Raw genomic sequence first — 561,041 nt, forward strand, 5'->3', positions numbered from 1 at the left:
ATAATTAATTAATGCTGCATTTGGAGCATATCATTATTGGTCATTATAGCCCCTGTAAGTGCCTGGAAATTTCCGAAACACTCATGATTCGGCTGAACTTCTTCGGTTTCTGCTTAATGGTCTCAAATTGAAGGTAAATAGAAAGTTTGTCCATATATTGGCCGCAACGTTTCTCGGTGATAAATACATTAGTTATCATAAAGATTGAAATGCCTAAATTTAATGCATTAAATGCAATTAAAATTTATATACGTATTTAGTTATAGTAGTAGTACAATTGACCAGATTTTACATGTGACACAGTGTCCTACGTACAGGAAACCATTAGAACCATTAGCTATACCATACATTCGATGTATTGAAAACGTCCTTTTCCATTAAGACTATGCATAGCTCGTATAACTATGGCTCGTCTACGATGTTTATGTGCTTCCACGGCCTCCACACTTTCCTGAACTTTCCCCTATAGAACGCATATGGGACATGACAGGAAAATGAGTTACTATACTAGAGAACCCACGATGTACTTCAGCAGAGTTATGAAATGAAATTCAAGTTGCCTGGAATACACTACTTCAAGAGGAAATCGATCATTTGGTTAGAAGCATGCCTAGTTTCTGAAGGTGTAAATTCATGATATGACTATAAACATTATTCGAATTTTAAAGACCTTCTGTAATTCGGATTACTCTCAAGTAACGTCATTTATTTTGTATAGTGTCAATGTACATATTTTCAAAGTTTCATTAAAATTCGTGCATTATTTCTAGGTGCTGCAATTTTCACGATATGTAGTAATCGTAAAAATGTCCATTCGGCATCGCAAAACTATTACTCCAGCTAAATAACAGAGGCCAAGCCCTAGCAACCATTTCTTTTTATCCTCAGGCTTAAAAGATTCTCAAAGCTCCAAGGAAATTTACCAACACCTCGTTACCCACATCAGAGTGTTCGCCCCGCTCGCAGAGCGTTGCCAGAAACGCAGAAACCTGGAGCGTTTTCCCAATTTTCCTCGCTTTTCTGGCGTATGGAAAGCGGATAAGATTAAATATAGCCATATTTTCAGAGATGTTTTGTCGTACATACAACTCAACCACAGCTTCTGGCGCTAAAAGTTAATAGTGTTTCAGTTCCGCGGGAAGTGATTACTTACTTAAATGGTAATTTCCAATTGAGTTTGCCTAGAAACTGTAAGTATTTTTGTTAATTAGATAAATATTTTACTTGCGGCAATTGCAACTCGTAAGATAGGTGGGTGATGATTTTTCGACTTGGAAAGAGGACGTGAAAATGCCAATATTGACTTAAGAAAGTTGCAGGAGTTGATCCAGAGAGAAATGCTATTTGACCAATTAATGCAAAATATAATTTAATTCATTTCGGAAACATCCTCTTCACATTTTCAACTTGCCAAAAAATATTCCTCGGGGTTATGCTCAATTAACTCACCCCTTTTATTGAGGCATAGGGCGTCACAGGATTAATCAATAAAAAATTGATGATGAATTCCTTAGTTTTTTTCCAATTATTATGAAATAATAAGGTACTTTATTAACATGATATAAATGATTTAAATAAAACTGAAAAATGAATTGTTTCTTTAGAAATAGATTTTGTGTCGTGTTAAAATTCTCCAGTGTGTTTTATGCTTCACCCAAAATTGCAATAAACGATGGTTACTGGATTATGTTCAATTTGTGTACAGCACTTTGAGGTGTATCAAAAATTGTGATCATGTACTTCAGCTTATTTATTTTTTACACATGGATCGAAGCTTTCAATTTATTTTTTTTCAAAATATTTTTTGACGGGCTTCTTCAAAAAATCTCTTTGATCACGATCCCACTGCGTTATAAAGATACAGCTGAATAATATTTGTTGGTGCTGAAGTCTGATCCAGAAAAAAATTTACGGACACTCTTTGTACTTGAATTTATTATGTTTTCAACTAACTAAGTAGCAAGTAGATAAGCTGATTTAGTCTAATCAAATTCATTATAGAAAAATACATTATGGTAAATTGTATGAAATTTGCAATAACTTAAAACTATTTTTAGGAAGTCTTGATTTACATGACTTCTTATCTCCGGTTATTCATGGATGTAAACCGTCTTTAAGAAATTAACGAGAAGTTTCGGCAAATATAAAATTATACAGTCATTAAGGCGTACGTAGTTGCCAAAGTCCGCTTTGAACATGTTGTACCTAAAGAGAAATGATATACAGCGTGACTCGAAATTATCTCCCCACTTTGTTAATTTTTTAACATTTTTTACGTCACCGGTAGAGAAAAAAACATTTTTTTATTGAAGGAGTCATATGACACCTTAAATTAATGGTGTAATGCGATTTAAAATCGATTGATTCGTTTTTGAGAAAAAGAGCTATAAATAGATCAAATAAATGCAAAAATGCAATAAAAAAATTAAATAATTATTATTATAATTTATAATAACTACAGCAATAATAATAATAATAATAATAATAATAATAAAACGATAAATCTTTCATTGGACAACCTTTCGGCAGCTTGGTAATCTCGATGAGCTCCCGCAAACCCAAACCCAGCCTAAACTTTTCTTTCTAACGCACGCAAAACTAACAAATTATTATCACTTTTGAACACAGCCTAATAATGTATGAATAAAAATAACCAAAACCCTTTGTTACCAGAAAATTGAAAACAAGTCAATTTCCTAACAACACACAAGTTTTTTTATTGTTTATGTAGTATTGAACTGAATTTGTATTGCATTTTTACATTTAATTTTTTTCCTACTTATAGTTTGTTTTCTCAAAAACTAATTGATTGATTTAAAATTTTTAAATGTCCAAACTATTAAATTCAGTTTTAAATCACCTTTCATTTGGGATATCACTTGATCCATGCTTTAATTTTAAAAATCGATCCTTTTGCATCACCGATAACATAAGCAACATTTAGGGAAACAAAAAAAAGTCAAAAGCTAGTATTTTTGTCCTATTTATTTGTTAAGAAATTAACAGAGGATAGGAATGTTAATTTAGAGAGGCACTATATTTCCAGCTCAACCTAAAAGTTGAAATAATAAAACTCCGATCTGTTAGTACATGTTAGATAACCGTTCCAATATTGATTAAATCCGATAAAATGGCCTTTATTTCCAAGCCATTGTTCAAAGGGTCTTGACCAACGAGCGGTCTCTTGGTTAACTCTTATATGAAGAAATGAACTTGTAGATAACAAAGAATATGACTCGGAGTTCATGCATAAATGAGCTATCACTGATATAGTAGGTCGATAGGACCACTGTCCGTCACTTTCAATGTAATAGAAGGTCAATTAGGTAATTCGTGGTAGATATGAGTTTAATGTAAATGTGTGTTAAAACCAATTCGACTCATAGATGTCGGTAATAAAGTATACCAAGTCTCGCAGAACTAGAAAAATCACAATCAAGAGAAACAAATTTTTGACACATCCATGTTTAATTATTAGCAAACAGATAAGGTAAATGAGTAGGCTGCTTCTCTAACTTCATCATCCATAAAAAGTAAAATAAATATGAGCTTATCAGTTTTTTAGATAATACGCAATATTGTATACATGTTAAGGACTAAGTAATAATATAATGTGTGTCTCAAAAAAGACAGTTTCCGGGCACTAATCCATTCTCGCGCTGATTGGCTTACTGCCAGTCCGAGTTTATAACGGATTGTATATTTTTCCACCCATAAATATAAACTGCTATGTTAAACCTTAAAACATACATTAGTGAGAGGTTTAATTCATCTTGAAAAGAACCTTTACAGTCGCTCTAATATCACATCTATAAGCGAAAGTATGTGTATTGTTCATGTCCAAATATTTAACTTGGACTTATTATTCTTTATTCAAACTTAAGATAAATAATTTTAATAGGAAGAAATTGAGATTAACAATGAACGGACTCAAAATATCGACGGAGAGTACCAAAATATGGCGTGGGTTGTGATTTTTTTTGGTGGGCGCTATAGATGGACCACTGAAGTTCCACCAGTTTTGTAGCTAAAACAGTTTACGTTAAATGCATTTTGCTACTTGCAAATTCCACTGCTTAGATTAGTTAAGTGGTTTGCTTGAAATATCGAACACAACCTACAATTCGTCAACAACTAACAAATTTTATTACGCGCGGACAGGACGCGTATACACAATTTGCCCCAGTAATACCATATGATCGACAAAGTTGTGAATGAATCAGAATGTCGAGAAAAAGGAAACGAACAAATAATCAAATTACTTTTAATTGACTTTTTACCTACATACAGGGTCGCTCCGTATATTTAGACTGCGCCTGCTACTTTTATCATAAAAAAAAATTGAAATAGAAAAAGTTAGGGTTTATTTTGAATGATCAGGAAGTGTTACGCAGCACCACGGATGATTATTTCAAAGTTAAAAAAGAACACTAAACTGGAAAATTTATAATGGAATACCCTATTTACTTTATAAAAATTGAACAGACCTTTATTTTCTAGTTTCAAAAATATATAACATGTTTACATTTGACATAGCCGTTTTCGCATAATTTCCATTTCAAAATCGGGATTAATGTTATTTTCGAAATCGCAGTTGCCACTAATAAACAAATGAAATTTTTCGATTGTCACATTTTCTTCTTTTCATCCGTCAACAGATGAAGAAAAGCGTTTGCGCGTTTTTACGTGCTTTTGTGCATAGTCCACTTTTTATTATACGGAAAGGAGGAAAATTACCGCAAGAAGCCTAAAAGAGTGGGTAATGAAGAAAATGTGAAAACCGCAAAAATTGAGTTTTCGTATTTATAGCAATTGCGATTTGGAGAGTGATATAATCCCGATTTCCAAATGCAAATATCGCGAAAATGGCTAAAGCAAATATCAACATAATATATATATTTTTGAAATCAGAAAATAAACGCTTTTTCAATTTTTATAAAATATATAGGGTGTTCCATTATAAATTCAACGGCTTTGTGTGCTTCTTTAACTCTGCAATATTCATCTATCGTGTTACGTAACCTCTTCGGACGATTTGGGATAAACTCTACTACATATTCAGGAAGTCAAAACATACTCAAAAAATGCTGTTGATTGTATTAAAAGGAACGACAATGACGTTTTTAACACTAATTGGTACAAAGTCTTTTATCTAGATTCCTAGAATAATCATCAAGAACTGGTGATCCGGGGTCAACTCGTTCTATCGCTGCCTTTTTCCTCTCCTGTTTACTAAGGCACTAGTCACTCCCAGGCTATTCTTTCTAATCTCCTCCCTGATCCCGTTTCACCCAACCCAATCGTATTTCACGCATCGAGTCTGTTCTTTATCAAAACTTACACATAGCATACAAATCAATCAGCCGCCCATAAACTCGTATTCTTAAAAACTTATCACCGACCCTTAACTAATCAACGAATCCCTTTTTCTTAACTATTTTTATAAACACATTAAGGCGTCGTCATGTATATAATTTTTTTTATATATATAAAGAAGTAGGAGCTTTCTAAATATACGGACTAAGTCTGTACATGAAAACGTACGTTCGCTTTAAGCTTGCTGATAGTACGCCAAAATTATTTCAAATATTAATAAATACGCATATCTACTCAATTTCAATTTCCTGTTTAGATCAATGAAGTTGTTTCTGTGTCGCCCAGCTGTTACATCCTAATAACCCCCATTGTTTACTGGTCAGATGGCTAGCATGGATAAATAGTTAAGTAAAATATAGGTTGCCTATTTGCGATAGTTTATTGGTTCAACAGTAATGGCTTAATAAACAAGCAAAATGACGTCAACCAATCTTAACACGTAAACAACCCAATGAACCATGGTATTGATCTAAAATGTATCAATTTTCCATGCAGAATTTGCATCGGTGTAATTAATTGAATAATTCACGTGCTGCAAAGGCAACAGTCAAACGTTCGCGTTTTACATTTCTTGTTCTTAACTGCTTCATTTAGAAAAAAACATTAAAATCAATTTCGTTCTTTTCAAAAATTCTCACTCCACACATTTTTACTGCTGACTATTAAATTTTTAACCAAATCGCTGTTGTATGTGGTTTCGAAAGAGAATCATTCTACAGTAAGCTAAACGAAGTTCCACGTAAAATCTCCCCTCATCAGTTTGGTAATAGTCTAAAATGGTAATTGGCCAAAATACGCTTCCTGCATACTACTTTTTACAGAGAGAAAACAATCATTAAAGTTACTAAGAATGTAAGATCCATCTGCAATTCAATAACAGACAACAAGCCAATAAGCATAAAACCATTGCCTTGATAAAATACGCATAAGAGATAAAACTATTATGGATTCTCCAATTGAGGTGGCTCGCAACTCCAATAAAGACATGAATGACTTCGATGGGAGCGATCCAAATTCATTTTTTGATTGGGCTGAATTAATTCCGACCTTGATTGTCTATGGATTCAGCTTCATTCTGGGTTTAACCGGAAACTGTTTGATTATATTCACGACGTTTCGATACAGGAGGATGCACAGCGTCACTAATGTATTTTTGTCAAGTTTGGCGTCTGCGGATTTGCTGTTGATCATATTTTGCATTCCTGTGAAGGTAAGTTACCATAACATTTGCTTAATAGCCCGAAAGCCAATATTTTCACACTGATTTAAATAAACTAACTTTATTTACATGAACTTTTAACTAGCCAAAAAAAAAAAAAAATCGGCTGCATAAGTGTGTTGATAATTTGCTTTGGCACCCATTTAAAACACATGTAAGATCAAAAGATGGAGTTCAAACCCTAAATGTTTCGTATTAACCGGTTAAATCTGTTTAATGTTTACAGCAACCAAGTATTTTAATATCGCTAATTTGTGGCCATTTATTAAATTCGAGGATTATTCCCACAAAACTAAAAAAATCCTGGAAATAAGCTTCAACTTTCAACTGCCTTATATTACTTCAAATTAAATTTAACTTTAATTAATATTTTCAGGTGGCAAAGCTATTTTCATATACATGGACAATGGGCCTCTTTCTATGTAAAGGTGTTCACTACATGCAAAATTTGTCCACGATTTGTTCAGTGCTCACTTTAACTGCTATCAGCATTGAAAGGTATGAAAAAAAAGGAAAAACTGAAAAGGTATGAAATCCATGCCTCAATCTAGAAATTATTAAGTGCAAAATTTAATCTATGAACAGGGCAACCCAAATTCAACTCTAATGTTGCCTCCATTTAGCGGACCTTGTGTTTCAAATAAATTTTATGATCTCCGTGTTAAGAGTCGAATTTGCGTTATGCTGTATATGAACTTTAACGTCACTTTCAGGTACTATGCTATTGTGCATCCTGTAAAATCTAAATACATGTGTACTCTTAGCCAAGCAAAGACCATTATTTTGGTTATATGGATCATTTCTATAGTACTTGCAATTCCAACCTTAATATTGTGGGTAAGTTATAAAATTTTGCAAAAACAATGTAATAAAATCAATAAAAACCTACACTTAGATACACATTTAAAACAGCAACTGCTCCGTATCATTCCTCAAAAAGAGATTCAATCTGTCTCTCACCTTTTTTATCAAATCTTTCTTTTTTAGATAAGATATTTAGATTTTTTATCCCCTCTGCAAATACACCAATACATAGTAGGACTTGTTTCTTTTTTCAAACACAATATTTCCCTCCAAACGTGTATTCAATCGACGACTTTAGCGCCCACTTAACATTGAACGGTCATCCATTGAACTATTATTACAGCTGCTATAGTCATTAAACTTCACATACCTGATCTCAGGGTGCGTGAATTTTATCTTCGGCAATTCAAACAATCTCAGCTCCATCTATCAAACATCTGTGCCACGTTCATTGTTAGTAATATTCATCTCTTGTCCTGGCTGAAAATTTGTACTATTTTAGTACATTTATATTTTACAATGAATATAGGAAACCTGTTTAAAGTACATTATTATTATTCATAGGAATGTAGTTATTATCGATACCTATGGAACAATTACACCAATAAACCAAAAATGAATTAAATAGACTTTACATGCAAACAACGCGCATATTCATGTTGTTCATTCTCATCATATGAATCTATGTGGCTATAACGAAAACCATCAAAAGTTTCACCCACTGACTTCCTGTTTTTGTGAAAATACCAAGTATCTCTGAAATGTCTGTACAATACTTGACTGAAAGATCATTACTCAAAAATAAGGCGTTTAGGCAAAATTACCTATACCTGATTTTGTATCGTTTTGCCCCTACAGGGCGCCAAAATTTCCAAATTAATAAAATTTTTCCAAAATAATTGCTAAACGATTTTATCAATTTTCATTAATTTTGGAACTAAGAGTTTATTTAAATTAAAAATAGTACGAGATCCTTAAATAAACATTTTTATTTTAGTTACCCCCTATATGAACGACTTTAATTTTTTTCTCTTTCACTAGCTAACTTCATTTTGAATTTTTTTTGTCTCTTGTAAAATTATCGCCACACAGTTTTTCTACAAAAAAAATGATTTGCGATACCTTTCGGTTCATCATTATTGTTTAGTCTGAACGAAAATATAATAAAGATTTAATTCTAGATAACTACCAACTTAGTTTAATGCTTATAATAAATGTTCAAAATGTTGACCGTTTTTCTAAACACAGAAATTCCTTTCAAAAAATTAATATGTATTTTAAGTATCGCGTCAGGCTTTTTTTAACATTGTTTTCACACTGATGAATTGGACGGTATCCTAAATAATTTTTTGTAAAGGAAGTGTTTACCTGGTGGAAATTTCACGAAAGTCAAAAAACATTCCAAAATAAAGTCAGGTAGTGATAAAAAAAAATTAAGTCATTCATACAAAATATAACAAAAATGCAAACTTTTATTTACGAGCCACGCACCATTCTCATTTCTATGCATTAAAAAAAGTTTCTGCTTACGTCAAAAGACGCTAATATATGTAATAACTTTTAGATTCAAAATTAGTAAAAATCGATAAAATCGTTTAGCAATTATGTCGAAAAAAATATTGATTTGATAACTTTGGCGTCCTGTAACGGCAAAACAAAGCAAAATTGGATAAATGTAGATAAGTTTGCCTTAAACGCCTTATTTTTGATTAAGGAACTTTTGGTCAAGCATTGTACACTCATTTCAGAGACATCCTGTATAGTCACTTCATCTGAGAAATAGGTGAAACTTTACTAGTGGGTAGTAAAACTTTAATGAGAACGAAAATAAAGAGCGCACAAACCGTTTAGAATCAGAGAACCCTTAAGGAAACTAGTCAAGGAAAAATCCCGATTCCTTACATATAATAACGTATCTTACCAAGTACCAGTCAAGATTTTCTCTCCCTAGAAAGGCATGGTTTGTCTTAAATTAAATTCACACGAACCAGTGTAAACTCAATTTAACCAATTATTGAAACTGTAAAGTAATTGATCGCTCCACTCATCCACCAACTTAGTAAAATTATTCAAGAATGACTCAGCAGAGAATTGAGCGCTCATAAGCGATTCTCAGCCTTCCCAGCATATTTGTCCTCACACTTTTGGTGTCGGATCTAGGATAGCCCGTTCCCGCTAACAGGGGGGTGAGGTTATCGAGGCTCAACACTTGGAAGTGCGCATGGAATTAAATAGAAGATGTTGGAGGCGCGTCCTACTTTTTAGAACCCTGTTATCCGTGTAGCTTTGCGCAAGCTGGTCCGACGTGACAGGTCTGTTTAAATAAATAAGAAGCTCAGGCTGGGTCTCTTAGCTTAAAGCTTCAAACCGGCTAAATCTAACTATAAAATTGTGATATATATATATTAATTCGTTTCAGCTGAAGATTATCATTAATTCGTAGTTGAATCCGACTAATGTCCTGTATGTCCTGTCAGGCCGAACGTAAAAATAAATTAAAATAAAAAAATTCAATTTACTGATAAAAAATAAATCAGATTTTTGAAGAAGTATTAAAATTACTCTTTTTTCAGAATCTGTTTAGGGTAGGTATGGTTCAAGAACACTTCTGGTGCGTCAGAAACTCATCAAAGGAGTCCCTGTGGATATTCCATGAATTATACATGCTGATCGTTATTTTAGTAATACCATTCAGCATCATGACGTATTCTTACAGTTTTATATGCCGTGAAGTGTGGAAAGTCATGGAGCAGCGTCGGGTAATGTGCAATCACCAATCGTAATATAAATTTAAATTTCGATAAAAAATATATTACTTAATTATAACTGATTTCTAGTTTAATGCAAAAACCATCGAATGAAGACTTTCAGCCTAGGGAAAATAAAAAAATCAGATCTGAAGTGAAAAATTACAGAGATGACAACACAATGGTCAAACAAGTAATCTGTATGTTAGTAACAGTTGTCATTTTGTTTGCTATCTGCTGGACGCCCATTTTAATTGACAACATTCTGACGGCTTATAAAATTCTCGAAGAACAAAGAGTCGGATTCACCAAGTACATGTTAAGTACTTTTCATCTATTTTCTTATTTTAACAGGTAAGCAAATGAGCAATATTTCCCTAGTAAATAAACTTGTATTTCACACATGTATTTGTTAGCTGCATTAATCCAATCATCTACGGGTTCATGTCAAAAACGTTCCGCGAAAGCTTCAAAGTGGCACTTTGCTGCTCATCTGAAACAGCCTTTATTCATCGGACCGGTAGCAACTATAGTATGAGATATGTATCCCGGAATGGTTCCCAAACGAAAACAACAGCCGATGTGAGAAGACAGGACTCCTCGTTATTAGTTGCCTGATGTAATTTCACAGTACCTCGAAGGATATTTGACTGATGGCTGTAATTGTATACCTGAATTTTATGCATTTACCTTTACGCGGAAAAAGTATTAATTATCTCTGTGGTATATAATTTTATCAAGTAGTCATTAGTTCCTTGTCGTTCTTGAAATTGATGATAAAAAGAGATGCCAATTGACAATATATGTTAAAGGTTTCTGTGGTATGTTTTTTTTTGTAAATGATGTAGGAACTCAATTGTAAATAGTACCTAGTACAGAAATTTCAGATGAAATTTTTTTTGATTAGATATCATCAGTGTATAGATATAACTGTTGATAGATTATGACGTTGCCAGTGTGTAAATGATTGTAAAAATTTGAAACTTAATTGCACATAGAGAATCGCATTTACTATTGTTAATGATATAGATAGGTAAAAAAAGTTCTGTTCGCCATTATGTCAATAATTCAGTAAGATAATTAAGTTTACTGAAATATATAAGGATGCGTCGGAATGATACAAAAATCTTTAGGTTTGTGGAATATACAACTGCATTTTACGAATTAACGTAAGTTTGGTTTCTTCTCGAGATCTGCTTTTTAGTTTGATTCTTTATATTAAAAATTTTGGAGAACAGCAAAAAGAAAAGTTAATCAAAATTGAATTCTCTAATTATATATATAAAATCTAAAATTATTGGACGACTTTAATTTTATTCACTTTGCGGGACTTCCCCGATTCTAAACTGGACAAATCATTTAAAAATAGCAAAAGTTGCAAAAAATATTATAATTTACGAAAATTAACATTACGTTTATGAGTAATTGACACAGAAATATATTTATAGATATACCACTAATCCATTGAAGTGCATTAAAATAACTTATACTAAGCCAAATATACTTTAATTATAAGCTATATCATCTTTGCATAAAGAATTACTTAGCTTTAGTAACGTATTCTTTATATTTCCAAAAAACTAACAAAAATAATTTTCTGGGTAGATTTCAATTACTATAAACAATATTTTCTATTGCAGTTTTTCAAAATATTGATATGGATTTGCTACGTACTTGGAAAAAACAAAGTTTCCAGTTATAACAGTATTAATTTCTAAATATTATTTTGATAAACTCGATGAAAATCCCCCGTATCTGTAGGTGTATTGTGTGTTGCCATCTATACAAGCGTGTCGCTGTGGAAATTGCTGCACAAGGACGAATAAACGCAAAATTACACGCGCTGAAATTTGATCGACACTGGGGTATGAATTGTAACAAAAAGTTACCGGTGGTGTTTAATAACTTTAAATTTTACTTTCGCTAAGCTTGAAATAAACAATTACAAATTGGACCAAAATTATTGAGACTTATAAGATCAGCACTTGAAAGTACATTTCCAGAAATATTAATATACTTACCCGTAGAAACCAGTGGTTTTGTATTTGAACATTTATTATAGATTTATTATTGGTTATAGTGTTTTTTAAAGCTCTGCAGACTTTTATTTATTCATAATATAAACAATTAACTATTGGTTTTATTTGATTTGTATACGAGTTCTAATTTTTGAAGTAGAACATGATATAGGAAAAAATTAAAATTCACATGCATATGATGCGAACTCTTCGTGGACACTATACTACACACTATAGGGTATAGGATCGCAAAGTATATTTGCAAGCGTTTCGTCAAATCTCAGATAAGTTAAGTTTTAACTTGCAACTCCTGATCGTCGTAAACAAAACTAAGTATAAACTAAATTCAGTCATGCAAATGAAGACAAAACTATAATCACTCTTTGTCCTCTGGAATCCTTATACCTCGTACAACCTCGTTCCTATACCTACTACGTGTCCTTGGCCAAACAAAATTGAATAGGTAATAAACACTGAACGTTATATAAATTAAAATAATGTAGGTACCCTAGTCATCGCCGTGAGTAACTATGTATGTTTAATAACAAAAATTGGTACGTTAATACAAACAACTAAAATAATATTTCCGTCAAAAACTAATTAACATTATAATTTATTTCAAATTTGCGTGCAACAATTAAGGAAAGTTGATACTTAATAATGCCTACGAATACAATAAATTAAAAAAAGAAATAAGGAATTCCGCTTGAGAAAAACAAACATAATGTGTAATTTCATCGTACAACGATAACCAATGTTTAGGATACTATTGATGATTAATTTGTTAATCATCAGTAGTATCCTAAGCGAAAAAAAAAATTAATTAAAACTAATGAAGATTAATTTCGTCACATAAACAGATTATAAGTATGAACCTACATATAACACTGTTCAGAAATCTCTAAAACTTCACAGTTGAAAACCTTGTGACGTTTTTCGAAGTTTTTAAGATTATAGTTACACGCAAATGCGAGTTTTAATTATTTCTATCTATGTATCAGTCATGTAACCTTCATTCAATGGCGACAAATTTACGCGTTTTGAACAATCGTTAATTACGAATTGTACAACAATAACGCAATTGATAGGTATGAATAATAAACTTCCAAGTAACATTCAAAAGTTTTATTATTTGACGACCATTTTCTGCCCAATATGTACAATAAATCTAACTTATTCCACTAGAGAAATAATTACCTATTATTGCGTACAAATCGGTATTGCCCGGAGTCCATAAAATGAAAGTCGAGAATCGATTATATAAAACCGGGAACTACGTTATAATAATATAAACAAACAGGGAAACAGATCAAATCACCTTTTACTTTTAAAAATAATTCAAGTAACCCACATATAACCATAGCCCCTTAATTTATTAATAGATCAAGTTCTCTAACATATTTCAGTCACAAAACGAATATAATGGTAATATTGAAGGTGAAACATTTAACCTATAGGTATGCTAGCGGAAATTTTTCAAAAGGAATTCTAAAATTATAACACACTAAGGTGTCACTTCGAGGATCTTTATGTCCAATAAACTGTGGAGCTTCGTTTAAAAAAACACATCGTATAATTTGAGTGAAATGCTTTCGTGCATAACAGAAAAATTCAATATTAGCCCATAGGTAACTAAAGCAGGTTCTAAATATACACTGAAAGGGGATATCTCTTATTCACACTTATAGATTTTTTTTTACTAGTAAACTGTTGCAAATGCCCTAAGTAATAACTACAAACTAGATTTGAGTTTCCTACCTATTTACAAGAATGTACAAAACTAAGAAGCATTCACTGCTCGCGTAACATCTGATCATTATTTTCGAGAAGCAATTATTAATGAAGCAAATACGAACAATAATGTGCCAAAATGCATTAGAGAATAGACACAGAAATTTGAGCTCCAACAGTGCGTGTCGTAACTGACACTTTTAAAACTGTTATATATACAAATGTTTGGTACAGTAATCGAACGGACGAGCTGAAAGCATGTGCTTTGAATAAAGACAGTCACGTTTTGGTATTCGAAGATGTTCCGTTATACATAGCTTATGGCAAAATTGAATCTATAGCGATCTCCCCTTTCACTTAACGCGTTAGTAAAATAACAATTTTTAGCAATTGCCATGTATCAACATACACGCTTCTTATCTACGATCCGTACTGCCCATATGTCGATCAATTTGCACATCTGATCTGACAATACGCATGGCATCTTCTACGTTATTACCGCAAATTGAATTAATAAGACCCTCGAGTCTTATCTCCATGTATAACCTTGGCATGTGTAGTATAAATTTTGGCATTGAAAAATTCATTTAAATTTAAATTTCGTACATGGCCGGAAATCGAACAATAAGTTTATCATATACGAAAAATAGTCATTTTAACGTAATAATTTGATATTTGGATATGTGCTCTGAATAGCGCGTCGGCAAGGAGAATGTACGTCACTGAAGAGATACGAAGATAAGCTAGGTTAAGTCGAGACCGAGTTGAGCCACTTTTTGCTGATTACACGCAAGAAATGATTTATTAAACTTTTTTACTTAAATTTTTACGTTAAAATTTAAGTTTAGAAAGTCTAGACAAATTCAAAGGTTAACATTGATCTGGAATATTCAAGGATACGGTTGTACAACCTGAGCAATATTTGTATTTTATCAAGCAGAGAGTAGGTTTGGCAACAATCACCAGAGTCTTCAATTTTGTTGGGCGATTTATTTCCATAGAGTATTGTAATTTATTTTTTGTTTGACAAAAACTAACGACCGTTCAAATAACAAAATTTCGTTACTTCAGTTTTTCTTCAAAATAAGTGAATCATTAATCCTCATGCTGGCACATAAAATACAGGCACTTAGTGCATGATAGACTTCCATTCCCTGAAATGATTGGAAAGAGGCAACAGAGCAAATATTATTGTCACTAGAGTTTTGAGAATTTATTTTATAATAACATACTTCTATGAAAATTACGAAAACCGCCATTAAAACGTGAACAAAACCATTGAATTTACCCGTCTGTACATAGGAAATTAAAAAATAATAGGAGTTAAGGACTGCAAACGACAAATAAATTTAATTTTTTGGAATATTCATGGCATTTGAAGACTAAACATCGTCTATTTAGGGACGGATTTTACTTGTAAATATATGTGAAACTTCTATTAAAAACGGCTATATTAATATGAAAATTCGCTCATGAATCTTTTAGGTTTGGAACATCTTCCATGCGGTGTCAACAAAGATAAAAATGAACAGCAAATTTACATGTTTTCATGTTCTACAAAATGATGTTATACAATTTTGGGGTAAAGAAAGTGAAATTTATTGTAAACATTTTTTTCTAAGTTTTGTCGTGACTTATTTAAGCATTATTTTAATTAACTTTGTAAAAGGTGCCTGGATCCATGGATGTATTGTACCATGATGATTATATTGTTGCCAGCTATAAGATCACGTGAATAAAAGGCTTGCGAAACGAAGACAGACATATCCGAATTACGTATGATAAAGTCAGAACACCACTGAGTTTACAGTATGCTAAAATGCTATCAGAGATGTTTTATAACTTTAAAACCTGGTGTGCAAAGACCTTTATAGCCTGATTAGCATTGAAATTTGACTATAGCGGAATATTAATGGAACGTTCATTCCGAAAGTAGTTCGATTAGACTATACCGATCAGGGTCTTGTGGTAGTATGATGCCAAAAGCAGCCAAGTCAAAATCATGTCAAAAACCATTTTTTACCACTAGACTTCCATCGCAATCCTCGAGTCATCAGTTTTAGTATTTGCTTACCTGTATTTTTGAGGTTATATTTTATAATTTGAAGACCTGATTGTGTCTTCATCGATCAGGAAATGGAGCCTATTCACTGGGAAACGGAACAGTAACTGTATTAATCAGATTAAAGTAATTCCCATGGAGGCCCTGATTTGGAGCTCTGCGCAAATATGCAGACTTGTTTGGTTGTATGCAGCAGGCAGATGAGCTGCCCATATATCCTCCAGTGCAAAATGCCCTGAAGTGGATTTTTAACCAGATCTCCACAAATGAACTTTCGACGAACATCGACATGACGAGGCCTTTTATTAAACATTGCGAAGAAGATGAGAAACCGTCCAAATGGAGAATTTTTAAAAATAACTATTAACTTTAAGACCATAAAGTTATGCTAAGTTGTAAAATAAAGCAGATGTATTAAAACGTTGACGATTTCAACTTTGCAAAATCCATGATGCATTTTAATACTAGTGCATAATATTTTATTTGAAATTAATTCAGTCTTAAAGCTAATATAATTTATAACTATAAATTTGTAAGATTGCGTAAGGATGTTGCCATCAACCACACAAAAAGTGAAAACTTGTAGACAATCTGGATATGAAAATATGAAATTTTCCGCGAATGAGATTGCAGAGAATCTGGAATAAAATACAGAATACAGAATTTCTTGCCGAAACTGAAATTAAAGCTAAAAGGAAAAAGTAGTGAGCAATTCAAGTGCAACGCGTTCTGGAGGCACTTTCCAGAATAAATAGCGAAATTCGTCTGCTTTGAGCTCTGCCAAAAGTAGAGTTTCCCGAAAACAGAGTTCAGGAACAGTACCTCACAGACCTTGACCGATAGTTGAGTATATCCAAATCCGTGACATCTGGACACGTATCGATGGAATGTCCAATTTTTGTGTGTCCTCAAATACAATACTTGAAACACCCAATCATAAACTTCTGCCAAAAAGTGAACTCGTTGGCTCAGTTTTTGTGCTTGTTGCCTTCTTCGATCGATTAATCAAACACCATGAGGAAAAAATGGCTTCAATCAATTTAGTTCTTTTGAAAGATGAAATATTTTGTCCAAATTTTATATAATATTTTGTTCATGATCTCGTATTTTTCATAGTTTACCGAATTTCCATGCTTTCCAATCTTCAATTTTTAATTTGTTTAAAAAAAGACATGTAAGCACATGACTAAAATGAGTCGGAGCGTTCCACTTTTCATCTCTTTATGCAAAGTGATTCACAGACCTTTACAGATAATGAGACACAAAATATTTTTTTCTGTTTTCCGTAAACGTCTATCCAGCCATCGCCGGTGAATCTATCCGCATTTGTAAACAAAAATTCTAACTTTAGTAGAAATTATCCCACCCAAGACCGAAGACATTCGTGACCAAAAGTTTAAAATTAATATTCTACTATAATTAATATTCTGTTATAAATAAAACTACAGACTAATCTTACCTTCATAGACAATATCGATCCCTGAAATATTTAGGCAAATCATGAATTCCTCTAGCTAACTACATAGTAGCCGCAAATACCTATCAGATCTTGAAGACCTCGTGACTTCTGAAACATTTTTATTTTTGGTCTTTTTTACGCTTTCAATGATATATCGGAATCTGTTTGAATCTTTTAACTGTATATTTTAATGGATTGTCCAGTTTTTAAACTGCATATTACGAGGCCTTTATACTGACAAGTAGTTGAGCAATGTTGTAATCACAGATAAAAAATAATACTTACAACTAATAGTAACCTTAGAAAAAAATACATTCACGTACATTTTTTTTTAAATATTAGTAAGCGTAGAAGAGCTGGTCGTACATATGTAAGTCTTCGCCGAATAAAGTAAATAAACGAAGAACCCGTATATTGAATCGAAGGTTTCTTTAACATCTTAAAATAATAATTATTCTCAAAACCATTTTAATTTAAAATTACCTCTACTACTTTTAAAAACAATAATGGCACACCTGATAACTGATGATAAATACAAATAAACTCCCGTCTAGATTATATATATTTGATCTAAACCCGACTGGTGGTGTTTTCCTATAATTTCAGGCGCCAAGATAGTGCAGCTGATAGATAGGTATGAAAACAAATCAAATAACAAAATAAACACTTTAATAAACAAAACTTGAATTCGCAGTACTTTCGTCTGAATTTCAACAGCATAAAGGTGTGGTTGTTATGTTCGCAAATCGCTTTAAAATCAATATTGCTCAATTGTTCTACAAAGTCAGAGAGAATTTCTAAATAATAATAGGCACAAGTTGACTAGAAACTGTTAATGAAAAGATCGGTAAGTTTCCAACATGTAAAAATTAATTAGTTAAAAGGAATCTTTTGGAAAATATCCACTTTCGATTCAATGACGGGACACCATTAAGAAAGAAGGTAACCTACATTTAAAAGGTTCTATATAAACAAAATTTATATTAAAACAAACAAGACTTTCTCAACTCAACAGTATGTTGTAATTCGTGGTTTGCTGTATCATAATTCTTTGAGGTCTATGAAAAAATGGGTTGCCGGTTGGTTACCTTGGCTGATGTAAGAGTTTTCTCTATCCCCAAAGCGTCCATTTCCTGAAACGGTTGAGTCACTTATTAGAATATAATAATGGAAATGAAAAAGCATTGTGGGATCAAGGACGGAACACTGATTGACAAACTAGTAGTATAGCAACTACATCCTCCTGCGCTTTCCGGTATTTAAATTTCAAAAATTAATCCATACTCATATACAGGGTTTCTGAGCGGAAGTTCCACATCACGCTTTCTTACAACTATGTTGTTGAAAGAAGCAACATGTAAATTAAGCAGCAAACATTTATTGTAACAATAATAATGTTTTATTTTCAATTCATAAAGTTGCCATTTCGAAACTACATACATAACGACTTCAAATAGTTATTTCGTTCGTAAATCGTTTGTTCTATTGTGCATGAACTGCTTTGTCGTACCATCGATTGAATGTTTACATTGCGTAACTCCAGTTAACCCAAGTATGGCTGCTTTCTATATTTCTATGTTATGCTTTCTGGGACCACGTGTTTCGGCTACATGGGTCAATTCATGTTTCTCCCACGGCCTTTAGCGTGTTAATTATTTTCTACTTGAATTTTCACCGCTACAATCTTATTCTGTGTCATTTAAACTTTTTCTTATCAAGACATTTGGGAACCGAACTAAACTAACCCAGCTATCCAGTACACGAATGTATAAATTGGCATTCAAACAAAAAATTTCCATATTTATGTACAAATGAGCTATACACTTTGCTCGTGCATAAATTGACTATTTACCCGGTTATTTATTTTGATTTCATCCGACGCAGTTGAACTACAATAATGTGTTTTGCTCCATTGCTGTAGGTCAATATTTTCCGATGGAAGAAAACAAAATAACCAAGGTTACCCCAATGCGATAACACTGATGTATTATGCACCTTAAGCATCCATATACCTGCCAATTTGTAAGAATGGTAGTGAAACAAATACAGGCTTAACTAGAACTTAATTAATGCTTTCTTTACGACAGAGAACCTTGCTCTCGAATGCTCCATTATCTAAACCTGGGCAAAATTAACATTTTATCAAACAAAGAGTAGGTTTGACAACCGCTGCAAGAAATAAAATATGCAATTCTGTTAGGCGAATTATTTACATGTAGTATTGTTTACTTAATTGCAGGTAGGCAATAAATAAACGACCTTTCTGACCTACATGATGCAAGAACGGCAATTTTAACTATTTAATCACTCCTATAACCACGATCGTATTTAAAACCATAGGGAGTAAAAATGTTACTTTAAACTAACCATAACAGAAATATCTATTCGATAATGGAAAGTTCCTATTATAATGAGATCCTAACGTTGGGAGCAACAACCTATTTCATTAGTCAAACATTCGGTTAAATATTCTGATGGGTATATATGTAGGTATGTGGGTTCATCAACGAACGACGTTACTGGCTGTTGACTAAGGAAATGTTTCAACTCCGAAGAATGACGTAATGTGTATCAAGCTACGGAAGCGGAAGAACTCCTTGTATGAGTTTGAATGATTGTGGTTAATTAATGTGTTTAATATGTTTGCCTACCCAAAGAACAGTCCTTTGTCCTTATTGCTCAGGAAATGTCTTTCTATGGGCTTGTATAAGAAACACAAGATAGACACTTTCGTACGAAGTCCTTTAGAAAACTACGAAATTATACTAGAAACAAAAGGAGAAATGGTTCAATATGGTGAAAAATCGTTTCCTAAAACATTAATCACATATTGAAATTGATACTTTGAAACAAGAGCAATTTTAGAAAAAGTTGGAGCATTTGGTTTTCGCCCGGCTCTGTTTATTACTCACTGAATGAATCTTTTGTAGTAGAGCTCAAAACGAACGTAAAAATAGAATGCCTTGTCTATTGAATATTTTAACTGAACGATAGAAAATCGAGTTCATCGTAAGGACACAGGAATGACCTCATTAATGAAATGTTCGCGACAAGAACCTTTAGGTCTTAAACCGCAACGTAGTCCTAATTCGATAGATTATAATTTTCAAATTTTGACGCCCAGTATTTCAGCAACAAATTATGATCTTGAATACTACCCCAATGAAAATGCTTATATGACCTTTTCATTGGAAATAAGTTGTACATCATAGAACATCCTATAATATGAACAGTCAGGATTCAAAATCAAAATTGGTCATTCATATGAATCCACTCCGTAACATCTTCCCTCGGAATTATGGTGGAACTTAAATAATTCAAAAACAAACACAGCAGTTTTTATTAACCTTCATCGCATATTCAAAGCAATTGATAAACAAATATTGTGTAAGAAACTCATGCTGTATAGTGTAAAGTGGTCTGGTGCTGGAATGGTTAAAAAGTTTCCTAACTGATAAATTTCATGTAACCAGGGTATGAGTAGTACTTAATGCATGGAGTAGCAGAAGTAGTGCATGGCAGATCCTGAGGCCAAACTTATTTATAATTTATATTAATGATCTGTCCCTGTGTTTAAAGAGGCCGTTTCTGGATTTCCGTGCCAATGATACATTAATCTCAGTATCTGGAACGAATGATAGGCAAAAAGACATTTTAGATGAAGAATGAGTTATTTTACACAGGCGGGTTTTTCAGAATAAGTTAAGGTTGAATTGCTCAAAATCGATGCATTACTAGTACGTAAACCAACTATGCCAAATTTCTCGACTTAATGTGTGAAAACTTGAATAAGAAAATTTAAAATATCTTCTTTCTACAAAATCTTAAAACATATAACCATCTGAACAAAAACTATAATCTATCATAGAAATTGTGTGCGCTTGGACGCGCGTTTTATCCTCAAGGTTAAGTGGAACAAGGTCTCTGTACAAGCTCTCATGTTATATTATGGTTTAACATAGGAAGATGCGATAGGATGTAAGTGCCAGGACTTTGTAAGGCAGGCAACTCAGTGAAAAAAGATGTCGTTGGGCAGTACCATTCAAGATGAGGCTATGGCAGCATAAAATTGGGGTAAGATGAATTTGTCTTTGTATGTTGTTTGTGGGGTTTACGAGTAAGTTTGTGGATAAATGCAATAATAAACTTTATCATAGAATATTTTTCTTCTGATGAAATCTAAATTGCTATTATCCCTTAGAAAATTAATCATCATCTAAATTCTGTTGTTGATCAAGAAGCATTTAAGTCCCCTTTTATAACGGAAAAGAATGACATAAGGCCTATTCAATCAACAAAAAGTGATACGATATATTGATAGAATATCAATTAAAATATTAAAACTAAGTTTGCGGTATTGCCTTAAGCCTGTAGTATATGTAATTAATTATTCATTGCATAGTGGGTGTGTACTTGTGCTATGAAAAATCGCACGTGTGACTACTACTGAAGGTTAACAATCCACTTGGTATCAGTAATATTCACCAATATATATAGCGTTTCCGTTTTGATTTACGTTCTCTTAAAGGATGAAAATAAAAACGTAAAATAAGATGGCACTGTAAATAAACATCATTTGAAAAATATATATCTATTAACAAATATACAGGGCGTTAAAATCCCAGGTTTTTTCGTTTTTCTCTGCAATTCTTGCAATTTTTTAAATATTTTGGTCAATTTTACACATTTATTATAACAATCTACATCAATTGATCCCTAAAGCCAATTATGTAATCTACAGAGTATTAGTTTGTATGGTGGTCAGGCCCATTCAACCACCCCACATTTTCTTGTGGCAAACCATTGATATCCCTTAATCAAAAATTTAAATTTTCCATTCAGTTTAGAAGCTAATCTGTTTCTTACTTTTTTCATATCTATTATCTATTTTCCAGCAATTTGCTAAAATATTCAAAGTACTCCAGTTTTACCATGAATCATCACAACTTTTTTTTCATTGCAAGAGAAAGACCACAATGGACTCAAATATCAATATTATTCAAGTGTGTATAATTTTTGTCATATTGTAAAAACTAATATTACCGATGAAATAAATTATTTCACTTGTATTTTATGCTAGATACTTAAAAAGGATCTATTTCCTTTTCTCATAGGAAGGAGTGTAAAGGAGAAAAAGAGACATATTTTCAGGCAAAAAGTAAATACTGTACGTTGTTTTCATAGGTATAAAAAAACTGAAATGGATACCTAATAACTTCATATAAATTCACTCAACGCCAAAGAAAACTAATGTAAATCTAATAAATACCAATACTAATTGAGACTCCATAAGGAAATTCCTCTACCTATTAGTTGAAGGTCTGTGTAAAATGTTGCAGATCGAGTTAATTACATTTAACCAAAGACAAGCCAAGATCAAAGACCTGAGAAACCGCCCAACCAAAAGCTTGCTCTACCATAACCGAAATAACTTATAAACAGAGAGCCTGGCAAAAAGCTGTTATTGCTAAAGACTTAGTACACTCTGCTTAATTTTTCAGATATACATATAGGTGTAAGTGAAGAAGTTTAAAATATTTTAATTTATTTTAACGAATATTTCCCCTATATCATTGTATTCAGGTTATAGACAGAGAACCATATACAACGTCTATACAAAAGGCAAAGAAAATTAATTATATACTACAAATCATTAATTGAAATTCATCACAATGTCAGGACAATCAAAATGAACCCAAGTAAGCAGGAACATTCTGTTATTGTTACAATGTTGTTTTGATTAATCATCAGCAAAATGTAAACAAGGCAAGGGATTGCAAAACAACAACAGTACAGTAAGAAAGCTGTAAATTGTGATCAACCAAATATTAAATGAGCATAAAACTATTAAACTAACTGTAATACTCACCTGCCTTTCAAATATTGAATTCAGGTTTCCTCTCTCACAGAAGACACAAAACATAGATGTCTATAGGTAGGTACATTGACCAGCAGTCTTTGTATTTACAAAACATAATCACACAGAAACATTATAAAGGAACTTGAGTAAATTACTAAGTAAGTCGAGTCCTTACAACCTGGTTAGTTTTCCTTATAGAGTCTGAGGACTGGGCTTCTCAAGGACTCTTCATCGGATTCATAATAAAACTTCTTGGAGGTGAACCCCATTTGTACTCTTCGAACAGCCTCATTAATTAATTTCTCTGATCTCAGTAATGCTTGCAACAACTCATATGGGTCTTGTTGGCTGAGATCCTGGTGTTTATTTCTGTGCGGAACACAGGTTGCTCCACATGAATCACCGGGTATACGGTACGGCGAGGCGCGGGACAACTTCCGTGAAAGGTGACTGCAGGGTATTGCCTTCATAGAAGGTGGGCCAGACAACCTCAAATTTTCCTTAATTTCTAGTACTAGTCCTTCAACATCAGATGAGGACATAGCTATGTTAAAATTCGGTTCTTTAGTCGGAATAGGGGCGGTCATCTTAGGAATAGAGCACACTTCTGCAGACGGCATTTCTACGACGCTCGGTATTAACGACTTAACAACAGCAACACTGAACTATCTGTAATGTTTACAAACAATCAAGAATCAGTCCCCCCTTGAAAAAAACCTCTTAACCGGAGAGCCAATACCGACGAACTAATAATAATAAAAGCTCAACGTCACGAGCTTGATATTTCGTGTCGCCAGTGCGCGAACTCGTAGTACCAGCTTAGTTGTAGGCATATAACAACCTCAATTATTACCTTGTGAGCGCATGTCAGGAAGCGCAATGTTTAAATGTCAAAATTGTTGATTCACTCAAACGTCATTACAAAACACTAGATTAACTAAACTGGCAAACAGGAGACAAATTTGATACATAGATTATTTCAACACAATTTTGATAGATTATTTCCACTATTTTTCTTTCATGGATAGAAATTTCATTGTTTTATCCAAAAAATAAATAAACAACTTTATTAAACTGTGTAAAACTAACATATCATAATTAAATGTCGTACTTATAGATGTCTACCTAATCTTAAATGTGAATCAGAACAAAATATATAATATAAATCTGCTTGAATACATGTATGCAATGAATCTTATTTGGTATACAGTACAGACCTCCGAAAATAGCAGTGTTATGAAAATTGGCTTTGAAGAAACTTCACTCTGTAAAACTAAAATCCTGATTCATACTACCAGTGCCAATACTGTAATTTAAAAAGGTTTGTTCAAAGATCTCTACTGAAATTTGTGCAAGCAGTAAAAATATACAATGCAATTATTCACTATATAAGCAAAATGCATATTTATATTGCTTAAACATTAAATGAAATGTGAAATAATACAAAGGACAGTTACTAAACTGAACTTAATTCAACAAGACTCCATAGCTTTAAAGGTAGGAAGTTTTGAGTTGTTTCATTGTAACTCCAAGAGGTCTGCTTCAAGACATGTTCATACAGCAAAAATTTACATTAAATTAGAAGCTACCTATAAACGGAAAGTGTAGATAGATTTAAATTATTTATGCATTAATCCCAGTTATCTACTTACCAGTTCTCAAATTAAATATGAATATCACGATAGATTCTCGAATTCCTACCAATAAAATTAATTTAATGATAAATTTTCAGAAAAACATTATTATAAAACATAAAGAATGTCGAATTAAACAATTTTATTAAAAAGTGATTGCAATACAATGCTTCAACTGAAACTTTTTTGTATACTTGTTGATACATCTATACAAGAGGTTTGCTTTTTATTGCTGAATTACTTATAATGTCTTACAGTTGCTATGTTGGATCGTTTTTTATCTGAAATTTGACAGAAATTAATTATGTATTTTCTAGACCAGAATGGTCAAAATATAGTAAAATAGTCATGTACTAAAGGCCTAAAATTAGTATCTGATACTGTAAAGGAAGGCGCAGATCGGAATGCATAATTTTCTACGACAATTAACACTTAAACATTTACGCATACTACTTAAACATTTCACGTTCTTAATCCCAATTTGTTTTCACACACACAAACTTACTTTCTTTAAGTGCAAAAATGTGATCATTCGTACTGTGCGAGAGCCGCCATTAGACCCAAATGCGAATTCAATGTTTGGCATACACCTATGCATAAGATACGAAATTGTGTTCCCGATCGATTAAACGTAAATTATAAATCTGATGGGGTACTTATTTCATTTACTCCAGAATTAAAATGTTTACCATTGCATTACTGTTACCACCTCAACTTACTGTTTTTAATAAAACCTTTCATAAAGTATTGGCCATTCGTGATATGTTTATTCACTGAACAAGTACAAGGTTGAACTGAACTACTAGTAGAGTCAAAGAGTCAAGTTCCAAATTGCCTAAACGCGATCTGGTTAACCTCCTTTATTGTTTGTTTGGTTTGCTTTCACAGAAACATGCGCAAACGGAAAGTAGACCCAGGTAAACAACAATTTAAAAATATCATCTATGCTGAGATTTATCCCTTTAATATTTAGGGCAGTGGTCCAATTTAAGGGAAGTAACTTTGACTATTCAATAACAATTTACCCTCAGAAAGAAAAAAAATATTTAAGCAAACATTAGTTGTTATTTCTCAAACTAGATTTTCATAGGTTACTGATTCTTTTTAGTTCAAAGTAACGTACTTTAAAATTGCTTGGTACAAAGGGCTATTGTTTTGTGGCCAATAAATCAAAATACTGGTAACTTCTCTGGGAGGTAATTTTCATTGACACCAAGATAGCGACGAAATACTCTGCCCCAGTTTATCAATTTTTATTACCTTATCTAAACTAAATCTCCATTCTTGTTATCAGTTTTAGTAGATAATAAATTTGCATGTACAGTATAGGTGGGCAATAAAAATAATTTTTTAAATTAAGTCTCCACTTCTCAATTGTAAAATAAAATTATGCATTTGGCAATTTGGGATCTCAATGATCAATCACCATTAAAGTAATCTAGCATCAATAAGGTGTAATGAAAGAGGTTTGTATTTAAGAGTATGAAATGCTGTTGTGCAGTAGTCGAGGTCACTCTAAATATCACAATGTTGTAATAATGACTGTTAGGACACTTGAAAATAATGAACAGAGAAAAGACAATCACTTCAAGGTGTTCAAGTAAGATGTCTAAAATTCAAATATATCTGAATAAGTTTCAAATGCAAATTTTAATCCAACTGATTACTGATTAAAAATATAACATCAGCCTTCTTTCATAAACTGGTAATCAGTACTTCACGCCAACAAATCATATCTAAAACTTAAAATTTTTTTCAAAGTATGTTCTAGTCTAGCTCAATTTTTGAAGAAAAATTTGGATATATAATGAACATTATCTCATAGAAGTAGCAGTTAGCAGTTTATTGGAAAACATTATTTGCTGATTATTTACATGTCGCAGTGTCTTTTATACAATTCTAGAGTATCGTTTTTAACTATTTTTACGAAATTCTCTTGATGACAACAAGATTTTAAAAACAAAACTTTTATTAAGAACTTTTCAAATGTTTTAAAACTTTTTTATAATAAAATTACAGCACATATTTAATATCCTAAAATAAATTAATAGAAATTACTATTCCTTACCTGATCTTTCCATTCTTTTAAGGCAAAAAATACAAAAATATTGTAAAAGAAACATTATTTCTATTTCCCAACAATTTCCTTTTTTAATTTTTCGCTTTACCGCCATATGTCGAAATGTTGACAAGACAAGTCACATTGACAAATAACATTTGTAATGAGGGGTAAAGATAACGAACAGCGAGTACTTGGAACAAGAAACCTCTTCCACACTCACTCTGCACCGTATCGATAGGATAATTGGAATTCAAACTGAAAAACAGCTTGCCGTTTGCTTCACGATATCTTGCAAACCAAGTACTGAAATATTTGCAATAAACTCTTAATTTTTTTATTTTATTTCCATATTTATTCCTGTGTTAGTTGAAGTTAGTATAAACTGCTACTTGTAATTCAAACTCGAACAGATAGTGATGGTGAACGCATCCTGAATAGTACAACTGGTTAACTACTTCAAACTTTAACCCTGAGCATGCGTACTCAAAAAGTGAATCCACTATAAGTGGGCAATCCACGTTTCAGCTATTCCGCTTTTCGCGTTCCATTTTGTTATACGTAGTGGTGAGTGAAAGTGGTTGTGTCCGTGTTTCAACGACACACAACCACACTGCCACGGTGAAATAACTCATTCAAAAAATACCAAAAAAATTTAAAAATCGCTCAAAAAATCCTCCAAAAAAAATAAAAAACATAAAAATTACAAAAATCCAATAAAAATCGAAAAACAGTGGAAAACTAAAGCAAACACTCATTCATTTCGATTTGTATGTTACCGAAACGTTTTTAATTTTGTGTAAATTGTGTCGTGATATTCGCCGTGTTTAAAACCACCAACGATTCGAAAAATGAATCAAGGGGCCCCAAATTACCCCATGGCGTCCTTGTACGTCGGGGACTTGCATTCCGATATTACTGAGGCCATGCTATTTGATAAATTTTCCACTGCTGGTCCCGTTTTATCCATTCGCGTTTGTCGTGATTTGATAACACGTAGGTCCCTGGGGTATGCGTACGTGAATTTTCAACAACCTGCCGATGGTAAGTTTCCATATGGTAAAACCTGTAGTTAACCTCTTTGTTCTATGTAAATTACCCTGAGATCCACATGGTCTACAATCACTTTTCAACTCGTCCAATGGGTATAATCGACTCTTATCACGTTTATTTATGCCACATTCCATTTATGAGCAATGGTTTCTCTTGAATTATTGCTTTCTGTAGTGTTTTTCAGACCAGTCACATGTTCCCCAAGCATTCAATTCCAAAAGTTCATTGTTTCAGGTTAGGAAAATACCATGCTAACATTCATGAATCATTTTATGATAATACCTTCTGATTTGTGTGTACAGAAAAATTATTATAAGTTTCATGCCCCTGAGCAAATAACCTTAAAAATACATTTAGAAATAAATTCTGAGACAAGCGGGGCTTGGCCTTGCACACGTTTGACCTTGACTTGGTAGGAGAAAATGAGGCCCAAGCATGTCTATTTAAAGGGAGGGGCTCTCAGTATAAGTTCACATATAATTTATTTCATTCACAGACAAAGTGAAATACTTGAGATTACATTTTAAATGGTTTTAATTACACAATCATACCCTCAGCTGAACACACATGTGCCCTAATTTTTTGTAGAATCAAGTTATCCTGTGAGTAAACTTGATTTTGATTAGAAGAGCATGGTTCAACTTTTTCAAAACGTGATAAACTGGGTTCTATAAAACACTAGTCAGATATCTAAGATTTTGAGATGAGAATCATGCACCTGTCTTTTTACATATAATGGCAAATAGTTTTATGTCCTAAGTCAAAAATTCAAAATGTAAAAAAGTAAATAAGTAATCTAAATATTTATCATACATGCTTATATTGATGTGTTTTTCCATCAATGCAAATAAAAATTTTACATTCCTAATTCTTTAACATGCTTAATGCTGCTATAAGAAAGTTGATACCAAAATTATGAAATTAAATATCAATATGTTTATTTACTACATAATGAGTTATTCAATTGATATTATGGATTAGTCAATGAAGGAAAGAATAGCAAGCTGTTCTTTTATATTCTGTAATAAAAACTATCAGTTACTACGGGAATCTCTTCAATACTGCCAAAAAATATATATTTATATATTTTAAATATCATTAAACATAAAAATGGCAAGTGAGATCCTTTCACATACAGTTTTGATCAGTTTCCCAGTGCTTACTGAGATCTACTAGTAGTGCTCAAGCTGCTCATGGCACAGAAATAAACTTTATTTGTGACGATGAATTTTTGCTGTCCTTTCTTCCTCTATTATAAGACTGCTTGCAAATTACACCTTCTTTTAACCATTTAATTATGTAATAGATAATAAATATTCTATTGCAATTAATATAAATAAATTACTTCATTTCAGCTGAAAGAGCTCTGGATACAATGAATTTTGATTTAATCAAGGGAAGACCCATTCGTATCATGTGGTCACAACGCGATCCTTCTTTGAGAAAATCAGGAGTTGGCAATGTTTTCATTAAAAATTTGGACCGTTCCATTGATAACAAAGCTATGTATGACACTTTTTCTGCTTTTGGAAACATTTTAAGTTGCAAGGTAGCCCAGGATGAGAATGGCAGCAGCAAGGGCTACGGTTTTGTTCATTTTGAAACAGAAGAAGCTGCAAACAAATCTATTGAAAAAGTGAATGGAATGTTGTTGAACGGCAAAAAAGTCTATGTTGGCCGCTTTATCCCAAGGAAGGAAAGGGAAAAGGAACTTGGAGAGAAGGCAAAACTGTTCACTAATGTTTATGTAAAGAACTTTGGTGAAGATTTGACGGAAGAACAGTTGCGAAATATGTTTGAGAAGTATGGGAAGATTACCAGCTACAAGATAATGAGCAAGGATGATGGAAAGTCAAAGGGATTTGGCTTTGTAGCTTTTGAGAGCCCTGAGGCCGCTGAAGCTGCAGTTGAAGCCCTTAATGGTAAGTTAATTCATTCTAAAGCTAATTTTATATGATCCTTGATTTTTTCTACTATAATAGTATTATAACAATCTCAAGCTTTAATGTTAATTTTTTTTTGAGACTATAAAAAAGGAATTATTGTTCTTATATGAACAAATGGGAAATCCTTATATCATACATTCTTTCCATGTCTTCTTTATAGGAAAGGAGATAGTTGAAGGAAAACCTCTCTATGTTGGTCGTGCTCAGAAGAAAGCAGAACGTCAGCAAGAATTGAAACGACGTTTCGAAGCCTTGAAAATGGAACGTTTAAACCGCTACCAAGGTGTAAACTTATATGTTAAAAATTTGGACGACACCATTGACGACGAACGTTTACGTAAAGAATTCGCTCCATTCGGAACCATAACTTCTGCTAAAGTAATGATGGAAGAAGGGCGTAGCAAGGGATTCGGTTTCGTATGCTTTTCTTCGCCCGAAGAGGCTACTAAAGCTGTAACTGAAATGAACGGACGTATTGTCGGTTCTAAGCCACTGTATGTAGCTTTGGCTCAAAGAAAGGAGGATAGGAAAGCACATTTGACCTCTCAGTACATGCAGCGCATGGCAAATATGCGAATGCATCAAATGGGACAATTCATACAGCCTGGAGCTTCAACCGGTTACTTTGTGCCCACTATTCCTGCTCCCCAAAGGTTCTATGCAGGTACTCAAATGGCTCCCATCAGAACTAACCCAAGGTGGCCTGCTCAAACACCTGTTAGACCAGGTGCCCAAGGGGGAGCCACCGCATACGCTAGTATGCCGAACACATTCAGGGCAACTACTCGGCCACCAAATCAAACTATGGGTATGCGTAGTAACATTAACGTTCCGAGACCGATTACAGGTAAGAATAAGGTTTAAACATACCGATATATCGATAATACGCATGGGGGTATAACAATATTAGCAAAGAAATGTTATTAAAAAAAAACCTTCAGATACCCCTAAGCGAATTGGAGGAGGGAAGCATCGATATATCTAATTATAGCCCAGCCTCCTGTAAATTTGCAAGGACATTCACTTTCAGGGCAAACAGTTGTTGCTGCCGCAGCAGGAAGCCGCCGTAACGTGCTTGAAAATTGTCCTACAGGTTTCAAGTACACTGCGAACATGCGAAACCCGCCACAAGCCATGGGAACTTTGCCTGCTGCTCCAGTTCAGCAAGCTGTGCACATCCAAGGCCAAGAACCCCTTACTGCTACCATGTTAGCAGCTGCTCCACCACATGAACAGAAGCAAATGTTGGGAGAGCGCCTATTCCCATTGATTCAGCGCATGTATCCTGACTTGGCAGGCAAGATTACAGGTAGGGTTTAAAGCTTCTTTCGGAAATTGTCGGGTATATATTATTTGTTGGTTACAGGTATGTTATTAGAAATTGACAACACAGAGTTGTTGCACATGTTGGAACACAACGAATCCCTGAAGAACAAAGTGGAAGAAGCTGTTGCCGTATTACAGGCTCACCAAGCTAAGCAAGCGGCTATCAAAAAGGATTAATAAGGATTGATTCTTTCTTTTTCATTTTTGGAATTTTAAAGTTTTTTCATTTTTTTTTGTTTTATTAAGGAATAAAATTTAAAAAAATGAATAAACTTATTTTATTACATATATATAACGTAAAACTCCAAAATGTGAAGGGTAAAATTCTGAAATTTCTCTTTGTAAGCAAGAGTTTCAAAAATTCAAACACTAAACAAATGGAACGTTCGGCTGCTTCCTACTTGAATTTTTGAAATGCGCTTTTTAAGACCGGAGAACGGTTCATTTTAACATATAATAATAATGAAAGATAACTAATAAGTTGTCTTTCATTATTATTCTCCGCTAAAAGCATGTACATGCATGCACTGTATTTTTTCGTGCAACATAGGCTTGTACTAGTTAAAATTTTTAAGTTAATCACGTAAAATCCCTTGTTGCGCGTTAAAAAAAAGCCGAATTGTATATTTCCAGTTAAACAACAATAAATTTAAATAATTTTATAAAAATATTTGGTTTGTGGCACTTTTGACATTAATAAACGTATTACTTATGATAAGAAGTTTTAGTCAAAAATAGTTTTAAATAAGTATATTGCCTTCATAGAATGCTGGCACAACAAACAACGAAGCTGTGTAGTTTTTATGCCTTAAAAAGTAGAAACCCTTGGTGTAATGTGGTTTAAATGTGCCGCAGAAAATAATAATTGACATCATGACAATGAAAATTAGGGTGTGGTTTGAATATGCGCTATAGACCAATTTCTAAACGTGGCGGGTGCGCACTGATATATTCTCATTTTTGCAGAGCTATGCAATTCCCGAACTTAAATAACTTTTTGACCTAGTCATAAATAGTGGACAATGTTGAAATAAAAGCACACAGGCGCCATGTGATGTTAATTTCATGGTTATCGCATCCCCGTTCTATAGGAATATGTAAGAGTGACAAAAAAAATGTTTTCATATTAATATCTCAAAAAAATATGTCAATTTCATTGGACAAAATTTTTGTTTTCATGGGCACATGTCCTACAGAATCGGCCCTCATAGCACCCTTCATGGCAAAACAAGTATCGCAGAGTGTCCCTTCCGATTTCCGGATCTTTCGGTCTTGCATGAATTAAAAAAGGAGAGAAAATCTTCCTGTAAACGTTCGGTCTGTAGATTGAACTCTCCTGTCTATGATCTGACGCATGACAGACAATAAGAAGGAGTTAACGCATGTCCGGTCGACCAAGCGTGATCCACTCAAATTCCGATAGTGAGAGGTGAATGTCAGCGAAAGAAACGGCGTAAAAATGCCTACTTAAATGGTGTAATATTTGCATAATGTCTACTTCAAGTGTTTGTATTTAATTACAGTGAAAAGATGTCTACTTTAACGTAATAATGATATGACTAGCGTAGGCATTGATGAAGTTTTGAGTCGATTATCTATTAAGTTTAACAGAATTGTTTATGATAGAGATTTTGTTGAATGTGTCAATGAAGATTTGCAACCGATTATTGATGAGAAGAGTAAATGTTGGTAAGTAGATTTTCTAATTTGTTATGCCAACTAACACAACACACTGTTAAGAAGCACATGGCAGCATTATCCATAAATTCTTTATTGAATTAAAATCTTTATAATCCAGATTGATTTATAAAGTATTATTAACCAACATTTGTTAAAATCATTGATTCATATTGTCAATGTTTTATCCATAAGTTTCAAAATATTCCAAATTACTTCCTGTACCTATAATTGGTATAAGTATTGGTCAGATTTTCTAGCCCTCTTAGAAGCCTTTCAATATATTCAAGAAACTTTATGCTACAACTACACTTTCCACTAGCAGTATAACATGGTATACATATCAAATAAAATGCTAAGTTGGCTACCCTTCACTTATATTATTTGAAAAAAAGTTTTAAGCCAGGATGTTAAAAGTTGAGGAAAAATTAGGTTTTTATTTTATTGTGCTGGACCTACTGCAAATGAAGCTCTAAAATTATATATTTATATTATATAATAGGTAGTACTTAATACCACAGTAAATTGTCTCAAAAGTTCTTTAATCTATTACCTAAATTTCATCTCTCTTGATGTTTCATCAAATTTTGGTCAGTTTCCTCATCAATTAATTTTGATTAATTTTGATTTTATTTTAGATGTGATAACATGAAATTAAAAAAATACATATTTTTTTAGAATTCCAAGTGGTCCTGAATAATAAAACACCTTAACATTTGACCTTCAATCACTCACAAGGCAAATATAAGTGGTTCAAGAATAACTTAAAAGTATTCTAAAGGTCATTTTAAAGGTTTATATAGAGGTTATTCAGCATCCTTTCACATTTAATTAATCTGATTTTTACCCAAATAATGTATGTAAAAATAACAAACAGTAAAGATAATCAGAAATATGGGATTTTCACATACATATATATTGGGCAAAGAAGATAAGTTTAATCATGTAAATATAGTCTGTATGATAGCATATAGCAGTTACTTTCTTATTTGCACCAATCCAATAAAATTCACTCATGTGGAATATCAATTCCATGAATTTTCTCCTGGCAATAATCTATCAAGTAGAAGTTTTGGGATGAACTTGCCTAGTATAGTCGATAATGTATAAATTTAGATACAGAAACATAAATGACCTATTGGGTTTATAGTGATTTATTTTTCTTGATATAGAACGTTCTAACATTCATTGACGATCTAACTAGTTATATCGTCTTATAACTCAAAACTAACTGTAGTGATGCAGAAACTTCGCAGGATTTCACCATACTTGTCATAACTTGTATCTAGTGTATGCACTTTAATATGGTGTGCATGAGGGTATGTAAAACAGTTAGAGCTATGAGGAGGATTAAATTAGCAAAAAGTTGCTTTTATGTTTGCCAAACAAGAATCTAAGATCGCCTTAATATATTTTCTGTCAGATGCCTAAACCATAAGAATCCCATGTGTATCATGTTAAATTGAAAACATCGTATAGTAGTAAATATATAATAAATACATATTTGACTGAAATTCATTTTTGTAGACGTTTCATTTGTAGTGTGGCCTGCAACCGCATCTTTCCTCTCGGAAGTCCCTACCTGTCTAACCCCAACCTTCCTGATGAAAGGAATGTTAAGAATTAAAAAATCAATTAAATTTCCTTTACATCATACATAAAAAGTGGCATTGATCTAGTTAATTGTTGCCATTCAGTAGAAAATCTTGCTTCTTTGCTTCAAGATTAAACGTTACATATAACACCGCATCAAAATTATTTAATAACGCCCATTAAGTTACATTGTAACAAGGAAAAAGGAACTGGAATTCCAATTAATCGATGGTGAAAGTTACAGCATAACGTTTGATTATGTAAAACAAAACCCGCGTTGCCGCATTGTCTGTGGAGTTTTTATTAAAGATTTTATCATGGGTTGGACAGAATACATCCTCTACTTTTCGTCATCTTTTTGCCTAACTATTGGTTATTAGCATTAAATTGATAAACCTTGAAACAAGCAGGAACAAACAGGTTTTTATCGCAGAAGTGAAAAAGTGGGTATAATTTAATCGAACGGTTCAAAAATACGTTGCATGTATTATATTACTTGAACTGGAATTTAGGGAAACGTCTAGCAAATCATATAAAATCTCCAAGACTAAAAAATATATATTGTATTGATTACTTATGCTAAGAGGCTAATGTAAAGTAACCCCAAAATAGCAAAAAATGTAAAAACATTTTCAGGCGCAGAACTTTCAGTTAAATTGAAAAATTACCCGCAAATGCGATAATGATGGTTTGATGGTTTTCTAATTGGAACAAATGATTCCTTACAGAATAAATTTCCGTTTTCGATGATATGGTAAAGAGTAAAAGTTATTTTGCTTAGGCTGGCAACGTTGCGGCAGTCGCAAGATTTTACTTTCATTATTATTACTTTCAGCGTTCTAGTCTTTCCGGCACTCAGTCCAAATTATCTAAGATTGGTTAAGTACCAGGCCAAATTGTGCGATCTTGCTGTTATATCATTGGGCAGTGGCAGTGCGAAGTCGGTTGGAATATGTCATAAGAAATATTTTTTGTAAGATTCAGACATAGTGACTTTCGTGGAGTTTCATAAGGTGAGTGTAAAGATTTCTTTTTTTAGGCCCAGTCCATCTGATGAGGATTTGAAAAAGAACTTAACACATTCCCAAATGAGTGAACACAGCGGCAATACAACAAAGAAAAAAAGACCAGCTATTCAGTTGTATGTTCCACCTGCTCAAAGGAAGTCAAGGCCAAATGTAGCTAATCAACATCAAAAACCTAATAAAGATGAATGTCAGGTTAAAAATTGCCCGAGTAACGAAAAAGGGAGAGCATCAGCTAGAAACCAGGAGTGTCTTCATACAGACATAAGTGTGATAAATGGTGCAGAGACTTACGAAGAGGAAGCCATAGAAGAAACTTGCTACTGGACAGATTATATAGACTATTATCTAGATGTGGCGTACCCGTTCCCTCTTTTTAACTGCAATTGTTCAAAATTATTTCTGTTTAAAGAAGTATTTCCTAATGCAAAATTACTTATGTTTAGTATAGAAAGAAAAAAACACTCATTTCACTGGATTAAATGTTTGGAGCAAAAAAACCAAATACTTCTTGATGCCACAAATTGTGAAAACAAAACGGTTCTAAATAAAGCAGAGGCGTTCTTAAAGGTGCTAATAACGAATATTTGATGTATTAAAAATGAACTGTTTTTAATTTTTTTGTAGAGAATGTCCCAGTATAAGCGAATAGGTGTGTTATTTCATGATGTTTTGGACTTTAGGGAACACAAAATATTATCGGAAGAAGGCACCAAATTTCAAAATAAATATTGTTTATGTGGGAACAATATATTCATCTGCGTAGCTAATTATATTTCTCATTGTTACCATTCGGTACCTGATTTTAAACTGGAATTGGACAACCATTTACATTGTGTAAGCCTACTACTATGCTCTGGTAGGTACTTGCGAATTTTTTAACACTGCCAATTCTAGCTGGAAGATATTGATAGTGAATTATATCTAGAGAAATATATCAATCAACATACAAGTACAATAAACAGTAGTAGAGAGATTGAAGCTCTTTTGAATAATATTAGTCAAAAAGAGCTTAATGAGGAATTGAAGCCTAATTGTGATAATAAGATTAATGAAGAATGTGCCAAAAAAGAATCCAGTAGCAACGAAAGCTTTACTCAAGAAAGAATTTCAAAGCAATTCAATCAAGTTATCGTGTTGGACGAGCGAAAAGAGCCTCCAAAAATTGGGTAAAATTATTCAAAGATTCTCTCTCATAATATATGCATCAATTATAATTAATATTACAGGCTCTGTGATGCTGCAGTAGAGAAGAAAAATAAGCAGAACGAACATGAACAAGAAAAAGAAATCATGAGAAGGACCAAACAAAACATAAATAGGAAGACGAGGCCAATTATGAAGTATGTAGATGATGACAATGATACCTTAAATATTGGAAAAAGCGACAATGTTAATAATTGGGAGGAATTATTGAACGATGAAGGAGAGTTGCATGAGGATATTTTTAGAGAGGTGAGGGATATATATACATATATATATATATATATATATATATTTAAAGAGAGATTATTAGTATTGGTCAAATTATGAAATATTTGTGAGATTGTGTCAAGCAAATACATTTACATTTCAGTTGTTTCGGGAAATTTTTATTTGAATTGGCTATTTGCTTGGCTCTTAGCAGGCATGGACTATTAGGTCTTTCAAGTGAGAGGAAAATGTAGCATTTTAATTTAACAATTTACATGTTGCTTACTTACTTAAATTATTTGATAATTAAATGTGAGAAAATTTTATTTACGCTAGTGCTCAATTAGCCTGAAAATTAAAGATTATTGTCTTATAAACATATAGGTAATTTTAAGAACGACGTGTTTATTATTTTTCAATTTGACCATCATTTTCCTTCTCTCTAATTGAATATAATTTTTTTTTTCAGATTGTTCAAAAAGTGGGCTCAGATGTAACAATTGTTAAAGCTGTGGAAGATTATTCAGCATATGCTTCAAAGCAATTAGAGGAATTAGAGCACATGGTGGAACTATACGATTTTCCTCCAACTATAGAAACCAAAGACGTTATGTCTGCTTTTAGTGAGATTCGCAGTGATGCCATGTATGTGAAGTGGGTAGACGATACACATGCAATTTTAGTCCTGGGCTCATCTTCACAAGGTTTATTTTAACTAATATATTAACCATCAACAAAAATTATGACATTTCTAGCACAAAAAGCCATAGAGCTTTCAAACTCTCTAATCAAAGTCCGTCCAATGTCAGCAGCTAGTAAGCTAGCTTTAGAAAAGGCAAATCAATTTGACCTTAAACCTGCTATGAAGAGACCTCAGACCAACTTGCAGACTGCCCGGCGATTGATCACGTCACATTTGGGAGCGAGAAGTAATGTCAGTAAGGAACAAAGCGCGAAGGAGCGAGAAGACTTGCGGGTAGCAAAAGGTAACTAATTTTTTTTTTAATGAAATAATAATTTATATTTTCTTTTATTTTAGAATTAAAAAGGAAAGCAAAACAGAACGAGAAAGACGCATGGGAAGGAAATCTTCGCTCATCAATAAATTAAAAATCTCAATTTCTTTATCCGAAGGAAGTGCCTTAATCTCAATTTGACGTTTCATTACAAGCCATTTAAATATTTTATGACCAATATTCAACTTTTAGTTTTTTTCGCAATAATTTAAATACGTTTATTTACAAGTATGTTTCATGTATATAAAATTTTACGTATATTATATAGACATGGATTTGGATAAATGCGGTTGATTTATTGGATTTTATTGGTTAAGATACAACCGTACGCGTTTAAATATATAAACCCTCTACATCTGCGCCGTTAATATAAGCATACGCTGAGACAAATTGACACATCCCTACATATTATAATATGCGTCCTCTAGGAAAACACTGAAATTAATGAAAATCAGTAATTTTTGAATTAATATATTCATTATTCTTTTACAAATTCAGCCACTAAGTATACTTAGATATAAAGAGCGAAATTTTTCTATTAATTTCTTTTAATTTCTAACTGTGAAGAATAATAAATTAATTATTACTCTTCAATATAAAACAATAAAATTGTAAGTCATAAAGTATAAAACTGGGCAAAACGTTACTTACGTCACTGAACATAAATAATTCAATTACAGACCCAACCTATAATTCACCCACACAATCAATATTTTCTCATAGCAGAACTCATAGGCTTCCCGTAATCAAATCTGTTGTTGCCATAACTGTTAATTCCAGGAGGAGGTGGGCACACTGGATTCATGTTCATCCCCGAGTTGCTAGAGAACTGGCGAGATTGTTGAGGATTATTATTTGTGTTTGCCTTCATCCACCTTCATTTTCAAACAAATTAATATGAATTATATTGAGAAGCTCACATTGAATATACCTTTCGTTGGATTGAGAAGGATTAGGTTTCCAATCACCTCTTTCCCATTGACTTTTACCGGGCCCTTGGAATGACTTTGAAGGACCTGACCAATTGCCACTATTATCATATCGTTGTACTGTAACAAATATATGTCTGTATGTGTCGATGGCAATATAGTGACATAATACACATACCATTTGGACCACTATATTGGTTATCCCTTGGCCCCATAGCGCTTTTATCTCTGCTTGGACCTTTATACCCGTGAGGACTCCTATCTCTGTCACCCCCATAGCTAAAAATATAATTTTATTAAAAAAAAACAAAAATAATGCTATTTTTGCTTTTAAAATCGCTTACCTTTCTTTGCCGCGGCGCGGTGGTTCTCTGCCCCTTTGATCGCGGCTGTCATAAGATCTGTTATCGTATTTTCCCGGACCCGACCTTGGAGGACCTAATTAGAGAAGATATTTTTTTTATTACATAAAAAATACTTCTACCAATGTCAAGAACTCACCATCGAAATCGCGACCTCTTTTATCCCGATATGGTCCATCGTGGGATCTGGGTTTTCCATAGCTGTCTTTTGGAGGGCCGAATGGTTTTGGAGGAATTAATTCAAGGGTTTTACTGCAAAATAATTAACTGAAATGTTATCGCAAACGTCAATGTTGGATGCTCACCTTGGAGGGTCGAATCTAGGTGGTGGAGGAGCTTCTCGTGGCGCGAATCTATCGCCTAAATTTTGCCTTTTCCTGTCATCATAGCGGTCGTCATTGCGATAAGGGGCAAGACGTTTTGGTCTTCTATCTTCTTCTAAGCGGATCAAGGTTTTTTCTAATTCCATTTTCTCGCGGGCTATTTTCTCACGTTCAAAACGTTGACGTTCTCTTTCCAGTCTCACTGTTTGACAAACACTTAGTACTTATCCTGAAATCGTATTAAAACTTACGTAATTCTGCTTTTTCCTTGGCAAGTCTTTCCTTCTCAATTCTTAACATTTCCTTCTCCCTCTCTAATCGCTTGGCTTCTTGGTGCTGACGTCTACCAATCTCTCTTTGCCTAGCGATTTCTTCTTGTTGCCGTCTGGTTTTTTCACGAAGACTTCGTTCCCTTTCCCGTACCTTCTGACGATCACGTTCATCCTGATAAGTACATATTAAGTCCGAAATTTGAGTGTTAAAACACAAAATAATTCACCTTAATGTGGGCAAATGTCAGAATTCCTCGTCGACCTCCATCTGAGGATCTTTCATCTTTCTGTAATATAATACGATAAATTATATCTCTCGAAACTCATTGAAGATGACTCTTACAGAGTTGTCTCTGGGTTTGCTTGTATCCCTTGAACTACCAGAAGACTCTTTTTCTCTAGATCGATTATGGCCTTTACTTTCACAAATTGTTCCATCTTTTTCACTCTCAGTTTTGCCGTCTTGCTTTTCGCCAGCCTTTCTTTCATCTTTTTTCTCAGCAGCGGTTTCTGCAGACTTCGGTTTTGACTTATCCATATTTCTTAGTTGGTCTGCTCGGACATCGTTAAACTAGAAGAAATTGACTAGTTGCACTTGAGAGTGATTAAAACAAGAGAAACAACTACCTTTTCGATTTTAATCATTTGCCCATTAAGTTCGGTATTATTGAGTTTGGCAATAACGTTCGCAACATCCTCAATACTGGCCATTGTAACATAACCGAAGCAATTGGATCCTGGATAGCGGGCATTTACTACTACTTTGGCTCCAGTCACTCTCCCGCAAGCAGACAAAGCAGCTTTCAGCTCGCTGGCGCGAGTTTTCTGAGCGACATTAGATACCCATACCACAGTCGGGTTCGATTTGGTGTCCACTTTTTTCTGGCTTTTTTCTCCCGATTCCCTAATAAGTATTCTTATGAACTTGATAATTCTTGAATGATTGAGCAGTGCTTGTAAAGCTTTGCGTCATTTTTGAGAATTGCCAGTTAGTTTTTTAATTTATTTTTTTAAGGAAGTTGATTCGAATTTAAAGGTTATATCATAAACAAAATCCACTAAACTCTGGGCAAAACCTTCTGGTTCAAACGAACCCAAACTTTTCAATAATAATCAGCGGAAGAAATAAACGGTACTGACACCAGGCTTGGAAAATGGTTGATAGAAAAACGTGTAGATAATTTTTCATAGTCAACTGTAGTGGCAATTTTTTCTTCCGTTCAATAGTGCGAGTTTCATAAACTAGCTGCGAATCTCGAACGAATTTTAAATAATTAATAATATTCTTTTTTCAAATCAAACGGAAAGGAACAAAACATCCATTAAAATATACTCCTATTAATATCTCTGGATCTCCTCTTACCAATAATTATGTATCCTAAACTATTGTTATTTTTCTCCATAATTAACTCCTACATAATGCTGCCTTTTATATTCGTATTTTTGGTTATCAGATATCCACAAGTCCAACAATATCTTCCTATTAGCAGGAACAGATTTGTACCACATTTCAAGTCCTCCAGCAAAAAAAAAATAAAATCCTTCAGGAACATCTCCGGACTTTTCTTTGCGTATTTTATTGTCTTCAATTAATAGTCCGTGATTTCTTTGTACTTTTGGTTTGAGTATTACAATGAGAGTAAAAATATAATCTGGGGTTCTTAACCGCATAACAGCATTCACCAAATTCATCATCTTCTGCTTCATGGGGTGACTCCTTAAGGCCTCTCAACATATTACTGCAGTTAAAATATAATTCCCTATAATATTAGGACATACTATGTAAAAAATATTCCGAGGTCATAGAGCATACACGCCTGATCTTGATAAATCCACAGTCGTCATTCAATAATCGGAAGTGGTTGCCACTCTTTCACTGAAGTGTTAAGTTTCTATTGAAAATTCTTATCCTGCTGTTGTTCCTGCGCTGCTACTTTTGAAATCTACTCGAAAAATGCTGTTTTTGCCTTCTCTGAACATAGTTTTACTATATATCTGATCCAAGAACATTCCAGTCCATATTTAAACTCTCCTTGTAATGACTCAAACAATATGCAGGCAGCATTATGGAGTTTTGTAGGTATGTAAACTATGGGAGCACCAACCTAGTTTCGTTTCCATTCTGCCGTTTTTCTGTTCCTGACTGCTGGTTGTTATCCTGGCCTCCTGTCTTCTTTTCATCTATAGAAATTAAAATCGACGTGATTTAGCAGTGACTCAATTAAGTAAACAAGCCAAGTTGTCCCTACATTTATTTTTATGGGCACTGTAACTCAAGGTATATTAGGTTCATTAGTAAAATTTTTGCAGAAACCAGTGGCGAATCTAGAAGCAAATGGGCTTCCGTGCAAACTTTGTTTAAAAGGTGAAAATATTAATTATAATTCGAATATTTAGAATAACTTCATTCCAATAAAGTAAAAAAACCAATCTCGGATCATTCAAAGAATCTGAAATATGTGCAATAAGGCGCAATTCATGCCGGTCCGGGATGGGTTTACCTTTGTCTTGGAATAGGCTTAATTTGTACTGTTTTTACGGCTCATTGAGTATTGCTTTATAATTTTCAATTTCCTGAATTATAATTCGTATAGGTAGGCTCAAAAATGACACTAACGTTTGGTACATATAATCCGATTAAATCAAATCGATTTCCAGCCATGACTTTTTTCTGTTTTAAAATCTCCTTTACGGTCAAGTTAGTATAAAAAAATTATGAAAATGTTTCTCTTCTTTTCTAATTTTTGACTGATAGTTTAAGGCAAGTTCATAAAAATGTTTCTTTACCCTGCATTGTCTTTTGACTCGAAATGAGGGATCTATATCCCATTTTTAACGAGTTTTGTGTGCTTAGATTGGCGTCTTCATATGCATCACATGCCAATAAACTTAATGTCGCAATTACTGGCTTCCTTTGCTTCACATTTTGTCCAACAAAGCCGGATTCATTTTTGGAGTAATTTTTTTTTCGGCTGCTAATAGGCCATGGGCCGTCGACAACTCATTGACTCGCCCGGTCATATGCCTGCCACTAGCAAAAATCCTTATGTGAAAATTTGAAGAAATTGGCCACATAGGGTACAAGCGCTCAAAAGTGATGTGATATCTTTCGAAGATTATTGCAGGTTTTCAATATATGTACATAGCAAAAGATTGTACTGTGCACAACTCCCAATATGTTTCAATACAAATACCAATTAACGACACCAAAATAATTCTAAAAACTAATTGCATATTTCATGCAAGACTTCTAAATCTGGCAACGTTCTGGATACTGCATTCTCCTGTTTGCTTATAGTACTAATCCTACTCTTCTTATCTTCAATATTCCAAGTCTTTTCTGTATCACATATCTTGATTCTGTTATTTCCTCATCTTCATAATTGTCTTACTGGCACATTACCCCCAATGTGCGGTTAGTTTCATTTATAAACAACCCAGAGAACAAAAAGTTCTGGCATAAAGATTTTATAAAGGTAACAATTGTAGAAATGAGGTTTTCAAATATATCAACTCTAAGAAATATTACTCACCACTGGTTGATTCGGGAATGTCGTCCTCCTTTGGTTTATCTGAAGTTTCAGTCTATAAAACAGTACTTACAGCTTATATAGTGAGAATTTAAAAATATGATACTTACTTCAACATCCCGTAAAGTTTCATCATCATCTAAAGTAAGATGAATAGACTCTTCATCCTCTTCAGGAGATTCAGTTTTTGCTTCATCCTTCCCTTTATTTTGCTAAAAATGTAAATGCTCATTATGTAATTGATAGAGAACAGAAACACAACTTCACCTCAGACTCAGCTTCTATATTTCTTTCTGTATCTCCTGTTGACACGTTTTCTTCTTCAGCAACGTTACTTTTATTCTTATCTTCAGTTTCTTCACTTGCTGCTTGGAAAGTGAATATTAATAATGATATTAAAAATAAAATTGTTGGGCAACTTAAGGTGGATTTATGTCAAATATGGTCCATAACTCTACATTAGAAGTTTAATGTCTAAGAACTTAAAAGTGATGTTCATTTATTAATTTTCTGGTTACAGTTTACTCGCTTTAAGTATGTTATCTAACATCTATAACTTATAAAAGTAACTTTGAAGTTGGCTATCTTTGCACTTAAAATTAGACTAAAGAACTTTATGCCCTGGGAATAAAGTGACAGATGTGATGTTTTCAGCGATATATGAAAACATTGATCTAAATTATAAAAAAAGCTATAAGGAGAAATGAGTAGAACATTATTGCACCCATTATGGTTAAGTTTTTTGTTAGATGAATTAGTCAATTTCTACAAAAATAGTTAAGCTCATTGTGATTGGTTTTGTGTTTTTTATTCAAATTGGAGGGAGGAACATGAGCAGATACTATTTGAGTAGAGAATAAGTCATAGATGATAAATGATGAGTGATAGAATCATAAATGAGCATAAACCCACCATCACTGATTGATTGTTTTTTCTTTGGATCAAAGGTGTGTGTGTCTGGATCTAGACTTTCCTCTTCTAAAGCCTGAAAAATATATTAGAAATTCAGTGTGAAATCTTGTGTTCTCAAGGTGTTATCTAATATCATTAACAAACCAAATTGCAATCAATTAACTTAACAGAACTGATTAGAGTTTGATTTATATTTGGCCAGACTAACATTAGATTCAAGATTTCCTTCTATTTACGCTTCACTTTTATCTATTGCTCTTGAAAATAATCAAATTTAAGGCAATTTTTTAACCAACCATAACACCCATGGAAAAATTTCACAAATTTTTCCCACTTAACTAACTGTATATCTCTTCTGATGACCAGAATCTTCATATATCTTCAACCACTTTGGGAAACTACATACCAAATGACTATGACAAGAATCTGTCTCACCATACATGTAATTGAATATTTTTCTCTACGGGTTCAAGCCAACCTTAATGTTTAAGCACACTCATATGAATTTGACATGGTAGTGTATTGTTATATTCAGTTACTGACATAGGTAAAATAATTTCTTGAGGGTTTCTATTTTAGTAAAACTTAAGATTCTACTATTGTGAATGACATAGGATTTAGAAGGGGAATTGACTGAAGAAATTGCTTCTTAAAATATATGTATGCTATTTCTATGTACACTGCAATGGGTTTTCTTAGTGATTATTTGATACATATTTATTCCTTTGGGTGGTAACCCAATACTATATAACCCTATAATTAATACATTTTCTGTTATTGAATAAATCTCGAATCTATTTTCCATTAACGTTACTCAAAGATATATTCACATAGCAGACATTTTCCGGTTTTGTGGACTTAAGTTTGGTATTATAAAAGAACAATGAATCGGTCATTAAATATTATTTTTAGAATAATGCAGACATATCTCACCTCTCTCAAGCGTTGTACTAATACTTGTTTAACGCCATTTCTATCCAATCCTCTTTTCTCCAGTTCTACCCGTAAGTCGACAACTCTTAAATCTGCAAGTTTCTTACTTTCTGAATCAGACATCTTTCAATATTAATTAACTACTTGTTTATTCAGTGAGCTAATTCAAGAATTCCACTTTCACAAATTACAAAATCTAAATCTACAAATGTTTGACACACGATGACGCTCGTGTGGTGAGGAGGGGAGGGTCACAATATGTATTTGTCTAATATGACATTGACTGTTGTAGCAACCTTTTGTTGAGTATCCAAACTGAAAAATAAAATCAATATAGATTATCACATTCGTTCAAAGATGGCAGTACACTAAATAATTCAAGGTGAAAACAAGTAATTAATTTACTAACCAGTGGCGCAACTCAGGAAAGTAGTTTAAGGTTGTTCAATAGTGATATAAAATTTAATGTTCTTGAATTATTAATCCGAGGCAATTAGCAAATGTGTAATCAAGGACGAAACAATATAAGAGACACTTAGTTTTAAAAGCATATTCTAGTAAACACTCTTTGCTTATTGTTAATTAACTTGTAGTCTTTTTAAGAACAATTTAGAGAGCAAGCAACAACTCAAAAGACAACTTCTGACACCTTAATTTCGACTAGGTACATATCAAATAAAAAAAAACTTCTTCGCCATTATCAAGAATTAGCTTGTAAAAGATTCTAGTTAGTGCTGAATTATTATGAAATACATGTTATTTTATAATGAATTCCTTTAAATCTGTAAAAAATATGTGTTTCTTGAGATTTTAAGTTGAAAAATTACCAAGTCTTCACTTTCCTTCATCATTGTCAAGAAATTCATGTTGAGTCTGATTTAAAATTACGAATACACCTTCATTTTGAATATTTTGTTGTATAATAGAGATCATTCAGAAAGGTGATAATAATGCTGAAACAAATTTTCAAGTGAAGAGAGGTGGTTTTTTTCTGTGTCCACTCATACAAAATAGAACATTTCTCAATAAGGGAATGTAATTTCTCGTTTCATTAATTGAGGTCAGTGAAATTATTTAGATTTCATATAAATATTAATTTTTCGAATTGTACAACATTTTTTCCAAACAGATCATCTTCAAATTTATATTATTGAATTTGTAAAAACGATGCCGATGTGGGGAAACACCGTATTCCCCGACATATTTGCCATATCGTGTTTTAATTAACAGCGGTTATTATCAAAATTAGCAATTAAACTATCATAACCGAATACATAGTCGTACGACATTTGTATCAAAATAAAATTATTGAAAGTAATAAAATCACGAAGTACGCTTACCTTCTTATACCTATAAATACGCATGTCGGGGTAACGTTAGGAAGTTTCTCCATCATTAATAATTTTAATATTTTATTATATTAAATAATAGTAATACAAGGCTAACGAATTCACTACTACTCGACCGCTACTTTGCCCTTCTTTCTATTTACTGCCTTCTTCACTTTTCCCATTCTCCATGGTCCTCTCGGCTCAAGGGAATGGTACCTACTCGTTCTGGTTTCTCACGGACCAAATTCCTCACATGGCCTTTAATTGCGTCGGTAATAGTGACCTCTTTTAACAGTGGTTTATCTTCAAGATAAACCTGTCAGCTTGTTCTTCAATCTTATTGCTAACTTAAATTTTACATTTCTAAACTTAAGAATTAATAAATCTCCGATATATACATAATGGGATACGGTCGACATGAGAGAACACTCTATGAATTGCCGACCTTCTTCACCGACAATGGTTGGACTACGTCATAATATAACGTTGTTTATTAAAGGAATCACTGCAAAAATAATAGATATTAGTAAGACTCAAAGATGTATGTTGCCCCTGGCGATCAGAACTTATTCGGAATAGTGTTGTTAGTATTACTGAGTGCAATGTCTAAATTCACATTTTTGTTCAGTTTATTTGTGAGTTTACTTTCTATTGGAATACCCGTTCAAGGTAAGTTATCCTGATTTTATTATTAGAGCTATTTAAGAAGTAGGTGCTATTAAAAAATATATTTAATTTTTTTTCATAAAATTTAATTAGGAGTGTATTGAAACTGTTTGTGATTATAACCAATTGAAAATTTTGTCCCACAAAAATCCTAATTACTCAAAAATATTCTAGCAACTTTAGCGCAACCGTCACTTTTGCCTTCATATACTCTCTAATGCCCAACATTAACTTAGCAGTTAGGTACCTAGTTTATACTAGCATGCATAATTTTCATTAATTACGTATTTTTATGCACTTGTTGATGGAACGATTAGTTGTTAGTGTTATTATATAAAATCCCGTCCTTTTTAAGGAAAAACTGTGTAAATTGAATCCTGGTAATTCCAAATTTTACATGCACTTTTCCTACTTTTAAATAATATAAATATCTATTTGGACAAAAGTTATTATTATGTTTATTTTTTATGTGTTTTTTTTCTGGAAATCTTACTATTTTTGAAATATATCTAGGCCGAGACTATTTAGAGAATTTTATAATGGTTTTAGTTTCTTTGTCTAAATCTTACTTGTAGTGGGTTAATTAATAAGTTTATTGAGATAACGCTTAATTATCAATTTTATATACGCTCATCATACATGCATGTATGTAATCTGCATACTCTATATTATTTGACACAATTAGGAACTGCAGAGGCCAAAACAACTATTAGTACTACAACGCATGATTTATCGTGATAATACAGGGTGAGTCTTTCCTTTTAACACAACATAGACCTCAAAATACTAAGCAAAATATTTATGTAACATTTTTTCAAAATCTCAAACAAAAAAAGTACAGAACTTTTGAAATAATCAAAACAGGTAAATAAATCGCAAAGGACCAATAAGATGGTTCGTGAGAGATCATTAAACTTAATTTCATGTGATTTGCATTTGTGGGATGGAAATTTGGTATTTAAGATTAAAATTAATATAGTAGCAAAGTGACGTGAACGTATTGAAAACACCGCAGAAACACTTTAAGGAAATGAATCTATTTTAATAGCATGTACAGAGTCGTGGATAAGTCGAACGACGATTAGCGTAAATGAAATAAATGACAATTTAGAATATCTTTTGTAGTTAGTTCTAGCATGAATAATAATTAAACGTTTCGTTTACTTATTAAAACTTTTATACGCGCATATTTCGGTTGTTTTGAAAATTTAAAAAAATATTACATAAAGATTTTGCTTACTTATTTCAGTGTATGTCAGGTTAAAAAGAAAACCTCTACTTAAAATATACCCTGTATAAGCGATATAATTTATGCAGAGTTATTATGCTTGCAACATTTTTCTGTTTGTCTCTAACAGTATAGATTCCCATATTAAAAAATATCCAACAATGTATTTTGAACAAATTTACTTTAAATACTTGCAACAGATATATATCTAACTCTACTGTATGTTAAATACATTCATATACCTTTTATGTATTTAAAGTATCATTTGGAATTTCCTTACTTTGACTCAACCGTCTACTTCATTTTTCAATATCACACGAGTATCTATAGTTTTTGTTTAATTTGACTGATATGATCATTGTCCACAAAAAGTAATTTCTTGAAATTGAACGAGAGATAAAATATAGAAAGTTAGAAGAATTATAATGGAAAAGAAAACGTATGGTACTTTCATGTAATACAACATAAATGTATAATTTAAAGCTACAAAATCAGTGTTTTTTTTTTAATTACTTTTACTGGTTCTTTCTGGAATCTTCGTGGGAAACCGTGACATTATATTCCACCAATACCTACCATACACCTAAATAATTGATCATGACCATCGACGTTTCCAGCTCAAGGCACAGCGTCATGTAAAACACCCAACGACCAACCTGGAAAATGCATAAGCGTCTATAACTGCAAAGTTTTGTTGGATATCCTCAACAACCCATCAGGTTTGACTTCAGAAATGATTAACAATCTAAAACTATACTCCTGTGCAGTTAATGGAAGTACGCCATATGTGTGCTGCCCTCAAGAAACTACCAGGGAACTTCCAATAGTCGATGTAAGTCCCTGTAGATTTTATTTCAGAAAAGCTCATAGAACTTAACACTACTTGCAGCCTGTGGTGGATAACTCGTTTAACTCATATGGATTTTTGGTGTCACCGCAATGCGGGCAAAGCAACACTTCATTCCCGAGGGTTGTTGGTGGAAATCCTGCTCATTTAGGTGAATATTTCCTGATGATAATTATGTGAGTTTAAGTAACAGATAATATTTTAGGAGAGTTTCCCTGGATAGTAGCCCTAGGATATCAAAATACTAAAAATCCCAATCAACCACGATGGTTATGTGGTGGATCGTTGATAACTTACAAGCATGTTCTTACCGCAGCACACTGCGTTGCGAACAGAAAAGATTTGTGAGGTTCTTATTAGTTATGTTAATATGTGTTAATTTTGGTACTGATTTAACAGGTATTTGGCAAGAGTGGGAGAACTGGATTTATATGACGATTCGGATGGGGCTCGCCCGACGGACATCCCTCTGATCCAAGCCAAAATTCATGAAAACTATAGCGCCCAAAAATTCATTAACGATATTGCCATATTAACACTTGGTCGAAGCACTAAAGGATTTGGTATATTGTTTCAAAACAATTTTTACATTTTCACTTATTTTTATAATGTCAGATAGTGTTTGGCCGATATGCCTCCCTTGGCAAACTAATATAAGAACTCTCAATTTATTAACGAAATCTGCGTTTGTAGCTGGATGGGGGAATCTCTATTTCAGTAAGTATTAATAATTCAAGTAGAACTTCTATGTAACGCGAGAATTACGGAGTAAATATATAGATGGCCCTTCGAGTTCGGCACTACAATATGTACAAATTCCCATAATGGACAACAGTCAATGTGCCAGAGCATATGGCAATCAAACCACAATTGATGGAACAATTTTGTGTGCAGGATTTCCTAACGGTCTGAAGGACGCTTGTAAAGGAGACTCTGGAGGTAAAGGCTGACACATATACGTACCTAGTGCTCTTCTGATACTACGAAAATTTAGGTCCATTTATGTATGGGATTGTCGAAAATAGGAACAATCAACGACTCGTCCACTTTTATCAAGTGGGAGTTGTTTCTTATGGGTTCCGATGCGCTGAAGCTGGATATCCTGGCGTGTATACCAGAGTGACAAGTTTTCTAGATTGGATTGGAAAAAGCATTGCAAACTGAATTTATCATTACAGAAGGGCCATGAGAATTTAATTTTAAAGATGCCAGTGTTAGTATTAAGAATATTTCTAATTTTCGTATACAAAATAAAGTAGTGAATGCGGTTTCTGAAAAACAGTGAATTCTGGGTTATGCAGTATTCAGACTTGAGTATTTAATTTGTCAAAATTTATCATTAAGTACTAGTTAGATAAGAGACACTTATGTACTTGCAGAAAAAGACTTTACAGTCACCCAGTACAAAAATGGGTAAGATCTTTTAACCATTTATTCCATATATTGAGTTTGACTCACATTTCATAACTTCATTTTTTTGCTTCATTTCTTCGTGCCTGTAAGTTTCCATATTGTAATTCTACACCTTACTTCATACTCCTTGTACCTATTTCTGCATAAACGCTAAAAAGTTCAACCTTAAACTATTTTCCGCAGAAAATAAATCACTTGTGTTTAAATGAACACTGAAAAATGAAATGCATAACATAAAAAGTAATCCTTATATTTAAATGTAACAAAGGTCTGGATTTGCGCCATGGATCTATATATATATAGGCATGTGTAGTAATTTATTAATAAGGTATATAAAATCTTTCAGTTAAAGTACATGGTTAAATTTGTTTTTAAAATTTAATGAAAATTCCCATTTACAAAAGAATAATTTTAAGTGCCTATGTCATGTCAGGAAAACTTTATTAGTTAACTGATTTTTCTTGAAGGTAGTTAAGTATACCCATGAAGTATATACAAAAATTCTAGTAAGATTTTGGGCCTTTAATTATCACAAACTATCGCCGTTATTTCTAATCTACAATTAGATCTAAAACTAATGACAAAAATATTATGAGACAAATTAAATTAAACAACAAAGTGAACTTCTTTTGTTAATAAATAAATATTTAAACTTTGTCTCCCACATCATGATCAACACACCGACTCTTTCTTTATTGAGGCTCATAGGGAATTTTTCGTATTTTAGAAAAATTTTAAATCAATGACACAAATAATCTATCCATGAGCCTCAATATATCAGTGACATTACTCTCTGTAAATTCATGTAGTATTTAGTCTTCTTCTTCTCCTCTTCTTTCCCTCATGGATGAATGCGGTCTTGGAAGGATGGCTGGAGACATTGCTAAAGCTGGATTTGCTACAGCTATGATGTTATCCCCACTAGCTGCTATTATCTGGACCTTTGGAGAGAACTTGCTCGATTCATCATCGTTTTCGGCAGTATCGTCATTTTTTTTCTGTATAGGAAACGAGATCATAACTCAAAGGAGATAAGAATTCTAAATGCCAAAAAATAGTTTGGGTTCTTTAATGCAATTGAAATTATCTTTTTTGTTACTGAAATAGAATTTTGAATTATTTTAGGTAACTACTTAAATCGCATACAGGTTCCTGCTCATGAAATAAAATTAACTTTATTTATTTGAATTTTTATTTTCTCAATGAGAATAAAATAATGACATTGCGTGTAAGTATTCAAATAAATTATTTGTACTTACGCTACCCGTAGAAGCTGACTCTTGGTCTTGCCCCTGAAACTTACAGAAATTCCCTTATAAATTTTATCGAGAAGACCATTAAATTTTCTTGTTAAGCATAATTTATACTTTACTGCTAAACGATTGTAAATTTATACCTGAGGTGAGCTGGAATTGCTATAAGTAAACTGCGAATCTGATTCTTCTAGCTCAATCCCTAAAGATGTTCGCTGTCCGTCCCTAAAATTTCTTTTCAGTCAAACTTTTGGTTCGTTAATAATAAATTACGAAATAGATACCAACCTTAACACCTGGTGGTGACTTTTTTGGAATAAAGTTTGTATTGAATGACGTACTGCTAAGACCTCGTCATAGTCCTAAAAACGAGATTTTTAGATTTACAAAATTGAGACAGCTCGCTTAATAACAATTTTTAACATAATTTTTCGATGGTTTAGAAATGTAATATACATGAGACATGCAAAGCAAAAGCGCCATATAACCCATTTATGCTAACTTACCCTTGAGTAGCGTAGCTTACCCTGTCAATCCTAAAATACGTACATAGTTTTAGGTGAAAGTAATGCTCTAAGTTCTATATTAAATCTCCATTCTGAAAGCAAATTAAAAGCTATAAAATTTTACATACCGTTTCTACACTATATAATGTGCCCTTGACGTAACAAGAAAAGAAATTTTAGATCAAAGAAACTGTAATATATGGGTTGTTGAAAATGTACATAAGCCATTTTTACTTTAAAATGAAAATTGCATAAAGAAATTGGACAATCATATTTGATATTATAGAAATCGGAGTTCAGGTTTAGGTTAAAAACCAGGTAAAAGCTTATAATTTTCTTGAGGCGATATTTTCCTTTTTTATTTGTATATATATTTTTTCAGAATTAATTAAGTGTGCCGACTATTGCTACATATCTCCGAAACTGTGCGAGTTACAAAATCGCCACGAAATTATTTTTGGATTTAACATTAAATTTTTTTATTTGTATGGATTATTATTAAACCACCTAATGTGGTGTCGTTTTTTTTATTTATTTTTGGTATTTCTAGCTATTCACACATAAATGAAATTCAGATTTAATGTTATTGCAAATTACATCAAATATTTATATATTGCTCTGACTCGACGCGCTTTTCAAATTTGATTCCTAATCTATCGCTCATATATCAGATCTACAACACCTGAAAGATATCACAATTGGAGTTTAGAAGAAATAAGTCAGTCAAATATTATATACGAATTCCCTAATTTAAGTAAGGTACTTGCTTATCACACGACAACAACGCTCTAAAATGTACAAATTTGCTTGCAAAAGCGCTATTGCACAGATAAAGAAAAAAATACAAAATAAAAAGGGCCGATGTCATAGAAAGATATCTTATATCACAGACTTACCTTATGAAGTGCATATACTTACCATATCATCAATATTGCACCAATATGGTAATACCAAGGTAAGGTAAATTTTAAGCGATAAAGCAACAGATGCAGCAACTAATTAGTGGCTAATTTAAATGTGAATTTTTGTGACTAGGTGAAGTATTTTCATAAATATTTTAGGAAATTTACATGCTGCAAGCGAAAGCTGGAGAATTATGAACAAACATTTGCCAGAGTGTAACATTCATGTAAACCTAAAACCTTGATTACGAAGTTTCCATTGACCTCACCATGGCAAACATATTGTCATTAATAATGTAAGCAGTATGAAAGGATCTAAAAGTTAGTTATCTAGATCAATGTATGCGTCTGGCTGGGAATGCTGAAAATAGCGTTTACTGTGCCTTGGTAGCTGATGATTGCTGACCTGTCGCTGTTCATCATTGTCTGAACTCGGCTCAACTTTTATCCTTTTATGCTGATGGCTGTCTGCCTCCGCCTGAAATCTACCCTGTATCCTATTATTTACATTGGTGTCTATCTGATCAAGCCTTTCATGGCCCATGCTCATATTTGTTTGTTTGTTCATGTAGACTGCCGATAATCTATTAAAAAAATATATATATTTCAACATGCAAAGTATTATTAATGAGACCAACATACTGTGTTTTCGAATAATAACAACCAGAGTCTTTCACAACTTGCCGGGCTAGAGGAAATAATTCATCTCTCCTAGTCAGCAAAGCTGGAACAAACCGACAAATTTGTGCCGCTGCTTCATTAACTGACACCTCGTGGAGTGTAAGAGGCTTCTCAGGTTTCCTCTTGCAGTCAAACCTGCGAATTAATCCAAATCTCAAGAATGATAAAACCTCAGATAATCTTAAAAATCACACCTCCCATAAATAGCAGCGTATCTTCTAATCTCATCCATTCGCCTAGGATCATTCTCTGGCATGGACATTACAAGTTCTAACTCCTTACAGACTTTTTTCTTGGCATTTTGTGGTTTTGGTTCTAAATTAGGTAACTGTTTACTCAGTCTTTCAGCTGCAGCCGCTAATTTGGCTATTTGACTTTCCATTAAGTTCGGAGATACTACTGAAGAATTACCTCCAGGGCTAGAACTGCTTGAGGGAGGACACGCGGGGTCCATCGGGGAATAAGGCCTTTGGGTGTTCGAAATTAGAAAAGGGCTGTGGTAAATTAGAAGGATTGTTATACCGTTTGTTATTGATATTCAGACTTGGACTAACTACTGGAGGTAAGGCACATATATCGGCTGGAGAGGGAGAATACATGGTTCGGCTGTTTTCTCCACTGTCAGCGGCAGAGTAAAATACATGGTTGCTCGTCACTCTAGGACTAGAGAGTTCAATTTCAAAATCCTCCCCAGGAACCAAGGGAATTTTGAATTTTATCGGATTGGTGACCCATTCCTGCAAGGACTTTTGCAGCCTCCTTACGTGAAGTGGTTTTGACGCCATGCCTATATGCATCAGTTTAATTAGACAAGAGTAAAAATTAAAGAATTTGAGAAAAATGAAGGCAAATAAGGATATGAATTAAGTGCTTACTGTAGTTATTGGCAACCACAGGTATTTAAGTTATTATTATTATAAACTTATGTGGTTTTCATTTAGTTAAAGTTTAGTTCGGTAAATTTTCCTCGGCAAAAACTCCCCTTGCTGATGGACAAGTGCCCATTTCCTTAATTGAGCCATTTAGGACAAGCCGAACTGTTGGTTTTTATTGTGTTCACTTACCTACTAACGACATGATTTCCAGGAATTCATCCTCACCAGCGTCACAAAGTTGTTGAACATCGTCACCACCCATTTCCAATAACGTATCGTAATACAGCAATAGAGATGCATTTTGCATCACCCTGTACAGCTGCAGTTCGGCTAAGTTATTGGGAAAGGAGGTAGGAAATACTAAAACAATTATAGAATGATATAACAGGAGGTAGGTAATGGAATATAACTTTATTTGTTAAAAATAGGAAAACCCATTGACTCTATTGATTCTACTGTACCTAAATCGACCTAAAAAGTGTCGGAGCTTCCAAGATTTAAATACGATATAAAGAGAACGACGCAACGTGGTTGTGCAATTCGATTTTGGATTTAGGGCATTAGGGCAAGCTTTCGTCCTTGAGTACGTATTTCATATATTTTAATTCCCAAGATCAAAATGGAAAAATTGGAATTGGTAACTCGACAAGGTTTTCAATTTAAAAAATGCTTGTCATTATTGAGACGAATATAAGGCATCTATAGCCCGACGGCGAAAGGATAGCGGACATTCTAAAACCCAAAGAAGGAACCATAGGACCTTATAGACTCCCAGCTTTACATAGGGTGTAGAGATAAAACGGGAAAATAAAAAAGCTTAATAAGCCAGCCGACCTCAACAATGAGGAAGCTGAAGGATTCGCGTGTGAACTCAAAAAAAAATCAGGCATGTCAGGCTGCTTAATATGCACGAACACGAAATGTCAACAGACCATTTGAATATGTTAATGGTACAAAAGCGCCCACGAAAAAACACCAGGTACATCTTCGAAGGGCCTTTTGTTTTTTTTCTTACAGGTTTCTGACCCTTTTCTCACGGACTAACGAGATATTCTAAGCACTTTTTTCGGCGGTAAAAAGAAAAAAACGAGCACACAATTTTAATTATGCAAGAACGGGACCTACCATCATAAAAACTGCACAGGTAGAAATCTGGACCTTAGTTGCGACCAAACGAATCGAGCAATAGCGTTTATATTGGGCCGAGTGTGGAGGAATGTGAAAGGGTGCGGTGCCTTTTCTGTCGTTTTACCATCCCTTCTGCTTCACTAATTACTTTTATTCTTTAATATCTACGTTCAGCGTTTGGAAAATAATTTTTGTAAAAAAAAACGTCTTGATGGTAAATATTAGATTAAACATTTTTTTTTATTTTAACAGACAATAAGTATAAAACCATCATATAATGACGTATTTATTGTGAAGAGGCGTAGTATTTTTTTATTTTGAATACGAACTTTATCGAAGTATTATTTTCTAAATTTTACATAATCCGATGTGAAACGACCAGATACAATTTTTAAATACGGAAAAACGTGAGATTCAGTTTTTTCAATTTCGCTTAAGTCGAAGTTACCTTAATTCACTTATTAAGGGCAAACTAAAAAATATTTGCATCCGGAATGACATGAATTTTTGAATTTTGCTTAAGTATGTTGTTCATTTGAGTAATATAATATCTGCTTGAACCTCTTTCAGAATTGTACGAATTATTTACGGAATTAATGCATTTTTTTGCAGAATAATTCCCAAAAAAACGCAAATAGAAGTACTTAAGTCACCAATAAATCAGGATTGTAATGGGTTAGATCTGAAAATTCGAAACCGCGATTTCTGGATTATGATTTTAATGCAAATGTTGAAAACAGCGACTATACACAGTGAATAGTGTACATAAAATATAATACATAAATAAGGATTTACTAGCTTCAGTTAAGTGAAGTGTTACTACGTACATATTTCAAATTAAAGAATTTTTTTAAAACTGGTAAAAGCCCGTCCAGCGCGTGCCTAAAAATAATAATTTAATGGTCGTTATAGAAAAATCCAGTGTTATAAAACAAAACGGATATTAACATGTTAAAATTGAAAAAATTGACAAACGATTGAGTATCTATTACCTATAATAAAGAGAAATTCAAATCAGAATTGCTAAATTGCAATTTAAAAAAATGTGTACGTAATTTACAAAACCTGATATAATTATTTATTAATTATTATTCTGTAAACTGTGCAACTTTTCCCCCAATTAACCACACGTGTTAATTTTTTACTAATTATGACATTACCATATGCTAGACAGACATCTTTATCTTGGTCACACTAGCTGTATTTAAAACTCGGTTTTGGGGCGAACTTAACTGCTTCAGTTTCGATTGAGTTTAAATTGAACAAATGTGCCTACACCGTAAAAACTAAAAAAAAAACATCCTTGCTCTTTCCCATGGTAATCAATATTCAACGAGTCACTCGGCAAAAAAGTACTAAAACAAACCAGGAAGACCAAATAAAAGACAATGACCTCTTGATTCCTTCGGTCCAAAGGGGGCGATTTAAATGTGTCAACAAAAAACAAGGAAGTATCTCTGGTAATTAAAAAAGACCAGAAAAAGTTTTCTCACAGTATAGGTATCTACAAAGTTAAAAAAAAATACTTCCTTAAGACCGCACAAAAAACAATATTCCCATATTAAAAGATTTACATATAGTAATTATTCAAAGTGACCCTAGTGCCTAACTTGGAAGGGTTGGTTTTTTATGGCCGTGCAAAAAAGCCAACATGCTCGATCGACTACCTGGGCACGAGGGTTGTACTGACAATAGAAATCGTTAGGGTAGGTGGTCGGCTCCGTGGGGTGGTGGAACCCACCCCTCGAACAGTTCACCCAATGAGATGGTAAATCAAAAACTTCCTAGGCCCTTGCTAAAAATACTACAATGCTAAAACCCGCCTTAGGGATCGTGATTTATGGGTGCTGATGGAGGATAAGGGTCTGCCATTAACTACCATTTTTGCATATAATGGTGTGGACTAGACAATGGTTATTTTTGTATTATAATTATGCGTTAGAAACGTAATAATGGTTTTTGTATGTGAAAATTGCCGTTGAAACTTTTTTATTCTAATGGAGAAAAATCCAAAAAAAACTATGTTTTAAGATTGGAGAGTCCAGAGAAGTATTTCAAAATAGGCTTCCATGGGACGCGTAAGAGCATCCATTATTGCACTGAAAAAATAATTGTATTCAATAATATAATATATTTATTATATGTATGTATATATATGTAGCAAAACATATGTAGGTTACTAAGCACACTTTTTCGGCCATCACTACCAAAAATATAGTTATATAATGGTTATATTTCGGAACTATAATTTTTGGTTCTCAAGCCTCGAAATAAATTTACACTTTTGAAAATTGGATCTCTAACATGCATTTCCACTTAAAAAAGAGCTCAAAAATATTGAAGTAGATACACATACAAATTATGGGATATACAAATAACAAAAACTAAAACAAAAAACCTGAATAGCTACGCCACTTAAAGGTTTCTAGGTTTTTAGGTGAAGTCATAATACTTTAAGGAATATAATTTTAAATGATCTTCCTTAAATGAGGAATTTATGTGAAAAGGTGGGTACACTTTTTACAATTTACACATGAGTATGTCACTTAAATAATTCAACATGGACATGGAAGGAAATTAAAGAAAATAAACACCACATCTACTTTCACCGACAAAAATGCGTATTAGCGACCCATTAAATTGGCTTTTTTCCTCGACTGTACCCGAGTATAGCCGCCTCATGGCAAGACAGTTTTTTTGATATTATTAACCTGATCTTGCCTCTGTTTTTACCTGATCCTTCGGTACTACTTTAGACAATAATCACATTATTCTTCTTTGTACCATGAAATGATATTATAAAAGCTATTGCACCGAAATTATTAAAAATAATAATGGAAAATTACTTTAGGCTTAAAAAAATTTAACCAGAAATAATCGAGGTTTACTTCTAAAAAGTTTGATGATGATAAAAAAGTGGTTTGAGACCAATAGATACTATAAACAATCTATTTTAATATACGTACAGTACTTCAATTTTATTTGGACGCGTTTGCCACAGCTTATAAACGGGCTTTTCTTTGATCAAAATACGAAAATAAATATATAATAAATATATAACAAAAAGAGATTATTAAAAAAAAGTTAAATGAGCGTTGAAATATCACAGGTATGTTTCAAATCAATTCACTAGTTAGTTCAATTTTGATGGTGAATAATAAATTGTTTAATCAATGCCCTACGTTTACGGTTCACCACTTCCTGCGGCATTTTTTAATGCTCACCCGGTATAACTTTCCTTCCCACAGAACAACATTTTCAATTTTTCATTTCGTTACGGCGCAATCGATAAGAAAGTAGGTAGTGCACTTGGGTTAGAAATTTCATCTTGGAATAGGACGACTAGCCAGGGAAAAATAAAACGTTCGAACTGTATGGAAACAGATATTTCTTTGACGAGAAATATAACTTTGTTTGAAATGATGCCAAAATAGCATATACACCTTTCTTTTACAATATGTGCACGACCTGGTTTAGCTTTATGGCATGTAGAACTGACAAAAACGCTGCATATACATAGGAATTTTTAGATTAAACCGCTCCCTCCCGCTTTTATATTTTATAAAGACTACGGGAATAATTTCATTTCCTTCTTTACAAAGGCCAAAGTTTCTCCTTTTAAATCGCTTTTTAAATATTTAAGATTATAGAAAGTCTATAATCTTAAATATTTAAAAACAGTTCTACTATCAAATAAACAAAGTCGCAGACATACACTTTTATAAAAAATTAAAACGGGGTAAAAACACTGATATTTTTTCTCAGTTTAATATCCATCTAATCAATACACTCCACCGTCTGGGTTTTATTTAGAAAAAAAACATGTTAGTCCAGTTAAATCTTCAAAGGTCAACGCTGAAAATAATTTTTAGCAAAAGGGAGAGCTTAAATTTAGATGTAGAAACTGTTCTTTTTCAATAGATCGACAAAAATTCGTTTAGAACTCAAGAATAAAATTGACATATTTCAGGGGTCTATCGATTTGAGACATATACATCCCCACGTATTTAGTTATTATTAGATTTGTTTGCTGTAATATATGTACCCAATTTAGTGCAAAAACGGGTTCCTTAACAAACGAATTTCTTTGCTAGCATGAACAGTAACAACATACTCTGTGTGAGTGCATTGTCACTGTTGGCAGTGAGAGTGCATGACATTTTATGCGTTAACTAGAATAAAATTTTAATCTTCATGCTATCAGTAACGACGCACTCAGTGTGAGTGCGTTGTAACTGTCATTAGTGTGAGTGTCTCATATCTTGGGCGTTAATTGGATTTTAATTTTAAGCTACATGATATCAATTCGCGCATTCATATCAATCATACTCACACAGGAGATCATTTTTTGCACAGAATTACTACGCAAGAGGCCATTTTTGAGCATTTTTCCTTGAATATTTCAAAGTGTGGGAGACACAAAAGCACAAGAGATAAGGTTGGTTTTGACTGGACTACAGCGAGAAATAACAATAACTTGTTCGTCTGAGTGTACTCGAGAACGCCTCGCTATGAAATCGACTGAACCTGGCGCTATATGAAAAACTGTCTGGAAAGTTTTTACCGGACGTTTTTTGCCGAGACCCGACAAACTCGCCGCGGACTAGTTTTTATCCCAAAAATTTTTCGAGCAGACCCGACTAGAGAAAAAACTAAATTATCGATTTTACCGCTGCTGTGCTGCGCTACCGAAATTGAACTCGGCATTCTTTGGCGAAAAAACTACTCGCCACAAAAAGTTGTCCACAATCGATCTATACAGGGTCGTTGGAAACGTGAAAATAATGGATTCTTTTAAACGACATAAGTATAAATTTATGAGATGAATATTAAAGCGTTAGGACGACAAACGAGTTTAGATCTTATATGGGATTGACGCCATGTATAAATTGTATCTCCATTGTGTTTGTGTCATGTCAAAGACATGGTCTTATTGAGCTCCTTTGGATTAAAAAGCTGTAAAAAAAGTTGGTTCCAATTTGAACATAAAATGTTGCTTCGTTCGCATAAGGTAAAAATGTCTAATTTCACACCCGTCGATTATGCAGCATTTGTTACATCCGTGTTACCTCATGTAACAGGCATAAGTCGTATCACCAATCATGAAGAGAACAAACTATATTACTGCCACTCTGTCACGTTACATTTAATATTAAAGTTTAACCCATAAATGTATCGACAAACCTACAGAAGAGGTAAATGCGAAAATAACATTCATTGTAAAATGAAAATGTTAATTTTATTATAAGTGTAAGTCAGTAGAGAAGTGGGGACAGGACTATGCTTAGCGAGACACCAGCGTTTAAGTCATGGGGGAAAGACAGGGAAAGCGCCCTCTATTTTCACCTGATATGTCTACGTCCTACTAAAAATATAAGCGGATAAATGGGATAATAGTAGAATGTTCTGGATGAAAGCTAAATTTTAAAGGAAATCGGTATGTTGCACATATTGAAGAGCTTCTATCTTCATGTCCAGTAGGAGCACACAACACTACAAACTCTATAATTGGTACGGTATGTAGCATTGTATTGTACTTTGACCAAAAACCAAACTGTTCGTCTAGAATGACCTTTTGGTTACCTCAGACATCATTTTATGAGGCAGGTTATGTTAGGTTTTTGCCCAGTTTTACGAGAAGGATCAATACCCGTGAGTACTACGCTCTTTTTCATAATTGTAAAAACTGTAACCTGAAAATGGCGTTTACGATGTGAATCAGTTGTATTATCGCTTTTCGAGGAAAAATTTTTAATAGAAGATGCAGAATTCCGTCTGGTCTTGATGGTTTATTGTAAGGAAAATTTTGCCAGAAAAATCTAGTTCGGCTGGTGCGACGATATGTTGGGGATAGGTAGCAAAAATGAGGAGGGCAGGTGAATTTTTCATTCTCTTTATTTTATTGTATAGTTATCACCTTTTGGTGTTATTTGAAATCATATCAGAAAAAAACACTTCATCGGTCAATTAGAATAAACCTAACTTAATATCTGAAACGAAATCAGAATTTAAATTGCATACCTAAAAAACTACAATGGGCCCTAAGAAAATTTTGATAAAATAATTTAATTGTGACATCTTGTATATTGAAAACTATTAACTTTCGTATACGGCTAATTTAACTAAATCTATAGATATAGTTTGGACCAACAATTGGGGACGTATCTGTTTGTTTTAAAAAGATCTGCACAAATTTACGTATCAAAAAATTTAATTAATTTGAGAAAAATTATAACCAATATTGATACAAATTTATATCCTTGCTAACCGCTGCAGAGAAAAATGATGTTTTAAATGAAGAACCAGTTTATATGGAAACAAAAATATATCAGCGAAGGTGGGTACCGCCAGATATCTTGATTTTTTTATGGGAATAATCATTTATTGCGTGCACATTTTTTAGTATATATAAAATTAAATATTCTCCTCCGTTGCGTAACAAATAAATTACGAGAGTTTTTATACTTTTTAGAATTTTTTAAGCGCCCTTGAAGCGTTTCATTGTCATTCCGTTTTTTACTTACGTTTAATTTATTATAGTGGAAAAAATAGAGAGAACCGTAATTAGGATTTAACAAAAAAGATAATTTTCCTTACGGGATCGCAAAACTTTGTACTTTATTTAAAATTAGTCATTCATACTAGCTATGTCCGAGGTTTTAGCTTGTGCATCTATGAAGTAAAGAAACATTTAAATGTTGTAGACCGTTAACGTATTTTTACCAAATATATGTATCTACAGTTTTTTTTTTATTATTCATAAGAAAAACACAGAAAATCAAATTTACTGTTTTACATAGTAGTGAGTATAAGTGAAATGTTTTTAAAAAGTTATTTGGCACATCTGTTTAGAGCACTATGTGACGTACTTTTAAAGTATTAAGCTCCTCGCAAAAGCAAACAAGCCCTGATATTCTTCAGCTTCAGTTATATTTAAAGAACAGGATATCCTGAGAGGTATTAAAAATGATTATGAATATGAATATGATTTGTATGCCTATCTAATCGCGCATGTATTGTGTTATGCATGAAGATATAAAGCTCATACAATTCATTATTCTTAAATGTCACATAAGTGAAAAATATATATGTTTTTTTTATAATTATCTATTAGGCTAGGTCAAGATCCGACACATTTCATACATTGTATTCTTAAATAATCTTTAAGATGTTAAAAAACGAACAGGTTCTTTAATTTCTTGTGAATGACCAAGAAAAGGTCTTTTCAACGGTTTCATATAGTCTGATGGTGAAGCTTACTGATGACGCTTTAGTAAAAAGACCAATTAAAATATTGATATAAGTAAACAAATAGATTTTTTCTTTATATTTTTTTAAGATAGACTTAGTATAACCGTAAATCCTAAAGGCTGAGTGACAAACCGGCGTGTGAGCAATTAAAACCGTCTTCGTGAATGATGGATTAATAATGCGTTCTAATTAATTGGTTCGTTACTATTGCCGGGCCACATGGTGCGCAGAAATCTCAATAATGAAATTTTGAATGAGATCCTCGACTCGTTTGTCTCAAACTCTGGTCAGCGCCTCTACTATAATACTATATAGCTTAATTGCAGCATATAAATCGGTTTTGATGGAAAATTTAAGGTAACGCAAAACCAGGCTAAGACTTACCGGTGTTATTGTGATTTTTGCCCATAATTTTACGAGGCACTGATGGGGAAATGGAGTTCCTAAGCGGTAACAAAACTTGCGAAGGTAACACTTTAGGGGATTGTCTGGAACTAGAACTAGCAACACTGGCACTATAATTTCCCGGAAGATTCGAACTGACGGAACCCAGAGGAGGATTCACGGTTTCTGATCCAGCGTTCGAATGCCGGTCATCTTCTCCGGAGTTACTATTCGACGTTTGGGTGCAGTTCGAACTCGGGGTGGTATTTGAGGGGTGATCCATCGCTTACGTGCGGAAAACCCTCATAAGAAAATTTATGAGGAAAAGTTCTCGCATGCAACGAAAGTTTTCTACTGGTGTCAGTTCACTGCAGTAGCGAGCGATTTTGTTTTATTTTGCCTGTCCGATGTGTGCGCCAAGCAAACCTTCGCCTTGCTTCCCCCACTACGTCTAGGATCCTTGTCAGAGAAAGGGGTGTACAGTATACGCGGAAGCTCATAAGCTCAAAAAGCTTCGCGATTATTTATCCTACACGTCAGTAGGTACAGGCACTTAATTTTGTTGGCATGTACTTGGTTCGGGTTAGTTCAGTTTAAGAGGGTGATTTGCCCCACTCCCTTCGCAGTGCCATTGCCATTACTCCCCAAAAAATGCGTAACGATTTTTTTTTTATTATTTATTCCAAACACAAACTGCTATTAAAAAAATAACTGCCATCGGAAAACCGGATTGTATAATGTTTGGGAAATCGGTTCACGACTTATGAAAAAAATAACGTTGTGAATTAAATTAGGTTTAAGAGGGTTTGCTACGTCACACATCACATAGCAAGACGGATACCCGTTACGTATATCGGTAATTTGATCATACCGGGTGTGACAGAAACAACGACACCCATTAATATTGGTGGCTAGAGGGTAACAATCTAGAGCAATTCAGCTAAACATGCTTTAGACAAAAGTTGCTCATTTTCCAAGGCGTCAAAGTATTTTCTTTAGTTCCATAAATTAGGAATAAGTGTTACAGTTTCTGATTTACACACTTGGAATTGCTCCTGGGAATGTCTTTGGGTTCGATAAATTGGTTTGAAATATCTTTCCCTAGCTAATTAATAGGTCCCACCAAGTGCGCTTCACCAAGGTACCAAAAAATCGTTCTAACTTTTTGATCATTGCTGATAACTTCAGGACTTTTACGAAATATGATAATCTCGAATATTTTTTACATCAAAAGTAATTCTTAAAAATAAATAACCTGTAACTCTAACGAGGAATAAGACTCCAAAATCTTATGCCCAAGACGTGCACACCCATTGCGCGTTCCTTTGAGGTTATATGACCTTACCCAATTCCCATTTCCCCCATTTTCTCTGCATGGCCAGGGGATGCATGTTTGTTTAGCCTGCAGTGACCTGCGACTACTTCTACTCGGTCTTCGATGCAATCCCGACACCTTAGGAACCTTGGATGTGACCAGACCGATCAAGATATCCATGGCTTGTCTACATTCCGCTGATTGTATCCAGTAATTCTTTCATCTTCCCACACCCACGTATTCAGCGCGTGGAAGATCTACCTTTTGCTAAACCCTAGACATCGTTCAGGCCCGTTGAAGCGTGATTGGGAACCGCCTAGCCAACCCATCGGCTCGTTAGTTCTGTGACCCCGAATCTGACTTAGGGTGACTCTCGCATTTATATCTGCCAGTTCCTAAAGAGCGACTTTGATTTCCTAAGCTACCTTTGAAGTCATCTTGAACTATCGAAGTAGACAGAGAAATAACTAGAATAATATATATATAAAGTTTACGTAATAAATATAATAGAGTAGATGTAAATCTTCCGCTACATTGCTCGTCTGACTCCCTCTTATGTGGGCACCTCAAGTATAATGAAAATCTTGGTCTGGAAGATCACTATATAAACGCCCAAGGAAAAGAAATAGTCTGTCTTGCGGCTACTACTGTATATGTCAACTCCAGATGACTGTGTATTACTCATTTGTTACCTCTATATATATACTTATACAAGATGTTGCACCGCCATAGAAAAACTCATGTATATTTCAATACCATCTAATATCATCTTTCTTGTGCGTTTAAAAATAAAATTGACTCAGAATTTTTTGAAGGTTCTTGGATTCGAATGTAAAAAATAAAAAATGTTCTTCGTACAATTTGCGAGATACATATTTTTTTATTTATAAAATCTGCAAACTTATAATGCTGTTCTAATAATTTATTCAATTACATCACCCGCAACAAAATAACGTATTATTTAGTAGTATTGACAAACAATAAATAAACATTTCTAGTTCTATTTCTAAGTTAGTAAATGTTCAAATAGTCCGAACTGGTTCCAATGGGATGCCATTTTATCATCTCTACTTTCTCTGCTACTGTGTAGGACATTTTTTAAGAAATTTTAATAAAGATAAAATCGTTTTACAAAATTCATTTACATAATGTCACTGTAGATAATAAAGTGACGGATTCTAGTGATTTAATTGAGGAAAATATCAGGGTAGCAATATAAGTTTGCAGATTTTAGAAAAGCTTTTTTAAAAATATCTTGCAAATGGTGAGAAGAACGTTATTTATATTTTATATGGACATTCCTGATAAAAGGAGGTACAAAAATATCTCATAAAATTTTACTCTTAAACCAACAGAGAAGATAATGTTAGATAGCACTGAAATTTACGTAGGTTTTCCTATGGTCAGTCTGGCGATGCAACGCCGTGTATAGCTATTATTATGGATAGCTAAAAATCTTATGACCAACAAATTTCTTAATTCTCTTACTAATATTAACATAAGCATATCAGAATACTTTACATACATAAGATGAAGCAAAACGTAACTCGGTTCATCGCCCACAATAGGCCCTTTTTACAGGAGTCGTACCTACGACAGCCGCATGCCAGCCGTAACAATACGTTAAAACAAAACTGTTTCCACCCTTCTATCTTAACTTTTCAAAACAAACTGTCTTATTATTTGAACAAATGTAAAAAATGTTACATTTATTCGCACCAAACTGTGAAAAATATGCGATCTGTTAAAACCTGAAAGGTTTAGGTAGAAATGTTAAAAGTGATTTGGTTTAGTTGCACTTTGAAAATTTCTAAAAATCATAATTAAAACCTCCTAAATATTTCCGAAGGAGTTGAGTAATTGGCGTAGGATATGTTATAACAAGTGTGAACCTCACCCCACGTTTTATATTGAAATACGCGAGGGTTGAAACAGTTTTATGATGTGGAGTAAAGGGCAACACTGACCTTTTCTTCCTGGCAAGTTAACACTCAGAAAATTTTTGTTTATAATATATACCAAACTTGTGAAGGATATTAACGTAACCTAAACATAAAATTTAATCTCGAAGCGCGGAATGTTCGCAGATATAAGAGAGTAGGCCAATAAGAATTGTCCAATGGCGGGGTAAATACCAATTTTTTTACTTAAAAAAATTAACTAGATTTTATAAATTTACAATGAACATCGAAATTAAGCATAAATTAACTCCGAAACACAAAAAAAACAGTACGCCCTGTACGCAACGTTAACAGTAACATTTCATTTGTGATTCATTTTCATAGTAATCATAACGGTGCGGCTCGACCTCAAAAAACAGACACTCTGTATAAATTGAAACCATAAAACATTATTCCATTATCTACTATTATTAATCAATAAGAATAATTAAAAATTAAGATTAAACGCTAACAAAGGGTTCACTGATGTAAATTTAAAGAACGATTTGCAATAATTCCGTCCTAATTACATACCAGTTTTCTAACGTCTGTTTTGAGGCCCGCGTTAGTTGAAAGAAAAACACCTTATATGATTAATGCTAATTAATTCACCTTGGTCGCTTTTTACGTCTAAAAAACGTTAGCAAAACTTTGGGGTGTATTTAATATGCATTGTCCACCCCAAGAATAGTACGGGGCTTGACCACTTGCGACAATAGTTCGCTATTGAAAATACCTGTTGATTAGCGGTTATAGGCAGGGAGTTGCAAAAGATACTCGTTTTTTTATGTGAGTCGAATGTGAGGGTATAAGGATTGACCGTTAAAAGGGCAGACAACAAAATTATATTTTTCTTTTTGTAAATAATCACGAATAAAGATAAATTATGTTTTTTTAACATATTATAGTTTATACATCGGATATTTATAGTAATTTATACGTTTTTGGTATTATAATTCTATATAAGCTAATTTATAATAAGATAATAATAAACAAACAAACGGGATTACTACTACCGCTGTTACTAAATGGTCAGGTGTCGGGGAATCCCGTTGTGGACTGAGGTGTCTTCCTAGAACTGAAAACAAAAGACAGGGAAGAAAATAAGCATTCAAGATACAAAAGGGCACTAAAGCGATCGAATAGTATTAAATTTGTTAAATTGTCACTCTATATTTAATTAATAAAGTAACATTTATTAACTATGCAGAATGTTCCCAATATTATTCCGACATATGTATATATGTATATATGTATGTATGTATGTATGTATATGTGTACATTTCATTTTCTCAACTGTCAATTTCTTAAATATCCAAGGGAGTTCATTTCATTTCTAAAAAAAGATCATAAAACCTCAGAATTTTGAAGAGTTCTTCTCAACACAAAAAAACCTACCTGTTGTTTAAAATTTAATTTGCGATTAAACTGAAATTCTCAGAAGTCGTTTAGCAATTCCTTTATTAAATACAGCTCTAATACATAATGTATAAGTTCATTTAAATACGCAAAGAAACAAAGTAAAGTTGAGTTACCTTTTACACACACCCCGTAGGTAACTGAACTAAATTTCTCACAACCCTGCCTCTTTGCTTTCAAATTCTTGAAATTTAATATTCCATTTATCTTTATTTCGATCTCCACAGAATTCTAAGTTTGTTATTGGGCCATCTTTTGGAAAATAGTGGAATCTTGCGAACGAAAAATTATAAATTCGCCATCTGTTAAATGATTTTTAAAACTCAGATGAAGCTTTTCAAACTCACATGAAACACCAAGCGATATTTATCAGAAAATCGTACCTACCCCTTATATCTTCCTTTGTTTACTCGTTTGTTCACCATGTTTCCAAAAAGGATGTACTATGTACTTCCAAGAAATGTCAATATTCAATTGTCTTGTCGCATTTATCTCTTTCTAACATTTAAACCTTTTATTCTCAATATTGTGTCTCCGTTTCTCTTGTGACGGCCTGCTTATGAACGCCTTGTACTTAGTGTTGTTTTATGTGGTATTTTTGTACTTTTCCATGTTTTATTTCTGTTTATGTTTCTTTAATTATTAGTGCAAACATTTTATATATTTGGGCTCTACTTGAAGTTCATTAATAGCTTTAATACAGGTAGAGAGTAAATTGAAATAACCTCTCAGCTTTTCTAAGCAATTAGCTCATGTTAACAAGTTTTCTACCAAGGAAACCCTAAAGCAATTACCTTTTATAGAATAGTATGCAGCTTTGAAATGGTTACTTGTTTTCTAAGGTGAAAAACAAGTAAATTTACCACGGCAGCAATATTGCTGCCACATAACAAAAGATAAGACAGCAAATTTGTGTTTTCATCTAACAAAATACATAATTTTGTCTCCAATAGTATCAGTTAAAATTCTCTTGCATTAAATTTTTGTGTGTTTCTTATGCATATTTGCATTTTTTATTGTTACTGCTTACGCAGTAAAGAAAAACTAAATTGTCATTTATCAAAATTTCATATCAAACTTTTTATGCCTAGACAGTAAAAAAGTTAATCTACAGCCTGTTATTTATGATTCAGAGGTCACTTGTTCTGCCTCTTGGAGAAAAATCACTTTCATAATGTATTAACATGATTATGTTATTCACAATTGTTTTATATCTACTTGAGACTTTGATATTATATTAGGTAAGTAAAGATATAGGACTGGATATAAAATTTTTCCCTACCTCCCCTATGGGAGGTATCAGTTAAAGGATAGTAAATGTTCATAACATTATCATTCATATTTAATGCACACTTAAAATTATTATTTGTTACTTAATTCTAGCTAACAACAGTAATAAGCACTAGTATGTCTAGCACAGACAATAGTGTAAAAGAAATATTAGATAATGTAGACCTTGCAAGAGAAATGACAGTACTATCAAATTATGAGAATGCCACAATCTATTACCAGGGATCCCTTCAACTTATGGCCAAATTTATATCTCAGATCTATGATCCAATAAGAAAAGATAAATGGCAACAGGTAGGTAACAATATTAGTGTCACAAATTCTCTTTTTATAATTTGCCCGATCCTCATATTAGATGCAAATGAGGGTACATAAAGAGTACCAAGAGTTGAAGGATCTAAAAGATATTTTAGATACATTAAAAACAGAATGTAGTGGTGATGTACCTATTGGTGTCAGAAAGAGGGATTTACCTTCAGAAACTAACATTAATGACTTTGGTATGGTGAATGATCCTGATGTGTGGCCAGCACCAACCCCTGTAGACCATGGAATTTTGGCAAGGTACATTGCTAGCCCAATATTATTATGATTAAGGTATAGTGTAAAAGTAATATTTTATTTAAGACCAAAAGGGAAGCCTGCTAATTCACGAAGGTCTGATGTTAAAAAGGGACAGACAAGTGCAAGGGCTAGCTCTTCCACCAATTCTCGAAAATCGGATGTAAAGCATTTGAATAAATCTGGTAAAAAAGATGACAGACCTTCCAGCTCAAAATCTGAAAGGTTTGATTTTTAAAGGTATTACTTTAAATGCCTTACATGAGTCTTAATTTTTAGAGCAACTGAGGCTTCAGTAAATGATGATACATCTGGAAAATCTGAGTCAAAAGAGGAACCTGAGGAAAAAAAATTTGAATGCAGTAGCATGGAAAGAGAGTCAGCTGATGTCCTTGAAAGGGATATTGTTCAAAAGAATCCGAATATTCGATGGAGTGACATTGCAGATTTGCAAGATGCTAAGACCCTACTTGAAGAGGCTGTCGTTTTACCTATGTTGATGCCTGAATTTTTCACTGGTATAAGAAGCATTTGAAACCGATTTGAAACATTGAATTTAATAATTTTAGGAATAAGAAGGCCTTGGAAGGGGGTCTTGATGGTAGGCCCACCAGGGACTGGCAAGACTATGCTGGCGAAGGCAGTTGCAACAGAATGTGGTACTACTTTTTTCAATGTATCCTCATCCACTTTAACATCAAAATACAGAGGTGAATCTGAAAAAATGGTTAGACTTCTTTTTGAAATGGTATGAGTTACATTGTATGCATTACAAAATAGTGGAAAAAATCAATAAAAATTTTAGGCGAGATTTTATGCTCCCAGTACAATTTTCATAGACGAAATCGACTCACTCTGTTCAAAAAGAGGCTCTGAATCAGAGCATGAAGCCTCCAGAAGAGTAAAATCGGAGCTGCTTGTGCAAATGGACGGTATAACCGCCAACAACGAAGAGCCCGGTAAAATAGTCATGGTACTAGCGGCAACAAATTTCCCTTGGGACATTGATGAAGCGCTTCGGCGGAGACTTGAGAAACGAATATACATCCCATTACCTACATTAGAAGGCAGAGAAGCGCTGCTAAAAATCAATTTACGAGAAGTAAAACTTGACCCAAATTTAAATCTAAGGAGTGTTGCGAGAAAACTTGATGGATACTCAGGCGCCGATGTAACAAATGTATGTCGTGACGCCTCCATGATGTCCATGAGGAAAAAGATATCAGGACTAAGACCCGACCAAATTAAACAATTACCAAAAGAAGAATTGGACCTTCCAGTAACCATGCAGGACTTTGAGGATTCAATTGTAAAGAATAATAAGAGCGTCTCTAAAGAAGATTTAGATAAATATGTAAAATGGATGAAGGAATTTGGATCTTCTTGATAGTTGCACCAATAACTTTCAATTGGGTAATTCAGAACAGAGACATGTGCCTTGTGATGGGAAGCTTTGCTAATTTAACTCATTTTGTACTGAAAATCATCCCTGGGAAATCATACCTTTACCTATTAAAAAAAAATGTTGTAGAAAAGATTTTTTTTTTCGAATTGTAGTAATTTTTGTAACTGATTAATCTGCGTTTTTAACCAGTATTTTTACTTTATAAATCTGTTATAACTTTTTAAACCGTCAATTTGTGTATATTTTTTTATAATTGTTAAATTATTTTGTTTTGTAATTTTCAAGCTTGTAAGCATTTTTGTTAAGACTCGAACTTTTTATTTATTGTTTTAGAAGCAATAAAAATTACATAATAAAAAGTTGATTATTCATTGTCCATAAACAAATTGGGTCAAAAGTATTTGTCCTTGATCCAAACTCTTTTAGAGTTAACGAAGGTCGATTCTGGGTATCGGTCCATTTTAACAATTGTTTGATTGAATGATGGCTGCTTTGTAGTGCGATACGCCATGCGGCGCCGTGGACATCAAAAAGGTCCAAAGAGCAGTTATCGGATTTTGCGTACGCCACTGCTAAGCATGCGTTTATAAGGGGGAAATTTTGTACGTCAAACGGTATATTGCGGCGTCGCGAAAATCGACGCATGGCGTCTCTTTTTTAAAATTCGCCTCGATTTTAGAAACAATTTCTTCTTATGTTATTTAGGTCGGTCGTTCTAATATAATCTAAAGCCGTAATTGCCACGGGTGTCTCCGACTATTGCGCCGTCGATACATTTGGTTTTATGATTTTTTTCTCATCTCTTTTCTATCGGAATATTGATTTTGGGTGGACATGGCTCGTACGTATAGTTTTCACATTGTAGATTGGTTTGTGTTTGAAAAGTTAGAACGAAATTCAATGAACTAGACACGTACTTCCTTTGTCGTACCTTCGTTTAACGGTATTCATATAGGTAGTGAAACGCAATAGGAACCCTCATTACTTCACCACTTTTCGGCTCCACATATGAATATTGATTTGCGTCTAATAATGTACTTGTTGGTTTACGTGCTTTTACTAACCATATCAAGTAAACGACGAAAATTACAATAAGAAGAGAAATATATCAATCCTTCAAATGGTATGTTGCTACTTCTTAATAAGTGTGTTATTTTGTTATGTGCTTATAGTTAAAATTGCACGCTTTAAATTTACCAGCATCCTCATTGTATTACTGGGATAGCATATTATCATTTCATAGTGTCTTATATACATACCAGTACATACATATTAAAATTTATTATTTGTGAATCTAAATAGGTTTTTTTCTTAAATGATGTTGCTGATGATAAATTTATTAATTTAATTAAACTCACATCATATACGTTTATTATCAATTATGAGTTGGAGTTAAATTTGAATTTAAAAAGTTATTAATCAATAAAAAGGCCAAAACATGCATTAAATACAGGGCGTTACATTAATTTTATTATTTAACTAGATAAAACATTCTGTGTACATTAGGCGCTTGCAACAATTTTATTTACAATGCAGTATAAAGTTTTGTTAAAATTTTCTGGCGATGAATCACTCGATTGTCATTACTGATTACTGTCAAACACATGTCGACTGTGACGTTTAAAGCAAAACAAAACATTTTACCCCTATTTTCAACTTTCCTCATTTTTTTCAAACTCGAAAGTTGCTAATAAATTTCCATTAATAACACAAGATTGCTAATTACATAGCTTAAATGCAGCTACAAAAAGTTCGCTTTAAGTTCTAACTGAATGTTGAAATGCAGCTTTTACCATGGGAACTATATAATTAGAGATGACCAGCCTGACTCTGCCCCTGGATAATATTGATGTGAGTGAAAATACTGAGCAAATTAGTAAATTGTTCCCTAAGTGCAGGCCCAGGAGTGATATTAATTTAAATCCCATTCTTGCTTCGTCGAAGGAATATGATTGTATTGACAATACATCTACAAGCACTTGCACTGTAATGAATGCCCATGATGAAAATGATAGGTAAGGCCTGAAAAAGACTCAGTTCATTTCTTTCAAAATTGTACGCATAAATTTCTATTATGTGAAATTTTATGAAAGTTAGGACCAAATTAGGACAGGCCTTTTTGGACACTTTTGTTTTACATGATTTTGTTATTATTTCTATTAAAAAAAAAACTCCAACTATTTGGAAACTTCATGAATATAGCTATGAGGCAATTAAAACAAAATAGCTTCTGAAAACAAGGAAATTATAAACGGTCGTTCATAATGCACTTCTAGGCCACTTCATATGTTGCAAATTATGCTCAGGCTGATATATACATATTATATTTGAAATACTTTGTATGCTAACTCTATAATAAAAAAATTATCACATATTTTCATATTAACTATATGTGCCTGGGGTCGAGAGTGCTAGGCCTTATCCATACAAAATGGGATTAAATTATTCAAATTATGTTCATCTTATGGAAATTGCAATAAAATACCATATTCAAAACCAAACATGTTACTCTGTCTTGCTTGATGTTTCTGGAAGAATAAATATTAATTTGTTAGTTATTAATCAAATGCATATTTACAATAGGGGCTGTTTACTTTTTGGTTCCAGGTTTTTCAGGTTTAAACTTTTCAGTTATAATTTTTTTAAGCTTTTTGTACACTGTATATTAAAAATAGTTCTTCAAATAATGCTTGCTTATTAGGACTATGATGTAAATTCCAATAGTTCTTCTTAATATTACAGATGGATAGCAGATAGTTCCTGTAAAATTAGTAGAGACAATAACTCTCCAAGATACTCCCCAGATGATGATTGTATATCAGAGCACAAGTCATCTAGTGGCACTTATAAATTAAGAGACTCTAGGTACTACCATGTTTAAATCTTCAATTAACTAAAGTTTGTCTCATAGCCAATTAATAAGTTATTTTCAAGATATAATAAATTTTTAAGGATAATTGAAATAGCAGGTGGTAGAGAATTGTACTCTCAAAGTAGAACAAAAGCTGTAAGAAAGTCTAGAAGTAGTCAATATTTAGGTGAGGATGGAGAAAAGAAAACACAAAGATTATCAATGAAGCAACAAGGAGTATGGGAATTACGTGGAAAAAATAATGAAGCCAAAAAGGTTTATTTTTTAATAGCTCTAATCATATTATCTTTTGCATTTCAATTTCATTAGGTTGCGAATCCTCGTGAGTATACAGAAACGGTATTCTCATCTGAAGTGCGTCTTATGACGCATGGTCAGGAATCTCAAAGCTCGTCTGATCAGCAACCAAGTCCTACAAACATGCCCTATTCTGAAGATGTTGTAGTGTTTGATGATATAGGTGATAATTGGAATAGCGATAATGAAAAGCAGCATGAACATCTTAAATCAGATCAAAGTGATTTCACTGCCACTCATACATATGATTCAAATAGCATTGACAATGATAAAGTAACTAAGGTGATTATTGCGATTAAAGTGTCCAGTGTTAATTACTTGAAGTCAAATTTTTTAGGTAATTGGTAATTTGCCAATAGCCGTGTATGAAGGCTCTCCTAAAAGGTATGGGCCAAGACAAACGGGGACTAATAATTCCCACATGCAGTTGCCTAGTGCACAGAGTTTACTTGCTTCCCCAAGTGTGTATCCTCCAAGACCTGGATTTCCTCAAAGAATTGTAACTAGTCCTAGTCCAAGTGAAAGGGAGCACAATATTGAAAATAATTCTTATAATGTAAGTACTTTTTGTTTTTATATTGTTTGGAAGCAAATATTTTTATTTGGTTTTGTGTTATACATTTTTGGTTCATTTGATTTGATCTTCTTAGTATTGAGTCCAAAGTTGCTGAATTATTTATTTTATTTTCCTTTATTGTTTATTTCGCAATTTTCTTCCGCAAAGGATTTTCTAGTAGAAGTGTTTTTTGCATGTTTTTCTTTACGTGGAGTTTCCCACTTAAATTTGGTATTTCTTGTTTAATTCATAAACTTCAACTTATATTTAAAGCAGAAACGAAATAGTTCTCCACCATCGACAAATACGACATTCGATTATTTATATGAATTCTCAGAAACCAGAAAGGTTTTGGAAGAATTTTTTAAATGTCCCCCCGAAGAAGAGAATAGACTTGGAAGCGAATTTCAGGATTTAGAATACGAGTTAAGAAGACAGGCAAGTGAATCTGGAAATTCATATGTAGGAAAAAGATTAGCTAAAGGTCTCGGCAGTGAACCCGATTTTTGCATGCGAATTGATTCACCTGCGAAATGTTTTACGTTATCCAATGCTCCCTTGCAGGTAGGATTATCGCATTATCAGCGGGATAAGTTTCAAGCATTCCTCATAAAATTTTTTGGCGGATCAGTCCAAATTGATCAGTTGCACGAAATAATTTTATATTGTAGCTTAAATTCTCTATGACTTATTTAAAAAAATTATTTAAAATTACTTTGAATTATGAAGTTAAAATGTTTTAGTTTTTCGAGTTTCATACCATCTTAAAAATAAGTTTGAGGCATGATTACCAACCAAAATACGCCAGTATACAATAATCTTCATTTTCTTACAGGATAATGATTTTCAAGAGCATGAAAACAATTTTCTTGATCTTTCAATCGGTACGGGTTCTAGTGGTGATTTGGGTGAAACCGAGGTCGGTTTGCAAGTTGGTCATAGTCGTAATTTCACTCTTTCTCCTGAAACTACTGACTGTGACTCAAATTGTGGGGATTTAGATAGTGAAGTTTCATTAATGCTCATGGAGAATGATTTGGCGCCTTCAGGAGGTCTTTTGGGCAAGTCATAACTCCAACTAGAAAACTGTAAAATAAAGGGGAGTTTATTTTAGGATCAAATACAGACTTAACAGTACCTGGCGATACGCTGAGGCTGTATTCGAGCATGCCTGTATTAGAGGATGGTTTATCGTCGGGTCATGCCAGCGACACTGACAACAATAACCCAACTGTTATGCTTATGAAAAGGCAAATCACCGAAATTGAAAGAGAAATTAATCAAGGTGATAGAACTTTGCTTTTTCAATACTTTTATTTATAACTTTTTCAATCCTAGGTGTTGGTAAAGTTAAGCCATCAACTAAACCCAGCGAAAACGGAGTATCACCCCAATCAGAAAGTATTCCTAAATCACCCACAGACATAAGCAACTGTGTAAATAGTTTCGACGAACCTCTGACGCTTTCACAGACTGACTCTATAGGTAATAAGTTTTATGGCTTTTCATACATTGTTTAACTTATCGGAATTGCTTTAATCAGAGAAAACTCCACCCCCGCCAGCCCCCGCACCCCATCGTATGATAGCTGGAGCGGAAAAGACTAACGATGTTGAGGCAGCTATAAAAGATATTAGATTGACACTTCAAAGAACTAAAACCCTCCCCTTGCAGAGACATCCAGGCGAGGAATGCGAGGAGAATGGTACAAGTCCTGTATGGGTTCCAAGGTAAGGTGATCTGTATTTTTCAATTGTTTTTGAAGAAAAGTGAATATCTATTGAAATGATTCATAGGTATTTAGTAATGAAAAACATAGTAAAATGTATTTAAGAAACAAAATATCTTCGCAACGTCGTATTTCCGCCATGTTCCGGTATCGTTTTTATAGGCAAATATAAATCCTTTATAAAATTATTCCATGATTCAAATAAAAATTACGTCATTGGAATTATAGAAAGGCAGTAGATACAAAGGTGATTAGAAAGCAGCTAGTTTGGTAACATAATAAAAAACATATTTGGAATCTGAAAAATTCTTCAGAAATAAAAATCACCAACCATTCAGTTCAATGATACCTTCAGGCAAGGCTCTTAAATTCGAATGCCTTAATCTATCCGACTGTTTGAAAACATTTGTTGTTACTAGGAAAGTTATCTTTTTCCCGTTAACATTTATGGCTTCATATCTTAACTAATTTGTTAAGTAGTCTTATTTCTTACTATTTTTGAAGAATGTTGCGGTGTTGGAAGTAGACCTTACTTCTTTTAGTTGTTAGCAATAAAATTTCTAACAACATCAAATTTATAAAACAACAGAGAATGTTTGTCAGAAACTTAGTTCATTGTCTAATCGTGACTAAAAATGAATAGGCAAGTGCTTTGTTAGTTGAATATTATAAGGAACAGCATTGTGTGTTTCCTGAAATATATCCACAGGTTCTTTTCTAGTCAAAGATACAGGTGTTTAAGTGGTAAAATCTTTATTGTTTAAGCAAGTACAGAAGGTTGATTTATAAACTAACGATAATTAGATTTCTGAGCCTATCAGCATGACGCGAAAGTTATGTGACCAAATGTTTCTGAACTTTTTTTTAAACAGACCCGCGTTTTTTCAGCCATTTTAGGCAAAGAGGGCTTTCAACCACAAGCGCCGATTCAGAGCGAAAAGGCGTCAATAGCGGCCCAGACGACGGTGAGTAATTTGTAATTAATATTGTTTCGAACGCTTACACATCATTTAATTTTATTAGATGGATTGTTTCAGTTTGCGTGAAGTAATGTAAATAGAACTTAGTAACAGAATTTTTGTTATTCAAGCTTATATTGCTTTCAGAAGAAAATGACACAGATTTGGAGACAGATAGGCTTTTGGGCCAACAAAGAACAGATGATCAGGGATTTTATGATGAGAAGGTGAGTTTAATTTCTATTCACATATTTCCTTACTATAGTATTCTACAATGTTTTATTCTTCATAAGGTTACAGTTTATTTTCTTTCATTTTACCTTGCGTTTGAAATTTAAATTGGTGTTAGCTGTTGGTGTTAGGACATATTACTAGAAAAAGTATATTTACAATAAAGCGATACTAGAAGCCTTAAACACAAATTTTACTATTGAAATTTGTATTTTACGAAATGGATGCGTAAGTCTGGCTGATATTATTTTAAAAAATTTGCTTAACTTTGGCTTAGACGACTAAAATATAAGGTATTTTGTTAGTTGATATACAGGGTGTTACAAATTCGCCGAAACGTGTGAAGACTTTATAAACCGTAAGAGATATAGACCACTCTAGGCATGACCGAATCGATATAACATCCTGTAAATACGTGTTTATGTGGATCTGTGGTATATTTGGCTCGTGCTAGTACAGCATATTGAAATATCATAGAAGTACACAAAGTCATAGAGGAATGGGCCTATAATTGTTTCTCCCCTATGTCTCTTTGATACCATTATCAAAATTCATATATAATTTATCAATTGTGTCACATTTTAGATATTTTTTCCTTAATCTTATATCAAAGTTTGAACCTAAAATATGCTTAAATATATGCAATAAAAGCAATGCATGGAGTGTTTTCATCTTGCGAAATGTATTTACTTTGTTTCTCTTTATGGTGTTTACTGTCCTGTGTCCCACTGTAGTACAACATAATTAATGTTTGAATCAATATACAATCCATTAATGTATGTTCTTCGTTGTGTGGCATTTTTTAGGGTTTTTTTGGTGGAAGAATGTTTTTTTTATAATGTCACCGAATTTGCCAAATTCGTAATGGCACTACCAAATCTTAGTTTGACACCAAATATAAAATATCATCGTCTGACCAAATAAATAAATCAAACACAGTTTCGTTTAGTTTAAAGTTACTTTTAGCATATAAAAACAATAGTTTTTAATCATGATTTTTAGATTTAATATTATTTATATTGCCAGGATTGGAGAAAACCTAAAAGTCGAACAATAATGCCACAAATCGGCCATGCCAACCCGAAACAATTGCTCAGTTCCCTTGACGAAAGCTCGATTCCATTAGTCCCGTCCTCTGATATACAAAACTCCCCACCTCCATCTCCTTCGGCCGCGTCTGACAAAAGCCAATCACCTCAAAGTCAAAAGGGATCGGTGTCTTCGAATAAAACTAAAAAGGTGTGAAAATGGCATGTACATAAATCAAGCGTGTTTTCACTGACAGTTCTAGAAACGATGCCTTCTGCATTTTGCAAATTTGTTTTAGTTAAAACTTTCAGTGAAAAGGCCAGACATAGTCTTATGGTTAGCAATTTGGGCTTTCTACAAAATATTACTAACACACTAAACATTATAACTGAGCTGATTGTTTGTCTTGATGATTCCCTCTATCTTTTATCGACTCTCTGCTTGTATTTTTGCATGAATTTAGCAGCGATTTATGTTTAATAGTGAACAAGGATAACGTTCGGAATGTATTTCCTTTGCTTGTTCTACTACAAAAAGTTCATACTACAAGAAATTGGGGCACTGTAGCATTGAGCTTGAGAATTGTTCCTATTAATTAATCTAGAACGAGCACTTGGTGCATGAGGGATACTTATTTTTATTTTTATAATTTTATTTGTAGTGATATAATTTGAAAATAAATTAAATTTGAGGCGACTCCTTAGTTACCGATATGATATTTGTGACTGATAACCGGTGAGTTTAGCGGAGAATAAATTTCAAAAGTGTTAATGAAAGATTATCACACGACTAGAAGATGTAAATATATCGGATTATTGTTTCTAGAAGGCGACTTATCAAACTTCCAATTCCCAATATTTTTACCGTATATCTGTAAATTTGTATATGCATACATACCTATGTTATAAGGGACTATATCATAATTGCTTAAAAATCTGTGGAGGTCCACCAACCAGAAATATATTCTAATTTTTGGTTATTATTTATGTCTGAAAGATATTGATTATATTGTTACTAATTTTCACAATACCGATAACAGACGCTTTGTATGTGAAAATACACCTAAAATCTTGTGCTTTAAATGTATGTGAAAGTTCTTGTTTGATTTCAGGATAAAGACAAGAAGAAGGGAAGAAGTAAAGAAGGTAAGCTGTTTAGAATTTTATTTTATAGTTTAATTAAAGTAATTCTCTTTTGCACTTGCGTTTGGAAAATCGCGGTAAGTCGAAATTCAAGACCAGTTTCATTTAAATATAACACATTACACAAATTTAACATCTTAATATCACTGGTCACACAGTAATCTCAAACCAACATTCTCTAATAGACACACACAAAAAACATTCACATGTGTCTATTTTCTTAGTACAGAAAATCACTTTCATATCAAAATCTTATCTTGCTGCAACCGATTTCCTTCTACAAACGCGATTTCAAATGTCTTGTAGCAATATGTTCATTAGTCTAGACCTTCATGAAATGAAGTATTAATTGTTTCAGACGCGCTTCAACGTTCAGTTCTTATAGAGGGTGTTCTGTTTCGAGCTCGGTATTTGGGCTCGACTCAGCTGGTATGCGAAGGACAACCCACAAAAACTACAAGGATGATGCAAGCTGAAGAGGCAGTTTCCCGTATAAAGGTATACTTAATCGATTTATTTTCAAATCGTTGACTGGTTTTTATAGAAGGAATTAGCGCAAAGAGGAATAGTTGTATATAGGCATGACTGGGAGGCTATTAAATTCCATATAATTTTTTTCAAATCCGGGGCCAATAAAATTTTGCGAAACCCTCCTTAGTATAAATGTGTAAAAAAGATTATCTTAACCCCTCAATAACCGCTAGAGTTGTGCAGGTCTGACCTTTCTTCTCAGTTTTCATAGTAACTAAAACTATTGAAAGCTCAGATGTGCGTTACATTACTATATTACTATAGCAGCATGTTAACCATATATTTTAAAAATTGGCAATCTCGGTGTTATAAATGTGGTGTTTTTAAATGCATTTATGGAAAATTCTAAAACTGTGTGTGTGTACGTAAGTTTGCCCCCCTCCACGACCAAAACAGAACCTTAAATGCAGAGTAAAGTTGGAAATATCCACTTCCAACCTTACCTTTAATGCCCTTTGGTATTAACATGTTAAACAAAATTGGGAAAATTATATTTTCAAATAGTGAAAATGAGGTAACTCGCGAGGAAGAGAGACCTGAATTGAAATTTACCTTTTATATTAGAAGGCAAAGTTTGATTAAATAAAGAAAACCTCAAATGAATTTGCTCCCGGAAATTTCGATGCTTCGTTTAATCGATAATTTATTACTGACTCAATGCAGTGTCTTATTTATAAGTTTTTTTTTATTGATGCACTATGAGACACTCAAACATATAGACACAAAAACATCTATTAGAATCATACTTCCATATTTCCTCTCTACTCTGTAACACCTTAAATGCACGCTTATTGAGCATTTTTGGTTGGTTGCCTTTTTGTGATATGCTACCTTATCCAAGTGCCTTTGTTCTTCATTGTTCCGCCTACTCATTCTCTAGAAAATCCTTAAATACGAAAAATAAAGCACTTTTCTATAAATTTTTCGCACTACTTGAATGTTTTGTACCATTTTGACTGTACAGCACTCCCCCATTAATGTTGTAGTTTTCAGCTTTTCTCTTAGTAAGTACTTCATATTTTTATAGAAGTGCATGGGGTATTTACGAATAATATACAGTTAGCATCTCACGCCAATAAACGTGCTTGTGAATATATTTTTTAAGACTCAGATTGATTTGAAGACGAAAGGTTTTTTCAAAACATTTTCGGAAATTTAAAAGATATAGGGCACACATTTTAGGAGGCACCCAACCAAGCGATTCTGCCATACCAACCTCAATTTGTGACATTTAATTGTCCAGACACTGGACATGTTGAGGGTGAAATTCAATCCAGTTCAATTCTCGCCAATTCGGAACTGAACATTGACAATCCCGTGATTCACTCCATACAACCATTACCTATTCATGGTAAGCATTTGTGGTGGAAAAATCTTATGCATTAAAGTATTATTGTGGTCAATTTGAACAGACAGCAATTGCAATTTGTGCCTTGATAAAACGCATTACTATGTGAGTCGGAGTTTCTGTCTGTAATTTGACTTGTAATTCCAATCAAACTCCAATCAAAATCCACTCGTTTTCTGATTCTAGTTATTGTAATGTGATAAACACGACGTAAAAGCCACAATACAGAAAATATTTGTCTATAGATGATCCATCACCGTTTTTCAATGAGAACCCATTCGGCGGTGGTGGAGCATCGAGCACAGTGTTTCGGTTGCTTTTCCTGGGTTCTGTTGAAGTCGACGAGGAAGGGGGTAGAAAACGTCGAAAAAAATTCAAGAAAAATATGGTCGAAGTTGCCGTTACTAAAATTAAGGTCTGTCTATGATGGTTGCTCTAATTTCAATACGGTGTATTATGCGACAATGAGAACCAAATTATTTTGAGAAATATTTCATTGGCTCATCGTCGCAGTTACATTATTTAGTGTTGTGCTAAGTGGGCGGTTGTTTTTTGCTGCAAGGTTTTAGCTGCAGCTTAGTGGATCTCTATATCTTTTTTTTCCCCTAACGTGACAGTGGTAAAATCAGTTTACTAACTACAAATTTTCTCTTTCATTGCCGCTTTGGAATGGATTAATATAGGCTTTGGTAAGATAACAAAAAAAATCTCTTCAGTGAGACAATAATTTCATTACCTTATATGTTCATTTTAGGCTCCGGATGGGGAAACTCAACCTAGTACTGAGGTCGATTTATTTATCTCGACTGAAAAGATTATGGTAAAATCTGAACAAATTTAAATCAAATACTTGTATAACTCATGATATTTTAAAGGTTTTGAATACTGACTTGAAAGAAATTATGATGGATCACGCTCTGAGGACAATTTCGTACATTGCTGATATCGGAGACTTAGTTGTCTTAATGGCTAGAAGGAGGTTTATTCCTCACGAGGTGGATGACGCTCCAAAGATCAATAGAACCCCAAAGATGATTTGCCATGTTTTTGAGAGTGAGGAAGCTCAGTTTATAGCACAGTCAATTGGCCAAGCTTTCCAGGTACTGTTGCTAATTCATATAACAATATTACTAATTTAATGCGAATTAATCATATAGGTTGCATATATGGAATTTTTGAAAGCCAATGGAATTGAAGATCATAGTTTTGTTAAAGAAATGGACTATCAAGAGGTTCTTAATTCTCAGGAAATATTTGGGGACGAATTGCAAATGTTTGCTAAAAAAGAAATGCAGAAAGAGGTTTGTTTAGTTAAGCCTAAAATAATTTTTCATATAAGAGTATCTCGTTAGGTGGTTGTTCCTAAAGCAAAAGGGGAAATATTAGGAGTTGTAATAGTGGAATCTGGATGGGGATCCATGCTCCCTACAGTTGTAATAGCAAATTTAGCTCCAGCTGGCGCAGCCGCAAGATGCGGTCAACTCAATATAGGTAGCATGTTTCAGTAGTCATTTCAGCTAAACCTTCATCGACATGAATATTATAGGTGATCAAATCATCGCAATAAACGGTGTCAGCCTCGTAGGACTTCCATTATCAACATGTCAAAACTATATCAAGAATTCTAAGAATCAAACCGTAGTCAAATTAACTGTAGTTCCTTGCGCACCAGTAGTTGAGGTAAAGATCAAGAGACCTGACACGAAATATCAGTTAGGATTTAGCGTACAAAACGGTGTGGTATGTATCCCTTTCTCCACTTTTGAAGAAAGATGAAGCAAACAGGCATTCTAGATATGCAGTTTGCTACGAGGTGGCATAGCCGAGCGAGGGGGTGTTCGTGTCGGTCATAGGATCATAGAAATCAACAATCAGAGCGTTGTTGCAGTTCCACATGAAAAAATTGTAAATTTATTAGCGACGTCTGTAGGAGAAGTAAGTTAGGAAGCTTTGCATGTTTTGGATTCCAGCAATACAACTAATTTTTAGATTTTAATGAAGACAATGCCAACTTCCATGTTCCGTTTATTGACCGGCCAAGAGAATCCGGTTTACATTTAATTCAATTTGGTTTGAAAAGGTTTGAAAGTGCCTACTTGTAGATGATAATTAACAGATCGTCGGGAATTGTACTTGAGTTACTTACACCACGTTTGAGGCGCAGATCGATATATATTTTTATTATTAGTATAAGTTTTATCAGACTGAAGACAATACGAGCAAAACTTGCACATTGCACCATAAAACGGCAATTTGGTAGTTTCAGTGTATTTTCGTATGTCGGCAAAAAATACTTCATCAGGTTTTAATTTATTTCGGTTCATTATTTACGAATGAAGAAGCTACCAAATTGTTAAAAGCTTTTCATGATAGATCATATCTTCTGCTTCGTCGCGTATTTACTGTGAATGTGAAGAAAATACCAAAGACTGTTGGTTGGCTTAGAAGAATATTTTATTCCCATTTATAAATAAATCTAACCTTCATCGAAACTTATTTAAGCATTCCATAATCTTAATCTCAGTATAATACTGTCATAACTACGTATAGTTGTTGAGTTTATTGGTGTTTCTTCTTCCAAGAAATAGAAGAGTTCTAGTCAGCGCCTTTTCATTAAATCTTCGTTTCTTCTCAAGTTATGTTAATAATGAGGTTACGTATGTTCCTAATACAATCTGCTGCAAGGTTCTTTCAGATATGTGCTTATTTGGTGCCATTAGGATGTTTATTTGCTTCTGAGTATACGTAAACCGATTAAAACCAGTACTCATAATACAATTCTCAATTAATTTATAAAACGACCCGGTGGCACTATATTACTCAGTAGTTAAATTCAATTATTTATTATAGGAATAACAGATGTATCTTTCTATACCTACTCCTCTTTCACATATTAAAAAATGTAATCGCCTAAGGGCATAAAATGAACAAGGCTGCAAAGAAATATTATTTTTTAAATGTTTAGCAAAAGATAGTCCCGATAGTCATTGTATAAGCAGATAACAGTAAAACGAATGAGCTCGAATGTCATCCGTAGATATGCGGTGGTAGTTGTTTTAAGGTATTTATCTCTGTAAATTTATTAATTTTGCAAATTCATGGGGAAACAATGTTTTGCTCAATAAGCCTCAAAAATAGTATAATACAAGAAATAAAGATTAAAACCCTGTAACCGCTGCCCAGTAAACATTATCCGGTATTTGACATCAGATATTCCAAACCTACATTCAACCCAATACATTGTGCTCTATGCGTTACCGATGTATACTTTTACATTCCTTAAACATGTTTTTCATGTGATAATACGTATTATAGACATATTATCATATGAATATTAGGTGTTTGAAAGATATGCATTCGCATGATTTTAGAACAATATACTCTAATTTGTTTAGGTTTCATCATCAGCGTTGCCATTCCAACTTTTTACAATTACTCTTTCATAATAATCTGAAGAAATTGATAATATCTTAAATATTATTTATATCACAAATTAACTTATTTCACATAAGCCAATCCGTCGTGTTCCATCCTATATATTATACCATCCGGGAATGCTAATGGTTGGTGTATCATGTGAGCCATCGTCCAGACTCTCAAGTCCAAGCTCAAGGTTCTAAATTTGCCAAACCGGAGAGTACATAGCAGGCGCTATTAGTCTAGGCCAGAAATTAATCGAACCCCTTCAAGTTTCATTATTTCTCTTTTAACTATTTTGAATATTTGAATATATAATATATTATTACTGGAATAAGAACAACATATGACAGGAATGTTAAAAGAACATATTGACAAATTATTCTACGGAGAATGGTTATAGCAGATTCTATACTGATATGATTAATGAGTTATTCGTGTTATATGAATAACATAGGATAAAATTCACGCTCTGTGAAAGACCCATTACGAATGAGCATAACACCTGAGCGAAATTTTAAAGTTTACTGGGTGGCTTTTTCCTCGAAACAAATCTGCAAAACACGAATTCAAAAATGCAATTGATGTTTGCATGAGGGTTATATTCACCTAATGTCTAGTTAACTTGTGCTAATTGTGTATATTTACAGAGATATATTAATTTCCATTACGCTTCTTTAATGGCCCGTTTAAAGGGAAGATGTACGCAATATATTTACAGGGTTAGAATGTCAGAGCTTATTGAATCGTTTCATAAGCTGAAGTTGAACCAATTTAAAATCTTATGAATTGGTTTACTGAAAGTGGCTAGAAATTTGAAACTAAACAGGAAGAGACTGATATTATTTTCTTTTCTTTTCAGTCCTCTCTCATAAGAATATTTTAGGTTAATTAAAAATTGCAATAAATTGTATCCAGACCTTGTAATACGTACATAAAGTGAAAATAATTTGCACAATTTCGACTACGTGAAATACTTTCATAGCTCCATAATTTCCGTCATAGTAGTTGTTATAAAGCTCAAATTACGTTCAAAACCATCCGTTGAAATGCTCCTTCTTGTATAAAATAATAAGCTATATGCGACCTATTGCATGTTTGTAATATATTTTATATACTAGTTAGAAAAATGTCCCTTTGTAATTAGGATGTTTTTGTAAACAAATTAACCACTATCATAGCGGGATGAGATGGGACCTGTGAAGGATTAGATTCCGAAGTATTGTGTGCCTTTTCCTTTGTTAAGCATTCTTAACCCGAAGCAATGTAACTAAAAAACACAGTTTGTATGCTTCATTGATAAACACACATCATGACATATTTTTAGTCTAAATCCAAACCCTATTTAAAACAATGTAAATCAAAAGGATAATAGATTACTAACATTGTGTATTTAATCTGCCACTTGCTCTATAAAAAAATTATTGTGAATTGTATTGATAGTTTTATTAAACCAAAGGTCTTTTAAAACCCAGGCAGGATGGTGTTCAACTAGTGGAAAATCCTCAAATTTGTCACGTAAAAGTTTAAATTAAATAAATACTTACGTAGAAAACTGTTGAAAGGTTCAAGAGACCTACACAGGACAGTTTTATATAAAACTTTGTAACGAAGGTGATGATGAATTCTTGACCATCGATTGAAAAAGGCGAACACTCATTCTTATTTAAGTCAGGATTTGTATTCAACTTGGTAGTAAAGGAAAAAACAGTGATAAATGAGATGTTACATAAGGGTATTAACGTAAAGATTGCAATTCGTAACAAAGACATACAAAACCATAAATTGGAAGACAGTCCCCACTACCTATCGCATTTTATTTCCCAAATAACCCACGGATTTCAACCTTGAAAACCAATGTTTGGGTATAGGTGGTAGGCAAGTTCAATAAATAGAATATAATTCGAATTTAAAAATACAACTTTGCGTACAGGGTTTCTAATCGATAGGAACTATTAAAATTTTGAAAGCCTGAAGATGGATAGAGTCAATTAACCTGTGATAGAGTTGTGCAAAAATACGAAATTTTGCAAGTTAAGTTTATCAAGTAAAATAAAAAATAATAAGACTTTGTAATTGGCATTTTCATTATCTATTAAATGATAACTCTATTTTTTAATGCAAAAATTAGGTTTTTTAAATCAATTGTGGTTTCTGTTTTGTCTTCTGAATCCCCGGGATAACTTATTACATATGAGGATAATAACAAAATAAAAACATATCTACAAAAAATCGTCATTTAAACAAACATATTTATATCTCATGCAAATACTTTAAAGTCAGAAACCTATTCCATATGAGATCTGCACACTGCTAACATCAAACATGTCGTTAACATAAGTATCAAAAACAATGAATTATGTGAATGTGGACAGATAGGTGATGTTAAACACTTAATTTTTCAGAGTCGTACGAGAACCTAACAAAACCAACAGCTGCATAGTGGTGATGCCAATTAAAGTAAAACATATGAGCAAATCTCTGGAGAAGACGAATCACCATTTTGATCAACTAGATTAGAAAATTGTCCTAATTTAAAAGTTTGGGCATGTGACCAGTGAGAAAGGACTTCTTATAAAGCTTTCAAATAACCCGGAGATATATATTTTTTTTATGGTAAACTCTTCCATAAATCTGACTGAATTGTTACATTACTATTGTGACGAGAAGTCATGCAATCCAGGAAAAAATGATGTTGACTTCAACAAATCGGATTTCTTTTACGATTTGACATCTAGAAGTTGTTAAACAACACAAGAATATAGATATAGAACATGTTTTATTAAACCGATACAGTAATGATAGCGCCGTATGCCATCAAAAATAAAAAGTTGAACTGTTTTATAACGTGTAATAAAATAGCATTTAGGTATATAAAGAAACATATATAAAGCATTTCAATAACAGTGGTTACTTTAAAATCGTTTTATTCGAAGTTTCCGCTATATTGATGAATGTTTCCTTTATGTAGGCACTAAAACAAGTCAACATTGCTCCAATATAATTAAAATCATTACGTTTACATACGAGTATATTTCTTTAGTGCGCTTTCAGAAATTCGTGCTTTTTATAAATTTCAAACCTGTAATAAGCTCGGTAATAGTGTCCTTCTCAAAATGTCATTATTGCGACGATGGAATTAACCTATTTAAAGCTCTATGACATTATGAGAAAAGGTTAAACATTATTCTTGCCATCTACAGTTACATCTTGATATATATGTTATGAGGGAATAATTTTGAGTATGGGAAATTTTTAACATTTAATTCTTATATACATAAAGATAATAACAATAAATTATTTAAAATCTAATCTACACCAAATTTAGGCGGCGCATTTCTTTCAACAACTCCGTGCCCATCTGTGCTGGTGATCTGAAAGTTAATAAAAACATCAATTTCCTGTTTTTTTCATAGTTCAATAAATATACCTTGTAACTATAACTCCTGCTTTTTCTAAAGCATTGATTTTATCTTGAGCTCCGCCTTTTCCACCAGAGATTATAGCTCCTGCATGTCCCATCCTACGACCAGGAGGAGCCGATATTCCAGCAATAAACGAAACAACAGGTTTAGCATTAGGACCCTATGAAAAGGAAAAATAAGCTATTGTTCAAGAACCTTTAATAATCAAACCTACTGAATTATGTTTATTCAAGTAATCAGCTGCTTGCTCCTCAGCAACACCGCCAATTTCGCCAATAAGAATGATACCCTTTGTCTCTGGATCTTTCAAAAATACTTCAAGACAATCAATGAAATCTGTTCCATTAAACGGATCTCCTCCAATTCCAACGCACAATGTCTGACCCAAACCTTAAATAGAAAGTTATTTAACCGTAGGTCAATCTTCAAAGGTGATTTGATGAAAACCTACCAACTTGAGTAGTTTGATGGACCGCCTCATAAGTCAACGTACCAGACCTTGAAACTACACCCACAATTCCTTTCTGATGAATATGGCCTGGCATAATACCGATTTTGCATTGTTCTGGTGCTATGATTCCAGGGCAATTAGGGCCAATAAGCCGGGTTTTACTTTGGCGTAGAAGCTTATGTTTTACTCTCACCATGTCATGTTGAGGAATACCTTAGTAATAAGGCCTGCATGAAAATCATGTAGCTTAACACAATTATTGCTACCAACCTTCTGTAATACACACAATAAGGGGTATTTCAGCCTCAATTGCTTCATCAATGGCTTTCGCTGCACCTGGGGGTGGCACATAGATTACAGTAGCATCTGCTCCAGTCGCAGAACGGGCCTATTTTCAAATATTTTGTTATTTATTTTTAGTTATCTAAAGTTCCCATCAGAAACACAACTATGTATTATGTGGGTTTTATTAGGCACTCAATAAGGTATCAGTTCATATTATTAGAAAAATAAATGCAGAATAAGTAACCATTAAAAGTACATCATTGTGGATATACATTATACTCATCCATGCATTTCAAGTGGTTTTGGGTGTTTTGATAAACAGAGTGCTTTATGTAATAACAAATACTTAACCAGAGAGAGAGGTAATAATTGGACAACATTATTACTAAAAAAAACTTACCTCTTTAACAGAGTTGAAAACTGGAAGATCCAAGTGGGTTTTCCCTCCTTTTCCAGGGGAAACTCCCCCAACAAGCTTAGTTCCATATTCAATTGCTTGCTTACTGTGAAAGGTACCCTGTTTGCCTGTGAATCCCTGGCAAATTACTTTGGTGTTGGCATTTATTTTTAAGTTCCACCTGCAGGACTCATAGCTTGTGAAACGGATGGACTGGCCAAATTTGACACCTGCAATATAAAAATATTCAACAAAGATTTAATTGATGTAAAATGTTTTTTTCAGTATTAGTTTTAAGAGACAATTATTGGGTAGATTGAATGACTGAAAGTAATATATTATGTGGCCTTATCTCTACAGCAGGTTAATAATGACACCTACCTATATGACTGATCATAGAAACAATTGTCAAACCAGACTTCACTTGTGTTTTCATTTATTCTTAATTTAGGTAAGTTTGCAACTGTGAAATGCATGAACATGTAAAGAGATTCTTACCCCTTCCTTGGGGATTGCATGCCTCATAATTTAAACTTGAAGTTTAGTTATAATTATGCACTTCATGACCTTTGTGTGGAACATACTTATGTTTGACATGTGTCTATTATCAACTGTATTATCTATTTGTATAAAGATATCGAAAGGTCAGGTCAAATAGGGTAACTTGTACAAGAGCGTGTGTTTTTAATTTATAATTCAAATGATTAATTTCATATTATAGCTGTTTATGATATTTTGACTTTATTATTTTAATTTTTATGAAAAAATTGCAAAAATAACACTTTTCCCCTAAGTACAGTGCAATTATTGATTTCAATTATGATGTAAATAAAGCCAGCATAATTATTCTATATAGATTCAGGTGAACTAATCAAGTTTCAAAGGCCATCTTAAAATACTAAAAACAAGTCACATCGTGAACTTTGATCTTCAATATAATATAGGTTAGGGCAAAAAAAAATTAATTAAAAAGGATTAAAAATGATTCCGATGCAAAACAGCACAAAAAAAAACACCTAAAACAGTATGCACTTATTCAAAATTCTATTTCAAGGTCCTATTATTCTATTTTAATTTCAGAGTGTGTTCACATTATGTAAGGTCATTGAAGGATTACAGGGACTTACCGACGATTTTTAATATCCTGGTGGAAACAGCCATTGCAGTAATTTTTATGCCTAATTAATAAACGAGTTTTAATTCATATATGAATCACTCGAAGCCAGTTTTTTCAGAATATTAGCGCCTCCAATCTAACCCTTCCAGAGATTCACGGACACCCAATACACAGATTAAAGAGAGTTTTCGCAATTTTACGTTATGCGAGCAATGAAATGTTCAGTATCACGTGACAGTGAGGCAACTAATGAAACAATTGTTTAAAGTTGACGGATGCCACCGCTGCACATAAAACATTTCAGCTTTTGATTGACTTTTGTTTTGTCGAAATAAGATTACCCTAATTACTCCTAGTATACACCACCATATCTCTAAGAACCTAACAATGCCTAGATAATAGAATTGACAGAGTATCAATTCCTTTCGTCGATAGCTATTTAAATTTGAGCAGAAATATAAAATTTATTGAAAAGTAGAGCATATTAGCTTTATTTTAGTATTTATACGCTCTAGGCACCGAAACATCAAAACTACTACATGTGTAGCTTTGAAATACACCTAAACGATTATGAAAAAGCTATAATTTTCCGACACAACCCGACCTATATATATTAAAGTCAATGGCAACGCTAACAATACATCGAAACCATTTTGAATAAGGAGACATTTTCTGTTATCTCGGAAACTGTTGTTGATTTTTTATTTGACTTTGTAATTCTTAACTCCCCACATAAAGAATATCCCACTAGAAATTTTATTGAATGCCTGATCGATTACGCAAATATAGTTAAGGAAAGTCTGAAAATTTATCTCTCTGTTTTATATAGTGCAACCCTGTAACCCTCGTATTCTACCTCTGAAAGAAATAAAAAAATTGGAATATAGACTTGACATGTGGAGGTAATATTATTGTTTATATAGGGGTTACCAATAGTCTAGAACTTAGAACTGATATGAGATATGAGCTTGAGAGGTGCAAGTTTCATGACAACATGGCGGCAAAACATCTAACCAGCCATTTTATTTTATTTTATCAAATGTAAAAGTGGTACCCAAGTGGTGCCTTTTTGATGGATTTGTGGAGTTTAAGCAAAATAGCTTGTATGATTCGTTTTGGATATATATCCAAATTTATGAAAGATTTTACAGAAATCTATATGGGTTGACGTGAATATAGCGCCGTAACTTGGCGATTTCAAAAGATAGAGCAAAAGTTCAAATGACAATATTTTACAAATCTTAAATTACAAAGCTGCTGATGTCTAAAAAAAAGATTTTTTAAAACCCTCTGTATAAAATAATTCTGCGAAATTTGATCTGTAAATATGCAGCCAGGTGTCATCTACATATACATATATTGTTTCGTTTAATTTTGCCGCATAGAGATCTTATAGATCCATTTAAGAAGTTGCCACCCCGTATATGTCTATTCAGTTTTTCTGATCCAGATTATATTTTTTATCTCTGAGAATGTGTTTTATTAATATCAACTGCCTATTCAAGAGGTGTATCACGCTATACTTATTAATCGGGCAAGGTATACTTTTGTGATAATGTTATTACAAATTTGACGCATTCTCATATTTTTGTCACTAATGCTGCAATTTAAACTAAAGAACATGACGAATATGAGATCCTACACTGATTAAAGGCTCTCAACTTTATCAGACAAAAAACAATTTTTTTCTAGCAGGAATTTTACTGATTATTGTAACAAACACATGTTCGTACAGTAAGTAAACCGTTTTGAAATTTAATCTGGGCATTTGTAAATGAAACAATGGACATTTTGAAAGGAATTTATTCGTAAAAAGCCTTACATAACATTATTTACAACAAACTACGTTCCACCCTTTTAAACATGTCTAAGCACAGGATATATACCAAAGCTGAATTATTTAGGTAGTTGTATGTTCTTTACGGATACTTGTCAAGAATAAAATTACTCTTTGAATTAAAACATTCTGGATCATAAATAATCTTACTTTAATGGTTTTTTTGGTTGACTACTATAAGAAAGTAATGTATTATTAGGATAAATAAATGAAATGAGAATTTAACTCATCAAGGTTCTACATCTTCAATAAGTCTATGTAGGTAGAATAAACTTTAAACATTTTGCAACACATTTCTTGACATCTAATTGCAGAACAGGACAATCCAACTTTTAACTTAGAGTGTTGAAATGTCAATATGGTAAATTAAACTATTTGCAAAAGACAAACCAAAGTGGGGGTTTCATGTTAAATAATGAGAGAAATTACATTCCAAATCACGTAAAGTACTTTTTAATTAGAGCATTTTGAGAAAAATATAACTGATATGTTTTATTAAGTTTTTAAAAATTAATATAGATAGGAATTTAAATTTATAATTCAATAAAACTTCAGTGCCAGCTGAAGAAAATAAAATGATATCATTCTTGACACAATAAAAATATTTAAAATGACAGTGATTTGGAATGTTTTATTGACCAACAATATTCAGAATGATTAGACTGGCACTCAAACTTAAATAGGAAAATAAAATAACTTGAGCTTAAAGCCAGGTAAAGAATACATATTACAATTTTAAGTCTCAATATAATTTAAAACTCATGCTGGCCATTCATCAATAGGAATGGTAATACACTAATTATAAAATAACACTCTTATACATAAGTCCTATTAAAAATGGTACAAAAAATATGGAACTGAAATAAGCTAGGTCAGCGCTGGTGATAAATGCAGGGATTCAATTCTATTACTTTATACTTGTGAGTGCAAATACAACTCTTTTCCAACAGTACCAACCTACTTACAATAATCATGCCAGTCTATACAATCTGATGCTGACGGGTACCTAAAAAAAGTGACAATGCTTGATCAATAAGCACAGTTTAATTGTCCATAGCATATCTACGTGTCCACTCTTTAGCGTTTCTAATTGCTTCAGACTCATTTACTTTCCATAATTCTGCAACATCATTGGCTAGGGGATCATCAGGATTGGGTGCACTCAATAAGGCTTGAATGGATAAGAGCACTGTACGTATTTGAAGTGCAGGAGACCATTTATCTTTTAGAATATCTAGACAAATTCTACCTAGTCTGTCTATGTTTGGATGATATATTTTCGTAATAAAACGAACTTTTGGGGCAGACATAGGGTAGTCTTCGGGTAGGAACAATTCTAACTTAAACAGCCCACCTTCGAATGGCGAATCTTCAGGGCCGGTTACGATAACGTGAAAATAACGGGCATTACTATCATCTGGAACGGCACTAATTCCTGGCACCGGCTCTTGCATTAAACGTTGAGTTTCCTTGATTATTCTTCTTGGTAAGGCTGCCATTTTTTGTTTATCACTTAAGCGCCCAAACCTTTGTTTCTAGCACTTTACAAATGTAATTGAACTTTAAATTTCAGGCTGATTGACTTGTTAACTCATCCAATATCATATTACAACTTTTGCTATATGATTTACTATTTTAGTGGTAATTGAAGAATTTTATCATATCACTCAATTCTGCCTTTTTCTTGCCAGATGTCTGCAAAAAAAGAATAAGAACATGTGACGGACGACAGCTTCGTTTAGCAGGGCAGCCAATAGAAGTAGTTCAGTTACATAATTATTTCACTGTGTTCGGTGTCTGCGTTCGTTACTGTCTACACTGATACATAAGAATTTATGTTTTAGTTCAATATTTCAAGATCTGCTTAAATAAGAATGAATGCAGATTAGAAGGTTGCTAGATTTTTGGAGGTATTTTACCAAAAAATTTATTGCCGTGTGTTAGTGTGATCCGAACAGTATACTTGTCCTTTTTGCGCGTAATGCCAGACAAGAAGATGATGAAGTTTTTTGTGGCTCCGAAGTGCGACTCCCAATTGTTCGTTCTTACACCGATAAGACATAACCGTTAAATGAAACTCTTTTTTTTGTGCCAATGTGTTTGTTTTTTTATTTAAATTATTCAATTTGTTCAGTCAATGTAAATATTGTAAATATGTATTTTAGATAAACTTTTAACGTTCAAGAAAACCACTCAGAATAAAAATATCAATAAAAGTGAGTAGTATATATTTAAAAAAAATTACTTAAATTCATAATAAAAAAAAATTTATAGAACACCACTCGTTTTTTTGTCTAATAATAGTAGTAGCACCTAGTAATAAATTTATTAGTCGTGGTTTAACCAGCGGGTTGAACGCACTTCCCCATAATTTCTAGGGATCACAATGAATAGAGTCCTTTTTCATCCACACAGACTAATTCAAGTCTCACATGAATGTGCCTATATTACTTGCACTGCTGCGTATGCAACAATTCCCACACAATCCAGAGTTGTTATTGCTGGAGCAGGTGTTGTGGCCAACTCTGTGGCATATCACTTGGTTCAAAGTGGATGGAATGATATTACAGTTGTCGAACAAAGAAAAATTGGTAGTGGGACTTCTCATTTTGGGTCGGGTACTTTAGGCCTATTTAAACCAATTTCCCACAGAAATGTCATATGGTAATCCATATTTTAATTCAAGTCTAATTAATAGGTATACATGTGACTGTTTTAGGTATAGTATTAATTTATATAAGAAATTACAAAATATGGGCTATGACGTTGATCTAAAACAGTGTGGGAGTTTGAATTTAGCTCAAACAAAAGATAGGCTTATAGCCCTTAAAAGAAGGGTGGCATATAACATACCCACAGGGTTACACTGTGAATTGCTAAGTCGGACAGACATTCATAAAATTCATCCATATATTAAAGTTGATGATCTGGAAGGTATATATAGAGTGGTCAAGTTTTGTGCAGCAGAATTGTAATCATGTAGTTCTATAAACAAATTTCTAGTAATGAATGCTTTATTATTAAATTACAGGTTATTCAAGTTTTAAATTTTTGATATACAATGGGAGTCAAATGGGCTTATATATAGGGGTACCTTGAAAACCATTAAGAGGTAGAAAAAAATTAAATGAGAAAAGTTTAAAAATCATTAAGGGGCTTTTTTCATTGTTGAGTTAGATTCAAAAAATAAAAAAACTTATATTTTTAAATACAATACCTGAAAGTTTTATTCTAGGGGCTGCTTGGGTGCCTGATGATGCAGTTATTAATCCCAAAGCAATATGTGACACTTTAGCTTTATTGGCTCAAAAAGGCGGAGCCAAATATATTGAAAACACAACCGTCAAAAAAGTTCTAACAAATAATGATGTTGTTTATGCAGTTGAAACAGATAAGGGTATCTATATCTTGAACTAATATTATCAAGTTGCTAAATATATGTCGCCTTAGGGACTATACATTGTGAATATTTTGTCAATTGTGCAGGCATGTGGGCACGAGAACTTGGGTTGCAATGCAGTCCAAATGTGAGGATTCCTGCTTACCCTGCAGAACATTTTTATGCTACAACTGGTTGGAGTTCTAATAATTTGTTTTTTAATCTCTCTGTAAAGAAAACATGTCTTAGGAGTTTTAGATGAGCGTATGCAGGAATTTCTCCCTATAATTCGTGATTACGACAATCACATGTATGCAAGACAATATAATAGAGGTTTAATGGTAGGATGGTTTGAACGCGAGGCGAAGCCAGCATTTGAAAAAGGAATGGTTCCTAAAGATTGGAAAAATCACGTTAAACAAGACAGAAATCATTTTCGTAAGTTAAACCGCAAATAGTGATTTCAAATAGGTAGATGAAAGTTGTTTCAGGCCCGTTGTGGGAAAGTGCTGTAAATAGATTTTCTATTTTGGAAAGATGTCCTGAACCCGAATTGGTGAACTCGCCAGATAATTTTACTCCCGATGGAAGATGGATTTTGGGAGAAGCACCGGAAGTAAAAAACTATTTCGTTGCCTGTGGAATGAATGGCAACTCTCTACAGGTAAGTGGAGATCACATTATTTTCATTTTAAATATAAAGTTATTTAAAGGGAGCTGGCGGCATTGGAAAAGCTGTGGCTGAGTGGATAATAGAGGGACAACCACGGCAGGATTTATTACCTTTTATTCTACAAAGATTTTTGAATGTTCATAACAGCCGGCATTATTTGAAACAAAGAATTAAAGAGGTGGTGGGAAGGTAAGTTTTTAATTAAAATTCAAGTGTTAAGTGTCCTAATAAATGTGTCATGCTAATGTGTGATAATTTTTAGACATTACTCGATTTTATATCCATTTCAATGCGAATATAAATATGCTAGGGAGCTGCGTTGCTCTCCTTTATACAGCGTTTTACAAACCAGAGGAGCTGTATTTGGAATTAAAATGGCATATGAAAGAGCTCTTTATTTTGACACAACCTACGAAAGTACGTAGAAAGTAATTTTTTTAAATATGTAGGTCCATTTCGTGTCGTACAAAGTCCGCATTATAAAATAACGTTAAAAACAATTCTTATGCTGTGCTGCGGTCTTTTGTGTGACACTGCTACCATAATTCTAAAGATGTCTGCCTACAATTTCAGAAGGGCATAGGCAGCTTCAAATGCCCCAAGGCACATTTTTCAAGCCAAAGTTTTTCGATTTTGTAAAAGAGGAATATCTAGCTTGCATAGAAGGAGTGGGTATAATAGATATGTCTTCATTTTCAAAGATTGAAATTAAGGTACAATTCTTGGTGATCTCGATACAAATGTTATCATCGTGTTGTGCATGTTGACAAAGCTTTTTTCCCTTTTTTTTTCACTAAAGTTTGCGTTTTTTGCAGATTTGTTACTACTCAAAATAGTGGTTCTAGTTTGATTTTTTTTTATCCCACTCAATTTTAATTTAATCTTTATTAGCTCTTAAAAGCACAACGATTACCCTAAAATTGCCCTTAAAATATTTAGGCATCCAGTAGATTAAGATTTTCGTTTTTATTTGTGTCTGTATATAATGCTTGATATTTGTTGTAAATAATAAATATGTTTCTTGATTGTATTAAGATGAGGATTAATTGGAATTAAATTAATTACAGTCCCCTGGCAACGAAGCAGTGCAGTACTTGCAGAAAATTTGTTCGAATGATATCGACATACCTGTTGGAACTATTGTGCACACGGGAATGCAAAATATCAGAGGAGGATATGAAAATGATTGTATGCTTGTTCGACAAAGTCCAAATAGGTTAAATTTTTGTAAGAATTGTAAGAGGTGAGACTCACTGATATCATTTTAGTTATTTTATGGTTTCTCCTACAAGTCAACAAACAAGGGTTTATGAATGGATGAGAAGAAACTTACCAAATCACACCAGAGTAGTTTTAAATGACGTAACATCAATGTATACAGTATTAAATGTCGTTGGTCCTAAGTCAATTCAATTGCTGACGGAGCTGTCGAATAGTGATTTCAAGATGACTCCTTTTTCTTATATGAAAGTAAACGTTGGTTACGCCTCTGACGTTATGGTGATGTCTTTTACTCATACTGGAGAGCCTGGATATTGCTTGTACATTCCTTCTGAATATGCCCTTCATGTCTATTACAAGTTGATGACTGTGAGTGTCATTTTATGTTGTAATGCTGCGGTCACAACTGTTCAAATGTAGGTAGGAAGAGATTATGGAGTTCGGGACGTGGGGGTAATAACTCAACGTTACATGCGATTGGAGAGGTTTATTCCCTTTTGGGCCGAAGAGTTGAATAGTTTCACTACACCCTTTGAGGCTGGCACCGATTGGAGCGTTAAGTTAGATAAGGTATGTTGATTGAAGAAGGAAGATGATGTGTAACTTCTTTCTTTTTGATCTTTATAATTTCAGAAAGAGAATTTTATTGGCAAAGACGCACTATTAAAACAAAGTAACTCAGGTGTTAGGAAAAGACTTGTATTTTTCCATTTCAACGATATTGATCCTGATGTTGATATTTGGCCTTGGGGTGGCGAACCACTCTACAGAAATAATGAGTTTGTAGGCACAGTTACTTCTGCAGGGTAAGAGGGGGTTTTATTAAATTATTAAATTATTTAGAATTCAAATTTCAGATATGGTTTTGGGGCCAATAAATTGATTTGTTTGGGCTTTATTACGCGACCTGCCAAAGTAGAGAATAGAATAGTAACGAGAGACTACATTCTTGCCAAAGACGCTTCATATGAAGTAGACATTGCTGGTCATAGATTTAGTGCAACTCCTTATTTACATGCCCCCACCTCGGCAGGTGGGCATCACGAGAAAAAAGAGTATAGACCTACACCCATAAAATATAAAAGTGATATTTCACATTAATATGTTATTTGGCTCTGTGATAGAGTTTTAATGTTTTAATTACATATTACTAGTTATTGAAATGTGATCATTTTGTTTTATTTATGCGTCTAGGTGTTTATAGGAACATAAGAAAGTACATAAAAACTGATAATGCATTGAACCAGTTATCATACTTTCTCAAGGGGGATTTTGAATGCAGCTACTATTCGAGAAGCAAATCTTCAAATGCAAAAAAATCCATGGTGAGAAATCATCCTAGAGAAAAGATGTGGTACACTGACTTACAGGCTTACCCAGACCATGGGGATCTTTTGAAGCCTGGCATTTCTGTATTTAAGAGTGGTGATTGAGCGGATGTTCTTGTATCGTTGAACGACTTGGCATAGCGTAGTTGGCGGGCGAGGCCACTCGTTCGACTCGAAAAAAAGTACATGAGAGTTCTGGCCAACGTGTTGACTGGTCACAGTTACATAAAGAGACGTATTACCAACAATCTCTGAGTGTAAAGGACATATACTGGCGCAATATTCAACTGCCACATGTGCTAGAATACAGTACTTAGAAATACAAATTACTTTGCTTAACCAGATCACACATACCTTAATACACTTGCAGATTTGGATTGCAAAGTTGGCGGGATTACCATTACTCCACTTAGATGGGATGTGGCGAATCCAAAGTGACTCACATTTTGCAAGTCGTTCTTTTATTAGTTTATTCTCATTTACCTATTGCACTAAGGCCATAAAGGACGGCTATTCCCAAAGCCTGCATTTCTGTAAAACCAATTTTTTGCATTCATGGTTTTATCATACATAAGATACAAAAGTAATTTATTTTTAAAGTTTAATTATCATAATTTGCTAACAATAAAAAGTACCAATAAACCCAATAACAAAATATATTACTTTGATTAATATCCGACATGAGAACACATTTTTTTATTAAACAGCTCAAACACTTTGTTACTTTACCATATCACAGATGTTTCAATGTAAATAACCTACCATTAGATTCTGTCCAATTTCCAATAAAACCCTCTATTTGAAAGATAGCATTATCCTGAACTACTTGAATTATCTGATTTTTCTATTGATAAATCTGGTGTTTTCCCTTCTTTGACTATTCTCAAAGCCCTTAATACTGATACTTTATCTAGTTCAGCCTGAGACGCCTTTTCATTGTCTAAATATATGTCTTTTGCTTTTTCTCCAAATGATTCCAATACTTTTACCCTATAATCAACTGCAGTGGAAACACTGTTACCAGTTAGCCTCATATATTCAAGACAAGGCAATTTTCCTAAATATTTTAATTCTTCCACATCAGTAATTTTGTTGCAACTTAAGTCTAAATTTTCTAATGAATATACTTTGTAGAATCCTTTGGTGGTTACAATGTTATTCTGGGATAGATTTATAGTTTTTATGTTGCCCACTTTTGTGTGTAATTCTTCACATATTGTAATTAAATTATTAACAATACTCAGGTGCTCTAGCTTTGGTAAGTGTGTAAGGTTTGATATCGTTGAAATTTTGTTGTCATTGAGGACTAAATGCTTCAAGTTCACTGCTAGACTTATTGTTTTATCTATATCAACAATATTGTTGTGACTAAGATCTAAGGTTTCCAATGCCAACCATTTCTTAAATAAAGAGCACAATAAAGCACATAGACTAAATTTACAATAATACACAATTACCTCACTTCCTTCAATTGTGGTTTTATGCAAAACATCACATTGAAGTACATCACTTACATTTTCTGCAGTAGTATAACTAACTCTCAAAGAACTAAGAGTGTTTCTCAAGTTTCCAAGGGAATGTATCATTTTTAAGGATACATTTTTCAAATATAAACTATTGTGTATCTGTAATAAATGCCATTTAGTTCAAAGCAATTAACTGTTATCACATATACCTTCAGATGGGTAATTTCAAATGGTAGTTTATTTAATACAATACTACTTTGAAGGTAGTTATTAGAGCTACCTGCAATGGTTAGATTCTCTAACTGTGAACACATGTCTAATATAGGCCCCAAATCAAGCCTTTTTTCCATTTCAGAAAAGGGTACTTTTAAAAACTTGCTTATAGCGTGCAACTGCAAAAAGTAAAAAATATTCAATAAAATTTTCTATAAAATATGAACTAACAAACCTCCAATGGTGTTAATGTGTATGTCTTAGTTGATGATAAAATGAAATCAGCTTCAGCGTAACATTTTAAAGATAATTCCTGAAGTAAAAAATAGGTGTCATATAAGTGAAAGTCCAAGAACTCGACAAACACTTTAGGCATCATTCTTTTTAAAAATGTGAGGATTTTCTGTAAATATCTTTCAAGAGCATTACGTCTGCTTTCCACGAACTTATTGGATTTATTTCCAATAACTTTTTTTGAAGGGAGAATGTCTTTCGAAACTCCATGATCAAGGACTAGTCTGTTATGTAGATTATAGAAGTCCTTGTAACGATGTTTGACTTTCCATTTAACTTCTTCTACTGTAACAAGGATTATATAATAAGTTACGTTCGAAAACAACTCGGTCGATGGAATTTCGAGAGTTGTTTCGGTTTGATAGTGCCACAAAGAAGCCATTTAAAAAGTTATTTACAATTTTCTCGGCCCCCTTTTAAACGTCAAATTCTAATGAAAACTGAAAAAGTGGGGTTAGTTACTTACTTCATCCTAATTGCTTTGTTAATTAGTCAAACTAAAACTAGTAATCTTGCGTTTGGGTGAATTAGTAGTCCGATTCGACACAACTACTTACTAAATTTTTATTTCGGTATTATTAATTATCAGTATTAAATATTCTATTGGGCTTAGGTTCTTAAGCATGAAGAGGATCGAAATTTCAAAATTAACATTTACGTTGAATTCATACCGGTTAACAGAGGGGCAATTAGAAATATATATTCAAAGGATCTTCTTAGGTTGTATCACAGATTACAGTTCAGCCAGAGAGACATAAGGGTAAGGAGTTAATTTCGCAAGTGAATTAATTACCAAGAGTAATTGCAGTTGGATAAATTAGGAGATCTAATGAACACTTCATCAAAAATTTTCATGACCTGTTGTTAATTGTTATGACTATTCTGGATCTATGTCTACTGTCATTGATTATTGTCCAATGTAAATGTGAAGTAGGAAAGCATGAAAAATTGTTTAATAGTTTAGTTAGGGTAGGAGAGCAGGAAGGTATTTGTAATTGTCCCTGCTATTTCTTCGCCAAAGTCCAGAACTGAAGAAACAAGCATCGATTTAAACTCGTCGAGACCTTTAGCTACAAAAGTTGAAAAATTTTACAGATCACTCTTACTTTTTTATTTATTTTAAATTCGTGAAAATCTACGGAGAAATAAGAGTTTTATTTCATGTATTTAATTCATTTTCTCTTTCTCTAGATCTAGGCAGATGCTGCAGACGCAGTTAGATGCCTTGATCAGAGAGGGCGCAACAGTTGAGTGTTATTAAGACAAAAAGAGTTGATAATATACTCACCTCTCACATTTGTTGTTTGATTCCGGAACACGACCTAGTTTACGTCACTTGCTCAATGTGAGCGGCAGTTCTGTCAGCCTGAGTTCTTTAAACGTTTTTGTTGCTTTATTGAAATTTTTTAACATAAATTATGTTTGTTTTTATTAAGTTTATTTCCTATAAATAAACATGACAGATGGGTCAAACAACGATACTAACACCGAAATAGCGACTGAAAACTCCTGGGAAGGATTTACTAACTGGCTGCATTGTATTTGTGTGGTAACTTTTGATTTGGAATTGGGACAAGCACTAGAGGTATATCAGCATATCTCATACTAATTTAATTAGCACCTCTTTATTATTCGCAAACGACTACTTACGTTCTTTAACTAATATCTTGATTTTACTCTAGAACTATTGTTAAATTCTAGGTCAAATATCCCAAAAATATACATTTAACAGAACAAGAAACATCAAATATATGTTACTCAGCCTTTCCAGACTCAAATTCAGGATGTATGGGAGATACAAAGTTCGTTGTGAGACTCCCATGTAAAACCAAAAGAGTTTTAAAACCTGAACATGTCAATTATAATAATAAGTGTCCGCCCTCCTTGAAAATAGATGAGGGATACATGTGGGGCTATGTTTATTTCAGGCAAGTCAGAGATATTAACTTACCTAGAGGCTACTTTCAAAAGGTCAGTAACATTGTCATTTGCAATTAATTTTTACTTTACTGTCATTTATTACTAACAAAAATGTTTTTCAGAGTGTTGTACTTCTATCATATCTTCCATTCAATAATTTATTCACTGAAATATGTAGTTATATTGCACCTGAATACTTTGACCATGGAGATAAATGTTTAGAGGGAGTTTGTCATAACATAGAAAAATGGCCATCCCCCACTTCTGCCACAAATATTGCATTGCCTGTGTTAGGACATGTATTTCAGGTAGTTTTAAATGTTGATTTATTTCTTTTTGGGTCATCATGAAGATTTTTAGACTTGCATACCAATAAACTCGATTCGCGGATATGAAATAACAGGAGATAACAGAATTTTAACACAAGTGGAAGACTTTAACATTTTTGAGCTTTTCAAACCTGTATTATCACACATTCATTTATTATGGGAATTAGTAATAACATCAGAACCAATTGTTGTTATGGCTTCATCACCTACTAATTGCTCTTCTATGGTTTTAGCTTTAACTAGGTAAATTAAATAAATGTGAGTTAACAAGTAGCCTTAACAGATAGATTTTCCTTTTTAAGGTTAATTGCTCCACTTCAATTTTGTGGAGATTATCGACCTTACTTTACAATACATGACAGTGAATTTAAGCAATATAAGCAATACACTAGCAAAGAACGATTTCAACGTTTTCCTCCGCCTGCAATACTAGGAGTTACTAATCCATTTTTCACTAAAACGTTTCAACATTGGCCACACACTATAATATTAAATGATGATATTGGTAAGTTAGCATATAAAGTAGTGTCAATATTATATCATTTGTTAATGTCTCTAGGTCAAAATTCAAAGTACAAATTAAGGAAACCAGCTGTAACAAAGATATCAGAAAATTCATCAGGCATATACAGCTCATATAAAACTTTTTTACAAAAAGACAAAAATATCATTAAGAAATTAATGTCAGGAGTAAACTCAAATAGACCTGATGAAGCTCAATCTGCATTACTTAGAAAGCATTTAGTAGAACTTACTCATAGTTTTATGTATCCTCTAGAGAGATACATAGCCAGCCTGATGCCATTGCAGAAAGATGTGTCTGCTTTTAAGGTGGGGTATTATTGTCAATTAGTAAAAGGAAAACATATCACGTGACATAGAAAATAAAACACTCAGTATAACAGTTTAATTGAAATACGTTTTGGTATATACATATACTTGTTTATATGAATACTAAAAATAATCAGTTTCTTAATTATATTCATGCATTCGTTTGTTTCATCAGGATTTTTGGATAATATTGTAGTGTAAACACGATAACATTAAAGGGGCAATGTTTTCTTAGAATATTACTTATCATCATATAGTGCCCTTTGAAGAACCTCCATTTACTCTAAATATTTACAACCAGAAGTCAAGGAAGTTTTCATTAAATTGGCAAGTTTAACAAAGGCTGAAACAGGTTTGGATACTAAAAATTATTTCAATCAAACCATTGTTGGTGTTCTGTTTTCAGTTACAAATTAGGTATAATACGTCGTGATTACTTTCAGTATTTTGCAGGCAGCTCCAATCCCAAGCCCGTTTAACCCAGAACATTTTTTTGCAACTCTAGATACGGGAGGACCTCAGTTAACTTTAAATAAAACCAATATAAAAGGAGATTGGATAGGTCTTTATAGAAAGTTTTTTAGGTCCCGGAATTTTAATTCTTGGTACAATACGCGATATAGAGAACTCTCACAGAAATTACAAGCCCTTCACACTGAAGCACTTTCAAAAGCTGTAAGTAAAATGTTTACAACGTTGTAAGTTTAAGACATATTTTCTGTATGATTTAGGACCTTAAAAACTGGGTGCAAGATAGGCCTGAAGTTGAAGTTGTGGATATGGTGCTGAGATTAAAAAATAAATTAGGAGAGTGTGAACATAACATTCCAGTTAGCGAAACGGTCAAGAGACAATTAAATCAAAGAATAGAAGATGTCATAACATCACTCCCAGAAGACTTAAAAAACATATTAAAAATTTCATGATACTGGTTTGCAGGGGCTGGAACTTTTAAAATGTTGGGAAGGTTTTTTTCTGGCCCTTTGTGTGCTTATTGAAGAGCCGTAGATACTATTATGAAGTCTTCATTTAATTACTTTAAACTGTTCCAATAGTTTTGAAGATCTGACAAGTTTATATACAAAGGTAAAGACTTTAATTTGAATTTTTCTCGTCTTTCTCCTTCCTGTGACGTTATGTTAAATGGAGTAACGTAATTGATAAAGTATGACTTAAACTTGTTAACAACAAATTATTGCCGTGTGTAGTTGATACTGTGTGCCAAGGCATGTTGAACTGAAATTTTAAAGCCGTTAATGAGTTTTTATTTTTTCTACTTAATTGTTTTAAAATTTAGGCTCATTGTAAAGGTTGTATACTAATACTCAATGTTTATAGAAGTTTATATCTCGTTTCGTGGAGGCACGATTGTTAAACGAGAGAATACGTATAAGTTTTTTTATATAAAAGAACATTTGTTAAATAACCAATGTTAAATTAACAGTTTTTCAGCGAGAGCTGATCAGTTTTTATTGCATATACCCAAAAATATGTATGATCAATAGACGTTTATTTTTGAAATAAATTGTCTGTTCTTTAATTAATAGGAACTGCAACGTGCTAAAAGGAAATAAACTAACCTCGAGAGAGAACTTCTATTTGAAATTAGAATTAAAGTGAATGGAACCCTGTATAAATTGACTGAACGCTGTAAACAACGAATGATTATTGTAAATAAGAATAAGAAATATAAGTCGAATCAAGCAACTTAATAAATTTAACCGAAAAATAAGTCAAAAATAATTGGCGATTAGTATCACTGGCAATAGTGATTCATTTTTTGAAATCCCTTATGATTTATGCAGGTTAAATGAACTAAAAATTGAAAACCAACTTCCAGTCCGGCGGGTTAAGGCGTTGAATTGTGACCTTGAGCCGGACGGGCCTTTTGTAATTCCCACCAGATGAAGGCGTAAACTAATACTTTATTGATTGGATAATTACCAGGTAAATGTCAACATGAAACGACAAACACGAGATTAAAATTTTGCTATGAAAACTTTTTAGAGTGGATAATTAGTACGCATTAAGTAAGAAGTGATTTTTTCGTTAACACTCTAATGGCTAAGAAAAAAAACAGTGAATTTAATGCCAGACAAGATTAAACCACTGTTGCAAGGTGTTCAGAAAAATACGTGATAGAAAGCCTTGTTTACTGCTTCTCTTGTGTTATTTCAGAGAATAACTCGCAGAACTCTTAAATGGAGGTACTAATAAAACAAAATTCAATTTTAATCAGCAAAAATATTTGCCTCAAAAAGATTTATTAATTTAAACACTATGTATATCTCTTTTTAACACTGAAACACATTTACATTACTATATTTATTATGTATAATGGTCCGTTCGCCACTAGCGCGTGGACGGGTGACAGCTTCTAAAATAAAACATATCAAGATAAAATTTTAGTCATCGACAAACATTAATTGTGAACGTATTTTAAAATTATTTTATAATATAGGATCTAATCCAAATAAATATGTTTTTTATGGTACATTCTCTATTGATGTCAGTATATAGTTATGTGCAAAATAATAGCACCAAGCAATCAAAAAAGTTTTATTTACTTAAAATTCGTAATACAGTTTGTTTTCAAATCGTGTTTTGTCTAGGTATTGAATGCACCTAAGACGAATAGTTTAAATACAAATTTAGGTTAGGTTTTAGTACGTTGAAGGGATTTCCCCGTGTTTTAAATTTTTACACCTACATACAGCTGCGCAAAATAATAGCACCACTGAAAGTCTTGTCGCATAAGTTTCGGATTATTTTTCTATTTTTGATTTCTTTTGTGATTATGTCTTTTTTTTGGGTAAGTATTTTGTGAAACGTTGAAAATAAATAGTTTAATTATGATTGTTAATCAGAAAAATATAGGTCGGGCAAAACATTGCACATCGGAGCAATAAACTTTAACTCGTAAACTTTTTAACGAAGGCAAAACTTATAAATTTATCAGAGATGTACTGGGATGCTCCAATAAAATGATTATCAATGCTAAAAAATGGTTCATAACAATGGAAACACTCTGATGTAAGTAAAAAATGTCAGAAAGAAATAACCGGAATATAGTACGCCTAACAAAAATCAATCCGTTTATTTCATCTACACAAATTAAGTAACAATTAAATATAAATATTAATACGTCTACTGTTCGACGACGTTTCATAAAACAAAATTTGAAAGAACGGCCTTCTACAGAAGCCCCTTTGTTTTTTAAGAAGCATGTTTCTAAAAGACTGCAATTTGCCAAATATTATTTAGAATGAACCCCTGCAAAATTGCACAATATTTTATGAACGGATGGGTCAAAAATTGAATTATTTGGCAGTTCTGGAAAGAGGAATATTGCAAGACATCCACCCAATACTAAATTTAAGCCAAAATATACGTTAAAGACCGTCAAACATGGAGGGTTTTCTGTTATGGTTTGGGGCTGTTTTTCCTACTATGGTATTGGGCCCATATTTCGCATTAAAGGTACCATGGATCAATTTGTTTATACAAATATTTTGGAAAAAGTTATCGCCAGACCTCAATCCTATTGAGAACCTGTGGAGTGACGTGAAAGGTCGGTTTTTGAAGCCAAGCCTGCCAACAGAAATCAGTTGTGGAAAAGTATTAAAAATTCTTGATACAAAATTCCAGTCAAAAAATGTCAAAAATTGGTAGACTCAATCAAGTATTAGTCAATAATAATTAATGTTAGTAGTTTTTTCTTGTAAATTAAGACTTTTTTTACATTGGTGCTATTATTTTGCACACCAAAATATTGTTGTTTTGATTTTTTGAGTTTATAAATAGAATAAATAACTTTTCCTCTATAATTTTACTTACAATAAATATTTTAATAGTGTTGATTCCTACTATGTATGTATTTAAAATTATTCAAATTACAATTAAATAAATTTTCGGGAATAAGTAAATTGAATTTGCTTGGTGCTACTATTTTGCACATAACTGTGTATATATATATGTATATCGATGACCAAAATATCATTTTGTATTTTAAAGCAACCGTCTACCTGCTTATAGTGGAACCTGTATATGGACAGTAATAAAACCTTTAAACATGAATAATTGCAAACCATTATTTTCTGTAGACCAAGTTTTCCCTATGTATTAAGTTATTTACCAACTTGGTTTGCATTGTTGTTGCCGAGAAACTAGGCCTACATAAACTACGTATAATGCTATTTTAAACTGCTTAGCAGAAAGATCTCTAGTCCTAATTTTTGACTGAAGATTCTTTATTAAGATACATTTTTATTAATTTAAGTTAAATTAGAGATTAAATTAAAACTTAAAGAAAAATTAAAATAAGGAAATTAGATACTTCATTTTATTGTACTTCTGCAAAAAACACAAACAATTTCGATTTCATACCGATAGCAGTTTTTTAATTCTGAGAAAATGCTTGACACACCTATAGTCTCGTGGAAACATGGAAAAATAACTTAGACACTACAGTAAATCAAAGTTTAAAAAGGGCACAAATATTAGGACTAAAGATCTTTTCTATAGATGTAATGTTACATAAATGATTCCGCTACCCTACTATGGGCTAAATGAAAATTACTCTAATTTCAATATGCTTCTAATCATAATATTTAGAAAATTCCTTGTCCAATATGATATCCACTGAGTAAAGATGAATCAAACAATATTACATTAATGAAAAATTAGCGGTGCGGGCAACTAGATTTTTTTTAAATATAATATATAGGTTCATTATGCAAGAACATAATCTTTGCACGACGTCAAATTGAAACCAAAACTTTTATACAAATAAAATAAAAATTTTAAGTTTCAATTCAATATAACCAGGTTCATTAAATGTACCGGCCCAGAAACATCTGGTGGTACAATTCACGGAACCCAATTATATTGAATTTAACCATCAGTAAAGCATTGACATATCCGTCATGCTATTAATTTCCCTGTTTAGAACGTGTTGTTGCCTAAGTAAGGCGTTTGCTTTTGATTCAAACTCTTTAATAGTTTTGTCAGGGATGCCTTTTCCATAATCTTTGCCTTCATCTTGCATTCTCGCTACTATTATACTATTATACAGGTCCAGCATCTGCAGTGCAAAAAAAAACTATTTCTTGTGTCTGAATGTAAAATAGCAACTTACCTCTTTATCAACTTTGTCCAAGTCATCCTTCAGTTGGTTGCAGTGTATATCATTCATGACATCTGTCCTCAGTTTCATTAATTCTTCCAGGTTGTACTCATTCACACTTATTAGTTCTTGTTGACATTTTTTAATTTCTGTTAATATTTCATCTTCAGGTACATTCTGCAAAAAATGAAAGCATACTAATTTAATAAACAGAACTATTTATATAATAAACAATCTCACTCTGTTAATATCATCATTAGTTAAAATTCCTTGCTTAACTAATTCATTCAATAATCTTTTATCTAAACAGGCTCCAACTTTGGAGCCAAATTGTTTCAGTTTCACAAAGTCTGCTGCAAAAAATAATGATAATAATTAAATATTATTAGAAAACAATTTGAAAAGAAATTTACGTTTGATTTTGTTATTCTTGCCTCCATTCTCTCCATTAGGATTTGAGGTCTTTAGAACTCTTTCTGTCAAAGACAGCAGCCTTTGAGTATAAGGTGAACCAAAAGAGTCGACCATTCTAAAAAATAAAAATAAAAAGAAACAAAAAAAAGATAATTTAGAAATTATGTAACTTACGATTGCAAACCATTCTTTTTGAAATCACTTGGTTTTTTTCCACCAGTCTTACTTAAACTTTGTTCATCATTAAGTATATCATCAGACCATGAACTTGAGTAGTGTTGTCCAAGGTCTGGAATATTTATCTCAATCTCTTTGGAAAATTCTTGTATAAGTGTATCCAAAAACTACAACAATTTATCCAGGACTATAATAGTAAAAAGGAGTAAAAACTTACTGCAACATCATCTTTGTTAACTGGTGCACAATATGGTTCAATTGAAGCCCAAAATTTATCAGAGTTGTCATTTCTAGGAAGGGTAATCTTAGGTATTTCTTTATAGGATTTTTCACTAAAGGACTTAAATGCATCGCGTTTTACTAGTCGCAGGCCACTTTTGGAATCTTTGAATTTCATAGACTTGTCATCAGGCCTTTTTCGTTTTAAAGATACCTAAATTTGAGGAAATGAGTACTTTAAAATAACTGAGATAAAATCTAGGCACTTTATCATGTCCTTTTTTGTCATGTGAATCTTTTTGCTCTCCATGTGAATATTCTCCCACAAAAAATTTTATCCTAAGAGCATTTGATGACAACAGCTTTTCAAGTTCTTGCTGCAGTTGGTCTAAATCATCCATTGCGACTCCTTCCTCAGCACTACGCAAGAGCACTAAAATTTAAAAAGGCATTTTTCTCAAAATTCTATTCCTGCTTACACATTATTTTAATTGGTTTTTCTATCACGATTTTTTAGGATTTTCTACATGCTATGGGACACCTTCGAGATGTGTCTTATTATGGAATAAAAATTTCAAACAAAAATCTTGTAAAATATTGAAAAAAGGACCAAAGTGACAGTAATTATACAGGGGGTTCCAGTTTTAGATTATATACTTTTATCTCTTAGTAAAGAATTTCATTTACCAGTAATGAAAGTTTATAAGTGTCTGAGCTTAAATAATTACTACTTTTTTTGAGAGAAAACAAATTACTACATTTTTTTGGTTTAAAGTACAAACAGTTTAATTTATGATATTGAAAATGGGAACTTCCTCTATGTCACTGAGTATACTTTATGGTATAAGGTACAAGAACTTGTTCTTTATCATATGCGGGTTGGTCTATAAGTTCTCTTTGTGTCACATCAAACACACTCACCTGAGGTATATTTGGGCAGTAAGGTGGCATTATCCACTTGTTTAACATATGGCAAGTGGGTGAAATCCTTAATATCTGCAATTTTGGGTTCTCCAGACTTTGAATGTGATGAAGATGAGGACAAAATTTCTTTCAACTTTCCATTATGTTTACTGCTTTTAGAGGAAGAAAACGACGAACGTTTCGAGCTAATCATTTTAGAAAATAAGTGTAGGGAAAAATATTTAGAAAATACAATTTAATACTATTTAAAAATAAAAACAAGTAATAAACATCCCTCGGCCTTGAAGTATGAAGTATCTTTCATTTTTAGAGTGCACACTGGAGCACAAAGAGTACTCCGCAAAGTACCAACCACCACTAACATCAGATGCTGCCAACATGTAACACGCTTAAACTTAAAATTTCTTGTTTCTCATGTGGAAGCCATGGGAACGTCTCACACAAGCATCGGTGATTGACGTCTGACTTCGTTGACTTATAAATTTTTTACCCCATACGCCATTATTATACTTTTTTATTTAGGTTTTGTAGCATTTACTTAAAAATTTGTTTAAAATTTAAATAAATGAACCATTGTAAAATGTGGGACACTGGGGCGCTAATAATTAACAAAAAAACAAACAATACAAACACAATCCACTGTCTTGGACATTTCTAACATTAGCATCTAATTATATCTAATGATGATATGGTGCTAGTTATGTAGGAAAGAGTGTATTTAAATCACTTATTTGTGAATTGAAATGGGTGACTATGCATATGTTTATATGGCTTTGCAGTCGTTTGAACCATTACCAAACAATGCAATATACTTGGGTTTCCAAAAAGGGGACACATTGGAAATTTCAGCCAGTACTCCTTATGGTCAGCTGAAAAATCCCAGCTTGCTGTATGCATATAATCGAAGAACAGGAATCACTGGATACGTTAGAGGTATGTATGCTTAATTTTTTCAGCTGCTCTTCCTTTAGATATTTAGAAATTTATATTTAAATAAGGAAAAAAGTGGGAGTCCTTATTTATTCAAAGAGACAATTCCTAGAAAAGGTCACTCTCTGGGTACTTATTACAGGAGACTGGGAACCCATCTACAACAAAATTATGGATTCTGTGTCTTAGATTCATTTAGACACTTTATAAACATGGCCTCTTTAGATTTTAGAAGTTTCAGACAATAATTAAATGGGTATTAAAAATGGTTTTCAATATGAAATTAATTATATATACAAGATAAACTACAAATGTCCTTTTTGACGTAAACTTCATTTTATTTCATTATCTTATATTTTATTCATATTTAGAATCCTCATTTCATTTTTAATTAGTAATCCATGAAACTTTTTTTTCTCATATCAATGGTTTTTGAGGAAGTTAAAAATATAATTACTTGTTGCATACTCACTTGCATTATAATGGAAAGGTATGGGAAACAAAGAAAATTCTTATGATATTGGATCTAATAACTATGGCAGTGACATAATAATTAAGCAGTTATGATGATTATTCAAAATGAAATTGTGGCAAAAAGTACACTTGTAATCCAGCATGTATACAGGGTTATTCACGCTATATGGCTCGGAATATTGTGGCCAAAATACGAGGTTTTCTAAAAATTTTTCTTTTGGGTTATATGGGGATCTATTATGGCTACTTTTTAAAATTATTTTCATATTATACAGGGTGTCCCAAAAGTGCTAAAAGTATCAAAGTTGTGTTTTTTTAAATGGAACCCCTTGTATATTGTTGCATTTTTGGATTCTCCGATCAAAATAAATGTGTGTTTTAATAAGGTTTACAATACCTAGCACTTACAGTTTTTGAAATAATTTAAATTTTGTAAAAATTTGGCCTAATTTTCATGTTTTAACCACTTAAGCAGTATTTAAGTTATGTAAGCGTAATTTACAGTGTAGTGTAATAATGGATCATACTTTATATCCCAATCATGAAAAACTTGCCAGCTTATACAGGGTGTGCAAAAATTAAAACTATTCAAATGAGGACTTTAAGTGGCTATAACTGGATTAATTTAAATGCAATGCCATATTTTTTAACTTACCAGGATATGTAGTTTTTAAATACCCATCGAATGGTACTAGGATGTTCATAGCTAAGTCTTCGCGTTTTTGCAGAATGCACTAAATAATGGCTCCTTGCGCCATTTGGCGTCTTTTAGTTCAAAGTTCTAAATCACATATCAAGTATAACATAAAACGGAAACAAAATATTTATTACAGATGTTCGAAATGTCGACCGTCCATTTCCAAACACTTACAAATTCTTTTTTCAAAACCACCGCTAATTCTGGACAACATTTGCGGAGTAACAGTTTCAAACGCGTCTCTTATACGTGTTTTCATATCCTGTGGAGTTGTTGGAGGCGTATTGTAGACAATTCCTTTTATGTATCCCCACAAAAAAAAATCTAGTGGAGTTAAGTCCGGGGATCTGGGGGGCCAATTTTGAAATCCGTTTCTTCCTATCCACCTGTTTTTAAAGTTGGCATTTAAAAATTGCCTAACCTCGCGATGATACCCACCAGTTTCACGCGACACTTCCTGTCTCGTGAAACTGGTGCAATAATCTCTCAAAAACGGCTGGCTTAGGATGTTTTCTTTCGGGAAATCTTTGAGCATAAACTCGAGAAGCCAATAAACAATTCTTATGACATTCTCCAAGAATAAAAATCATGTCAATACGCTCTTCTTTTGGATAAATCTTCATTTTGACTATTTGCACTCGTTATAACACACACGCCTTAATCGGTAAAAACTAAAATGATCTTGACATTAGAGAGGATTTTTAGAGTAATAGAGAGTTTATGGGATTCGGGGTAGCTTAAATACCCAATCAGGAGATCGGTACCCATTAACAGGGTCAATCCACAGTTGGTAACTTTTTAAATCCTTAAACCGTATCTTGAGACAAAGGCAAAAATTGAGAATTTACGGGGAATTGCAGCTGTAAAGATTTTGACCAAATATGGATGAATTTAGACCTTTGTCTTGATAAGGATAAAAGAGTGAAAGTTCCTTTATGCAGGGCAACCCTTACAGGAAGAAAATGGGTTCCCAACATATGGTCATCACGGACATGATCGGACGGATTGCATAGGCATAGGCGTAGCCTGAGGGTACATTACACACTCTAGAAAAAAAGTACCTTTGCAGACTAAACTAAAAAATAAACTAAATTAACTATCTGATATTATGAAATATCATAGGCAACTAGATACATTGGAACTTTGAACTAAAAGACGCCAAATAGCGCAAGGAGCCATTATTTAGTGCATTCTTCAAAAACGCGAAGACTTAGCTATGAACATCCTAGTACCATTCGATGGGTATTTAAAAACTACATATCCTGGTAAGTTAAAAAATATGGTATTGCATTTAAATTAATCCAGTTATAGCCACTTAAAGTCCTCATTTGAATAGTTTTAATTTTTGCACACCCTGTATAAGCTGGCAAGTTTTTCATGATTGGGATATAAAGTATGATCCATTATTACACTACACTGTAAATTACGCTTACATAACTTAAATACTGCTTAAGTGGTTAAAACATGAAAATTAGGCCAAATTTTTACAAAATTTAAATTATTTCAAAAACTGTAAGTGCTAGGTATTGTAAACCTTATTAAAACACACATTTATTTTGATCGGAGAATCCAAAAATGCAACAATATACAAGGGGTTCCATTTAAAAAAACACAACTTTGATACTTTTAGCACTTTTGGGACACCCTGTATAATATGAAAATAATTTTAAAAAGTAGTCATAATAGATCCCCATATAACCCAAAAGAAAAATTTTTAGAAAACCTCGTATTTTGGCCACAATGTTCCGAGCCGTATAGCGTGAATAACCCTGTATATAAATATATTTTAATTACAACTTCTTTCTTAACCATATTTTTTTATCAAAAACTTTTTTTAGCTTATATGGGAACGGTTAATATAGCATCTAAATAGTCAAATCAATAGTCTTATCACAGGGTCTTTCATGAGTGTTGATTAGTAATTAAGACATTGTAATAGAGCAATGGAACAGCAGACTATTTCAGATTAGGCTATCAATGCTTTTAAAGTTTCATTACATAAAATTTTATAATTGGTTTTGTATAAATTAATACGCTTGGGTATAATTTTTGGCAAAACACCTACATTCTCTATTTTCCTAATGAAGTTTTTTTAAAGCATAATTCATATAAGAAACTACTAGTTTTGGTGTGTGTAATTTAATTTTGGGATATCTTGTGTAGGGTAACTCATAATGAATAACACCACATGAAATAATGTTGGATTTGGGAGTTAGAATAATAGTAAAATCTCCACATATTTATTACTACTTACTGTTATACAGAGGTCAGGTTGTTTTTGAATTTACTCTTGGAAGTTGGCTACTCCCTTAGCAAATTGCTGAATTCCTCAGCTAATTTCATTAACATTATTTTACAGTTTAATACCAAAATTTTTATAATCATAATTCCATTTATGGACTATTTAATTTTAATTTAAGTTTATTTTCGTCAATTTAAAATCTCCGTAATGAATTTTTTTTTAAGTTATAGAACTATTTACCATTTTTATTTGCACTACACAGTCATATTTTGTAATTTTAATAAGCGGCAACTGTTCTGTTTTTATAACGTGTACACTATTGTTATAGATAATTTACTGCTATTTCAGAAACGAGTTCCTTATTGCTTTATTGTTTTTAAGTTCGACTTATTTCTCCCCATTTTCCTGTCATTAAATCCTAATTTCATTGTAAATTAATTTCAGTGCAACAGCCTGTGCATTTCATTTTTTGTTTGATTATAAATCATCGTATGAATTAGCAACAACATTACAAATGTTATCATCTAGAATTATTTGTCCCTGGTGCGCTCCAGGGGTATTTTTCATGCTTGGTAATTGTGTACAGACATTTACAAATTGGCTCAGATTTAGAGTATCCTTAAATATAATCGAGAGTTTATAATATACCGATTTATTCTTTACTAATTGTGTCAACAATGTGTTAAGCATTGTGGTTTTAAACATGTCAGGCCGGCAAATGCTACCTATTGTTGTTATTTATTGCTAACATAATTGGTTGGGTTTTCAGATCGGTGTTGCAGAAACGTTGTTTATTATTGTTTATACTGCATTGCTATTTGTTGTGTATCAGTAAAATAATTTTAGGTCTAAATTGGAGGGTCCTGATGGTTATTTGCTGTTAAATCGTTTGGTGTTTCGTTGATTTTTTTTAATTTGTCAATATGAGCTTGAGGGAAAACAGTAAAGTTTCGCAGTATACAGGGGAGAGCTATTTAAAACTAGCAGGTCTTTGGAATTCGGAAGATAACCTTTTTTAATTTTAGTACATAACGCAAAATGTTAGAAAACCCTTAATTTTTGAAACAGGGTGTCAAAGTTTTAAAAAATTTTTTTGTATAATTCAATGAAAATTTTATTCTACGTTACCTATTATGATCGATACCGTAAGTATGGTGGAAATAGTATTTTATAATTTGTCATGTATATAGGAATCCATGTCAGACGACTTTTTGAAGTTCTTAGATTCACTTTTACTTTCAATAATGGGTGATCATTTAAAAAAAAATTCGCAATAGGTTGTGAATCGTAAATATATGGTGTTGATAAAGCGATTTGCTATTTACTACTAAAGATGTGGCTAACTAATGAAATGTGAATTTATAAAAGACATGTTTATGATATTTCAATAGCTTGAGGTTTTTTTTAGTAGTATTATATAACAAGGGTGGATAGATTGGCCATATATCCCTATGTATAATCCACTCAAGATGTACTAGATGCAGAATTAATTCAAAAATAATAGGATCCGAGTAGAAAATATTTAAAACAAATCTCTATCTTTAACCATCTATATCTTAGAAACTAAAGGATGTCCAACATATATTTATGTAATTTACTTGACTTGAAAATAGGGTTCCCTGTTGAAGGTCAGAGTTTTACTTGTATAAACTAGCTCACTCTGTATAATTACTTTATAAATAAGGCAAAATTATTTTACAAACAAGACAAATTGGAAAAACTGTATGTTAATTGTTTTATTGTGCATAATATGGACGCCTAAATAATTCATTGTTCTGTTTTTAGTCGAACATGTAAAGCTATTGGGGCAAGAATTAAATGAGAAGATACATCATCCGTCAGAGATTGGAGTCCCAGGTAAATATTATTTCTAGTGATGTCAGAATAGAGATATTAATTAGTTAACCTGTGGTCGGTCTGTCTATTAATTTATCTGTACACGTGTTGCACTTTATCCCTAAAAAAGGAAAAAAAAACTGGTAATGGCTGATTAACTGTAGCATAACTGGCCATTGTTATAAGTATAGAAAATATATAGCATTATCGGTAATTATTGAGTAGGCCGATTCCTTTGTTTTGCTGATGGTTTGAAACCAATCTACAAATCATAACCCTTTCGATTTTTACATAGAACTTAACGTGCTGCATTGTTGGCGGACGTTTTCGATTTCTGTTTGATAGTACTAATTAAAGAAAAACGTAGCAAAATTGAATATTAAACATTCCAAACAGCTACATACTCTAGTCGTTCATTATAAAGTTTGCGGTTTCATATTTTAATGCTCATTTGAATAATACTTACATTTTTATTTTAATTTATGTCCGATTCCCCCACGCTTGGAAATTAATAGTGGTAGTTAATAGATATTTACACTTCTAATAGTAAAGCAATTATATGAGGTAATAAGAGAAGTGTAAGTGTATGGTAACAATTTTTGTTTGGTAATCAGTGGCACATTTCTTTTTCTATTCGCTTTATTAATCAAACAGTGCGGGACAAAAAATGGCGCAAGGTATTGTGCCGTTTTTAATTAGGCAAAGTTGCTTTTGTAATAGTCAAATCAATTATCATTCCAGAGTTGGAGAACAGGCTACCTGGCCACAAATTGGAAGGCATCTACGTGCTAACACCAATACTGTGCAAACATTGTAAGTATATTTCTTTGACAGTTTAAGTGTACGCATAGTTATGAAATTTCAATCTTCTATATGGCATTTTGTCGTGATAGGTTTCAGTCATGTTGCCGTCTTTATATCTAAAAGAATTTTTGTGATATTTTTTTGCACTAAAACTTGTTGTGAACCATAAAAATAACAAAGAAAGAGAATGAATTCGGTAAATTTTTAATATTTAAAGAGGTTCTTATAATTTTATTAAGAAATTTGCGACCCAACTTAATTTTTGAACTGATAGAGATAAGTTTCAGTTAGTTTAGCTAGCGAGGAGAAAATTATGTATGTCTACATGGCGCTTTAATGGACGATGGTAATTTAAGATAATAAATATTGATACTTTGGATGACCTTGAAAACTAACAAAATTACAAATGTATTGTAGAGGGGACACTTGATGTCAAGTAGGATAAGACAAAAGGGTCCCACAGAAGATTTCTCTTGTATATAAGTAATTAAATTGTTGACCAAATGCTGTTCTTTAAGTTTTCCAATTTCATCACTTAGTTCAAGTCAGCATTTGAGAAATAAAATATTAGGGGTACAAATAAGTTTCCGCCGTTTAACAAAGCATGGTCCCACCAGAAGGTTATGCTGAAATTGCTAGATGTAAATCTTACTATCGCAAGTTTGATCAACTAGTAACAACATAACCTAGAAGTATTAGTGGTTTCGTATCAGCATCACATTTTTTTTTCTTGCAAAAATGTCAAGTTTTGTGCCGAATAAGCGTCATTTGCGGGAACTTTTGATTTACTTCTTTAATTTGAAGAAATCTGCAGCTGAGGCGCATCGATTGCTTGTAGAAGCATATGGTGAGGCTGCTTTGAGTGAGAGAAGTTGTCGTGAGTGGTTTCACAAGTTTAAAAACGGTGAGTTTAACGTGGAAGACAAAGGACGCAGTGGAAGGCCGAAAACGTACGAAGATACGGAATTGGAAGTGTTATTGGAGGAAGATTCGTCTCAAACACAAAAAGAACTTGCACTTACATTAGAAGTGACGCAACAAGCAATTTCACATCGTTTAAAAATGTTGGGAATGATTCAAAAACAAGGGAATTGGGTTCCTTATGAACTGAAACCCAGAGACGTCGAACGCCGATTTTGCATGAGTGAAATGCTGCTTGCCAGGCATAAAACAAAGGGTTTTTTGCATCGTGTAGTCACTGGGGATGAAAAATGGATCCATTATGATAACCCAAAGAAGAAGAAATCATGGGGTCCACCTGGCCATGTTTCAACATCAGTAGCCAAATCAAATATTCATGGAAAAAAACTCATGTTGTGTATTTGGTGGGATCAACTTGGTGTTGTATATTATGAGTTACTCAAATCGAACGAAACTATTACTGGAACTCTCTACCGAACACAATTAATGAGATTGAGCCGAGCACTCAAGGAAAAACGCGCTCATTACTACTCTAGACATGACAAGATTATTCTCCTACATGATAATGCTCGTCCGCATGTTGCGGCACCGGTTAAAACCTATTTGGAAACACTTAATTGGGAAGTCCTACCCCACCCGCCATATTCACCAGACCTTGCCCCATCCGACTACCACTTGTTTCGATCAATGGCACACGGTCTGTCTGAGCAGCGCTTTACATCATATGAAGATACCAAAAATTGGGTCGATTCATGGATAGCTTCAAAAGATGAAGAGTTTTTTCGCCGTGGTATCCGAATGCTGCCAGAAAGATGGGAAAAAGTAGTGGCCGTTGATGGGCAATACTTTGAATAAAACGTAATATCCCGTTCTTTCACAATTAATTCCAATTTTTTTATAGAAAACGGCGGAAACTTATTTGTACCCCTAATATTAGGTTCTCAATTTCGAGTAGAATGAGTCGTATCTCATGACGACAACTTACATTAGCTATGATGTCAGAGCAGAGTAAATGAATGAAGAAATGGCCTCCTGAAAATAGAACTTGGCCTGTTCTAGTAATTTGCGTGACTTATCGCCGAACTGAGAATATCAAAACCTATTGCAGAGATTTAGTCGTGGCTCATAGATTTGTTGCATTCTTAAAAATGTATGTATATTTTTGCCCAAGTTATGAATAATTGTATTATTATTAATCCTTTGACTTACTACATTACTGTTGTTATATACCAGTTTTTTAATTTCATACTTTGAGATGAAAATTTGCCTATTAACAAACATTGAAAGCAAAATGTTAACTTAAAAATTTTCTTGATAAAACTGTAAAGATTTGTTTTTGAACTCCTGCCTACGTCTGTCTTTTTATCTTGCATATATCATCTGTGATAGCTCATAATAAATTACTTTCTTCTTACTATTATTGTATCTTAAGCGAATTTGATCGTTAATTTTAGAACTAAAGAACCATCTTCATCCGCTTTAACCCAATTCATATAAGGTTTGCCACAGAGTATCAATATTGTAATTTGCTCGTTAGCAAGATACATTTGTAGGTATTTAAGTATTTACTATTTTTCAATGATATTGTGATTTATGCATGCCCGAAGGCACATTATTACGTGTGACTTTGTGGAGTGACATTGTTAAGTCCCCGACTAATTCGAGTCACTTTACAAAGTTTATACAGTGTGTTTACTATGTGCGAGAAAAGCGGAACGGATTTATTGCTTAAAAAAATACAAAAAGTTAATACAAACATTCGTACGTAAACGCTTTGTTTCAGAATTATCGGTTGTTAAAAAAATTCTGCATAACTTCAAAAGTTTTTGGGATATTTAGTTCAAATTTGAGATGAGAGTTCATTTGATGTTTAATATCTACCACAGCTATTTATTGATTTTGTCAATTAACGAAGTTAAAAGTCGAAACGCGAGTCTGCCCAGGGTTCTCTTCCCTTTTGACTTTAGCTATGTTCATATTTTTTTTTGGATATGCCATCAACGCTTTGTTACGTGTCCAATCTTGCACCCATCATTTCCTTGTTCACTATAAGTCTATATGTGCCGCAATTGATATCTGAATTTTTTTCCCACTGTTTAAGAAATATCCCGTACTTAAATTTTACAGGCAAGAAAATATTCAACAAGGGTGGGGCCAATATACATGATTATTAAAAAAAAGAGAGGTAGCAGTAAACGATTGTAAACATGAGAGTTCACGATTTCTAAAAAAAATAATTATAAGGTTTACAAATTTTAATTCTTATTAGTGCATTCATTAAATAAAATTTTATGCTTTATAAAAAGTATAGTTAGGCAAGTATAAACGTCATATTAAGGAAAAGATAAATAAGTTTGTTTTGTTATCTATTCTCTAAGGATTGTTTTTTACATCTGAACCACAAAATAGTAAACTTTTCTCTCTATCTAAGGTATGTTTCTTGTTTTTTGATAGTAGAGTGTTAACAACGTTTGTTATGTATCTACAAATTTTTACAAAGCAAAACGTCAAGCAAACATTTCTTAAGGTAGGTTCAACATATTTAACAGTAAACATTTTTTTATTTCATTGCCTTAAAGTCTTATAATAAGCTCAAGGCTTACCCAGGTTTTGAAGATTAGATTTAGGGTTCAAGATTAGTAAAAGTATGGCGGATTTGGGCATGTCACATAAGCCAGAAGTAACTCGACATATTATCCATCTGTTAACGCACAGTTGTATAAAAACATTTAGTATAATTGTGGTTTTGATGCTTCTAACCATTGTCAAAGATGTTAATCGACGTTGATTAGAAAGCTAAAGTTCCAAAGTAGTTAAGATCCAACTGGTTAAAAATAAATATCTGCCCTATTTAAACAGATTAACTCATTTAATACCTGATGTTAAGTTTTTGCGCTTAATGATGATGGATTTGATGGGGTTTTATGATTAACGTTCTGAGCCTTCGCTAGTTTATGCGAGTCCTTATCTGAAATCGCTCGAGCCAATTTTCCATTAAAAATGTTATTTCGCCACGGACTTGGAAATACATTAAAACTGCGCAAGATCATTTATGATAGTTGCATAAATTTTTATAATTTACCTCGGTATTTTAGACATTCTAGGAAACCGTCAACCTGTTCCTAGAATAAAGCAAACTTATGAAATATCGCTCGGTTAAACGAAATATCATTTTACCAGTGTTACAGTTCATTAATTAGGATGTTTAATTTTTTTAATATGATAAGATTAGGTACCAGCAATAAAGATTAGGTTTCATGGCGTGTATCTCTATAGTAGTTTATTGTATTTTTTTTACAAGCAGCTGTCAGGACAAGGAACAAACTGTACCATTAAGGCAAAATAAAATACACTGTGTGTTAAGTGTTTAGGTCTTTTTGCGTTTTTGATTGGCATTAAGCTTTTGTTAGCGATTAAACCGCATTTTTGTTTGTTGTTTGTATCTGGTTTCTTTCTGTTGGGTATGCTTGGTGGCCTGTTAAAAAATTAGTTCACACCCCAAGAAGGGTTATTAAAACTTGAACCTAAACAGAACCTTTAATCTAGTCTTGACTTTTATGCGGTGTTAAAATGCTTTTATAAACCATGTATGTATCGTTCTAAGTTTCCTGACATTTCTGGCAACGCTTTAATTTATTTTTGTTGATAATCTTCTGGTTCAGTGTAGTTCGATGATGCTGGTAATAGCTTCTGCAATTTCTGTATAACGGATACATGCGACCAAATTATGCTTAAATATGTTCATTAAGATATTCAGGTTGGATAGGCCATCTTTCGAGCCAGCTAATATCCATTTTCTGGTATTGATCTAGTATACATTATGTGAATTGCGTAGCGGTAAAATCAATATTAGCTTCTGTCACACAATTCCAGATGGCGGTTGCCAAAACTATGTAGTTAACATATTTGCATTGTGTTATCGCAGCTGTGAGTGTAATTTGAGGTAGATACCTTCGTTCTACCATAATTTTTAACCTACATTCCTTATCAATTATTTCTATGTATGTCCAGATTCAACTGACAACCTAATCAAGTGATACATGGTCATTAAGGTCGCAAATCTAAATCACCAGAAAAAAATAACTATTAGCCGTTAAGGGTCGAACTTCACTAATTGGATAGACTTATAACCAATGGCTTACGTCATCCTTACTTTGTTAAGTTTCGTGATAGGCACATACTGTGCGTTCGATAGTGAATGTATGACATAGATTTACTAATTCAATATAAAAATTTAAAAAGTATCTAATCTAGGTTCAGGGGCCGATATGTTGCGTTGGGAGCGGTAGCAATCAATTTATGTTCGGTTCTGAAATGCGGAGAGTCATCATTAAAATTCAACTAATTTTCTAATTCGGAAAGTGTTATTGGAAGCTAATGTGTATTATATTCTAACGTCAACGCAATAACCCAGGCTAGCTTCAGCCTTTGAGAGCTGGGTTATATCTACCTGTTGCACCATTGTGTTCTTATAACGTCGAACGAGTGGGAAATTGTCTAGGTTTGGCAAATTCTTGCCTATTCATCGGCACCAATTTTTTTAAGTAAAATATTATGATGGAGGAATTGCGCAGAAAAAGTGAATTAAATAATAGAAAATGTGTTTACGGTAAGTGTTTATTGCTGCGTTAATTTGCGGTAATTAGAAATTGTGGAGAAGTAATTTCTTAAATTTGGTACGTAGCAATAGTAAGTCTTCTGCAAGTACATCATTACTAGTCCTAATGCATAGTTGACAATTCCAATTGAAACTAATGGCAACTTGGAAACTTCAAATGAAACATCTGATAAATTTAGGCAAGTCATATCGAATTTAGAAATCGTTTTCATCACATCAGTACTGTTTAAATGTTCAAAATTTGACATGTATAAAAATGTTTGACAAATGTAACGTTTCTCATTTATCAAAAATACATGTGTTTTTCATAGTAATACATATTAAAGCCGTGGTCAGAAAGTTGAGGTGAGAACTGAAAACCCTTTTGGGCGTAACTCAAACTGCTGGAAGGGTATGAATCTGAAAAGCGCCATATTTCATTTGCTCCATAATACATATCTAAAAATCGCTTCACAATAGGAATATGGTATGAACAAAATATACTCAGAACTCCGACGAACGATTCTAAAAAAAAGGAATTCCTATGTTGGCAACAATTTCTTTTGTTGTGGCCATGAAACACAACCCTTGAGGTAGCCGTTGTTTGGGTTAATAGAACTTTTAATAGGGTACCCACCCTAAATCGTCTTATATAACAAACATTAACAGTATTAAAAATTTATAACTCGTTTAATTAAAGCTGTGTTAGGATAACTTTATTATTAATTTGTGCTTCGATTTACACAGTGCGAACGCAAATAGTTGATTTTTTCTGGCTGACATATGACAATGAGTTGGAAAACGAAATGATTTTTATCAGAGTTGTTATCGTTTGACCTTCTTTCTGTCAGCTGAAATAACTGTCTCCGCAATTAAGAATAAATAGAATTATATCAGGTTAAGATGGGTTATGAACTTATGTCTAATTTTTTACACTGCTACCTTTAACTACATGTTAACTGAATTTATTGCATCCTGCAGAACCCAAACAATGAATTTAATTATAATTTGCTAGGTCGTGCAAAGTAGATGCACTACATGTCACAGTTTGTTGCATTTGCTTAACCAGGATGCGAATGTACCTTTCTACTGGCCTAATTATTTTCGCTGTTGGCAACTGAGTTTGTGTCACTGGCGCCTGGTGGAAAAATACTGACTAGTTTTTTTTTTTTTTTTTTTTGTTAGACAAAACACATTTACTGTCGCTCTCTTGAAAGTTGGAAACAATCTTATGTTTTTGTTTGTGTCACAGTTCGTCCTATAGCTTAATGGTCCTAAATCACAGTGCTAGGTATTTTATGTTGCAAATAAGTTCCCTGCTAAGAGCTACTGGAGGAAAACTTTCTATTTAATTGCGAAGTTGATGCAATTTTTGTTTTGGTCACACTGGAAGATGTAGCTGATTGTCTTGTGTGTCAAAAAATGATCACATACAATCGATACCTTTAATTATTTTTAAAATAGTTTTTTTTTTGTTTTGGAGGGTGGTTTAAACAAGAATGCATAAATTTTTATGGCATTTCGCATATTTTCAAATTTTCCTCATTTTTGAGTTTAAACACTAGACGTTATTCTAGTATGAAACACACGAAAATTTCTTTCCAATGAGGTATTGCAGTTCAACATTTGGACTCAAAGTTCTAATAAGGTTCGATTCATTCATTCGAAAAAAGACCTCAAGCAGGAGTTACAATCAGAGACATGTCTTGGATAAATTCATTTGTCAATCTATTGTTAATGTCAGATGTTTCTGTCAGATACTCCTTTACTAATCGGCGATCATGACGAATAGCGAATGTGACTCAATTTTTGATTTTGAAAAGTAGGTCTTTTTCCAGAGTTCAGATCGCACAACATGCGGTTTTAGAAAAATTAAAGTGATGTCAGTATTTTGAAACCGACCTAATTTATCAATGACAAAATTATGGCCGTCATTGCTTTTCGACAGCCTGAAATAAAGATTTTTGTTTGTGTCTTAGAGTTCTTAGATATTCCTACACCCTGTCGTACACTTCCTGGGTAATGTGTTCGTCATAAAGGTCACACCATGAAAATTGTTTTACAAACACTTTGCCACGTGTTGTAGCCGGTACTTTGTTATCATCTCGTGTGCATCAAATCAATCAAATGCGGTAATTGAAACATATTCTCAAATGTAGTAATTCAATACCATAAAGCCTCCACTGCTTCCGCTCATGAATTATGTGCTTGTGTGCAAGCCTATGTTGACCCTCTTTAATCCCTACAGGGTTACGTAAACACCATTTAATCATAGTACTTTACTAATTTCTCACCTGAATATAGAGTTCAACATTTATTATGCTGAACAGTAATTTTAGTGGACATAATCAGAATTTCCTACTTCTCCATCCTTAGAAAATATATAGGATGGTTAAGTTAGGGAGGTGGGTTCAAAGCAATGTTTAGTGGTGCTTAACTTTAATTATATGTGTAGGTACGTACAAGGTAATGGGATTTAGATGGTTTTGACTGGAAAACACTAGTTCTCGACTAAATAAAGAAAAAAATAACTAATATGTTGTGAGCTCAGATTTTCCGAAAAGTTTAATGGTGGAATCCGCATCTTAGTATCAATTACCGTTTCGGAGCTACAGGGTGTTGTTTGAAAACTTAAATTTTTTAGTATCTTTCTAGCACACTACTTCTTATGGGACAAATACTTTTTCAATTAATGTTTTAAAAACTGCTAGAGTTAAATATATCGAACCATTAATATATAAGGTATCCCATTTTGAAAAGTTATAATTTTTATCAATAACTAGGAAAATGCTGTTTTTTGTAAAAATAAAACAAATATTCCTGAAATCAAGGTACAAACATTATTGGAAGATGTTGAAATTGAAAATTTAAATTTTTGAACAGAAAAACATTAAAAAATTTCACGTTTTTTGAAAACATTCAGTATTTCTAAAATGGTAGTTTTCGTCATTAAACATTTCTCAAACATTTCTGAGTTCATAACATTAACTATTTCTTCTCTATCTAGATAGGAAATTATGTTTCTTGTCAAAACGGTTCGAACTTGACCTCTGTTTATTTTTCTCTGTGGTCACGAAAATGGGGAAATTAATTTAGATTTAGAGTAATTAGAAATGTTGGTATGAAATTAAGGTTGTAAAGGTCGTGTAAACTTTAGATGTTTCTACCAGGATGGTGGCAGGGCAGAGTAATGTAATTAATCCTTATTCGCTTTAGGCAGTCCTCTGTCCGCAGAAACCACTGTATAGACCCTTACCCAGGAAATCACATTAGGCCCTTACCAAAGACTTTCTTCCAGCCTTACTGAGTGGCCTGTGGGCGGGTGTGTTACTCACCCATTTTACAATAATATGTTTGTGGACATTTTCAGTCCAATTAAATTAGTGGATTTTAGTTGGTTTGAATTAAATATTAGTTTTACACGTAGTATTATTAACTTGGCCAGTGCTTGGTAAATTTTCATAACTAATCCATTCATTTACCGTATTTGGAGCGGGTACTCCCTAATATATTACGCATACTTAATATTCAGGTGTTACCGTGGTTTTGTTGCCTAATTAATATTACATAAGTATGCCGCACCGAGAGCTGTATTTTTTTTCCTTTTTTTCTCTCGTATAGTTTAAATGTTCCTTTGAGGTGGGTATGAGATAACCTTGAATTTACGAGAGTTGACGACAACAATAGATGCATAAATTAGTTAATAATCACATACAGGATAAAAATCTCCATAGGGCTTAAAAAACTGTTGAAGACCGGTAGTCGGCCCGTTCTTGTCTCTGGTTCTTTTAACGACCCATAAACTGACACCTACCCATTAAATTTATCAATTCTACAGATAAACGTCAACGTTTACGAGGTGCCCAGTACCCTTGACTGTGGGTCATTACAGGTTTTACAGCATTAAGCTCATTTTAAAATAGATATGGGAGGTGCAGTCGATCGTTTCATCGCTCGTTGAGAAAGTCGTAAAAGTTGACGAGTTAATGACAGCTAAATATTACCATTAAAATTGATACTTTATGTGACAATGATGAAGGCTATGTTCAATGCCATATACATGGCGAGATTCACACAATTTATTACTTGTCGTAATTCATTACCGATGCTTTCATATTTGTTTATTTAAATTAACATTGTCGCCACTAATTAAATCTTACATAAAAAGAAGTAGGTATTATAGAATGTTTAGCTTCAAACCAAGGATCATTCCAATAGAGTTTGTTTGATGGAAAGGATGGTATTATTTTAGTAAAGTAAATTGTAAAATGAAAAATATATACTTAAATACTTAAGTCAAATGTATTCAAACATGTAGATTTAGCGACTTTCAACATTTCTTTATACAGAACGTCTCCAATTCAACTTTTAATAAATTTAGAGAATCTGGAATCGTAATATAGCGATACTAGTTGATTGAATTTAAGAAAGATACAATTTTACCATGTTGTAATCAAATTGAATTTGGGACAGTCGGTACAAGTATTTTTAAGTCAAATCTTCAATTTCAGAGTTTTACTAAAATAATACCGTTTTTTATACGATGCATTGAAATGGTTTTTATTTTTCTTTTTTCGAAACTGATGCGTCGTGCAAGAGCGTCTCAACCGTTTTTTTTTCCTTTCAAGGCCAAAGAAGAGGTCGGAAATAATTTGTCAATTCGAAACGGTTATGGCTACTTTTCCATACTGCTAGCAGTTTGATTATGAGCTATATTACCGTACTGCTTTCATTTTTTTTCTGTCGCGGACTAGGGTATACAATTTAAATGGCATATATGAGAAAATGCAGTCCAGAAATAATTGTAACATAACACTGCCAACCTTACTTTTTGCAATTTTAAAATTACAAAATCCTTCAAATTTAGTTTAAGATTTTACTATAATTGTTCTATGTCTCTAGAAAAATATAACATATATGTTTTATAAATCCATTGTTGCACACATCCAATCTATGCAAACTTAGATTCGTACGCCAATATGCTGTATTCTGGAACATTTATCGTAATGTGCTGTTCGTATTATTTTGAGAGGAAACAGTGGCGTACCACTTTATTTTTAATTGTTCAGATTGCTTGATTAAAAATTTGATTTTTATTTCTGAACATGAACTTCCTTACGCTATCAGCTAAAAAGTAGCAACTACATTGACAATCGTATGGATATTACAGTTTCATTTATTAAGTCAATTATTATGACATTACTGTTCTGTCCACGTGCTAAGCTTCTCAATCAATTAATTAAAATGTGTCTCAAAATAATTAGCACATACCAAAAATAGATGTACGACGCTGACCTTTGCTACTACATTTCATTTCTATTTGTCAAACAATTAAGCGTGTAATAAAATGTCTGAAATAACTGGTTTTATCAATACCCACACCCAGCATTCTGCGGCAGTTTAACTGAAAATTATTAGACTATTTGTTTAACAAATTTCTCCCAAACTGACATCACAATGAGAATCTTTTATTAAATATGGATATTATTATGTTTAAATCATGTCATGAGTGTTATATGATACGAAATACTACGTCAAGAATGTCAGCCCTTCAGACCTTGATATAAGGATCATTTCTTATTATCGAGACCTTTGCACGACATGAATTTTTTTACTTGAGATATGTCCTTTTTTTTATAAAAGCATCGATAAGGAAAATATATGCTTCGTTCTCACAATTTAAGGTGTGTCACACGGAAAGGGATATTTCTACCTCTTTTGATAATTCTGTTTTACATTTTTCGTAAAAATAGAACTCATATTTTTTCAAGCTACAACGCCCATCAAAGCATTTTAACGTTCAACTCGGTTTTATAACATTTTTGAATTCATGTGCCTAACTGAGCATAAAATTACTGAATGTTTTCTGCATTTCATCAATCGCTTCATTTATTTTACTTTAGAAGCATTCCCTGTAGTTTATTTAGAGTAAATAGCTGGCAAGTTTTGCTTAAATGCCTCCCACCCTACTACTTCTAATTTGAATATATCTTCTGTACGCCCTTGGGTTCTTTAGGCAATGATCTTAACAAGCAATACCAGGAAATGTTACCACGTTTGGTTCATTAATCAGAGTCGGATTATTAAGTACTCTATTTTTTGGTGCTTGATTATCCTCCGCTTTTGAGAGATTCTCTTACCTTAGTTTCCTTGATTTTAAGAAAATCTTGGGTAGCGTTAGAATTTAATCTTCAAAAATTAAAAAGATTTAGAGGCATTTAGAATTTACTAATAATGACATACAACTAAATATATTGTCAGAGAAATATTTTGTTATAATTTTTTTTTATGTATACAACTATTTGTGGTATTAAAGTGTTGCTGAAAATAAATTCATTAAATATGAAGTACAGACCAACATAGCTACTATAGCCTCTATTCTACTCATCTTTATATTTCTGGTTACAGTGATAGTAACTATTAGGATACAGCTCAGTAGCTTTGCATGAAATAAGTCTAGTGACTATGCAAATTTGTTGAACTAAAAACGTCGAAATAAGAAAAGTGTATATTAAAGTGTAACAAGGGTGACGAAATGTCATATGTACGCTGGGAACAAATTCACTGTCTATTCAGTATCGACTGACCGCGGAGAATATTTATCATATAACGTACTACATAAATAGTATATATAAGTAAATATCAGGTAAATAGTACAGTAAGTAGAGACTTGAAAGTAAATAAGGAAATTTGAAATTGCCGCTGCTTTTTTTTTTCATGTCAAATCAATTGGAATTTAAACAAGTGGCTTCTATTGCCTCATGTTATCACAAATTATTACACTAAATATTTTTCTTCATCATTATTCAAATTACTAGGAAGTAATGATTGCACAACTTTGAAACTTTTACAGTGTTATTTTGTTCCAAAGGCGCGCCATCGTCCTTACTGCTTGGCTTAAATAAAGTGGGACAATATTGTTTTTTGTCTATTAATTTGAAGTGTTTCCTAACACAAATTTTTTAAATTGCGTTCTAAGTATACAATGCAAAAAAATAGATAAACATTTTTTGTCCGTACTATTATTATTATACATGTTGTTCCCTTTTCGCCTTTTCGCTCCCCAACATACCTCTTTCACTCCATCTAGATTCTGATTGTGGTACAATGGCGATTAAAGATGTACCATCGAAAATCCTTCTCTTTTTGGAACGTTCATTCCCAACGGCTGTTTAACTTTAGGTGGTCATCAGAGCGATTTTCCTACGACAATACGATCGGAATGTGTTCACAAGGCAGCTGCTTATGATTTTGCAACTCCAAAGCGACAAATTGACCCACCCCACTAGTTGGGGTGGAGTGTGTCGATCTAAAAGTCCCGGGGCTGCCTCAAAACCGACCCTACGCTTTCCAAGTACATAAGGGAGATTTTAATTTTAAATAGGGACATGAATTAGTGGGCAATTACACATCGTTTTAAGACCAGTTGAGACTAAACAAATCGTCATCAAACTCTAATTAACATGTTGCAACTTTATTATCTTTGAACTGTAGATTTTGAAATTATGAACATTTATGTGTTGCGGACTAGTATATTCTAGTTTAAACGTAGACAATTAGAAATTATGATTTTAGAGAGTTTCAAAGGCAAAATGCAGATGTATAACAAAGTTTGTTCAAAAACTCATCCTTAGACGATGCTGATATATTTCTAATTAAATTTAATAATTAAACTTTAATCGATTGCTAAATATAGGCACAACTACATAAATTGTGGATGAACTGAAGGCTCGTTAAGACTTGGGGAATTAAGTAGATTTAATTAAAAAATAATGCTCAGGAGTTCTGGTTAAACATTAGGGGAACGATGGTGTCGAGGGATCGAATTTAACACTACCAAAGGGCTTAAATTTTCGTGCGGAAGTCGTTCGAGACGAACCCTCATCTAGGTATAATCTTTACTGGAACGCTTCGACTACGCATTGCCTGAAGGGTGCCTATAATTCAAACCCCCCATATGGTTAATTAAAAAACATGAATACAACGCAAAATGGTCGTCTCGTCCATCTCATTATCGGAATATCTCGTATCTTGGAACTGTAAATGTGAATAGGTTGTATGTGGTAACAAACATGAAATTTGCATCAGTTCACGCACTGTAGCGAATGTACGAAATGCATTTATAAATAAATTATTTCCTGATAGTATTTAAGCATTGCTTAAGGACATCATAAATGGAGAAAAGACATGTTTGCTTCAGTCATATACGTGCACCCGACATTGATTTTTTTGTTAATATTAAATTCTGCATACCATTGAATGTCACCGAATACTCCAATTAATGCTTAGGTGTCATAAAAATGATATTTTCTATATTATCTGGGAAAAATCTATTACCCATAAGATATAAAGTCGCCAAATCACAGCTCGTATTATCAGTCAGAGGATAAAACCGGCCTAAGACAGCTCGAATTTTCATTCATCCGCCTATTTTTTTTAAATTACTTATTGTTTCGTTAAATAAAATGAATAAATATCCTCATTTCTTAACTTCTTTGTTTGAAATTTCTGTCGTTAGTGATAATTCAGTAAACGGATCGATTGCCCATATCGCTCTCGGATTGAGCACTCCGCCCTCGGCATCGTGTTCGGGATCTCGCCTTCGTGCAGTATGGCTTTCCTATCCGCCCTTATTATACAATAATAGTACGCAATTATCGTAAGAAATTATATTCCATACCCCACCTACTTAAAAGGTTTTAGTGCTGAAAATATATTATGTTCCTAGTTTTGTAACTATCGAAGATAATAGTATGCGATTGTCAGTTTCAAAGTTATCGTTTTCAGCACAACAGTATTACCTATTATTAAAAACTGAGGACTTATAAAACGATGGCAATAACCGATACTTTATGTACTTTGTTATGAGAAGTTGAAAATTTAACTACTTCTCCTCGCATAAACTTCCTGTGTCGTAAACCAGTCATAAAAATGGATTATCTTGAAGTGTAATTGATCTCAAAGAAATACATTGCATTTTTGCTTTGCATATCTGCGACGAAGAAAAGGTGATTAGTTAGTAAACAATCTAGATTTTTTTAATGAAGTGGTAACACGTTTTATTTCTTCGGTAATTCTTCTTGTGAATGGGTGTTTGAGTTGTCAATAGTTCTCACTCTTGTAGGCTTGCTAGTATTTGTAGCATGTAATTAAAATACAACAATAACAATAATAATTTATACGTCATGTCATAAAACATATTCAATAAGTAATGTGATTAGTCAATAGTGAAAGAATCAATAAGTGTGTAAAAAACGGTTTGTAAGATATTAATTTTGTCAACAGGAGATTGTAAATTTCTGGCATCGAGAAACGTTTTCGCTATTTTTGACACAGGGTATAGGCAAGAGCCGGATTATTCGCACAATTATTATAATGTTTTTATAGGATAATACTCATCAGTGATTGCGGTATTCTAAAGTATTCCGTACTTTTATTTTTACATCGTACATGATTGAGATATGAATGCATGTATAACAATGTTATTTACTTTATTATAGGACATGACAATCGATTAATATGTCCCCTAATAATATTTAATATTTCAAAGAAGTTGTATAGAAGTCCGTTCAATTTTAAAATCAGGTCAATACTGCAATTGACGAAGATTGGCGTCACTAATTTATGATCAATACGTCACAATATAATTTTATCAACTACTGGTAACGTTGTCGTTTACTCTGCTGGTAAGTACATGACGTGCGTTATTTTTAATGATAAACTTATTTCGATACATTTATCAGTCATATCGGACCAATTTATATTCTAGCGGATTCCGCCGTTAGAATAAATGGCGTTTAATGAATATTTGGTATATACTAATTAGTTCCAGCACGATCCTTTACACCAAAACGATCGTGCGCACTTAAAAATTTCCATTTAATTCGATAAAAATTATAGCAATTGGCCGTGTGACATAAGCTTCAGTAATCATGAATTATTTATAAATGTAACAACTTTATTAACTCACAAACTTAAGAGTATCTGTTAGTTCTATCATAATAAATATTTTATGCAGTTGTAACTACATGCAGATTCGTAGTGCGTAATACCGAATACTATGAATAATTGAAGATTTGCGACATGCAGGGATCACATAAAAGTATGTACGTGTGTCGAAACACTCACATTCAGATAGGAATAATTCATATACAGGGTTGTGATGAGGAAACAGATCAACCATGGCTGCAGGGTAACATGCATGTAGTGCTCATCACATAGGCAATACTTTAAATTTTTTAAAGCCTTTCCTGTAAGTTGAGCGCAGTGCAGCAAGTTAATTCCGGGAGCGTTATCAAATAATTCATACCATTAACTACAATTACATTGTCCTTTAATTACTTGTCTTGCAGTGCAATTTAAATTATTTTGCAGTTATTTAAAATTTTTCATTGTCATATAAAATATATCTTGGTACCATTTATAGCTTCCAAGTTTACACGACCAGTGTTATTTGACCTGACGTTTAAAAGTAAATTTTTAATATACTGATCCCATAAATTAGACCACGTGCAGTTCTACTGCAAAACCAATTTTGTACGACACATTGATTTATTGTTAATTAACAGGACATCTTGATAAAAGTTCGTTTTCTACGTGCATTAAATATGGGAGGGATAGTATTTAACTCGCATAATGTTGTAAGGTCTTGACCGAGTCTGCCTTCTGCACATAATTCGAATCAACACCTTGCAGGGTTATGCTGAATTAGTCGACAACAAAGCGCAATAATGTTGTTCCTTTTATTCATTGATTAAAATGTTACATTCATCGTATAATCTTTAAACTTCCTATACAGCTCGAGTGGTCTTGAAGTGTTCATAAAAGACATTTTACAAGAACAACAAACACATTATTTAGTTTTTGGATTTCCGTTAAAGTAACACACCACTCTGGTTCTGATTTTATCGATCGGCTGACTATAAGATTCAAGTGTTTTTGCAATAAAAACATTAAAATTCCAAAAATAAATTTAATATTACCCGGACGGTCGAAATATTTTATTAAATTTCTTATGTTCCTGTTAAATTTACTTGACGAATTGGATTAATGGTTAAGCTAACTTAACAGCAAATTAAAACTAGCAACCATTCCTATTTCCCAGTTAAGTTTAATTTTCTCGTATTCAAGGTATTTTAATTACGCTATTGAAATAGGTTAGATATGTGATATTGATGCTGAGCTTTAATTAGACAATTTAGATATCCTTTTACTTATTTAATTTCCTATCAAGTCGAAGCCAGCTTAACTTTGATATTGTCTTGACTTTGGGCTGATAAACTATAGCTCATAGCTTACGATGTTCGCTAATTTGAGGCTGCAGCCGCAGTTTTAATTTGCCAAAAAAGACTTTTATGTTATCAATTGTATTAATGGTGACTCGCTTAAAGCTGAATTATAATTGTTTGTGATACGATGATTTATCACCGCTTAGTGCGTTTGATTCCCTCAAAATCTCATTACAGTCATTATCTTTTCAGGCAAAGATTACATATGGGGCCAGGGACTGATAGGAGTTAAATGCAGAGGTGAGTAAAATTTTCCAAGCTTTTCAGGAGTTGTGGTGGTTATGATTTCCAGTACTGTATGAGCGGAACATTTATTACTGTACTTTTGTGTAATTTCCGTTCCCGTGAATTCGATTTTTCGGAAAACGATGGTCAGCGATGCAATAGAACAAATTACCACTTGATCGGTCAACTGAAGTAAATAAAAAAAAATCTTGCGTAAACATTTGAATTAAAGATATCAAAATCTGTGTCAGCTTTAGGCAAAATGGAAAATGTTATTGAAACTCTGACATCCTATATATCGAAACTTGCCACATTTCGTGCAAGAAAAATTCATCCCAATTAGTGATGTTTTTGCAGAAACAACACGAGGTTTAAGTTGGGCCTATTATATCGGTCTACTCTGTATAAATGACTAATACCATTGAGCTTAGTGTAGAACATAGGAGATATAAAAATGTTTCTACAACACTAATTTTTAGACAATGCGTGCCAAAAAATCGCTGCATTCTATCTACTTGCAAAACAATAACATGTAAATATTTTAATGTAACATTGTTCAAAATACCAGAGCACGTGTTTGCTTTATTATGTGGGCTTAGTGCAACATTTAAAATGGAGCTTTTCTCTGTTTTAACTTTAATTGAGTGATACACTGATACAATAATAGGTTTTGCGAAAATAAGTAGCATGATAAAACTTATTTATGAAATCCAACTATAAACTCCGTCCTAAGTTTTATGCGGGGATTTTGGTTAGTTTATAAGAGTTCGGGGATGATGAAATTAGAAAAGTTTTATAGAACTTGAAGCCGATTTCCAGGCAGTTACGTTTTTTCCTGGAGCTTGGTATTAAAATTGTTTATTTGACAGCAGTAAGTGGAAACTTCTGAAAGCTAATGTTTCAACAATGGATTGTCGACTTACATTATCAACATATACAGGATCATTCACGGTGAGTGTCCTATTAAAAGTTTACGAGGTTCGAGTATAGCTAAAGATCTGAAATGTTGGGTGCCGATGTAATAGAGTTTGATCTGTTCACTTAAAATCTTGGTATCGTTGCGAGGTTGCCAGATCTATGTGTAACCGACAACAACTTTTCTATTTTAAATTGCAGCCCCTATATTTTGTTACATTTTTGAATTGCCTGGAAGACTTGAACCCCAGTTTATGTATTATAAGCCATAGCTATGGTGATCCGTTTTCGAAACAATTTTTTTTCGCTGATTTGGCAACAAACAGCTCTAAATTGAAAAGTGCATATCTTTTCGAATATCATAACTACATAGCTGAAATTTGAGCTGCAGGCTCTTATTAGTTATCGGTATTTTGTACTATTATAAATCTTTTGCATTTACATACCGGGCGTAGGAAAATTAGTGCGATATCAGAAGGATCTAAATATGAGTGGTAAACCATAATCTTAAATAAAACATCATATATTTTTGAATAGCATTTGAAAGACCAATAAATTCTCTATCGAAAATGATTATATATTGATATAATTATTTTCAATTGTTTTTGAGATATTTACAAAAATTGGAATCTTTGAGAGTAGTAGATCCCTCTTATTAGTTGATTTGATTACGAGGACGTTGTGGGTTACTATGGAAACATTATAAATAAGCAATTGTTTTTTTTTTTCAATATTCTCCATTACCGACTAAAATTAAACAGTGGAAAATATTTGGACATGTTGAGGACAATAGCTACCAAGTTCATAGACAAATTTCCATTAAATTTATATGGGAACTGTTGGTATCGATTAGATGTAGATTTATATATCAATTAAAAGTAGAGTATACCGGGACGAAGTGCAAAATATTGAACAGTTAGAGAAACGGGTGAGAAAAGCATTTGATTTGCTTGACCCAAATGAGCTCCAGTTGGTACCAAACTGAAGGAGGTTATAGAGGACATTGCGGTAGAAAATTTTTGCATATAAAGCGCTAGTCGAAAATGAGCTGTCCTTCGAAAACAATTTTTGTCCAAAACTGTAATGTTTTCTCGTTGACATCAAAGACATCGATATTTAAGTGATTTTTTATTAAAGATGTCCATTAGAACGTTCGTATGGAGCTACAGGATAGAATGTTGTTCTAACGTGGCGGTATATCTGCACATTTTGTCTGTCTTGTGCAGAATCAGCTAAATCTATAATTTCATGGGCGATGGATCGAGATAAGAGAGAACCTATCAATTGGCCAGCTCAAAGTCCCAATTTAACCCTGTTGAATTTTTTCCCCTTGGGTCATATCAGGTCCTTGGTCTACAAAACACCTATGGTCATTCACGAATCCACTGTTAGGGAGAGTGATGGCTGCCCGTCTTTTCGTGCTTCTAGATCCGCACATGCGAAAGAGAGTAAGCGATCCCATCGTTCGATGGGCTTTATAAAACGAGATGGGGGATCGCCATTTACAACGTTTATTGTAAATTTATTATTTTTGCGTTGTCTTTAGTAAAAATTACTTAAATATCTATGATTTTTGGCGTTAATATTTTTGGATAAAAATTTGTCCAGATCCAAAGCGGCTCATTTTCGACTAGGGGCCCATTTGCAGAAAATTTCCACCGTAATGATGTGCCCTATAATCTCTTCGAGTTTGGCACCACTTTCTTGACACGTACCGTATACGGTGCAAATTATATTATCTCACATGCTCTAATGATCTCTAGAAACGATATATTAAAATCTTCGTTTCGACCATAGGAAAAATGTGAACCAAAAAAAGTTTTTATTCTAGATCTCGATATTCTCACTTGAGCTATATCCATTCGAGTTTCAAAATTACATTTTCAAATGTGTCTTTTCGCGGAATCATAATGAATGTTTAAACTTTGCCGTTGGACGCGATTTGTTTCGATTAACCTTGATTTTTATGTGTTAACAAAATACGATATGAAAAAAGAGAAGTTCTGACATGTTTGCTATAGAAAAGCAATAACCCTAATGTGTTGCTTGTATGTTTGTCGATACACAATCCCATAAGTGAAAAGTTAGCACAAGATAATCCTCCATGTGCCGAATTCTAATCAATCGCTACAAGGAATTTAATGGTGTTGAATAAAAAATGGGAATCCTAAAAACTTTTGAAGAGACTGGTTACATTAATACTATTAATTACCTAAACGTTCAGAGGCATGGTGACGACCTTGATATCCGTTCAAGTCCCTGTTGCCGCTTCTTTTAAACTTGTTGAAAAATCTCACGGTCGCCTTCAAGGTGACCCAAGTCGACGATTAAAATCAGTTTGGACTGTTGTTGGCAACGTTTAGTTTTGTTTGGCAACATCTTTCATGATTTCAATTTCGACCAGATTTATAAAGGATGATCATTAAGAAAAACCTCAAGTAGGCGTTCAAATATCAGAGGCATGTCTTGGATAAATTCATCTGTTATCAGTTTGTCAGTCTGGTCTTTGATGGTAAATAGCGAATGGCTTAATAAACGTCCGACGATCATTGTTGTGCTGAATTTTAATTCAAGGTGCGACTTAATACACTACACTATCTAAGAGCTGTTTTTTATTCCTTGTTTTTATTTTGTGTTTGTGACATCGAATTCACAATCGTCACTTTAAGATTATGTACTAATGCTTTACAACATAACTCAAAAAATCTTCACTAAACTACTGTGTTTCATAGTCTCATTTCTTATTTAATTCTAAACAATTCGACCAAAGTTTTGAAATTTCGTATTTCTAGTACTGCGAATAACCTTTTTATGTCTGATGACAATAATACGAATCTTGGACTGCCGTTTGAAGTTCTAATTTTTCCTCTCATATTGCATATTTCTAAAACCTCGTAGTGCGCTTTTTTACCCATTTAAATCGATCAAAATGGACTGAATGTCTTAAGTGAGTTTTAAAAAATCTGTACGAACGCTTTGGAAATTTTCGGAAATGTTTGAAGCTAAAGTACCCCTTTCGTTTAGTAAATCGTATGATTTCGACTCGGTTTTAATCGAGGGTATTTCAGTTAAAGAGTAAATGGCTTGGAAAACTATCAACATGGCCAGTTTTAGATTCTGCAGGGAATTCTGATTAATTGGTGTGAAGCATGTCTTATGCCTTACTCTAATAATTTTCTGAGATATTGGCGCCCAAAATTGTATATTTTCAACACTGTTCCTCGATCGTCAACGGTTTAACATAGTACAAGGCGGTTTGGTTTCTTCTGGTTTGGAAGGTGTATCAAATGGTATGTTTTTTATTTGAAATATTGTTCCCAAGTTTTGAAAACGTCAAATTGCATATCCTCAAAATGGTCCAACGACGGTTATAAAAGAAAAAGAAACCTCCATTACAATTTAAATTTTTGTCAGTTTTGAGGTATTAACGGAAGATTTGGAACTTTTGTAAAAGGAGTTCAAAAAAATCCAAACTTTCTGACCTTGTACAAAGATCGCCCATTAAACTTTATAAAAAAGATCAGAGATTTCAACCAATGTTGTAGTGCATATGTCCTTTTGTTTTTCAATAACGTTTGCTTTGGTTTCTCGTAAAATCAAAATCATGACCCACTAGACAAGGATTTCTTCTTTGTTGAAACGTTTTGAATGACTTTAAAATATGTACTTTCCATTCTCCACCTTTAGGCCTACTTTTGGCATGTTTCAATCCCACCTTTAGTCTGCTCTTCCGGTAATCCTTAATCGTCACACGAAATATTTTCGAGATATGTTTTTTTGTTAGTTTTATTGTTTTATAAATAGTGAGAAGGATGCACCAAAAATTTTTGTCACTCCATTATACATGGCATAAAGTCAAAATATGTATATATGTCTGCGATTATTTTTTCTTTTTACTAAAATTATCGTAGGCAATTATTTCCATTTTAAATTAGTTTCACCTTTAAAATTAATAAATGTTAAATTTAATAATGTATTTATAACTGACTGAACAATTAGAATTGTTTCAAGTGAGCTAATTTCAAATATTTTAGAGTATTGACCTGCACAAAGTATCAAATAACCACACGTTTCTGTATGACTAAACGACACCTTCACAAAGTACGAATATTTCCTATTTGCCGACACTATGAGATATATAATCTTTGTAAATCCAACCATATAAAATTTATAAACATATGAGGTTAGCTTCTATATTCTCATCCAAATTCTGGCTTGTTTATATGAAGTAAACGGGACAATTTCGTCCTTGCTTTTGTTAAATTAACTTCCAAATTGTCAGGGAAATTACGTAAGTCTTGTGTGAAGCACCTTTAGTAGAATATATTAAATTCTATTTAGTTATGCGAGGGTGCGACAATTTCTCTCGTCCTTGTTAGGGTTATTGTTTTTCGGATGTCGCAAGTGCTTATATAAAAGAAAGAAAATTGGTAAACGAGTTTGTTATGCTAGTTTCCATAATCGTTTTGTCATACGATGGACACATTAGCATCGTTAGTTGGGAATCTCGGCGTGCGTAAAGTCTAAAATTTAATATGATTTTATTTGAATCCAATAATAATTGAAAACCTCTTAAGCACTTTAACGGCGGCTCTTGGCATGCTTCAATATTCACATAAATCACACTTACTTCCACTGAGAGGTCTTTACAATTAATTTCTTTTCATATCTGGTTGTTATTTTTTTTATAATTGTATAATGCACTTTCGTGTCATGCTGCATTGCACTACTCAGCCATTTTAACCCCATTTATAGCAATATATCTAAAGTTATTAAGTTTTAGATAATGTGGAATATATATATATATATATATATATATATATATATATGCTTTTTTTCCGCAAATTTTATCACTTATTTCCTTTGATTATGTATCCGCATTCTATATACGTACTCGTCAATGTAGGTGCCTCATATTTAATTGTTCTAACGGGTTACAATGTTTTTCTTGTCTTTTAATGGAAATTGACGTTACAGAAAATGGATGAAAGGCATTCCGAAGTTTTCACGGCAAACATAAAAACATTTCCGAATGTTTGTTTATTTCGTGGGCCTCATTATTCCTGTAACAGTGGGTGCCGATTGTCACGTCAAATCAATACTTCTTACATCCCTAAATTCTGTCTAAAATAACGTCTAAGGAAAGAAGCTTGGCATATAATCAATCTGTTATGTCAGCATTTGCTTTTTACCATCCCAATAGAGCGGGCACTGCCTTTATTAATTAAAGGCAAAAAAGAAAAAAAAAACGCCCTAACCATACATTTTTTTTCGAACCAGTAGCAAGTATAAACAAATCCCTTTTTAATAATACTTCGAACATAAAAGGGCGTTGACCTAAAAGGGGATAGCCAAATCTAATTACCGAGCACTTGAAGATAATTAGTCTAACTACTACATTTATCCTGTCCTAGTACAGAAATACTTGAAATAAGCACTTGATTGCGGAAGGAGTCTTGAACTCTTGCCATGAAGTCAGCGCCGCCTTCAAAATTCCTTGAATACAGTCCTGATGAATGACAATTCAACGAGAAGAGTTTCCTTACGGTCTCTCTTTTATTTTCAAAAGAGTTGATTCTTACTATTAACCTATTCATGGAAACTTTTTCTACTGTACCTCAAGGTGAACTATTGAAAACTTTGATCCCAAAAATCGGCATTGCCTTTTTATTCAAGTAACAACAATTTTTTTTATTGTAAAGACATTTTCTGGAGATGTTCTTTCGGAGAAGCTGATGCATATAATAAGGGCTTAAAAGCTCCCTTGCGATTTTCTCCCAAATAATTCTCATGAAAGAGAATTCAGCGAAGCAATTTCCCCTTCTGACTTTTAAAATAAATCGCCAAGTTTTGCAATTAATATTTCTCAATACTGGCCTGGGTCGGTTGCCACGTTCTATTCATTAAAATTCCTTAAGCAACCCAAAAGTTATATAGCTATCATCTTGGAGGTGAGTCCACGTTTTAACTGTAATAAAGCTATTCAGAAAACTTCTTGAATTGTCGCTAAACAGCGTCAAATTGCTTCTTGAAGAGGCGATTTCCAGGCTTTTCGCCCTTGTTTGGATAATTGATTCATACCAACTATAGATCTTCATTGACAGCAGTGATGCTTAATTACGAAATATACAACTGACAAATTTCTAGTGTAATTAAGCGGTGTAAATTGAATAAGTACGCAAAGTATACATTTGTATAACTAATTCTCGTTGGGCTAAATTTGGTGTTCTGTAGTGTGTAAAGTTGGATGACAATAGTTACTACTTGTTTAAATTTCAAGCAATTCGATATTAGAATTGGAAAATCAAATAGTCTTCTCAAGGTTCTCATTCATCTTCTGTTAATAAGTAATATCATATGGGCATGAAACAGGCTTACGCCGCTTTAATTTTTAAACTTCAAATTTCTTTTGGTTCTTTGTGTCCGAACGTATATATTTGATAACATAAGAATGGGTATTGTGTATGTTTTTAAAGTTGTATAATCGATATTAAACACTCATAGCCTAAAAATATAACTCAACTCGTCATTTCGGCCCCTCCTCCAAACTTGGCCAATAACGCCCGCATTGTGTTCGTCGCAAGAAAGATTTATCTGAGGAAATCTGGCAGAGGCACTTAGCAATAAAAAATTAGTTGACAAAACGCCAGTTTGGACAGTATGTAACACGTTCATTGATTCCTCTTTATTTTACAATTTAAGCACATTTTCTTCAGTGCTATAAATAAATCATGGCACTCATGTCAGTATCAATAATGTTAGTAAATCAGGCGTTTTTGCGAAGAACTAATATCTTACTCTATATACGGTATGATTTAAACATAAGAATTCACTCAAAAACATCTGAGTATATCAAAAACTCTACTTTATAAATGTATTTTCGTGGTTGATAAATCTTTGAGTGGAATAAATTGACAAAAATATTTTAATTGTTAGAGGAATTTCGCTACGTGAATTTGCCAACTCTTAGGCGAGGCCGCCACATGTAACGTGAACTTCACATCATTCTCTACTACTACTATATTTACATTTAAAAAGCACGGCAAGCTATAGAGCAACACACCCAGTGTCGTTCTAGAAGTTGCCAATTCAAATTCCTTTGAAATATTTACTAGATCAAACCGGCTACAGTGACTTCCACGAAATAAGGACTGCAAATATAAACTAAGGACTAAAAACTGCATAATTTGCGTTTAGGACGTGCAGTTGGAAAAAGTATTATTGAATCATATTCTATTTATGGTTAAAAGAGACAAGTGTAACGGAAAATGAAATGCGCAACTTTGTAATGGTTGACCCGGGCGAACCAAATGCATTTTGCAGAGTCTGTATTTTAACAGCAATTGCGTTCTAAAAATACCTAGTACAGTACATGCACATTTTTTGTGCAGTACCGTATTGTAATGTGGTTCGTATTAATGGTACTTTCGTAAAATTTTATTCACCATTACCACCACTCTATTATACTTCAACATAAGGTTTTTTGTTAAACCGAATTGGGATACCATTTTTCATTCTGTTCGTCATTATGAATTTTCGAATTTCGAGGTATCGAGTGATATTGTTCTCCACGTTTCCTCTATCTGCCAATTTTTGTTACTTCGGAACTTATTGGAAGGGAAACTTAAAACAAACCGCCCTTAGAATTAATTGCATTTCTAAAACTTGGCTCGTCATGGAAGCGTTAAATTCTTAATTAGGGTTGCTCGCTTAATTTTACATGTTGAGAACAACTCTTGATAACCAGACATACGGGCTGAGACGAGAGGTTAATGTTCAATTGTGTAATTTTTCTTAACCGTAACTTTAGGTTGTTAATTTAGTGTGTGCACTACCATACAAGGTTAGAAAAAGTCAAGATTTTACTTGTTTTTTTAAGTATTTCTATTAACATATTTTTTTCTATTTAATCTAGATTTTGGGATTTCGTTCATGCAAATGGAAATTTACATCGCCTTGCAATTCAATTTAAAGGTAGTGTACGTATAGGTAGCATAAATGTAGTATAATATGAACCGCACTAAACTAACCTGAATAAATGTACTCTCTAGAGGATGATCGTTTTTGGAATTTACATGCATAGAGATCTCGGCTATTTGAATATCTATATTGTAATAACGTCGGTTAAATTAGGGCATAATTGCGTAATTTGAAGCGCAATAAAGTGTCCCTTTGAAATTTGATCATTCCGATTACTTCCAAAAATATCGAGACAAAATAGAATTTTTCTAAAAAAAAATTGTTTTTTCTCGGATTGACTTGATGAGGTTTAAAAACAATTACGACGTTGTGAAAGCAATTTTTCTCCCCTACTATAAAACACTGTCAAAATGAAAGTCCGATTTTTTGTTTTCCGGCAAATATCATGAATTTCCTTTTTTTTTAAATAAGATTTTGGATTTGTTAATTCAGATTTTGAACCTTCTTTTTATTCTAAGCTCGGTCGGATATGGCAATAAATGGTGTTATTAGTTTTTAGGGTAAATTTTCTCATTCTATCTCATTATTCTTATTTTTTTAATAGCAATAAATCATAGAAGTGGATCGTGATTTTTTAAACGGGCACCGAAAAATCCCCTTGTCTGTCAATTGCATAATTCTCCTATTTCTGTCGTGTTGAAGAAACCTTTGTCTTTGAGCAAAATATTGGCTTTTTTTTATTTCTCGATTAATACACCAATGACAACAGATCTCCGTGGTTTGCGTACTTTTTAGCATCGATAGATTTTGATGATTTACCGAGCCGACGGTTTAGTATCAAGCTGACGTTGCAGTTTTCAAAGTTTCATGACAATGGTACACTAAAATATTCCATTTGTTGAATAATAACCTCACCTAACCGGCCCTTATCAGTGATGGATTAGCACTTTAAAAGCGTTGCGCGGTACTTCTATAACTTTCCGTTTTCACTGACGTCGCAACTTTTCTTGGGGTCTGGTTTTCCTACCTCAAACTTTTTTGTAGTTCGCCTCTAGTCCTTCAGCCTCTGAAATTCGAATGCATTGAGAAACTATGGGCAGATTAGGTGACAACTGGGTATTTTGTGTGTTATTTGCATAAATAGATCGAAGAAAAACATGTTTATGACAAAATTAGGAAGACCCTTGTAAAGGGCGTTTTTTATTCCTAGGATTATTTTTACTGCTTATCCGTGTGTAGCTCTTTTTTCTCATATTATATTCATCTTTAATAGGAAAGGTGATTTATTTTGACATAAATGTTATCATCGGTCTGTGAGCCCGACTTAAAAAAATGGTTTCATCATGTGCTATGCCTTAATTTCGGAAATTGTTTCAAATTTGAGTAAATTAAAATTATACAAGTTCTATATGTTTTTTTTTTTTTCAAAAACTAACCCAACTATAAAATTTAGAAAATCGCATACGTCAAGATCTCGAAAAAGTTTAAAACTTTTGTATGAACTTTTTTTGAAAAATCTTTAATTTTCGATTTATTATGAAAATAAAATTTTGGCATTTTTGGAATTTTTTCCTATATCTCGGAAAATAAGAAAAAGTTGGTAACACTGTTTCGTATATTAACTAAGCCCCAAATTTGACACATTTTCTCTAATTTGACTAACCTGGTAGTTCTCATCGTTTAGGAGGTAGCAATGGTATGTCATGGCATTTGGGGCACCCTGCCTAGCGCAAATTATAACGTCGGTCTTTCAAACTGTTACATGCTGATTTTTCGTGATGATGATGGGATTGATTGATGGGGTTCAAAAGATGGCCTATAAAATTATTAGATGACAGCTTGTATTCTATGGCTATTATATCGTCTTCGTTAAGGTGCTCTCCAAACCATTTGTTTTACCCAATTTATCCATTGGCCCTTTTCATATAACAGACTTGGCAAATCGACCTGCTATTATCTTTTTGATCGCATCTAAAGTTTCAATATTTCTCTCATTAAACTATTCACGTTTCCCTTAAGCATTTAAATTAATTTGCTTACGTTCTCATCAATGTCATTTCGATTGTAAATGTGTTCTGTACGTTTGAGGTGGATTGTTTTATTTTTTTGGGAATAACTTGTCGCACACACGCCCAGGAGTTGCTGGAGGAACGGAATTGCCGACTATTCTGGGGAAAAACTAACTGAAAAAACATGTACCCTTTTGCTAAAGATTGAAGAGAAGGTAATAATCATTTTTGGCAAATGCAATGTCATAAAGTGAAACCAAAACTGCCGTTTTAAGTCGTCATAACTTGGAAACAAATTATCGAACATTTTAGTTTTTTGTTTTTTTTTTTTTTTAATTGAAAAACCAAAACCAACTCTCGTCATTTTTGTATCGTACAACCACCCTACTGAATGCACAATTTTTCTCCGACTCAACAAAGTCTGAATACATTACCGATTACGAGATCCCCATTCTGGACACTCGTATCTTGGATCCACAATCTCTGTATTTCACACGAAAATAAAAAGCGCGTAAACTCTGGAGTTGCCAAGTTAATCGCAAAATCGGTTAAATGCTTTAATCCGTGATTGATGTCAATGTTGCTTCCACAAATTGTGTTTTTGCTTTGTCTATATGCCGTAGGATGTGGTAAATGAAATATTCCACCATGCATCGTTCTATAAGAACATTCCCCGATCTCATATATCTACTTTGACACTCAAAGACCTTGCAGGATTGCATCCGTTTGCTATCAGCAGGTCCATAGATGAAGCGCAACGTCGAAGCCCTTGGCGAATATCGTTTCGTGTTATAATTCGCTTTCCATGTGCCCTATTTGGTAGGATTTCCTAGCGTTCATTGCATATATCCCAAGCGGAAGTTGTATGAATTCTATCCACGTGTTTGACCTACTGATTGCGATGCTGTTAGGTACAAAAATAAATAGTTTTTTTGCAAGGCCCGCGACCACTAAGATATAATTAAACAGCGCTTTATTTGCTGTGACTGTTCGATAACACCATTAGAGATAGTCATCTAGGCGATTCTAGGCAAGGTGCTTTGTTGTCTTGCATGCACAGCATGGACAATGTTTGTCTCGATGCATCAAAATTTCGGTCCAGTCAAACTTAAGGCTTCTTTAGACCTCCGAGTTTTTATTTGAATACTGCTAGAATTAATCAAGCGGCACTAACTATCCAATGGAATTGCAGTCTGTTATTAAAGCTCCGACCAAGAAATAAGTATTCCCAACGGCATTTCATGACGGATTAAGTACTTACGCACAAAGAAGCCCCCTTATGCTGTATAGTTGATAAGTCATATTCTGGGTTGAGCTCGGATATAGTCGTTCGTAACTTAGAGATCAAAGGAAGGAAGTGATTTATTAATGTATACACTTGTGAGACAAGGGAAGCATTCGTAAGACATGGAACTTAAGATTTTGGTGTCACTTTTTTCTTTCAGTGGGTCTTATCTTTGTATTCTTCGCTAATACTCCGGGATTAAATTGTCCTAGAGAATAGTAAATTCAATTAACATAATAATTTATATAGACACACACGTTGCCTACATAATAATTATAGAGTCAATAATATGCTTTTAATTTTTAAGGATCGGCCGCCGATAATGGATCCGTCATTTATATTCTAAAATTATTATGGATCATGGGCTGAACCTAGGCTTAAAGAGATTATAATCAAATTATACAGAAGAACAGTTACCCGAAACTGATTTAGTTTAACTTGCATGAATATTGTATGTGTTTAAAAACGTAAATTACTTCCTAGATAAGCAGCTTATACACTTGTGCGGCTATTTTATTCTAGAAATTATGTATATCAATTAAGAATAATCATTCTAATGGAAAATTCTGGTCAAATCTTAGAAGTTCATGTTCTCATAAGGTGTTGCTTACTACTCAACTTCACTCGCTCATGCTTGATTATTTTTTTAGTTCTGACATTTTGTTTAGACTAACGAGATCAAAATCTTGTTCAAAAAACGTTTCTATTTTAAAACGGAAGCAATAAAACAGCAACTGACAATAATTTCCAATGTCGACCTGGTTAATAGCTTCTCTGAAAATAGGTTTCCAAAATATCCCTTAATTTAACTTGTCTTCGCGTAAGTTTATTTCTTTAAAGTTATCGCAGCTCCATGTTCTATACAATCGTGCTATTTTCCAAAACATCGTGAATTCTCCTTTATTTCTCTCAACTGCAAGCTTTATTTTAATGTTGCATGGCGCTCACAACCCTTGTAGTCAAAATAGCCATAAAAAGGCTGCAAATAATTTTTAACGATTAAAGCATTGTTTTTACTAAAATAATAAGAGTGGCTGGAATAATGGCTATTAAGCGAAGGTTACATTCACGTCTGGATTAAACACAAACATGGCGTAACAAAATTTCGATAAGGATCGAGCATTTGAGGCAGCGGAGGGAAACATTTCATTCAGAAAAACGAATGGAAACGGTGGAAAGTCTATGAATGAACTGTTGTATTGAAGACAACAGTAATTTGACAAAAATAAAAAGCGAATGAAGACTTATTTAATTCACTTTAGCTGATTTGGATTGGGCAATAAAGACTGCTTACTAATATGACAAGAGATCAAACTTTTAACGAATAGACTTAGCTGGAAAACTTGTTCGCTGTTCTGCGTAGATACAGATTCATGAGTGACTACAACGATTTAACGTTCAATGCATTAAAAAAAAATTGGTAATGCGTTATTATTACGTGCCTGTAGCAAAATATCTACGCTACACAAATTCCCTCGTGTAATTCGTCAACATTTGGCAACGTAGCTTAATAATTTTCACATTGTGCAAAACTTGTTACCCGTTTTGGCTACTGTATCAGAAACAAAAGGAGAACTAAATGTTGGAAGGGAGTGGAAAGGGACTTTATTCGAATTCATAGCCCGTAGTCACCAGCTGACTGGCCTATTCTTATTCTTTGTCAGTATTTTTACTCGAAGCTGTATTAAGACTGTTTGTTTGACTTTTTTTTTGTTGCATGACATCGTTTCGTTGCTTGTAGCTGACATTAATTACATTTTCCTTTGTCAGATATGTTTTTATGCAGCTCTTCGAAACATTTCAAACAGCGATATTTCTTTTTTTAAATAGATTTTCCTTTAATTTTAAACGTAAGTACTTGCGCCAGAGGATAAATAATACTGTACCAATCGCACATGTTTGGTCGTTTGTTGCCTTCACCCATTATGACTTCATCCCTATTTTCCGCCCCAGAATACCTGAAAAAAAAAGGTATTTCATACATTGATGTTTGATTGATAAAAAAAACACTGCTAATGAGATAAATTGAAATAGTTTCAATTTTTGTAAACCCTGACATTCCTAACAGAGCATTTTTAATGTCTAAAATTGTCTCATGTTCATGTGACGTTCATACGATGTGCCTTCGAACAAAAACTAAGCCAGCACAAAAGACCAGCTTTATCTGATCGTGCCAAGTTTCTGGTAGTAAGTTGGAATATTTAAAGAAGATGTAAAAGTCTGGATAGTCACGTAGTCTTTTCATAGTCGTCAGACAAAACTGATTGTTTAATAAGCATTTGTGGTTTATTAAACATTGTCAAAAAACTGCTGGTCTTGTGTAAATCAAATAAAAAAAAAAGATCTGTTTATATCGGGTATCCTATAATTAATGGGACTTAACCGGACCATACACGTATCATTTATGTAGAACTATAAATATTTAACCTAACTTATCTATATTCAAAAGTTGCTGTGTAAGAAGTAAAATTTAGGATGGCAAACTTGCATTATTATTGCAATCTCCCCTCCCCTCCTTTCCCCTTCCGATCCCATCCCCTTCCCTTCCCTTCCCTTCCCTCCCCTCCTTGAATTCAGTTAATTTTGGCTTTTAAGAATCATTTAAATGTATACGTAAATGTCTGGAAAACAGCTTGTATAAGCGAAACTTAAAACGTATCTATTATCATATAGAAAGATTGGAACAGTTCAATTTTTGAATTAAAATAAATACCACGGTATAAAAGTTATGGATTTTTAAATGCAGGAAAAGGCTCGCCGAAAGCCTTTCTACATTTTACATTAAAATTTAATTAAAATAAAAGATTTCCACTCTAAGAATAGTAATGTTTTCTTTTTAGTTGATAAACTTTACATTAATTTCTTATATCCAATTTATTTAAGATCTTCAACAAAATAGGATTTATTTTGGTACAATCTGCAAAATTCCACAGCAAAAAATCTTAAGGGTTCAAGTTTGGTGACCTTGTTGGCCATTCTTAGTTTATACTTAAACATTAAAAAAATTGTCAAGCATAATTATAGAAAATATTATGTGTTCTGAATTGTATAAATTGGAAAAAAATCATTATTTTTTTGGTTCGCCCTTTACAAGGCATACATTTTAAGTGCTTCTTATGCTACTGCCATCTTTAAAACAGTTGTAGTCACAAGGTCCTTTAAATTAGGAAGAAGTTGTCGTTTGTGGAATTCATTTAGGAAACTATTGAAAGTTCATATAAACCTATGTTACGTTAAATTGATCAAAAGTTTCAAGATTTTTTGACTTTTTGATTTAATTGCTTCTGAATTGTTTCATCACATATGGCTCACATTTGAAGAACATGTTATAATTTATTATTTATTAAATATTTAGTAATAATAGTGTTTCAAGTGCGAAATCTTTTTTCATCCTCTTACGTTTTTTTTTTGTAAATTATTGCCTTTTTTAAAAAGGAAATTTATTTCCTAGTTTAATTTAGACATTTATTGTTTCTGGCGATTTTTCCGGTTTAATTTCTCCTTCACCGCAAAGCATACTCTAATGAAATTGAATGAATATACATATACATATGTATAAATTTTTTTGAGATAATTTAGTGGTGCCCCTATAAAATTTGAAGGTCCTGTATTTACTTATCGAATCATTTTTCAAACACGTCTAAAGTGTACTAAGGTTATTTTTCGATGCAGAATACATGGTTAAAACTTTTCGCAATTCTTAGAAATCACCCAGTATAGGTTTATGATAATACGTTACTAAAAATAGGAACGAAAATGAAATAGGTTGTCACATTAGTTATACCTTTAAGTCGCAAAGTATTCAACTGTATTGCGAATGCAGCAAATAAGGATGAAACAAAGCAGAAAAGAAAAGTCAAGAAAATTGATTAATGCGATCATTACAGACATTTTCATTGTGAATATGTCCATTGAGCAATAATTACTTTTGATAAAATATAGGCGAGTTCGATTGAATGTCAGCTCATTTTTAATTTTCAGTTAGTTGTTTCTTATTACGTTGGTTATAGTTGCGGTTAAGTAGATATTCAGTTATATTAGCAACAGTCACGTCCAACTACGTTAAAATGGAAATCGAATGTTAAATCAGGTTAACCTTTGCCGTGTCTCGGTGGACCGGTAGATTCGTATATCGTGCAATTGGCAACATTGCGAGAAGCCGCCATAAAGCCGGCTTGCGCAAGCGCTCTCCGCATCTGTACTTGATGTGGTTAAGTTTTCAGCGATGGGGCTATGGTGCAATCAGTTCCGAGTTCCGCTGCTAGGTGGTTAGAGCGCGTTGCGGCAGCTAGCGGTGACTTGTCTGTGCACAGAGACCAAAATCAGATGATGATGATGACAAGATGAGCGTGAACAAGACGGAGGGCCAACAGCAGGCTGAGTCTGATCCCGAAAGGGACAAGATGTACCGACGTATGACGGTCTTATCTGACTCAAAAAAATCAACTTTGCTGCCTCTAGTTAATATTGATGCAGACAATTACATGTTACGAGAAATCGGCCGGCCGGTCGTCTCCGTGACTCCTTTACGGGTAGCAGACCTGGCGACCTCCCTGGACGACGGTATCGGCGCCGAAGGCATTGTCAACGGCTACTTGGACCAGCCTGACGGTCAACCTCCAGAAACCTCCAAGTGCAACTTTCTTAATACTGACTTCTTTTACGGCCTCAATTTGGAGGCCGCAACCACCACAACTCCAAGTACACACGGTTGCGCTCGAGTTTTCTCGTTCCACGAAATACTTTGTTCTTGTGAATCGTCTTGTTGTTGTAACTGTGGTATTTCTTGCTCTCCAGAATGCCATTCTTGTTTCCACAATTATTGTTCCCGATACCACATTAACTACATCTGCCAGAAGGACAACAGCACTTTGCCACCGGTTACTTTGGATTACGATAAGGTAAATCAATTTAATTTTCATATGTATTGATTTTAATATTTTTTGCGATATTGTCATATACAAAAAAAAAAAATTCTCTATAGGCAGAACATCTGAAAATTTAATATTTTCATGCTCCGTGCCATTGCTTTCCATTAAAGCTTTAATTCTTTAATGGAATTACCAGTAGAAACCTGGAATCTTTAATATTTCCTTATTATCAAATCCAATTCCATAGATTTTGCCAACTTATTAAAAACATAATCAGTCAGGTGATTATTAGTAGGTACAATAATTATCACGAATTAATAATAATTTCCTACCATTTGCTCCTGCACAAAAGATGGAAATAAACGATTTTTTATTGCAAACAAACACGACATTAACAAAAAAATTTTAATGGTATTTTGATTTTTCAATTTATATAAAGTACAAATTGGCTCGTCAAAATCAGCGTCCACAAAAGTTGTTACTTCAACAAATCTTTAATGAAAAACATTTCCTATTCTTCAAAGTGAAATTGCTTTTGTCATTCTCAAAGTAGAAGTGAAATTTCTCTTCATTAATTTACTTACTTTTTTTAAATCTTGTTTCGTAGCAAAAGGCTCTTAGGCTTATGGAAAACTGTAAGGCTTGAACTTGCAGAAGCATTAGAATACGTTTTTATCTCAATAATCAATTTTGTACGCCAGGTAGTCGACCACTAATCAACCGTTAGGATATAAGTAAGAATTAGAAACATGAAATATCTTGTTATACTAACAATGGAATTGGATCTAGAAAAAATGGTTCAAACAGGGAAAATTCTTTAGTAAAATTAGGCTTTTTTGCTTCGATTTAGAATTTTACATAAATCAAGAAAACTGTATACGTAGTTAATTGGCCGTTAAATATCTACAAAAATTTAAATGTAGCAGAAGCATTTACTTTGTTTTGCAGAGGTTGCCAATTGCAACCAACTGCATTGGACCGTTGTAAAACGCAAGTTCAGCTCCGCTTTTTGTGTACACTGCTATATGGGCTTTAGGTCTCGTGTTACTGAGAATATTTTTTAGACAAAACAGGGCATGCGGCTAGCGGAAAGCCTCGCCCATTATCGTTTTAGTTGATTTCAAAAAATTCACGGAAAATTAAATATTGATGTACATACGTCGTCTATAAGTGGTGTATTGCAGGTACTTATGATTTTTTTCCACTTAAAGATTTAAACTCTACTGAGTGGCATACAAGTGCAATACATGTGTCAGGCGTCTTCTTTTAGGTGGTTTAACAAAAATAGGCCAATTACATATAAAAAATTTAGAACAATAATTGGATTAAGTAACTGCCCTAACAATCTTTCCTATCATACACTAGTAGTTTCAGTTTAGTTTTCAATAAGTAACCAGTTTTTTCTGAATTTAAAAATCCAATAATCCAATCAGATTATAATACCGGCAAGTAAAAATATGATAGTTTGGGTTCATATCTGCTTCATTGATTTCAACACGTCCTAAAGTATTACACACACATTACGACCAAAAAGTTCTAAATCGCCCGACTATTGAGAATTTGATAAAATAGGAGAAACGCCCAATATCAAATTTATAAGTTTCCTTAAGAACATACAGGCGGCTATCCCAGACGAGCGAGCTAGCTACCAATGTCCCGTTACCATTTAAAATTAAAGACTTCATAGGTGCCGCGCTATTTCCCGATGCCCTGTGCAATCCGATGGCTTATCTTTCACAAAAACCTTATGCGTTTTTATTGCTCCCAATCATAATGGACTACTGGAATTTTTGGCCATAGTGTATACAGGGCGTCTCGAAAGTAATGGTACGAGTAAATATATCACAGTGGAGATAAAATGATTGCTTGTTATTGAGCTTATTTTCATTTTACTGGGTTCTTAAGTAACTTGGTTAATTTTGCATATTGGAAATATATGTCATAATTTTTGCATAAAAATTGCTCAAAAGGGTTTTACAAGCGATAAATCGATCGACGTATATTTTTTCCAAAAAATATGTCGTATTTATCAAGCTTCCTGTGTTTAATTTCATTTTTAAGTGTCACTTAATGTTAAAATTTGGCAAAATTTACGAACTAAAAAATATGCGTAACTATTTAGGCTGAAAACAAATAATTTTTCACACTCTGTATATTCCGAGAACATTATCCATTTATCTTCAATTTAACCGAAAGGTATAAAATCACTATTATTAATTTAATTATATATAGTTTAGTTATTTCATAGTCCTTTTTTCCACGCCTTATTTAGGAATAAAGGGGGGAAATATGCCATAAATGCAGAAATTTAATTATAATCATATTAAGAATTTCATTATTGCGATTACTTTCATGACTGTATTTGCTTTTCACACACAAGTAATTTTTTAATTATGTTTTATTAAATACGTATAAACATGTATAGTTTACAGATTTGGTTTGAGGATGCTTTCTGTGTCTTTTTATTTTAAAAAATGCACCCTTAAAAAATCTAACACAACTGAAAATCAAAAGGCTCTCTTCACACTGCTGACGTTGAATTGTATTTTTCACCGGTTTATCAATGATTAGTGTTCACTTCGTTACCGTTTTTGACTTTTAATACCTTGTCAAGCTACCACATGAAAATGACATTAAATTTGATGAATCCAAAGGTGCATTCTTTATTAAAATATTACTTACAATCTACAAAATTAATCAAATTCGCTGCTCAATATTGGAACTTAGAAAATGGAAAGCGATGTGAAGTCTGTTGAATTGAAGTTAATTTGGACATTTTTATGTCTAAGAAAATTTTTTTTTTTAATTTGAAATATTCCAACTGGTTCCGACAGTATTAACACCAAAACATGATATTTGCTGAAATAGTATCTATTTTTTCAGATTTTTCTTTTCAAGAAACTACATGTCTCAATAAGCATTTTCCTTCACTAGAGGATGATAACAGTAGGTTTTTAATGTGACGATACGTATTAATTTTTTTTTAAATTCCAACTTTATATTTTTGTCGCACTTTTAAAAGCCTTTGATTTTCCGAATAAAATTTCCTATGTCGCACTGTGCAGTAAGCATAAGATTCTTAAAAAATATCGAAAAAATACTTAACAATAGGGTACGGAGTTGGAAGGTAAGTAGGTCTAGTTACAACCGTTACGATTCGCTTGAAAATCATTTGCAATCTATCTTATTGCATTGACATTGAAATCCTTTGTCAGAATTTATGTAGTAACATATAATATGCATAGTGAGCTTTATAGATTTGTTGTCATATTTTTGTCATGCTAGAAACACTTTTTTCTCACAAATTTCTTCTCCTGCTCCTTTATGGTATATTTATGCAAATGAAGTAGATGTTTTTTGCTTATTGCATTTTGCCATATTGGTACAGTCTTGGTCTTTCTGCTTTCTATTTGATTTTACTTATATCTCCGTGAATCAGTGTTCACTCGTGGATGCCTGTCGACGATGGTTTTTTTGGCGATCGAGTTCTGATATTTACCGATATTTTGCCGGCTTCAGTTCCAGGCGCTGGAAATTTCCGATATCACATGCTGGCCAGAATTAATTTTCGTAACATTTGTCTGTTTATCCTGAAGTCTGTTTGAAGTTTGATGTTTATAGTACAAAAGAGAAATCCCTAGAACTAATACGGCTCTAATAAACTAGTTATTCGTAGGACGCGATTTAAACCTTGACACATTTTTGATTAGGTTTTACAAATGCCTCGCATGTAGACGCTTGAGCGTGAATTAATTAAAACGCTGCCATGGTGCTACTATATTCTAACAAAGGCATATGACATGACTAATGAGACAAGGGGAGATGAACTCCATTAAAAGTTAAATTGCATGGCTACTTGAAAATGAAAACTCAAGACAAGGGTTGCGATATATATTTTTTATAAGAGCCTTCTAATGAGCTACAGTGTTTTTTTGTTTTTTTTTAAATTTAACAATAACGTGATTCCAGGCGTGTTTCTTCAATCTAAATACATCGCAATTTTGAATTTTTATCAAATGTTAAGCTGCGGAATCTTTCAAAACCTCTGCGGAGATGTTTATTTATACTGTAGCAAGGAAGCAGAGTTAAACCAGAACCTGTGCAACAATCTATGTGTCAAAAATGGTTCACATGAGTTTGTGCATATGTCATCTTTCTCATTTCTATACCGGTCGGGTTCTTGACGAAAGCACTTTGAAAAAAATTAATATCAGTAATTCATAGATATATCTATAAATCAATAAATCATATGGGAATCTTTGCAAAATTTGGAAACCAAAAACGTTTCGATTGAATTTCGTATTGTGAGAATGTTAGACTCATTACCATTTTTATTTGACCGTCAAGGAAAACAGCATACTTAAATGTGCTGCTTTAGAATGAAAAAGTACATCCTGTTAAACTGTGCAAGGGAATGAACTTATTTAGCTGAATATTTAAAAAGCCTCTTATTACAGAACAGAGAACAAATGGATATCCTCAATGGCATTAAACTGGAACGCCAGCTTATAAATTATTGCCCGTAAATATTTTATTTTATTTCATTGGAAAATAGTGTATTGCGGTAGCTTGATGAAAAACTGGCAGTTCCCAACCGGACAAGTAGTTTTATTGCCGACTTCCGTGTACTTCCACCCTTGAGAAAAGTCTCTATTTGAACACAAATTACGAAATTCTTAATTTTCCAGCTGTACTCCGCTGATCCGTGGCATCGCGGTAACCAAATTTTAGGATGCAATAAATTCGTGAAACCAACGAAAAATATATTTCATCAAATATTTTTTTTATAACATCACTCATTAGATGAGCACTAAGGCGTTCTTATCAATAATATTGAGCAACAAAATTGAAAATATCTGTGCGAAATCGAACAATTTGGCTTCAAACATTTTTTTAAATTTCAAAAACGATTAATCTATTTGGCAACCGAATCAACTAGGTACATGTTTAATTTCTTTGGACCAGTTAGTCAATGTCTAAGAATTGGCTTTTTGAACCGCACAAAAAAATCTATGTTTAAAAGAAATGAACGCAGCCTTGCTAAAACGATGAAATCGCCATTTTTATGTCAATGATTAATAATAACTAAATTTATAAAAACTTATTAAGAACGAATAAATAAAATGTACACACATGTCGGTCATGTTTAATCTGGTTCCGAATTATGCGCCTTTATCTTAAACGTTTGCTCATACTAGTCACTTTGAACTCACCTTTTAGGTTAAATGGCAGCTTATAGTTATGGCCAAACTCCTCAACTCTCCTTGAAACTAGATAAGTAATTGTTTATTACGCAATGAAAAAGTTTTTTTATAAAGATTAATACCACCTGGATTTTAAAGATAATGGGTCGTATTTTAATGCTCGTAAAGAATGTTTTAATCTGTTGAACGTGCTTAATAATACTTACCGATGAACTTCACGTTCAAGCAGTCTTGATTAAAGAATTCAGAGAATAGATATATTGAACATTTCGGGTTTAAGCTCTTTGTTATAGGCTTAGGAAGCTTATATGCTGTTACTATTTGTTTTTCTCTATCTTAGGAAAGGTAAATATCTATTAAGGAAAATATCCAGTTAGAGATGTTGTAATAACACAGACTGAATCATTAACAAACTTTTATCTTGTCGTGACCTCAACATACAGATGAATTATGATCATAGCATATGGGTCAGTTTTGTGCCAATTTTGCAAATCTCACGTTAAGTAGCTATCACACATTGTTCTAATTGCCGATAAAATGGGTTACATAATCTTGGTAGTGGTGTGGTAACGTTAGCGGTAAATCTTTAATCCAACAGGCGGAATAGTTTCTCACGGTGAAATATTTTTGATTATACGTATCTTTTATTAGTCAGCGTGGATTCGATAAATAAGCCTACCAAAATAATATAAAACATTGTGGTATTAATACGGCCAGTTTTGGGTTTACGCTTTGATGAACCGTAACGTATTTCAAATGATATAAATAACCGCTACACACAGTGTTTCAGTTTTAACGTGCGCCTCTGCAGGGGATGGTAGAAACTCGCAAAATAAGATGACTTTTAAATAAATATTATTTAAAAACCGAATATTGATTCACGGAATATGAATTCAATCTGAAATACGCGTTTCTCGTAGGAGTCAACGTCGATTGGCCCTTGAATCCAATTAAAAATTGAAAATCTACAGGGTGGTATTTTTCAAGCCATCAGGCCAACTTTTACCGCCCCGAACTTTTCAGTGGCACATCAGTGTTTCGGCTCTCGCCATTTCAATTAAAAACTGTTTTGCGTTTTAAATTTTAAAAAGTTTTATCTTCGGTTTTCCAGCAATTTACAAAAGCTACAGAACAAACTCTAGTTTTTACCACGATTCTCTAGGAATTATAAAATTCATAAGATTTTACTGCTTTTTTTTTCGTTAACCTCTGCCCTTATGTTCTTATTGGCAGGAAACGCTTAATAATTTGATATTTTGTGACAACCTCTAAGTACCCAAATTCCATCGTTTTCAAAGTTACGTTTTTAGTGTGTTTCGAATATCTTTCCGAAGAAATGTGATAATAACGGTCCGGTAGTTGGTTTTTAAAGATTAAAATCTAAGAATACAATTTTCGTGGAAGAAAAGCATCATCTGATTTAAATGACAGACGCTATTCCCCGAGGTAAAATCTCACTGATACATATAAGACAATAACCTCTTTACCCTCTAATTTTCTATTCCAAGGTTGCAGTGGCGACACTTAAAATTGTAAAATCGTTACGCATGAAGTTTTAGACAATTGAAATATCGTTCAAGATGTTTAATCCGAGAACATCCATCGCTGGCTATGGGTCATTAATGGAAATTAAATCGTCTCATCTTGAATAGTGCAATATCATTATCCTTTACAGCTTGTCTGGCTGTAAAGTACCGCAGCATTTTCTTTACATCAAAGAATTGAGTTGTAATTCGTAGTGCATAAGTTCTCATTAAATTCATAATTGCGGAGATAAACGTAAATTTTGGCATTTACATACGCTATTCGACATGCAAAAAATTGCATATGTTTTGGAGCGTGAGGGAAAGTACGAATAAATAATAAATGATTGGACTTAATTGACAGATTTATACGTTTGTTATGATTAAGTAAATGAACTAACAATATTCATTTCTTGGTTAGTGTTTAATATAATAGAACTTTATTTATATCTATGAGGATTTAAATAACACTGATACTTCGGTCTATTTTAAAAGCGATCGCGCGGGTCATTTCTCTGCCAAGTGTGTGCCCAAAACTTGTCGGAAATCGTGATATACTAGGTATAGCATTTTTCTTCAAAAAACGAATAAAACAGGTAGGCTTATCTACATGCGCTTAGTGCTTCTCAAAATACCGTGCATTTTCTAACTGGAACAATATTACAGGTATAGTTTTTAATTATATGTTTTTCCTTGTTTTATTCAGTTTTTACGGCTTTTACGGGACAGTGCCAGCAAACGTAAATGGCGTGTTTAAGTGAATAAGCGTATTAATTCGATTTCTTGGCTAGAGTCAAATACATATATTATTATTTAATTAAATAGCCTAATACCTGGGAAATTTACATGCTAACTTTTCAATTCATTAATAATGACTTGGAAATATATGGTTAAATAACTCGTTAAGTTTATATTATAGCCACACTCAATAGTGAGTAATTGCAACATTGCAGCTCTATAATAAATTCATTTAAGTATGCCAGTTTAGAAGTTTTCAATATTGTCAAAAATTAAATTTCGTGATTTACGCTACAAACCAAGATATTTAAACAATGTTGCTACGAAGCGGTTAATTGGCTTAATAGTTCAGGTTACTCCCAAAGGTTGTAAAGATTATGCAGTTATTGATCACCTAGACATAATAATTTTCGACAACGTGTTATTAACAATGTTTATTTTGAATTCTCGAAGATTACAAATCTACCCACGAAATTGCCTTTAATATTAAAACCTGTCGAGCATCCTAACTTTTGATGATATTCTTTGCTGTATATGAGAATCTGGTTTGACTGCATAATGGTCCTCGGGCCATATACATTACTATTTCCCCTTTTAACCTTTGGCAAGAATTCTTATTACGAAAAAATTTTAAGCTAGAAAAACATATTTGTCGTAATCTGCTTACAAATATCTACCGGGTCGCAAATGAGCACTATTTAGAAGAAATATATGGTGTGTTCTTTTTAAATAATTGGATTTCCTGTTGCCGAAATAGCTATAATGCAGATACAAACTAATTTAGTATTTAAAATCGAGCTATCAGCACCTACTCCACATACATATTTATTACCTACCTCTGGAATATTTTATCCTTCATAGAATTTGCTTATTACATGTTACTAAGTGTATGAGCAAAAAAATCTCATATCAGTGAATTATAGCTTGTCAAATTTTCCCAAATATTTCGAAAATCTATCAAATTATAGAAGCATCGAAGCGATCCACCTTAAAATGTGCCTTTCTAACAATTCTTGTAGTCCCGGTGATACGTTGTATATTTTTAAAGTCGTTGCTTAGCGGCATGATATTATTATTATGGAATATCGAAAGCTGTGTGTTAGAGTTAACATCAAAAAATCATTGGGAAAGGCACAAATCTAAGTTAAGCGAATTGCTGCGTGTAAACCTTACTAGACAAATTTAACCTTGGCCTTGAGGGGCCGCCACTATCACATCATCGTTTTGTCTACATATATATATGTATATATATATATATATATAGTCAAATTTCGTTCTTATAATAACTTATCCCTGATCGATAGGTGTGGACTAAGTATTTAAATAGAAGTTGCGGAATAGGAGGTAATAAGTTGGGTGGAATTGTGGCCGCAGCAGAAACTCCGCTTTTGGCTAAAGCATTTAAATGGGTATTTTGCAGGTTTGCCACTATATTTACTTAATCTTGGCTTATATAGCTCTTTCAATTATTGACAACAAGATCGAAAGCCTCTTACAGACCAAATAAAATCTGACAGCTCCTTTATCGAATTTTTTTTTTTTTTTTTGTTCTAATTTGGAAGAACGTTGACGAAGCTCATTAGCGTCCTAACTGACTTTTCAGCTTTTTAAGGGACGTTACTAATTGAGTAACCGGAATAATAAATTTGCGGTACCGAGATGAATGTTAAAAAATGTAATTTTTCGCTTGTATCGTAAAAACGTTGCAAATTAGGATGTGTGGTCCGATTTACGAACGTGACAGTTGGCGTATTTTGCTCTTTCGATAAATTCAACGTTTTTCACGCGTGATAATGATAATAAAAAGGTTTTAGCAAATATGTACTGCCGGTGGTCATGGACACACTATGTACTTTTTTTATTTATTTTAAAAGGTAGCATTAAAATTCTAATTGAAAATGAGCAGTGGTAATTACTTGGTAATATAAATTACATCAACCTACAAACCCGAACTAATGTAGGCAGGCATTAGGAGGAATTTTTAGGTTCTTTTTTTACGATTCGCAAATGTGAATAAGTCAGTTTAATTTGTTAGTAAAATTATTGCCCCCGAATTTAGAGACCTCAAGCAAAAGAGAATCTTCCGTTCGAATTGAATCTCGTTATGTCATTTCGCTCAATACTCGTGTAGATGGTTACAAGGTACGCAGTCGGGGTTCTTTCGGCACATATGGTGCTATTTCCTGGATCTTATTTTCTTCTTTGTTAACGCTTTCAGGTCACCCTTCTTAGCTCCTTTTAAAAATATATAGTGGTAAAAAAAACTGTGTTTGAGAACTCTGAATTATTCTCTTAATAATAGGCTGGAACGTTATTGATTACCTTGTAATCTGGGGAACATTTACTTACTTTGGTTGCTTAATTCAAAATAACGCTATTTTCTTCAGTTAACTAAGAATAAATTACTTTATATGTGAATTTTCGCTCAATTCAACATTCAACGTAAACTCGAGGAAAAATTGCTTGGAATTGGATGGCAGCACTTGTGTGGTAAATTGTCCCTGACATGAGTGCGGACACTTTTTTAACCATGCCTACCCATGATTATAAATTTGTTAATTTTTAGTCACATCGATGCTTCATTTTTACTTCATACATGCGGAAAAGCGTTTACTGCACTTGAATGGTGGCCGTGGTGGCCGTACTCGACTGTGCATTGTGTGTTCAACTGCAATCAGCGTGCAGTAAGGGGCCACTTACTGTACTCGTAGCAATAATAAAATGAAATAACTCGCATTTCACAGCGCTTTACAAAGTTGTAACTTTTTTCTTGCGGCGCCTTTGCGAAATTTACTTTTGCCAGCGAAATCTATCCCGTAACTGTAATTCAAAAAAAAAAAAAATAGCGGAGCCCGCCCTTAACGCAATTTATGAATATTCAAATTAAAATGAATTTCTTGAGAGTTTAAAATTGAGGGTTGTTTGTACCACGCATTATTCCAACAGAATTTCACCCTTCTTTACTACAGGGGACGATAGATAATAACGCTTTCTTCTGCAAAATTCCTGCCTCACATAGACAAAGCGTCAATATTTTCCAACTTTCAGAACAAGATTTCTAACAAGCTTTGTAGGTGTGTGCATGTGCATACCTTCAAGTAATGTAGTAATTTCCACGAGGCGAATAAATCGAAATACAAGGACGGTCTGTCTGAACTTGATAAACTGAACGTAGTGCGGCACCTGTAAAAGTTAATAAGCAATATAATATAATAATCAATTGATGTGGTTTTCAAGAAGAATGAAGCGAATCTGAAATTCACTGCTGCATGTACTTTCTAGATTTCTTTAGTAAAGAGGACTCGCTAGATTTAGAGTTGATACATTTGTGAAAGGAAATTATGCGTCGGTATGGAACACCAGAGAAATTCGCTACAGATGACATCAGTTTCATTTTATATACAAATATGTACCTGTCAGAAAGGTGGATGAGACTATGTTATTAAAAATTTAGTTAGATTCATATCACTACTTCGAAAATATTATTCCGTATTCTGCGACAAGAATTAACACCGACAGCTAATTTCTATGAAAGGAGAAAATTAACGTGGATAAATAAGCTTAAATATTTTGATCTTTGTGAACGTGATTGATTAAAAACTCCGGCAACAAAGCGCTTAACAACGCTCGACCCAGAGTCATCGGCGTTCGAGCGTTGCCAAATTGCGCTGCACGTGTGGTTTTCAGTTTAGTAATACTAAATTGGATTCCATATCTAAAATCTTTCTAAATGTATCCGATTTATTTGATTTAGTACAATGCTAACAAGAAAGCGGGATAATTGTCGGCACTGCTGTAGTCTTGCATTAACCAATGCAAAATAAGGCAAATTTGTGCTAATCTTGGATGAAGCTTTTAGTGTGCGACTTGCCTTAGAGCCATCTAGCTTAGTTTTCTGAAAATAAAAAATGGCGTCCTCGTAATTTATGAGTGAACCCATGTCAAACCGACTAATTTATGGCATCTTCTACAATTCTCCTTGAATGTAAAATGGATAATAAATATTCGTGTAGGAAAAGATTTACATATGTATCTGGAAAAACCTTGAAGAAAAAGTAAATTGTGTGCATTTTACATAATCCTCATAAAATATTTTGTAAAATAAATGAAAAGATACTATTACGAACAGGATGTTGACCGCACCAGAATTCCTGGTCGCGTAAGAGAAATCTTGGCATTAGTAGTATTTGGGTAGAAATAAAATATTCCGAGTTTTGGGACGGGAGGATTCAAAATTATAACATCCAGAGTGCCAAAAGGTGATAGCTTGGTCCAGATAACGCGGCGACTTTATATTACAATTTGCTTGTTATCTTAGTTAATTTTAGTGTCAATTTATACGAGGTTAATCTTATTTTATGATAATATACGTTGTCTTAATTGGTAAAAGAAACGACGTACTTTGATAGTGGCTATTAATATGGTAATATTATCACTGCTAACCCTTTTATCGGAGGTCGTCTTGCATATAACGCGATTTCGTTTTGCATTTTTCTTCAACACACGTGCTTCTTTTTTAATTATAAACATCTTCTTCCAACAATTACTTTTTCTGTGTGATTTTTTTTTCAATTGGCACAACTGAAACAGGCCACGTAAACTGGAGTCAATCAATTATTCGAGCAATAAATATAACAGAACTTACCTGTTTTGGGCATGACCCCTCTTAAAAAATTCACAATTTAGGACGGTCGTTAAATCCTCCACTTTACACAGACCGATTCTTGGACAGAAGACGATGAAATACGATTTTATAATACATTGTCACCACCTGAAAACGGTCATTAAAGATAACATTTTTGCCAAGAGCGCACTGTCAACTTTCGGAAATTGATTTATTATAATTATTACAAGTTTGAGTGTCCTCATTTTACAATAAGTGTATTGGAATAATTCGTCATGGAAATGTCATCTGCGATTAGATAAAATCACCTTTTCATTTACTTGAGTGGTGCATTATTGTTATTTTTAGTTTTGCCTTAATCTGACTTTTTGCCATTTACATATCAATTTAATTTTTGAAAACGTGCTTTCGATCCGTGGATTTACGTTTGGTATTTCATGAGCGAATTAAATTCACAGAGATAATCGCAACTCACACTTCCTGCTAGTCAACTCAAATTAACTGGAAGTCGCATATGCGGTTAGAATCATTTCAGTACTTAGAATTCTTGGAGAAATCCCAAGAATCTTGGAGACCTTGAGCGTTGAATAATGTCTGACCTTTTTTAAAACTAACCGGCTTGTGCGATAAGCTAGACGTCATGAGATACTTTACGTTTTTAACGCGGTGTATTCTAGACAAGCGCGATTGTTGATAGGGATTTTTTTTATTTGCGGCAATAAAATCGAACAGGAACGCCCCTAATCACACAGGAAAAACAAATATTTACTAATGTAATGTACGTTGTCGACTGTTTAATAGACAAATAATCTAAATAAGTACTTTTTTAAAACACGTTGATGGGGTATATAAACACAAACTATATCAATATGTCAAATCCTCGCAGTAATCAGTTCGTAAAACTCAAACGCTTCAATAGCGGCGTCATTAATTTAACAATTATTCATAATGCTAGGCAGACTATTTCGTGAGTTCATAGGTCTATCCTTGGATGGATATGCCCTTGCAGTTAACAATAATTTGCCATTATAAAATATACTTTATAGGCACCTAAACTAAATGATTTTAATTTTGGATGACCTCTACTATCCACCACACTCAAATTAAATTTTACTGCGTTCGCCAACGTGACTTTTAGCGTATACATTACTTATAGACCTATTCATTAATAAGAGTTATTGTTTTAAAAATTCGGGAAAAAAGGTTTTATCAGTCGACGTTTCACATTGGTGTTAATTGGGGGAATAATGAGATATTAGGATTCTGTTGCCAGCGACGTTTAAAATAATATTGCGTTCGGTATTTTCAGTAGATATGTATGTCTCATTGTTTTTGCTACATGCATGAGGCCAATAAGAGCAGATTATTAATAATTGTTACAGTGTGAATTAGGGTCAAAGCCCTGCAGCAGAGAAAGTCCAAATTTGCTTCCTTTAGACTTGAAGCAGAAATTAATTTCGAGTTTCGTCCTGAGAAATAATAGCTTGAGAAGCTAATTTGGTAAACAAATTACATCAATTATTTTGTAGAAGCACTACCTATATATTCTACATCCGACATACTGCTTGAGAATAAAGCCGTATAAAAACGTCTCTAATTGAAGTGAAGTAACATCGGGTTATTTAAATATAAATGCAACCAAATATAATTTGACTGCTTTCTCTAATCTTCGAGCTCCAGATAATCCATAGCCATTCCTTTGCAGCATTTTATTCCATTAGGTTTGTATTTCTCGCAAAACTTGTTTCTCTTATAAATCACGGTAGGATAGAACGGCCGTACTCGGTAGAAGTAGATCGAGTTTTTTCGGCCACGCTGTATGATACTCCCAATTCTGTTAAGCTCGCCTCCTATAGGCGCTTAGCTCGCTAATAGTGACACTGAGAGCACGTTGCTATGCGGACTAAACGAATCTTCTTTCTCGCTCCCACTTAAGTATTACTTCACATGCAGGCGAACTAGCGAAAGCGGGTTACCGAGCGCACACAGTTGCCAAGTGTTAACTTCTGTTATTCCATGTATGTAAACTTTAAATTTGTTAAAGTGGGCATAAAAAAAATTAGCCACTTTCAATGGGACACTAAGATCCAAGTCGGTATTGATCTGCGTCCCTGCGACAAACTGATATTTCCGTTTGTTACCTGACAAATTCCAATAAATTTCCCTGCTAGCTTAGGAGATCGCTGATTAGCTGACACCAAGACTTCGGTTATTACGTTATTTCACTACTGGTAAAATAAATTCTTTGAGGGCAAGGTTAACTGATATTATTCCTTTTTTCTGAATTATAATAAATTTCATAATATTTTTTCTATTTCAGGCAATATCTGAGTGGACCTCATCGAACGTAGTAGAATGGATGGCCGCATTAAATCTTTGCCCGTATGTGGATATGTTCAGATGCAAAGACATAAAAGGATCAGATCTGATCAATCTGGACCGGGAAAAACTGATTGTGAGTATTAAAGCAAAGGGACTGCCTTTCCTATATTTTTTATACGCCGGTTTTAAAAAGATTCTCCTTTAATTAATTAATAATATTCGTTCTTGTTTCCAGGCGATGGGGATTAAAGATGAATTTCACCAGAAAGCTATATTAACTTGTATAGATGAATTGTTAAACAAAAACGAAGATAAAAAGTCTGACTTAGGGGATATAGGGGAAAGTCCCTTATCGAGCGGATATTCCCATAATTTAATACAGCACAGCTTTAACTCACTAGAAAGATGTGACAAATGTAACAAATATCTGCGGGGCCTGTTGCATCAAGGGTTCATATGTCAAGACTGCGGGATAGTAGCTCATCGGACTTGTACAGCAACAGGGCTACCTTCCTGCAGTCGCAGGCCTATGGATGATGGAAGAACTCCATTTTTCCAATTTAAGTCCTACTTCGGGCAAGGATTGTGCAGTCAGTTCAATAGCGGCGCATCATCTCCATTGCTGTTAGTAAAGTGCATAGCTGAACTCGAAAAGAAGGCGAGGCAAGACGAATCCCTAGAACTGTATAATCTGTACAGTGCCACTCCACCGGCTCATCAAGTTAACACTTTGGTGAAAATAATCGATATGGAATTGAACAGCTTGGATTTAACTGGATTTAGTCCGGTTGCTATTGCTGGTATAATAAAAAAATATTTGCGAGAATTGCCGGACCCCATAATTCCTGTCCAATGGTATGACAAGTTTTTGGAAGCTCAAAAGAAGAAAAACGACGAAGAGTGTACTTCTGTGCTCAAACAACTCGTTAACGAATTGCCTGAACATCATAGGTCGACGCTGCACTTTGTTATGGCCCATTTGTGTCGAATATGTCAGATGGAGTTTGCTAGGGGGAACAAGAATCCACCGACTGTCCTTATTCAAGTTATGTGTCACATTCTTTTGAGACCACCCTGGGATCGCATTATGTGAGTTTCATGCCTTTTTACAAAACTAATGTTAAATATCTAAAAAAACAAAATGTTTCGACCTATCCGTTTGGATTATAATTTACGTGTTTCCATGCACGTTGGTTTGGCGTCCGTTCAAGGACATTGCATAGCTTAAGTGTATCTGATAATAATTTTTTTTTGATAACGCTTCTCTCCGATAATAGGAATCTGTTTTAAACATAAATTAGAGTATTAACCGGCAGACTTGACGGCAGTCGCGTTTTACATCGACATTGTTCATATTTCGAGTGTGCACTTAATACATTAAAATAACGAGTTAGCAGATGTTGATGTCATGATATATCATTCGGCGAAAATGTAGTGAAAAGTGCACTAAATGTCCAGCACAGGCGAGTACAAACTCATTTATGACGTTATTAGATGATTGTTGAGCCACACCGCACATTCTGATAATAATAAATGCTATAGTTCATGCCAGCTGGCTCGGGACCAAAGTCTTCTTGACAGTTTAAGAACCTAATTCATTTCGGTAAAATTAGTTTGAAAAATCATTCGGCCAGCTATATTCACTCACATTAAAAGTCTGAGAATGTATTGGCATCTTCAAATAGCAGAGCCAATTTTCGAATTTGTTTTTTTTGCGTAAATTAGTTGCATGTCGACTCGGTAAGTGTCACTATCTGTAGAAGAGATAACTTTTAAATGCAATCATGCTCAAATGATTTATTCGCCATGAAACGGTTAGTTCGAGATATCCAATTAATTTTATTTATTGCTTCTTTATTAAATTTGTAATTTACGAGACATTTTATAAAGCCTTTCACTTGGTCGGTTTACTTGGTTCAAATTTTAGTATAAAGTTCTCAAATTTAATAGCTAATACCAATGTCGGTGAAAACACAAACATATTCCACTTTCAAAGTCGGAAAACGAGGGTAGTAGAATCCTAATTCTTGAGCATAAACAAATAAAATAATCCGTTTCAATTGAGTATACCTTAAAAACTCTATAGGCACTTGAATGCAGATAATAAAGGAAAAAGCCAGTTGCTGGTTTTATATTTTATTTTTGGCTTGGCTCTCTATTGCTTTTTCGGCCTTCTAGCTTGCCACAATACTACACTATGTATCAATTCGCATAAAAGAGTTCCGTAATATTTATTCATCATTATGAAAAAACTACATAAGTAGAATCGACGTTTTCTTCTGGCTTCAGATTATTAAAACTTTTTTTTTCATTGCAGACAAGTTGTTTACAATACCCAAGCTCACAATAGAATAATTGAGATCCTTCTTCTGCATTGCGACTGGGGAGAAGTGGTTCCCGAATTTGCGTCAGCCCCTGCTATTCCACCGAGGAAAGTATCTGGCCTATACATGGGACGGTTAGGAGAATCCTCCTCGAGTTTCTCGGAAAAAGATAAAACAATGTTGTCCCTGCAGAATGCGGAGTGGTATTGGGGGGATATCAAGAGGGAGGAAGTGAACGACAAATTGAACGATACTGTGGATGGAACGTTTTTGGTGCGGGATGCTTCAAGTAAGGGTGGGGAATATACTTTGACTTTGAGGAAAGGGGGCGCTAACAAACTGATAAGAATCTGCCATAGGGATGGGAAATATGGATTTACTGAACCCTACACTTTCAATTCGGTAGTGGAGTTGGTGAACCATTTCAGAAATGTTTCCCTTTCACAATACAATACGTCCCTTAATATTAAGCTTATGTATCCGGTGAATAGGAGAAATCAGGAAGAAGAGTTGGCAAAAACTGAGAATATCGACAAATTGGAAACCAAGTTGAAGCAAATAAATAAGAACTACCTGGAAAGGAATTTAGAATTTGAACGTGTTTCGAAAGATTTCAACGAAACGTTGCAAGACATCCAAACCAGGAGGCTCTCTCTTAACGCTTTTCGCGAATTGGTAAATGTATTTGAAGAACAAACTTTAATCCAAGAGAAATTTCAGAGCGAAGCTCAGCCACACGAAATCAAAAGTCTAGAAATCAACGCAAAATTATTGAAGCAAAGGTTAAACCTTATGAAGGCTAGTTGCGAACAACTGGAAAAAAATTTGCAGACTAGAGAGGCTCACGGTAGAACGCGGGAGAGAGAATTGACTTCCCTTAAGCCAGAACTCTTGAGTTTAGGGCGGGAGAGGGACAAATACATAAGATGGCTTCAACAAAGAGGACTGCAGCAGTCGAAAATCAACAAAATAATAAAAAACGAAATAGATGATATAGATAGTATAGTACATAATGATCCAAGTACTTGGTTGATGCCCGATTTGTCACAGGAAGATTCTGCAAGACTGCTCGATAGTAAACCCTCTGGGACATTTTTAATAAGAAAATCAAAAAACAACAACAATTACGTTTTAGTAATTGTTTGTAACAAAACTCTATTTAAGTGCATAATATATGAGACTAATGAGGGTTTTGGTTTCGCGGAACCTTACAACATTTATCCCACCTTGAAAGACTTAGTATTACATTATGCCACGAATTCTTTAGAGATACATAATGAGGTCCTGAAAACCGTGCTTAAGTACCCTCTTGGATCCCAGAGTACTACGTGCGGTCGTGAAGCTAATTACGTTTACTAAGTTACAGATTCTTTTGTGATACAAGCTGTGGTGACTATCAATTTTGTGATGAAATTTTTAAAAAATTTCTTATGCCTGAATGGATAAACTGTTTATCTTCAAATTATATTTACACCTGAGACATTAATAGTTATTATGTCTGTATTAAATCGCCATGATTTAAATTGACTGTGATAGTGAACTAAAGAAAAATTGAACGGTGGCATGCAATGCAGGTGTGAGGGAGATTCCAAGTGTTTATAGGACAAAGGAGAAAAGTTTTTTGACAGTGAGCGTTCTCCCCCATGGACAATTTTTAAAATGATCTGTTTTAAAGTATTTTGTAACTTATAAAAGATAAGTACGCGTTTTAAAACATTTTAGATAAGATATTTGTGATCTGTGTATTTTTGTCATAACTGTGCAATTTTTAAAGGATTTCTTATTTTTTACGCCAAAATGGTAGTCATACAATTTTTTTACAGATACTGCGGTTTTACATATGAATATACAGCTAAATTAAAAACACCATCCTCTCATTTCCTGGCGTCACGTGTGAATGTCGAAATTCAAATTTTACACGATTAAGGGATCAAGTACAAATTATAATTATAGTATAATATGTGATATAGTTATGTAGTTGACAATAGATCGGCACGCAGTAACCATCGAAAATTTTATTTGTTCGGATCTCTTTGGCTCCGGAATTTTGTACTTCGACCCCTCCGCTTTAGCTCAATTAGAAATTTTGTTAATAAGAATGTGCTGAAGTTGGATGGAATTTCGCGGGTTTAACACCATATTAAAATGTGTTAATCATTTTTTTCATTGGTTTGAGTGTTTTTGGACAGTGCGTGAGTCGAAATGAAATTTTTCTTGGTTTCACTAACCGAAATTTATGACATTCGGCTGTTTCCCAATTTCAATGGAGGTTGCTGAAAATAGACACTAGTCCAGGAAACTGATAGGAAGGGTTTGGGTGTATCAAGATATAATGGCCATTTTATTTTTTTATATCGAATTGCTGTTTTTTTTGTATATATTCAGAAAAAAAACAAATTCGCCATTATATTGTATCGTATGTATGCTTATACGTTCTGGAACTATGTAGAGAAAGATATATGTAATTCTCCAGTATTACAAGTAATTATAATTTGGATATGCCGTGACGTTTTCAGAACACGTCGCTGCTCTCCAGTGATTTAAGGCTTTAGAGCCTAAAAAAATTACATGAGTAAACATATGGATTTGTATTTGCAACTATAAAAATAGCTGTGCTTCCTTAATTTTAGTTGTGACCATTTTTTACTATTTATATTAATTATCAATTGTTACTCTGGCTTTTTAAAATGATTTTATACTTTTGTTACTGCATTTTTAGTAACTCTGCAATGCAGAGTTTTATCTAGAATGTATTTTTCTTATTTTGCTAACAGCTCTAAAGTTTCGGTGAGATAATAAACAGTTCAGTTGCACATATGTGTTACTTCCTCACTACAATACGGGCTAACTTAACTGGCGAAGGTTTAAAATCGAAAAATGGTCAACAAACCTAAACAAGAACGTTTCCATTCAGATTGATGTTCAAAATAGTTTTTTGCATGTACTTCTGACAAACAATCATAAAACATTTGCTGCTGTTTATTGTCAATTTGAACGAAATTGATAATAATACGTGAAATGCATCGAATTTCGCAAAGGAATCAACGTTTACCATTGAGTTTCTGTACATGCAAGCCTGCTCTGAAAACAAATAGGCCCCATTGTCCGTCTCACTAGAATTTCTTCGTTAAAACCAAGTTTATATTGCATGTATATTCTAGCGGAATCGTTATGGAACAAGATCATTATTGTATCAATTCAGGATATTGCATGTTGGCTCTAATGTTTTGATATTTATATAACTGTTTTTATTTCACATGAAATTCATAATTAAAACATTGATTGATAAGTTTTGGGTTTTATTTTGCAAATAAGAAACTTGTAAAGCTGCTCCTGAAGCCCTCTAAAGCTGCCAGGATTTTTAATGATCATTAGAAAATGTACCCGGAGAATGTACTTCCGAAACTAGTAATTAACTGATTATGTAAACAAAATGAAAGAAAATCCTGTGAAAAGCGAACTTACTGCCGCCCTACGAAATGCAGAACAAAAGAGGCGCTTCTAAAAAAAGATTGGACGAGTCGCTTCAAACAAATTCGGCTGTTAAGGCTAAAGCCGAATCTCTTATTAACTTCTCGAGGGATTTACGTTGCCTACCAATTTAAAAATGTATGACAAGGTACGTCTGCAAGCGATTTGTGTATCTGAGATAAAAAAAAAAGTTACAGGCCCTATCTTCTCAAAGGCATGAGGGCGTTGGAAGCCTGGCATTGGAGAAAACACCAATAATTGTTCCCACGTTAGCACGAACGCTCACATATTACGGATTATTTGAGATTTGAGAGGGTTGTAACGTCGCTTGTGGGACTCAAAAAAAGGACGAAATAGAATTCGGGGTTCTGTACAGATTTGGCCAAAGCCTGAAGTTGTTTAAATTAAATTTAAAACCTATATTTTAATTTTTACTTTAATTAAAGACAAAACTCGGATAAAGTAAATAAGAACTCTTTTAAGTTAAAAAAAAAACGATATTATATGGTAAAACTTTCTGCTAAATTTCCCATATGCGAATTGCCGAGAAGTTACTCAAATAACGTTCTCAACGTTAAGCGATGAGACCCAGAAAACAAAGGCAAATGCGGCGACCCAGTATTGGAGCCTGTGGCATGGACATGGCTAGTCTTCCTCGCCAGACTAGGGAAGGGAGGTGTGAAATGCGCAATAAGCCATATCTCACGGAAACAAAATGGTGGGTAATAAAACAGACTACGACGGCCTCATTAAGGATATAAATGCACCGCCAAGAGATAGTTTGAGAGACGACATTACTAACATTAAACTTAAAAATGTTATAGATTTACTTGCACCAATGCAAGAAACAAGCGTGATTTATTAAATGCAGTTTGTCCGATGGTTGCAAGGAGACATCGAAGAACATTGGGGGCACGAAAACAAAACAAAAAAAATTCAATTTTATTAAACTTTTATACCAAAGCGTAAGCTGCGTAATTCGCAACACCGCATCTGTTTTTATGCCGTTTGAGTCTCATGTATCCTTGTTCTCCCCAGTGTTTTCCCCACCAGTTTTTTAATATCCAAACATCCTTTGTGTATCCTACAACGAGCATGGCGTGGTTTACGCTAAACGAGTTACACCCAGGATCGTCATAAATTCCCTTACTAAAAATATTATTAGTTAATATCCTAGGTTTCCCTTTAGGTAAAATGTATTTCGCAAAAATTTATTCCGCTAATTGAGTCCTGATCTTTAAAATGTGTAGTCACTTTAATAATTTCATGATACCTTATATTATACACCTATAAACGAGTTTTTAGGTCGCCCGTAAAATTATTTAATATTCCTCCTTGTAATTTACGATCCTTTTATATCTCACAAAATATTTATTTTGGCTATTATCCATCCATAAAGCATAATAAATGTCTCAATGTTTTAACCCGCTCACTTAGGCGTTTTCGCAAGAGTGCAATATCAACGACTGCTCGAAAAAACTAATACTTACTGGTAAAATTGGAACGTGTGAGGAGCTGCATTAATAGACACTGCTATTGGTCCAATATTAGCAACAGCAACCTCTAATGCTCTTTCATCTCTTGCCGGCAAAACTGCCCAAGAAGTAGTGTTCACTATGGCCATATGTTTATTGAATCGGCATTTCTTTTGCTGAAAATATTCTTCGATATAGGAGATATTCGAGCTAAATCGATCCTGAACAAAACAACACACTCAGGTAAGTAACTTCAAAACATTTCAAAGGGAAATTTCAACTAGGTATCAGCACTGAAACTAGAACTATTACTGACAACAAAGTAAAGTTTAAATTAAAACAAGCATAAAGGTTATCGATTGAAAACCTCGTTCTATAGAGCCCTTAAACGTAGTAAGGTCTGATGTCTTGTGAAACCAATAATTGTGAGAATTTCGACGATCTAAGCAAGGCTAGATTGCCTTTGGAACTTTTATGCAAAGTTTATACGTCGAGCTTCTGGCTGGCGGAGCAAAATAACGAATAGAGGGTACTAAATATACATCTAAACATGCTATATAGAGGAGTTAAGCCGATTTAGCTACAACCAAGACCCTTGGGAAGCGGCTTTAAATAGGTTTCAGACAAAAAGGTTTTAGCCTGTTCCTCACTGAAGGGAACAATGTTAAGAAGCACTTACCGCTGAAACGTAAGGATAGTCGCTGTAAGCCATAAGTCCTCCAGATTTTTCCAAATAATGCAACGTATTTCTTAATGATCCTCCCGCGCATCCATAGTTTCCGGATGAAACACTGCAGTCAACTAACTGTTGAGCGCTGGAGGAAATTTATAATAACGAATTACATAATTTATTCATGACTATATAATATGCAAACCTTAAGGGCACTAATTTATTTGTCTGCTTAAAAATCTGGCCCTGAAGCACTCCGGCAATGCTAAAGGCATAACAAGACCCGCAATCTTTTTGATTGTAAGTCGGAGTAACAAAACCTTTATCGATCCAGTTAACTTCATCTGGAATGTGGTGATATTGGTGATAAAAATCACCAACGATATCTGAGTCGATTTTTCTATGTCTGCTCTTAGTTAATTTTACCATTTTTTGGAGGTAGATTTGATGAGTCTAAAATAGGAAAATCCCTAAATATGCAGTAAAATAAGTAGTTTCCTATATAAACCATATGATTCATAAATGTTTTTTTTTTTAATAAAATTTCGTTGTACTTTTGTTCATTTTCTTAAACACCCTGTAAACTAATATACTGAATGTCCCAAAATGTAACATCAAAACTTCTTTATTTAGTTGTTACGCGGTAAAAAAATATATAGTTCGCTTTCTTAACGATACTCAAAAAATCCTTCGTTTCGAAATAATTACACGTTGAAGTTTATATTTAAAAAGAGAAGGGGGACGGAAGATATTTTGACGAAATTGTGCTGGGATAACTGCCAAGGAAAAGCACATTATGTTCGAGGATTTCAACAAACTTGAGTCATTTGTACATGAAAAAACCTCTTCAATAAAATACCAAATAAAGTCAATTTCCAATAGAACAGATTTTCCAGCAATTCTTGAATCAATTCTTAGGAAAAAACAATAAGCACAATACTAAAACTGCCGGAAAATTGAGCAGTTTCCAAGACCGTGGTCGGAATCCAGCCAGCAGAAAATCGCTATAATGTAATCCAATCCCTGCCTGGTAATATGAATCTAACGATTTCAACATTCCTTCTTTATGATATTTTCTTTTACCTTTTTAGCGGCTGTCCCCTAATGTAATTACAGAGCATTAAAAGATCAAATTGACAAAAAATTGCTGGAACTTAATTTGCGAAATGAAGAGGAGCGTGGCAGATTGAGAAATTGTGTTAAATGGGCCTCAAGGAGATCAGTGACTCGTTATAGTACTTAATAAATTCAGGTTATTGATAAAACGCTCGATAAAATCTAAAAATATACGGAAATAACAAGTGTAGAAAGGGATAGCATGTCTATGACTCTATTGTTCGTAACTGGTTATTGCCTGTAGATGATTAATATAATATTCAATCGTTGAGAATTTAAATGAGACACTCGTAAGAATTAAATGCTGCCAGTGAGATCTATAACCATAATTTGTGTACTTATCTTGAACGGCACATTTTTCAACAATACTATTTTCTTGTAAGTACACTTTTAAGTTGTTTAATGAGCCATATTTCATGGGTTTTAATTCCCAATGTTACGCACTTTAACGATTCCTATTTCGCTTGCACATCTAAATCTCATAAAACCATTTCAGGCTTAAATTACATTTCAGCTGCACCAATTCGTCGATAATTAAGCATGGCTAGTGATGAAAATTTACCGAAATGCAATTTTGAAGAGATTAATAGAGCACGAAATGATCCCAACATATTGGTTATTGACGTGAGAGAACTGACAGAGTTGCAGGAAGTAGGTCATATACCTGGAGCTATCAATATACCACGTAAGTTTTCACTATACACTTGCTTTTAACTGTGATGAAATGTGGTGTTAACAGTAGCTTTTTTTTTATCAGTAAGCATGGTTGCTGAGGCGTTAGGACCCGAATTTTCAGACACTATGTTTGTAAACAAATATCATGTAAAGAAGCCTTGTAAATCTGACGCTCTTATATTTACCTGTAGATCTGGGCGTAGAAGCGAGATTGCCCAAAAACAGGCATTCAGTTTGGGATACTGTGAGTAAGTGTATATTAAGGATGTTACTTAACACACCTTTACAAATTACACAAAATTTTAGCGTCAAGAACTACAGTGGAGGATGGTTAGATTGGAACCAGCAAGTTAAGCCCATACTCACCAAGTCGGCTAAATTATTATCTTTAAGGAAATAGGAATGCAATCCTTTAGCCGCTTCTTCGTTGTGTCTTTGAATTTTCTCAACATTAGACAGCCACGTCTCCTTTTTAAACGGGTCGTGGTGGTCATTGTAGGTTTTGTTAAATCTTTTCTGAAATAAACGTTTTTCCCTTTAGACTCGTTTTTTTGTCTACATATGACGAAATGTAAAAATTGAGGATAAATGCAAAGATACAGAAAATGAAATAAATTCCTGACAAACTGGTGAATGCGAACCGTATCTCGTAAGATTTCATAATGTAATCAACAAATTGCAGCAATTGAAAAAGTCGCATATTTTTGTACTCAAAAATGTTCTCTGAACGTACCTTAAATTCGTTCCACTCTTTCTCTGCGTTACCAAATTCGGAAAAGCGGCTATAAAACAGTTGACAATAACAATTCTCAAAGATCAAAATCCAGAGACACAGTAGATAGCAATTCATTATACGTTTTTGAATCACTTAACACCAATTGTATCAATTAGTAATAATATGTGGCATTAACTGCTGACACTTTTATTACAATACGGCGATTCATTGTTGTCTAGTCAGCAATTTTATTGAAGAGCATTATGACTGCATAATGCATGCGTAACAATTGGTCAAATTTTCATATAAGTTCTATGAAAGTATAATACTATCAATACCAAATTATGAATTTTTAAATAATAGCATAGTGGAGGGTCGATGTACTCAATTCGAATTATTTTAACGAAATTACCGTATATCCACAAAAGTATCGGTGAAGGTTTCTTGCGAGGTCCCGGTGTATCCAGACACGTGTTTTCCGGTTCCGAACAGTCTGGCTATCAATTTGGCGTTAATCACAGCTTAGAGCTTTGGCTGTTATTAGTGTGGTTCTGGGTATACACAGAAATCCAATGCGCAAAACGTTGTATGGTTTGGGAAATGGGAATGTTTTAGAGGTAATATTGCAGCTAAATCTAAGTTATTAACGTAACCAACGTACGTTCTGTTCACGACTTTAAAGACATAATTGGAAATCTCTACATTTCTCAAATTTCAAACAATGACGCAGCTTGATGACTGCATGCTTTTGGAGAAACAATTATCACTGCCAGTGGTAGTAAATAATTGGGTGTGACAACTAGTGTGAACTATTAGTTGGCACGTAGTCAACTGAAACTCCTAAAATGACTAATTTAATGTTTCAGTCGATACAGCGGATTAGAAACCCTGTCCCATGAATCGATTAAATTTTGCCGGCCTCCCCAGACAATAATAAATTAAAAAGCGGTATTGAATAAGTAAATGAAATATTAAAATATCCTCATGAGGTGAGAAATGAAGTCATGGCTACCATACTTGTTAATCGATCGGAGCGAGATTTGCAAAACTTTATTTATTTAAACATATTTTCAGCGCAAGGACCTCTGTGGTACCTGTTTGTCCAGATTGTAAATAAAAATATGGTGCACGCGTGCATCTATAAACACCGCAGAGAGGCCTTAACTTATGTAAATTCATAAATAGATTACAGCGCAAATTGCATGGTCTTGTGAGGAATCTGTCCTCATGAAAATAAATGTGAAACCTCTAGCGACTCGTGGAACACCTCGGGTTAGAGGTATTCCATTCAGGGGTTCTGCTCTTGCTCACCACGAGTGCTACAGCATGATGCTCTCTATCCACATGCTTCAAAGCTTGTCTTCAAATTCCGATTGGGCATCGTGGAATTGCTGATTTAGGTTTTTTCCAGGAATGCTCCAACGAAGGGACCTAACGTTTGCCTTCAAAAGGTGTCACAAGCAAGAACGCTTATGTATATAAGCAAGAATTAGGTTCCATCCGAGACAAGTATATGGAAGATTTTAGCTAATATAGACTTAATTTGATTAAACCAGAATATTCGCAGCATAAACAGGTAAGCGTGCTCTGCGCGCGCAGCTATTGCTTATGTCCGCTGCAAAAGTAGAGTTCCCACTAAATCTACTCGTTATTACGCTGTTGAGAGCGAGCGCAGCGCTAACTTAGCCGTCTATGTCCGTGACATTGTTATTGGAGAAAAATCAGTTGCTTTCGTGCTGTTGAGTTGGCATAGCAAGCTGACGCGGTTTGTCTTTACTTATCGAATCCTCGGTGCGCGATTCATTAACAACATTATGGTATCATAGTCGGCTAAGTCTGGGATAAACCTGCGTGAAGCGATATTTCTGTGCGCATCAATAATTTTCTTTTAAAATGGCTGAATCAGGGATTGACTTAGGTTATGACCTGTCGGCTCTTCTGACTGATGACTTCGATATCGAAAGTGCCATAGATTTTGACGATTTGCTAGGAACGCCAAAAAATCAGGAATATTATGAGTTAACATCAAAAACTATGCCAGTCTCAGAAAGGTGAGCAGTGCCAACATTGTTCTCAGCTGATACCTGTACAGCAACATCGCGACATTTCTTCGCAGCACTTTTACTTTAGACCTCGACTTGTGAGCAAACTGTGGATCGTTCACTTTCACAAGCAAGTTGATTAATTATTGCTCTGGCCGCCAAATTTAGCTGATAACCACATAAATTACTGCCAAGTAATATGAGGTCATAAGACTGCTAGTTATTTAACTCGAGACAAACAAAATAATTCTACTAAGGCCCTCTGGGTTTGGAAGTTTCGCACGCAATATGTAAGGAGCCATGAGAATTCTATACGAACGACACACTTTCTCAGCGGCTGTGTTTGTTCCGGTACTTCGTCAGAAGATAATAAATGGAAGAATAAATTTCTACCGTTCTGATATTTAGAAAAACAGTAAATACTACGTGTCACCAAACATATTAATAAGTTCAAATAAATATCATACCTACGAGTAACCAGTTTATATAATTAATAAATCCTAATATCTTCAGTAAAGTATGTGAGGATGATTATTGTCTGGCTTAAACAATTTATTTACTTTAGATATTTATAGAAATATGCGTCTTAGGCGTCTCGAAACCAATTTCAAATTGTTTTATCTAACATGCTACCAATACGAAATTTCAGCTAAACGCGAGGTTATTACAATTTATAACTTACCATCACCAGCCATGTTTATAGGGATTGGCGAAAATTATAGGAGTATTTGAGTTTTTTCTAGTTATAAACCCTGTCATAAGTAAAATCATATAACATTTAGTAGTAACAAGACTTGCAGTTCCTCAAAAAATATAGCGCAGTATACAGGGTGGCGAAAGGGGGAACCTGTCATTATTATACACATACGTGTGGCAAAATATTGTTCAGCAAGCGTCGACACTGATTCTCCACCCAAAAACACGAAACAATTATATAAACATAAATTCACAAATATTTCGTTACCGAGATACAAAGTGCTAAAATTTTCAAATCACTCAATGTTTGCTCTACATTTCCTAGTGTCAAACAACCATTTATTTCAAAATTTGAATGCCTACTAAAATAGATCAATACTTAAGCATCAATTTCCAAATAAATATCTTCCTCACCATGCATGTATGTTGGTCCTGAAATATGTGCAGACATCTGTTTATATGACGTTTTTTGGCGCTTTTGGACGCAACATCCGCCCTAGAATGTTCTGAGCAATATTTTGCAACACCCAGTAGGCGCGTGTCAATTTCATTGGTTGAGATTTCACATTCCAGGAACCGTTGAAATGGTTTAAAACTTTGAATATAAATTAGTGTTTAAAACCTACTTGTTAGGTATAAAAGTCTACAGGGTGTTTTCTCTTTTTTTATTTTATTTATTTCTTTTCATTCTTTCGGTGAGACTCCCAGTTGCCACCCAACAAATTTTTATTCTGCTTTTTGGTTGCTCACTTTATAAAATTAAAATTCTTTTCTCTATTTATTTGTATAAAGTGTATGTCTTTTTCTTGTAGATTTTAATGACGATTTGTAAATCCCAGCCAGATTGATTTTGACATGTCGTTTATGTAACTTTTCAAAATTACAGTAGAAGCTACTATTTTAAAACTTTGAGCTCATCTTCTGGCAATGGAAATATACACTTTACAGTAATTTTCATAGTAAACAGCAGCGGCCTACACCACTGGTTTTTGCCGCGGAAATATTAACGTGATAAGGTATAATTTTATTAGCGTCATTTATGCCGCGGCAAAGCCGCTTGCCGCAGAAATTGTGCCGCATTGGCAACTCGGTTTGCTGTAGCTCTTTCGTTAGGCGTTAAAAATTAACTCATCAAACATACGCGTATAGTCTCAAAAGTATTCGACCTGATATATAGATGATGATTTTTTTGTTAAAAATTTACCCATGTTACAAAGATTTAACTTTAAAAAGTTTTTGTCTCAAATTTGAGAGTGCTACGTCGACTTGTGCTTGTTTTGGAGTCGTTTTTAGTGAATGCTTTTAAAGATCAACATGGACTTGCGAACATGGAAAATATCGGGCATCGATACATGATTCGATAGTTTCATTTGAAAGGGTTAATCTATTATACATCAGAGCTGCGTTAGATTCTGCTCTGGGGGAATCTTCTGGTCCTTCGTTAACAATTATATAGTATTGGGTGGGAGAGTTTAAACGCGGTCGTACGAGCTGCTACGACGAACTCCACAGTGGTCAACCCAATGACACTCCAGATCTCACCACTTCAGATATTGTGGTAAAATTCCACAAAACTGTGCCGAAACGTAGGTATTTCAAAAAGTACTCTGCATCGCATTTTGACCGAACAATTGAGCATGAGAAAGTTGTGCGCAAGATGAACAAAAACTGCGCAGCGAGAACGTTTCGACGGAGTGTTTGGCAAAGTTTCGCAGCAATGAAATCGAATTTTTACGTCGATTCATAACTACGAAAACATGGGTCTATTATTTAACACCTGAGACGAAAGAACGGTCAAAACAATACACTCAAAGGGGAGAAATGGCTTCAAAGAAGGCGAAAACTATTTCATCTGCAGGAAAGGTGATGGCGTCAGTTTTCTGGGATGTACGTGGGAACATTTTTATTGATTATCTCTCTAAAGAAAAAACAATAAATCAAGAATATCATAGAAATTTATTTCAACGGTTCACCCCAGAAATTAGGAAAAAGTGACCGCATTTGGCGAAAAAGGAAGTCTCATTTGATCAACACTTCCGTCCCTTCGACACGTTATGTTCATCCACCCCATTCGCCAGATTTAGCTCCTTCAGATTATGTTGTATTTTTAAACTTGATAAATGGCACGGTGGAAAGAAATTTGCCAATACTGAAGATGTAGAGTATGAGGTTGATGCCTATTTTGAAAGATTAGAAACTTCCTACCATAAACCGAGTATAGAAGCCATAAAATATCGCTAGGAAACGTGTGTAAACCTCAAAAGAGGCTATGTTGAGAAATAATCTAATATTTTCCATTTTTTTCCTGTAAGTGTTAGGTTGAGTATTTCCGGGTCTATACCTGTACATATATGGGTATTGAATGGCAGTAGCCATCTGGGTAAGGCCTTCTGGTCGAATATCACGATGACTATAAAAAAATTTTAAGTGAGAGTTTTGATTTTGTAACACCAATAATAACTAAAGATGTAAATATAGAAATTTGGTAAATATATACCTGAATAGCTGCAATGCGTCTAGGTATTTCGGATGAATGAACTGTTATCTCAACTGATCGAAAATAGAAGCGCATTTTCACTATGTCAGCAAATAGTGTATATAGTAGAAATTCGCTAGAGGAAAAATTGGATACTCGTGACTGGTTTAAATACTGGTCTTACAACACTTCGCAAAGAAATAGATGAGTCTTGTGATGATATTATATGCAAATGATGTCTATGTACATTTACACCGTTACTAATTAAAATAAGGTTTAGCATTACAGCTGCAGTGTGAATTGTCCCTGAAAATTCGTTTACTTTATGGATTCATTTGGTCAATGAGATACTATTATATTGTAATGATACACAATATAAAATTGCTTTTCGAAGATTTCTCGAAACCGCGTAATTTGTGGCTATTTATTTGCAATTTTCTCGTACCGTTAGACATGTTCTGAATATAAACTATAGAATTTACTACTTTATAGATAAAAAAATTCCAAGCTGATACACGAACGGAAAATCAATTAAAGAAGTACTTTTATTAAAATTGAAACAAGAAACTTTAGAAATACATTTTTTTTTATATTGCATACTTTCTAATAATATAACAATTCAATTACACAAAGTCCCTACAGCACAGCTTAAACAATCATAACGCACCCTATCCCTGAGTATTGTATTATTTAGAGTTAGGCAAGGTGGACATTCTTAATGGAGAAGAAAATCAATTGTTGATGCCACAGTTGCTAACCGCCTTGCAATATTGGGGCGAATATCTGAAGGTTTTTAACTAAACCATAAAATGCTTGAAAATAGAAAGTGATAGTTAGACTACCAATAAATTTATTATACCGTTTAATTTGCATGGCGTGTCGCCAAAACAAGTGTCTGTTGGCTAGTGCAATATCCATTGTAAATTTCCATTATAATATTTTCCTGCATTTAGAAATTTTGATTCTAATGATTTGGATGTCGTTTTGGCATACATTATAAGAATAGGCGTAATGGTATTTTTTATACACCTCAATGTCCAAAAACCTAGCTGAGATAGTGTGTGAGGTAGTGGATACTGATGTCGTACATTTTGTTGTTACCGCTGATTGTGTCGAAATTTATCGAGAGAAAATAGAATTACTAAGAGGTAATTTACAAAATAACATATTGATTTTAGTGGTTTGGGCGGAAAAGGCCTATTACCAGTGGTTTTACAGAAGAAAACACATGGAGTTTTCTGATTCACGTTTAAACCCACTTCATGGATGCTAAACCAGTTGCTATGTATAGCCCAGTGGCATTAACATTGAATTTACCTTCGATTCGAAAATGGAGAGATCTGCTTGTAACTCCAGTTCAAGTAATTAGGATCAGATAACGTTTAGTAATATCAGCTTTAGTTAAAAAACGTGACCAGTATATGTGTTTTTAAACGTATTTATTAAAACTACTAACAAACAGATAAATAAAATATCATTTAGGGGCCCATTATTCATGCGTGACTGCATTTCAAATATTCGATATTAAGCCCTGCTGGGATTTTAATTGCCATCGCTAAAATATATAAAATGCAGACGATAGTGAATCTAACACTGCTAAATCACATAAACGAAAAAATACATTGTGGTTCGCAATGGTTGTATTCAGCAGTTCTCACTTCAGCAAATACGATTTAGAGTTAAAGTTTAATTAAACGCATAATAAATTTGATAACGCATGTAGTTAGTAGCGATAAAACGTGGAATTACATACATTTCGATTAAAACATGTTGATCAAGTAAATAGTTTTGTATGCATGGTGTCTTCTTGTAATCAATTAGAATTCGTGGAAATTATTTTCTACATAATTGTTTTTCAGTTAGTTGAGAAAATTTATCAATGTGAAGTTAAACACCTGATATCATGCTTGTTAAAAAATGTACTCATGAGGCTAAACAGGCATAACGTCTTTGTCTAAGTGAAGGTATCTCTATCAGGTGCGTTAACTTAAATGTAACATAAGGTTAGTAGCGTATATGCTGTGTAAAAATTAACAGAATACAGGATGTTCGGATTTTGGAGTGTTTTCAGAGGAAAATCCCATTTCTCAGCTAGATAGGAAAAAACTAGCATACAGGTAAAAAGCTTGATTTTTGCGAAAATATTAATGGCGAAACCCGTATCTCGATATTTTTACAGTCAACGGCGCTAGAGGTCGTTTTTCAAATTTCGACCATTTTCAAAACTCCTCATAACTGTTTTGTTTAGGACAATATTGAAGTGAAACAAAAACGTTTCCGATGTGACTTCAGTGGTGTGCTTGGTTTTTTGCTACAGCGTACCGTTTTGTCAAAAACCGACATAACTTTTTTATTTTAAATGAAAATGACAGTCGATTGTGACTTCAAAAAAATCTCCATTTTAAATCATTTTCAACTATGTAAGTATGTCTATAGTTATTTTCAAAAATAACCGAAGTATTAGATTTTTGTGTTTATATTCAAGTTAGCATCGATAACAACTGTCCAAGTAACATTATTTATTTTATATATTTAATTTTTTGCATCAAAAACTTTCATTTTTAATGTCGATTTGATGCCGCTTTTTCGAGTAAAAACGATAAGTAGCTATGAAAAATATGACATAGTAAAGTGTTTTATATTGTCGAACGCAAACTCAAAAGCAGTCCGTGAGTTATATTTTTATATTTATCCCGAGCGACATTAACTAGATAGAAGACTGTTTAAGCAACTGAAAAATAAATTACAGAATTATGGAAGCTTCAAAAAGTGTAGACCACAACATTACAATTTAAATGGAGGTAACGAAATTGGAGAACTAAATGTAATTGGAGAAGATTTAGAAGATCCAAACATATTGTTTATTTTTGAAAATAACTATAGACATACATAGTTTGAAATGGCTTACAATTGACATTTTTTTCAAGCCATGGTGGTTCTGTGGTTCTCATGTAAACTAAAAAAAGTTATGTCCGTTTTTGACAAAACGATACGCTGTAGCGAAAAACTAAGAGTGCCACTGGAATCAAATCGAAAAAACGCCTTAAAAATGTTTTTTTTTTGTTTATTTCAATATTCCTAAACAAAAAAGTTATGAGAAATTTTGAAAATGGCGAAAATTTTAAAAACGTGGTCTAAAGCCGTAGATTCTAAAGATACCGATACAATTTCCGCTATTAATATTCTCTCAAAAATCGAGCTCTTGACATATATGCTAGTTTTTCCCTATCTAACCGGAAAATTGGATTTTCGTGTCGAAATCCTTCAAATCCGAACACCCTGTACGTGTAATTAATTGTCAGTTATTGTAAATTGCACATCATTGACAATTTACAAACAATCTATAATTAAGCGAGAACGTAACTAAGCATCTAAATTGTCTTCCAAATGACGGAATCCATCAGGGCTAAAGCCTCAAAGTGCCGTTAACTTTAATTGAAAACTAATTTCCATAGAAACATGGTCATAATGTCTTAGGATTGGTTAGATTCTTTGTCTCCACATTAATAATTTGAGCCGCGGGGAGAGTGTTGTATGCACGATGGGGCTTCTCTAATCGCGTTTCTGTTTAATTTGACATCAAGTTTTGCCATGTGCAGTTTATCTTCGTTCAAGTAATTTGCTGCCATTTTGACAGATCGATTTTAAACAAAATTTCACTTGGAAATCAACTTTGCCACTTACAGTAGAAACATCGACTTCGACCGCAAACGCTGTTGGGCAAAAGAGCCTTATTCTACTTTCTTGGAGTCTGCAAGAGGTGGGCAGATCTAAGACGTAGTATTTCCGGAGCCGCTTTTAACATCTTAGAAAAACTTTAGACTGGTGAATAGGATAGGATGCTCTTCTTCATAAAGAGGACGGGAAGTTTTGCGGAGGGGGAGTGGGCCACATAGAGTGAAAGGGGGTGAATTGGAAAGCAAAAAGGATTCCCTGAATGAGTCATATTTTATAATAAGTTGAAAGAAAAAAGAAGAAAGAAGTGTTTTAGGACTTTTGTGCTCAGTAACATTCAGACGAATTGAATTAATTCAAAGAGTTACAGATAATTCAGAGTAACACGGCTTGGGTATACTTTTTATAACTTTTCGAGGCGAATTTAAAAATATGTAGTTTAGCAAAATGAGGTTGTTTAATTTTCAGATGAATAACTGCTACTCCGCTTAGAAATCATTGTGATTCTGGGTTTGTTTAACTTGCCACATTTGTAAAACACATTACGTAGGTACCTTTAGCAGTAAGTAGAACACATTCAGTTCCTGATAAGTGCGAGCTAGAAATTTATCAGTAACTCTTATCATGACAACTGAATTACTAGTGTTTCACAAGTTGGTTACTACTAAAATTGTGGACATTTACCTGTCATTACAAGCACATGTACACTTGTATATTCGTCAAACAATGGTGACTAAATAAATATTTTGCCAGTATTTTTAAATTTTACTAGCGTAACTAACATATTTATATCTTTGGAAAGAGAGCCGGTCCAGATGTCTAACCCAGTATAGATTTTTGTTATAGCACTTTATTTTCTTACTTGTTAATGTCTGTCGTAGTAAAGCAGCATTAGGTAAATGAAGTGTTAACATTAAAATTCATAATAATTTCATGAGCCACAAATTAACATCGATAATGTTGTAACAAATGGAATCACTGTTCATATACTAGTGTAGTATATGAACTGTATCTGAAAGTATCTGAGAAAAATGACGAACTGCCTAGATCTGAAATTAATCTAATTTTAACTGAAAACAACCAGAAGTATTTCCCAGTTCATTGACGAAGCTTTATAAATAAATTTTTAGCGAAACAAGGCAATAAATTAAAAATAATTCGAGTGAAAACACAAACGAAAACGATGCAACTTATTTAAGCGTTAAACAACATATACCTTCCGCAAAAGGGCCTTGAATAAAAAAAACAATGGCCCCAATTAATTTCCTATAAGGGAGGCGGATTTCACAAATAAAAATTCGTTTCAATACTCACTGAGTTAAAAACGTGAAGGTAATTTAGGACATCCCTAAAAGACCTTTTTTCCACACGAAATGATTTTTCCTTGTTTTTTGAAGCGTTCATTATTACCGAATTCTGCAAAAACTAAAGCATAAAAAAAATGGCCTCTTTTCTGGTATAAAAAAATCTCATTACCTGTTCATAGGGGTTGTTTATCGATCTAAACGTAACAAAAACATTTTTTTATATGTGCAAGCTCATTTGAAAAAGTGTATTTGAATATAAGCACCAGAAACGTCACGAAACATATTAAAAAATAAGTCTATTATTAGGTACACCTGAAATAACACCTCTCCTTAGATTTCTGATTACTTGCCAAAATGAACCAATAAATGTAATATGCCTTTTTACGCCAAAACAAGTGTATGATTTTAAAATCATGTTATCCGAAGCGCCGACAAAATATTCAATTTTAATAGATCTATTTTCGAAAACTATATGACGCCTACCAAAAAATCTGGCTTCACTTTTAAATTGGGTGCCAGCCTTGGAACTATACGTAAAATGCTATAATTACCATCAGATATTGCACATTTTTGTGTCTAACCCTTATTTTCGATGTACGTTTAATAAGTAAATGCCACATCTTGCTTCAGATAACATCGCACATCCAGAGATAACCATATAGTAAGGCCATGTCCGATATTCTGTTGAATTTGTCCTTTCTTCTTTTTCCCTCTTTCTAATTCTCACTAAAATTCTCTAAAGATTTTATGCAGCGACCTAAGAAACCAAGCTGTTTTTCTAACATGACGAAATTTCACTTAAGGTTGGGCAGGCAATTAAGTTTTAAAGGCTATATTTATTTATTCTTGGCCAAAAAAACCTGTCAAATTGGTTGTATAAATGGAAATGCGTATTTCGATCTTGCAAAAACAAGTAGAAAGCTCACTCAACAGATGATTTACGTTTTGTATCATCGCGCATGTATTTTTGATCAGTGTTTTAATGACTAGCTCAGTATGAGTCAGATTGATAAGCCCGCACAAAGAGTATCAGGAACAATGCAAATTAATCTTCCAGTGCGGCATACATGGCATGTTTATGACTGAATAATAGCCCCTATCTCCACAAATCTGATATTAATCACATAAAATTGCCTTCCTGAACGGGACGAACGAAAACTCAGAACATTCTGGTTAGAAAACGGCTCGCCAATTTCAATTAAAGCCTAAATTGCAAAAAGCCAGGAAATTTTATTCTGGTGGAATGTCAGGATTAAATCTCCTGCCCTACTGAACATGCAGGGGAATCCGTAGCTGTCGACAATGTCAAGGCTCGCACACGTGTCTGGCCTGCTAACAGCTACAATCCTTTTGATGAAACACCCCTTACATTTCATTAATTTGGACACATGTGTTGGCAGTTAATTTAGGCCGGATTGCTGGGCAACATGCAGCCTGTCCTCGTATAGGTCATACGTCGGGTTAATTAAATTTTGGCCTATGCCGATACGTACATATGTGGTTTGACCAAGTATGCAAGTGCAGTCATAATCGATGATTCGTAGAACAACGAAAAGTATTCTACCATACGCATATAAGCATGTTCTACGGAGATGTTCGAAAAAACGTGAAATTTTGGACAAATTTTGTATTTTTTCTCAGCTTAATTAGCGAGGTAATTAAAATTGATTGATACTTCGCCATGCAATTTTTCCTTTTCCACAACCTGGCGATGTAGAAAAAGATATATATGTATGACCATATTAGAAATTCAACATTTTGAATTCTAGCATCCATTATCGACTTTATTTTTCCTTATGGACGACCCCTCCGAAATTCTGCATCTGCAACGAATTTAATTAAGACATTTTTTTCCATATTAAGAAGGGTGTTTCGTGCATGGAAATTTTATCATAATGTGAGACGAACAAAGCTAAAAATTTCGTGATGGTGAAAATATTACTACTTGGTACTGTTAATATTTCAATTACAGAAACCCTATTTATGTATATCTCCAATGTTACGTAACAACTCAGTTTACATATATTCTTAATAGAACCATGGTAAGGCACAACATTCAATAAAATGGTTTACCTTACTACTGCTAAACACTACTTTTTTGGAAATGTTTCAATCACGTTTTAATAACGTTACCTCTAAATTATCGAAATTTGCAACTTTAAATCATTTTTAAACCCAATAAATCAGTAAGTTTTTACGTAATAAAAACAATATTTACTACTATGAGAGTTATTTTATCTTTATAGCGATGAAACATCTGCTGAAAATCTGTTGAAGATCTGAATATTTGAATGAATCTGTGAATACTTGTTTATATTACCAAGTGTGTGGATGGACTTTATCCAGTACACTAATTAATTGGTCGATAACAGTCTGAATTTTTCTGGTAAAGTGTGTGCTGTTAATATAGGAGTCTGCGAAGTTGCTGCAATTTATGAAAAAGTTCTCAGATCTAGGTGCTGCTCAAAAATCATATTTATTAAAATTTAAAATTTGCATTGTCATAAAGTAATTATCTTTTTTTCCAGCACACCCAACCTTAAGACATCAACGCTTCAAACTCGTACACAGCTAAAACTGCAGCTAATGCGGGACCAGGCTCTGGAGCAGCAAAAACGGACGGCAGAAAGACAACGACAACAAGAAGTGAAACAAAGCCAACGACCCCCTCCGATTCCTGTGAAAGTGCCCCTACACACGCTTGCAGTGGATGTTCCACCGCAGGTTCTCGAGGTCCAAACCAAGCTAGAAAACCCTACCAGATACCATGTGATGCAAAAGCAGAAAAGTCAAGTCAAACAGTACCTAAGCGAATCGTTTCAAGGGCCTTGCCACCCAGCGTTCCTACCAGATTACCAAAGAAACCTTACAATAAATCAGACTCACAGTGCTCCTCCTGGAGGTACTACTCAGAATATGCCCATGCAGAATGTGATGACCAATTTAGGTAGCTCACAACCTCAGACTTATCATCACAATCAAGTGTCTCCAAATTACGATTTATCCTCGATGTCACCAGCTTTGAGTTCTGGGGCTACTAGTGCTTCTGAGGTATGTATTGTATGTGGGTGGGTGTGTGTCTGTGGACATGTTAAAAACCTTTCAGAGGTTCTTATTGTAGAAATTATTCCACATATTAGATGTTTTTGAAAAATTTGCCAAACTTTTCTACTAAAATTGATTTTCTGCGATATTTTGAGGTCAATTCATTTTGTTTGAAACAATTCGTATTTCCGGCTTTGACTGATATTATCTAATTTTTTAAAAATTTAACGCCTTTTGAAAGTGATACTGTAATTAATTTTATTGTAAATTATTATTATCAAAGTTCTTTGAAGCAAAATTATTAATTTTTCAAAATTAAGCTCATAAAATTTGTTAAAGCTACAGGGTCGATTGAAGGAACTCAAATCCTTTTAATTTGCTTTAGAAATTAAAAAAATAAACGCAAAAAAGTTGAGAAAAAAAACTCCAACTTCGACAAGGGCTTCAGTGAAAACATCAATAGTTACAACATTTATTTGATACGAATCTGAACTTCCGGGCCTTTTAACGTAAGACACTTCAGACATACCATGAGACATTAATGGGTTTTAACAAGATCTATCAAAACAGAGATCACATGTCCACATATCGAACTTATAAATTTCTAATGTGTGAATTAAATTGGGTCGATTGTTGGACCAAATAATACACGATTTATATTTTATTTAAATAGATCATGTCAGTGACCACTTTAATTGTATCAAAGAGCTTATTGGTCCGATTAGATGTTGTATCAATATATTGATAACTTCGCAAATCAGTTTTGTATAAGGGTAATTATTTACTAATGTTATCTGTAGGAAAAATTTGGAACATGTTGATCCAATATTACGAGAGTTTTGATGCGAACGCAAGACAATTATTTCGAGCACAAGGAATTTCACAAAGAAAGAGTACAATAATCATCAGAATTACAAAAATTATTGCCTAGTAAATTTTGGCTTTCGCATCTCGCAGATAGTGTTTCGTTAGAATTATTTAAAAAATTCTAGACACGAGGTTTGTATTTGAAATTTCGTTTGGTAGATGACGGCAAATTACTTTAATAAACATTAAATAACAGTCACTAATTATTGATTAAATTCAACAATTTTAAGTCAAGTTTTCAGCTCTAGCTATCCCGGCGCCTTCGCCTTTAATAAATATGAAAAGCGATTTAAATCGGATTGCTGAACGGTCCATTTAACCACCTAACAGAGAATTATGGCACAGCATCTCTTTAATAAATACAAATCAAAAACAAAATGTAAATTCGTCGTTTACTTGCAACAGTAAACACGGCTTTAATCTCTTTTGCGCTCTAAATTTTAATTAAGAAATATATTTTGTTGCCGTCCTTTCCGGTATTATCGGATTTAATCTTTTGTGGTCGTTTCAATATTACGATAAATAATGTACAATTTAAATTAAGGCTCTTTTACGATAATGAAATTAAACTTAAAATTAGATTAAATTAAGGGGCATCTTTGTGAGTGAGAATTTCTCGATTGCTCTCATTTCGCATTCTTAAAAGGTAATTTCAATTATTGGGTGAGCACATCACTAGCTTAATATGTGTTTCGATAACGGTACGAACAGTGAGTTTAAAAAATACGTCGCATATAGTGGTACCACGTTCTCTCAGGGGAAGTAGCAAATACTTCTATTCAAATTTTACTGATTTATCAACACTCAATAGATGCAAATTCATGTTTAGTATTGGTAGAGATTGCAAAAAAAACGAGGTCTTACGATTAACTCCTCAAAAGCTCTCTTCGCTTCTTAATCCAGGGGTCCAAGTCCTGTGATCTCTTGAATGTATCAGCAAGGAGAAGCTGCAAGGCCTCTTTATTGCTCCCAATAGTTTTCCCTTTCTGAGTTTAGCAATTTGGCAAAAGCTTCCCACAAAACGGGAATTAAGCGCAGGAAACCAGTCAGCCTGTTTGCTGCGCAGTTAAATTCTTTACGGGTCTCGATATAGCCATCCCACTCCTCCTGTGTGTCCCATTTGGTTGCTCGGTGGAAGGCCCCTTTGAGTTCCGCCTTAAAGTCTAGCGTGCCATTTCACCGTGAAAGTTAAGAAGCATCTTATCTCCCAAATGAATACCATTCCACAAAAGAGTGTTTAATGACCTCACTGTGTCTGTCAATCTCACTTCTGAACAATATTTAATCAGATAGTTAGAAACACAAGATATTATTGAGTCGACAACGATAATTTAAGTACCTTGAACTAAGAAAGAACGGAGCTGGCTGTAATATATATTATTAAACTGCGAAAAATATCATTCACCATTTTAGCAGGATTTCTGAAGATGGTATTACAACACACTAGCACGAAATTTATTGTGCTTAATTAATACTGTTTTTTGTAAATCTTAAAATCATATCAAATGAAAAAAATATTATTATTTTGAACCAATTTGTAGTTCGTATTGTGACTGTCTTAGAACAGAAATTTTACAAAAACGAGTTAATGAGGTAGAGAATTAAGTTGTTAAAACCGATAATTATTACTCTTCTTTTTTTTATTCAGTACATGAACTTTATTATTTATTGCCCTTACATCCCATATTATTGAGACTATTATTAAAAAAATATATTACGTCTTTCGATCTTTTCCTGTTTGCCTTTTCTGAAATGTTGGAAGGAAGTTTGATTTCTCAAGAAATAATCACGAAAAGTTCGAAAACTTTTACACACACAATTCAATTCGACCACAACTTTTTGAAATGGATGAAACTGTGGGGAACTGGAAGTATGTATATGTAACAATAAAATAATGGATGATTAAAAAAACCTTTACACTTATCTTGCCGGACGTATGTGCAGAAAAACAACTTGCAAAACCGTAGACATGAGGCGATGATTAAACCATTTTGGTATTGACCATCAAACTTTTGATTGACAACAGATTAACATATGAATATATCCATCAGAATTTCAATACTTATTTAAATTTTTTTAGTGATAACCCTATATATTATATTATTTGAAGCTCAAGACTTGAATTATTGAATTACTAACATGAAAATTCTCAATAATTTCATCACACAAACATCCTTACCCTAGAAACATTACTTTTTAACTAAGTGTGTACAGCGTTACTCTATCTGCACGTTTTGTTTCCCTTATCTATTCACGTTGATTTGATAAGGAAAAAAAGTGTTTACTAAAGTATCCAAGTAACAAAAAATATGAAATTTTCTCGTAAAGAATGAATGGAATTAAATCTCATACGTCGCACACAAGCAATCAGAGATTTTATCTCTGTGCGAGTGATCCCCATTAAGATTTAAATCGTTTCATAAAATAATAAAATTTCGATTTATCAGCGTATTAAAAAGAAAGATTTTGGTTTTACGACAGAGGTTTTATTTTTATTGTTACTTTTGTTTAAAAAAGAATTTTCAACTTTATCGTCGAAAATGTAACTGCTGCAATTTCCGTCTAACCACCGGTATCCGAGAGATTATCTACGTAGGCCCTAGTAATTGATATTAACAGTTAGAGCTTGAAAACAGATGATTTTATTGAAGGAAATAATATGAAATACTTCAAGAAAGTTCGGAGAAAATGGTCTGTAAAAGATTTAAAGAAACCATTGTTTTTCCATATAAAAAAGTTATTTTTCACCGCCTATAAACCACATTTTAAACTGTGTAAGAAAAATACGAGAACAATTTCATAGCTTAAAGTTTTCGTTTGCTATTATATTCGCATTGGAAAGTGTTCAATTTTGTTGAAGCCAAACAAATCGAACTCTATGATATTGAAAGTCTCAATAAACTCCCTCATAGATATTTGCCGATTTGACAGCCAAAAAGAGAAATATGTGGGACATATGCCATAAGTTCAAAGTAGTGGAAGCAAAGAAATTAATCTGTTCAATGCAATTGTCCAAATTTACAATTGTCCCTCCGAAGGTTAGAACGAAGTTGAAAGGGCGCAAAGGGGCGCAACAATTAATCGTTGAAATAATATATCTATAACGTGCCCGTGTGAAATACCAAGTTAATGCTTGTAAAGTAGATTGAGTGATCAAATATGAGGTTTAAAAATACTTTTCAAATAAGGTAACACTCGATCCTCTTGACATTTAGGTTTTTTTACAAGCACCAAAGCCTAGGGGCATTTAGGCGTGCGCCTTTTATATATGTCTCATTTATACGGAAGGTAATTATTTAAAAATAAAACGTTTTCCCCACAGATATATTTTTGCAATTATTGAAAAAATTTAAGTTGGAAGCCCTTGAAGATAAACTTGTCTATATCGGTATAAGACATTTAAGTTTAAGTTTTACCTGGAATGTCCAGCGCATTATTTCAGCATTAAATCTCAGAAATGATGACAGATTAGGACTGCCGGTTAAAAAAAATAAAAAATTGTATATTATATAGTTTTTCCATTTCGAATTCTTCTGATAATAACAATTTGCGGTCAACAATTTTCTTGGGAATCTTATATCTAGTGACTTGTAAAGTTGTCATAAGAGTTAATTGCTTTAAAGTTTTACGAAGATTGAATTACTGGAAGTTGGTACTAAGCACACTTCATTAAATATGAAATAATGAATGGTAGTTATGATGGACCAACCAATGTAAATATAAATAATAAGTAGACTTGCGAAATTCGAGGAAAACGAGGAAAATCGGAAAACTTTGTTAAATATTCATTACCACGTCAATTTGGATAAACCAGAAAGGGTACTATTTAAATAAAGATGAACTTGGTTAAATTGAAAAGTAGAAGTTAAAGCTCCGATTTATATTCAATAAAACTTTCCTGCAATTTTTTTCTTGTTACATTTTTCGCAGATTCAATTACGCTATACTGGGTCTGAAATGATGCATTATGATATTGGTTAGCTACGTAATAGAATTATTAGTTAACATAAGGAGGACTACGACGTTGATATATGATATAATTTCAATCCTCATATTAACGACTATTATTAAATTGTCAGTTAAGCAGTAAATTCCTGGCATTGTAATTAAACAGCACAGAGAACAAAACGTTAACACTGCTACGTATCCTGGGAAAATTCCTTTTATAAAACTTTGCCAATTAAAGAGGAGCTACTTGATGCGTAAAGAGTAACATTCTAAAAACTCTATTCCCAGAAAAAGTTTTATTGCGAATTTATTGGTTTTGTGAACTGAGATAAAAGAAAAACATGAGGTGCTTTAAAAATACCATTAAGTGCTTTCTCCAGCCTTACGAACTTTTTTTTTAAGAGAAACCCTTAAAAAATTAAAAACTTTTTCGATGTCAACATCGGCCAAATTGTGATCTGAAAACAAAGATAAACCAGAGTTTATTGGGTAGAATCGAATATGAATGAAGAATACGAAATATAATAAGTAACCAATGAAAAAATTCCCGAGACCATCTACCATATGTGGGTCTGGAGCATTAACATTCTTGTTATTATTATATACAGTAGGTACACATTTAATTTGCCGATGCGCCCTTTCTGTTTTCGATCACTGGACCGTGTTCTTTAATTCTTTGTTTTTACTGCCAAATTCAAAAGAAGAAAATGGATTAATCTGTTTATGAAGGGCGGAAAACAGTCTGGAGCACTGAAGATATCATCCGAATGTCTACATCAAACAACTTTGTATAATCAAAAAAACTATAATGCATGTGGCACGGCTCTTTTCTTTCTGAAACAAATAAGTGTCTTTCTTGAAAGCCATGTTAGCTGATCGTATCTAGAAAAGTGATTCCTGTTTACTATCGTCTTTCATTAGCACACTTGCCGATTTATTGAATTAGTTTTAATTATGTGCTAATTCAACCAATAAGTCTAGTATCATAGTACGTGCTTATTAGCGATTTGTATCTAAGCCACTTAGTATGGAACTGATAGAGAAAATAGAAAATTAATTTGTTTTTAAGATTATAGACAATAATGATTCCGAGTAATCAAACAAAGGTATACAAATGTCATCACCTTTCTTGACACACAATTAAATGAAATTATCAATAATTAAGCCAATACAAGATTCAGGTGAAAGTGGATTTATTGAAACTTTAACATTGTTAAAGTTCCTGCATAATATGCGATTGTTTTTTGATTCACACATAACTAATTTTCGTATTATACATACAGCAAAATTATTTAAACAATATGCCCTTAATTAAGAATCAAAACTTTAAATTAGGTTACCGTCCCATTGCTTTATTCCCTAGATATCCTAGGGGTGTGCGCCCTTTATACCGCTTTAGACAAAGGAGCGTTTCATTTTACTCCTCTATTTTGAAAATATTACATGTGGAAAGCTTACTTTAATTAATTAGGTTAGAGTCTAGGATATCGATCGGATAATGAACAATTACAATTTCTTGTAGTACCTAGGTAAATATGCAGTGAGGTCGAAAATAAAATATCTTTTCTATGATTTTTTAAGACAATTCGGCGAGGGATTTTATAGCTCACCATAAACTTCCTAATAAACTAAATAGATAAAATTAAATTTAACGGTAAATATCAATCCTAGCAATAGGGACCGTTAATTTTGCAAATTCCAGTTGATTTTTCAGCTAGTCGAATATAATGAAAGGAATGGCCAACAAGAGAAAAATTATAGAGGTCAAGGGATATAACAACAGTCTACACAATTCATGCACAATGACCTTCGACGCCGGGTTTTCTATTAATTGTTAACCACCGCATATAATGGGACCCATAATTATTACTTTGTTATTGGAAGTAACACCTCGAATTCATCAGAAAATTTTCTTTACGAGTGAATTGACGTGGTTTCTGCGAATTTCAGTAAATGAATTCAGATATAAAGTTGTGGCTTGTCTTAGATATTATTAACAGATAAAATTGTGAGCGGCAAATATTAATCAACATCTACGGCAAACACAAATGACAATTTTTAATTCCATCTACATTAAGTGTATTATTAACTAGTTCAACTAAATTATTCATTGAAATAAATAGTAGTTGTTTGGAACGCTCGAAGAGTATTGACAATTCAATTATTATTGTATTAATTATCACAATCCCAATTCGTATCGAGTTAACCGACTTATTGTAGCGAATATTACAGGAAAAATATTGACCTAAATGCATGACATAGATACTTAATCTCATAAATTTATTTCTTACGTGCCACCAAAAACTATTTTTTTTTAGTACTTTTGATCATATGTAAATAAACTTGTATTTCTCTTATAAATCGGAATAAAAATTACCCAAAAACTTACTTGCTCCAACTGGCAACCCCCTACCTTCCGGTGCTGAAATTACAAAGTTAAAGATTTTGTAAACCCAAGTAAAACCGGCAGCAAAAAGTGGGCTTTTAGCCTCCGATCCCCTTGGGGTTTCTAGGCGATGCTTTAATGTAAATTCCTGTTTTTGTGTTTAATTTTATTCCCCGATGAAGCCTGCTGTATAATATTAAAATCGTTAATTATTCAAATCAGGTGTGTTTGAACATAATTACTTCTAAGTGAGGATACAGTTTGAAATATTAACGACAAAGGAGGTTCAAATTTGGGTTTGTGTGTTTAAGTTCATGTCAAAACAATACGTTGTGAAATATGGGTGGGTAAGTTGTTTGAAATATTAAAGGAGTCAGTGAATTCTTGAGGAGTTGGTCGCTGCTCGAGCCTTATATTTTGCAGTGATACCAATTAATTTTCGTGTTTTTCTTTAGTGTATAGAAATACTTTAAAAAAAAATCCAAAACATTGCTGAATAGAATATACTCGTCACTATGGCAAATAGATGCGACATATTCGGATTTGATGAAATGTACTATCTAATTACGTTTTAACGGAAATAATCCATTTATATGAAAACAAAGTAATTGATTCTTCATGGCCGCAAATTTCATGCCTACTACTGTGGTAAATTGCGCATGGAATTTTTCAGATCTCGTTTAATTCAATCCAATGAAATTTTTCGATTTTCCTCACAAGACTTTAGGTGTATCCTAAGTTAATATTATTCAGGGGCAGTTTATATATTAGCAGGCATCGGCATTCGATGGGGAGGCGATTTGAAGCCAATTATATAAACATACACGTGTATGTAGGAAAAATCTTTCGTTTTTGAGATACAGGTTTGTCAAAAAAGAACATTTTAAAAAGTATTTTTCACGCAGTTCTTATAGTTTTTAACAAAATTCACTGAAATTGTTCCTGTAGGTTTGGACATGTCCAAATCTGCTAATTATCGTAAATAACCTATAGCTAAAATTTAAAGAGAATTTTTTCAAAAACAATGAATGTGGAGAAATACTAAAAAAAGAAAATCAAGATTTTGACGCCCTATATCTCAGATACTAAAGGTTTGCCAGACAGAAGAATGTGGACATACTTAACCTAGAACAAGGTTCTCTACCGAATGCTAAAGTTTTGTTAATATAAACTAACTCACCATGTACATACGTGCCTAGAAAGATATGCCTTTGAATCATAAATAAAAATTTCTGACAAACACAAGATAAAGTTCCTGCACAACTCATTGAGTGGCAAATGGCGACAATAAATCCAGATATAAATTACAAAATTAACAGGTAGTAAACTTGTAAGGCATGAACATTAAAATTCTGCCTTGTTTTTGATCAAGACATTTGAGATCTTTTATCTTTATAATAGTTATTACGTTGAAAATGATAATGCCCAAGAACTGAATTTTATTTTATCTGGAAACTAGAAAAATTTTCCGTGCACTCCTTCATGATAATGATCGGAAGTGTTAATGTTATGTAGTACAGTAAAACAAGCAATAGAAATTCTTCATTACGTTCGGCAATAAATATTTAATTACTATTTTCCATATACTAAACACGTTTTAGAATTTATTTGAATAAATTATTTCTTACAAATGCATCTATGAAAGCTTCTTTGTTGAAATTGAATTTGTCAAAACTGGGTAACTTCAATTTCTAAAATACTGTGTACGTTTAGTAAAAAATTAAAAAGAGAACTCTTGAAATACATACATGTTTTTGAGAACGCTTTGCCACAGTCATATCGCTGCCCTAAAAATGATCAATACAGTGGTAAGAAACCAAGTAACTCAAGAGGTTTTGCCTTTCCAAATCATATATACGCATGTTGAATAAGCAACATCTAATGAAATACACATTGAAAATAAACTCTGAAACTCTTCCTTTCGTAGAAAACCGGTATCCATACGACAGTTATAATGGTGTAAATTTATTATTACCTAATAATAACCACTAAAAATGCTAACAAAACAAATTTCACTGTTGAATTTTAGATCGATCACAGAAATTTATATAAATTATCCAGTATAAAAATAATCTCAAACGTTTGATTTGGCTCTGAAGTAGTACTGGACTATAGTCATTATCATTATAACCGGCGGTTGGTGGTACTGAACACGTTGTGCGCGCGCAAGCGGCGTACTGGCGGTTGCACGCCGCGTTCATGAAAGGTTGAGTACTTGAATCAAACAAGTGTCTCAGTAACTGGGATCTGTATCAGTATTATCTGTACACCGACTGATTAAGCCCCGCAATAGCTGCTTTTTACTTAAAAGGCTCCAGAGCGATCATTAGTATTCGAACAGTATTTTAATAGTTAATTTTGACCGTATTAGTCGTGCAACTGGGACATTGAGCTATAACAGTTTTCCAATTATTTAATCGTTAGTGATTTTTAAGTGATACCACCCACGGACTATGCTGATGTGTAACAGATTTTAAGTTTTCCTGCAAAGTGAGAAGTTATTTTTTGTGAATGACATCCAGAACTAGATCGAGAACTCAAACCAAAAAAATGCCCGTGTATAATATAATTACTAGGAGATTCAAGGTATTTTTATTATTTTTTATTAATCTAGCATGTGAGAGTACCATCCATAACAACTCATAATTATATGACACATCGCATATATTCATTTATACTGCAGTAAACACAGTTTTATGCTTTAGAACTGAGATACGCCAGTAAAATTAGTTAACCAAAGGAATAAACGACTCGTAAATTTACAATAATAACATATACACCGGTTTCATCCTCATCAAATTACAACAGACAAAATTATTTTTCCACAAAGATATTTTCAAACATGTTCTCACTTAAGGATGTGGAAAACTCTTGAGTTGAAACACAAGTTCCTTCATTTAAAAAATCACATCAATTAAGGTGAGAATTCAATATATTACGAGAGCTAGACGATAAGATTACTACGTTCAGTTATTGTTAAAACCAGGTATACTGCAATCACTGTACTGTTGTAACCATGAAATTCGTTGACAATGTGGAAACTCAGACAATTACTCATTGGAAGAAGTTACGAAAAACGCCAAACGTAAGCAAACCATTTACAACGACAATGAAAAATCTGCTATGTTAAGCCTTAGCTATTTAATAAATCTTCCATTCTAAATATCTCATAACAACTATTAATTCGTTTCAATGACATTGGCACGATTGAAAGAACGAAATTGAAGGTTTTATTGAGGAGAAGCGCATATTTTACTTAATGAGAAATTCCTCTTGAAAGATTAAAGCATCTTCCAACAGGTTTGTTTTTGATAAGCAATTGCTGAATTGTTTAATAAAATTCGAGGAATTTGATGTAAATATGGAGATCCTTACATTCTGAATAAGCAGGTCGAGTTGTTTTGAATGGGAATGATTGCCAGCAAATTTTTCTTCTTAATATTACAAAGGGATTTGATGCCTCACTTATAATATAATGATGCAATACTTGTGTGAATTCACCCGCTTAAAAGTAAACAGAATCTTTTCGCATCTTTAGAGCTTTAAACGAATTTATGCAAATAAATAAAATTAAGTTAATTATCTTCTTACATCTGTTGTTTAGATTTTAATATAGTGACTTGAAAGATCACTTCAGGGAAAAAAAAAATCTTCAAGTTATCAAAGATTAAGATGTTTTAAAATATTTTCAATATAGTCACTAAGATCTACTATACTTTTTGAGATCGAATGAATAAAACTTTTAATATGTTATTTATTAATGCGAAAAGGAATTAAGAGAAAAAAATGTAAGATACAAAGAACTTCTTAAATTTAATAAATTCTACCCCCCCCCATATATTCCACACATTAATAATTTTGTAGGTGGGTGTGGAAAATTGTTTAAAAAACTTTAAATTTTGACACTTTGTATTTCAAAAACTAAAGGTTTTTCGACATATATTGATACAGTTTTGACTCAGAATATCATTTTTCATGGAATATCTGACTTCTTCTGGTATAAACTTAGGACTAGTCCTGTATACAAACCGGATTTCAAATTGACGTTTGTATTTTTTTTATGTTGAAAAGCAACCGTAAAAATTTAACAAACTTTCAAATGATCTCACTCTTGACATTCTTGCCTCCAATTAATTCACACCTAACTATTTTGTTACTTAATTTGCAGCTACATAATTTTATACAGTTATAGTTGAACTATACATCATACCTTTAATTTTCTCAAAATATCATTAGAGCTGAATCGTGTAAAGATTTGATAATAAACCAGGTTTGTTCGAGGAATGAACTTGAATTATATCTCTTGTCAAGGCTTAAATATCACCTAACGAGTTTCATAGAATTACGTATTTTTTAAAAGGGAAATTTGAAATTTTTCGGGCAAGATAACGAGTGAAATTTATATTACTAACATTCCTTGAGCTCTAAATTGACTTGTAAAAGAAATTTGACATTAGGCGTATTAATGTATGGGGTTTTTATAAGGCCACACCATATGTAAGAAAATGAAACTGACATAAAATAAAATGACTGATAAAAATAATTCAATCGCATATTAAGCTCACATAAAAAAGCATATAAATATCGAATCCGAATCAACAATCGAGAAAAATATTTATTGTCCCAAGCTGCGGGCTCATGAAAGTCACATAAAATGCAATGGACTATTTAATCTAGATCCTGTGATATTTTTCAATGTCCAGTGCCAGCTGGTAAAGCAGTAATTACAAACTTAATTAAAACTTATAAAAGAACATAACTAAAATATAAAAAGGATATGCCTGGGATAGTTTATACGAGCTGAAAATTTAATTATTCTTACTGCAGTGGCCATAATTTTTGTTTACTGCACTGGAAACTAAAAACAAGAAGTAACTGTTAAAAAATAAGGTTTTGGGCAAAAAGGCTTTCACGACAAAGGATATTCCAAATAAATAGCATAGATATTAATAAATAAAGATATGAAGATGGTAAATCTATCTCCTGTTTATTAACTTTAGGATGCAATGTCAAAAAAATTGTAAATCTATAAAAGTCAACCATTTTATTAGGTTGTTACGTAAAGATTGAAGTTTGAAAAATTTTTATGAAATATGCAAAGAAACTTTGCGCTTGATTTATGATTGAATGTAACCCTCAACATCGAATAAGCAGTAAATTTCCGTGTGGTAACGTTTTCATGGGGAAATCCCCATACACCATGGAACGTTTAGATTCATTCAGTGGTATTTACATATGCATATAAACAACTGTACACGACTAAGTTAGTATTTGAACCGTAGCATTAAAAATCAGTTTATTAACAATACATTAATAAATTTCATTAATACAAATTACGCTTTAGATATTACGTATTTGTGATCGGACACAGATATAAATGTGCAACGACTGTGTTGTAAAAAGCACATAGTACGCAGCGCTAACTTCGGGTGGTAATAGTTTTATAACAATTCAAAATGTCCAGAGTCATCAGAAGCATAAAATCCAAACATGTAGATTGGAATCACTTATATGGTAAACCAAAGCGGTGGGTCCCATAAACTGCCAGTATATTAGCCTGTGACATAATATACAATAAAATAATCGATCACTGTCAATTCTATTAAAGCATTCATTATGTAAATTTACTCAATATTTACTATAGGCGGCCGCGTCATTTGGGATTTAATTTTTTAATCTGTAGTTTAATGACAGGAGTTAATACAGTAATGTTCTCTATTGTGGCTTGCGCATTTCTAATGCCCGTAGATGGGTAATTTCCTTGATGTTATGAGAATGTATGTAAGTATGAAATTCATAGGTAAATGTCACATATTTTGTTTGGATAGAAGGGACACTGCAGAGCTTCACAGATGTGGAGTGGAAGGCATCCATGTTAAAGATTTTCGGATTACCTGTTGATTAATGTTGCCCGGTAACACGCGTGGGATCGCATATGATAATTATATTGATGTTTGATCAGGAATACATAAAATAAATAAGCTGATAATCAAGTAAATCCGATAAAGATTTCTTTTCTGGCATTCAATTGATTCAAAATTAACAAGACGATTTCATGCAAAAACGAAGCGGGGGCTTCACATGATTTTAATTTGTGAAAGTTTTATCGTTAAGGGGCACCTAAAATAGATTAATTTACAATTCCACTCTCGTGCACATTTAACAACTACAGCGTCATACAATGCAGATATAACGTGTCAGGTTTTGAAATATTCATACAAATCGTAATTAACATTGTAACCCGCCAATATGTCTGACTAATAAACGAAACCGGGCCTTGCGTTAAAAAGTGACAATAATGACAAAATTCTTATAAAAACATGAAGTTAAAGACATTATAAATCTGATTTAAAACATACAGCGATATTACCAAATGTAGGTTAATCGTATATCAAAAGTGTAACATAATAGCAGTACATACTTGTATAATAATGCAATAATTGGCACAGAATTATGTTTGTAGACAGATAAATTTGCAAGAACAAGATTTTACGCCTATCAGGTAGATAGATGTTCTTTACATAGCTTCCTAAACGTTTTGTTTGGATTAAAACAATTGCGCAATATTTTCATAAACATGATAAGGCCACAAACATCTTAAATCGTTTACCGTAAAATAGGTTACTAAATAAAAACTTGGCATTGTTTGTTCAACAAAATACTGTGATTTTAATTAAATCCTTACAAAGTTTAATTACATGTTACTTACAAACTTGATGAGATCCTGTTTTCTTGTTAAATTATAAATTATCTCCAGGTTTTACACTGTTACGTCTTGATGATTATAGCCCTTTGGATATTGAAATCGTTGCTTCATTAAAAACATCAGCTTCAGAAAGTTTAAAACGCAATTAAATTTGACACGACGCCACATAACATTCTGAACAACTCTAAGTAATATCGCCAATTTGATCATGGCGAGTTTTAAGTTCTCAAAAAGGGATGTTTCAGGCCTCCCTGTAAATCTGTAGCTACGATTTTAAGACGATACACAAATGGGTAACCTCCATAGTTATTAGAGATATTTCTAGATAGAGAAAAACTCTTGCAGGTGTTCTAGGCCCACGATTTGAGACAGGCTTGCCAAAAATGATCTGAATAAAACTAGTGCCATTGCTCGGAAAGCTCCTTTAAGTTTTTGCGTTATATTATTATTTTTATAACTATATTAATTATTTCTATGTACTTATAATCTATTAGGTTGGTAGGAAAATAATTTCGTCTTTGTGTTTTCAATTTTTACAGCGTGATATTGGAATGAATTCTTTGATGAATACGGCTATGCTATATATCATTTAAAGACGTTGACTTATTTCTGTATTTTAATAATAAACAGTGTCTACGTAGTGCCCCTTTACAGTTTAGTTAGAGAACTTTAGTTAAGATGGAAAAGAAGCAAATTCGGATGATTTTCTTACACGAGTTTAAGCTGGATACTAAAGCAATGGAAACCGCTAGAAAAATGAATAATGCTTTTGGTCTTGATACTGTTCATGAACGGGTGGTACAACTTTGGTTTAAAAATTTCGTAGTCGAAATGAACACCTCGCAGATCAAAAAGGTCGTGGACGTCCATCAGTAATTAACAATGACCAGTTAAAGGCCTTAGTCGAAACAAACCCCCGTACCACTATTAGAGCGCTTGCGGAAGAATTAGGCATAACTCATCCAACAGTTCTAGACCATCTGCAACAGCTTGGAAAAACAAAAAAGCTCGACAAACGGGTCCCGCACGAACTGAACGAAAACCAAAGAAATTGTCGTTTCGAAGTGTCGTCGGCACTCATTTTCCGCAACAAAAATGACCTGATTCTTGATCGTATTGTGACGTGTGACGAGAAATGGATCCTACACGACAACCGTCGACGTTCAGATCGATGGTTGGACCACGATCAGGCTTCACAGCCCTTCCCGAAACTACATTTGCACGAAAGGAAGTTCATGGCAAGTGTGTGGTGGTCAGCTGCCGATCTGATCCATCACACCTTTCTAAACTCAGGCGAAACCATCACAGCAGAGAGATATTGTCAGCAAATTGATGACATGCATCAAAAACTATGGCGTATCTCCCCGGCATTGGTCAACTGAAAAGGCCCAATCCTTCTTCATGACAACGCTCGGCCGCATGTCGCGTAGTCAACTCTACAGAAATTGAATAACCTTGGTTATGAGACTTTGTCTCATCCGCTATACTCTCCAGACCTCTCACCTGCCGATTACCATTTTTTCAAGCCCCTCGACCATTTCCTACGCGACAAATGCTTTAAAAACCAAGAGGGTGCCAAAAATGCCTTCAACGACTTCATCGTCTCTCGGTCTTCGGAATTCTATGCTTCCGGTATAAATAAAACTGTTTCACGTTGGCAAAAGTGTATTATAAGTTGAGTGACATTTGTTTAAAGTTAAGGATTCAAAAACGAAATTATTTTTCTACCAACCTAATACGAGGAATCATTAAGTGGAAGAGTTGCGCCGATGAAGTTTTAGGGTGATTTTTTTATTTTCAAAAGGCGTCTATTGGCGTTACTATTGCTACTTTTAGGCCCCATTGATTCAGTTCCTAGTGATCGACTTCATACAAGAAATAAAACACTTCAAACTCCTTAACATTAAACGAAAATAAAATCAAATTGGGCGGACTAAAACAAAACATTGACTTCACTGTACATAAATCCTGCTCTAAATTCTTACAAGATTGTAAAATTCCTTGAAAAGAGATCTACAGGAATTTGTGACTAAAACAATGTCTAGGATATAAAAAGTCTGTAAAATGCTTAGACACAAAGAGTGAATTTTATCAAAGAGAATAATGCTGTTGTTTAATAAAACATTTCTAGAGGTAACACTGCAAAATAATGAGAAAAAAGCTTTTGATTTACATTTAATTTGTGTAATTATGAGGATGTTTTAGATGCGAAGTGACGTTTCAATTAGCATTAATTAACGTTTCCATGTCACATACAACGTTGGATGTTTATAAAGGATGTTGTAAGAAACATTTATTTGAATGTGTTTATGACAATAATTATTACTTCAGTACACAATACGTCCGAGCAATTGCTGTACGAACACACACATGGCAAAAATAACTGATACCCTAACAAATTCAGGTAAGATGGAAAGACACTCCTCACAAGTGGATCATTCTGAACACTTCTTTCCTTTCAAGATAAACAAAATAATCCAGCTTCCTTTTCCCTTGAACAAGTCTATTGCAGCACTTCTTAATATATTTTTGTCTTTTACTTTCATTTTATGAACTTACGTATAGATGCCAGTCATTTGACTCAATGGCAGAACGACCAAATAGCCGATAACCATTTTTCCTGTCTCCGTTTCTCGAAATCAACTGTGATGGTGTTAGTGATCATAAAAAATACAAGTTCGATTAAATTGAAGCAAAATTTCACTATTGGAAATTCGAAAAATCTGACATTTCGGAAGAGTTTTTATTGTTCCTTAGCTCATCGTTTGACGCGGTAATTGAAAATATGATTTTAATTTCCAACTGTGGTAATCCAAACAGAACAACCAGGCTACAAAGATATCTTTCCGTATACGACTAATCTCCAATAAAGCCTCTTCTTAGATCGGATTTTAATTACTACCAGTATTTCTGTCAAAAGACGAACCGAGCCCTAAGACGGGAAATTTTATTCGTTGATAATAGGGAGACTAAGTACGTAAAAGACGACAATCTGTCGGTGGATAGGATAGACTTCTACTAGAGAATAATGCCGGCTTAGCAAGAACTCGATAAACACATTCTAAATCTGATAAATCGTGTTGAAATGCTGAGATTAGAAAAGGATTTCCTCAGCGCCTCTGTGATGTTAGTGAATAAAATTACCAGGCGGTGATTTAATCGAAAAGTAATCCTGAAGCTTTAATATTACATGATAATAACGCTCTTGTTTAACATTCTAATCTAATGCGCCTATTACGTCTGACCGCCTAAATTTCCTTCAATCCAGTTTAATAGCAAATTTAACAATAGGATATGGTTTCTAGATTATTAAGCCTTTAACAAGTTGTCAATTGTGATGAAGCAAATTTGAAATCCCTGTAGCAATAGAACAGACGACCACCTGAAGCTGCCAGAAGCTGTATTGGACTATTTACCGTTAGTATTTAATAGCTCAAGTTTAGTTATGGATTAAACAGCCACAACAACATAAAAACACCTTGATATGACAGATTAATTTTCTTAATAACTCAAGCGAACAATAGAGGATGAACTGTTATATGCAACTTTGTATAATGAATTTAAAGAGCCACATGCACTAACTTTTTTACATTTTACTGGTAATTAGATGTGATGGATGAATTCGTAGATCAGAATATGTCTCTGATCTCCTAATTCGCCGATCTATCGCCTAATCGCATTTCCCTGGGACGCGATTTTTTAGTGTTATTTGCTGATAAACTAGACCTGTAAGTAATTATAGCAAACGAAAATGTTTTGCCCAAATTAAACTCTTGAAGGGGGCATTTACATTGAAAACATTCCAAGCAGAAAAACTGACAAGCATGAAGTGTGAAAACTAGGTGACATTAATAGAAACTATATTTATTCAATGGTAGGTGATAAATTAAATTATTGCTTTAAGGCTAAAGGTTTCAACAAGTTATTGGTGGCCGTATAGTTCCATTTTTCGGTTGATTAATATGCAATTTCCCTATAAATTTGTATCTTCAATTATTTTATTTTCAATTAATTTGTCTCATTAAGAGGATAATATTGAATTTCTTTTAATGCCAATTTGTCGATATTGTTATGAAGCGGAAATGGTATGCTAACTTAATTCTGGGCCACAGTTCCCACGTCGAGGTGGAAGAATTAATCTCAAAATAAGCCGTTTAATGACGACCAAAAAATCTTCATGATATTGTTGATAAATATTTTGCATGGACCATTAAGGTTGCGATATTACATTTCTGAAACAAGAATAATAAATGAAGATAAGCAGATTATATCTTTTTAACGGCTTATTCGGCTCCCATTTATCAGGAACGTTAGACATGTTAGGACACCATAAGATATTTGTTTATCACTAAGAATTTTTTTTTTTCATTATAGAGATCATTTGAAAATATGTTTTTGTTTAGAATAAGACACTATAGGATATGATAAATAAAAACTAATACTTAAATCTCTATTTTACACTGCTAAAATTGTTACTGACATATTTATTATTCCTCCTAAAGTCAAAAAGAACTATCAGTCAATTACAGACACACGTCTGAATATTTACTCAACCTAGACCTTTATTTGGCCGTGGCTTAAAAATATTTATTCTCTCCCTTAGATAGAAATTCCTTTACCAATGCTACCTAATGTTACTGTAGAAGCCGTAAATTCTATATCAGCATAATTCCTAAAGCTTCGGATTAAAATGGTTGGCATATTTAAGTGAAGATTAATGCAAATCCGGAGTTAGTCCTTATCAATCAATTTAATCACATTACCTAAGAGCCAGAATACTCAGATTTAAAATATTACGATCGCGTCAGAGAATTAGAAATAGGTCTGAGTACTTAGTTGATATTGTTTGTGCTAACAAATAATAATGGGAAAGGTGATAGCTGCACCCTTAAAATAGGCGAAAGCGGTAGTTAAAGCGTCTTTGATGGTAATCGTAGATCTTGAGAAAGTTTGTTGTCTGGGTTTGTTAAAGTCTGAACGTTAATTCCAAAAAGAAGGAAAAGAAATTTTCTGATGACATGTAGTACCAAGTTTTAAGGCGAAAATTGTTATACTAGAGGAAAATAAACATTTATGGAAATCTTTTTTTTAAGGTGTCAAACAAACACATTATAAACGGTGTTTTAGAATAAGAAATTTTTATTATATGAAGACTTTTAATAATTTAGTGAGAGACGTTTGCCCTCATCTACGTAGTACGCACCGCAAGCTTATTGGAAAATGATTGAAATTTTCCTACCATGTTTAGATCCTTAAAGGTGTTGACCGTCAACCGTCAGCTGATGTTAGGCTGCAATTCTATTAGTTTTAGTATTAGATTCTTTAAAAGAAATCTGTGAAAAAAATTATCTAACAAAAAAATTAGAAAAAATAAATGATCATTTAAAAAACCCTCATAGTAATCGGTTAATGGTAAAGGTAGAGCGTTAATTACATGTGACTGCAAACTAGTAACAGATTAATCTAAGACATGCCTCTGATATTTTAATGCCCTTCTTGCATTGAAATACAAGAAGAGCATCGAATATACCGAATAGAGGTTTTTTGTTTATAATCACTCTTTACTTCGAGAGTATTGAAGAACAAAAAACCAAACATCCAGCATACACAGCAACATAAAATTTAAACTGGCCTGACCAATTATTATTAACTGAAATCGAGGAGACCGTATGTTTGATATGAGTGGACTATAGTCTTAAGAATTCCCCCTATTTATCTTCCAATTTAAAGAGCCATAATAACAATAACAACAAATAAGTGGCCCAGAAAAAGTGCGTCGACTGCAGCAAGCGCAAAGTGTCCTTGTAACGAGTTAAAAAATCTCGATAAAACCATTAAAAATCGGATTAAGGTTGGATACCGTAGATTCATACACTGGGAACAAGCCATTGTTTATATTATTTTGATTGAGTACCAATTAATGGTGTATTCCGATAGACGATGAATTCCAATTTCGAGCCACCATATAGGAGAGTCATCACGGAACTACCTGTGGTTCGCATAAATGACACAGCAAAGGAGTTCCGTTTGATTTAATCCAAAACAAGCAACATGAAAGGTAGACAATGAATGTACAGATCAAAACATAAACGAATTAAATAGACAAACAGTTATGATAATAATTTTTTTCGAGGTAAAATGTTAATTGTGGACCAACCAAGACAACATGATATACATACATACGTTCAGCTTGATTTCTACTATTCCGCCTCCAGTCTTTAATAGGGCCGACGATACACAACAAAGCAAATTAACCGTTTAACTTCAAAGAGATAAATAAGTGTGTGCGGAACATGCCGTTTAAGACTATAAATGAATATAAAACATTAAGGAGCGTACACAGACAAATTCCCCACTTTAGAATGGGATGCAAAGATCGAATATCAATGTAGCTTGTAAATACGCATCATTATTAACATTGAATGAGAAGAGTGATCGGAAACAATACTATTCACAAACAAACTACATCAAATGCGGGGAGATTCGCCGAGTTGCAATTATCTGCGTACTTATGAGAACGATGGCATTTTATTACAGATAATTATCGCTAGTTTTCTGTAAATAAACTTTATATCCGCATCTACCTGCTCCATCTCCATTAATATCCAATAAAGAAATACTCGTCATCATCATAAACATCAAGCCACAGATACCAGGGTTTTTGATACATTATATAATGGTAATGAATAATTCTTGACTGCGTCCTTCAATTGCTAATAATAAGACTGTTCTTAAAAAAAAAAAAAAAAAAAAAAAATCGAGGAGTACTCCACTGTGAGATCAAATTACGTTTAATCTGAGGAAAAATAAGAAACCATCAATCGAGATTTGCCACAGAAATAACGAAAGAGTTTGATTTAGGACAAAGAGTTTTTCCATTTAAGAGAAATTTAAAACATCATTAATCTAGCAAATTTAGTTGAAGCTAAGTCGCAATGACACCTATGGGACGGGGTTTCTCTCTTTTTAGGTCAATGCCCAACCATCTTACGAACAACCAACGAGATTCGTTGATTTAAAAGGCAGAATTTTATTCAATAATGTAATCGAACATCTTTTACCTTCTACCCAATCCTTGGAAATCCTTATGGCTTGGAAATATTAAAACATTGACCATTATAGTTAAATGACCCAAGATTAAAGCTCCTATTAAAACACGGTTAAATTGGTTCACTTTAAAGATTTGGTTGTAATAAGTTGTTGCATGATCGGAGCTTTTCGTGAATAAATTTTTAGTGGTTTGTGGTTGTTTTGACCGAGTAATAAATAAGAATGATGCGGTGAATACCGCCTTGGAGATGTCACAGAGATTATAGCATAATAGGATCTAAACACGTGTTATTACTCGAAATTGTGGTAAAATTTTTACTGGTAACCAGTGGCAGCTCGCCCATAAAGTCCAATGACCCCCCAGAAAAAAATTAAAAACTTAAAAAGGTAGATCTTCACATATCTTACAATTAATAGAAGGAATGAAAAGCAAAAAGTTTATTCATATTTCTTAGTGTACGTTAAAATTTTTCTTTTATAAACTCTATTGAATGACGACATTAGGCACGTAGCAAGGTATCGGCTGGTCATCTTCACTGACCTCATGCCTTTTAAGGAGCATCGTGAGTTTTCGCACAACGTTAAATGATTTTCAATGGCGGTTATTAGCTGAAATTTCGGTCAACAACCGGCTATCCACGTTGTCTGTGATCACATAAAGCTTGATATTTTCAGTGATTACCTTTATTTTAATGTTTATATTTCGATTTAGTTGTGACAGTGCGTTGTACTTGAAATTTATCGTCTGACAACGCTGACAATGGCCTCCTAGTCACATTGACCACGAGCCACTCTAGCTAGTGACAAAGTAATTTCTTTTTTACTAATATACGTAATCTTTAAATTATACAACAAATTCATCCGAAGTGTTCACACGCATGCCAAATTGAATATGTTTTTCATGACAATTTAAACGTCCAGATAAAGAAGCTGTAAATTGTTAAGGCCTTCGATTAATTTATTAATAAGACAAAATGCGAAATATGTTTACTAAATAATTATTAGGGCTGTACAAACTTCAATACACACTTTAGGTAACACACTTAACCAATGTTAACACATTTGGAGGACCGTCATAGCGTTAAACACGCTTTTCTGTTTATTTTTCGCGTGCCGTAGCTAATGGTTAAGCAAATCTTACAGAAAGTCAATGTGACGTTATTCTTTATTATTTTGATGTTGAATAGGATATATTGTTCTTTAGCTACAAGTCTAACATGGAGTGAAATATTAGAAAATTGTTTAAAAGCTTTTTTTCGAATATTAAGTATTATTAGTAAATGCGACCCTGATCTCATATCATCTAACGGTATATGTAGTTTGTTTTGCATTTGCCGTACTTACCAAAACAAAGTTTTCATTCAATGAAATTAGAATGCACGTTCTGGAACTGATTATATTAGCTATTATTTTACTGAATATGTAAAGAGATTAAACTCAATGCAGCAGCCATCTCCCCGTGCAAGAATAATTAGGTTGTTCAATGAAATTATCAGTTTTTTTATGTGAGAATTTCTTGCTATTACAGGAAGTTCATACAACAACAATTGCGATTAAATTAATAATGACTACTACCTGGTTTGCTATATTTTTTGACGAACTTGGGACGCGTACAAAAAGTCTATTACTGTTCATTAACCATGATTCTAATGACATTTGATGAGCCAATTTTGACTAATGATAAATCGAAATGTACACATTGCCTTGGAAAAAAAATAGTATATTTCTTAATTCCTTCTTAACAATGGTGTATTGAGGCGCACCTCTTTGTGAATCGTGGCAAAACAGAGCAGGCCCTTTAAGGCAGAAGAAAAGCTAATACAGGCATCTCGACGATACACGAAAAAGCTCTACTACTAAAGACATAGGCAAAATACTTGGGAGTAATCATCGAGAGACATCTCACCTGGAAAAACCATGTAAAAAAAAACCTGCATTAAGACAATAGCACTGCCAATGCAACTACACAGGATACTAGGAAAGAAATAGGCCTGAAATCCTACGAGTCTACGTTGGTATTTTACTACGATAATTACAACGGAGAACTGTTATTGCTGCTAAAGTTGGTGTAACTCCAAAGAGTGGTCTGCCTGGTCATTATTGGTTATAGTAGAATTTCTACAGTTACTATGGGACAACGATTAGGTTTGGTTCATTGACAAATCACAAATGGCAGGTACACAATAATCGAGAGTCAAAATATATAGTGTGTCCAAGATGAGGATCCATCCAGCATGTGTACCCAGTGAACAGTAATAGATAAAAACTTAGTCAAATGGGAGAAAAGTTGCATATTCAAGAGAATGGTTTCACGATGCACACAAATTTATGAGATTATTTTTTGTTTTTTTTATTTGGATACAATGTATAAGACTGGTCATAAGATGGAAATTCTCCGTTTTAATGCAGTCATCAATATGGTACAATATTACTATATTTCTGCATTGATTTTGTGGTTCAAGTATGGAGGGTTACGTTTGAGACACACTGTATGTTACAACTGGCAACAAAAGTATATTTACATTTGGAGTTTTTATTGCCGAAATCTGAATGAAAATGCTTTTATACTGATTTTTACGGCTTTATAAATAATACGATATTACAAAGAAACGCACTTTGCTCTATTATTTAATAATGCGTTTTTAAGGTAGATACAATTAATTCGATGTAATAGCTAGGTAAAATACTTTATAAAGAATGTGTTGCGATTGGTCATAGGTTTTCTTATTTGAATATCATACAATTACGGGTTTGCGATCTACGTATAAAAATCAAATAAAACTATATACAAAAACAAATTCAAGGATTTTAATTATGGTGGCCAACAATGCAACTCTGGAAATAACTAACTGAGCCCAGAACTGCTTGGAAAAGACTGTTAAGCTTGGACCAACACTAATTCAATTACTCCAACATCTTATGGAAATGGATATCACCTTGTCAGAAATTAAATATCTACGTAATTGTGTTACCGCTCTTAGGTCCCATTTCCTTTTTAATTAAGTCATCTATTTTCTCATCTTATGCTCTGATTTCACGGTTCGCGATGAACACGAGGCCTTATTTCAACAAGTTTCGCGCAAGTAAATCTATTCTAGAGATATCAAACACAGCATATTAAACTAAGATTGCTGTACATGTGCATCCATTTTGATGGCTCTTACATTATTAACGTTAGTTACGGGCAGCAGTTTTTAAATATCACGAAAAATTCAATGCCATATTGATTTTTAATGCATGACTGTACCATAACTGTATCCTATTATTTAATGGCGGACGGCTTTTGTTTCGATTCTTCGGCATCAGCTTTTAAATGTAATTTACTACTAAAGTGGGTGGAAATTGTGCTTCCGTGATGGGATTCCTACAAAACTTAATTTGATTGCAATGGGATTGTATAGGCAAATGCAGAATTTTCCGACAAAAAAATATAATAATGTTTCTCGTTTCCGTACAAATTTGCATGACATCAAGTCCGCTTATCTTGCCGGTTTTCCACATAAGAATTATTCAAATTCAAAAGCTCTTTCCTTTGAATATTTTTCGTCCGTGGCTATTATTTCTCAAATCTTCCTCATATACAAATTTATTGATTTTGAGAAAGTCGCAATCTATCAGTAAGCTTTAATCAAAGAACATTACTTAACAGACAATATTTTCAAATCACATTGTTATTTATTAGTTTATAACTGCGTAGACGAAGTATCGGTAAAGTGTTTATTGTATACAAAGTCAACGGCATAAGCTTTTATTTTCTGCTTCATATTCCCATTACGGATAACATATAAAACCACAAACAAACACCAATTATTTATATTGCAATATTTCGAGCACCTTGATATCAAAAATAAATATTGCAGAAGTCGATCGGTAAAATGTTATTGACCCATAAAAACCTCTACTACATCAAGTGCATACAAAAATGTATAATTTGTGCTCCTTTGGTAATAAAGTACGTTTAAAATGGTTTGTGATGACATTATTTTAGTATTGCAAAAGTTATTGATTTAGATAAACGAAATGGAGAATCAATTTTGAAATTATTATGAAAGTATTGATAAGAGTCAAATTAAATTTGAAACTAAATACAATTATTATATACCTATTATCTAAAGGTACATTTACTTGATATTGACCATGAAGATCTTTTTTTGGACTCGTGTTGCAGCATAGTGAGCTCATTCTGGAAATTAACAGTCTTCTATTAATTGAATCGGCCTTGCAAACTGGTGATACAAGAGCAGCCAAAAATACTTAATTAATGAAATAACACTATTTAATGGCCTGATACGCAAAACGACAGACAAAAGGGTATTTCATCACTTAAACACAGGTGTAAACCAGACGCTGAACTGGAAAAATGTAACAAGTCTTAGCAATACTAAAAAATTATCGCAATGTAGGTTAATAACTTTACATTATGGCAAACCTGTATCATAAGCGGATGATTCAAATCTTGTTCAACGGGTCATGGTCTATGGTCTATAGGTGTAGTTTCTGATTAAGATTCAAAATGTGTATTAGATAGGTCAGTTTAGATACTGGCGAAAACGGATTGCCTGATTTTTAATGACTGCTGTCCTAAATGAGTTGTCATAATCAAGTAAAAACTCACAGTATGCATAAACTGTCTTTTAATATAGGCATAGTTTTAAGTCTCACTTGATCCAGCCTCGTATAAATGCAGTAACACATTTGGAACACATTTTTCAAATGCAGACAATTAATTACAACAAGGCATTTAATTACAACAACTGTGTTATCCCTTTTTAAATTAAATAAGAATAGTGGATACCCTTGCAGCTTTAGTGTTTTTGCTGTACTAAGCAGAATGTAAAATATTAGTGTAATTATGCAATTGGTACACTTAGAAATTTATATAGTTATGGATTGGATAAGACCCAATCTTATCATCGATATTAAAAAGCTATGGATCAGTCCAGTTATAATTTGAGCCACTATAAACTAATGTAGCCAATCACAACCATGACCCATAAGTATTTCTCAAATATATCTGCCTTATTAAAAGATCAATTGCCACTTTATAGTTGTCTCGACCATACTTACATATCGTATAGATATGAGTATAGACAGGACCTGAAAAATACAAAGTAGGTAAGTATACTTGGTCCCAACAATAAACTAACAAGATCAACCTGTCTACTCCTTATGAAATGATATTAATTTCAGTGTACCATCGAGTCAATTCTGATTTACAGCCTATGGTCTCCTATCGAACCGAAAAGTTGTAGGAACGTTACCCCAAGATGCAATAAAGAGTCAATTTACTAAAATAACATATTTAGTTAGGAAAACCAGTAGTTAATGCTTCTTAAGCCACCGACTGGATTAAACGATCCAAATAAAACGGTTGTAAATTATCCTGTTTATGAGTATATATGCCGGACGCAAACACCGCTTTATACATGTGGCTATTATGAGGTAACTTTTGATGTGATCATATCACGTCATAAATTAGTGCCAGCAAAGGGATGCAAAACTAACTCTCAGCTTTAAAAAATGTGAAGTCTTGACAAAAAAAAATGTGGCAAAAGGTATTATTTTAGTTTAGTTATTAAACAAAAGTAGATAAAAATATTGATGGCATTCTATTTAATAACAACAATTTAAGAAAGCCACAGTTATTTGAAACGTCCTATATATTGTCTTATAAATTAAAAATATGTGCAACATCTCAATCTAAAACTCTCGTATTTAATTGTTTTCTCCCACTCTAACACTAAAAAAGATATCGATACATGTTATGATCTTGAATGTTAGGTATAAACCCTTCGTTGAAGATAGAGGTTTTTTCGTCCATGCTTATTTTACGTTTAATTTTTGAGATATTGAATTGAAATTTTCCTATCTAAATATCTGAAAAGCTTTTTGAAATTACACGTGGTTATTTGTACTGTCACTTAAAAAAACATAAAATATTAGGCCTGTCCGCAATCCTAGAAATTTGATATATAATTTTTATGTCAGAAAGTATATGCCTCAATCGTGCCACTAAATATAAACTTTTCCATGGAACTCGGAGAGATAGAGAGGACTCTTTTCCTAGAGTGTAAATTGCTGTTGTGAACTAATTCACTCTGTACAAACAATAAAAATAATTATTTACAACAATTTTGTCATACTGAGTTTATACTACGTGTAATCAGTAGATTACATCATTTCACTTCTGCATTGCGACAAAGAAAATATTTACGGCTTCTCTAGTTTAAGTCATTGATATATAGCCTGTTTTTGAGGACTATGTAGTACGTAAAGTCAAATATTTGCGGGTTTTTGGAAAATTGTGGACGAATTGCAACTTTCTAAGTGAAGAATAAGTGTACAGAGTAAAAAATATCTTCGATTAAATAGTCAGATATGAAGAATACATTTTTTTAAAGATTATTCTTTTCATTACACGATAGAATCATGTTGACCTTTATTAAAAGAGCCATTTAGTAGTTGTTAGCTTTTACGCAGAAGTACAAAGTTATAATGAATATGAAGTAATAAAATTACAAAATGAAAATATGAAAGTAAATCTACTTTGCTGCCATTTGAATAGTCGCCAATGGTTATTGTAGCTAGATATCAATTTTGTTAAGCATAAATAGACGTAAAAAAAAATTAGGTTTGGTCTTGAAATGTGAGTCAAAGTTTTACTGGATTAGTTAGTAGTAATGCTTCTATGTAAAAGCTAAAAATTCCAAATTTAAACTATGGTGACCTTTATTTTAATATAATATTATTTACATATGCGTTTAAATGACAATGATCCTAATTGTATACATACCTCAAATACACTGGGATTTGTCACACTGACCTAGTGAGTAATGATTGCAAACGAGTTAGTTATATGAAAAAAACCATACCGTGAATTCTCTAAAAAAGCGTGCTCTATGGTCCGTGTCGTAATGTTTGCGGTATTTAGTACTTAACCGAACTAACTATTTATTTGGTGGAAATAATTTTTATTAGCACAGGTTTTAGATATCGTAAGTGAATCTTGCATTCATTATGTTCATTAGGCACTTGACATTCACACCAATTTATTTCGTTCGGTTAATTTTCTATAGTACGTTCTAAAATTGAGTAACGTCTTTTAATTTTTCAGATAAAACTCCAAAAACGTCTTAATTAATTTTATGGTACCGCTAAGCTTTTAAAAGCCGAATCCCAGAAATGTTTTCTACGTAAGCAGCACCCCTAAAATGCTGGCAATTATTTGATTTTTACGGTATGAGAGTAGAAAACGACCCATTTCCAACACACAGGACATTTATCCTCACATATCCCCTCCGTTAAAAGTCAAGTAAAGCAATTTCCTAACAAGAAAGAAAATTGGATAAGGCTTCTTTTCCATTTTAAGGTATTTGTTTGCTTTTATAAAAGCCAAGTCATATTAAAACACGTGCATCTAGCGCACAATGATAGAGTGACATGGCCTTTGTTTTGAAGAATGCCGTCTCCAAAGGAACTTTAATTGACATATCTAGTGTTTTGAGAAAATTCGGTTAAATGAATGAGAATTAATATGAGTCACTGGGTAATTAGGCCACATAGTAATTGCTAACTACTAACTTAAAGTTTTTACCCACGTTTCATTAACGAAATCGTTCAAATTTATTATTCGAAATAGGGCTAATCAAGTTGCGTGCGAAACAAAGTTATACCAAATTAACATTATTTAAAGTGTGTTTCCATAATATCGCAAATACAAGCTTTGCATATAAGACGTCTCTTATAAAAGGAAAAATTATTCCCTTTCAGACGAACGAGTTTGACCATTGATACAAGACTTAAAATATCAGCTAACCGGTTTTTGGCAGGTAACCCAATTTTCACCGGCTTGTTAATTTCACAGTCGAGCTGGATGCAAGACTTTTATTAGTCTGCAATCATATGTAAGCCATCAGAAATTGTTCATTGATTTGGTTCATAAAATATATTAGAGACAAAGTAAATTGCTAAATGTGAAACTTCAAGGTAAGGCACTGCGACTATATCGAACTAGTTTATGAAATTAAATAGGCATTTTCCACTTATTATTTCCTCAAAACTTGCAACCTAACTATTGAAAAGTCCTTGTCTTATCACGTATGTAAATCATGGTACCTCAAGCTGAGTAAAGTTCCTTTACTGATGAACCGGTAATTTAATCTGATGATATTTAAATTACTTTGTTTAAATTCGAAGAAAAGTTGTACCTCCGCAAAAAATCCAATATAATTAATATGCAAGACAAAGATTAGCAATTGTTTGAACTTGAAAATTAGCAAGAACTATGTAATTTCTGCTTCAATCAAAACTATGATAGCCAAACTCATCATCGACACGTATAAGCCAAGGTGTGGTTGGATTTTGCAATTTTATTACGGAATAAATTTTGTATCTCTTGTTCCAGTTTGCATCAGACTGTCATAAATTAACCTTTGCAAGGATTATTAGGAGACATCTAAACGTGGATAATTTATAGCAAGATTGGGAAAGTTTTCAAAGTACAAGTTGAGACACTCTTTTCATCTAGATCCAACAAGTTAATTGCTTGAGGTCGTTTTTAACGCACCGTGATTAGTAAAATTCCCGAAAACGTCGACGGTTATTAATCATTACGTGCCTCACATTATACATAAAAGAATTGAGTACGTAAATGAGATAACGCGGTAAACATTGACTAATTGATCTTGGATGGTAACTGTGTAAATTGAAGTATCCAGTTTTGCTACCATCAAGTTACAGAAAATCATTTACTACAGCTGTAAAACTGTCAATTAGAACCCCGGTAAATACAAAAAGATTTAAAGTTTAACTCTCTATGATTGATATGAGTTAATTGAAATAATGGAAACCGTTTTTCATATCCGCAATAAACCGAAAAATCAAAGTTACAGCTTACGGTTCCTACACGCTATTTGTATGTCGTCATATGTGTTCTGGAAAACGAGTCAATATTTTGAGAGCGAATCCATGAAATTGCTTATCTTTCAAGTAATCTTGCTAATATGTAATATTAATTACATTACACAGGTCATGCAGAATGAAATGTGAACCGTGAAATATGCATTTAAAATTAACTGCATCTTAAAGTTTCTTTAAAACATAAGTGACTCTGTATTTTGTTTTCAGGCTGAAGAATTAATAGATGACTTACTGTCATTAGAATCAAGTTCGCTAGCGTCAGACGGCTTCAAAACCTCGGACAGTTCCTTAGCCAATGACATTAACATAAAAAATGAACCATATTTACTTAGCGAAACAGAACTTCATGCGATGGCAAAAGACAGACAGAAAAAAGACAACCACAACATGAGTAAGTACCTTCCAGGATGCGCCAGGGAATAATACGAAGAGTTAGAATTCCATAATCCAAGAGGTTTATTATAATATTTAAATGGGGTTACTTATCTTATCACGAAATATTACAATTTGCGCCACGTTTTGTAGTGGATATCTACCTTCATGCGTAAATTGAATGACTACAATAAAAAATTTACGTCAGACTACTAAATGAATAATTAATTTTCTCGTTTAAGCAACTTATGTACAAATTGTCACTTCTGCTTTCTTCAAAATTTAAATGCGAAATGGATTTTGATCGGGTTAATAAATTGTCGTCAAACCTAACAGTCATTAGTTGATGGCGCCTCTTTAATACAAAGGTAGAATTTAATATACGCAGTGGTCATTACCGCTACCACTTTTCCCCGACATTTCAGTAATCTGAAAATGTTTCTTAAATACGAAAGTGGCAATGAATTATGCATGAAGTTTGCCCATTTAGCCGAATTGAAATTTCTATTAACATAAAAACGACGTAATGGCCACCCCGTATATCAAAGCTGAGGCTCTCCATGGGAAAGGGTTGTTCTTGTTACAACTATCCCTAAGATTAATAGTTGATCTGAATAGGCAACCTTAGACAATGCCGCAAACCCGCATTCTAAATAGATCCATTCCATAGCGACATCTTTATCGATTTTTAATAGCTTAGTAACCAGGGTATAATGACGAAATATTCATCGACACTTCAGTTATTTTATCGTTTAATCAACTGCAACATGTCGCAATGATGACGCAAACATTTCGGATAATAAACGAATCAATTCTGTAGCTATTAAACCAATAAATACAGTCGCAGGGCCTCGTGTATTTGCTAAAAAAAAAACTTAACATCACAATATTCGAATTTTTCAATTACTTAATTTAAAAACATGCTTTGAATTCGGGATAAATTCACGCTTTTTTCTGATAATATTCTGGATTACTAAAGATTGTTATCTATGTAATGTGTTAGCGGGCAATGTACAAAGGGTGAAGTATCACTTTGTGCGCCAAGATAATGAATGATATTAGACAGAGGTAGACGCCATAAGAGTTACAATGAGGTAATGCCTATCTATTAGCGTCAGACACTTGACATGTGTAAACAGAAATTATGTAGGTAAATGGGATATATCCTCTTGTTTGGCAATGAAAATTTTTACTGTAAACCGAGTTATTGTGAATCTTCTATAATGAGAAACGCTGCTTTCGCCAAGCATACAAAAAATTATCTCTCACTAAAAAATATTAAAACTTTAACAATCCCTGAATAAAATTCATGTAAGGTTCCCGAAATAATAGCTGTTAAGATTTCGAAAGCCGTAAATAGGAAGCACAAATTAATCTCCATTAAGTGTCCATAATTCAAAAATCAATAAAAATTCGACGCCACAGAAAATGTAAAATTTAATATGTATAATCAACCACAAATTGACAAACTTCCCCAAGAGAATTTCATAATTGTTTACTAACTCAAACTTTTCCAATTCGAACATATGTGTTAGGTATTTAATCTCAACGGGAAACCCGACAATTTACATGTTTTGGGTGGCCTAAAAGCGATTTGAAAATTATGCTTCGCAGGCTGTTCGTATGAGTTCTTATACAAAAGAGGCTTAAAAGGGCTTTTAACAAGCACGTCACACAGCTAAAAACCTCCATTTAAGGTTATAAATATGTATGTAGATCCTTATAATACCCGTAATTCCTTCAATAAAATTACTCTTAGTATCAGGATTTACATGGCAATTCCTTTAAAATGGCTGGGCAAAAAACGATGTCTTAACTTTTAATGGATGACATTATCTTTCAGTTGAACGTCGAAGGAGATTTAACATAAATGATCGAATCAAAGAGTTAGGCACGCTCTTACCGAAAAATAACGACCCTTACTATGAAATTGTACGGGACGTCCGACCGAATAAGGGTACTATCCTGAAATCGTCCGTCGAATACATTAAATGCTTGAAGAACGAGGTTCATCGGTTAAAACAATCTGAAGCCAGGCAAAAACAAATGGAAAATTTAAACAGGAGACTCCAATTACGGGTGCAGGTAATTATCATTTCTTTAATGTATTCTCAAAAAAAAATAAATGTAATTAGTATTATCATGTATAAATTAAGAGACAATAAGTTTTCCCACAAGCGTGATTAAATATTCCAAATTAGTGTAAAACTATCAAAAAGGAATTCTTCAACATAAAGTGTAACTAAAATTTCATATCAACGTAAACCTACTAACGTTTCGTTAATGAGAAATAGAGGGTTCTAAAGTTTTATTTAATTTTATTTCTGGCAACTTTTACAGTTCTTCAGGTATTAAATTCGAAATAACCTTTTTTACACTTCCTTCTCCAAAAAGAAACGGGATAGTTACTGCCCGTATATTTTTGCAAATTTAAATTCTTGTTCATTTAGGTAATTTTTAGGTTCTTAGCTTGTAATCGATATTTCTAGCTGTTTTTTAGACATTTATTTTTCTCACTGACTGTGTTTGGGACACCCTGTGCCTACATGGAACGTAATTTTTGATAAATACACATATGCAAGTGACGTCAAATAACTGATAAATCAAAGAACAAAACGATTGTGCTCAGGCTTCGCTAGATGATACTTCTTTTACATAACAATATGCATAATCATAGCTTGAATAAATATTACACACACTAAGTAAAAGTAAATATGTGCTTTAAAATTATTAGAATTTGTTCGCCTAAGATCAGCTGAATTATCAAAAATTACACTAATGATATTTTATAATTGGCTTATTTTCATGCCAATTTTAACGTTAATTTTGGTATGCCAGCGTTAAAAAATTGAGCCCAAGACTATTCATATCTCAATGAAATTACAAACAGCATGAATGGTTTCTCACGCCGTTCCAATCCTAACACCATTATTAAGAATTAATACTGTAAAATTAAAGCGGTTGTTCCGGATGCAAGTGTATTTTTCTAATAAGCCATATTAATTAGGACCCAGCAAAGGCGAACCAGCAATTTTGAAATAACCTTCACCATAACAGTGATAATTAACAAAGGACAGTGCTACTGAAAAATTGAGTAGATTCTTAAATAAATAGTGCTCAGAAATGAACGTTTCTGTTGTTCAATTGTGTGTCTCATCACCCATCAGCTGATTTACAAATTTATAACTAAACTTTAGTTTGGTCAACGCATTATACTATATTGACAATTGGTAACACCCCATAAAAATTACTTCCGTTGGCTAATACATAGAACAGTACAGGCATAAACATTATATTCTAAACTAGCGTGATCGGTAAACAATAGAAACAAATAATTCATTGCCATAGTTACACGCAAAACTACATATAGTATTTTGAAATTAGCGTTTTGCCAATTAGTACCGCCACGACGACGAATCCGGCAAACTACATTTATTTGCATTCTGTTACGATTCATTTACAATGATAAATCAAATCTTTTACGAAAAGATTGACTTGCTAAAGTTATTAGATTTCTGAATTTTATATTCTCACACATACGTGCATTGTTAATTAGCACTTTTAAAAGCTGACTCAAAACCGTATAGCGACCTCTATAGGAGTAAGCTACCAAATGGCCCATCGATCGAATCAAAAAGGAATTTCAACTAATTAGTTTGCTTTTAGGAATTGGAACGACAAGCAAAATCCCACGGCCTTCCGGTATCAGATTTCAACTGGCAAAGCCAATCAATCAATAACAACAACAATCCCTCATCGTACAACTCATACTCCAACAACACCATGGATGTGGGTCTGAACAATAACTTAGAGAGTTTGGACCACAAATTGGAGAACGCATTGGAACACAGTCTGGACAATTTAGATCACAATAGGCCGCCTTCAGTTACCGATATTATGGCGCCTATCTTTGGGGATTCCATTCAGAAAGTCTGTATAAAAACCTTTTGTCTGGAGAAGATTTTCATTTCGTCCTTCATAGATGCCCGATGTAATATCCGACGCGACTTTAAGTTTATCGGCAGCAATGGAAGAAGGTATGGACGACGATGATCTCGTATATGGCGTCAACGGTGACCCAATGCTTTCCTCCCCGAATGCCCTCACGAGGGATACTTTCCTCGTTCGAAATACATCACCCGTTCACCATAGATCTGGCGACCCTCTGCTTTCAGAAGAGCGCATACCAACTCCAACACCCACCAGCCATATCGACGATGGGGGAGATACCTTGGATATAGATATGATAGCATGATTTTAATCTCACCTCTAGGGGAGACGTAGATCCTAGCTTGAGTTAGTAGAAATATGCTTTAAGCTTGATCTACAAGTTACTTTAAAGAGTTCAGGTTGCTGCTATCTTAGTTCCAAACCTAGAATTTACTCGTGTACATTCCAAGAAGTTACCGATATTTGAAGTTTCGTGCTTCAGGTGTAAAATCACGATTTTTGATCATTAGCCACCTATTAAACTAAGTAGCTAATAAGAATTTGTAGGTCAGGCATACAAAGACAGCGGCATTACAGGTCACATTAGAATGCTTAATCTGAGTTAACTTAACGTTTTAGTTTTGTATTCAGTGTAAATTATAATATAACAACAGAATGAGTTTATTTCACATGGATATTTCAGAAGCCGATAAGGTGTACTTCTCAGTAAATGGCCAGCTTGAAGTTGATGAAATGTGTTGAAATAAATGTTGAAAACTAGTCGGATCTCAATAAGGGTTAATAACGGTACTAATATTTGCTACTGCATTGTTCATTTGCCATCTTTCATAATCTCCCTTTTATTTAACGACAGAGATTATACTCGTATGTAACGTCCTTTCTAAAAATACCACTTTAAGGCCATACTGATTTGGCAGGCGCAATATTAATTATAATAGCAATAAGTGGCTTTAGGAATGTTAAAATGACAGGGTATTGACAAATCAAGTAAGAATCAACAAAAAATTAGAAATTACATATTAGACATAATTAAGATTGAGCGGAGTGGACGGTTTATTTCGTCAATGTGCGTTGATGATACACAGGAATTAGTTTTAAATGCGTTCATCATTTATTTTTATGCGTCCACTAGAGTCGTATCCCTTGTGATACTTTGAGACAACATAAAACATGTGATAACCAAAAATAACAAGATCAATAATACTTTCTTGTAATAAATTTATGTTTCTTTTAGCCCATACATCAGGTCACTTTATGTCAGCAGAACTCGAGCACTTGATGGAATCATTCCTTTTTTTTTTAGTTACAGAGCGATAAAGAATTAGTAAGGTATAATGGTATAAGCTTCTTTTCGGATTTCTTGTATATATATATATATATTTAAATATTTAGCTTAAATTTAAACTGTAAATTGTAGCTGACACGCGTGAGAGAAGGGTCAGCTATAATTAACAGGGAACTGTGCGAGTAAACTGACATGTCGACAGGTTATTAAAATCTGTGTGATGTTTTTTATGGCATCATGATCAACTTTATTATCAAAAAGTTCTTTTTAACTGAATTAACCTAAATTAAACAACTTGTCGTAAAATAACTCTGTACTGCTGGAATTCTGCTAGTATAAAGCAAATGTCCTGTACTTTTTAAGTGTAATAGATACAATGAGCTAGTACTCTTAAAATCCAACCTTTTGTGACTATTCAAAGTATCATAAAGTATTTAATAGACTTTACAATTATATAACTTAGGCTAGTTTCAGTGGACCTCATACGAAGTGGTAGTTACCAAAAATAATTTACATGTAGCACCTATAGGTGATTCTCATCGATACAAGGCCTTGTTTTTATTAATAATATTCGCATGAGACGGAAAATTAATGCCATTGTCAAATACACGTTGACCAAAGTGGGTGCTCTAACTCATAATGATGGGAAATAAATTTATCTGCGCACACGCAAGTTTAAAACCCGAGAGGCAACTTTATCTTGCGTAAAATGAATTTAACTAATGGTTAATGGTATGTAATGAGCTTATTTTATTTCGTTTAGTTAAGCCTTTGCTCATTCTTACTTCATTATAATAGATCGTTATAGAGAATTGTGTTCGTCCGTAAAGATTTAGACGCAAAAATAAACTGCGAGAGACTAAAGAGTAAATTATAAAATGGATATTGTTGAAAATTATGATATTCATAAGTGATATTGTTGTTAGTTTAACTTTTCTAGTTATTACACATTTTGTTTTAACGAGAGTGACTTTCTTACGTGACCATCACCACCTCCATGCATACCACCTCAAGCTTATCGTAACATGCAATTTTTCCTAGCTTTAAAGAACTGTGTGTCTACTGCAAATTTTGTTGAACATGAGCATAAAACTTATATCGTCGTTGTTATCTTACGTTTTGAAAATCATAGTTTATTTAAACCAATTAAAATTTATTATATTTGTTCAAATAATTTCTACTGTTAGTTTATTTTGTCCTTTTAACAACCCATTTTACATAAAAAGCAAATTCAAAAAAAACTTTACATACCTAAATATTTTATGTGTGGCAAGGAAGATTATTACGATTATTTTTCATTACCCGGTCTCGTCAAGGTAACAACCCATAACATTCCGATTTGAATCTAAAATTCCATTAGAAGGCGTCCGCAAATATTTTACCCGTTCTTCAGGTATGTTGGATGGCTACAAAGTCGTATTTCATTATGAATTGCCACTACACTTTTATCGTTGTAGTTTCAAAACACATATTCCTCTGATTTATATCCCAAAAGCTAAATTAGGTTTACGGAAGTAGCCCGAAAACTTCCAGCTTCGGCAAGAAAAATATGTGATTTATTGAAAGTTTTTGATTGTTTATCGAAGCTGGATGTGGGGATTACTTGCACTGGCTACATGCATCTGTCTAGCTTACCTCTATCTGAAATTTTAAAGGAAATAATACAAGCAATTGATCATAGTAATATTACAGTACCCATACAAAGATAGAGCGCGCCTTCCAACCTGTCAAGCATAGAATTAATGGAAATTGAAATTTTGAGGAAAATTTAACAGGATATCAAAATTATGCTGGTGATAGGATGAGGATAAGAACTGAAATTAAATACCTTTTTACAGATGACGACAGATTCATTACCACCTAGATATCTCGTCATCGAAAGAAATTATCAGAACGGTCAGGTTTTAGCAATGAAGGCGAACTTGTCAAAAAAGCATTTAGGGCATTTTTGTTACTAGTAGTCGGCACTTTTACACAAAAACGAAAATCCTCCAAATTAATAAGGAAAAGGATCAAAGAAAACAATACCACTGTTCCGACGCATTAATAATAACGCGGGTCGAGTTGGTGGAGTAAATGCTTGCTGGACTGATTTTCTTATTTTGTTGAAACCCCTGTTAAAGAAAGTACGTTTATATTCAGAATTTTTGCTAAGGGTACATTTTTGGATATTATACCAATTACGTATAAAACTACAAAATTTCATAAAATATTTTTGTGCGGAACTGAATTTGTAAAAAATTTCGCCGAGTACGTGTAGAAACAATATAGCAATGGAATGTGTTTATATGACAAAGTTGCAAACTCGTAATATGGCATATAACTTGTAATAAAACTAGTATCATATTCAGGCAGCATTTTTATTACTTTCGGGTTAACTTAGAATGTGATATTTGATTTAAGAGGAAATAAAATATTTTATATTTTTTAATAATACATTTTCATTTAAAAGAAATCGTAAACGGTTCTATAAGAATACTTCCAAAATTTAATAGATTTGTAAAGACACCACTTAAAGTCCCAACAATAGTTTAAAAATTTATTGACCAAGTATATGAGAAATTTACGTTGTTTGTCGGTTTCTTTAAATTACGCACTATAAAATAAGATCTGCATAATTAAAACTATTGGAAATATAATAAATTATCTCACACTACAATTTTCCGTTCGATATTACAAAAAATAAGAGTGTTATTAATTAAAACCATTAAATCTGTGTGCAAAGTAATACCGCTTTACTACCTCACAAAATAGTGGTAGTTTTATTTTGGTGTGCATTACTGGTCGTTATAAAAAGCACTTACTTGACTCAGATTAAGCTCAAGCTTGAAACCAATTGAATTAGAGAAATATTGATGACCTTTGTAAAAATGTTTGTGAATATTTGCGGGTGATGGCGAAAAATTGAATAAATACAATGAAAAATTAATTTAGATTGCGTATACCTACTCCATTGACAGCCTAACGAAAATTTGAAACCATCAGTGGAAAACCAAATAGTTTTCTGCATCATTTGAAGGTTCATCATGGTTCAGCCATTACAATTTTAAGTAGTCTCAAAATTTGACTACCTGAAAGTGTCTGCTGCTCAGTTTTGGTTGAACTTGAAATTTACAAATCAACAATGATCTTTCTTGGAACAATGAAAAAGAAACAAAATTGTACAGATCGCGAGCAAATGTCCTTGGTCCTTCGAGCTTAGCTCTAAACAACAACTACGCAAGTACAACATTATTGACGTAAGCGACTCAAATCGTTAGCACACTACAGTAAACTGAAGCTTTTATCGTCTGTAGTTGGGAAGCGCTACTACCAGAGGACGCTACGTGTAAAAGTAGGATCTGTTAGTATTTGAGAGGAGTCTCCCTCTTTCGTCAAAAACATCACTGTAAAAATGAAAATACACCACGACGGAAGGTAAAATTTGCGCAGTCCATTGAATAAATCGAATTCGTACAGCGCAATGTCCAATACTGCGTTCACTCGAATATGGCGAAAGTAGTCGGTTTACGTGTTGTGATAAGTGCTATCTTGTGACTTACTATGTTCGAAAATGGATAGTAACGATTGAAAATATACAAAGGAAGTGTGATAATTGTGTAAATACGAGATATTTCGTTGATTAGTTTAATAAATATTAAGAAGAAATGGCAACGGACAAAATAAAAGTGGCCGTAAGGCTCCGTCCTTTTAATCGAAGAGGTAAGCTGTAAATATATGCAGATGATCATAATCTAAAAAGCACCATAAATGCTAAAAATAACCTTTCCGATACCTCCAAGACAGTGTCACTTCCATATTCTCTTGGCGTGATTCTGAATCATTCGTTACAAATGACTGGTTCTCAACCGTGTTTTTGTATTGATATTGCTACACTCAGGTGAATTTCAAAAATAGTATAAACCAATTTTATCATTGGTGTTCTCGAGATAACGTAGCCTAAGCAAAATAAATAAATACAAAATCAATATGGGAAATAAACGCCTTAATAATCACAAAGAAAGCCTTGATGGCTGTAGGAGAGAACGAGCTTAATAAACACATTCCTTTCATTGTTGTTGAAGACGACAAAACATTTTTTGATGAAACAGACATCATGAAATCAGGTTGGAGTTAATACCTGAACTTCGCAAATGTGGACCTTCCGAAAATATTCTTATTTACCTGGCGTACCGACTCAAAAGCTCAGCTGTACCTGATGACCCTTTCACTTTCCGCATTAACGAAACGCAAACACGTGTGGTGGACGTATATTATAGCAGACCAGACAATAAACTTTGCAGAAACAGAGTCAGCTAAAGTTTTTAAGCTCTAAGAATTCGAAAAAAAATGGCTGATGATGTTGACATTACTAATACTGACCCTTAGCTGTCAAGGCACAAAGTGACTAGTTTTTAAGGGGATATAAATCGGGCAGGTAGGACAGCTGGTCTCTGGGCGTTTTGTAAGCAATTAGACTGTAAAAAACTACCTGTTCTACCATTTATGTTACCAGATAGTGGAAAAATTAAAGGCACCAAAGCCGACAATGAGTTTTAGAAACGAGGGGAGAATATTGATGAGACTGTGGGCTGATTAGAGCCATATTTCGCGGAAAAATATTAAAACCCTATATGGACATATGAAGGATGAAAAAGGCTGAGCAAACACTCCAATTTAATAAAAATATTTTGATTAAGAAATCCTATTAAAAAGTAACTTATAATTAGATCTCCTTAATGTATCCTTCTCTAAGTGAGATACACAGATTAACTTGTTATCTACTATATCTTCTAATCAGCTAATTTGAATTTTCGATGTGTAATCAAATAAATATATTTTTCCCAAAAATTCCACGATAATTACTTACGGATATTAGAAGTTCTACTAATGCATAATAGGAACATAGTTGCAGTTTGGTCAATTTTTCTACATGGTTTGACACAATTAGTTATGAAAAATAATGATTCTACATACTTGTATAATAATAAGCCATGGTATGTCAGTAACATATCCTTATAACCCATACTGTTTACAAACCTGTCCGTTTAGTACTTTGATTGATGTTCTCAAAGATACAAAGACATGTATCCGCAATACCAAACTTGAAGTTTTGTAAAAAAAATGTGGTAAAATAAACGCGTCATAATGTATGTATTTTCATGGTATTAATATGTGAAAATAAGTCACAGGTTAACATAGCAAACGTCATTTATACGAAATATAAAAAAAGTAAATAGAACCAACGATATTATATGCTTAATTGAAAATTGATGATGGTACACATGTTAAAGTGGCTAAGCCAACATTTGACCGAAAATATCTTTTTTAAGTTTTAGATTATGAAATTTATCAAAAATTGATTTTGAACGTGGAATGGAAGATACTTTCCTATAGGAATATTTTGTTGTATATTTAATTCATTAAACACAAGTCTTCGAATCCTGATTGTTAAGGTGTTACCAAAACTTTGGCGCAGTTCTTTTGAGTTTCGAACATTTTGTTTGAGAAACACTACACGCGATTAAAGAAACTATTCACAAAAGGTCACATTTTAATTTCCTTTTGGTGCTACAAAAGAAAAGTGACTTACTGTTAATCCTAATAGTTTGATGTTACCTATCATAAACGGCGTTTCTTGTTTTTTTAGACAAACGAAATTAACAATTCGAGTCTCTTGTCCAATAACCGTTGTTATACGGTATATCTACAACCGAATCAATAATATTGGATAAGCAGTTAGACGTCGTTGGTTTGTGATGAACGAAATTTCGCTAGTCAAATTAAGGCTAATTCAACTGATTACAAAAGACCCTTATATTCCGAAAATAATGATATTTATTTCCGAATACGAAATATTTGTAATGGAACTTTTTTGACGAGATTTTTTTGCACTACCAAATGAATATACAAATGGTGGAATATAAGTGAAATTAATATCTACATTATTTTTAAAAACAATAAAGTCCTACAAGTAAAGTTGGCTTCGGGCCACAATCCTGCGCTATCTGATTCTGCAACTTTAATAACTCAATTTTACCTGATAAATGCAGCTTATTCATAATAAATACAAAAGATAAATTATTCTACGATTAAGCTAACTGGTTGCTTAATGAATCAGTTTATCATAATATTGGCGGCTTAACGGAAATAAGACAATAACACAGATAATTTCAATTGTAACTCTATATGGTAATTTAGTACTATGCATAATAACTTTCCAAATTCATGCAGTACCTAATCCACTCTTCTGTTGCAAATTAATTCTGAAGACGTAAATTGTTAAATTAATTCCACGAAATTTTGGTTTAAGCACCGTTAAAGGCCTCTCATATTACTTTGAAGGATATTAGGACACCTTTCACGCCGGGAGTGGCATATTAAATGGTCTCTTTTTCAGCTCTCTCTTTTTTTGGGCGATCAACAAAAAATAATAAAATTTAAAATTTTAATTAGAATATAAAATATGGTTAAATATTATAGGCGAACAAACAAATGAGATAAATCCAAATCGCTGCACGTAAACTTAAGTAAATTATTGTCAAATTTGTGGTCACATCAAATAGGAAGGGAAACTGTGAATACTCAATTAGAATTAAATGTTATTGTAACGTGAAATAAAAACGGAAGAAAACTGCTTGTACTAAATACTGACGTGCCACCATTTTGGCCCCTAATATATCTTTTCTTTCTCCCTGACCTACTTTAGCGTTACCAGAAAAATACATAGTCGATACTTCATGAGTGATAACTATTAGCGAGGATATAAACGTAATGTCAATTTAAAGTTGTAAGTTAGATATTTAATAAAATATACACTTCAGCCAGATACTCTGCGCCCTAAACAAGTTAGAAATCCCTTACCGAGGATAAAACTTCGGGTTTTTGGAGCTCTTCGGAGAGCGGCTTTTCATCTATGTTGAGATAAGTTGAGTATAAAACATTTTTATGGTGTGTATCCTACTGCGTAAGGGAAAATTTTAATTTCAAACTTCCTTTAGAGAGTCTTAAATTTCCGGGTTTATAAAAGTTTCGAAACTTTTTACATAATTTCGGCCTTCAGATAAATGGCTCGCTAAATCATGTATTACACCAAAGTTTTGTGCTTACGCTTACCTAAATATCTCCTACTGCAATGTTCCTACTGCAAAGGCCTTGGCAGAAATTACGAAACTTTTAAAAACAGGAACAAAAAATTGGTTTAATGTCGCATGTGCGATAAAAAAAAAACTTTCAAAGATGGGAAATAAATGATGATCGGTTCCACAAAGTCCCGAAACATAACTTCTTCGTATTCATCATTTTTCTCTCATTTTCGAATGAAAATTAATCTGATTTTTTTTTAACAGAGCTGGAACTGGGGACGCAATGCGTGATAGAAATGGACCGGCAACAAACCATCCTTCATCAACCTACGACACTCGACAAAGTAGAGAGGTAAGTTATCAAATTTTACTTAATGAATCATGGGTTGACAGTTATCTCAATGTACAATGTACATGTACAAGGAAAATAAATGATTTTTTTTGACGATGCATAATACGAAAATCTTGCTTTTTTTGAGTAAACCTCGGAAGTAGTGTTCCGGTTATAAGTAAACAAAACCCGTTTTGAACAATATAAAAACTGTACGAAAAAGTTTTTGGCAGCCAAACGTGATTAAACCATCATTCTCTCGTCATTTAGTATTGTTAATTAAAACTTGGAAGCAAAAATTGCCTGGCGTTACGGCTTTTGTGGTTTTAAAACGTTAATTTGCCTAATTAAATTTGCGTTCAGGTCAAGAGGAGTGTTTTCAACAAAACAGCTTCAACATAGGAGATTGTTTTTAGTTTAGTTGTATTAGGTTTAACTTTTTAATAACAATAGATGCATTGAAAAATAGCAAAAAGGGGATTAAATTAAGTACAATATGGCAAATGTTGAGGAACCGCTTGAAACATGTTACATAATTTAATTTTTAATATGCACTCGACTCTTGCATACGGCTCTTTACCGTGTGATGAAAATAAAATAAAAAGAATACCGAAATAAAACTTTAACCTTCGCCAATTTAGAATATATTATATTATATTTAGAGGTGTAAAATGGAACATTAAACAATTAAATGCTAGTAAAACGTTCTGAATCAAATGTTACCAGGGATACCACGTCACAGTAATATTCCATGAGTAAGCAGGTCAAAAATGAACATCAGTTTTTAACTAAAATTCACGCCAGTGATCTAGAAAAAAAAAGGTGAAACATTTTCCGTATTCCAAACTTAAATTCCCAGGTTTTAAGTTCACGAGGTGATTGTTACATGAATCGATAATACTGAAATTACACACCCATATAATTTAGGTGGCATTATTCTGGAAAACGATCAATAAAGAGGGGGTAAGGCAATTTACAACATAACAACATAAATATAATATTTTTGTCTTCTTATGTCCTATTTATAATGAAAGTTTAAACAAATTGCTTTATAATAGAGCATTAGTTATTGCTGGATAATTAAATAATTTACGAGTTAGTAGGACTTTTCCAGACACACATAATGATTTCGAATTTAATTCATCTATTAAAATTAATTATATGAAATGTATTTTCTACATAGGTGTAGATAGCATGTTTCGACGAGTGAAGAATATTAACCGCACCTGGCACGGGAAAGTCTACATAATGTTTTATGTAATATGTCATGTACTTACTACATGTGAAATGTGATTTAAAATTCCTACTTTATTAATTTCAGTTTGTCTCCTTCAAGATCAGAGAGATCTGAGTTCAATACAAAATGAAGACATAAATTATTTTAGGATGAAAACCAGATGTATTTAGTACATAGGATTCAATTTAGTTTATGTTAACCTTCCTCTTAACATCTGTGTTCGTGTTTAATTAACCCGGTTCATAATCCGATTTATACAGGCTCTTCAGCTTGCCAGACAATATTACACGAAGCTACTTAAAGATGGATTCAGAGGTACATTCACTATTAAAAATTTGCAGATAAAAGTAATTCAAGTAGTGGAAAGTGGTTCAAGGTAAATAAATCCAAATAAGTTTATCTTGGCAGATTTAATAGGCAAAAACCAATATTGAGGAAACCATCTTTCCAATTCCCACAAGGTTATCTAATAAATTTAACAAGAATCTTTATTGGAGTAGTTTTTACCCTCTTGCCATTCCAATTAATTTTATTGCGTCTGGAGCATTGTTGGTAGCTAAAGATATATTCTAAGATGTGAACTAGAGAAGCTATGGGAAAAAGTAATCCCTTGAAGCTTCAGTTGGCAGAGGAGAAATTGATTTGTAGGGTAAAAGGTTTGGGCCTTTACAAGAAAATAAGACCGGTATTACAAACAAGTTCGTAACTCTGGAGAATCTCTTAAAGAGGATAAAGTCTGAAACTAGTTTAAAAAGCATTAAAATGCACTTTACGGGTTAGGGATTCTCTTCTTTGTGCGAAATGTAGGTTAAATGGGTTATTTTCCGAGGCGAATTGAGACACCAGAAATTTGCACGTAAAATGTGCATAATTTTCAAAGAGAATTTAAAAGGCTCATATTGCCTTAAAATATTCGAGAAGAAAACGTTTTTTAAGCCCTGAAAATAAACCCCCATACTGTGCGGAACTTGGAAGGAGGAAGTTCCAGACATTTCACTTATTAAAATCCTAGTCACGGAGTTTGGGCACGTTTCTGTAATATATTCAAGCCAGTGCCAATATAGAGGATGGAAATTGCGGATGAGTGGCGGGCTTTCCGTATATTTCACTACCAATGTCTTCTTTGATCGAAAGACTACGATTTTTTAAATAAATAAAAAGTATGAATAGCCAAACAATACATAAAGTTTAACACATACATTAAACATTTTCCAAAAATGTTTAATTTTAGCGCTCACAATAGCTTAAGCATTCCTGACAATTCTGTACGTTTCGTAATATACCGTAACTATAATTTAGCACTCCAATGCAGCTTTACGCTATGTCTAGGATAGCAAAGCTTCTATACCATGTATAGACAATTGTATGACTCGCTGTTTTGCAAAACACGCTTGTTTTGACCCCCTTAACCTTAACGTGTATACCAGATTGATAGTGGCCGAATAATTATGTATTACGTGCGAAATTTCTTAATGTTTAAATTGATTCTATTTGAATTTATATGAATATACCTGTGGTGTATTTTCAGGATGTTCAGAAAATTCATCGAGCTCACGGCTTCAAATATATCCGAAGTTAGAGGATTGAGTAGAGCGATAAGTTAAATGTGTAATTAAAATAAAGGTAAATTCCGCAGTATTACATAGAAATGTTAAACAGACGTAGGCATTAAAATCATAAAAGTTGTTACATCTCCATCAGTGAAGCAACTCTCATTCGATATACAGAAACCTTTCTTTGAAACATAGTCGAGAGTATACGAATTCCCCACTATTCCAAATGTCAGGAAACGCTCTAAGAAAACACGGCACCTACATAAACAAAACTATCCTCGAGAGATGTAAAGAAATTTACAAAGTGTGGGCGTTGCTGTGACATCAGGAAGATCTATGTGTAAGAAGATAAATTTCTCAGCGATATTGTTATGAAAGAGAATGGCTTCGTCAACGCGGCAGGGCAACTTTAAAGGTGTTAAAAACAAAAAAGGGTTTTAATGATGGAAGTTCGGTTCAACTAAATCATAAAAGAAGCAAGAGTAAGATGAGCGTTGGCTTATAACAGCGAGAAAACAGCTGATTAATTTAATTAATATCGAGTGTTGCGCTGCCACTTTAAGAGATAATGCTTAGCGAAAAATTACGGAGGATTTGGGGCGCCGAATATAAAATTGGTTCATTTTTGATTTCCTACGTGGAACACTCGGAAGTCTTAACTTCATCAAAAACACCAACAAAATTGTCAGTAGTCTAGTTTGATCACGATGGCAACGCAAACGAAGCAGAAATATAGAAGAACTAGGGCATCATACATATTTAATAATTTAAATTTACAATTAAATATCTTACCTCCCCTTCTCTTCTTCACTTTTTGAACTTCAATTATATTTTATAACGTGTTTTACGTTGATTTGTAATCAAAGGGTTCTAGCGGAATGTCTTGCAACAAATCATTCACATCATAACATAAATAATAATTAATCATACAAAATTCTTTGTATTAAATTTTTTTAAAAGAAATATCATCATGAAAATGATCAAATTCGCTGCCACTCTACAATCAACGGATGATTTTTCAAAGATGATGTTTAAACCTTATTTCGCTATTAAGGATGTTCTCCTTCGAAAATCGAATATGGTTCAAAGCAAAATTTCATTAGTGATTTAATTACCAACTTAATAAATCTGTCGAACGATTTATGTAATATGAAACTCTCCGATCGCGTTAATTGCATTAAAAGTTTTGTTCTACGGATTTATCCTCGATATCAGATTTCCCTTAGAACGTCTTTAGTAATCTTTGACTTTGTCAACATCTCTACTCTGTAAATTCATTTTCATAGTTTAATCAAGACATGAGATACTATTACGAATTATATAATATCTTCCTAATTAGTTATCTCAAGCAAATAGATCCACTACCCAAGGAGCTAGTCACTGCAATAACATTAAGTATTCAACTAACAGGCTGAATGGCTGAATGGCGTTACCACCTACATTCATAGAAATGTAAATAATGTATAGACTTTATCAGAAAACGAGGTTTAGAAAATAGATATATAGCTCAAGGTTGTACACAATGTTTAAATTTTCAAATGAAAAAACACACACGGTAGGTTTGCAATAGCACACTTTTTAAACTCTTATTACTTTATTGTTTTAAAAACAAATCACTAAACTTGAGGACATGGTATTGGGTAAGTGAAAAAAAACCGTAAAAATAATAATCTTTCGAATTAGTTAACGTGTGTTTCGGAAATTTGGATCACAGTGGATTGATCTTTTTAAATAATTTTTTTAATTTCTCCTTAACAGAAGTTAACCCTAAGGAGGACATTTTATTATCTTTTTAACAAAGGGCTTCTTAGGAACACACTACTAATTGATGAGAATTGAAATATTTTTTCTCTTTTTGTAATAGAGAGTAATTAGAACACAGATTTCTTGGAAATTGGTGGAACATTATCTCTATTTTTTGTGTTTCTCATAAAAGTAGTGTCAAGAATCGCTTGCCTGACACGTATTAGCGAAATGTCCAGATATCACGCGTGTCAGAAAATTAACCGATTTTTTTTATCCAATGGGATCAAGAAGTCACACATTAACAGATTTGCCAGTTGAATCATTCGAAAAAATATTCTAACTCCACTTTTGGGAGCCGTGAGACCAAAAGAGGTAAAGACACTTTTTATACCACTTGCCTTCAACATTCATTCATTCATTCATAATTTGAAAATGGTTACAATATGAAAAAAAAATGGAACCACAAGCTTTTAAAACAAACAAAAAAATCGAATTTTTTATGGTATGTATGTACTGTGTGTCAAATAGGACTTGATTTTAAATAGTAGTGACTGACTGTTAGTTATGAGGAAAAAGAACATCAAATTTTAATGTACTGCATATCTTAGAATGTGAACAAATAAGAATCTAAGTTGTTATCCTTAGATTCCTTTATGGTCAAGGAATCTAACGTTAGAGGATTAGTTGTTTTTAGGGACACTTCGTATACAGAGTGGCCCACTCTCAATGCAGAATTTCTTAATATTAAAGTCTTACAGATATTAATATTTTTCAAATTGAAATCCTGCTTAATGAGAGAACTTCGCCAAATTTGTCAAAAAGTGAGCATTATACAAGAGGTGGCATAACTTCAAAGTATATCCAATATACCAAGATTATAAGCATAAAAAAAACAGTAATCTTTATATTATCGAAGGCCATAACTTTTCAATAATTTAAAAGAACGAAACACATTCGTGTTTTAAATTTGAAACATTTATATATTGATATTATTTTTTTCAGAGAATAGAGCCATCCTGTACATAAGTGTATTCGGAGTTGAAAATATCTGCGTTATTAGGATTAAAAATATTTAGCACCTCTTCACCATAAAAGCAAATGAATTTGATCTAAAATATAAACAGTAATTTACACACGTTAGTAATATAATCTGCATTTACACAATGAGCTAGTTATAGATAATCATTAGTAATATGTACAAATTATTTTTCCCTACGAATTTTCATGTATATGTAAAAATAGCTAAAAGATTTAATTTAAATTTGAAAACCAATTTTATCGCATATTGTTTCAAGGAAAATCCTTTTAAAACACAATCGATAGTTGTTCGAAAGTCCGGTTAGTACTGATTCTATACTTGAATCATTTCTTTTTATACCATAATAAATCTAACCATTTTCAACCGACTGAACTACCTCGTAACCTTGAAATCAACGACCTATATGTTTAATGGCAAAACACTTCAAGAGACCAAGTTCTAAATTGTTCCTTTAAATGCTTAATTTTGGTAACTTCAAAAACGCCGCATCGAAACAATAAAATAGTCATTTCCATCCTATTGATTGATGTTATTATTGGTATCCTGACGACAGTACTGGACAATGCACCCATATTGATTTTTCCATGTTTAATACTTATACAATTGAACACTAGACAAGACCTATTGTCGTATCATGTAAAACTAAAAGAGCTATTTTGATAGTGTTCTATGTCCGAGACCAAATTGTTCAAATGCAAAATTTCTAGATTACGATGTCACAGAGATAAAACGTAGATGTCATTGTGGATATTTCCGGTTAACACTTGAATCTGTATTATTTTCTAAAACAGCAAATGATAGATCTTAATCGGGTTCGAATTATTAAGGCTCATAAATTATGTCGATTATAGTAGTTCGTAGATTTAGACAAAGTCAAGTTTCTGTAGGATACTGGTAATCAAGGTTTATACCTATGGATACATCGGAACTATTAATCCTTAACTTTGCATATTAAACTAACTAAAAATATTCCTAAACTTCTCTTAGATTACAGCTATAATGCAGCTACTATTATGCTTTGGATGGTGCCGGTGCTTCCAATTTAGTTGAAATGCGGATTGTTTTTGACATTTCAGCTCTATTGTGCCGTTCCCGCAGTGGAAATGCGGCATTAACATCACTTACAAGTCACAACAGAATCCTGTATTATAAGACAAAAACCTCCCGACAGACACGGTACGAAAAACATTAAATTAATATTATTCTCGACAGTTTGTTATACTTTTTTTTGTCTACTAATTACATTAAATTTATCAATGAGCCGCAAAATTACAAATTCCTTGAAATCAATTGTTCCAAGTCTATATCCGGATTTTAATTTTCACTGTTCACAAACGTGAAAGAAAGTGAATTTATAAGAGTGCATGCTTACAAGGAACATCCGCTACTTGCACTTTTTATGCAGTAATTGCTTTTGATTATGTTAAGCATGAAAAAAAGTGACACAGCTGGTTGGGAAACGAACAAAGGTTTGTTCAAGTTAGGTCGAATTTTAGATATCAAAAGGGGGATAGATAATTTGTTAAATCGCGAAGTACATCAAATTCTTCTTGAATTGGCTCTTTAACTTTTAACGGATAAAATATACCTCGAGCAAAAGCTTTTTGGATATAAACGCATTTACGTGATTTAAAAAATGGATAAAGCTCTACCCCAACACAGCCCTATACTCAACTTTAAGGGCAAATTCGTATACACAATACACAAACGAGACATATTGATTTGAGTAAACTGATATATGCTTTCATAAAATTCTCCGCGAGCTCGTGTCAGCCACAATTTTCCTTCAAGTTTAATGGATATATCCTACATAAATAAACCCTACACATAAATGGAAAAAAATTTCAATTTCGCGAGGAAAATATGTACTACTCTTCCTCTCTTCAGAATCTTTTTCTTAATTCAACCAAAATTTATTCAAGTTTCGTTGATGTTCCTTGTCAATTGGTTTTGTGAAACGAATATTGCAGGAGTCGGTTTGTGGGAGAAGTCAAGCGAAAATAAATCGGTCCCCTAGGGTTTGTTAATTTCAGATCTCACTTCATGTTTGGAAGCAAAGGAAATCATTTTTGTTTTCTTTATTATTATCTTGATTGCTTCGCTGTCACAAACGAATATTTTCCTTCAAATAAAGGCTCAATTTTAATATTTCGTTGGCGTCTTCTTGGAAGCCAAATTGATTTGCATAGGGCTTTATTTTTATTTAAAAGCTTGTATTGAAGACTTTGCTCGAGTTTATTATTTTCTTGTCATACATATTTATAAAGGCTCGAACTAACTTATGAATAGATAAGAATGAGGGAGTAGCTGAAAATTGCCTCAAATAATTTACTTCTGAACAATACCAAATGAAAATTTAAAAAGATTATCATGATCGAAATTCAAGACTGGGCCCTAATCAACGTACATATGTGACCTATTTTTGTGTATTTTTTTCAGGAAACAACTAAAGACATTTGCCTTTGACAACTGCTTCTCATCAGTAGACCCAAAAGAAAAAGGCTTCGCATCTCAGGAAGTGGTTTTCGATTCCCTTGGCAGAGATATATTAGAAAATGCTTTTCAAGGATACAACGCGTGCATATTCGCTTATGGACAGACGGGTAAGTTATCTTATCTTCTTGTTTAAGCCACGTTGACGGTTCATGTGAAATTTGTTTCATGGAAATATTGCATGTACCTGTATAGAGCATTTGTTTACGAGTCTCTGTGCCGTTCTAGCTTTAGATTGGATATGAGAGAGCTTAAAAGAAAAACATAAATACTACATTCATTAGTTGCGTTAGCGGATATGAGAATTATTGAAAATGGTAACGTCAACAATGGCAATATTTATTATGTATAACTATTTGAGAGCGTAATATGTACTGGTGTCTTTTTGTTATTGAAGTTAACAGATTTACTTGAAATGCATAGAATTCTATGTACTTGTATTTAACTGGTGCAATGCCCTCGGCTTAACTCAAAGTCGCTTGCTACTAACCCTATAAGGTGGGTTTCAAGTTGCAGCCAGCTTGTCTTTAAATCAAGTTGTAACAATTTTTCTGTTAAAATAAAAAGAAGAATCGTTATTTTATTAGTTGCGTGTACACATTATCATCCATTCTTTAATCCGCCAATATTAATAACTATATAATTTGCCAAGTATTTCTTTAGGTTAAAAGTTTCACCTTAAAAATCATTCGGTGTATATATCCGTCAGAGCACACCGTTCCTAGATTCCAGTAAACGTATCTTATTTAGTATATTAACAATTTATACGCGGATAAAAGTTTGTAAATAGAGCTATATGAGATACAAAGAGATATATGAGATATAAACTCAGATGCGGAGAAACTAATGTATGAGTACACATTATTTTTCTGACATGTGAGTTTATATCACAGTTCTAAAAAAAATAGGAGGATAATTAAAATTATGAAATCAATAAAACAGGTTAGCAAATTCTTAACAAATTTACCAAATAAAGCACACAGCCGAAATCCTAGGATATGATTTTCCGAAATAATAAATAAGATAATCTAATCTCCTTTAAGCGTTGTACTATAAATAGCGTCGTTCTATATCAGAAATTAAAGTATGAGGCATTAGAAATTAATAGCCTGTAACTGTCAGCAATTCCAGCCCCTATACACCTACTAATAGACATTTACGGCCACAATACCTAATTTATGATATAGAAAGTTCCATACGAGTATCTAATTTAGGAACCGTTGCAAAAAATATTAATTAAAATTACAAACTGTTTACTGATGTGTGAAGGATATTTTGTTTATGTTTCCTCTTTCATCACCTTAGTTTTGCCATCTTAACATTGGCAAATTTTATTATTTTCATTCACGCATTGTAGAAATAGTAAACATTAAAAAAACAGCGTTTTCACTTAGCGTTTGTTTTGGACGTCTAATTAGAATTTGAATGTGAATTACTTTTCTTATTTAAAAAAAAATAAAAAGATAAAGAGACTAATTTGTTTAATTTAGCGATTTAAGCTGTAATAGAGACTTTTTGGAACTTTGCAAAATCAAGAGTGATTATCCGTATGCTTCATAATGATAACGAATATACGACAGCTGGACATAGTTCGAATTGTTTGATTTATCAAATTTTACATTTTTCAACTTCGACATTTTTTCCTTAATATTCCCAAATTTTTAGACGAATTGTGTTTTAAGAAACTCGAAATTTAATTTCTGACGACTCGATGTGGACGAAAAATAATTAGTATATCCACCTAATTCCAACAGTAGAAATAAACGCCACGTTAATGCGCTTGCGTCAAATAATTACAATGATAACGAAAATTTCCTTCTATCCATCCGTAAATTACGGATTTCGTAACACTTGATAACCATTAGTTTGTCAAGGGGGAGTTCTGCGCTTAAGCAGTTAAGATAACCGTAAGTGAGGTTTATACTGAAAGATCAGTTAAATTTCAAATCTAATCATCTGCGAAGTTTATTGAAAAAAAAGAACGTATGTCGATCATCATTTGTGTATATTTGGCTACTTAAGTAATCTAATATAATAATCTAACCTCATTTTACGGCCTATGATCAAGCTACGACCTACTTTTTATCTTATATTTCTCTTGTATAAAATCCCATAGCTTGTTAGATATGAAATTTGAATGATGTCACTGTATTTGGAGTCCCAAAAAGTCTCTAATATTTCGCTCGGTCTGAAATTATTTAAAAAGAGTTTTTCACTTAGGATTTTTCTATTGCTCGAGTCTAAAGTAATTCTAATTTCGCTTTAATTTTAATGATTTCCATAACTCTGTCACAAAACCTGAATGTATTGATATATAGTAAATACTAAATTGCTACTTTAAGGTCTTGTTTCCATTAGAGCGAAGAAAGTAAATATTCCATAATGGAATGCAAATATTAGAACTAGTAAATGTATCTGTATATGAAAAGTCTATGATGAGATAACCGATGGTTTCAAATACTAAGACAATTTTACCTCCCGTAAAGTCGATGTCTTAATTATATCGTTTACTTAAAAACTCAATTTCATGTAATAAAAATACAGGTTATTTCCTATAATAGATATTTTACTCCCTAAAGTAACTAAATTAAAACTCAAACGTTTTCAATTCCAGTCTGTCGAAATTGGGAAATGGAAAATTACACCCTTGGGTGTCCCTGGCTTTCTGAAGGGTCGTGAAATGGCTTACAGTGGGATATGATTTACATGCACAATTTCCTTATATCCCATTATCGATTGGAAGTCCGCTAGTTGCGTGTTAATAGCGGGTTTTTTTCGTCAGACCCATCGCGTTCCAATCTTAATTACTTTAAGGGTAAAATACTGCGTCGTTACTTCTATTTGTAATTAAATTTACTTTGGTAAATATGTACATATAAAGCAAATCTGACCTAGGTTCAAGGTAGCATATGGGAGGCTGAACGCGTAAACTTAATGTCTACACCAAGACTCTACTCATAAATATATTTCAAACATACTCCTACGTGGTCCTCAAAATTAAGAAACTTTCAAAAAACAAATTAAACGGATACTGCGAAAGTAAAGTTTATTCCCCAGAGCAATAGTAAATATTCAGTCAAACCTAAGTGTTGCAGAAAAACAAATGTTGGGTAAAGTCAAAACATGCATCGTAAAACCTCTAAGGCAAATAAAGGAACGAGTGCTAATTATCAAAATATGTAGTTTAATAAGGGTAAATTAGACTATATGGATCTCAAATCTACTAATTTTTCATTAAAAGTTAATTACACAAAATGCGGAAACTAACGCAACGAATCAGTTTTATCTCCGAAGGCTCTAAGATATTCAGCATTTCCTTCCGCAATAGCTTATGCTCAATTACTTGGAATCAATTATTATTGTGCTTCAACCGACAATACAAAACATGAACGAACTTTTTCTTGCTGTTTTCATTGAATTTAGTCTGCAATCAGTTTATCAGTTTCCTGTCAACAATTAATAAACAAAAACGAAATCCGATTTAAAAGATATCCGTTTTGACAAATGCAATTTATTTAATAAACTTCTTGTGAATATTTGAGAAAATTTCACTTCTTCGACATACATATACATTTTCTTACAAGCAAGCATGCTGCCCTTTATAGCAATACAAAATACCCCATAGCCCTCCTATAGGTTATGAGGTAAGATCGATACCGTCACGTCCAAGACAGTTTTTATTGTTAGAAAGCAGCGGGCTTTTTGATACCTTTTCATTGTTCTAACCTAGATTTTGTACGGTCACGAAAACTGTCCCGACTCTATCAAAATCACAATATCACAACGATGACTTTTACTGCGGAAACGTCACTCGGATATTAAATAAAAACGTGCACTTATGAGTTAATAATTAATAGTCTCGTTATAAATACAGTGAAGTGGATAAATGCCGCGTTAAATCATAAACCTCCAATAAACCCGTGACGAAGTCATTCCTTCTACAGGGCGTTCTTGAAATGACTGCACGTAGACACAGAATAATAAAAAAATAAGCAAGGACTAGAGAAATACATTTCTTATTTCAAAAACAAATTCATGGTAAAAAAACATTCTTTATCAATGTTAACATTTTATACGTGATATAATAAATTTAATTCTTTTATGAACAATAGTCATTGTGTCACAATCACGCATAGACATTTCTCTTCGCCAAATTGTCCAGAATCCGTATATTTTTTAAAATTAATAACACATTTGTAAATGTACGAGACACTTGAAAAATTTTGTAAACCACTAGTTACCTGCGGAAGAACTAAAATTGACAAATAATTTAAGCTTGAACCGGAGGACACACAATTAACACTTTAAACTCAAGAAAATAAAATTTTATTTCCTAAATTACAATTTAAAATTTTTGATCTATTCTGATCTTCATTGTCCACATCAAAAATCGCAAAAATTAGGGACCCAAATAATGCTCTCTTTTGGGCACTAAAAAAGATATTACCAAACAATTTTCGTTTCGAGTTAATTCGATTATTAGTTTATTCCGTATTTCGAGTATCTTGTGCGTCATGTTACCGTTCGTGTGAATCATCTAAGAATTGACATCGGTACGACAACGTGCAAAAGAAATTTTACAATGTTTTTTTGCAAAAGTTCAAGTCATAGATCTAACGATCACAACAATACACGAAATGAAATGATATACAACATATATATGCTTAAGGAAGGACATATAAATAGTGACAAAAACCACTTAGAGCGAACACCTAACACAGATAATAAAATTAAGTGAGGTCAAATTAGTTGCAATGAACAAACATCGATCACTGACAGTAAATAAACCTTCTGGAATTATAATCCTTTTGAAATTTTGTCAATAAAAAATGTCATTCCTCAGCCACTAAGTGTTTCAGTTAATATTTATTTTCGGTACAGTACGTACTGCCCGATTTTATATACGCCTATGGTTTTTTTTCTTTTCAGACGCCTAAATTTTTCCTTCGATTCAATTTGAACTCCTTTGCGATCTACGTGATAGTACTCGGCAATAGTGCGGCTTCGGAGGCCCAAATGCAAAAAGGAAATATTCTCGATACTGACAAATAAAATTAAATTTTAAACCTGCGATTTTTACCCATTTTCAACGGAGAACAATCCCGTGTGAACGCTCGTTACTTTTTATTTTATTAAACTTCAAGTTCGCACAGTTTCCAAATTTTTTGCACATCTTCGGTCTAAATTTGATCATTTTCGCGAGCGACAAGGGAAAAAATGTAGGCACCCTGACATTAACAACGTAAATATTATTCCTTTGTTCCTAAAACCTTCTTAATCCAAAGCGATACTTTCGGATGACGTATTATCGAAAAACTACGTGTCAATGTGTCTGTGCTCAGAAATCAATATTAAAATGAGCGGTTCTTCCGTAAAAACAAATAATCTAGAAAGAGGTCTTTTCAGCTCCGGAAAATTAACATTCGGAAACAAAAAAATTGACCAAAAGGAAAAATTTATTTTATAGTTAGAAGTCCATTAAAACATTTCGTTTTACCTAAGCGGGGGAACGTGCCTCAAAAAGAGAAAAAAGTTAGCGATGTATTTAACGAGTTTTTCGAACAAATTCCATATTACGAATATCTTGTTTATCGTGCTATTACTCGGCTAAATATTCCTAAAATCGATACCGGTACGAAAACGTACAAAAACTTAGCAATCTGTCTTTTGCAAAGCTACGAATCATAGACCGAAGAATAACAACGAAACGATTGCCTCTAAACATTTCATTTCTTCAAATATATTTTAAATCAGTAAATATACTTCTGATTCCAAAGAGAAATTCTTCGAAAAAGAAGTTATAGTTATTCAGAGTTTAGAATTTCATACGTCATGTAAATTATTAATATATATACACACAGTATATATTCATACATATGTATACTATATGTATGTATAAATAACACAAGGTCACATGATAAACACTAACTTAATGTTTCGGTGTGTTGAATTTTAACACACTGAACAAATTTCTGTCAACCAGTTCAGGCCTGAAACAGAAAGAAAATTCACATTAATTTGTAAAAATATAGAAAATCTCTTCGAAATAGATATAGGTTGTGAATTAACTTCTTGAACCAGAGGCGCACACCATTGAGATTTGAAACACAAAGAAATGCAATATTAGTTTTTGAAGAAATTGAAAAAAAATCGGAACAGGAAGAGTTTCGAATTAATTCCGACTTTAACCAAAGGTGTGCTCATCAGTTCCGACCCGAAAAACAAAAAAAAAAAATCAATATTAATTCCGGAAGTAATTGAAAAAAAAATCGAAACAACGCGGGTTTCGAATTAATTTTAACTTAAAACATAGGTGTACGCAATTCAAACCTGAAACACAAAAAAAATCTATTTTAATTTATGAATGCCTAAATTAAAAATTTTCGAAACAGTTGAATTTTTGTAATCATTCCGGTTTCATGCAGAGGCGTACAAAGTTGAGACCTGAACAAAAAATATATTTTTTAATGTATGAAAATAAAGTTTTTATCTTTGAAACAGTTGAAGTGTTGACTTAGCTTTGACTCCAAGCGAAGACATACACAGTGGTTACCTGGTCCACAAAAAATGTTAATTCCTGGAAAGTTTTAAAAACCTTCGAAACAACTCAAATTACGAAAACATTCTTGGACCACGTCCAAATATGATCCTAAGTAAAATTGCAAAAATAATTTCGACTTTCAACCAAAATTGTAATTAAGTCGTTTTCTTTGACTACATAAAACGTAACTGTGAACCACAAAGAACAACAATTAGAACTCACCCCTGAACATCAAAATCGTGAGCCAGAATTACGTCAGCAACATCCACTTTCACTCACCAATTATGCATATATTCATGGTGTACCCCAGGGGTCTTTAGAACAAAAGAAAACGCGATTATTCCGATTTTTAGTGGAGCACACATTACGAACCTCTTGTTCATCGTCAGGCTAACGTTTAAGTGAATCATCTATAAAGTCACATCGGTACGAAAACATTTTTTTTTTATATATATAATTTATGTTGCCATCTGTCACAATTAAATTTAGGACATTAATCAACTTTGATAATCAACCTAATCTAAATAATAGTAAGGTGACTAGCATCCTAGACCCCTAATTGGTTGAATCTATATGGTAAATCCAGCGGGTTATGCCTTTTTAGTCTGTTGGAGGGTACGAAAACATGCAAAAAATTTATTACCTGCCTTTTATAAAGGTACAATTGATCGGTTTTGGGAACGATTCACGATAGAAAGTAATATGCGATGTTTCTAGATTTAGCAATATTGAGGAAACTTGCAAATTCAAGACACCAATTTCACTGTATCAACATACCCTGTTGGAAAAAAATATATTTCCTATTGTAAAGAGAAGTTGACCGAAAAGGAAATCTGAGGTTTTCTAAAAACAATGCTAATTTAGAATTTCATACGGTATTAATGCGTCATTTTCCTAACTAATATATATACATTTATAATATACAGGGTGTCTCATATTAGTAGTACAATCCGTTAACCGAAAATTCCTTATGAGAAAATAATTAGACTTTCCTTCTGAAACTTGTGTGCCACTTTATACTCATTACACAGTGTGTTGAAGTTGGTAAAAAAAAGTTGTGTTAATAACTTGGGTGTCTCATGTTTTAGTGAAATTTTACAGTGTTGTATGATTTCAATTAGTCGCACGTTTTCTATGATTTAAATTTAAAAAAAAAAGATAAAAACATTGAGGAAAATGGGGGGTCGTGTACAGGTTTTACCCCCCACCTTTTTTTTTGCACGGCAATATTGCATTTGTTTAGCTATCTAAATCAGTGGTTTCTTTATCTGAATTTTCTCAATCTTGGAAAATTTTGGTTTACAGCTTAGTTTAGAAGATATTTTACCTTATTGCCCCTTAGTACGTGGCTTCCATCATTAATATATTTAATTAACTACAAAACGAAGACGAAATTTTTCAAATTGTCCGTAACACTCCGGATATAGCACGAGAGAAATTGATTTTTAAATGGAAAATCATAATAAATGCAACGTACACTAAGTACTCAAACGCCAATCATGCGTGTTTTGGAACTACATTATCAATATTCATAACTAAAAAATGGAAGCCACGTGTTGGGAAGCAATAAGTTGAAATATCCTCTGCAATAAGCTGTCAAACAAAATTTTACAAGAATGAAAACATTTATATAAACAACTAATTTGAATATGTAAACAAATGCACCATTGCCGTGCGTGAAAAAAGTTGAGGGGAAAACGTGTATGTGAACTCCCATTTTTTCCCATTGTTTCTACCATTTTTTTTAACTTAAATCATAGAAAATGTATGACTAATTGAACTATACAACATTGTAAAATTTTGTTAAAACAGGAAACATCTAAGGTATTAACAAAAGTTTTTTTTACTAACTTCAACAAAGTTATACAGCGCATGGAGATGAGATATTTTTCAAAGCGTTTCTGAAATATCGGGGTTCCAAATATCAAAAGTTACAAAAAAATACCTCTCCTCTTAGAAACTAAAGGTAAATCCTATTATTAATAGACATGATTTTTTTATGTTCTTTAATAGGGTTTTTTTAAAAGAGGCTAAACAAAACATGCGATTAATTATTATTATTATTTCATTTTTTTACGAAATATTTATTTTATTGTCGAGTAGGAAACACAAAATACATTTTTTTAAACATTATGTGCACAACAATCAGGAATTGCAACGTGTCGTAAATAATTTTTTTTGTGGAAAAATTATATGTTTGAAGAAAATTTTACAAGAGAAGTAAAGTTTTAAAATAAGGTCAGCTTGTGGCAGATAAAAAATTAAAGTCATTCATACAGGGGATTACAAAAATACAAACTTTTATTTAAAAATCACGAGCAATTTTTAATATTTTTACGCATTAAAAAAAGGTCCCGCTTACGTCAAAACACGTCAATTTATATAGTAACTCTTAGATCCAGAATGAGTGACAATCGATGAAAGCGTTTAGTAGTTATTTTGAAAAAACTATTCATTTGAAAATTTTGGCGGCCCGTAGCGATAAAACGAAACATTGGGTATAGGTATGTTTACCTAAAACACCTTATTCTTGGTTTGAGAATTTTTTATCAAGCATTATAATTATTTTAGGGACGCCCTGTATATTAAACGGAACATCAGGAATTCTTTTCGGAGCTTTCAAAAACTTTCTAAACATCAACTTATACTAAACTGAGTCTTTTGGCGTACTGCCATTGTTTTAATAAGTCTTTTGGCATATGAAATATGAATCAGTTATTTATTCTTTCGAGGACTTTATTTGTCTTTGTGGCGCCGGAGTCACAAAACCGATATTTTCACACATTCCGCTTTTTTCTAAAAAATATATACAGTGGTGGTCATAAGTATGAAATATTATTTTAATTTGGTAAAATATTTATTAAAAAGTATTAAACAAAAATTACACAAATACTTGAAGGACTTTATTTAATTTTCTATAATTATAACATAAAATTAAGATTTCTAATTGAAAAACTTTTTAGAAAAACAAAAATGAAAAATTACACTTGGACAAAAGTATGGAATATTTTTTATATCATGGAATGGAGCCTGCCATCTTAAGTAAACTCAATATTTTGTAGCATACCCCTTAGCATCTAGGACAACCTGACATCGACGCTGCATTGAATCAATTAGATTCTGGCACGTTGAGGAAGAAATGTTTTTCCATTCTTCTTGTATGATCCTCCACAATTCCTCAGTATTTGACACATATCTTTGTCTAATTTTTCGTTTCAAATGGTCTCACAGATGTTCGATGGGATTTAAATCAGGAGATTGTGAAGGCCATTCTATAACATCTATCTGCTTTCCAATAAACCAATTTTTAATCAACCGCGAAGAATGTTTAGAATCATTATCCTGTTGGAACCGCCATACCAGCGGCATTTCTTCCTCGGCAAATGGAAGCATCTGCTGCTCTAAGATATTTTTGTATAAAAACCGATCCATTATTCCATCAATTTTGACTAATAAGCCAACTCCAGATCTCGAAAAGATCCCCACACTATTAAACTCTGACCGCCATGTTTAACAGTGGGCTTTTGGTACGTGGCATCAAATCTCTTCACTATTGGGCGCCGAACATAAGTTTCTCCATCCGAATCAAACAGTTTGATTTTGGTTTCGTCACTGAAAAGAACGGTATTCCATTTTTCGGGTGTCCAAAACAGATGTGAGACTGCAAACTTAATTCTGACCTTTCGTTTTTTTTTTGGAAATTAATGGTTCCTTCACTGCCAATCGTCCAAACAATCCAGTATCACATAGACGACGCCTCACAGTACGATCACTAATTTCACTACCACTATTAGTTGTAATTTCTTCCTTTATTAAGCGCGATGATTTTTCGGGATCTTTGGAGGATATAATTTTAATACGTTGGTTGTTGTTTTTTTGGGACGTCCCGTTTTCAGATGTTTTTTTACGGCGTTGAATACCCTAAACTTCCTCAAAATTTTCGATACACACCCCTGGCTCACATTAAATGTCTTTGCGATGTTCTAATTGGCTCCATTATTTGACATCTCCACTATTCATGATCGAAAATCTTCTGAAAGATATTTTTTTTAACCATTTCGGCTTCAAATTTTATCGAACTGTAACACTCAATACTGAATACTAAATGCAAACTAAATTAAAATCTATGATATTTCATACTTTTGTTCATCTAAAAAAATTTGTTTATCGGTGAAATTTTTGATAGCAACATTCTATAAATACTGTATGGTTTAAAATGTAGAATTGACCTATCCCAATTTAAATGTACCAGAATGGAGGAAAAAAAGTAAAGGCCCTTTAGCTAAATAACGTTTAAAAAAATATTCCATACTAATGGCCACCACTGTATATTTATTTTTGAGGAAAATTTATTATAAACACTTTATCACTGGCAGATTCCTGACTGAATATACTATAAATTAGTTTAGATATTATCCCTTGTTTTTGCAACTAAAATTAACATTATATTATAATAGCCTTTTGTTGGCTAAGTGTACTTATTAATTGATGATGACAAACCTATCTGACCATTTGGAGTATTTAAGTGGACGTAAGATACAATCTTTGGTTGATATAAATAGGCAGCGTTTGAATGGGACCTCAAAGTGATTGATGTTTATCAATATTTACCAAGTCAACAGTTTGAGAATTAGGAGAGTTGATAGATCAATATGATGATCCGTGTCTGCCATAATTAACATATTGATGCAAGGAAACAGGGTTAAACATTAAATATTCATAATCATTGAATACTAAATGTTCATGTCTTAAGTTCATATAATTAAAAATCTGGTAAATAGGCAATTGTTATTGAACAAGAGGATTAGAACAAATGATCTTTGTTTATCAAAATTGTGACATCAATAATAACTTTCCTTGATCAGAAAAATTCGCTGGCGATATTTTCATTCCGGAAAAACGCAATTTTACACATCGAAGTTAATTGCGTTTCTAATGCAGACGAAAAACAGAGAACAAAAAAGTTCCAAATGGAACCATGTGTTAGAAATAAACGAGTGAAAAATGGGCTCATAAATTTTATTATTTCCAGGATCTGGAAAGTCATACACAATGATGGGCTCCCAAGACAGCAAAGGGATCATTCCAAGGTTATGTGACACTTTATTCGGCTTAATCGCAGAAAGACAAAATTCCGAATTAAGTTATAAAGTCGAAGTTAGCTACATGGAAATTTATAATGAAAGGGTAAGAAAAACTTAAATATTTTCAATGATTAAGAATGCTAACATATCAATTAATTTCAGGTTCACGACCTACTGGACCCTCAAACAAATAAGCAATCACTAAAAGTACGAGAACATAATGTGTTGGGACCGTATGTTGATGGACTATCGCAACTGGCGGTAACATCATTCCAGGTCAGTATCTTTACTTATATGTTAGTACTACTATCCTTAATTTAAAAAAATATATACAGCAAAAAATCAGAATTCTAATGCGAATATCCATTTTCATACATTAACACTAACTCAATTTATCCAACAAACGGAAAATAGCGCCCAATTCTGTATTCTGGTGTGCACTCACTGCATTCCTTCGCTAATAGAATTTCCAATATTCCTAAACAGTAAATTTGCCGACGTTATTTCGTTTCAATACAATAAGGCCAGACATTTGCAAATAGAATACATGTGGATGGCGATAACACTCGCATAAAAGTCAATACATAGATTAACTAATAAATATTGCAGGATATCGATAATTTAATGGCGGAAGGTAATAAACAAAGAACAGTAGCTGCAACGAACATGAACAGCGAATCGTCTCGATCTCATGCAGTATTTACGGTCATACTAACGCAAACCTTAACAGACACGAAAACTGGAGTTAGTGGGGAAAAAGTCAGTCGAATGTCTTTGGTCGACTTAGCAGGGTCAGAAAGAGCTGTGAAAACTGGAGCTGTGGGAGACAGGCTAAAAGAGGGCTCAAACATCAACAAATCCCTCACTACCTTAGGATTAGTCATCTCAAAACTGGCAGATCAGTCCTCTGGTAAACAGAAGGATAAGTTCGTACCATATCGAGATTCAGTGTTGACGTGGTTGCTAAAAGACAACTTGGGGGGTAATAGTAAAACTGTGATGGTTGCTACAATTTCACCTGCTGCCGATAACTACGAAGAAACACTTTCTACATTGAGATATGCAGATAGAGCTAAGAGAATAGTGAATCATGCGGTGGTTAACGAAGATCCTAATGCTAGGATAATCAGAGAATTAAGGGCTGAAGTTGAAACGCTTAAGGAGATGCTTAAACATGCTACGGTAAGTTTTATATGAATTATCTTACATTTTTGCTTGCAGTTAAGTTGACATTTAGTAGATGCACAACCAATCAATACTCATAACTTATTACACACCCTTTGTAATACTGAACATGCACTTGATTACATTAAAGAACCTTATGAATATGTATGACATGCTTCAGCTTGGATCGAACTTACCGCATAGGAATATATTTAAGTCAACTCTGGAAGGCTATATAATACGGAACTTCGAAAAACCCTCTTAGTCCAGCTTTAATCTACTTTAAAGCAAGATCGTCTTGAACTTGTATTTACTAATTCTCCTAACCGATTTCAGGGTTCGCCTGTAGGGGACATCCAAAGAGTAGATATTCACCAAAAACTTAGCGAAAGTGAGAAACTTTACAAGGAAGTGTCACAAACTTGGGAAGAGAAACTTGTGAAGACTGAACGGATACAAAACGAGCGACAGCAAGCATTAGAAAAAATGGGCATCAGTATACAGGATTCAGGAATTAAAGTAGAAAAAAATAAATACTACTTAGTAAATTTGAACGCCGACCCGTACTTAAATGAATTATTAGTATATTACTTGAAAGATCGAACTGTTGTTGGACAAAAAGCTACAGGATCAGATTTTGAAGCTGACATTCAACTCTCTGGACTGGGCATACAGCAAGAGCACTGCATTATCACGATAGAAGAAAACGGATTGTTCCTAGAACCCCTTGCCAACGCTAGATCTTATGTCAATGGTTCACAGATTAACAAGAAGACGCAACTGAGGCACGGAGACCGAATTGTATGGGGAAATCACCACTACTTCAGGGTCAACTGTCCTAGATCTATAGGTTAGTACAAATATACTACACTTTTTTATTTATAAATCCTATAGTAATTCTGCACAAAAATGAAGTAATTATACCCTTTGTAGCTGCTACATCTGAACCCCAGACACCAGCACAAAATATTGATTATAATTTTGCACGTGATGAGCTTATGACTAACGAACTCAGTAATGATCCCATACAAGCTGCTATCGCTCGTTTAGAAAAGCAACATGAAGAGGACAAACAAGGTATATCGTGTGTCCCAAATTAGTTTTACATACATATATGGAAATCTCCGTTACCATAGAAAATACAGAGCCAATTAAATGGGGAATGTTTTACAGAATTTTAGAAGAAATTTATAACGGTTTTAAACATAACGTTCTACGCTCATCTATTTCACGTGAAAAAGCGTTATAATAAAGTTTTATTTTCAAAACGTCTTATTACTTAGTTTGGAAACTGCAGGAAAAAGTCCAAAATGCAGTGTTTCCATTTTTTCTGGAAAACGATAAAGCCTGCAGCAATTCATCAACCAAGTATAAGTGTCATAAAATCCTCTAAATTTTTCCTATTCAACCAACTATGTATTGTTTGTAGTAACCGAGATTCAACTTAATTTCCAGACATCACTAAATTTATATGTATGTTTTATTCTTTCATTATAACCTCATACATTGCAGTGGCTCTTGAAAAACAAAGGATGGAATATGAAAGGCAATTTCAGCAGCTCAGAAACATGGTATCTCCGTCTACCCCATATTCTCCATGTTCTTATGATCCGCTTCGAATTGGTACTGGAAAAACAATACCTTGTACTCCTACAACCCAACTAAGAGTTGAAAAGTGGGCTCAAGAGAGAGATGAAATGTTTAGGAGAAGTATTGGACAGCTAAAAGAAGATATATTAAGAGCCAATTCTTTGGTACAGGAAGCTAATTTCCTTTCTGAGGAAATGGGGAGGCAAACAAAATATAGTGTTACATTGCAAATACCACCAGAAAATTTAAGTCCTAATCGCAAGGTTAGCCTTGATTTGGTGATAACTTTAAATGGTTAAAAAGGGATTTTATATTACAGAAAGGCGCTTTTGTTAGCGAACCTGCAATTTTAGTAAAACGTGGTAATTCTAGTCAAGTTTGGACAATGAAGAAATTGGAGGATAAAATTATTGACATGCGGGAATTGTATGAAGATCACCAGACGAGAGGCGACACCATCAATGTATGTGGTAGATATTGAGAACTTGAATCTAATAAAAGAATGGCTTTTTATTTAGGAAGCAGAGAGTACAGGAAAGGATCCATTTTTTGAATCGCAGGAGAATCACAATTTGATTGGAGTCGCAAATATATTTTTAGAATCTTTATTTCATGACATTACTTTAAACTATCACACTCCTATAATCAGCCAGCAAGGAGAAGTAGCAGGGCGTTTACAGGTAAGACACTTAATGAGGACCACAGTAGGCATGATAATCATAAATTTTTATCATGATTCTACAGGTTGAATTAAGTCGAGTGGCAGGTAATCTCCCACAAGATAGGATCTCTGAGGCTGCATCAGATGATTCTTCAGATTACAGTAATGATGACGAAGACCAAGCTAGCACGACAGTGACATGTCGAGTGCATATTAAGCAAGCTACAGGTCTTCCTCTCTCATTGGCTCATTATGTTTTCTGTCAATATACATTTTGGAATCATGACCCAGTTGTGGTACCACAGGGAATTATTGGAGAAAACAACCAAAAGCATTCCACCACGGCCAAGTTTGATCACTCTATGGATTTTACTTTGAACAACTCTGAAGAGTTCATTGAACATTGCATTGGTAGGTTAATATTAAAAATTTATAGGAAACGCTCATTAAAGTTCACAAGAACAACTAAATACGTACTAAGTCATGTTCCAAAATGTAATTGAAAATCTGATAATGGAAATGGTGTAAATATGAAAAAATCTAAAAACTTGGCAGCATGTTGTCCATTGAGGCAATCCACCAAAAATATTTGCACAATAGCGATATTTTAAATTAAATCAGTTATAAGTAGCAGTCAGAAGTCACTTTCTCTAGTACTTCACAATTAAGTTCACAACATAACATCAGTAAACCTTATTGGGTATGACTAAGCATTACATATTTCATTATAAGTAGTGAGTCATAAGTCATGGAAAAGACACATAATCTGATTGTAGGAATGTACAAAATGGAGTGCTGTATGGTGATATATTTTACCCTTTATACAACGCACAGCTAATAGTTACTATCCACACAATAGAAAATTCATATTTTATTAACTTTCAATAGATTTTTTTTGCAATATGGTTTTAATGAAATAAGCAAACTATGAACGATAATAAGGTGAAACAGAACATACTGAAGTATGTACTCACCGCGAACAATGTTATTACAGCAATCACTAGTAGGAGTTTGATGCTTATTTTGCATTATCAATGCACAAATCTACACTTTTATCTGAATACTAAAGTTAAAGTGCGTATCAGCAAAACAACAGATATAGGCGCGAAATGGTTTTTGACTTTGACGTCTGACATGTCACCAATTACCATAAACTCAAACGGGATTTCTTTTGCTAATTTTTTAGAACGGTTAGAACAGATTGTGACTATTCAAGAGCTATAAAAAATTATTTTTTAAATTAACTTACGAGGATAGTCCCAGAACTACTCGACCTAACAACTAAAGAAAACAAAATTGGAAAATATATTATATTTCAACATAGTTACCATTGAGATTGGTATACTTTTTCCAGCGATATTCTATGGCTTCTATACTCTGTTTATAGTAAAAAACTTCGAATATTTCAAAATAGGCACATACCTAGGACTCCACCTCTAAATTATTGGCAAATCCATTTCCACCAAACCATTTATTTAAAGTTCAAAATCACATATTGATGAACAATTTTTTCCATGTTTGCTAAATCTTTAAAATTGTTCACTAAAAATTACTCCCAAACAAATATATATATAAAATAATGTAGAATGCTTAAATTTTAGACATAAGCTTTTTAAGGTTAGATCTTTGTAATATAGGCAAATCATAAAAATATCGCCATCTATACATCAAGTCGGATACTTCTGGAACTATCCTCGGAAATGCGGAAATTTGGTCGTAACTACTGCGGAGCCCTAAAATATAATTTAAAATTTCTAGAGGGTGCTCTTTCCATCGAAGTCTGGGGAAATAGAAGTGCAGGGTTTTCAAAATACAAACCCGGTTGGGAGGTAGAGCAACAACTAGCAACAGCAAGATCACTCCTAGATCGATGGTCAGAACTAACGCGAAAAATAGAACTCTGGGTCGAAATCCAAGAGTTAAATGATTTGGGCGAATATGCAGGGGTGGAAGTTCTTATGAAAAACGATATGTTAACGGGAGGCATTTACCAATTGAGGCAGGGGCAACAACGAAGGATAGAAGTGAGAGTGAAGCCAGTACAAAACTCTGGAACTTTGCCTATCATATGCCAACAAATTATGAAAATCGAAGTTGGTGGTGTTATGGTTAGAAATCGGCTGCAAAAACCATTGGATTCATATCAAGAGGAAGATCTTTCGACTTTGAGGCATAAATGGAATGATGCGCTACAGAAGCGAAAGCAGTACCTACATTCTCAACTTCAAAATATTTCCGAGAAACCTGATAAAACTGAGGAGGACTTGGAAAGGGAAAAGAGTTTAATGGAGCAACTAGTCAATCTTACAGAGGAAACTAATGCGGTGTATGTACCTCAACCCGGTACTGGAATACCTGGAGCTCCAGCTATGTGGAGTCCTCTCCCAGGAATGGAACCGCATATTCCAGTGTTGTTCTTAGACTGGAATGGTAAAATTAATTTATTGGTAAAATAATTCATTATATGTCAACGATCTATAGCTGATAATTTATCCACACACCCTTCTGGAGAAGAAGTTACGGTAACAGGACTTAACTCTATTTTATCAAAGGAAGACGGCAGGCAATTTTATGAACTGAAGATTTTGCAACAATTAGAGAAGGATGTGTGCTCTGTAGCAAGCTGGGACTCGTCAATCCATGATAGCCAGTATCTCAATAAGGTCACGGAGCGTAAGTTTAATGTGGTGGTGCATCAGACAGCAAACAATAGCTCATTTAACTTTTAGCCAATGAAAGAGTCTATATGATTTTAAGAGTAACCGTACGGTTGTCATACCCAGCAACCATGGACCTAGTCTTACGAAAGCGCTTAGCTATCAACGTATATAAAAAGCAAAGTTTCACAGAGAGAATTAAGAAAAGAATAGTGAGAACCGATCTCATAACAGCCTGCGGTGTTACTTATTTAGTCGTATCTAACGTACCAAAAGCAAGTGAAGAATTAGAAGATAGGGAGAGTCTCGCTCAATTGGCAGCATCCGGGGAGAATAACACATCTTTGTGTGATGGAGAGACCTATATTGGTAAGATTTCTTATATTGAAAGATGTTTGTCGATTGAATATGGGTTTATTTTTAGAAAAATATACCCGGGGCGTAAGTGCAGTAGAAGGTATTTTAAGCTTGGACCGGTTACGTCAAAATGTAGCCGTTAAAGAATTGTTACAAGCTAAGGGGCAGCCGCTCATGAGGAAGACAGTTAGCGTCCCGAATTTCTCTCAGGTATACGTAACATCATATTTAAGCTTTTATAATTCTTCCATATAATTCGAATTATCACGTTTTTTAAGTTTTTTCACTACGTATTCAAAATATATAAATGCATTCGCAGCGCATATTTTGGTTTGTGCGAACGTTCGCTAAAGCTAAACAAATAATTGAACTTTAATATTAATTTAAAGTATAGAGTACCGGTTTAGACTTGTGTAACAATCTATATTTGAATATTCCTCCAATAGAGTACAACCTAACAAATGAGTTCTCCCAATTTCTAAGTTATATATTAGTCAGGAAAACATTAAGGATAACTTATGTACGTGCTTGTAAATAAATGTTAAATTTATACATTGTTAAATGCCATGCTGGACAGGTTTATTACTGAAAATTATTGTCTCTTAGAAAATGGATATGTAAGAAAAATTTAGATTCAATTGTTTTGAGACACCTTGTACGCGCCAGTCAAACTTAAATTCATTTTACACAAGTCACCATTACCTTACCTAGACATGCTGTCTTTTTACTCATTGCAAGCACCAGTTTGCATTTAATAAGCTTCAACCAAAATATACCTTGCGACCAAGTATATTGCACATGTTAGAACTAGAAACTTAAAACTCACTTTTCTTGTTGCCGCACAGACTTTGGACACAAAGGGGGTACGTGTAGTAGCTTTGCTTTAAGCTTTAAGGGTAACATGTTAAAGCATTTTTTGAAATCTCACTTCAAAATTTGTTAAGGAAATGTGAAAAAGGTAATTTATAATTTCTAGTTGATGAGATTTGATACTACCAGCACAGAATGTCTTCACATGTCGAGGTCTGAAAGTGTCTCCGAACTCAATAGCGAACTACTTGGAATAACTACGCTGAGGCCTAGGTCGAGCTTAGGAAAAGAGTCAGAAGTGACCCCGACAAAAACCTATGGAGGCCTTGGTAAGCTTACTTTCTTTTCTAATTTATATACCCTGAGAGTGAATTTATATAACCACATCATCCTTCTTATAGTATTTTAATAGCATATAGCAAACCAATAAATCTTTAAAAAGTTTAGACTTCTAGATATGTCTTCATTGTAGTAGGTTAAATAATATAATATTTAGGATTTTGATAGTGACTGCGTGTTGTATTCTTTAGTAATTTCTGACAATTTCGAAATAAAGCATCATTCCACAAAATGTTTATCGCCATATTTCAACCACTTCAGATTTTTCATTTTATGATCACTTTCCCATATAGAAACATTCATTACCATTTAAAATAGAGGAGTGCGTTTTGAGAAAATTCACTAACATCAATGAAATTTTATTTTTGCAACCCTACAAGGCTCCATTCTATCAGGTAAAATGGAGGCTTGCCTATTAAGATTGCTACCAATAGGTGGATAAATAAGGAAGTGTTAAACAAAACTAAACATATGATGCTTGAATTAAAAAATAACAAACAGTTTTGAGTATTTGCCGCATTAATTAAGACTCAAAACAGTGTTGTAGTCTGTAGAAATGACGTAGATGACAACAGAGCATGATTGGACTAAAGGACATTGCAAATTTTAGTTGTACCTAAATCAAAACCCTTATATGTAAATTGTTTAGATGCTGTACTTGTTTCTGGGCCGAATAGCATTATTTTCAAAATTAAAAGATAAATAGAAATTTCCCATTAATTTTGATGGATGAGCCCAGCAACTAGTGTGATTATAGATTGGCTACTGTATAAAGTATATAAAAAATGTTGCCTTAAAATCACCTGTAAAAAGTTTACAGCACCGTGTCGCATGTTGTAATGGTTTTACCTAACACCACCAAAGAAATGCATCAGGTATATAAGGCTTTTGGTTCCAGTAAACTCTTTTTAATCCGCGCTTTAAAAATGTGCAAATATTTCGACTTAAAAATTGATATTTTCAATTGCCTAATAGTTATATCGCAGAATTACATCTTTCTTCATCTAGATACGTATATATGTAGGTACATCTCTCAGCTCATCTCTGCCAAAAGGATTAATTAATCTTTAAGGCCTTGCGCCTAGCTTCAGCTAGTTACATTATATTGTAATGGAGTCACAGAGACAAATACCTTTGTAGACAGATTCATAATTACCAAAAATGCATATTAAAATGTTTATAATACATTTTGACACAAATATAAAATAAGGCATTTGGGTGAGCATGTGTAGCACTGCAAATAAGACTGAAAATAAGCTCCGAAAAGGCTGTGAAACAACCCAAAACCAAATTTTACAGAATGTTGAGCATTTGGACTGCAGTTTCCATGAGTGTTGTGTACGTAGTAGATACAGAAGTAAGGCAAAATTATTGTCCTAGGAGCAGAAATCACTAAATTATGGTAAATTTAATTCATAGCTCTGGAATGTTGAGTTCGAGTTGATACGCGACTCAGAAATTGTTTATGTATTAAAGTAAACTGCAGGCGGGACATGCCATATAATCATATTAATATATGATATGCTTTTCTTAAAAATGATTTAAAGTAGTTCTGAACGCAAGTCTGTTGAGTTTTATTTAATCTTTAAAGAAAAAAAATGTTTATTTATTTTACTTTAGTAGATAAAATTGCGTATCTTCCTACTCACATTCCCTCAATGGTCCCAAAAGAAATGCATATCACATATAGTTGATTTGATTAAGTAATTTAATATGAATTTAAATGCATGATTGTTAATTGTTAGTTGGCTAATAGAATTACTCTAAAGATCTGTTAATTGCTATGAAATTTTATGAAAATCTTCAAAAAACTTGTGCATTGAAAAGATCTTAGAAGTAACACTTATCAGCCTAAAGAATGAAAATATGAATACTTTACGTCTCTTTGACTTTAACATAATCAGTGCATCGTTTTAAAAGTGTAACCTAAGAACATCAGCGTAGAAATGATCGTGGATTGTAGATCTGTTGATTAGAGATGAGTAAATTAATATTTTTACTATTTCAGCCCGCCCCACATTCCTAAATCTGAACTTAAATTTGAATTCTCTAAGATTGCAACAACCAACGAGCAGTACCAAAAGTACGTGATTGCGTAAAATACTGGCACACGCTATATATATATATTTTTTTTTTTGTTTTTATATTTAACTTTTCATTTTGCAACGGATTGGAACATGTTTTACGCAGTAATTTTAAGATGATGTATGTTTATTTTATGCAGTAAATCGAGCATGTAATCATCATCTTAAATTACAAGCGATCAACATCATACACATATAAATGTTCACTGATGCTTGCTTGTGAACAATCAATGCTTGTTCACATTGCTTTTGTATCTAACCTCAAGCATCTACACTCAGTCCTTTAATACATTTTTTAGTTTATTATTTATTATTGCAGTAGGTGTAGTACATTTTTAACTGATGAATGCATCTTAAAGGCATTAACTAAATTAAAAATTTATCATAGTATTTCCCGGTATGACATCACCTGCCAGCGCGAAATTGGGACTAAGAATGAGAACATTACACGAAGAGCCTTTCAAGAGCTTGCCAAGAAAACATTCTTTCGATTTTCTTACTGACGAACCCATTGAAGAGCAATGTGAGGATGGTCTAGATGAGAAGACAAACAATCAGGTAAAACATAATTTGGTAACGTACCGAAACGGTGCTGAGAAATATCTTTATTTCGATATCAAATAAACTGTCATACTATCTAAAATTCGCCTTTTCCTCACGAGGAATATCTTGAAAAAGATACCAACTTGTTGTTCTGGTGGCTTTGTAGTGTGGGATTCACCGAAGCGCTTACCCAATAAAAACTTCTGGGAGAAAGAACCTCCTACGACCCGGAACTATCCCTTAGGGTTACATTGACAGTCTTAAAATTCTGCAAATCCTGTTATTATCGTCGCCTTTCAAAATAAAAGTGTTCATTACACCCCTATTATGTGACGTATTCCGCTCGATTCTCATCTTTATTGTTTCTGAGTAGACACACACTCCACTCGTTTCTTTTCCTTGACAATAACAGAAATAGCATTGCTATGATCCCACTTCCATTTGCTTTCTAATATCTCGTTGATAAGTCTTTTTGTCCCTTCTCAGAGTCGTCTTGATGACACTGAATCAGCGCGATCGAAATCGATATTAGGCAATTTAGTGCTTAGCACTTCATGTAACATTTAATTTCACGTCTATATATTAACCAATCTAAATTCATTGAATCCATGTGATCCTTTAACGCCGACATGCGCTGTATCGACGAGCAGTGGTTAGCTACCACGAAATTCGATACATTAAATATCTCTGTTGCAGCCGAATCACAGAAACGGTAATATCGGGAGAAGGGGTTTGCTGCCCACCTCTAGAACCTTAGACTCACTATCTGAATTGGCACCAAAATCCAATACCCCATCTGGCAGCTCAAGCGGTTATGGGTCTCAGGCAGTTTCTATCACCAACCTGTCCAGCGATGACTCCATGTCTCTGAGGAGCATTAGCGTCGACGAAACTCCGGAAATAGAATCTAAGCCACTTCACACTGATTTGCAGCCGGTTTGTGAAGTTGAATCTCTCGGTGTTGATGTAAGGTTCTTTCGAATTTTCAAACATTACGTTAAAAGGGAAATTCACAGAGACTAGCCTTACCTGAAGACGACACCGAGGACACGGCAACTAACGAAGAAAGCTCAGAAGATATGGTTCAAAGTTCAAATAGTGATTCAAATCCCCCCAAAGGAACTAACAACATTGTGAAAGCAAATTTGTCACCAGGCAGAGTGGTGCGAAGGAAAAAGCATTCTGCCAAAAATGCCAGTGCTAGAGCTTCCTTTCCTAAGGCTAGACATAACACCAAAGAATCTGTAGACAAGATAAATATCATGAGTTTGAGCGTGTCCTCTCATGAAGATGACGGAATGAATAGTTCCACTGATAGATTGGAAGGCATGAAATCGTTTATGATAGGTAATGTGTAATTTTCCATAACATCATGCTATTTCAGAGGATCGCCATAGTAATTTTGGCTCAAGAGCGGATCTATCAAAGTTCTCCGATGTTCCAGTGCCTGAGTGGGTAGTACTGGGCGAAAGTGTGCTTATTCGACCCTATAATTCCTCAGGAGTGGTGGCCTATATTGGAGGTACTGAGTTTGCTTCTGGGAATTGGATCGGCGTGGAATTGGATGCACCCAAGGGTAGGTTTTAACCATTGGTGTTATGGATATAATTCATTGTGAGTGAGCTTAATAGGAAAGAACGATGGAAGCGTCGGTGGAATTCGGTACTTCACTTGTAAACCAAAGCACGGCATGTTCGTGAGAGCCGACAAACTGATCCTGGATCGAAGAGGTAGAGCCATGCGTTTAGACAAGACAAACGCGGCTAATAAGTGCATGTTAAACAAAGGTAACCAAAGCAAGTTTCACAATTAATCTGACTGTTGCATTAATGGTTTTTTCATATTCAGAAAACACTCTCCATCGGTCGAAATCTAGGAACAGCGGCATGAATAACGTAGGAACACGAGTGAGCTCAAAGGCAAAATAAATTCTTACAAGTAGAAATATGTAACCATCCATTCGTTCCACCCTTATTGTTGCCGTTTTAGCCGTGATTAAACATGGCACATTTATTTATAATGTATATGTGCCGTCCATAACATGGCATAATGTAATCGTCCTTGCCATTTCATAGTTCCATATTAAACCCGAATGTTGTTTGGTTGCACTAGATTTTTCCCTGCACCTTCTTTGTTATAAAAGCTACAATTAGCCTATAAAGACGTCAGCATCCGTTTCCGCTTATTGGTTCAAATGCGAAATTTTGCCAAAAGATAGAAGACACTCGAGCACGGATCAGTTTGTGTTTGTTTCCTCATCTAGTTTCTCCTTATGTTAAGCAGTTATTTCTGTGATATCGTTGTTAGTTTACACCAGGAGCACTCTCAAATTTCCCATGCTAAACATGTTTTGTGATTAATTGGTAATTTAATTGTTTATGAGACCTATCGACACGCATTGGTTTGCGTGTGCTATAAAATCTTAATCAGGTTGTTAGAGTTATGTATCTTTAATAGGCAGTAGTAGTCAAACATGAAGTATTCAAAGTTATCTGTGTGTCTTTAGACTAGAGTAAATTCAACAGTTAAACGATATTTTTGCTAAATGTTAGAAATTTTAATTCAGCCTTGAATTAGGCCTTGCGTATGAGCGAGCTTGGATATTAAATTAACGTTAAAGTGGCTCCAAATCGAACTGCGCAGAATGGTACTGAACTTTACAACTGGGCACAAAATGACTCTGACTAATGCAAAATGTATTTTAAAAAAATTCTATTCAGTGCTTTGTTCCAGTTGGTGCGCGCACACACTATTTTAAATAAAAGCAACAGTCACCCAACTCAACTCTATACATACACCGGACCTATTTACAACAAACCCCATAAAAAAAAAAATATATATATATATATATATATATATATGTATACATATATATATTTCTTTGATGTACTTACAGAATTGGGCACTTTGGCACGCTTCTGTGCAAATTACCATTCAAATTTAACGCGCTGCGTTGCACAAAACCCATTTTAAGAGTACGACGCAACGCTGCGCAATCGATCTGGAGCTACCTTTACAGATGCGACCGCACAAACCCTTGAAGGTTGAATTAAACTTTGATATACATGATGAATAAATAGCGATTTTTCCTATTTATACATTTCCAAACATTCCACAAGTTACATTTGTACGAGGCGTAATACGTTCTAGTCCATTATGATTTTTTCTAATTGTTGCTCAGTGATTCATTAATCACCATGTAATCGAAGGTTTAGTCGTCCAAATTGACTAGTCTTTTGACTTGGATCATGCAGAATAAAAACTAAACCTTTTTCCTGTCCATATAACGTTAAAATCTGTCCAATTTAGGTATTGTGGTTAGGGCTACGGTCTCAGTAAAAGCTGATGGGTATACATATGTGAATTTTTCAAATATATGCGCGAAACTAAAGCAATTCAGCAACGTATTTACGTCACACTTGCAGTATTAGAAAAACATCATATATATATTTTGTTTTAATCGTCAATTAATAAAATTGATATTTTTTCACGCTAATACGGTACATATACCTACCATTGTTGTCGCTAAAGTTATTGCTGTAAATATATGGATTTGGTGAAAATCCAGAGATGAAAACGCGTTCCAAAAGTTTAAAATATGGTTTAGTGGATATATATACCCCCCCTCCCCCTCCCCAGAATGAATCATGCATTTCTGAGTTTGAGAGTGAACTAAATGCCTACTGGTTGTACACAAAAATATTTTTTGGTAATTAAAAATGTAATATAGACACACTCAAAAACTATTTTGCATCGAGTTAATAAACACAAAAATATAATCACATTGTGTGCGACATTTGTGTGCAGTATAGTGATAAAAGATCAATCATTTTTTAGAATTTTCGTGGATTGTGGACAATATTTAAATAATTTCAAGCAACTCGAGCAATAATCTACTAGAAAACCATATTTATATATCGGCAAAGTATGATTAAATCTTTACAAAAGTGTCTTTTGTGTAGGTTATCGTTCGCTTATAAACACACACATACACACACACACATACACACACACGCACACACACACACACACACGCACACACACACGCACGCACGCACACACACACACACACACACACACACACACACACACAAACACACATAATATGCTTTAGTACGTACAAAAACAAAACACTATACTTGCATATATTACATTAATCTATAGCAACCCTATGCCTTCTGGGTGCCCCATAATATCCTGTACATTTATAAAATGTAAATATTAAAACCATTTTAATATCGGTCATTAAAATGAAAATGCGCTTACTGTTTGTTTCACATTTTGTGGGTTTTGTTGTGTTTTTTAATTATTGTAAGTTAGTCTCAATTGTAATTTTGCAGATACAAAGTATTTTATATTGTATATTGTGTATATTTTTTGTTGTTTACCTTCTTAAATTATTTTAATTTTTTAGTTTGTAAGGATACTGATTATTTGTAGCTGTGGTCTTACATGCAAAATAAATAATATATGAATATTTCCATATTTTGTTTTATTTTTAGAATTTAACAATCTTCTTCCTGGTCTGGTATCTAAAATCCATAAAAATAAACGTAAGTCAGTTTTAAACTTCAGTCGATTTTTATCTAAACTAACATTCTTCCTAATGATTTTGTGTCATGACCAAAATTTCAATAGCCAACTTTAATATACAAAATATTTAATCACAAACCATAAAATAGAAAATAATGAGTAATACAACGTAAATATATTATTTATTGTGATAATAACTCGCGAAGCGAACATTAGCAGCAGCAACCCAAGCACACTTTCTTCTGCGCCCCCTCGAAGAACATATACTCCTAAAACAAGAAATTTAATTAGTTATGCACATACTAAAGTTTTCTTGAAAATACTTTTTACCACTAGAAATGCAGATCCGAGCAACAGAGCCTTGTGACGATTATCGGTTATAGAGCTGGGCATCTGTAACAAAAGCTGGTACCTCACGGAAACTGGATCCCATTGGTGCACGATAGTACCGATTTGAGTTGATCCATCAGAAGTGTATATCTATAGCAGTTGATTAAGCTGCAAGGTTTCATTGCAACGAAATAGTGCTTCTTACATGAAATATTTCCGCTTTATGGCAACAAGCAAATGAATCAGGGCCATCGATCATATAGAGAACCTGTTCGTGCCTATTGCACACTTCGAAACTTGTTTGGAATGGCTTCCATTTTTGATAGACTGTGCCTACTAATTCTCCAGGAGGTACCCATACTTCCAGCTTCTACAATAAAATAGTTCTTTAAGAAACAGGTAAGCGAAAAGACAGACCATAACTAAGTGGAAAAGCACGAATTTCCTTAGTCTGTGTGCCCTTTTTGTGACTCAACAACTTCTCGGTTCTTTTATTTTTTTCTTTTCACTTAATTAAATGTACTTCTCTTTTAGTCATTAATTTTGGCTTTTCTTCCTGTCATTCATTCCTATGTTCTTATGTATGTGTATCTGTGTAAGTAGAAAGTGTCATTAAGTTGACCAATGACCCCTTCTCATTTATTGGACACTAATTTTTGCAGCAGAAAAGGACCGTTAATATCAATAAGTTTCAAATTTATGCACCTATAATTTATTAATATATAATCTTGTTTACTGCTTATACATGATTTATATCTAAATCATTTAATAGATTCAGTATATTATAGACAATGTGGACGTAAACAGCTAAGACAGCGTATATAATTGTAAAGATATAATTCCTTTATCTATATATAATAGGCGAAAAGCACTAGGAATAGTTTTATCAAAAAAGATGTATTGCATGAAGAAATAGCACATTTTCCATTTTCCCACAATTTTTTTTCTACTTACTTGAAGATGAAAGCAAAAGGTACAATATCCGCATCCCAACCGTCGTTTAAAAGACATCGCCTCTTGATCTGTTCTATCATACAACCTCATATTGAATGCTCTGGCTGAGCCAAAGCACATTCTTTGGTATTGAGTTGAGCTTTCAGTGGCATAGTAAATAACCTCAGAATTCTCTCGGGTGGGAATTTTAACTGTGTACCTGTTCTCTGTATTTGCCAGCACTAATATTAAATTAAAATTCAGTCCTGTTACTGGCGAATATAGAGCATTACTCACAATCGCTGAGATCGCTGTTCTGTTGAATAATCAACTGATCAACATTTCGCATAAGATCTAGACCGTTGATAGGAGAATGAAAGGAAAATGCAAAATGATCCCTGTCGATGACTGATATGGGTATTGGTCGTCTATTGCCAGAGAATGAGTGATCTACGAAAATACTCATTATAGATGGTGTGTGACTAAAATATATTAAATGAAAAAAATACCTGAATCGTTGTTATTAGAATTATTCATTAATGGTTGAGAAGATACGACGTTATGTGAAGCCATCGAGGTGGTGATTCTGCTAGCGATAGTAGAGTCACACTCTATTCAAAAATTTGACTAGAATTATTAGCTATCTGGTAATAATTTTGCATACCTGTATCAAGTGATAACGAATTAGTTGTACCACCGTTAATATTATGCATTTCATAATATGTAGGCAATGGAATTTCTGGAAAGATGTAATACATTCACCACTACTGGTCATTACTATGTAGATAAAGTCAATATTTTTATCTTCTAAAGGTTGGCTGTGTAAAACGGTGTATGAGGCTATTATAATTGAATAGTTTTGTTTATTGCTATGTAGGTGTAAAAACTTTAGACAAGGTACAGTCATACTTGTTAGATTTTGTACTCTATTTATTTGAATGAATATGTAAACCTTTGAGCGCAGAATCACTTATAAAATACAAGTAGATAAAAATAGTGGTAGAACCCCATTTTAAAGCAGAATTTAGAAAAGTCACACTTTTTTGAGACACCCTATATATCCTCCAATACTTTTAAAAATATTTGCAGGACTTTTTGCTACAACTATCCTATTTAATTTTTGGGTCTAATAAGCCAATCAAATTTTTGGACACTGTTGGCATACCGTGAATTTAATGAAAATTCGATGTGAAGAAAGCGCTTGTAAGAATGCCTATGTTTTTTTATAAAGAGCTTCTCTATCTCACATTTTATTATAAGATTCAACAGATATAATATTTGAAAAAGAACAAATGTTGAAAACTATTATGTGAATTATATACACCCACAATGATTAATCAACATTATTAAATTTATTTCATGCCACATTATAATATGTATAGATAAACGTCCCTGGCACATATGGAACAATCTAAGGTATATATTCAAAATAAATATTTTTAACAAGTAGCTTACCTTGTAGGTCGGGAAAGGTCTCATTATCATAACCCCCGAAGATATTTCGGTCCATTTTAACCGATTTATTTTAACACTTCAAGCGATTCACAAAATATCACTTATACAGATCATCGATATTTAGAACATTATTGTTATCGTTTATTGCAAACATGCAAGACGGATAATTTTATCATTATCTAATCTACTCTCCGACATTGTTTTAAATAAATAAGTGTTAAACCATAGATATCTAGAGTTCTATATAATTCATCAACCACTTAGTCTGCTCTAAGGATTATTGTGCCATAGAGAGAGGATTAAAACAGAAAATGTATGACTAGCCGTTTTAATTTATAGGATGTTTTTTTTACTTTAACATAAGTTAAAATGGTACAAAGTACTAATGCTAGCAACCAAAGAAGACAGTCAATGACTCTTTTCAAGGAACATGATTTATATCTTCTCAAATTTCTCATCTCAAAGCCTTCGAATTTTAATTGTCATTTGTAATAGGTGAAAAAATTAAATATGAATCATTAGAATGAAAAACATGACACCATACATATAAAAAGGAGAGTCAAGTATGTAAGTAATTCTTAAAGTGGTATTACAGATTTGTTCGTAAGTCGCCCTCTCTTGCCAACATTTACTTAATCCGCAAAGGTAAACTTGAAAATAAAAACTACAGGAAATCAATTTCAGGCATAATATATTTAGAATTAACGCATCTTATGAAAGAGATAATTTCGGAAAATTGAACTTATACACTAAGGGACAAAACTTTATATACACAAATAATAATAGAAAATTAAAACTAAAAGTATCACTAAAAAGTATACAGACTTTGCGGTTTTCTATAAAACTAAGTTCTAATTTATAATCGACATTACAGGATGTAAAGCATAGTATTATTTATTTATACATTCTATGCCTTACGATCTCTATAACATGTAGATGCGTTAGGTATAAAGTTAAACCGTATAAAGTGTAGGTACGCTAAGGAGGGAAGTTAAGGGGATAACAAGTTCACGTAATTATTATGCTTAATATATTATGTTTTCTTGAGGTATTTGATAATTAAGTATTTGCCCCCTTTACTTACCAGCTTTACGTATGACAATAATACACCTTTGTATACATTCCGGTATTCACAGTCGCAGAAAGTTTTGCATTACAAAATTAGGTATAAATTTGATGAACAAATTCACAGCTAAATGAAAATGAACCATACTAATATAAATAATTGAATTTACTAATATTAATGAACGAAAAATGAATAATAAAAATGTGTAAAAAGTAGTTTCTTTATCGAAAATTAGAATTTTGCTGTCCAAAAGACGTTCATACGACACTCGATAATTCGACTTATTGTTTTCTTGTTTAATAAAAAAAATTCCAAAAATTTAAAGCATATGACGATAATAAATCCAAATATAATTAAGTAAAAAATTCAATATAAAAATAAATAGTATATAGTTCATATTGATAGCCTGGAATATATGCTTCCTAGAGTTTTTAGGACTCCAATCGCCAATCGTGATGTAAATAATTGTTAATTTTCACCTAAAAACAAACATGAGTATTTGAAATAATGGTAATATCTGTGTCTATCTAGTGTTTCCGTATAACTCCAGTTATTCGAACTTAATTATCTCAAATCGGCTGTAGCGTTAATTTCAGATTAAGATGCACCTAGTAGACAATGAAAATGTTAAATTTGTCGTTAAGATTACAATTCATCTACCATTTTCACAGGTTATACTGCACATTGTTTTTGATGCAAAGTAATTAGTAATTTAAATAATCGTATATGTGTTACTATATACTATGCATATACACATACATATCCGTGAACTATTTTTTTTTAAGAATCACCTTATGTAAAGTATTTATTTATCTGAATTTAATCTGATCCTCACGAATTTGAACAATTAATGGAGTTACAAATATTCGGACTAATTTATATCAGAGGTTTTATTCATGAGTTCCTCAACGAATCGAAGGACCCCTAGCGAAGTATGGTTTAGAACAAAATGTAATAAAGTAATAAAAAAAATAGTGCTTGATAAGAGTATAATAAAAGTATTAAAGCCGTAAAACCATGTACTAAAAATCCGTTCAAAAAAGTGTAAACATTCTGAAAAATACAAATTATTCTAAAAAGGACATATTAATCAAACATAAATAAGTGAGAATTTATGCGCAAAATTATAACTTTTAATCACGATGTACAATGACGAGCACTATCTTTTTCAAAAACTTAGTTTTAAAGTTTTTATTAGCAATTAACAGTGACATTACCATGGAATTGACATAATTCGTAAATTTAATGGTTACTTAACTAAGTAGATATATTTTTGTAATCAGCCATATCCACTTAAAAAAGACAATGCTCGTGAAAAAAATATACTGTGTTGGGATTCATTCGTTGGCTTTTGGCTATTTTATGTATCAATCGGTGTATCTTTGACCACTTATAACGAAAAAATCACTAGGACTATCGTCTATTTATATATTCGGAAGAACTCTCTAATTTAAGATATCTGCGATGTTGCATTCATTTAGCCAATGTGCTCATGGAAAAAAAACTAATAAAGTATATTATTAAGATAGATTCATCTACCTGAGATAACAATACAAATAATTTAATTATTTTCAGTTCAGAAATCGACAGACTTTAATCTAGGTTTGATCTCTTGGGCAATGCCACCCCAGGCTAGCTTGAAACGCCGATTTCTCCACCTTATCGAGGGATCAAATACCGCCAAAATAAAGAGATATGGTCCTGTACATTCTCGGAACAACCATCCAACGATAAACTCGAATTTGCTGAAAGGTAAGGAGCCATTCTGCAAAAGAAAAACACATTATTTGGATTTAAACATACAACTAGATTCACAGCTAATAGCGAACTTAACCTTTGTTACGTAACGAGCGTCAAATTTTCCTGACTTGACATTGGGCTAGTAAAAGCAGAAAAAGTACACCCTGTAAATTTTCTCAATGATTCGGCAAATATAATCGTCTATATCGACGCCCTATATAAGAAATGAATATACGCCTCACAGCTTCTAATTATAATATTAAATACTTTAAACGTCATTGAACTAACCTAAACGATTACAACGATAATTTATTTCACAGAAATCAACACAAATCCGGTTGAGAAATCATCACTAGGATGCACAAAATTAAATTTGAACATTAAATATATCTTTATATAAAATGTTTTACTATAATTCCCCTATAATCATCGACTTAGTGATTTTTAGGACAATATTAAGGACTGTTAACGAAAAATTCACGTAAATTGGATCATTCATGAATTGCGATCAATCAGGTGCTAAATTGGATACTAACCTTCTTCGCTAATAAAATGTACTGAGGGGCGTAATATGTGTTAAAATTATTTTATCATCGTCGCCAAATGATTAATGTTAATATAAAATTTACCTTTTAACATCCTCATAGAATAAAACAATAATTAATTAACATATTTTAATTATACGTTCAAATAAAATGAAAATACTGTGATTCGTAAAGATGATTTAATTAACGAATATACGGGTGGCCTCGTAGCGGCCCAATGGGACAGAGTAAATTAAAGAACACGACAGGGCTTATTTGATACCTATATTTTTTTATTTATACGGAATCAACGCAACTGTCTATTTACTTCTATGAAACAGTAGTTTAAACACAATATCAGGAAACGTACGACAAATAAGAGAAACCAATGCTAACGCATATACGTATGTGCGCCTACATAAGTTTAGAGATTAATATTGAGATTTCAAACTTAAATGAAAGAATAATTATAATGAGAAACCCTACTGAATATTGAAGGTTACTGAAATCGTACTTGCAAGCAGATTGAATGAAAAACTTCGATCGTTATTACAACACTCCATTGTGCATGTGCTACTAAAAAATATCAAGGTACACTTACAGGCCGTAAACAACAAAATGATATAAATAATAATTAACTTTGTAATTGACAATTGGCCATGCCAAGATTTAAGCGCCCAGTTAACATTCATAATGAAGTATCAATTTGTGGCAGATGTGCTCTCCTAAGCACCGTTAAAAGAAGCATTAAGAGGTTAATAGAATTTTTACGATTCCATTTTCAGTACAAGGATTAGGACTTAAGTTCGTTTTACTTAAGTAGACAAGACAAAGAATTATATTCTCCTACGATTAAAATAATTCCACTAATTATCTTTGTTATTGAAGTGACACATTCGTTTATGTAATGACGTTATATTTATTGCATTTTAACAGGTAATTTACACTTGCTCGCTCGTCTTAATGTATCTAATTTTCACACACTCGTGCACTTTAGGCAGCATTTTGGAGAGCGTACTCAGACGATAACTAATCAAGAAAGTTGTCTTTTTTTATAAAAAAATTAGATTATGACACCATTATCTTTATATTTTTAAAATATCGCTGCGGTTTAATATTCATTAATATAATATATCAATATTCAATCATTCAATAACGCTTTATATTTAATAATTAAATGTCAATGTGAAGTAGATAGTGATTCCTTGACAAATAACAGAAAATGGATCGTATTAATTCTAAAATATATTTGGAAACCTCACATTATTGGATTGGACATAATTAAATCATCTCGTAAACCAAACTTTCATTGAAATGTGAAATCAATCTCAGCCATTTTACTATGGCTCATACTCCCATAAAATTTATTATCAAATCTCATAGAGTGATAAAGAAATAGGAAAATTCCCATGACACGCTTAACCAATATCTAGATATTCTATCGATGATTGTTAAAATCTGCAATAGATTTCGGATGATAACTAATAACTGTCAATAGTACTTAATCACATTTTATTGCGATGAAAATTAGAATATTGTAACTTCTGAATGAAGCCATGTGACTGAAAAAATCTGACTAAACAATCAAACAATTTTAATAAACTAAAGTGATTAAACTGATTTTTTGCGAGTCTCGAGCATTGCGACATAATATCTAAAGGTATTTTTAGTTATGGAGTAGCCGCCATAAAAATTCCTAAAATAATATAGTTTGTGATTTTGATTTTTAGACAACGGCTAACAATAAAAAAAAATTGTCACATCAACAGTTAAATCACAACGAACATTTGCAAAACAAGGTGTTAAATAGCAGAAGTATTTCGAAGAAAACAAATTGCATCAGTTGCGTTCTCAAATGAAACGATCTAGAGGAATCTATTTACATTACGTTAAAAAACTAATGTCACATGTATTATTACATACGTGCATTAATTTTGCTGCAGAATCGTAGAGCGTTTACAAATATTTATGTATAAGTAAAAGGAAATTAACACTGTGGTGTACTAGGAAAAATATTTACACTGGTTTGTGCGGTTATTCATCATATCTAATGAGATTATGAGTCAGTGATAGAATATTATGAAATAAAATGTGAATAGCTCTTGATGTAACGAACGACAAAGTATATAATTTACCTGAACAAAATTGACTTACTTGCACTATTGACAATAAAAGCCAATCACACAAAAACCACACCAGAATGTGGACTAAATAAAAAACTAAAGGTTCCCATCTAAACAACAAACTGGTCGCCCATGCTGCGCAGGCACCGATCACCATACACTCGCTTAAGGGCTCAAACACTATCACCAACGGCAACATGGCCATTCGTAGTTTCGCCCATCTGAAACAAAGGACATATTAACATATTATTCAGGTTAAACCAAAATGAACACATTTGAACATCATTATATAATTCCAAGGCATATATTTTAAATCACCCCCCAATCGGTCATAATATTCTCTATTTTTTGCTAAAACTCCCTCCAATGGTACCACCTAATCAAACAGCAGAGAGATTAAAGAATAAAATTAATTTCTTGTCATGCAAGAAAATGTATCAATGTTTATTTAACGTTAGTGAATCACTATTCAAAATTAAACCGACTGATACGAAACAAATAATACATTGATTCCACAAAATAATAAATCAAGTCATAAGCCTAAGAGGAATGACCATTAGTTTACGAACATTACGTCCCTAACTATCTATTTTTTCAACAGATATGAATATGTATAATTTAAGATTTAATAAAAGATAAATTTTCCAGATTTATTGATGGGTACGAACGAGCTGGCCCATCAATATTCTTGAAAAGTTTTGAATATATTAAAGAGAATAAAAAAGATAAATATCGCCCTTAATCACCCCTATTTTAATTCAGAATTTAATTAAGCTGATGTATTTGTATTCTGGATGAGCTGGCATTCAAATTCGTGAGACGATACGTTTATTAAATGAAATCAAAAATTGCTCATTTGAATGTCCAAATAACATTTCACGACACTAAGCTTTTAAATCTCAACACACAAGGGGGGCACTATTTATAATAGATTTTAAATCACATATTTTACGGCGGCAAATTATTCTAGTTTCTCCTATTAACTATGTTCTAAAATACTTCGCTCCTGATGTAAAGGGTGTTCACCTTTCATATTTTTTAATGGTTTTATTCTAAACTTTTTCAGCGTTGTGAGATGTTAATTGAAATTGAAGAATATTGAATTGCATTGAAAAATTTTTCTCAAAACTGCGACCACACCACCCTAAACCGGCGATACAAAACAAAACTGAATATTTCGTTTCCGTTATCTCCGTTAAACCGGAAGAGAAATTTATCATCCAGAAAAATTAAATATTTTACGGTTGCTTTCCCCTGAATTTCCGGCTCACATTGACTCAAGCTTTTGTGAAGTTCCTGGCAGCCTGCTTTTGGAGGACATTTGGTTAGAATTTCAGATAATTGAGCATCCATTGTTAAACCACAGGAAAAAATGCCAAATTATCTCGTTTTCCCGACATTATGAATTTTCCACGAAAAATTTCCCTGACGTCAAACACGGGCTTTTTCTGTTAGAACAAATAAAGGTAACGCTGATATTTTATCTGTTTTGTGAAATATTCATTTTTCCGTCGAAATCTTTTAGCATCCCAGGAACACCAAAACACAATACGAGATTAAAAATAACCTGAATAGTCGATTAAAATATGAACCTAAGACAATATTACAAAGTTTGTTTATTTTTTGTAATGACAATACCACAACTATCTTGACAACAGCTCATTTACAAGGAAGTTTGATAATGAAGGCAACGAAGCCAGTGAAACTATTAGTTGCCCTAACTCATTTGATATTCAAACTATAAATGAACCAAATGGTCTATTTTAAAACTAACGTATCAAAAATTTAAAATCCTTTTCTACACGACATAATTCCTCGTGTTTCATTTCCTCCCATATCGTTATCGTTTACCTATAATTATTTCAGTCAATATAATGTTGCCCGTAGAAACAATTCTTAACATATTATGTTATATACCTTAGGAATGTATTCAGGGAGGTCTTATTGCGATAGTACTAGACGTTAAATGTGAAAGGTAAAAGATCAGTAATAACAATTTTTACAATTACAAAAATGTGTTAAAGGAACGACGCAATTTTGCCGGCATCATATTAATATTAAAGCAGCATTCTAGTATATACGAGTAAGAAATTTCACTTCAAAACGATTTTGGGAAATCGAAAAAGCGAATGGCCCGTAAATTTCGGGCAATTTTTGGATGAGTTTGCAAAAAAACTTAATTGCTCTGAAATATCATTGAGTTAAATAAAGAGACTTCTAATTTTTAAAAAAATCTGAGTTATGGACTTCAAAAACCCATGCCGCCAGGAAGTTATTTCTTATGAATGCTGAGAATTGCGAACGAAAACCACAATGCCAATGCAAGAGGTCATTACTTCCAAAGAAGAAAGTCTTTACGTTCGATACGAAATGACGGTAATGTGAATACGCAATTACAATTCAATGAAGAATCTAAAAATATATGCAATGATGTATATATATAATGCAGCGGAGCATCATAACTTTGGACGTAACTGCTTGTTGGTGTATGAAAATAAGGCCATATTTGCTACCATATATTTAATACAATGCCAAAGGTTATAAAATAGATTTATCAGTTTTCTGTGTTAGCGCATAAACAATTAACAACGCATAATACATAAACGGTAAGGGGAATATCACAAATCACTTAGTCAATCTTAGGAAAACATATATTACCATACCTGGTATCAGAGATATAAATTTCCCTATAGATACTTCATATTTTTATAGTAGGTTCTCCTAAATTTGAGTGGAATGTACAGAGTAGACGAACTAATGTAATTTTCCTTTTTTTATCATGATGACATACACTGTCCAATAAAAGGAAAGGCACCTCTTCCAAAGATGTATAATATAACAGATATATTTGTATTTTTTTCGGCAATAACTTTATTCGCATGAATACGCAGAGCTGGTTTTGGCAAAGCTCATGCCCTAAGCGAAATTTTTTTATCACTGTCAAGTAGAACAATTGCTCGTCCGGGGCCATCATCCAACCTCGCCTCCCTTAAAACCAATACTGTGAATACGGCATTGTTGAAATCAAACTTAGGGTGTTAGAAATCGGTGCGTTATTCAACACATCGCTAATTTCATCATTACGACACTGTCTGTTTGGAAAACGTGTGGTATGAGTCCAACATTGTACATCTTCCCATCACATTTTGACGGCACTGTGTCCTGAATCGGATCAGAAGATCTAAACGAAAGGATATTTAAAGATATAACGTGGTTCGCTAGGAACTTGGACAACTGCATAAAAGACCGCCAGTAACACACAAAGTACGCCTTACGCTGACTGGGCCCCAAACACTTGAGATCGCATTAGAGGACTGTTGTTAATCTATCGAATTACGTGTAATACAATTGTATAAACTGAATTCAAGCTATAACTATATTTCACTTTCAAAAGTTTAACCGGTATATTCAGGAAGGAAATCGCTTGTTAACATCGCTCCTAATTTGTAAATTTTTTATAGGCTGAAACTGCTAGAGTCCAAATTACTACTGCTTACATTTCATAACGTCCTATATCCGAGAACTATTATGGCCGGAAATTTCAGGAAATTATAGGACCTTAATATGGGTTGGGCCAAGTACTTTTAAATATTGAGTAAAACCCTAGCGCACCAAGTTTCTTTAGACCGCCAAATGCAGACATTTGAATGTAAATGCTTTCATAGACTTGCAAGTTTCAAGCAACAATTCCAAAGTTAAATATATTACTTTCGGGCATGCTAAAAGTTCTGCATTGACGTCCTCATATAATTTCAAATGAATCATGCAATCCTTTTAAAATTGCGTCATTTGTTCTCGTAATCTTACGATTCTGTTCGTCCTAAAAGGGGATATCATTCTGATACTAACTAAATCGACCTCTGAATAATGAAGCTTTATATTCGCCATATGGATATTGAAACAATGAAAAAACACGATAATGTGATCATATTGAATTATTCTCAATTAAAATTCTATTATATCTCAGCGAGGTATAAAATGAATCACTAAAACGGTTAGTCTCACGTATACACATTGTTGTCTTTATGACGGACTACTGATAAAATCCACGAAACCGTAACAAATTAGTGTTTCAGCCCTCAACAACACACTCTAACCTATTCCACCAATTACACATCTTGGTCGCTTTTGCGAAAAAAATCTTTTAGTTTATCACAGCTAAAGTATATTTATCAAGGCTAATTTTGGAATATAGATTTAAACACGTTTATATGGGCAATAAATGAAGGGCATCATTTTAGTAAATTACAAAATAGGAAAATGATTTAATGACAATAATCATTAATTAAGACAAAGACTTCAAACCTAAGTAAAACGATGTTATAACAAATGATGTATCAATATAGAGAATCTACATTATTCACCGTATAAACAAAGCTGAGTTTTATATTAGGAATATTTGGGAGTGGAAACGCCGAAAAAGATTACTATTAGTCACAGGCAGTGCTATGAAAATAGTAAGTAACTTCAAATTAACTTATCGTAGGATTTATGTTGGAAATTTAAATGGAATTAGACTATATTCTTATGCCACACCTATGTATATTGCCATTTTTTCGCAATATTCCAACATGGCCAGATTTCAGTATCCATTATTTTTAAAAACATGTAACTGTATAATAAAACTTTCTTCAAACTTTTCCTTGTAAGAAGTGTAACTTAAGTACAACTCCGTTTCGCTAAATCAGTGTAGCGGTAAATACCAACACGAGACTAATATGTATTCGCTACTAGTACATCTATGCGCGTTAGCCCTCAGTCCTGGTACTAAAGAACTTCGCAATATTTATAAACCTTCTCTTGGTCGAATTGTCCGATTGGCGTGTAGTTCGTTAACCGTATCCTCAATTTTTGCACACCTGATTGATGTGCATTATTTAACAGTGAAGCAAATTGCTCTGTAAGTTGTTCCCAAGTTTGCGGCTCCAAGATTCATTAAAAACATACAAATACATACTTACACCAAAAATCGTCATTTAACCCCATATTACTTTATTATGACATTAAGTTATCTAAGGAATAATAAATAAAGTCAAAGTACGAAAAATGAAATTAGGTGAAGGTGGTTTTTCTTGGAGATAGGAGGGCAGTAATTGAAAATTTGGCTTAGTGCGCCAGACGTGCTAAAACCATCTTGAATATTTTCACATTACTGGCCATATATACTGCAATACACTAATGAACCAACAAAGTTTCAATTTAACTGATAACTCGTATTAAAGATTCACAAATGCAATTGAATACTCTATATTATCTTAACTCCTTAAAATGCATGTGGTGGTCTATGACTTGGTCTTCCAAATTTTATCTTTAATTATTCGACAGTTAATTCGAGCAGCTTTTCAAGTGAAAAATGTTTATTGTTTTAATAGGCATACCCACGTGCATCAACGTAAGTGAACGTTAATTTATGACTCAAATAACAATTAATTTTTTGAAATCATGGAATTAAGGAAACTAATCGTTTTTGTAGGTGTTATCGCTATAAACATTTCGATAGTTTTCGCTGAAATATAAGTAAGTAAACTTAGCGTAAATTTAACGAAATAGTTCAGGGGTAATGAAATATTTTCCCAATTTCAGATGAAAAACGCTTTAGTGAATTTTTTAAAATGAAATGTCTGTAAATATGGTTGTTTGCTACTGACAGGTTATTGACTGTCCCTATATTTTTCTGTTGGCAACCGCATATTCGATCGTCCTTAATACTCGAACTAGAAGCAAAAGTTCGGTTCCGGCTATTTTTAATAAACCTTTTAATTATTATGTTAGTGACATAAATATAACCGCTATTTTATTATGACACTTTTTTGAATAAATACCACTAATATTAAGGAAATTATTATTAATATAAAATAAATATAATTTTTTTAATTCAAAATGAACTGTGATATGTTGGAAATAATTTTTTAAGTAGTAATAGTACTTGAAGTTACTTTATGTTCAAAAAAAGTTTCTGCCGCAAGTACAATGATTTACTATCTGTCTGGGCATCAGCAAGGGTCTCATTTTACCCCCATCGCATATCCTACGAAAAATATTATGTGTTGAAATGCTTTATTCAAAAAATAACAACATAACCATTGCGCCCGACACTTACTTTAATCGATATCCCAAAAAAGACAGCCTCATGAATACATTTTTTGAAAGTGAATGAAATCCTGTTAAGTTATGCGACATTTAACAACCCAGTACGGAAAACTTAAAGTATTGAAGATGATGAGGAAACTCCAACAAATATAATTGAAACGGCAGTTGCAAATCGTTCCATTCCAAGCACCGCAATTTCAGCAGTTGTGTTTTCCCTTTATATAAAAATTAATTAAATAAAACTTACCTAGTAAGTCGTGCTTGAAAACTGTGCACGTCACACACACCACAATTTTGCAAGGCTGGTTGGCTACTAATCGTCGTCTTCCAACCATGGTCTAAAAAATGTTTAGAAATGAAGAAATCTTCTGCCAGGTAGCTACCAAATGCCTTGAGGCCACCCTGCTCTTCTAAAACACATTTGCGCATCAGCGTAGACATGCCCGTGTGGCAATTGACTCGAACGCAGTCAGCAGATAGATACATGCGCGATTGGGCAGTTCCAAAGTAAATCTGAAGCAAAATATGCGCATCAGCTATAAGACTGATTGTAGATGTTAACATATTACTTTTTCAAGTGCCCCCGCGAAACCATTCCTATCGGACGTGAATGGCATTTGATGCACAATGCCTGTTTGCTCTGTCATATGATTTACCATATCTTGGAGAGTATCTTCCTTCACTACAAGTGGAATTGAACGAAATATTAGAGCTGTAAAGAACTCCCCTAGTTTTATTATTTATAAGCTTGCTTCTAATTCGGCGCCAATAAAATTGTTTTAGTTCAACGAATAAAACTTGGCAATATAGCCGCCTCTAGTTTTACGGTCACATTCAAAAAGCTTAGAATAAAAACTCGCATTACGGTTGCAACGAAAGTAAACTTTCGTTAAAGGACCATATCCTAGCTGACAAAACTGTATGGCGGCAGTAGCAGGATAAATTTTAAATGCAAAGGAATTTTTTCAGTAAATATTAGGGTTGTGATGCTCTAATTAACCACAAAATACGTTTTAAAAAATGTTGGAATACCATGTTTTGTACGGTAAATATAAAACTGATAAGGCGCAATTATAGATCAACATGTAAGAGACTTATTCCTGGTAATATTGTTTACATCATCAACATGGATAAATGTATCACTATGATCCAAAATTTCTAATAAGTACAGCTAACATGAGAAGGAAACTATTACTAAAATTACAGTGGTAAGGCTAGAAATATAAACCAAATATGCGACCACATATTATATCATATTACCACGGTTGCGTAGAGTGCACATGCAGGTTATTTGTTATACACTAAGTAAGCAACTTATCAAAAATCTGTATGTTATTTATATTTTATTTAGCGGAAGTTTATTTACAGCTCAAATATACATACAAAGTACTATACTTACTGCGAATTCCACTATCCGAGATTAAAATTAGATCATAATTTGATGCTTCAAATGCCGTATGCATATTATTAATCTTTGGATTAACACCTACTGTAGAACCACCAGTAAAAAGCCATATGGGGATATCTTTTTCTTTTCGATATTTCTCAATTAAACTATTTACTACCTCTATTGCAGGATCTTTCTCATCTTCTATACAAAACAACAACTCATACTAAAATAGAAAATGCCTATGAAAATATTTGGAATATTATATGAACGTAAACAAACGTAACGTATTTGTACTCAACGGTTATGATACTAAGCATGCCAATCTGCTAATTCAGAATCAGCTAAATATTTTCTGAACATATTTTTGCAATTAATTTGTTTAAGCATGGTATGAAAGATGGTACATGTGGCACACCGACAAAAATTGTATTGTACCTTTTTTAAACTTGGAAAACCTTGACAATGGTAAACAATACATATATAAAACGCCTCGACAACCTGTATTAGCTATATTTAAACTTGGCAGACGTAACTGATACTAATAAAATAACGTCAATCCAATTTCTATTGCATTTTTATTTAGTTCGTGTCACTTCACAAGAATTTTAATGGAACCACTTTTCCATATTCCTTGAATTAATTTATAAAACCATTAGTGAACATTCTATTTTATTTAATAATGCATTGGTTACTTATCCACTAAAATAACTTTTTAATTTTTTAATGATTTTATTTATTTTACGGTTCATTTTGCGAATTATGCACACGAAAAATACTTATTAAAGACGTTTTTCTTAAATAGCCATTCCATGTTTACAAACGAATAGATTATTGCGTACATCTTACATAACATATATTCTTTCTTAATTTCACTCTCCTATTTCAAACGTTTTTGATACTAACTTTTTTTATGAATAAGTACTCAGCAACACATAGAAATTTTAAATGGTACAAAAAGGCTTGACCGAAAAAATATATATTATCCTGCATATTTTAAATCACTTTGACATTGAAGATAACCTACAGGAAATATTTGTATAATCTAAAAAGCTTTAAGAGTTCTGCGGAAAACATTTTTTATATCTTAAACTTTGCTGCCACTATTATATCGCAGAAACTAATGATTTTCACGGATATATATAGAATCTTTCAAAATTGAAAAACCTCGTATGAGTCTGTATTGTGAAACCCATTCGGGTTTTAAAAAATGATGTGGAAAGAATAAAAGAATTTTGGTATTCCCAAATTCCGAAAAAAAAAAATCCGAACACTTTTGGATCCGTAGATTTGATTGAGTTTATAAATTAAAATTTTTTTCAGGAAACTTAACACAATTTCATCAAAAATCAAGTGAGATAAAATTTAGGCATTTGAACTAAAAACTTAAGAAAAATATTAAAACTTAACAGTGGCGTACAAGTAAATTTTTCTAAAGGATTTTACAGACCAAGTTCTCAGAAAATACACTATCCTGTATAGTTGTCGGAGGCAATTTAATCTCGTATTAAGCAGCACCTATTACTTAATATGCATATAAAATTCAAAACCTTTATCTTCAGTAGATCAATCACAGTAAAATTAAAACCGATTTTTTCATGGCTTTTAACACCCTATAACTCTGTTGTCGATTGAGATTGGACAAATACTTATATGAATTTTTTTCTTTATTTTGTAGTAAGTATACATACCTCAAATAATGCCGTGCAATTATAAACCACTAATATTTACATGATATACTTGATTTAAAATTAGATCATTTTTCCACCAAATATGCGTCAAAATCCTATATATTATTCTGAGCTATGTATAATGTTTTACTCTCGATTTTACTATAATATTAACGCATTTTAGTAAAATATGTGCAAATTTTTACTTACTCTCTAATTACAATCTTAAGGCTGAAAATTTTTCACCATGCATTTACTGACAACAAAGCGAAGATAATGAGAGAAACTTGGTGAAAATGTTATGATAATGGGAGCATATTACTGTACTTTAAGCGCATAAAAACATACAAACTCCACTAATAACTTTTTATTCATCAACTTCACTGCTCTCCTACGAGTACGGAATTCATAAAACGAACGAAAAAACCCCGGGTCACATTAATAATCCTCCCTGAATCTTAACAATTATGTAATTCATAAAATATTTGCTTGACTTTTAATATAAACAATTAATTTTATTCCACTTTATAGAACGAAAAATACCACAATTTATATACAATTAACCTACTCCGAGAAGTGCAAATTTGCAAAAGATTCTTAATTTACTAAACCTTCAGCTTATCCTACGATTAGCAACGTTTAAGCTTCAACCGTTTATAATTTTTCTTTTTGCAGAAGGTTATCTATAATACACACAGGGGAAGCAGGAATTACACTTCATAGCAAAACGCAAATTGGTTAAATTTGAAATAGTAAATAACATACAGTGACTCGCATTAATATTCGGATACTATGGTATTTTTGGAAGTATTAGGTTTTTTACTAATTTATTCTAAACTAACATTATTTATTACGTAATCTTTGGTTACAATAATATTTTTAGTATATATAAATACATTTTTGATCTTTTAGAATTTATTATATACAAAGATAATATCGAACAAAGAAAACAAGGAATAATTTTACTATCGCAAAAATATTCGGACACGGAATGCGATGCGATGCAGTGCAGGTAAAAAATAATAGAAAAACATTGCATACAGAGTTTTTTATGATCGTAAAAGATTAGAGATGCGTCAGACTCAATTTTCTTGTTAGTTGTGTGCAGAGGGGTTTGAAGGCGAACTTATTACTTACTAAAATTCACATTATGAAGCGAAAAGGCAAAAATACTTCTTTTGACATACGACAATTGATTATTTTTCATCACGATAAAGGCAGATCGTATCGAGAAATCGGTAATTTGTTAAATATAAGTAAAAGTATAGTTGGTGATATAATTAGAAGATTTGTTCAAGAAGATCGGATTGAATCAATTCCGCTAAAAGGACGCCCGAAACTTATTGATGAGCGTGATAAGCGTAAAACTATTAAACAAATTAAAATAAATCCTGGACTGAGTGCTCCTAAATGAACAGCTGATTTACTAGAATACAGTAGCAAAAAAGTACATCCTGACACAGTTCGCCGATTATTAAAAGAAGACGAGTACAACGGAAGAGTAGCTCGAAAAAAGCCATACATATCGGAAGTCAATTGCAAGAAACGTCTCGCCTTTGCTCATGAATTCGTTGTTAAAGAGAAAACATACTGGAAAAGCGTTATATTTGCTGATGAAAAAAAATTCAATATTTTTGGATCCGATGGTTGTAAAATGGTATGGGGCAAAAAAAATGAAGAGCTAAAAATTAATAATCTCCGGCCTACTGTGAAATACGGTGGAGGGAACATAATGGTTTGGGGCTGCATCTCAACTGAAGGAGCAGGCGAATTAGTATTGATTGAAGGAAATTTAAATAAAGTTATGTACTTGGATCTTTTAAGACGAAATTTACTAAAAAGTGCTGAAAAATTAGGTATAAGAGACAATTTTAAATTTTGCCAGTATAATAATCCAAAACATAAGTCGCGTTTAGTTCAAGAGTATTTATTATATAATTGCCCGAAAGTATTAAATCATCGTGCACAATCAACTGATCTTAACCCCATAGAAAATCTATGGGAATTTTTAGACCGTAAAGTCCATAATAAGCCAGTCAACTCCAAAAACGAATTAAAACAACGATTAGTTGAAAAATGGCAACGTATACCTGAAGATTACATTAAAAAAATAATTGAAAACATGCCGAAACGGCTACAAGTTATACAACATAAAGGCAATCCTACGAAGTATTAATTTGTTTATGTTTTTTTGTTTACAAATATTATGTTCCTGGTATGTGTCCGAATATTTTTGCGATAGTAAAATTATGCCTTGTTTTCTTTGTTCGATAGTATCTTTGTATATAATTAATTCTAAAAGATCAAAAATGTATTTATATATACTAGAAACATTGTTGTAACCAAAGATTACGCAATAAATAATGTTAGTTAAGAATAAATTAGTAAAAAACCTAATACTTCCAAAAATTCTATAGTGTCCGAATATTAATGCGAGTCACTGTAGGTATTGAATTATACATTCGGCAGTATAATGCATTATTTAATGCCTAGATACAACAAACTATCTCGTTAAGATAATTTTTCATTTTACGAGTTTTGACTTTGGTTGAGATACAAACTGCAAGTTTCAACTTGATACAGGTCAACTAAGGAAACTTATTATATCAAATTACATATACAAATAATAATTTGCAGGAGATCTCTCAGGAAACGTACTTTAATATTGTTGGGTTTGACATGCGGTCGCCGCAGGTAAAAGACGGGCAAAAAAGGTTTATCCGGGATATCGACCCAGTGATTTATTGCTTCCTTAGAATATGTGGAATATTCTAGTATGTTTGCATATTTTAATGTTTGTAAAAAAATTATGGAATTTTCTAGGCGTAAGATCTTGAGTTATACAAGGAGACTTTTGTTAAGAGTAAGGTTAGTCTAAAGACTAATACAGCTATAGGAAAATAATTGTAATAAGCGTTTAGTAAATAGAACTCAAGGTATTTGGAAGTGACATAGTGAGTGATTAGTGGACTATTAGTTGGTGAAGAATATTTTAGAATCATTTGAAGAAAATATCTAAGTAATATGTAACTAAAAATGAGAATAATAAATAGATAATAAGCAAAAAAATCCAGTATATTATATAATATAATAATAATATCATAATAAGTAAAAAATGTGTATAATACATGTAATTTTTAGCACTTAGGATCACTTGGAAAATAAAGATTACCATAACCATGCTATAAAAAATCACTTGTAATAGTGGATGAATTAACAAATATGTAAAAAAATTATAGAATCGAAAATAAATAAAAAGTATGTTCAAAAAGTACTTAATTATTATAAATATTAAATAACAAGTTTAATAAAGGCAAAGGTGCTTACACCCCCGTTTCATTTTTTTAAATTTTAGTTAATTACAAAATTTGGTGCTTCTAAGTGAGAGCATAAATCCTAATATTTGCTGTAATTAGACACTGATCATACTTGGAACTGATTTCTTGAAATTTAACCAGTTTTCATTATTGTCCACATTATTCATTCTTTGCATAAACAATATATTTAAGCAAATAATGATTTGCAATGACAAAATACGAAAGGATTCAATAGTTAAAGAGGTATTTAGTCAAATGAATACCTTCTGAACATTTATTCTTCAATAAAATCCTAACCAAAATTTCTTAAAATCAGAAGGGGAATTAATCATATAGCAACTTTTAAAATAAAGGATTACTTGACCAGCTACTGAAATAAGTAAAATTAGTATCTACCTGTCACTTTGACATTTTGAGCCATTTTTATGACAAAAAAAAGAAAATGTTGACATTGAAGTATCAAAATAATGTATAATATACATATATTATCGCACAAGTGGTCTAAACTTGCTGGTGACACCTCATAAGGTTCAAAAAACAAAAAGGGGGCAGTATTTTTATTTATAGACCGAATATTGGGTAACTAATTATTTTTAAGGAACTTACTTTTGGGTATCTCAATGTAAAAAATGTTTCTAAATTAGAAACTAAGTGAGGATCTACACCCATGAGAGGTTTTAGAATAGATACTCCAGGATATGCATCATCTCCTGGCAAATCTTGAACTTTTTTGTGCAGTCTGTACTTTCTGAAAAATGGTAATTATTCATTTTGAGGAGAGGTACTCACATTAATTGAAGGCATTTGAGGTTAGTTTAATAGAAAACTTATAATGTAATAAGAGTCTAAAACTTACCCATGGAATATTGCTATTAAATGTAGTAACCACATAGCACACCAAAAAATGAAAAAAAATATAGCAAAACCATATAGGGTGTAAATCATTGGCGCCATTTGATTTGTTTAGAATTATTGGTCATTGATTCCTTACTATATATTCGATATCACATTTTAATTATACATATTTAAAACTAAATAACTACACTAAAAAACGAAAGGTTTACAAGCAAATTACACATTACGGTTCCGTAATGATCTTCCAGTCCTCGTCGATATTTTCGAGGACTGAGCGAAACTACGTTCGAAGTGCAAACAACAGCACTGCTGAAAATGCGAATGACAAACCGTGACTCGCGAGAAAGTGTCAAATGTCAACATACTCATGACGTAACCTCCCCCTCCTATATTTGTAACACCTTTTTAGGTTTAAAACAGAACAAAATTTCATTTCTAACATATCTCTTTTTTCAATAGTATATATCAAAGAAAGAAAGACATAATATTACTTTTAAGTGGCCTTAATGGAATGATACTTCAACATTCACTTATGGTACTATCTTTTTCTAACTTTTTCGGACAGATCTAGAAATATCCAGCAACGTACATCTATACTAAATAACAGTTCATGTGTACTCAATGAAACGAGACAGGACTGGACTAGGCAACATAAGTATATATAATGGTTACCTTCGCTGTTTTCACTTAAAAATAAAAAATAGGGGCCAAATTCGTTTAGCCTAAAACCACTTTTACGTTAATGGTTTATATAATAAAATCAAAATAAAATATACTATAAAGACATAAATCTGCTTTTTCATTCCCTTATCCACGCATTTTCAATCCACATGGGTCCACGTCTATTGTTATTTTTACAACTATCTAAATGATGCTGTAGCACTTAAATGTGTTTTTGAATTACTTTTCCGTTCAATAGAAGGAAGAACTTGAACTGACACTGATACAAAGAAACATTTCCAATTAAAACATCGCACGACATATATAAAACATTGCTGGATTAACAAAGTTTCCCTGTCCAAACTGTTTAGAAACTGTTTGGCCATTTCTCTAATCGATCACTGAAATGTACTCATGCATTCTTTAGATTCGCCTTTTAATTCAAAACAAAGATCAAAGTACGTGGTCTGATGGAATACTGAAATGAATAAATTTGTCAGCAACTAAGATGTCACATATACTATACAGGGTTGTCCACTAAACGCGCGTTGGGCGATTACGGCCTAATTTATAGTTTTTTTTTGGAAAATTATTTTTACAGTTATGTATACAACCTTATAACGTATATTTTAAAAATATTTTCATTTGTACAGAATCTGTCATAAAAAAAGTTGTTTGGTTTAATGGAACATCTTATATATTATTCAATTTTTAGATTCTACGTTCAATTTTAATACATGTTTATTAACACGTTGGCAATCTTAAAATGAATAGTTTTCAAGATATGTGCAATTGAATATTGAAAGTGACAGTTACAGATGTTTGAAAAATTACAAATGGGTAACAAATGAAAAAGTATTTACGAACTGTTTTTTGTTACAATACAATAGAAGATCAGTATTTTAATATGGTATCAAACTTTTTTTGACACTTTCTACAGTGTCCACCAAAATAAAATCACCTTGAACATCAAAAATGGTCCAAACTTATAAATTTCAAATGGAACCCTATTATTATTTTGATATATTATGGAACTACATCGCGAAAGAACCCATATTCACATTTAATTACCTATACTAAAGTTGCATAGTTTTCATGTAATTTTGTTTTACAAGTTTATGCATGGGCGGTACATCTCTAATTCTAATTTGTAAAATGAATATGATGGAAGCATCTATGAACAGGCCGCGTTCGATGCGCACTTAGTGAACAACCCTGTACACATATACTTTATATATGTTTTACTTTTATCTCTTGGAGCATTCCTCCTCCGTATATGGTTTTGGTTACGATTAACATTAATCTTCTAATAAGGTTCTTCATGAAAACATTTATTTTTATGCCTTTATTCTGCCAAAAACCAAAAAATATTATCAAGATTAAGTACGATTATTACGTTATTACGTAATTCTATTATTTTATCATATTCTTTACTGACGCAAAATGTGGATACATTGATCTAACCACTCCGACTGTTCTGGAATTAGACGTAAACGCTTAATGGAGAAACAGATTTTCTCTTACCTTTTCCCACTTTCTTGATATTTGGACTCCGTTTTTGAATATATTCTAGATAAGCGTGTCAAGTCAAAAGCAATACAAATTTGACACAGCTGGTTTTTTTCGTTTTTTTTATTCATTGGAACTGGGATACAGGAATGTGGTGGCTGGGCAGTTGCTAAGTTTATTATTAGTTTAAAGGAGAATCGTGTGAACAAAAAAAATAAAGAAAATGTCGATTGAAACCGATAATGTCGATGAAATGCCAACAAATCGAACTGGCATGGAATGCTCGGATGGAGGAGATCATGCTTTTAGGCAAAGAATTTCAGCACACTATCAGCTCAGGTATGGTTTAAACCCCCAAACATTAAGTAATTTATGCCAAAAAACCACTTAGTTTTTGTAATAGTTATGTACCCTAATGGTTGTAGTGCCCTCACCAAGACCAGACTTAAATATTGTATTTTCTTCCACTACATCCTCTCCTTTGCTATGCTCGCCAAACTTACTCCATACATTCTTGATCGATTCAACATCTTCATTCTGCCTATTGAAGAATTGGAAGTGCCTGAAGTAAGTCTAAACTCCTTGAAATGTTTGCACCTGTGTCACATCAAGATATAATACTTCTGATGTAATTTCTAATAATACAAAGTATTAAAAATCTTTCAGCCTCTTTGGTGGGAATGGTTCTGGCTCTCAAGCATTTTGTCCTCAATCTTAGCCCTTGATGCCATGAAGAAGAATCACTATATTCGCATGCGTTACTACATGACTGGGATTGTGTTACTAGGATACCTTCCACTTCTCAATGGCCTCCTGAAGTGGTTTCCAGAAGTTGTTATGTACCTTTATGCCGAAAAATACACAGATTTTGATGATATTTTTTTTTGGATGGTAAGTATATTGATTTAATTATTAAAATGAGTATAGTAATATAACTCCACATCAGGAGAGAATGATCTGGAAACTTTTGTTAATGGGTGATTCATTATAGCCTGCTATATTAGTTCTGGTAATATACAATGTGCTTCAGAAATCAACTTAGGAAAATGTAATACTGAAGTCATTTTTGAATAATTTATTTCATTTTTGGTTTTTATTAATTAAATGTTGAATGAGAGCTAAGTAAATTAAGAACTATTAAGGTGTCTCAGAAGCAAAATATTTTTCTTTCTATGCTTAAATCAATGTTTTTTTCTTATTTCATTGTAACATGAATTCTGAGCTACCTTGTAATATTTTTTTATATGAAATGGAGGAAAAATAATCTTTCAGGGGCTACCCTATGGGTTGCTATGGTATGGATTTATATTTCTTGCTGGGCAAGTACATTCATTTTCCCTCTACTTTGGGTACAAGTTGCTATGTGCTTGGAGGCTCAGGGGCACTCACAGGGACTAGAAACCCAAGTACTGAGAAGTGTCTCACCTTTCCAAGTCTTTTTGTTCTATTTATGTTATATTTATTTATTGTTTCACTTCTTATTAATTTAAAAAAGAATAGTCGGAGGGTTTTCAGGAGGATTAATTTGACATTAGTAAAATTTAATACTAGCTGGAGTTGACATTATGTGGGGCCAATCAATGTAAAGTCTATTGAATACCTGCTTTAATGTGGCAGCCATTTAAGTATTGTTAAGAATCAAGCTCCAATTTCCCATTATATTACACTCTGTAACATCTCAATCTAAAATATTATCCACAGTATCCCTTCATCCAGGGCCCTAACTATTAGAAAATTTAGCAAATTTGTGATGTACTTTTTTTGGATATCATTTTGTTCTTGTGAAAATCACTTATAAATCCTATCGAAAGATGTTATTTTTGGTTAATGGTAAGTTACTACAGGTAAATGGTGCCTTCCAATTTAAAAAAAAGTTCTGCTGTTTGAAAATCAACTACCAAGTCAATACTTTGTATATAATTATAAAAAAATAGCAATAAGAAGTTTCGTTCCTAGACTTAATCAGTGTTACAGTTCAGATTAAAAAAAAATGGTTATAAGTCTTTAAATATAATTTTTTTCCAATATGAATCTAATTCGTCAAAAATTTAAGAATCTGTGTTGACGTTCAACTGATGTTGCCAAATTCACCTAATATGGCGACGTTTGTTAAAATATTTTTAGTTGCAACCCTTAAAAAGACAAATTGTTTTTGTTTCAGATTATATAATAATTAAACTAAAGTTACCATGACCAACTTCCCTTACATAATGAGCTAATCCAGTTTAAAATTATTTAAACTATGAACATGTATGTATAAAATTAATGATTTAGGGGAATTAAATTATTAAATTATTTAATAATGTTAGTTTTCTAAAGGTTTTATAAAATTTATCATTCTGACCAATAAAATTACTTTTTAAAAATTGTGCATGTAGATGTTTCCCCTTCATATTTATTGCATATTACGCCTTCCTTCACCAATTTTGGTAGTAGTACTTTATGGCCTTAATTTGCAGCTTTGGTTGCTAATTTTATTAATAAAATGGTAATCGAAGAGTGTTAATTTTTGTTCTATTGGGCTTTGAAATGTCACAGCTTTTCGGTTGTTCAATTTATTGTGTTCAAAATGGTGAATGCAAAGTTTTGTCGGTCGTATGTTGGGTTGCGAGTTTTTCAAATTATTTCAAGCAATTAGAGATTAACACCAGTGAATAATAAATAGAACTACTATCTGTCTCTAAGGAGCGGAGAAGTAAAAATGAATATTTCTCTATAATATTAATTCTTTTAGATCTGTCTGTAATATTTTATGTAAAATTTTTTCTTTTTATAAATTATATCTTTTTATTTAAATAGCCATAATAAAATGAAATAAGTTACCCAAGTTGAATTTGTAGACGTTTATGGAATAATTTGAGCCACACTTTTAACATGATTCTCTGATAAGATATAAAATAATTATGTATCTAGGTAATTATACATGTTTCTATTTGGGCAATTAACGTGCGTAGCTACAAGATCAAAGGAAAATTTATATGAAATTAAATAAGAATCTGTAATATTGTTGTTTTGTTCACCTAAATGACAAATATAGTTTAGATTTCTCCGAAATCGCCACAGTTAGACATATAGCATTTAACTATTACCGGTTTTTGCTTTGTCTCGCTATGTGGAGTTTAATAACTTACGGCCTTCATAGTGTTTATAGTGCATATCCATCGTTTCTATTACATCTGATTGAAAATTACAAAATATAATGTGGTTTTTCTCTGTCTAAACACGGCAAATATTTTTACTGAGACCAGTACGATTGTTATCGGCAGACTTGCGTTTACAAAAGGTCGGTTCAAAGCGCCTGACTTACGATAAAATCGAGTTTTAGTACTGTATGGTACCACGATACGAACAAAATCAGCTGTTAGGTCTTTGCCGTTTCCATTGTTAGTAAAGCGCGACGGACGGTCGTACTGGGTCAACGTGTGTAACATGGGTTTGTACCGTTTGGGAGTCGCCTCGCCCTTGGTTTAATTTTGTAAAATAACACCAATTAGAAAATGGACAGTGAAACTACCAGTGATAAAAAAGAGGCCGAGGAGCCGCTTTTAGTTAAGGCAGTTAAAAATGTGAATGTCTTGCCTAATGTCCAAAAGGGCGAAGATGGGTGCCAGACACATAACAATCAACAACCCTTCCGGGATCTTAATCCTGCTGAAATTATTAGGAATAAAAGTAAGTGTTTTCGCTTCAATATTCATTTTTTGTGTTAAGTACATACTTTGCTGTTTTTAATGAAAACCGATTTGGTCAAGTGTGTGCGATATTTACCCAGAACGATATTCTGAACAAAGACGTATATTCGAATTTATTTTAAAACATTTGTTGGTTCATGCATACAAAACGTCTAATTTCCTATCCATCTACAGTTTTGTTCTTTAAAAGAGTTTTTTAATTTTTGCGCCAGAAATATATTATGCGAACATTTCAACAGCTTAATAATGTAGTGTTTCCTACGATTAATGGTTTTTTAAAGTCCTGTCTGAAGTAAAATCTACTGAAGTTTTCTTCATGACTAGTCTCAATATAGATCACAGAGGAAGTTTCAAACGTAGAACTGTATGCTAGTTTGTCTGATTTAATGTATGTATATACTATAGTGGCATCCTGTTCTACCGAGACCTTGACTTTCCATTAAACTACTATTAATTAATAAGTTCATCTATTCCGTCATAATTGATTTGCGAGAAATAGCAATTGCAACTAAATGAACTGCGTTGCCCATGTGAGAATGACTAATTCACATATAAAAGACACGCGTTTTTTAAGGAAATTATCATAGTTTACACGCTTCACTGGAATTTAATTGTTTCATAAATAATTCCATATATTAATTGTTTATGATACATTAATTGGCCGAGAACTTAAGAATGTGTCCCTTTTTTTCATAAACGTTACTTCATCTAGTTTGATGATGACTTAGAATAGTAAATAATTTCATTTTCATTCAGCGAGACTTTGACCCTTTAATTGTGAGAATATAAACTTGCATTTGGCGGGATATATCTTTGATATTTTTCTTGCAAAAGTTAAATTATAAAAATGTGATTCAAGAAATACTCTCAGGAGGCTTTAATTTGCGTATAAATACGTGACTAAAAAAATTTGGCAGAAGCATGCAGAATAATTCTAAACTTAGCGCGATATCGTAGGTATTACCCGAAAATATAGCCAATATCGCACAAATAAATTCGCTTAGTTTTTTATATATCACAGTGTATCAATAGAGGTGATAAATCGAAACAGAGCAATTACGTACGCTTTTTGAGTTAATAACTTGAGACCTAATAGGTGATGCCGATCTCATCATGTTTTATTATTCACTAACGGGTAAGTTACACGAATATCGAATGAAAAAATTCGCATCTTCATTGCAATTCCCATCAGAAAGGCCTATCCACGGTGATGGTTGTAGCCATAAAAGCGACTAATGTTGGGTGGTATTGTTTATTGTATATGGTAACGAGATAAAATGTGGTTTTTCAGTCAGCTGAGAAAAGGCAATTCAATAACGGTTGTATAATAACTTTAATAAATAATTGCGTGATGAATATTATAGCCATATATGGAGAGGTCAATGTTAAGGTCTTGTTCTTGCGTTAACTATAGTGGTGTTGTCATATGTATGTATCGGAGATTTAGTAATGATAAGATAATGAAAAGCAAACCGAAAAAACCATCTTGGGACGAAGTACGAACAAAGTTATTGTTACCGCCGTTACAGAATGGTCAAGTGATGGGAAATCCCAATTTTTAGACTATGATACCTCAGGAAGAGGCAAGAGAACAAAATGGACAGTCGAGATATAGAAAGACGGAAGTGTGGCCTAGTAGTAGTAAATTCGTTAGTTTGTCTTTCTATATTTTCTTAATAAATTAACTATAGAAAAAATTTTCAATATTATTTCGATATATGTATGTATAAATTACGCATTTTTAAACGCGGTCAATATAAGTTCAAAGCTAATGTGTTACTAATAAGTGTTTACCGATATTGATACGGGCTGTTTTGTTCAGTATCAAGACTCTGAACCCTTATGTAAATATACATTCAATGAGCACTTAAATGTTTGTCTGCGTTTATGTAAGTGGCTCGTCCGTTTATAACAATCATTTTGATTATTCTTGAACCTTACCCAATTTCTTCTGAGGAGCTGTAATTACAACATAAAAGCTAAATATGTGTAATTTTAAATGATGAGTTTCGTTAATAAGTAGAACATACGCATACAGAGTGTAACATAATATTATGAAGATATTGCAGGGGGCGATAGTACTCTGCAAAATAATAAAAAAATGCTAATAGACTCATAATCAAAATCACACCATTTGTGATGGACAGGGTAAAAAAGTTTTACAATTTTAATCATATCGTCCATTTTTTTTACATATGGCTTGAATAATTTTTTAAAATTTCGTACAAATATTTCATTTAAGACCTTCTACAATAAAATGTCTAAATTGTGGATAACCTTATACAGCGTGTTATGTTTTCTTGGGTCATGTACTATTTTATGCTTTTTTTTCTGTTTGAACCGTGATACCAAATTTAAATCCCTTCTTTGACTGGTTCGCTTTTTACTCTCTTACAGTATTTTATGCTATCTTTCATCGTTTTCGTGGAATATCCAAATATATCTATCGATACAAATTAAGAATTTAAAAGAAGTAAGGAAAAAATCATCTGACGCCAGTTATCAATACTCTGCAGCATGTAATTAAATTTCTTAGAATGAAAATAAATCCAAACGAAAAAACATAAAAACTATTGCAAATGTGCCACCCTGTATATCGAAAATGGTGCATTTTTGTTTATGGATCTATTACTATTTTTTATTATTCTTCAGAGAATTATCGCCCCCTGAAATAACTCAGTGATGATATGTCACACCCTGTATAGCGTTGGATAGAAGGTCATTCGTTTGTATCCATGAGCAATAAAGTACTTTGGTAAATAAAAAAAAATCCTTGTATGATATTTTAAATCTGCATTTCAATGTGTTACTGCCATCTTGGTTGTCACGCGTATATTATGCTATTACATGCATGTGCATCAATGTGTGTGTACATTAATGTCGTGATTTCATAATTGCATTTCGCAAAATAAAATGCGACCGTCTGCGATATAAGAGCCGAATCAGTATTGACTCGTGTTCATTATCAGATTTTTTTGAATTTCATTCAAGTTATTGAACTTCTAATAAGCACTTGTACTTAACTTGTTCAGTTACATATGTAAGATGAGTGTATATTTGAAAATCAAATGTATGCAAACCGTTATCTAAAACATGTATTTTTTTTTTGGTGACGATCTGTTGTTTTTTTCTGTGACTATAGTGCTGTTCGCATAATATTAAATGTTGCGTAATAACGATAGCCACTAGACGAGCCCTCATTTCGCTTCGCTCGAATGCAGAAAAATACAATATCTACATATACGGTAAAAACTACATTAAGAACCCAATAAATGTGAGGTGCCTCACAACGATATGAGAAACCTACACTTTGTTGTGAATAACACTAATAGGCGAACTTTTTAGAAGTAAATAGAAATGAGTTTTATTATTTCATCACTTGATTATGACCCCATTTGATCATTTTCTCAGTCACAAATACTATTTAATCAATAGCAGTGCTCACGTGTCCAATAATTCAGTCCAAGTAATCTAACTATTTACCAAGTTGTTTACTTTTTCCTATTACTGATGTGGCTTCGTTAGTTTAGCGTATAATAATTATTTATATGTTCTGTGAAAGGCTAAACATAATGGATAATAAGCCAAGCTGGATGATACTCGATTTGTGTACAGACGAACGAAAATATTGACACTCTTGTTAGGATGCTACCTGGCCGAATACAGATTTGATTTTTGAGTATTGTTAAACCGTATAACTTCGCAGCCATTTACCTGTGATTAGTTAGAGTTTATCTAAAACTCTAACTTATACACTCTGATATAATTCAATTCGTTGATACAGAGAATAACTTAGGTACAAAATTTTATTTTACCACATACTTAAAGACTTGAGTTATCTCTTAGGAGTTAACATCTAGATTTTATTTACTAACTGGGTTTGATATTTACAACTGATAATATCTACTTTTTGTTTACTGTTATTTGCCAGATGCGCAAATTAATAATGATGCTTGGTTTAAAATCATTATAAAAGTGGAGTACAACTGTCTATGTACGTTATACACACATTTTTTTCTCATATTTTGCATTTTTCTCACGGACGCATTGAGTTAATTTTTTTTAATTTCGCACAACTATTTTAATTGAGACCGTCTACAACAAAGTATCAAAATCGTCGATAGCTATATACAAGGTGTTATCATAATTATTAAGTTAGTTATATTAAGTTATATTAAGAATGTAAAAGAAGTAAGGAAAAAATCATCTGACTCAGATATCAACTATCCGAAGCAATTCACAATATTTAATCCATTTTTTTTATAAAAATAAATCTAAACAAAAAAAAATTATAAAAACTGAAAACGACCTCCTGTGATATGAAAAAACAGTGAAACTTTGCCACCCTGTACATGGGAAATGGTGCGTTTTTTTGAAGATGGGTCTGTTAGCATTTTTGAATTATTTTGCAGAGAGCTATCGCTCTCTAAACTACCTCCATGATGATGTGTTACACCCTATATAAACGCTTTATTATTTACATATGTATCTCTTTGAAAGCCATTTCCTGGAGTTTAGAGCGCTCTTTGAAAGCAATATCGACGTAAATGTAACCACTGACGCGAAACTGGATACACGCTTTTTTCGTATTACACATATTCTTTATCATAATTATATCCATAGGATCATTTATACAGTTGAATGCATTACAGTTTGCAACGTCAGAAATTTGTTTATGGTAGCTTTCGTCCGAAAATGATTTTCAGCGACTACATTCTACTATACATCATGCTTCCATTGTCATCTGTTTGTTTAATTAATTATAAACTACTTGCAAATAATTTAAAATTACTTATTTTAACAACAGCGTAGAGTACAAAGCTTTGTTAACAGAAATGGGTGTAATATCCTATTCAAGCACAGACGTCACGAAATATTTGTAATTGTTTATCAAAATTTCAACTAAGTATACATGATGCCCGGAATTACATTGGCGAACCTTGAATCACGCCGAAAATGTAATATTGCCAGCAGTGGGCTGATAGAAATATTTTAACATAGTTTTTTACCGGATGGTTCAAAAATATTTTGATAAATCGTAGGGAGATGGCATTATTTTTAGACAGGAGATTCTAATAATTAGAAAGTTTTTGGCAGAACGTTGATGCCTGATGAGACCAATAAACCGAAATACGTGACGCGAAATTGCCAAAAATCCCATTTCCATAAAAAAAATTAAAAAAATTGTTAATTTCTGTGAAACTGTTTGATATATTTTAATGAAATTTCTTAAATATGTTTGTTATGAAGTGCGCATGTTTTGCTGTGAATTTTTTTTTCTGCGTTTACTGCATTTCATCATGTATAAATGCACATTTATGAAGAAAAAATGGTACGTCAGAGGCTTTTCAGAATATAATTCTTGATTTATCACTTGTTCAATTCTGAAAACAAATACCTCCCTTGAAATTCTTGCGTCCGCCTTTTCGAGTAAAAAAAATTATAATTATTTTTCAATCACCCTGTATGCCAAGGATAAGATAAATTCTTTTTTGATACTGTGATAATTTTTTGTTGGTCGGGTCCGTTTTAACCACTCAAAACATTTTCTGTGGCGAGATAATGGCCGTTCGTATTTCGATATTTAAATTTTTTAGCCAGTTCAGAAACTACCTTCTCTTATTTTTGCTTTTTGCTTCTTAAATCAATGAGTGAAAGAAACGAGAGGCACAAAAAGTCTTTTTACCACGTATAGATATCGAACATGGGTCTAAGAGGAGTTATAGCAGTACAGTCAATTTATTAAGGTATAATTCCTCAAACATATTAGCCAACAAAATTGGTTGTCCTAAGTACTCCGTTCTGGCACGTGTGAACACTCGAAGGTTCCAGCGAGTTTCCAGATGTTCTCTTATGTGCCGATCAAACACAGTACATGGAGTTAATCATTACTGGTGTGCTGAATTGAAGCCCTCTCTCCCCCCGATATTGCAATGTGAGGTGGCCTGTCCATGGTTTCCGGAAGTCTTGAAGGACACCAAAGGGACATTTTCTACTGGGAAAGTTTAGAAGGAGGTACCCCGTTAGTATCTCCCAAAAAAGATTGTTGGGTGAAATGGGGTCTTTAGGTCTTCCCAGAAGTTTTTAATGCTGTCAGACCATGCAGAGTCCCAAGGGTTGTATAAGGTCTACTTGCTATTTTTCGCTAATTTATTGTTCTTATTTCTGAGACACCAAAAACAAAATACGCAATCAATTTTTGCTTTTGCAATTCGGGACGTTCTGTATATTGGTTTGTTCATGAGATAATTTTCACTTAATTTTATCATAAAAAAATAATAATTTAAATCGGAGCATTCATTTGAATAGTAATGAATTTCAGTAGCATCATTAAATTTTGCGCAGACGTTCCAGGATCGATCCGCGGATAATGCAAAACACGGCAGACAAGATTCTTGTTCTAGAGATGAGGATTTAAGTTTTACCTCTTTTTGTTCGTTTTTTTATCATTGTTTATAACGAAAAAGTGGGTGTATAGTTTAAGCGCCATTAACGATTTTTCAATTGTAAGAAACTGACTTTAAACCTTCACCAAAAGCTGTAGAAATAATGAAAACTTCAGATTTCTAGCAGGCACCTAATGTATCTGTATGAAATTAAATTTTTAGGTGTAGTATTACTAGATAGAAGAAGAAATGAAAAAACCATGGAAAAGCCGACTCTGGTACCCCCTGACGGAGGGTGGGGTTGGCTGGTGCTCTTCGGAGCTACTTTGGTCAATATCCTGGTTCCTGGTACCATAAAATCATTTGGGGTGCTACTAGTGGAATTTAGGGAAGCTTTTGCGGCTACCCCCTCGCAAGAAATGTGGATCCCCTCTCTGTGTTATTTTCTTTATAGTTCCTTAGGTAAGATCCTTTTATCTCATACTAGTCCTTAAACATACTTTTAATTGTGCTTTTGTCGTTGGATGCTTTATAAGGTAATAAACAGATCTGCGTCTTCAACGTTAAGGACATCCAAAGAAATCTTGATCGACAATAAAGGCCTTTAAATCATTTCAGTGTAAAGCTTTGAGAAATAAATATAGATCGATTAAAATTCAATTACTATAATATAGAAATAATTGGGTTTAAGATAACAGAAAATTTATATTGATTTTTGTTTTTTAGAAGGTTTTAACAAGAAGTTTACAAATACATTTTCCTTCAGGACGTATACAAACTAAATATCTGACAAATAATTTCTTTTGAAAATCTTTATGTAGCTTTTTTTTTTCGTTTTAGGTCCCATATCCAGTATTTTATCAGTTAAGTATTCATATAGAACTGTGACATTCCTAGGAGGGGCTTGCGCCGCCGGTGGAATGATATTCAGTTTCTGGGCCAGCTCCGTGAGTTACCTCTGCATTACATATGGCGTTCTAGTGGGTTGTGGAGCAGGATTATCCTTTCCCCCTACGGTATATATCGTTACAAGTTACTTTGTCAAGTTAAGAGGAATCGCAAATGGGATCTGTATATCTGGCTCAGCATTTGGCTCAATTCTATTACCACCATTATTGAGATTCCTCCTGGTATCTTATGGTTACAGAGGGACATGCATGATCATGGGTGGAATAACCCTTAACGTGTTTGTGGCGGCACTTTTCTACGATCCTGTTGAAAAACATTTAAAGAAACAGAAAAAAGAGGAGGAAGATACGATTGAGGAACTTCCAGAACCCATCCAAACAAAATTTATCATCAGCGAAGATAGCATGACATCCCTGCCGCATATACCTCACAACGATTCGTTTCTGGAACAGAACGAGATATTAGATATAGGGTTTAACAGAAGTGCGTCTAGTGCAGCTGTCCCATCTTTGAAGAGTCCGCAGAGAGAAAGGAAAATCAGCGTCCCTACTGGGAAGTTTGACGTGATGAAATATAAACAAGGATATACAGGGTCCAAACATAACATGAGTAATTCTGCTTTGCATGCCGTGCCTGAAGGGGGCCAGAATGTAAACGGAGTACCAGATGGTTTGTCGCATCGAGTACCTAGTTCAAGACGAATAACAAGGACAGGTGAATTGTAATTGAGCAGTGACGGACGATAATATAAAAATGTGTTTTTAGGTCCAAAACGAAGCACTTCAACTAGCTCATTTCAGTATGTCAGCACTGCTTACCACGGAAGTACTCTAACGTTGCAGCCAGAGATTTTTGCTAGTTCCTTTAGTTTAAGATCGTCGAAAGGCAAAAGGCCAACTACACCTGAAGGAGAACCAGAGAAAAAAGTCAAGTTATTTGACATTTCTTTACTTAAAGACCCCTTGTACTTAATCATCCTAATTTCAAATTGCACCAATGCAATTAGCTATACAAATTTCATTATTCTTTTGCCATCTTACGCCAAGCATCTTGGTTTTGATGAAGATAGTGGTGCCCTTCTTCTGTCTATAGTTAGTGCTTTTGACTTAGTAGGTCGAATGGGGGGCTCAGCATTATCCGACCTGACTACTTTCCCAAAATCCTGGTATTTTGTTTGTGGTCTTTTAATATCTGGCATTTCATTAGCATTAATGCCATTCTTCGGCAATTACTGGGTTATAGCGGCAGTGTGCTCTGTGTTTGGCTTAGCCTCCGGAACTTATGTTGGTATAACGGCTATAGTCATGGCAGATCTTCTCGGCGAAGAGCGATTGCAATCCTCTTATGGAATATCTTTATTTGTAAATGGTGTCTTGCAGCTTATAGGGCCCCCTATTTGTGGACTTTGGTTTGAAGCTACTAAGTCGTACGTTTCGCTGTTTTTCAGTTTAGGGGTCATTTTAACTGGTGGCTCGAGTCTCTGGAGCTTTGTTCCATGTATTAAAAAAAAAAATATTGCTAATGAGTCTTCAGATGAAGAAGGAAAAAGAAGTAATATAAATTCTCTCTCAAAATGAAGCTTTTCTTTTAAGTTACGTAGACAGATTAACTTGGGCATTAATATATTTAATACTGTTTTAACTCTTTCCACGAACATTGCCTTTGTAAATGTTCAGATATAAGTACCGGTTTTTTGTAGATCTAAGTTGTTTATGGTGTGAAGGAGAGGGTCTTAAAAGATTACTTTTGGTTAATATTTATCTTTATTAATCCATGCTTCAATAATATCGAAACATTTTCGTGTACCCTTTTTTTAGCACTGTACTGATAAATTTTAATTAGGTTAGTATAATTTGAAGCTAACTGGAAAGGAGAGCTCTAGCAACTTTGGGGACCGCTTGAAGATACACCAAATTTAATTCCAGAGACATTCCGCAATGACGATAATAATGTATTGTTCGTTAATTAACCAAATCTTAGTAATTTATGTCAGCGCCTTCATTTACCTTCCATTTAGTTTACGTAAGAGCAGTCTACTACTTTAACATAATACAATGAAAACGTCTTTTGAATATTTGAGATGTTGAATAATGTGAACATAATAATTTCATTTACTATCAAGAAAGCAACCGTGGCACCAAAAAAAATCTTGCTAGGATGTACATAATTTTTATACCATATTTTTTAATATTTACATCAATATTTAATAGGTTTCACATATATATTTATATGTAATAATTACCTTTAGTAAGAGTACCTACATCATCGTTTATTTTAATATTTCCCTTGGTGTAAACATAATGAAAGATGATTCCTATTAGAAATGCTGTTGTACCTTTTGCTCGATGATTTGTAATTCGATAGAGGTCGAAATATTTATCTTTAACTATAAATCTTTTATATACAGCAGTGTGATATCTTTTTACTATAAAATAAATAATAGGTGTATGTATGTTTTTGCTTTTTATCTAGGCTCACGCTTTAATGAAGAGAAATTAAAGACTAATAAAGAATTATGTGAATGCTTTTGAGCCACATGAGAAGCTTTACCCGCCTGACGTATTTGGTCTGGCTATGTATTCTCAAGTCTGCCGCATGCCGTGAGCCAGTTGTTTAACTGTGCAGGCTCATCCGCGGAACGAACCATCGATGTCCGTGACAGAAAAGACACGCTTGTAGAGATTTCCACGATAGGTTCCGACTCATAAGGTATTGTTCCAGAATCCAATTTCGTGAAATGGTTTGCTTTCCAGTTGCTCGAGACACATAGATGTCTTACAACCCAGGCTTCTAAAAAGATAAAAACTTATTTGGATTCGATACTAATTAAAAAGAAATACTCATCTACAATTTTTATTAGAAATTGCTGAAAAATCCATAAAAAACTAAGCCTGAAATGATTTTTCTGTACACAAATTTATTTATATATAATACAAAAATTACAGATATGTAGTATGTACATTCCCTGTTCTTTTATAAATGACTACAACACAGGGACCATTATCAACTCCAAACAATACATTTGACAAGATCTCTATGTTTTTCAAAAAAAATTAATAGATGCTTCTATTATGGTACAATCCTTACCTAATATTTTAGACAAAGAATATAATCCACTATCACAATATGATTAACTGAATCTTGGGCTGGATTATTTAAAAAAATAATGGGTGTGAAAATTCCAGAGCAAACTATAAATCACTTAAAATATATTTATGTATGTATATGTACAAGTTAGGAACTTAGAAAATTAAAGTGGTAGCTTTGTGTGTCTAAAAATGCTATACAACAGTATGATCCCATTCAACATCACATTTCTGAAAGGTGCAATTTTTAATAAACAATTTCAAATTAATAATAGACTTTACACTTGCATACACAATCACTTTTTTTTAACATGGAGCTTTTCTACACCCTTAAAGAGCTGGTATTGAATGAACTATTGGCCAGTTTCAGTTTCGTTTGGAAGATTTTTAATAATGTGGCATTTTAAAGAAAAATTAAACTCATTTGAACCCTAAATACACTTGTAGTGCATTTAGTGTTATTTCCCCTCTCAGTTTAACCACATATAGAGGGGATTTGAATTATTGCCTTCAAATTGAAAAAAATGTTTAGTCTATTGGTTTCCAAGTAACAATTTTCATTTTGTTATTGAGGCTATCTAAAATCATACTACAATGGCTCATCATCTCAGGTGTCAATTTTGTCATTGGGTCCTCTTCATCCTCCTCTTCTAGTTTCTTTTGTCTCTTCCTTCTCAGCTTTGGCTCCTTTTTATCTAGTGATTCATCCTCGTCATCATCTTCATCATTTTTTGATTCGCTCAGTCGCTTTTTTAACTAAAATAAAACATTTTGATTACTTAAACCTATATCCTTGACGTTTTATGAACATTACTTTTTTAATGTGTTTGTCATATTCTAAGGCATCATAATAATTAGGTTTCTCACGACGAACTCTTGCAGTTCTCCTTAAGTAGTCTGCTTCTAATGCAAATTCTCTTGCAATCCTCCGAGCATTGTAAAAAAAGTGCCCACAAGGGCATGATTTGCATGCAACTGGAACCTTTATAAAATAAACTACATTTTTAAGGCAAAAAAATGAATCTCAATAAAAAAACAAAATAATATAGAGGATGTCCCAGATATGGGAGCTGTCCTACTGCTTTTTTTATATAACCAGCAACATCGCCTTGGCAAAAATATTTTTCATAAAGCTTCATAAAGCAAGACAAATTATATTTGCAAATATAGGAAGCAATCATGTGTTCCATTTTTAATAAATATTTAATATTCAATTAACTGAATTTTTCTGTGTATTGGTTGAAAGTTTTGCTACAAATCATATAAATTTTAAATCATAACATTGTTCTCATCTAAGTTTATAAGTTGAAAGTAAAAGGTTCGGATAGCATTTCAAAATTAATAAATAAGACAATTTTTTAATTCTTGTGATTTTTGGTAAACACTTTTATTTAATAGTTCAATACTGACTACAATGTGGCACAAATTTAGGCCTTCACAAAAAGTGTATGTGCATTCGTAAAATGTGTGGTTTACAGTTTGCAGTTTGAAGCACATGATTATTAGAAGTTATAAGGGACTTACCTGGCCTTTACAGGCTGGACAGATCTTTGCAATCATTTTGGCTCTAGGCATCGTAACAGTCTCCACAATTCTGAAACCCTTTAAAAGGATTTTTTACAGCCAAAAGCGTCCTTTATTTAAACAATATATTTTCCAGGACATTTTGCCCTGAAATTTCAGAGTTATCAATCTTTGTAAAGAAAATGTTGTGTAACAATTAAATTACTAAAATAGGTAGCTTTGGCTTTTTTTAATTGCGAACAATTCGACAAACAATAATTTCTTGAATACTCAGAACAATAAATAAATAAACAACTATTAAAAAATATCGTGACGTCACGTCACGACGTCAAAGAGAAAAAAAAATTAAGGAATAAATATTTTGACTCTGAGTAAATAAATTCAGTTGGAGGATATACCTCTCCTTGTTTCATATGTAGTTTCTATGCGAGACCAAAAGGAAAGGACTACTTTGGTTAGCAGTTTTATAGATAAAGCAATAAAAAATACTTACAAATAGGTTCTTTGTTAAACAGCATTGATTTCTTGTTCTCGGCATTTTCGGATAATTCATGCTGAAGCACTTAGGAATCCTTTAAATAATCTATTTTGCACCAAAGTTTAACTTTACGTAAGAAAATTAAGATAATTAAAGAAAAAATAATGCACATTGCAGATTACAGGCATTAGTGGCTAAAATTAATTTAAATTGGAACAGGGAGCATCTTTTCACTTTTCTATACCCATAATGTTTTCGAATTTCTTCAAGAGAGGTCGCTTTGGGATCAATATGTGCCAATTGTTGCATGTAATGAATTAATATCTTTAATTTTCTCCTGGTAATAACAAATATCAATTCCAAAATTTTTATTGACTCAAGATGTATTCGATGTTTTAGCAGTAATATGTTTATTTGTATTCCGAGTTCAGCGTATTTCATTTTGTTCCTTGAGGACTTTAAAGGCATATCACAACATAGTCAAGGAAACATTTTTTTTTGTGATGTAATGATGACAAATGTTTTTTTTATTATGTTATTAAACAATTGTCTTTAATTAATTTGTACAACAAAGCAATTTCAAATACTTTCGCAGTTTGTAATGTGTATTTGCGTATATTATATTTGGTAATGGCATATTTTGAATGCTGATTATTTCGCGGGTAAACATCAAATTGTCAATGTTGTCAAAAGTTCTCGCATCATCCGCTAGGTTTCGAAGGTCTCTTTGGAAAAAGTGTTTGTCGAAGGAAAAGTAGTTCTCGAGTTTTATCGAAATTTTCTCAATTTTTGAACGCTAAAATTGCTTTAGACTTTAAAACAGAAGTTGTGTATCATGTGCTAAAGTTATTTGTTTGTGAATGTGACAGTCAGAGACCATATAGCTATAACGATTTCGGGACAAAGCGAGCGCGTAGGAAGCGGACTTTTACCCATAAACGCTATAACCTCCATTCGTGTTATTGAAGTAGCGACGGAATTAAACTTGTGTCAGATGTGGCTATCGTTTTAGAAAATTCGAAAAGTGACGTCGTGTGATATTTTTTAGGAACATATGCAGTGATACAGTGACATTAACGATTATTTTAGTATGTGTTTGCAAGGACCAGGATGTGAAACGGGCTCCCAAAATGAAGAAAAATATCCGTTGTTGATTATAACGGCGGGGTGTTGGCAACGACTATACAAAGGCTAAAAAGACCGGCAGCAAAACCTCGCCATAAAAATGAGTCAATATCGGCAAGACGGAGGCGGTGGGTCGACCGCAGTGCCCAGCGCCGCCGGTCAGGGCCCTACGACCGCCGGCGCGGGTCCAAACGGGGCTATAGAAGGCGAAACAGAGGCAAATTCGGGCTCGGGAAACAGTGGGGTCCCACCAGAGTCTAACGCTTATTCGACTGAAGGTGCTCCATCGGTGCCTCCGCCGGAAGCCGGTCACGGTTATACTCCGTTTCCCTACGGTTCTGATCACGCGTTTGGGCCAAGGCAGCCGCCGTTAGGGGGCCCCAAACAGTTGCCGCCACCGCCGCCGCATCGGTTTGTATCCGGCCCGCCGTTAAATCAACCCTCGGGTCCCACGCCAACACTCAATCAGCTGTTACAGAACCCAAATCCTGTGCCTCATCGCTATCAAAACAATTATTCACATCCAGAACAGCATTATAATCAATGGCCCCAAAAACACCCGCAAAATTATAATCCGGGTCCTGCACCACCTCCAGGACCTTACAGACAACAACAAGGAGTAAGTATTGTTCTCTTACCTTCAATTTAGTTTATTGTTTATTTTCTGCTAACATTTAACTGAAAACAACTATATATTTCCTATTTTCAACTTTAACTAAATAAACATTTTTACTCAGGTTTCACCCTTCTGAAAAATATATATAATGGTTCAAATAATGACCTAGACTTTCAGATTTTCTCCTATCACATACAAATTATTTTATCAAATCAATTCGCTTCTCTAGTATATTTGTATGATAACTTATTTTTGAGAAAGCTTTCTATGTCTAAAATTTCTGTTAACTTTAAATTTTAGGATGTAAATATGGGGTTGATACAAGAGAAATGACCTTGAACTTGTGTACTTACTGAAACATTTAGACTTTAGTATCATCTGACTTATATGAAAAAATATATATGTTATCTTGTAAAAGTATGAAACAAGTATTTATTTGTGATAGATGGAAATGATTATATATTTGGCTTTTTTTAATATATTAGTGTTCCGAAATACAATATTGGCCGGTTCACTATGCACAAAATGCAGCCTTTTTTAATTGGTTTGGTGTTTTTAGAACACAGAAAATATTACTGGCATGTGTATTTAATACAACAAGTACATGGTTTTTTAAAACCTAATATCTATACACTCAATAAATTTGTAATGAAATATAGTGTATCTCAGGTAAGGATGTCCAGTATGAGGATCTACTATCATGAATTCCCCATATTGAACACTTTTATCTTGGATACAGTGTATATAAGTGTTGTTTTCAACAAGGTTTTTGCCGAGATTATAAATAGATGAATGTGTTTTACCTTTTTGCATTATAAAAATTGCCAAAATATATTTAAAATTCATGAGCTTAAAATACAGTTTTTTTATATTTCTAGGTATTGTAAATTAAAATGATTTCCATTGAAGCATTAATACATTATTTTTCCTCACCTTTAACTTTTATGACTAACTTCAAACAGGTGTTATTTTTTTAGAAGTGTTGAAACATGTTTTAGACTCTGTTTTTAAAACTATTTACAAGGAATGGTGTTTTTTTAATGAAAATTTAACGGGCATGGAGTGTTTCAATTCCAGTTTGATAGGTTTTCAAGAATTAGTTGACAGAATTTTAGCTGTTTTCTCTGTGCTTGCAATATTGCCATAATCTAAGCACTTATTACTAATTTCTTATACTCTATTCATAATAAATTAACAAACCAAAATTACAAAGTGTTAGCACTAGGAAAGGGTGAATGACCTATAAGGAGATGATTAAATTTGTTGGGCTTTTAGTTAATATCATTACATCATAGATCTTTACTTAACTAGAGCTAGGTAGACAGGATATTTAGTCTTGAGGGTTCCCACTTAATCTTCAACCTTTTCCTGACATTGTTTATTTAATTCTGTGGTTCTCTTGGTTAAATATTGCTTCTAAGACCTCCTTGAAATAAACGATTGGTAATTTTTTCATAGTTTTTACCCATTCAAGCAGTTATTTCTTAACACACCTAAATATCTACTTGAAACAGAAGATGTTATTAAATACAAAGATTTGAAGATATCTAATAAGATAATTTTTGGTAAACCAAACATCCAATTGGATTTTCAAATTCGGCATTAAATTTCATTGTAGTTTTTATGATACTTTTAAATTATTGATATTTTAAGCATGACATTTTTGGCACTTTTGAGTGGCAGGTCTTTGACCTTATTTTCAATATTATTTTCTAATTTCAAACCGTTTTATTTTCATTTTTTGAAAAAAAAAACAGAAACATAAGTAGATAAAAGACTCATTTCTTTCAAGTGGGTATTCACTCTACATATATTTGAAAATAAAAAAAATTTGTATATAGGGCCTTTGGATAAAAAAAACTGTGAATGCATAGTTAAAAAATAGTAATGTGCTGCTATATCCTTGTTTTTTAGTATGATATGTGATGCCAGCATTAACATAAAAATATGTTTTTTCTTAAATTCTAAAGGTCAATAACTTGTACAGTTGAAAGTCAAACTAGACTAGAATATCAAATGCTACTTGAACTATTCTTAGAATCCAGGTGAGAATATGAATAAGAACAAGACAATTCTGTGTAGTATATTATGTTCAATATAATGGCTGTGTCCAGGGTCTGCATGATTTTGATATGTCTTTCATATGAGAGACAGTATGTTAAGTTTTAGAAATTCATTTGCATTTTATTATTAACTCCTTTTGTTTTTTGGTATAGCATGTTTTTTTTGCATTTGTACCATTTTATTGTTTCAAATAGTTTTTTTCACACTGGTCTACCATCGTTGGAACTTAACAAGATAACTAAACATATTCAGACAGTATTGCCATCATATTTTAGGATATATTGTAGAAAATTTTGCTAAATAAATTTTCATCTATTCTCTTGCAAATACTTTGAAATAGTGAAAAATAAGGTAAAATTAAACTTTTTGATTAGATGTGATCAGTATACATCACATATAATAATAAACGTCCCATGACTTCAGAAAATTATTAGTAGTGTTCACACTCTAATGGCCTTCATGTGACCCCCCAAAAATTCTAATCTGATTGCTTACATTGTATTTTTTCACCATTAATTGATAGGTTTAAGCCAAAGTCAATTATAATAATAACATCCTGAAAAGTTAAATATTGTAATTGTTAAACATTTCGTTAATAAATATTTGAAATTTCTATGTTAGAGCTGTGTAACAAATGTTTAGGGGCTCATGTTAGTGTTATGTATTTATCATAAATTCAGCATGTTATTATTTAATTAACAGTTTGATCTTTGATATAAGATTATGTATATGTTTGCATATCTGGAGCATTTGTAGTATTGTCCTTATATCAAAAAGACGTTGGAGATGTTAATTTATATTTTATTTACAGTTTTGTCCAACCTACGGAGGGGGATACGATTCACGAAATAGCTGGCCGGGCGGTCCTCCGCCCTCGGGAGCGTCCCCTCACTCCCAACACAGCGGTCCAGGTAGTCCCGGCCAGCCTCAACCTTCGCAGCAAACGCAAAATCAACCTCCCAGTTCTCAACCTCCGCAAAACTCCACTAGTTCTGTGCCTGTAAGTCAACCCTCACCTCAACCCACGCAGCCGCCCATTAGTCATTCACCTGGTCCCGGCCCTGGAGGACAAATGCCTCCTAGTCCTCAGCAACACAATCACCAACACCAACCTCCTCCTGGTCACCAGCAGGGGTTTCCTAGTCGTCCACCCCCTCCGACGACGCCCAATGCTCATGCCCCTGATCCTGCGGTAAGTTTATTTAATAATTGTTTGCTTTAACTAGATTTATTATTAAATTAGCAGAAAGGAATTTAGTTGATCTTTGGCCTGGTCAGAACCTTGCAAATTGTCGGTAGGTTTGTGCTTTTCTCATAATAACTTCATGACTGTTCTGGATAAGAAGGCATTCCACTGGGATCTCCTAAATCATAAGAGATAAGAGTAATAGTTAAAGTAAAAGAAACGTGCGCCTTATTGTTGGCTGTGGCTCTGATTCAGGTCGGGGTCCCCCTCGATATCGCTCTGTTCCGATGAAGACATTTATTGATCTATTCCCCAGTGGATTGACTCTTTTTTCGATTAACGAAATCACAATAATATCTCCTGACTATGCGTGTATGAGATCTAACATCATAAATATAGAAGTACGCGAAAAACAGATGAGAATCATTTAAAAGTCGTGACGGAAGTTTAACCCTAAACTTGTGAGACCTCTACTTTACTTTAATCAATATTTTTATCTGTATTGCAAAAATCTCCGTGCCGACGATTTAACTAGATTGGAAAATTTACACGATGCTGAAGAAAGCTACTGCATGTTATTTGTTTATTACACGTTATAAATTATTTATTGCTATATTTTTCCATAGAGGAAAAAATGTTATACCTTTATTCCTTGCATTTAGGCACAGTACAAAAGCTGTGAATTACACAACCTTTCTACAAGTTTGCTGTTAGAGATCTCTTTCAGAAAAACAAACAGAAATCCACTTAATCTATGGCAGCTGGTACAAATTTTAATAAGCATGTTAGTTTTGTTTATCAGAAAATATAAATGAAGGAGTCACTTAACATGACCTAGCTCAACATTAACAATGTTAGCAAATCATTATATTAAAGAACCTACTTCCGGGAATTCCGAACTATTTTTAAAGCAGATTTTTATCCTAGCAATTACACAGTAAAGCTATCACATACGTACCTCACTGTAAGCCTAAGTTTTTGTTTGTGTTTGCTTAATTACTACACTGGGTGACTGATTCCAAGGACTATATAGTGTGGTAATTTGACCATCAATTGCTACTAGTTACCCTTATACTTACAAAGTAATTCATATATGAGTTTTTACCAACGACAAACCAATTGATGTCTGCCACAGTGACCCATTAATATTGGTACAATTGAGTAATGGCGCCAATTATGAAATTCGGTTGGTCCGGAAGGCTGCAGGTTGTTCGTCTAAGGCTTTAATGAAACAACAGCTCATAAAAATATTTTCCACTTTCTTTAAATAGAATAAGAGCTTAAAATAAACATATACATTAATGAATTGATTGAAGAGCGTTTACATAATAAACGGAATTTAATGCCAATGTAATGACCTAGAAAACAGAAATATATTTATTTACCTTTGTAAAGAAATCATGCCAGTGAGTATTTGAACACTAACCTAGGACAAAATAGGTTGAAACTAAAAATATGTTAGACATTACTTTTGAAATCTATCAATTTCAGGTTAATTGAGTTTTAGGTAAATGATGTTTTAGAACAGTTGTTCTCCTTTTAGCATAACGGTATTGTTTGAATTCATTGATTCTTCTCTTGAATGGCTATTTTAGGTTTTTTAATCCCAGTTCTTACAATACACAATCCCATGTATGCAACTCTTTTTATGTATTTAGAGTATGCCCGATTTTAGTCTTGTAAGGAGTTCGAATTGCAGGCAGTGTATAAGAAAATCTATCGTCTTTGATACAACTTCTATGTACGTGTATTTCAAAGTAATTAAATTTTCGATATTACATAAACCATTGCATAAAGGAGCTGTTTCCATAACTCGGAATTCCAAAACATTTGCATACATTTACCTAATATTGTTTATATTCACTCTGGCATGCAATTAGATGGACTTGACCTTTGTCAACATATCTGATTTGGTCGGTAGCACGTGCTTTGTTACGAATTCATTGTGTGGGAGTAAAGCGGAGTCCCCATAGCAAATCAAAACAGTTTGAATTGTTTTATTGTGTGTAATAATATGATTGCCAATTTTCTATTTCAATGAGAAAATTTGCAACACAATACGAATTGACGAAAGAATTTGATAAGATGTACCTCGTAAGATAATAAATAGGTAGGCTGCAAATGAACCAGTTGAAATTTATACTTAAAAAACCTCGACCGTTCATCTTGCTGAACATTATAATTTAAACAGGCAAATTTCGAGAGAGATATTAAGCATCATTCATTCATCTACGGCTACGCCAACAAGGCAGCAACTGAAGGATTTTAAGCCGTTTATTTAACTCGAAAGTCCAAAGAACGTTTCGTATTTGCTCTCCCAAGCGAAGTGCTTTCAGGTGGAGTTTTCGCCATACCGACTATTGAACCTCTTTGGTCTATTCGTTTAGGATGTCGTTTCGAATTCGCTTAGCCCAGAGTGAAACCCATTTTGTGTTACTGTAGTTCAGCTTTAAAAAGCTTAGCCAATCACAGTTCGCAATGAATTATCAGGAGGCTGAATTTCCAATGCGAAAGTGATCTAAAAATGTGCCCGGCAACAACATAGTCGTTATATTCACAGCCCTCGTACACTTCACTTTGCTGGTTCATGTTGCCGGCATTGCCAGATGGTGCTGAACGTTCTGACAAAAGGGAACTCTAATGGCATTTACATAAGTTTACTGCGAAAGGTCATTCGAAATGAAATCATGCCTGAACGAAGTGGCTGACGTCCGTTTTTCCTCTAGAGCACTTTAGCCGAGAGTCGGAGTAGCAACAATATTTTTATTAATATTTTACGTTTTTATTAACTGGAGTCATTAATATGTTGATAAAAATATGCGAAAAGCAAGACTAATAGTTCGAATATAAGACTGGAAGTAAGAGAAACCATTTACGAATAGAGGCATTTTAACACGATTTGTTCTGGTCAACATCGACAACATCGCAGTAATATTCCATGGCATCGGTTTCGAAGTTCCCTTGTGGCAAGTGATAGCAAGAACAGTGACCGGTGTTGCCAAGCACACTAAAGAGCGTACTGACATAGCACGTTATTGATTAGAAACTTGAATATGGCAACGTTGCTGGCTACACAGTACGCTGCACCGTGTTTTGCCATGGCTTACGTACTTTGAAAACACGTGGGGTTTGTAATGCTGTATACAAGACGTCCCATTTTCAACTGGAGGTTAAAAATCTGTGGATTGAGCAATTGACCACATGACTCTTATATCGGATATTACGTTGTAATTGCCTTTACTCAGGGAATTTTGAGTTGCTCCAAGTTTCAGATGTTCGGAAGTGTATTTGTGTTTGTCTTTTTTGTTCCTTTATGGTCCTTTTGCTCATTAATTGGTTTCGAGTCGGAAAAGCTGAACGAGTAATTGAAACAAATTTAAGAAGCTAAATAAATTATAATTTAGAAGCTGAAATATGTGCCAGGGGTGTTTAGCCAGATTTTATCGAAGCTCGCTGTTCCCTTCTGAATTTTATTTTCAGAGAATACGGTTTTGAGCACGAACTTTTCGCCTCTTTGGTTCTCGTCGAAAACACCGACTCCGGGAAATATTCATCTTTTTGCGCTCCGCTTTATGTACTTTCAATACGGAATATTCCCGGAAAGTTGGGTTTCTTAAAATTTCATCTTCCATTAAGTAAACAACGCAAGGGCACAGAATTCCTTGAAAATTTTGTTTTTATTTTCGCTATTCTCGGGGTTATTTACGTTTGAGATACGTTTTATTTTGATTTTACTTTAACTTGACTTACAAGACATCTTTCCGTTGCTCTAAATATATTCAATTTTTTCTCTGATTCGATTATGAAACTTTTAGAGTTACAAGACCTCTATGACTGGTATAAATTTTGCTTGTATGAATATACATACGTGAATATTTAAAGATAAGTACATTCTCGTGCTCAAAATGGTTATTTGCTCTATTAAAAATTATAAACGAAAAATGTTTGTTATTTTGTTTTTGTTGTCCCATGATAATTGTTTCCTTAACCCGAGATTCAGTAGCTGTAACATATTTTTTATAGACCATTAGAAGTGAACCCGTTTTTATGAGTCAATTAATGGCTTGTCAGAGATTCAAGTCAATAGAATTTCCTGCTGTATGGCTGAAATTTAGACAAGCAGAAAGAAGTTATGCCAGTTATCTACTTCGACAATAACGTAATGGAATTGCATTTTACAATTTTATTATGCAAATTCTCTGGGACGTTTTTGCCAGTAAATCAGCGATTATTAATCAGGTGTCCCAAAGCTTTAACAGCAACAGGGACTCCTCGGGGACTTTATTTGTTTCATTAAATATTAACTGCGGCCGCAGGACTCAATAAAACAGGACAAAGCAAAGCCGTATAAAAAGATTGCCACAATATGTTTGTATTTTCCAGGAGTTCGTCTTCTGTTTGTTTTTTTATTTATTCCAGTGGAATGCCAGCTTGACCAAAAGAAAATACTAGCCACATTCGGAAAAGGGGAAAGATTTAACCATCTAAACGACTCTCAAATATTGTGACAGATAATATTATATTCTGGTCTTGCCAGTCTTTTTGTCAATTATCCACCAGCTAATTTAGTATTCTAACGTTACGACTTTTTCTTCGTCTTTGTATTGCATCATCGTTTTGCGTAAATATATATATTTTCATGTCATAAATTGAAGTAGGGTTTATAATTCTAAACAGGTTGTTAAAAAATGTTGAAAGTAACAACGTTATGCTGGCAACGTTGTGTAGTATCAGGATAGCTGGGCCTCCTTATATTTCGAATCGTTTTGCTGTCTGCTCCTTTCAAGCGAGGCTTGGCAGTAACGTTGTTTTCATTGCCTTGTTGCCACACTGAAACATAGCCTCGCGTTGTTGCCGCAGAGTCGTTGGAAATTCTGCGCCGGCATAGAATGGTTAAGTGTGTTTTCGCGTTTTGTAAACGAATTTTTCTGTTTCTGTCATGGAATTTATGCTGAAAAGCTTGGTGAAGTGTGCTTGATATGTAGGTAAATTGCGTTTCTCCCCAGTAAAGATGTAAGTTTGTGGAAACAGATTTAAAGCTAGCATATATTAGATTTTTATGCTTTTCAAACTGTCAAGGCCGCGGTTATTTATGGGTAACCAATCAACTTGTACACGTATGTTTAACTTGTTTCTAAACTTACGCGGTTAGTCATCAGAATTTACAACGGCGGGTTATTTAGGTAGAAAAACTTCGTTACCTCTTCAGTGACGTTATATCTACCTATGAATGCACACCTTTACACTTAAAAGTAGCAGTTTATTTTGTCTATTTTTAAAAGTTGAAACAAGTGTTCAATTTTCACCTTCCTTTCAGTACCCAGAATTGGAGGGTTGAATAGAAGTCAGTGCTTACATATTGAAGCAAAATATGAGTGAATAATTACCACCCATTGTGTATGCAGTTAACTCATTTTTTTGCGATTTTTCGAAAAATTTCCTCTACAATAGAATATTTAAAAAAATTACTCTAAGAATTTTTAAATTTTAGCTTTTTTTAAAATTAAGTTTTGAATTTAATACCGTGTATACAAGTTATGTGCATATTATCAAGAAATACGTTAATGAAAAAAATATTAAATACATTGTCTTGTTTTGGATATTTCTTTATTCAGGATACGTGACTTAGTCAATTTGTATAACGTGAATAGTGAAGATTGAAAACTCATAGGCAAATTCGATTTTGATAAAAAGGGCCCCATAACAATTTCGAAAGCGGTGTGTGGTCTGGCGTTCAGAATGCGTTTGCAACGTGCCTTTCCTTTAATATTTATACGTTCAATGCTTTTGGAATTAACGTCCTAAATAATTGTTTACATTTCTCTTTACTACGTGGTTTGCGGTAGATATTTGAGATTCAGGATGAATAATGCTTTAAATCAATTTTTATCCACTCAACTTTCGAAAGTTGATCCGTTCTTTAAAATGCAATAAGAAACAAAGCTAAACCCATTCAAAAGTATACATATTTGGAAATACTCGAGTGCGGTTACTGATGGGCATATTTCGTGACGCGCTTGGCTGACGATCAATTTACCCCTTTAAAAAGCATTTTTGTGTAATTAATAATGAGAAAAACCTGATGCATTATGTTTACCGGTTGATGGACCGACTTGTTTAGCGACCACCTAGAAAATGCTTGGCGTGTGTGTATAAAACGGTCATCAATCAACGAACTTACACAGTGAACGCATATACGAGCAGCGTAAAATACTTTCACCAAATTGCCTAATAGCGGGTTTTCGTTGTTGCCCGCTAAAACGTATTTAAGATAATAAAAACATTCTTCCAATAACTATATTCCATTTATAGCACTTCCTTGTTATAATTATAAATGCGCTTAAGACCATACACAACAAGTATTTGTCTCATGTACATAAACTCAAAGATAATTAACACTGAACTTGAGGATTGCAGTAGCAATCCTGATTTCAAAACTAAACGGTCTCTTTAAACTTCCGCTGCAAGCTAATTTATTGGGTTTAGGTTCAGGGTTTTTTTCTTAATGGGTCTTCCTAGTTTATTTTTAAATAAAATTGCTCCGCGTAAGTACTCTCGGTAATTAACATCTTCAGTCTAAACATACCTTAATTACGTTTATTAGGGACTTGTTTTTTTGTTCCGCCAGACACCTGTATTATCACATTGACGAGACCCGACTAGGGTGCGATGACACGACCCTCCTCAATAAATCCCCCCAAATTTTCTTGCTTGACTGGTCTTCTGTCCAATATTAAATTTGACCCTCCGCTGCGGCCCGCACCCTTCATAATAGATCGCTCCATCATTCGAACAAAATTTAAAGAAGAGTGCTCGCTAACAATTTCTCCGTGGGGTTGTAGAGGACGAAATATCTATGGCCAGCAGTAAGAAGAGAAAACAGAAGAAAAATTAAGTTCAATACATCTGCGTATAAAAATTCTGCTGCTCAGCAGGTGCCTGGCAGCAAAGTCCAACAGTTAGAATTTGATGTTTAAGTTATAAATCTATTGAGTTATCGGTAATATGAGCGGTGGCCTAACGATAACTAACTGAACAATTTGTTTTTCTAAAATTAAACTTGAAAAGCCTTCCATTTTGCTTGGTAGCCAGAAATTTTCTCCTCATACCTTATAGTTCTTAATAGGTCGGTGGCATGCATAAACTGACATTTATAGTTTAGAACCGCAGTACTGAGGTAAAAATAACCAAATTTAGCATTGTGTTATATGGATGTTCTTCGAGGAAAAACATTAGCCTGAGGTAAATCCAGGATCAAGGGCTATGCGTTGTAAACGTATCCTGGCAATTTCCAATTTGTTTGTATAACCGTACTGACAAAATAAAAAATCATTCTCTCAGATAATGAGGTTTTTCTCCTTCGTTGGCGGGGTATCCTATGAATGACTCCTCTGAATATTCCTCGAATGAGAACAGCATCCTGTCTGAAGGCTCTTTTAAAAGCACCTTAAAAGTTAATTTATTTGTCTATGCAACATTTGATTTTTATGTCATTATTCCCAAAATCATTCTTATCCTTTTATGGCGTGAAGAGTAGTGTTAATATAACAAACATTCTCTTTCAGCATCCACTAAGTAAATAACGTAGTAGTATTTACTTAGTGAGTACATTGTTTACAGTTCGGCCAGCAGTGAGCAGATTCACGGTCTTACTACCATTATAAAATGCAAATCGTTTGCACCAGACATTATTTATTATGTAAAAATGCGAGCGTTATAAACGGTACGATTAAACTGTTACATAATCAGTTCCCTGACCTTGCCACAGTTAACTTTATCTGTATACTTTAGTCAATTATAATGTCCGGTTTGGCTCATTGTACGCTCGGTTGGATTTTACATTTCGTATTCCATTCAGGCCTCTATTTTCAAATACCCTCTAATTAAATCCGGCTCCATCAGGGGTTCTGTAGATGATGTATCTTGCTTATGTTCTGTATGGTTCTTTTTTGCCTTATCTTTTCAATCATGTGTGATTTAAAATGATAATGTGTTGTGCATTGCTATGTTATTTCACCTCATAAAAAATGGCACACAACAACCATCTGCAGATTGTTGAATTCTCCAGTGCAAATTCTTTTATGATCAGTGAATTCCAACTACCTTATTGATTAAAAAACAAGTATATATTTTCTTGGATAACAATTTAATTCGTATTCTATAGTTAATTCAGTTCCGTTTAGCTATTCATATACCTTATTGAATCCATGTAAATGTCTTGGGGCTCGGGTTGTATATGTAGATCCCGTTAAACCTAATTCAATTTGCTTTTGTGACGTGTTTAAGCAGAATACAATGATTCGGTTTGGAACTGTGCGTGTTTTATTAACATGTTAAATGACTTACCCACATAGCTAAAGGCCGTTAAAGAAGCATTTTGCATCCCCAACGTACATCGAAGAACTTTCTTATGTCCCTGACGTTTCTAGGTTATTGCCTTCTAATTCTAGATAAACATACAGCTGATCTGCTTTTCACACTTCATTAAATCGGAATCGACATTTGGTATAAATTTGATGCCAAAGTCGTTGAATAATGATAAAATAATTGCGCAATAAAATGCAGTTCCTAGAGGTAGGAATAGCCTCAAGCTCTTCCTACTTTCAGTGAATCCTTGAGGTTAAAATTAAGACAATCTGTTGGATCCGATATGTTTCTTGTTTTATGTTTTTAGCTAGGGCAAACAACAAAGACAGACAGTGAGCCAAGTGCATGTAATTATCATATTTATGTAATAACAACTATCATAACCAAACAGAAAATAGATTACGTACTTGTTTTAAATAAAGATTTTTGATTACTGTCTGATAACGACTGTAAGCTAAATATAGATCAAAGGTTGTAATTTTTTAAGATTTATTTTGGCGGCAGTCCGTTAACCTTAACAACTGATATGTACACAAAAACAAAAATAGATCTCAAACTGGATTTATTTCATGAACTCATAAATCTTAGAAAACTTTCTAGTACAAGCAATAAACGTTCATCTTGACTCGTCACACATATCATAACCATTATTTATTAAATTTTATCAACAGTGTTTTGAATTCATCTTTAATTACGCAATGGAATCGTTTTTGCATGTATTCCCTAAGATTTCGAGAATGTATTTGTCCTTATAAAAAGGGCAATTTTTTTTGTCTGTTGGATTCACCATATTTGCAAAACAAAATTATTTTCTTTTGGTTAGGGCTTCCTAAAAATGCCTTTATTTTGTCAACTTTTTTAAATGTTTTAGATTTTTTTCAAATGTTTTCATCCTTTATAATTTCATATCCGTAACAAGCTATTTGCTAAATTATCTCAAAAAATACTTAATTTTTTGCCCCCTTTTTCCATTTCTGGAATAAAACCAATCTTTAAACCACAACAAAGTCTTACATCGAACTTGTTCAATCGGTAATGGTAATAAAACAAATTGTTGGATTTCTTCTACATAACGTCTTATGTAGGGCTATTTGCATGCTGTCTGATGATTTCTAAAGGCACGAAACCGGTAACGGTTTGGCCTGAGATTCTGTGTTCATCGCACCGCAATATGGAAGGTTTCTTAACATAGATTTAGTAGAAATTCTTTGAACAGAGGGTTACAAATGTATTAACCTCTTTTGATCCAAAAACTAAGAGTTTTACTTTTGTTTATAAGATATGGCTTACCTAAATGAAAGTTTTCCAACTAATCCTTAAACGAATGTCGGTTAGTGTGAATCGATTCCAATGCTGGTTGTTGTGCTAATTGTCAGTTTAATGAGGCTTATCGCCTACAGTTCCAATACATAAAATTCGTCTTTCACTGATTACTGTGAGCCCATGTATTAATAAACCCAAAAAGACCTTATTACTTCCTTTACGGCTATCCACGACAGAATACTTTGCCCGCTTAATACCAAAATGATTCAGCTCTCGTAAAACAGTAAAATTACCTGTGTATCCGCGAAACCCGTCTTGCCGTTTTAGGTATGAATGAGAAGCTTGTAAAATCGGCATTCAAAGTTATTATTAATTCGACTTGGCTGGCTCATCCGGCTCATTGAGAAAACATGGGAACCTGCCTTTTTTCCTCCATTCCATTCAATTTAATGAGATAGTTGCATTAGTGATGAATGTACAAAAACCTGCAATAAATTTATTTCAAATGTAGTGTTCAAGGAAACAAAATTTTCTGTGATGCCCGGTTACTAACTGATAAATTGCCCATATCGAAAGATCTTGTAAAACTCTGGGACATAAACATAAAATCCCTTACTTTTACAATTCATGCAGCTGACTTTATGCTCATCGAAAAGTTTTATTATACCATGAAGTAAAAATGCATTTTATCTTGAAACCTTTTGCTTTGTGGAGTTGCTTGTCGGCTATATGCACTTTCAACTCGACTTTCGTTTATTATTCATTTTATATTATGTATCCTGTAGATCAACAGGTATCTTTCCAAGTAAATATAGAAAGTTTCTTGGAACTATAAATCGATTTTACATAAACTTTACCCAACTCTTTGAAGATATATTTTTCGTCTTGCTCTGGTCCATGTGGTGTTTTATTGTATTTGCAATACTCTCACTACGAGTGGGAAATATCTGACCTACTTTAGGGTTTTAAGTTTGCTTGTTTACGTCAGTAGGTAACATCTGTAAGAGGGGATTAAGCCCCGTAATGGTATTGTAAGAACTGTTTACTTTGCAACTACAGTGCCTTTATTCCTAATAGCTTGTCGGCCATTCCACAAGTAAATGCTTTTTTTTATGACTGTTAATCCTGTGTTTTTAAATTATATTTATGTTTATGTACCTATAGCAATTCAAAATTCACTTAGAGATAGTACAAAGTGGCTTTGAAGCGAGCCGACTTATAAAACTCGCAACGCATATCTTATTGGCAAGGGTTCAATGTGGACTCATAACATTGTTCTCAAATTTCAAAACAAATTTATCAACAGTTTAGCCTCGGTGAAGAAGCCAAGCAGGTTGATATCCAAGAATATTAGAGCTGGAGATCAAAACATACATATGGGAAGAGTCACTGGTATACGCAACCAATATATGCCAAGGCCAAATGTTCACCTTTACGATTTAAATATGCAATTCATTTTCTGCACCACAAACATGAGAGTGAGACATATTTGGAAATTGCGTGCGATCAGATTGTTTTGTATAAAAGTTTTAAGAATTGCGGTTTCTGGCGGAGATATAGTTATTTCGCATTGCTAGTAACGTCACTCCTAATTTCTTTATGGAGTTACGTTAAGTATAATTCTTCATCTAATTTGAAGTGTAATGTATTTTTTAGACATGCTACTTAGCAATGAGCAAACAGGTTATTAGAGTATCAAATAGGACTTAACACCGGCAACAAATGTGTAGCGGGCTAGTCACATTGTCAAGTTGTTTTTTTACTGATAAATTTAAACATTCCAGTAAGTCTATTTACGTAGCATAGCTTGATTTTTAATATTTACTTCCCCAGTAATTATAAAATTATACTAACCTGTTAATACCGATATGAGTAAAGAAAGTTTAGTATGAGCTCAAGACAACAATATTGCTAAAAGGGCTTTTTCTCTAAGTACGTTTACGTGTTTGAACAGATATATCTCACTGCTCGTAAGACGTTAACGGTACACTACTTATGTCAGGTTAATTAAATTTTTCAAAGGCACATGGGTAATGGGTTCAACAATTTAAAATTTTCTGAAACATTTTCTAGAATAAAGAGTGTTATCTGCTGACAGTTTAATATTCTTTCAGTTAAGGCTTCGCAGGAACAGCATTAAAGAAAATAATACGGAACTTAATCTAATTAGCAATGATGGGACAAGACAAAGGGAATTTTTAAATTGTGAACATGTAATGTCAACGCAAAGGAAGCATATATACAGTAGCACTTACTATTTCCCATTGAAACAAGCTTTTATAGTTTTCACGATACCTATACATGTACGTTCAATTTGACCACACTGTATCTTTCTGATAGTTAGAGTGAACGTCGTAATATAATCAATACAATAACAACTCTTGGAATACGGTTTGAACCACATGGAATATTAAATCATATTGCCATAGCCCCCAGTTATAAGACCGCATTCGAGCACAAGTCGGAACCCTGAGTATACACAATCGTTAAAAACCCACAACAGTAAAATAAATAAAACCAGCTCACCGTGTGTTTTCTGCCTGTTATGTAATCATAAATAAATTTCTGCAGGTGGCACATTGTTCCGTAACTTGCTCGGTATAATATGTAAAGCGTATTGCTTTTATATGGGTCTGTATATATATAAAATTTCAAACCTTGTTTTGTATACACTCGGGCGACCTATATAAATTGAGTGAGACTCGGGTAGGTCAGGCAACAGGTCCTAAGTCATTTGTGACTAATGACGTTTATAATAAAGCAAGCCTTTACGGAGGACTGAGACAGGAATCCTATACCCCATTAGAGGCACATAAATTTCCCTGTTTAAAGGTTGGGCCCCACTAACTTTGCCTGATCGACATTTTGATTGCATAAGTAGCAGTTTAAACGGTAATTAACCATTCTTGATTTTCGCCAAGAAGTTGGAGACTTCAAGAAAGTTCTAGTTCCGTAGTTTCCATCAAATTTCCCTTCATTTACCTTGCAATATCAAAGCACGTACTTTCTAGTAAGTATGTAAGTATGTTTACTTTGAAACTGTTCCTTTGAGGTCGACACCCTTTGAATCCATTATTCTATTTCATACCAGCCATTCGGGTTATCGCATTACGTAGTAAACTGGATTAAGGGGACTTCTCAGCGTAGATATAGCGTTAAATTAAAATTGCAATGACTTTTTTATATGCTCCTTGAGCCTTCTTCATTCTTAGCCTGCTCTAAATGGCTTTTATGCAATATATATACCGTCAAGGAAACTAATGCTATTTTGACGATGCACAATGTACAGTTAAATATCAATGTATTTTCTACTTTGTTACAAACTTATATCTCGATATCTCATCTATGAATATCAGATGTAAGGCTGTTACAAGTACTTAGCAATCCACGTAAACAAAATATCCTTCGTTGGATCTATTGTCTCTTGCAACATGTTTGCAGAATCAAAATTCTTAGCCTAATTAATAGGCCCTAAGGTTAGTGCGAAACATTTTGATTTGGCCCTCGTTACCATACGAGTGTAGCGTAGTGGTTGGCTATATTACGCGTTTAACAATTTAAAAGTTAATTACTCCGTGGAATGCCCAAAGCCCCAAATTAGCGATTTCCTTTATCAAAGGGTACGTATATATATATATATATATATGTATATATGTATATATATTGTTGGGATATTAGAGGATTTCGGTGGCGAAAAATATATATTTAAGGTAATTCCAAACCAAACCGAATTTAAATGTATACCCACCTCGGGTTCAATGGCCTTTTTAACTCCTTTCAACACCTTATTTATATACCTGACGATGTCCATTGTAGGATGAGTGGAATGTCATAATGAGGTGCAACTGTGTAAAAATTATGGTCTGAACTAAAGGAACCTGCGACCTATAATTCATTCAAAAACAGGTTCGATGCAGTCCTAATTCCGTTGGTCATCCGAAAAGAAAGCCCTAAACTGTGTCAAGGCCGTTGAAGGCCGAAGGAAGGATATTAAAAGGGAATAATGGGCTTCTTTAACGGATTAAAATCGATAAAAACGAGTTACAATATAGGTGCATTCGTTTGTGTAATAGCAATAGTAGAAACGGCTTATTCCATTTCAGTCATATTTTAAAACATACCAAATTAAATTATGCTTTTGTGGATAATACGGATGAACACAAGAACAGAGCCCTCTTGTGTATAAATCAGCATTTTATGCATAAATGGAGTATATAGAGGTTATATGCTTGATCGAAACGTTTCATGAGCATTTTATTTCATTTACGAGAGCTTCTCATTAAAGTTATTACTGTTTTAAAATCGACGCTTTAGGAGTAAAATCCGCAGGAAATTAATTAGCTTTTTCGGAATATAAAATGTTACGTCTTTGGAACCTAACAGTAGCGCATTATTCACTACCGTTGGCTTTACCTACTCATTGCAGTATTTTGTTCCATAATGAATCCCTTATTTGTAAGTCATATATTCATTAGCTAATTTTGTACGTAATACTTCAAATGTACGTTCACAAGAAACCCTATGCATCTAAGTGTTATCTAGAAGTTAATTGTTATTGAAAACCTATATATATTGCTGCGGTGTTCCATTTCAAACAAAATTAGTTAACGTTTAGAACGCCCTTTAAAAATCAACTGCGATTTAGGGGATGAGGTAACTAACATTTAGAGCCGCAACGCGCAGTTGCGGGCTAAAATCGATAAATGATTTAGGACAGCGTAAGTGCTATCACACAGTTTCGTTACAGGGCGTCTCAAGTTAATTTAATAGGCTTTGTCTGAACATTTAGCACTTATCTACAACCCAACCATCAGAATAAAAAATTATTCATAGGAATGTAGTTCCCTCGTTGGCTGTTATTTTCAAGGGTACATGTTGGGGCTCCAGGAGAATTATTTTACTGCTGGTTTCTCAAAGAGGACTCATTTAATTTTAACTATTCCAGACCAGTGGGAGGTTATTTCACGTTTGCGGATGTAAATCTATCAATGAAGCTTCGTGAAAAAGCCTAGGAATTTTCGTTTCGAACTATGCGTTCAGTTTCCCATGAAAAAAAAATCGAACAGTACACATAGGCTCAGAAATAATCCTAAACTTTTCCGCTATTTGTCATAGTATAAATTTTCCAATCATGGCAGAAATTTAAAATAATGTTTAAAATACAAATTTGACCAATAATTTGTCACACTAACCTGGTCATACGCATTGACATAATTAGATGTTTTGATGATCGAATTATAAATCATTATGGACATTGACACTGTAATTAACGTTTCATTCATTTCACCACACATCAATAATAAACGCGGCGTCTGCACCATTTTGTGTTAGGGAAGGTGAAATATGGCTTTAATTACTACTAAACATTGAATTACACGTAGTAAATGTTTATTAATGTACCTTCAAATACCATATTAATTAATACCTCCCATTGCTTGTACAGACGGATTTCGGAGTTAATTTTGTACCGATTATATGTCTGAATATCTATCGATTTAATTAATATCGCTGTACGTTACATAGGAAGGAGATTGAAGGTCAAAAGGAATAATTAATTTGCCGGAATGAAGCATTCATGGCTGTAGAGTTTATGTTGCACTTGGTAGTTCAACAGAATTTACATAGCTCGTCTTGTTGGTTCGAAAACTTTTATTTAGAATTAATTTAAATTGAAATGGAATTGGTAGATAGTGGAAATGGTATCTACGATTGAACAAAATTTATTCGGTCTTAAAATTCGCCAGATGTGTCACAAACAATGTCTTGAGATTTCCTATAAAATAAATAGGATTCTAAAAGTGTCTCAGTTTACGAGATGGAATACTGTAAAGTTGAGCTGTATGCTGCTATTTACATTTAGAAAGGTTGCGAACTGCTGGACGTATTTTGAGTTATAAGGAAATGCCACACCAAAGAGGAGAAAAAGGGGGAGAATGTTGATGTATGTGTTCATTATTAATACAGTAGTGTAAATCGAAATTTAGTGCAACGTGCGATATATGTTTCCTAACTTGTTGAACCTATTTAACACATATTTTTATTATTATCATTGCTTCTCGATTTGACATAAAAAAGCTAAATCTTCGGGAGTAAAGCTCTAGGCAGTAACTCATAAATATTTACCGGTTTGTACGACCGCTTCCCTACGTTTTATTAACACATAAACTTAGCAAATAAAATCCAACCTTAACTTCTTGAAACTTTGTAGTTTACGACATTTAACGAGAATATGTAATACGGCTTGAATGGCTGAACTGGTTTGTATAAAGACGTATTTATTGTTAATCATTAAAGCTATACGAATTGTAGGCAACGAGATCACCCATACCCATAAGTCGGCAAAAAGAACATTGAAAGGGGTTCAATGCCACCAATTACCCGTTACAAATGTGGCCACGACGAGCCATTCAAGATTATCACACAGACCCCATAAAACTAAATGAAAAATCAACTGTTGCAGTGTAATACGGTGTTTGTCCCTTTTCGACCATTAAGGGCAGATTTTCGGAATGAACCTGTTCTGCTGTTATTATGTTAATGGCTCAGCATGTGACCAGTAGACGATTGTGGGTGCACTTGTTTCGTTGCCATTGTTACTCATACATATTTCATATAGCGCAAGGTGCAATGTGTAAACGACTTTTGGGGAAGGAGCGCCACGAAAAGGAGTTTATATTGGATTTTGAAATGAAGCGCAGTGATTTATATCGTGTTTTCTTGTTGCAGGATCTTAGTGGGGGCAATAGCAACGATAGCTCAGGCGGTCCAGCCCCAGGAACCCCAAATTCTCAGGGTATGCGACCAACTCCTTCACCGACAGGGTCAACAGGGTCTAGGTCTATGTCTCCTGCTGTCGGTAAGTAATGGATTTAATTGATAAATCCGTTGTGTGTTTAACCAGATGATTTTAATAAGTCGTAAATATGTAGTGGACCGACCTTGAGATGCTCACGACCGGAATGAGTATTGCATTACGTAATTCGGTAAATGAAACCGCTTATCTTTACGTAATGTTCTCCTTAATCCAGAAATAAACAATTCATACAGTTTTTTGGCATAGATTACTAATCGTTTATAGCGATCTAATTGAATGTTTTTAATATACTAAGTAACCTCATGCTTTCTTCGATTTTTTTATTCAAATTAAATTTAGTCTGTACGTGTGTTCCATGATGTGTTGTGTAAGTTTAAAGGCCGTATCGTTAATAACATGCAAAAAAAGTCTTACATATTATCCCTTATCTGTCCTATATACATATTATATCGTCCATTTAGCCGTTCTTACCAAGTCACATCGAATTGATCAGGTTCGTAGTGCATTATTGGAGTCCCGAGACCTGAAATATCGGCATATTCTTCATCCCAGAAATGCGCGATAGTAGCAAAATGCCTGCGCGGTAACTGACCTCTATGAGAATTTATTGACATCTAAACCAAAATATTTAAACAAATGGTTAGTGGTGGATATAAAAACGGTTACAGGTCGATAAGCATGGCAGGTTTTTTGCTTAAAATGATCCCAAGAATAGGTCCCTTAAATGGGTACAGTATGTCTTGCAATGCCCTGTATAGATAAGTTCTTAACATTAACCTTCTTGTACGTCTTCAGGTCAAAACATTCCTATGCCTCCACGACCATCCAGTAGTCAGTCCGACGGAGGAAGTGGAGGAAGTAGTGGAGGTGGGGTGCCAGCAAGGATGAGCCATTCACCAATGCCTCCAGGACCCGGCGGTTACGGTCCTCCAAACCAGCAGCCACCGCACCCTGGCCCTTATAAGGGTATGGTACCAGGACCTGCTGGGACTCCCCAAAATTCACCGCAAATGCCACTGTACCCACACCAACCGGGGCAGTACCCTGTGCAAACTGGAGGATATCCTCCTCGACCGCCTGGAAATGTGAGTAGCTTTAATATAACGTTTATTAGCCATGTAGCGAGGGAGAACAAATCAATCTTCTTTGTGTTAGAGGCATTAATAATCTTGTTTAGTCGTAAATTGTAATGTTTGACAGTTTCCTATCTTGGCATAATTTATTGCTAAGTACAATGTATTCATGTTGAGGTGGATTAGATGCAAGTCCTAATTAAAGGTTCAACAAAGTAAAGTTTATTCAAGAGCGATTCCGGCACTTCACACGACATACTTTACTTAAAACTCGTTAAATCCTCAGTTTTTTGACTTACCAGTTTTTTTTTTATTTTGAGACACCCGGTAGGTACACACATTGCTGTTGCAACTATTCGCAATACATTTTTAAATTCTTTTCTGTGACGATTTTTTGCAAATTAGTTAGCTATTCATCTGATTCGACTTCATGCTTCTTTATATAGGTATCTTAATAACATCGAATTAGAGAATGAATTGGACAATTTCCATTCCATTTTCTCAAATAGATCGAAATAATGCAAAACGTTGAACTTTTGAACTGAATCCTTCTAAATTTTTAAAGGTACGTTGTAAGCAACGTACAATAAACCATTTCTAGATGGTGTAAAGAGTACGACCCCATAAAATCGAAAACTTTGATATCCTATATGACATACTTAAAATTAAAATAAGACTCTTTCAAGTTTTCCTACTATAAACTGAGTCACGTGTATACTTCTGAAGCTAAAAGTGTTTGGCAAATTGTTTTAAGATGTAACTTGCATCTTGGAATTCACTGTACCTGAAAAGTGGGAAGCTCAGATAAAGTTTGTCAGTGTTTACGCGTGTGAAAGTTTGCGTGTGTATAATAGAAACTTTCCCGTTCGATGAAACTGAAAGTTATCAAAGTTCCGTAAACAAGCACCGGCACTTTTGTGGGCAAAATTATTCATGGTATATAGAATGTTAAGAACGAACGATCCTTGCTTCTTGTGAATCTCTCGGACTTCACACTAATAGAAATCAGTTTAGAGATAAACTGTTCTCATACATAAATTTACTCAGTTAGTAGTACAAATACTTGAACAAATCTAATTGCTTAGTAGCAACAAAAATCCATTATAATTGCAGTATACCTTAACTATAATTGATTTTTAACAGTGGAGTGTCAATATTAAGCATTTGTGAAATATTCAATTATTTTGAATGTCTAGTTGAGAAAGAACGGAAACTAATTGCTGGTTTTGATTAAGAACTTGCCAGCGTTTCAACGAAAAATAAAACGATTCTCCTCAAAAATTTAAACAAACTTATTTAAATATCAATATGATACTTAAACAGGTGAAAATACTAAATCTGTTTGCATGAAACTACTTGAGATTGTAGATTTTTACCATTGAATTCTTTCTCTATGGCTTTAAAAATAATATTTCTCTCTTACGACTTTAAAAATAATTATGTAAATCCAGTCACGGTTACCATATTGTGGAACTGAATAAAAACGGACACCCGTCGATTCTAAAATTGATTGCGGCAATAAATTTGACAGCAGAAATACTTAGTTGTTGTTACATTCTGTTCAAACATCCTGGAGGCTATTTATTATTCGGGTGTCGCAGCATTTTTCTTATACCTTAGTGTGAAGGGAAAATAGATTATGCATGTGTAGGAATACACATTTATTCGTGTAACGTTAGGTTTTGCTTTTGTACGTGGATGCATACCTTTTATTAAGATCGATCGATTGGAAAACGTACTTTTCTTTCCAATAAAACTTAGAAAACGACTACCGTCGAAGTGCAGACTAACACAATTATTCGTTCTTTTTCTCCTTATTATCGTTTTTATTCGGTCGGTACAGTGAAGGCCATGAAGTTGCTCCCTTTCAAATTATTCTAGATCCTTCCCTCTGATTTCCAACCCTTATATAAATCGGCTGGTAGTAAAACCTAATTTATGCCAAACGCTCGATTCAGGAATTCCCTCCTACTGACCTACCCTTAGTTCTCAAATTAACCCGCTGGGGGTCTGTATTATTTTCCACACAACTTGAGGCTTGACTTAATTGTTTTCGTCTTGAATGGGTAAATCTAATGCGATAAAAGTTTGTACTTGATTAGCGAATTACATTGTAGTCTTCATGAATATATGCAATCAAAACCATTATTTCTATCATACTTTGTTTAACTTTAATCTATGAGAACCCCGATTACTACTCAGGATCCTGACCTACATTGACGTAGTATGTAAATTCAAATGAATATCATTAATCTTGTGTTATCAATTGCAAACTAAAATGTCTGGTGGGTTAATATTTGTGATGTTTCATGGCGTAAATAACGAAATAACTTAAATTTATATAATTGTTTCAGTTTGGTCCCTCAAGTCAGGGATACGGTCCATCATCTGGATGTCCTTCGCCTGGTCCAAATTTGCGACCTCCTCACTACCTCAAACACCACCTGCATAACAAAATGGGTTTTGCTAATGTAGGGTCTGGGTCGGCGCCACCCAGTCCGGGTCCTCCACAGAATTTTCATATGGGACCGCCTGCAGGGCATCACCATTCTGGCATGGGTCCTCCACCTTCGATGGGTCCTCCGAATATGCCTCCATCCAGCAGTCCTATGTTAACGAATAACCACCCGCACGAAGGTCCCATGCCGCCTCCAAGTTCGACACCAAATTCACATCCTCAGATGGTGAATGAGATGTTGGATAATGGGATTACCACTGCGGCACAAGGTTCTATGAATACTCACGTGACGGCTACTTCTGGTGGTTCCGTTACCTCTGTCGTTACGACTGGTCCGGATGGAGCACCTATCGACGAAGGTTCGCAGCAGTCTACGCTTTCTAATGCCTCAGCCGGTGAGTGATCGTTAATTTTTTTTTTTTTTTTATTATTTAATGCGTTTCATTATTTATTGGCGATATTGGCGTTACCAAGCTTAAATGGAGTAATATCCTACTAAAATTTGCTGCTAATTTATTTTATTGCAACGAAAATATACTTTTCCATTTTTCAAACGGTTAGGTTTATGTTGCTTCTCGTTAGCTCTCGCAAACTGGGTGTTTTAAGGAGATTTGAGTTTATGCGCGTTAAAGTTCAATCAACTTAATACCCTGCTGCTTTTAAATAATTTGTCATTTTTTGATAATTAATCAGTATCGATGTTGGAGACCATGTGGAAGAACTTAATGATTTTTCAGCATCAGGAGAAGATCCTGCCTGTCCGCAGACACCTAAATCTAACAGGAAAAATGATATGGGGCATTACAGTCACCCTTCAACACCCCAAGGGTCAGTTCCACATGAAGATTATGGGGACATCAGTAGTCCCGGCTGGCCTCGTACTCCTGCCAGTCCGGTAAGTGCTATACAACTACACAATTCGTTTTTTTTTTCAGTTCCCCATGTTCGAATTTTGCTACCACAAAGGGAAGACGTATTATGATTGGTGTCAATATTGTGTGTATACGCCTTCCTTTTTGAGCAGATTGAGTTTTTAACTGTTTCGTGATATGTTGTTTGATCAGTAAATTGGACAGAGCTTGATTACTTCAACACTGGCATCAGATTTTTTTTTATTAGATCATTTAAATTGCTGCTTCGAGGTCATTGTTTCAGTAACAAGCTCTATAAACTGTAGTTGTGTCGCCGTTTGTTTGGTGTTTAAGAAAATTTTCAAATTTCTGTGTTATCTTGATTGATGTGTAATTATCACAATCTTAATTTCTAGTAATTTGTGTCAAAAGTTTCATCCCGACATTTAATTGCATCAATTACTGTCTATGAATATTGTTTAGTGCATAAAAAAAGGTAATATCAAAAGCCTTTGTTATCGTTTACGTTCATTTCAAAGCATATAATGAAATATCTGTGTGTGTCATGTGCCAGATAGTTGAAGAGTTGGTCCCAGTTTAATTTAAAATTGAACTGTTTCATGTCATTTATCTATCCATTAGGGAAACTGGTCGAAAAAGTATTCATTATTTCTGTTGTTCAGTTCAGCAAAGGTAGCTTGATTTGTGTAGCACATTTTTATATGTCATGGTTCATGCAATTGATACTACTTTTTAGACAGTTTAAATTGCTGTAAATTTTTTGCAAGTAAATGTTGATGTCACGTATAGTGTGTTGCAGTTTCCTTACACCCACCCGCATCTCAGTTGTTTTAAATTGATTCAGTTCTGCATGCTGGTTACTGTATATTAAAATTCAACAAATTACCCTCTGGTTGTCTAAATGTAGTTACTACTTTTGTTTCATCGTTTGTCAACTGAGATTAAGGGTAATGAAGGGAAAATCTTGACACCTGTAAATGTAATTAGCACACCGTATTTAATCGATTATGGGAACACAATTGTGCACCACTTTTAACTCGGAGAATTGGCGGCACAACTACTTTGATTTTTTTTGGTATGAGAGTTAATAGGAAAATACCTGTCTAGTTTGTTCAATTATTTAAAAGGTTTACGGAAGAGACCACTAGAAAGTTTATTTACAGCCACATAACAAGTTGCAAACGCAAAAAAGAGCTATTATTCGCTGATTGACTGCGAATACAGTAGAAAGAGCCTTAAATTAAACACAAACCGATATGTATTATTTTGATTGAAACCAAAGAATTCTCAGTTTTGATCCTTTGTTAAAACCCAAAAAAAGTTCTGGAATCTAAAAACTTATCTATGAAACTGTAATTGTGTTGGGTATGCATTAACGAAGAGTAAACTGAGAAAGACACTGAGCTGCGAATTGTGCATGCGTGACTGTCTATCGCCGTACAAGAATTATTTCAAATTCACATTTGGGTCTCTTAGAAGATACATCCTGGAGACGAAAAACTATCATACGGATTACTAATTACATAATAGATAACAAGAGATTTCACTTCAGTTAAAAATGTTTAGGATTTTTAAAAAATGTTTTCTGTTGAATTACAGTTATAATTGAAAACCAACAATAAAGGGTTCATGTAAATTAGTTTAGTGACCGTTCAAAAGGTTTATTTTCTCAGACGTATATAATCTGCCATGCCTGGTCTTTTGAATATAGTGATTACCGTATAATATATGATATATTACACAAATATTTTATATTTTTACTTTTTCTCAGAACCTTAATGTATATTTTAAACACTTGATAGCAACTTATTCAACAATAGTATAGTATGTAGTAAAATAACTATAATTCATCTAACTAGATAGGTGCTTCCCTAATTCTCCTTATATCTTTGAAGTTCGAAAATAAAAACATGCCTTCAATATTTCTGATTCCATATTTATGACAATCTGAGCTAACTGGCCGGTGTTTCCAGGTGTTTAACAGTCATGTGCCTCCACAGGATACATATCGCTCAAAGGTTTATATACACATATTATAATTTTAGTTGTTATATTGCTTGTTGCTGCATGTTTTTGGCATGGTTCTAGTATGAATAGTGCTTGTCATAAAACCTAGTTAGTTAACTGACCAATAGCTTAGAACTGATTACACAATTATCTACAATTGTAACAATTATAAATGGATATAATATGTAGTTCACGTTAAGTTCAGCGTTAGTATTTTACTTTTTAACTTACATATACAGTGGTGCAAGCAACAAAACTTGCTAATAATGAAGGAGTTGTTCTATTCGTTATGTGATTTTGGTATTACTAACCTATTAAAATTTATTCTTATAGACAAATAGTTCTTACTAATATTAGTATGTATATTTTTGTGGGATATTAAGACCGATAGGTAATGTTATTATACCAGGACATATTTCCTTGCATTTTAACTGTAGTGTTTGTTGGTCAGTTAAGTAAATTTGTTTTTGTCCATCTTCAAGAGGGTTTTTATTTATTCTCAGTTTGTTCTTCAGGCTTAAAAAAATCGGTATTAAAGCATTAGAAAATGGACAGAAAGTAGCATACACTAACTACTTAGATATTTAGCATCCTTATGTTTGTGTTCTGTTAAATGTGACGTTGGGTGTGGTGTACTTTCAGAAAACTGATAGCCTCAGCAAACTTTACGAGATGGACGAAAGCCCGGATCGAAGAGCGTGGTTGGATAAATTATTGGCTTTCATGGACGACAGGAGGACTCCCATCACCACATGTCCGACGATATCCAAGAATCCTCTTGATTTATTTCGCTTGTATATGTATGTTAAGGAGCGTGGTGGTTTCATGGAGGTTTGTACCTGTTTGTTGGATATTTGTTCCATTACCACCGTTATGACTTGCATGGATTATTTGTTCAATGTTTTAACGATAATTTCTGCGTGATTTACTGTACACCCCCTTATTGCTTAATTTTTATTTAAAACTAAATGCGGCTTGAAACCAAAAAAAATACATGATATTCAGTATTCCATACGGGTCATAACGGTCGTTTTCACTCTCGTGATTTGTAGCAGACTCAGAAAAAAATAGCCTCAAAATTTATTAGCCCAAGTGCAATATTTTTGCTTTAAGAGTCGGCAGAAACTGGGGGCTATACTTTGTGGGATTTAAAATATTATAAAAGGAATTTGGCTTTCCAAGTTGTTATAAATCATCGGCAAAATGCCTTCTGTAATTTTTCTGGGGGAGCCTTTCTCTTGTCGTTTATCAAGGGCGCCCGTTGTGACACCTCACCGTTACAGGTGACGAAGAACAAGACGTGGAAAGATATTGCTGGACTGTTGGGTATCGGAGCATCGTCTAGCGCCGCCTACACCCTCAGGAAGCATTACACGAAAAATCTGCTGGCGTACGAATGCCAATTTGACCGTGGGGGAATCGACCCTCAACCGATAATAAATCAAGTAGAGGCTAGCAGTAAGAAAAAAGGTGCCAAAGCCACTTCGGTGCCGTCTCCAGGATCTTCGAATTCCCAAGATTCATTTCTACCCAGTGGAGGCGGAGGAAGTATGGATGGTTATGGGGGCTACAATGGATATCCTCCATCGGGCAATCCGGAATATCCTCAGAGGCCATCTTCTCAATCTGCCCCTTCCCCTCACGGAGGTAAGAGGCATTTATAGCATATGTTTTTGCTAACATTTAGTGTCTGTTGTGAATAACTTTATTAATTGGCTTCTGCAGTGTGTAGGGTATGTTTTGAGAGTATTTACAAACTACTTTCCGTCGAATGTAAGAAGAAATTTTCGAACAATTTTTTAGAGTATTTAAAGCGGAAATTGAGGCATTTTCCGACAATTTTGTTACCTCTACCTATTTATATCTCTAATTTATTTTAATATCTAAACGTACAGGATGTAAATTCAATGAGTAAACCCGCTAAATATGAGACTTGGGTACTCTGCTTACTAACGAAAAAGTGCGAATATTGCCGACTGAGACTCAATTGCAGGACAAATCTTTGTTTGTCGTGCAGAAATCCGTCGATATCACATATCCCTGATTCAGATCCGCCGATTTGTACATTTGGGTACGTAAGGTTCGGTCTTTAGTGGCTATTATAGCCCGGGAGAATGTAACCGATTATTATTATAAAAGATATAAATATTCAATAAAGTTGTAGAAATCAAACGGTTGAATATTTCGGTATATTCTTGTAAAAGTTGAGGTTATCTTCTTTCCATGAAAGTTTTTTGTGCAAATTTATTTTCACTTAAAATATTGTTAAAATATCGACGTTCTTTACCGTCACTTTAATAAAATTGGTTAATATTTACTACAAGCGTTCTAAATTAAAAGTACTCAAAACTTCTTAAAAATGACACAAAAGTATTTAAATAATAAATTGAAGTTCATTTTAGAAAAAAGAAACAGTTAATGTGACAGTTATATGGAAAGTGTTATTTGAGCAAGCATAATTTGTTATCTAAGTAAATTGTCATAAAATTCGGATTAATATTTTAAGAAATACTGTAATTGAACTTTTATAATCACAAGGAGAATAATCGGCATGTCTCAAGAAATACAACAAAAATATTTTTCCTTTATATTTCTTAAATATTAAAGTTTCTGGATTTGTAGTGGCATTTTCTGCGCAATGCCCAAAAGTACCATGTCATCCACATTTTGCTATTTTACACATTTTTACAATGAAATTAATTTAATGAGTATCATACACTAAATCAAGGATTGGTGTAAAATGTTTTCGCAATTTCGTATTTCATTTCTATACTATTAACAAGTATCAATCATCAATAATAATTATTTTTTCACTATCAACTAATATAAACATATTATATGTACTGTAGGGTTATAAGTCCTAACTGGTGGTACGATAAAAGCTTGGGGTTTTGATATTCCAGTTGAACAATTTTAGATTTAAAAAAGTGGCAAAAGTCCACTTGCTGCCAAGTTCAATTTCGCACAAAGCTCGGCTACTGGTGTGGTGTACTGTTTCTAATATCGCATTTCAAAATTGTTGGAAATTAAATGTAAAAAATATATTCCAAGTTATTCCTAAATCTGCGTTTAGAACTAGGCATATACAGTCGGTGCAGAAAGTATTCGTACAGAACGCAAAATTATAAAAACGATCGATTTTATGCTATAAAGGACATCTTTACAAGACAAAAAGAAACATATAGAGGTTCATTTATATTATTCACAAATATTTTTAAAAGAAAAAGTAAGTTTAATAATTTTATTATTTAAATAAATATAGGAAACTACAAAATAATCACGAATTCAGACGCAATAAGTATTCGTACACATGTCAAAAACAAAATTTAAAGTAACAAATACGACTCTAATAACAGTTTTAGTATTTTGTAGGATAACCTCTTGACTTTATAATTGCCTCTAACCTTCTGGGCATAGAATTAACTAAATTTCTTGTAAAATTTTCCGGAATTTTGTTCCACTCTTCTAAAAGTGCAACTTTTAATCCCTCCCTTGATTGGATTGGGTGGTTTCTAATTTTTTTTTCCAAGTAACTCCAAAAATGTTCGATGGAATTAATATCTGGCGACTGAGGAGGAGTTTTCAAATATTTTGGGGTGTTATAAAGGATCCAGAGCCTGGTATTTATAACAGTGTGCTTAGGATCATTGTCTTGGCTAAAGATATAGTTATCCTTAATTCCCATTTTTGTTGCACTTTGTAGAAGGTGGGTTTTTAAAATGTGAATATATACCATTTGGTTCATAATACCATCAATAAAATGAAGTGATCCTACTCCTGAAGCGTTCATACAGCCCCAAACCAAAACAGATCCTCCACCATACTTCACTGTCGGTTGTAAATTTTCTTTATTAAACGCAGTTCCTTTTTTTCTTCATACCTTAAAATGCCGTTTGTTGCCAAAAACTTCAAATTTACTTTCATCAGTAAATATGACTCGATTTCAGTAAGATAGTGGGGTGGTAAGATGTCTTCTAGCGAATTCTAATCGCTTCTTACTATTGATCTCATTAATAAAATATTTTTTACGAGCAACTCTGCCTTGATAGCCTTGTTTTTTCAAACAATTCCTCACAGTACTAGCAGAAACAAGTGTATTGTTGTATGTCTTTAGTTCTGTAGCAATTTTTTCCGCACTTATTCGAGGATTCTCTTTAACTTTCCTCGCAATAATGCGTCTTAGATGTTCAGTTAATTTTTTTGGACGTCCAACACGAGGTTTATTCTTGGAAGTTTTGCGCTCACAATATTTGTGTATAATCGTTTGTATAGTAGATCTTGGCCTATTTACTATTCTACCAATTTCCGCTAAAGATTTGCATTCATTATGTAATTTTAACAATCAACTGTCGCACTTCTTCCGATGTTTCATTACTTTTACGTCCCATGATCCTAAGAAGCTTTCAAAATGTTATGTACCATTGTAAAAAAAATTATTTTATTACCTTTAATATTCAACTTTTTCAATTTTACTAAATTTAAAATGTGTATGTGTTAAGTCACGGTGAAGATGCAACTACATGCTATGTACGAATACTTTATGCGAGTCTATTCCGGTCGATTTTTTGTTCTTGGTGTAATTTTCTTAGAAATACTCTTGTTTATGTTTTTTTTTTTCTTGATGTCGTAATATAATAATGTGAAACAATGTGTATGATCAATTTGGCAAAGTAAATTAACATTAAAATCATTGAAATTTATCTATTTATAAAATATTATCTGTTGTACGAATACTTTCTGCACCGACTGTAGCAATGAACGTGAGTTTGTTTGACCAAATATAACCGCACGAAAATTAAATTATAATTTAGCTTATCTAAGCTTTGTTGAATGTTTTGAGAACTACATATATAAACTCAAAGTTGGAGATAAAATGTCTGAACCTCAATAATATCGTTTCAACTTTAAACAACTCGACTTGTAATCTGAGAGATATTCGACGGGTTACAAAGTAAAACTAGAAATTCCTTATCAATATCTTTCACCTTTAATTAATTTTATCATATAGCAAATAGAATACCGCATTTAGCAGTTCAACCTGTGGTTTTATTCGACGATTACGTATATTCAGGGTTTGTAACGTTTTTAGCCCACTGTATATCAGCGCGCGTTCCCGACGTTTTTGCACGGTAAACAACAATTTTTTTCGCCAGTAAGCGACTGCCATGCCCGAGCTATTTCCGATACTTTAGTCGGTCAGTTTTGTTTAGTTTCTTGATTTTGACACTAAAGTAATATGGATATGTATGAAATATGTAGTGTTTTGAAATTGTCTCGGAGAACTCGTTATCGATGGAAAAAAGGTACTTTTTTTTGTCTATTGTAAACTTGCGGTTTTAAAATGTCTATAGCGTTAAAACGAGAACCGAAAACGTGTATTTGTGGATTGTGAATTGAGGCGAGGTCGAAAGATCCAAAATTCACACAAAAGCCTTCCTTAAAATTGCCACCCCTTATGCTAATAGAGAATAAACTTTTACATATTCACAGCCATTAATTACTCACAAGAGGGTCGTCTCCTTCCATTTACGTTCAGGTCATCAACATAGCATCATAAAAAGGTGAAATTATTGTGCAGTTTAAAATTGAACAGAAATCATTTGATAAAGTTGTAATTGACAGGGCTGAATTAATTTCCTCTTTACAGTGAAGCGTTTAAATTAACTGTTTGAATGTTGAGTTTTCAATTTAACCATTAAATTATTTTGAAGGCTTCATTATTTTGAGGTTAAAATAGGAAGTTAGGAAAAGACAGTCTTATTGGTTTTTTTTGTGTATTGCAAGGTCTAAGAGAATTTGTCTCAAATTAGGACATTTTTGTAAAGGCGAAAATTAATATAGGAGAGTAGGTATTTTACTTGAACACCTACCTACTACTAAAGAGAAAACCGATTGGATATGTTTGAATTAAGATTGTAGGTAGCTAAAGAAGTGTTAATTATAGGTTCAGGAAGTGCCAATCACCTGAATAGCGCCGGGGGCCCAAGTCCTGCGGGCGGGGCTGGGGACAACGTAAGCGTGTCGAATCCCTTTGACGACGTATCCCCGAGTCCTCAACCAAGAGGGGGTCCCTTCCCGGGTGGGCCCCATCCGTCTTACCCGACAGGTAATTGCAGACATTTTTTTGTCACCTGTACAAATGTGACTTGTTTTGCTTTCCTGCTCTGTAACGCAAATCTGATCAATAAATGGAAGGTCAAGCAACCTCAGTTTCTTCAAAATTAGCCTCAAGATGTTAGCATGCAGATCATCAACTGCTTTAGCTTGTATTAAAAATTCTGGATCGGTTTCGGAGGAATCCAAGAACAGTACACTCAGAACAAAACATACACTAGAATAAAATTAATCCTAGGCATATTTGCTAACAACCACTAACCTTGTGTATTAATTCTATTAACTGTAGCGCTATTAACGCATTTTTTTTATTTTACTAAGTGTTATATTTATTATTTTCTGCATGTCATTAAGAATGCCAAATATATGAACAGGTTATCCGCCAGCCGTAAGACCAGTCTATCCATATTCAGGTGACTCTTCAGGCCCGCCGGCTGTGCCACCCAACAGTGGTCCACCGCCACCTTCCTCTGCCCAGGATCCCTACAATCGGTATAATGCCAACCCGGGAGCAGCTTACAGCCCTAGGCCTCCCTACAATACTAACCAGGGTACTGCAGGCCCACCTGCTGCGCAGGCTAGTGGCCCAGGAGCTTATCCTGGGCATCAAGATTATTATAGACCGGATCAGGTGAGAATTGTAGTTTTTAATGCATGTTTAACAGTTTAGCGGACAATTTTGGCAGTACTATATATCACTTATAGCTATAGTTTTTTTTAAATTGGGTTATTTACTTTGTTATTTTTTGCGACTAATAAATGTTTTCTTGCTCAGAATTCGCCTGCTGGTGGTTATTCCCCCACAAACAAAAATATGCCACCCCCCGGACAACAGCCTCCAAGGAGACATCCAGATTTTGCCAAAGATCAACCATATCCCCCTTCCCCTTATGGACAACCCAGGGCACCTATGTATGGTACGTATTGGTTTCTTGTTATATTTATGTATAGTGGCGTAACAAGCTAACTTGCATAAGAAGCAGGTTGCTTTGCTGTTAAATTTTGACGAAAACTATTCATATACAAGGGGTTTCAACTTTATACATTAAACATCATCACTTGTATGCAGAAAGAGGTATTAAAATACCTGTATTATAAAAGGTCGTATAACTGTTCTCCTCACGAGAAATTTTAGGAGATCTACTTTACCTCAATATGTATTACAGTTTGTCAAGCAGAATCAACTTTCTAGAGAAGCCAATTATGCTGTTCAGTGGGATTTTGGAGAAATCCGATAGAAGAATTCGGATTTTTCGCATTATTTAAAATCTTAGTCTTTCTTTAGGGGCACATTCAGTTTCCTCATCATCCATGTAGTATAGCTTGCTCAGCGTCCGGTGCTATTGACGTTGCCATATTATATATGCCCATTTGACGTTCCACTTTAATGGGTTTGTCAGGATATCACCTGACGTAAACTGGCATGGTTTGATATTACGTTCTGCACTTAATTTTATAATGCACATAGAAAGGAGAATAAAAAAAGATGGTTAGAAAATATTAAGCTACTGCCTGATTTCATTCAACTGACTCTCGTATTTTCAATTTGCAAAAAAGCGAATTTGCGGAAAGCTACGACATTTATTTGAAAACCCTGAAAGTTGTTTTATAATTATTCAACTGCTTCTTGCTGCAATTTTGCTGTTCCGCAAAAAGAACCATTCCAAAGTCTCATTACGATAATTCTAACCGCATGCAAATGCCTGTATTATTTATTAGAAAATGTTTCATTTCAAAATGTTTTTGATGAAGTTCAAAATTTCAAAAGTTCAAGCATAATTTTATTGAGTTCACTCCAAAAATCAGTTTTGCTCCATAGTACTACTCTCTATTTTTTTATGCAGGAGGGTGGCCAAACAATACCCAGTACCGACCTCAACAATACGGTACTCCCGGCAACAACCAAGTACCTCCTCAGCAATGGAGCCAAGGAGCGAGGCCTGGCGGCCCTTGGCCAAGCAGCCAGGGATATCAAGGAAGTCAGCCTGGTCAAAATTGGCAACCCATGCCTAATCAAGGAGGTCAAGCTTCTCCAATGAGGCCAGTGCATCGGCCGGGGAAGCCATACCCGCCAATAATGCCGCCTGCTGGAGCTGTCAAAGGTTCTAACCAGCAGCCCGTGGGCAATTCTTACGGACACGGGCAAATGCCAAAGAGGGAAATCACGTTTCCTCCTGATAGTGTTGAAAATGTGACTCCAGTTTTGTACAGGCGGAAGAGAATTTGTAGATCGGATGTCGGTCCAGTCGACGCCTGGAGATTGATCATGTGTTTGCGCTCTGGAATTTTAACTGAAAGCACTTTCGCCCTTGATATGTTGAACATTTTATTATTTGACGACACATCCGTAGGATATTTTGGCCTGAGCCAGTGGCCTGGACTGTTGGATCTTTTGCTTGAACATTTCAAAAGGAATCTATCGGATATGTTCGATAGTTCTTATCCTAGAGAGGAGAAGTTGGAGGAACATGACGTAGATTTGGGAAACGTGGCGAAACCAATAGATCCGAGTTTGAAGTCTGTAGTTTTCAATAAAACCACGAACTACACCCTGATGTCTCGACGAGGTGATCCTGTAAAATACGTCGATCGCCCTGATGATATCTTTGTCCAAGATAATGTGAAGGATTGGGACATGCGTGGGGAGGTGAACGTTGCTAATACATTAGCAGAAATCCCTTCCGATCCATGGTACACCAACGCCGATCACATTCTATCAAACTTTCAGGCTGAGTTTGGGCGAATACCATTCCATACAAGGTTAGAGGACAAGAAACACGAAATTAAATCGGAAGTAGCTAAGGAAGAAATCGAACGAAAGGTGGTCACCCCTCCGCCGGAAGAGGCACCGCCTCCTAAAATAAGTGACAAAAAACGTAGTAGGACGAAAACATTAAGTGATGTGATATCTCGAATTAAAAAAGAAACGGCAGAAGACAATGAAAAAGTGCTCATATTAGACGCGTCCGTAAAACGGGAGACGACTGTTAAGACTGAAGTAGTGAGTGAGAGTAGTCTGAACTGTGAGGAATCAGGGTCCTCCAGTGTAGATCTGAATATTAGTGTAAATGGAGAGTGCAGTAGTAGTACTGAAAACAGTAGTGAGTCGAAAAGGGTGAAAAGTGCCCCGATTCAAGACCCGGCTAGTTCTCTAAAACGTCGGCGCCCGTTGGACTATGAGGACGAGTCTTATTCAAGGGATGAGGCTAGTTTGGTTCTTCTCACTGAGAGCCAAGACAACTTGGGCAAGAAATGTGTTTGTATATCTAATATCCTTAGGAGTCTTACGTTCATTCCGGGCAATGAAAGCGAATTTGCCAAAAGTATTAGCTTTTTAGCGCTTGTAGGAAAATTATTACTTCTACACCACGAACATCCTCCAAGGACGCAAAAGACTAGGAATTACGATCGAGAGGTAAGCCCTTAATCTTTCAACGCTTCGTTCATTACTACTATTGTTTTCTCGTCCTGAATATCGTTCTTTTATTGTCACCTTAACATCGGCGCGTTCTTATTTTGTTTTTATTTGAAGTGTTACATTTTCACTACACCGCATTAATATTCTGAGGTATGTGAGCCTTTAGGAGGTTTTGGATGCAAATAAACATTACTCCCAGAAGACTTTGCATTAGTAATATTTAAAATTGCTCTGGACTTAAGATATTTCAAGGAACGAATCGATCTAACAGTGTTAGAATGAACGTTCCACTAATTATAAAATTTTTCGAAATTTAAAAATATGATGGAATATTGACAACTTGAGTGCATTTATGCCACAAAAAACTTTTAAAAAATTGTATAAGGTGTCAGATTTATTTGTGTTGTACTCATTTTACTAGTATCACTTTATATCAATAGTTGTGAGACTCATCAAAAAATGTTTAATACGAAAATTATGAAGTAATTCTTAGAAGTACTGTTCAAATAGCTTTCACATATACAGGTTATATAAAAAAAGTTTATGATCTAACAATAAGACAAGAAGAGATACATGATGAAGCCAAGTTCAGTTTCAGTTAATAAAAGTTCTCTTTATAGGGTTACTTTAGCAGTTCTGGTAAAATATTGCGATTGTACAATTTTTGACTACAGGGAAAAACGGTTATGAAATAATTCAACATAGCCACTAATAAAAAATACTACCAGTGTCTTATGTTTGTTTGCAGCTAGAGAATGACGTTGCTTTCAACGCCTATATTGAATTAGCATATTGATGGGTATTCCCTTTGGTTTGAAAATACAATAGGCCCATATAACGAAATGATTTTAAGCTTCAATGTTTCATATTAAAAGTTATTTAAAAAATTATCAATAAGTAAGAAGTGCTTGCTGAAGATTATGGAAAGCTCATTTCTGTTCGTTCTCTACTGGAGATGAAAAAATACGAATTTATTTGCGAAAAAAAGACACCTTTAACAATTATACGAACTTCAATACACGAAATCAAATTATGAACATGAAAAATTAGTTAAACCTTATCAAAATTCACAAAACAACGAACATGATTGAAAAATGCATTTCAATAACGTTGTCAAAAATTTCATTGCGCTTATCAAAAATCCAGAATATACTGAAGTTCTGTAGAATTTGAATAAAACTGTTGGCTAAGTCGTTCATTATAAAGATTTTTTTTTTTGCAGGAGGACGCAGATTTTGCAGATTCTTGCAGTAGCTTACAAGGTGAAAGCGAATGGTGGTGGGACTTCCTTATACAAATCAGAGAAAATATTCTAGTTTGTATAGCTAATATTGCTGGTCAAATAGATATTTCCCTGTATGAGGAAGATGTAGCCAGACCAGTATTGGATGGGCTGTTACATTGGGCGATTTGTCCTTCGGCTACAGCTCAGGACCCGTTCATCTCGGCGGGCCCAACCTCTTTACTTTCACCTCAAAGATTGGCGCTTGAGGCCCTCTGTAAGCTGTGTGTTACCAACAGCAATGTAGATTTAGTCATAGCAACCCCTCCATTTTCGAGGTTGGAAAAGTTATGCGCCGTACTTACGAAACACCTCTGTCGATCGGAAGATCAGGTGCTAAGAGAGTTTTCAATCAATCTTTTGCATTATTTGGCAGCCGCTGACAGCAGTATGGCCCGAGTGGTCGCCTCTCAAACGCCTTGTGTATCTCTTTTGGTAGCATTTATTGAGCAAGCCGAACAAAGCGCGTTGGAAGTGGCAAACCAACGTGGAATAAGCGCGCTTAGGGATAATCCTGATTCAATGGGTACGAGTTTGGATATGCTGAGAAGAGCTGCAGCTACATTAGTGTTTCTTTCACGACATCCGGATAACAAAGCCCTGCTAGTCCAGCAAGAATCCAGATTATTAGCTCTCGTGATGAGCCAGATATTAGATCAACAAGTGGCTTTACTTATATCGAAAGTACTGTACCAGATATCCCGCAGCTAATCTGCTCCTGTGCTGTAGATATTAACCCTGTGGAAATAATTATTGTGGTCGGGTATGTGTACAGAATTTATTCGTGTATAGTGAGCCCTAAGGGACGATTGTTCGCAAACGACGGAGTGTATGCGTATGCTATGTGGCGCGAATGTAAAGAACTACTTCGAGACCAAGACTAGATCGAGACTCCGATCTCGGAAGTAGATAATCGATTCACCTAGTGTAATCCATTAAGTTGTACCATTTTGTAAATTAAGCGACGTATGTCTTTCTGGAAAGTGTTAAACATGCATCCGTGTTACTTATTTACTTTATTTATTATTTGATATAAAGCGGTATGTCAGTAATGCAGCTATTGCTCTCTGTGAGCAGCTCGGACCTTTTTGTTTTCAGCGCCCTGCGCCGTAATTTCTTTTTACTTTTTCTTTGGTATTCATGTGCGAATGCTTTATACATGTCTGATAATGAATTTAATTAAATAAATGTACAAAGGAAGTACCGAATATGGTGTTTTTATACGAGTTTTAATTTTCTGTGTATATTTAGAAATGTTTTATACATCCCATTTTAGCTGTTACGTTTAAATCTGTTACTGAACGAGGAACGGCTGTAAGAGTAGAAACGGCAGTCTTGAACTAGAACTCAAAATGTAGTTTAAAATATGTGGTGATATTTTTCTGGCTGTAGGTATATTCATCTTATGTACGATTGCATATTGTAAATCAAGTAAATGCTGAATACACCATTTTCTTTTTACTTTATTGTAGATCCCCTAGATTGGAACTGCAGACACTTTAGGTGCTGCTAGTAAAGAAATATACCGTAACTGCCATTTATAAGAACTGTACATATTGAGTTAATCAAACAGTCTTACTTGGTTATACATAATGTATTTAAATGTCCAGAAATTATAAAAATATCGACCATAAATGATTTTACTGTTACGTTGTCACGCTGATTATACTATACATTATTAGAGAAAAAATACGTGTTGCGAAAAATAAGATCTTTCACAATGTAGGGAAGCTTAGAGTGCGGATTCGAGACGAAAGTAGAAAAGCAGCGACCCACGATGCTTGTTCTTTCATTTCCAACAGATGCATCACTTCATATTTGCTACTTTCTTGGCTCGGCATGAAAGGTAAGTAATTTATTTGCTTTTTAGTAGAACGTTTTTAAGCTACTAAAATAAGTGTCACGTTATCGAAACACGTAAACACAATTAGCGAAAGGCCATTCTTTACGGACTGACTGGTACAATGAAGTTGTTAGGCGTCAAATGATACAATATATTGCCATTAAATTTAGATATCCATTCCACAACAACAAAATCAACTAATTTTTTTTACTAACCCGCTTATCCATTATTTCTTTCAAAACGTTTTATTTTCCGATAACTTATTATTTCCTTCGTTTAAAATTTCAAAATCAAGGATAGTGTTATTGAATTGCTCAAGGTAATTTGTTAACATCACTTATGGTAACGATAATGTCGTAAATATGTCAAATTAAGGTTAACGTGAATATATATATATGTATTGCCTTTCTTCAACTAAAATTGGACCCCTTATTTTGGGGGAAGGACACTATCTATTGGTGTATGACAGTTTGTCACCAAAGATGGGTCGGTGCAATCTGCGCATATAAGACAACAGATCAAGGTCACGCCATTTCTTCTATTTTTGTGAATTAACTTGTCGGGTGGCAAAAAGGTTAACGTGACGAAAATAATAATGCTACGTCCATTTGTTCTAGGACGTTGGCTACCTTACGTAAACATATTTGTAGCGTAGACATTAGGCAGTTTACGGTAAATTTACAAGCTTCGCCTTAAGTATAAGCGTGAATTGTGTGTGTGGCTTAAACTGATATTTTTACATGGACAACTGTCAATTTAATTCGTGCTCTATTTATACTAAGAAATAGCTAGTTTGATGCTTTACAGGCCTCTAAGTATAGGAATGATGATAAATAAATAAATGTAAATTAGTAATATGGTAAAATTAAAATACTGGGTTTCGTTACTGGAAATACAATACCATTCGCCCGTAAGATACTGAACATCTGAGATATCTAAATTTTAAACTGTTTTTTATATGTTAAACTTGTCAATAGGCTATTGCAAACTGTCCATAGGATTTTTTTCAATACTACAAAAACTTGTTCCCATTTTATTTTTGGGTACATAACAGATGCAATCTATTTGGGATTTCTTCAAAATACTTTACCTTATTTTTTATACAGGTTAATCGCAGAGGTTAACCGAATGATGGAGTGCCATCACGTTCTATAAGTGTAGTTCATGATTTCCTGAATTAGTTGACAAATAGCTGGATTGGTCGTAATGGATTATAGACATGGGCATCTCGATCACCGGAAACATATTGTTAGTAATATACATTCGATTACTCTAGGCTGATTCGCGTTTTCATCGGGGCGTTTGAATGTACGTGTTATACGAGCTATTAAAATGTTCAGTCTAATTAATAGAATTATGATTGATTTGCTTGTTAATAAGCAACGTTGTATGCCATTTTTCCTTCTGATGGGTCAACTAAAATAAAGCCAATAAAACATCTTCTGCATCATTTATTGACTTAAAATGTTCAGCCATTAAAATGTTGAAATTGTATCGGGATTTAAAACAAAATACATTTTACAAACGAATATAAGACAAAACAAAAATACTACAAAAATATCCATCATGTAAAGACAAAGTTCCTTACCGTTTTATATAAATAAAAAAGTTTTGTACTTGACAGAACTCTTTGAATGGTTGAAAAATTGCAAAGCACAATATTCTTCAAAGGTGTGTCCATTGTAGACGACTTTTAAAAGAACAGATATATACATATTAATTGTTTACGAATAATATTTATCTACCCATTATAAACTAAAAGCTTTTATCTTACAAGAACTATCGAGATATGTATGCCATGAAAACTGGGTACAGTACACCGCTTTGCTCAATTTTAAGACGCGACTTCTTGAACTGAAGATGGTGTAGGATTGAAACGAACACACCGTCAAACTATAAGTAACCGAGATCTTGAAGTAAATCTCATGCATCCTCATACAATACGCGAAAAAATAAAAAATACATATTAACTACAAATCGATTTAAACCTTACCTTCTATATAGACTAAAATAATTCTACGTATGTATAAAGTAAAATAGATTTTTTTACAGTTCCTTATCTCATAAAACGGGTACAGTAACTACTTGACAGTATGAGTAAGTTGTAATATAAATCGTATTGATATACACTTCTGGACGTCACGACAGATATAAACAAAAAGTCGGTTTTTGAGATACTTTGAGGGTCAGGCTTCAAATCAAATTAAAAGATTTGTATGAAGCAGTGACGATTAATGTTTATTATTAAGAATTTTTTCCCAACCAAAGAGATCCGAAAACTCACGGGAGTACAAAGTTTTTGCTCGAACGGTTTAAATAAATTAACACCAAACTGGTACTCACTTTTCAAATGAACCGCTTACTGTATTAGCCTATTCAAATGTGCCATCGAACATCCCTAAATCCCCGAAAGGTGCGGCTCCGCTGCCGTCAAGCATTTGTAGCATGTCAGAGAGCTCATGCTGGGGTTGTGCTGTCGCACCAGGATGATTTTGAACCGGGCCTTGGCCCGACTCAGAGGTCTGAGTCGCGTTTTGCCACGGCGGCCACTGATATTGTGCAGGAGGAGGAGCCGGAGGTCCTGTTGAAGTAGCTCTCCCGCCTGCACTCAATTGAGTATATGTGGGACCTGGGGAACGACTCGGCTGGGAGTGTTGAGACCCATACTGGATGGGGGATTGGGTTGCTTCATAGGCTGGAAAAGGAAATTTATTTTTGGGGGAGGACAAATCAAGTTTGACATCGATTATTTTAACGTTGATTTGGTTCGGGAATTAAATCACTTAACCGACTTTGCCCTATAATTTGACAGTTATAACAGGGCAACGCCACATCAGATTCTACTCAACTGAAGTGTACAGAAACATAATTCTCTCTCTAAATAACATAATATAATGAGTCTGCTAGAATCGAAACCAATCGGAATCTGCGTTAGGTGAAAAATGAGATAAGTGCGCCATAATATTTTTCCTTTGTTGCTTCACAGTTCTGCACCTAACAATACCTGCGAATCACCTTAAATACACAACAAAATCGATTGCGGAAAAGCCGTTTAGGTTCAAACGGCACTATATCTGCCCCAGTTCATTTTTGATTGCTACTATCCGTTTCAGCATGGTTAAGGGGTAACGCAAAATCATGTGATCGGCATCATATATTAATCGATGTCATTGTGTAATGCGGATCCGGTTGTTTAACTAATAATTTGCAATAATTTCTAAAGTTCCGTTGTTAAAAACTGGCGGATAGTAATGTCTGATAACTGAATTGAGTCAACTAATGCGAGGAAGCGAAAAGGTAGCCCAGAACAGTGACGAGAAATATTCAAAAGTACTTTAAATACAATACATTACGCCAGTAACATTTTAATTTTCATATTACTGAGTAAATTGTAAATAAATTCGTGGTATTTACTATAATCTATTGATCTGAGCACCATCAAAACACAAACAATATCTGCTAGAAGTTAAACAGAATCGTGTTTTCCTGAAAATTCAGTTAATGTGGATTTAGTGGGTTTGATTCTAGTATACTCAATGTAAGACAAAATTCTACGCTTTGTTGGGTAGGTTTCTTAGAGTACATGCTAATTTACGCACATGAACTTGCGTATGATATTCTTTCATTTTGGCTTTTTTGTTTACTTTTTACTTATCTTGTTTTTTAGTTTTACAAGTCATGTATAGCATGGTTTATTCATTCAAAGTCACTTCGGTTTAGCAAATTCCCAAAATTTATAGGTATGTAATAAAAAAATGGGTAAATCGTTATTGTTTTGAGAATCCGATTGAAATAAAATCACTTCCTGATTTTTTTAAAAAGTCTGGAATTTTTCGAACCTCGGGAGGAATAAACAGGCTTTAGACTGTACATACCTGAAGCCGACGTCATAGGAGTCATATATTCGCTCTGTAGATGTGTCGATTGCAGCATGTGGGTGTAGAAGTTGCCCGTGCCAGTTTCCCGCCTTTGCAGACTATAGTCTAAACTAGGTTGTTGGTAAGGAACTTGTTCTTTACCAACAACCTGGTTCTGAGGTTCCGCGCTCGTTTCCGGATTGGAATGCAAAGATTTGGCGGTAGTATTCGTACAGACAATATACTCCACTTCGTCCGTGTATGGGTTTAGGAAAGAAAATGCACTGGTTCTCAACCAAACATATTCTCTGTTTTTCGCTCGGAATCTGTACATTACCGAAAGCACTTGGCCTTTTAGTTTCAAAACTGAAATTAGAGAAGATTCATGTTAAAGGTGGTGCGTATTATTAATCATATCTTCTGAAGTAGTATTGAGAAAATGTGTCGCGCCTGATGATACGTCGCGATTTCTCCGCAATAACACATGTGCAAAATTTATTTTTACCATTACACGAGTTTTTATTCAGTCACGTACGGTCTCCTAGTTATACTAATAAAGCTTTTCTCCTAAACAAGTGAAGATTATAATATTACTTTGTCGCAAAACTTGAACCACAAGTGGCCGCTTATCGCAAATTCTTCGAAACCTTAGATATATCTTGTTTGAACGAAATTCATGTTTAGATGTATCAAAGAAAAAAGGATAAAAACCATACGAATATACTAGAATCACTATTATCAAGAAATCAAGAAAACCTACCTTGCTCAAAACTGTCTTTCATATGAGTCTGATCCTCGTGGTGAAATAGGTCGAAGCAACTTTTCCCCAGTAATTCTGGCGGCGAATACCCTAGCAACCCCATTACTCGTTGGTCGACAAACGTAAATTTCCCGTCCGTCGAATGCCGTGAGATAAATTCAGAGTTGCTACTAGACCCTGCGAGGTCGCTCGTGTTAGGGGTTGAAGTTACTTGTAACCTACCAATCGCAACCAACGAGCAATGCGCCGAATGTATGTCATCATCGCCCCTATCCATAGGGACACCTGTAAACATATCTGATATTTCCAAGTAGTTAGTTTTCATGCGCCTAATCGGATATCGAAACTAACCGTTCGGTTGCCAGTTCTTTACGTAACCCGTACAGTGGACAACAGCGTAGTTCTGTCCGTCTCTTCCAGGTCCTAGACTATTTCGTTGTTTTAGTCTGTTGAGATGGCCCACGCCCATACTCTCAGGGGAGAGATTTCCGATTTTCATCCTGCAGATAAAACCTCGTCGAGCACCCAAACATAGTCTCATTGATGCTGGAAGAAAAATAAATTATTTCAAACGTTCTTGTTGTAGAGACGACTCTTTTTATCACATATGTACAGGGTGATTTATTTGGAATGAGCTACAGAAAAACTGGAGATAGGGGATGTCAAAATATGACGATCGGAACCAACATACCTTTTACCAATGTTGCGTGTTTAACAATTGCAAAGTTTTAAAGGTTGAAGTGTTGTCTTTTAAAATACCTTAATAACTTTTTGTGTTTTCATAGCACCGATATCAAAACTGGTATATTTAGGTTTTGTAAGATGCCAAGTAAGAATTTTGGTCTAATTTTAATGTAATTTTACGAAGTTTGCTGGTTACAACCCACCGCTTCACCACATTTGCTCATACTTTATGAGTGCGATTCAGGCAATTACTCAAATCCTTTTTACTATAATTAAACAGTGTCTATTTTTACACAAAAAAGGTATTGTTTTTAATCCCGATACCTCTCTTCGTCTACGAGATTTTCACTCATAAACTAATTCTTGTTGTAATTATGAAACACGCAACATTGCTGTAAGGCATGTCGGGTCCATTCGTCATATTTTGCTGTTTCCCATCTCGGGTTGTTGCCATGTCCCATTACCGATGAATCACCCTGTATGTACGTACATTTTGAGCAGTTAGCGGAGCTGGAATGATAAAACCGAAATTTTGATAATCTCGCCATCATGCCTTTAACTTTGACTACAACAGTAAGAGAAAGCCTTCATAGCTTAAATAGTCAGAGAGGTGGTGCTAGCGCCCTTTTTCATATAAAAGGAACATTCGATAGCGTGAAAACCGACCACATTTTGCGATGATCTTATAATCAGAGACACTCCACTTCAACTGTTGGGATGGGATGCTTAAGGAACAATAGAACAATGGCGTACTGAGAGAAATTTTCGAGAAAACTTGTCATATCGCACGCCGTAAATAACCAAAAAACGTGAGTTGGAAATGCAATGCTGGAAAATCATTGCAACAGTAAATATTTATTCCCATCGCTAGATGGGAATAAATAAGCAAAAAAAAAATTCGAAACATCGCTACCAATTGAATGTAGCTACAGGACTATAATGGACTTACATTGATGTCCCTCCTTCTTGACTGTTCCAGTTTTAAGGTCCAATATTCTTCCCGTGTTCTGCGGTTCCTGTGTAGATAACTGCTCTCTGACTTTCTCCACATCTTCTGGATGAACGTTATCGTATATACAGGACCCGTACCAATCACTTTGGGAGTAATTGAGCACCGGAGCCACAGAATCGGACACATAAATTACTCTCCCCGTATCACAGCTAATGACGAACAGGAATCCATCTGCCGCCTCCAAGATCAGGTGTTTCAACTCTTGATCGGTTAAGAAGGAAGGTTTGTAGGTCCCGTCTGCGCCCGTATTACCTGTTCCTGCAAAAAGTAGGAATACTGCAATACCTGTAGTGTGTACGTTACAGAAACGTTATTAGTCCGGCATTTACGACAAGTAATGCCAAAACTATCTAACAACAATAAAATAACACTACTCAAAGAGAGACAATGTGAGATCTCTTTGTCAGTTCATTTCTATGCACAGTGCGTTTTGCATATCCGATATGGACTTCTAAGAACGTCAGTAAAAATTTTTATTCAAAATAAAGTACCTGTTTGAAATACTAAAGCCTAAAGTGTTGACTAACAATAATTGTCTTTGGCTTGTAATTGTTTTCCGATTCTACTTAAAATGTAGTTTGAAGTCGGATATTGAGGTTGCCGGCACAGTTAGATTTACGTTTATTCGAATGTTCGCACGAAGATCAAAAACAAAATTGTTTCCACAGATCTTACCTTACTCTTACCGACACTTGCATAATTGCGATAAATCCACCTACCGCGTGATTCTCGTAAATAATTAGTCTTAATTGTCTTTACTGCTCATTTTGAGGAGCAAAAACCACACCAGAACGGAGCAAGTCAAACAAGTATAAAATTGGTTGCATCGAGAAATTATCCTCGTTTGTGGGCATGAACATCTTTAATCTTACATAATTATTTAGGGGAAACAGTTCACCTTATTCAACCTTTTAACATTCCCGGAGATTGGCTCTGGCCACACAGAGTATTTATACAGGGCGTCCAGGATTAAACGGCAATACTTTAACGTCGACGGTCGAAAAATTTCACATGGACATATGCAATTCAGCAAACGCCTCGTTAGAAAGATGCAAGGTGTAAATGTACGATAGCACTTCACGGCAATGAGGTTTCATCGTGGGAAGATACTAGAAGATGGGACGAATTTGATTGTAATTTTTCTATTTGTACATTTTTCAGTTTTTAACCAAGGAATGCTCTTGTGCAAAAGGGCGATCTTACCTCATTTCCATAGAAAACATCGTTTCGAGCAAAATTCTTTTAAAAACCATACTTCAAATAGCTAAGTAAGTAACTGAGTGGAAATAGCCACAAAATTGAAGTTCACCAATAGAAGACAGTATACAACGGATGGACATTGACGTAGACAACACTCGGAGATATGTTTGAGTTGTTAAGGAACCTAAGTAGGAGGTAGAGATTTGAAGTGACCGACAGTGGTGGCTTGGGGCTTGTCGACCCTAAAATTCTACGATTTACAATTAAAGCCGCTAGTTTCATAGCACCACACACTTACTTCAAACTCTCTTTGGTGATTGTAGCATGATGGATTTGTAATAGCTTTCCGCGTAAAGCCACTTTAATCCGTGGAAAGAATGGTCCTGTGAAAATCAACGTTCTGATTTAAGATGAAATTACATAAAAAATCTCTTTTTCGAAAATAACATGGGTGCAACAAATTACGTATATTAAGTTGCCGGGATAAACTTCGGGTACCGGTTTGGGGTTTATTTTCCAATACTGTCTAAAACGCGCTCCTAATTTCGTGCGTTCGCTGCGTAAACGCGACCTCCAGCGTTGCTTCGGCAAAGAGAACCCGTTTCCCAAGCTCCTCGTTCAACATTGGCAAATGTTTGACGATTTGGAATCGTACAATTAAGAAGTCTTCATCGGCACTCTAAACTTTTGCGACAATTACCCAATTAAAACCCCAATACTAACAGGATATTGAGTGCCCATTAAATGAAAATTTTCAATTTAATAAAAGTCAAATTTAACAATAACATACATCCCAACAAACAGAAGCATTTAAAAGTAGGACTGACATAGCCTAATTGCTATTATAATAGCGCGCACAGATTTTTGTTCGTCATGATAGGTTTTGACCCCTATAACAAACGAACCAGTTCTCGAAGGGAAAAGGGGGGATGCCAGGAAAACAAGCAAATCGAACGCCGGTAATGCCACTTTTAACATTTCGTACCTTTATAACAAAGCGTTTCCTGTAATATTACCGCAGAATCTAGCGCTAAAGTATTGCCCATTAATTTCCATCACCCCACAAAAAAACCTTTTTTTTTTTAGGGAAGGGTGGGGAAGTTGGGCAAATTAAACCCAAATCTCATGTCCCGATAAATCATTCAAGGCATTACAGGGAAGCGAGTTAAAAAAAAGGCTCTTACACAGCAGTATCGTTAACAGATGATGAATCAGATAAGACTCATTATGTACTGTAATGTACAACGTCTCAACAAAAGGTGTGAGCAGAGACGTATATCGTGAAACTAAAACTTAATGGGAACAAACAATAAGGGTCACATTCAAGCAACTGATGAATTTCAAAGATTTCAACTGTATTAGTCTTTATAAGGGGTCGTATTGCGTTGATTAACTGCATGCTAACCATGTACCAACCAAACAGAATCCAAGCTATTGATCCTTATCCAAGAAGTTTTAAGCATTGAAATGCTAGACACATGCATGCGTCGAAACAAAAATGAATAGGAGCAGGCAAATAAGCTTCACATGAAGACTTAAATCGCTACATATGATACCATAGCAAAATCAAATCTGCTAACCTACTGCTAACCTTCTTAAGTCAGATTTGCCGATGTTAATGTTACTTTAATTAGAAAGTTACGTGAAGCATTAATGACTGAAGGTCTGCACTTTACCGTTTGTGCGCAGGTAGGCTTTTCCACCAAAGGTTGTATCGTCCATGTACGCCCTTTCCCGAGATAACTCGCCTTCTGGAAGGGGATAAACAATGTTCAAATTTTAGTCCAAAACAAATAAAATTCAGTCACAATAACACATGAAAATTACAGATGAAGAAGGAGCTTGATGACGTTTTAAGATTATAATATTATCTATTACATATTGACTCAATATTTGTGAATCCTACAAATACGAATAAGAAAGCGGTTTCTTACCATTTTAAAGTAGTTTTATGTTGATTTTTTTTTTGCAAAATTAAAACAAAAAAAATTTTGAATGAAAATATTTGAAACGTTTTTCTCGTAGTCGCACCTTGGGTCCAGGCTCCATACATCTGTAGTCTTCATATGTGTATGCAACAAAATATTTTCTTTACTTACTTATGTACTTAATAAGGCTGAAATTACGTTTTTCATTTAAAATCCTACCTGCGCTCTTACAATTTATTTCAAGATTAAAACTCGTAAAGTATAACGCGGTTTGCAATGTTTTCCTTGTAATAGAAACTCATTTCCTCGGACTTCGAAATATGTATCTTTTAAAACACCCGCAAGTAAAGGGGAACCACTGAAATTAGGTAAATTTTGGAAATTTAAATAAAACGTCGAGTTGATCCGTTTTGAGTTCCCGTTTTTCGTCCATTCTTTCTGGGCTACACCCGCCTGCGCATGCCTTTCTTCAGACATGCCTGAAATAAAAAATATGTGTGTCTACTTTATACACACATGTATCTGATGAAGCCAATATAAGGGGAAACGCGTATCGCTAGGTCGTCCACCATCCTCTTTCCATTTCTCCTTGAAAGCCTCATTTTCGTTGTGAACTCGTCACTAATTTTTTCCACATTTATGTTCACCCACACAAAATTTTTCTAAACTGCGAAATTATTTGGAAAATTCCTTTCTGATTTATGCCTATGTTGATCGTTTTTTACTAAACAAATAAGCTGTTTTCCAAATGAACAAGATTTTTTTTCTGAACAAATATCAATTAAATTCAAACCCGAACGTAAAATTTCAAAAATTTGATTTCTTTTAACTGTTACTATTGAAAGTTTCACCATCGAACATCAAAGGTTTCTCACGTCCTTTTAAACGTTCAATATTAATGAGACTGGACCAGGATGTAGACAGCCTAATTTAATGTTGTTTGAAGCGCAGATGGATAAGACCCCTTTAAGGTACCAAAAACACTAACATTTCGAAACTCGACTGACATTGAGAAATTGCTTTTCCTTCCGCTTTGAATGCACAAAGATGGCGAGTAAAAAGCAATTGAATACGGTTTCAAGACCCAATCAAATTTATGGTTCCAAGGGATCAAAGGATTTGGCTGGCAGCGAAGTGCTTAGTCACTCTTCAAATAGTTGACGCTAATCCAAATCGAAGCTGGATGGATTAAGCAGGTATGCGCAAAAGTAAAATAAATTCGAAAATTAAATTAAAAGAGACCCTTGCTCTAGGTATCGGTGCTAATACATTAGCTTGGCAGATCGTGTCGCTTTTGCCCCAGTAAATAAAAATACCGTAATCCATTTCGAGTAGCCACCATAAAATATCCTTCAGCGTGGGTGAACATTATGCAGAGTTAGGAGGGAAATGGTACCTCCATCTGATATTTAAATTGTGTATTTCTCAAGCGGCGAAAAAAACAAATACCATCTGGGAAAATATACGAACCCCAATAGTTATCGAGGATGTAGGGAACCTTAACGCGCAGTACCACGTTTTTTCATTTATTGAAAGAAGATGTTTGCATCAGGATATTTTATATATATATATATATAATATATATATATATTTTAATAACCAGAATTTCCATGATTAACATGGATGCCAAGCTGATATTATGAGGGTATGCTTCTTTCTGCCTTTCATCGCGTTGTTAAAAGGAAACTTCGATTTTTTTTTCTTGCCCGTACAACGTTATTAAGACGCGGTCTTTTTATTTTCATCGAACAGCAAGGCACGGTCGTACTTTAGAAAAAAGAAATCTTGGGATGGGATTAAATAATAAGGACATTAATCCTGGTTAGCGAAGAGTAGGCATTCTGTGGCCCATAACTAACGGCCGATAGCATCGCTGTGCACAAGTAAGTACGACCACAGCCACGGTACGAACAGTATAGACCTCCGTTACAAGGCACCATCGTCGTCGGAGGTATCAGAGGTGCTTTCTGTCTTTTTTTCCGCTGAAGAACTTTACCGGTTACCAGTATGTACAAGGGTCGGAGTCGCAGGAATACCAATATATTATCTACACGCCATTGTCGTTTTATAAAACAGTGGTCCACTGCTTAAAAGGTTGTAATACCGCTGGGATGGCATTCATCATTTTTGCCTTCGCCTTTTGTTTTTCTTTCCTTCTGGCTATCTCAGGTATATGCTGACAGCTAAAGTTACACATAATAAGTATTTCCCAAGCAACACTCCCAATCCTTGAAAAAGAACGAATTCTACTTATCATCAAATTAAACTCAACTCATTCAATATTATTAACAATATCGGACGTTGCGAACTTTGCGTCCTCCATTGCGCTTCTTTTTTTTTTTAGTAAATCGCAAATCAAATTTAATACGAGGCGACCCAAAGCGATCCAGTAAAGCCGATTTTTTAATAAAAAAAAAACTACTTTTAACTTTTGAACATCAAAACCGATATTCCCAAAGAACTATTTTTTCTTAGTAAGGTCTATTTTTCAAGCCGGGCTTTATGGAAACGGAAGCAAGATTTCGATTTTCTTCCCATTTACTGTGACCACCTTGACTAAACTTACCTATTCAGTATAGTGCACAGTTAATGATTCCATCCAACCTGCTAACTTGACAACAAATTGGGGCACTAAATTCAAATTTAGAGAAATATTTAATTGTACAGAATGCTACTGTTTGACAGGAATTTGACAGCTCATTTTTTTGCCGAGGGTTATTAATATAGCAAGATTAAAATCTAAACTCATGACATTTGTTAAACATGCGATACGTGTCACACGATGTGACATTCATGGTTTGGCGTGTGATCGCAGTGACCCCAAATCTCGGAATCGGACTGCGTTTGAGTAGGTTGACAGAACTCGTCGAGATGATTAATCGATATGTTTGAAGTCATTTTTAGATGGTGATGGCGAAAAATAAGCAGCTCCATGTGGGCTATGAGAACTCGGGATGAGAGAGAACTCGGTCACATTTATCAATAATTGCAAATACCCAGTGAAAAGCAATTATCTGGGAAACCTTTTTCCAGCGCATAATTACTACTAGGGTTAATAATTAAACTTTGGAAACGAAGATCTTTTTGATTTATTAACAAAATTCCATTAACAATCGGCCTGTGTGAATAATTTGCCACCTAACGAATGCAAGAGCAATTTGTCAAAGCAATTATTGTAATTACACACAGCCCTAATGAAATGTCAAATATTTTCAGCGCGGTCAGTGAATTTGGTCAATATATCTTCCATGCAAATTATGAATGGATGAATGTTCAGGAAACTGTTAGTACCTACAGTATTTATAGTCATTTCACGTCCTGTCGTTTGGTATTTTTTTGACTTGATAACGGTGCAGATATTTGGTATTTTTTGACTTGATAACCGTTATTCGTTTCGTGTAGCTACGTTTAAATCGATTACGTGGTATGTTAAAAAAATTGGGTTAGTTAGTGATGGTGAGTGTTCGACATGTAGCTTGACATAGACCAATTCGCAGCTGCTAATTCTGCAACGTTAAATTATGTCAGCACCGATCTATTTAAAAAAAAAAACAACAAAAAAAAAAAAACAGAAATTTAGTCGATAATGTCCGCTGTTGATGCCGGTAATCCAAACTGAATGTTTCCCTCGACGGACAAAATCCACCGCATGCCCGTGTGTTTACAAATTAATAAACTGATCCAATAAATGGGACAAAAAGGGAATTTGTGTGTAAATTTTAAATGTACCTGTCTTTGTTTACTAAAGTGTCATGCTTTCAACCAGCAAATAACATTTTTCTACATTTAAATATCTCACCAGAAGCAATTACGTGATGCAAACATTTTATGCATATACATAATTCCATAAAGCATAGCTTAGAGGAAAGCAGTAATAATACTAAATTACGTTACACTTCCAGGTAGAGTATTATTTAAATTCCCCATGTAATGAAATCCAACTTATATTGCATCTTGCATAAAATATTTTGATTAATCTCATATTGATTTTGTGATTATTGTTAATGAGATTAGTATTTCAAGATTTCCGCTAATTCGATTGCATACCTTTCACTCGAAATGAAACTAAACAAAAAAAGTGTTTGGAAAGTTATTATGCTATAAATTGCTAATAAACTTCCATTTTGGGTGCATTTTTATAGGGAAACTGTCCATAATATTACGACGGTAAAATGTGGAAAATTTTTATGGCATCGTATTCCAAATGTAATTGGTATCAACTTTGTAGTTTATGGATCATGTCGTGTTATCAACCTGGGAGCAAGGTAAAAATGCATATCATAAATTATATTTTAGAGGCGTCATAAATTCCAAAGATCTAGAATTGATAAACACTTTTATTTAATAACTGAAACTATAATTTTTTAAACTTTTGTATGTGCCGTTGAAGTATGAACATTTGTTGTTTAATTATTTCATATTAACAGTTTTATCATTCTGTCGAATATAGGGAATGCTAGCATGGAAATCTCGGAAACAATCAGAGTTCCAAAGTGTTCTAAATGGGAAAAGGACTGCAGATTTATGGGAAGTTCGATATTGCTTTGTCTACGGCTTAAAAAAAATCTTATACATTTATCGGACATACAAAATCAATGTGTACTGCCATATTTGATATAGTATATTTTCATTTATTAAATAAGAAATTGACAGCTGTTACCAAATGGTTATAAATCTCAGTAAAATGAAGCCCTTTGAAAAATTTATTTGCTTTTTTAAAGTCTGAAATCTACGTCGATCTCTAAACCGCTACATTTTTCACATCTTGTTATGTAATTTCTTGATACATCTAAATTAGTTCCATCTCTCTTTCCTCAGAAAGTGTAACATTTTATTTAGATATTGTTTGAATGTCATGTTACTTATATCGTAATTGGGCCAGTTTAAGATCTAATCGTCTTTTTCATTGTCTCCGATATAAAAGTATTAATGACATATTCGGTGCATCAGACGGTACGCCACATCTGCTTACACTGAACTTCGAAGAATTTCTAAAAGTTCCACAAACCCAAATTAGCGTAACCGCAAACTCTTACAAAAACATTTAATTTTTAACTTGCTTCAGCCTGAGGTGTAGATAAGACTCTGAAATATATTTCGAAAAACTGGGAAGAGCTGAAGTTTGGAACGATAATAATCTGAAAAAAAAACAATAAAGCAATGACCAGAATATAAAAGCTTTATTCTGAACCAATTTCGATAAAAAGAGAGAACATCACCTCGCCGTGAAACCAGATTTGCGGCGTCCGAAGGCGTACGCTACAATTTAATCAGACGTCGTTCAATCTCAATATTTACGCGGCTTAAATGGATGAAAAGAAAATAAAAAAAGTACCTTCTCTTATCTATAAAATCTGTATAGTCAGGGGGCAGAGAAATCGAGGGACTACTAACTAAGTACTGACCATTGAAGAACAAGTTAAAAATGAGAAAAAATAAAAACTCGATTTAATAATCTTTGATACTTTAGTAATTTCAAAGAGGAATAGTGCACGCACACCTAGAGAATTTCCACTGCATTAGATTTTAAAATAAACCACATGTGTAATATTTTTGAAAAAGATGTAAATATTGTGAAGTACCATTTGAGCCAGTACTATAAAGAAGATAAATGGGTGTTACCTCTAAGAGCCTTCATGTGCGCTACGGCCATCCGCAGAATGGTGAGCTTGTCAGGTTTCCTTGCCAGAGCACTGCAGGTGGGCACCATGTCTGACAGCTCGGTAATGTAGGCTGTCATCTTGTTCCGTCTCCTCCTCTCGATTTCGCAATGGTTCTCCCTACTAGTTGCAAGAAAAGGAATCGGTCATTACAATTTCGTCTAAGGTGACCCGTATAAAATTCAACATTTCGATGGAAAAGTTCCCAAGTTCAAACTGCAAGAAGTCAAAAGTTTCAATAATGTCTTCCGTGAGAAATCTCAGATACTGGAACCGAGTAAATCATTATTCAAATCATATGATGCGGTTTACGGTTCGTCGAAAACGAAGCATTTAGACGTTACGTCTTTTTATGGTTATTCCCGAACACACTTGAATTACCTTAAGGATCCTTATCTCGACCTTGACCCCTGGAAATGCGCATAATCGCTTAAAAGTTTGATCCACATCATCATCATCATTATCTTCATAACATCTTGGAGATGCACCGCTCTCGATAGTTCGATGGGAAAATTGATAGGCGCTTGTAACTGTTAAAAGCTATGTAAAACAGATTTTCTGACGGAGGTCTGGTTGGCTAGCAATCGTTAGAGAAATCCATTAGAACACTACGATAAATTATTCTCTTATGAGAATAAAACAACGTAAAGTTTTAGTTGAAAATTAGCTGGTTGGGACAGACTTACCAATTTTACGCGCAAAAGCTATTGCAAAAGTGCCAGTTTTTCTAAATATGAAATGCGAATTAAGGGACGCTTACGATATTCTTGAAGCTCACACATTGAGCTTTGCGTAGTTTTGAGCTGGGGAGGGAAACAATTATCAATGCATCGTTGACCATATGGAACAATGTCGATATTTCGGTTTTATACTGCTCACGTATATTGATTTGGTATTTAAAAGAATTTCATTGATCTATTATAGGTGCTAATTGGCAAGATTTGTGTTGCGTGCGCATCAAATTGTTGATTTTATGCATCAATTAATTATTCGAAACCTCGGTGTTGAACTGTAACACTCGGCAATGGCCTCATAGCGTTGTAACGGATGTATAAAAGAATATTATCGATGGAATAATTGAGCAACGAACAAAACGTTCAAATTCCGTGGTACGAACCGGCTACGGCATTCCCACAAAACGTGTGGGCAACAGAGCGATTTTATCTCATAAATGATGAGCTTTTATCGAAGTATTACACAATATTTTACATAGCTCGGTAGCGCTTTCTAAATGAACCTTAACCTATCTATCTACACTTTAGGATGAAATCAAATAACAATAAATAAAAAGTATGGGATGCGGCTTACAAGACGAACGACAACAGATATGTCTAATGGATTTCGTTTCACGCTTCACACAATAAATCTACGGTTCTTGCTTAGGTGACTTGTGTGGTTTGGAAATAACGAAAACTTCTGAATGTGTCGTCTGTGAATATGAGCCAAGATAAGACGGATTCAACGAACGAATTAATGTTAAAACCAAAACTAATTTGAGTCACCAGATTCGATAGTAATTGAATTAAAAATAATGTATTGAACCGAAATTGCCCCCCCCCCCCTCTCTCTCTCTCTCTCTCTCTCTCTCACACACACACACACACACACACACACACACACACATACACATACAAAAAAGGGGTGCGGAATGGGGTGTGTATCACTGAAGCGTTTTAAGGTACCGCTGGTAACATTGACGGGTCACAATTGCAAAAGCTGATAAGTTCGGAAGATCCCAGATTTAATTGTGAAACCGAACCTATTTGGCACTTTTTGTCGGTCCTTAGAAAGACTTTAATTCATAATAATTATTGCGGTTATCGAAAAACTTGCGGTAACGAAATGCAGGTGTACTAATTGAAAGCAGGATTTTATGAGACTAAATTACAAAATTCCAAAGCCAGGGCAATCAAAAAATAACACAGCCTTCAACGGTAATGCTCGAGCGGCAATACAACAGACGAAAGTGAAGATATTATTATTGTTACATGACATACACCTACATATTAAACGTAATTGTAGCTGTGATTGAGACTTCATATCGTTGGCCTAGGGCTGTTATTTTCTTGTAAATATCATTTTACCGGTAGATCGAAACGAGCGATTCTTGGACTTCGCTGAAGGATTGTATGAGAGCATGCGGAAACGTCCAGAGTTCGAATCTCCAAGTATGTCATTAATTGTAATGAGTGCTTAAAGCCAATCTACCCAATTTTCAAATATTGCGTATAATTATACATTTGGCATAGCCACGGGAGTGCACTTTTCAATATGGAGATCTGTGGCGATCATAAAAATAAATCTATTCGAACCTAATTAAACGCATTTAAATGTAAGGTAAATACGTTTCGCAAGCAGTAAATAACAACGCTTAAACCAAGTATAGCACAATCACTTTAAGTGAAGAATCAAATAACAGGCATTCCGGTTTAATGAAGTGAATTTTATTATAAATTAATGCATCCACTATGAAAAACCTTGTTATTAGGTTTCTTGCTTCCATTATAATTATACAATTAAATAGCATCGATTAAATAATTTTTCAAAAGTCATTTGCAGTTCGCATGTGTCGCAAACACAGCTATTATCTCCAGAAGCTCTGTTCGCTTTTATTGTCTCGTCTTTTACATCTTAAAATCAATACGCTTCTTAAGAAATTTCATGGATTAAGTACGCCGAAATGGCTTTCCTTGAAGTGTTTCGCTTGAATCCTCCGCGAAAGTCTGGTTTTATTAACCTGGAAAAATCGTGATTGATTTCAGGGAAAGCGTCGGTGGCTCTTGACAAAGTAGGCTCCCATTTGAATAAAATTTAATCATTGCGGTTGAATTACAATTTGCGGCAATAGCAGCACGCATTGTCTTAATCTAGACCCAATCATCTGAAATCCCTATTATTTGGAGAGTGGAGTTCAGCAGTTTTTGACCCGCTTTCGATCTCTGTAAGAGCAATTTTGTCCACTCTCACGTCTGCTGTCCCCGTATAATCATTGTTGTTTAGCTTCGCCTCAATTCCCGTTAATTATTGATTATTTACTGCAATTGTCTTACATCCTAGGAGTACCAACGGTCGGTCTGACGGATCGGAGGGTCGCCAGACAAAACATTATCTCCCGGTCTTTGGAGTCCATTTCCGAAAGTGTTTTCGTGTTCGAAATTGCCTAAAAAATTCAGCCGATATCCAATTTTCATAATTATTGCCACCGAGGCCTCATCCGGGCTTATTAGTGGCAATCGAAAGTAGGGTCTCCCGGTAGATCGTTCGTTAGAATTGGAAAATGACTTTTAATAACATGCTTGTATATATATCTTGGCTTGGCTCGATATCCCGCATTAAATATCCCTTCGTCTGGACCGGCTTAATTTATAAAAGTTCTAATGCAGCATACAATCATTAAACCTGGTCAAATCTCTCCTCAATCAAATCAATATAATAAAGCAAATAATAGTGTTTAGCGAACTCAATACATAACATTTTCACGCCAGTCTTCGTTAATTAGTACTAGACCGTTTTATATCAATGTTTACACTGTAATTGTATAACTTACCGAACAGTCGGATAATGAATTGTAAGAAGAACAGGAAAAAATGCGCGTCTGTTTCAAGTTCGCTTGCAAATCTCACTGCACATTTTAATTATTTATAAAAGGATACCCTGAAGTTCACGCTCACTGAGCTTCAAATCAGATCTATCTGGGCATTATCTTCCACTTTTGTGCTGTAGGAGAGCAATTACTTAAAATTAATTGCTAATTGTTAAACAACATATTTATCATTCTTTAATTCTGAAATAATTATGTGTATTAATTGAATCCTACATGATATACCACTAACCGAACATTACCACATAAAGATGGGAACGTTCCTTAAATTAATTTTTTTTAAATTATGATGTTAAATACATTCACCCACTCTTTGGTTTGACGAACAATATACCATCAACACATTTAAACCATAGAAGATTAGTACTGCTATTATAGACGGACGAGGAATTTGACGCCGAGAGGCAAATTATACAAACTTCAAGCGACAAAAAACCTTTTGTTATCAAAAACCTATTGAAAAACCGACAACCTGAAGCATTAATTAACGATACTCTCTTTTCCCCTTTCCTCTTAATCGCGGTGTCCCTCAAAGATCGCCGCTTTCAGTCGTGTATTATCCGTATTCTGCGAAAAATAATTAAAAAATATCAATTGTTCAAAAAATTTAAAAACATGATTCCGTTTCTTTACCAACATTGCAAAAAGCAACATTGTGAAATTGTGGGAAAAGATTACCATTACGTTCTCGTTAGGAAATTGTTGAAATCAAAAAATATATTTTTGGAAAACGGAGAAGAGTTCATGTACTAAGTTAAGAATTTCAAATTACTGTTACGAGGTGGTTTTTATAGCACCTGCAAAATACAAATCAGGTAAAATTCCTGACAATTTCAAATACAAATAAAATGCCAAAAAATTAATACTGAACTAAAGGTTAGAAAATTCTCATCTTTGCTGATTATTGCCAAGCCTAACCGATAAATTGCTCAGCTCAAATCTAATGCTTCCTTAATTTGCCATTTCAGTGCAGTATTCACATAATAAATTAATAAATTATACCGGTACAGCTCAGCGCTCTAAAACAACACGCAAAAAAGGTAACGCCTGAACAATATAGCACAGTGTAATGAGTGTAAAATCTTCAGAAGATTTTATGGAAAATTTCTGCAGAACCGTATAGACTGCCCGAAGTTACATTCTAAAATTGTTTACGAAAGAAGCGGGAACAATGCGTCATATCTAATTCATTAAAACCTTCCTATTCTCGATTAGGCGGGGTCAACCAAGGCGTAATGCTTTCTAGTTCTTTTTCATACCTAAGATTATGACAAAAAATGATTGATTACGAATGTAACAAAGTTCGAATTGAATTATTCCATCCCAAATATTCTAAACGTCCGAAACTCGTTGAGCCCGAAGTAGGACGGAACGATTTACAATTGTGTTTGTATGAATTTACATTTTTTGATAGCATATTTTTACATTTCCTTTTGGAAATAAGCTAGTAGAATGTTCTCACGTAGATTTGAAGGTCAAACAAAACTCCGTATAATAAAAATGCAAATCCCACAAAACCAATCAGGAATAATGCATACTAAATACGGTCTAAGATGAACCACAGTCTCAATACCGGCACAATCGAGTTAAAATTACTGGTGCTGTTAAAAGTAGGCATTTTAAAAATAATATATCATTATGCACTGAGAATACACTCGGTACAAATTATCTGACAGATCTTTAAACTGTGGGAACGGCCCCAAATCTGGCCATTATTTAAATTTAAAAATAAGCTGAAGTACTTTTACGTTCATAACAGTTTAACTATGCCATGAGAAATGAAAAATTTTTATAGCTGGTAACTTTAATTTTTATGGTCTATGTAATTACAACAATTACAGAAAAACCGTACATTTAGATGTTCTTTATAATGAAGTTTATCGCGTGGCATAATTTGTTCATATAGTAAGTACGACTTTCGCTATGCCACGATTAAACTTTTATGTAAACACCATGTGCAGTATGCATAAATAATATCAAAACTTTTCAATGGGCCGGCGGCAGAAAATGATTTTTCCTTCCTGAATTTTAAGACTTATAATTTATCAAATAACAAGTTGGGCTTGACCATCAATTAAAAACCGATCAAGTATGGGATAATTATATCGCTAAACAGATAATTGCAGGTACGAGCATACTCGAAAAAAATGAAAGAAATTTGTCTTCAGCTTTAAATAAACTACGCTCTATACTGCGTTATTGTAATTTTGAAACGTTTAATTTACATCGTTTATTAGCCTACTTTGCTCTCGAAGTTCAAGATATAAAACCTAAAGCGAACCGGAGGTTGAACTCTTCTCTCACCTCAATCAAGACCTTCGCAAAAGTGTAACATCCAGAGTCACGGAACCTCCTCAGGCTCTTCTCGGCCCGTGGCTCCAATATTAAAAGGGAGCGATACCAGAGGCGATACTGTTCTGGGCTTGGGCGCCAAAATCCGATGAACACGGAGAGTTAGACTAGACTTTAATTAAAATTATGCACATGAGGGCGTTTGTGCTGACATACACGTAATGGAATATGCTTGAAATGAGCAACCAAAATGAGAAGACCCAGGACAATGCAATACATATACCAATTAGGAGGAGTGCGAAATAATTACGTTTCGAATTGGAAAAGAAATTAAATTTTATATTTTTCTTCACGAAAGAAATAGAGTGGCCCAATGGAACATACATTACAGTAGACACATGGCAAAAAATAATATTAGACTTGCCAACTAGGTCTTTTTGGCTAGAGAACAATTTGATATACTTTTCGAAGACGAAATTTTCATATAGGTACGTGTTATTAAAATTATTTAGTAGTATTGACGGACAGTCCTATTTATAATTGTAACGGTAATGCCTCGCCTCCTGATGCATTAATTTCCCTCTCAACATTATTTCGAATTCGTGATAATCTGAATCTAACTGGCATTCACTGATAACTGAAACACCTTTGGAAAAAATGTATGTATGTGCAGGTGTATGAGTGCATACTCCCCCACTTCGTTACATTAAAACTCGGCTTTTAACTATTTATTGTCAAAACCTGCGAGGATGGAATCACTGGGTGGGCAAACCTCCTGGAAAACTCCACACTTTAACACAGCCCATCTTGCCCCATAAGACACCTGAACCAGTTATCTCTCTAAATTCGAATTCATCTATAGTTTGGGCCGGCGGATCGTGTTCCCGAGCAATCGTGACCCGCCCGAAGGTGCGCGGAGCGGGGGACGGGCCGTTCCCACGTTACTGCGCCGCGCCCCCCCGCAAGGACGCCTTTCGCCTCTTCTTCTTCTTTCCTCATTCCTGGTCAACCCAGAATCAGTGCAACCAGGAAGATCCGTCACAGATTACTGTTAAATCGTTTGATTTAATTTTTTTTAATTTTCATATAAAATTAATTTAATTATTTCGACTCTGTCGGTAATTGTTGGAAGTATGATTTCCACGTTTTCTCTATGTGATCCTCAAGAATTTATTGAGTGGTTGAAAGCAAAGTTTGTTTATTCCGGTTTCCGTTCACATATCCCTTTAGGCAACTTTACAACTCGGCAACCATTTTCCTATTGATAGTTAATTTTCTATTGATAACAAATTTATATCGTCGAAATATATGTAAAAGTGCTATACAATCATCAACAGAAACCAATAATATTTAGCACGCATAGATTTACACAGTGTTTCAAAAACATGCACGCCTAAAACGGTAATATTCACATAATTTTCGTTTCTTAGGAAAGCCTATGGTATACTAACCCCTTGGTGAGTCACAAGAAGCTCTTGAGATGTAAAATGGACAAAAATATTCATTACCTAATATTGAAACAATTTTTTTTACTAATTCTCCCAGCATCGCTTCCGCGACTGTATTTTTAGGGCATAGGTAAATTCCGAGATTGTGGTATGCAATTGTTTAACCAGCATACTCGACGGGTATAATAATAAATTTCTAATGCTTGCTATGGTTAGGTGCAACCAGTTTAAACATGGGAACGATTTCATGTAAAAAAATCGGGTTTCCTGAGTTGGTACTTACCTGGCAAATCTTTCTTTGTCTTGAATGCTATCATCTTCCATCCTTGCGTACTTGCTCCCACTTGGGTCGTCTTCATCTGACCTAAAACATAATACAGAATATTTACAAAAAATTAAGATATATAGATAAATGGCATAGAGAACAAATTGACTGTCCCAATTAAAATCAGTTTGCATACAACAGGTCCGGACATCACATCACATAAGCAAACTGAGACTTAACACGTACCGGGTGTTTTAATATCTGCTGCCCACGGCGGGCTTTAATTCTTTGCCGCACGCTCACCTGCATCAACGTGTGGTATACCAGGGTAGGTCCAATTATGGAATTGATAAAACAGAAATTTCATTTGATTTGGTTTCTTCAGATGATATGAGCATACCAGATTAACAGTTGCAAAAATTGATCTTGTGGACGATATTTTGTGCTATAATCGTTTAAACCCAATTGATTTGCGCCATTATGTTTCCAAGCAGTGTTCACTACATGCGTCATTTTACATGTCTGCTGTCTCATGCATTATGGGGTGCTGCCTACCTAATGGACCATACTTTGATTTAGATATACTTAAAAAATTATACAAAATTGCATTAATATAAGATAAGAGACATTGAAAACCACAAAAAACTGTAATTCGAGCTAACTACATGCATATGTTAAATGCAAAATATTGCCGTTATCAAACTTTATTTTATTGATTATGCCAAAATAATTCGACTCAATATGCTTTATACAAAATTTGATTATTTTTAATATACAGGGTGGTAACGAAGTTTCCCTTATTGCCTTAAACTTTATCTTCAGATCCGACAGATTTTGAACTTCAAGTTTTCATTATTGTAGTACATCTATTTGGGTTTCAATAGACAAGACTGCTCAACTCTACATTATTTATAAGAATCCGGTTTTTTTTTGCGAAAATTTATTTGATTTGTTCATAATTAACCTATTTTGACATAGTAATTTCCAATTTTTCGGTTAAAATATGCATATTGTATTTTGTGCATCACAACCAAAACTATGGCAAGTTAATGGCAATCAATTCATACAGTGACTAATTCGAAAAAAATACTCTTAGCTAAGCCCTCGTAACAAGTATGGTGCTCATTAAATGTCCGGTAAATAACTTAATTCAGCCAAGAACATAAATGTCATGATTGAAAGTTCTGTTTCAAAAATATGGATATCGTAAAAATGAATTACTTCCATTTGTACCAGCGCTCACGTCATGACTTGGTTCAGGTGGAAAATTTTATGTACTTTCGAGCGCGGTACTTTACATTTTTAGACAATCAATTTTGAAATTATGTGACTCGAATAAAATGGTTGAAATACACGGATTTGTTGGTTGTGCAAAAGGTACCCAAAAACCATACCAATGGTGAAATAGGTCTCGCGACCTGGGAGTACTCGGGTGAAATTAATGAGGCAATTACGGATTTTCGTTAACCAACGAATTAATCAGGCACCGACTGAAGACATGCAGGTACGCAACACCCAATCTCGAATACCTAGACAATCGGGAAAGATGCAAATGTCAGTTACGTCATCGATTACTGGTAATTTTGCAATAGATTTTTTCCTTGTTAAATCAACTTATAGGTCAGTAAAACGATACAATCAGCGGGAATTCTATTTAAATATACAAAAACAATAGCGATGAATGGGTAATAAATCTTTTGAAGATCCTGGTTTGGCGAACTTGTTGTCGATTCGTCGAGTCAACCCCCAATACGAAACATCTACCAAAGTAGCAATTCTAATATGCAAATCACTAGGAACGGTGTTTTGTAATAAAACAAGACATGTTATTGCTTAACTTTCAAGGACTATTAAGAACACCCTGAACGCCTATTGGCACAGCATGTAAGGTAGAAAAGCAGCATGCCGTATTGTATTTTTATGTTTCCAAAGAACAATAGTCATGTAAGTCTGAATCTATAGGTAATTTGGTTTCTCGTAATTTATTTAATCAATTTTGCGGCCTTTCAACTGTTATTTTTGTCCAGGGATGTCGTTTGTTATGGATAGTGAGTAATGCCTTGGTCTATGAACAAAGGCAAAGATAAGTTTCTCTCAGGTACGCATTATGTAAGTACTTGGCACAGAATCATTACTTATCACACCTCCCGGAGAGAGTAATATGTCTCACTTGAAAAAATTGCACTAAAATCGGATAATAATGACACAAACAAATATTAGAAAGCGGCATCACCAATAAAAGAGATGGGGTTAACTCGATAAGGTTAACAATTGTTGGCAAAAATGTTTAAATAATTGGCTAGAAAATGTGATGACAATTATTACGTAGGGAAAACAGCAAAGTTCACAGGTAATTTGCCGCTCGAACGAGTATGCTTCGCGGGTATAATTAAAGTACACAAATTACAATGTGGCAAAATGGTTGTAATGATATATTGCATTTTAAACTCGGAATTTTGAAAATTAAAATTCTGCTTTATCGCTTTCAATTTATACGTCTTTAAATTGAATTGTGAATCGCGCAACCGCCGAAGAAATTCAGCACATCACCCGTTATACTACACTTCCAATATTCTTGAGCACATTACAGTTTTTGCCAAACATTGTTGCAGAAACGACTTCCGTGAGCAGAAACAAAGTATCAAAGCTACATAAATTACAACTACCTGTAACCAATATTAGCTCGAAAACGACGCAACTTGATACTGAAATTTACACGCTCACTTTACCAGGTCAGGCCAACTAAACAACACGATATGTATAAAAAATTTATTGGGTTGTAATTGTTTCCTGGCTCGTAAGAATGTCACTCGAAATTCTTATAATCTTAACCTGTGTTCTTTAATCACTTATCGTACTACAAGAATTTTATTTTAATTGCCTTGAAAGCTGTAATTACGAATACTCCAATTCAGTACAGATAGCAGAGACGCTTGAAGTCGCACAATAAAATAAAAATTTATCGGGCTTATGGAAATATCTCGAAATTTTTGCCAATAAATAGGCAGGTAAAAGCTTACTTGTCTTAGTAAGTAGATATTAAAACGGCCTTTTCTAATTTAAACCACCTAGAGACTCACCGTTTCGAAGGTACCAATACTGGGCATTTTAAATTCCATTATACAGGGTGTTTTATAAACATATCGATAAACTTTCTGGAGATGTAGAGCTCATTAAAACAAATATTTAGAACGAATTAATTTAGGTATGAAATGGCTTCGTTTCCAAGATACAGGGTGTTTAATTTTTCATAATACATATTTTTTAATATTTCAAAAAGGGTTTGGGATAAGGACATAAAATTCGGATCATGTTATGGCAGGATAAATGAGCACGCTCCTGAGTAGGAAGAACGTTTCCATTTACACCAGTAGCGTTTGTGCGGCCATTCAATGAGATGTTTTTGACGAAAAAAATGGTACGCCACTGACTTTTTAATACGATTATTTTTTCCGTAATATTCCAATAATTCTTAATAAAAGAAGCCTTTAAGTATTTCGTTGCTCAAGTAGCAGTTTTCAAGATAAAAAAAAACATTTCTCATTCATGTGCCTACCAAAACACCGGTATAGTTTTAAATGCGAAATTTTAGAATTACTTAGAAGAAATTGATTTTATTTTATTTTAGTAGAGATGGACAACGAGAAGGCAAACATTCTCATGTACGTATCCCAAACCGCTTTTGAAATATAAGTTTTTCCTAATAAAAAATTTAACACTCTATATCTTAGAAACGAGGCGATTTCAGACCTAACTTTATTCGTTCTAAATACCTGTTTTTATGAGCTCTACATTCCCTGAAAGCTTGTCGGTATGTTTATGAAACACTCTGTACAACGTGGCGCCTTTTCGAAGATTTTATAGGGTCTAGACAAAATGGTCATAAATAGATAAAATTTGCCTGCAAATTCATTGGTCCGATTTTCAAGAAAATAAAAAAAAACTGAATGCACTCTGATGCATTCAGTTTCGTTTCTGCACTTCGACAAATAAAGATTCCACCTAATTCTTTTCGTGCAGCTCTCTATACGTATTTGATCTTATTCTTTAAACTAAGATGCTACGAGTCTGTAAAATTGAAACTATCCTGTCTTCCAATTAGAACACTTCTTGGTATAAATTCTAGAGGTTCTACCCTTTTTAACGAAAATAAAACTGTTTACTTGCCGATTTTTAAAGATTTTAACCGTAGTTCTCAAACATCATTGTTCCGTATAGAGCCATTTGATAAATTACGCTTTTATTTTTAACTGATTAATTACAAGCAAGGAAAATGCGCTTCAAAACAATTTGCCGGATGATACATACATCACTTGAAGTCTACAGCCAGAAAAAACAAATCTTATTTATTGTTTACCAATAGTAATAAATATCAAGTCTTGTAATAAATACTGTCTATTAGTACCCGATTCCCAGCGGGAGAGAATCCATTATCACTTATAAATGAAGTCCATTTAAATATAGTTGTTGCCGCAGTACAAAAACTTACATTCAAATTTCATGAACCATTATACTTAATGTTGTGTAAATTACACGGCTGTCAAAAATACTAACATATAAGTTGTGAGTCTTAATTAAAAGCGTGTCGGATTTGGCTAATGGCCCTACCGAAAATTCATTGCAGGTCAGTGAATGTTTTCAGTTGAAACCGGCATTACATGATGAACTGAAATATTGTGTAGATGATAATTGAAAATTCTTTGTTCAGTTAGTATTTCCCCGTGGGAGATTGATCGAAGATGTTGGACGGGGCTTGTTCAATTTCGAAACTTTTCACAGATGAAATATTTTATAAATACCCTACAAGAATGAAATACTAAAGAAAAGTGATCTAATCTAAATTCGAGTCATTTTATGGAGTGTAACAACAGTGCCAAATTAGAGTAACTGTGTTCCCTTTACTAAATTAGCTAATACTTAGCGCCCCGCTGTGTGCGCCCATGGTTAAAGCTATTATAAAGATACAGATAGAGATAATGCTCTCTCTCGGTATAAATAAAAGTATAAGTTATGGTGAATTATGCGGCGAGGGCGTGGGAACAAGGCAAACTGGATCAAGATGTATTTAAAATGGGTCTAGATTTAAAACTTATGGCTATTCGATGGGTATAATTCGCCGGCGCACCGGTACTTTCTACTGAACTATGTAGGTTAGAAAACCCATATTGCCACATTCGGTGTTGTAATCTTTAAGCATATTTATCAATATTGCCTAAAATGTAATTGGCGGGTCAACTTATCAGCAACACTGATCTCTCTACCCATGACCAAATCCTCTGAACAAAGAAGGTCCGCGAACAATATTCATTAAATACAATTTTTTGCTTTTCTACACTATCAGGTTTACAAAACTATTCAACGGGATCTTAAAAACGATTTTTATGTTCACATGGTTAACCACGAGCAAACCTCAAGGGTCCAACTATTAAAAAACAGTTCCTTGGCATTTGCGTGTTCTTTAACATTGAATATTCCATATGCTCTTCCTATCTCTCAAACACGCTCAAATCAATAGGTATGGCTGAAAAGTCAAAAGGTCTGCTCTTATAATTGCCATAATTCTAGGTACGTTATTTATTCAAAATATGAAGCAACAGGCTCAGTGTTAAAGTCTATAATCATCGATCATTCTTTACATTACCATAATATGTATTGCCGAAGCCTTTGGAAAATTTAATTTGCCGGTAATGAGCATAATTCTTTGATTTACTAGACAAAAATAAATCGTTTCCATAATTTATGACCTTCCCATTAAACTCTAGTCAATAATTTAGAACATTTACTCGAGGTTTGCTTTGAGTAATAAAAATATAAGGATTATTTAATAAAGAAGATATACGGATATATAATTTACATAGGCATTGGCATTTGCGAGACAGATTGGCCTTTGGAAAATTCATTTCGAATATAACTCTAATGATGCATATTCCATGAGTCATTCTCCCACAGGTAAAAAAAGGCACTGAACATTTACCCTTTTTTTCTTTATTTTAAGGTACTCGGAAAATCACAAAAAAAGGTTTTATAGCGGACCACTTGGAAACTATAGATCTTCTACCCCCTTTTGGGGAACCTTATAGATAAAGAACGACGATACATTTTCAAATTATTAAGAGCACTCGGTATACACTAAAAAATTGTCCCGTCCCACCCTTTTAATTAACAAAATCTCTCTGTAACGATCAATTGCAGCCAATGGAATGGCCACGAAGCAATTTACTAGCAAATTTGTATTTTGTAATTTTCCTATTTACTTCCAATGCGTTGTACGCACTTCCGCGTAAACATTAAACATTGCAAGCTTTATTTATTATATGATAAGTAAAGAGCAGTTTGTTCGTCATGGAAATCAAGAATGATAGCTTTACGGGAAAAAAACCAAAGGGAAAAGGGTATGCCTCGCATCTCTTAAATTCTAGTTCATAAGGGCTAAAAATGAATTCTCCAGTGTATGTTAATGGAGAGTCTTTGACCTGTACCTAGGGGTCATTGTTTCATTGTCTTACAAACCAAACTGAGTCGACTAATAAATCAAAGAAATAATGGGCTTTCCAAACATACTTAAGGTTATCATTTTTAATATTAGAACAATTCATATAGTAGACCTATGAACTAGATCATTGGTCTAATCGTATTTGTCGTTACTAAAATTTTTAGTTCGTTTCTTAATCCTGACTAATTACACCGCGTATATTGATTGCTGTATGCTTTATCTTAGATCATCTACTATGAATTAAAAAAAAATTCATGATGATGCATTGAAACTTCAGAGTTGGCGGTGGTGATTGCATTACAATGGCCTTTTGTATTTCAGCCTTTTAATTTAATTATTGGTTTTTGTTTGAGAGTAACGATTGCCTTCTTCCTAGGCTGATAAACAATAAATAGTCATTAGTTGAATTGTCACTACTGACACTGCGTGATTATACAAAATATCACTATATTAAATCTTTCTTCTTCGTATCCATATTCTTATGCAATAGTATTGTGTTTTGTGTACGTACAATACCACATCTCATATATCAAAATGATGAACATTTTCGTTTTCATAATAACTTAATTAGCATACCCATTAAATCATACGTTTATTAAGCACACAAACGGTGCCTTATTCTAAATTAATACACTGCTTCAACATAGAGAAAATCATACAAATCGTTCAATATGCGGATGTTTATTAGCCATTTTTCCGTTTCCAATTCTCGGAAACGAAAACGAGATTTTCTAAGCTGGCAGGTGAAAATAATCACAATAATAATCCACGCAGTGCAGATTTTCAAGAAGTGAAAAAACAATATGTTAGGCTTTTGTGTAACTGGATCCATTATGTCAATCCCGGAGTAAGATTTACTGCCTGCCTAACCTACTACATCACTTTGTATAGTCATAACAAGGTTTATTACCAGTATAAATTTAAAAGAAGCAGTAGCGAGTTTCTTTATTTAAATTTCATTTTTCATGCTTAATGGTTTTACTCTTCTATTGAGGCTAAATAAAATCAATGACAATCATGAGTTATTAGAAGTGTTTCGCTTTGGCATGTGGTTTTGCAAAAAACCGTCATAAATTTAAACAAAAGCGAATTCCGTAAGAATTTTGTATATATTGCAGCTGTATTTTTAGCATATCGAACTTCGACAGTTCGTCTAGGAAATTTGCTGAATGAGTTCCAGTTTCTTAGAAATAAATTCCAACAAATCTGACGCACTTCCTCGAATCTGGACTCCATCTAAATAATCATTACTTTCGGGAAAGGTAGTTATTATTTAAGAGGTCGTTTAAGTGATTTCACGTTCCAGATTCCAAATTATTAAATTTTCTGCGTTTAAAAAAATTTTTTTTTATCAACAAAAGTACCTACGAGGCTTGGTTTTTGGTCACAGTTTTAGAACCGCCCTGTACAGAGGAAGTAACATACCTACGGAGGTTCCATTAAAAGAATGCGTGTGTATGGTTAAACGTAATTTTAAATTGGATTTATCTTCCCTTACGAGTTCCATGTAAAATTATTGTTTTAAAGCATTGTCAGATAAGAAAGATATAGTAGTCACTACGTTAGACACTCAAAACGTTATAAATTCAATAATGCCAACCAAAGATGTTCCCGTTATGTAAATGAACGAAATGTACATAATATATAAAGCTGTGAAACCCTCTTGGCTCGTTATTACATAATCTGGGGCCTGTCTAAATAAGAGCTGCGGGTAGGAAGGGGATAGACATAAACATTTTGATCCTGGGCCGGATAACACGGAAACAAATACTACACATCACACCGGAAACGGTTTTATTCTCTGAAGGGTGTCTGGGGAATATACAGGATGCAACATTTTTGTTTCGATTTGCAAATGAAGGTTGTAAAACTTGGACAATGACAGCCAGAAGAAAAAGCGCCGGCCCTTTCAAGCGACTTAAATCCATTTATCATCCAATTTGGTATAATCCTCTTCTTAAGCCGAACATGTCATCGAGGCTGGACCTTCAAAGATTTTATTAGCCATCAAGATCTAATGATTATTCGGATTATGACCGATGAGCTTGCATATATTATTGTTGCCGGTATGGCTTATTTGGACGTCCTCGTTCCATTTGAATAAAAGTTGGTAAAAAGCTCAAAAGTTTTAATAAGAAATTTATCACTGAGAAGGGAGATAGCTAAATAACGCTACCCCTCAGGGTGGGTAATTTACAGAAGCGGGAGAAAGGGGCACTATCATCCGATTTACGGTTTACTAATGAGACCTTTATCGGCCGATCACGGCACGTAACGCAGATTTAGAACTGCAACAGAGAGTAATCGCCCGACCAGGGCAAATAACAGCAAATACCACTGATACGGGTAGAAATCTACTTCTTTTTGCTTTCTCCCCGAGTAAATGAGGTAAAATTGTATTCCTCTTTTAGCCACTTTATTTTTTCGCTCAATCAAATGTGAATACTCGCAAGAGCCATATCCCACGGCAATGCCCATCCGAATGATGGAACGTTTGTGAATCAAACAGAAAGGTCATCAGGGTCCCAGGGCATTAAAGATGTTCCTAAACTGATATCAAATAATTATGCGAGATGCGTTTCAGCTTTTATTATTTTACTTATATAAATGCGTTATTTTCATTTCCGGAAACCCTTTACCATGTGTACATGCTCGGTTAACTAAATGACCTTTTGATGGTTAAAACACCAACAGTTCTTCATTTTTATTGGTAAATGAACTAGATTAAACTACTTCAACAGGTATAAAAATGGACAAATAATATGAATTTGAAAAGCCAATCAATGACTTGAAGTACAACATGATCCAACATTCCCACAAGATTCAACTTTAACAAGGAACATCCTTTTGGATTTTTCAGATTTAATGTCTTCAATAGAATCTCGAAAGGGTTTTTATAACGATGATCGAACAATTCCTCAAATTTTCAACGAAACTCTGAAAGTTTTATTTACGTAATTCAGGACGAAATTGTCATCCACTTTAATCATTTTTGAAACAACATCGGCAAAACAAAAAATCTTTGACGGATTTTAGGGAATTCAATAATTGCCAAAGGTTCCTGTAAGAATTTAAAACAAACTGCTCAAGCTGAGAAAACCTTTATTATATATTGTGAAAAAGCCAGTTTACAGTTTTCATGAATTTTTATCAAATGGCAAAAATGAAAAATCAACATATACCTACCTTAACAAAAAAAAACACTGTTACTGAGTTTATCTTCTAATATCGAACATCTTTACAGATCTTCCAATGGGTTCTTCTTTATTCCAAATATAATGTATAAAAAAAATAATACATAAAAAATAGACTTTAAAATTTACCGTTCTAAATACCATAGATTGACATTTACCAAAAAAGTTAAAACGTTCACTATGCAAACCTGATCATACGAGGGAATTTTCGAAAATTTGTAATCTCCCTGATTGGCCATCAGAGAGTGTTCTACGATTTTTGCAACGATCTTAAACGACATTTGAACATTTTTAATTGGGCTTTTAATAACCGACTTTCACCTTAATATTTTTAAGGCGCAGTTTTTTTAAGAATTTGAAGGATTAATTTTAGCATTTATAATACTTTTTCAGACATTTAGTGGACTTCGCAAAATGTTTTCACGCACTATTATACGTGTATTACATTCAGGTCGCTCAAAAAAAGGAAGCAAAAGCATAAGGTTGCAGATTAGTATAAGGAACATAGTAAAACAAGGATTCTGTTACAAATATAACTAAAATACTACCGTTCAAAGTGCTGATAGAGCATGTCATGTAAGTGTTCATCGTGTTATGAAAAACACAACAGTTTTTCTAGGTCAATTAAACAAAGCGTTGTGAAATTCATCTAGTGGAATTAAAGATTATACTAATGAACTCCGCCCAAGTTTAGATTAGCGAGACTGTCTCTGAAAGTACAATACTGTCAGAGACACCCTCTGAAATGCACTATTTTTCAAGTCTAAACTTAACTATTAAAAGAAAGCATTTCTTCCAACAATAGAGAAATATCAGTCTGACAATACTAAGAATAGGGCTGACAGTTAGTACAACACGTGCTAGGTAAGCCCGGAGTTTAAAATTATCTTTCCCCCAAAAGAACTGCTATATACTGCCCCCTTTATTTGTTTGTCGATTTAAAAATTGCGATTTGTGCCTCTTTATAGGTGAGATTACAAATGTAGGAAGAACCATAGGGCTCGATCTACTACTTTAGGACTGCAGTTAGAACTTGTATTTGCTTGTAAATTTACTTTCAGAAAGGGCGATTTTACAACTTCACGGACAATTTAACTTATATGCTGACAATAAGAGAGAGCATGTCTGCAACCACAAAAATGTTCTAGGTCATATAAAGCGAAGGGTTTGGATTTTCCCATGTTTTTGATTGAAATCCTGACTCAACCTGTAGCCCGCTTGAAAACATCGGACAATAGGCATTATAATTATTATTATTGTAACACCAATCATAAAGAATTTTAATATGTAGATAAGAAGTTCGAACAAGGAGCGATTAAAAAACAATTGCCTTGGACTATTGTAGTTTGACACCTTCATAGACACTATCACTAGACACATTCCAGATCATACCTAAAGATAATTTTTCAACAAAACGTTTTTGTATGTCAGTTTAGCAATTATGCTTACTTAAAGAGGTAATAACTGTAATGAATAAGTCAGGCGAAGGTAATTCAAGGGATGTAATAGCCGACTGTTAAAAATAAATTATCAACCTATCAAGCAGGATCTTAATAGAAATATTTTGAGTTGGAAATTTGAAATGTGTTGCGGAGAGAAAATTGAATCAAGAATGAAATTACTGATATAAAGTGTAGGTGGTAATCTTAAAATGGACATTAAATTTGCTTTATAACGTTCTGAATTAAGTTAGCGTATTTTGAGTCATAAGGTTGCGTTGAGAAAAGTTCAGGTTATATTCAAATAAACTTGAATAATGCGCAGGGTGATTTTTAATGATGACGCAAAAAAACTTGATTTAACCTGAACTGAATTAACGATGTATTCAGCATCGAAAAATTATATTAGTGTGCTATATACTTAAGTTATGTAAAACAAAGGGTGATCAATAAAAAACCTCAAATAAGCGCTCAAGTATATAATTCTTGGATTAATTCATCTGTTATCTATTATCAATGTCAAATGTTTGACGGTATAGTAAATGGTTTAGTCCACGCCTTACGTTTACACCACACCGCCTCCCGCATGGTTTGTTTTACTGATCACGGCTTGTAACAGGGTGATGAAGTTTAGTTTAAAAAAAAGTATTTGTTTACTGGTATTTTTTAATGAAATTTCGCAGAGAATTGTTTCCGCTTTATCGAAAACCAGAAGTGTCCAACAAACGAACCAATAATTTTTTAAATGGAATAGTCAATATCACTAATTACTATTATTTTTCGATGTAAACTATGCAGTTAAAATTTCGCTATAAATCGCCTATTTTAACATTCGATTTATTTAATTAGTTTGGCTTTTTGAATTATTGGAATACAATATTTTGATTTACTCGAACATATTGATGTTAAATAGATATTTCCAGAATTAAAATATTCATAGAATGATAACGGTAATAACAACCATTTGACTAGAATAATACTCATAAAAAGTTCAAGAAGTAATTTCGCTACAACATTAAACATTTGAAAATCTCGCATGATATTTTTTTTGGTAACTTAGTAATTTTTATATCTTTGAAACTAATTGTATTTCTCGACAACAAATTTTGTTTCCATTCAATTCAAATTGGAGTCATTTTTGGAAAACGCATGAATCAAAAATATTTTACGTCTTTGAATGGCGAATTTTAATCCACACATCAGATTTTCCTCGTTAATTTAGAAACTTTTGTCTATTTTATAATTTTTTTTATTATATTGTTACGGCTGGCGGGCGACCGCCGTAGGTAATGAGAGACAAAAAAGAATTTATCTTAGGCGCCCGACCGAGTGATTTAATACTTCCTCCTTGGAAAATTGAGGAATCTTTTAGTCATAGTATCTCTAGCTATATGGACCCTTATTGACTTATTAAAGTTGGAAATAATCTAACACCAGTACAACTATAAACACGAAGCAATTGTAATAAGCGATACTAAAAGCGTATTACAACAAATCCTTTACGCCGGCGATAAAGGAATTGTGGATTATTTAAACAAGAGGCCAAACGTTGTCCATGAGCAAATCAGGAACAAATTGCTGTTCATAGGAAACTAAACCACGTTGAGATATGACTTGTTAGCTGACCCCAGCGGCTTCCACGAAGGTGAGTTTGTGTAGCTGTCCAACTCGTGGCGGAAAATGAAAAAGTTCCCAGAACTTGGCCAATATTGTGAAGGCACTTATATGGTTGTAAAAAGATGACTGACGTGACTGACAGGATCCCCAGACTAAAGACGTAAGTTATTTATCTGGATCGGTTAACGGGCTAACATGAAGGACTGTCTGTTTAGGATGAACAGCGTTAAGAAGAGGACAGTGTTACGACTGGCGGTCAGTCGCTGCAGGTAAAGACAAAGGCAAAAAAAGAGTTTATTGTGACTGCTCGATCAGTGATTTATTGCTTCTTATCTATGTTGAATATTCTGTTATGTTTGTTTAATGTTTGGAAGAAAATTGGGAAATCTTCTAGTTATACGATCTTTAGTTGAATAAGGTAATTTTTAAGAATAAATTTAGTCTAAATTTAGAAGTTATTTAGTAATAAAATATTGGTATGCTAATAGATTTTGGCAAATGATAGCGGTGTAAATTTTTTAAGTTAATAATTTTTTAGATCATTGAATATTGTCATAATTCATAGAAACATTCTTCAGTGATAAAAAAAAGCAGAAAACACTATTACAAATACCTAAACCGAATGAAGAATCGCAATTTCTGTCAGCTAAATCTAACTTGATAGATTAGTTTTTACGTTTCAAAATCATGCGTTTATTAAACAAGCGGCAATGTTTCATCAACCCAACAGCAATAATGGCTATTTGACAAGTTTGCATAACTAGCTTATCACTTCTTAATGGCTTTTGCACTACCTAATAAAGTTGATATGATATTTATATGTTCACGGAAGCGAAGAAGTGACTGATTTGAAAGGGCCAAAAAGTGGTGACTTGCAACAGTTACGGTTGACTAACGTTCTTGTGCTCGTAATCAATTAACACACCGAGACAAAACGAACACAAAGTTCCGAAATTATTTGATTGTAGTAAATTGATTGTTTAAATGACATAAAGAATTATTGATTCAGGACGTAACCTTTTGTACATTTCAACAATTTTTGTGTCATGTTTAGTTAGGGATTATGGAGGTAAGAATATTCATAATAAGGGAGATTGACAATCGTGCAAACAATAAATTAGATAATTTAACTGTTAGCTCTAATTAACATGCAATTATACTTCAATAATCTGTTATTAATTGTGTCAGTTTCTTATTAACGAGATTTAAATCGAAGAGAGTAATTTGTTCCCAAAAAACTGTTTGTTTACACCAGCAATAGCACGTACTGCATTTGATCCATCATCATAAAAAGAGGATAATGGTGATGGTATTCTAGATTGACGGCAGCAACCTATCATAGGTATGTCGCATTATTTTTGTATTAATATAAATTTTAGTTCGAATTTGAATCAAATGAAATTCAAGAGTCCAACAAAAACAAACTGTAAGTCTTGTAACTTACAAACAACAACACACCTATCAGTGTAAAAGTGAAATTGACCATACCTTCGTTTTTTGGGATAATGGGCCACATTAGGAGAAACATGGCCATGGGAAAGGGCAACAACAGGGCTAGGTTCTTGATACTGATGATGACCCATGGCAACAGGTGTCGGGACTTGAAAGTTGTGCGTGGACGGCCCTGGGACAGGATGGGGTTGCAAAAACGTCGGAGGGGGCGTGTAGTGGGGCGGCCCACCCCCTGCATACGCGTACATATCCACTTTGGAAAGTTATCGCTGATACTGTTTTTGCAAAAAAACTTTGATTCACTACGAGCAGTGTTTATTGGGCATTTTTGTGGCTATTTGGTTCCTGGCATTCTAAAAAACTTGTTTGGAAAAAAATGGCGAAATGTCACTATAAACATGTCTCGTTTGACCGAATCATAAAGTTGCGATGTTCCACGTCACTAAAACACAGATGGCGACAAGTTCTCCTTAAGGATATGATTATTTTCGAAAGCAAAATGTCGCGAAAGCACATGGGATGAAAACACGACGTAGTCGAGAAAATTGAGAGGGCAGACGTAGTGCAGCGAGCGTTTGCCACGCGAGAGGCAAAGAATACAGTGCCCGGTGACAGCAATCGGATGGATGACTCCGCCGACATGGTGGAGCGTTGGTGGTGGGGTGGAACTACCACGAAGTGGTTGGTGACTGATAACGGATAGTACGGTAAAGCACTCTCCACTTTCCGGGGACTTCTAGAAGGGGGCTTAGATCCCATTAGTCCCAGTATCTCGAGAACCGCGTTTGCCTGAACTCTGATTTTAAATAGTTTCTATTCTCGTTCACCACACAATAACCTGCGGTAAGTCTTGCAAACCATTTGTCTGTACTGCTGAACTAAGCACTTATATTGGAAAAATTTAAATCAGAAGAAAAATCGGATATAAAAATATTGTATAATTTTTTTGGACAAAATTTTCCTTTCTTTAAGCTTGAGGTTTGGACTGCCCGTCTCTGAAGCAAATTTACGTCTATTTAATATAAAATTTTATAAAAAGGCATTGAATTCCATATAAATTATATAAATATTCTTTACTACACCCAAAAACAGATATAGTTTATTAATAAATCTTTGATGTATAAGATTGAAACATTTTTCCTAGGTAAATGAATGCTAATCGATGAGAATTTCATATGGATAGTTAGAATACAAACCCGAACTAACATAACAAAAACTAGCTACAACTAAAATCTAAAGCACGTAGGTAACGTCAACTAAACGAATATCATATATACAAGTTTATAAGATTCGATTTTGAACAGACGTGAAAAAAATTCTTGCATTCTTGAGCAGAACAAATATCAACTGAAAATGTATGGTATAGTCGACACGAATATTTTGATGTTCCTCAAAAGACTTAAGATAAATAGAAGTACAAGAATAGTTCCGAAAAAATATTTCTACAGGAAAACGTGTAATATTAAAAGTGATGTATAAAATCAGGCCCGAAGTTTTATAACTGTCGTAAATGATTTTAGTTATGAAATATTCTAGTCCAGCTTAACTTAAACTTTAGCTTTGGTGCAATATCATGGCCCCTACGTTTATATAACAGCTAAATAACACCATTAGCAATACGACACTAAAATTTTTAATGTTTTTAAACCAAAAAAACTCCTTTAAAAATATTTTCGCAGGGAAAATCAAATGTATTAGTTTTCATGGTATTGGTACACACGATGGACCTCTGTATTCTTTTTCTCTGTTTCAGCTAAAGGGAAGTTGATCCCTTCCATAATTAATTTACGAAAATACTCTGATCAGAGAAAAATTTACTTAATTCTACCGAGTACAAAAAAAAATTGGTCACCATATAGATTTTCAACACTGAGCGAAGTTATTTGTTTATACCCTTAAGACCAACAGTCAACACTCCGCATTTGTAGCAAATATCTGCAACTCTAAAAGGTGAACGGAAAATATTGATATCTATTTTAAAACGATAACACCTTATATCCCGGTAAGAAAACATTTGTGAGCTTATGTTCACATCATTTTTTTTGTCCGGTTTTTCCATGTGCAATCCGTCCTAACATTCTGCACCACTTTGAATAATAACTCAACAGTTTCCAATAATTATTGCAGTTCCAAATGACTGTTGAATTCAGGATAATTCATAAAAATTCCTTAAATTTCCAACAACTTTATCCATTACTTATGTTCCACGTCCTTCAATCTCGATATTTTTGGCCTTCTTTAAATTCTATATGTATGTATATACAAGATTACCCACATAAAAAGGTCCATCATCTTAAAATAGGCTGTTATAATTTTCGTTGACAAGTTGCCCTCGAAATGCAAAAATCTTATTTATTTCCAATATTAAGCTTTTAGAAACAGCTAATAATTTAAATATGGCATATTATAAAAAATATTCTTAGAATTTTGGCAAATACAAAAATAAAAAAATATCACATTTTATCAGCCACACACGTCACAAATGACTGAAATTATTAGAAACTATTAGGACATTCGAGCATTTTGAGGGATTCAACAGGGCGAATTAGGTATTATCAAGAATTATTGGAAAATTTATGAGTAATTTCTAACCTTGTTACTCATTTCATATACGAGTATAATTGCATTTTTAGTAACTGATAATATTACAACTACAGATTGGCAAAGTTTAACAGGCAATTTTTAACCATAAACCACTGCAAACCTTTTGGTTACCGTTTCAGATTCTATTATATTCACTAGTTTAAACGTACAACATTTCAATTTATCTTCACCAAAGAAGGAATTCTCACTGTGCATTATCATAGGGCGATGTCTTAAACATATGCCAAGAATCTGAATACGAAACCTTCCAAGAGGCTGCACTTTCGCTAGTTCTTTGAATAAAAATGTTTAAGTATTCCCTATAACAATGGAAACTAGACCATTTAAATATTTGTTGCGATCCCGCCACCCAAACCAATGAATTATGGAAAAAGGTAAGGCACGAAGCTGTCTCGCATTATTGCTGCAACCTCTTGCCCCAGCCTAAACCCGAACGTGAAAAAACCTGAAGTTTATGGTCTTCGATATGAAAACATAAAGAAAGAGCGCTTTAGGACGTTGCTTCACTTACTTTTAAGATCAATGTTTTATTTATGAATATCGTAGTTCAATGCGAACTTTTTACGGAGAGATTGTACCTTAACGTAACAGACACTTTAAGTACTTGTACTTACATTCATAAAAAAAAGGGCTCTCCTGTTAAGGGTTGGTTTTTGTGAAATTGGGAATGACATTTATCCCTCTTTGAATAGATAATAGACACTTATATTTTACAAAAAAATATTATTTAAATAATTTTCAATAGTTTATGTGTAATATAATTTTCCAACAATTACCCTCGCCAACTTATTACCCGTTTATGCTTATCTGTATTTTTTAATGCTCACAGGTAATAAACATAAAATTTATTTATTTTTTGTTTTGTTTCCAAATTTAAGACAGACTGCGTAAACATCAAGTTTTATCAGTTCCGCTTTAATTGCTCACGTTCACTGATAGGAAAAGTGTTTTTTTTTTTAATGTTTCAGTTTGAGTTTCAATGGCAAACTGCACTTATTGTGATATGCATAGACAAGTTGAGATTAAGGCTATCGACAAATTAGGCTAATAAGTAAATTGTATAATGAACAAACTGTTACTAATACAAATTAATAAGGGCCCATAGGCAATTTAACTGCGATCATTATCCCCGTTTTACTGCATAGCACATCTAGTGCATCTCGATAACATCGGCATTTAATATACCTTGGCAGCTCAAAGAATGCGATTTTTTTATTTTAGAAAGATGAAGAATATAGACACTTCATTCTAAGAAACAAAGTGTGGCTTCGCACTCAGATTGATTGGTTGTAATTCCTAAAAGCGTTTTACTACCATTTTTAATAACCCATAAGTATGGCGAGCAGCCCATAAATCAAGCAGATATTTTTATGCGTTTGGTTGCGATTCAGAAGCTGATCCTGCAAAAAAAATTATCGAGATATTTTTGTCTTATAAGGTCCTGCTACATGTTAGGTGAAATGACACAAATCAACTTTAAGGCCACTTAAATATGTAAATTGCCTCCATCTTTGTCAAATTTATTACTTTTTCAACAAAGGCAATTGCATCAATTTTAGTAAGTATACTTATTGCGCTCACGGGGATGACGCTTTGTATTATACCCTCGGGAAGGGGCGATACTGACGAGCAATAACAAGCTTACTGCTTGTAAACATTCTCAAATTATTTCTTCAAATGTAATATTAAACCTAAATTTACTTGCGTCTAGATTAGATAAAATAGCATCATGGCTCACCTCCGTGACACATAGATTCCCCTGACGTATATGAAGATTGACGATGTAGTTACAGGATTTTAAAATATCGGGGATAACACAAAGCCTTATAAATGACAACAAATTTAAACAGGCGCATTTTAATAGGGTGGATTTCGCCGGCAATTCTTTACGTCTCCGGATAATAATGTTAAATGTTGCCACATTATACAGTCTCAAGCTACTAAATTTAGAGATGTAGGTTCTTGTCTATTTAGAAATTCTAAAAGCAGTTTGTCCGAGGAATAAAATTAAAAAGAAAGCATTGCTTAAATTTAAAAAAGGCATTGGGATGTATGTGGTGCTTAGAAAGGCAAATTTTTATACCTGTACCGTTTTTAACAATTTATAACCCAGTTAGTCGCAGTTGTCGTATGATAATAAATTTCCACGGAAGTTGAACAAAGATTTACCTGAGAACGTAGTAGGGTGCACGACAGGTAAGAGACCTTAAAATACTACACAAAACTATTCTTTGTAGTAAAAACCAAGTCATGAATGAACATTTGAAGGAAATGACGAACGAAGTTCCATTGCAAAAATTATTTGATGTCTATGCGACATATATTCCTAGTATGTTTAATTCACTCTGCTGCTATTTGCCTGTTAGACATGATTAATAATTCATTACAACATCAGTTAAAAAAACTATTTATCCAAATTTTCCAACATAAATATTCATTACAAGGCGGAAATCTTAAGATTTTAGAAGCATAGTTAGAAAATATTCTTTTAGAAACATATTGACATAAATTTGCTTCTAAACTAGGTTAAAAGACATTTTAAATAACGAGGTGAGAATGGCAACACAAGATAAAGCAAAAATGATTTTAGAAGTAATATAAGAACAACATTAAATGCAATCCATTAAATGATAACAAGAAATATTTGCCCTTATCCTAATTGAATCTAGAAAACGGCATGAAGCGTTTCCAATTTACATAAATACTAACATCCAACAGCTAAGGCAACAGCTTTATATTTACTTTAAAGACACTTTTCCTTTTTTAGGTAGGGAGGCTATGGCACTATGTGGGGGCATGATCAATAAGGAAAGTAAAGTAAATGCTTTTTTAGATACGGTTCTAAAAAAACTGAGGTATTTTTATAAATATATTTTTTATATATAGGACAAATCATATGGTTTTAGAAACAGTTAAATATGATATTGCTTTAAACTGGAATAAGCTCAATAGTTCAGATTAATAATTAAGCATTCAAGTTATAGGAGGCAAATTTCTAAAACTTTCAGTAGACACTTAAATCATGGAAGTCTTTTGTGATGAGAATAGTTGATAAAATGAACAGACTACAGCTTTATTGCCATTTCTAATTAAAAATGATTACTTGGACACTTACCCTATGCTCACTGCTCTTCTCTTTGGGATACCCTTCGTGGGATCAGCACCTAAACACAAAAATAGGTATTATGTGAAAAAAATTCATTACCATGATGTAAGATGTGGTGAAATTCTAATTAATAGAATACATCTGAACTACAAATGCACTATGCGAAAACATTAATATTTAGTCTTAGATGTGTATCTATATCCAAGCGTTAATTATTTTAGGCCTTCATTTCATTTTTATATTGCTTATGTAGAAGTTACTTTAACATTGTATATTTTAGCAAATAAGTAACATCCACGTTTTGATAAAGGGAAATTTGGTAAATGTTTAACATATTCTATAAGGAACTAGTAGTATACTGTTATCCTGAAAGCATTAGTAATTCTTTTAATTTGGCATTTTGTGCACCAAAATAGTCATTAATTTCTGAAATTTCTCAATTTTTTTCCATTGAAATTTTTGAGTTTGAGACCATCAGACACTATTTCGAACTATCCCTTCATATATTACCTGCCACTGAATATGTATGTATACAATTCACCCATTCTTAGATACTCGTCAGGAACTAATTTGAAATTATCAATGATTATGAAAAAATGACCTACACAATGTAATAACAATTGTTAAAACAAACAAAATATAGGTAGTTGGCACATTTCAAATACAGTTACAAAAAATTTGAAAATTAGTGAGTTCTTTTCCAAGCTTAGTGTGCCATATTAGCACTGGCTAGTTGGGTACCTACTGGTGCTTGAATGTAACATTAACTAATAATTTTTCAGAGTTTTTCTTGTACACAAATTAATTGAACATACTCAATAATTTATTAATGGAATTTTGCCATAGAATTCACAAAACCATGTCTGAAAATATGTATTTTGCTAGATTTTTTGGACAAATCTTTAAAGAGTAAGTAGGTAATTTTGATGGCAACACTAGTCTAAAGCATTCATTACTTATTCCCTTACAGGTTATAGACATAAATAGCAATAGCACATGGAGTCTGTTCTGAAAGACTTCATGTACCCTATGATAGAAGTACCTGCCACAGGGTTTAAACCCTTAAATTCAATACCCCAATTTATGTAAGAATATGTATGAGAAATAGGATACTTAGCACGTATAAAGGAGGTTACTCATAAGAAAGTTACTATAGTTGACGGAGGGTCTCAATCTGTATTTTGTCCCTTCCTAAAAACTACCCTTAAAATGTAATACTAACCTGACACGGGATGTGTAACAGCTGACATCTGAATTAAAAACCATGCGGCTGATCTAGATGAACTTTTCTACTGAAACACTAATTGCACGGTTTACTTACTAGCCAATGCATAAAATAGATATTTTTATTTCAAGGCAGATATTTATCGACAAACAAATTCATGTTTACAACAAAACGTCCGCCATGTTCCACAAATCGGGACACGAGAGTGGGAGGACAGGAATTGAAATGTCATTGCCATTGTTTGCTGACATCTATGAGGAGGCGTTCGCAATGATGGCTCCGTTCATACATTTTACACTACATTAAATTTAATTTTTTTAATAAACATATTATTACGTGTACACGGGTGGTCCAACTATGTTAAATGAAGTTTTTTATAGGTATGGTAAAGATTTTAGTATTTTGTGTATATTATTTAATACGTGTTCATTTATTTTTGAATTATGATGAATATTGGAATTTAGCATTTGTGGCGACATCTAATAGTGACATGCACTACTAAGTGGAATATTATACAGATCTTCACCGACAGTGCCCATTTTCCTAGCTTTTTTTTTGTGTTAACTGGGATATAAAATATTAGGCGATTTTGACTATAAAATAGTAGGCCTCTGATATCTCAAATTAGCATGTTATTATCTCAATCCATTCATAGATTTGAACACGGAGAAATAAATCAATTTAATTTCTCGCGTCTTGTTTGAAATATTGCAAACGATAAGAGAAAATACAAAACATTATAAATCATGAAAAAAAGGCACGTTTAATTCACGCTTTAAACTTAACTTTTTTTAGTAACTTAACTGAAAGATTAAGTCAGAAAAATGTTCTTATTAAATTAGTCATTATTTTATAGGACCTAATGACTAGTAAGAAGCTTACTGAGGAATTGATGTATGGTGGGTTGCGTTGTTCATTTTCTCTTTCCGTATTTAACAGACTACAAAGCTTCAAGGTCAATTAAGACAGTCCAACGACTGCCCTAATTATCCCGAAGCGAATTACATGTTTCATTAAATTATATAGTTTTCAGTGAGTTTTTCGCTTTGTCTAAACCAGGTAAGGACGAGCTTTTTCTCGTTACATTTTACTATATATATATATATATATATATATATATATATATATATATATTAAGTTATAATTTGACAGATTGACGTTGACATCTGGATTCAGAATAACCTAAAATTTCAATACAGCAAACGAAATATCGCGAAACGTAAAATGTTTTGATTTAATATTCTAGTTTTCATTTAATTTTCTTTTATATTTATTCAGGAGAGCATAGCTACAAAGTGGTGTTTTCTTGTGGAATCATGTCTGAAGGTAGGGCTATAATTTATTCATTTTATATCCACTTGTAGTTGTTTGTAATCTAACCCTCGTTCCATGCATGAAAGCATATGCATAGCATGAGCAGTTAACGTTGGTCAAGAAGGCATATTTCATTATGCCTTTTGCTGCTATCGATGGATATATCCGTGAGTTCTATGGCTGCCGCATTTGTATGAAAGTCCTTATACTTTTGGTTGCTGTGCTTATAAATATATATATATTGTAAATAGTGCATTAAATTTTTTGAAAAAAACTGTTTTGACACGTCGGTGCTACCTTAGTATCGTTCCTTTGAGGTTTTATAGTTCAGCAAGGCTTAGAGGAGTATATGTACAGTCATTCCTGAAATGAACTAAATCAGTAGTTTTGCAAGGGAATATACTTAAATCCATCACTGTTTATGATGCATACTAATGCAGTGCTGTGGGGCAATCGCCACTGAGCTCAGTTGGTACTGCTTGGAATGCTTAGCTATAGAAAAGTTATATTATGATAATCCCTGTGTATATTACCACTAGAGGCAATTAGGATATGGTTTAAATATAGTAAAATGACAGAAGGCTCAAGAGTTGCTAATATTAATACTGCTATTTATACATTTTAGCATGTTTATCAATTGAATTATTAGTTTTACTGTTTACTTTAATTATATTTTGATATATATGGTATTTACTGTTTCATTAACAATGTATAGAGCTTAAAACACAGGTTGTATTAAAGTTTTCAATTACATATTTTAAAAATATATAAGTACAAAACAAAGTAAGCTTTAAAATTTTGATATTCTTCACAAATGACATGGAATTAACTCTTCATGTAACCATTCATGTGCTTTGAGTTCAATATTAATAAAATATACTAACACTGAATTTTTTTAAAATTGTATTAGGCCAAAGTAGATCATGAGATTAATGCAAACTCTAACAATGTATTTTAAAGTGTTTGAGCATAGTATACTGCATATCCAGCTAGGAAGATAACTATAATTGTTCTTCTTATATTGCGTACAAAACTATATTTGAAACGTTAATTTCAGAGGAGGTCATCAAGAGGCGCCTCATTTTCGATGGTGACGGCACCGGTGAAGATCGCCGCTTGAACGTGATAGTTAAAATGATGTCCAAATGGATTCATACAACAGATGAAACACCTGAAGAAGCCCAAATTACTTGCAACAAGATTTCAGCACAGTTAGCCCTAGTTAAACACTCAAGAAGGCGCTCTGATTTAGTCCATAATCAAAATGCCAAACAATTAGAAAACTACAAAAGTTTGCACTCTGATATGAAAAGTAACATTGCTGAAAAGAAAACGGAGATTGCTAATCAAAAGGAGGAACTAGAAAATGCGAAAATTGTTAAACAAAATAGGATTCAGTATGACCTGTTGGCTAAGGCAATTGAAAAGGAACCACCAAGGACCGATACCAATAAAAACCTGAAAGCCCTTCAGAAAGAGTTAGCGGATTTAGCTGCTGAAAAGAAGGAACTTGAGCAAGAAATTCTTGCAAGAGAGAAACAATTTAGTGTGTTAACTACTTCTGCAAATAGTCTTGCAGCCCTGCTGAGTGAGGGTAATAAATCAAGTCGAAGATCTGCCAAAGAGAATTCAGGGTCTGATCCGGAACCCATGTCAGAATAAATTTGGGATAAAACTAGGTTTTATAATAACTTGTTAAAATTGAAAAAAGGCTGAAAGTAAGATTTAAATGATTTAGAATAAATTTTTTGTTTAATAAGTGCGGTGTAAAACTGAGGTTTTTCAATTATTGTTATATTATATTGATATATTATACCTCCTTTTATATTATATCTACCTCAAATTCTCCATTTAGTTCGTTTAAGATCAGCCGCCAAAGATGCAATTACATTAATATGAAATCTGAACTAACCTAAACCCGGTTAAACCTTAACTAATATAAGGTGTCTAGTTATTATTAGACAGCCTAGTGATATAGATCATTATAACACATAATTTAGAATAACGTTTTTCTTTAATAATTAGTTCGGCGTAAAACTAAGTTTTTTTTTAATACATGTTTGATATATCTGCTTCAGGTTCTTTATTTAGGTCGTTTAAGATCTTACCGGATGAAGACTGAACTGAACTACCCGCAACTAATATAAGGTGCCAAGGGATTATTCAACAGACAAAAGAATTTGTCTTTATTCAGATATGCCTATCGTTGCTGTAACATGTAGAATGTGGCGTTCTGTAATATACTATATGTGGTGGTTACAAATAAACAAGTGTTTGAATTTCCCTACCTGTGACCAACATATTGATCATCATATTCTTCCTGTTCTAATGGCATAATTTCTTTCTGTCTTATCGTGATTCTGATATTTTCGAAATATTTTTTTGCTGTATACCTTCATGAAACGCCATTTTTTATTTCATTTTCAAAGGAAAACAATTTACAGGAGCACATATGGGTTTCAATTTGTTTGGGTAGTTGGGGGAAAAACATCAGTGTTGGCGCGATTTAACTTTTTATTTATATCACAGATTCATTTTTAACATTCTATAATTCCTGGATTAAAATATCTATTTATAAATATTCAATTTATTTGATGTTCTGGTAGGAATGCTACTGTTATTTTTAATAATAAATAGGATATTAAACTCTAATAATCTATTTTAAAACCTAAGAATAAGTTTAATAATAAATAAAATTATACATGGGCCATTCAAGTAAATACAAGGCCTTTAAAAGGAGTATCGAGATTTCAAGAAATATTAGGAACATAAGAATTTTGGACTGTTACCTAACTAGAATGTCTTAACATTTTCACTGATTTAAAATACTGAAAAATCATCCTACATTTTTTTTTGCTACGCTACAACTTGATCATTTACAGCCTTGTTTTCTTGCTCATCTCTCTCTACGTCTTTTTCGGTGGCTTCATAAGCAGGATTGCACATAGCATCTTCAAAGACAGCCGCAGGTAACTCATGAGATTCAGATTTTAATACCATAGCATTTTTCAAGTCTACCTCTGCAAAGCCATCAGGGGACGGAATTGAGTCTTTTTTTGTTATATCTGTTCCTTCTGAAGGCCTGTGCTTCATGTAAAAATGATAAAACGCGAAATATATCAAACCGATTATTAAAATTACTACAGCAAATAGTTGGAAGGTGTATCTGATTCCTATGGGTTTGATTAGATATCCTCCTACTAAACTGCCAACCCCTTTTCCTAATGGTAAGTGAAAAAAAAACTGGTATGAATTAAAAAAAAAACGTGGGTTCTAAGATAACTTACCAACTCCATAGTAGATGCCTCCAAGCATTCCTTGAATGCTGGTATCTGTGGTGACAGTCGATAATTTAGCCGCATACGTGACTGCAGCGGTGAAGCTCAATCCAAAAGTTATGCTTTCCATTGCCTCAAATATAAGACATAACCATGGATTGTAGATCATCGAATAACCCACCAATCTTATGGCGTAGAAGATAAATCCAATGAATATTACGTTGGCATGTCCTAGTTTTTTGACAATGGGGCCTGACAACACTAATAAAGGAATACCGACTACCCCACCTACGGTAATAGTCAAACCCATAAGAGATTTTGACCCTCCAAGGTCTTCGAGCAGCCAAAAGAGAAAGCTTTCAATAAAGCCCCAAGCACATCCTGAAAATCAGTGAATGTTTGCAGTTTGTGAATTACAGTAAAAATGGAAAGAGTACCTAGAATTAGGCACGATATAAAGAGAGCAATAAGCTCCATTTTCTTAAGTACTTGGATGACATCGCTCACAACACTTGAAGCTGCCTTTTTGAATTCTAAATTGATGAATAGCATGAGGATTCCACTGATCAATTTCAGAGTAGCATAAAGGAAAAATATTGGTCTGCAAAAACAAATATTATCAAAGGTGAATGAAAACTATTATAAAACTATATTCACCTGAAATCAGTGTATCCTTTGCCTTTGCTGGCAAAGTCAATCATCCACCCAGACAAGGGAGAGCTGATCATACCACCTATAGTAGCATAAATTCTCTGTAAGCCGTAGTCAGCCTTATGTTCTCTGAGAATTGCTATAACTGCACCTTCAAACATGGCAAAAGAAGTTCCACTTACGATTCCCACGAAAACTCTAACGAGTAAGTACGACCAAAAGGTCACACTCATGTCTTTTTCAACTGTGGTCTTTTGGTTCGAGCATATTTGTTTTCTGGAGCTTGTCAGCAGACATTTCCTGTTACAACTCCCAAGGTCCAAATACTGGATTTTAGTCTCGTTATCGTTTACAGGAATCGAAATTGTAATGTGTTTTTTCAGTAAAGACTGATTTTCCATACATTGCACATTTTCCTTTCCCTCTACATTTTTAACGAGATATGTAAGTCTGTTTTCTTCAAAATCATCATGAGATATTTCGTCGACTATTATAGCAGCTTTAAATACTGGACCTATTTTTGTGAAGTTTTTGAAATGGTCTCCAAAACCCATCATACAAGAAACGTTGTTCTCTTTCCTAATGTCACAGGAAAAATTAAAAAGCGAATGTGCGGGAAAATATATCACGTTTTTGGACAGTTTTCTAATCGAAGTTTGATATCTTTCGTTATTTTTTAAAGTTTTTTGGTTTCTGTTATTAGATATTAACAGCGTCTCATTGATATCAGCCTCTTCTAAGGTATAGGTGTAGCTAAGCGTGGAGTTGTTTTCAATATCTATCATTTGAATTTCGTATTTTCTCGTTTTCAGGACAGTACTAGAATAATTTTCGCTCAAAATCGCTTGACATGCGTATCCACATGACCTTAATGTCAACTCCACGTTAATTTCATTATTCTCTGCCGCCGTAAGACTGCAGGGAAACTCTTGATTCATTGTCAAGGTCAAGGGCTGATGAGGGGAACATGACATTCCAAATATAATATCTTTAGGAAAAGTCAGAGTTATTCTTCCTACTGGCACCAGTAGCAAAAGAAGGGCTGAGGCTCCACCAACAATCGAAAAGAACGATAGTAGATACTGGAAAGTTGATGTTCAGAAAAGGTAAGTGGTCAAGCTTAACACTTACCCTGAAATTCCCAATTTTATCCGCTATCATCCCAGCTAAAGGAGGCATGAGAATCGCCACCGCAGGGGTGACTGCTGACATAATGGCTGTTTCTTCCACATTTATACCTAGTTCTCTCATGTGAATTGTGAGGTATGGATAGAGAACCAATATTGCTAAAATTGTATATAATATACTCTACATTAAGCAGAATACAAGAGAACTTACTCGAGGAATGCATAAAGAATAGTAGTTTCAGAGGTAGTAGTTCTCGTTGCTTGAAGTCCTTTAAAATTCTATGGAAGAATAATTTTGCGTATCGGTTCATTTTTATTTTTTTTGTTATTACTGAGCCATTAATTCTGAAAAGAGGGGAATTATTTTAGAACTTGTTCTTAGCTGGGTAGTTGAAATGACCACTGTTTTAAATTTCCCAACGATGCAGAGATGTGTCTAATCCTCGTGGTGGAACTAGCCTGCCGTGGCAATCAAACTTCATTGTGAATAAAATAATTATATTGACGGATATTGTTTAAACAGCCTGATTAGTAATATTGTTAAAAACGTCTAGCCTGATGTGTATTTATCTAGAACCGTATACGTTTCAGCGTCCAATCTTATAGCCAATAGTGAGTGATTTTTTTAAAGAAAGGGAAAATGCCTCGAGGAAAAGTCTAACTTTAGTTGTCGATTAGAGTAGTTTTACGATACGAACAACGCTATTGATGTACTTTTAATGGGGTTTATCACCGGCAAAAGAGACAACATTTTTTAAGGTACTTTCGCTTAATTACACCTTCACGGCATGTTGTTGACGCAAAAATCTTGCGTTTTTTCAATGAAAAATCTTAGTTAATTTAATCGGAATGTTAATTATGTATATTTTATTATATATTAATAGCCCGACTAGTGCATTTATTAGTACTTTGCAATTTACTAATTTGGTATTGCCGATTCTCAGTGATATCGAGGTAAATTATATTTTTTTTACAAAAGGACGAACTGTATATATAGTCTATTCCAAATAGGAATGAACAGCACAGAAATCTCGGAAACGGCAACAGATACAAAATCGCTTAAATTGCGAAAAAGTTGCGCAATTTAAAGCAAATTAATAATCTGTTTTTATACCGGTGAAATTCCCAAAAACTACGAAGATATCCGGCAAAAAACGAATTAAGTGGTTTTCGGTTTTTGCAAAAAACTCTTACAGTTAGAGTAATGAAAATTTTATATTATCGACAGACTTTTTTGAGAACTCCTTTATTTTGAAAATGTAAATATTCGATATAGCACCTATGTGAAAATCGAAAATTTTACAATTTATCTTGGAAAGTAAAGATTTAACAAGAAAACTGGCAACATTCCTAAGGAGTTTTCAAAAAAGTCTGTCGATAATATAAAATATTCATTCCTCTCATTTTAACCGTATAAGTTATTTGCAAAAAAACACACAAACCGCCAAATTCGTTTCTTTTTCGGATATTTTCATAATCATTCGTAATTTGGCCGTTATAAAAAGGGACTATTAATTTGTTTTAAATTGTGCAGCTTTTTCCTAATTTAAGCGATTTTGTATCTATTACTCTTTCGGAGATCCCCATGCTGTTCACCCTTACCTGGGGCAGACTGTATATTTTATTTCGAAAAATGGTTTATTATAACTAATGGTCATATATAGTGTTGAATTCGTTAATTTTCTTTGTCTGTCAAGATATATGAGCGTTCTTATTTTAAATCAAAAAGTATTATGTCACCCTTTATCATTTACGCTTTATCATGATGCCAGACCACAAATATAAATTCCGAAGGAACAAGTTTCAAAGAGATTATATGGGAATTTCTCACATGAAAAAACGGGTTTTTTCAAATCTTCTAATTTTGATCATTGCGTTTGCGTTAAATTTGTGTTAATTGAATACATTTTCTAACAGCCATAAATCATCCGGAATTTGAGTTTCAAGGATCGAATATATGTATACGAGGTGTCGCAACCAGAGTGGGATGCAGAGTGGCACCAAATTCCTTACATAAAAATATTGCTTCAGTTGGCTAATCCGAAAGTAAATATTAAAGGAGATACAGGGTATTAAAATTAAATACGGAATTAGAGTTAGAGAAATTGGCCGTCTGCATTATGAAAATGAGAATTTGAGAACTTTTACATACTTAGATATTTTTCATCATTTATCCAAAAAGTTTATCCTCAAAGGTTGTAACATAATCATATAAACACCCGTGTAAGGAATATACCTTGTTATTCTGTGTCCCATTTATTTGGATACCCCTTGTATGTAGTTATTGTTGTATTTTTCCATATTTAAAATTCATAAATTGGTCAATGTCATTTTTGTGTTTCTACCTACTTGGCAGCATTAGTCAGATAGAAAAAATTTCATATTTGCGAGAGGTAAACAATCTCAAGAGTTTTACTAATGATAAATGGCAATATTTAATTCGCTGCATGTTGGTTAACAGAATTAAAAAAAATTAAATCGTTGGTGATACAAATACGATGATTTATTTTATTTATAATGCATTCACGCAGAGGTTAGTCAACTTCCAAGTGTATTCAGCCTTAGTTAACCGTTTCAAAGATTGCAAATAAGCCTATAATTTATACGTTAGAACAAGTTTTTTGCAAACAGATCTTGGTCCTCTTAATCTGAATTTTTAATTAGAAGGTGAATTATTGCCGCTTTTAGCCTAACCAGTTTAATGGGATTAATTTTTTCATTTGGACGTCACGTTTGTAATTGTTAATCTGTCGGTTATTTTAGTAATGACCCTTCTGTTAAACAATCAGGTTTAAAAAGGGTGCTGCATCTACATATTAGACAGTTTCACTTATGTAATCGCTACACGTGTCTAACATCTTACTTAGGGAATTCCTATTTCAATGGCAATCGACATATCTCTCTGATTGCAAAGGTTTAATTTTGCCACTGCTAGCATTTCTATTAAATATTAAAACCAATAATGTTGCAGAGTAAGGCGATGATGATATCAGATATATTACCAATAAAAATCAAGAACAAATATTTCCGTAACAAATAGCTTGTAATGGATAATATCTACGCACTTCTGGAACGGTCTTAAACGAACATGGAAAATCATTGTATTGAAATATTATCATTATTACCTTAATGATGGTAATTAGGTATGTTATTGAGAAAGGAATACCGGATAACATATTATTCAGCCAATAAAATTTACCAAATAAAATATTCCGACTAACAGGACCTTAATTGTATTACTGTGCCTAATCGTTAGCCTTGATACAGTACCTCCGCCATTGTTGGTACAAAGGAAGTGGAAAATAGTACCTTTGGTATGGTATTCTGGTCAAAATAGGTAATTAATGCGCAATCAAATTAGTTTATGTAGTAGTTATACCCTTTTTACATTCTATAATTGGATCCGGTGTAATTTATATCCTAGCGAATCTTTGGGAAATACGCAACCTTGGGAGGGCAAAAACAAAAAATAAAATCACGAAAAATTGGGCTGAAAGTGGTTGATTGTCCATTTATTCTCAATTTATTGAATTGTCTCAGTTAGTTTTATCATATATCTACGTTGGTATAGTTTTGGTTGAATGGATTGTGAAGAATTTAACCTGCATTTATTTACAAAATATCCTTTTTTCTCGGAAATGGAGGATCCTAAGTGTTTTCAGTAATAGGAGGATTTTTACGTGAGAAAGTCAATAAAATCGATTTTCGATCGCTCATTTTTCACGCATCAAATATGACAATTCATTATATACTATTGAGGAACTAGAATGTTCAAGTCACTTACTTTATATGAACAAACAATTTACAATTCCTTTACCTAATACCACACACATCAAACACTGATTGAAAATGCTTAAATACTAAATACCTGCCCCTCTCACAATTTTCATAACATTCTCATTAATATTTAAATAAGTCAATTTTGCGCCAAGATGTTATAGTTGCAGATACGAGTGGTATTCATTAGTGAAAACAAGCAATTAATGACCTCGTGAAAAGTATTATGTTAATAACGCATTCGCTTTTTTGTTATGCATTTGCTTCGCCCCATTTTGTGGAACGGTGAATATAAAGTTCAATTTTCTATGTGAATTGATTGCAAGTGATGTTAGCCTTCAAAATTAATTGAGAATGTGATAATCCTCGAATGTTCTCTAAACCTATCTAAAATGGTCTAATTTTTGCAATAATTTAAAGTATTCACATTATTCTATGAATGTGGTTCTTATTCCTTCCGTCAAAATAGGTACTTTTACATTATGCGAGTCCAAATAATATCTGCTCGCTCTACGAACTATCACAAAAATAAGAATCCCCAAAAACCCACTACACAACTCATCTAACCAACTATTATACGAACGTACGCACATGACAAGAATAACGGAACGACTACAACACATCCAAACAAAATGGAAAAACAATCCTCACAATCTAGCACTACTGACCCCACTGTACCTAACAAGACAAACTAGACAATCACGCTTCCATTCTCCCACAAACACCCTCTTAGAACACCTCCAAACATAAATCCTATCCTAACATCTTATTCCCTTATCCCCTGCATTAGTCCCGCTTATAAAACACCTAGTTTAAGGAAAATTGCAAATAGTGAGACTGTAAAATGAAATGCATACACTCAAGAGCAGAAAGACCAAAATGTCGATAGCTTATTTCGTGTGAAATAAAGATTTTGTATATATATATATATATATGTTTTTCTTGACAATTTAATTGCACAAATGCAGGTAACCTACGTCATTCATTTTTTAACAATAATAATGCTAAAAACCATCAGATCAGTCTTATGCAATAGAATTACATAAAAGCCTCGCTCCCTCATAGGTCAACATTTACTATCTATATTAAAACAACTAGGCTGGGGAGTTCTTTTAAATAATTCGCTGTGGAAGATTTAAGTCTTGAATAGGCATAAAGATATAAAAAATAGCTTCTGGTATTTGCCCTTACTCATGTGTAAAATCAAGTAATTAACCGTTAAATGATATATTCTCCCCATTAGCATGAGATGCACATCATATCCATCCAAAGACAAAGAACCTTGAATGTCTAGTTGATTATCATTGGAATTAATATTTCCTTATGAAGGTAAATGAACTTCAGTGATATTTATTACACATGTTTTCTAAAATGTTTATTGTTTTCACGACAGTGTTAGTTTCACAGCATTAAATGCGCTGAGAATCTCAGAGGTAAATCAAGTCTTTCACTTAATATACAAAATTATTTATAAAAAGAGGGTGCTGTATAAAGGTTCCATATTTCTAAGCAAAACAATTTTGATAACTTTAAACAAATATAGTTAAAGTTCATTGTAACCACTTACTTAAACAAATCTATGAGTGATGAATCAACGATAGTTATAATTACACTTTCTAATCGTTATATTTTAAATGGCGATTAGTTTCTTAACGTTAAAGAAATATCATCGCGCCTAACATTGGAACTCAAAGTAGGACATGTTACATTCATTATTTAAGAGATTTTGCATCATTTATATCCGATAACTGATAAAGAAAGTTTGTACCATAATCTTATTTTCGGTGATAAAAGACATTTAACTGGATTTTTTTGAAACCAGAGCGGTTATTTGTTCCCTCTCTTATTGTCTTGAATACTTACATGATGTGAAACTTTGATCACAGTGCAACTAACGAATAAAAATTGCTGTCTCCACATTAAAGAAAGTAATCATACTTATTACAATAATTGAACTTGTACCTGTTACCTACTAGTAAGGTAACACTTTAATAAAATTAGACTCCAATTCGGTTTTTCACCTTGCGTAATGTCTAATAAGTTTATTACTCATAAAATATAAACCATTCATGTTAAAAGCTCTAAGTATTTAATTGAGATATTCGCGTATGTAGTTCTTGACTTGTAATGTACACTTTTTGTAGACCTTTGTAGACTCACCGCAAAAATCTACTACAGACACAAAAATAACACTTAAATAGACACTGGTAAGAAATGAACAACAAAATTCAAAGTTCGTCCGTTGGTACTCGTCAGCCGAAAATTGTTAAGTAAAAGCGAACCGCGGCGATCTGAATTGGCTGTTGGAATACCTAAGTACCATACGGACTCAGTACTCGGCTCGATGTAACAACCGCACAGTTGAAAACAGGGGTAATTTTCAATTTGTTTATCGAATAATTGCAGATGACTATCGCTTCGTGTTTGCCTACCTTGTTTGACCATTATTAGACTAAATCCACAAACAAACTCATTTAAGGAATTTCATGTTAATCTTCGCTTGGCTAATGAAAATTTATTAGATAGAGATTGTTATGGAGGAAAGATATTACCTTGAGAATTAACAAAGGCATTCCTGAATTTTTTCGCTGTTTCCTTAATGATTTTTGCTTTTTTTGTGTAGACAATAAACAATGAGCAAAACTGAACAGTGACAATAAAAATAGTTATAACAATCTGTTTAGCACTACTTCCGCATTTGTGATCCAAGCTTTTATTATTTTTTTTAATACCTGCCAGTATACAGAGGAAAAAGTCGTTATAATCTTATATGCATATGTTTAGTTTTCGCAAAAATTTTTGACATTCAATTTGCGCAGGGAACATGTAATAGTCTTTTTTTTGTTTGCCAAAATAGCAGTTCTGCTACCTCATACAAATCAATTTAGCACGGCGTTTCCCAAACTTTTAGCATTAGCGACCCAATTTTTTTAGATTTTCCTATAATGTGTTTTTGAAACCACTAAAAAAAAAGCTATTTATTAAGTTTGTTCCTGGAAAATATCACTACACTACTTGAATACTACTCAATTTTATTTTTAGGGGTTACTGTTCCCATCGCGTTTTGAATGTTTAGCTATTTCATTTGTGTGGTTTGAGTAAAAGATGGAAGACGAAAATTTCGACATTCGCGATTCATCGCATTAATTTCTCTTTACCTGTATAACGGCTATACGAGGGTCTCATCTGAGGAGCACTGAACAGTATATCAAATTTCTTCTAAAATCGTTACATTACAAAACTCATCTTTTATCAAGTATTCACTGATGTAATTTCGTTTCGATTCTTTGTGAAATTTAGGTTAGAAAATAAACTTCACATAAAAATTGTATTAAAAATTTTAGATATTCGTAGAAGCTTTGAAAATTGAAATTTTTTTGAATATCTGCTATGGAGGAGTTTCAAAAATTTCTAGAAAATTGGATGAAGAATATTCTGTCCTTTGGTTTGGATGATTTGGAGCTCTAATTGACCAACTCTATCCAGTACCAATTTAAAAAAACACACTGAAACTTTAAAATCCTTTCTAAAATTTAAAAAACCTGTAGAAAGAATCGCAAAAACTTTTTGTAATTACGAAATCCTTCAGAATTAAAATCAACCTACCCCAAATAATAGTTAGTGGCACATTTCGAAGAAGTCAAATAGGCTAATAGGGTCTGTGAAAAATATCGTTTGGCAGATAATAATTACTACCAGACAAACATCACGATAAGTATGATGATGATACTGTGGTCACTCTTAAGTTTTGCGGCCGATTTGGTATAATACTGATAGCAACAAGAAAATTAACTATCGATTACAATAGACTACTGAACAATATAAGCTAACAAAAAGTACACCACTTTCACTGTAAGCTAATAATTTGTAAAGTCTCTCCAGTTACTCCACCAGAACCAATCTCGATTAAATATAATCCAAGTTACCTACTGCAAAACAAGCTATTTATGTTTTATTGAGTTATCCATAAAAAATCCATTTACTATCTCTTGAAATTAAAATCCAGAAAAAATTGTTGGGACAATATCCTGTTGTTCCTTTCTATGTATGTAGCGGTAGTCGTAAACGCTTTAAAACGTAATGCATACATTTTTTTAATAGTTTTTGTAAATCATTTTAGATAGGCATTTCCTCATGCAAGTGGGGATAATTTCGGAGGCAGTCTTTACTACTACTAATAAATTAAAAAATATCTTCAGACAATGGTGGCATCCCCTGCGCTGCGTATCTGCTTTTCACAACAAAATAAAAAGATCTGGAGAAGTCCGATTGAAAAATATTGAGTTTCGACAGTTAGAATATTTTTATTACGATTTTTAGAATATTGGAATATTATCGCTAAAAAAATGATATCAAAAAACCGTCAATTTTTATTTACTTTCATCTTCTACGGTTTGCGGACGCAACAATAAGGAAATAAGTTTAGTTCCTTCAGTTTTGTACCGGCATCCATAGCAAAAATTTTGTTCAGTTTTAGCAGACTATTGTTATTTGGAATTTCATAAGGACTGGAAATATGACAAATAATTCCTACTTGAAAAATATTCTTTATTGCAAATGTTACAACTTAAATAAACTCTTAATTCTAAACAAATACTCTGAAGCTGCAGATCATTTATGTAGTAAATAGCATTAACCTCTTAAATCTTTTAACCCCACTTTTGTACCTTTGTGTCCCTTCAACTAATGGCAACTCTCAAATATTTGAGTACGATTTTTCTTTGTCCAGCTTTATTATTTGCTAGCTCTTTTTGCAATTCTTTTCGTCACTTCCATCGCTGCACTCAATGAACCCATTGCACAATCTACTTTCGGGCAAACACTCCCCTAAGGGGCATCTATGCCCTGAACAATTGGTTTGAATTTTAGTTATGTTTCGCAAACGAGATTCATCCCCATTCATGTAAAAGTTGATCCAGTCCATGTAATTAGCCACTTTAGTGTAAACACCAGGTCTGTTAGCTCTGGCACATCCGTAACCATTGCTTGTTATGCCTTAAGATAAATTGTTATTCAGTCAATGAAAAAACTTAGCAGAAATAAATCTACCTTGAAGTGTCCAATGTCCATTAGATTCTGGACACATAAGCGGTCCTCCACTGTCTCCTAGACAAGCATCTCTACCTCCTCTATCAAAACCTGCGCAGAACATGTCGTCTGTAATTTTATACAGAGGTAAAAAAAGAGTACGCTTGCGACATTCTGCCGTTGAGATTACTGGGATTTGCACTTCCTGAAGAGTGTCAGCTATAGAATTCAATATTAGTTACTTATAAAGTAAATTTTGTCGATTTCTTACGAAAAATTCGCCCAACCTCAAACAACTGCCCCCATCCGACCACAGTGCATAGCTGCCCATTTTCCAGCACGTGATCCGTAGGAGGCAAACAAACTGGACGCACATAATCGCTGAATACAACTGGAGAATCCATTTGCAGCAAAGAAATGTCGTTTACAAACCCGAAATCTAGATAACCAGGATGGATTATTATTCTGGAGATTGCTTTTAGCTGTTCATATGGGGAGGGAAGGGAAGTTCCACGGCGGAGAGCACCGAGTCTGGCCACCCAATGTTCATCTGGGGATCTAATCGATTTCGCTTTAGAATGAGGATTTTAATTAAAAAAAGTAGTCCTTGCCTATAAAAACAATGACCAGCTGACACCAGCCAACGATCCGATAGCAAGGTGGCTCCGCATTGAAATTCTCCCTCTTTGTAAAGTGCCACCTGCCATGGCCATGAGCCTAAACCAGCGTTTCCACCTCCAACAACCCTAGAAAATCGCCTAGAATTATTGTTCAATTATTTTTTAATTCATTTACAGTATCTCGTTGAAATGTTTCAAGTGCAAATTTATTTTCTTAAATTTGAGGCATTATTCGTTAATGTGATCCATTGGCATACATTACTGGAATGTTTGTTTTTAGCAACACAATTATTACCTGGCTATATGTTTTACTGCCTGCGGTCTTGCCCCACATTCCAAAGCACTGCATGTCACTTGTACAACTTTCTTGTGGGAACAACTACTCTCTTTAAACAGCAAACTGGACTTGTTCTTGTTTTCTACAGTATAAGCAAGCTCAAAATATTGCCCATTTTCTGATTTTGTCTTATCAGTGTGGTTTTCAATTTGATCCATTTGTCTATTCGAAGTAAGAATCAATTAAGTATTTTATTCATTTCTGAGCTACTTACTGATAAGTCATGGATCTGCACAAGGCCTTTCCTAAATCCTTGATTTCCCATGACATATGAGATTTGGAAACGACATTTTCGAAATTGTCAACGCACAGTTTTCCCCAAGAGCCGCGTTTTCGAACCATCAGATACCCTTTTTTTGAGAACATTAGTTTCTTTTAATTTTTAGTTTAAAAATGCCTCACCATGAGGATAATAAGGGAAACCCTTAGCTGTCTGGCTATTGCTCGCAATAGTTACGCACTGCCTTTCATCGTCCCCTTGAGGACAGTCTTTCAATCCATCGCATATCTTCTTCTGATCAATGCACACCTTGGAGTTGCTGCAGACGTATTGATCTGACTTGCACCACTCTGCAAGCATAGAAATCAACAATACCCAAACTAGAATAAGCTAATCAACTTACTGCATTGGTTTTCATCGGAGAAATCCCAGCAATCCACAACCCCATCACAAATTTTATTCACCAGAAGTTGTGATTTTAAGTAGTCCGCGCAGTTACAATTTTCCTCATCACTGCCATCTGCGCAGTCGATCAGTTGGTTGCATTTTGTTGATTCTGGTAAGCATTTCCCATCCCCGCATTTAAAACTTGATGACTGCTCACAATTTAAATCATATTCTCCTTCCTTAGAAGGGACGTGGTCCGAATCATTATTTTTCAAATTTTCAGGTGTTTTGTTAAAAGTTTTTGTCAAAATTTTCAATCCGTTTGGATTGGTGGAATAACTTGATGATATAGCTTTTGTCGAGATCACTGGCTGTTCCGGAAAATAAGTCTGATTGTCCCGCACCTTACTAATCTCAGAAAGTTGTTTAATTTGCTCAATTGATAAGATATTGGCATGTTTAAATTCTGAAGGACTACTATTTATGGTGGCGGATGAAGAATAGTTAACTGAGTAAATACTTTTTTCATCCCCTTCAATGTCCATTTTGGGAAACCTCACCAGATCATGAGCAGTAGATTCTCCTCCGTCATTGTCATAACCTTCTTTGGCAAAATTGAGAACACCACTAATTTGGTAGTTATCTGCAGTAGTAACGTTAGTGGGGTTTGGAATAACTCTAGATTTATTTTTCGGCTTTTCAGGTACATCCAGATTATACTTGATGAGTTGACTAGGAAAACTTCTGTTTTCAACTGATAAATTATTGGTGTCCCCAAGTCGATTCCTATTAAACGGCCGTCCTACTCCAGAATTTGAACGAACGGGCAAAAGGGTTACCAAAGGGATTTTAGTTGTATGGGACAGCAATTCCTCAACATCGACATCAACAACCTCGACTTGCCCTTGCCCAGAGGGCTGTCGGTTTTCAGAACCGATTTCTGACTCATAAACCATATGATGCTCAACATTAGACACATTACTCTTTTTTAAGGTGGTTGCTAACTCATAGAATATAGAAGAAATATTTTTAACTCCATAGTCCTTATAATCAAATTCAGGAGTAGTCTCATCAACTTGCTTAGCAAGTTCAGTGGTGAGTTGCTTGGTAGGTTCAGTGGCAGTGTCTATGTAAGGTTCAGTAAATGGTATCTTGTTCACTGGGATTGGGTGGCTTTTGAGGCTACTAGAACCTAAACGTTCACTGTTATGGAAATTGTATGAAAATCCTGGATTTGTGAAGCTGGTATAAACGGGAACGTCGTGATTGGTCGCAGGTGGTAGACTGGGGTAACCAGGGATGTTTGCTAGAATTGGAACCCATGGTTCGTCGTCAGAAACTTGAGGACTTCCTGTAATAGTGTGTGAGTTTATAAGGGTTTATGCAGAACAGAGAGCTTACCAATAAACTTAGGAGTATTTATTGTGGGTGTTGCAGTGGTGGTAATGATGGCCGGAGTGATTGGAACAGTTGAAGTGGCGGTAGTGGTTGAAATAGTAATAGTAGAGCTAATCGCCTCGGGAGTTACCACCTTAGTAACCTGACCCTTATTTCCCGGAATTTTATATGTAGCACTAGTCACCGAAGTCTCTTTAAAGGTAGTCCGCTGAGTGGGAATACTAGTACTCTTTTCAGTTCTAGCTTTGGTTTCTTCAGTCTTCTTCTCGGTAATATCGGCCTCAGTTTTACTTATCTTAAAGGAACCTTGTATCACTGGTAAATCTTCTTCATTAAACTCAGGCTCATTTATTATCGGCTTCGGGGTGGTGGTCGCGCTAACATTTTTAGCCGACTTTAGTACTACCCCCATTTTGTTAGATTTTACCGCATTTTTAGGGTTTAAAGTGGTTGATGAAACTTGCATATAATAAGGATTGGATGATTTTTGTACAACTTGCTTCACATTTACGCTTCTTGAATCAAATCGCACGTTTCTGAATATTGGTTTCTTTGAGTACGCGTCGCTGAGGAAGATGTCTTTGATTGCGTTTTCAATATTTGTGAGGTCCCTGAAAGGTCGAAACAGAGTATCAATGGAGATTTTTTCAAGGCGTTTAAAAAAATAAATCTTTTGTAATTTTTACAGGGTGTCTCAGAAATACATAAAATGAGAATTTAGATGAAAAAGGTTTATTGAACTTGTTTTTGAAAGGTCTAGTCGAATTAACCCGAAATCGATTAAAAAAGGTTTGTGGAATGTTTTAAAAATTTAATAAGTGGTAATTTGAAATCAAAAGAATGCACGACACAACCAGATCTACTACGTATGTTTTCTACTTACTCAACTAATTTTCTTCTATTAAAAGCAACCCGGAAATAAATGGTTACCCCATCTTTTCCAAACCGATCAACCGCGGTTGAGTATAATGCAGGGCCCAAGGCACTCCTTTGGTACAATATTTCAATTTGCCTTCTGTATTTTTGGGCTTTTTCTTCTAAGCCGCCAATAAACCTGTCTCCTCTTAAAACTTTTGCGCTACAGCTAAATGTAATAATTGCTGCAAATGAATGAATAGTTGTTGGTATGTTTGGTTTCGTTGAAGAACCTCTACGTACAACTAGTTGGTGAGTCAGTATTTGAGATCCCCATATACAGGGCTAAGCCTGCGATAGCTAAAACTATAACTAAAACTATAAATGATGCTATGGCCAGTGCTATTGAACAAGCTTTGCCTTTCGAGGAAGAAGGTTTCCTGTCAATGCCTGTAAAAATATAGAGGTAGTAATTGGATCGCCCACATTAATCTCTTATTGACTACCCCTGGAGACATGTACATACCTACACAAGATATAGGCGTCCTTAGCTGATGCCTTTCCTGCCAGAGGCTGTTGTATGTGTGTGTGATGGATGAGGTCGATGCCGATCTGCGACCTGTGCAATTTGGTAACGTATAGTCGATCTGAAATTATGTAAATTTGCGTTAAATTTTATTGCAAATTTATATCTGATATGTTGGTGCGCCGGCATAAGGCAGATTTTAATGGAAATTAATGGGACACCTTGAGCAATTGCCATACCATACCACATTTTTGGGGAGATTGATGATATGATAAAGGATATGACGGGTTATGAGGCATTTATTTTGCATCCCGGTTTTGGAAAGCTTATTGCAGTTGAACATACTTAACGTACGGAGGACGTAAAAATTTGAAAACATTCAATGAAATCTGTATGAAGGAAAAAGTCGTCGGTAGATGTGAATCTTAATTTTTGGATGCTCAAATTCCCACAGGCAAACATTGTTGATTTCATGGTTACCGCAGATGCAAACTGCTTTCTTCAATAGCTATCGCATTTTTTGATAATCTCATTTGAAAGAGCATGTTATTCTGCATCTCTTAAGAAAATAATCCCCTTAATGATATTACATTTGAATCACCTGGCTGTACAGGGCGAGTCGAGGAAATTTCGAAGTAACTTAATGAATTACATTTTAAATTTATTCTCAAATTGAATATATTGGGATGTGGCTGTGAAAGATGCATATTTTAAAAATATTTAGAGACCTGCACGGGTAGCTAAAAAAAGTTTAACTTTCATAAGTTACATTTTTTTAAATGTAACATTTTGTATTTGGGTATCCTATTATATTCAAATCATCATTATAAACTTGTTTTATACATAGTTGAATATGTTTATCTTTTATAATTTAGGAGATACTGTTGTTACATTTCAACTTTGTTATAATGTTCATATCTAAAAAAACAATTGGCACTTCCTGAGTATCAAATTACGTAATTCTACTACAATTTTTTCGATAACTAATCCGCCTCTCTTATAGTTCGACATAGAGGTTCTTACAGTTGTACTTATAGATTTTCTTCATAATTTCTTTGAATCCTGGATAAAAACGCTTAAAATCTTTTGCATAGGGTAGAGGGGAGGGGGAGGTCAGAACGTGATAGTTAAAAATATTTCAAAACACTTTTTCCATTTTTTTTTCTTCCGTATGCGTCGTGTCCTCTGTTCTAATGTTAAATTCCGACTAAAATCCGTTGAAATAATACTGGGACTAACAGGCAGTAACGGGAGTAACTCTTCTTAGACTTATTATTGTTAATTAGGCGCCCAATGAACCTGATCAATTCAGACCCGCTATTTTGCTAACTAAAGGATAATTGAAGCGTAATGATTAAACTAGAGAAGAGGATTGCGCTACGAGTAATGGCAATCAACTCTTCAGTGTTCTAGTAATGACTAGTCCGGCTATAATCACGAGGATCATGATCCTCAGAAAAAATTAATTGTTATTTAAGACAATATTACCGTTTTGTTGCACGAGTAAGAATAATTATTGTCAACGTAATTTGGTTAATTACAATAAGTTCTGAATAAAGAACGGTTCTTTTTTGTTTACTAGGAACGTTAGCAAAAAAATACAAAGGCTTGCTGATAGGCTGTGAAAATCTTATTAAAAGTGTAAATAAATTTAAAAAATTTTCTGTCTTCGTACAATGAATGAGGTAAATTTAATTCAACTGCTCAATAGCTCTAACAGTAGAACCATATTTCACAACGTTATTTTGTCGCCACGTAACGGAATGTAAGTAATAAGCGCAATATGGGCAGCAACCATATTCGGAAACCTTCGTCTTGCTATATACGGTAGAAGTTGATTATTTAGGCAAAATATGTTGGAAAAGAGTGTATAAGTACTCATACTCACGTCTTCTTGATTAAGAATACCTTCTTTAGGTCTCATTCTTGTGACAGTAAATAATCCCTACATCTGGTACTCTACGATTACAGCCGCTATTGAAATTTGCATAATTCCGGAACAAGCAAGATATTATGAAATTATCCAACTGTGAAATCCGCTTTACGGCAAAATTGTCTGTCCATATTACAGGACGTTCTGCGGTTTTTGTGCCAAAGTTTCAAAAACATGTTACACTTTTACTGTTACTTGCAATATAACCTCTTTAAAACGACTTAACGGTTTTGTAGGTTGCTGGTACGGTACTATAAAATTTATTGTGACTATCTTCTTAATGTGCCTCTAGCGAATGCCTATTGTGCGGTTCGCTTTATATTTAGATATTGCTATCTCACGCAGCCAGCGTAATGTAAATGTAGCTTCAAAACAATATCAATGATGTAACTGGATTATGCGGATTTTAATTAACGACACCTTCTTATTGTATATTATCGTACAAACTAATTAATTAGGTAATTAAACTAGTAACCGTGAAATCGACTGAACTTGCATCTTGCAGCTTAATCCCATTGTGAAGGCGCCTTTTATTTCTATGGGATAATTAAAATTATATAATGGAATGAGGAGAATATACGATTAACACCCTGCGATTGTTTGCGACCCAATTATGTATTTTAGAAAAATGGCAAACTATAGTGCACCAATCTCAGAATGCTTCATATATTTTTTAGATGTTAGAAAATCTAGAGAATAACAGACTTTCTGATATTAGCCTAAAGCTTTTCGACATATACGAAACCACAACAACTCAAAACAGTAATTACCTATTCGTTACTGTTAGATAAATATGGCGTTAATTAACTATTAAAGCATTTAAAAAATCACTTTATGGCCAAACCTAACGTGAGAATTAGATTCCGGCATTCGTCCAACTAGCAGAATAATTTCGTTTCGTCTTTGGTTCTTTCTCGTGGTCGGCCATTTGGAATTTAAACTTTTTTTTTTTAATTAAGGCCAAATACACCTTAAACCTGAAAACACCCATGAAGGCATCAGAACCAGGTGGGCAGTAGGATGTTGCAGCAAAGTGAATTAATTCGTTATACCGTTAAAAGAAACATCCCATTTATTTATTGCAACTATTATTAACATCCCACGTAACTACGTGACTTGATATATTGATTTGTTAGAGTCCGAACGCTCTAAGAACACCGCACGTCACGAATTTACCATACAGTTAAATGTGTATGCGACGACGGTGTTCTTAAAGCGTTCGACCTCTCCTGTGACTTTCCATATTTAAATTACCACCAAAATCGAATGATCAGTTTCAGCTTGCACATCATACTCGTGCATATACTTTTTAGTAAGGATTATCGTTTTTGAAATTCGAGTGCATTGACATAAAAAATTACCATTTTAACATTACAGTTGTTTCCTGGTTTAACATGCATGTTAGTTAAAGGTAGGTTGTAATTTTGAATACCAGGCAATAAACAACAAAAGTATAATTAGTCAGAACTTGAAGGAAATGAACGAAGTATGCAAGTAGTGGCTTATGGCCTTTGTCAACGTAAATATTACATACGTATGCACACAGTGGGACTTGTTGGTTTTAAATTTGTCACCCTTTGGAGGATACTAGATCATTTAAAACCTTTGAGATTGCGTCCTTTTTAGCAAAACGAAGATTTTCGTGTCGTGAAACTTTTTTTACACAGGGGTCCTGATTGGTCGTTTTCTAGTCTAAACTCTTCAACTAGCACAAAGTTCAATGATTCTTCTCCAGTTTCTGCGAGTAAACTATGCTAAGTTGTTATTTAACTTACAAACAATCAGGAAGTAACGAATGATTGTTATTTTTCATGTGAATGCTACTAATTATTGTTATAGATTGAAATTAAACAATATTTACCATAAGAAAAAGAAATCGTGCAAAGGTTATGTGTTTGAAATGTGTGAATTTTTATTCAACCTCAAAATTTTATTCACAAGCTTTCTGCCTGATGCCGTGACTCCGCCAAAGAGTCTAGTTTTTATTTATTTTTGTTTATATCGTTCTAATTACAACAGTGAAAACCCAAACAATTATTTTATAACAAATAATATAAAATAGTTATAAGATTATGTAAATTTAATATCTTCAAAACGTGGGAATTCTTATTTCACTACCTCAAAACTTATTGATCTATACTATAAATGCCGGAAATTGCATTGTAATAATTATCCTGTTCGATCGCTTCTTGCAATTAAAGATCTTTACCTCTGCGGCTACTGTTTCAGTGAAGCGTTTAAAAGACCCAAATAATTAATACAATTAAAATATTTTTATAATCGTTTCGCAATTTGTGCAAATTACTTTTAATGGGGCGTTTGGAGCCATTTTTAAGACACGAGCTTTTAAAAAAATATCGATTGCGTTTAGTGGAGAGCCAAGAGCCGGTCTTTGTAGATTCTACGCCTCTGTGTGGGAATAACGTGAACAATTATCCAGATCGAGAGATAACAGGCGAAAATTAAAAGCAAATCTTAGTGAATCTCCTGAGTTTATAAGTTACTTTAACGTATACTATTCAGTGATAATGCCGCTGTTCGAACACATATACAATGGATGTAACAGTTCACGTAAAGCCTACCATAAATTAAATGTATATATTCCTTTCGAAAATTAAATATTTCCTTTCTCACAATGTACATCAATGTTTTTCATCAAGTACTGTTTTGCTCATCAGTTTTAGTTTTTTTTTGCGGTATAGAGTTACATAAATCGACTCGAAGATACGTAGGAGTGTAATTATTTATATTATTTACGTGATTAAGAAAAAAATCATTAAGCAATGGTAATAACTAGAAATGGAGAATCGTAATCTTTCATCGAGAGGAAATACTCAAATCGAGGCCGCTAATTTGCCAGGATGCATCAACTTACGTTTTAATTGGAACCCGAAATGATAATAACGATTATTATTTAGGAACCATGTTTTTGTAGCGTTCCGTGTGAAGAGACTCTGAACTCGAACCTGAGAGTTACTTAATAATTTTTGAATTTCTTTAATAAGCCAATTTTTAAGACAGTTATTAAAAGATTTTAAAACGTTATGAATCATAAAATCCGGTCTGCTCTACATTTTTATGGTTATTGTGTGTGTTACCACTTACAATTTAAATCAGACCAAATATTTCAGTTTGCGCATCCATTAAACTACTTTGGATGGGTTATTAACCTTATTGTTTAAAACTATGCTAAACATGTTAAAGATGAGACAGAAACACACATATATGTTCATCAAGTTAAGTAGGTAGTAGCATTTGTATGATAAGTTCACAAGTCAAGCTCTGCAGAAAAGACTTCTAAACATACATGAGCAGACATTGCGGTGACCTTACTGGTTTAGTCACATCGTGGTACTTGTTTGCATCCATGTCATACACCTCACCCAATGGTTTGGTAACAATAAAAATTAATGCTAATTACATCTGGGTGTTGTTTAAATATTTGAGCAGTAAGTACCCATCTGCAAAGGCAGGAACGCTAAAATACATAGGTACCCATGGGTAGTTAAATTTAGAAGGTGAAGATTCGTTGTAAATAATTATTAAAGCTTCCAAGAATCTGAAAGAAATAAGTACACTTGGGTGTATTTTTTATTCCATTTTTGCAGTATAAAGCATCTGTTCGTTCTTGGAATTAAGTGGTGTTGTATATGTTTTGTGGCATAGTCATATGGAGAATTGTCGGAAACAAGCTAAATCCCGTTGCTATGGTGACAATAAAAGGTTTGAATACAGAACCCCCGGTACAGTTTAAAGTACCAAAATTACAACATATTTGAAGAGCTTTGTCCACATTAAGTGGCTCCCAAAAAGAAAGGAATGTTGATGATCCTTTTCTTCTTCGGTACCCACCAAAATGATTAATACCAACAGTGTAATTATAACGATCTTCACAAATGCGAAGTATTTTGCAGGGCGAATTGTATAAAAATGTTTGACAAATCGGCCCAGTATTAATGAAAAGCAAATACCTGTAGAGTATTTTAAAGGCAGTCCCACCAAACTATGTCGAGAACGTAGGGAACAATAATTAGTAATTCCCTGTATAATTTAATGGGTGGTCGCCAGATTCGACCTCAGCGCGAATCGAAACAAGATTTATGACAACGGAATAACAGGTATGTAATTAAAAGTAACATATTAAAGTGCTGTTCATCACTCGGTGGTGGCTTTATGTGTTTGAAAAAAAAATTGATGTCTTATCGACATATTGACAGTTTCGGCAGGGTCAGCCAGTTTTTATTTTCCATTAACACCCCATAAATTAAATGTCATTTTTTACATTATAGCATTATTATGAGTATAATTGCGTATTTGAAACAATGCTCCTTTCAAGATTTTGAAATTCGTTTTCATATACAGGATACATGCCCAATGTACATAGATATAGATCATAGGAGACTTTTTCATATTGCGGCTTACTGACAATTTCCATCACATATCTATTATTAAAAAATATACAAAGTATCTCTAAAAGGTGTGTAAAAAATTTTTCCACAGGTTTTTGAATCCAAAAAGAAAATACGATTTAAGCCAATTTATCTTAGTCTAAAAGTTTAAGGCTTTAAAATACAGGACAACAAAGTGAAAATTAAAGAAAAGAAAAAAATTAATAACTCCATATGTAACGGTACTATCTAAACAAAATGGCGCATCGGGAGGTCTTTAGTGGTGAAAAATTCAAATCCATTTGCATTTTTGATGCACATTTTAAAGGTGAACTAGGCTAGGTGAACTCTTTTTTGAGCGGCATACTTTTTTTTATAACCAGGTATAGAATTTTTTTTATGACTAAATCTGTATTTTCCTACATATTTTATAAAAACTTTGTTGGTACAAGTTCCTATAAGCATTCCTCCTTGAGATTTTTAAAGTTTAAAGTTCGCTACGTGCCTCGAAAAATAACTTTACAGTACATATGTATTCGTACAGTACAGTAAAATAAATAATAAAAAATTGATATATCAACATAAAAACATAGATATTTTAAAAAATTCTAAGAACTGAAAATTAATTGTATTTTTTATTTTTTTTTCGTTTAAACTGTATGAATCAATATGCATTTTAAAAATATTTTTGAAGTCATGCAGCGAACTTTAAACTTCAAATATCTTCGAAAGGAATGCTTGTAAGCACTTGTAGCGACATATCTTTTTTTCATAGAACATGGCGGAAGGCACAAATTTTGACACGAATAAATTCTATACTGGGTGATAAAAAAATTACGCCCCTTTAAAAAGAGGTCACCTAGTGGTGACAACTCCTTCTTGTCGTACAATGTGAATCGGAAATGTAAACGGGTTATGATTTATCATTTCTAAAAATCCCGCAATGTGACCTTTTATTCAGATAGTATCATTACAAACGAGGTACCAAATTTTTTTTTTTTTTTTAATTTTCACTTTCACGTCCGGTATTTTGAAAACCGTCAATTTTTGGACCAAGATAAATTGGGTTAAATTGTCACGTTTTCGAGTTAGACATCTGTGGTAGAATTTTCTATAGACCTTTCAGAGATATTCTGTATACATATATTGAAATTAACTTTTTTCTGAAACTTCAGAATTCTATTTTTTCTATGTTTCACGCATTTTCAAAATTACAAAATCAACTCGAAATTCAAACAAAATCTGAACAGAACGATAAACTTAAACCAACTGCAACTGCATTTCATGGATCAAAACAATAACAAAGAAAGTATTTAGATCAGGCAGCTGCTCTTACATGGTTTAATGCAGAAATCTATGCCAGTTTTTACCTCAATTTGCAATGCTGCAGAAAAAATATGTTAACGGATTTATAATTACCTTCTTATCTAAAAAGGAAAACAGTTGTCATTATTTAAGCATCTTAAAAGTGTAGCAAAGCGGAGCATAAGCAATACACACAGTGGTATTTTCTATAACTAGACATACTTGTAGTAAACATACATCATTTATTCGCAATTATTCGTTAACGGACAATAATTTGCAGTTATTAAACTTGCTAGATGTATGTTAGTAGAATGGAGATCAATGCACATCTCTGCATTTGCCATCCACATTTGCACGTTGCGTTTTAGAGTCGTCCGTTTATTTCAATATCAACAGATCAGTATATAATAGGTATTGAGCGAGTTTTCTCTTGTGGTAAATAGGGCGTAGTCCGAGTTAGCAATGTGAAGGTTCATAAAGTGGTACTGGTACTGGTACTTATAAATCCAAGAGAACGTACTTACGGTCGGAGGCGAGGAATGCAATAATGGCACCTCAGTCTAACCCAACATAAAATCAATTATGCCGGTGAAAAGGTGGTACCCTGACCAATGAACTTAGATTTTGTTGATGTAGGTCAGCATCGGATAAGAAATCTTTTGTTTATGTGTGTTACTACTGGACCGTTTGCTAGAATATCTTAAAACCACGTTACAAAGCTAAAAAATTCAGTTCCGACAATGCTATGTGAACTAGGTACTCCATAGATGATGGTTCGATGTGTTATTTCCGATTATTGGTATTTTGTAAATATGTATTCTGTATCTCCTGCTACGGTCGAATTTTTGATTAGATTATCCGCTAGCAGCACTTAAGAACCGTTGAATTTGTTTAACTAAAATGACTTTAGGAATCCTAATTGAGACAAATACTACAGAACTATGCAAAAAGTGCGTACCTAATTATCCCAGAAGTGTTTGGCTAGCTGGAAAAAGTACCACTTCCACGTGTATTTGACCATTGAGCACATGCCACATAGGATTAAAGTAATATTTGCTTATTAGGTCAAATCTAGATTGAATCTACATAAATTTGATTTTGTCATAATTTTTATGATTATGAAATTAATCCGCGCCAACTCTTTGAATGAAGGTAAAAAATAGCGTAACATTACTTCACAAAGCTAACCATCCTGTAAGATTTTTAGATGAGCGAAGAGGATGCTTCACTTAAGATGGGCAATCAGATCGGCCTTGCAAGGTTCTTACTCCCATCATCATCTTCTGGGGGATATTTTTTTTCTAGCAAACGTCGACCGGTTTATTTCACGATTGGCGTCCTAGCACACACCTTATTATTGTTCTACTCCATACCACCATTCAAACACCAAGTGCCGAAATTTTTTGGTATGATTCAATTTCACCATTTTCTGTTCTAGACCAAAGATTATTAACGGGATATGATCAATAAGCAGTGATCCGTAAATTTAATAGCTGTATTTACATCTATAAATGGTCGTCACTGTAAAAGTTGATCGCATTTACAGGTCATTGATTTTTGTTAACTTGTCCGAACGCAGAGGCTTTTAATAATCCCAGGGTTAAGGTTGGCGGTGAAAGCAGCCAAGAATAGTGTTATCACATTAACTTGCATGAAATCTCTTTGACCTCAAATCATTGTAGACCTCAACGGTTGGCCTCCAGAGTATTTTACTTACGATTCTTGTGGTGTTCTAATCGACTTACTTTCATGAACTAATGAATATTTATTGAACAACCTCAAAAATGCCAATGTAAATTGCGGTCGACGAGGAAAGATGCATCACATCCTATAAAGCAAAGTTCCATCGGTAATAATTGGTCTCAATGACTTTTTCAATATATCAGAAAAACGCTTCAGCGCTAAAAGACACTAGTTAATAGAGCATTTGGTATTTTAAGTGCTGTTAAAGCCATTTCCCAGGTTATTTCCTTCTAAGCCATATTTGTATCGTATGCGTGAGGGCATAAATAAGATTCTAAGAAATCTGTAGAATTACTGATGTAGAATCACTATTAGAAACATTTTTGAATACCTAAATAAATTACTGTCTTTAATTCCAGGTTAAACAATGATTGTTATTCATCAAAAACCTCTGTATGTAGAATTCTTTACCTGCATCCTGCGCCCAACGCAAACGGAATAAAACATGAGATTTTATCTGATGGTGTTGGAGCAAAACTTAAGGTGTTGTTGTACCTTTGCCAGACGGTGAAAGGTGAGTGACGTACCATTTTTGCTAGAGCCAAGTACCCAGAGGAAAAATTAACATCGGTAAGTTGTACTAGTTGATACATACATGCGTGTTGGGATGGGTGAGTATTTTATTGACATGTTAAAAACTTTTGTCAACACTAAATATATAGATCAGGTGATCCTGCGAGATCCATAAGACTTACGATAGAGACATACAATTTGTAAGAAAATAAATCCTTCTCGTAAAATCCTTGTTGGTCGATAAGATCGTTTAGACCTTTTATTTGATGTATACTTTGATGTATTTTCTGTGCCTTTTCTTCCTCTTTAGAAATTCTTGAAACTTTTCCTAAATTGTTGAAATCCAATTTGGACCTGATCTAATCTAATGGACCCTATGTTAATGCTGAACAACTTAGTTGATATCTTGAACACCTGGAAATACATTATAAACACCTTCATTTTAGGGTTCTATTAAAATTGCGAAAATAAACTTCAAGTGATTCCGTATCTCAGAAACTATGAAAAATATTACAATCCAGTTTATGTACGTTTAAGCAGGGTGTCTCGTATTAGTAGGTCAATCTGATAACCGGAAATTTCTTATGCCAAAATAATTAGATTTTCCTCGTGGCATTTTTTTCTTTGGTGCTTTACGTTCATTACACCGGGTGTTGAAGGTAACAAAAACAATTACTTTTGTTAATAACTTGGGTGTTTCTTAACATAATTTAATGAAATTTTGCAATGATATATAGTTCGATTAAGCGCACATTTCCTATGATTTGGGTAAACAAAATTAGAGTAACAACGGGGAAAATGGGGGGTCGTCTACACTTTTTCCTCCCAGCTTTTTTTGCGCACGCCAATAGTGCATTTGATTAATTATTCAAAATAGTCGTTCCTTTATCTGGATTTATTCATTCTTATAAAACTTTTATTTACACCTTACTTTAGAAGATATTTCAGTTTATTGCCGCCAAATATGTGGCTTCCATTTTTCATTTATGTAGAGAACATAGTTCAAAAACACACATGATTGCTGTTTTAGTACTAGATGGACGTTGCACTTATTTATGACTCGATTTTCAATTTGAAGTGCAATCGTTTTCGTGCTAATACTCAGATTGATATGGATAGTTTGTAAAATGTCATCTTCCTGGTGTGGTAAATTAAATAAATAAATAATGGAAGCCACGTACTGGTAGACAATAAGCTGAAATATAATATAAGGTAAGTTGTAAATCAAAATTTTACATGAATGAAGAAATCCAAATTGAGAAATAACTAATTAAAATACTTAAACAAATGGATCATTGGCATAAGCAAAAAAAAATTGGGGAAAAATGTGTACATGAATCCCCATTGTCTCCTATTGCTTCTCTAAATGTTTTAAACTAAATCATAGGAAATGTACGCCTAATCGAACTATACATCACTGCAAAATACGTTAAGAAACACCCAAATTATTAACAAAAGTATTTTTTTTACAACTTCAACACCTTGTGTAATGAGTATAGTGTCAAAGAAAATAATGCCATAAAGTAAGTTCAATTATGTTCGTATAAGAAATCTCTACTATGAGACATTCCGTATATCTCGTTGAGGTGATTAATTTGATGTATTTTCTATGTCAATTAGCGAAGAACTCCTCCCCTTCGGATATGTTCCGTTAAATTTATAAATCCTAGAATTCTATATTTGATTTATCAATAATGAAATACTTGAACATTTTAAATGACCGAAATATTTGTTAAAAAGTAATTTCGTTTTAAAGATTTTTGAGAAGATTTCAGAAGTTTTGAAGTACTATATTCTGATGTTATTGACTGATTTGTATTTTATAAATACTCTGTATATTTATATTTTTCCTAAACACTTTTTGCAATAAACGAAACATTACGTGTAATTGGACTGTGGTTATGATTAATGGATTAAACGATTTTCTAGTAAATCTTCGGTTTTCGATTTATAAGAGTGATATATTCAATAAAATTAAAATAATAACGTGTACTTTTTAAAAATTAATGCCGTGTTCAACAAAGCAAAATAGCAATTATCAGAAATACCACATTAGAATGTGATGAGCATTATGTTTTAGCTGGCCAAGTGTAGCTTTCAGCTTTATTTAAGTAGCAATTATTCATGCTTGCCTCATGTTGATTCCTATTATATTGAGTGCTTTTTTAAAGGAAATTGAGTTTCTGTCATTTGGAGACGTTAAAAAACAATTAGAAAATAATTATTTCTGCACAGAAATCAGCTCCAGCACAGTTCAAGGAATTGCCATGTGTTAAGTCATATTTTTGATTTTCTAATAGTTTCCGTTTTTTAGCATTAATAACGAGAAAAACACTTTTGTAGGGAAATTAAAAAAAAGTTTAAAGAGGGTTAAAAAAATAAAAATCGATTTATAGCTATGTTCCTAAAAAAATATAAACCATGTCATTTCAGTGTAACTAGAGGCATGAGAAACGAAATTGATAAGTGGCAAACTAGTAAGTACTTACTCCAATCGGGCGCATTGAACCTCTAGGTACATTTTGATATAAACTACCCGGAGCCAAGTGGTGTCGGTATTTATTCGGTTCCAACTGAGATCCACAAGTGATATTCTTCATTTCGCCGATTCACTACCACTAGAACCCACGAAAGAAATTTTTTCGAAAAATCATTCCCGGCAAATGTTACATTTTCGTCGTCGATGGTACTGGTGCATGGTACTCTAACGTAAATACAAGCGGTCTTCTCACGCGAAGCGAACGCTTCAAAGCGGTTTTACTTTATGCCGGTATCTACGGTTAGTCAATGTTTGTTAAGGTCTTCGCGGGTCTTCTTTTGCTACAGCACTGGAGGTGGTTGATAGTGACCATCGATGCACTGGCATAGACAAGATCAAGATTTATATGGGTATTATTATTTGTATATGAAACCATGCTGAAGCAGGAAGATGTGAGTAGCTGATGATACTGATGAACGGACATTGCCTAGTTTAGATGGAAATGCAGCTAATGTAGACATCTACTTAATTACTGGAAATATACTTTCTTGCCAACTAGGTGATGTTATGTGCGACAGGCAAGCAAATGATTTATGTATTGTTTATTTAGTATTCTAACTCTTTCACATCCTGGTGAAGTTTTACCTTTCTTTGAACCCTCAATTAAATTAGTTTATAAAATAATTAGACTTAAATAAGTTAATGGTGCTATTCACCGGGTCTTCTGTCGCACTCTCTGCTGTTCATAAACTGGTTTTAATTTTTTAAATTGCCACTGGTATGCAGGCGTAACACTATTAAAGACCGAAACCACACATGAAACAATAATTTTTATACATATCTGCTTTTATGTGCTACTGCATTTGATCGTTAGTCAGAATCATAGCATGAGGTGCAAATGAGACGTAATAACTAGAAAAAGTCGTTCATAAATCCGAATAATGGTGTTAATAACAATACATTTCTGCTTTAACAATTTTAATTGATGGTTTCGAAACCGCTACCGTTTTAAACTTGAACCACAAAAGTTCAGCATTTTCACCTGCTCACGCAAAATTGTCATAAACTTTATATAACTGTTGAGGGGCCCGTTATAAACAATGAAAAATAATTTGCAACTACAACATGCCGTTGTGATACAGTCACTGTTACACTTCATGGTTTACACATAGTTTTAGGTAAAAAAACTGGCCTTAACACGATTCACGAAAACTTTAGCTTACTTCACCTTGTTTATTTTTTGCGGTTCGTATCAGGCAAAAAAGCACTGATGAGGTTTCTTTCTCATCGATCTAGATATTGGATGTTGTAACGGTTTATAATTAATTGTAAATCAACAATCACTGATTGTGTAGGAATTGTGTCGTTTTTCATCTTGTCGAAAAAATGCTTGGATGTTGTAAATATATGAATTTAATTTCGCATTGCACTGAAGTAGATTACAATGAGTATGAAGTAGTAAATTAACAATATAGAAATTTGAAAACGAATCTGCTGGACGTAAACAAATTTACTAGTTACAACAGATCCAGCTATAGATAGGTCGAAAATGAAAGTGATAACAATCACAAACTACCGCAGTTAATTCATGAACTTAAGTAGATTAGGTTTAGATTTGGGTTAGAAAAGTTAGATTTCGGTTAGAAATATATTTCGAAGTCGACGTGTGGAATAAATCCATTCTAGATATCGATAGAACTGAACTAAGAGCAATACTGCATATGTACATTTAAAGCACCTGATGTATTTATAGTTCTACCCGAAATTCCTCAAAATTTTAAATTATTTATTTATTATCCAGACAGTAGTTTTTGAGATTATTCAATGAAAATTTTACTGAAGGTGAAATGTATGCATAAAAGAGATGGATTGATTGTATATAAAAGAGCCATATTCATGCGGGATAAAGAAAAACCTAATAAGTGGCAACCTAAGCCTCTCGTTAGCCTCTTAGATACCCATTGCCTATTCTTGCATAAAGGAACTTGGAGAATTGGCCAATCAGCATCAACAACACTGATAAAAGCGAAGCAGAAGGACAAGTCACTATTGGACATGAAGCTATCGCAAACTTAAAGAGGAAGTAAACTTTAAAGAGGGGTTATTATCTTGAAAGCGAACGTTGAAAGCCTTCATCTTACTTATCATATTTGAGCACTAAAATAATATAAAAACATTTCAATGTATTAATCAAAACTGAATACAATACTAGAAAATTAAGAGATATTGAAGAAACACTAAACATTTTATTAGATCATTTCGCGAAGAAGGCCCCAAGTTCAATGCCCATCTAGTCCAAGTACCCCATGAAGAGTACCAGTACGATTTTGTAGTTCTTAGGTAAATTAGATCCAAAAATGAACTAAATTAATTCCCGTCTAGCTGTTGTTTTTAATCGGTGTATTGTGTTAAGATGACGGTATTATTCTCCATTTATTTATGCGAGTACTGCCTATATCATATTCGTAGCACCGTAAAGTTCCGAGTAATTATTTCCTCCCAAATTAAATAATTCGAGGGCTATTTGTAGATATTAATAGGTTTTAGATATGCTTCGGAAAACTTTTACATATCATACATTTTAATTGGCTTTTAGTTAAATAATCCATGAGGTTTTGGCCATTTTTCTCACTTAAAAATAAAATCCTTCCGTAAAAAATAAAGGTATTTAATTCAACTAGGGGCGATGTGCTTATAGAGCTGCAAAGCTTGTTTGAGGCATCAGGAAGCTAAGGTTCAATTGCACTGGTCCTCACTTTAAAATACTCCTTTTTAAGATCTAATATCAAATATTAGGTTTTAAAACTATACATCTGCATTAGCTTTCCGTTGCCAATAAAATAATTTAAACAGTCGTAACTGATATTCACCACAAATTGATACTTATGTCCATTAATCACTCTCACTGGGCATGACGAAGTTCTACGTGTATTTCTTCGACGAAATTGCATCCAATATCCTTTGGAACGTTTGGGATGATAATCCTGACCATAAATTCGAAACAGATGATTCGGAGTTTGATCTGCTTCTTCCATAAAAATCGTCGTAGTAGTCGTAATCTGTGGTGATTACGTTGAATTTGGCGTAGTACACTGCCGCAAAAGCTGAATAAATCAGAAGGGCCGCAGTGGCAAGCTAAAATTGATTTAAGAGTTGGGAATTCTGATAAAAATATTTAAGAAAATATAATATATAGGGTGGTCGTATCCAGTGATCCAAATTTCATCCACATATTCTTTCAGCAAAAATAGTATAATTCCAGTTCTAAAATGCATTTAGTTATACAGTAAAATGAAGCGGATGAATATGTTTCAAAATCGAACCAAGATTTCTATGTTTCAAAAAGAAATGGCCAGTGACCTACCATACAAAAATTAGGGACGGTAAATCAGTATCTGACTCCATGAAATATATCAACCCGCATACACCAGTATTCATTTGGATCTCTAGCGGAGTAAAACCAAATGAATGTTCTCGTGTTAAAATTTGAACCTAATATCTCAAAAACTCTTCAGAAATATAGGAAAACTGAAAAAAAAATGGTTGAATCTTTTGATATTCCTTATAGCGAAAACTACTAATTTCCGCATGAGACAAATTTTGCCAAATAGTAACATTTTTGTCAAAATAATACATGAATGAAGTTTCTTCTATTGGTTGGAGACAATCCTGCACAAGTAGGCGAAACAAATTATAGAAGGAGATGTAATTAAAAGAAAACAATGGCCGACGTTCAAAGATTATTTGTACAGTAAACTGCTAATAAAATATTTGTCTCGAACGGTTTTGGTGCTAATTAATCTTATACAGTGTTTCCTGAATGTACGATGCAAATTTAAGTGGATATTTCTTGAATCAAAATTTAAAAAAAGTCCTATAAACATGCATTTGGACTCTTCACCTTTTTTTTTAATAACAATATTTTCCAAGTCTGCCTTTTAAATATATAAAAATGTATCTAGAAATTTCAGGGGTGTGCCCACGGGACTGGCTCGGCGGAATTGTATACCAAAATAGTAACCCCAGAATATTTTGATAACAATTATTTTGGATACAATGGCTGATAATTAAATTTTTTTTATCTTTGATATTTTTCAATATTTTTTAAAATCAAAATTTTTGCACACATCTGAACCAACATATGACAAGTCAAAAAATTTAAATAAATAAAACAAATCCTTTAAAATCTACAGAAATTGTTTAAAATTACTACTACCAACTAAGATACATTAGTTTATTTTATTTCCAAGTGACTACCAAAATATTTTCAAAACAGCACCTTTTTTAACAACTTTTATTTTCAATAAGTAAACTTGAATTTAAATATAAATTAAGTAATTCCAGATATATGTTTATAAGAACATTTTTTCTTATTTTGGTTCAAACAATATACCCTTAAATTTGCAGTGTATAAATTAGAGGTGAAGGCTGAAGGAGAACTCTTTCAAATGAAAAACACTGGTCTTCCCCGATACAAGACTAACTAATTACGCCATATAACAGAAAAGCCCTAAGTTTACTACCTAATATAAGAAACACTTTGTATACAAAGCCGAAACAAACCTCTTTTTGATACGCAAATAACAATTAAAGCAGCACAGACTGATTTTTTTGTTTAATTAACTCAGGGAATTAATTACCTACCTGGAATGCAGCCCAAAACTTAAAACTGCCCTCATTAATAATGAAATCGTAATAACCCTCCCAAGGGTCTTCTATTGCTGCTTTTGGTTTTTCTTTCAGTTCCTCCTTAGGAATGTCATAATGGTCATCATGATATACTATATCATCCATTGACATACCTCTGGCTTGTCTTATATTTTCTTGGGCTTCGTCATAGTCTTCTAAACCTTTTTCGTAACTAAAATAGGCGCCATTTCAGTGTAGATAATAAAAAATTTGAAAATATTTATATATTTGCGGACTTTGATATGAGATATTTTCAAATAATTATTTCGTGCCAGATGTAAGGTGATACAGAATCAAATAGGTGTAAGTGTGTGCTTTAGTGACACGTCAAATTTACACGAAGGTTTTATGAAGTTGAAGACCAGATAAAAAGATTATTCTTTTACCACTATATCATATATTACGTTTAATAATTCAAATTTTTGAAAACTTAGCTTAATATTAAAATACTTACTCAGTTTGTTCTGACATAGGTTCCATTTTTTCCGTCGTAGCTACCGCTAAAGTTAATTCCGTAGAAGGTTTAGATACTGTCGCACACCGAGCAAAATTTATTAAAAACAAAAAAACCACGTAACATTTAAAGCACATTTTTAAAGAAGTTTTTCGAGTTGCAGTAATGCACTATCAAAAACTGCACCGCTTCCGATATTGGAGATTGTTCCAATTCGTATCTATCAACTGTGAGAAATCAAAGATGACAACATACTAAGTGCGGGTTCTAATGATGAATAAGTGATAATTGTTATTATTTGGTCCATGTTTGCTTAACGGAAAATAGGTCCTAATGCCATAATTTTTATTACAAATATAAGCATTTAGATTGTAAATCACTGACATATCGTTGAAGTACCAATTGGATTAGGTTTTACTTGAACACCCCAAAATGCCATTATTCTGTCAAATTGTATTTGATTCATAAAACAAATTAAATAATGATTTCCATTTTTGTCAATTGGCACCCCAACAACCGTTTTAGTGGTACTGTATTATATTGAATTGGGTGGGCTAGTAATAGTCTATTACGATGTGAGGCCTATTTGGACTCACACTTTATGGTTCTCAATATCATATTTAATTATTTATTTTTATTAGTGGTATTTGTAACCTTAGACGCCAATAAAGGATTATTTTTGGTTTTCCTAAATATTCAAATTGAATTTGAATTATGATCCTGCACATATAATCCTAGAATATTTTCAGGATCAGAAACTCAGAAAAAAAAGATAATTTGTATTAAAGAAGTTTTTGTCATAGAATACCTCCTAATAAACAATATATTATATAGCTATTTTAGAAATTTCGTATTCAAAAACTGATCGTCTGTGCCAAATGAAATGCCTTCTCTAACAGAACATTAAATTTATAGTAAAAAATCTAATTTTTGGGCCACCACAGGTAATTCAAACTCTTTTAATTTCAAACTTATAAATATGCGCAATGTCCATTTTTAGGCGCAAAAAAAACATACATTAATTTAAAGAAACAAAATTGCGTCATATCTAATATTTTATTTCATAGCTAGAATACTTTCATATTTGGAAGTCGCGTTTCTCAAACCAGAACCAACAATTCTGTGAACCTCTGTAACCTCTTCTTCCTTAACATCATTGAAGTTGAGACTCCTTGCTTCCTTGCCATTGTCGTGTTCATACCACTTATACTTTAACTTCACCTTATGCCTGGCGATAGATTTGACAATGAGTACTGTTACGTAAATGATGAAGTAGATGCTGAAGTAAAGAGGGATGTACCAAAGCTTGCGCCCTAAATAATAATAGCTGTAATGGGTGCTGCTGACACGTTTCTCTTCTTTCGTAGGAACCATCGTTGTGTGAGGAATTTCTTCATAGATATGGTGATCGTAGTGGTGTTGGTCATACAAGTAGTGTGGGAATGGAGGAGAAGGTGGTGCTTGAATATGATCGTCTCCAGAACCACTGGATTTCCCTTCGTCTATATCATCTGTAGGCATCATGTCTTCCGGTGCCATCATATCGTTTGGTACCATCATATCATCCTTTATCATATGATCGTCGTGTGCTCCTCCGTGATTATGAGGAATCTGGTCTTGAGGAAAATCAGGAGGGTAATATACGTCATCAACTCCTTTTGGAGGATGAGGAGGTCCGTCTTTTTGCTTGTACATAGTCATGGGATCTACCGGAGGTTTTTCCTGTTGGAAATCATGATGATAATGATACGGTTCAAAATCAGATTGATGACTGTGGTCATTATCGTGATCATGATCGTAGTCAAGGTTATCGCCGTCATTGTCATGCGGATGATCTTCATTATGCGGAGCTATGGGTGGTCCTAACGATACATAAGAGTCAGGAGCTTTGCCCTTCGTAATTGCTTTTGGTGACGAATCCTTCATTAAAGGTATCGAAGGTCCGGAATCACCATAATTGTGATTGTTCGGTGGATATTCGTTGGATTGGGAGTCATCAGGCTTGAAATCTGGAGGATTGTATGAACTATACGGGGAGTTATACAAATCTACATTTGGTGCAGCCATTAGAACAGCAGATGCGCCGGTGGATGACGTCAGATAGGAGGCCGCAGGTGTATCACTAGGCTTGGGGGCAGGTGGGGGTAGATAAGTGGGCGAAGCTTTTCCCTTATAAGCGAAATGAGGGCGTGCTTCAAAGCGGTCCTGTGCGCTGGCGACGATTACTTCTCCTATTCCAGGAACATGTTCTGTTTTCTTATCAACCTTGGAGTCCGGTTTTTGGTAGATCGGGTACTGGTAGACGACGGAAGGGTTCTTAGTTTTAGAGGTAGGATCATTTGTATCTAATCTAAAAAACACATAGGTATCATATTCGAAAGACTTATTATAAGAATTGGATTTTTTGTAAACTGTGTTTTTTTTTACACTGTTTGGTTGAATGCAAAAATTTGATTTAAACTGGATATTGAAGAAAATATAATAATTTCCATAAAAATATTGGAATCTATAAAAGTAAAACGTTAGGAAAAGTGAATAAATTAAGGAACGTGAGCGCGAAAGTGAAGTATAAACCAGATTAATTAACTCAAAAAAGCATAATCTTAAATTACAAAATATGTTTTGCAACTTTTTTGAACTATCTACATATTTTAAAAATACAAACCTGTGATTCCATAAATTTCCACTCTTAATTTTATTTCCAGAAGAAGAGTCCGTGTTATTGTTTTTCCACACTGCAACTTTGGCATATTTCGAGATAATCTGAGAATCATGTGGAAAACACTTATTAAACTTAACAAAGCATAACACTAATCCAAATATAAAAACATGTTTCATTTTACGGAAATAAACTCGGAGCTTAACTTTCAAACTCTGATTTGAATCACGAGTGATTGTCCACTGATTTGTTATAGATAAAGGAAGACTACATGCTGGACATCTTCACAAACATTACACCTTGAGGGTGTTAATTAGTTTTAAATCGCTGTTACAGTTATGCATAGTCTATTTGGTTATGGTTTGTGACCCATATATGGGCTTACTGTTGTTCTTTATTTACATAGCAAATATATTGTCTGTTGTCTCCATGTTACAAGATGCTTCACGTGCAATATTTCGAAGATCACTTTAGGAAAAGTTTATTAGATCATGTCAACTTCGATCGACCTAGATAGTTTATGTTTTACAGCTTACGATCGATTAGCACTAAAACAAAATTGAATCGAATTTTAAGCAATGGGGTGATTCAGTTTGGTTTTGTAATTCTTAATTTTCGTTGTTGTTATTTCATTAATAAATAATTTACGGTGTAAATAATTTGGTTAAACTGAATTCATGTAGGTAAATCATTTTCTAAATTTAAAATTTAATAATTAAAATTATTGTTCACTGATACTATTATCCCATTGCTCATGATTATTTTCGTACGGTGGCGTGGGAAAACATAATACATTATTAAGTTGTTATTAATTTGATCATCGAAACAGAGGGAAAAATCGCTGAAAAATTGGTCAAATGCCAAAATCAAATAAAAATAGTACGATTCAATTTTAATGACCTATATATGAGTTTCGCATGATTAGTGTAACATGCACACTCATATGTTGTTAGAGTTAAACTGATCCAAATAACTTTTTTGTGAATAGAACGCTTGTCACTTCACTTAAATCAGTTGGAATTAATTGGATAATGTAAATCAAATATGCGTCTGGTGTAAATCAAAACAGCCTAAATTTCCGAGGCCCGGTTATATACATATATACTTTCAGTTTAAACTCCACCTAAAATTTTCTAATTCAAACATTTTCCAAATAAGTCGTTTTTTTCAGTTTTTTCACTGTTTTTTTCAATAATCCTGAGAGAAGTTGAAACTTTATAAATTTCAAGGTATGCATTTCGTTTCAGTATTGGCCTTATTAAGGAAAGTTGGGGTTAGACGACGTGCCAGAAAGGGAGGAAGATTTTCCTTGTTGGCGGTTCCTCTTGGGGTAGGGGGGTGCTGAGTAAAAATTTCGCTTAGAGCGCCGGACTTATTAAGGTCGACTCTGTTTGGGTCTAAAATTATAACGAAAAAGTTCTAAAATACGTAACTTTTTTCCGAACCGAAATTTTGTCGAAAATTGGTATTTGCAATAGTTTTCGAGATAATGAGTTTGAGATAGACTCATAAGAATTTCCTCAGGTGCATGAATTTAATTTTTTTCCTATTATTATTTGCAGTAAAGTTTAAAACCAAAGCAATTTTAAATAAAGAACGAAAAGACCTTTCAAATGGGTTATTAAAAACCCATATATTTGATTTAAAAATTTGGGGCCTGCAACTGCCATCCAAACGGAGTTGAATTTAAGGATGAAATTTTTACGTTGTGAGATGTAAACGCATGTGACGAACTACATGTGTTCTAGTTTCGATGTTAAAAGAAATAGTGTATACAGCGACCTCTATCATTTTTCTCTCTGGTGGGTTCCTGAAAACTTGATACTTGCAGGAGACCCTTACAGTTGAGCAGTCCGACGTTAAATTAAGAACAGATTAATACTTTTCAAAGGCACATTTTTAAGTAGAATGAGTAGTGTGTTCAAATTTAGTGCAGTAATGGGATGAACTTATTGCCCTGTGTTTTGTAATGGTTTTTTGCTCTGTTAGCTTTTAATTTTATATAAATTGTAATTGGTAAAATTAACTCAAAAATTAATATTCGAGAAGGTAAAACAAATTATGCATCACTTATAAATTTTGTCTTCTTTATTCGAACGGTGCGCTAACCCTCAGCAGTGAATACCGAATTTTCTATGAAGTGGTGTAATAGAAAAAGTGGTAAATTTAATTCAACAATAAAGAACTAAGTTGTCCATTCAAATTTAAATAAAACCATTCCGAACTATGGCCATCATTCCAGGTTTATTGTCGTCTCTATCTATCTTTTCCCGTACGAAAAAAGATAGCTTGAACTATATGCTCCTTGTCAATCGTCAACTCAGATATTGTCAAAGTCAATAAATTTTTTTTACCTTTTAGAAGAAAGGTGAAGGTGAAAGGGGGTGTTGTGTTTCATTAAAAGATAAATAATTTATTAAATGGTAAAAGTAATGAATTAAAGGAACGAAAACTCATAAAATTCCGCTTTTCTCAACAATAATACACATCAGTAAAATGGCTATGTACAAGGCTTTTCGTGTTTTTGAAAAAAGTATTCCACCAAGTCCTCATAGTGTCCTACTGGAACATAAAACTAAGGAAAATACTTTATTATTCGAATCCCAGGCTGTGGCAGTCTTATGTGAGTATATTCATCACCAAATAACATTATTTGATTACTTAATCCCATATTAGACTAGTGTTCAGTTAAAAATTATCGTAGATAATATTAAATGAATACTCATTATCAGAGAGTTGGTATTTATATTTTTTATGTGGTCCTTCCAGCTGTACAAGAAACTGAAGCTGTCAAGAGACAGTACACAAAGATGTTAGATGCATATGGATGTTTGGGGGTGCTCCAAGTGTACTCAGGAGAGTCAACATTGTTATATCTTGTCATGGTAACCGGCTGTTTTTCAATTGGCAAAATTGGGGAATGTGAAATTTTTCGAATAACACAAACACAGTTTGTTCCTTTACATCATCCACAAAATGAGGACAAAATAGGAGAGGTATGTAAATGTCAATATGATTATTGGGTCAACAAGAAGTGGACGAGGTCTGCTCAAATGTAGAGGTGATAATCTAAATTATTCTTGCATGAGTAGCAGCAAAACTACAAGTTATGGATTGCGATTGTGTCATACCTATGTTGGCAGATAAAATCTTGTTGATTTTGCTCTATTTTAAAACTGAGCAATGTCCTACATATGATTAAATAATTATATATTATGATTCAATAATAGGTAGGCACAAAAAGTTCATTAGTCTATATGTGGTTTTCATTTCTATTTAACATATAATATTTATATAATTCCATAACAAAATTCTTCAAGCCAGATGATATATGTACACCAAAAGTTTAAATTGAGTTTAAAATAGTGGAACTTATATTTTGCAAGAAAAGAACTTGAAAAAAGTGCCATTTTACAAACATTGATAATGAAAAAAAAAGCGTAAATTGAGCAGATAATGGTAATTTTAATCAAGCATGGAAGTATATAAGTAAAAGCACAGTCATATACACCATTTGAAAAGTTGGTGTTGTTACTGAATTTTTGTGCTAGTCTTTGGTAATAAAATTAACCGCATCTTTTTCTTACATCAATTTCAGGTAAGAAAACTATTAAACTCTGGAACATTCTATTTTGCTTGGTACTCTGGTACCGCCGGTACCACACCTTTTGATCTTACATTATGTGCTCAAAGACGAACACAAACATCTACAACAGATCATAGATTTTTCTGGTGAGTTAAATTACCTATTCTTAAACTTTTTACATGCATTTATTGTAGGAATCGCTTGTTACATGTACATCTGCTCAGATTTGGAGTAGACTGTAGTAGTTGGTTATTGAAAACTATGTGTGGTTCTGTTGAAATTAGAACAGTGTATGTGGGATCCAAAAAAGCTTTAGCAGCAGTTATTTCAAGACTGAGTTGTGAGAGGGCTGGTACTCGGTAACTTTATGAGTCACTCTGCTTACAATAACATTAGAAATGATGATTTTATAGATTTAATGTCCGAGGTACAAATGATGAGGGTCATGTCGCAAATTTTGTGGAAACTGAGCAAGTAATTTATTTAGACAATGAAGTGTCTTCTTACATTCAGACCCGAGGATCTGTTCCTTTGTTTTGGGAACAGCCAGGAGTTCAGGTTGCTATTATATCTATTATCAGGTTTTTTTCTAATAGCTCAAAAATAAAAATTATTAGGTAGGGTCACATAAGGTTAGGATTTCCCGGGGTTATGAGGCATCCAAAGCGGCATTTGATAGACATATGGTGATGATCAAGGAGCGCTATGGCAAACAAGTGATAGTTAATTTATTAGGTACTAGTTTAATTGGTAGTAAAGAAGGAGAAGCAACACTTAGCCAAGAATTCCAGGTAAGTTGTACAGAACTTAAATTAAGCAAACTTAATTTGAAATGAATAACTCTTTAGAAACATCATAAAGAGTCATCCCACACAGACATTCCCCATGTAGTTTTTGATTATCACCAGGAAGTTCGAGGTGGAAATCAAGCAAACTTACAAAAGCTCAAAACTAAGGTGGAGCAACAATTGCAGGAATTTTCTTACTTTCATGCTGATGGCAAAGCTGTTTATAGCTTACAAATAGGGACTCTTCGGACAAATTGTTTGGATTGTTTGGATAGAACAAATTGTGTTCAGACATTTTTAGGCTTAGAGGTATTTTCTTCAATTAGAAATTATTGTAATTTGATTGGAGAATTAATTGTAGATTCTTATAAGGCAGTTGCAATCAATGCAACTGGTTGACAAGAAAAATACAATATCTAGGTTTGAAGAAGTTTTTAGGCAGATGTGGATTTACAATGGTAATGAAATCAGCAAAATTTATGCCGGAACTGGTGCAATTCAAGGAGGATCAAAGGTAAAATTCTTTGCACGGTAATCTCCGATTTTTTTTTCAATACGATTTTACACAGATAATGGATGGCGCACGATCAGCAGCCAGGACCATACAGAATAATTTATTAGATAACTCCAAGCAAGAAGCAATAGATGTCTTTCTATTAGGCTCTTCATTATCAACAGAGCTAGCTGATAGAGCCAGGAACCTACTTCCATACAATACTTTACACGCACCTCCACCCGTTTTAAGAGAAATGTGCAAAAGATACACTGAATATACTGAGCCTTTGCAAGTGAGAATTGCAGTGGGCACGTACAATGTAAATGGAGGCAAACACTTTAGAAGCCTAGTTTTCAAAGATATTAAACTCTCAGATTGGCTTTTGGATAATCACAAAAATAATCAAAGTCTAGTGGATACCAGCTACTCAGACGTGAACAGAATGACACCAGTAGATATATATGCAATAGGATTTGAGGAAATTGTTGATTTAAATGCAGCTAACATCGTGAATTCTAGCACTGAAAACGCGAAAGCATGGGCCTTGGAACTTCAAAAAGTTCTTTCCAGAGATTGCCCATATGTCCTCATAACTTATCAACAACTGGTTGGAGTATGCTTATATGTTTTTGTTAGACCTGAACATGTTCCGTTCATTAAGGATGTTGCTGTGGATTCCGTGAAGACAGGGTTGGGAGGACATACAGGTAAAGAAGTTTGATATTCTTTTTTCCAAAGGTTTCAGTTTTTGTTAACATAAAACATTACCCAAGCACATTATAATTGGATTTTTTTTACAGTAACAATTTGACTTAATTTTTTTAAATATAGTTGAATTTGACTTTATATTTCATATACATTTTAATTTATTAAAATCATCAGGAAATAAAGGAGCAGCAGCTATTCGACTAGTATTCCACGCCACTTCCATCTGCTTCGTTTGCGCTCATTTCGCAGCAGGTCAATCACAGGTTAATGAACGCAATGCTGATTATAACGAAATCACAAGGAAGATTGCATTTCCAATGGTACGCTTCATTGGTTTCAAGTTTCTATTCATACAAACAGCAACATATTTTTTAGAATCGTTCTCTTAATTCGCATGAATATCTCTTCTGGTGCGGGGATTTCAATTACAGAGTGGACATGGATAAAGATGAGCTTAAGGAGTTGGTTAAGCAAGGCAATTTCGATACTATTTTAGATCATGATCAGTTGCGAGTAAGACATTTTCTATGAGTTAGGACTTCGACGAATTTTAATATTTGCAGAAACAGCAAGAAGAAGGCAATGTATTCAAGAACTTTATTGAAGGGAAGATAACTTTCCCTCCTACATATAAGTACGATCTCTTTAGTGATGATTACGATACTAGCGAAAAGTGTCGGGCTCCTGCATGGACTGATCGAGTGTTATGGAAAAGGCGAAAACATTCTCCGGAAATGAATGGGAGTGGAGATACGTGGTCACCAGGACAGTTGATTCATTATGGTAGGGCGGAGCTCAAGCAGAGTGACCATAGGCCAGTTATTGCGGTCATAGATGTGGATTGCCGAGTGTTACATGATATTAAACGAGAAGAAGTATTTTATGAAGTTATAAAGGATATGGGTCCTCCAGATGCCACTATCATCGTGCATTGTGAAAGTAAGCTTCGATGGCCAAATCCAGTAAAGTTTATTAAATTTGCCGTCTAGGTGAGCTAGATCAAGAAGAAGGCAGTGTGTTTGATGATGATATGGTAAGGATTATTCTTGAGGAGTTTGCGCAATTTGGAGAAACAATATTGGTGAGGTTTGTTGGAGACAAGATGTGGATTACTTTTAGAGATGGCCAGTCTGTACTTGAGGCCATGAAGAAAACTGTTGGGGTTTTATGGGTAGGTTGTCAGAGAAAACGTTTTTGTATCTTAATTTGAATATATTTTGGTAAAACTAGATTCAAGATTATGAGCTAACTTTATCATTAAAAACTCCCGATTGGGTAGAACATGCCAAAGGGGAAATCGGACTGTGCACCAGCAACACGGTTCCTTTATATTCAATTCCCAGTCAATCTGATTACAACTGTAAGTATTAAGTAATCTTGAACATTTTTTTATTCTCGAGTAATTGTTACAGGTCTAGGCATCCCTGATGTGCAATCTCAAAAATCACAACCCCCCGGACGTCCTTCTCCACCTACTCGACCTCCACCACCTTCAGTAAAAACTCCCACATCCTCTCCAGTTAAAAAACCTCCCCCAAGAGCTGGAGTTATTAGCATATCAACAAAGCCCGCTCCGCTACCTCCAGTTCAATCAGCCACAAGTTTTCCCGTGACTAGCGCCCCACCTAGCATGCCTCCTCCGGATCTTCCATCGATGACCTCCATGGACCAAGATGGAGGGATTTATGAGGAAATTGGAGATGATCAAGTTGATATTCCTGAGCCAATGTGTAAGTTTAAGTTTTGTTGGGTTTTGTACTGTATGTGCAATGGTTTTATCGTAGAAATATAGGATACGTTGTAGGCAAATTTAAGTAACAGCTTTGAAACTCCGAAAATTCTAGAATGGTTCACTAAAATCAGAGCAAAGTTATATTACCTTTCTATCGACCTTGAATCAATACATCGAACAAAATAAGTTTTCTTGTCTTTTATGATATCAAGATGATCATATTTTATATTATATTACTCATTTGGTTATTTTATCTGTGGTATTTTTACGCTCGTACTTATAGTTTATTGATTGTGCTCATTGGTGTTTATTGCTTTTTATGAATTGATATAGGTGTGTATATTTAATCGCTATATTTATTTATTCATTTCTTAGTTAATTTTTCCGCTTTCTCTGGCGCCATTGTTTTGTACATGTTTATTTTTATCATTCAAATTGCCATGCACCTAATCAAGACTAAGAGCTTCTATTAGTGTGACTAGCTAGGTGTGTAAACACATTTTTTCATGCAACAAATAATTAATTTTTTCTAAATAATGTGTAAATTAATGCATGCGAAATGCGACCACTCGCATTATTTTCTTGTACACCAATTACAATAATCCAAGACGTGAAAATTTACTTTCTCGATGCAGCGTGTGATCTCAGGACTTGATGGATTCACTCTTTTTGCGGTAGCTTATTGATGGTAGTTTATTGAAATTCGGAGGCTCTCATAGACTTAATTTTCACAAATGTTCATATTATTGCAAATTTTGGAGTTGATTGTCAGATTTATGATTATCTTCTTTTTTATTGCTGCTATAAGTACTATTTACAATAGAAATGCAGATTGTTTGTTGTTAAGCTGGTCATACCGTCTCTTGATCCTCGCAGGTTTTAATTCGAACACAAATGGCACTTAAATTGTTAAATGGACACAAAATGCTGCTTTTTATTAGTAATTGATTAATTTATATATTTACCAAACAGGTCCTCCTCCACCACCCCCTCGTCCTGAACAAAGTCAGCCTTCGGGTCGGCCTCCACCGGTGCCAGCCAGATCAGCTCCTCCCCCACCTCTGCCGGCAAGACCTCGGCAATAATTTATTTTTGAAGTGGTATTACATAGTATAACGTTTAAAGTCTGTACAAAGTATTTCTCATTTTGTTTGCAAATTCTATCCAGGTGTCAATTGTTGACAAGTTTCACGTGTCTGTCTTAATGGTGTAGAGGCTATTTTGATAGAGGTATGGCCTCGAGGCTTTTAACTACTGTAACAGTCGTTTTTCGATTCCTTTACTTATTATTTATTTCTTGCCTTTATCTGTGAATATATTTGGCTGTTATTCTTTTTTAAGTAGGTATTTATCTTATGTTAGTGTTAGTGTACATATTATGCCTGGTATAGCCAGGGCAGTTAACTTATTAATGCATTTTTTGAAGTCACACCCAAGAAAAACCTAGTTTTTAAGCGGAATTCCTAGAAATTAGACGCGAACTATGAAACTTCCTGCACATTATCAGAAAACGTTTATTCCAATGCCACGCCAAATTGCGCATAAATCAATTTTGCCTGTATACTTGATCATACATTTACAATCTAATTAATCAACGTAATTTTGAATCCTGGTTGGAATAAGCTATCTTGTGGGTGGCTTGTTTATTTATTCTAATCGATTATTATGCTGTTTGGCTTGATTTTATAGTCTATTTTGTGAAGAACATCGAGGCACCAATTTGCCATTTTGTAATTTCATTTAGTTTTAACGCGCAGCGTGAAATAAGATTTAAAAAAATTAGCTGCTTAGGCGCAATAGGTTTATGTGCATTCCGATTGAAATTATGACATAGGGTTAGAGTAAGTCTTCTAGTGAAATTGTTAGTTACATTTAATGTTGTCGTTGTTATTATTTTAATCCGAAAAACGGAATATTTAAGAAACGAATTTTTGCTTCAGTATCAACCATAGTCTTTGATTTTTGTTACCTAATTAATATTTTATTTCATGTCTTTTTATCACTTTTATCTACTCCTCTCTATATACTCCTGATTAAAATAATCCAATACCTGCACATTGCTTTAAGAGGTGTCTGTCGATGTTTGATGGTATAACTTTCAATCTGGGGGTCAAAGCAAATATATTTTTCGGATATACATAAATGACAAGTTGAAGGGAGGGTAATGGTAAACGCCTTAACCAAATATTTTATATCGAGCAGATTTGAGTTTGTATGACGAAAAACGACACTTGACTTTTCTGCAGTTCTTAATTTTGAGTTGGATCCTTTTTGATGGCTCTATGATGTAAATTAAGTGAAATAAAATTAATTACGGGGCCATGCAGTCATAAAAGCAATCATCGTAGCATTAGAGCTCCACTATAATTTTTTTTGTCCAGCCAAAGTGTAAGGACACATTTGAATAGAACCCGGCACAGTTTACAGCATGTTTTAAATTTACAACTTCACTCCGAATAACCTTGCATGTTAAAATATAGCAGACACCGGTGTTTGTCATAGTATTGAAGGTGTTAAAATGAAGGGAGTGAGCATTACAAGATATTCTTCATGATTTTTTTTTCTGGATCATGAAACAAATTTAATATATTGATGGTTGAGAAATATATTTCAATAACCTGTATATCTGTTAGGTACTAGGTAACACAGTTTTTAAAAATGCTCTTTCGTGTTATATAGCTTTATGAGATATCGTTACACGAAATCTTAAAACTCCTAGATCGATGTTAGATATTTAAAAAAATCTGTTAAGCTTACATTGCGTAGCGAAGATTTCGGTTAATGGTTTTCTCTTTAGTTATCGACTTTTAATTAAAAAGAAACTTGGAGAACCATCTATCGAATTTCTAATATAATATTATATGGTGAATTTATTTGTTTATACAAGCAAATACATAGAGCATAATTTATGAACATTCACAGTAATTCGCTTGTCATTTAGACCCTTCTTTAGCCGATTATCCTGTAATCCCCCAAATACACGAGTCATTATGCGACTGCTTTATTAGCTTTTGCCGGAGGTGCAATAAACTAAAATCAATCGGCTTCCACATTTGCTCAATTCCCGCCCGTAACACATTTTACTAATGAGAGCAAATAATTCCAGCAAAGGTTTACATATTGGTTTTCAAACAACACAGGGTTTTGCATACTGCCTCCTGCAATCAAGAACCTTCATTATTTATCAATAAGTGAACCTTACTGCGGTGAGGTAATCTTATTAATCAAAGTGTAAATCTTTCAATTAGTATGTGTTTGTTGTTAGCTTATCCCTTTGTACTGGTTGTTGATTGTTGAAAACTAATTACCCGCTTTATCGAACTGGAGCAACTATCTATTCATGAGGAATATTGGTTCGTATTTAGGATAATAATTCATTTTATTAAAGGTCTGAGTATATAAAAATAGCAACTTAACGTAAGGTTCTTCCAAATGGTACTCTTCAGTGTCCAACATCGTTAAGTTTGACGACGAATATTGTGTTCGTGTTTAGAGGAATAATTCACCGCATTAAAGTTCTAAGCATATAAAACTGGCACAAACTGCAAGGTGGTTCCAAATGGTTTTCTTCAGTGTTAAGGCTAAAGTGTCAGCTGGAGTAAAGATTTGTTTTCAGCTAAAAGGGTCGCAGTTGTAAAATGAAACCACTTAGTGTTTCTAGTGAATAATGGGTTAAGGTTATGACAATCTGGGTCATAAATTAAATTCCGACTTAGATGATTAAATTTATTACCTCACATATTGAGGATTTTTGAGCGTGCATCAATAACTAAAATATTTTCTTTTTTTGAAAATTGAAAGATTTGCAAATAGTGATGTCATTGAGGCCACATAAAATATATTCTGCTAGGCCACACGACAAAGCCGCAGAAATAAATCCAACAGTGATAATTTAATTGGGGTATCCTGAAACATTTTCAAACGAAATATGAGGGTCTCTAGTTTCTCTCCTTAAATAATCTCGATTCGAAATTAAAGCCGGCCCTGTGGTTATACCCCAAGGTACGGAATCGTAATTATTAATGCGGGTAAAGACACCCAAGACTTGAGGCGGACAAGCTTCGACCCTGATGACGTGTGTGGGTGAAGGTTCGTTTCCTGTTTCCGTTTCTTCTCAGTCTATTTTCGTTTCTCTCAATTTTTTGTCAGGCCCTAAATAAACTACATACAAAAAGAATTTTTCCTCCAAATGTTACCGCTTTCTACAAATTCGATTTGATGATTGATGTAGCTTTTTAAGGCAGATTCAGGCGGCTGCAAAAACTGATTGTATTTTCATTCATAAAATTCATTCGTTTTGAGGTAAATGGGGTGTGCTGTGATGATTGCCTGATTTGTCGCCAAATCTTGTTTGGTAGCCTCTACGTGACATTTCGTGAGTTGCAAATTTTTTGCCGAATAATCTTTGGGTGTATATTGCGTAATTTGAATACTGGCCTCTGGCAGTTTTCCCTAATTGGGACAGTATGTATACAATATTTTGCACCCACCAACAATGGAGGAAGGAAAGGAAAATATGTCAAATATTTCTTGTGGCGGTGATAATACGAACAATCTCAGAGAAAAATTGATAGTTCAAACCGAAAAATACCTATCTACCTACTTCCCATTTACAAAACTTTAAAATCAGCTTTGAACTCAGTGACCATATTAAGTTAACTATATAAAAGAATTAGTAGGTAACTATCTATTATTTCAAAATAAATATGATAATGCATTACAAATATTATAATTGGCTACCAATTTGACTTCAACAAAAAAAAGTTACAGAACCGCTCGAGTTTTATATTTTAACATTAACAGACTCTCTGAGGTGCTTACACTGCGAACAACACTGTTTCCATTTAAAAAGATTTATTAAAATTAAGACAATTAGTATACGGTTCGGAGTAAATTAGTGCAGGGTATTACCAGCAAATGGGGAAAATAAATTGAAAATCTAGGTGATCAAACGAAAACTAAAACGACATTGTATTTATTTCGCCTAAACTATAAAACGGCGTTTTATACGTCAACATCGTTTTATTGATGTGGTGCAAAAAATATTTATCTCTACTCTCATCGGGCTAGTCTAAACTAATGTCCAAAACTTGAGTTAAATGATGCGAGTACATCCTGCTCGATCCTAGCAAGGTTTCAATGAAAATTTTGAACAATTTTAACTTGTATAACATCATCGAATAAAAATCTAAGAACCTGATCATTGAACTGCCAATATGTGTGTCTTTTTTTGTCATACTTCCTATTCACATCCTGTGTTGTATAAGTCTTCATATTTCTTTTCACACGTTTAAAAAAGTGCTACCGATTAACTGCAGCCAGGTACCGAATTAGTATGTGTCCCCCACAGTATTGGCTTAAGAAAATTTTGTCTCGCCGACTGAGTAAGTAACATGTCTTATCTATTTTAATAATACATTTTTTAATTTGCATTATTTTTACTCTAAAAGTAAGTGGCTTGCATTTTGATTTTAAAAAATTGACTTTATAAGGTATTTTGATATTTCAAACAATGTTGTTCAGGTGACCTTTTATATGAATGCACACCTGCCTCTAGCGAACTAGCAATTGCAACCATCACATGAGAATCACGCTTATAAAACTACCGCAACTTAGTCATTAAATTAAAACAATATGGTCATCTTCAAGAATTATTGTTGGTGTGAAAACATTCGTTTTTAATTACGCTATGTGGTACGTTTCAGATAAAGATAACACTGCTGATTATTTTTTAATCTCTGCTATGTTCTTCTTAGGCCGGATCTGACTGCATTCTCGAAGTTATTCCTATCACAAGACCATAAAGGAAGACATTATTCTTTCCCAGTATTGTGTTTGGAAGGACACTTGCACCAAGTTAAGGCTGGAGTGTTCTTGGGTCAATAAATGCAATTCGATGTTAGATGAGTAAATTTATGTGTTTGGTAGGTACCTACGATCTGAAATCCGCAATAAAAGTAGAGGAAATTGACAAAATTACATCGTAAAGTATTTTATTCTTTCTGTGTTGCTTCCATTTGACTCTCCCGAATTGGTAAATATAAAAATTACTAGTAAACTGCTTACTGCTTGGCAATAAAAATTAATGTTCTGTTTATGTTCCAACGCAATGTGCATACTCAATTTGCTTCTCATCTATTCCGCTTCTAGTACACACAGATTTACCCAAATTCTAATTCGCACTAATTTAAGAACAGAACTGGAATTGCGTTCTTAAATAAACACACTCGTTACTCAATTAGCATGGATTTTCCTCCATAAATATTTCTTGGTAAAACATCAACTTCCAATTTCCTGAGACCCGCTTGGCCTAAAAATATCCTAGTCCAGAGGAAACTGAAGTTTACTTTTGAATTAATAAAAATCTATAACTCTTTATGATCACCATCTATCGTAGTTCCCCTATATAGTTTCTAAATATAAAATCGATTGGAAAATATTTTTATACTTCCGTTCTGCATTTACTGCACGCTTCAGCCATTGCAAATCGCTTCGCAACTTTTTTAAAATGGTCCTTAAGGCCATAGAATTTGTTTTTTTATTGCTTCTTCGGCATGAGTATTTCGCAGAACATAGTATTCCTTATTAGATGGCTTTTTTACGCCTATTCATTCTAATTAACGGTTGGTTGTTGTGTCCTAAGAATACATTACAATAAGTTTTTACGGGGAGAAATAAACTTGGGAAATAATTCATGCACCTAAGCATACTTTATTCTATACCCAGGGCCGGTCTTAGCAACTCTTGTGCCCTGGGCGAATTTTTTTAACTCACCGCCTTCCTGTTCTAAGAAACACGGCTGACCAGAACAGACCAGTCTGTTCTGATCCACACACAGTTTGTTCTGGGATCTCACTCTGAACAGTAGCCCAATCTCTTCTTCCTCTCCCGCATAGAGCCATTGCTGATTATACAGCCTTTTTCTATTAAATCTTTCAGATCCTTAAACGAACTTTAAATCATAAGTCATGATTTTCAGTATTTTACTATCTTAAATAAGTACTTAAAAAACTTGTATTTTTAGTAGGCTACTGAGTGTGGCATGTAACAAATTTTGGGTTCAAAACTTACAAAAGGTGACGTACATCTAAAATTCATGGCGAGGGATGTGTCTAAAGAGGGGCGATCTCTAGTTCGTATTCTTATTGTTAGCGATTTAAAGGGCAATTATGTGCCCTTATACCAATCACGGAGGCATTAAAGTTTTACTTATTTTTTATCTGGTTTTTAGGGTCAATCATAAATTGCAACTTATTTAACACTTTTTCTTAATTAACTAACTTTGAACTGTAGATGCAAAACTAAATTTTTCGTGATAGTAGTTTATAACTATTTAAAAATATATATATAGTTGTATGGTTTATTACCTCTATTTCTAAGGAATTTGTCTGAGAATGAGACAAGACCGATTAAAATTGGGCGGCAGGAAGTTCTAATGGCTTTTTAAATTATTGCAGAAAAGATTACTTGATGTAGACTGGCCACGTAAATAAGATCAAGTGCTAGTACACAAATTCTCTTTTTTTTTATATAGCATTAGTACGGCATTCCCAAGCGCAGTTCTGTGGAATTGTTGAGATTATTTACTTATTTTATTTGGCAGTATTAACGTTTCAAACACCCAATTTGCCAATCGGTTCAGACAACAAAAAACCTAAACGAACGTATTTTGAATAAACACCGGTACAATCCACTTAATTTGCCAATTATCACGTATGTATGTTTATTAAGCCCGTTTCATTAGCAGCCGAAATTTGTTTGGAATGAGTTTTAGCAAATGATGCGGAAAAATTTATTTAATACACTAAACGATGAGTAATGAAATGAACCTCATTAATCTTGACAACAACAAATGCCTACTGAAGTCCTTAGTGATCAATTTATACCGGATGAAATTGCTAAAAAATATGTTATAACCTCTTACTTAAGTGTAGATATTAAACCATTTGCCTGCAATTAGCCATTTAGAAAATGGACCTTATATTTCACTTTTTGAAGTTCATCTAGATTACCAGTTGAAAATCTACAGTGAATTATATTCGGTGTCACTATGTCCTGGATATCTCATTTTTATGGGTTCAATAATTTATTGCGCGCCTCTCTTTGATTAAGTGGCCATAATGTAGTTAGAACTAATGAAATTTGATACGCCTGTTTGTGATGAGAAAATTCATGTCCATGCATTTTTATACTTGAGTTTTAAAGAAAAACGTCATTTACGGACAAGAGAAGTGTGAGAGAGTTAATCGATGTCCGGAAATATAATAGATAGTTTTAGTTCGTGCAGAATAGAACCAAATATCATATTTTTTTAGAAATTATTATTGGTATTTCACTAAAAGTGTTAAAGTCTTAATAAAATTAGAATAGAAAAACTTTCCCACAGCAGCTTCTACTTGAAAATGCTCACTGCAATTCACCTAATGCTGGTATGCTTACTTCGATTCATGTAATACAGCGCATAACGCATAAGAATTTGATGGAAAACTCAAAACGATATGACTTTTCATATGTCATATACATATTATGTATACTGCATAAAAGGTGTAACCATAAAATCAACTTTTCATTTTATGCATATGTTATACGCTTTATAACCCGAACTTGAACGTTTCAAAGGTAAATACGCGTTTCATTTTCTAATTAAAACTTGGAAGCAAGAAAAAAGTACGTAACTTATTTAAAATACTCTGTATGCAATATGTCCCGTAAAATATATTAAAAATAGATCTATTTTAATTCGAAGTTGTGTCATTGCATTCCCCATGAAGCATGCTTAAAATGCGAAGACAAAAGAACACAGTAATAGAAGATACATCACATTGGAAAAGTTGTAGAAATTGCGATTCGAGGTCCAAACCTTATTTCAAAAACACACTGAAAAAAAGGCACATTCTGACATTTTAATGTTTTGAAATCATGCTCGAAGTCGGTAATAAGGTAGAACCCGCGATATTTAAAAAAGGGGGAAAACTGCGTAAATGATAGTGTGATTGGGGGCACAGGGTATTAGAAAAATGCAGCAAAATGGCTATTCGAAGTGCAAAATACTGTCAAAATTTGTAAAACATAATATCTCTCTTTAAAAGTATTTAACTATTCTGCGCTTAATGGAAAATGTCAATGTAATAGCAGATACGTCATGTTGGAAAAGGTTGAAAAATTGCTATACGAGATATAAAATTTTTGAAAATTTTACTACTTACTATTTGCAAAACTATTATAAAAACATTCGGCTAATCCAATGTGCTTTGAAATTATATTCTTAAAAATAAAAGTATCATTGATAAAAAAACATTTTTATCCTATCAAAAATTACGTGTTTTACTTGGCAAAAATGCAAATTTAGTGCCTCACCTTCGTTGTATGCAGGGTGTTTCCTAACTACGTGTAGAAAATTTAAGAGCGTAATCCTGGATGCATTTCAAGTGGAAAATGTCTGACAAACAAATGTCTGCAAATGTTTCGTTTTTAAAATATAGGGTGATAAAATATACAAAAAAACATGTTCCTTGAATATTTCCAATATGGCTCCAATTGGATTTTTCAATTTTAACATGTGAATGTGTAGTGAAAGACCCCATATTTACATGTACGCAAATTTTGTCCATGCGACAATGATGTATGCTTAGAACATTTTTATTATTCTATTTACACGCGAAATGGACAACATTGTGTTTGCCGTTAATTAAGACCGATTCCTATGTTCTTTGTTCCAAACAGAACTGGAAAAAAATACAGGAACGCTTTACTAATAATTGATTAATGCATGGTTTATTTATTTTAAAATCAAGAAAAAAATAATTTAATTGAATATTATAAGAATTGTTGAAAATGGCCACCATTACTTATAATACAAGCTGGAGTCCTGCCACTTGAGCTGCCACTTTTAACGCCACTAAAAACTAATATTTATATTACTTTTTACATCAATAGAAACGCAATTTATGCCATACTAGAAATATTCAAGGAAATTTTTTTAAAGTATATTTTAACACTCTGTATTTTGAAAACGCAGCATTTGCGAATGTTGGTTTATTAGACATTTTCCACTTGAAATGCACTCACGATTACGCTCTTAATTGTTTTACATGTAGTTAGGAAACACCCTGTATATCTCCTCACTTTCGACTTGGCAGTAAATTTGCTGCTTTTCCGCCTTCTGATAGAAATTGATGTGCTAAAAATTGCAAAACCAATATTAGAACATAGATCCATGAAACGATTGTAATTGGCAGATCTATGAGTACTTTGAGTAGGTGTACTGCAACGAAAATTGAAATTTCTGTTACATATCCCAGAGTGCAACAGTCATATAAATACATTTTATGAAAATACCAAAACACGATCATTCAGCGTTATTATTAGCAGCCGGTGTAGTATCGGTAGATCCACGTGGTGAATGTTAAATTTTCTGAAATGTAAGGTCAAGTCTGAAACTGCGACTATAAACAGAACGTTTTCAGCATCTGGATAGGAGTACTCAAGATAATTATTCGCAGAAACTGGCGGCAATATGCAGTACGACGGCCGCACTCTAAAATAGACTGTGCGTTTGAGTTTTCGAGCCAGAAGTCGCTGAGCTTAGATCCTCGTTGGACGGTAGCGCCTGTTAGTACCGCACCGCTCGTACTCCCACCATTGAGACAAGACCGAGGGGACTGAAAGATTGAGAAAAGGTTCACCCTCCTTGTCATTTACAATTCGCCCGCATCTTTTCGAAATAGTGTTTTCGGTTTGTTAAACTGCTAAATCCCATAGAGGATAACCACGGGATTTATTAAGTGATTTAGTGTTTGTGGACTAAAACAAATTTGGCTTTTTGTTATTGATGGGTGAGTAATAGAGATTATTTATGGGAGATGTAAAAGTAAGCTTAAGAAACGTTTGCTGCTCCAATTTCGCTTTGCGCACTTCTTAATTCGCCAACGGTTTGGATTATTTTTAGGAGTCCGCTCATTATTTATCAATTGACCTGGAAAATCGATGAGCTTTCTCAGTTAAATACATATTCCTTTTCAAGGTTTTAACACCGATATGTAAACTGTTACAAATGTTTTTAAAATCTAACGATTTTTGGCGAATAATTTCTTCAAATAAATCACAATGATCAAAGGTGCCTTCTTTCCTGCGAATAATGCGCACATTCTCACGTTACAGCTTCACATTATGTATTAAAAATAATAAAGCAGAGCATATTTTTCTTTTCGGGAATTGTCATTTGAGCGGTTTCAGCTTTAAAGAGGGTGACAAGGATTTCTTTTGAATTATTCATTTTTCATCCAAGTGAGTTGCGTGCTAAATATTGTTCTCTCAGCTTCGGGAAAATATACATGTATCTTGTTTTATATTTATTTTTTTCAATTGCCTGAGGTCCAAGCATGGATTGACGAATATTTCTTTTGTATTGCTCCAAATCAACAGCTATCTATTTTTTAACATGGGTTGTAGGTCCTATTGTCAGTCAATGTGCAACTTCTAAACAACGATCGTCAAGTAATTTCAGCGTATGTGAAGAATGAGAGAAACTTTAATAACAAAAGGGACTTTTCAGCACATCGATGTAACGAAACATTAATGCGTATTATACACATAACCCCACGAAAGAAGGATATATTTTTTTGAAACGAAAATTACAGAATATTCTTTACTTTAAGTGTAACTGTGCCTAAACACGAAGAATTCGGCACGTTATCTGGAGTGCTAACTCACCAACTGAGGAGACCATTAGCTCTAAATTCTCCATATTAGACATAAATAATATGATTATATCAACTACTAGCTTGTGATCGTCAAGCCATTTGCGTATAATTGATTTCAAATTAAGGAACTTCATTTCCGCTGAAACAGTGACACATCAGTGTGGGTTATGAAGAAAAATATCCCACTTTGCTTTGATGATGGTACAGCTTTGACGACGAATTAGTTCTTTGGCACATGGTGCTTCAAATGGAGAATTTCTAAATCTTGAAAATTCTGGTCAACCGAAGGAACCAAATGAATATGCATCAATAAACAGTCGAGGGGAACTGTAGAATACGTGAAGCGTGAAATTGTAAAATTTTAGGCCTAATTCCCGTAATAATTGTAATTGTTCATTATCTATGTGTGCCTTTTTGTGGGGTATTAATAAAGATGCAGATTGAGTTAAGCAGAATTGCACAGAGTTTGGCAGAATTTCGTACAGATCTCCTTTTCAATTTCAAATTTAAGAAAAGTTTTAAGGACTCTAAAATATGTATAGAGAAAAGGTCTAGTCGGTAATTAATATGGAAGTTAAACATCTCGTGAATTATTTACTGTCGGAAAAACGAACTGAAAGCGATAAAAAAATGTTTTAATTTTCTATGTGTTGCTCTCACTGTAATTTGCGTCGTTATCTTGAAAACTAGTAGAGATATTGAACAATTATTATTATTTTTTAGCGTGCTGAGGCATGATTTTTCTTTAAAAATCGCAAATCACATCACCAATTGATTTTAATCTCGTCTTCTCTCCTTTCAGCAGATTATTCTTATCGAATGATCCAAAAAGTCCCGGAAGACGTAAGTTTCGCTTATCATTGGGCAATTTGCAAACTAGGAAAAAAGTTACAAACACGAAAGTTTTAAGATTCAAGGGGGATACTTATAAATGTGTTTTTCATGGGATTTCTGCGACTCCATAAAACTTCCTAAGTTGGGATTTGTCGAATTTAGGACATTTCAGTTACCAAACTAGGGTCCTATGTTTCTTTCCTTTCGTATGGAATATTTTACTTAAATGCTGTAAGCGTTCGGATTAGTTTAAATTCGACGTATGTGTGTACATCGGGATTGACACTTACAACATGTACGGCCTAATAATAGTTTTCAAAAACGTCATCAAACAGACTTGTATGTAATTTGGAAAATTAATTTACATAAGATCGCTTGAATACGCCGCGAGTTGGCGTTTTAAAAATCGAATTCCTATCACTACAGAATAGCTCGATATTTTTCTTGGCATGGAAGCAAAACTGAAAAACCTGCTCTAAATTGACTGGCTGGCGTGTATAAATCTTTTTCTACTAGTACATTACTGCCTTTAAGATAATTGATTTTTGCAGTCATGCTTCCTCCTAAGCACAGTCTCGGATAAAACTCTTCTCAACCGTAGCTACATACATGTGCTATAAATTAGTTCGATAAAAAATATTTGCTTTCAACATCTTTGCGACGTGTCTGTTATTTTCCTTTACACTTTTTCTTCCACAGTCTCGAAACGAAACCGACTTCAAGGGTCTGTGAAGAATAGTATACATGTGGTTTAAATTGCTGGCCCCTACCATAAAAAGTCCAACTCAAATTTCTAACAGCTTTCTGAAGTACCTATTGACCTTCTGTGATTGGCTTTCATTTGAAGACTGTTTAGGAATGGATACGAGGTTTCTGTAGATATTACATCTTACGTTTTATGCAGTCACACTGAATTAATTGTTTACGGTTCTTCATATTTTTAAGTGATCGGTTGCATAATGTAAACATCTCTCGGACTAACCAGGCACATTTAACATATTACGCCTCTATGTAGCTTAATGTTTACATTGTGTTCAAATATTCAATTACATAACATTAAGAGACGCATTCCTTTTGTTTCGATTAATATTTATACAGCATTTAACATGACGGCTATTAATTTGTGGTGTTATTTTTACACATACATAAAGTGTCGTTGATTAAAATCTTGTTTCGAATTTTAATTAAGCCGATGACGGACAAAGATGTATCCCAATTCAGAAGACTGTCTGCCTCAGTTTTAATCAATTCCTTTTGTTTTGCGATTCAGGTTTATATTATTAGTATTTCTTTAGGCCTAGGGGCTGATTTGTTTCTGAAGTGATATAATTTGTCGCTTTATTGCTGCGGGGGAAACTGGGGCCGAACCAGGCACTGAAGAAAAAAAAAAGGTATGGGGAAGACGCATTAGTCGGCATTGGTCACGTTGAGTCAGGATTGTCGAGATTTTTTTTTCTCAAAGGACGCACTCTTTGAATAGTATTTTATTAATGTGTGAGTTTTTTAATTGGACTAAAATGATCCATTATTAAAGTAAATACAAGCCCCGCATGCTCTCTTTTGATTCATTAATGAAACTCGTAATTGAAAGGTTAAAAGCAGGACAATATGAACAATTGCAGTCAGTTCAAGTCAGCCATTAAAGTCGGATTTTGGAGTTTTTTCTTTTAAAGAAATGTCACTTGGATCATATTCGATTAATGTGTGAGTTTTCTAATTGAAGTAAAACCCATGCCCTTCCACCCGCTCAATGACCCATTATTAAAGTAAATGCGAGTCCCGCATACTTTCTTTTCATGCGTTTATGGAAACCGTAATTCAAAGGTTAAAAGCGGGACAGTATGAACAATTTCGGTTATATATTGATACATACAGATACCAGTATTTGTGTGCTCACGAAGTTTAACATAGTATTGTATGTATAAATTGCAGCTAAATATATTTGGGTTAATCGATTATGTGGGCCCCAAGTTTTGACAAATTGTAAATATGTGAATCTGATAAATATTACCTATATGGTCGGCTATACATATGGTACATATCTGCACGAACTGCAGGCCAGTCCTAGAAATCGAATGCATTTTGGTGCTCTCTTTCAAACGATGGCTAAGATTTAATGCTTAACATGCCAATACTTAATTAACCGACGTCTTTGAAACAGACGTTTCAATTTAACAGGATTTCGACCATTAGAATCGCTGAGGTCGTCCAATTCATTTATTTAATCGGAATCAATAAACCATTAATAAATAGTCCTAAATGCACTTTGCCAATATGATTCATATGAGTACTGTTTTGTTAATATACCTATTTGGGTTTAATGCGGTTGCCGCAATTTGTTTTGTTATCTATATAGGACCAGGGCTGTTTCACTAGCTTTCGCCCATTTTATTTTCGACATTTTCGAAAAGTTATTCTGGGTGTTAGGGCCTAATTATGTATTAACGTACTGGCAATTTTAGCAGGCAAATAAGTCCCATGATAAGTATCATTTCTCTGTCTCTGGGCAATTTAACCTTCTGGTACATGTTTGCATTAGTATCTTGGCGCATGAGGGCTTTTAAGTGTCATGCAGGGATACATAGTTCCTTTTTTCCGAAAGCTTCATTTAGAAGAGGGATAGGTGGTAGAAATGTAAAAGTGTGTTGGCTAAAATCGACCAAAAGATCTGGTTGGCCACCAATTTTTATCTTTTTCAGTCTTTTCTAGTTTAGTTTGTCTTGCAGTTTGGTTTCTATTTCATAAAGGGTGTTTCACGAAGAACCTTATCCTATCTTTTACAACTTGTACATGTACAGAGTGACGTTGCAAGTAGTCTTAAGATAGAAAGTTCGTATAAACATGTGTCCTAGCTTGTTTAGTTTTCAAGATTCGATGTATGAAAGTTGAAGAAATCAATCACATATTCTTTGATAACTTTCGAGTTCTTCCAGCTAATTTTTGCGAAATTTCGCATCTGGGAGTTTTGGGATGAGAAACTTAAATTTATCAACGATTTAAATGTATCTTCTAGAGAGTATTACAAGCGATCGTTAAGACTAGCTATTTTAGCACTTTGGGATAATTAGCACGCATGATCAGTTTTAGATGCGTTTTTCTCGGAAACCGTTGCTTTTAGCGACGGCACTAACGTATATTTTTTTAAACAGACAAGACAGAGAAGAAGGTATTTCTATTCGAAAGTATCGTACAGGGAGGCACAAAAAGGTTGCAGCTTTTTAACAGCGTCTTCATGATCGCTTGTAGCACCCTCTAAAAGATACAACTACATTGTTGATAAACTGGAATTTCGTACCCAAAAAAAAAATCCTCATAAGTAATTTCGCAAAATTAGCTGGAATATTTCGAAAGATATTTTTAAAAAAGATGTGATATCTTTTCAACCGCTGATACTCCGCACCTTAAAAACTAAACGAGCTATAACACAAGATCTCCCCATCTTAAAATTATTTGAAAAATCACCCTGTGAAATATCAGATACTTATTCAATAACGCTCAATACACAGACTGTGTGAGATGACGAATTCTAGAAGTACCCAATACGGGGAATAGTACGTGAAGTATAATAGTTGGTCACAAGCCGCTTAAAAGCCATGGGTTGCCTTCGGTCAGCTTGGGGAGATTAGAGGTATATTAAGCATTTTTAAAATCTCCTCCGTTAATCTTGTTGTTTAAGTACCAGATATTATTACTAGAACCATTGAAAATGATCTACATGGGTGATTATCATTGGATATTGAGAGACCTTCGAAAATTTTTGTATAAAAATACAAAGTTCATTAAATATTAAAAGTATTGTAAGCGCTCGGATATGAGCGCCTGTGGTAAATGCATTTAAATATTTTATTTATCTTATAAGACTCTATTCATTGAACAAATAAAATATTTATGAATTTCCTTTGAGCGAATAAAAAATGTCTAATCCTAAGTTACCAGTAGTCGTGTATGTGATTCTACCTATGCACTTTCAAGTTTCTGTAGCAATATTCAAGAAAAAAAATTGTTTTATTGTGTGTTCAAACCTCACTGAGTTATGTAAGGTAAGACATTATATTTCCCATTTCAATCTCCCAATTTACACGTATTCTGATTAATGTTGGTGCATGACTAAATAGCTTTCGGAATATGGGTTATGAAAGCTCCGGCATGCCAAGCTGATTCTAGTGTGTCTCAATTGCCAGCATGAAGATGCCCTCCGACTAATTTGGTTGTGTGAATGTGCTAAATGTCTGGAAATAGCAATCCACTTTAGACAACAATTACTATTAAACCATGTTTGTACAATTGATACCAGCCACTTAAAGCTGCCGAACAACACGACGTATTTGCCTTTGTCGTAATCTGTGATTTATTTATTTTTTTCATTTTTAGTTCAGTTGTGCGATGTATCACCAAATACGTTTTTCATTGCACGACTGTTAAGGGACGTGTTTTTTGAAATATTACTAAATATCTGACGACTTTAATAGTCGCAAACCGATTTTTGTCCAGCTCTTAGTCAGCGGATTAATGCAAACGCCACGGTGCAAGAACTTATGAGGCTCTTGTTTCATAGAACTACTTTCTAATTAGAAGATGCGTGTTAATCACTTAATTTTACTAAATAAACTAAACAAATCTAAGTGAATAATGCCCACTGATCCCTTGAAATGGAAATTCGAAATTCCAAATATTTATTTTATTAATCCTTGCAATTCCTCCGTTTGTTTGCCGATTGCAATTTGTGATGTGATATAGGATGTATCCGTGTACAGGGTCTTTCAGTTTTAACCTGCGCCCCTTCACGGGGTGATAGAAAATCGCAAAATAAAATGATTTCGCAACTAAATAGCATTTGCATATTAATGAATATATGAAATGCCAATTTAAAAATTTTTTTTTCGTTTTTCCTTCGCAACTCTTTTAATTTTTCAGATATTTGGTTCAAATTTAAATGCGCATTTTTTATAAGAGTCCACATCAACAGATTTTTAACGCCAATTCGAAAATCTAGACGTTAATATTTTTAAGGAATCAGGCTTTTTTTTTACCACCCCAAAATGTTTTGTGGAAGATTTTAATCAAAATTTGAAGTCCCCTGTCGGAATAGAATTTTTATTGTGTGTTGCATGTTTTCATATGTCATCTGGTTTTCAGCAATTTGCCGAAATTTCCACAGCTCCTCATTTACGACTATTAATGCCAAATAGGTATTTATACCTATTCGGAATTAATGGTAGCGTAATTTATACCATCCTGCTACTTTTTCCCAATTAACATACCTAATTTTGAGGGTACCAAAACTTAATAATTTAATTTTTAGTAGAAGAACATGACTGTAGGGACCTAAATTCCAATGGCTTTGAAGTTACTTGTAGTGGTGTGTCCTGAAGATGTATGGCTCTGGTATACATATGTGAAGGATTTGGAAAAATGTTAGACATAAAAAAGTTTCTAAATTTAAAGAAGAGGGTCACTAAGAGCCCCTCAAGAAATATCACTCTGTAGATATTCCGATGGGGTTTAGCGGCCAGTTGATGTGGATTTTAATATGCGTCTCAAATTTGAAATAAATATCTGAAAAATTTAAAGGGCTGCGCAGGGAAAACTATTGACACTCCATATGATTGCTAATATGCGTTCGTTAAATAACACTTATTTACAGCCACTGTATTTAGCGAGTTGCTGCTATCTCTTGAAGGAATGGTGGTTAGGACGGAAACACCCTGTATATGTCTAGGTGGTGAACTTTATTGTTATAAGAGTGCTCCAACGGATTTATGGTCTTATTTTCAACTCGCCTCACTCAGAGAGTTTAAAAATATATCCTTTAATACTTTCAGTCCAATAATTGACAGCTCAAAGTAAGAAATGCCGGAAAAGTATTTAGGGATTCCTAAACAAAGGCAATTAGACTACCGACAAAAATCGAGGTATCAGTTTCCAGTTGAACCTAAAAATAAATGGCCTTTTGATTTATCAGAGGATTTAATAAACTATTTAAAACCCCTTGAAAAGGGTTTTAGAGTCACTACGAACGCAAGGCCTTGCTTTTAAAAACTTTCAAGTCTTAAGAGGCTTTTAGTAAAGTTCTGCGATTAAATGGTTTAGCTTTGCCCTCGGTTAGTAGTAAATCTTATTTTGACCCATCTTGTTACTATGTATATTTGTGACGTTTTTGTTAAATGTGAAATTTTATTAAATATCTCGTTCCGCACACCATAACAAAACTTCACCGGATTCAACGTATAACAACTCACGTTTTCTTGATTCTCGGCAGCAACTGCCTGAATATTAATAAGCCTTTTATTTATTATTTTTGGATGGCTTCTTCCTGGCTAATACCTACACTCGGCGGTGTAAAACCTCCTTAATCATAATAAAGTCTAGGATATTTTAATATCGAAAAAATTAGAGTGACAGGACGGAAGAGAGAGACTATTTTTGTACCCGACTCAGTCATGTGTTTAACGTTAATGTTAATAAACATGGACAGAAATAAACAGACATGGTGATTTTTGAGTTTTACATATTCCTATTAGTGAAGCAAATATGCTTGCCATTTATTGGATAGTTTATGATTTTTTGTTCTCATTTTCTTGATTCTCTTTCGAAGTGATTTGAGCAAAGTAGCAGACACTAAAATTATATTTACGAGGATAGTCCTAGAAGTACCGGACCTAACACTTAAAGAAAAACAAGATTAAAAAATATTACATTATTTTTTCAGATAGTCTTGAGACTGACATACTTTTCCCAGCCTTGTGCTATGGCATAGAAAGAAGCTTCGGATATTTTAAAATGGGCATTAACCTCGGACTCCATCTCTTCATTATTGGCAAATCTGATTCCACCGAGCCCTTTTTCCAAGTTTGAAAATAGGAAATAATCTGAGGGGGTTAGATCTGGCGAATACGGTGCATGAGGAAAAAGTTCGAAACCAAGTTGATTGCTTTTGGCCATCGCGATGGCAGAAGTGTAGACTGGTGCATCGTCTTGATAAAACAATACTTTCTTTTCGCATAATGAGGTCACTTTTCCCCAATTTCTTTGCTCAAGCGCTGTAGTAAATGTGTATAATATTGTTGGTTTATTGTTTTTCTTTTAGGGAAATAATCAATAAAAATTATTCCACGTGGATTCCAAAAAACTGACGACATCACCTTTCCTGCAGATGGAACAATTTTCGCCTTCTTTGGAGCCAATTCTTCCCTTAGAATCCATCGTTTTAACTACTTTTTCATCTCAGGTGTTAAATAATAGACCCATGTATCATCCGTGGTTATAAATCGACGCAAAAACTCGATTTTATTGTTGCGAAACTTTGTCAAACACTTTTTTGAAACATGTTCACGGCGCTGCTTTTGTTCACCTTGCCCACAACTTTCTCAGATCCAATTCTTCAGTCAAATGCAATTTATGACGCTTATTGAAATGTCTATCATGTCTACTAACTGGCGCAATTTTAATCGACGGTTCTCCAGTAAAATTTTGTGGATTTTCACCACAATAATCTGAAGTGGTCAAATCTGGAGTGTCATTGGGTTCGACCGTTGATTTCGTCTTGGCATCTGGTGTGACCGCGTTTAAACTCTACCATCTGATGTTTTAAAGTTTTTAACAAAGGACCAGATTCGCTCAGAGTATAACTCAATTCCATTTTGATGTTGGATGGACTAAGACCTTTCAAATGAAAATATTGAATTTTTAAAAACTTTTACTAAACACGGCTTCAAAACAAACAAAAAGCAACGTTGCACTTTCAATTTTAGATAATTTTTTTTTAAGATTATGCTTTTTTTATATAGGTAAATTTTCAATAAAAAAATCGCCGTCTACGTATCAGATGTGGTACTTTTGGGACATTCCTTGCATATCTATAAATTAACCAATTTACTTATTTTTCAAGGCATTAGCAGGTGAAAATTCGCATTAATATATCTAGGTTTGGGGTTGTTGTGAAATTTCAGTTTTAATAAACTTTCGATCGTCGACCATGACAACTTAAAATTAGACCAGGTCGAACTATTGAGATTAAAATTTTAATTAGGTGAAGTGAAAACTGAGTGCGGAAGACGGTTATTGCGACACCGTCGATAGAGAGAGATTTAGCAAAAGAAGATATTACTATCCGGTTTGCTTGTGCTTGCGAAGCTCAAAAGAACAAAAAAGTCTATGTTTATTAATTCCATATGAACAGTGATGGAAGGTGGTTATTTACAGGGTGTCTCGGGGAACAAAAATTCTCCTTATGGTTATGAAAGTGAAAAATTGAAATAATAAAATTACCTGTTAGTCTGTGTAGTTGGGAAATGAGACTTTTCTCCTGATAGCAATTGCTCAATTTCCTGTGGTAAGTTCACATTTATTTTGTAAATGCAAACCCGTTTTCGTAAAATTTAATGAAACATGAAGTTTTTAAATACGTACATGCCTTTGCATATTAGCCAAGTTCCGCTACATTAGTTCGAGAATTCTGACCAGAAAACCTGCATACAATAGGTACAAATTACCTGTGGTCCTTATTTGCCTTTGCAAAGCATTTGCATATTATTACTACAATGCTCAGTTACAAAGTTCACCATATTACACGGCCGTAAAAGACAAAATGTAGTAAAGTATTCACATTCCTCAAGGATATTCCAACCAAATATCGTGCTCCCTTATCACTTTACAGCCCTCTAATAAACCTCCTCTGGAATCAGACCTTCAAAGACAGCACAGAGATTAATATCTCGCTTTTATTAGACCCTGTAGTGTATTATTTACCTCCTTATATATTACCGTGTAAACCTATTTAAAGATCGTTACACTCTTCGAATGAAACGAGATACTCCTGGACAAAAGTGTATTAAAGTTACGTTTGTTTACGGCTGTCTAAGCCAAGAAATTCATAAAATTTGAAATAAGCCAACTCCTTTGTTGGTTTAGTAACCCGATTTATTTCTTTATTTCGGCTTTAAAAACCAGATTAAAGAAAAGAGTTTTTAAATAAGCAGGCAGGTACGACATGATCTTTTCCATGCATGATTGCTAAAATGGAATTTTCTCGAATTAATTTAGAGTACTTTTCGAGGTTACGTTCAAAAACATGCCTCATGACTGGGGACCAAAATTGTACTTATTTATGGAAGACTGTCGAGGCAGCACATGGCAGTTTTATAGATTTTTAACAGGTTTTACGACTGTATCTTAATTCCCATTCGCCAGATCTATTCCAGCGTTTTCGCAGTTACAAAATAAGGAATTTCGGGTTTTATTGTGAAGAAGAAATTGTCCATACATTAAAAAATAAAAACCCCAACAATTTTCACGAAATTTACCGCAAGCAAGGCATGATTTCACACCTACATTCCGAGCCAGATGGCGTAAACTGTGCAATGTGTCTAGCAGATTTTCAGCTATAAAAACTTCTTGTTTATTCTCCTTTCTCGCTTGAACGCCCGCTATACGGAGTGTTTAATGGTTCTAAGGAGAAATAATGAATGGTCTGACACTCATAGGCGTCACCAAAAAATTACCAACAGGTATTACAAGTTAAAGGATAATTTTGGATTTGCAAATTTCACTTCCGCAGAACTGACTCTTATCTTGCAATGATTAAACAACATGAAATGCGCTTGCTAAAATTGAAATTGACAAATTTTCAAATGAAATAGAGAGTGGTGCTAACCGAGCATCTTCAGATAATTGGGCGGACTAACACCATCTTATCTTTAATATCACGGGCACTAAGTGAAACACATTAAGTTTAATATTGCTTAATGGGCAAATGTGGGGGAAGCTCCGTATTGTGTTTATATATGCGGCAATGGGAATCTGTTTTAGGTACACTTATATCCCCTTGCCGATTGCTTTATCAAATCCACCGGCATTAAGTTTAAATATTCATTTATATAGCTTACGATATGACAGGAGGGTAAGTTTCGGGAATGGTTACACATATACATTGAGGACTAAAAGTCCCGCATAAATTCGTTAGAAATTGAAGGAAATATTTTTCATAAAAAAGTTCAAACACGTCAAATATTGTTTTTAGTTGTGCATTTTTTGTCGCTTTTGAGTTCTGCGAGAAATTCTGAACATTTTTCGTGTAACATATCTATGTTTAAATTCAACAAAAATTCAAAAAAATGATAACACATACTATTACAATATAATGTATTAAATGTTCGAACTGTGCCTCGTTCCCATCCTGAGAGTGGGCAAGCCGTAATTCAAATTCGTCAAGAACTTTTTTTATCATTTGACGAGATAGTTGTTGAGAGTCTTGAGCAAATTTAATTTTTTAACTTTTCCATATTGTAGGGCTGATTTATATACCCCCTATGTTTCAGATAATCCCATAAAAAAAAGTCCATATGGGTGAAGTCAGGCGTTCTAGCAGGCCACTCTAATTGCCGCCTTCATTCAATCCATCGATTCTGTATTATATGGGTATGTTAAATGAAATATGTTCAGGATTTCTCATAGGACTCAAAAACGCCATAATGTACACAGGGTAAGGCAGAAAAAAAAAATTCAAAAGTACATTTATCTACTACATGAATAGCCCTGTATAATGTCTAGCACGTCAAAAAAATGGACACTTAAAAACGATATTTGAGGTGTTCCAACATTTTCATGGAAACTATTTCTTTCAATTTTTAACGAATTTATGCGGGATATTTGGCCCTTCATGTATATGGTGCAAGGGGTTTCGTCAGGTGAAAGCTGAGGATAGTGCAGCCCACAGATTTTCTAATAATCATTGGCAATAGTAATTAACATATTGATAATTTACGAGTTGGTGCTAATGTAGGCAACGGCCTGAGAGATAAATCTTTGATTTTTGCTAGGCAAAATGTGGGCAATGCAGATTCAATATCCGGCGCCCAATAAAATTTATTGTGGAGATGGTACACGAACGATGAGGAACTTCTGCTTATTCATTAAGTATGTAATTTTATATTCGTTTTGAATCAATTGTTGAGTCTGAGCTGCATATCGGCATCCCCTAACAATGGCGATGAGTAGAGTAGGCGGCAAAGTAACAAGCGAATCTTAGGCCTCGACCGGATGTCACTTAACAAGCCGGTCGAATCTCCACATTGATTAAGATGCAAGACCGTCTTCCTAAGCTTAAACTAACTCTACTTAGTATGCCTTAAGTATTTTGTTGTGTACCTTGCCAATAAATATTAAATCTACAATGGACACTTGAAAAATAGTCATTTGAGATTCCACACACGCACTCACCATGGCTATTTATCATAATGTCCGGTTTACATCAACTTTTAATTACCTACCGTAATGACCTCTATCATGTGGTTTTTAAATATTTGTCTGGCACTTGCAGTCCCACTCGAATATGTTCCTACATCAAAACAGTGCGCAAAGGATCTTACTTTTCGTTGAGCTCCTACGCTAGGATCTCATGAGGACTGGCATGAGTAATACCGTCGGGCTCTAAATTGCACCCTTCTCGTTAAATAAAAAAAAATCAATTTTTTTAAATTTGAAAGCGGTATTAAATTGGACAAAAAATATTTTTTTTTTTTCAATTTACTTATTTTTCTAAATATTGCTTACGTCACAGGTAAATCAAAATGGCCGATTTAAAAAATTAGACATGGATCACGTTACACTTAAAATTAGAGGTACTTCAAGACAACATTTAATAACGCAATACAATTGTGTGTGTGTGTGTGGAAAAAAAAGTAAATAGAAAAAAATAAACGTAAAAAATGCAATACAAATTCAGTTTCTTAGTACATAAACAATAAAAAACTTTTTTTTATTGATAGAAAATTAATTAAATAAAATGTTTCAAATGGGCACTATTTTCCTCCTGTAAAAAATGTAATCTTTCAGCAAATTCCTGCCTTATATTAACCAAAATTTGTAAGTTAATATATTTGCAAAATTCTACAATATGATTTCACAATTTTGCTAAATTCTCTAGTAATGTAACAAAAATCTTTGGTCTAATGTAGCCTCATAAAAAAGGTACGGGGGTGCCAAAACTGAAGACCTTTTTCTTTTAACGTAGACATAACTAACAAATTATTAGCCCTTTCGAACGCTAGTTGAATTCAGTTTTTTTTATTGTACACAACACGTTTAAAAAATTATTTTTACTGCAAAAATAAAACTAATTTGCAATGATTAGATTTGCAGCTCTTCATAGAAAATTATCACAAAGGATGATGTGGTTTCAATTGTTAAGGGTGGTTTTATCTTGTTCTAATGGGCTCCATTTGTCCGCGGCACCAGGCACAGGGTAATAAGATGGGATGAAATGCAGATGACCACAGTGTAACAGATACGGCCTCACAACGATACAAATGGCTACGTAACTGCTGATACTTTATAATAATAACCGAAGCCTGATATTGATTTTTTTCTCTCAACAACTCGTTTTCTCAAAAATTAATTGATCTATTTTAAATTATACTACACAATAATATGTAGTTTTGAAAGATGTTTAATTTGAGGTGTCACCTGACCTATGTCCATTTATGACTCATGACCAATTAAGCAAATCGGCCATTTTGCTCTACCGGTGACGTAAACAACATTTAAAACCATAAAACAACGTAAGAAGATAGTTTTTTTTTTATTTAGTGCTGCTGTTGATTCTCTTTTTAATAATAGTTTATGAAAAATGTAAAAAAGGGGCGTGGGGAAAATTAAGAGCCGCACGGCCTTTCAACATTGTATATTTAGTAAGAAAATGAAAACCATTTCTCATACAAGAATTGTCATTTTATTCGTCATAAGTTGACATTTATTTATATATTTTTGGATAATGATTGATCTATCTTCCAGTGCTGTAAGTTCAATAGAACAATGAAATTTTATTTTTTCTGCCATTCAAATGAACTTGCTCCAAATTAAACCCGGTTGTAAAAGCTGAATGAACCAACAATAATTGTCCGAACCCTCTTATGAATTCAAATAACGTGTTAGGAAACTTACTTAGATAAACTATTAATATGCCATTTTGGTCTGGCTTCCGTGATCACACCGTTATATGGACAAAGAGCCAAGGGAATAAAAATTAGCAAATACTTCATGCTGAGGATTATAAACGTTCAATTATACAGTAGCAAAAGTAAGAGGTCAAAATCCTTTTTGAGACTTGTGTAATATCAATAAGGTCTTTGTTCCTTGATTTTTATGCAATGTTAATGTCATATACTTCTCTGTCTATAGTCTGTTAGTCTGTTGAACAATCTATGTATGTTGTTAACTATTTTATTACCATCTATAGAGATTTATACCAATAATTGCTTTCGACTATTCTCCTCACAATTTAAGTTCCGTTATTACCGCATGGTGGTAATGATTGTCTATCAAATGGAAGTAGTACTTGTCTTCATTTCTTTGCCGAGACATTCCATTATTTTCTTTCAGCTCCCATTTACGAAGTTTTTTTACGGATTACTTATTTTATGGTACCAAAGTTCTGATATTAAATATTTTAATGTAAACAAATATGCATGGAATTATGAATTTAATATTACCTTCCCCCTCCCCCATTTACAGTTTCTAGTGGTATTGGCTTTATTGGTCCAAAATGGTGTCTACAGCGTCATTTAACTAATCTGTTTATTTTCTTAAAGTCAAATATTTGACAGTGAATTCAAGTGAATTCAAATATGATCAGAATAAGCCTGAAATCAATTGCTTTTCATTCAGTCATCGGAAACTTTAAAAAAAAATGAATAACCATGTATATTTTTGTGAGATTAGACTTTCCTGCTTTAGAGGAACGAATTAGCAATGTAAAACCTCTTTCCCCTCCCTTCGTTATCTTCGTTTTAAAGTTGTTTAAATTTTATTTTACAGTGTTCAGTTTTTGAGATATTAAGTTGAAAGTTGGCAAGTGTATTGTTTTTTACAATTTATGTGACTACGATTCACATTTTGTCGTCAATCTACGGGGTGGTATGTTTTTAACTCACGGAACACTTTTTACTAACCCGAACTTTTTTATCGGACGGTACCAATTGTATGTTTTCGAAAGCTTAAAATCACTGTTTAATTTAGGAAAAGGAATTTTTTCCCTCTTGCATTGTTTCTGTATCAGTCACCGTTTTCCAGTTATTTGCGAACGTACCTAGAAATGCGGACGATTTCCTCATAAGAAATGAATGTGTCTAATGTGTTCACGTTCGGATTTCCAGATATGTAATAAATTATGGTGACCATATGGTTAATGTAATTGGAGAAACCACCCTATGTTTACCATAATTTATTAGGTAGCTGAACATTCAGATGGGACTACATGAAGTATACTTACCTATGCAGTTCTAACGGGGAAATCACATATTTTTCTAGGTACATTCACAAATATTTAGAAAGTGGTGAGAAATATGTAAAGAGTGTAACCGAAGGAAAATGTTTATAAATTCACCAAGACATTTCAAGTTAACAACAAGGACGTTCAAGTTCAATTTTGGAAAATACACGGGCTGCAGCATTGATTTTGTCCTCTTCAAGAGAAGAATGTGTGCTGTTTCAACTCAGCAATATCGTTATGAAATCGTTAAATTAATTTCACCTAAGACAAGACAATTAAGCGAGATTTGCCTTCAGATTTTAATAGGTTTTCCTCACTAAAATAATATTTTTATAGGAAACAAATAGGCCTGTATCATGTGTAGGAGGGACCAAAACGGTTGTCAAACTGTCGCTCCCAGCTACTAATTATTGCGTCATAGAGACATCTTGCTGGAGACCAATTTATCAGGGTTTAAACTTCATCCCGCCTATTCCAAGAATATACGATTTCACGAATGCCATTGTTATGGAATTTTGGAATTCCAGGTCAGGTCTTAAAAGCTGGAGTCCGCGAGTCAATTTGAGGAGCTTTTCCAGGGAATTCGCGAGACAAAAGTTTAACAAACTCACAAACAAATTTAAAACAAATTGTTACTCAATATATCTAGTCACACTTGCCAAATATTTATTATGTCACCAGTGATCATTTTGCATTACTTACAAAAACGTTATTTGGCATACACCCATGTCCTTCACATATCCAGGCTTATCTCACCTATGCATGACACAAAACTGTTAAATGTGCATTATGCTGGATAAAGTTGTGAATTAAGAAACTTATTATGGAATATTTATTGATAGAGATTATTAACCACCTGTCTTTTATTAGTCAGGATGTCTCGTAGGTGAACGATATTCCTTGAAGAATAGAAAGGCTACCTCAAAATATGTCGATTTAATTAATCTTGTCTTAGTTCAAAAGTTGACAATAATTAAGATATAGGGTGTCAAAGGTGAAAAAATAAATAACATTTTCTTTAATATGTCTCCACTCTTTCGAATTAATTTCACGATATTTTGTATTCGGAAATTTTTTGAGATGATAAATTCAATTTTCTCGCTTATTATTATTATTATTAATAATAATAATAATAATAATAATAATAATAATAATAATAATAATTATTATTATTATTATTATTATTATTATTATTATTATTATTTATTATTATTATTATTATTATTATTATTTATTATTATTATTATTATATTATTAGCGCTTGCATCCAACTGGATGGCAAGCAACTTGAGCATATTATTTGAATTTTTTTAATGTTAAATAAATACCGTTTATTCGAAAGTAACAAGTTTCATTTCAATTCCTAATAATTGAAATAATTAGACAATGAGCTTCCTTTGCAGTATATTTGCAATACATTTGCTAAACTAAAGCAGCAATAATTACTTAAAAATTAATAAAAAATAAATTTGCATACATGCTTTAGATGCTTTTTTATCGGAAACTTTTTCTTCTAACGACTTCAATAGATTATATCTTTCTTAAGCAGGAAAGGTGAGATAAAAGATTTATCTAGTTCAAAATGACATACCGTGGCTAACAAAAAAGTTTTGGCAGTTTAAATGAGTTCTAATAGCCGCCTGTGGAGCTCTATAGATGATACACCGAAATCGTCGATAAATTTAAATTTATCATATCAACAAATTCCTGAATACAAAATTTCGTGAAATTAGTTGGATGTAGTGGAGACGTATTAACAAAGATGTGTTTTATTTTTTCACCTTTGACACCCTGTATCTAGGTTATTATCAATTTTTGGACTAAGGCAAGTTTAGTTAAATCGACTTATTTTGAATTGACCTATTTTTTTTAAATTTATTAATGGGGATGTTTTTATGTCAATATTAAGATATTCGCGTTTTGTGTCGATGTTTACGCAGTTAATTTGTTTTTTGATCAATTTTATTTATTACTGAAATTTTACTTGTAGTATAGTTCTTTAATGCCCTGACATACAAAAATAATATGTTTGACATACATATTTAATGGCTACGAGTGAAAAACCTGTAGTACCTAGCCAACCTAAATTAAACTGAACCAATCTGAACTAATCTGAATTGCAGCATTTCCCATTTATTTTGTGTGTGGTGATATGAAAATTTTTTAAAGTGTTCCAAGGTTGATGTAGTTGAAATTTCCTGTTGGTAAAGTCGTTGATATCACGACATACATAGCTTATTTCAATGTTGGTGAGTCCGGATTTACAATCGCCCTCAAAAAACAGCAAACAATTTGGCCAAATTCAATAAACCAAGAATGTTTATAAAAATGTAAATAGCAGTTTCTGCGAACACAGCGATATACAAATATTATTGTTATCCGAAATATCACCCACATATAACCAAATGGGAATGATTATTGTGTATATGAAACAATTACTGGGGGATATTTGGGAGGTTATTTATACGAATCGTTAGAAAAGCTTGAATTGAATCGGTTAAATGTGGTTTGAAATATATATGTATATATATGTATATATGCTTTATGGCCCTAGCCACGGGGGTTACGGAATGTTTATAATATTCCGAGTTTCTTTAAAGATTCATTAAAGCGAGACTTCAAAATTTTTAAAATAAATAAGAAGTTTCGTAAAACTTTCGAAAGTAAAGATGTAATGTAAACGTTGGTTTTACTACATTATACTACGAAAACAGATACACCTAGCTAGAGTTCGGAAAAACGCGTAATATCTGCGCTTCATCTCTGTGCCAGAGCGAGTGATATATCATTTTTGTAAATTCTATATTTAACCCGATTTTATGGGGGAATAGTTATGAATGGGTAGAGTTACAATAAATAAATAAATAGCAGAAGTCATTGCCATCAGCCATTTACCTCGGGTATGTGAAGTATCTGGCAACTGGCATCCCCTTATGAATTCAGTAACGTACGCCTTCGAGCTCATGGCTGATTAAAAATTTATTTTCATGATAGCCAATTGCCCATTGTTATATTATGGTTAATGCTCTGTGATACAACCTCGTACTGTTCTAATTTTGTATGTCTCGGTGTGATTTTGGCACCACTTGGTATGCAACCTCCGATTTAAGACCTGTATTAGTGAATAATCGTTCCTATTAGGTACAACAACCATAACAATGTCTGCATTCCATATTGCTAATTGATGTGTGATTTATGGCGTCTGCAGATTGCATTGTTTACACCAATATTAAGATTAGTAGGGGAACAATAGTGGTGATATTTTTTGCACTTTTGGCTAATTTTGCCTTGAGATTTTCCAACGAAAGCAACGCCACTGTGAAGAGTTTTAAAAACAGATCGGGCACATGTGTTTCACACGTGTGACTGGCTCAGTCCACTCGACCCCTGTAGACTTGTTACCTGACAGCCTTCCTTTTTCTCATTTCCAGACTGATTTGCCAAAATATTTGCTGTTGAATACCATTCTTTTTGGTCATCTCATAACAATGACACTTTCGAGCCATGGGTAAACGATGAAGAAATGTGGCTAAGCATAATACAAGGACAGTCCCAGAAATACCCGACCTGACATATAGATTACCATTTTTTTTGTTAAAAATTGACCTTAAAAATCTTTTGTCTAAAATTGATTTGTATTTGTTTTGGAGTCATTTTTTGTGAACGCTTCAAGAGATTTTTTGACATGGAAAAAATCGTTATCGATACATGATTCAACACTTTTATTTGAAAAGTTCAACAACATCAAAGCGGATTTAGATTCTACTCAGGGAGAATCTGGTCTTTCATTAATAGCGGTAAAATATTGGGTAGCAAAGTTCAAACGACGTCGTAGGAGCTGCAAAGATGAACTCCGCAGTGGTCGCAATGACACTTCAGCATTGACTACTCCAGAATTTGTGGTGAAAGTTCATAAAACTGTACTGGAAATCTGTCCGCAAAAATTGCGCGAATATACAGACATGATTGGCATTTCAAAAAGTACTGTATATCACATTTGACTGAAAAATTGGGTCTGAAAAAGCTGTGGGCAAGATGAAAAAAAAACAACGCCTTGAGAATGTTTCAAGGGAATATTTGGTAAAGTTTCTCAGCAATAAAACAACATTTTTGCGTCGATTCATAACTATGAATGAAACATGGGTCCATCATTTCACATCTGCCACCAAAGAGCAGTCAAAACAATCGTCTTAAAGGGGAAGATCGGCCCCAAGAAAGGCGAAAACTGTTCCATCTGCAGAAAAGGTGATGGCGTGAGTTTTTCGACATACACGTGGGAAAATTTTTATTGAGTAATTCCCTAAAGGAAAAAGATTAAACACACTATATTATACAAATTTACTGCAGCATTTGAGCAAAGAAATTTAAAAAAAAAAACGACCAGATTATATCAAAAAGTAAGTCTTGTCTGATTAAAACAACGTATCAGTCAACACTTCCGTTTTCGCGATGGCTAAAACTATGAACTTGGTGTGGAATTTTTTCCTCACCCATCCTATTTGCCAGATTTGGCCCTGTTCGATTATTTTTTATTTCGAAATTTAGAAAAATGGCTCGATATAATGAATATTATACAACAACGAACAATAATGAAGAGGTGGAGTCCGAAGTTCAGGCATACTTTGAACCATTCGAAGTTTCTTATCATAAACAGAGCATAAGATAGAGACTATTGCTCAGGAAAGTGGATCGACCCCAAAGGACACGATTTAGAAAAATAACGCAATTTTTTTTTCGTTAAGTAATAGGTCGGATACCTTTAGGACTATTCTCGTACATGGGAAAGAGGGAAAGAAATACAAAACCATGCAAGTAATACCAAAAATCAATCAGCAATGCAGAAAGTTGCCACTTCATTTTTAGAGAATGTTTCCCGTACTATTTCTTCTTTTTCTTTTAGAACTTTTGATTTACTTGATGACATAATTTTTTAGAAGTAGGAGGCAGATGGACTTAAGTTTGAAGCGCTCGACGTTCTATTACTTAATTTAGTTCTTTATGAAATCATGTTAAATTATGTTTAATTATACCACTTTTATAATCCAGTTTTATGCATCTTAAAATAATTACCTTAGTTAAATTAAACATCGGTTAAATGCAGTGTTTTCCACATAAGCAAGATTCCTCGTTAGTTCTTGTGTCATTAGAGATGGACAAAAAGTTAAATGCCCGAGCTGTAGAGAGTAGCGCGGAGTGTATTTTGGAACTACAAAGTAAACAGTACAGGGTGGTTTAACACTACATTAAAATGTGGATCTTCAACAGTTTTTGAGATTCCTATACATTTCAATTTTTATTAGGATATCACTGTTTGGTCACGCTTCGATTAGCCAGTTTAAAACGAACATTGATGGGGCATTTTTTGCATTCATAAACCTCTTTATGACCGACTTCAAGTTCGTCATTAGAAATTAGTGGACGTTTTTGAGATCTCGTGCAATGTTGTAAATGAAAACCAGTAATTTTTATATAAGCACGTTTAGCACAATTGCTCTATTTTTTCAAAATGTTCTTTTAATTTTCGTACATTTTTTGGAGCTCTTTCTCTTTTGAAACTATAGAAAATATTTGACCGAATTTACTTTTCTTTATTTGCAGATAATTGGAAATAAACCATTGAAAATGAGTTTCCTCGGTTGGACCATATTGGCTCTTACCGTGTATGCCGTTCAGGTATTGGCAGTGGATCCGTCAGGTAATTATGCAGGGTGTTATTTGAAGCACGTGGCCAAACTTGGTTTTTTTAAATCGCTATAAATAAAAAAAAATCCTAAATAACAAAAAGATACAAATCAATATGACGTTGAAACTTGGTGACAGTTTTTAATGTGGCAGAAAGGAATCTTTTAAGCTAGAAATTGTTTGTCTCATTTTGATCGTGTCGTGCACAGGGAAATGCGGTAAATATTAGAAAAATTTAATCAAAAAAACACTTTATTAAAATTATTTTTTTAGTAAAAAAACATTTAACAATGGGTAACACGAAACTTATAATAGTTGCTGGAAATGTACTACTTCAACTTCAATACAAATATAAGCTCGTCTTGACATCAGTTGACGAACACGTTGAAATATTCCCGGTGCACATCTTATCTGATTACATGAATCCCGTGTCCGATTTATTCTTCTTCAGCATTGGCGGGAGTACTATAAACAAAAGACTATACATACCCCTAAAGGAAAAAAAAATGGTTTTAAATCTTGTTATATTGGTGGCTATGACTGTGGTTAATGAGAAAAAAATATTAAACAAAAAAAAATCAGTGAGTCATAAATAGCAATAATAGTCACAAATAACATTGTGAAACTTCGACAACATTGCCTAAAGGATTATTAAGATTTTGACGAAAAAATGATTTTTTGAAAAAAATTTGATACCCTTCATCTCGAAAACGAAGCATTACCGGATGTATGTTTATGTACACTTTTCGTCTTAGAATCATTCATAGAGTCACTCCTTGAAGTTTGCCCACGTACTTAACTAACGCTTTGTATTTAATTCCAAACCAGACAGATTGATCAGATCTCATAAACAAATAACGTAATAATTTTTTATAAAAACAAATCAAGGCCATTATTTAAACCTTAAACAATCTAGCAGTACTAAAGGACACAACTCAAGCGCCTTGAGCGCACATTAATCTTTATTTACATAACTGAATTAAAATAAGTTGTAGAACAAGGGTCCTTAATGAGAGAATTGTCTTGTATTTCATTGTCCGTAATTGGCAAATGAGTCTTTATAATGCGGCCTACGTACGCATGTAAACATCGGGATTGTCTGGACGCCCCCTAATCAGATTATTGTGTCCAAGAAACTTATTTTTGGCTTTGTGTCTTGCAGTATCAGAAGTGGTCGAATATACTAGGGATCCAGAACCGATGCGGCAGGAGATGAAGGTGAGAGTGAATGATTCGGTAGGATTCACCTGTCCAAATGAGCATAACGTTGAATGGAAATTTCGAACTAACGTCTCTGACTTCAAGCCGATGGTAAAATGGTTCGAGTCTTAATTTAGTTCATTGTTTTTTATTCGCACATATTTTTTATAGTCGGAATCGCAAATCTTTACAGTGACAAACTTGTCGGTGAACGATGAAGGTATATATGCCTGTTTTTCCAAAACCAAATTGTTAGCCGAATATAAATTAATCGTGTTGGAGCCGCCTTATTTCGTTAAGGCCCTCTCTCAAATAATAGTGAAGCCGGCTGGAAATATGGTGCAGCTGAAATGCAGGGCCGGGGGAAACCCCACTCCGAATATAACCTGGCTCAAAGATGGCAAAACACCGTATAGAAATTTCGGAGAGTACAAAATAAACCACTGGTCTTTCACCTTAGAAGATTTGGTTACCGATGATAAAGGCAATTACACCTGCATAGTTTGCAATGAGGCGGGATGTATCGATTTCACGTATCGATTGGATGTTGTTGGTACGTATTTTTGCGGTGAAAACTGGCAGGAACTGAATTCGAAATTTAATAGAAAGATATCCTCATAAGCCTTACATAAAAGACGGTTACCCCGAAAATCTAACAGTCCTAGTAAATTCGACTGCCCAATTTGAGTGCCCTCTGATTATGATTGATTTGGAACCCTACATTACTTGGATTTTTATTAACGCCACATACGATCAAGACAGTAACAATTTAGTTGGGGTCAATAAGGTACCACACTTTTTATTAGTCTTCTTTGGTGATGGCGGTGAAGGACGATACCCCCTACCGTTAATCAATGATGCCCATTCCAAGTGTACATAACGCAATGTGGGTCTGGGATTATGACTAACAATTAAATGTCGTCAAGATTACTATAAGCGTACTTTATGTTTTCAGGACGCAATGGATGTAAAAATGTTGCTTAAAAGGGTATAGGTGCTGGTTAGACATATTAAGTGGGTAATAAGAATTTATATAACTGGTTGTGGTGCTATATCTAGGCCTCTCTTTTTGGAATGTAAGGTCTAATTGACCTCTATTCATCTCAAAAATAAAACGTCTCGCCAAGAACTGATGAATATTGATTTCTCTAGTAAAAAAGCGTCGTTTAATCAAACTCTTATTTCTAGAGAGATATCACAATAGCCCAATTCTGCTTAAAAGCCCTGAGAACATAGTTGCCTTGGTTGGCAGCAACGCCTCGTTTAAATGTAATTTTCTTAGCGATTTACATCCCTATATCACCTGGGTCAAGATGGAAAATAATTCGAACTCGAACTCCACTGATCAGGTCCAAGGTCAAGTTCTTGTAAGTGTTTAATAAATGCATGTTTTGGGTAATTTTTCTAGATTAACAAATGTGGTGCTAACGTGAGTGTATCAATTGAGTAAAAGTTAGAGGAAGGTGTCAGTAGTTTTTGATGATTTAGCCGACTTTCGTAACTGTCTTAAATGTTTTGTAAAATATGTTTTTGAGCTAAATTATCTGAAAATTGGCTTATCGTGTAGTCCGGGAGAGGCGATTTTAAAGAGATATTTATGAAAACTATCTTCTATCCGGGTAATTAAAGAAGAAATATCACAAACTCGCCCATCATTTCATGTATTACTCAAAGCAATGCCTCTATGAATTTTTAAGATATAGACGATAAAAATTTAGGTAGTGGCATAATGTAAATAGAATCTGATTAAAATCTTAACATTTGGGCAGTATTTCCTCTATTGTCGCCCAATACTGGAAGTACCCAACTAACCCAACCTACCCGAAAGCTATTTCGATACTCACTACATTCAAAGTATATACATATTGAATTTCCAATATGCCTAAACGTTTCCTATGATAATTAGCGTGAAGCGTAACAAAACAGTTTGGGTACCATAATAACGTTGGGTTTCTTGGTAAGAGTCAATGTTTCAGCTTCAGTCTAATTGTTTTGCAAGTAAACTTTGCATTTTGCTCTGTATGTTTTAGTGTTGTGCTTTTAGCTTCTAAAATGTTGAAAGTAAATTTGTGGTTGTTCTTCAAAATATAAAATTAATACAATATATTTAGAATGCCAACGTGTTGAATCCGCAAATACTGGAAATTTCCAACGTTACTTATGACGATGAAGGGTGGTACGCTTGCATAGCTGCTAACAGCCTTGGCCGAACGACTGCAAAGGCATACCTCAAAGTAGTGGATGTCCTTCCAGGTAAAAACTCAGTTTATGATATGACTTTAATTGAATTTATTCTCATTCAAAGGGTTTTAAATTTAAAGCCTTAAAGGTGATCCGCAAATAGCTGCTGTTCCGCGGTAGATTATAGTGTTCTGTACTTGTATCAGCAAATACTACTGTGATAAAAAAATAAAAGCAATTTTTTAATAACATGAATAACCTTTGTTTGTTCTTTCAAATACATTTCACCGCCTTCAAAGTACTCTACGTACGGTACAATGCATTTATGCCAATGATTCTTCCAAAGTGGCTTCAACACTTTCGTCTATTCAGTTTTTTCTCTTCAATCGAGTCGAAACGGTGTCACCGGAGCGGGTTTTTGAGTTTGTTGAACAGCCAGAATTCCAAAGGTGCTAAATCAAACAAATACGGTGGTTATGGACCAATATGGGTCAAATTTTTGGCACAAGGTTTGCGAAGAACGAATGAAGTAAGGAGCGGTGCACTACCGTCCACGTCACAGAGAGTTACCAACCTACAAAAAAATTACTTCATTATTTTATAGTACCAGCGAAGGTTAAATGAAAAATTCACCTATATTTTTTTATCGCAGTAGCAAATAAAAACTGTAATCGATAATTTGATTTTTTCAAATTTTTTATGATACATTGCAACAGCAAACGCAGTGGAAACGAAGCAAATTACTGTAAGAATCGGCCTAATAATTGCTGCAGTCGCTGGCCTGGTATTTCTGCTCCTCGCCTACATTTGCCTTTACTATAAGCAAAAAATCCGAAGGTAATTCATTGTGTTCAACGTTAATTCGAAGTAATAATAAATTGCTCTTTCAGGGAAAAACGGGAGAAAATGATCGCAGTGGAAACGGCCAGGGCAGTGATCATAACGCAATGGACGAAGAAAGTCATCATCGAGAAAATTCATAATAATTCAGATGATGTATCTGAACCTCTGGTAATAATCTAAAAAATAGTTTAGAAGAGTTTGCAAATTTAACCGTTTTCAGCTGATGCCGGTGGTAAAAATCGAGAAACAAAAAGCGCAGGCAAACAATGCAGGAAACAATGGATTGCTATCCGAGTACGAGCTCCCCATGGACCAAGACTGGGAAATTCCCAGAGAAAAATTACTTTTGGGCAAAGTACTTGGAGAAGGTGCATTTGGTAAAGTGGTTAAAGGCGAAGCCGTAAATCTTTTAAAGCTCGATAGCAGGGTGACTGTTGCAGTGAAAATGCTCAAAGGCAAGTAACTCTTATTTACATAAACTTCCAACGAGCGTATCAATTAATCCTTAGATGGTCACAACGACAACGAAATGATGGATTTGGTCTCAGAAATGGAAATGATGAAAGTTATCGGGAAGAACATCAATATCATAAATCTCATTGGGTGTTGCACTCAAGGTGGCCCCTTGTACGTCGTTGTAGAATATGCCCCTAATGGCAACCTTCGCGATTTTCTAAGAGAACACCGTCCTTCTTCTGGATATGAAATTGCTGTTGGTACTGAGCACAAAGAAAAGAAAACCTTGACCCAAAAAGACTTAGTCTCTTTTGCATATCAAGTGGCTAGAGGCATGGATTATCTATCTTCCAGAAGAGTAAGATTTGAGTAATTTGTGTTTTTTTTACGTAATGTCTATTTTTTAGTGCATACATCGAGACTTAGCCGCCAGGAACGTCTTAGTCAGTGACGATTATGTGCTGAAAATAGCAGATTTTGGTCTGGCAAGGGACATCCACTGCAACGATTATTATAGAAAGAAGACTGATGGCCGATTGCCAGTGAAGTGGATGGCACCGGAGGCCCTGTTCCATCGAGTCTACACTACCCAATCAGATGTCTGGTCATATGGTATTTTATTGTGGGAAATAATGACATTAGGAGGCAAGTATAGTTATTAAAAAATCTTAAAGCATAGCTGTAAAAGACACTTCGCAACAACGCTATGGTATATTAAGATTAGGAAGCGAATCAGGCTACGTCAGGTTAGATTTATCATCGGTGGAACTGAAAATCCTTACGACGCGACCTGGAAAATTTGTTATGCCTCAATATTCATTACAGTTCACCTAGCAAATTCGACTAGTTTGTCAGCATTTATTTTGTGATATTTTCAACCGTTTTCTCATCATCCATGCTTGTCTGCATTCAGCATTGTTTGTGGTGGCCTTCTGGATTTTTTGGGCTCTTGTGGTTTTAAGACCGCAAAAATATTTCTCGTGCTTTACTTGAATGCAAAGCAGACATATTTAACAATAGAATGAAAAAGGCTAAACAAAGACTTTTACAGATTATTTTGGGTAACATAGATGAATTTTATTTAAAGATTTTCATTTCATTTTTACAATCAATTTTGCACCACTATGTATTTATTATAGGCGCGCGTTGCATTATTAGCTTTTATTTCTTTGCAATAACTATGTCATAATTTATATATTACGAGTATATACATATATTTAAGGGCATTCGGGCTATCAGTTTAAATTTTTTTCCTCACTCAATTCAATGAGTTACACGAGTTTCTAAATAACGGACATCACTATATACTGGACAATTTACGATTCGCCTGTGGACATACGATATTCGGGCGTGTTACTGTACTTGGAAACTGGATATCCATGATGGTCAATAAATAACTGAACTGCCCAAAAGTTTAAAAGATTTTTTCCTGAATGTCCGAGGTTAAGTTTAAAAATCTCTTATTTAGGTATTTTTATGATGCTTCTTAGTTAATTTATGAACCACCAGCAAAGTATTAAAGAAAAAGAAAAGTATCAAGTTAAAAATACCAGTATTTTTCACTCGGATGCTTTGAAGTATATTTCTATAAGATACCTCTATAGCTCTAAACTACACACGTATTTTTATAAATGGATTGAAGTTTTTCTGATATTAATTAGAAAATAAAGTTGTGCATTTAGAGTATCTGAAAGTGTTTAATATACAACAAAACTAAGGTTTTCTTGATAAATTGCTAAATTATATTGATTTATTCATAAGTTACAAATATAACTAAAAATTCTCTTCTTTCACTTAACAAAACATTTTCAGCAACGAGGAAAAATGAAGTCTTTACAAAATGTGGCCTCCACGGTTATGAATAGCTACCCTAATTCTGTTATCCATATTCAAAATAATATTGTAAATTTTCACTTGTGGCATACTTCCCCTTTCTTGTAACAGAAGCTCTTGGAATGGAAAGACACCACGAATGTCAGCCATATGTGGCGAAACTTTTTGAAGCTGGTCCCAGACATACTCAATTGCATTCAGATCCAACGATTGTGCTTGCCATGTCAATACGACAATTCGTTCGTTAATCAACTAATATGTCACAATACCTCGGACAAATTGACGAGCATTATCATGTATTTAGGTGTAAGTTTTGGCCAACAGCACCAGTAAATGTTCGGACCATAGGGTCAAGAATGGTATCGATTTTAAAAAACGAAATTGTTTCTACCGCTAATCATTAATCCTGGCTATACCATTATTGTACCACCTCTATACATATAAATAGACTTTTTTGACACGTCGTAAACGGTCAACATTTCCAGACCGACTCAACATTCTTATTTGATGAGGGTCTGGATGAAATCCAAAACTGGAGTCGTAACTGTGACCCCATCGATTCCCTTTCAATTTTGATATTCTTGCCACCACTTTAACCTTGTAGTGCGATTGTCTTTGGAAAGAAGTGGACATCTCAGTTTTCTTCGACTATACAGGTTGGCTTCATGTAGATGTTTCTAACAGTATCTCGGCCTGTAGTCAGGTGGTGCACCCATTGCAAATCTGCATTCAAGAAGTCGTAATTGTAGGTTGCCTTCTGACCGTTAAAACTAAAAATCGATCTTGAGCTGCGGTTGTAATGCGTCCACGTTCTGGATGTTCTTGGGCCGGAGTTTCAGTTTTCCTAAAACGCCGCTATAATCTGCTGATAACACTGTGGAAAACACCCATGCGGTTAGCTACATGAATTTGTCTCAAACCAGCTTGAAGAAGGTCTATTGCGCTATTCATCTCAGCCAAAATTAAAAGCACCTGCTAAAGATCAACTAGTATAAAAGGAATGGAATTGAATCAACCTGATAATTTACCAGAATACAACGATTGAATTTTTTCATAGCTGCAAAAAAAATTGTTTATTTACTTTTAGATTTTTTCAGTCAATTGAAATATGCATATCGAATGAGAAATTGCCCCAGTATAGTACAGTGTAAGCTAAAATTGAAATTATTCGATATCGCTTTCATGTTTTCTTAAAAATACCGTTAGATCTTTCCCACGTTTGTAATTTGTTACAGCCCAATTTGGTTCGTTTCAGGTACACCATACCCGTCAGTTCCCAGCGTAGAAAAGCTATTCAAACTCCTACGTAACGGACACAGAATGGAGAAACCTCCATGTTGCTCTCTCGAAATCTACATGTTAATGCGCGAATGCTGGAGTTACCAGCCCAACGAACGACCAGTGTTTTCCGAGTTAGTCGAAGATTTGGATCGAATTTTAACGATCACGGCTAACGAGGAATATCTGGATTTGGGGCTCCCGCAACTGGATACGCCTCCATCGAGCCAAGAGTCCAGTTGCGACGAAGAGTTCCCCTTTCCTCAGTGAACTTCAAATCTAGTCGTATAGTATTTATTTTTGATGGAGCAGAAATGGTTTGTATGTCTGAGTAGTGCCTCCATGTTTATCTGGAGCAGAGATGTTAGAGTAGTTGAAGTGAGGAAATGAGACAAATATTGGCAAACTTTGTTGAAAGTATGTTCAATGAACATTGCGTAGTTGTATATACGTTGAAGAGGCATTTACGTACGTCCTTTTGTTCTTTATTATATGCAACTTAATTGTATCAGTATTTGTAGTCAAACGGTTAAATAAAATAAGTTTACTGGTGATGTACAATCTTAGATTTCATAGTGTAACGTCTACTTAACTCAATGTTCAGGTTTAATTATCGCGAGGGCTAGGAAGCACAAAGAATATTTTCATTTTAGGACATTATTCCATGTTTTTTGGTCTTGTCTATGCAATCAACCAATTTAAAACTATCACTCTCTTTCTCGTATTTGTATATATGTTCAATTTTAAACCCTATATTTAAGAGATGCAGCTGATGCCATGATAGACTTGATAGATGTTGTTATAAGATAGTAGTGTCGTCTTTAAATTATTTTACCACTGATAAATTTAATGGCAATTAGTATCGGCCAATTAATTTTTTTTCTACTGAATTACTTTGTTAAGACTGTAGTCAAGATAGACGATTTTTATATGTTAGGGGTAAATGTTGTAATATATATGATTTTCATTTAAGAGTACACAGTTATTTTGGTCAGAATTTAAGTCATATATAGGGTGTCCTGTATCCGATTCACAACATTAGGAATCTTGACGATCGTTAAAGAGACAAAGTCCCAATTAATTAACTTAAATCTCAGTTTATGTTACTCCGAAAAACCTCAATATAATTGTTTTTTTTTTATCAACTGAAACAATAAAAAAATCACAATAGTTCAGATCCTTTAGGTACCTCGATCGCTTGTGAAACTTAATTAGGCTCATTTTTTATTGGTCACCTCCTCTTACACTCCAAAAGTCTTTTTTGTTTTATATTATTCATAGGGCATTAAAGCGAATTTCATTCTCAGTTCTACTTAAAAACATTGGCGGCATCTAGTTGTGTAAAAGCGAAGTGTTTGAAAAATTGCAGATAAGCATCTTAAAAACGGCGAGAGCATCGGAGAAAAAATATTTTAATATATGAAACTGTGGCACCTTATAATTCCGGAACCGAGTATTACCATATCCATGTTCATATGAACTTATTATGCTACATCACTTTGAGAAATCCACCTTTAGCATTTGAATTGAGTATCACTCGGTAGAACGCTTTAAGAAAGCTAATGCTTAGCTGATGCAGCTAGTAGTCATAATTTGTAATTAATAAACATGGCTGGATTCTCCACACATATAGACATAGAGTTCCTTCCGGTCTTTGAGTTCTGGGGTGAAATAATGCCATTAAAATTCCGAACATATTTGGTAGGTAGACAGCAAAATTTATATCGCTCCATTTAACACCGCGTAGTTTAACCGGAGTCGGTTAATGGGGTAAACTTTCCCTTTTAATTAATTCGGTTAATTAGAAAATACCAAAAGTGACCGCCCCGAGTTATTTATACAATTTTTTTTTAATGTGGAGTTCTACTTAAAATTCTGAAGCTGACACCTGAAACAGAAATTGAATTAAAAAAAATCTACTTTGACTTTATTTAGTAGTCTGAAAAATATAATTTTATTAGACTTTTAGTTAATCAAAATCTCTTCATAAATAACGTGAGTCGTAGCTTCGCCCGTTTTTTTGAGTCGCCATGTATATGAAAAAAACTTTCCGATTCGTACATCAAATAATAATGCAATTACACCGGAGATCATCATCAAGCCCCCCTTTCGCGAGAAATATTTTTATGATCCAATTCTGGAAGCCACAAAAGAACGCTTCTATGGCAAAACAATAATTCCGAGTTGGATATGATGAATTTCTGGAGAGACGTGACCCAAAGTTGCCGGGCGCAGTATTAAATTTGTATTGTCAAATAAGATTAATACCTAAAATGGCTGATAGCTTCGGCATAATTTATCTGCCTCACGCCCTCAGGGATTTAGAATGTGATACGTTTTCGGTAAATAATGTGATTATGATAATTTTGCTTTACCAAAGTTACGGATTTCATCGATTTGCTTTAATTTAGTTTCGAATTGCTAATTTATCCTTTGTGATTTGAACACTCAAACTCCCATTAGATCTATTAAGTTTACCCAGGCATTTGGAAATTTATATAATACACAACGGTTTAAGTTCAAATGACTGACTTACATTATCATTCACTATTACAGTGATGAAGGAAGATAATATTGCTAGCCAAATCGAGGCTGCAAGGCTCGTGAGTTGAGCATATGTAATTTCCGACGCATGCGTGCAACTTAAATATCTTTAGGTAGGTAATATAGAGTAACTTTATTTGTCTTGGTTGAAATTTGCATGAAAATCATTAAATAGGTAATATGTACCGGATTAATGGCCGAGTTATTCTAGAAATAAATAATCGTCGAAGAGCTATGAAGGATTTAATAATCTCCTAATTAATAATAATGAATTTAATCTGCCTCTCACCTCTCAGCGTGCCTTAACAGCTAAAATTTGCCCTGCATTTAAGTGACTTACTATTAATTACGAAACCTTAGAGATAAACTTATTAGACGGGGCTAAAACATGAATGGCAAAGACAAGGGCCGACCCACTTACATAGCCAGTTGACCATATAATTGACTTATTGTTGCTGCAATTGAAAATTGTTCTAAAATTAGAGAAGTCAAGTCCATTTATTGTTAATTGATCCCACACGTTAATGTATTTAACTATATATTTAAATTCAACAATTAAATAAATAAAAGAATTCGTGAAAACGCATTTAAAACAATTAGAAACTTTTTGGTAGCATCATCCAAAATTTATTATTAATATCAAAAAATGATAATACATAGAATCTTATTACCTTAAAATGGTAAACACTCCTAGAAAAGTAGAAAAAAGATTATATTTTTCATGTTTTTTTTGGCTGAAAATGTGCATAATTTGGATTTTTTTTTAAGATATGAATGCTATTAAAAATTATAATTTCAAAAAAGGTTATCTACGTCACTACACTTTAAATCAGTGAAAACAATAGATATTGTTTTATCTTTTCTCAAATATCCCTATTAATCAGTGAGATTTAAGATGATTGGCAGGAAAAACCGGACAAAAAATTTAAATAAAATTTGAAGAATTTGACTTTCCTACTTATCGAAAATAAGTGCTTGAAATTGGAATCACCTAAGCCACTGCGCTTTAAATTAGTCGAAAGACCCCCTACATTATTTTTTGTAACTTTTAAACAAAAACATAGTAACCAGTGACGTTTCACATGAGGGGGTATATACACAACTGGATAGACAGAATAGAATAAAATATTTTATAGAAATTTTAATATCCATGATATGCACGGTTTTGATAGAAAAATTGTAATTTTCTAACGTACGGACTTACTATTCCTAGTCAAGGTTTATGCTTTATTAAAAATTTAATTTCAGTATACGGGAAGTATCACAGCATTATGGAGATATTTTAGAGAATGATAATATTATGTAAAATAATAAAAAATGCCAATGGTAAAAATGTACCATTTTCGATACAAAGTGCGGCAAAGTTTTACAGATCTTTTCATATTTTACGGGGACATTTTCATCAGTTTTTATAATTTCGTTTTTCTTTGGGTTTATTTTAATTTTAAGAAATTTGATTAAAAGTTGCAAGTTGCTTCAGGTAGTTGATAACTGAGTCGGATAATTTGATAATTTTCATTCTAAAATAGTGCACTAAAAATCTGTCAACTAACTTTCTATTGGACGGAATTTAAAAGTACCTAAATTTCACGAAGTTAAATATCCATATACCTAATTGATACAGACCTTAGTTTCAAACTATCTTCTCCTTGTTTTAAGAGAAAAATGTTTATCGCTGTGAATAATGGTGAATTTGCACCTAATCCATGAAAATGATGCTATTTTATATAACAAAATGTAAACATTGAGGCGTGAAATGCAAATTTGTTCACAGTTTTGCGTGATAGATCTGGAAAAAAGGTGCATACATCAATGAGTTTAGTCGAATATTTCATATATTTTACGAAACACAGCATTGTTTTTAAACTTCATTATGATTATTTTTTATTTTAATTGCCTAACAAATTCTAAATGTAAACTAGCCGGTTTATTTTTTTCTTATTTTCCTATGTGCGAATTTTATATTATGTGATTAACTTGATCGTATATGTAATTCTCCTTAATATTCCTTCCTAATGCACTGAAGGAATTATTTGGTAGCAAAGCAATTCTTTTGTGGTGCTACAAGTACATTTTGTCTAAGACATCTTTACTGCTCCAAAAGTTGGTTGCAGCTGCAGCTTAATAATCTAATATGCAGGGTGTCACAGGATGTGTGAGCAGTCTCTTGGATTCATAGAGAATGTATCAAAATAATGTGTATATAAAAGGACTCATAAAAGTTTTTCTACAAAGCCTCTCTACAGAGATACAATCTCCTAAAGGCTGCCTTTGGAAATAAGTTTTTAAAAAAATAAGTTTTAAGTGACTTCTGTAAATAAATAATTTTTATTATGATGGGTATCAGATCTTTAAAATTATGCCAGTTAAACACATTTGTCTTGTTTAGTGTGCCACAACGAAACAACTATAACAAAAAATAATAATTTTTCTATTCCCTGTATTAATAAAAATATCAAAATAACTTTTTAAACTGATTTCTTGCCTAAAAAAGAGGCATTTTTGCTCATTATCCCAACAAGGACGTTTTTCGAGAAAAAACAATTTTTATCGAAAATAGTTTGTGTGCTAGCGTCAGTTAATAATTTACAGTGTCATAAATTTTGCAACAATTTTTATTAGATAATAGGAAAAATTTATTTGAAAGAATTGTTTTCGATTGTGAAGGTATAAAGAACAATTTTAGAGCATTGTGGAGAGCCCAACAATCTTTATTTCTTAGAGCCTAGAAATGAATACGATTAGAAGAGGCCCGTGTTGAACCAACATACAAAATAATATAATGACAACTATATTTGGTAAAAACAATTTTTTCTCGAAAACGGTTCATTTTTGCGATTATGAACAACAGTGTCTTTTTTAGTCTAAGGTAGAGGCTATCTAAAAAAGTAATTTTCATGCCTATGTTGATACAGGGTGCAGAAAAATTACAGGTTTTGGCTCCTGGCAAACTAAAGAATTTAGATGTGTTTAAATGGTAAAATTTTAGGTAACCTCATCTTACATCTATCATCCTAAAAATTATTTAATTATGCTAAGCATTTTAAAACTTATTCAGGAAATATTTATTTCCAGAGGCGTTCTTTAAAAGTTTGTATTGTCGCAGGGAGGGTCTCTAGAAAAAACTTTTATAGGAATTTGTATTATTTTGATGCATACTCTATGAATCCGAAAGATCGCTCACATATCCGAGGACACCCCGTAATTTCACCTAACAACTCTTTACGTTGTGTATGGTAGCGAATTTGGTACCTAGATATATCTTTTTGTCTTTTGATTAATCTGTTCTCTGACATCTAAATTTATGCAAATACTTACATGTCATGTAAGCTACTTATGTACATGTGGCAAGGCGCCTCTGGCAACCCTAAAATAAATCCTCATCTTATTTTGTCGTGGAGATATTTGAAGCTGCGATCCCGTGTAAAAGAAAGTTATAATTAACTGAACAGTGTGGGAGATCATAAATATTGTTATGTGAACTCCAATTTTTTATCATCCATAGATACATATACATCCTATTTCAACCTGTCGCTCGAAGGGACAAGGGTATGATTAATTTTGCAATAGCTTCCGGCTTCAGTGCCTAGTTGAAACACATGGCCATGCATATGGACATAGGTATAGTTTCATTACCTATTCGTATATCTGTTGTTATCATCTGATTTTTCATGAATTTTGAAAGAATGATCTGCATTCCTGGTGGGGAAAGTGAACAAGAAGCAGGGTTTTAATAGATATAATAGCACTCGCGAAGGGAATTAGTATTCAGTTTTAGCAATTGGAATTAATTAAAATAAAAGGAGCATAACTAACAGTATTATCTTTGAAAGGAACTCATTTTTATAAAAACAATTTGAAATTCAAACGAAAATCTCCCTGCCGTAAAAATTTTCCTCGGAAAAATGGATAGAATTTCATTAGAATCTTTAATGAAAACATTCCCTGTGGGACCATTCGACAACAAGTTTTCCTCAGACTAACTGAAGGGCTAATTTTGGTGCCGATAACGTCGAACTCTCTTACCGAATGCACGGAGATTTCAGCTTGCCAAATAAAGATTAGAAAAAGAGCTTTTATGTATCATTTCACCGTAAAAGTTTAAACTTCATCGTGTCATCCGCTCTAAAATTCATTAATTACGATTTCTTCCACTATATTTAATGCTCTTTTAATGGAAAAATTATCACTTCAGTTTGCACTATATATCTATCTTTAATGTATTTTTAATGAGACTGGAAATGGTAGCTTTTGCTATTTAAAAAATGTGGATATTTTATAATGCCGGAGGGTGAATTTCTCGTATCATCATCGCAACGTCATGTTGACTCCGCTTTTGAATAAATATAGACGCTGATATGCATTTTAACGTCTAAAATTCATCAATCACGCAATCAGAAAGGGGGAAGCATCAACATAAATTTCCAATATGAAATGTTATTTAAAGCACGACAGTTGGCAGTTCATTTTCTCGTTCCACCCTTTCAACGTAGATGAACAATTTAATGAGTAGTTCGGATATTATTATATATACAAACACAGAGCGTAAAAAGGGTGTGTCTGCCACTTAATGCAAATTGGCATACGACAATAATAACAACGTACTATAATCATAATTAAAAATATATATATTTTTAAATTTTATAAAAAAAAAACTTCTAAACTTCGTGAGCATTTCCATTTCTGCAAATTTTACGGCAGATTCCTGAGGGAGGAGAAACAAATTGTAGCTCAAATTAAATGGAGGAAGAAAGGAACTCTTATTAGATAGGAAATAACTCACTATTAATTCATTTCTATCTCAAAGAGTCTAAGATCTACTTATACTGCATCATGTTCACACACCCACATACAGTTTCCTATACACGTGTAGGGAAACTGTGCTAAATTTAAGGAACTTTGTTGTGCCTTGTGGAGAAAGGGAATGATATTGAATAAGAAAACAGTTAATTTTTAATTAATTTATGCCCCTACGCACACGAGCGAGACTAAGAGCTCTAAAAATATGTAGGCAACTAAATCTGGAATACCAACGCGCAACTAACAATTACCCGCTCATGATATTGAAAAACAAGTGGTGCTTCGCATTTGGAAAAATTTGGGGTGTTGGTAAAATATCTGTAATTTATTTGCACATTTGCGCAAATCAACTTGATCTGAATAAGAGCAATAAATTTCAAAGGATACTAAAAAAAAAATATATTGTTTTTTTTTTTTAATGTGAGCTAATTCTGATTTGTGACCATTAGAACCGTTATGTTTTTCTTATTATGTTACTGAGACAATTGTCGAATGGTTGAAAACTTTAAAGATAACTTTTGCTGAAAAATTTTTGTAATGAAAACCCTACTACTATACGGGTTGTAGTAATACGGAAGTCCTCAGAATAATAACAACCATTTGAAATGTATTTTTTTTACCTAAATGCAGAATCTTATGTTTTTTTGTAAATATCTGACGATGTTATAAAATACATATTTTACAATTTTATGCGTTTTATTATTATAACATAAAATTAAATATCGGAAAATCTTTAGAACTTTGCTTAAAAAATATAGCAAAGTAAAAATATTAAAATGGCAACATATGTAAGTAGACTATGTGTTCTAATGTTTCACGCCATTGCTATTAAAAAAAAACAACGTTAATTTTTAATTAGTTTATAGCCTAACCGACACGAGCGGGACTACGGGCTCTAAAAATCCACTGTTGCCTTCATCTAAAACATCAACATGCAGCTAACATCAATGTGCAGATAACACTCGCCTGTTCATGAAATAGAAGCACAAGTGGTGTTTATTATTTAGAAAAATTTGTGGTGTTAGTAAAATACCTTCGTAGCGACATCTTTATTTTATTTACAATGCCTACGATTTACAACGTTTACTAGCGAAAATAAATTTTACTAAATAAGAGCAATAAAATCCAAAGGTAAAACTGAATTTTTTTTTTCTTTGTAGTTTGAGCTAATTCTGATTTCGAACTATTAAAGCCGCTCCGTTTTCGTTATTACATTACTGAGACAATTGTTAAATGGTTGAAAACTTTAAAGATAACTTTTGCTGGAAAATCTTTGTATTGAAGAATCTATTATTACATTGGCTAAAGTAATAAAAATGTCATCAGAATAATGGCATAACCATTTTAAATGTTTTTTTTTTTACTTAATGTAGCATTTCATGTTTTTTTTTCTAGATATGTGATGGTGTTATAAAACCTATCTTTTTTTCAATTTTATGCGTTTTATTCTTAAAACATAAAATGGGATATCGGAAATTTTTGCAAAATTTGCTTAAGAAACATAGTAATATAAAAATTTCAACATGGTAACGTTTGTAAGTTGATGGTGTGCTCATATGCTTCACACTCTCGATATATAAAAAAAAACGTCAATTTTTAATTAGTTTATGGCCCAACCCACACGGGCAGGATTAAGGGCCCTAAAAATATGAGAACCTAATTCTAAAACATCAAAAAGCAACTAACATCAACGTGCAGCTAACACTTACCTGTTAATTATATCGAAATATAAGTATTCATCAGTATTTGGAAAAATGTGTGATATTAATAAAATATAGTCGTAGCGACATCTCTATTTTATTTACCTAGTTAAGGCTTACAATAATGATCAATGAAAATTAATTTGACTGAATAAAAGCAATAAAATTCAAAGGCGCAGGACAAAAAAAATTATTTTTTATGGTTTGAGCTAATTTCGATTTCTAACTATTAAAGCTCCTCTATTTTCGTCATTACTTTATTGAGGCAATTGTTGAATGGTTGAGAATTTTAATGATAAATTTTGCTGGCAAACCTTTGTATTGGAAAACCTATTACTGCACTTACTGTAGTAATGAGAAAGTAATCAGAATAATAACATAACCATTTGAAATGTTTTTTTTTTCTTATTTAAATATAGCATTTTATGTTTTTTTGCAGATGTGTGGCGGTATTATAAAACCCTCGATATTATGCGTTTTATTCTTAAAACATAAAATGGTTTATCGAAAAATCTTGCAAACTGCTTAAAAAATATAGCAAATTAAAAATATCAAAATGGTGACATTTCTAAGTAGTCGGTGTGCTCAACACTTCATACCATCGTTATTGAAAAAGTTTTTTTTAATTAATTTATGGCCCAACCCACACGAGCGGGACTAAGGGCCCTAAAAATATGAGGGATCCTAATTCCAAAACATCAAAAAGCAGCTAACATCAACGTGCAGCTAACACTTACCTGCTAATTATATTGAAATATTAGTGTTTCTTAGTATTTGGAAAAATTTGTGGTGTTGGTAACATATCGTCGTAGCGACATCTCTATTTTATTTACATAGTTACGACTTACAACGGTGACTATCGAAAATTAATTTGACTGAATAAGAACATTAAAAACCACAGGCGAGACTAAAAAATATGATTTTTTTTCTTTGTGATTTCCAACTGTAAGAGCCGCTTTATTTCTATCATTAGGTTGATATAATTATCTAGCACTTTCCTTAGTTAACCAGCTGTGTAGATCCTGTATTTTTTGAGACGAGACGAAATTCAAAATCAAACTAGTATGTGTTTAAATCCTGGAAAAAATGTGAGTCCTTCCCTTATACAACTGATTTCAGTTAGTTTCGCTATTATTGGTTCACTGGCAAACAGAGATTATCTAATCTTATAAGGGGCGATGGAGACTGACGGGATATCAGTTTTCCATATATGTAGGTCCCTTTATGTTATTGTGAATATAAAGAAAACATAATATTTGCTCTCTAAGGCACTCATTCAACAAAAAATTATATTTATATTAGAGTGGCCTTAAATCACACTTACAAAAACTGTACCAATATTGCATGTAACGTATTTACAAAAACATCACTTAGAACTGTGTTGAAACATTACCACCTAGATTAATGATCACGGGCTGAGTCCATCAATATAGGTTTTTGTACAGACAAAGGCACAAGTTTAATCTGGTGCTACACCTGCCACTACAAGCACAATATTTTCCGGTATATCCTGTTAGTTGTATTCGAGTCTTCAAGGGTAATAGCGGTCTAATTTAGAAAGACATCTATGTGTTCCATTAACCACGTTTGATCCTAAATAATAAACAAGTGGAATTTTAGATCCACATACAGCAACATATTTTCCCCTTCAATTTAATATATTATAATCTTTCGCATTGAAAATTGAAGATGTTTTTCAGGAACTAACTCCAAGGGTCAAGCAGTAGTTAAAAAGCTCTATTTGCTTTCAGAAATTGCTCGCAACTGAGATTCTATCCTGCGGCTCATTGCTGTTTCAAGGCTACTTCAACGAGGAATTTGCACTAGTTTCAGTGCCATAGATCTGGGACGCCATCTCTGCTGTCGAGCGGTCAAATATGTTTAAAAAACAAATATGTGGAATTGTCGAATGAAACACAATTAGTCTGTTCGTTCAGAAATTTGAAACAATGTTCTTGTGAATGAATAAATACATATTTTTAATTGTTATTTTGGGTTAGTGTAGATCTATATTTACTGAATTACCGGTTGGAGCCGCTAGAAAAGGGAACAAAGGAGATTAGATTTGAGTAAAGTCAAATAATGAAAAGGACAGAAGCTGAGATATTGCAATAGGGCCCTTTAGATGAGCAGTATTTAAATAACCAGTATGTTACGAGGCTCAGAATATTTTAATTTTTAATAAGAATTTACTAAGACAATAATCATGTAAATTTTAATTTGCATTTAATATTAACTTTTGATAGAAAAACAATATAAACTGTATTTAAACTTTGTTATTTAGGTTAGTTCAGGTTAGTTCAGGTCAGCTGCTCAAATCCAGTTTAACTTTATTCGATTCTATATTTTATAGATTTTTAATTATTACGCTTCTAGATTTTAGACTTCCGCTTCCACCCTTGCTGTCTCGGAGATTTCTAAATTACTATATTCCAAGTCCTAGTTCCTGCTACTAAATAAAACTCATTATCAACGTATTTTTTTTATTTATTGTCCTCGTTTAAAGAGAATGATAGATACTGCGCCACCGTATTTCTTGCTTATCTCGGGAACTATGTAACAAACGTTAGGCATTAAGTACAAGAATCTTGATTACATATCTACAGCAGTCACTTCACACATTTGCATGTTAAAACGCATTTGTGTAAACTGATGTGGTATTTCAGGATTTCTTATTTTGTCCCTTGATAGCAGGGTATTTATGTACACATTATGTCGTTTTGATTAATAATAATTACTGAACAAGTAGTGGAATTTAATTAAAAAGGGTAAGGAATTATTTTAACAGCAACTCATCGTAGCTTCGGAGGGACGTTGCAACTATGGAATCACTGAAATACTCTAAACTCTAATAACAGGTTGTTAAAAGCAGGCAAGTTTGTTTAAATTAGTTTAAGCGGCAGTAAGAGAAACTTAACAATTTTAAACCTTTAAAAACTTTACTTTTATATAACTTTATTAGCTGTAAACTAACGAAACTTGCTTTCGATAGATGTTTTCCAACTAAAACTTCATTTGACGCTCCTCCGGAATGTCCTGCCGATTTTTATTTTTTTAAGAAAGTTATAATTTTGCGGTAATTCGATCGTGGGTAGTAAAATCAGTTTAAAGAGTTGACAAACATACATGCCTGATCCTCTCATTATTAGATATTTCACAAGTTTAGCATTTGAGTGTTCAGCGTGCTCATATATTTAATACTGTCTCTAATAAAAATTACCAGTTAATTTTTAATTAGTTTTTTTTGCCTTTTATTCTTAAAATTTACATTCAGTCTCGGTACCTTAAATTCAAAATATCAACTTGCAGCTAATACCAACATACTAATGATATTGAAGTACCAGTGGTGTAGAGTATTCCGCAGAGTTTGTGATGAAAATAAAAAATATTGTAAATGTGCTCATATTTTTAACATAATCAGTAATAAAATAAACAATTAGATTTTCAAGTATTTTGTAGCCCAAGAATAAGGGTCCTAAAAGTACGAGTAATAAATTAAAACTATCAAATAGAACGATATCGGAAGATATTGGCATTCAACCGATGTGGAGTATTAAAAAAAATATATATGTTAGTAAAGTACCGACCATAGCGACATCTGTAAATTATTTACATAAAATAGTTAAAGTGGGAGTTCAGAAAACTTAAAAATTTTAAATCTTCAGAAGCTTTTCTTTTATATAACTTCAGTAGTGGTAAAATAGCAAAACTGGCCTTTTATATAAAACATAGACGATAGATGTGCTCAACTAAAATTAAATTTTACCCCTCTCGAGAATATCCTGTCTGGCCTATTATTTGTTTAAGGAAGTTATAATTTTGTGGTAACTCTACTGTGAGTAATGAGAACGGTTTGAAGTGATGATAAATATCTCAACCCCATCTATCACATTAGATATTGCATAAGTTTAACTACACTTATCTTCAAGAATATTCAACGAAAACGGCTACTTGTATTTTCTTTTTAGTTAAACATGTTTGATAACTAAAGACGTGTTTTGTGAATACGCGTTATTGAGATTAGAATATTCTCACATCAAGTTGCAACTTAAAGTAATAAAATTGAAAATAGAGAACCTTTTCCCCATATTCCGTTAGTTTTTCCATAAATAATAACAAACTTATCAGATTTAATATTAAACCGTCGTAACTTAAAAAAATTACATTTTTCAATAAACCAAAAAAAAATTTGTAACATTTGTATTTGTGCTAGTACGTTCGTAGCATAACTGTACCAATTTCTCTTATTTCTTTACATATTTGAATGTTTCCCTGATGGCCAATAAAAATGAATTTGAATACAAGCAATAAATCTAACACAAGAACTCATGCTTAACACCATTGCTATTAAAAAAGCAGTTAATTTTTAATTAGTTTATGGCCCAACCCACACAGGTGGGTCTTAGGGCCCTAAAAATCTGCTGCTGCTTACATCTAAAACATTAACATGCAGCTAACACCAACGTGCAGAAAACTCACCTGCTAATGATATCGAAACACAAGTGGGGCTTAGTATTTGCAAAAATTTATGTTGTTGGTAATATATTGTCGCAGCGACATCTCTATTTTATTTACACACTTACGATTTACGGTAGTGGCCAGCAAAAATCAATTTTACTGATTAAGAGCAATACACTCCAACGGCGAGACTAAAAAAAAGAGTTTTCTTTTCTTTAGGATTTGAGCTAACTCTAATTTTTAACTATTAGAACCGCTTTATTTTTGTTATTACGTTAATGAGATAATTGTTGAAATATTGAGGACTTTAACGATAACTTTTGCTGGCAAATCATTGCATTGAAAAATGTTTTATTTCACTAGCTGTAGTAATATGAATCTCTTTAGAATAACAATAAAACCATTTGAAGTGTAATTTTTCCTTGCCTAAATTTAGAATTTTATGTTTTTTTTGCCAATGTGTGGCGATGTTACAAAATTCAACTTTTACAATTTTATGCATGTTATCCTTAAAACATAAAATTGTATACCAGAAAATCTTGGGAACTTAAAAAATATAACAAAATGAAAGTATCAAAATGGCAATATTTTTGAGTGGATGGTATGTTCATATTTTTCGCATTGCTATTAAAAAAATTAATTTTTAATTAGTTTATGGCCCAACCCACACAGGCGGGTCTAAAGGCCCTAAAAATCCGCTGCTGCTTACATCTAAAACATTAACATGCAGCTAACACCAACGTGCAGAAAACTCACCTGCTAATGATATTGAAAGACAAGTGGGGGTTAGTATTTCGAAAAATTTGTAGTATTAGTAATATACTGTCGTAGCGACATCTCTATTTCATTTACATATTGACGATTTACAATGCTTAGGAACGAAAATGAATTCGACTGAATAAGGGCCAAACATTCTAAAGGCGAGAACGAGAAAAAATTAAGAATTTTTTTCTTCGTGCCTTGAGCTAAATCTGATTTCTAACTTTTAAAGCCGATCTGTTTTCATCAGTACGTTACTGAGATAGTTGTTCAATTGTTGAGAACTTTAAAGATAACTTTTCCTGACAAATAATTTTATTGAAAAATGTATTACTTCATTAGCTGTAGTTATAAGAAAGTCGTTAAAATAATAATGTAATCATTCAAAGTGAATTTTTTTCCGTACCTCAATTAAGCGTTTGATGTTTATTTTTTTGGAAATGTGTGGCGGTATTTTAAAACCCACTTTTGACGATTTTAAGTGTTGTATTCTGAAAATATACAATTCTAATTCAGAAAATTTTGTAAATTTTACTTAAAAATTACAATAAAAATATCAAAATGGCAACATTTGTAAATGGACGGTGCGCTCATATGCTTCACACCATCGTTATTAAAAAGCAGTTAATTTTTAATTAGTTTATGACCTAACCCACATGGGCGAGTCTAAGGGCCCTAAAAATCTGCTGCTGCTTACATCTAAAACATTAACATGCAGTTAACACCAACGTGCAGAAAACTCACCTGCTAATGATATCGAAACACAAGTGGGGCTTAGTATTTGGAAAAATTTGTGGCGTTGGTAAAATATTAGCGTGGCGACACCTGTCATCTATTTATAAAGTTACAAGTTACAATGGTGAGCAGTAAGAATCAATTTGGTTGAATATGGGCAATCAATTTAAAAATCCGGTATATAAAATAAATCAAGAGAAATCTTCGGATTTCTGATGTTAATATTTTTTACAAGATCAATTCGAGATCAGAACTGGCAGGGGGATAAATGAAGGGTCGAGGGAAGGAAAGTGGAGAAGGAAATTTAAGTAAGTGTCTCAACTCCTCGCCATTCGTCTCCTATCGTGAAAGTAATTTTTCTTTTCGATATCTTAGACCTCTAACCACCAGTGTTCATAATTACACCTATTGCCAATCATTGTTCTAATGCCTCTAGCAGGGCTGCTTTTTGTCTGTATATAAAAATTAAATGAATGTGTTTCTAAGTTCAGGAAGGATCTATTACGGGACTATCTCAAATTTGTCTTCAATTCAATAAGCAATAAACTCAACAAAAGGGAACTTAAACTAGTACAAGCGAACAATATCGAGCTGCCTGAGCTTTGCATGTATGTCCATGCAGTAATTAACGAGTCCTGAGGAACAATATCAGAGTACAGCATATGAATCCTGAACAGAAGGACGACTGACCCAGTTATGTGACCAGCTTGACCGTGTAATTGAGTTACTCGCTGATTACATTACAGTAAATATTTTCCCTACACAAACGGCTTTATGTTCCTCTGTTTAACATCCATGTAATAAGCACTCTTAATAGGGATTTATTAATTAGCAATTTCTTTCCAAGGGAAGAAATTCGAAATTAAGTAAGTTTTTCCTTTTCCTGCAGTAAATCGCATAAAAGCGACCGCGGCTGAATTAAAGTTTCATTTCATCGGCATAATTGAAATAGGTTAATTCACTTTATTAAAGAAGTTTAGACCGGAAACGAAAATGCAAATGACGCTGAAATACCTTCACTTATAAACACTAAAATATGTCAACACCGTTGAGTGTCTAATGAAAAGAATTTCCATAAAGTGAGTTGAAAACTATTCGAGTCTATTAAGAATGTTTTTGAGTTCGAGTTGGTCGAAACTTCCCTTGATTTCATCAACTTATTTAATCACCTCTCTTGGCAGACTTCATAAAAAAATCGTTGATTGCCAAATGGCGAGCGATTTGTATGAAAAATCAAACTGAAGGTGAAAAGAAATACATACCGCTGCTCGCTCTATTTTCCCAGTAGGCATTCATTTAAACGTTTGCACGTTTAAAGCATTTAACCATGAAAGAATGGAAAGTTTGAGCCGACACCATTTTTACCTGGGTAGAGTTCCAGTAGAGACCTGACGTAGGAATTAAATAAAAAGTAAAGTGCCACAACACAGATTTGAAATTAAGGTTAAAACAAAACCGGTGTTGGAACATTATGGTCGTAAAGATCAATTTTTCTTCCCAAAAAAACGTGCGCGACAACTAGCATCCTTTAATTTGTTATTAAATACATTCAATGCGGAAATTCCCGTCCGAATATATATTTTTTACTGTTAAAAAAACTGTCAAATGGATTTTCCTTGCTCAATGTTCAGAATTCAACACCTTTATAAGCGAATTTGGTGTTAAATTAAAGTAACTCCGAGATAAATTCTTGAAATTTTTAGAGCGCAGTTGACCTACTTTGTATTCGCTTTTTCCCTATCCAGAGATATGAAATATCTCGGGTATTAAAAGGATTTCAGTTCCGCTTTTTAATCATTAGATTTACTGGGAACTAATCTCTTCGCTATAAATTGAGTGACTTCTCATGTTCACTGCGACGAATTAATATAAAAAGATCGGTTTAAAAATCCGAAATTCAAAGTTTTATTGTGCCGGGATTGGGAGCACATACATGAAAATAAAAGGAAATAAACTGCTTTTGTAGGTTGTTGTACACGGGGAATTTTCCACATTTCAGTAGATGAATTTACACGTTTTGCTGCACCGTTGTAGACTTAAACCTAAAATAAATGCAAATAGGGCGGGTAAGTCTATAACTTTATGTTAATTTAGAGCACTATCTTCCCATTAATGGGTATAAAAAAACAGTTGAAAAATTCGGCTTCGCACGGAACAAACATCTTGGGCTAAAAACAAATGGATACACCGGAATTGTCGGGTTTGACTACATGTTAGAGTAAAATTATTATTAAAATGCCCGTACCAAATTGTCGACACCTTTAATAACTTCAAAGAGGACGTTTTTGATTTCGTATAAGAATAACGCACTGCAATGGTTTATTTTTTGCGACTTTTTTTGGGGGTAATTACCGATTCAATCAGTTACGAATATCTCTCTATTTTGCATTGGTACCACCTTTTCCCGAAATGAGCTTTTATAATATTTTTTGTGGAGTTGATTTTAAATCTAAATACAGTAGACGCTCGATAGCGCAAACACGCGTTAATGAAAATATTGCGTTAATGTAAACATAAAATTCGTACTATAGAATCAAGCGGAACGCGCGATAATGTAAACAATTCTTGACGATACAAAAAAAATAAAGCCTATGATAATAGGAAAGGCAAAAAAATTCGCACTTTTTTAAAAGTGTTAGTATCCTTGTTGATGATGACTGATTAAAAACTGCTAGTGTGACGAGCAGTGTATTCTTGAAAAGGTTCTACAAGCGCCTTGTCCCTGAGGTGTGACAATGAACTTGTACTCGCAGAGTTCTACACATTCATAATTTGAGGATTATTTAATTTGTAAGCAAAAATTTTCTTAAAAAAACAGAAACTTCCAATAAAAGCGTTATTACTAGTAGATAATGCACCCAGTCATTCTCCGAAACAACTGAGGAGCGAGGATGGGTCAATTTGTCATATACCTACCGGCCAACATAACTCTATTAATTCAATCCATGGACCAAAGCGTAAAGATTCATCGAACTATATTACCAAATATTTCTACTTTTGGTTGTCTCATCAAACAATCCTGAAAACATATCTGAGGTTTTGAAACAGGAAACATCACGAGAAGCTGTTTTAAAATTGCATTCGGTCTAGAATGTAATTTATCACGAAACTATTCAAGAATTTTAGAATAATCTTTTTTATATCAATGATCAAGATGAAGATGATGTTTCATTAAGCGCAATTACTGAACAATTGCGATCTAATGCCGATGTCCTTGTTAATTTGTCATTGGATGTTCTTGATTTATTGAAAATAGTGAATTACAATATTTTTTGCGCTCTAGTTAATATTAATTTATGGATTGAAGATAAGCAGACAGCTGATGTTAATAAAGAGGGTAGATGGGGACAATGAGGAGGATGAGGACGTTCCCATTGAAGTTAGAAGTGTAGTGACCGACGCGCAAGCCATATAAGTTTTTAACGAAGCTTGAGATTGGGCTGGAAGAAAAGAAGCATCATAGACGGACGGATATTTCAGTTTTTTGTAAATTACCGGCACAGGTATTGGAAGACAATGTTAAACGTCAATTTACGGAGGCTAAAATTGCAGATTATTTTTCTTCTAATTAAAAAATACTTATAATCATCAGAATATTTGTTGATTTTGTTACATACATCTATTAAAAGTTTCTTTAATAAATCGTTTATTATTTAAATCACGTTCACTATCATAGACATTTCAATAATGTGAACCATTTTTGGTTTAAATTAGTTTACATTATCGAGCGTCTACTGTGCCTACCTCAATCCTATTTTCAATGTTTTGCCATTAACACAGATTTCAAGGATTGTATCTTCTACAATTTATTCATTGTTTTGATCATAGAGTAAGTACTCCTTTTTCGCACAAGGTGACTTTGACGATTCCAACGTAGTTACAGGACACATGTCTATTAGATAATTATTATAGTTTCGTATGGTTATCCTAAACCTCCTATGTCCCCTTTAACAGATCCCTAACCTAAATATGCAGTGAGTCTCAGAAACAATTTTTCAAATCATTTAAAATTGAGCGGTATGTTTTTCGTAAAAACGCACGGATCCGTCGAATTTTATTTTTAAATACAGATTATTTGATACTAAGTTTATGTATACAGATTGGTCCATAAACAAATTACGACTATCAACTTCATTTTTCCAAATGGAAACACTGAATTTTCATTTCATTTTCGGAATTCGCATGAAATTCTATGTTTTATCTATCATGTGCTATACACAGATTCAACAGGTCTCGAAAAATTACGATTGAACATATCGATAAATAAGACTGTATCAGGTGTACATCAAAGAAAAGGTAACCCTGAATTTTTGAAAAATAATTCTGTTGTCCTAAAAAGGATCGATTTTATTCTTTATTTTGACCGTGAATAACTTTGCATGGATGATATTGATGCGTTCGATCTATTTGGAGAACAATGAATTTCCACGTGTGTAAATTGGCCCCAATCTGCGACAGAGGAGTCCATTAATTTTCTTCCAAGCGAAACGTTAAGTTGTTCATTTTCATTTTTCAGAGAATTCTCTAAATTTAGTCTCTATTCTACTCACCGCCTATTGACATATGGGAGGTGGTACTCGATGGATTTTATTGAATAACTGAGCTGTTTTTATTTGGCTACGGGTTCTATCACCAAACCCAACTATGCAGAGAATTTAATTTTTTTCTCGTTCCATTAACTTTACCATTTCGAAAACCACAAATGTACAAATTCGACATGGTAGAAATAAACTGACATGCAGAAAGGAATGCAAGGATGCATCTATTATTTATTTAGTTATTTATTTTTTAAAGAAATCCAAGGTCGCTTTGGTTGTACACGTGATACGGTCTTGCTCATTGATATGTTCAATTTAGATGTAGAACATGGTACGTTAAACATAGAATTTCATGCAAATTCCGGAACTGAAGTAAAAAATAACTCTTTACATTTGAAAAAATTAAGTTAGTAGTCGCAACTTTTTTATGTGCCAATCTATATACATAAATTTAGTATAAAAAAAACTGTATTTTAAAATAAAAATCGACGGTCCCAAGCGTTTTTTCAAAAAACCCACCACTTAATTTCAAATCAATTTATATATTACTCCTGAAACTTAGTATGTAAAATTTGACAGTGCTCATAGTATTAAATTTTATGGTGATACTAAATATCAAATTGACACTCTTTGACGATGTCAACTTTCACGGCTAATCTACATATACAATCTGACAATGATAGTCACAAACTCGGCAGTTTCGATGCAGAGTCAGAGCACTATTCAAAGTAAAGACCTGGTTAAAAATAATTTAAAGTGTGATTCCTACCTTTAAGCCTTATTTGGTAAGTCAAGTTGTTGGTATATTGATTTAGGAGCTTCTTGTGCAAAGTTAAGCAAGTGGGATTCACGTGCTAAGGTGTAAAGACGGATTTATTTATCGAAGCGGTAAATGCTTACACGTACTAGAAGCTATATAAATAAACGTGGGGGAGCCAGTCACATCTGTCAACATCAGTCTTGAGCAGCCCTAATTGCCACTGTGGATATCGTTTCGCACAGATACACATTTGCAGCGTTGTCTTATGTTTCTAAACCCAATGTTGTGTTAACAAATGTACTTTAACCATTAACCACTAACTGATTAGCATCCCCAAGGGGGTAATTTTACTTGGTGTGTATAATTTATAAAGTAAGTAAACTCATTAGATTGCACCCCCTCAAGAGTTTTCCTTTCAGAAATCTTTGGTGGCAACGCTGCATGTACAGATAACCAGTTATAACCGTTTACTGAAAACAGGAAGTGTCCAAAGTAGGGATTAAAAAGGCCTGTCACTACAAGTATTTCTCAAACCTCAATTCCTCGCACCTGATGTCCGTTTGCTAACAACGTTAAGCCAATTTCAGGGAAAAAAGGCGGATGCGATGTGACAACATATGCCTCTAGGCTTTCACGTGAGATTTTCGAAATAAATTGGAAAGTTTTTCTCGTTTGTCATATTTCTTAGATTCAAGTCTCTTGCTCAAGCAATCTGCTGATATTAAATGAGAACTTAAACCCTTCAAAGGGTGAGAGTGTAGCGGGATTACCATTTCGGTAATTTAATTCTGGGTTGGGAATTAAAGCAGTTTAACGTAAATACTGCAATCTTAATATTATCCTAACATTTCCATATTTCCTTTACTAGGCTCTGAATAATCCGGGTAAGGTAAGCGGAAATATGTTAAATATTTCAGATTATTTAGGGCCAAATGAATTTCTTCCGAATGAATAATGCCATTTAATGCCTCAATCAAGAACGTAGTTACTTTCAGAATTTATGCCGACTTCCGGATAAACCAGAACACGCACGTAAACGTGAAATTTCTCGTCTACTAAGCAATGAAATAACGCAATTTCAATAAAATAATTTAACTTTAAGTAGGTGCTATGATAAGTGGCTAATATCTGGATAGAAAAAGCTCTGAAAATACTTCTTCCCTCTTACAAAATGTGGAGGGAGGGGCAACTATCAACCGCTCTAACGGGTAGGTATTCAGGAGATTAAAGTTATAGTTTGTAGTTTGGATATTTGCATGTGCGTTATACGACACCTCAATCAATTCAAGGCCGACATAAAACATGACCAGTCACATTCCAAAAATGTTATGTTATTGGATTCAAATTAAAAAAAAAAAACTGCTATAACGAAGGCAGGAAAAGAACGATGAGATGAAGAACTATTACTGTATGAACTAAACTTCGAAAAAATAAAATCGAAATCATGAAAACTGTTTGTAGTTATATGGAACACAGTGAAATCATTAGCATATATTGTCACGCCTCTGATCGTCCTAGAGTTATAACAAATTACTAATTCAAAGATGTACGTTTATTCCACCATCTTTGTGCTACCCGTATACACTCCCATTATCAATTTTAATCCGTTAGTTTGGCCTGTAGAAAAGAAGAATTTGAATATTACCTTGGAGAGAGTGGGCGGTCGAGAGAACCAGTCAGATTTCAAATCGCAAGTACCTCGTCGCTGAAGAACGAAATATTTTTGTCCTTCATTTTGCAGTGAAGTGAAGGGCGAGGTGCCCGGCAAGGGGTGATGGTTCACTATGTCTTTACCCTTAGGCACGTACATACATACTACCTAATTTGATATACACGTAAAAATCCAAACTACAAACTATACGTACTTACAAATGTGTTCCTTTTTAAATCAAGAATCGGTGGACCAACTGTTTAATTATCTGTAAATACTGTTGGAAATTCAAAACAGAACGTTTCCCGTTTTTTAGTGGCAACCCAGTATATAACCTATATTCCAAAAATGTTCTATTGGGAAGATGTAATTGTAATTTTACAAGTTTAACTCAGAAAATGCAAATTGGGTAGCTACTCCGAAGCGACAAGAAATAATTTAATATTTTGGCATGAAATGGGCATACTCTGTAAGATACGACAGTGTTTAATTTCACCAGTGGCGGCGGTGGCAGGTGGTGGCTACCTTTATGAAGTGGTGATTGAAAGGTGATTCGATGGAATGGCAATTTGAAAGGAATAAATGGAACGGTGTTCTATTTCCTTGCATTAAAAATTGTAATATGTTTTTTTCATTAAATAAAAATAAAACTCTGTTGGGTTGTATCGCACGATTTACCCTTTTTCGTTGAAAAACCTAAAGAAACGTATGTTCTACCAAATGAAATAACCAATTAAAAAAAAATGGTTTGAGGACGACCAGTGGTATACCGCTACATTATACATTTCTTCGACGAAACGATTTTTAATTTTGCACATTAAAGCTGAACTAAGTAAGTTATCACACCTGCGTTTGTATCAAACAGTAAAATTTTTTATAACAAGTAAAGTCGAATTCGCTGACTTTAATCAAATGCAATCCTCTGAACAATCCAGCCAATTACAGATCGGGCCCCTTGAAACCGACCAAGTAGAGCATTCTCAATTTCCTGGCAAAATATTGCTCCTCTAGGTTTTGAGTGTTGATGGAACACTATCATTTTTCAGTCCAGGCAACTGAAAGCCACTAAAATAATTACGGAAGGTTCTCCTTTCAGCACTGTGCCATCGGGTGAATTAAATTCATAATAAAAGTTCCGAACCCCTCCGAGACTAATAACCATGGCTGTCAAGTCGCTTCGCATTATTACTATTGTCGGTAATTTAAGGGTAGGAGCTATGTTCTTCATCAACTACCTAAAATTGAAATTATTGTTTGGCCATTTCGGGAGTTTGTAATTGGAGTTTCAAGTTTCCATAGGAGTTAAGGCTGGATGTATTCAACAAAGTGTCGCAAAATTGTCTATAACTTTGACACCCGTTGTATTCCTGTATTGTCCTTGGATATCGTTCTATTGATTAAGGCCTCAGAGAGGGAGAGAGTTTTAAGTGCTTTTTTAACATATTGCGTACGTCGAGAAGAGCGTTTGTAAAAACCCCTCCAATTAAAAATTTATAAGGAAACGAGATGGTACACGGCTTTCTGCATCCTTTAGTAGTAAATTTTCTCAACAACACTTGAGCACACATCGTGCTGTATCTTGTTTCGGAATATAGGGTTAATGGCGGGGTAACGGGATCTGTGAAGTATTGAGCCCTTTTTCCATAAACAAGAAAACCTACGCAAACAAGGGTTCAAAGGAAATCTCAAATGAGGGTTTACGTGGAAATCAATCGATATTCAAGAAATATTGTTGCGTCTTCCAGTGATGCGGATATTAATAACCTTTAGAGCAATTTACTTGGCACTTGTGACTATAAGGGATACAGTTTCGGCAAATTTGGGAATGGGGCAATGGCGTATAGCAAGTGACAAACGACTCTAATAAGTTTCTTTATCGAAAGCAAGAACTTGCCGGCGTCAGCGTCGGCATTTTGAGTAGTTTGTTATTGGACGGTGCATAGCGGCAGCATTCATCCACTTTGTCGTTTAATTATTACGAGCTATTAGCAGCAGGCGTCTCCCCTAATTATTAAATAATTCGCTAATTTTGAAACAAAGCTTACAACAGAAGGCGCGAGCACCAAACGCAGTGCATTAATTACGATTTCGTTAATAAGCGTTACGCGCTTTTCCTTCCCAAGCTCTAAAGCTTTTGTTTTCAAGTACCACGACTCCTCATTAAAAATTTTGTTCTGGAACACGTGCGGCTTTCAGTGTAATGGGATCCTCATACCTGGACTAACCACTAACGATCGATATGGGTTCGCTTGCGAATCGATGTAAGTATATCCTTGTGTACAGAATTCCGAAGCTATATCATTGCTCTCAATTTCAGTCCTAATTACTCATGTTCAAGTTTCTTGCTTCTGTTCACACCATTAATTTAAAAAATCTTGTATTAACTAACTCCTATAGGCGCTGACATTGGAAGCTGACCAAAAGAATTTTGGCTTTCATTTTCACACAACGTCAAGTCTTGGACTTGCATATTTTTCAATGTTCTGAAATGAGCTTTATGGTTTCATCCATTATCTTCAAACACAAAGTTATTTGCCGTATAAAAAGGGCAATAAATACTAAGCGATAGCGAGCGTTTAATTTTTTTTTGTGTGTTAAAGTTAGCGAGTATTCTTTAGTTTCCTTTCATCTAGTGCAAAAATATCGGCACTTTGGGGCTTTAAAGGCAGGCTCGGAAAATTTCTAAGTTTATGAGTTTACTAGAGCAAAAATTAATAGGTTTAATGAAATTGTGTAATTAAATCATCCTTTACAGATATGAAAAACTGGAACAGCACAGAGAATACTTCGTAGTCAACGTCTACGCGTTCGTGAAGGAGAGAGAATAAACACAAGGCGCGTCATGATAATCTAGTGTTTTTGAAATAATCATAGAATCGTTAGTTTTAATATATAATGTGTTTTTTGCCATAAAAGCATGGTTATAAACACAGCATTTTATACTAATGAACAGAAAATTACATGTGGCAAGTTTGCGAAGAGAACGAAGTGGGGTTCTCTGTATCACTTGCATCGCCCTTTTAATGTTTTATGGAGTGTGCATAGTACCACAAAGATCGGGAGGTTTTTCTTTATTATGAAACCTTCTGTTCGTAGATTGTTAACTCAATATAAGGTTGTGTCACGTGTGGAAATAGAATCATCTCTTAAACTCACACTGAATTGCAGGAACAGACTCACCCTTTCTAACCAAGAAATCATAAACAAATATTCAATGGTCTAACGTTCACGATGGCTCCATGGTGGCAACTGAAGGACAATAATAAAAAGCTATAAACCAAAAAATAAAATGTGTGTTAAAGCACAACCCTTCGATTATAAATGGCCAAGTACTACTCGTTCCAAAAACACTTGGTTCCCGCGCTGCACCCTGTACATACCAGAAGCAACTTAAGCATCAAAATGGTAATATCACGCCGCCATCTCTCGGCATCCATTTTCGAGTTACTAGAGCGTCAATTCTACATCCAAAATCCACAGACGACGTCATATAGCAAGTTTAGGATGTACTCGACTTTGGAGAATCAATTTCATATCGTTGTAACATCTTATCGTGAGTATTCGAGAAACCATAGAGATTAGCATTTCAATCAAAAGCTATGGGACCTTTTCATCTATGAAAGAAGATTTGGCCTGGTTAGTGATGACCATCCTCAAATAATATATGGAGAGATCCAGGACCTACAGCAACTTATCTTTCCTATATAAGTCAATTCTTACCAAAGAAAATGCTATTAAGTCCATTATTTTTCTTTTATATAACGAAATTGGGATAACTTCATCTTTATGGATGATAATTCTAGGCCAAGTCGAGGTAGAAGCCTGTGGAAATCAATTAAAGCTGAGGAAATTACAAGCTTAGAATGGGTAGCGGAGTCACTGGATCCGAACTTCAATTATAACTTATAGATATTTATCTCCAAGATCCTCAATCGCAACAATTCTCCAAGAGCTGCCGTTAAATTTACTGAAGTCAATGTGGAGGACTAGAACCGTATACCTCAATAAGTTATCAATAAGTCGATAACTTCCCCTCCTGACGGTTAGACAGTATTTTAAGAACTAGACGAGGGTCGACTGACTATTAACTAATAGCAATATTTATGTTGTATCAGAGAATTGATTATTTTCGTAATTTATATAATTTCTGAAACTATGCCTTATTTAATGTTTTTTTTTTTTTTGAGTAAGGACCTGGATGTGTTTCAATTGCTAGTGTACGCCAATTTTCGACCTTCATAAAATGTATTTAAAACAGCCATTTTAGTTAATCTCAAACAGATCGTGATTTTTAAAACATATAATAGGCAATTTCTTTACTCGTTTATTTCCAATTGAAAATGTTTCAGAGTTGAGTAACTCGAAGTTACTCCTAACAGTTATTTCATAATTTTCTTGGGGAACCATATGGAATAGAATAGAGAATAGAATATGGAACTGAATATAAAATAGAAGAGCTAAACTGAACTAACTTGAACCAACTGAAGCGATTATTAAAACTTCAGAGCTTTGAGAGTATACAAGCGTTTATATTTTACATGGCGTTTTTTTCTTGAAAAATGGAGACAAATTATGATCAAAAAAGAGATCCACAATTTAACTTTCTGAATATTAACACAAGCCATGAAGAATAAATGAGAAAATATTATACAAGGAAAATTCCTGGCTGTTGAGATGAAATTTATGAGACTTCTACGATCATTATGGTTGATTACCCTGTCTTGTTGTGCATTACTTATGAACGGTTGGAGTTCAACAGTGCGTACGCATTCATAAAAATACAGTAATATACCTTTTTTAAACAGCAGTGGTCCAAATGTTTACGTTTTTCCCAAGGCGTAATTTCTCACGTATATCTCTGCCTTGTAGACAGAGACAGGGGAGTAATATTCCAGTTTTAATATATGACTGAAGCAGGCATTTAGTTATAATATATAACCTTAGAAAATTTACCACTTAATAAAACCACTGCTGTATTTCAGCTAAACAAAAACTCCTTTAAAACTTGTCACCCAAGTTTCATAAAAGTAAATTAATAACATGCTGAAAGTTTTATCTTGTGGACTCTTTTAAGCTGCATTATCCCGGGGAGTTTGACTTTTTATTACTTTTTAAGAGCATACTACTTAATTTTAATGCAAGAAGAACTGTATTTAATTATTGAGGTTTGAAATGATAAAATAACTATCAAAGAGAATGCAACATCTCCACTTTTTTCGTTTTCTTTTCTGGCTATACAGGGTGTTTCCTAAGTACGGTACGTAACTTCGGGAGCATATTCTACAGCTAAAATAAAGGTAATTTTGTTATATAAACTATATCCCAAAAATGCTTCGTTGCGGAAATACAGGTTGTGAAAATTTCTTTAAAAAGTTACAATTTTTTAAATATTTCCGAAACTACTTGAGACATTTTAATGATATTTTGCAGGGTTTGAGAATTAGCAACGGTACGTATTTTACGCTAAAAACAGTGTCTGTTGTGTAACCAGTGGCTTGCGGGCAGGATAATTGCTGGATATTTTAAAGGAAAAATGTGGTACGCTACTGTTCTTTTCCAATATTTTATTCCTTTTTTAATTATGTATTCAATTTCGAAGAGAAAAGGTCTCTTGACTTTTTTTCGTAGGACGCACCGTTTTCGAGTAAATAAATAAAAAACATTGTAGTTAAATTTGTTCATTCTTTTTTATTATTCTTAAAAGAAGAAATACATGTATGAAGATATGCATTTTTTTGTTGTGAACTTGCCTGTTTTATTAAAATTTCGTTAAAATGTCTCAAGTAGTTTCGGAAATATTGAAAAAATTGTAACTTTTTAAAGAAATTTTCACACCCTGTATATCAGCATTTGACGCAAAAATATTTGCAAGCACAAAAACGTCTCAATCGATTCTTTTGGTCAATATGTCTAGACGTGTATAGCAGTTTATTTGTTGATCATCTTTTTTGCGCAATTCTGACGAAAATATGTTTACATTAACATTTTTACTTACAGTTATAAGTTACGACTTTTATAACAGTTTTCGTATTAAGAAAATTCAAGTGTGCCAGAGTATCTTGATTGAATGGACTGATTCATATAATTAAATCCATTAAATAAATAAATGAATAATAGAACAGCAGAAAGTTAGCGTTACTGAAAGCTATCTGTCGCTGTGTTAAATTGAATTAGAGAAGTAATAAACTCCCCGAGCAAGTCGAACGTAAGGAATCGCCTGTGTCAACTGGAAAAAACTAAGTAATAAAATTCTTAATTAAGTGTAATATATGTGAACGCAGTGTTATGTACTAACCAAAATAACATATGTAATAAAACTCAGTTAATTTTTAATAAATAATTGATTTATGAAACTAGTAAAAGTAAAATTCCTGGAAGAGTAAGTTGCTGTGCTAACCGGGCTTAAATAAACAATGTTCATGACAAAGTTGAACGTATGGGAAGTGATCATTTGTGGTCTGTGCTAATCTAAAGGATCTAAATAATAAAATCGAATCGTTAACGAAGTCTAATCTCTAGGAAAGAGGTCGTCATGTTAATGAGGTGAGTAATAAAAAGTAGCCAATTCATTAAATAATGGAGTAATAATGCTAAGAAAATGTAAGACTAAATAATTATTATACTAACGTTGAATTTATAGTTGGAACATAAGAAATCTTCTTTGTTAAACCGGGCGAATTATAAAATAAAACCCTCAGTCAAGCTTAATTTATATTTGAACACAATAAACAAAATTGAATCAATAATTTAGGAGTAACTAACCTGAGTATATCAAAAAGTAAAGCAAAAATTAGAGCCTGATTTTTTTTGTTAAATAATAGGCGTAAAGATAGTCGACGCATTAGTAACTAGCGCAGGGATGATTTGTTAGAAGAATATATAGATGACACCAACATAATCATTTAGCTCCTATTAAAATTAAAATTCATCTCATGTAAGGAAATGAATACCAAAACGACTTGCACAGAGATATGAATAATTCTTGACATACTCTGAAAATGAAAATTATGGAGGCATCTATTCTGTTTAGGGTGGAAAAACCTGACCGTCTGAAATAGTTAGGGCGCAAATTTGGGGCAGATTATTGAAGTATTTTAATTAGAGTACCCGAGAGTAAGTCCGTTAAATAAAAGTGAGCTAAATTTGAAAATCGCTTGGTAAAAGTAGATTTCGAACAACACTTTTCGCTTTTAGAGTTGAATAATGTTTTTTTCAAATAATATTTTTTGTTTCGTTTGACTTCTGGCAGTTCCTCCTCTTAAAATCCATTTTTTTAAAATATTCTTTGATCTTATGAGCGATGAAAACGTCACATACTTGGCTTTTATCTAAAGCAAACTATCATAAATTTCAAAGGTTGAAACTAAAAAGCGAGCTCTAATCTCCAGAGTAAATGTTGTTTTCCTGAAACACAAGCTAGAACAACAATTACACAAGGGATTTTAAGATGTTTTAAGCTCGTAATGTATAGGTTATTTTCACCCTACTATTTTACAGCAAATTGTAGGATCGCATGGAAACGTTCTTTACTATCAGGGCTACAGGGGAATCAGTTCGATTAAAGTCCTTATTAATTTTTTTTGGCCAAAACCCCATCCCTGAGCCAGCAGCCAAGTCCCTGAACGCGCTACCCAAAAATGGCGTCAATATTTTTCATAAGTGCCCTCATATTGGCTCCCGAAGGTCTTTAAAATGCTATCAGAGTTGTGGTGTGCCACACAATCTGTTCATAATTAGAAAAAAATCCTCCTTGGCAAAATGTGAGGTGAAGTGGCAAAATGCCGATTTTTGTATGAATTGCAGAAATCGTTGGTTTCTGGGAAATATTACGGCGAACCTGTAAAATCGCCTTTAGTTCTGGAGGAATAATTTCCAATTTATACTCTATTTGGCTTTAAGGACACTAAAGCAAAATTAATGGCAATTATCCGGTACATTATGGAAATTTAAGATTACGGAAAGAAGACCCAACAACCCATTTTTTAAATTTATTCCTCCTCATTTAAGCTTCTAATATATTAGGATTTGCGCTTAAAATTATAAATCCTATTTGCTTTTCATTATAATGTGAAACGTAAGTCCTTCATGGATTTCCACGCCGTCGGAATCTTTAGTCATATCCTTTAAGCTGGGTTTATGTGTACAACTTTGTTTCGTTAGTGGAGGCAAATATAGGCCAACGAGAGGAAATAGTGCTGGATAGCATGATTCACCAAACTCTTATCTCAAATCAGCCTTTAGAATTAACGACATGGCTCATGTCTAAAATTGTCATTCTTCAGCGATTCAGATGAGGAATTTTCGAAGTAGTTTCACATAAGAGTTTGAGTCCCAGCCCCTAATAAAGGGTGAATGTGAATTTCAAATAGTTTTAACTGAAGATACTGTGAAATTTCACCTCTCCAACTATCCTACTTGTGTGTGAATTCCAAAACAAAAAAATCATAATTTAGTTTGAATTTCACACAAGTGTGTAGGAAGCTATAGTTTTATAAGATTTTTGGAGCCTTAGCTAACTTGATATCTGTAATAATGCTTACCTAAGACGCTTGTCGTAAAATAAATTTGCAATTTTCATGAAGATTATATCAATATCTTCTGTAAAATATTTACCTAACATAGGATTACATTTAAGGCATCCATTAAAAGGCCTCGGTGGCACTTAAAGAATGGTTATCGTATCCTGTTCCCTTGCATAAATTTATCGCATTAGCTGAAATCGCTTGCTCGCTGTAATGAGGTGTCATTTTCCTTCTTATTGAGTCTATAAATTCTCTGATAATGATATAGATAAGAAATAAAACTAAGATTCGCCCTCCAAATGTTCAAGGCCATAAATTAAAATATATGCGAGAAGATGCTCCTTCTTTGATCTCAATAGGGGGAATCAATAATTTAAAATGACTCGAATTTCATCGGGTTCCCAGGAGAGGAAGAACGTCTAATTTGAAAACCGATTAATTTTTATTTTAACGTTTAAATAAAGATGTCGTTGGTGTTCTTATTTAAGCGATTTTGATATTTTTAATGTTTAATGTTTATTTTAATGTTTACATAAAGATGTAGTTGATGTCTTAAATTTTATCCAGATGGAATTAGGATAGAACTTTTCTTCGTCATTTAATATTTCATAATATTTTCGTACCTAGGGGTGTTCGTTAATAAAGTTTCCCACCATTCTGTTCATATTCCCGACAACGCGATTTAATATGACATCTGCTCGTCGAGTATTTCATGCATAGAAATCAAAATGACTACGCTACTTTAAATGAGAACCGCCTAGCGCTTTCTGAACATCTGTTTTATATTACCTACAATAAAGTTTAATTCCACACACTTCATGTCTATTCACCCTGAAACGAGAAATTGTCTGAGGTAGATATTTTTCGAATTAAGAATCTCGTTTTTGAATTTCAACTATTTTTCCATACGAAAGTTAATTTTTCCATTAAAAAGAAATTTTTAAATTAGTCTCTGGCCCACAAAATTTATGTAGTCGAGGGAACCGAACCCGATTGTAAGATAAATCGTTAAAAAAACTTTTAGGTTGGGATGCGTTATGTTTAGTCTGGATGGCGTTTAGTTATTTTTAGTTATAAAAAGTATTAGAACCATTGTCAGAATATACATATCTAGGTCTAGTTCACGCTGGCTTCCAAGCCGGAAATTATAACGAATTGCGGCTTATTTTCGTACGCCTTATTTCAGGTCAGGGATATTCGTTTGACTCGTTTTTAAATACCAGGAAGTCACCTGCAAATATACATCACTTTGAAAATGCGTATATATCAAAAGACTCGATTTAGATTTACCATTATAAAGCTGAACTGCATTTCTTCCTTATAAATAATTCTGGTGCAAGTCTGTGTGTTATATTGCGGTGGGATACTTCAAGATGTCGATGCGGAAGGACATCAATAATGCTTTTTATCATGTCAATAATCGTTCAGGGTCAGAAAATCTCATAAAACATGGCTCGGATTTAAACTATCTTTAAAACGGGGTCATTTCCTAATAAATAATTCAATCGTCAATTTTGCCCTTTTAGAAGTATCCCTTAGGACTTTGCGTCAGTGCTTTTAGTGTGACATTATCAGCGAACCCTTACTTCTAGTTACTGATATTGCGTGTATAAAATAGCAGGGCATAGCAAGACCTAATCCATCAAAGTCAAGAGAAAACGTAGTATTAAAATAAAATAGTTTTACTCAGTTTTAGTACATTAGCGGGTATTTGCAGTATCAATTAAGATGTCAGCCTTTCTTTGTGGTTGACGTGATTCAATTTATTTTTAACGGCTTTTGTTTATCACCTCGCATAGTAACTTGTCTTTTTAAAGGTGCAAAACAGCGATTTGTTACCTCTTAACATAGAAGAAAATTCAATTGATTCAAACCATTAATAACCAAAGCTTTTGTGAAGCTATTATAAGGACAAAAGTCGCTTTAATAGTCAACGATAGTTCCATGGTAAAGGGTTAGAGGTTAAGGGTGCGGTTTCCATAATTAAATTATGATTAATGATTCTCTGGTCAATTTTCATAATAACGCTCTTTAATAAACGGGATTTTCCCCCTAATTTGCATCGCTGGTCGGCAGTGGAAGTTTCAGATTTAGTTTAGTCATCCTGCTTTTAATTTAATTTACTTGTAGTTCCATGAAATTTGTGTTGGCAGTAACTAATTTACCGAACTCGTCTGAGATAGGTACACGCTGGTGTAATTACCATGCACACTTCAGTGTCCAGTGAAACAACAAATTCCAAAGTGTTTCCTTAATGATGTCAGAGAAGTCTTCTTATTCCCTCAACTTTCGAGGCAAAGTTGCTAACCTGTTTTGTTAGGGCACTCGTTAATAAGTGCCTGGAAGGCTTAATTTTCTTTTTTAATTATGTGCAAGGTGTTCCATTAACCGAGGTCATCTACTATAGCTCAGAAACAGTAGAAGGGAAAATGAAGTTTATGGTGGTTGTCGGAAATTGATACGATGGCCTTCTAAGACGATGTATATAAGCGATAAGTTGCAGTGGTGAAGTGACAATCATTTTGAATTATTTCACCAAATGAGCTGAAGGAAAAATAACAACTTTGCTGGAACATATAAGGTTTTTTTTTTAATATCTACAGTAAAATTTTAAAACGGCATATTCTCGTTGTTAAACTTATTAAATTTCAAATTGCGGAATTTCGCCCCAACTTTACCGACCTCGCATCTTTTATGGTTGTCGTGATCCTAATGGTTGAGCCCCAGAAACGAACACCCTGTACATTTTTTTCTTATATAAAATTTACACACTTTATTATTTTATATGTAATCTTTTAATACTTCTGCACCGTCAGAAGAAGTGTGTGGCAAGAGAATTATCTTTTTCCGAAACAGCTTCAATGCATATCAAAAAATATTTTAAAAAATCTTGTCATGAGAACATGTAAAGTTATCAAAAAACCGAGTGAGACTATTGGTTTTAAAACCCAGACCTAATACACTTCGCGGCACTGACACCTTACTCGATCTTTGTCGATAACTGACCTCCAGCGGAAAACCTTATAAGCCAATTGTCATACATATTTATGATATCGATACTGGAAAACGATTTAAAATTGTCTTTTACTCTACTTTTTTGTGTTCAGTGCTTGGAAATAGCCGAATGCATTTAGATGAATAGAAAATACAGACACACGAACGGATATTTTAGAAGGTTAAGGGAATTTAATTTTCCAGTTCCATGCATTATTTCAACAAAGTGTTTCCTTAGCTAGTGTTTGCGTTTTATACCGGGCGCATGTAAATGATTGTCCCCCTCTTGTTAGCTTTTTAACAAATTAATATTTTTTTTTAAGATTCACAAGCAGCATTAGGTAAGGCGAAAAATACTATTTTTTGGAATTTGTTTATTTTTTATTGTTGCTCATGTCACATTGTAGGGCGAGGTGGCCGATATTTTTAATTGGAACATTGGTCAAGTGATACTTCAATTTAAAGGTATTTCAAAACTACATTCGATGGTGTATTGCGATTCAAAATGTATCGATTAGTTTTTGAGAAAAACAGTTATAAATTTAGTAAAAAAATGCAATACAAACTCAGTTAAATAGTACGTAAACAATGAAAAAATTTGTTTGTTGATAGAAAATTGGTTTGTTTTCGATTTTGTGCTAACAAACAGTTTTTGGTTATTTTTATTTAGTTATTCTTTTTTTTAACCAAAAACTTATTTGTGAATACAAAATCGAAAACAAACCAATTGCGCATCAACAAGCCAGTTTTTTCATTGTTTATGTACCATTTAATCGAGTACGTATTGCACTCTTTCCTATTTAACACTGCTTTTGAATCTTAAAAAAAAATTAAATTTGTCGAAAAATCAAGGGGGGTAGAACTTAGACGCACACGATACATTAATTTAGCATTCGTTATCAGGTTCATTCAAAGTGTTATTACTGAGTTGGTCGCAGAAACTTAAGATGTCCAAGATGGTCCAAAGCAAGGTAATATACCGCGATTGAATATCATAACGTTTCATAAATTTTAATCACTCTAAAATAATAATTAGTTAAAAGGGAAGTTTGTAATTAATGAAGTTTCAAGGGCGAATGTCCCGTAGTATTATTAAATTATCTGCATGGCCTAATTGTTTGAACAAGCCAGGATCAAAAATACTAGTTGAATTAAAAGTTTCACTATTCCATTTCAACGCAAGTGAATGAATTGATTATTTCTTTGCGAATATAAAATCTGGTGATAAATCATGTGTTGCCTTTTGGGAATTTATACCTAAAAGCGAACCGCGGCGCTAATCGGGAAACTTTAAACAAATCCGTCAAATTCCGATACATTTTAGTGTTTACTGTACATGAAATTCAATTCTGATCTATCAGCCCATATTAATATTAATTAATTACATAGTTATAACAGCAATAAAGCATGTATTAACTGTTAATCTATTCAGCCATGGACAATCCAACACACCAGAAGGGATCAGCGTCGAACGCACTGGGAAAATTATTGATTGACCGGATTGTTTGTTAATGACGCTGACATTCCACATAACTTAAGCATGGATATTATCCTCCTCCTCACACGGTCCTCTTAACATAAACCATTAATTCAATCGATTCCTTTTAGTCGTAATATACATATATCTCTGATTACTTACGTTTACGTCGCATATAGCAGGTAGGTACTTGTGTAAATGTTATTTAAGAAATCTAACTGTATGCTCGATAAGGTGAACGTAATGGTGTTTCAAAAACAGATGAGTTCGAAGAAAAATAATCTAAACCAAACAGGAAGAAAGATAAAATTTAGCTTCTTTTGTAAAACGAACTCGGTCGGAAAGCTGGAAAATACGCAAATTTTGGTCATTTAAAACAAATCAAAATTTTTTAGTGGTCGCTTCAAAATTAAAATCGATTAATTTGGAATTGGACAATATACCATTATTAACTTTGATTGCTCATCAGTGGCAGCCCAAGGGGTACGTGGTCCTCATTACGTAACGGGTCAGGACCGGCTTTCCATTTTCAATTTACAAGAAGTAAATCAAAATTTTCTAATTTTTGAGTTGCTGTTTTATGGATTTATGAATCTTTGAATCAATTAATGTGTTCTTTAAATTTTCAATATCCATTGATGGAACATATTTGCGTATTTTCAAATTTTTCGTTTCATATCTGCATGACCCATTTACTGTTACTCTTCTAACTTCCCGAAGGCACGTCTCCACAACTTAAAAACCACCGCATTCCCTTTTCCTACTTACTATCCCCCAATTATGCCTGAATTTACAATATTACCCAAATAATGCATCCTATAATATCCCCTCAAATGACTGCACACGCCCTTGTTCGTAAACGAAACTTTTACGAGCGGCTCAAAAACCTCCCCTTTACGGGATTTTATACGACTGAACTAATATTCCATATAAATCCCCTCAGTTAGAAACTTATAGAAACTTGTTCAACGAAGATTATTAAATTGCATCCATTGTTCCTTAGACTCATGTATGCCAAAAACAATGTAGACTTTATTGTTCTAAATCTGTTGGAGGATGTGTATAAATACATTGTGTCAAGTTACAGTATGATGCCACAAATGAGGAGTACAAGATTTGGTTGCATGCAACGTGATTTTGTGGATTGAGTTTCATACAGGATGTAACATATCATGAGGATATTTTAGGAATCGATAGTATTTTACAAAATAATAAACAAATGCTAATAGATCCACGGTCAAAAACCGCACCATTTTAGATATAAAAGATGGCAAAATTTCACGTTTTTTTTCTCATATTTCGCCTTTTTTCACGAATGCTTTGAATTAAATTTTGTAAAATTTCGTACACCTATTTTTTTTATGACCCTCTGCAGTAAAATGTAAAACTCGTCGATACCTATCTACCGGGTGTTACGTTTTTTGGAGTCATGTACCAATGTATGTTTGATAATTTATTTTTGATTTTGGACGTTTTGCATTTTGAAAAATTTAACTCAAGGCATACGTGAGAATTTCACAAAATATAAGAAAATATTTGAAGGTTTGCCACCCTGCATGTCGAAGATGGTGCATTTTTGACCACGGCGCTATTTACATTTTTTAAATATATTGCGGACTACTATCGGTCATTGAAATATCTCAATAATTATATGTTACACTCTATATAGGTGACATCTTAATTATATGGCAATTTGAACAGTAATATCTGCCTAATCCAAAACCCTTCAGCGGCATAATGTAGGTAATAATTAATATACATGCCCTCCTTTAGAGCTGCCCTGTGAAAATTCTCTTAAATTACATTTAATTGCCGCTAATTACTATAATTATGTAATTTCAGTGCATTAAACTGCTTTATCATTTATTAATGGGCCGAGACAGAAACTCTTTTGTTCCAGCCCTAAAGATTTTATACTAAACCGCTCGAAAGGAATTTAAACTTTATTCATTTCCATTTTTTCCAGGGAGACAAATTGCTGCTATTACAATTAAGTGGCATGATTTCAGAGACATATTTACTGATCTTGGGATGTTGTTAACAGAAAAAACCAGGACAATCGAACCGGATAAGAAAGTTGTGTCATCGAAGCCGAGCTTTATCAAAAGTTTGATAACAGGCTGACGTGAAGGACTCGCTGCTATTGCCCCTCCGAGGATAAACTCTTCTGGGGTAAAAAATACAATTTCTATTGCGCAGATTTTTTTCAAAATTGGTATAATATTAAAATTAATTAAACTCATGGTCAAAATTATCAAATCGCTATAGACACGCCCCACATTTGATCTTGAATAACTGTTAAATCTGTGGTCCGACTTGATAAAATTTTTTGTTTAATTGTGTATTTATATTGGGCGACACTAATACACTGCTCTTTCGATCTTCTGAAAATGTCTTTTTCAAGTATGTTTATAATCATTCCCAAAATGGTGTTTCTATTGATTCTCATTGAAAGTATCAGGTGTCTGTTTTTAAATGCTGGGATCACTTTAGTTTCTTTTGAAAAGTGATGAAAGTTGACCTGAATTGACTGGTTAGACACATTGTAAACATAATATGCAATAATAATAGACTTTTGCTAAAAACGTGACAGGATTCTGTGAAATCGGGCGATTGGCTTAAAAGATCTAGTCATCGCAGTTACATGGCATATCTTCAGTCGTGCACCAACGCGGTCCAGGGATATGTTATTGATACACCTGATTACCCAAATTAGAGGTTTAAGAAGAAACAGAGCAATAATCTGTTTCGTGCAAAAAATAATAAAGTTGTAAAAGGCAATTAAAGAAAAACTGGAAAAGAAATAATTAATTGCAACTGCCAGAGGCATATAATCAATATCTTGTCTATGTAGCTTTGATTGGAGATTTGAGACTTATTTTTGTCGCGCTCATTCTTTCGAATTTTCGCAAGGAAACATAATATTGTTATTAGATAATTACATTACCAAGTTTCCGAAAAGTTCGGGTAGTTATTTACATTGACAAATGCAATTCATTTAGTCGATTCCCTAGGGGTATGGAAAATATTGCATTCTATACTTGACTAAATCAGATTTGAATGGACCTTACAAAATGTATTCATTTATTGCGGGTATAATGTCATCGATTTCGCTACACGAAAAGTGATTTTTGTTAATGCAATCAACTTTTTCAGAGTCAATATTTTCAAATATTTCGAATTCGAATGTTACGAATCCAAACATTATTAAAAAGTACAGTATTCATAAATGTGTCAGTTAAAACACAAAACTTTTTCATGAAATCAAATTCGCTCACACAATAAAAAGGGCGTTAATACCTTTTTTTATCGTGTTCAGTTTTCACGATGCCCTAACGTCAAATTATGTAAATACGGTCCTGGTTTTTTAATGGCTTTTGAAAGTTATTTCTTTCGCACTCTAATTATCTCAAATTTTAAGTCAACTCACGATTTTTGAAGTGAATTGATCTGGATACTATAATAGACTCTTGATATATATACCTCACTTTTATGGTAATGGAGCCTTGGAAAAAATTGTAAAATTCTCGTTTATGATACTTCTATTTGGGCGACAAATTCTTAATATATTCAGGATTAAAAAGTAAAAATCTTTATGTAGGTACAGGATGTCTCGTGTAAATGGGCCACGGGAGTGTGCTGCTTCATGAGATATATTTATAGAAAGTAAAATATGTATTTTATATGACTTTTCCAAATACCTTAAAAAACATTAAACATGAATGTTCAAAAACATGGAGAAAAATACTTAATTTGTCAAAGCTCAACACCTACTTCTTGATTCCGGCTTTGAATGGATAATGTGAACCTTATTCTCTAGACTTCTGATAGGCAAAGCGGATAAAGCAGGAGATTAATTTTCTTTCGATTTCCTTCGTGTTTGAACGTTGACCGTTAAAACTGATACGGTTCTTAGAAAAATTGTGTGCATTTTGTTAATACTATTAACAGCTGATTTTTAAATAAAATTTTTAATATGTCACGCTTAACTATTGAAATATAATTTTTCCCATTTTTAACAGCATTAAAAAATTAGATGCGGCGATTTTTAAAATAAATTTCAGTAGTTTTTGGAATTACGTGGGCTAATTGACCAAAACTAACCCGTATTAAAATGGAAATAACGATATGAATAGTTTTTCGCTAGAAGCCCCACCTCGTCTCAAATTTTGTTTTACTTATGTGTTGTGTATGTATACATATCGCATCACTATACAGTATTTTCGTTTCAAAACGAACAATACAAAATATCTTTTGATTGAGAGGAAAATTTAAAGCAATAGAAAAGTCTATTTCGATATTTAGGGGAAAGTTTAATTTGACATTAGAGAAAATTGTATCAGTCATCCCCTCACCTCCCAGCTACCCTTACTTTGATATTTCAAATGGCACCCCCTATCGAGAGGCACATCATTGCTAGTGGAATTCAATTTGCTACTTAATCGTACCAAGAAAACTGAAATCGGTTAATGAAGTCGGAAGTTAGATGGAAAAATGTGTATTAGTGCAAATAGCTTACTGAGATCAAAGAGTGAGTCGTTATTAGCGAGGCAATAATAAAATCGGTTTTCAAATTCTTCACGAACATTAGCCGAAGTTTGTTCAGGAATACTTCTACATTCCTAGGAAATTCTATCTTTCAATTCTTGAATACTTTCAAGTGGAGCTCTTAAGATTTTGCATTTTTAATAATCCCATGGGAAAAAATATAGTGGATTGACATTTGGGGATCTAGTTGGTTATTCTAATACACCTCTCCTGCCAATCCATTTTTCCGAACATCCTTCATTGAGTCACATTTTGAGTGCTTAATACAATGAATTATTTAATCTCAATAAGCTATTTGCACTAGTACACTCACTGTATTGCACACAGCACTCTCAACTCCATTAACCGATTTCGGGTTTCTTGGCAGTTACAAAGCAAATGGAATTCCACTTGTAACGATGTGTCACTTGGGACAAAGGGGGGGGGGGGGACATTTGAAATATCAAAGTGACGGTAGCTGGAGATGAGGTAATGACTGATACAATTCTCTATAATGTCAAATTAAACTTCGTTTATATACTTAAATAGACGTGTTTTTGATTATCTTGATTATTTCATATTTTCCTCCCAATCAAAATATATTTCAGGTGGTTCATTTTAAAATAAACACCCTGTATTGAAAGCAAATTACAAAAACGAATTTATCTATTTCCTCTTAAAGTTAAATTATTTTATTTTATCTAGAAAAATAATCGAATATTGAAACTAACTTTCATGGTATAATAATTCATTCCTGGTCCTTTTTCCCTTTCGGATTATTTTTAAAATTCCTAATCTTCGGGTTTCGAAGAAGATTTTCAATATACATTAACATTTATATTTACAGGAAAATTTTGAAATCTGTTCAAATATTTCCTCATTTCTCGTAGTTCCCACAAAAAAATTCACTGTGTCTTTATGTGGGTAACGAATTAGTCATAGAGACTGAAGTTGGGAAGATGGGTTTAATCTATAAAATATAGGACCAAATTAAATCCACATGGAAACGTTTTGAAAAGGGAAAAATACTGGATATTTTTTACGGTTGGTTTACATTCCACAAAGCTTAGTTCATTTATGCGTCGACTTCTTTCATAAAACGGGTTATATTAATCAGGATGTCCCTCTTTTTCATTAAGAATTTCATGTTGGTAGCTTTTTTGCAGGAAAATTATATTATGTTTCTATTTATGAATAGAAACAGTGATTTGCACATTATGTTCTCATACGAGATTTTTATATTGTATTTGGAAATATATCTTAGACATACAGAGTGTTCCGAAATTATCGTGGTTTAAATAAAAACGTTCTATGATGTACAGGCAAAGGTATACACTAAACATAATTTAAAACATACTGGGTGTTTCAAAATAGCATGTATTAGAATTCAGTATTTTTATTTTGAATGGAAACCTTTGATTTCCAACCGTTATCAAAGTATCGACGTTCCTAACTTCCGAACTTAGTAGAACTAAAGCATAAACGAAGTTTCTACATAGCAGAAAGATATCCTATGAACATATGAATATCATTAAAAAACTATCGATATCCGTTTTGGGTCTTACGATTACGTTCATAGAACATGCCAGTTAAACTCTGGAAGCACATCCTGGGGACATTCGCATACGGATATTCAGGTATATTTCCTTTGGAATTTACAACCAACTTTATATCCCATATTGCAAACCTTTTAACACTCAGCATACGCTTAGCATAACCGGTTATGCCTAAGTATATTGCTATAGCATATCCTTAGATTATGTACCAACAAGCTAAAAATATTTTATTCATGTCACGAATTTCCAAATTCATACTATTTTTGTATTTCTTGAACGAAGTTGAAGTTTCAATTACTCTTATTTAAGTAATTACAATTATATTATCCACAGGTTTAAATTTGTGAACGAAAATATGTTGACTATGATTTTGGTCACGTTTATGGTAGATTAGAGATACTAAAGCGATCTACTGGCAAATAATATCTACAAATGCGTCAATGCATAAATTTGGTAGCACATACAAAACAGTGTATTCTTTTAACAATCCAGATTTCAAATAAGGTAAAAGATGAGTATGGCAGTTGCATAAGGATATCAGACTTGGATATCTAATTTTCCAACTATAGTCTTTCTCCAACAGAGCATCCCACTGCCTAATAACCCTGCCTTTATCCTTCACTGCCGTCTGCGAGTTTTTTTAATCATCACCTGATATATTTGAACAATGTAAATGCAAAAATTATTTATTGCTACTACCTACTGCAAATTCGAATAATGTGGACATTTCATTCGATTTTTTTTTACTTGTGTTTGAACATTGAACGTTAAAAACGATACGGTTTGCATAAAAATTGTTGGCCTTTTTTGTTAATATTTTTTAAAATAGTTTTGTTAATAATATAATAGTAATTCTTATAAAATGCGTTTATAAAGTATGGAATAAATTCAATTACGAATCAGGTATTTGTTTTTTTTGGAAAAACGCTGGGATACATCGATTCCTATTGTTTAATTATAATATATCATATTATGCTTTTAATATTAATATTGTTTTTTAAATAGGTAATATCTGAATAGTGGATTTAATTTTTACGTTTTTAAATTGGAATAAAATTAAATGTGGTCATTTTTTTGTTTAACAACCTTTTGGATATACATCTGGTTGTTTAATTTTTTACCTGACAATACTGTTTTGGCAATATTATAGAAAGCTTTGCATTTAATGATACAATTTTGAATGAGTCTTCATTAGAAGACTCTTCCGTACCCTGTACGAAATTATAGGCATTACCCTAATTTTGTCTAGGTATTAGCTCAATCTCGCTCTAGATCTTATTTTATGTATTATTGACCTGGCAACACTGTGTGAAAAGGAAATTAAATGCAAACCTATCTATTCCCTTTGAAAGTAAAATCATTTTATTCCATCTAGAAAATGACCGACTATTTGAACGGGTCTTCATAGAAATTCATCCCCAGTCGATTTTTTACTGATGGAGTACCTGAAAGTCACTCAATGGAATGAATATTGACATTTCTATATTTACAGATGGATTTTGAAATCTATTGAAATAAATATTTCCTCATTTCCTTTACAAGAAAAATATGTGGTGTCTATATCTGGGTAACAAATTGACGGAGGCCAAAGCCAGGAACGTAAATTTAATCCATAAAATACAGGACCAAATGAAATGCGCACGAAAACGTTTTGAAAAGGGGAATATGCGAGATATTTTTACGGGTGGTTTAAATTACTCAACGTTTAGTTTACTTATATGTCGACTCCTTTCACAAAACGGGTTAGATTAATCAAGATGTCTCTCTTTTCCACTGGGAAATTTGTTTAATGGTGGCAGCTTTTTCCAGAAATATAATATTATGTTTCTGTTTATGAATAGAAAACAGTGATTTGCAGAAATATATTCGCATGCGAGGTTTTTATTTAGATCATTTTAACGAAATCAAAACATGTACATTATGGGTGATATTTAAATACGTGGCCAAACTTCAGGAGGAGTTTCTTTAAATGATTTTAAGATGAAAAGATTATATAAACATAGATCAGGTAATCTTTCGTTTTCAAAATACAAGGTGTTAAACTTTTTTTTTCAATCGTTACATCGTAAAAAAAACTACTAAATAACAAGAAGACGTAAACTAGTATAAGATTGAAGGTTGGTGGCAGTTTTTAATTTATTACAAAGAAATATTTTAAGCCAGAAATTGTTTTTTTCTTATTGCTAGCGACATGCGCAGCGGTAACACCCAAAATTTAAGAAAAATCAAAAAAGAAAATCACTTTATAAAAACTACACTTAAACAAATGGCACATATTATTTGTTAAGTAAAAAAGACATTTGACAATAAGTATATGCCCAAAATTAAAATAAAAATTTTGGCTAAATTATTGTTAAAACTTTTACGACAAAACTATTAAAAAATTTGACACCCTGTATCTTGAAAAAGAAGTATTACCGGACCTATGTTTATATAAACTTTTCATCTTAGAATCACTCAAAGATTCACTCCTTGAAGTTCGGCCACGTACTTAAATAATATCCTCTATATTCTGGATATGCATTTCAGCAATTGCAGTTGGATAGGAGAAAGTATTCAAAGAGAAGGAATATCTCGCTGATCGTCGGAAAAGGCACGGTCTCTTCAGACTCGTCAGTTTTGTTAAAAGTTTAGCTACAAAAAAAAAATCATTTTGAAAGCAGTTTCATATAGAAATTAAGAATTTTTTTAATAGTGCCAAGCAGAACTCTGCACAAAAGGATTTATGCAGTTCATTTTGGAACAGTCACTAAGGCTGGGTTAACAGAATCATATTATTACCTCTATAAATTATCTCTATCACATTAGTGTCGCACTTATAATGGAAGAAATGTAATCCAATTTTTATATGAGGTCGAGGTCATTAAATTTAGAATCATTGCTAGGAAGATTATTTGCATCTGTGGGTTAAAATGAAATGTTAACTATACATAATTCCTGCTTTCCTTTTATAGGGATTTGTACTGCTAATAAACGTCTATACATTATTTGTTAGGTTATTATCAAATCCAGTTAAATTTCTTCGGCTTAATTTACCTTTCCAGAGATCTGCCATATGTAAAATACCTGATACACCCATCTTGTTATACATCAGGAGAGACAAGGGGATCCAATTTCACTAGTAGTAAAACACTTTACTGACGAACGTTGAGATGAGTTAATGCCTAGTCAAAATTAATATTTTTATTTTGTTTAAGTAGGGGGAGGTATTTCTTGGGTACAGAGTAAATAGAAGACTAGGAGAACTTTTTGAAAATATCTTGTAATTTTTAAATTTTCAAAAACACGAAAATTCGTTAATATCTATTCCATGGATAATTTCAGAGGTCCTCAATGGAATACACTTTTTCATTTGAATTTATAAGTAGATTTTGAAATTTTTTCGTTAAAATATTTTATCATTTTCCTCAGTTGGAAGAAAAACTTGTTAGTATGTTTTTATCTGTGGGTAATAGAAATAGGGGTTTAATCCACAAAAACAAGACTAAATTAAATACGCACGAGTACGCTTTGAAACAGGAGGAAATCCGAGATATTTTTACGGTTGGTCTGAATTACATAACGCTTAATTTACTTATATGTCGATTCCTTTGATGAAACGAGTTATACACGTGTTACTCAGGATGTCTTTCGCTTCCACTGAGATTTTTTTTTAATTGGCAGCTGTTATGTTTTATGAGCAGGAAGATTTCAGATTATTGCAACATCAATCCATACACTTCCTGTGGGAAAAAGGAAAGACAGGAATAAATGCAAAACAATGTACCCGACCCATATATCTTTATTGAGTCACCCTGTATAATTGAAAATATTAAAGAAAAATTAGTTCGTCTACAATCATAAAACTATTTTTTTGCGAAATTTAGATATCTATTTGTTTGCGATCGAAAGAGGGAGGGCACATTGCTAGCTAACCCTGTATATGAGCGTTATTTCCCTCTAATGGTCATATGCCTCTTTAGCGACATAACGACATCTATTACAGTTCCCATTTTTCTGCAGTCTAATATTTCTTTGTCGTGTGAATTCGAGATTACGGAGCCCCTTTCAAGTTTTACATTTACCAGGCTTAGGCAAAACTAAATAAATGAATATGTATGAACAGATTACAGTCTGACAAAGGCATATTAAGGGCTTACCGAACACAAGATGTTAAGGTTGACATCAACATTTCATAAATTTCGGGAATACGTATTATTGTCTTAAAATATTACTAATGTTTGCATGTAAAGTAGTTGTTCTAGAGGACAGCTGACTGCTTTGTTAGTAGCTGGATGTGAATCGCGCCAAAATAGGGGGAATTTGAATTTATGTTGGTGTGAACCTCTGTGGATATATTTCAACACACGACATGAGCTTGGGATAAATGTGCAAATGTAATTTTCGGGTTAATTGGGTTCATGGTAATGCTACTGAAGCTGCAATAAATAGTTCTCCTTCCTAACGGAATTAAAAAATTTTTTTAACCAAAGTGTGGAGCGTGGAAAGTGGTCGTGTTGGATAATTTTTCTTTCTCTTTCCGTAACGTTGGATTGTCGGTGAAAGTTATAGTGTGAAATTCAGTTCTGGCAAACTCACTTAAAAACCGAATCGTAATAAATGACGGAGAAAGTGAAAAATGAGGTGACATCTCCTTCGGAGCAAGAAAAGTATTGGTCTCTGGCGTTCGTCGCCAAACTTTTTATTTAATGTTTTGCGAAAGCGAACACAAATAGGAGTATAAATCATAATAGGGATTTTAGGGGATCATGACGGAAGGAATATCTTTATAGATGTGCCGTGGCCTTATTCTAAAATTACACATACATCAGTCAAGGCAACTTCACCTGACATCCCAGAATCTGTCAGAATTCCACTTAGCTCTGAGAAACCCTTTTGCACTCACAATCTGTTTTATCGCTCTAGTGCGGAAATATTGCTCTCCACATAGCGAAGAAAAAGAATAGAGATATTTATGTGTGGCCATTGTTTACGGCTGTCAGTTATAAATGCATGTTTCGACTCCCCATTATTCGATTGTTACGTTTCGAAAGTTTTTCCCGTTCCTTACCGTTTGTAGCTATTATTCAATTTCCCCTCATGACAAATATTTTTATACGCGGTCGAAAATATTGTATTCCCATTTAAGGGGAGAGTCTAAGGGCAACTTTACAAGATTACAATTAGAGATTGTTTGGAAGGACAAAGTGGCTTTAGAGGAAATTTGTTCAACGTGTCAAATATTTCATTTAAAATTCTAATAAGCCTGGGGAAATTTAATTCAAAACTTAAATAGAATTTTGGATTATGCAAACAAATTTCCACAATGACTGGTATCGTTACGGAAAAATTTAAAGCAAATTCGATTTTTTTTGTTGTATCTACTACACGCCTGGCAAATTTCATAGATTTCCCCAAAGTTAATCAAGTTTATAACGTGCTTAAATATGGCACAAAATAAAAAAACGAGTGAGCCTTTTATATATTTCTCTATTGAAAATAATCTATAGAGAACTTGTGGGAAGGGGAATTTGCATTTAAAATCCATCGACATGTGCCTCTGTTCTGAAATATTTTCAAATATAATGAGGCTTGTATGTGCTTTCCTGAAAATGCCAAGAGTTGAAAGGGAATTTCATTAATGGCCTATTTACTGTTAGGTGTTTTTCATCAGGATTGGGCGAAAGCTTTTTTTATTGACTCAGACTGCATCAACGGGTCTTAACAGGCATTTTCTAAATTGCTATGAAGCGTATACAAGGTATTTGAAAAACGGGATGATGTCGGCTATATCTGAGAAACTGCTTATTGTGGAGTCTTGACAAAGAAAATATTATAGCTAAGTTTTTCATGAGAAATCGCAGAAAAGTATTTTCAAGTTCGTAACTATACTACTAGGGAGTGTTTTACATGATTAAACAATAAAATGCGATGTTTAATAAAATTTATGCGCCAAATGTATATTTTAAGTATAAAATATCAATTTTTGAGACAACTTGGTACAACTTTTGTAGGAAGAGTACTTCAAATTTTTTAGATTAAAGAGTAGAGGAAGTTTTTAATATCAGCTCAAAAGTTGCTATTTTCTCGACATTGGCCAAACACAACACTATACTGTAGTATTCCTTTAGAAAGGTTTTTGCGCAAGCTATAGCGTGGTGACTACATCACATCATATTAGTGCGACAAAATAATCGCTTGATAGCGCTATTTAAAAACCATGGTAATTTTCAAGTTATTTCGAAAAACTTAAATGGAAAAGTATCATTTTTGTTGCACCATTTAAAAGCATGTCAATTTCTGGGTAGTATAGTTAAAACATGGTGAATATATACTGCGTGACGTGGAAAAAAAAACACCTCGTAAAAATAGTTTTATTTAAATGATTTTTGGTATGCATTTTGGATGTAGGAACACAAAAAACTATTAAATTTTCAGTCATATTTATCCATGTTTTTACGAGTTATCAGGAATTTTAGCTTTTTTTACTATAAAAATTGCAATAAAATATCAACAATATGACTGCAAAATATCATGTATTGGTGTACAGTGTACTTAGAAAGTGCTTTTGGATTGATCAAATATGTCTAGACGCAGAATGCAACGAAATTTTCATCAATCGAGCGAAATTGAGCGAAGTCAAACAGAGGGTCTACGAAAAGCTGGCCAGCCTTTTAGGGAAATCGCCACTAGATTGAACCGAAGTGTTATCACTATAATGAGATGTTGTCAGGCATGGTTTCAAGAAGAGCAAACAGGCAGAAGGAGAGATACTGAATTATGTCGAAGAATTGCAGAACGTCAAGATCACCGTTTTCGAATTATGGCCCTGAGAGATAAGTTCGTCTCGTCAAGGACGCTGACAAATCAGTGGTTTGCTGAATATAGAAGCCCCAGTGAGATTGGAACTATTTATCTCTGAATAAGAAGTTTTGGACTGATTTCCTATCGCCCCTATCTTGTGTTACCCCTCACTATAATTCATTATCAAAATTGACTGCAATGGCGCAGAGAATGGATACATTGGAATCAGGAATGGAATAATATCGTGTTTAGTGACGAATTCAGATTCGGTTTCAGTATGTATGATGGTCAGACAAGAGTAAAACAAAGACGGGGTAAAAGACGAGATCCTCAATTCACAATACAGAAGTACGTCAATCAGACTATTAAGGTAATGGTTTGGGGTGCTATTGTATATGGTAGCGAATCACCATTACTTTTTCATTAGAGGCAGTATGACAGCCCAACGACACATAAAAGAATTTTCGGAACCTCATCTCGTGTGTTATTTCCACAACTCTGGTTAATCCAGTTTTCCAGCAAGACAATGCATGACCACATGTGTCTAGAGTGACTATCGATTTTTTTCAAGAAAGTACAATCAATTTGCTACTTTGGTTACCTCGATCTCCAGACCACTCACAGATTAAACATGTATGGGATATTGTAGGTAAAAGTTTGCATAATTTACCCCATTTCTTACAAACCCTAGCGGCGCTATGCCATGCTGTCCAGTTAGCCTGGAATGCGATTCCCTAACAGGACATCATCTCATTAGATCCATGCCTAGACGTGTAGAGGAATGGATAAAATACAGAGGAGGACGGACAAATTATTAACTTTTTTTAAATTTTGAACTATTAAATTTGTTCAATATTTTACTTAAATATATGTTTTAGGGTAAGAAATATGCATACTAAAAATTATTTAAATAAAATCATTTTTATGGGGTGTTCTCTTTTCTATGTCACGCAGTATATCTTTATGTAATAGTAAATTATAGCAGTTTGAAAAAAGGATTTTCTTAAGCTTGCAGTAAACCATGTTCGCTTATCAGTTAAGTAAACGGTTATTTGTATAAGGTTTATATTAATGCTAATAACTTCAAAAACCAACTAAAATTTAAAGAACATTAAAACAAAAAAAAACACTTAATTATTTTTAAGATGCTCCAACTGTTTCCTATCATTTTCGATGCACAATTGAAGTTGCTTCTGTGTAAAATAAACCGCAGTTTGAATTTCTCCTAAAGTGATTGGTGTTACAGCATTTCGGATCCTGTTTTTCATGTCGTCTTTTGTAGTTGGTTTACTTTGAAAAACTAGGTCTTTTAATCTACCGCATAAATAAAAATCCAACGACATAAGATCTGGCGACCTGGCTGCACATGAAAATAAACATAATAAAATAGAAATAAAGATGTAAAATAAAAATAAAATATAATTTTATAGACAAAAATGACGTCAATTGAAATGCCTATTCACTTGTTTTCAATTTGTGACGTAGACGAGCATAGGTACGCCCATGGCCTACTTGATTCAGCAGCGAAGCTTGTTCATATCGTGCGTAAAAATAATTATAATTTACTACCGCGTAAAGATATTTGCATAGTGTTTTGACTACAAGAAGCAGAAGTTGACGTTCTTTTGCATAGTGCATCAAAAATTATACTTATATAATTATAATACAACTTTTTCATTAAAATTTTCCAAAATTGCTTAAAAAATTACCGTGGTTTTCAAATAGTGCTACCTGGCGATTAATGAGTCAAACTAACATGAAGTTACATAATCACTACGTCATAGCCCGCTCAAAGACATTTCAAATGATATATTTTAGTATAGTTTTGTGTTTAGCCAATATCGAGAAAACTGCCTTTTTTAAACTGACATTGAATGTTTCCTCCACCCTTAAATTTCAAAAATTTAGAAAAATTCTTTGTACAAAAGTTTTGATGTTACATTGAAAATATACGTTTTCTGAATAAACACTAAAAATCGCATTTTATTGATTATTCATGTAAAAATGTCCTATAACGGTACAGATATAACCTTAAAAATAATTTCCATCGATTTTTCATGAACGATTTGGTCCTAATATTTTTTTTCGTAGAGCTCCACAGTAAATAGTTTCCCCGGTATAGCCAAGGTCCTCTCTTATTAGAAAACCCTGTACGAGAAAAAGATGCCCAGCATGTGGATCTCGTGAACGGTAAGAAATGCAAGGTTGGTTAAATTAGAAAAAAGTGCTATAATAATACCTCGAATTTTGTATAGTACCAAATTTTTCGAAAATATCTAGGCAAAATCGAATATTCCCATTGTTATGTCTCCTTAATAAGTAGAAAACTACCGAAATCATAGAGAAACAATTTTATGGGAGACACAATTGAACTATGTGAGTTATAGGTTTTCAAATATGCAGTAAAACGCTTAAATGAAATGAGATATACTTAACGGCTGAACTGCAGCTGAAGATAGTAATTTTATCTATTTCACTTTAATAAAACCTCCAGTATAAAATTCTGCTAAATTGCTGCTAAACTTTCAACTCCAAAGACATTTTTGGGCTAGTAGACTCTTTGTCCTACACCAAAGTCTTACTGTCAGTTCGTTACTATTCACAGCAGATTTCCAATCAACCCTATTTTCAGACTCAAACATCGTTTGATGCAGGTTTAATTGATCGTCCAATTTTCCATCAACAAATAGGAATGATTTTCCTTGTGAAATCATAATATAACTTCAAAGAAAATTCAAACAGTTTTTCAATATCTCTCCACATTCGTTACGTGCAGCATTGTGAAAACAAACTACTTATCCAGATGGTGCATCGGGCAAACGGATTTCGACTTTCCTAGATGCAATTTCTATTATTCGATGACCGTACAACAGTTAAGAGGCTATTTGCCCATTTCCATATGTGGCTCAATTTACTGGTGAATTATTTGCATGAAATTCACGAGATCAAACGTTAGCAATATGTCTGTGTCTCTATTAAGTGGACGTACTTTCACTAATCAATATGACAAGGCTATTTGTTAAGTAAGCTCTACAGAGAATAATAAAAATTCTCTTATCGCAAAATGGCCATTTTGCGAAACGCTTTAAAGTGTGACCGAAATGAATCTCAGGGAAATGCAGCAGCGAGATAAAAATATCACTGGAAATTGATTCCATTTTGAAACCGGTGTTGGACAGACTATAGAGGAAAAGCTAAATTAAAAGCTTTTATTATTTTCCGGCATCTCATACAGTTCGTCCGGTTTTTCGCAATAAACCCTATTTGCATTTGTCTTTTCAAATTTGAAATACGAAGAACGTTTCCGGTTTAAAGCAATTTGAAAACTGCCGCATTAAATTGATGTTTCCGAGTTCGGTAGTAGGTACTAACTGTACGGTGAAATTCGGTGTTCATTCACCTTCCAAAGTATAAACATTTGAAAATTATTGATAAAGTTTCGATCTACAATAATGATTATCAATTACGGTAGGGTCATAATAGAACTTACAGAACAGTAAGTCAATTTTGTGAAACACTAGTAATTATTCCAAGTACGTATTATTCAATTATCATTGCCGAACTATCGATTGTGTAATTTCCATAAAGCCAAACTGGGTTAGTATCGCTCACCTTGATTAAATTAAAACACAGACAATATTGGCTTAACCAGAAGATCAACACTTTTCCTTATTTTCTTTGAAAGGGTGTATTTCAAACTTCACGGTTGTCTGGAGACGAGAAGAATTGTATCCACAAGTAGTCAAAAGTAATTTAAATTGGTCGACGGTAGAAAGAGTTAATAAAAAACGTGATAAAATAATCACCCTCATACATGAGCTGTTTACTCATCATAATTAACGCAGTTCAAGGGGTGAGTTTTTTCTAACTGTCCAACATTTCCCGTCGCTCAGTCAATTCGTCTGAAAGTTTTTCGCATATGAAAGGAAAATAATTACTTTCTCTTTTCACAAAAGTATGCTACTTAAATTTTTTCCACCCTTCTTCTAAAAAGTCAATGTGGTCCTGCTTTGGGTAATCATTTCGTACTTTAATCAAGTGCTAAAAACTGGAAATAATAAAAATTTATTGAAAGCTCAATATTTAACACCTCTAACGGATTCGAAACGTGAACTGCTAAGACACTGAAAAACTTGCAAACAAAGTTTCAACTTTTCTTGGGCATTTTTTAAATCGGCTCTAAGGAAAAGAAAGCGCTGGATACTGAAGCTCATTGTTCTTTTATCGAAGTCTAAAGACGTCGAGTTAAAAGGACATGTAACGAAGAAAATTTGCTCAGGCGCCTTTACGTGACCAGATGGTCGAAGCGTTTTATTAATTTATTATGTCAAATAAACGATGTCCATTTTATACTCGGTTTTGAGTATTTTCTTTAGTGCAGTTTATTGACCACATTAGACTATCCATTGTTGCAATATGGGCACTTTCAGAGACAATGTTGCATCCAGTGGCACTTTTTCGATAATAAATAATTTCAAACAACAATTTTTTCCCCGCTCCTGACATAGATGAGGGAGGAATTTATCTGAAGATCGGCTATTTTCGCTCGTTCATGTTGTTCCGTCTTTTCGTCGAATTTCAAAGACTATAACGTGCCTGCAGCGGCGCACTACACATTTTTTGTCAAACGAAACACAAATAACGATTTTTGTTTTTGTGACGTTAATATTGTTTTGGTTAAACGACCTCTGGAATAGTAGAGTATTAAACATTCTGATTATCCTGCATCAGATACGTACCATTACCGATACTCCGGTAATCTGAACTGATGACCAGGTAATAATCGGCAGGTTCAATTAACATGTTACGTCACTCCAAAACGTCGATCTTAAAAGATGCACATTCTTCCAACTTCCTTTTCAGAAATTTCAAAATGATCCAAGTTGATATTCGATAGTTTTCCCCGGCAAAGGGGCCATAAAAACTCTTTAAATTCCCCCGAGAATAACGGGGTAATGTCTTCGCCACTAAAATTTCAAGACGAGAAGTGTCGCACCTTATTACCTTAACTTTGTCAAATAATTCGGCTTGAAAGGGGATCAGCAGGGTGATATAAAGGTAATTCCATTGGTCTCTCTAAGATAATTCTGGGATACTTGATATTCCCGGTTACCTAGCATATTTTACCAATATATAGTCGGTTTTACTTTGGGTCTGGCGGTTTCAAGGAATGTGCGGTTAACCCCGTCAGAACCTGAATATTTTACAGATGTCAAGAATCGTCATGGTAATTAAATTCAACCTCAATTAATTATTTGTGCCACTGTGGCAAACGTTTTATAACCGCTCACGCCTTAGAAGCGAAAATCTAACAGCCGTTACTCTGCAGATGTTATTTACCCCCCTAACCGAAAAAATTGCTGCAATTTTTGTCGGTTCTTTTCTCTCCAAACCCGCCAACCTTTCTCACATGCCCTACACTAATTTGTCGTTTTTATTAAGGAGGAAACACTGCTAGGTTTGTGCGTGCACACACGACACCAGATTATCCGAGGGGGGAGTCCAAAAAAATTCTAATGTTGGAGAGAAAGTTAGGGAATTTTCATCAAAAAAACCCTAAAAACAAAGAAAAATTTTCTTTTGTTTTTGTAGGACTAAAATCTGAACCGTATATTGGATCAACTGCTTTAATAATACTTAGGACAATGTGTTTAAAACTTCCAGCGATTTACTTAAATTATAGTTGAGTATAAAGTGATTTGGAATGTGTTCACTTGAAATTTCGATATCTGAAGCAAATTTAGAAAGAGACTGATATGGATGGTATTTTGCACAAATCTTCAAATGCAACAATTTTTTTATACAGGGTGGAAAATGAACCTGGAGTATCTCTAATATCTCAAAAACTGTTTGATGTAATTTAATGACTTTTAGGGAATTGCAATAAGTAAATATAAAGAAAAACTGTTCTAGCGTGTATAAAAAAAGCGAGTGACGAAAAGGACAGATAAGGACGTAATAAATAAACTAAAATTAACTGGCCAACTTATATTGTGTTGATGGTGATTAGTGGCAGACAAATAAGGCGCTTGTTAAGCTTTGTCGAGAAAATGAAAGAAAAGTGATTTTTTAGAACTTATTAATTTTGCGTACTATTAAGCGCGGATCGGGTAGTAATCCGTTTCGAGTATAGTTTATCTAACGATGGTCCCATTTGTTGCCATTCCTATTCTTGTTGCTACGGTGGTGTAGAGGCTCTTCTGCAAAATCTACCTACTTCCTAGAGTGTGTTGGAAAGTCCGTAGTAATCTACCAGAGCTAACCACAATCGAGGATGAAAATGCAATTTTTCTTACTGAAAAAATTTTCTTTTTTTGCTTCTGGCCTTCCAAGAGTCAAAATTGTTTGTAACAACAAATCAAATTATTCTCTCCTCCCGATGGTACAAGTATTAATTTAACAAATTAGGAAAATTTCTTTCCCGCATACAGAAATCTGGCCAAGTTTTTTAATTAGGGCTGAAAATTAATTCGGCTTTTTCACTAGCTTCAGCCTACTCCAACTTTATAATTATTTGTCTCCTTTATATCCCCAATGGCTTAACAAAAATTTCAATGTCTACTTGGGTACCTTTTTGCAAATAAGCTGATATTTACGATTCAATAAAAAACCTAAAGTGGGGCCAGATTCAAAGGAAGTGGGTACCTCAAACAAATTGCAAAGAATCCGAAACAAGGAGAAAGCGAAATTCCTTAAAGACTTTAGTTTGAAAATCCAAAACACCTTGGGCGCTTTAATTTTCATTAATTGCAATAAATATTAAATTAGAGCTCCGAAAGTTTGCATTTTCCTTTGAAACTTGAACAGAAAGAGACTTAACTTGGATTGGTTTTGTAGATAGGACTTTCGTGAGATTTTATGGAACTGAAATAGTAGTAAAGGAAACGCGGTAGTGGCAGAAATGTATTAATTTATCTGAGTGCCTAATATTTTATTTCACCTTTCGTAGAGCTGAATTCTTAATTGTCACGTTGTGTAGGTTTTTGAAAAAAACGGTTTTTCACAAGGATATTAATCACGTTTAAGTTTTTTCGCCTAAACAAAAAAAGAAGGTTTAACGAAAACCAAAAGCAAAAGCTTTCTTAAATATATAATACAATACATAAAGCGGTTCGAATAGGCATTTATATTCTTTATTTTCCAGTAAAGGTAGCTTGACTGAAAAATTATTATTTGGATGACTGCTCACAAATTCCCTTCACATACGAATTTCATTATGGCGTGTCCCACCCAATCTTTGTCTTGAGTTCGCCAGAGTTTCCTAAATGATGGAAAGTAATAGGGTCAGTTGTCCGCAGCGGAAATTAACCAATTGAAGACCAAAGCAGCTTTCAAAAGGAAATAGATTGATTGTAAAGGGTAACGTCTTTAGAAGCCGCTGATATATCTCCGTAATAAAACACACAAAGCTTTTCTAACACGTCGTCTTTCAAGCTTACATTTAAAATATCATCTTATATTATATGAGACGTGTGTAACCACAAAATTTCACAAACTATTCCCTGAGTTTTGCTTCCATAAACATGTCTGGTTTCTACAAGACGTGCGAAACATCTGGCATTATGAAACAACCTTCGTGGGGACGATAAATTATTAAATGGCATAAGGCGGAACACATACTTGGAGAAGTTTCTTTAAGGTGGAAAATACTAAATACCATTTAAACTATGTCTGCAAATCGAAATTAAAAACTGTTCGTTAACGAAAAGTGCCAAAACAACAAATACTGAAATATAAATGAGTACATTTAATTTTCTGTAAATGCAGTTTTTCTGATACTTATTTCTCTAACAAGGGTGAAAAGCGATATTTTATCGCACATTGACTGCATCATGGCGTACAATATTGCCTTATCCTGTGGAAGTTCGGTTAATCGTCAGCATTCAATAAAATCTTTACATGCACACGTGTTGTAATTACGCTTTAAGTTACAAGTTTTATATGACGCGAGGTGACAATGGACGAGTGCGCCAATGGCGTTATGAAGCCATTACCCATGCGAATTGGAATGAAAGGTTTTACCAAAGGCATGTCAATGGCCAGGGCTTGACAGCATACACAATGATTTTTGATACTGCCACTTCGATTTATGGTGAAAAAAATGTCCTTCCGGGTCGCAGGCAAAGAATATACACTCACTTTCATATGAAATGCATCAACCAGTAATAACAATAATTAAGTCTTGTAGTTTTGGCAAAATAATGCTTCATAACAGAGTATCAAATGATCGGAGTTTCAGTTAAAAAAAAAACCTACATTTATTAATTAAAAAGTTAATAATGAGTGACATCGCCTCGTACAGCAGTGCGAGCATGTACTTTTCGCGGCATGCTTTGCAACAAATGATCAATATTCTCCTGGGGCATTTCGTTCCATGCCACCTCAAGGTGGTGACGTAGGTCATTGAAACTGTTTGAAGCCCTCGGTAAATTTCGAAGAGGGCGATTTATCATGTCTTAAAGATATTTGATAGGTGATAGGTCTGGTGACAGTGCAGGTCAATGCAGCATTTCCAATTGTGCGTGTTCCAGGTACCTTCGAGTAATGTTCGCAGTATGCGGCATCGCATTATCTTGTTGGAAAATGCCATTTGGTAAAATCTGCATGAGGGATGCTACTAGTAGTCTCAGGAAATTGTTAATCTAGATCTATGACCAAAGAATCATTGCCGTTGTTTCTTTTTTACTGAAACTCTGATTATTTGATATCCTATTATGAAGCATTATTTCGCCAATATTGCAAGACTTAATTAGTATTATTACTGAGTGGTGCATTTCATATGAAACTGACTATATGTACGTGGCGACCTTCCTTCCAAATGCGCACGGCGGGTGATTATTAAAAATTTCTGCTTCGCAGGGGAAGCATTTTAGATTGAAGTAGAATTGTCTAGAATTTTCGATGAATCTCTGTATGCAAACAGGCATTACATTTTTATTCCCAAACTCATAATTATTATAGAAGTATCACGTACCCGGGCGTCTAGCTAAGAGCCTCTTTACGATACACATATGTACGATTGTGCTTTTATATGATCACCAAAAAAGTTATAAATAAGGATCTGTTACTTCGCATAAAATTCTTTCTAATAGTCCATTATTATACAGGGTGTTTCGTAATTAGACTGCCGACCTTAAAAATCAAATTAACGATTTGGCTGGCACCTTTACTGATGCACACAGCCGACAAATCTTCAAGTTCGCTACGTCTGCGCAATATTCTCCAGCGTTATATTTCATGCAATTACTCACCTTCAGAATGAGTATTTCCATAATCTTCTTGTTGCTTACACGAACCACTTTTCCCATTTCTTATTATACCTATAGGATGTTCCAAAATTCAGTTGGACCCAATGAGTTTACATGACGGTATTTAAATTATTCTCAGCCATAGTTTTCTTGCTCGCCGTTACCTCTTCATATAATAAAAACTTGAGCAGTGATGCATAACAAAACCATTGAAACTTTGAAAATATTTCGAATATTAAAACCACCTCCACCTCGTAACGAAAGTTTTAGCGATTAAATTACGTTGTTCAAACGCGTCCTGGAATATGAATTTATTCTCGTATGAAACGCATTATGCTCGCAGCTTCTCGTTGGAATATATTCTAAAACATCAAGCGAATTCTCAATCGCCTTTAATAACTGGAACGTTAAACGCAATTAAAATTATAACGACCAAAGGCGTGTTTAATTTAAAGCGAATTTAAATCCCCCATAAATTATAAAATAATACCTGGCGTAAAAGTTTTTCTAGCTATGAATCTTCCATTTGTACTCCTTCATCGAGTGTTCTCCACTGGGTATTTTGATAATTTAAATGCTAAAACGTTTCTGTTATTTCTCGAAACTGCGAAATGCGAATAAAACTCCTACGTGTTTTATTGCCTTTATTATTATACCTATAAATATATCCAGAGGGTGTGCATTGGTGCACATAAGCTCAGCAGCTAGACGCCCTGACGTATCCCTTTTGCATACGATTTCACTGGCTATAGGATGCTCATCTGACTTATCCAGACTTTATCGTAGCGCCAAGTGTTACAAGGCAATAAAACGTGTTGTCGTGTAGCAACGGGTGAATTAGGCCGTAAAAATGTGACATACCGGCATCGCAGCCATTTTTAAGATTCAGCGACGAATAAAAATATTAGCTGCAATATGCTTATGAAAGAATTTTTCTTTCCATTTTCCAAACCACAGTCAGAAGCAGCTTGGAAACTCAATTTAATATTTCAATAATTCTCAAGGGAATTATACGAGCGGTTTACATCCCTTAACTTTTATGTTTGCTGTACACAGACTCTTTATGACGTCTTAAATACACAACCTATTCTTTGCAACGTGACCTCTGTACTTAGAGACTCTTTAATTAAACGCAAATAGTGAAATACGCTCAAACGTTTTGCGACTTGTTCGTGTGCCTTGTAGGTATACTTCAGAAACTGCTTTTTGTTAATTGGAATTTTATTATGGTTCTTTGACTAAAAGTAATTGGATTGTTCATTTTCCTCGTGCATATGCATACAATCCAGAGAATTAATCCACTGAACCATGTTTATCCAGCCTCGGAACATGGTACATCTGTTGGCTCGGTCTCTACCGCAATAGGTCAGGTTCGTTGAAATTTTGGGTTAGTCGAGTTTGATTCATTTGGTCGATATACCACATTTCACCTAACACATATCGAACATCGAGCCTAAGCAGTCCCTTTTACATTCATCCAAATCCAAACTCCGGGCTGGGATTTTTATAGCTGACTATCCAGAAAGGAAAGCCTAAAGAACGGAAATCAAGAAAGTAGGTTACTTTTTATTTTACTGTCGAGATGTTCTCAAGATTTTACAAAAACAGGCCCTTGTTTCGTGGTTTCTTATAAATGGATTTATTTTTCTTTTATTTCGTCAAGTGGTTTCTTGTTGAGACTGTAGTACAGGATTTTCCACTTCGATTAGCTTTAGGAAAAGTTCCTTTATGTTGCTTTAAAAAAATCGCATTCGGCAATGATGTTTATACAAGCACTTGAATAGACATCAAATAAACATTAAGTACTCTACCGAGAATCATCACATTGAGCTTTAGAGGCCATAAACCCTAGGCTGGCAATAACATTTTTATTATACCTTGTTTTCTATAGCCTTTACTTTCAAGTTTAAAGCCCAAAGAGTGAACTTATACATTCATCACAACTAATACGACATTTATCACATATTTCTTTATAACTTCCTGGCACGAGGTTTATCTCGACCTGAGGCAATTGATTAATGGATTTTTTAGGATTCTCCAATAAGCCTTCTTAAATGTTATATCCCCCCTGCCCCCTACAGAATGTAAACCAAAAAATTTAAGGCACGTTGAATGAGCATTTATCGACAAAGGCGCAACTTATTTCGTGAACGATGAGCTTCGAGATCTATTAAAAGGTTATCAAACCAAGGAAAAAACGCAATTATGCAAAATGGTAAGGAAGTTAGGGGAGGGAAGCGATAATGCGCAATAGGCTGGAGGAGGGTGGTAAGGTAGTGAATATTGTATTTGCAAATATTATCCCGCTACTGAGACAAATTGCAAGAGGGAAGGGAAAATAAGCGCTGATGGTAACTTAAAAATAGAATTATCCAAGAGATGTGATTACTAAAATATTCAAAAATTTTAAAAACTGGAGATTTTTTAAAGGTTGGTGGCTTTATATCATATGTGTCTCATTTGGGTTGTTACGTCGACAAAAACGATACCCCTCGTTGCTGTTGTATATTAAAAACATTTATCTAGATCACAGATCACAGACCTAATCTGCACAATTTCAGAGCTGTCGTTTTTAATCCTGACCTCAACACGCCACTATACGCCATTAAAGTTTTACATAAAAATGCATTTTATAAAGTTGCTTACGTTATATATCAACCAGACATGTTAATTAACATGTTAAGTAGCTCGTATATCCAATTATGTCCAGACGATTTATTGCAAAACCGTGTATTTAGGCAGGCGACCAGTGACATTCCTCCTTTAAAAAGACCCACGTTAATAGCCTTTGTTCTCCCCTTCTAATGCAGAATTGCTTTCTTTTAGTCCATTAATTGTTGCCATTGTGCTTTTGAATGTACATGTTTATTAACCGAAATAAAAAAAAATACAGATAGCCAGAGAACTACATCACCTTTCTAAAATTATGAATAAACAAAGGCGGGCGTAACAAACAGACAAAATATTAAGAAATAAGTCATAATATAATAAGTAATCAATTCGCTTTTAAAGAAATTGTTGATACCTCTGAAAAACCAAGAACGCCACTGGCTTTACTAAACTGTGGAACACGATAAGCTAAAAAAATGTAGATGAACCCCATGACTTTAAGTTATTTACATGTAGTTTTAGCAAAACACTCGCCCTTAGGTAATTTTACGTGTCTTGCGAAACCTTAATAAAATTTACCAGAAATTCATTGTAGAATGACCGGTACAAATAAAATTCGACCTAAGTTTTGTGACGTCCATTCAACTCAACTCAATTCGACCCGACTGCACAATAGTTTACTCGACTTGACTCTACTGAAACAGTACTTGAGTCGAATCGACTCGGGCCAATCAGACTTTGACGCGACTCAAATATATAGATAGCAAAGTCTGAAGCGCACACCACCGGACATGTGATCAAGCGCTCATAACTACATTTCGGTACATTGGTACGGACACAGACCTATCGCTGAGGCCTACATGGGGAGACAAAAAGACTTTTTGTGTTTTCCGCATTCTTCATTAATTCAATCATTTGAACTAGGCCAGAGTAGAAACCTGAACTCTTACATATATAAGTCTACATACGTTCGCTTGAAGCCGGAGTGGAGCTCTCTGAATGTGTGTAATTTTATCAGGTGGATTTTCCGCTTTATGCCGTCTGAATAAGGTTGTTCTGAATTGCTCTTGAGTTGAATCTTGAAACAACCAAAGAGAGTTTTATATGATGGTCTGCTCACCCCAACTACACCTGTTGATTTAGCAAATGCGTGCTTCGACGATGTAGAAGGGGAGATGGCGAGACACCAGAATGGGACAGTTAAATGACACACGTAACGCTGGATTAAAAAACTGTTACAGTTCGTGGATTAGATTTTTCATGAGGAAAAATCGCTGGGAGACAGCCGTCACCGGAAGCGCAGCAACTTACAAACTTTTTGACCGGAAGAAACTCACCAGGCATACACACCTCTTGAAGGCCTCGTTGGCTCAATGTTCAAATAGCTGTGGCTATATTTCCAAATTTAAATCCTTCAAATCGCACATTTTATTCTGGAATTTAGTAATTTCCCATTTAGTCTAGTGTTTAATAGTCCCTCTAACGTCATTGTGAAAGTCTAGTTTAATTCAAATGTTCCACGAACGTTTCTCTGTTTGAATATCGGAAAATGGCTCGTCATTACTGTCATTAGGAAAAGTATAAACGTTGGCTTAATCCCCATTTCGATGTTCAAGTTATTTGTGCAAGTGACAATGACAGTGAATCGTTTTCATTTGGGATGCGAGAATCGTCCGTTATAATTGTCAATAACGGCACTGATATGGTAATGGAACTTAACCTATACGTGAGATATTTGTTGGTGTGTTTTTTGATGGAGTAATTAAGGCTACTCATCGACGCCAACGCCCAAGCAACAACAATATTGCTAAAGCTTTGAAAGCCATTATCTAATTTAGAACTTGAAAATTTGCCAGATATGTTAACCCAATAACGCTCTAGTTGTCTTGGAAGAATTTGTAGTGGTGGTCGTTTTTCTCTTCATTTGAAACGCGCAAAGTATCGTTGCCAAGACCCTCTCTTTGGTAATTTATTTTCGGTTTTTCCTTTTTCATTCAGACAAGGCTTAACACTGCAAGTCACTTGTTTGGGTTGATTTACTGTTTAATAAATGATATCTCTTTACGTGGCCTGTAAGATAAAATCTATTTTAGGATCGTAATTCTTACATTCCAACTGGCGTTTATTTAGTTCACTGTGCTTCGGCAGAAATAAAAAAGGGCTGATATTTAACTACTTAATAAGCAGATTCTATTACACCAAGGTTTCAATCTTATTAACGAAAATAATTAATATTCCTTTAAGGTCGTTTTACGAATCGCGTTTCACAAAGGCCCCTTTGTAGACACTATATTGTTTTGTAAAAGCAAAAAGATCACATTGTAATCAATACAACGATCACCACGTCATTCGGCGATTTTCTTAGCCTGGTTTAACACCTCACACAATTTGGAAAACCTTTTAATCTGGAAATCTATCATAACACACGGCGGTAATTAAATAACAGCAGCTCTCCCAGGCATATGCAAAATCAGTAAATGGAATGATAATAACGTTTGAAAGGAAATTGATTACCGGAGTAACCGAGATACTGGACATTACATTTTCTCTGGGGACAGATAAAAACAAACCGTCCGTTTTAAACCTGATTGCGATGTTTTTAAAAAATTTCTAGTCTGAAAGCTAGTGCTCTCTCCCAATATTGCGTTAATTCCGACAAATTGTTGTTTTGCCAGCGTGTTTCCATTTAAAATTGCGTTAAATGATGCTGTGATGGCCCGGAGATGGACCATTTTTAAATAATTTCATTTTAAATGAATGTGGGACACACCAATTGAGAATCGCTCCATTTGCAAAAGTGAAATTAGTGAACTGAGCGTTAATTTTATAACTTGAACGAAAATATTATGATGCTCTCTCATCGGTAGAAAGGTATTTTATTACTTACAGATTTCGAACTGGGCGACTCTAGCCCGCCCTTCGGCCTACGAATCCAGAGGCTGTTGTTTATGTAGATTATAAAAATTAAAATTCAGAACATCTAGGTCGTTCGTCTCTTGCGATGCTTTTTTCAGTGCTGGGTAGATCACTGCGTACAAGAATTTGCAAAGTGGAAGAAAAAAAATATCTAAGAGAAAGAGAGAGAGAGAGAGAAAGAGAAAAAGACAGAGAGAAAGAGATAATTATGAGATTTACTATGAGGGATGTTGATTTTAAGCAAAAAATGCGATATTTCTATTATTTTGCGGAATGTAAATCTTTGCTTAAAAGAGAATATCTGTAGCCTCGTCTTGCCTTGTGATCTAAATACATGTGATCCGACATTTTAAAAAGTAAAATTCAGAAAAATTACACTTTATTATATCAATATGTAAATAATTAATATACAAACAATTAATAGGATTATATAATATATTAATATCGACACTTTTCCGAAGGTTTAGTAAAAAGTTTGAGGAAGACTTCTGTACATGGGGCACACTAATCTTTACATATCAACAATTTCTGGAGATATCAGGAACTTGGCGTAGTCTTCAAAGAATAGCAAGGCTAATTTCCTCATATAGTGCAGTAATTTAGGGAACATGCAAGAATTACTCCAGTCTGTTTTTCTTGTCGTAAATCCATTCTACCCTACTTAAACTATCCAAACTTCTTGCAGCTGTCTAAAAATAAAATTAAAGCAAGATCATTTTTTTACAACTATGTTAATTCTACATTACCACATTTTATTTCATCCTTGTTAATAATAGACATCGTTCCATCAGTAATTCATGTCTCTGTAGGATACACCTTCAACTGCAATGTACTCATCAGGGACAGTAAATTAGAGAGCTGCGTTTGACAGACACTACATGTAGCTCGTCACTTAAAATGACTTCATTTGCTTTTTAAATAAGTGTACGACATAAGCTGTTTAAATTACCCATCTTCATTATCATATCGATCACCCACTACCGCATTCCATTAGGAAATTGCTTTAGGCTAATATAACATTTCCCTAAATCAATGCCCCAATTCTCGTTTGTTTTAAATTTTACGTTATGTGACTGAAGCATATGTTGGATTCTTGTCATAAATGAATCCAAGAGATTTTCATCGGTATTTGATTTATGTCTCTTGACGATGATCCATCTCGCTGTTAATAAGGCACCTGTTAATTGCGATTATTAGCCATGTGAGATATACCTAATATGTTCCCTGATATCTATCCATCATGGCGATCATATAAGGAAGGTCTGATGATAAACGACCGTAGACTTGACAAATGATACTCGTGCTGTTGTTTCGAGAAAGAAGGCCGCTGGTCACGACATCAAATTTAATATCATATGGCGCTGTCTAACCTTTGGTTTTTACTAGACACGATTATTTAATTAAGTTATAGCATACTGCGTCTTTGTTTATTAGATTACATTGTGTTATATCTGAATTGTCTAGGAAAATATTGCATTAGCACTTTCAGAAGTGTTTAACTTCCAATGAAACAAACAAGGGGTTGGAAACATAACTTGGGGTGTTATGATTCACATCTAATTAAATTCTTGCAAGTTTAAGAAAAAAATCCAAAACTTTCGTCCCTTTGGATGTTTTAATTACAATGAACCTAAAATAATTTTATATGCTATAATATATATATAATAATAGCTTTATTAACAAACTTTGAATTATGTGTAAAAGTTTCAATTACTTTGGCTTTCCTCCTTTGAAAGCAACCCCTTAAAAGTTTTCAAAGAGAACATCTTCCCAAGTAGCATCTGATTAAATTTGCTAAACAACTGTCGTTTATGGCGCAACCAGCCAGTACACTGTTAAGCCTAAGATAAATAGAGGTTTGTGCGGTAACTCTAAATTATCAACATTGTCTTTGAGGCAGGTGGAATTATAGGGGTTTTCTGCCAAACATTAGAGTCGATATTCACAAAGATAACTTTCCTTGGGTTAAGGTAAAATTATATATTAAGCAAACAGCGTTTTTCAATTTCAGCGTTGTGAGAAGAACCCCAGAAAATCCAGTTAGGTTGGAAAATATTTTTAAGCGAATCCACAATTACAACTAAACGAGATTTTTGCCAAATCACAGTGAAACTTTCAGATAATTCATTTCACAATTCATAACCGTGGTTTTAACGTCTAAATCTCTACAAACTTGAAATCATAGAGATGTCTGATAAGTCTGCTTAGATATACATGATGCATATTTTATGCAAGTTTTTTTCATGAATAAAGATAAAAATTCGGATGAATTGGTAAAGTTGCACAACCCTTATTGCAATGTCCCGTTCAGTTTCTGATATACGGTGTCAGTTTATGCCTTTAAAGGTAAAAATCCAGGACTAAGGAACTCGTTTGAGGTATCATCCGTTGATGAGAACGGAAAACAGCACCTTACAAATAGATAGTTTAAAGTCAACTTTCTACCACTCTTTAAATTTTGGGCGACAGGGTGTCGGAAATTAGTTGATCAAATTTCTTACGGATTTTCGTTTGAGTTGAACCAACGCCAATTAGTTTCATTTAAATTGCATCAAACTCAGACATTTTGCTTCGAAATTCAAAAGTTCTTCGTATTTAACCAGCGTACAGAAATATTTTTGACAAATAATTACTTTAAAATCTGTGACTAATTTCAACATAATTAATTATATTCCGAAATTCGAAAGTAATGTTTTGATTACGCTAAAAACTTTCCGCTGACGAGATTATTGTAAAAATAACTCATTAAAAATTAATTTTTTTAAGTTGTATCATACTTGAAAATTGAGTGCAAAGTGATTTAAAATTAATTTTCTTTCAACCTCAAAGAAAACCCGCATAAGAGATTAATTTGCTAATTAGAGTGTTTCGTCCTTTACTTATTGGATCTTAATTCGTAATTAATTATTGCTGAGAAATTTAATTGAAGGAGATTAATGGGATTCTTCTATTTGACTCTTACCAACCTAATTCTTGTTGCCCTTTATTTGATTTAACGATGGATAGGGAGTCGTAACTGTAATATATATAAAGTTGTTCATTTTTCCTTAAAGCGAAATTAAACTTCGCAATAAATTGTGAAAATATCGTCCCTCGAATATATCCCAAAGGCTTATACCTTGTCACTAGTGATTTTTATCAGAAAGAATTACTTTACCACTTTGTCCGCAAGACTGGAACTCTGATAAAATGAAATATCTTTTATCCTCATTTTATGATAATGTTTTCCTTTAACAGTGTAGGATGTACACAAGTTAACAGCTTTGAAGACATTTTAAAATTGTTCTCTTGCAGTGGGAAAATTTTACTTCAAGTACTAACTAAATCAAGCTTAATTCAAGCAAAAGGGCAATTAAAAGCACTCGCTTTTATTACTTAACAATACGCCGTGCAAGAATCATAAGTATGGCCTATTATCACCCTCTAATAAAGAGCAATTGTGCTGGTAATCACCTAGAGCTCCCTCTCTCACTCGTGCCCTTTTGCATGCGGCATTTGAGGGCTTTTTCTAACCCACACGTAATTTTTATGTTGTATACACACGCACAACACGGTCATATTTTCCCCCTGATAAAAACGACAAGTTAATGTATAAGCCTCGGAGAAAGGTTGCCAGCCCTAAAAGAAACGCCAGTAACGTACGTTTAATCTTTTTTGTTTGCTATGATGAATATCTTCTTTTAGGTGTTGAAGTTACCTTAGATAAGGCCACGATATTTTCGGCATTTCAAGCATTCTCTTCAACATGTCCGAGCTTTATGACTGCAATAAACGCAACTGACGCCATCGAGCTAAAAACGGATTTGCTGAAACTTTAAAGCACAAAATCCGCTCTGAACTGTCGAAATATGAAAATGGACGAAAACGAAGTTTTTGTGTTTTCTGTTGATCACCAGTTGCCATGTTGCAGCCAACCGGGTTATGATATGACGCTGCAGCTGCTTAAACATCTTTTAATTAAAGAGGAGTTAAAGCAACATGTGCCACTTTCTGTGCATGGCTCTATATGGAAACTATGGTATTACAAATTAATGAATTTTAAATGCTCCAAGTCTGGCAGAATTTTCGTCATTTATCGATTAAGTGAGTGTTCTCAACTGACATGATAATGACGTATAAACGATTAATGAGTATCACTGATCGATCACGTCATGTAGTCATGTTTAAAAAAGGGTGGGTTCCTTGGGGAAATTTTATATATATTTTTTATATACATGTCCTGCATAAAAGAAATAGCTGAAAGGAATGGTCAAAGAGCTCTCTTGCTCAGATTCCTGAAAATAAAATGTTCCGTCAGCGATCCTATCGTCCCCAAGACGGTCTGAAACTGATCACTGATCTGAAAAAAAGCTGCGGTCCAGGCTGTAAATTCGGGAACAATAGGGTCAATAACAATCTCAGTAACATGGAGCCAACAAACATCTATTAATCTACGGTCTTAAAATTAAGATTTCCCGACTCTAAGTGCCTGAAAATTATTTATGTGCTTAACTATGCCACGATAAAATGAAATAATGCATATTTTCTGACTTAAAGTGTTTTAGACCCTATGCTGCGCTCTGTAGTGAAAGATATTTCCAGTGACTCTTTTCACAACCCGATCCCCGTGATTCCTGACTTAGAGAATTTGTGGATGATTGAAACAATAATTTCGCATCCCGTTTATAACCCGGTTAACAAGAGTAAGTCGTATTCCTGTGTAACATCTCCATGTTTAATTTTTAGCTCGTTTCAAGGTAAAGACTCAAATTTCGTGTTTCTTTTTGAGAAACGCCAGAAATCATACTTTAGTTGGTACCATGAGGTCGACTAATTACGCGCAGAACTGTCTTTTATTTGTCGTGCTCAATGTCTGTTAAATTGTCTGCCAATCGATAAATATTTCCTAGTTGCAACTTTTGGAATCGTCGCCTACATCACTGCATAGCAGCTTTCCAGAAAGTCGAGCATTTACGAAGCTATTTGATGCCAACGACAACTCCCTCTTCCTATCTTTTCTTTTTAAAGTTCAAAAATTCTTTTACTACCCCGATTTACCCTAGCTGTATCCCCCTCTTAACCCTTGTACTCTTTAGAAAAAAATCTTTAGACAAATAGTGTTTTTTTTTTGCTTTTTCGCCACTACCCTGCTGGTCTTAATCTTTAAATTCTTTTCTCTGCCTTGTACGAGTGGATCATGGCACCCCTTTTAAACGTGTATAAGTGGTGGTTCATCTTCTGACGCCCCAGATAGTGCTCAACAACCCCAGGGGTATTCGTTTGGATCTAAACTCTTGCTAACTTCTGCAGATGGGAGACCACCTTGATTTGATTTGAACTAGATTTTCTATCAATTCAACTGCTGGAAGCACGAGGTCAACCAAAAAATTTGTACCTGGATGGCTTTAAGAGGCCTTTAAGGAAGAGACATTGAGAATTCCCTGACCTCGATTGTGTTAAAATGGATATATAAGTTGAGGGACGCTTTAACTTTTTCGTTATTTCGGTGAAAATTTTGTTGTTCGTCTGGTCAAAGAGATGGCCGAGAGTGGTGTTCGTCACCTCACTGCAATTTCGTTTGCGATTTGAGTAAACAAATAAAAAATTTGGAAAATAGAGAAATCGTCATTTTTATTATTAAAAAGTATTTTAAAAGCGACGATTTTCTTCGTATTACTAGTATTGAAACTCATACAACTTTTGCGTTAATCGCATCAATCCTGACTCAATCTTCTAAATAACGAATTTCTATACGATTTTAAATGAGTTTCAAAAATGTGTCTCAAAGAAGTAAGTTCGCCGTTAACAACACAATTTAAAAGTCTGCAGCCGTTGCATACAAATTACGGCAAGCCAAAATAAAAAATAGCCTTCCCATTGAGAAGAATTATAGCAAACGCTTTTTAATTTCTTATCCCAACTTTGTTTTACGACTAGTGTCTTTCCTAATCTTTATAAAGATTTCACGGAAGGTTGCTTTAATTTGGATGTCGAGTGCAATGTAATAAATAGCATTTCGGGGCATAAAAATGGAAAATTGGATTCGTTAAGGGAGAGGAGCAAGGATTACCAGACGGTTTCTTGAAATCATCGTTAGGGTTTTCAACTTTGGAGCAGCCTTACTGAGCACATAAAAACCGTCCCAACTGAAAAACAGGGAGATGATCTAATAAAATTGGACGTAGGGGCTAGTGGCTGTGTTCTCACATTGTAAAAGGAATTTTAAAGCGAATAAACATTATTATCATAGTATATGAGATTATGGAAATGTTTAAGACCCGAGATACTACATTAAGGGCTTCATCCATGCCGCGTTTGAAGCTGTACACAGAGAAAAACTACTTTGAAGTAAATATTGAGATTTCAGTCTGATCTTACGTGCTTTAAATGCGAATTGCCTGCATTTTCAGGTTGTGTTTGTTTACTGAAATTTCGCTATGAACTTTTAAATTGTTTGACTCCTCATTTCGATAAGACGCCTTAATTTAAGAGGTATATTAATGCTGCAAATATGTACGCAGACAAGCTGCAATGCAGTTTAAATCAAAATAGCATAAAAATTAATGGGGCTGGCTCGCAGCTAAATTAATTAATAAATCAAAGTAGACTTGTTTTGAACTTTTCAAAATAGCGCTAAAATTTCCTGCACCATTTACTCCTTATCGGCGATTAATTTGCGTTCCAATTCATTTCGATAAAATCCTTGTACAACGTGGCATATACCGGCAGGAATTTCGTTTTTCATTTTTCCCGATTGAGCGAGCGCTTTGTATTCATGTTCAGTTGAACAAAAATTTACATAAAATTCGAAAAAAATTTTTAAACCGCAATTGAAAGTTGAAATCCATATTTTTGTTTCAGCACAAACCACGTTCAAACGGACACATAAAGGCACAGCTCGGCAAATAGTAAATCCCATTAAAGTTCCTCTTTTTCCTTCCTTATGACTCTTATGCCCTGCAGGTGATAATGTCTGTAAAACTTGTCAATCGAGGGGAACGAGATATTATGACATTCCAAAGTCTCCTATCAATTTCTATTTTATGGCTGTCTGTCAGGGTAATAAATAAGGAATGTTTTACGACTAGCGCCGCATGAAAAGGTCCTCATATTACAATTTAGACTCAAAATGTATGTAACTTCCATTAACCCATCTCAAAAGCCAGATTCTTTCTAAATCCCGCAAACTTAATAAAATAAATGTCACATCTCAGGAGGTCAAAAATCTCATACATCTTGGGAATTCGGAAATGGAATTCGATCATAAGATGCTTAGTTCTGAAAACGTTTCGCCTCACTATTAAAACTTTTAAATAGTTTCTAAAAGTTTTAAATGCGGCAGAAAGTTTGTGCCGAAATGTCAGATGACACACTGAAGCTGTTCTCGGATGATTGGGGTTAAGTCATTTCGGAATATACTTTTACGATAGGGAAACGCATTTTCAATGGCCATTCGTTTTTTTATCGTCTGCCTTGGCGCGTTATGTGCTTTACCTTTTATATAGGGTGTCCCACTTAAGATGAATACAGTCTTATATATATTTTTTTTTTATTTTTGGAGATAAAGGAACAACTTTTGGTACGGTTATAGAGCTCTAAACCGCTTTTTTACGATGTTTAGCATAGGCAGTGTCGCCTACTGCGATTGATGTACAAAGCGACTTTTTTAATATTTAGCTTCAGGTTGGAGATGTCGAAGAAAGTTATTTGAAAAAGTTCTATAGAATATTATTTCAATCCAACCCATGGATTTTCATCGGAAAATTCGCACTTTTAGTTTTTAATTATCATGTGCAAATTCCATGGCACAATTCTCATATTTATCATTATTTTTACTAGTAGGCCGTGAATACAAAAACTATGGAAACAAAAACAATTGAATTGACAGTTTAATAAACAGATATTCTGTTAGTTAAATATAATAGTTGTTTGTATGGTTCCCAGTTGAACAGGTAGCATTAAAAATGCTCATCGCATATCCTACATTACAAGAAAAGTTGAAATAATAAAATTATTTAAAGACAATGTTCAAAGTAGTAGAGAGGTTGCTTGTGAGTTTAATACACGCCGTCCACTTAGGTCTGCTGTCCAACATGCAACAGTAGCTAGGTAAGGTTTATTTGTTTATATATTCGAGATTACGTAGGATCCATCAAAGACATACGGACTCAGTGTGAAATAATTCCAAATCCTGTTCAACCGGAATTTCTTTAAAACGCACGGAATAATTTGTAATTTGGATCTTTGCATGTTTGTCGAAATAGGTAGCACGTATCTGTCTAGGGTAAAAACATAGTAAACTCTCCCCCCTTTCCAGGTACCTCGCGACCTCACATCGTTGTAAAATGAGAAGCAAAATATTTTCTTTTCCAATGACGAGGGTGCTTGAAACTTGCTCTGTGATTGGTGTTTTCGATCCTCCGCTCCCTCTATACAGTAACAAAGCACGATGCGTTTAATCAGCAGTACCCCATATGTTCGGCCAGATAAAAGGACCCAATATATGTTGAGGGTAAAGGAACGAAATATGTAGTGCTCGGCGAGGAATCAGAACAAACTTAGCATAAATGAAACCTAATTAATAAAAGCTACCATATCAAGGTATTGGCCCAGTTATTATCACTATCTCAACCAGGCAACATTTTTACTACCTCTCTGTTCGCAAGAAACGAGACAAATGAACTACGATTAACGGCGATGCGAACTTCTTCACATGTTTATTAGCGACGATGCTGAATTCTTGGCGAGGTGAACATCGAAGTGGTAGGGGAGGTGTGATGTTTCACTATTTTTTACTCTTACGATAAACAGGACGTTCGATACTACTGGTGCAACATCGGCAAAGCCCTAAAGACGCAATTATTTTAACCGTAAACCAGGAAAATCCCAGAACCAGTTTAAGAAATTTGTCGTTAAGATTAAATTTTTCAAAAAACCGAGTAAAATGATGTTTCCGTCGTCGTCAAATAAGTCATTTAAACGCAAATACTCACTTTGATGGATGGTTCGAAAAATAAAAAAATTGATTATTTATTATTATTTGGTTCAAGGAAACGTTTTAAACGACCCCCAATTCTTTATGAAAATTATGTTTACCGACAAAGCTACATTCACGACGAACGGGACAGTGTGTTCTCGAAAATGCGGATATTCAGCTGTAAAAAATCCTCAATGGATTATTCATTGCAAAGACCAACATTCAGAAAAAAATGAATGTTTGGTTTGGCATTTTAGGCGATAGACTAATTGTACCTTTTTATTTTAACATTATGTTAATCGCAAACCGTCTGCCTATTTTTTTTTAACAATAAATTATGGGATATCATTAAAGATTTGCCTCTCAATGTGCGACAAAATATGTATTTTTACCTGAACGGTATGTCTAGTCACAACTCTCGATTGATTAGAGATTGGTCAAATCTATATTTTGCAGTAAAGTGGATTGGTGGAAGTAGTCCCTTTGAAATAGGGCCTCCTTTTTTTCCAAATATTACGCTCCTAGATTTTTATTTTTTAAGTACAAATCAAGAATGAGGTATACCAAGTACAGACTAGAAATCGCGACGAATTGTGTCAAAGAATTATTGAAGTCTATCATAAAATAACAGAAGCAGAACTTAATAGGTCTATTAATAATAAACGTAGGCGGGTTAAAAAATGTACCACATAGGAAAGTGGACTAGTCGAATTAGTGTCCATTCGATAATCTTATATTTGATAAATTGTATGGAGTTTTTTCATTTCAATGTATTAATTATTTTTCATTATTTATTTATACAACATAATTTAAAAAAATTTAGAACGAATATTTCGATGAAAATCGATACGTAGGCGTCAAATAATATTCTAAACAATTTTTTTAAATAACTTTTTTCAATATCTCTAACGCGAAGCTAAATGTTAGATATGTCGCTTTGTTCATTAATCGCTGTAGGCACCATTTTCTTTACGCTAAATACCGTAAAATATGCAGTTTATAGAGCTCTATAAGTGTGCTAAAAAAAATTTTTTTATTTCCAAGAGTAAAAAAATGTATAAAACTATATTCATTTTATGTGGGACACACTGTATGAGATAGAGATGTTTACTGTGTGGGATGTCCGAAGATTTTGAGATATAAAATTAAAACGACAACTCTTGCACCGTTCAAGATTCAGATCGCAGTGTATTGAGTTATTTTTGAGCATTACACCCAGGTTTTTGGTAGTTGGGAAAAAACTATGTAGTAATATTGCAATTGTTGTTGAGACTGATGATCAATATCGCAACAAGACAGTAAGCGTTAAGCAAATGTCAGGAGGTCCCTAAATTAACTGTCGGCAATATTTGAAATTTGAACGTTTTGAACTGCGAACTACCTTTATTAAAGTATCGACTACGTAAAAGAAACTTAATAATGTCATCTCTCTTGGTAGTAAAAGGGTTTTAGCAACATTTACTGAACTAATGCTATAGTATTTTAAATCTAATAAATCGTTTTGGGGATTTTGGTTTTCAATTGGTTTAACTGGTCTTGTGGCCAAAAACATACGTTTTCATTGTCCTTAGACGACATATCCTTTGCCGGATATTAATACATGATAGTAACGACCTTTTCAAGGCATTCATAAATCAACCGAGTTCAACCTTTTAAATGGATTCTCAGAAAAGTCACATTCTTCTTAGAGCCGGCGCCAGCAGTAAAATAAACAAGTGACTAGGGCTAAGATATTACAAGTTTTTTGCGTTTCTTGAATGAAAAACTTTCTAGTGGCGCTTTATATGTTCTGTTCCGAGAATAATAAATGTCCAATTTTTGTCGGAGAAACAAGAGAAAAAACAATCCCACAATTCCGAACGCATTATGGCGAAATCCTCAGTAAATCCGTACCGTCTGTGTTATAATTTGTTTTCAAATGGCGGATCTCCCTTACTTTATACCCCACTGAGCGGAAGGCTAGATTAGCCAAAAATTAATATTCAGTAGGACAAGAGGTTGCCTTGTTCCAAAGACGTGGGGATAATAGGTAAACACAGGGCAATTTTGACTGAGACAATCACAGTGATATGGGTCCTTAGGCGATTCGATAAATAGAATATTTCTGTTAATGACATTCCAGTATCTTTGAAATTTTGCCAAGAGGGCGAACAAAGGGCTAATATTAGAGTACTTGGATGCACGGTAATTATATAAAATACACAAGCGCGTGCCGCAATAGCGTTTGGTTAGTAAAACCGAGGACAAATGTTTTGAAGCATCGAGGTGATATTATTGTGTACATTTATAAAGGGAACATACGGCCCGAACAAATACGCTGATTTCGAACTTGTTATAATGCACGTTTAGTTGGTATTCCCGTTAAGGGATGACAGGGAGTTTTATTTACAATCAGGCAGAGTGGTTAATTCTAATTGCTAGAATGCGATAATAACGGGAATCAAAATCTATTCAAATTTGCAAACGGTTATCGGTGATAATTTTTGTTCAGGCTCACTGCTCATCACACAAACTAACACAATTTCCCCATAGAGTAAGTGGGATTTTCCCATTCTTGTACCACGCAGTGACGCGCACCGCAAAAATTTTGCATATAAATCTAATTAAACTAGAAAATTTTATTTTTGCTTTTTTGTAATTCTTTTAATACTTAACACTAAAATTTCTTTGTAAATAAAAAAAAATATTTTCGATATAGAAATTCGTGTCTACCTCGGCATTAATTGGAAATTTTCGTTTATATCCACCTATTTCAAATCCAGCCCACTCCCACCTCCCTATATAATACCAAAGAAAAACACTGAAGTTAAGGCTCATTGTTTCAGCAAAAAGTTAATTAAATGTGCTTCAAAACAGCCTAAGGCGTAGTTAAATCCTTTTATCGGATTTCAAATTGCGAGACCTAAAAATACCTTGACCCATTTGTGATGGCGAGCAGTTTAATTAGAAATATAGGTATGTCACCAGAAAATTCTTTTTAAATAGGAGGTTTGGGGGATCTACAGTTTGGGAGAGGGTTCAAACAGCAGCAGTCAGTTCTGGTAACCTAACCTCCTGGGCTCCTCTGGATCGACCACAGGGATGTTAGGGCAAACGTTGGCTGGTAGGGCTCAGGGGGTTGCCAGGTCTCAATTCATCCATGATGACGGCTCCTTCTGTAAAGATCTACATGCTATTAGGTTTAGTGGTTTCGTGGAGTAAAGTTGGTAGGTGAAAAGTAAACCTTCATATAATTTCCCCTGAGGATTATCAGTGGGTGACGCTTCACTTAGAAGTATAGCCCCTTCGGAGGCGGCGTGTACTAAGGAAAAATTTACCTCCGGCTAAGCCTAACCTGCACTAAAACTTTAGTCTTCCCCCTAGAGATAAGGCCGTTATTCGAGGTGCAAATTAGTAGGCACCTAAACAGGGCGTCTTGACGTTTCAAATTTCAATGAACTTTTTATTAAACGTTTTTGTAAGTAAAGAAACTAGTTAATTATCAGTCTACGAAAAAAACTTATATAAGTATATTCTTACTTGCGGGTTTCTCAGTCCACTCTAATTGCTGCTCACTATTACTGATAGTGGAATGTATTAAAGCAGCAGCAATTTCGTTCTCAATTTCCTGAAAGAATTCAGAGCACATTCCGACGGAACATTGATAACATTTTATCAAGTGTCCCGAAAGGCAAAATAAACTATTATTCGATATATTTTTATGTTAGCTAAGCATCTGACGAGCCTGCAGAATATTTAACTCTGACAGCTGCCTGTGAGGGGTTATGGGGTTTTGAGCGACCTATCTGGAATAAGGCGTTGAAAGTTTAAAGCTTTACCATTTTTTCCACGTACAGAAGACATTTGTTATTGTGTCTTCAACGGCCAAGATTTTTAAAAAGGAAATTACCTCAATTCGTAAGTATTAAGGTTTTTCCAAAACATATGACCATGCGCCGGATTTCCAAATCCCCAACCAATTTTTATGAACAGTTTAATCGTTCATATCTAATTGTTTGGCAACGATACACGTAATTAGAAACAGCAATGTGCCCCTACGCTGAAGTTGAAAGTTATACAGCTTTGTATGGTAAAACCATTCATGAATATCCAAAGTAATGTAAAACACATGCAATTTTAATTTTTCTAACAAGCTCGACTGCAGTAAAAAGAGAAATTCATAATGGCTTATTTCAAACGTTAAAATTGAATAATTTTAAATTTTATTTTGAAACATGCATACTTTTAAACATTCCAACTGTAAATAATTGCTGGAAATTTATTTTCAAAACGTTGGGTTTTCCGCCAGCCTTGTTTAATCATATTGGGAAATTATTTACTTCTGTTGCGTGGATGTGATTTAGAATAATATAATATCCGTAATTATTTTGCGAAATTAAATTGTAGTTTTAATAACTATGATATATTTTCGCATTATATATGCCCGTCAAGGTTTTAGCTTAATATTAATCGGTAAGGGTTCTATTAAAACCATGGAATAAGTAAAATCATTTTTTATTTGGTTATTTCCCGACACGATTTAACTTTGAAGCATATTTTCATAGATGCAGCGTTGCCAGCGCTATAAGAAGCCAATGGCAACATGGCAATTTTCAATGGAATTTTATCCCGATATATTTTTCATTTTTGGAATCATGTATTTCTACGAGGATTTTATTGTTCTATACACTGTTTCGATTGAAGAGTATGAAATATTCTCATAATTTCGAGACAAATATAAAAGTAATAATATATCGGGAGTTCGATTTAATACTCTAATATAAACAACTGCTTTCTGATAATGTACAAAAAAGATGCTTCGGCAGTATCGGGCGATTCCTTCTGGTTCTTTCTACTAACTCTGTATAATAATATATCCATATTCATAACACTATTTTTTTAAATAATTTACGAAAAATCATTTGAAAGTCGTTGAATGAGGTAACAACGTTTACCCATATTCTTTTTGTTACCAATTTAAATAAAAATTTTAGTATATTTTAGTAAGGCGACTTTCGGTTAACAAAATTAACGAATGAAGTAACACAATTCATTAAAACATCAATAAAATGACAAAAAAAATAAATACAACAAATTCAAGGAAATACATATATATCAAATAATAATAATTAAAAGTATCTTTCGGGCTCTTTAGAAACTGACTGCAGAAACAAGAATTTCAAAAGTTTTTCCCAGTTAGTCGGTTACGTGCTTTATTAGCTGTAGCCCTAGCTCTTGGAAAAGCCTTTCGGAAGGAAAAAAGTTGCTACAATTCTCAAATATATTTGTGATTGGATACACAACAAAGGAGAAACTTTTTTTTTCATTCCATATTTTACAGGATTCTTTGTTTAACATATGTATGGAAGACGGTAAAAGAACGGTAAAAGTTCATCATAGACATTACCTTCCATTGAACTCTATGACTTTAATTTTTTTAGTGCAATGTTTAAGTAAATATTCCATAAATAGAAAGATTTTGTTTCGATAGGGTTGCTGGCACCAGAAGAAGTATTGACATAGCAATGGCCATGATTCTCATAATCTGATTTGTGTGAATTTAACGAAATTTACAGTTTTAAATTGGAAATTACTGAGGAGTACCTTGCACAGCTGGATCTTTAAAATGCAATTGTTTAAATCGTAGATTCCGAGTTGCAGCTCTAGCTAAGAGACAAGGTTTTTCAATTTGTCCAAACCTTTTATTAAATTAGGCCAGCAGGTTGGTTTTCAATTTTTACCCCACTTCAGAAGAAGAATTCATTTTATCTTTATATACAGGGCGTGTCCTAAGTACGTGTGGAAAATTTAAAGGTGAAATCTAGGATACATTTCAAGTGGAACATATCTAATAAACAAATGCCCGCAAATGCTGCGACTTCAAAAAACAGGATGTTGAAATACACCAAAAAAAAGTTTTCATTGAATAGGTTCAATATGGCTCAAGTTTGATTTTTTTATTAGTAATAAGAAATAATGTAAATATTATTTTTTACTGACGTTTAAAGCGACAGCTCAAGAGACGGGAGTCAAATTTATATTATAAAAAATGGTAGAAATTTTCAACAGTTTTTATAATATTTAATAAAGTTTTTTTTTTCATTAATTTGAAATAAATAAACTTTCCACTGATCAGTTATTAATAAAGCGTTCCTGCAATTTTTTAGATTCTGTTAAGACCAAGAAGCACAAAAATCGGTCTTAAATAATCGCAAATGCAGCGTTGTAGAGTTCGCTCGAAAATAGAACAATAAAGATATTCCTAGCGTACGCCACTGTCGGAGGCAAAATCTAAGTACATGTAAGTATGACACTTTTTACCACACAGTTGCATGCTAAAATTTAAAAATACAGTTTAAGCCATTTTGTAAATATTCAAGGAAAACCTTCTTTTTGTACATTTTAATTTCCTGTATTTTGCAACCGAACCGTTTGTGGACATACGTTTATTAGACATTTTCTACTTGAAATGCACCCAGGTTTACGCCCTTAAATTTTCTACACATAGTTAGGCAACACCGTGTATATATAAAGCAGCACAACTTAAATTGGTATTACTGAACTTATGGTTATTGTACAATCAGCAACGTGTATTGATCTGATTACACCTATAGTTGATAAAACGAAGCATGAAGCGACAAATATAAATTGGTTGAAATTGCGCTCGTTCTCATCGAAGTCCAACCCTGGCTTCTGAAAAATCATTACTTTGGTTTTCTCTATCGACGGATATATAAATGCAAATTTACAAAAGCGATTTATTTCCTTTGTTAAACATGTATTTCATCTCAACTATTGTTCTATACCTCCCGCTATATGCGGAATCATCTCTGATATATTTGCGTAGCTTAAAATTCTTTGACGATTTCTGCGAAGCCTTAGGCGCAACGATATCAACGTCAGAATTATGCACCCCCTTTTTCTAAACTCTATTTACAAAGATGTTCTTTAGCAAATACGAAAGTCTAGAATCTAAATGTAGAAAAAAATTCAAGAGACGTTGAGCAAACAAATTTTTAAAAGGAAAGATTTCTTGTATATTGAAACCACACAATACGAAAGTTATGGGGGGGACTGCTGGATTCGTTTTAAAATGGCTCACTTTGTAAAAATGTCGGCAGTGAGATGCCAACATTAAATTAGAGGTTGAAAGATTCAATTTATACATATAGAAGCTTTGTTGAACCGAGCAAAGAAAAGTGGAAAATCACTCTAGGAAAGTGTTAATGTTTGTACTACTAGAAGATGACAAGAAAGAGAGCTATTTTGATATACAGGGTGCCCTAAAATTAGTGAAAATTAGTATGCCAGTATATTCTACTCTAAAAACCACTACTCAGAAATTCAACATTTTTTTAATTTTATTTTAACCACCTTACATACTTTGTTCGTAAAATTAAACGGACTGAAATTTTTTTTTTGGTCATTTCTGAACAGCTCTACCATCCGCCTGCGCCATGCGATTTAAATAATGGGTACATGTTCGGAAAGTTCACTTCTTGTCGAATATCCTAGGCCTGATAGCTTTTTTTACATTTAATTGTTAGGGATCTATAGAGGATGAGAAAAAGAGCGTTTCAAAAATGTTCAAAATTAACTCTATGTATATTTGATAGGAAATTTTTTAATTCGTGAGTTATATGATGCTCCAAACGATTTCGGTAGATTTTTTGATTAGGGCTTTGCAAGAAAAAACACTTAAAAAAATTCAAAATTTCTAGGAATGTCCATTTTCCCGTCGCATTTTACATTCTAAATTTTCAAATAACTGAGATTAACTAATCAAACATAAAAGGTCAAGAAAACCGAAGCTGAAAGGGCAGTGTGATATTTGTTGAAGACATTTGTGCCAAAGTGCCTATAAAAACGAATCTTTTCCACTGGCGCTAGCCATCAAAAATTGCAATATCGTCCCGAAAAAGTATGTCACTGTATTCTTTGAAATGGAAATATGTAAAAAAGGATGCTCCACTTTATCTCCATTTCCACAGTAGTTTTATTAGAATTATTCTTGCTTTTTATAGAGTCAGAAGGCGAATGCCCTCTCGATGTATTTTATATGGTTTTGTTCTCTTTTGGGCATTGTGAACATTCGCTTTATGAAGTTTTTGGCGCCTCGGAGCCATAAATTTCGAAATATATTAGACACTACAGTTAGTTCCTCGTTTCATTATCTTTATATTTTTCTATCAAAAGTGTTCACCTCGAGAAAGGAATATCCATCCTTCACATGTAAAAATGTTGAAGTTCAAGTTCCAATAAAACCCCAAAGCCGTTTCATCCAAGTGAAATGCCCGCCCGACTCACTGGAGAAAAGAATATTCGATTCGAAACAATTTTTTGAAATTTCCAGCAATGTCTCCGCAAAAGTAATTTTATTAATGATTCTTTCGAAAAAGTTCTTAATATAAAAGCTGCCGATGCGGAGTTAAAACGAAGATGGATTGAAGGTTTTAAAGTTTAAAATAAGCCGCAATCCACTACTTGCCTCGTCCCGGGATATACGTCCACACCATTTTTGAATTTCAATGAAAACACATCATTCGGTTATTTTGCATTTACTGCCCTGCAGAGAATTGGATTCTGCTGCCTTGAATCCCGCATACTCATTTTAGCTTACTTCTTTTAGGAACTCATTCAATTTGAAAAAGAAAAAAAAACATTTTCAGTTAGAGGACCATCACCTTAAAATAAAGCTTGAACACCTCATATAAAACAACCGGAAAGATGAAATTACAGCATACAATGACATGTCTAGCAAATTGTGATTCATCCCATCACGGCGATGGCAAATTCCGGGGAATCTATCACGATATGGAAATAAGTATTTGAGACTTTGATAGCCCGGAGCGACGCGGTCGATAAAACGATGAAGGCAATATGACGACGGAATATTTTTCATCTCAGTCAGGATAAAGAAAATGGTCATCTCGACATGTAAATGTGAGTATCACGTTCCTATCACAGTTAAATTCATTCTAAAAGGGACATTTTTCAAACTGTTTTTATTAAGGCCTCCTAATCACTAGCATTTAAGGGATGGTCCAACCCTTTATTTGTATTCATCATTCTTGATTCTCACAGATAGGAAGTAACGAGAAAGGACGCAAATTGATGCGTTATAAGGGATGAGAGCATTTTTCATTATATCTGTGTTTATCGTATATCTTCTGTTACGTAATTACACATGTTTTAGCAAGGACTTCTAAAATTTTATGGCCATAACTTCATAAATGGTTATTTCTCAACAGCATTAACTAATTAATTTTTGTAATAAGATTAACATTTCTATGGTAAATAGCCGTGATTTTTCTAATATTTGTTATTATATACATGTATATGTGACCCATATTTAGCTCACTTGCAAACGGTTTAAAGGCAATTAAATACAACAGTAAACATTGCGACAAGATGAACGTAGGCATTCAAATACAAGGTGGACATGGAAAAACCAGAGATACAGAATATCAAAATATCGGGTGATTTTAAATGCTTGGGACCAGGAACTATCATGCAATCGAGAAGATCTACAAAAAAAAATGTTCGAATAAAGTATTTTTTATTATTGAGGGCTAAAATTTCTATGATGTCGATTTTTTTCAAGGTCATTGTCATCTGTCCATTTGAAAAAACGAAGTTGACCCTCAAAAGACAGGTGAAGGTGTCCTGGAAAAAAACCGACAACATAAGAATTTGAACTCCTCTAAAAAATACTTTATTCAAACATTTTGTTTAGAACTTCTCGATTTCAAGATATTTGCTTGTTTCATTTTTCTAGAATTATCCGGTATAACGATTGGATCCGACATATCTTATACCAATGTGGCGTGTTTGAGAATTACAGGGTGTTAAATATTGAAATTTTATTTCATAATTCTTTAATAATTTGTTGTATTTTCATAGCACCAAAAATAAAATTGGTACACTTAGGTTTTGTAAAATACCAAATATGCAAGA

General features: G+C 33.6%; 34 protein-coding genes and 1 pseudogene across 104 annotated transcripts; 19 read left to right on the top strand and 16 right to left on the bottom strand.

Moving 5' to 3' along the window:
- The first annotated feature begins 6,319 nt into the window (after window positions 1-6,319).
- On the top strand, window positions 6,320-10,963 carry LOC136350744 (QRFP-like peptide receptor). The gene is made up of 6 exons (XM_066302777.1): window positions 6,320-6,586; window positions 6,972-7,093; window positions 7,309-7,432; window positions 9,973-10,178; window positions 10,237-10,500; window positions 10,563-10,963. Exons 1-6 carry the CDS (start codon window positions 6,320-6,322, stop codon window positions 10,762-10,764), a joined length of 1,185 nt encoding a protein of 394 aa, XP_066158874.1. The 3' UTR covers window positions 10,765-10,963.
- Window positions 10,964-13,274: 2,311 nt separating this feature from the next.
- On the bottom strand, window positions 13,275-24,073 carry LOC136350752 (uncharacterized). Of its 2 annotated transcripts, none has more exons than XM_066302796.1 (2): window positions 23,290-24,073; window positions 13,275-18,549 (listed from the first exon to the last, which is right to left on the bottom strand). In XM_066302796.1, the coding sequence occupies exon 1, from the start codon at window positions 23,894-23,896 to the stop codon at window positions 23,459-23,461; it is 438 nt and encodes a 145-aa protein (XP_066158893.1). In that variant the 5' UTR covers window positions 23,897-24,073; the 3' UTR covers window positions 13,275-18,549; window positions 23,290-23,458. The 2 variants fall into 2 exon arrangements, with proteins under 2 accessions (XP_066158893.1, XP_066158892.1); XM_066302795.1 differs by having other exon boundaries at window positions 23,286-24,073.
- Window positions 24,074-27,495: 3,422 nt separating this feature from the next.
- Window positions 27,496-32,015, top strand: pAbp (poly(A) binding protein). The gene is made up of 5 exons (XM_066302769.1): window positions 27,496-28,013; window positions 29,378-29,944; window positions 30,129-30,815; window positions 30,999-31,277; window positions 31,335-32,015. The coding sequence occupies exons 1-5, from the start codon at window positions 27,821-27,823 to the stop codon at window positions 31,469-31,471; spliced, it is 1,863 nt and encodes a 620-aa protein (XP_066158866.1). The 5' UTR covers window positions 27,496-27,820; the 3' UTR covers window positions 31,472-32,015.
- Window positions 32,016-32,689: 674 nt separating this feature from the next.
- LOC136350739 (uncharacterized) lies at window positions 32,690-38,303 on the top strand. The gene is made up of 9 exons (XM_066302768.1): window positions 32,690-32,983; window positions 35,400-35,537; window positions 35,604-36,159; window positions 36,217-36,426; window positions 36,487-36,758; window positions 36,819-37,044; window positions 37,472-37,706; window positions 37,758-37,988; window positions 38,042-38,303. Exons 1-9 carry the CDS (start codon window positions 32,850-32,852, stop codon window positions 38,110-38,112), a joined length of 2,073 nt encoding a protein of 690 aa, XP_066158865.1. The 5' UTR covers window positions 32,690-32,849; the 3' UTR covers window positions 38,113-38,303.
- A 170-nt stretch (window positions 38,304-38,473) lies between these two features.
- On the bottom strand, window positions 38,474-45,532 carry LOC136350738 (SAFB-like transcription modulator). The gene is made up of 16 exons (XM_066302767.1): window positions 45,280-45,532; window positions 44,347-44,419; window positions 43,702-43,799; window positions 43,545-43,646; window positions 43,438-43,489; window positions 42,010-42,085; window positions 40,532-40,808; window positions 40,248-40,475; window positions 40,132-40,191; window positions 39,884-40,076; window positions 39,615-39,834; window positions 39,449-39,561; window positions 39,292-39,385; window positions 39,126-39,226; window positions 38,950-39,067; window positions 38,474-38,893 (listed from the first exon to the last, which is right to left on the bottom strand). The coding sequence occupies exons 1-16, from the start codon at window positions 45,400-45,402 to the stop codon at window positions 38,725-38,727; spliced, it is 2,097 nt and encodes a 698-aa protein (XP_066158864.1). The 5' UTR covers window positions 45,403-45,532; the 3' UTR covers window positions 38,474-38,724.
- Window positions 45,533-47,062: 1,530 nt separating this feature from the next.
- Window positions 47,063-51,946, top strand: LOC136350743 (venom protease-like). Its single transcript, XM_066302776.1, has 8 exons — window positions 47,063-47,279; window positions 49,122-49,336; window positions 49,394-49,502; window positions 49,557-49,695; window positions 49,751-49,914; window positions 49,967-50,068; window positions 50,132-50,290; window positions 50,346-51,946. The coding sequence occupies exons 1-8, from the start codon at window positions 47,150-47,152 to the stop codon at window positions 50,513-50,515; spliced, it is 1,188 nt and encodes a 395-aa protein (XP_066158873.1). The 5' UTR covers window positions 47,063-47,149; the 3' UTR covers window positions 50,516-51,946.
- On the bottom strand, window positions 50,999-64,187 carry nab (NGFI-A-binding protein homolog). Of its 5 annotated transcripts, XM_066302773.1 has the most exons (11): window positions 60,443-60,708; window positions 59,334-59,451; window positions 55,171-55,341; window positions 54,629-54,893; window positions 54,301-54,573; window positions 54,068-54,241; window positions 53,832-54,009; window positions 52,306-52,379; window positions 52,161-52,242; window positions 52,024-52,062; window positions 50,999-51,762 (listed from the first exon to the last, which is right to left on the bottom strand). In XM_066302773.1, exons 3-11 carry the CDS (start codon window positions 55,286-55,288, stop codon window positions 51,577-51,579), a joined length of 1,389 nt encoding a protein of 462 aa, XP_066158870.1. In that variant the 5' UTR covers window positions 55,289-55,341; window positions 59,334-59,451; window positions 60,443-60,708; the 3' UTR covers window positions 50,999-51,576. The 5 variants fall into 5 exon arrangements, 4 of the variants coding, with proteins under 4 accessions (XP_066158870.1, XP_066158869.1, XP_066158867.1 ...); XM_066302772.1 differs by lacking the exons at window positions 59,334-59,451; window positions 60,443-60,708 and adding an exon at window positions 63,745-64,177 and having other exon boundaries at window positions 52,024-52,056; XM_066302770.1 differs by lacking the exons at window positions 59,334-59,451; window positions 60,443-60,708 and adding an exon at window positions 63,745-64,177.
- Window positions 64,188-68,959: 4,772 nt separating this feature from the next.
- Kat60 (Katanin 60) lies at window positions 68,960-71,899 on the top strand. Its single transcript, XM_066302127.1, has 7 exons — window positions 68,960-69,659; window positions 69,802-70,002; window positions 70,064-70,272; window positions 70,336-70,494; window positions 70,549-70,787; window positions 70,839-71,017; window positions 71,075-71,899. Exons 2-7 carry the CDS (start codon window positions 69,826-69,828, stop codon window positions 71,654-71,656), a joined length of 1,545 nt encoding a protein of 514 aa, XP_066158224.1. The 5' UTR covers window positions 68,960-69,659; window positions 69,802-69,825; the 3' UTR covers window positions 71,657-71,899.
- Window positions 71,900-72,290: 391 nt separating this feature from the next.
- LOC136350765 (amyloid-beta A4 precursor protein-binding family A member 2-like) lies at window positions 72,291-87,221 on the top strand. Of its 15 annotated transcripts, XM_066302820.1 has the most exons (24): window positions 72,291-72,515; window positions 72,630-72,797; window positions 73,461-73,689; window positions 74,417-74,539; window positions 74,627-74,801; window positions 74,856-75,125; window positions 75,181-75,399; window positions 75,673-75,963; window positions 76,235-76,460; window positions 76,514-76,684; window positions 76,738-76,884; window positions 76,943-77,129; window positions 78,017-78,093; window positions 78,235-78,314; window positions 79,345-79,557; window positions 80,459-80,492; window positions 80,848-80,987; window positions 83,123-83,188; window positions 83,244-83,468; window positions 83,526-83,669; window positions 83,721-83,859; window positions 83,915-84,108; window positions 84,163-84,303; window positions 84,358-87,221. In XM_066302820.1, the coding sequence occupies exons 3-24, from the start codon at window positions 73,490-73,492 to the stop codon at window positions 84,427-84,429; spliced, it is 3,534 nt and encodes a 1,177-aa protein (XP_066158917.1). In that variant the 5' UTR covers window positions 72,291-72,515; window positions 72,630-72,797; window positions 73,461-73,489; the 3' UTR covers window positions 84,430-87,221. The 15 variants fall into 15 exon arrangements, 13 of the variants coding, with proteins under 13 accessions (XP_066158917.1, XP_066158914.1, XP_066158920.1 ...); XM_066302817.1 differs by having other exon boundaries at window positions 72,291-72,797; XM_066302823.1 differs by having other exon boundaries at window positions 72,291-72,797; window positions 80,866-80,987.
- A 1,326-nt stretch (window positions 87,222-88,547) lies between these two features.
- Scsalpha1 (Succinyl-coenzyme A synthetase alpha subunit 1) lies at window positions 88,548-91,711 on the bottom strand. 2 transcript variants are annotated; one of them, XM_066302833.1, is made up of 7 exons: window positions 91,471-91,711; window positions 90,347-90,573; window positions 89,932-90,049; window positions 89,662-89,874; window positions 89,425-89,600; window positions 89,216-89,370; window positions 88,548-89,159 (listed from the first exon to the last, which is right to left on the bottom strand). In XM_066302833.1, the coding sequence occupies exons 1-7, from the start codon at window positions 91,502-91,504 to the stop codon at window positions 89,099-89,101; spliced, it is 984 nt and encodes a 327-aa protein (XP_066158930.1). In that variant the 5' UTR covers window positions 91,505-91,711; the 3' UTR covers window positions 88,548-89,098. The 2 variants fall into 2 exon arrangements, with proteins under 2 accessions (XP_066158930.1, XP_066158928.1); XM_066302831.1 differs by lacking the exon at window positions 91,471-91,711 and adding an exon at window positions 90,725-91,053.
- A 1,536-nt stretch (window positions 91,712-93,247) lies between these two features.
- LOC136350387 (ubiquitin-conjugating enzyme E2 N) lies at window positions 93,248-96,646 on the bottom strand. 2 transcript variants are annotated; one of them, XM_066302009.1, is made up of 3 exons: window positions 96,515-96,646; window positions 94,364-94,992; window positions 93,248-94,303 (listed from the first exon to the last, which is right to left on the bottom strand). In XM_066302009.1, the coding sequence occupies exons 2-3, from the start codon at window positions 94,794-94,796 to the stop codon at window positions 94,278-94,280; spliced, it is 459 nt and encodes a 152-aa protein (XP_066158106.1). In that variant the 5' UTR covers window positions 94,797-94,992; window positions 96,515-96,646; the 3' UTR covers window positions 93,248-94,277. The 2 variants fall into 2 exon arrangements, with proteins under 2 accessions (XP_066158106.1, XP_066158107.1); XM_066302010.1 differs by lacking the exon at window positions 96,515-96,646 and having other exon boundaries at window positions 93,248-94,983.
- LOC136350381 (nischarin) lies at window positions 95,505-103,036 on the bottom strand. Of its 5 annotated transcripts, none has more exons than XR_010734150.1 (6): window positions 102,665-103,036; window positions 101,813-102,156; window positions 101,574-101,756; window positions 101,356-101,523; window positions 100,661-101,298; window positions 96,588-100,429 (listed from the first exon to the last, which is right to left on the bottom strand). XR_010734150.1 is itself a non-coding variant. In XM_066301991.1 (4 exons), exons 1-4 carry the CDS (start codon window positions 102,251-102,253, stop codon window positions 100,711-100,713), a joined length of 1,380 nt encoding a protein of 459 aa, XP_066158088.1. In that variant the 5' UTR covers window positions 102,254-102,325; the 3' UTR covers window positions 100,539-100,710. The 5 variants fall into 5 exon arrangements, 1 of the variants encoding a protein (XP_066158088.1); XR_010734148.1 differs by lacking the exon at window positions 102,665-103,036 and having other exon boundaries at window positions 96,588-100,197; window positions 100,253-100,429; window positions 101,813-102,326; XR_010734149.1 differs by lacking the exon at window positions 102,665-103,036 and having other exon boundaries at window positions 96,588-96,903; window positions 99,939-100,429; window positions 101,813-102,326.
- LOC136350377 (pyruvate dehydrogenase phosphatase regulatory subunit, mitochondrial-like) lies at window positions 95,684-99,738 on the top strand. 2 transcript variants are annotated; one of them, XM_066301985.1, is made up of 14 exons: window positions 95,684-95,961; window positions 96,017-96,231; window positions 96,533-96,694; window positions 96,748-96,870; window positions 96,926-97,114; window positions 97,168-97,340; window positions 97,390-97,538; window positions 97,612-97,766; window positions 97,923-98,062; window positions 98,417-98,565; window positions 98,618-98,939; window positions 98,991-99,140; window positions 99,204-99,376; window positions 99,428-99,738. In XM_066301985.1, exons 1-14 carry the CDS (start codon window positions 95,684-95,686, stop codon window positions 99,669-99,671), a joined length of 2,622 nt encoding a protein of 873 aa, XP_066158082.1. In that variant the 3' UTR covers window positions 99,672-99,738. The 2 variants fall into 2 exon arrangements, with proteins under 2 accessions (XP_066158082.1, XP_066158083.1); XM_066301986.1 differs by lacking the exon at window positions 96,017-96,231 and having other exon boundaries at window positions 95,845-95,961.
- Window positions 102,350-106,476, top strand: LOC136350378 (protein DENND6B). 3 transcript variants are annotated; one of them, XM_066301988.1, is made up of 8 exons: window positions 103,063-103,456; window positions 103,573-103,842; window positions 103,914-104,099; window positions 104,152-104,363; window positions 104,423-104,625; window positions 104,680-104,951; window positions 105,405-105,626; window positions 105,683-106,476. In XM_066301988.1, exons 1-8 carry the CDS (start codon window positions 103,328-103,330, stop codon window positions 105,875-105,877), a joined length of 1,689 nt encoding a protein of 562 aa, XP_066158085.1. In that variant the 5' UTR covers window positions 103,063-103,327; the 3' UTR covers window positions 105,878-106,476. The 3 variants fall into 3 exon arrangements, with proteins under 3 accessions (XP_066158086.1, XP_066158085.1, XP_066158084.1); XM_066301989.1 differs by lacking the exon at window positions 103,063-103,456 and adding an exon at window positions 102,350-102,631 and having other exon boundaries at window positions 104,423-104,951; XM_066301987.1 differs by having other exon boundaries at window positions 104,423-104,951.
- Window positions 106,477-107,175: 699 nt separating this feature from the next.
- Ada3 (transcriptional adaptor 3) lies at window positions 107,176-112,240 on the bottom strand. 2 transcript variants are annotated; one of them, XM_066301994.1, is made up of 8 exons: window positions 111,808-112,240; window positions 111,153-111,319; window positions 110,885-111,100; window positions 110,665-110,834; window positions 110,490-110,605; window positions 110,317-110,426; window positions 110,089-110,253; window positions 107,176-110,034 (listed from the first exon to the last, which is right to left on the bottom strand). In XM_066301994.1, the coding sequence occupies exons 1-8, from the start codon at window positions 112,001-112,003 to the stop codon at window positions 109,852-109,854; spliced, it is 1,323 nt and encodes a 440-aa protein (XP_066158091.1). In that variant the 5' UTR covers window positions 112,004-112,240; the 3' UTR covers window positions 107,176-109,851. The 2 variants fall into 2 exon arrangements, with proteins under 2 accessions (XP_066158091.1, XP_066158090.1); XM_066301993.1 differs by having other exon boundaries at window positions 110,317-110,429.
- Window positions 112,241-112,333: 93 nt separating this feature from the next.
- Window positions 112,334-172,848, top strand: Pi3K21B (phosphatidylinositol 3-kinase regulatory subunit alpha). Of its 4 annotated transcripts, XM_066301982.1 has the most exons (8): window positions 112,334-112,743; window positions 117,939-118,010; window positions 118,731-118,802; window positions 135,792-135,839; window positions 152,751-152,854; window positions 167,234-167,368; window positions 167,471-168,324; window positions 169,553-172,848. In XM_066301982.1, the coding sequence occupies exons 1-8, from the start codon at window positions 112,554-112,556 to the stop codon at window positions 170,916-170,918; spliced, it is 2,841 nt and encodes a 946-aa protein (XP_066158079.1). In that variant the 5' UTR covers window positions 112,334-112,553; the 3' UTR covers window positions 170,919-172,848. The 4 variants fall into 4 exon arrangements, with proteins under 4 accessions (XP_066158079.1, XP_066158080.1, XP_066158081.1 ...); XM_066301983.1 differs by lacking the exons at window positions 112,334-112,743; window positions 117,939-118,010 and adding an exon at window positions 118,642-118,666; XM_066301984.1 differs by lacking the exons at window positions 112,334-112,743; window positions 117,939-118,010; window positions 152,751-152,854 and having other exon boundaries at window positions 118,788-118,802.
- On the bottom strand, window positions 164,977-200,216 carry CtsL4 (Cathepsin L4). 7 transcript variants are annotated; one of them, XM_066302002.1, is made up of 7 exons: window positions 200,099-200,211; window positions 199,872-199,910; window positions 177,333-177,482; window positions 175,381-175,628; window positions 175,185-175,320; window positions 174,521-174,681; window positions 173,961-174,179 (listed from the first exon to the last, which is right to left on the bottom strand). In XM_066302002.1, the coding sequence occupies exons 2-7, from the start codon at window positions 199,899-199,901 to the stop codon at window positions 173,984-173,986; spliced, it is 921 nt and encodes a 306-aa protein (XP_066158099.1). In that variant the 5' UTR covers window positions 199,902-199,910; window positions 200,099-200,211; the 3' UTR covers window positions 173,961-173,983. The 7 variants fall into 7 exon arrangements, with proteins under 7 accessions (XP_066158101.1, XP_066158099.1, XP_066158096.1 ...); XM_066301999.1 differs by lacking the exons at window positions 199,872-199,910; window positions 200,099-200,211 and adding exons at window positions 187,885-187,986; window positions 188,047-188,111; XM_066302000.1 differs by lacking the exons at window positions 199,872-199,910; window positions 200,099-200,211 and adding exons at window positions 187,885-187,995; window positions 188,047-188,082.
- On the top strand, window positions 174,625-177,506 carry LOC136350388 (rhodanese domain-containing protein CG4456-like). 3 transcript variants are annotated; one of them, XM_066302013.1, is made up of 7 exons: window positions 174,625-174,748; window positions 176,094-176,205; window positions 176,267-176,669; window positions 176,788-176,976; window positions 177,049-177,094; window positions 177,158-177,214; window positions 177,273-177,506. In XM_066302013.1, exons 4-7 carry the CDS (start codon window positions 176,832-176,834, stop codon window positions 177,364-177,366), a joined length of 342 nt encoding a protein of 113 aa, XP_066158110.1. In that variant the 5' UTR covers window positions 174,625-174,748; window positions 176,094-176,205; window positions 176,267-176,669; window positions 176,788-176,831; the 3' UTR covers window positions 177,367-177,506. The 3 variants fall into 3 exon arrangements, with proteins under 3 accessions (XP_066158110.1, XP_066158108.1, XP_066158109.1); XM_066302011.1 differs by having other exon boundaries at window positions 177,049-177,214; XM_066302012.1 differs by having other exon boundaries at window positions 176,806-176,976; window positions 177,049-177,214.
- On the top strand, window positions 179,371-227,580 carry Mitf (transcription factor Mitf). The gene is made up of 6 exons (XM_066301990.1): window positions 179,371-179,732; window positions 190,406-190,928; window positions 221,006-221,189; window positions 223,014-223,255; window positions 224,837-225,100; window positions 225,153-227,580. Exons 1-6 carry the CDS (start codon window positions 179,575-179,577, stop codon window positions 225,423-225,425), a joined length of 1,644 nt encoding a protein of 547 aa, XP_066158087.1. The 5' UTR covers window positions 179,371-179,574; the 3' UTR covers window positions 225,426-227,580.
- On the top strand, window positions 205,382-206,774 carry LOC136350347 (histone-lysine N-methyltransferase SETMAR-like; annotated as a pseudogene).
- A 2,211-nt stretch (window positions 227,581-229,791) lies between the features above and the next one.
- On the top strand, window positions 229,792-268,180 carry Khc-73 (Kinesin heavy chain 73). 4 transcript variants are annotated; one of them, XM_066301976.1, is made up of 26 exons: window positions 229,792-230,108; window positions 233,735-233,822; window positions 241,816-241,979; window positions 253,443-253,597; window positions 253,657-253,770; window positions 254,104-254,676; window positions 254,995-255,508; window positions 255,592-255,735; window positions 256,171-256,511; window positions 256,568-256,711; window positions 256,767-256,928; window positions 256,993-257,320; window positions 258,668-259,339; window positions 259,391-259,582; window positions 259,639-259,935; window positions 259,991-260,133; window positions 260,769-260,786; window positions 260,900-261,062; window positions 261,453-261,467; window positions 263,081-263,155; window positions 263,545-263,714; window positions 264,396-264,665; window positions 264,716-265,025; window positions 265,084-265,275; window positions 265,331-265,486; window positions 265,548-268,180. In XM_066301976.1, the coding sequence occupies exons 1-26, from the start codon at window positions 230,054-230,056 to the stop codon at window positions 265,625-265,627; spliced, it is 5,535 nt and encodes a 1,844-aa protein (XP_066158073.1). In that variant the 5' UTR covers window positions 229,792-230,053; the 3' UTR covers window positions 265,628-268,180. The 4 variants fall into 4 exon arrangements, with proteins under 4 accessions (XP_066158073.1, XP_066158074.1, XP_066158075.1 ...); XM_066301977.1 differs by lacking the exon at window positions 261,453-261,467; XM_066301978.1 differs by lacking the exon at window positions 260,769-260,786.
- LOC136350386 (phospholipid scramblase 1-like) lies at window positions 268,175-271,100 on the bottom strand. Of its 3 annotated transcripts, XM_066302006.1 has the most exons (8): window positions 270,951-271,100; window positions 270,160-270,234; window positions 270,005-270,106; window positions 269,793-269,945; window positions 269,517-269,737; window positions 268,768-268,932; window positions 268,563-268,712; window positions 268,175-268,501 (listed from the first exon to the last, which is right to left on the bottom strand). In XM_066302006.1, exons 1-8 carry the CDS (start codon window positions 271,003-271,005, stop codon window positions 268,445-268,447), a joined length of 978 nt encoding a protein of 325 aa, XP_066158103.1. In that variant the 5' UTR covers window positions 271,006-271,100; the 3' UTR covers window positions 268,175-268,444. The 3 variants fall into 3 exon arrangements, with proteins under 3 accessions (XP_066158103.1, XP_066158104.1, XP_066158105.1); XM_066302007.1 differs by lacking the exon at window positions 270,160-270,234; XM_066302008.1 differs by lacking the exons at window positions 270,005-270,106; window positions 270,160-270,234 and having other exon boundaries at window positions 270,951-271,089.
- A 524-nt stretch (window positions 271,101-271,624) lies between these two features.
- On the bottom strand, window positions 271,625-290,771 carry GlcT (ceramide glucosyltransferase). 3 transcript variants are annotated; one of them, XM_066301996.1, is made up of 8 exons: window positions 289,724-290,120; window positions 289,474-289,615; window positions 283,893-284,106; window positions 283,063-283,175; window positions 282,741-283,006; window positions 276,435-276,624; window positions 273,556-273,781; window positions 271,625-272,495 (listed from the first exon to the last, which is right to left on the bottom strand). In XM_066301996.1, exons 1-7 carry the CDS (start codon window positions 289,819-289,821, stop codon window positions 273,593-273,595), a joined length of 1,212 nt encoding a protein of 403 aa, XP_066158093.1. In that variant the 5' UTR covers window positions 289,822-290,120; the 3' UTR covers window positions 271,625-272,495; window positions 273,556-273,592. The 3 variants fall into 3 exon arrangements, with proteins under 3 accessions (XP_066158093.1, XP_066158094.1, XP_066158092.1); XM_066301997.1 differs by having other exon boundaries at window positions 271,625-273,781; window positions 276,416-276,624; window positions 289,724-290,771; XM_066301995.1 differs by having other exon boundaries at window positions 271,625-273,781; window positions 289,724-290,099.
- Window positions 290,772-291,908: 1,137 nt separating this feature from the next.
- On the top strand, window positions 291,909-294,257 carry jagn (jagunal). Of its 3 annotated transcripts, none has more exons than XM_066302865.1 (4): window positions 291,909-292,230; window positions 292,283-292,458; window positions 292,558-292,782; window positions 293,164-294,257. In XM_066302865.1, the coding sequence occupies exons 1-4, from the start codon at window positions 292,134-292,136 to the stop codon at window positions 293,287-293,289; spliced, it is 624 nt and encodes a 207-aa protein (XP_066158962.1). In that variant the 5' UTR covers window positions 291,909-292,133; the 3' UTR covers window positions 293,290-294,257. The 3 variants fall into 3 exon arrangements, with proteins under 3 accessions (XP_066158962.1, XP_066158963.1, XP_066158964.1); XM_066302866.1 differs by having other exon boundaries at window positions 291,910-292,230; window positions 292,295-292,458; XM_066302867.1 differs by having other exon boundaries at window positions 291,924-292,230; window positions 292,317-292,458.
- A 734-nt stretch (window positions 294,258-294,991) lies between these two features.
- hrm (hermes) lies at window positions 294,992-305,330 on the top strand. Of its 4 annotated transcripts, XM_066302862.1 has the most exons (5): window positions 294,992-295,324; window positions 295,386-295,563; window positions 302,192-302,431; window positions 302,810-303,592; window positions 303,644-305,330. In XM_066302862.1, exons 2-5 carry the CDS (start codon window positions 295,389-295,391, stop codon window positions 304,453-304,455), a joined length of 2,010 nt encoding a protein of 669 aa, XP_066158959.1. In that variant the 5' UTR covers window positions 294,992-295,324; window positions 295,386-295,388; the 3' UTR covers window positions 304,456-305,330. The 4 variants fall into 4 exon arrangements, with proteins under 4 accessions (XP_066158959.1, XP_066158958.1, XP_066158960.1 ...); XM_066302861.1 differs by having other exon boundaries at window positions 295,005-295,563; XM_066302863.1 differs by lacking the exons at window positions 294,992-295,324; window positions 295,386-295,563 and adding an exon at window positions 296,682-296,718.
- Window positions 305,331-305,717: 387 nt separating this feature from the next.
- Window positions 305,718-308,129, bottom strand: LOC136350790 (UPF0547 protein C16orf87 homolog). 2 transcript variants are annotated; one of them, XM_066302870.1, is made up of 4 exons: window positions 307,982-308,129; window positions 307,489-307,635; window positions 306,779-306,946; window positions 305,718-306,720 (listed from the first exon to the last, which is right to left on the bottom strand). In XM_066302870.1, the coding sequence occupies exons 2-4, from the start codon at window positions 307,537-307,539 to the stop codon at window positions 306,493-306,495; spliced, it is 447 nt and encodes a 148-aa protein (XP_066158967.1). In that variant the 5' UTR covers window positions 307,540-307,635; window positions 307,982-308,129; the 3' UTR covers window positions 305,718-306,492. The 2 variants fall into 2 exon arrangements, with proteins under 2 accessions (XP_066158967.1, XP_066158965.1); XM_066302868.1 differs by lacking the exon at window positions 307,982-308,129 and adding an exon at window positions 307,694-307,822.
- Window positions 308,130-308,701: 572 nt separating this feature from the next.
- Window positions 308,702-348,077, top strand: osa (trithorax group protein osa). Of its 6 annotated transcripts, none has more exons than XM_066302094.1 (14): window positions 308,702-309,710; window positions 312,583-312,963; window positions 329,314-329,443; window positions 330,197-330,486; window positions 332,829-333,327; window positions 333,670-333,827; window positions 335,778-335,822; window positions 336,454-336,642; window positions 337,095-337,458; window positions 341,756-341,917; window positions 342,300-342,556; window positions 342,701-342,842; window positions 343,770-345,340; window positions 346,566-348,077. In XM_066302094.1, exons 1-14 carry the CDS (start codon window positions 309,192-309,194, stop codon window positions 347,334-347,336), a joined length of 5,478 nt encoding a protein of 1,825 aa, XP_066158191.1. In that variant the 5' UTR covers window positions 308,702-309,191; the 3' UTR covers window positions 347,337-348,077. The 6 variants fall into 6 exon arrangements, with proteins under 6 accessions (XP_066158191.1, XP_066158192.1, XP_066158194.1 ...); XM_066302095.1 differs by having other exon boundaries at window positions 342,339-342,556; XM_066302097.1 differs by lacking the exon at window positions 341,756-341,917.
- A 1,829-nt stretch (window positions 348,078-349,906) lies between these two features.
- tgo (Aryl hydrocarbon receptor nuclear translocator homolog tgo) lies at window positions 349,907-392,514 on the bottom strand. 7 transcript variants are annotated; one of them, XM_066302119.1, is made up of 10 exons: window positions 392,303-392,514; window positions 391,090-391,138; window positions 371,194-371,274; window positions 363,532-363,692; window positions 357,658-357,732; window positions 354,719-355,039; window positions 353,437-353,631; window positions 353,086-353,382; window positions 352,344-352,691; window positions 349,907-351,163 (listed from the first exon to the last, which is right to left on the bottom strand). In XM_066302119.1, exons 1-10 carry the CDS (start codon window positions 392,328-392,330, stop codon window positions 350,841-350,843), a joined length of 1,878 nt encoding a protein of 625 aa, XP_066158216.1. In that variant the 5' UTR covers window positions 392,331-392,514; the 3' UTR covers window positions 349,907-350,840. The 7 variants fall into 7 exon arrangements, with proteins under 7 accessions (XP_066158216.1, XP_066158212.1, XP_066158211.1 ...); XM_066302115.1 differs by lacking the exons at window positions 391,090-391,138; window positions 392,303-392,514 and adding an exon at window positions 385,407-385,901 and having other exon boundaries at window positions 353,086-353,370; XM_066302114.1 differs by lacking the exons at window positions 391,090-391,138; window positions 392,303-392,514 and adding an exon at window positions 385,407-385,898 and having other exon boundaries at window positions 354,719-355,033.
- Window positions 386,083-395,889, top strand: thoc7 (THO complex 7). 3 transcript variants are annotated; one of them, XM_066302123.1, is made up of 3 exons: window positions 386,083-386,213; window positions 390,742-390,791; window positions 394,677-395,889. In XM_066302123.1, exon 3 carries the CDS (start codon window positions 394,754-394,756, stop codon window positions 395,279-395,281), a length of 528 nt encoding a protein of 175 aa, XP_066158220.1. In that variant the 5' UTR covers window positions 386,083-386,213; window positions 390,742-390,791; window positions 394,677-394,753; the 3' UTR covers window positions 395,282-395,889. The 3 variants fall into 3 exon arrangements, with proteins under 3 accessions (XP_066158220.1, XP_066158221.1, XP_066158218.1); XM_066302124.1 differs by lacking the exon at window positions 390,742-390,791 and having other exon boundaries at window positions 386,093-386,213; XM_066302121.1 differs by lacking the exons at window positions 386,083-386,213; window positions 390,742-390,791 and adding an exon at window positions 393,463-393,631.
- Window positions 395,890-396,122: 233 nt separating this feature from the next.
- LOC136350433 (uncharacterized) lies at window positions 396,123-404,787 on the bottom strand. Of its 3 annotated transcripts, none has more exons than XM_066302110.1 (7): window positions 404,613-404,787; window positions 398,887-399,020; window positions 398,680-398,834; window positions 397,555-398,630; window positions 397,335-397,498; window positions 396,907-397,278; window positions 396,123-396,840 (listed from the first exon to the last, which is right to left on the bottom strand). In XM_066302110.1, the coding sequence occupies exons 2-7, from the start codon at window positions 398,984-398,986 to the stop codon at window positions 396,476-396,478; spliced, it is 2,232 nt and encodes a 743-aa protein (XP_066158207.1). In that variant the 5' UTR covers window positions 398,987-399,020; window positions 404,613-404,787; the 3' UTR covers window positions 396,123-396,475. The 3 variants fall into 3 exon arrangements, with proteins under 3 accessions (XP_066158207.1, XP_066158208.1, XP_066158209.1); XM_066302111.1 differs by lacking the exon at window positions 404,613-404,787 and adding an exon at window positions 404,316-404,566; XM_066302112.1 differs by lacking the exon at window positions 404,613-404,787 and adding an exon at window positions 402,460-402,960.
- A 2,200-nt stretch (window positions 404,788-406,987) lies between these two features.
- On the bottom strand, window positions 406,988-424,559 carry LOC136350429 (uncharacterized). Of its 2 annotated transcripts, none has more exons than XM_066302101.1 (13): window positions 424,195-424,559; window positions 411,824-411,944; window positions 411,601-411,747; window positions 411,326-411,542; window positions 410,446-411,053; window positions 409,061-410,395; window positions 408,840-409,007; window positions 408,652-408,787; window positions 408,396-408,599; window positions 408,092-408,238; window positions 407,752-408,038; window positions 407,502-407,699; window positions 406,988-407,447 (listed from the first exon to the last, which is right to left on the bottom strand). In XM_066302101.1, exons 1-13 carry the CDS (start codon window positions 424,303-424,305, stop codon window positions 407,194-407,196), a joined length of 3,933 nt encoding a protein of 1,310 aa, XP_066158198.1. In that variant the 5' UTR covers window positions 424,306-424,559; the 3' UTR covers window positions 406,988-407,193. The 2 variants fall into 2 exon arrangements, with proteins under 2 accessions (XP_066158198.1, XP_066158199.1); XM_066302102.1 differs by having other exon boundaries at window positions 408,092-408,226; window positions 424,195-424,555.
- A 2,277-nt stretch (window positions 424,560-426,836) lies between these two features.
- On the bottom strand, window positions 426,837-429,608 carry LOC136350333 (uncharacterized). Its single transcript, XM_066301898.1, has 3 exons — window positions 429,328-429,608; window positions 428,829-429,045; window positions 426,837-427,319 (listed from the first exon to the last, which is right to left on the bottom strand). Exons 1-3 carry the CDS (start codon window positions 429,462-429,464, stop codon window positions 427,107-427,109), a joined length of 567 nt encoding a protein of 188 aa, XP_066157995.1. The 5' UTR covers window positions 429,465-429,608; the 3' UTR covers window positions 426,837-427,106.
- Window positions 429,609-430,242: 634 nt separating this feature from the next.
- LOC136350307 (uncharacterized) lies at window positions 430,243-432,375 on the bottom strand. The gene is made up of 2 exons (XM_066301832.1): window positions 431,993-432,375; window positions 430,243-431,677 (listed from the first exon to the last, which is right to left on the bottom strand). The coding sequence occupies exons 1-2, from the start codon at window positions 432,163-432,165 to the stop codon at window positions 430,384-430,386; spliced, it is 1,467 nt and encodes a 488-aa protein (XP_066157929.1). The 5' UTR covers window positions 432,166-432,375; the 3' UTR covers window positions 430,243-430,383.
- Window positions 432,376-434,347: 1,972 nt separating this feature from the next.
- Synj (synaptojanin) lies at window positions 434,348-441,242 on the top strand. Its single transcript, XM_066302103.1, has 16 exons — window positions 434,348-434,609; window positions 434,756-434,982; window positions 435,585-435,718; window positions 435,767-435,931; window positions 435,986-436,130; window positions 436,190-436,363; window positions 436,421-436,669; window positions 436,722-436,874; window positions 436,930-437,563; window positions 437,739-437,884; window positions 437,940-438,077; window positions 438,128-438,503; window positions 438,554-438,735; window positions 438,795-438,924; window positions 438,977-439,294; window positions 440,269-441,242. The coding sequence occupies exons 1-16, from the start codon at window positions 434,483-434,485 to the stop codon at window positions 440,379-440,381; spliced, it is 3,411 nt and encodes a 1,136-aa protein (XP_066158200.1). The 5' UTR covers window positions 434,348-434,482; the 3' UTR covers window positions 440,382-441,242.
- An 8,566-nt stretch (window positions 441,243-449,808) lies between these two features.
- On the top strand, window positions 449,809-480,548 carry LOC136350432 (fibroblast growth factor receptor homolog 1-like). Of its 2 annotated transcripts, none has more exons than XM_066302107.1 (12): window positions 449,809-450,131; window positions 471,697-471,793; window positions 472,943-473,091; window positions 473,152-473,533; window positions 473,586-473,767; window positions 475,092-475,233; window positions 475,878-475,998; window positions 476,052-476,172; window positions 476,225-476,459; window positions 476,514-476,818; window positions 476,868-477,105; window positions 479,549-480,548. In XM_066302107.1, exons 2-12 carry the CDS (start codon window positions 471,721-471,723, stop codon window positions 479,839-479,841), a joined length of 2,241 nt encoding a protein of 746 aa, XP_066158204.1. In that variant the 5' UTR covers window positions 449,809-450,131; window positions 471,697-471,720; the 3' UTR covers window positions 479,842-480,548. The 2 variants fall into 2 exon arrangements, with proteins under 2 accessions (XP_066158204.1, XP_066158206.1); XM_066302109.1 differs by lacking the exon at window positions 473,586-473,767 and adding an exon at window positions 474,169-474,347.
- The last annotated feature ends 80,493 nt before the right edge of the window (window positions 480,549-561,041 follow it).

This window comes from Euwallacea fornicatus, chromosome 3, assembly GCF_040115645.1.
Source record: "Euwallacea fornicatus isolate EFF26 chromosome 3, ASM4011564v1, whole genome shotgun sequence".
In the NCBI taxonomy this organism is placed as follows: domain Eukaryota; kingdom Metazoa; phylum Arthropoda; class Insecta; order Coleoptera; family Curculionidae; genus Euwallacea; species Euwallacea fornicatus.

Coding starts and splice junctions, on each gene's coding strand:
- LOC136350744 (XM_066302777.1), top strand. CDS start 6,320: ATGGATTCTCCAATTGAGGTGGCTCGCAACTCCAATAAAGACATGAAT. Junction 7,433..9,972: donor TTCCAACCTTAATATTGTGG/GTAAGTTATAAA, acceptor CTCTTTTTTCAG/AATCTGTTTAGGGTAGGTAT. Junction 10,179..10,236: donor GTAATGTGCAATCACCAATC/GTAATATAAATT, acceptor ACTGATTTCTAG/TTTAATGCAAAAACCATCGA.
- LOC136350752 (XM_066302796.1), bottom strand. CDS start 23,896: ATGCCGTCTGCAGAAGTGTGCTCTATTCCTAAGATGACCGCCCCTATT.
- pAbp (XM_066302769.1), top strand. CDS start 27,821: ATGAATCAAGGGGCCCCAAATTACCCCATGGCGTCCTTGTACGTCGGG. Junction 28,014..29,377: donor TTTTCAACAACCTGCCGATG/GTAAGTTTCCAT, acceptor ACTTCATTTCAG/CTGAAAGAGCTCTGGATACA. Junction 29,945..30,128: donor TGCAGTTGAAGCCCTTAATG/GTAAGTTAATTC, acceptor TCTTCTTTATAG/GAAAGGAGATAGTTGAAGGA.
- LOC136350739 (XM_066302768.1), top strand. CDS start 32,850: ATGACTAGCGTAGGCATTGATGAAGTTTTGAGTCGATTATCTATTAAG. Junction 35,538..35,603: donor TGTCATAAGAAATATTTTTT/GTAAGATTCAGA, acceptor TTCTTTTTTTAG/GCCCAGTCCATCTGATGAGG. Junction 36,427..36,486: donor TGGACAACCATTTACATTGT/GTAAGCCTACTA, acceptor TGCCAATTCTAG/CTGGAAGATATTGATAGTGA.
- LOC136350738 (XM_066302767.1), bottom strand. CDS start 45,402: ATGTCTGATTCAGAAAGTAAGAAACTTGCAGATTTAAGAGTTGTCGAC. Junction 42,086..43,437: donor CATTCCCGAATCAACCAGTG/GTGAGTAATATT, acceptor TAATTTCTATAG/ATGAAAAGAAGACAGGAGGC. Junction 39,068..39,125: donor CCAATATAGTGGTCCAAATG/GTATGTGTATTA, acceptor TATTTGTTACAG/TACAACGATATGATAATAGT.
- LOC136350743 (XM_066302776.1), top strand. CDS start 47,150: ATGTATGTTGCCCCTGGCGATCAGAACTTATTCGGAATAGTGTTGTTA. Junction 47,280..49,121: donor TATTGGAATACCCGTTCAAG/GTAAGTTATCCT, acceptor CGACGTTTCCAG/CTCAAGGCACAGCGTCATGT. Junction 49,503..49,556: donor TGGAAATCCTGCTCATTTAG/GTGAATATTTCC, acceptor ATAATATTTTAG/GAGAGTTTCCCTGGATAGTA.
- nab (XM_066302770.1), bottom strand. CDS start 64,027: ATGGATCACCCCTCAAATACCACCCCGAGTTCGAACTGCACCCAAACG. Junction 54,242..54,300: donor TACGCTGCTATTTATGGGAG/GTGTGATTTTTA, acceptor ATTAATTCGCAG/GTTTGACTGCAAGAGGAAAC. Junction 52,380..53,831: donor ACAATGATGAACAGCGACAG/GTCAGCAATCAT, acceptor TCTCGTTTTTAG/GACTATGACGAGGTCTTAGC.
- Kat60 (XM_066302127.1), top strand. CDS start 69,826: ATGTCTAGCACAGACAATAGTGTAAAAGAAATATTAGATAATGTAGAC. Junction 70,003..70,063: donor GAAAAGATAAATGGCAACAG/GTAGGTAACAAT, acceptor TCCTCATATTAG/ATGCAAATGAGGGTACATAA. Junction 70,788..70,838: donor GATGCCTGAATTTTTCACTG/GTATAAGAAGCA, acceptor TAATAATTTTAG/GAATAAGAAGGCCTTGGAAG.
- LOC136350765 (XM_066302817.1), top strand. CDS start 73,490: ATGACCAGCCTGACTCTGCCCCTGGATAATATTGATGTGAGTGAAAAT. Junction 75,400..75,672: donor TTGAAAATAATTCTTATAAT/GTAAGTACTTTT, acceptor TTATATTTAAAG/CAGAAACGAAATAGTTCTCC. Junction 76,885..76,942: donor TTCACAGACTGACTCTATAG/GTAATAAGTTTT, acceptor TGCTTTAATCAG/AGAAAACTCCACCCCCGCCA.
- Scsalpha1 (XM_066302831.1), bottom strand. CDS start 90,779: ATGAAAACACAAGTGAAGTCTGGTTTGACAATTGTTTCTATGATCAGT. Junction 89,875..89,931: donor TATTGTGTGTATTACAGAAG/GTTGGTAGCAAT, acceptor CTTATTACTAAG/GTATTCCTCAACATGACATG. Junction 89,601..89,661: donor CCATCAAACTACTCAAGTTG/GTAGGTTTTCAT, acceptor TTTCTATTTAAG/GTTTGGGTCAGACATTGTGC.
- LOC136350387 (XM_066302009.1), bottom strand. CDS start 94,796: ATGGCAGCCTTACCAAGAAGAATAATCAAGGAAACTCAACGTTTAATG. Junction 94,304..94,363: donor AAACGCTAAAGAGTGGACAC/GTAGATATGCTA, acceptor CACTTTTTTTAG/GTACCCGTCAGCATCAGATT.
- LOC136350377 (XM_066301985.1), top strand. CDS start 95,684: ATGAATAGAGTCCTTTTTCATCCACACAGACTAATTCAAGTCTCACAT. Junction 97,341..97,389: donor TGAATGGCAACTCTCTACAG/GTAAGTGGAGAT, acceptor AGTTATTTAAAG/GGAGCTGGCGGCATTGGAAA. Junction 98,940..98,990: donor TCTATTACAAGTTGATGACT/GTGAGTGTCATT, acceptor GTTCAAATGTAG/GTAGGAAGAGATTATGGAGT.
- LOC136350381 (XM_066301991.1), bottom strand. CDS start 102,253: ATGGCTTCTTTGTGGCACTATCAAACCGAAACAACTCTCGAAATTCCA. Junction 101,757..101,812: donor ACACATTAACACCATTGGAG/GTTTGTTAGTTC, acceptor TACTTTTTGCAG/TTGCACGCTATAAGCAAGTT. Junction 101,299..101,355: donor CCACAATTGAAGGAAGTGAG/GTAATTGTGTAT, acceptor TCTTTATTTAAG/AAATGGTTGGCATTGGAAAC.
- LOC136350378 (XM_066301987.1), top strand. CDS start 103,328: ATGACAGATGGGTCAAACAACGATACTAACACCGAAATAGCGACTGAA. Junction 103,843..103,913: donor CTAGAGGCTACTTTCAAAAG/GTCAGTAACATT, acceptor AATGTTTTTCAG/AGTGTTGTACTTCTATCATA. Junction 104,364..104,422: donor ATGGTTTTAGCTTTAACTAG/GTAAATTAAATA, acceptor TTCCTTTTTAAG/GTTAATTGCTCCACTTCAAT.
- Ada3 (XM_066301993.1), bottom strand. CDS start 112,003: ATGATTAGCTCGAAACGTTCGTCGTTTTCTTCCTCTAAAAGCAGTAAA. Junction 110,835..110,884: donor TTAACAAAGATGATGTTGCA/GTAAGTTTTTAC, acceptor AAATTGTTGTAG/TTTTTGGATACACTTATACA. Junction 110,035..110,088: donor TGGACAAAGTTGATAAAGAG/GTAAGTTGCTAT, acceptor TTTGCACTGCAG/ATGCTGGACCTGTATAATAG.
- Pi3K21B (XM_066301981.1), top strand. CDS start 152,297: ATGAGCGTGAACAAGACGGAGGGCCAACAGCAGGCTGAGTCTGATCCC. Junction 152,855..167,233: donor TTACTTTGGATTACGATAAG/GTAAATCAATTT, acceptor TTTCTATTTCAG/GCAATATCTGAGTGGACCTC. Junction 168,325..169,552: donor CCACCCTGGGATCGCATTAT/GTGAGTTTCATG, acceptor TTTTCATTGCAG/ACAAGTTGTTTACAATACCC.
- LOC136350388 (XM_066302011.1), top strand. CDS start 176,832: ATGGCTAGTGATGAAAATTTACCGAAATGCAATTTTGAAGAGATTAAT. Junction 176,977..177,048: donor TGGAGCTATCAATATACCAC/GTAAGTTTTCAC, acceptor TTTTTTTATCAG/TAAGCATGGTTGCTGAGGCG. Junction 177,215..177,272: donor TTCAGTTTGGGATACTGTGA/GTAAGTGTATAT, acceptor ACAAAATTTTAG/CGTCAAGAACTACAGTGGAG.
- CtsL4 (XM_066301998.1), bottom strand. CDS start 177,816: ATGAATTGCTATCTACTGTGTCTCTGGATTTTGATCTTTGAGAATTGT. Junction 177,483..177,699: donor AAGAGTGGAACGAATTTAAG/GTACGTTCAGAG, acceptor CGTTTATTTCAG/AAAAGATTTAACAAAACCTA. Junction 175,321..175,380: donor AATAAATTAGTGCCCTTAAG/GTTTGCATATTA, acceptor AATTTCCTCCAG/CGCTCAACAGTTAGTTGACT.
- Mitf (XM_066301990.1), top strand. CDS start 179,575: ATGGCTGAATCAGGGATTGACTTAGGTTATGACCTGTCGGCTCTTCTG. Junction 221,190..223,013: donor AAAAGACAACCACAACATGA/GTAAGTACCTTC, acceptor ATTATCTTTCAG/TTGAACGTCGAAGGAGATTT. Junction 225,101..225,152: donor TTGGGGATTCCATTCAGAAA/GTCTGTATAAAA, acceptor CGTCCTTCATAG/ATGCCCGATGTAATATCCGA.
- Khc-73 (XM_066301976.1), top strand. CDS start 230,054: ATGGCAACGGACAAAATAAAAGTGGCCGTAAGGCTCCGTCCTTTTAAT. Junction 256,512..256,567: donor ATTTAAGTCCTAATCGCAAG/GTTAGCCTTGAT, acceptor TTTATATTACAG/AAAGGCGCTTTTGTTAGCGA. Junction 256,712..256,766: donor CGAGAGGCGACACCATCAAT/GTATGTGGTAGA, acceptor CTTTTTATTTAG/GAAGCAGAGAGTACAGGAAA.
- LOC136350386 (XM_066302006.1), bottom strand. CDS start 271,005: ATGGACCGAAATATCTTCGGGGGTTATGATAATGAGACCTTTCCCGAC. Junction 269,738..269,792: donor GAACAGCGATCTCAGCGATT/GTGAGTAATGCT, acceptor ATTTAATATTAG/TGCTGGCAAATACAGAGAAC. Junction 268,502..268,562: donor TCGGATCTGCATTTCTAGTG/GTAAAAAGTATT, acceptor TTCTTGTTTTAG/GAGTATATGTTCTTCGAGGG.
- GlcT (XM_066301996.1), bottom strand. CDS start 289,821: ATGGCGCCAATGATTTACACCCTATATGGTTTTGCTATATTTTTTTTC. Junction 283,007..283,062: donor TCGCGGGGGCACTTGAAAAA/GTAATATGTTAA, acceptor ATTTTGCTTCAG/ATTTACTTTGGAACTGCCCA. Junction 276,625..282,740: donor TTTCAAGCACGACTTACTAG/GTAAGTTTTATT, acceptor CCTTTGTTTCAG/ATGGGCGAAACTACGAATGG.
- jagn (XM_066302865.1), top strand. CDS start 292,134: ATGTCGATGAAATGCCAACAAATCGAACTGGCATGGAATGCTCGGATG. Junction 292,459..292,557: donor AAGAATTGGAAGTGCCTGAA/GTAAGTCTAAAC, acceptor AAAATCTTTCAG/CCTCTTTGGTGGGAATGGTT. Junction 292,783..293,163: donor ATGATATTTTTTTTTGGATG/GTAAGTATATTG, acceptor ATAATCTTTCAG/GGGCTACCCTATGGGTTGCT.
- hrm (XM_066302862.1), top strand. CDS start 295,389: ATGGACAGTGAAACTACCAGTGATAAAAAAGAGGCCGAGGAGCCGCTT. Junction 302,432..302,809: donor TTTTCTTTATAGTTCCTTAG/GTAAGATCCTTT, acceptor TTTTCGTTTTAG/GTCCCATATCCAGTATTTTA. Junction 303,593..303,643: donor AAGACGAATAACAAGGACAG/GTGAATTGTAAT, acceptor ATGTGTTTTTAG/GTCCAAAACGAAGCACTTCA.
- LOC136350790 (XM_066302870.1), bottom strand. CDS start 307,539: ATGCCTAGAGCCAAAATGATTGCAAAGATCTGTCCAGCCTGTAAAGGC. Junction 306,947..307,488: donor GTCCAGCCTGTAAAGGCCAG/GTAAGTCCCTTA, acceptor TATTTTATAAAG/GTTCCAGTTGCATGCAAATC. Junction 306,721..306,778: donor ATGACAAACACATTAAAAAA/GTAATGTTCATA, acceptor GTTTTATTTTAG/TTAAAAAAGCGACTGAGCGA.
- osa (XM_066302094.1), top strand. CDS start 309,192: ATGAGTCAATATCGGCAAGACGGAGGCGGTGGGTCGACCGCAGTGCCC. Junction 342,843..343,769: donor ACCCAGGGCACCTATGTATG/GTACGTATTGGT, acceptor TTTTTTATGCAG/GAGGGTGGCCAAACAATACC. Junction 345,341..346,565: donor CTAGGAATTACGATCGAGAG/GTAAGCCCTTAA, acceptor TTTTTTTTGCAG/GAGGACGCAGATTTTGCAGA.
- tgo (XM_066302113.1), bottom strand. CDS start 385,618: ATGTACGCGTATGCAGGGGGTGGGCCGCCCCACTACACGCCCCCTCCG. Junction 357,733..363,531: donor GCACATGAAGGCTCTTAGAG/GTAACACCCATT, acceptor ATCCCCTTCCAG/AAGGCGAGTTATCTCGGGAA. Junction 353,632..354,718: donor CAAGAAGGAGGGACATCAAT/GTAAGTCCATTA, acceptor TTTTTCTTCCAG/CATCAATGAGACTATGTTTG.
- LOC136350433 (XM_066302110.1), bottom strand. CDS start 398,986: ATGAACCGATACGCAAAATTATTCTTCCATAGAATTTTAAAGGACTTC. Junction 398,835..398,886: donor ATTCTTTATGCATTCCTCGA/GTAAGTTCTCTT, acceptor ATACAATTTTAG/CAATATTGGTTCTCTATCCA. Junction 397,279..397,334: donor TATATCGTGCCTAATTCTAG/GTACTCTTTCCA, acceptor ACTGATTTTCAG/GATGTGCTTGGGGCTTTATT.
- LOC136350429 (XM_066302101.1), bottom strand. CDS start 424,305: ATGAAGAATATCACTTGTGGATCTCAGTTGGAACCGAATAAATACCGA. Junction 408,239..408,395: donor GCAGTAAAACATATAGCCAG/GTAATAATTGTG, acceptor CAATAATTCTAG/GCGATTTTCTAGGGTTGTTG. Junction 407,448..407,501: donor TGGACATTGGACACTTCAAG/GTAGATTTATTT, acceptor ATTTATCTTAAG/GCATAACAAGCAATGGTTAC.
- LOC136350333 (XM_066301898.1), bottom strand. CDS start 429,464: ATGTGCTTTAAATGTTACGTGGTTTTTTTGTTTTTAATAAATTTTGCT. Junction 429,046..429,327: donor CCTATGTCAGAACAAACTGA/GTAAGTATTTTA, acceptor CGCCTATTTTAG/TTACGAAAAAGGTTTAGAAG. Junction 427,320..428,828: donor AGTTTTGGGCTGCATTCCAG/GTAGGTAATTAA, acceptor AATCAATTTTAG/CTTGCCACTGCGGCCCTTCT.
- LOC136350307 (XM_066301832.1), bottom strand. CDS start 432,165: ATGAAACATGTTTTTATATTTGGATTAGTGTTATGCTTTGTTAAGTTT. Junction 431,678..431,992: donor GGAAATTTATGGAATCACAG/GTTTGTATTTTT, acceptor TGTGTTTTTTAG/ATTAGATACAAATGATCCTA.
- Synj (XM_066302103.1), top strand. CDS start 434,483: ATGGCTATGTACAAGGCTTTTCGTGTTTTTGAAAAAAGTATTCCACCA. Junction 436,670..436,721: donor AGACATTTTTAGGCTTAGAG/GTATTTTCTTCA, acceptor AATTAATTGTAG/ATTCTTATAAGGCAGTTGCA. Junction 438,504..438,553: donor TATCATCGTGCATTGTGAAA/GTAAGCTTCGAT, acceptor TTTGCCGTCTAG/GTGAGCTAGATCAAGAAGAA.
- LOC136350432 (XM_066302107.1), top strand. CDS start 471,721: ATGAGTTTCCTCGGTTGGACCATATTGGCTCTTACCGTGTATGCCGTT. Junction 475,234..475,877: donor AGTAGTGGATGTCCTTCCAG/GTAAAAACTCAG, acceptor ACATTGCAACAG/CAAACGCAGTGGAAACGAAG. Junction 477,106..479,548: donor GGAAATAATGACATTAGGAG/GCAAGTATAGTT, acceptor GGTTCGTTTCAG/GTACACCATACCCGTCAGTT.